At 38.2% G+C, this 497,240-nt stretch overlaps 4 protein-coding genes, 2 long non-coding RNA genes and 1 pseudogene across 18 annotated transcripts in view; 3 read left to right on the plus strand and 4 right to left on the minus strand.

Moving 5' to 3' along the window:
• The window catches only part of BCL11B (BCL11 transcription factor B), a 165,920-nt gene extending 22,588 nt beyond the window's left edge, over positions 1-143,332 (minus strand). For 2 of the 7 annotated variants that reach the window (XM_026716967.2, XM_026716969.2), the window contains exons 1-3: positions 141,321-142,208; positions 124,297-124,668; positions 66,724-66,930 (exon numbers count right to left, since the gene is read on the minus strand). In XM_026716967.2, the coding sequence (XP_026572752.1) occupies positions 66,724-66,930; positions 124,297-124,668; positions 141,321-141,378 (637 nt within the window). In that variant the 5' untranslated portion in view covers positions 141,379-142,208. Of the gene's footprint in view, positions 1-66,723; positions 66,931-124,296; positions 124,669-141,320; positions 142,225-143,189 lie in introns of those variants that run through there. The other 5 variants (XM_087922160.1, XM_087922162.1, XM_087922161.1 and 2 more) reach the window with 5 other exon arrangements.
• On the minus strand, positions 69,851-75,445 carry LOC148128262 (centrosomal protein 20 pseudogene; annotated as a pseudogene).
• Positions 143,333-221,785: 78,453 nt separating the features above from the next.
• Positions 221,786-294,243, minus strand: SETD3 (SET domain containing 3, actin N3(tau)-histidine methyltransferase). Its single transcript, XM_026716976.2, has 13 exons — positions 293,956-294,243; positions 287,036-287,145; positions 286,587-286,679; positions 283,786-283,934; positions 261,636-261,708; positions 260,516-260,772; positions 239,099-239,157; positions 238,332-238,446; positions 231,464-231,538; positions 227,834-228,000; positions 227,102-227,187; positions 224,940-225,100; positions 221,786-223,855 (listed from the first exon to the last, which is right to left on the minus strand). Exons 2-13 carry the CDS (start codon positions 287,136-287,138, stop codon positions 223,421-223,423), a joined length of 1,773 nt encoding a protein of 590 aa, XP_026572761.1. The 5' UTR covers positions 287,139-287,145; positions 293,956-294,243; the 3' UTR covers positions 221,786-223,420.
• A 183-nt stretch (positions 294,244-294,426) lies between these two features.
• CCNK (cyclin K) lies at positions 294,427-309,606 on the plus strand. 6 transcript variants are annotated; one of them, XM_087922163.1, is made up of 12 exons: positions 294,427-294,646; positions 296,862-297,052; positions 297,884-297,965; positions 298,546-298,677; positions 299,392-299,460; positions 301,556-301,661; positions 303,253-303,310; positions 304,553-304,722; positions 305,564-305,868; positions 306,388-306,424; positions 306,615-306,683; positions 308,404-309,606. In XM_087922163.1, the coding sequence occupies exons 1-12, from the start codon at positions 294,533-294,535 to the stop codon at positions 309,024-309,026; spliced, it is 1,956 nt and encodes a 651-aa protein (XP_087778289.1). In that variant the 5' UTR covers positions 294,427-294,532; the 3' UTR covers positions 309,027-309,606. The 6 variants fall into 6 exon arrangements, with proteins under 6 accessions (XP_087778289.1, XP_087778290.1, XP_087778291.1 ...); XM_087922165.1 differs by having other exon boundaries at positions 294,602-294,689; positions 296,789-297,052; XM_087922166.1 differs by having other exon boundaries at positions 294,602-294,646; positions 296,789-297,052.
• A 5,310-nt stretch (positions 309,607-314,916) lies between these two features.
• CCDC85C (coiled-coil domain containing 85C) lies at positions 314,917-482,579 on the minus strand. 2 transcript variants are annotated; one of them, XM_026716994.2, is made up of 7 exons: positions 482,035-482,579; positions 480,968-481,899; positions 370,759-370,835; positions 333,729-333,833; positions 323,349-323,444; positions 320,634-320,732; positions 314,917-315,334 (listed from the first exon to the last, which is right to left on the minus strand). In XM_026716994.2, the coding sequence occupies exons 2-7, from the start codon at positions 481,674-481,676 to the stop codon at positions 315,245-315,247; spliced, it is 1,176 nt and encodes a 391-aa protein (XP_026572779.1). In that variant the 5' UTR covers positions 481,677-481,899; positions 482,035-482,579; the 3' UTR covers positions 314,917-315,244. The 2 variants fall into 2 exon arrangements, with proteins under 2 accessions (XP_026572779.1, XP_026572780.1); XM_026716995.2 differs by lacking the exon at positions 333,729-333,833 and having other exon boundaries at positions 315,117-315,334.
• On the plus strand, positions 319,766-320,719 carry LOC148128263 (uncharacterized). Its single transcript, XR_015741151.1, has 2 exons — positions 319,766-319,907; positions 320,506-320,719. It is a non-coding gene; the product is annotated as an uncharacterized LOC148128263 (long non-coding RNA).
• On the plus strand, positions 362,579-374,361 carry LOC148128264 (uncharacterized). Its single transcript, XR_015741152.1, has 3 exons — positions 362,579-362,605; positions 373,454-373,546; positions 374,236-374,361. It is a non-coding gene; the product is annotated as an uncharacterized LOC148128264 (long non-coding RNA).
• Positions 482,580-497,240: the final 14,661 nt, after the last annotated feature.

Genomic DNA, 497,240 nt, shown 5'->3' on the forward strand with positions numbered 1-497,240 from the left:
CTGGATGCCCACACATAGGTGATGACAGAACCTAGCCAGCGGTATGAACATCAAATACTTTTTAAAAGAACCTTGAGTACAAAAACATTATGCAACTTTTAGGGATTTATCTACATCTCCCATATGAATTGAAAATAAAAGAATTGTGAAATTCATTATATACTCATTGATACGTATTATCAGTATAAAAAACCCAAAAATTCTTTTTTTCTTCCAGAAAGGGGAAAGTGGCAGGTGGAGGGTCAAGAAGGAGAAAAGTCTATTCGCAAAAAAATAACTGGGTAATATTTAAGTTAGTCCCTTGCAGTCCATCATTTCAATCAAATCCACATAATTCATAGTTAAATGCTTTCATGTCTTTTTTTTAAACAAAGGTAGGTTTAAAACAAATATATCGTACTGCAGTTGACAGAATATGGATGGATAGATAGGTTAGAAATTGGCTTCAGAAAAATAGAAATATCATTAATTTGACAAAAAAAAAACACATTAGAAAAGATCTGTCCATTACTGAAATGAAAAGGTCATAGGATATACCCATGGCAAGGTGGGTTTTTATATAACATCGCATTTAATGCTTTTGAGAAGAAGGTTTTTCAAGGACATTTTAGGCTGCCTCTTTTTGCATAAGACATTCAAATACATTTCAAGTACTTTCAGCCCTTGTTACACTGTATGAAATAAACTGGCAATTTTCCTTTAAAATCTAGCTCCTACACAGTAATTGTCTAAAAGCTGTAGCAAAGGAGTTTTTCCCCCCTACTTTTTTCCTGTTGTTTCTAGAGAAGAATTTTAAGATGCTGATGTTACAAAACTGAATTTCAGGACAGAATAATTCCATAGTTTGGAAATCAAGAAAATGGACAGTAATATTAAGGGGGGGAAATGATGTAAATCATGTTGTGTGGAAAAAGTAAATTTTAAAAAATGACATCAAAAGATAAGAAACAAATCTGACATAATGTATCTCCTTGACTGTACATGGGTGAAATATATTTTAACATGACATATACTGGGGATATTAGATATCTATTCCTAGTTTGTAACTGAATGTGCTTTTATTTTAATTCATTGCTTTAACAATTTTGAAGTCATTATTCTGGCTTCTTCAAATCCACAAAATCTCCACATTCAAGCAAAAAGAGTATTGTAAGGGCTGTAAATCTTTTTTTTAATAGAATGTACATTAACGTATGAGGAGATAATTGATGTTATAGAGAGCCTAGATGTTGAATTATATAGGTTATCTAATACAAAGGGGACTCATTATTGAAGCACTACAAACAAGTGGTAATGTATGTATATTGTTCAGAGTGGCATTATAGCAAAAGTGTTCAGGTCCACAGAGATTTATAAAACATAAGAAAACAGCAGACATGTTCTTGTAAATTTGTTTCATTTGTCTCTGAAGTTAAGGGTTATTCCCTTGACCTGAATTTGTAATAAAAACCTCCTAGAGTTTTTGGGCAACATTTGAATATTTAAATGGTTCACAATGGTACAAAATTACAGAGTAAAAACTGCTTTTGTATATTTTAACGAGGTTTAGAGATTATTCTGTTTTTTTCTTGTCTCATTATATGTTTCATATGTTTTTATATATTATGATGGAAGATATTGTATGTATTTCAGTGAGGAAACAAAAAATAATTCCATAAGCAGCACTATTTGAAGTATCTGCATATTGTTTATAATATGGATGATCAAAATAGGTGATTTTTCAACCCCTTCAAAGAATGCTATTCCAATAGTCATATAAAATTAATAGAGTAAAATTCAACTTTAATTTAAAAAATGTTTTCTAATAGCTACTTGTTTCTCTGTTAATTCTGTGGCTATATTTTGAAGGCTTTTGCCTTCAAAATCCCAAAGAAAAATGAGATGATATTGCACTTTATGTGACTGAGGATAGAGGTTTTCTCCTACTCTGAGCACCACAGTCTGTTCAGGTTAACCAACTGCAGTGTTAGAATAACTCCAGCTGACTTGTCACAGAATACAAAAGTCATCGGCGACTGAATGTTCTTTTCTGCACCGCAATTAAGACGAATCAATACGACGTGCCACAAATGGTATTTTACTCTCAATAAGAACTCGGGCTGAGTTTATTCAGAATATTTTAGCGCTTCCCCAGGGGATTTTGGTCCGACGCAGATGGCAAATAAAGTACTCAGCCTAGGGCTAGAGCACATTATGCTAATTCTAATGTCAGATGTACTTTAATATACAGCTCTATTTAATCACCCCATTATTTCACATTTCCATATGAAAAAACCTGCGGCACTTCTGCAGAGCTTTCACTCTGCGACAATGCCAGCTTCCTTCAACTAGCTCACTGTGAAATGGGAGGGGGATGCAAAAGAGAGAGAAAGGAAGCTTGGTCATTCTAGCCAGTCAAAATGCTACAGTTTCAAAGTTGCAATGTTCCTGAATTTAAAGTGGATTGCTCAATATAATTAGCAAAATTGCTCTGCTAGGATGCTGATGAACATGCACACAAACTGAGGAAGTGCTATTTGGAGTTAAAACAGAAAACAACCCTTTCCCTCACTAATCCATATGTGCACGCGACATACACACACTTCAAAAGCATATGCAAAGGAGGGAAAGGGGGGAAATGCTGTCATACTGCAATGCAACCAATATTCACAATACTGTCACTATCAAAAATGCCAGGGTTCTTGGCTTTGCAGCTTCTGTTGCTTGACATGGCTGGCACAGCTGCCAACCTACAGATGTCTCAAAATAAAACCTCCCTTCCTCCTCCCTCCAGCTCTACAAAACTGTAGTAATTAAAGTAAAAACCGTAAACCTTCAGCAATGATCATTACTCTTTTCTACTATACCTCCATCCCCCTACTTCCAAAATTACTGGTTGCCATGAGGTAACTTTACCCCAAAGCCCAGTTGATTGTTAAGACCAAGCTAAAAACCCAGTATTCAAAGTGAAATTAACAATTTTTCTTCTCCCCCCCCCTCCCATTCTGCTACATAATTCGTTTGCATACTGATCTAAGGATGGAATATTTCAGGTCACTTAATGAGGATTAGCTGTTCCTTAACTACCCTGATGTAATCACAAAATAAAGTGGAATAGTTAAATGGTAGTAGAGTCCCCCTCCCAGGCTAACCTTTCAAATGTATGAAGTGGGGAATTCTAATCCATGTTATCGATTGTGAGCACAAAACAGCAAGGTGTTCATTACTCTGGGGGAGCTGATGCAGAATACAACAGTGGGATATTATGTATGTGGAATAGCAAGAGACATAAAAGGTACGTGACACTTATCCTCACACGGTGGAACAATTACGTTAATTACTCCATAATCCTGCTTGTTAATACAAGCCTCCATGGTCTGTTGCATTATATTGTGAATCAAATTCTTAAAATCAAGATGATCTGGCTATAGAAAATATGAATAGCGCAGTTTTGGTAATACTGACAAGCTAACTAGAACTTCAATATTTCATACATTTACTTATTTTTAATCAACAACGGAAGAAATAATCTAAGGCAATATAACTAGATTGCCTACAAGATGGAGAGCTATAACATTTCATCCTTGTACTGTTTTTAATATATAAACAGTACAATAACTATACTTATTTGTTTGCTTATTTGTTTGTTGTTTTGAATTGGGCACTGCCCAAGAGGAATTCTAGGTAGCTCACAATAAAAACAGAATACAAATACAATAACAAAAAAGTACAATACAAGAAAAGACAAAATGGCAGTCCAGACAACATCAACACAAAAAGAAAAAATATAAATTATTTTTAGTAAGTGGGCTTCTATCCATCCTATCCCCAAAACTAGAAGAACAACCAGATCTTTAAGGAAGGCACGTTCATGCAGCCCTGGACAGCTAGTACTACAGCTCAGGAGTGTAAACGTTTAACATTACATGGATCATATGTTATATGTGATTAATTGTATTATATGTGAAGCCTAAGATAATTACTCTTCACTCAATGTGGCCCATGCAAACCAAAAGGACACCCATGCTTTAAGGCCTTCCTGAAGGCCATAAGAATAGGAGCTTTCTAGACTTCATTACTGCAGAATATAGTAGTTTATAGATGACGTTGTTTAGTAAGTGGACCCAGCATGCACCCATTCAGTCAGCTCTTACCACTGGACAGAAACTGCAGGAGATAGGTTGTCCCTTAAGTAACCAGTTAGGCATTAGAGGCAATAACCAGCACCTTGAATTGCTCCCAGAAGCAACGCGGCAACTAGTACAACTCTGCTTTTTGTGAATTAAGTTAATTGTTCTGTTTTCCTCACTCTGGAATGAGATAGATTGGGTCTTGACTTATTATAGATATCTGAGGAATGCTACTATTTGCCCTCCTATTCATTTTTTTCTCAAGACTAAATATCTGCAGCTTCTTCAATCTCTTTCCCCAGTTCTTAGTGTCTATTATCCTTGCTGCCCTTTTCTGAAACTTCTGAAAACTATTTCTCAGACTAACTCTTACAGTATGTGTCCAGAACTAGACACAGTAGTTGAAGAAATATAAGAAAATCCAAGCTTGTCCAAGGAAGTCTCTGAGATTTGGACACAAGTGAATAGAAGTAAAAAAACATTAAAAATGTTCTGATTTGAAAAAAAAAGTTGCAATCCTGAGATTCAAGATTGAACACTTCACTTCTCAAAAATTTCTAAATAATTCATGTTTAAACTGAATCTAACAAAATTGCCACTTTCAAAAATCATGGCATGGGAAGCAGCTGCTTAAGCAACACATGCTTGAGATATACAATCAGGCTTTGCCTGCTTCAGCAAAGATTTGGAATTAAGTCATTGGCTCTCATGCAAACACAGCCTCTTCTCTGCCACACTTTAAAACAGGCTGAGCCCCCCACCCCATTTCTGCATGAGCCAGAAAAAAAAGTGACGCATATTTTTTTACAGTTAGTCAACACATGAACAGCCCTAAACTCAATGTATTTGTTGCTGCATCTTGAAGTCTATATTTTGCTCACTGGGTTGATATGTATTGCGTTATTGACCAAAAAGGCTATCAATATTCACTTGGCTTTCATCTAACTACCTCAAGATCCTCAATCTTGATTATATTCACAGCCATTCAATTTGCATGAATATGGGATATAACAATTACAGGAAACTGCTTTTTCTCAGTCTTTTTTCTTATAAATAAAAAAGTGGTCTAATAAATGGAGAATGTCCAATAGCAAGATGTCGACAAGGGCAAGGATTTCATATTTCTATAAAAACAGCTGTATAAATTGACCTGGAATAACAGTAATACTAAAGTCTCCTGCCTATTGAGTTACATCCTGATGACTTTATGGCTAACATCCATGTTGTTTTTGGCAACAAAACAGAAGTGCTTTGTCACTGCCATTTCCCAATAAACAGAATGTATATTATATATACAAATACAAATGTATCCATCTATTTTTTCAGGATATGCAATTTATGCAAAGTAGAGCCAAATAGCAAGAAATAATATAATGCATACTCATTATTAACCAAGATTTATAAATCACCACCAGTACAATCCATATAACTATTTATTCAGAAATAAGACAAAATTAATCAAGCAGAGCTCATTTATAGAACTTATTTTAATGCCATTTTAACTGTCTTCCCTATTTTGCAAACCACACTTTTTTTTAACCCAGTATTACTGGTTGTAATATTTCTGCATCAGAATTGAATCTTTTGGACATAACTTAGGTATAGAAACAAACTTTGATACTGATATTTCTGTTATTTTAGCTACTAATGTCAATAAAATTGTTTATTTTATTTAAAACTATTTACAAAATCTTTTTATAAATGTCTCAGTGTTTCAAAGTTATCTGGATCCTAAATAGGTTTATAATTTTGTTAGATCAAAACTTTATTTAACTTTTTGCTTTTATTTCTAACTAGCTGGATACCCATGCTTCACTACGAAACTATGTGATCGGGCTTAGTTTTAGGGGAGGAAAATAAGGGGGGAAAATTCTGCCTCTACCTACCAGCGTCCATTGGTAATCATCTGGGTATTCATCTGGCTAGCATCCTGTCAGTGTGTGAGACAGTTGAGGGCTGTTTGGAAACTGAAACAGTGTTTGCTGTGTGAGCAAGAAAGAGATACCAAGGAGCCTGGATGTGGCTTAGCTCAACTGTTCTGTACTAAAGCTGGTTGCTGCTGTGAAACTAAAACTGAAAGTTCTCTCCTCTGCTTGTGTTTTGCATTTGGAACAGATTTCTTCCTTCCTTCTTTCCTTAGCATCAGAGTGTGTTAATAATAATATACGAAATACTAATGCTCTGATGGTCATTTCGAAAAATCCTTTCTCAGTGAGCACCTAGAAGCCAAGAGAAACATACCTGCCAAATTTCAAGTTTGTAGGCTTTATGGTTCTGGAGATTTTGTGATGATGCGTGAGTGGTATTTTGTTTTTATAGAGAGAGAGATTCTTTACATTCTTAAACTTACAATTTTTTTATTTGGTTCTCGAAGAAAAGTAAACTCACCAGTTAGCTTTTCAAACCTGTCATTCCAGGGATCTCTAAACAGACTTAGAATAGTAAACAATAAATTTCTGATTTTGAAAATCGTGGAAATACGAAAAGTATGGATTGCAAAATAAGGGTTCTGGGTAAACAAAAGAAAATGGTTAAAGCTTTGACAATCAAATTGGAAGTATAGGTGACAAATCAAGCCAATGGTCTTAATAATGACATTCTGAATTTATGAAAAAGATTTGTTGAAGCCTTGAAGACTTTGCAGTGGGAAAATTGTATGAAAATTCTATTCTTTATATATTAATATTTTCCTCTGTAACTCAGTTTACTGATAACCATTCATTTGTGAATGAAGTAGCTACAGTAGCAAAAGGAAAAAAAACCCTCAAAATGGAAGTGGGAGGACTGCTCCTTAAATGTAGCCACATCAGTGTGAACTATACTGAATTTTTTGAAAAAAAATCCTGCAAATTTATTTTAATATTACTCTGGTCAATCTTCTCTTGTAAGGTATGATGAAAGAATAAGCATTTTAAAGGCTTTGGAAAAATGAACTGCCTGAAATTATTTTTAGAACATTGCTTCTGAGTTTTAGAAACACTCCAAATCAGAAAGTTATTTTTTCTTCTATTTGCAGAAGTGTGCTGGTTTTCACTGGAAAGGCGCCTGTGTTTTGTTTGGCTGCTGTTCACATACAGCTTTGGCAAGCTTTCCTTGGAGTACTTACAGTGGATATTGCTCTCACATACAGTAGCATTCCCGTTTTAAACATCCCAGCCACCCATTTTCTTTTTTTAAAAAAACAGAGCTGCAAGAAACTTATTTGAGCGACTTTCTCTAATGCAGCAACAGAAGGGGGGAACCAAGGGTGATGTCTACCTTATCAAAAACACCTTTAAATGCAAAGGAATTGTTTTAGCATACAGCCATAATACTGAAAACTTTTTATACAGAAGAGGTAAAACAAGAAAAGGAAATACATCAAGCATACTGATAGTGCCAAATCAGTAAAACAGACAATGCCAGGATTGCATGATATAAATCCAAAAAGCTTACAGAGATGCTAACTGTGTACCTGCTGCCACCAAAAAACGAATTCCTGGATTCCTTATTAGCAGTGGTGTATTAATCATTAAGCAGACTAAGCACATGCTTAGGGCACCAGGCCCAAAGGGGGCACCACAAAAACTTTTATGTAGCCTAAGCTTGACTTTGTTTGTACAGTATGTACAAAGAAGGGAGGCACCAAGTATTGTCAGTGCTTAGGGCACCAGTGAGCCTTAATCTGCCACTGCTTATTAGCACCTGCTGCATCCTGACTTTCTGTATGACATCAGGTTGTGGAATAATAGCTTACAATTACTGACATTTTATTTAGCAATGCTAAGTTTGAATGCATCTAGAAAATGAGTAAGAGATTGAGAATCCCTGAAAAATGATGAGATGTTTAGGCTTACACCCAGTAATTCTTACCAGCAATATTAAAAGCTTTCTAGAATAAGTAACCCTGGGAAATATTGCTATAAATTATTTAAAAAGCATACTAGTGCATGCACAACCAATATCAATGTTACATGCAAGGTCTGAAGGCAGGCCTACTTCTCCACTCTTGCCTAATCGTATAACTTCTATCTGTAAAACCCTGAATGAGTTTGGAGATCTACCATCCAATCCACAGGGCCTTGAAATTGTCCTTCCTCAAGGATTTGCCTCCATATTGAAATTTCTACCAATAACACTGATCCTGAACTTCGGCAGGAATGCTAATGGGACCATACCAACTTCATCTACTCCCTGCCTTTCTCTCTCACAAGGGAAAGAGGAAATACCAAAGAAACAAGAACCAGCCGATATGCTCCAAAATAGGAGACAATGCCAAATGGTTTTAGAGTAAGCCATTTCATTTTCATATGGAGAAAGCGAGCCTTGGACGAAACACCTACCATAAAGACATCCATAATCAAAAAATTGTATAAACCCAGATGTTTCATTTGCCCAGATATGTATAATTATTAGTCTTTGCTTACTGCTGTTTAAAGATTTTATTTACCATCGTTACTGACTACTTCTTTTGTTACATTTTTTCAATGTACGACATGTTACAATTTTTTTAAATTTTGTAAGATTCTCAGACAATATTAAAAGATATTAGATGTTAAATAAGTAAACAATAAATTAGGGAGGAGGCATCAGACCCTGAGGAAGCTATTCTCAGTGACATCCCACATTTCTTTTAATATATAGGTTTCCCTGTGTACTGGCATTACTTTTTTTTGAAACTTCCCCATTAGAGATGTTTCCTGTTTACACCTCTTATGTTTTGCTTTATATTCTATCTACTTCACTCTCTCCCTTGTTTACAAAGGTTTCATTATGTTTTCAACTAATCAGGAAGGCTGCTAATATACAATTAACATGTGATTATGAAAAAAATAGCTTCCAGAAGAAGGAAAAGTAATTAAGTACAGAACACTTTTCAATAAGTGCTCACTTTAACCCATTGTCAGAACACTGTCTAGGTTAGTCCACAATGGATGGAACAGATGCCAAGGGCAAAATGTTAAAAGCAAATAAAAAGGACATTATTTTCTTTGAAAAAAAATAATCAGTTGAACAAAACCTTACACATGAACAGCATATTTCATTTGTTTCTGTTGTGACCTCCAGCTTTTTTTCCCCATTACTCTTCTGGAGTGCTCTTCAAAAATATTGTAAAAGAATTATTCATTCTTTCTTCACTGTGAAGCTACATGGGCAAATCATCATCAAAATGTAAACATGGTTAATAAATTAATCATATAGTGCTTTCATTGTCTGCCTATCCATTTGTGGCAACTTGATCGAAAAATTATGGGATGTTTTTCCATTAGAAGATATGATAACAGCCATAGTTTATAAGCAGACGTAGCCTTTTCCAATGAGCAGTACAAAATGGCTTATTTTCATAGACCCATCTGTCCATCTATTTTCTAGATCCATCTACAATGTGATTATTCACACAGGAATGAAAAATGCCAGAAAACCAACATTTGTGTGATGACCCAGGGCATGGCACAAAGGCAACCCAACCAGATAACAAGTAGGGGTCCCTTTATTAGCTCCAACTTTGCCCCCAATGTCCCGGTCTGGAGAAAAATGCTCCCAGGAACCTGCAACAGTCTTTGGCTGCAGATATTCCAGTCCAAAACAGTGTAAACAGAAAACTTTAAATTCTAAATCCAACGAAGCAAGATAAGGTAATAAATCTGGCAGGGCAAGATAAGGAATTCTAGAAGTGAAGTAACACAGCAGTAAATCAAACCAGTTGGTAGAATGCCAAGAACTCAGATAACAGCAGGCAACATTAGATTACTCAACATTTGTTCCCGACAAATGCCCCTCCCAACTGCCTCTCCTTTAAACTCCCTCCCCAGGTGTGTCTTGTGAAGGGAATCGGGGTCCTTTCCTCCCTTGTAAACCATGCAACCCACATTGCTCTCTTCTCCGTTCTTCCCTGTGTGCCCTAAGATGAAGAGGGGGTAGGTCTTGGTCTTCCTCTGAACCCCTTCTCCCTTGTTCTACCTCCTTCCTGCTCTGCCCAGCCTGACTTTGCCCTTCCCCAGTTTCCTCCACAGTTAATGGAGCCACTCTCCCGTTCCCTGTCAGCTGTTCACCTTCTTCTCGGTCTTGGATTCAGACTCTGATGGGGGCATGACAATTTGGTTCTTCAGAAAACCTTTTCACAAGGCATGAAGAAGTCAATTAAAAGTAGAGTTTATATGTACAACTAGCCATTGCCAATAGTGTCACAGGAAGAAACCAAACTGGTTATTACAGATATATACGCGCATGTCCTTTGTCATATGACCTGTTCATGTAGCGATTCACTCTTCTTACATGATCAACATACATGAATTGGTATTTATAGTATTTATAGCAACCAAGAGCTTGTTTATTAAACTTTCTTTAAATGTTCATTAGACCCACCACATATAATATAGACTGGTAATCTGAAGCTATTCTCTCTTTTTCTCTCTTGTAAAAAGCCAACATTGCATCAAAATCAGTGTGGCCATTTTGGATCTAAAAGGTAAAGGTTCCCCTTGCACATATGTGCTAGTTGTTCCCGACTCTAGGGGGTGGTGCTCACCTCCATTTCAAAGCCAAAGAGCCAGTGTTGTCCGAAGATGTCTCCATGATCATGTGGCCAACAAGACTAAACACCAAAGGTGCACAGGAATGCTGTTTCCTTCCCACCAAAGGTCGTCCCTATTTTTCTACTTCCATTTTTTACGTGCTTTCAAACTGCTAGGTTGGCAGAATCTGGGACAAGTAATGGGAGCTCAGCCTGTTATGCGGCACTAGGGATTCGAACCACTGAACTGCCAACCTTTGATCAACAAGCTCAGCGTCTTAGCCACTGAGCCACCGCATCCCTTACTTTAGATCTAGCAATTGTCAAACATGGATCTCAAAAGCTCTTCTGATGTTTTATGCCAAATGTCTGTGGCAAAATAATTTCTTATAGGTATATATTTTCAAAGTACAACCTTGAAGGGAGGGAAACATTAGGGTTTTTCCTTTTAATCTCCATGTTCAAATATCTCTTGAATTTAAAAGTTACATTGTAGCAGAGATCAACAAAAAACATACTGTTTCCTTGCAAAGTGAAGACCTTATTGTGAACAGAAAAAAATAGAATTCAGAAAAATATTCAAATTGCTTCTAAGGTCCAAACTGTTCCCTTATGATCCTCCACCAGGAAATTAAAGCTGTCCAATGATCCACCTTTGTCTGTTAATTTATGTAAAAGGTATATATAAATACATAATAGTTCTTAGCTTAGCACAACAGTAAAACTGGTCAAATTACAACACAAATCACAACTGAACAGATATATTAATTGTTCCTTTTTCTATATATTAGATTCTAAATTATGTGTCCCTTTGCAGACTACTTTTTTTCTTAACCACTCTAAATCCCATTTGTTGCATTAGTATCTTAAATAATGCAATTTCTTGGTTTAAAAAATGTCATTTCTGTAAAATTGGGTCCAAAGGACTTTCAGAACTGATATAAGTGTCAGTTGAAGTAGATCTGGATGATTGGTTTACTAAAAGTTTTCATTCATTTTCTCTCAGAAAGCAGTAAGGGGTTATGCTTATCAATATTATAGATCATATTAGAATTGTTGGATTTAATTATCCAATAAAGAAATAAATCTTCAAGCCAATTTCAGTGGAAAATCTTCTGGAAATTCTGCTCTATTCAAGAAAGGAATTTTAATGACAAGCCTAGGACCAGGATAATATGGAGGGGAGTATAAATCTTATCAAGTCCTCTGCATCTTTCCTGCCCTAAGAAAGAGAAACAGAAAGGCAGTAACAAATTCTCAATTTCATTTCCAAAACCCAAAAGGCAAGGTTAGTATCTTTTTTATTGGAATAATTATTTTTCCAGGAAAAAAAAATCCAGCCCTTCACTAATTTCAATAGTGGGATTAAGGGACTTGTCTACTTTAGTTACATTTCTCCCATTCATATCTATTAAAACTAAAAACGAGTATCAGTTAATTCTAGTTTAAGGCATTCAGATCCAATGTTAAAAATACCATCTTTCAGAATGATGAAATTAGTTACATGTTTAAAATGCAATTACATACAACACATTCAAAGATTAGGCTTTTTATTTTTAAGATGGCACAAATAGAAAGTAAAACTCTGGTAGAAAGGTTAACACATGCCATTTAAAACTGAAATTTGTAAACATTTTAGATTGATGGTTGATTTTTTTCCACCAAGTTGTTTTAAAGTATTTTTAAACTCTAAAATGTTTAAATGTTTTCTTCCTTTAAAAATTAGTGGTTGGTAAGGGAAAGAGGAACACTTTACATTGGTAACTTTAAAAGCAGAGATCAGCTTTGTGAGGAAAATGTATTTCGAAAGCAGTTTTGAATTCTAAGTCCATAACTTATGAGGAGATTTTTAGGGACATACAGTATTATATAATATAGTTATATACAGTATTTTTATGAGTTAAAATTATGAAAGCTACATGAAAGGAACACAAATTTGGGGCAGACTTTGGTGTTAAGCTTTTTCAATTCTATTCAAAGCAAATCTTCTCTTCACTAAAAAAAATGTGATCCACCTGAAATAGAAATATTATGCTGTAAGTTAAAATTAGGCAGATATGTCAGTCCAGTATTTATTGTAAATCTACAGCATTTATAAACAGAACCTTAAAAGCCCACCACTAGTATGTTGAGAAAACTCCTTTTTATCATTTTTATATTAAATACAATGAACATTTTAGCTTCTGCTGCATGCAAAGGTTGCACTAATCTGAGACTAGCACTATATATACCCTTGAACCCTTCAGTAATCTGATCCAATTAGGGTTTGTTACTGCTCTGCTCCAGAAGACAACTTATACATATTGTTCTGCTGGTGGACTTTCACTGGCAAGAAATCCCACCCTGACCCATCATTGGGTTTCACAGGGCTTCCCTTTTCTTTCTGGAATCCAAGTCACCTTTCTTTTCATCTTTCCCAGTTAGTCAAACAGCTGCTTTGCTGCTTCTCTGCACAATAGTCAATCTCCCTCCCCACTTGCTGTAAAAACAAAAGTGGTGAAAGAAGGGTAAAGAGGAGCTGGGCACATTTCCCTAATGATCAGCTGGAGGGAATAGTGGTAAATTCAATGGGAGGAGATCATGCACCAAGAATAGCAGGAGTGAGAACCATTATATACAGCAGCATAAAAATTGTTATAGATGATGACAAGCAAAGCACCTACAAAGAAAAGTTTTTTGTCTCACTAGTAGGCAATGACCCAGTGGTTCCCATTCCTATCCTTATTCCCATCCCCAATGAATATATATATTCAAATACCAAATGTTGAACAAATCTGGCAAAGCCAGTTTAAGCAATTGTTTCCATTTGTTTAACCTTATAGTTCTTTCATTCCATTTCCATGTTAATTTGCTTTTTTTAAAAAAGGAGAGCTGCATTATTCTTGCTACCATATGTTTCTAACTATGGCATCTAATACAGAAAAGAAATAATGGAATAGAAAGAAACTTTTATGGTAATTTCTTTCTTTCCAACCATTAAAGCCATAATATCCCTCAGATATGTCATTTTCTTGCTACTAAAGTATCTCCAAGGAAAGGTAACCTACAACTCCATGTTATATCCACTGTTAAACAGATTCTATTACAAACTAGCAGGGTACCCATGCTTTGCTACAAACTATGTGATCGGGCAAGTTTTTGGGGAGGGAAATAAGGAAAAAAAATTCTGCCTCTGCCTACCAGCATCCATCAGTATTTATCAGGCTAGCATCCTGTCAGTGTGTGAGAGAGAGAAACTGAAACAGTATTTGCTGTGTGAGCAAGAAGGAGACAGCAAGGAGCCTAGGCAAGGCTTAGCTCAAATGTTCTGTACTAAAGCTACTTGGTGTTGTGAAACAGAAACTAAAACTGAAAGTCCTCTCCCCTGTGTTTTGCATTTGGAACAAACTTCTTTTCAGATGGGGAGGGGGTGTAGAACTCCTTAGCATCAGAGCGTGTTAATAATAATATACAAAATACTAATGCTCTGATGGTCATTTCGAAAAATCCTTTCTCAGTGAGCACCTAGAAGCCAAGAGTAACATACGTGCCAAATTTCAAGTTTGTAGGCTTTACGGTTCTGGAGATTTTGTGATGATGCATCAGTGCTTTTTCGCTTTTATATATATAGATTTGATCTTAATGTTTAGTTGCTTCTTTGCCACTTACATTCAAGTAATCTAGTCCTATCCTCAGGAATCCCAGACAAATCTTTTTCCCAACACTCCTTGAGATATCTGCCTTCATAATTTCTCTTAAGTTCTCTTCTTCAAAATCACATATATATTTTTCAAAGATGCCTGAGGAGTGCGAATAATAGTATATTTGGTACCCAGATCTCACAGAAATTTCCAGATTAAAATATATTAAATGTAGTATATTTTAAAGATAGCATGCTGTTTTTTAAAGAGTGTTTTTCCTTATATCTATTGAACACTCAATAGCCATCAGAAAATGAAAAGACCTGTGCTTTGGCAATAGGTTTGTGAAGATGTGAGGCAAGAATAGAGGTATATACATACATTTAATCAGTCATGAGGAATCAGTTTATTATGTGCTGAAATTCAGTATAATTCTTAGGTATTATCATCACTTAAATAGTTTTGCTATATATGTTTCTATTATATTAAGAAAAACTAATTTTGCTACAAGTAACCAGTGGCTGCTATCACCTCTAAAGCTTCTCCAGATAAACATCTCACAGAAAGCCAAAAAAGAATTTTTAAAAGTCAGAAGGTTATAAAAATGGAAAAGCCTAGAAACAAAAATCTGGCCCAAAGCCCCATTCTCATTCATGCCAAAATGAATATGTATAAATTGGAGTCTTGATAGAAGATAGTTAGACAACAGCGTTGTCCACAGTAATGTAAATGGGAATTAGATATGATCAAATGGGTTCATTGCATTTTCAACAGCACATCCAATCTTCTCCTCAACTCCCCCCCACCTTTTAATGGAATACATGACAAGTGATACTGTAACCAAGCAACCAGTCAGATGAAGAGTTTCAAAGTTCCAGCACGTGATCATTTTTTGCTGATGATTTAGGAGAACAGGATCCAACCAAAGAGGTGATATTCCTTTTCCAATGCCCATGATTATTCCTCACTGGTGTTATTTTTCTCCTTCAAAGCTTAAGAATGTTCTGGTTTCTTGCACAAAACAGAGGGATGTTTTTGTATTGTCAAGATGGAATTATTAGTCACTTGCATATAACAATAATCTCTTATTCTCTTTTCATATTCTGACTGTAACACATATACTCTCATTTTTACACACATGCTTACAGACAGGTTTGTGTTTAAATTCTTTATTTTTGCCCCCAAAGCCTTCTCCCAAAGACAGAAATTCAAGGAAACTGCATATCCCCTTATGTGGACCATAACAAAGCACAAAATCTGCCAAAACCTTTTGAAAAGGAAGGGCAGTGTTATCCTATTTCAGTTGCCTACTAAAGTAATAACCTTTCCTCTGCTCTAAGCACTGAATGAACAAGATCAGAAAGATAGATCTGTACAGCATAAGTTGTCAACATCAGTAGGTAACTGAAATAGGTCAACACCGTCCTTAAGCTGCTATAGCCTTTCTCCTCATCTTGATCCCAATGACCTCAATACTGGTTTGTTCCTCTATCCCCATCTCATCACCATTCTAGTCCACTATTCTGGGTACAGACTGATATCAATGACAATTCTTTTTGATTCAGGATGCATAACTCAGAAAATTATTAATTATCTCAAATTGTAATTGATCTGAAGAAGATCTACCAATTTGAAAGATTCCATATTGCCACAAATATACTGGTATGTCTTTGACTAGTTTTTTTATGAATATATATCTATGGGAGCCATTTATTTAGGGAGGACTTGTTTCGGGAACCTTTGAACCCATTTCCGACCTTTGAGCAAAGAAGAAAAAGACAGAGGTGAAGGCCAAACAAAACAATATGGAATGAGTGTGTCTTCCAAATATTGTGCTTCCATCTGCCCAAGTCAATATACAACAGAAATTATAGTCCAAATAGATCTTGAGACAAATAGGTTCTCCATAGCTTCAGTCAAGCAATTCCAGGCCTTTGCCTGTAGTATCACAGACTAGAAAACAAGCTCTTCTCCAATAGGCAGGTTTTTTTTATAACAAGTGAAATGGTGTGGTATACCTAACACCATTTTAACAAGTGGATAAATTCACTAGATTATCTTGTAACTGTCCAAGCCTTTCAACAGCATAAAGCTACCATTTTTTTAGATTCGTTTTAAAAATAAATATAGAAATCAGACCTAAAACAAATGAAGATGTGTAAGCCGTTTTATCAGCTAAACTTTAAGCAGGGAAGAGACCCTTATCTGAGAGAAGAAAGAAGTGATTAGTGTTAACTACTGTGAAAACTAGTTCTTCAAAATTTATAGCACATCTTAGATTAGACAATATGAGGCAAAGTTTTTAGGCAGACAGATTGATAAGATGAAGAATCATTCTAATCACACGTTTTAAATTAGGATGTCAGAGCCTAAATTATACTAAATACTCTCCAAAATATCAGGTGTTTTTTTTTAAAAAAAATCATCTGAATTGCAACTGTGTAATATTCACCTAATAATAATTAAGCCTGGATAAAAACCTGTATATTTATTTATTTTAAATGGGCAGTTCACTATGTTCTGAAGGTTCAAGACATATATAAAAAAGGAAAAACAATCATTCTGCCCTCCAGTGGAACAGAATAAAATATAATCAAATAAAGTGAAAATGCTATATTTTACCACTTTAATTCATAGACCTAGAGTCAATCAAAAGAGTTAGATGTATATAACTTCTAGGAATATTCAGGGCTAGGAACTGAATTATTTTTTCTATAATTAATGGCTTTGTGCCTATATTATATAATAACCACAATTGTTAAGTAATTAATATACAGTAGATATACCTTGAGGCACTTTCCTCATATTGGTTAAGATTATCATGCCCACAGGTAATGAAGAAAATGCCCGAGGGAATTAAAACTCTTTTATCAACTTTTAGACCAGGAAGCAGGCTCAATTTTTAACTCAGCTATGTGTTTTTCATAGAGTTGTAATCATTTCCAATATTTTACTTTATTAATTCAAATTCTTGTTATTTACTTGGTGACATAGTTTTTCAACCATTGGTCTCAAATATATTTTGACTTAGCTAAAAAGGGGGGAGGAGTGCTGTGCAGCCCCTCCCCATGCGCTGTTTTTGCCCCCTGGGCCTCAGGGAAGCCTCCTTGTAGCAAAAACTGCCTCCCAAGAGGCTTCCTAAAGGCCCAGGGGGCAAAAAAATGGAGCATGGGGGGATACTGCGTGCCCTCCCTTCGCTCCGTTTTTTGCCTCCTGGGTCTCAGGGAAGCTCCTGGGGAAAAAAAATTAGGCCCAGGAGGCAAAAAACTGAGAGTGGGGGTGTTTGTCTCCTGGTAAGCCTCCTGGAAGCGAAAACAGCCTCCTGGGCCTCAGGGAAGCCTCCTGGGAGCAAAAACAGCCTCCCAGGAGGCTTCCCTGAGGCGCAGGAGGCAAAAAAACAACAACATGGAGCGCGGGGGAGGGTGCTGCAAAAAAAGAAGCCATGGCTACCCAGTCACATGGCCACACCCACCTAGCCACTCCCACCTAGCCACACCCATAGAACCGGTAGTAAAAATATTTGCATCGCACCCCTGATCACACCAGGTAATAGATTGGAACATACTTGAATTTAAAAGGAAAAATAAAATTCAAATTCAGTACTTAATTAAGGTCTTAACAAATAGCAGTGCCTGTCTTACCTTGTTTGGCTTCAGAAACTATGTATAATGGTTTGACCAAAACCAGATCAATTTTCAGCTGACACTTGGGAAAACAACCACCTGCACACTCCTCAGTTATCCAAAAAGAAAGCAGCCAGTCCTAATTCACACCAATATCTTTTAGGAAAAGACTAAACAAAAACCTCAACTCTAACAAACTGAAAATTAATAGATTACAAAATGAAAATAATCAAGTTGCTTAGACTTCTGGAATGTCATCCCTTGCCTTTTCAATACATTTTCTTAAAGACTTTTTGAAAATTTTGATTTCTTTTTACAGAACTACCAAGAGCTTGACATTAGTACCAGTATGGCTCTTTTAAGGAAGGCTATGTTGCTTTGCATTCTTGACTTAGATGATGGCAACCAACCTTTTAAGAACACAATGAACAGATCAGCAATGTTATTTTCAATGAATAATAGGTAGATGTGCAGGTCAGTCAACTGGCTAATGCTATTTCTCAAATGACCAGCTAAGTGGTCAAGAACAGCAATCAATCAAGTGGCTGATCTGACAGTACCTCTGATTATGTTACTTTATTCTTCTGGCTCATTAGCAAACAAGTATTAAGGATTTCCACACTAAATTCACAACTTTTTTTCACTCACATGTGTGATGTGTACATCACACATTTCCTTGAGATGAGGCGTTGGTCCTACCTGAACGCTTCTTCTCGGGGAGCCGAAGGGAGAATCCAGGATAGGGGGTAGTCTCTAGTCTCCTAGCTCTGCAGACCGAGTTGAAAAACTGAGGACACACCCCCTGGTAACGGTCCCCAGTTCTGAACAACATTGAAGTGAATTCAGCTGCTCCTTGTCTTCAAACAGATAAAGCGAAAAAAGGGACATTTCCTCCCTATTCCAACCAGACAGAATACAGGGTGGGACTGGATTCTCCCTTTGGCTCCCCAAGAAGAAGCGTTCAGGTAGGACCAATGCCCCTTTTCCACTGAGCTGAAGGGAGAATCCAGGATGGGACATACCAAAACTGGCTGATGGCTGTCCTACGGGTGGGAGCTGGATTGGTCGGAGGTCCCCACCTCTACATGCACACCCTGCAGGACTCATCTTCCAAAGGACGCCTCCACTGAGGCAAAGGAGTCAATTTTGTAATGTCTTATGAATGGGGTCACCTATGACCAGGTCGCAGCTCTACAAATGTCCAGAATCGATGCCTGTGTTGCCCAGGCTGTGGTGGTCGCTGCACTTCTGGTTGAGTGCTCTGTGATCCTCCTGGGCACAGGAAGGCTCTGTAACTCACAGGCCTTTGCAATGCAGGCTCTGAGTCAGCGACCTACTGTGGAAGGTGTCACCCTGCGACCTAAAGTTGACAGCTGAAAGGAAACAAACAAGGCTTCCATCCTCCTAAAAGAAAAAGTTCTTTTAATGTAAATATGGAGGGCCCTCCTAACATCCAAGGTGTGCCATTTTTTCTCTAGTTCACGGGTAGGCTCAGGACAGAAATTAGGCAAAATCAACTCCTGTGAACAATGGAATAAGGAGTTCACCTCGGGCAGGAAAGTAGGGTCCAACCGCAGAACCACCCTGTCTGCATGGACTACGCACAGATCCTTCCTGATCGATAAGGCTGCCAACTCCAAAATACGCCTGGCCAAGGTAATTGCATGGTCAAGGACACCTTGCATGTGAGAAGGAGAAGGCAGACTTCACGTAAGGGTTCAAATGGGGGAGAAGTTAGTGCCTGCAGGACCTTAGCCAAATCCCAGGTGGGGTAATGGTGGACCACCGGTGGCCTCAGATTCATGGCTCCCCTAAGGAAGGCTTTTACCCTATGGTGTTGGGCCAGAGTAGTAGTGCCCTTGACTGAAATCATCTAGGCCAAGGCAACCACCTGTCTCTTCAAGGTATTGGGGGCGAGACCTTTATTCAACCCGTCCTGCAGGAACTCTAATACCTTTGCAACAGAAACCCCAGTGGGTTCCAATTCCCCAGTGGTGACAAGCGCACCAACTGCAGAAAATCTTCCATGTTGCGTTATACATCCTGGTCATGGAAGGTCTTCTGGCTGCCTGGATGGTCTGAATGACCTTTGTGGAAAACTCCCGTTTCAGGATTCCCCACTCAAGCGCCAGATGGTCAACTGAAACCAGGCTGGATCTGGGTGCTTGATCAGGCCCTGGCTGAGGGAGATCTTGTGCAGGGAAATTCTCCAGGGTCTGGCAACTGACAGGCCCATCAGGTCAGCGAACCAAGATGCCTGGACCAATAAGGGGATACCAACAGAACTTCCGCCCTTTCTATCAGTACTTTCCTGATTGCCCCCGGAATCAGGGGAAGAGGGGGAAGGCATACAATAGTCCCTGGGGCCACCTGCACCAGAGAGCATTGACCTCTTCTGCTCCTCGGGCAGGGAATTGAGCAAAGAACCTCAGGAAGTGCGTGTTCTCTGGTGATGCAAAGAGATCCAGAATTGGGCAGCTGAAGCGTTCTGTCATCTCCTGGAATAGACTGGGATGCAGTTGCCATTCTGACTGGTTGACTGTGGCCCTGCTCAACCAGTCTGCCTGCACATTGGATACTCCTGAGATATGTTCTGCTCATAGGGACAACAGGTTTCTCTTCGCCCATCTGCACAATTGAGTTGCTTCCTGCATTAGAGATCTGGAGTGTGTGCCCCCCTGCCGGTTTATGTGGGCCTTGGTAGCCACATTGTCCGTGAGGAGAAGCACATGTCTCCCCACCACCTCTTGCCTTAGATCCTTGAGCACTAAGCAGGCAGCCCTGAGCTCTAGCCAATTTATGTTGTGGGCGAGCTCCTCTCATGACCACCTCCCCTGGGTGACCTGGGCTCCCAGGTGACCTGGGCTCCAACCATAGAGACTGGCATCGGTGGTGATGGTAATCCTCTGGGATTCTCTGTACAAGCATCCCTGATCCATGGCTCGGGACTGCCACCAATGGAGGGAACGAAGAACTGGCAAGGGGACAGGAACCCTCCTTGGAGAGTCGCCCCGCTCGCCCTCTGGTAAGGGAGCAGGAACCACTGGGCGTGGAAGCGGGCCCATGGGACTATCCCGATGCACGATAACATTTTGCCGAGAAGTTGAGACAGCAAGAGGATAGGCGCCTCTCTGGAAGACAGGATCAGCGACGTGGCTTCTTTGATGCTGTCTCGACGCTCCTGTGAGAGAAAAACCTGTCCAGCCAAGGTAATGGCCCCCAAATGCAAGATCCAAGTCAATGGTACTAGGTGGCATTTGTCCAGGTTTATCAAGAACCCATGCTCTCGAAGAATCCTGATTGTCAACATCAGATCCTCCTCCGCCTGGGGTCTGGAAGAGGATGCTATCAGGATGTCGTCCAAATAGCATTGGATCCTTATGGGTAAGGCTCTGAGGTGTGCCACTACCGCTGCCAAGAGCTTGGTAAAAGTCCAAGGAGCTGATGACAGGCCAAATGGCAGCCACCGTAACAAAACCTCAGGAACTGACGGTGGTTGGGATATATGGGCACATGGAGATAGGCTTCCGTCAAGTCTACCGAGGCCAAAAAATCTCCCTCCCGCAGTCCCTCTAGAATGGAGTGGAGGGAGTGCATTTTGAACCTTCAGTAGATTAGATGTCTGTTGAGCCCTTTCAGGTTGAGGATTGCTCGCCGCCACCCCCCACCCCCACCCCAAGGCCTTTGGAATCACAAACAACATTGAATAGAAACCCTGCCTCTCCTGGTCCACCAGAACCAACTGGATGGCCCAAATGTCCAGCAGATGGTGGATCACCGATTCTATGAGATCCTTCTTTGAGGGGTCCCTCGAGACGTGGCAGCACACAAAAGCTCTTGGGGGGAGGAGAGAAACTCTAGAGAGAGACCCGACCGTAAGGTTGACAGGATCCAAATGTCCGTTGTGGTCTGTTTCCACCACTGCCAGAACAGTCCCAGACAGCCCCCTATGGAGGATGAGGCTCGGGCATCACTTGTTGCACCTGAAGGGTCTGTTGGAACCCCTAAAGGACATTCTGCCCTCTTGCCTCTGACACCCTCTGACGGCAAAGGCCTGTCTATTGGCCTGAGAGGAGGATCTCTGAAAAAAGGGCCTACTTTGATGGGGAAAGCCTGCCCCAGCTTCCCCCTGTTTAAAGGAGGGCTTCCTGTAGTAGGGATGAGACCTGTAATCAAAGCACCTCCCCTGGGAGGGCAGGATCTTTTGCTTGTCCCTGGTTTCCATCAAAAAGGGATCCAGGGCTTCCCCAAAAAGCCTCTCTCCCTTAAAGGGAGCCGACGCCAGCTTCCATTTGGTTCTGACATCCATCTGCCAATTTCTTAGCCAGGGAAGCCTGTGTGCTGTTATGGAAGAGGCCATGGCTCTGGAAGAAAATTTAGCTGATGTGAGGGTGGCACCAGCAGTCAACTGAGCCACAGCTATAATCTTATTCAGGTCCTGGTGCACCCTGAGATCCCACCCTGAGTTGGGATTCTGTCCTGTAGTTGCCTCAGCCACCGCAAAGAGGTGTAAAAAAAAGATGTGGTCGTCAATGCTCTGATGGCCCAGGAGTCAGCTTGATGAGCTCTCTGGAGCGCCATCTCCTTCTTCCAGTCCTCTGTCTTTAGAACATCCTCCTCATCAGGTGGGATGACAGATGAGGAAGCTAGGGCTACCACTGGGCCATCTACCTCTGGCACTTCCATAATGTCCAAAAGGTCTTTCTCCACATTAAATAAGGTAGACTCAGACCCACTGTGGCGAGTGTACAACCCAGGGGACTCTCACTGCTTTTTGATCAGGTTCAGAAATATCTGGGGCACAAGTATAGCGTCCACCACATATGCTTTCTCATTGAACAGGAAATCCTCCTGATCCTCTCCTTCCATGGGAAGGTCCTGAGTGACCGTGTCCTTTTTGAGATGAGCCGTGCTCTTGGCCTTAACCAGCAGAGTCTTGAAAAGAGCTGGCTGAAAAAGGCCCTTAAAGGAGGTGGGACCTGCTACCTCCGACTCCTCATCCGAAAAATCCCTTTCTGGAAGGAGGTCCCTCTCAGAGCCATAAATTTGGCTGCTTTCTGAAGGGGAGGCCGAGCACTCTCTGAAGTGGACCGGCTGTTCAGCAGAAGCCTGCCCCTGCAGGACTCCTCTGCTAGGTTCCAAATAAGACAGCTGGTGCAGCTGGTTGATCTCTGCCTGCAATTCCTGTCTTATTGTCTGGGAGATCCAGGCTCTCATGAAAGATGACATTTCTTGCATCTGGGTCTCCTCCGGTCGTAAGCCAGCTGCTGTAGGTGTAAAGGTGGCTGAAGGCACAGGTCTGGCTCCACTGGAGACTTGGTCTGCAGGTGCCGCCATCAAGATCCCCTGAGGCGGCTCAGAAAAATTGTGAGATGTCTCAGTCCTGATTTGGAGGTTACCCTACAAATCGTGGGAACTTGAGCCTCCAGGAGACCAGGCCGTCATATACTGCCTATCTGCTAGTTGGTCTGGCTGCCTGTCATCTTGAGGAGGCAAAGTTTGAGGGGTGGCTCTGTATTCAGTCATCCTGGAATCTCTCACTGCCCTGTCAAACTGTTTGTCTATGGCTTTTTGTCTATTCCTGGCCTGTCTATCCTCAGTCCTAGCCAGGGGCTAGAGCCCTGGCTCTAATCCTAGCTGCTGCCTCTAGACCAGCAGACCTGGGTCTAGGAGATCCCTTTACAGCCTTCTCTCTATCCTGCTGAGGAACTGACAATTCTTGATCCCTTGGTGGCCATCTTTGAGCCCACCAAAAATAACTGTCACTTGACAGGGGTAGAGAAAGGAAGAAAGAAGTAAAAATAAAATAAATAAATAAAAAATATTCAGCCTAAGCTGTCAGCTACAGCCACAGTAGCTGTCCACCACTTCAGGAGGCTAGTGCGACCCAAAGTGGTGAGCTCAGCCCAGCTCCGCAATTCAAAAGCCAAGTCAAGGAAAAAAAGTTGAAAAAAACAGCTGCCTCTTTGAATTGCAGCCACCCCTGACAGGTCAGAGGCTTGCGAGCCTGGCACTGGCTGCACCACAATTATCAGGCAGACTCAAGCGTCTCACAGCTGCCATGGTGCTCTGGGGACTGGATGGGGGGTCAGATTGTCCCTTGGGATGGCCAGAACCCCGCTCCCAAGGAACAATCCTGGAGACGAACTGCAAGATTGTCCCTAAACGAAATAAATGGCTGCTGCTTAGCGGCAGCTGCAGCTCGTCCCAGGCAAGGGAAAGTGGATTGGGAGGAGGCGAGTTAAATAAGATGCCGACTCCCACCCCAGCCCGGGCCACACAGGCTCTCAGGGTCACCACCACTCAAGTTTTGGCAGAAAACAAAACAAAAACCAGTCCACCAGCAGGGAAAGTCAAAAATTTAAAATAACCAGCAAAAAAACGTGAACTGGAAAAAAGGTGCGAAAAAATGAAAGCGCTAAACCAGCAAGCCGGCTAGCTGTCAAACCTGATCTAAGCCTCTCTGAAAAAAAAAGAGATTACCCCTCATCCTGGATTCTCCCTTCGGCTCAGTGAAGAACTGCTCAGTTTTCCACAGATTGTGCTCAAGTGGGATTTTGTTCTTAGACTCTTAGCAGGTAGGGTTGCCAATTCTTATCAGATAAACCCACAGATTATAATGATCCTATGATGACCAACTGTGTCAATTTTATGCAGAAGCTAAAAACTGTTTTGATAACTCTGCCAAAAGTGGCACAAGCTCATCAAGAAATTTGCAGATTGTGCCAAAGTATAACCAATTGGTGCACAGGTAGTCCTTACTTAATGACTCTAATTGGAACCAACAACTACATTGCTAAGCAAAAGAGTCATTAAGCAAAATATGTGACTGTTCTTCTTAGCAATGTCAGTTCCAACAGACCTGATTGTAGTTGTTAAGCAAATCATCCATGGTCATTAAGGAAAACATCACATAACCATGATTTTGAGACCTCTTGCCAACTAGAAAGGTTGCAAATGGCAATCATGTAGTCATAGGATACTGCAACCATTGCAGCATTTGAAAGCTGCTAAACATCCAAATCATTATCATGTGACTACAGGAACACGGCAATAATCTTAAGCGTAAGGATTGGTCGTAAATCACATTTTTTAGCACCATCATAACTGTAAACAATCTTTAAATGAATGGTCAATAAGCAAGGACTACCTGTACAATGCGGTGATCTATTTATGCAGTTGAAGTGATCTGTTCAGACATTTGATTTAGTAACAGATAATCAGAGTTGGAAGGGACCTTGTAGGTCATCTAGTCCAACCCCCCGCCCAAGCGGGAGACCCTACACCATTTCTGACAGATGGGAATCCAATCTCTTCTTGAAAATCTCAAGTGATGGCGCTCCCACAACTTCCGAGGGCAAGCTGTTCCATTGGTTGATTGTTCTCACTGTCAGAAAGTTTCTCCTTATTTCCAGGTTGAATCTCTCCTTGTTCAGTTTTCATCCATTATTCCTTGTCTGGCCTACAGGAGCTTTAGAAAATAGCTTGACCCCTTCCTCTCTGTGGCAGCCCCTCAAATATTGGAAGACTGCTATCATGTCTCCCCTGGTCCTGATTTAAAAATCTACAGTGAATGTATCAGGAATGTTATGATATAACTTTGAATACACAAGTAGTATGCTAAGCTAGAGAAATGCCTCACTGATCTTGCCCTGGACTATCTGATTATAACATTTCTTCAGAAGCATTCAGATGGATTCTATGAATGTGGAATCTATCCTGACCTGGCAAACCCCAAGTAATGTCAAATATATACAGTATTTTGGGATTCTAGGATTTAAAATAGGCTTTCATCTTCAGTACCTGTGGTGTCATGTACATTCCAAATGTCTTTGCCCTAGATGTCCTAGTCCTTATTTTCCTTCAGGCCATTATTCATGAAGAAAGACATTTATTGCTATGTGCTTTTTATTCTAAAAAGGGTGCTGGTACTTACCTAATACGCCTGTTCTCTATGAGCTGTGAAGAGCATCCAGAAGTGGGAGGTGCTTCAGTCTCTTCTGGAAAGGCTGGGCTTAAAACTCCGGGACGCTCCTTCTCCTCCACGGGACACCTCCCCAGCATCCCCCAGTTTTGCAAAGACTGAGTGCCAAAGTCCAGAACTCATTACCTAATCTAGATCCCTGACTGGAACGGAACCCCACCAGACGGAAAGAAATGGGTGGGGCTGGATGCTCTTCACAGCTCACAGAGAACAGGCGTATCAGGTAAGTACCAACACCCTTTCTCCCATGAGCTGTTCAGAGCATCCAGAAGTGGGACATACCAAAGCTTGGCCTGTCCTTAGGGAGGGACTTCGTCTGGATCAAAATCCACTCCTAAACTCTGTGGACCCTCTGCAGGACTCTTCTGCCAAATGAAGCATCTGCTGAGGCATAGACATCAATTTTATAATTTCTGACAAAGGGCAATGGTGAAGCCCAAGTTGCCGCTCTGCAAATTTTGTCCATGGAAGCCCGTGTGGCCCATGTTGCCGCACTCCTTGTTGAGTGGGCTGTAATGCCCTTAGGAACTGAGATGGACTGGCATTCATAACTTTTAGCTATGGTGGCTCTCAACCATCTACCAATGGTCGTCGACGACACCTTGTGTCCTAAAGTGAATGGGTTGAACGATAGAAATAGAGCCTCAGATTTTTGAAATGCCACCATGCGGTCTAAATAGATGCTTAACGCCCTTCGAACGTCAAGTCGATGCCATTGATGCTCCAGCCTATGAGATGGTTTCGGACAAAAATTTGGAAGCACCAACTCCTGCGCTCTGTGGAAGACTGAATTTACTTTAGGGGTGAACAATGGATCCAATCTGAGAACCACTCTGTCCGCATGAAACACACACAGGTCCTTTCTCATCGACAATGCTGCCAATTCAGACCGAACCCAGACCAAATGGTAGGGCGATATATTCGTACTGCTGATCACAATAGCAAAATCTAAGATATTTGTAGTGAGCAGGTCTAATTGGTATATGTAGATAAGCCTCTGTCAGATCTATAGAGGTCAGGACATCATTCTCTCTGATGCTGAGCAGAATGGACTGGAGAGTAGTTATCTTGAATTTTCAATAAACCAATGATCTGTTCAGACGTTTGAGGTCCAGAATTGCCCTCCAGCCCCCCGAACTCTTTGGGACCACAAACAATAGAGAGTAACAGCCTTGACCCAGATGGGACCTCTCTAGTGGCCTGAATATGCAGAAGATGATTGATAGCCTCCTGCATCAACGCTCTCTTAATGGGGTCCGTGGACCTAGGGCTCCTAATGAAAAAGTTCAGGGGGGAGGATTGAAACTCTAGCGCCAAACCAAACCTAACAGAGTCCCTGACCCACACATCAGAGGTGGAGCTGTCGCATTGATCAGCAAACAATTTTAGCCGCCCTCCAATGGGAGCTGCTGTCACGGACTCACTTGGGGCGACGAAAAAATCGGCCTCCAGTATCTCTGGGGTTTCTTTTGTTTTGGCCTCCCCGCTGACCTCTATCAGAAGATTCCGACCTATCCTGTCTAAAACTGGGCCTGTAGCCTGATGTTCTCTGCGATCTGGGAACATATGGGCCTTGATAGTAGGGCCGAAAGGAACCCCTTTGAAACGACTGGGGTGTTCTGTTTTCAGACCTCCAAAAAAGAGGAGGAAGCACTTTTTTCTTGTTTCTATTCTCAATAAGCAGGGGCTCCAAGACACTGCCAAATAATTTATCCCCCGATATTGGGACTGATGCCAGCTTGCATTTATGCTTGGTATCTGCCTGCCAATGTCTGAGCCATAGCAGTCTTCATGCTGATACGTGAGATGCTATGGCTCTAGACAAGAATTTGACTACATTAAATGTGGCATCGGTGGAGAATTCTGCTGCTGCAATAATCTTAGCAATGTCCTGGTGGGCTCTGATATTTGACACCGGCAATATCCCTCAAGTGGAAGAGCCATCGTAGGGAGGACCGTGTAAAAAAGGAGGCAGCTGTAGCTGCCCTAATGGCCCAGGCGTCAGAAACATGAACCCTATGGAGTGCCAACTCTGCTCTCTTTTCCTCTGGTTTCAGGGCTTCCTCAGCCTCATTGGGAAAGGTTGAAGAAGAGGCCAGTGCCACAATGGGCTCATCCACCTCCAGCGTTTCGAGAAAATTTGAAAACTCTACTGCCAAATTATAATATCGTTTATCATACCCTGTTGGGGCTGGGTAGGATGCTGCTGATGCCCATTGATTTTGTACTAATTCAGCAAACATACGAGGGACAGGAATAGTTTCTGCCTCATTAGCCGGTTGTGAGAATATTAGATCCTCGGATTCGTCCTGAGACCCTGTTGACAATGGATGAGAGCTTGATGTGCCTAGTTTAGCGGTATTCTTTGCTTTGAACAGTAAAGATTTAAAGAGGTGCGGATGAAAAAGGCCAGAAAAGGTAGGTTGGTCTGGAATGAGGCCTTCGTCATCCGACATTCCTCGTTCTAGTGGATCAGCCTCTGACAACCCCAAGTCCATCTGATGGATCAACCCCACCTCCATGGGAACATCCTGGTCATCTAATTCTGCCTCCTCCCAAAGACCCTGGACTGGTATGTCAGGAATATTGGGGAATACCCGAGTTTGATGATGTCCCATATGCACAAAGGATCGAGCAGACAGGGATCCCGCTTCCGAAGTAGCCGAAAAGTGTCTGGTCCAGATGGATTGCTGAACTCCAGCCGCAATGCCCTTTTATACGGCCATCTCCATCCACTGCCTCATTTCGATAGGAATAGTCTCAGGTAATCCCTCCTCCTGTCTTAAACCGGCGGCCGTAGGGGTGAAGACTGCCTCTGGGATTCGCGGGCAGTGCTCATTGGAGGAGATATGCCTATGGGAGGCTGTCCAGAAATAGCCTGTCTGGGCTGGGTGGATAAGTCCAAGGGCCCCAACAATGTACTTGGGCCCTGATCCAATTGTTGTGTCATAGGCATCTTGCCCACCTCCCTGGCCCGTTTCTGCAACTGCCTTTCCAAGGCTTCGTGCCATCTATGGGCATCCTTATCCACCGCCTTAGAGGCCTTTTTGGGGCCCACTGACTTATCTCGGGACTTATTTGTCTTGGAGCGGAAGACGTTGTCACCTCCCATTGTGGAGGACTGATTCTTGTGCCTCTAACTTTAATTCTTTTTTAAAATATTAATAATAACAACAACAACAGCACTTAGGGGTGATGCCTACCCCTGTGGTTGAAAGTAGAACGCTTCTCCAGGAGTGTAAGTCTACATATATATATATATATATATATATATCTACACACACACACACACACATGCCTATTATCTACATGTAAAACTATGTATATGGGAAACAGTATCTAAGGGTCCCCAACAAGGGAAACCCCCAAGCGCTCCAAGCAAGAAATATTCTGGATCCCTGGTCCCCAACAAGGGAAACCAGCTATATAGGGCCTGGATGGATCCTTTCCTGTCAAAAACGTCCCGCTGTTTGAAATGGCACTTGCGGCTTCACTCCAGTGTAATGATCCAAAAGCAATTGCAAAAAGAAAAAAAATTCCTGTTTAAGGATTAGCCTGCTTATCCAACGCCCGCAAGATAAAAGAGAAATAATGCCAGGGAAGTGGAGTGGGAAGGTACCTGTCCTGGTCCCTGAGAAGGGAAACCAGCGGGGAATGGTGCCTGTGATATTTAGGCGCGAACTTGAAGCCAGCCATTGAAAATGGCAGGAAGGCAGAATCTCCGAAGTTAACTGCCTGAGCAGTTTAACGAGGCGCTGCTTCTGACTCTCTAAATTGTCAGATAAATGATCCTGTCAGTCGAAACGGCAAGGAGAAGTGACCTATGACTACGAGCGCTCCGCCAAGATCACAGAGATAAGACGATCGGGGGATTAGATAAGCTAATTGCCTGAAGTGGCCGTCTCAGGCTGCCTGCGGAGTGGCAGGCTCCGCCAGCCACAAAGAACTGCTCTCAAACTGATCGGGGGGGATGACCTGATAGAGCCACAAGCCTTGAAATCACCAAATTAATTGGGGAAAAGCTGAATTAACCCAAGAGCAAACCTGAATTTTGACTAGCTGAATCAGAAAACCATTCCAGTCAGGGAGTGCACAACCTCTTACCATGAAGGCTGAGCTAAAGCTGGGGGACGCTGGGGAGGTATCCCATAGAGGAGGAGCATCCCAGAGTTTTAAGCCCAGCCTTTCCAGAAGCACCTCCCACTTCTGGATTCTCTGAACAGTTCATGGAAGAATGCCCAATACTTCTACTTGCTGAATAGATATATGATACTATCAAGCATCTGATGCTAAGGAGAATCAAGCCTCGTTTATTAACTGGGTGGAAGTCTGTCACAAAAAACCAAAAAAAAACCAGGGCTATAGTCCAGATTGGGAAGTGAAAAAAATATTTCTGAAGAAGGCAACAGTAACCAACTTTTGTACAATTGCTATGAAAATGTATACACGTGGCCTTGACTTTAAGGAGTTGAGCTTTGTACACGATCATAATTCCAAAGGACTCTCTCAGTGCTTCCCCAAGATAAATTATACCGTTAAATCATCTACAGTCCAATTAAAATAAAGCCAGAATGCAAAAAAGTGAATAAAATCAATCTAAAAACCCAGGTGGGATGGTATCATGGTCCAAACACTCTCCAAAAGATCTCAATTTTGAGCTACTTCTAGAAAATACTCAAAAGTGGATCACAGCCTAATGCCCCTAGCAGGCTTTTCCAAAGAACTGGTGCTGCCACCAAAAAAACCAAGGCCTCCAAAAAAAGTTAAGCAAAAGTGCCCCAGGGCATGGCTTTTATCTGGAGCCATAAGCCCAGGAGACTTTACTTTAGTAGCCTTTTAAGAAATTTGTCTGTTTAGATTCCTGATGTCTGACCATTAACGATTTCGGAGCTGTAAAATCAGGAAACCACTAGCTGGCAGCACAGAGGGCTTTCATGCCACTTAGTGGTCATTTGTTTTTGCAGCCCTGAATTAGAATGTTCCTGGTGCTCTTTGGAGAATATATACTTTGGGGGAGCATAAAACCGCTTTTACACCACATTACTCTGTGTTATGTTGCTTTTGTCTGTTGCATAGTATGCCTGACATTACTAGTAATTCAGTGAACCTTATTTTTAATATATAAAAAGCTAAACTTAGTCCTCAATATTTATGTCTTACATTATTCTGAGGAAATTACCTCAGCAGAAAAAATGAGTTCTATTTTAACCCCTACATTCATCATCATTTTCAGATTATTGCTGTTCTTTCAGTACTACTCTTATGTTACTATATCAGGGTTCCTTTGATGAAGAGAGAAGAAATTTTTGTTCATTTGCCCTCTAAGAAGCATTCAGAATATTCCACAACTGCTTTGTACCAATGCACTCTACTGCTGAGTGTTTTTTTTAATTCAAACAGTTCCTAACTGAAGTAAAGGCAGCTGCTTACCTATGTGTTAATTACCATAAATATTTCACTTTACTCAATAAAGGACACCAGAGTGAAAATAAAACACTGATGGGATTCATCTTTGCAGATCCATTCCCCCATGTACTGGATACATCTAAATCTTGTAACATGAGAAACTTGTTTTAATAAACATTGCACAGTCTGTCTTTGAATCTGTGCAACTTGCCTGCCTTCTGTTTGCTGGTACTTTTCTTGTTCAATTTGCAAACAGCTATGTCTCCCTGAGTGCACTATGAAAGTTGGTATGCTGCATATTGAACACCACAGGCCCATCAATTTAGTATGACACAAATTTACCCAGTGGAAGGATGTTTTGCACTGGGCTATTGTCCACAAACCATTATTTGTTGAAAAACAAACAAAAGGGGAGAGCGTCTGCCAGTCCTCTTACAAGAGACTTTCCCACTTTCTGAAAATGTGAGATAATGAATAAAAATGTTCATTACGGAATTATTCACTTTTCTTCATGATTCACATCCCAGTAATTACCATGACCACTCTAATAAAAACTGCTACAAAACGAAGGTCAACTAGCAGTTAGAAGTGTTCATTTTCATTTCAATGTATTCATCTCTGGCTCCTAATGGCCTCAATTTCTCCTATGCTCTTTAATAAATACCACTGAATTACAGGTTAAATCGCTAAATTAAATTATTGCAATTACAGCGCACAGAGCACTGAATATGGTTTACCTTTCCCAGTTCAACTACAGGGGAAGTTTCAATGGCCTGAGAATTCTGATTGCTGTCAATACACAGATTGTTTGAAATCTATGTTTAAATGGTCATATATTTTCTGCCGCTTTTGCACACACACACCCCAAACCCTTTCCTGGACGCTTTTTTGGGAGAAGAGCTATCATGGTTAGAGCAGGAATTCAATTTTAGGACCGGACTCAATATAATGCAATACAGGGGCAACCCCATTTCCTCCATGGGTTTCTTCATTATTTCCTTTTACTCAGAATACATTTACTCTGGTTCAGTAGGTGTTACATGAGAAGAGACTTAAGCAGAATTTTGCAAGAACAAGAACTATCTCATTTATTCCAGTGACTGGAAGGTCTCTAGGTATTGGAGACTTGAGGAGAATAAAACACTCCTTCTCTAGAGAATGCTTCTGACCTTTTTACTTAAAATAATATGCTTTTTTCCTATTATTTTAACTTGCGGTCAAACCTTTATGCTGTTGATACTTTTTGATTACAAGCTGGAGTGTAAGATACCTAGAAACTTCGTTGGAAAAGCAGCATATATGTATTATGAATATGATAAGAAATAAGCACAATATTTTCTAATTATTTTTAGAATTTAATGAAGAATGAGTTCTCATGTCTTTTCCCCATATTTTGAAACAAATGAACTATAAGCTTTCCATCAAAAATAAGAGGGACAGAACATGAACTCACACACAGAATCAGAATAGAGCTGGAAGAAACAATGGTATTCTATTCCAGCCTCCTGCTCAACAACACAAGCATACCCTAAAACGGGCACAAGGGATCACCAGCAAGATTTACAGAACTGGTTCAAAAAGCAACTTCAGAGCATAACTGACTCCATTTTTTTTTAATAAAAGGGGAAATTGTTGAAGTTGCTACAAGTTTTTACTGTTAAGAAAATAATGCAACCTTGCTCCTTTGCAACGGGAATGGAAAGAACAGTTTAATAAATTTAAAGGTTTAAGCTGCCACCAGCCTGCAATTATTTTACATGGTCAAATTAAAAATGTTCTTCATTATTTAAATATATTTCTGCATTTATTTACATAGTCCCGCTCCTTCACCTTAATTATTTAGCATGCACTTATAAGAATGAATATCTTAATAATGAATGCTGTAGAAATAGGTTTTTAGGGTTTTGCTTCCAAAATATATGTGAATTTCAGCTACATTTGTTGTGGAACAGCTCCCCCTGACTACTTCATTCCTAAATCTGCAAAAACAACATAGAACAGAGCTAATGAGGGGGAAGGTGAAGGAATTTTTCCCAGTGTTTGAATATTTACAGATACAATCAATGTATCAATCAATGTATCAATCAATCAATCTGTATTATTAATACTAAATATGCATGAATTTTTATTGTACTCACTCAGAGTTACTTAGGTAAGATGGATGGCGTAGAAATGTGATAAATAAATAAACTTAAATTTCTGAGGTTTATTATCCCCCAAAAGTATTATTTTATTTTTACCTATCAAACCACCTGAATGAATGTCCCATCCTAAATGGAATCATCTTCATATATTTGTAGGATGTTCAAATGATTTATTTACTGTATGTAATTACAACTATATTTACATTATATAGACATGTCTGCCAGAGCCATCATTATATTTAGACAGGGCATAAATATCAAAAGTGGAATTATATTAAAAAAATACCTGCTAGGAAACTTAGGCTGATCATAAAATGCCTAATATGGGTACCTAGCTCATCATAAATAGTCAGATTTGCAACAGGTGAAGGGACTGAAGAAAAATAGCAGTGCAGCTCATTTTCTTTCATATACCTTTTAAAATTCTCACTTCTGAGAGTAGAGCGCCTAGGGGAGGATGAAGAAAAAAACCTACAGTATTTAATGTTTTGAAAATCAATATGAGAAAGAATGCAGCTCATTTAAGATGTGACATTTAGCCATGTTTTGACATAGCATGAATGAGCCTGAATTCATGTACTTTCTTCTCCTTGTATCTTCCTGTATCTTTTCATTTGTGACAAATTACAGTTTGCCATTGCATCAAAATCATCAAACTGTTATTTGCATTTGCCTTTCAACTCAGAATTGCAAAACGTATCAGCCTGTCATCTAAAATTCAAGATCACCAGGAAAAGGATGGAAGATAGTACTGCAAAACAAGAGAGGAAATGTGTTGACTCTCTTCTATCAGCCATGATGGACTATTAAATATCTGGCATACCAAACTTCTCAGCAAATATCTATGACATGCAATAAAAACTTCAATAAAAAGGATTATAAGAAACTCTCTCCCACCCCAAAATTTAATGATATGCCCTATATACAAGATTTAGTTATAATAAAACAAGACTAGCAAGAATAAAAACAAATAGAACCAATAGTCTTGAAGTATGTTTGATATATTTCTTATAAAACATTTGAAAAGTAACAGCAATTAAATATAAAAAATGACCTACCAACAAGCCTTTCAAAATCTGTGGATACAGATCTCATTGTGAGAAAGAATAACTGATTTTCTTTTGAACCATGAATAATTGCAGAGTTATCCATCTGATAACTGCAACCAGTTTTCCTCACCCTATCTGAAACACACCTGTAATCATGCGTATGACTATGCATTAGAAGTCAGAGTAGAGAAGAGAGTTACAGTTGGATTCTTCCCCAATATTATATAATCTAAGAATGGGATTTTCAACTGTTGTCCTGTGAGCTAAAAATAATTCAATAGTTTGTGTTTCCCGGGGTGCATCAAAAACAGCAAGGACTTCTTAATTGGAAGAATCCTTTCCTGTCCCAGACAAATATGCAAATAAAGGAATTAAATCAGATAGACATGGACTTTTTGATTTGGTAGTGCAAAGGCTATTTTGCAAAACCATGTGCACCCTTTATCAATCACACCTACCTACACGAAGACATGGACGAAGAAAGGCAGGTTCACACTTGTCAACTGGCCCAATTAATATTGTTATAAGATCTAAGGCTGTGAAATAGGTGGGTTAGGTGATAGTTCACACTTTATAGGAGCAACTGTTCACACTTTCGTAAGAAATTCCCCTTGGAAAATGACATGTGTATTCATCCTTTGTCACACCCTTTTCTCCATGTGAAAGACTTAGAAGGATACACTACTGACTCTTTGTCATGAATATGCTTTGGCATTTTATATTCCACTAACATGCACACACCAAATAATGTCACAACATAAAATGTAGCTAAATGCTATTATAGAGGGAGGTAAGAGAGGTATGCACAGCTGCTGTTTTTGTGAATAGCCACATGTTTATCAGAACATTTTATCTGGACTTATGTATATTTCCATAAAGAAATGGCCACCCACATGTTCTCCCCTTTATTGTTACATTACAACTTTGGCCAATTTCCCACTATTACAGTACTAAAAAGGCTTTACCAGATAGACAAACAATACTGTCTGGCAGAAAAACTTAACTATCCTTCTTTTCAACCAGGTTATCTACAAGAGGAAGGGTAACAACCAGAGGAAGTGATTTCTTTAGAACCTCATCAATTTTAACTGAATTGATCATGGAATGTGCCCTATATTTGTGGGCCAAGTAAGAATGTTGAGTTCTGCTGTTATTGACAGACATCCTACTGATAGTTTTGAAGTGACTTGAAACAAAGTTGTTGTTGATGCGATATGTCTTTAATAGAAAAGGTTTTATTCTATTATGTAAGAGTAAACAAACAAAGAAATTAATAAGTGCTTTAATACTACTGCTGAATTGTATGTTTTATAATTTACATTATCACAGAAACTTAACGATCTCCAGATAGAACAGAATGGAAGAGGGTCTTTCCTCTTGGAAACTGCCACAACAGTACTGAAATTCCGCTCCTCTCCTACCCCAATTTGGTCAGTGAGGAAAGCTCAGGAGATACTAATAGGCTTTTATGTTAAAACAGCTTGCTTACTTTTGGTACCCAAGATCAATTACTGCATTTAGAATTCCTGACTTATAAATGTAAATCGTGTGCATTATGTTCAAATTGATGAATCTTGGGATCCTAGAAATTTATACAGTTGATCCCACAACCCTGAAATCTGCCTATCTATTATCATCTGGAATAGCTTCATTGTTTGAACTTTACGGACCAATGATTTAATTTACTGTAATGGAGCTTTTCTACATGTTCGAAGTATTTACAAGAGGTACTAGTTGAAAGTAGGTATTACTTCTGAATTTGCTGTTAGTATCATGTCCCAGTTTTGTCTCATGCTGGTGGTATTCTTATTGGCCTTCCATACCTGAGCCTACTGTTCTTACCCTCTATTAATATGCATTTTCTAGCTTTCACTCATTGAACATTTGAAGGTAAAAGCTTTAAGTCTCAATAAGTATTTTTTTTCACAAATCTTCATAGAAAACTGAAACACATCACAAACAGCAGCATCTGGTAACTAAACTATTTTGCACTGTACTCCAGTTCACACTTCAATTATTATAGGAATGAAAATGTAAATGTTTCCTGCACACCCAAGGCTAGCATGTCAAAGAATCCATCAAGGCTAGCCTTCTATTTGACATGCTGGTTTTGCACAAGCAACATATTCCATATTGTATTTAGAAGAAATAGGAGAATATTCAAATGAGCCAGCCCCAAGTTGGATGTAATTTAATGCTGAGTGTGGCAGTCCTCTGAGTCATGAATGTATTCTTCTACATGTGAGACTACCACATTTTTTCCTGATAACACTCATCATCAATTATGCAAGTATGCCATCTTGTTCAAACCATGGAAATCCATGATCAGATTTTTCAATGGATCAAAACAGATGTACAAATCATGACATTTTAATTCTTTGACCATGCCACTTTCTCAAACGTACATTGTCTTCCCAGAGGTTCTATTAAGTACCTATAAGATGAATCCAGCATTATGTGGAAAACTTATTACCTCATAATGTTCTCTGCCTTGCAATTAGAGATTTAATCCTCATTTGAACTAAATGACTAAGTTTCTATTTAAAGAAAGGAAGTCAGAATTATAACCCACATTGCCTTTGTTTATTTGCTTAATACAACTTTTTCTTTTTTAAACAGAAATAGACAGCTACAGGGCAAACGTCTTCCTACAACACCTTTGGCAGAAAGTGAATGAACAGCACATCCCAACAAAGAATTTTGCATGATATTCTATGAATAAAATGCCAAAGGGATTATGGAACAGTAACGGAAATTAGAAGAGAACTTTTGGATTACAGTTGAGGATGATACCACTATGGGAAAGGAGGAGAAATTAGAGAAAGAAGATAAATACAGTTGCCATTTCTTTGGAAAAAAGAGATACTGTTGGTCAGGATTATTAATTGGCTAGAAATTTATAGAGATTTTATTAAATGTCAAATAAACTCCCATTGAGTTTATGAGCCACACATTGATATCCCTCAACATTTAATCCTAATCAACAAGTCCTTTTCTGCAAGAAAAACAGATGTTGCATGTGGATTTATGTGATGAATTTAAAAACTGTTCCTTGATAAACACGCTGAAAGAATTTGTTCAAAGGATCTAGGCAATGGACAGTCATTTCATATTTTTTTCAGAAATGAATGTCCAGGGACCATTGAGTAACTCCTTCATGTTTATGAAAAAGCAAATACATTCGAATATCAAAGAATATCCGTGTAAAGTAGCTGTATAATTTGCCTGGGGATGGCTGACTTTGAAGTGTGAGAAAGCATCCCTTCTTTTATTCAGGTGTCAACCCAATCTTTCCCCCAGGTCAAGAAAAGGAGAGCCTGAGGCCTAAGCACAAAATGAAGAAGCCCTATAAGTAAACCAGATTAATCAGCCTCCCTGGGGCTCTAACTTTTGATGACCCTTCTCTCCACACCTTTATTCTTCACTCCCAGTTACCAGCATAATTATCTCACCATTATACAGGCCTGGTTAAAATTCAGAATTTGTTAATAAGAATAGTTGGATCCTAACAATTTTGAGGCTTGTTCACTACTGGAATTTACAGTCACAATTTTGTAGTTGTAAAATCTGCCAAGACCTGAAATGGAAAACAAATAACTATGCTTTGTTTATATTACTTTTAATCTTATTTTTTTCTGTATCACATCCTTACCACAGACTATTTGGGCCAATATTTCTATAAAATCCACATCAGCCATTTTTGTCATAGAAATTTCCATTTCGGTCTTGCACATCTCCACTTAGAAATATTAGGAACTAAGTGAAGGGAAAGAGCTAAAAGCCCAGGACAGCTGCTGGTAGTTAAAGGGGCAATACCAGACTAGATGGACAAAGACGCTGACAAGTTCCTTTGTTCTATGGTCAATCATTCAATGGCTGTTCTCACAGACTGAATTTAACCCTTTTCTGTGGTTGCAAAATATACAAAATTGTATACTAACCACATAACACATTAAGGCTTAAGAAATTAACCAGTCAAACCTAACCAGGCATAATGTGTGTATAAATGCAACTGCTAAATTGATAGATGTCTTAGTTAAGCATACTGTAGGAATACAGTTGAGGACTTACAACGAGTAGTATATTTAAACCAGCACTAGATAATATAAATGTATTCCCATGATAACTCTGCTGCAGTGATTGGAGGCCCTAACAACCACACTGAATGTGACAATAATAAAGGTTAACAGCCAATATGCTGTGTTAGCCAGTATAAGTATGTGGATCATTTGACCAATCATATTTATTTATATGCATAGTCCTGACAAGCAACCAGACATTCTATTATGGAAGTTCATTTTATTAGCTTCATATTTAAATATATTGTATTTTTGTAATATAAGGGAACTTATTCCTATGTAAATGTATTAAGCATTGAAGAAACAAAAAAATTGCAGTCTAATAATCAAGACTGTGCTATGACTTGACTTTAAAATGTAAACCAGCTATTTCACCTAAAATATTTATTTTTTAAACCTAAGTTGGTGAATATGGCTGTTACAGTTTTTATATTTGGTATGCGAGGAAAAACAAGAATTTACATGTGTTTCCCAACTTAAATAATGCATATGTCTGTCTAAATCCTCTCCTCTCTGTTCCTCTCTCTCTCACTCACACTCTTCTCTACTCATACTTAAAACCATTAAGTGCACAGTCCAATATTACCAGTTGCTCCACTGTTGTCCTACGATAGCTACTTTACATATGCATGTCAACACTATACCTGCAACTGCCTGATAAATTTCCCTTTGAGGATATCCCCTAAATACAAACTTTTGATGGAAGTGTGTAGTATGGACAGAGATAACACAGAGTTTGGAATCACAACCTAGCACTCTAAAAATCTGACTCAAGGTTACGCTTAATTTTAAAAAATAAAGTAGATCATTCTTTTCTTTTTACATTCTGCTATGAATTTTACTATCACTTAGCAATACAGAATTGAAAAACAAGTTCTTAGTATTTTGACACTGGAAATCTATTTATACTTTCCAGCTGTTTCCCCAAGGTGCAATGTGGCATTATATTGCTACATACCTTGAACACTGAGTCAGCACTACATCTAAGTGGTTTTGCCCATTCCAGAAAATCCCCAAGTTATTTAATTGCAGTTTAATAGGCCAAATCTGCCAATAGATTTTGCTAGTCTCCTCCTTCTGTTCTCTTCTAGGAGCTCTTGAAGTACTAAATAAGTAATTCTCTAAAATTTAAATCATTTGCCTCTATTTCATTTGAAGCAGAAAGGGAAAAAAAAGAATACAACTTGTAGAAATTCTCAGGAAATTCTAATCCAAATCAGCCCACTTCCATTTGCTTCACACATGCCCTTTCCCATATGGGGAAAAAAAAGGAGAAATCTTAATCAATTCAGGGCAAGATTCAAAGTGCAGCTATTTGATCTATTAACACTGAAATGAACATTATGCATTTGCTATGATTATTATTTGTATATGTCTCTGGATATGTTATACACATATATACATGTATCCAAATTTATCTACATAATGAATTTATTAAATTTAAATATGAGAAAATTTTAAAACCTCATTTGAAACAAAGAAACTGTAATTGATTTGCATTTTGAAAAATTCAAACCCATACCCTAACAGCAGCTGCTCAATATGTCAGAATAATTAGCCTATGCAGATGCAATAGCATACTCACTGCTCCCACCATAGCAATAAATGTTACTAATAAATAATTTGAAACTATGAACTGTGTAAGAATATGAATATGGATTTATATACCTATAGTTGTTTCTGGGTCAGAAATCAAGCAGATTTTTCTACACATTACAGTAAGCCTCCAAGTCTGCATTTCAAATGCATTTAGCATTTTTCAGCATTTGCCTCAAGCAACATTACAAGGAACGCCTAAGAAAGATTTCAATGCAGGTATTAACAGCTCCCACCCACTGGATGAAATGACATCATGCTAAAAAGCAGAGGACTTTCCTCGTCTTGGCTGTAACAAGAAAGGCAGCCAGTCTGATCTTGTTCTCTGTCCCACGGGCTGCCTCATAAGATATACCATGTAGCTTCACTGCCCCCAGACTCACAGTCAAAGCTCCAAAGAAAGCTTAAGAAATCTTAAGAAAGAGGCAATCTGTGGAATAAAAGATTGAGATGAGATTTTAGACTCCTGAATCCTGAGATTTCATGGAGCCATTTCCTCTAAATTAACTAAAACAAGAGAAACTTCTTTACCTAAACTTCAGTTCAGAAACACTTGCTTTTCAGCACTTTCCCAGCCATTTACCAGTAATAATCTAGAATAGAATAACAGAGTTGGAAGGGACCTTGGAGGTTTTCTAGTCCAACCCCCTGCCAAGGCAAGAAACCACTTCAGACAAATGGTTATCCAACATCTTTTTAAAAACTTCCAGTGTTGAAGCATTCACAACTTCTGGAGGCAAGTTGTTCCACTGATTTAATTGTTGTAACTGTCAGGAAATTTCTCCTTAGTTCTAAGTTGCTTCTCTTCTTGATCAGTTTCCACCCATTGCTTCTTGTCCTGCCCTCACGTGCTTTGGGAAATAGCTTGACTCCCTCTTCTTTTGTGGCAGCCCCTGAGTTATTGGAATACTGCTATCATGTCTCCCCTAGTCCTTCTTTTCATTAAACTAGACATACCCAGTTTCTGCAACCATTCTTCATATGTTTTAGCCTCCAGTCCCCTAATCATCTTTGTTGCTCTTCTTTGCAGTCTCGACATCTTTTTTACATCGTAGCAACCAAAACTGGATGCAGTATTCCAAGTATCTATGTATCTAACTATCTATCTAGCAACAAAGTATCTAAGTATCTATGCAGTATTCCAAGTGTCTATGCATTTCAGTTGTATAAAACAACTGATTATATTTATGCTAATCAGGAAGCTTAAGACCAAAAAACATGATTAAACTTTCCAATGTAAAATTTTCAAAATGTAATTTTTTAAATTTTCTCACTTGTCAATTACCTGTAAATACATTTCATTACTAATACCTAAGAAGCTACCCTAAAAGTATCCAATCTTCCTGTTGCAGTTATATTGTGTAAAATAGCTCCCCATGTGGCTTGACTGAGTACAGGTTCTAAGTACAGAAGCTTTGCTACATCATCTACCATGCCAGCCAACATACATATATAAGCTCTTAAAAGAGCCATGCTGTATTTGCTCTTAAAGCAGCCATCTATTTATGCTTATGCTACTCTCTCTGCCAATGCAACTAGGTGAAAACCATATAAAAAACTGCAACTGTCCAAAAACTACATTATTTAAGTTGACTGAAAAATGTCAGCTTCTGCTTGTGATCAGTTGCATGAACAGTTAAAAAAAAACATAAGCAAAGGAATTGCTTTCCTTGTGAGAGAGTGAAAGAGAAAAAAGCATAGTACATATTTCTTCCTAATGATATTTATCTTTACTCTTTTTTTTAGAATTAAAATACTGTCATTTTCCTATTTAGGAGATAATTCCTGTTTAGAATTAAGCAAAAGAAAAGGTGGGAAGGATCATATTGCCCATTTTCAGACATTATTTCCTGAGTAGGGCACTGATGAATTAGGCAGTGGGCATCACTTTGTCAAATACAATTCTTTTTATTGTCCCTTAACTTCAGTAGGAGGAAACTAAACATGTATTTAACTCTTAAAGTCATCAAGAATTACAAGTGTTTCCAACTTTATTATCCACTCTTAACTTTAAATGTGCTTTTTTCTTTTTTGTAACAGCAGTGAATTAATGAATGGGAGATAAATATGAGTCAGTACAGACAATAGAAGCCAATATTCTAGATAAAGATATCAAGAATCATAAAATAAATTGGTTTTGTTTATTTTTGGCAGTCCATCGCTATCAAAGTCCACCAATAGTATGGCCACAAGAATCTATATCTGTATATTTATAAACTGGATGAAATTATCATAAATTGTTATCTTGGCTCTCTGTCAGTATGTGTATGAACTGTATCTGGCACCAAATATCTATCTATTGACAGATAGCTATATCTCAGCAGCCAGTGCTGTCAGCCACTGCTGATGAGGGCTGGAAGACACTTTCATCAAAGTAACATCTGTTTTCAATTTTCATTTATAGATGTGGAAACTCTTCAGCTGGACATTAATCATTCTCAACAGCAGCAATTAGATATGTGAGACATATCAGAACAAATCAAATTAGCCTCTATCTTTAAAAAACCCACAGAAATAAAAGAGAAGGCCAAAAAGCAACAAGCTTTTATGAGTGCAGCAAAAACATTAAAAGAAAATTAAGTACATCGTAATAGTATTAAAACAGGTATGTTTTCAAGCGTTAACTGTTTCTAATCAGGCAGAAGAGAGACTCTTTCCAAAATGCTTAAGAAATTGTGTGTGTGTTTGTGTGTGTATAATGTTCTGATACGGTGTAAGTCCTGATTTTAAAGCAGAAAAGGTATTTTGACTGTGGAAGAATTTGGACCAGGATAAGTCATGCTTTCAGAATAGTGCTATTCAAAAACAAAGCCAAGTTTCTCTCCCTCTTCTCCGCCCCCACCACTCCATTAGTTTGTATATAAAACTGCAAAGACAAATTTTAAGAGAAATTGGTAGTAGGTTGATTTCATGTGATGGATACAAAAAGGAAAAAAGCTGAGTGGAATGAAATATAAAAACTACTTGAGAAACCATAATCTAATTAATTAACATATTAATAATATATTTACGCAAGATTTTATTTACCTTGACACAGTAATGTTAACAAGCATTACAACAGCAGAGAGTGGAAGGTGGCTGGAAGGAAGATTTTTAGCACTGATATTCTCTGAAATCAAGAGTCTAATTTTGATTTATTTCTGTAAAAGGAGAATTGACCTGAAGGTCAAACTGAATGCCAGATGTACAGTCATTTCCATCAAGAGAAAATTTCAGACTGAGGATAGATTGGAGGACCAACCCCCCCTCCAATTGTGGGAGACCCACACAATCTTCTCTAATATTAACAACTTCTTTTCAGCTTACATTATATGAACCCCATGAACTTTAATAAGCTTCTAGTACCTTGATTGGAACTATCTAACTAAATCAATATTCAAATTAATTATATGAGTTTAATAGCTGGGAAAGAGGACCTTGATAACAGAGGCCATCCTATGGATCTTATTCATGAAAGAATTAGCACTGAAGATAGCGTGACTCACATTAATGCAAAGCAGAAAAAACCTTCTCCAATCCACCCACAAGGGCATGTTTCAAACACCCGTTTCTCCTGCTTAAAAAGTTCCCAGCAGGGAAATCCAGATGTTTGGCATATTTTATCCAGGCATCAGAAAAGAACACTGACATCGGTCAAACCAATTCTATATTATCCCATACAAGAAATATATATGCAGCAAATATTGCCCTTTTCATACTTGAACTTTGGATATCTTAGGAAACTTTCCCCAACCTGGACAATTCCCATCATTCTGAGAAATCTCTCTGAAGGTCATGAGAGTTGTAATCTATACAACTGTCAGTATCTGGATAAAGGGCCAAATTGGATAAAGTTGTCTTGGAATAAGGAGAGTTATTTTGATTACATTTTCACAACACCTAATATAAATTTCAGTAAAGCCTGTTTCTATGCACTTGATTGCCTATTTTGAGGCAATGAAAGTGCCTATGTCCAGTTTTGCTAACTATTTTTCAAATGCATCCAGAAGATGTCCTACAATTTTTCTGCCAATCAATCATTGTAGTCACATAATAAGTGAAGGACACATTGGTCTTCTACAGTATACTCATAATCCCTAATCCTTCATAAAAAGGGTGTTGGTCCTACCTAACATGCCGCTTCTCAGGGAGTCAAAAGGAGAATCCAGGCTGGGTTGTCTCAAGCCTCATTGCTCTGCAGACTGAATTGAAATCTGAGGACACGCCCCCTGGTAACGGTCCCAATTCTGAATGAAATCGAGGTGAATTCCGCTGTCCATCGTCCTCTGAAAGGTAGTCCTCTCAATGAAAATCCCTCTCCTGACTCTGACCAGACAGACTTCAGGGTAGAACTGGATTCTCCTTTGACTCCCTGAGAAGCGGTGTGTCTGGTAGGATCAACGTCCCTTCTCCACTGAGCTGAAGGGAGAATCCAGGCTGTGATATACCAAAGCTGGCTGTTGGCTGTCCTACGGGTGGGAACTGGTCTGGTCTGAGGTCCCTGCCTCTACATGTACACCCTGCAGGATCACCTGCCAAAGGCCGCTCCACCGAGGCAAAAGAGTCAATCTGATAATGTCTGATAAACAGGGTCACCTATGACCACGTTGCAGCTTGACAAATGTCTAGAACCGATGCCTGTGTTTCCCAGGCCACAATAATTCTGGTTGAGTGTGCGGCAAATCTCCCGGGCACAGGAAGAGCCTGCAACTCATAGGCTTTAGCAATACAGGCTCTGAGCCAGTGACCCATGGTGGAAGAGGCCCAAAGTTGACGGCTAAAAGGAGATGAACAGGGATTCAGTCTTCCTGAAGGAAGAGATTCGCTTGATGTAAATGCAGAGGGCCCTCCTAATGTCCAAGGTATGCCATTTCTTCTCCAGAGCATGGTTAGGCTCTGGGAAAAAGTCAGACAAAATCAGCTCCTATGAACAATGGAATAAGAAGTTCACCTTGGGCAGAAAGGTAGGGTCCAACCACAGAACCACCTTGTCTGAATGAAAAACACAAAGGTCCTTTCTGACTGATAAGGCTGCCTGGCCGGTGTATTGACACCTTGCACGTGAGTAGACGCAAACTGGCTTTCTGCAAAGGTTCAAATGGAGAAGAAGTCAGTGTCTGCAAGACTTTTGGCAAGTCCCAGGTGGGGTAATGGTGAACCACTGGTGGCTTCAAATTTGTGGCTCCCTGAAAGAAGACTCTCAACCTAGGGTGCTGGCAAGAGTGTTTGAGTCCTCCAATAAAAGCACTAAGGCCAAAGCGGCCATCTGTCTCTTTAAGGTATTGGGTGAGAGACCTCTGTCCAAACCGTCTTGCGGAAACTCCAAGACATCTGCAACAGACACTGAAGTGGGCTCCAATCGGTGGCTGGCACACCAACCGCAGAAAATCTTCCACGTGGCATCATATATTCTAGTCATGGAAGGTTGTCTGGCCACCTGGATCATCTGGATGACTTTTCTGGAAAACGTCTCCCATTTCAGGACCCCCGCACAAGTGCCAGATGGTCAACTAGAACCATTCTGGCTCCAGATGCTCAATTGGAACCTGGCTGAGGGAGACTCTGTCCGGGGAAATTCTCCAAGGTCTGGCGACCGACAAGCCTACCAGACCGACGAACCAAGGTCACCTGGGCCAATAAGGGGCTACCAACAAAACCTCCGCCCTCTCCATCAGTACTTTTCTGATTGTCCTTGGGATCAGGGGAAGGAGGAAGGCATGCAATAGACACCCAGATACAATGGGGCCACCTGCACCGGAGACCATTGACCCTTTCTGCCCCCGGTGTTGGAAACCGTGCAAAAAACCTTGGGAATTGCAAGTTCTCTGGAGATGCAAAGAGGTCCAGAATCGGTTGGCCAAACCATTCTGACATCTCCTGGAACAGACTGGGATGCAGTCACCACTCTAACTGTGGCCCTGCTCAACCAGTGCCTGCATGTTGGAAACCCCCAAGATGTGTTTTGCTCGTAAGTCTCTCCACCCACTGGCACAATCCTGCATCAGGGATCTGGAGCGAGTGCCCCGATGGCAATTTATGTGGGCCTTGGTGGCCACATTGTCTTTAAGGAGAAGCACATGCCTCCCCGTCACTTCCTGCCTTAGACCCTTAAGAGATAAGCAGGCAGCCCTCAGCTCTAGCCAGTTTATCTTGTGGGTGAGCTCCTCCTGTGACCACTGCCCCTGGGTAACCTGGGATCCTAGGTGAGTCCCTCAACCATACAGACTGGTGTTGGTGGTGATGGAAATTCTCTGGGGCTCCCTGTACAAACACCTCTGATCCATGGCCTGGGACTTCCCCAATGGAACGAGTGAAGTACTGCCAAAGGCACTCGAACCCTCATCGCTGAGCTGCCCCTGGCTGCTCTCTGATAGGGGAGCATGAACCACTGCAGGGTCCAGGCATGGAAGCAGACCCATGGAACAATGCCAATGCACAATATCATCTTGCCCAGAAGTTGAGACAGCAAGATGATAGGAGCCTCTCTGGAAGACAGAATATGTGACGTCATGGCCTTTATGCTGTCCCGACGCTCCTGGGAGAGGAAGACCTGCCCCACCGAAGTGTCTATGATTGCCCCCAAATGCAAGAGACGAGTCGACGGGACTAGGTAACATTTGTCCAAGTTTATCGAGAACCCGTGCTCTCGTAGTATCCTGATTGTTATCAGATCCTCCTCTGCCTGGGGTCTGGAAGAGGATGCTATCAGGATGTCGTCCAGATAACACTGGATCCTTATGGGTAAAGACCTGAGGTATGCTGCTACAGCCGCCAGGAGCTTGGTAAATGTCCATGAGGCCAAACAGAAGAGCTCTGTATTGAAAGTGGTGGCCGCCATAGCAAAACCTCAGGAACTGGCAGTGGTCTGGGTGGATGGGTACATGGAAGTAGGCCTCCGTCACGCCTACCGAAGCCAAAAAGTCTCCCTCCTGAATTCCCTCTAGGATGGAAGGAGTGCATCTTGAATCTTCAGTTTATCAGATGCCTGTTGAGCCCTTTCAAGCTGAGGATTGCTCGCCCCCACCCCACCCCACCCCTGAGCACACAAAGGCTTTTGGGTGGGAGGAAAGAAACTCCAGGGGGAGCCCTGATTGTAAGGTTGTCAGGACCCAAGCGTCCATCGTGGTCTCTTCCCACTTCTGCCAGAAGAGACCCAGACACCCCCCTATGGGATAGATGACTTTGGCGTCACTTGTTGCATCTAAAAGGTCTACCAGAGCCCCGGAACGACCTCTGGCCCTCTGGCCTCTGGCATCAAAGGCCAGTCTATCAGCCTGAGAAGATCATCTCTGGAAGAAGGGTGTATTTTGATGGGGAAAGCTTGCCCCAGCCTCCCCCTGTCTAAAGGAGGGCCTCCTATAATAGGGCGAAGGCTGATAATCAAAATGCCTCCCCTGCGAGGGGAGGATTTTTTGCTTGTCTCTGGTCTCTGTTAAAAAGGGATTCAAAGTCTCCCACAAAAGTCTCTATTCCTTAAAGGGGGCTGACGTCAGCTTCCATTTGTTCCTGAAGTCCATTTGCCAATTCCATAGCCAGAGAAGCCTACATGCTGTTATATAAGAGACAATGGCTCTGAATGAAAATTTGGCTGCAGTGAGGATGGCATCTGCTGTCAATTGTGCTGTGGCTATTATCTTATTTAGATCCTGATGCACCCTAAGATCCTCAGGTGGAATTCTGCTCTGCAACTGCCTCAACCACCGCAAAGAGGTACGTGTGAAAAAGGACGCAGTCGTGATGCTCTGATGGCCCAGGCGTCGGCTTGGGAGCGCCATCTCCTTCCGGTCTTCCACCTTCAATGTGTCCTCCACGTCCGGTGGGATGACCGATGAGGATGCTAGAGCCACCACTGGACCATCCACCTTTGGCACCTCAATAATGTCTAAAAGGTCTTGGTCTACATTAAATACGATCAACCCACTAGGGTGAGTGTACACCCCAGGGGAGGCCCACTGCCTCTTAATAACATCCAAAAACATCTGGGGCACAGGAACAATGTCCACCACTGATGTTTTCTCAGTGAAGATATAATCTTCCTACTCCTCTCTCTGGGGGGAGATCTCAATGGAGTTTTGCTAACTATTTTTCAAATGCACCCAGAAGATGTCCTACAATTTTTCTGCCAATCAATCATTGTAGTCACATAATAGTGAAGGACACATTGGTCTTTTACAGTATACTCATAATCTCTAATCCTTCATAAAATTAGGCTCTTCGGGCATAATGATTACCTTCTAATGTGCATTCAACAGATTTATACAATAAGCCATTTCACCACAAAAATAATACTTTGCCATATTTGACAATTGTACAGCAAATTTTACTTTTTATTGCAATTTTCTACTTCCAAACAGATTGGAAATATAATTTGAAAATCTAACCACAAATCAAAACTCCCCTAATATTTGCTTCATAATAACAGTGTTTTCCAATCTAGAATGATCTTAGAATTACAGCTCAAATATTATTCTAGAGAAGATATGGAAAGTTAGCTGAACCAATCCATCCACTAGAAAATGCCTCTGCCTACTAGAACCTAGTACGAATAGTTCTCAACTTATGACCACAATTGGGACTGGATTTCTGATAGTCATTACAATCAGAAATTGAGGCACCCATGTGACCTGACCCGATTTTATGTCCATTTTAGCAGCACTTGTTAAGCAAAACACTGCAGCCATTCAGTGAATATGGGGTCATGAAGTGAACACTAAGGTCATAAATGCCAATCTATTCTTATGAATGGGCCTTTTTTGCCACAAACTGGCAAAAATGCCTGAAATTAGCAAAAAAGTCATGAATCAGTCACATGACTGGAAGATGCTACAACCAATTTTAAAGTTGAGCCAGTTGCCAAGCACTCAAAATGCAGTCATGTGACTGCAAGGGGGGGGGGAATAAGGATTTTCAAAGGTCAGAAGTTCTTTATGGATCATAAAGCACCCATTCATGATCTGTCATAATTTCAAATGGTCATTAAATGATAGGTCATAAATCCAGGGTTACCTACATATTTGTGAAAGAATGTGTACCTAGAAAAGCAGGTCAGAGAAGTTTTGGCAGCACAGAGCTTTTCCACAGAGGAGGTAGTACGTTCCATCAGAGAGAAGTTCAAATTAAGAGATTGGACAGGGGAGGGAAGAAGATATTAAGGATAGCCATACTCTAGAATCTCTCAGGATATATTTAGAAAGTTAGAAGCTTATAGCCATAGCACTTAGACTTATATATTGTTTCACAGTGCTTTTACAGAGGTTTACAGAGTCAGCATATTGCCCCCAACAATCTGGGTCCTCATTTTACCCATCTCAGAAGGATAGAAGGCTGAGTCAACCTTGCGGCAACTCCTTGAGTGAGCAGTGGAATCCAACTTCTGGAGTGAGCAGTGAGTTAGCCTGCAGTAGTGCAGTATTGCATTCTAACCACTACACTATCATGGATTCGTCCCATTAGGTGTTAGCAAATAAAGGATTAGACTTGGTTAGATTCTGCTGTGTTGTCTCTGGGCCTGAGCCTGACAATATCAAGACCATTGCTGAGAGGATTCTCCTTCCTCCTAATTATTTATTCAAAACCCAGAAACTGTATTTGGCATAAAATTGTCCAAAATAAAGTACTAATTCATACCCCAATGACAGGACCATTCTTCTAATATTTCTGTTTCAGATTATGAGTGAAAAAATGCATAATACATCTAAGTAAGAGTAAAGAATTCTGTACATAATAGTACATTAAGAAATACCTCAGTATAGTATTTAGTTAGTGAGGATTTAAATACAAATATTAAAGCCTTCACCTATATACCTTTTAAAAATTATTATTTTAATCAACAGTTCTCTAGAACAGAAAGAAATATCTCTGTTGAAACTTAACATATATTTCGCCCTTACTTTAATTAGCAGCAATGACAAAACTCAAAATGGAGCCAATAAAAGTTTTTTCATCCTATCACAATTTGTAACATGACTGACTATTTGGGAACGGGGTGGGCAGAAAAGGAAAGAAAGGTTCATTACCCCTCCAATTTAGACATAGAATAGAGACATTCTATGCTTACTATTGAGTTTTAAAGATCCTACATTATCTTAAATACAGATAGTGTATTTAACAACACATGTACTTGGGCTCTAAACTGAATATATATTTTATCTATCCTGCATTTAGAATCTATTCAGCAAGACTCTAAAGTGGCTTACAAAATTACAAATAAAATCAAAAATCATAATATTAGCAGATGTAACATTATTGTAAAATATCAATTAAATGCAACATAAAATATTTTAAAATGGTCCAGAAGAACTTTCAAGGAATCTTCTTATGGTACCACTCCTTTCAAAAACAACGAAGTTAGGTTTCACTGGAAAAATATGCCGTATAAATTGCATACTGCAAATGAAAATGGCTGTCATCCACTTACCACCTTATCACAAAAAAACAAGAGTAACTTGCAGCCAACCATTGCCTGGGCATCTTAGCATGCAAGCAGATTGATGAAAGAAGTAAGCATTTTTTCATGTATCTCAGTTTCAAATCTTAGCAGGGTTTATGGTTTACCAGTAGTCGCATCATTTTATATCACAATATTATACATTCCAAGTGACTGTAGTTGAAGACAGTCTTTTGGTGGCCAAAGGCAGGACTTGATATAGATGGGTGAGAGGCATAAGGACCATCACATCACGAAACTAGGCAAGTTTGGGATTTGGACCTGAATTCTGAGGATTTTGTTGTCAACTGTGCTATGCCAGGAGACTGATTAACCTCCATCGCATTGGTGTTATTTCTTAGTGACCACATAGGTGAATTTTCCTATTGACAATCTGTCTCTAATCTGGTTTTCAGATCTTCCTATATTGTACTCTTTGCCACTGTAACTGAGTCCCATCTTCCTTGTTGCTGATCATCCTCTTCCCTTTCTATAGCTATCATCAGAGCTAGATTTTGTACAATGTGTCCAAGGAAGGATAATTACACTATCATGTTTATTTGTTTCCTATTTCAAAATAGAGGGAAATGTGCTTCAATATTTCGGCGATCATGGTCAAACATGGTTCTGAGAGCCACAAAAAAGGAAAATCAGGATGATGTACAAATCTGGGCCACAGATTGCTCATCCAATTACATTAAAAGACAGAAATTAATGTGTGCTTGTGATGCAATTTGTCTCTTCTTTCCAGGAGTCAAATTGTCACTAAGTCATGTACCACAGTAGTCTATCTTTGAAGTCACTGAAATGGCAATAGCAACAGCAATACTACCAATCAAGCAAGACTGAAATTCCTATCAATGCAAATATCTGTGAATTTAAAGCCCCCCACTGGCTGGTTATATGTTGCTATAAATAAAGCTATCTAAGTGATGTAAGCCACAAAGGTTTGGCAGTGGCAGCTATTTAAAAAATTATGATGGATGCAGGTGTCTTACAAAGCAGAAGCCTAACCTCAGCTCAACTATTTTTCAGCCAAGGATGAAGTTTCGTCAGCCTTCTATTATTTCAGAATATTTTATTTTACACTTAATAAATGTGACTCGTGGAAAAAAAAATGACTTTGCTCCCTTTTCTTAATTTCATCTGTTCCATCAGCCAAGAGAAATACACTAATTTATAACTTGAAGGGAGCCTGGAGATACTGTCACCCACCATTCATCCAAATTTGTCACTAGCATCCCATTAAAGCCATAATTATTTTTTAATTAAAACTAAGGAAACTGGCATGCATGTGCCTACTTTATACATCTGTTATGGGTTAAAATAGCTTTTTTTATATAAAAAAATGTTTTTTAGACCGCAGTCTTTTGTGGCCACAGTCCATGCCAAAGAAAACGCAAGCTTGCTTATTTTCTCTGTGGGGTGCAACAAGCGCCTGTGTATGCCTGAACAGATTCGACTGGCCGTGAAAAGAATTCTAAATAAAACACAAACATGGAATTTGGCAACCCCACAGAAGCAAGCTTAAGACTAATTCCAGCATGCAAACGACTCACACAGCAAGTCTGGCTCCACTATAAATGAAACCAGGCTCTGTAAAATATCCAGTAAAGTTTGAGAGACCAGATTTAAAAGGACAGTGTTGTTATTATTGTTGTTGTTGGTATTATTATTCTTACTATAATAACTGTATACGGTACCTGGTTCAGGTATATTTGTGTATGTAAGTGTGTATGTATGTACAAATGTGTGTCTGCACATGTTTGTGCTTTCCATCAGTCAATGTTTATTTACAAATTAAATCAAAACAATTTTCCTTGTGGAGTTGGGAAACCCTGAAATAAGAACAATGAATGCATTATACTGTATTAAAACTGACCAAAACAGAGTTAATTAAAAGATATTCACAGAAAGTTTTTTGGGGGGTTGCCTGCTATTTCTGGGTATTATATACAACAGACTATCATATAAACTATATTTATATTATATGTGATTCAACACATTTTGGAGAAAGACAAACAGAGAAAAGATCAGCAAAAATTTCTTTTTGTGACACATGAGTTTTTATTAGTGGATAATATTCCGCAACATTTTTTAATGTCAGGGAAATGTTCTCCGTTTTAAATAGGATACATCATACTCTAAAATAAAATATACAATGCAAAAAAATTTTGTGGATGGCCTGCCCTTTGGAACACACATGCCCACTGCATAATTCAGTGATGCTGATTTTTTTATTTATTTTTTTAGGAAAACCCTTAAAAACTACTGTGTTTCTCATATAATAGGCCGGGTCTTATTTTTTTTGAGCCCTGAAAAAATGGCTAGGCCGTCTTTTCGGGGGTGACTTAATCCCCCCCCTTGCATCTTCGGGCAGGCGGACAGTGATGGCTTGGATGTTGACCTCAGCATTGGTGGGGCACTTCATATTGGGGTCAACGCAGGCAGCACCATATCCGGGTGTGCAACAAAAGTACTTCCTAATGGCAAGCCCCCCCACCATTCCCCCTCACTTCACACAGTTTTAATATAGGGGGGAGGGGCTTAATTTCATTTCATGCCTATAAAACATGCTGGGACTTCCTATTGGGGGGAGGCCATATTGTGGGAGAAACAGGGTAGGATAGCTTAGCAGGCCCTGGGGAAGGACGGTTGTAACTCTGCATTTGATATGAATTATTTTTGCTCTTTTTGTATGTGTTAGTGTTCTCCCCAACTTTGTGTTTAGTGTTGTTCTGTTGTCATTAATGGTTTATTGATATTCAGAGTTGTTGTTTTTTAATGTGTAATTATTAAATTATTCTACAACCACTCAGAACTACTTCAACAATTAGGCAATTTATCAATTATTTAAGTAAATAAATAAATAACTTTCCAATACGGTAATAAACATAATCCAGATTTACACACTTTGTGACAACCAGCACTTGTTTTTCCATTTTGCAGGTGCAAGGAAATTTCTGTTACTTATTATGACAAACTCAGCTTCCCTCCCATTTTTGAAGTCTCAGGAAAACAACAATAAAAGCTATTGAATTCCTTGGCTGATAGCCTATATTTGGTTTGGCAAATTACAAGTTGTTCTAAATCAGGGATAATATGAAATATACAAACTCAGATTGGTCAGATCACAAATTATTAAGGAAAATTCTAGCAATAAAAATATCTAGAATTCTAGCAATGAAAATATTTTACATGCAACTCACTGCCACTATCAAGAATACTAATACTCAGTGGAGGAGAGACAACAATAATTTTACAGATGGACCATTTGTGTAAACCAATATCCTTTCCAGTTGACTTTAAAATAGAGCCTCAAATGTGTTACTTACATAGACTGTGTAACTTGGTCCTTCTCTAACTAAAGATTCACACAATTTATATAGAGATTAAAAATATTTAAAGTGCAGTTTTAGGGATGTTTTCCAAATGCCCCTGTCATCTCTAATATTCACACCTTCCATAAGTTCACAGACTTCTAATTTTTTTAGACAAATTCATTTAAAAAAAAAAAAACTTGTTTCATATGTCAAAGACTGATCATATTGAATCATTGAGGCTTTCATTTCCCTCTTCTTGGAAGACAAAAAGAGGCTAAACGTTGTTCTGATCTTACAAAACCGGCTAAGCTTAACAAGATATACCAGAAAATCACTCTGTTACAAAAATAGTGGCAGAACACACCGAAAGAAGCACTTTGATTCAAGACAGCTCTGGTGTAACTTATTTTTATTATACTGGATGCAAACCAATGGTCTTCAAAATTTTGACCTATAAAAGAATTAATAATACTGCACACAATATTAAGAACATTCTACATTAAGAATTGCTTTGTGCTGTCTTTTGAAGAATGATTTTGAAAAGCAGCAGCTCTGGAGAATTTGTAAAATGATAGGACATATAGATGGAAGGATGGATAGATGATGCTAAATGAACAGACAGATGGACACAGACAGACATATTTACAGATTGACCACTGGCTACTTTGACAGTAATAGATAAGAGGGGGTGGAGAAGGGGGGAGGGATGTTTTGCATGAGTGTTTTGGATGATGCATTACTCTTTTTTGTACTGAAAAATATTTACCAAATGATTTAATTCTACAGTCACCTACCCCTTTGATCAGTTATAGTCATAGTCATTCATAGACTAGATTGACCAACAGTCCTAGACCCATCATGTAATTTCCTTGTTTAAGCTAACTCGTTCTGAAAGCCAATTGTGATGTGATCAGTAAACCATGGCTTATCAAGATGTATAAATCAAGCAATAGAGACATGATATATTAATAAAGTTCTCTGGGAAATATTATAGAATTTATATTGGAAAAAATACATCAGTTTGATTATATTTCAAGTTTATTATGATTGTTAGAATCATGCAGAATATCAGAATCATGCAGAATATCTATGACCGATTTTTGATGCCTTGATATGGAAACTAACGATGCTGTCCCTGTTGGCTATGCACAATTTATTTTCATTCTTTCTCATACTATCTTTATAAACTCAGTTTTTTCTCTGGCTTCTGATTATTGAAAACCATTATTTCCCAGCCCTGTTATTCCAAATTACAGTGACAATATGCCAAGTAATTCCACTATCAGTACATCTCTCAAACAACTGCACACATCATCTACAGAGGAGTGATGTGATCTTCACATATATAATATATATGGGAAGACTACTTGTGAACTAAAATCTGTGTGTTATAGTATCCACAAAGACTTCTTCATTATTTAAGCATTTATATTATATATGTGGACTTAGGGAGTAGCCTATATTTTATTAATGGGCAAACTACTCAGTAGGATTTCAATCCTTATTTCTGGGTTGGGCTAATTTCTCAAAATAGTAGGACGTGTGTACAGTACAGTATAACTGTAATTCCTACTTACCATACTTTGCTCTCAAATTAATAACCTTCAATCTCATCCTGTTTTAATTCTGAGAAGTACAGCACACTATGGTGAAGCAAAACTGTTGTGTTAGATCAAATGTCAGAAAAATTCTCACTGTCAGAAAAACAGGGATCAAATAGAAAGCAATTCCACCGCCATAGTTTGACAACTGCATAATATAACCCCTTATCAAGATAGTATATCTATACCAGAATGTAGGCATTCACTTCAATGCAAAAGATTATTAGACCCTTTATACCCGTCATATACACAAATATATCTAGTACATTTTTGTTCCTAAATACAAATTAATATATAACACTGAAAACAGTTGAACGGTGCTGTTTAATATTAGTAGTATGCCAAACTGTTAGATACAAAACACCCAATAAAATGTTGATAATACTGTAACTCTATCCAAAATTTTTAATTTATTAATTATGACTCAAGAATTAAGATCATTTTCATGGAACATCATTCGACATATGTCAGATGAAGTACTTCTATTAATATGAGAAAATAGCTGGAAATACCTTATTACATACATATATCCAAAAACCTAGAGCTAAACTTCTGCGCTGAGCACCAGTGTGTGAAGTTCCCATACTCCCCAACTTGTTGGTTCATTTACTAACAGACAAACATTCCTCTCCTATTTTTAATTTTTTTAATGAGATGTTTGCAAAAAGACATTCAGCTGGTTGACTGCATTTAATAAAAATGATGAGTTGTAAGATTAAGGTAGTGCAGCTGACTTTATAATACAAATCACCCATAGTGGTTTATTCTGTTGCTAAGGTGATGTTGCTATAAAAAAAGGAAATTTTTGTTCAATTTCTGATGAAAGAAATATACCAAATTTTACCTAAGTATTTGACTGCTCCATCTATGGTCTGGAAACTAATCTTCAGCATGTGATTTTTCTGGCATATAGCTTAATCTTCAAGAAGTAGTATCTTTGATTATATGTATATTATAGTCAGAAGTATCTTTGTCCAAATGGCATAGAATAATGGTCTGCCTATGTCTTTAGGCACGATGTACAATTGCAAAAGCTTCATCTGACATTTTCTTAGGGCTGCTGTATTTAGAGAAATGCATCTGGGAGAAAATCTGTAAATGAAATAAGCCACAGAGGAACAGACCAGCATTTTTTTCTTGCTACTTCTAACAGTCACACGCATATCACTTTATATATAAACTAGGACAAGTTCTTATTCAAAATATATGGATCTTGACTTATTTAAAAAATGAAGTCTTTTTTTTTTTAAAGTGTGAAGTTAAAAACAAGTTGTTGCCATCTCCAACTGGCAGTTATCTCTGAATAATCCCCTTCCCCAGAGGGCATTTTTCCCCCAAATTTCAGGAGGGCAACTAGCCAATGCTTGAAGAAGCAGTGAATTCTTTTTTAACATTTTTTAAAATCATACTATTTTACATTGTAAAGGGTTTCTAAAATATATTAACCTTACTCTATAAGCCCCTCTTTTCCTATTGAAATTCCTTAAATGGCTCCCCTTGTGCCAATTTGATCAGAAAAAAAATCCTTCCTTTAATTTTGGGAAAGCCAGGAATACAGTACAAGTTTAAGGTAAATATATCAGCTGAACAAGTCAAGTTACCTATTCAATATCCTGAGAGATTTGTTCTACCTATAATAGCTACCTGGAACAACATCATCAGTGTATCTTCCCTGTGATGGCCATCCTGTAATGAAAAATGTCATGTCCAGGAAATGATTGCTTTCTGTGAAATGTTTAAAGTCAGGTGGGGGAGTTGCCAGGAATCATAGCTGAATCCCTTTGCTGATATTCCCTTCTTTTTCCCATCCCCACCTCGGTATCTTGAAAATCCCCATTTTGGTTTTGTTTTTGAAAGTGGGCTGCATTCTAATTATAGAGAAGAGAAAGAGAAGAAAACAAAAGTGCAAATAGATTTGTTTATTATTTGGTCAATTATCAGAGCAAACAATTCAGGCCTTTTACCAGTCCTCCTGGTTTTCTGTCTTCCAAATTAGTGTTCTCCCCAAATATAAAGCAAAAAACATTGGTTTTTATTTTGAGCGTAACCAACCAAAAACCACAAGAAAAGATGAAGGCTCATATTATTTTTGAATGGTTTTCCTGGAAGAATCCCAAATTCTTCCCCCTTTGTTTTCTTTTAGTCTTCAATTCAAATTTGTCTTTTCCCAGAGGGTTCCCCTGCTTAATATTTATAAGCTGCTACTAAGTTTTAATATAGATTGGTAGACAAAAGGAGGGAAAACTTTCTTCTCAGTCCCCGTGATACATTTACCTCTTTTGATTAGGGCTTTGTTTTTTTGTTTTTTTTAGCAGAGTTCAGACCATTAAAAATAAAAGAAAGACTTCTATGTTAGGCAAATTTAACCATTATATCTGCATCCTATCCATATTAAATTCATTCCTAAGGTGTTGAGAACAGTCTTTTGGAACAAACATAAGACTTGCCCAAGGCCACACAACAAGCTTCATAACAGAGTAGGATTTGAGCATAGTCTCACAAATCTCAGCCAAACATCTCTATTGTTTCCCCTGGCTCAGGTTATTATTTAAATACTTTTCTTTTTCAGGTCTCCTTGCATTTTACATGCAATGTTCCAGACTATTATGCCTGGCGAAGGAACAGCAAGCTGATGACAACTACTGTCTCTTTTCCACACCTTTTTTAAAATGCAAAAATAGAGCTTTTCTCTTTTAATATTTCTGATGCTTGTTGACCAGTGTCAGTTTTCCCCCCATACAGTAACTGCTTTAAAACACTGCATAGAGCACCGCATTAAAAATTAATTACACATGTTATTTTATTGATAGTGCATAATGTAATGAGCACCAGCTGTGCTAAACATCCAAATTCCTTTTTAAGATAGCTATAAAAAGGAAAGAAAGAAACTATACTTCCAAATGCTTCTCATGTCAGAAAGTGGGGGGAGAGAGACAGACAGCAACATCTTGTATGGATTTGAAGCAGAATTATTTGATTTAGTTCTACATTTGGAATGTTTGAAGAGTACAGGCTCTTGGACTGGGATATTAGAATAAAATCCAGTTAACTCTCTAATTGATGGACCCCATTGTCTTGTTGCAGCTTTATTCTCTGAGTGTTTAGATTATACAATCTACTTCTACCTGATAACTGTCATTTAACATGAACACATAAAAATACAATATCAAATGCCTAAAAGTTGCAAGCATGTACTTTTAACATCTTTTAATATTTTTATCCAATGTGTTCTCTAAATGATGATGATTTGCCAGATTGAATCAATTTAAGTATCTTTTTTCAAATTAAAACATTGGTTAACTTAAGTAACAGCAGAATCACTGTACAAGGGGAAAAGATTTCTCCAAAACAAATTTTACTTTTTTTCTTAATGCCTATAGGGGTTGACTTCTTTTGTGTATGCAGTGTTTGTATTTTTTACACTCATCCATATCTGAACCATATTTTAAAACTATGTAAAACAAGGCTATACTTAGCCATTTGATTGTATTTGCTTATGAGACCAAATGAAAACATATAAATGTAGCATTGATTTTGTCTGAGCTAAGTTGGGGAGAGGGGAGTTCACAAATTTTACAAAGTGCAACTATGACACACAAATTCAATTTTTCCAGATATTTTATGAATTTCACCATAATCAATAAATAATGTTTTATAAACACAAACTTCAGCAGTTTTCACCTTATTCAAAGCTGTATTTTCTCAGTAGGAAAAATTCTCTGTTTATATGTGGTATTAATATATGCCTTAGTAGTTTTTTGCCTACGTATGTACTTAATAAATAGCCCATGTTCTTCTTACCACTTTTGTCACCTAAGTGGATGTAAAGGGGAACAAACGCAGACTATTTTCCAATGTAGTTCTAGAGTGTCTGGTCTGCATAATGATGTAACTGGTATAAAACAAAAATTGTACTATTATCTGTTCCCCTCAAGTCTTGATGAAAAAAATGTGGATGAGATTGCATTCTCTACTCTGATTACTGTTTTGTTTTCCCATTGATCCTCGGTTTTAATAAACCCAGTCTGGAATGAAACAAAAGTCTGCATCTTGTTTCACTATGAAATGTGCAGAACACATACCATATTATTAACATAAATGCTTCTGAAATAATGCAGCTTTCTAGACAGATTGTATTAATTGCATCAGACTTTTTTGTTTTCCTTTCTTCTAGCAAGGGTGGTCCAATCTAGATTTCTCATTGGATGGGCTGGTATATAAATCTAACAAAAAATAGTTTAAGGATAATAGTGGTGAGAAAACAGAAAGAGAAATAACTACAGTATTTTTAACCATATTCCTACATGCATATATATCCTCCAGTTCAATCCCATTATTTTCTTATAGGTATATTTTATATAATCAAGTTTTCTTCTAAACTATACCATGGAACACCAACAAGGGAGCAAATATCAAATAAAAAATGTTAATTTCTATTAATTTAGTAACTATTATTTTCCTTTACTACTTATTTTATTGTGTTTATTAGACCATAAGTCATTATTTTATAAGAGAAGTTATGTTGAGTAAATAGGTACAAAATTGTTATTCAAATGTATTGTAGAGGTTCCTAAATGTTTTGCCATCACACTTCCCTTTAGTATAATCTTAATGTTCTTACTGCTCCCTAAAATCCAAATACCCAAATGAACACAATTGAGCAATGAAAACAATAAAATGAAATTTGTTTTTTTACAAAAACATAAAAAATAAAGATGTTCATACCTCCTTTCATGCCTCTTCCTGCATCTCCCTAAGGAGGTACACCTCACAGTTTGGGAAATTCTTACATAATAGCTACAAAGATTTCTAAAATGGAGAAAAGTCTGTATAGCCAGCAAGAACCTAGAATCACAAAAAAAAAGCCACCATGCACAAAAGTATAGATTCAAGCATTAAAAAAAGAATAGCTATTCACTAATGGAATCAGTTACTACAAATCAAATCTAAATTTGCTTGCCAAGAAAAGCCAAAAATATGCTTTTCATACACAGAGCTCTCTTTATGATGCTAAGGTAGACATTGAAATCATATCATGACCTGGCATTAGATAGTTTCACATATTAATCAATGTCTATAAGGACTGTCCTGCTCACTGACCTGCATATTGTGTACCCTCCATTGAAATGAATGACTCTGTAGACAGGTTAAGGCAAACTTGTCAAGGTTAAGGAATTCAACTCCCAGAATTCCTGAATAACTGGAGAAGGAATTCTGGAAGTTGAAGTCCATTAGTCTTAAAGCTGTCAAGTTTGAAGACCCCTGGGTTAGGATTCACATGGCCACAAGAACTCCCTTACTGGTATCATTACACTTCTAACTTTTAATGTATTATAAGTTCTTTTAAAAAATCAACAGTAGATTCTGACACAAACAAAAGTGTGTGTGTGTGTGTGTGTGTGTGTGTGTGTGTGTGTGTGTGTGTGTGTGTGTATAAAGAAATATATGTAAACTTTTCTAAGGTCACAAAGTAAGTACTAATGTAAGAAGATAAGGATTTTATCCATTCAGTGATATATAAGGAAACCACTGAAGTGCAGTAGGAAGCAGCACAAATAGTAAATCCTCTTAGTAGTTGTTAATAGATATGTTAAAAGACACAGAAAAACTAAACAGAAAGATCATGCATTTTGCTAACTAGTGTGCCCATACACGTGCGTTTATTTGTGCATACATCCCACCTGGAGGGGGCTGTGTTTTGAATAAATACTTCCGAGTTTAGTTGCCTTCACTGAACTTAAAAAGTTGTATCAGTACTACTTCCAACCTCTCTTCTTTCATCTTCTTACTATTCATAAAAAGCTAATCAAAACAGAAATGAACAGAAATGACAAGACTGAGAATTCTGTGATTCCCTTCCAGCTTCTAATGAAAAAGACACTACAATATTTCAACAGAATACAATTCAGCAGGGAGAAACCTCTTAGTGAAGGCAAAAAGACATGGCAATGGAGATATGTGCAGATATTTCAAAGCAACATCTTAGGGAATGGGCTTATCTTGCAGTTGTATTTTCCTGAGCTGACTTTATGTAGAATTCAAAACCTGTAGTAGATTAAAGTAGTATAAGCAAAAAGAATAGGGAAATATAAAGACCACTGTAAGCACTCTTGCCATTACAAAATGCTCTATGCATGTCATTAAGACTCTTACACAATTCATATCACAATCTTCTTTAAGAAAATTCATTTTGTGTCCTGCTGAATTCAGTGGGAAGGAACTCCCAGATAACTTCATCTACAAAGTTAAAAGATTATCAGGATGTGTTGGATACATGGCAATCACAGTTTGGTTTGTACCAGGAGCTATGGGAAAAGTGCCAAAGTGAGATTGGTCAACCTTTAATGAGTTGGTCAAAGTATTAAAATATATGGGAACTATAGAGCTTGGGAGCCATCTGAAACAGCTAGTGTTCTGTGTCAGTGGTCCCCAACCTTTGTGGCTTGGCCACACAGAAGGGGGGCAGATACACATATGCGCTGGCCCACCATTAGGATGAGTTGAACTGTGCTCACACGTATGTGCACACCAGGATGCCTCTTGCATGATCCAGTTCCAAATAGGTCATGGCTCCGTAGTAGGTCGCGACCTAGGAGTTCTGGGCCCCTGTTTTATGTGCGTAACTTCTGGAATTTAAACCTAGACTAGCCAATAAAACATTGAACTGGAAAGTTAGGCAAAAAAATATGCAGAGCTTTCAGCTTGCAACCAGATAGAAGACCTCATTGTTGCAAAACCCAACTGCTACTCTGTGATCAGAAGAAAATATGCTGCTGCCACAATATATTTGGTAAAAATGAAATAAAATGAAATAACAAATGCTTAATACCTTGGATGTGAGCTGTCATAAGTATCCTACATGCGAACTAAATAGTTGGAACAGAACAGTTCATGATTTCTACTCAGAAAAATGGACAAACCATGAGGAAATTTCTAGAGAAAAGGCAAGAACTGTCCCTTGATTTATTATTATTTTTTGTTGTTGTTTAGAAAATTTATACTGCTGCCTACTCACACATGGCTATTCAAGGAGGTTTACAAGGATATAAAAATCCACAATAAACCTATGGGTCAAATTATCATACAACACAGAAAGACTTTCAGAGTTTTCATACAAATTAAATTAGATTCCAAGTAATAAAAAGCTATTACATTTAATTTTGTGCTGAATAACAGCTAAAAGGGAGGAATGATACTATCTTTATCCTGTTATCCTGAGCCTATGGACAAAAAACAGAGCAAGTATTTACAAATATTTATACATAGGGTTTCTAGAGGTCAGATGCTGAGCACACCTTATATGCACACCTGTTTGATAAAAAAAAAACACACACCTTGTAGGGAGTATTACTTGTCCAGCTGGAAAACCCAGTAGAAGAGATTGTTTCAGTGGTGGGACAACTGCAAGATGTGCAAACTAAGAGCAACCAAATGTGATCTGCTCTGCAAGAATTTCTCCTTTAGTTTCCTTTTCTTTCCCCTCCCCTCCTCTCCTCCCCCACCCCATCCCCATCAGTCGTAACTGCTTACCACCTTCTTTGAAAAATTTCACCACAGATAAAGATGAATATATGTGTCCCAGGATAAAGTTGTAGTATTCAATTTAAAACAGAACTACAGCTAGGTGAAGCACCAATTGCTAAAAAGCAAATACTCAAGGCCATTGTGCCTGAAAATATCTGTCTCATTTTCAATGCAATGCTTGATTACATGTTCCTTGATTAAATGTGTACTCAAAACTTAACTTAAAATAAGTATTTTTTCAGTCTTTAGAACAGTGATAAAGCATCTTATATGACTGTATTAGAAGAAAATTAATGGCATATAGATTTAACAAATAGACAATAAATAAAACTGTAATAACTGCTAGTATAAACACAGTGTGTGGCCTGATACTAAAATATTATCTCAGGTGCCATAGTATTAGATTGTCCCACAATTTAAATTGGCACAGCTTTTTCATTTAAGATCAGTCCAAAGCAAGGCCGGGATTCTACCGGTTTGGACCAGTTCAAGCAAACCGGATATTAAATTTGCATCTGGTTCACCAAACCGGTATTTGAACTGACCGGCTGTCCCACCCACCTCACCCCTCCCCTCCCAGAAGTCTTCACGCAGCCCATTTTCAGTGCAGGTAAGTGCAGGATCTGCACAGAGGCTCTGGGAGTTGGGAAAACTGGCCTTCCGGAAGTCCAGAAACAGGCTTGTTTCTGGTTCCAGAGGGCCTCCAGAGCCCAGGGGAGACAGTTTTCATCCTCCCAGAGGCCCAAGAGAAACCTCTGGACCCTTGGGAAGGCAAAAAATGGCCCTTCCAGAAGTTCTGGTAGGCCACACCCACCCAGCAACTGGGCAATGAACCAGTTGCTGGGATTTTTGAATCCCACCCCTGGTCCAAGGGCTAGGTGTCCAACAATATAGGAGTGAATATATAAAGGTGCAATGCTCTTTCTGGGTACATTATTTTTTCTTATCTAGTCTTAGATTTGTTTGTTATTTTTCTCCTCATTATTACTGGTATCTGTTTATACCAAAGGAAGTATGCCAATGTAATAGTATTTGCCTGCCACGTTTTCTATAAGAGCTCATAATTTATATTATGCTAAGTAAATTGCATAGAAGCAAATATACAGTGGGAAAATAATAGTAATGTTAACTACAAATCTCCTCATTCATGTAAACCAAGCAGATCATTCAAATAAATGCTAGAGTTAAGGATATGTAATCAGTGTTTGTCACTGACCTTTTGTTATCACATTCATTTTTTCATTTTTCATTTTCAGATCTTGCGCTGCAAACAAGAGAGGTCTTCAGACTCTCTAAGACTGATCCTTTTCATGGAAGATGTCCATATTGTTTATGGAATATTTATAGTACCAAGAGTACTTGCTGTTGACTGGTGTGTTTTTAAAAGAATCACAAGATGTTAATTATTACTTTTCAAGGCCTTAATGGTTTGGAACAAGGCAAATTACTTGTAAAGTCAAATGTAAACCTACCAACTTTTAAGGTTAATTATTATGACATTCCCTGTCCATATCTTTGTTTTCAGGAGAATGTTTGGTGGCATCAGACTTTAAGACTTATTTTTAGAACTTTGAAGCCCAAAAATTATCTCCTTCATTGTATTCTATCTATGCTTCAAGTCTTTATCTTTTCTATGAATTTTATGTTAACATTCTTCAGATTGTGTGTTAAATTCTTGTTCTCTTTTTAATGCACTATTTTATATTGTCAATATATATTTTTAATTATTGTTATTTTGCATGTTTTGTTGGATGTGGGGCAATGCAGGTTACAGATATTAAAATAAAACTAATTTCCTGTATTTAAAACCTGAAGCCTACTTTAAATCTTTTATCGAACTACTTCCCCTATGTAATCCCTTTCACTGAATATGGATTGTTTTTCTAAAATGCTATGACAGCATCATTTATTCACATATAAAAATATGGAAAAATTAGGTTACAAGGATGCATTCAGGTCATAAGAAACCAGTAAATGAATATTCACCTTGGAAAGTAATAACTAAGCTATATGTGGCCTAGAACTAGACACCTTGCATTATCTTAACTTTTAAACCAGCCAACTCATCCACACTAATAGCATATCATGGTTATTTGGTAACATGCATCAGACAATTCAAACATACTGAACAATATCTAAATGTTACCATTTCTCAAAAGAAAAACCAATATTTTTTCATGTTCAGAGGCCTACTGGGAAAATATATTTTAGATTATAAGTAGTTTAGGGCAAAGACTGTTATGCCTCACAAATCAGTCTATGCCAAAGAAATAAAAATGTGCAATTGCAAAAATAAGCACCATAAGCCTTAGACAATATGTGTGGCTAACTTGCTGTAATAAATGAATGCTAGCTACAATGGTATGAAAAAGCATTAAAACATGAAAGAAATCCCTTCAACTTACATTTATGTAAAATTGTACATGTGTAGAATTCTCATGTGTAGAATTCATTGTTTATTGCAACTCATATACTTATATTTCATTTATTTTTGCTTGGTCCATTTCTCACCTTTTTGTTTTCCCTTTCATTCTTTATTCTTTACTTTCATTTCTTCATATAAAATTGTTACTTTTTTCTTTTGTATGTCTATCTCTTTATCAGATCATATAAAAGTTGTAGATCATTGACATTATGTTTTTGTTGCTTATATTATGAATATTTGTAGAAGAAGTAAGTCAAATCCTGATCTTCTGGAAGGATTTTCTTATTAATGATAGCCTTAATGTATTACAAGAAGAAAACAAGAATGTCTTAAAAATGTATTATTCAAACCTCATTTCTAGCCTAATCAAAGATTTGACAAACTTCAAGCAATAAATGAAATTTTAGAAGAATATTTTTTCTTCCACAATTCAGTCTGATTTTTCCTTTGCCATTTAAGAGCTAAAGGTAAGCCTAGAGATTTATTTCATTTAATATTCTGGTTCCCACTATGCCCAATCAAACTTGAGGGCAACATCTCCCAGTAGTTATTATTCAAAGACTTATTACTTCTGCATAGACCTTGCTTATAGCCCTTCTGATTAGTAGTCATGAAAGCCAGCAGTCATCAAATGCTGGAGCAGTGGATATCATTGTTAAATTATGCACTTCATAAAGATATACTTGTTTTGTTTCACTGTATCCTAAGATAGGGACTCCAATGGGTCATCACCAGCTTTTGAACTTCTCCCATTGAACTTCCTTTGGGTTTTGGCCAAATCTGGGTAAAATTAGTGGACTACTTTTTCAGTGGTATTCAATATTTACAAAGTCTTTTCCATAAAGATTGGTTTCCTTTCATTGCTTTCCATACAAGTCAGTAATGGAACAAAGACAAAATTAATGAGAGGCTTTTATAGCAGTGGAGGGAAAGTGTGCGGACCACAAGTATGCCATGTTCCAATGAGATCTGAAGAACGCAAATCATCAGGCAGAAAGACTTCAGATGCTAACTGTTATCCAATTAAGTTTAGCATAAACAGCCCAGAGAGATGAAATCTTGATATCAGAGTATCACATTTGTACGAGGATTCTCAGCCATTTGATCACAATGCAGTATAAACAAATCATCAGCCCCAGTGTTGGTGGCAACATCTGAGATCAACTAGCCCACACCCCCGGCAAAACAAGACCAAACTGGTTTCAATTCCTGTCTCAACAATGATAAGGAAGATTTCTAGTGTTTTAGCTCTGTCCTTATATCCAAATGGACCTGATGCTTCCAGAGATATATCATGTTGGCAGCTGATCTTCAGAGAGCAAAAATAAAATGTTTCTGTTACCTGACAACTGACAATGACATCCAAATGTGCCTGATGTCTCACTCTGAGACCCGCCAACTGAGATTGCGCGCGCACCACAGCAGGACAGGCTCAGGCAGGGCGGGACTGAGGTTAGAGCACGGAGAGGTGGCGGTGCGATCACTGATGCATGAGGGTGGGAGGAGGCAGTTATGGAGGCCGCCGGCAGCTTTGCAGGCCTGGACGGCCCTGAGGAAAAAACAATAGAAAAATCTGTCAGTGGTACCGATGTTTGAAAGCAAAGATGGAGAACAGGAGCAATGTAGGGCTCGCATGACCTACGGTACATATTTGCTTAACAAACTGTAATGGAAGGAAACAGAATAACTTTGCGGAACTGGATAAAAAGCCACAATCAAGCCAACTTCTAGGTAAAAAAAATTGAGCCCAGGCCTGTAACTGTAATGTAAATAAGCATCTCAGAAAAGATGGTCCCTTGTTTTCAGGAAGATAATGGGAAGGAGGAGGAAGTGCATGTTGAGTTTGTGCGATAGATGCCAGCCTTTCAAGGTAGATCAAGCTAGGAAACCATCCATGCAAAGGTTATAGTAAAAGAATCTTGCAAGTCTGAATGCACTTCTCTCTCTTTATCATCTTGAGAACTAGGGAGAGTCCTGTCTGAGTTTTCACTTTACAACTCTAGCCTGGACTCAGATTTGTTTGACCTAGTCACTGTCCTGGTCTTCCTCCTGTTTCTCAAGGTTATTCCTCCTGCCCATTGCATAACTTACAGAGGAAAGAGAGACAGTATTCAGTAGAAAGGCTTCTCTCTCCACTAAGGCCTTTCCTATGAGAAAGATAGATGACTGAACCTTCCACCCTTTTCTAAAATGCCTAATGTGTTTAGTACTATTATTTGTAAACCATCAAGGTACATGGGATGGGATTCAGTACAGTAGTAGAATAACTATATAAATAAGTGAATGAATAAAGGCTGCAGTCATAATACCAAAGACAAAACTTGACTATGAAAATCATACTTGGCAAATCTCTGATCTAGATGATAAATTTTGAGCATCCTTATTTTATTTGGTTTGTCTGTGGCATTTTTTTCCTTTTCTTTTTATTTGTATGTTTGCTTAGGAAATATTTTCTTTGCCTATGCCAGATCTTTTCAAAGGAAGGGAATATAAATATAAATACATAAGCAATTGTTTTGGTGTTATTTTCCTTCTTCCTCAGTAACTCTCAAGACATTGGGCAGTTCTTGTTATACCACTGGTTGCTTAACAACTGTTCGAAGTTATGACTGACCTGAAAAAAATGGCCTTATGTTATGTAACCGCACTTCAGGCGCTTGGCAATATAGCCACTATTACAGCCATTTGCAGCATTCTGCAGTCACATCACTACGCTTTACAGCAAATTTTCATAAAACTAACGTTTCTGGTTTTTTGGCAAAACTGCACTACAGCAAAATCATGGATTCCCTTAATAACCAGGGTGTTCGCTTGACTGTAGCATTCACACTTACAACTATCACATTTCCTTAACAACCACCACAAAAAAGTCATAAAATCAGGTTGGTCATGTTTTATTACCATTACAATTTATAAGCATAATGGGCAGGCTCCATTACAGACTTAATTTGAGAACCACCTCTATAGGGTCACTAGTATCTTAATTTATCTGTGACTGGATTATTAGCTGTTTATTGGGTTTTTTTCTCTTTTTTTTATTCCTCCATAGCATAAACAAAAAGATTACAGGTAGAGTTTAGCTATGTATTATGTCGCAAAATGGCCAGCACCCTAACAAACTTCTGTCAAGTCTCCAAAAATGTGTGATTTATTTCTGGAAGCGCCAAGCAGCAAAAGAAATGTGCTTTAAAAAGAACATGCCAGTTGTTCCGTACAAGTATAAATTAATACTGTTGTTTTGTTTGTCCTAAAAACCAAAATAGTGATACAAAAAATTATATTTAGACAGAAATTTTCCAATAGTGTACTAAATAACTGTGAGTTGCTAAAATCTTCTTGATAGTTTATGTATTTTTGCCCACTCTCAAGAGCTGCTCTGACCATAATTTACTTGGTCAAAAACACCACTTCTGATAAAACAGATTTGTACGTAGGAAATAACCCTGTAAAAGTTCTCAGCAACATTCCTGCTGCTTGAAGACGCAAAAAATGTAAGAGTGATAAGAGAGGACAATGTACGAGAATAGTCATCTTATAGACATTAGGGAGGAGCACCAGGGGACATTGCCAGAGCTATAGGGCATGTGTTTAGGAATCACATCGAAAGGGGATTACTATTTATGACCATCCTAATCCAGCTCGCCAAGAGAAAAAAGGGGGAGAGCTGCTTGCCAAGTTACTACTGAACCAGGCCCAGCACACTAACACAAAGTGCCACAACTCATAGCTGAAGCAACTTTATACAAGTGCCAGGAATCGAGCTCTCAGAATAAAGCATTTATGGCCCATCGTGGCTTTGTCGCTACTTGAGCTGCAGCCAACAATGCATTCTACATGTTTCATTTCTGCATTATATTTCCCATGTTAAGTCTATACAGAACATAACCTTTCTTTGTTACTAATAGCTGGAAAGAAGCATTGTACCCTCAAACTGTATTATTCATTTAAAACACATACACGCATATCTAGAAATCATCTGTTATTTAGAACTGTATTTAGTCTCTTTTTCTGGTGTGTTGGAAATGCTTTCCCTCTTGCTCTCTTGGCAGTCATCAGAATGACTTAAGCAATTAAATAAAAGCAAAAAACAGACACATACAGCATGAAGTTAACTTTTAGTTAAAACTCAGGCTGTATCCATTTTTCAATAAGAATTATTTGGCTGCCACCAACAATACCTGATGCTCTTGAATCAATATATCTATTGTAGTAATCAACTCCAGTTTCTGTAATAAGCTTACAAGTATAATAGTCTGTCAATTTATTTCATGTTAATTTTATAGATAAAGGAGTTTTAAAAAATGTGTGTTTGTAATTTCCAGCTATTTAAATACAATGCCTATCTATATTAGTATATACCTCCCAAAATATAAATCTTTGAAAGAAATAGGAATACCAAACAAATAACAAAATGCATCATAAAAAACACCTAAGCTATTCACTATTTTTTTTCCTCATAAAAAATGCGGTTATACTTTATTCATGGATGCCTTGTGAACCCCACGTGTCTTCAAAAGCCTCACACCATGTTCTGAGTCTGCAACAGTTTGTCTATCGGTTCGACAGTGCTGTACCCATTTAATGGCCTCAATGAGATGGCTTGCTAGTAGTCCACTTTGAAGGGGCCACTGAGGGGCCCCCAGGGTGTGTGGGGGGGGCTTCTCTTCATTGCCTCGCAACAGCTGAGTTAGAATTCCATACAAAAGGGGCAGATCTGCTGCTTGGGTCTTCAACGACGTGCAGCTCCTTGGCGAGGAAATCTCAGTCCAAGGGGATTTCAGGCTGGCCGAACTCGGCCAGGAAGATGGAGGCACTTGAGTTGTACCGGTAGAACTGCAGGTACTCGCGGATGAGCTTGTTCAGCAGGAGGGTCTCGCGGGAGGCGGCGGGGCGTGGCTTGCCCAAGTCGTCCAGCGTGGCAAAGGCCTCTGCCTGGACGCGGGCCCGAACCTGCCCCAGTGCCCCACCCCGAGCCAGCGCCTCCTTCAGGGCTGCTTTCAGTTCGGCAACCGTCGCAATCTGCTAGCTATTCACTGTTTTTATTCATACTATTACCACTGTCAAATCACAAGAAGATATTGGATATGAGGAAAGAAAATGTAGATAGATTTCCCCTTTTCAGCAATTTTCTACTCAATACCTTTTTTTCCACTCAAGGATTCAAAGAGCTATTGATTTTATTTCAGAAATCACCCAAAATTATTTAAATTATAATTTTAACTGAGAAAGTGCCTTGATTGGCTTGGTGAATGTCAGAGATAGGAACTGGATCCTGGTTATCACATGCTAGTGACAGGAAGCTTCTAAACAGCTTTTGAGGGATAAATAGGTATTGTAATATGGAGACTATATTATAGTAATCTAAAATTGGGCTAAAGGACAACTGTTTAGCACTGTAACAATTGCCTAGTGTACATTCTATGCTTTTACATTATTTAAAAGATACTTAGAATCACTGGAAAAATAACCTGAAATGTATTATCAAAAATATATATTAATAACTCTTACTTGAACTGTTCCCTGTCACCTAATTCTAGGGCAACATTAGACTTATGATATTAATGATTTTATAATTTATTAAAATATCATTAAATTTTTATCCCAACCTTATTACTTTATAAGTAACTCAAGACAGAAGTCATATCTAATTCTCCTTCCTCCTCCTATTTTTTTTCCACAACTCTGTGATACGACTTGGGCTGAGAGAGAGTGAATGACTCAAAGCTAGCTTTCATGACTAAGGTGGGAGTAGAACTCACTGTTTTTTGGTTTCCAGGTCATCACCTTAACTATTCGACTCTGAAAATGCTTGTGTTCAATAATGGACTGCATGAAGAAAGAGACTGAATCCAGATAAGGTATCAATCTGCTATGATTAGCATAAACCCTTATCTAAGTATTGGAATCCAATCTGTGGAACATGTTGTAAAACTTGTTCATAAAATATATCGGTGACTTGGGACTGCCATTTAACAGTAAAGGATCCCTAGATCTACAGGTATTTAAATATATAAATACTTAAAATTGGCTATCTTTGACTATTCCAGAGTTAGTCTGATCTGGACCTTTGTTTATAGTATACTTCTCATGAATGAAGGTGAATTTACGTGTCCCAGTTCAATGTTGCAGGATCCAATCTAGATCAGTCACTGGGACCAGAGATTTGTCTCCTGAGCTTTTGGACTTGTGCTGGAGCCAATCTTCAGTGAAGATGAATCTGGGTCAGTCCTCTCTAGTCCCGATGACTAACCCAGATTGGATCCTGCATACGTCATACAATACGCTGTTTCAAATTGGACTATGCTTGAAGAAGCATCAAATGGTACAAAAAGACTGCTGAGCTGCAAATCAATACATGGTATTATGATCATATTACTCACATTTACTTGAAAGTTCTGCAAAAGTTGTCACTTGCTTTCTCTTATCTGTAAACAGCTTGCATGCCAATTATCTGCAGAACTACCTTCTTTATGAACTTGCCTAAGTATGAGCAGAAACAAACATTCCTGGTCACAGATGTTTGGATGCTATCTTTCAGGCCATTCTCCATCAGGAGCTAAAATTGATTTATAGCCTTTGCTTTTTAGGACAAAAAGATTTCTTTTTAATTTATTGAAGTGAAGAATCATTTAATTTACTAGTAATAGTTTAAATTTGTTTCAATGTTTCAGTACAGTTTATTCTTTTGTGTATTAACTGCTATTGTTACTGGATTTATTCCATCTTAGGCACAATTGAGGAAAAGAGCTGTATAAATACTATTAAAAAAAATAAAAAACTATAACTATTATTTATGATTTCCTCCTCCTATTTGCCTAGAAGGCCTAGTTTTTCATTAAAAATAGCATTTATTCTCCTCATGTTTTTCATCTATTTCTCCCGGTCTGAAAACTATAGCTAGCATGGTGATCTGATAGCTACAGATGTGAATCCAATAGAAATACTTCATCCTTGGCACTGCATTCAGTACTTCAGTCTGCATGGATTGCATTTGATTTTGTCATTTATCTTAAATGGCTAAGAGACTACTGGGGCAACACATTTGTGTGAAGTTGTTGCCAAACCAAAAAAGTGAAGGGCCCTAAATCCTTGGCATAAATACTTGAGCTCTGTAGCATCAAGGATAAAATATGTGTCCTTTGTGATTTTTATTTTTAAACAGAGTCTGGACCTTCAGATTATTTACACCTTGCTCTCCCACCTTCTCATTTCAAATAGTTACACAAACAGGTAAAATAAGATACCAGCATAAACTGTACTACATTGCAATCTGGAGGTGACTTGTCTGTTGAGCCAATGAAAGCAGATGGCAGATGTGGAATGCCTAAATATATAGAAATAATTTTGCTTGGCATTTAGAAAATGCATAGATAGTGTCATGATCTTTTAATATCTCAAGAAAGAGATAAAGTAAGAAAAGTTAAGAAGAAACCCTAAATTATTTTAAGATTTAAGTTTTAATTTCTGAAAAATATCTGTTCTATTTACATAATGTTACAATTTTACTGATGCTATTTGTTTCACCAAACCTACAATGTATAAGTGTTGTTGATTCTTTATGTATGCCACAATCACTGTGATAATTGCTTCCCAGAGAGAGAAAACTTGTTTGTAGAAATCACAAATCCAGGACTAGTCTTGCTTCAAAACAGCCATAGGTTGAGTTTACATTTTCAGAAGATGTTTTTGTGACAATTAACCCCCTCCCTCAAAACATACAAACACACACAACACACACACATTTATTTTTGAAGCTCACTTTACAATTTCATTCTGATTTTTCTCCACTCTTATTTTCTTTGGCTTTCTTATCTGGGTTTAAAAATCCAGACAATCACTAGATGTCAGTAAAGAATTCTGAATCTGTTTGTTGCCATCTACCGAGGTTCAAGATTTTTCCAGTCCAAATTTTTCATATATATATATTTCTATAGCCCTATAGTTCCCTAGATCCAGAATGACAAATTAATACTAAATGACTACCAATATCATTCCTGCTCTTCCATTTTCAAAACCAGCCAAAATATCCATGCTGAAAAGGAAAGAACCCAAGTTATTGACTTTACTATTTAGCTGCACCCACTGGAGTAATTTATTTTCATCTGAGAAAAAAAAAATACCAATAACTCTCTCCACAATAGAATTGAGAATTTTGAGAAGCCATTTTCACAGAACTCGAAAAGGCACATACCATTCAGCTTTTTTAACTTCTCTCTAGAATTTAACAAACCAGACTGCACAAAGGCCACAGGCCTTAACATGTTATGTAACTTATTCTGACCAAGGCTTTGCAAGTTTTTTGCACAAACCACACCTCAATTAAATATGAGGGTGGCTAATATCTTCTGCACTGAGTCATATCCCTTGGGCTCTTGAGTAGTTGCCAAAATAATTCTAAGACAGTCAGGCCTACAGCCTCTTCTGTTAGACAAAGTGATTCTTAATAGGTAAAAGTAATGAGAAAAATTGTTCAAAACAACTGCAGATAAGGCAGGGAAAAAAAAACACCAACCCACAGCCTTTCCCAAACTGGTCTCCTCCAGATATACTGAACTATTACTCCTTTCCCTTCCCAACCTATACTCCTAATAGCTGAGCTAACTGATGGATGAATTCAAAACATCTACAGCATGCCAAACTAGGAAAACCACACTATCCTATAGTACAGGTAGTCCTTGACTTCAGTGATCATTCAAAGCTACACTACTGAAAAAAGTGACTTGTGACTGGTTTTCACATTTACGACCGTTGCAGCCTCCCCATAGTCATGTGATCAAAATTCAAACACTTGGCAACGGACTCGTATTTGTGATGGGTGCAATATCCCAGGGCGATTTCGACCTACAGACAAGTATATGGGAAAGCCAGATTCCCTTAACAACCACATTACTAAGTTAATAACTTCAGCGATTCACTTAACAGCTATGGCAAGAAAGATAATAAAATGGGCCAAAATTCATTCAACAACCGTGTCTTTTAGAAATAGAAATTTTGGCCTCAATTGTGGCCATAAGTCAAGCACTACCTATATCTAACACTGGCACGAAAGACAAAGATTATGACATCTCTGGTATTCAGATAGTCCTTGGCTTATGACCCTTCGCTTAGTGACCATTCAAAGTTAGGATAGTACTGAAATAAATAACTTGCAATTGATAAACACACAACTGTCACAGTATCTCTGCAGTCATATGATCATGATCTTGGACTTGGCAACTGACTCATATTTATAACTGTTGCAGCATCCCTAAGCCATGTGATTGCCATCTGAAACCTTCCGAACCAGCTTTTAATAAGCAAAGTCAATGGGAAGCCAGCAGGGAAGGTTGCAAGTCACAGTCATGTGATGTCTTCCTTAAAAACCATGACAAAAAAAAAAGATCATAAAATTGGTGTGGTTATTTGATGCCTCACTTAACAATCACACCACTTAAAGTGATTTCTTTTTTCTGATTTCAATTGTGGTTGTAAGTCAAGAACTAAGTGTATCGCCTATAATTTTAGAATTAAGTATGGATTAAAGACAAATAAATAAATACCAATTTAATAGGTGGTACTTACTATGAAAATAAAACAATTACATATTAGATTTATGCTTTGAGACAGAAATAAAAATGTGCAATATTCAATATATATATATGTGTTCATGTAGACAATGTTGCTTAGTAATAGCTGAGATATTTCATTGTAGAAACTTTGGTTTCAGCTAGCTCCAAATTGGAGAATATAGTAATTATTTCCCCACTGCAAAACTTACAGTTTTGGCAAGCTTTAAGATTTCTCTAGTTTCATTTCTGTAGTGCTATTATTTTTAAGAGACATCAAGGTTAATCCCATTGTAACTCTTATAAATATTCTAGATTTTGGAGAAAACCAAAGTATCAGAATATGGTAGAATAATAACAGAAGAGGGATTAATAAATTGTTACAGGTTTTGCTTTTAGGGTTCTCATATTTTACAGTAAACTTTTTTGTCATATTTTTCTGCAATGTAACATTATCAAATACTACATTTTTTTTCCTACAGGTGTTTGAAATACATTATGTGCTTAATTTACCTGCATCATAGATCTGAATTTTTTGAATTTGCATTCAGTGCTAGTTCAAATACAGCATAACAATGTTGCTTAAAGGAAATATAATTAACTCTGCTTCTAGTGCTGGAGAACCAAGCCATATTTCTATTTAACAAGGAATACACACAAACACACACACAATAGTTAGATGAGAACAGCATACAGAAAGTTATTTCTCTGTTGTTATTTACAGTTGTCTGGATTTTTGCAGTCCAGATATAATAACCTTCAATCAATACTCTTCTCTCATCTTTATGTTGTCGAAGAGAACATCCTCAAGAAAAACTAATATTTTAGATTTTTTTTAAAAAAATGTTTAGATTGAAACCAGGAAAATGGAAGCAATCTATCCTCAATATGTACATAATACTGACAACCCAATGGAAGGGAAAATTGGGTGAAGGACAGAAGGCAGACAGAATTAATTGGTATGGGGGGGGGACACTGAGCAAAAGCTAGTTTATACTGCAAAATTGTATTGCAGTATCACAGAAATCCAGATTGTATCATTATAACAGTAAAATCTAGATTATAAATTACCTTGGACTTTGCCAATCACAAGCAAAAATTTGCCTTAAAATTTGGTATATTGGAGTCCTATTAAAAAGCTAACTATTTTTTTACAATAATTCAATTTAAAAATTAAAATTCTGCCTTTTCCCTTAATGTCCATATAGATTATATTTAGAAAAAAATAAATGAAAGCAAAGCATCAATGCATACTAATTAAAAACAGAGAATAGGTTTGCTCAGCTAAGAAAATTATATTTAATACTAGGACTGTTTATTCTTATCATTACCATCACTATTACTTTCATTCTTTTTCCATTTTTCAAAGATATATATATGCTCTCTAGTTTAAAACACATACATATTATAAACACAATAACAGAATCATAATTAATATTAAAAAATTAAGCCAAGGAAATATAATACAGCAGACCCGAATCATGTGAAATAACATTTAATTAGACTTATTCCACAGGGAATATATTAGAATATAAAATATACTTTTATCTATTTTGCATATTGGTATATTCTTTAGACCATAAGTTATCATTAAATTATAGTTACATGCTATACCAATTTTTGAAGTAGCACAACAGAAGAACTAGGCTAAATACTAACGTGAGTTTTCATTTTTATCTTTCCTACAACAGTGAAACAAAACTTGGAACTCCGTATCAGAAGCTATCAAGAATGCTTAAAAAGTGCACCCCCTTTGCTTTTCATGGAAGAATGCCAGTAAGTATGGCTTGAATTTAAGTCTGCTTTTGAACATGCAATCTCTCTGGTACTTTGATTTTCCTGTATGGCCATTAGGGAAACAGAAAGAAAAAATCTATATAAACCCCAGAGGTCTCTGGAGCAGCTTACTTCATTTACTAAAAGTATCCACTTCATAACAAAATAAGCTGGATTTTTAAAAATAGAACAATTAACAGTAATCAAATTCACTTTTACCTCTACCCTGTCATCCAGCAATAATCCCCAATGCAAATGAGTTTGAAACAAATAGTTTCTTGGCCTAGATTAAATATTGTTACTGCAGATGGGAACTTTGGGTTGGAGACTGTAGACATTGATGAATACCAAACACATCTAAGATATTTTTTCATACTTCCTCTCTCATCACATAAGCTACATATACGCACACAAAAAGAAAGCGAGAGCAGTCAAAGAAAATCAAACCACAAGATCCAAATAAAATTTAAAACATACACAAAAGGCTTGGGTTGCCACATTTAAGGTATGTTCCTCATTTATTTTCATCTGTATCTATGATCTGTGGGAAAACACTGCTAATGCATAACTGTACCCACATTTTTAAAAAATAAACCAAACAGAAACCTATGCAAAAACACAATTTTTGCACTCACTTTTTTCCTTTGCCTTTGATTGTCTGAGTAAGAGTCATAGCTTCTTTCAAGAGTCTCCCGATTTTCAAAGTGGAAACATGATCATTTTCTTTTTGTGTAATCTGTACACAAAATTATGTATTTATTTATCATACTGCCTATTTCTTTACACCTCATCTCCCTCAGAAATGTGCAAACCTCACACAATTTTTCAAGTTAAACTGTTTTGTATTAAATAATTACAAATTGCTTCATAGATATTAGAAACAAAATGCACAAACTTGTATATTATGTAGACCTTCACAACTGATATATATGTATGCTATTTAGAAAAAAGTATGCATACATAAAAGACAGCCACAATTATCCTAGGTCCCATGGAACTAGCATACAGCATATGTTCCCAGTCAGAACAAGAAGACTATGGCTCTCAACATTTAGGTGTATCTGTCAACTAAACTGGGATGTGAAACTGCTGTTGTCACATTAATCTTAAATCAATCTATCCTTTAATTAATTTAACATCTCACCACTGTAAATACAGAAGCAAAACCAAAGATTAGGAATTTAAAATTACATTGGGGGGGAAGCTTGGATTTCATATGCAAAGCATTTGGATGCTATTGAAACAAAAGATGCTCTAAATCCTGTGTGTCTGTGTTACAAGACAATAGCAGTCAAAATGCTATTCAAGGAATTGTATTGGCTACTGAAATTCTTAGCCTTTTTTACCTATGAACAATCATACTGTTATATCAATGGATAGATAAGTGGCCCAAAATTTAAAGCAATGCTGCCTGTTATGGACATTGATTCAAAGTCACTGTTGTACTGCTACAGAATTTTACCATTCATAGATATTTAGACTGACTTCAGTTATCTCCATATACAATTCAATTTAGGAAAAAAATATTATAAAAGCCCTTCCAAAACCTAGCTGATTCACTCTTATTAATTATTTAAATAAATATTTTTACAAAAGAAGCTGGTAGTCAATATATCATAATGCACATAAAACAACATTTACAGGAAAAAGAGATTAGAACAAGTACACATACAACATGCTGAAGGATAACCAAAAGAGCTTGAATGTCCATCAATGCACTTGCCAAAATCTCTAATCTATATGCATAGGTAGCAAGGGTTTTTCTAATGTGCAGGATCACATAGCAACTGATTTCTAACAATCCCTTTAAATCTGCTTGCTTTTTTTTAAAGCAAGCAAGGATTTATTCTAAAAATGCATTTCTTTACATCCAGAATTCCTACTGATTTCATATAAATGAGTCATAGACCAAACAAGAAATGTTGAGAGCAGGAAAGAGAGGCTGAAAGTGAGGGACACTGGCATGGAAACCTGATAGTCCCCTTACTGCCTCCCCCTGTCTATCCCACCCCCCCCCCCCATGCCAAGACATTAATTCTCACAAGTCAGAGAAAATTACTATGCATGAATGCAAAAAGCATGATCAGGAGTAATTAACGTGGCTTCATATGCAAATTTTATTAATGCAGAAGTACAAAGTCATTATGCAAATGAAACTTACGTCAACTCTCTTGACAAATATTCATCTCTGAAGCTCAAGTTTCTCCTTTTATTGGAAAAAAAAGCGCTTTGAATTTAAAATAAAAGAGAGAAATTGGGGAGGAGAGAATGATGAAGACTTTATGACAAGTTTGTGAAGTTGGTTTTCAACCCCCCAAAAATCTTGTATTGTTGGGTGTGTGCTTTTTTTCCTTGTTGTTGTTGGCAGGTACACGACAGAAAAGCTGGAGGGGGGGAGAAAGCTACCAACAGCAGGCAGCCAATCAAAATGCCAGCGGCAGTAATGAGTGCGATTGATGACTGTTTGGCTTTACTGCAGGGTAATGAACTAGAATCCAGTCTGAGGAGAAAAAATATGAATATTCATGAAGCTGTGCTCCTGCCTTTGATGATTAAAGAAATTTTTAATATTCAAATAAGCGCTTGCCAAGTGATTAACAAAGAACAAGCATGCAGGAATATGGAAATAGAACTGCGGAAGATTGGGGAGTCACAGCCTGAGCAGCAAAGACAGCACAAAATTTCACAAACAAGATAGGCAGATAACCCAATTGAAGCCATACAATTAAAAAAAATTAAATCATTGGTTCAATGTTTTATCAGCTGCTTTCTTTTAAAAATGGGGGATAGGAAAAAAAAAGGCCTAAGTGAGTAGCAAGATTGGATCAGGGAAGGGGAAATCATAATTAAATATACTGTTTGCTCACAGACGAAAAGCCCATTTCCTCATAAAGCATACCCTGAGAAGAAGATTGGGCTTTTTAAAAATAGTAATTTTGTTTTTGTTAAAAACCGATAGAGTTACAGAAGGATAATTCTACTGGGAAACTTGATGCACTGGTTTTTATTATTATGGCTTTGGAAGATGTGTGGAGAATTTTATTTCTATCACTACAATCTACAACAGGGCTTCTCAAGTGGAAAAAATCTCAGAAAGCTATAAATGATGAAAATCTATAACCTAGGCAATGCCAAACTTATACTGACCAGCAGATAATCAAAGGGATATTCAGTTATTTGAAAAGCATCCTGTAGTACGCTGAGTGCTAAAAGACCTTGTGTTTAAACCTGACACATCTTTCTGGCAAATGGAGTTGCAGGCACTGTTGAAAAAAGCAGGAAGGTGGATATTTTTTACCACATTTTCTCTGACTCTGTGCCTCCTCCAAACTGTTGTAGAGGCTTGGGGATTGCACAGAATGCATGAACAATTTGAGAGAACATGAGACACAATGGACAAGTTTCAAATCTCCATAGAAACAGCATCTTTGGGAGAGGTCATACTTTAATAGGAGAGCATACGCTTTGTGTGCAGAACACCCCAGATTCTATCCTTGGTATATCCTGTTAAAAATACTTCAGGGCTGGAAAAGTCCTAAGAAAAGTCACCACGAGAAGCAAATTGGTCTGCACTGCACTGGAAGGGTCTTGTTTAGCATAAGGAAAGTCACTGTGTTCAACTGCATAGAATATATGTAGATGCAAAGGTAAAGGTGCAGCAGATCCTCTTCATACCAATCTCCAATCCCTGCTTCTTAACAGTGCCTTATGGAGCAGTAAATGGCAGTTTCAGATGTTTATTCTTGGAAAGGAAAAGTGAAGAAATAAATTTCTAAATCACTGGCCCTCTCTACCAGATTTCTGTCCCATTTAACAGTTATCAATGCCTTCATCTATCGATGTCTGATGGACTCAGCTTTACTATTTAAAAACTCTATGAAAGAATCACAATGAAGAACATAATAACAATGTTAAATGACAAACATGAGTGTTCTCATTCCAAATACCATTAATTAATTAGATGATGACATCAACTTTTAGGCAGTTTTGAATAAGAAATGTTGAATCACTACTGCATGGTTAAGTATTCTATGATATTCCAGAGATGAGAAACATCATGTTTAGAACTCCTAAGGGCAAGAAAAACAAGACTTTTCTGCTTTGATAATTCTGTTCCGTAGATCAACAGTAAATAAGCCATTGGTGGCTAAAACACAAAGTGAATAGGAGTACATAACAAATATGGGAGGAGTTAGATTTGAGCTTTAATGATTCAATTTCATTATTTATTTGAGATCTATCTATATGGTATAGCAGCTGCAGTTGCAGCACAGCAACAGTTCTCAACAATCATAGTTACATTGTGCTTCCAAGGACCACAAAAGGGGGATTTGGGAATCATAGGTTGCTATTTCTACCACAGAAAAACAATTATCTATGACAAGGCAGAGTTTAGAACATACATTAACCATTTTATCCTTTTTCTTCAGCTGATTATGGAAAGCTTTGCCTTCCTAAAAACCCAAACATGCTAATTTAGGTATTAAATTCTTAAGTTTCACAAAGATGGTCTTTCAAAAGTAAGATCAGTAATCACATGGAGGAGGGTGGTGGCAAGGGGGGTGATAGACAGACAGACATTCCTTCACTTGTTTGACAAAGCTAAGAATCCTTCATATTCATAGCTGTGCAGTTGTGAAAATGTGCAGTTGTGAAAATGAAATGTAAAGTTTCACATCTCTTGGTCAGTTATTTGAAGCAAAGGAGCACAAAGGAAAATAGGAACTGTTCTGTAATTATTATTTTCCTGGCACTGTAACTATATGAAGGTATCCCTATAGGAATTTTATTTTTCTTTTATGAAATGAATTCACAGAGGTTTCAGAATAGAGTGGGTAAGAGATTTTATCCTTTTATCTTCTGTAATTTTCCCACTGACCCAAACAGGCCTTCCCTTGTATCTGAGAAAAGATATGGATATCTTCCAGCAACATAAAAGGTCCATTCTCTCTGATCTCATATGCAGATTGCAGCTTCCATAGTATATCTTTCATTTATGGGGGAGGGGGGATTCTAGTAAAAGTGATATGAGTATTATGCATATCCAGCGTTTCAAAAAATCTATTATTAGAGTTTTAAAAGTACCTCACGCATCTGGTATATTTAGATTACCTTTTATTAAAAGGTATAAGTGAATAGTCTACCCAAAACAAAGACTATTTAACAAAAAAAACCTCTACAAACTGCAAGAATATTTTTCCCATTATCAGTTGGCTTCTCTCAAAAGAGCATAGCCTAGCATTACCCTCTAACAGGTTAGTTTTGTATATATGGTTGTATGTGTGAAATCCAACTTCTATCACACTCATAGAGAAATGGCATGGTCATAAATAACTTTACCATGACCTGCAACTAGTATAATCCACTCACGGCTTATTTAAACATGTGGGATTTAACATATTTTGTACCATTATTAGGTAATCACACAGACTAGAAGGTTGACTTAATATGGCTTGTGAGGTTTCACTTTTTTTTGTTTAAATTGAAATACCTATCCTTAGCTGTTAGCTCACATTAGGTTGTATGTCAATTTGAACAATTTGCTTCATTCTTTATCAAACATGGAGTCTTCTATTTCATATATCCATACTATTATAATACGAACATCAAAGTCTATGAAGCCAGTAAACAATTCAAGCAATGTTTTAGAACAGTTCTACTATCTCAAATATGTTTATTTCAGGAAAAAGCTACTTCTTCTACTTTTGTAAAAAGCCCTTTCTTATGTCCACAATGGAATTTGTGGGGACAATGAGAACTATGAACTATGTATTAACTAAAATAACTTGTTAGTTTATTAATAATAATTAATAGAAATAATTTTCATACTTCTAGTGTAATCTGTTCAAGAATTCTGAGATATATATATATAAGCATAAATAAACTTAACTTTAAATTTATTCCAACAATACCAAGTGACTGTCCCAACAGATATGTCTTTCCCATGTCTCTAACCTTGGTTAGAGATCTCAAAGCAGCTCCAAATCTTTTGAGTATACATTTTGCTAGCTTCAAGAAGATTCAGACAACAAACCTCTACATGTAATGATTTTCACAGATCTATTAAACTTTAATTTCCTGTCATAAATACCTAAACCAACCAAGATTCACCATTACTTTAGGGACCTGGCTAAATATTCAAAGCCTTGGGTACATTAGAATTGAGGATGCAGTTTAAAAATATAGTTTCATTGATAACATATACTAGATATAAATCAATCAAAAAAAACAGCTATGGGATGTGAGTAACTAAGTCTCATAAGCACATATGAAGACTTTGGAAGTAGCAATTTAAACTTAAATTAGCAGGATGACATAGTGATCTTCAGAATGCAGAGCCCTCTCAACATCACTTTATCCATAGTATTATCTCTATACATTTGCAAGAACACTGTTGTATGCCACATTAAATTCTGAATGTGTTTTAAGGTTCACAGCCAGCTCAAGCAGAGCATTATTTCAGCCAATAGAATCTTACAATACCCCCACAAGATCAGAGAACAAAACCTGGAATAAACAGTAGGGGTTTGCAAATCCTTTAAAGGAATCACTTTGCCATGCACAGGAACAGTTACAAACCATCTGTTTTTGAATTGTTAAGCTATTCACATCTTTTTCCAATCCGACCCAGTTGCTTCAGAAGCCTTTTCCAGCACAGCCACTTTGCTTTTACTGGGAAAAATGCAAAATGAAATGGCTGTGCATGGAGATGCATGCAGACATAGCAAGGAAAAGCTTTTGATACAGCCATGTTAAGCACGGTAAAAAAAGTCAGCTGCTTCACCAATTCATAAAAAGTGCTTCTTATATACTCCTAATAGGAATATATAAGAAGCACTTTTCTAAAACCCTTCTTTCAAGGGTTATGCAGAGTCTTAAAAACAACACTCCCCTATGAAAGAACAGATTTAATTAAAAGGAAATTATCTTTCTGCCACAAATAATATTTTTATTTATTTCTTAGCTCAGAACATAAATAATTGCAGAAATACTAAAAAACTTTTGCATACTCTTTGAACAGATTAAAAGCTCTATGTATTCCATTACTTGGATTATGATCCTTTCTCAAATGTCTCTGAAATAATTATTGGACTTGCCATTTTAAATTCAGTTGTTCAAACAACACTCAGTTGTTCTAGGACAAATAAAATTAACAAATTTGCCTTTTTCACTGATACTGGGACCTCCTCTAGCACTTTTTTCAGTTCCTGGACCAATGTATGAAACAGACTGGGAAGAGGCAAAGAGATAAAATCTAATCTACAATGGCAACAAAAAACCATGCACCAAAAGGAAAAAAATGGAAAGAGGGATGGCAATGAGATAGAATAATGTTTTTATACTACAGTCCAAACTGATTTAAAAGTCATTGTATATTTGCATCATATATTAACTATACCCTAACCATATGTGAAAACATCAAATCCACCCTGAAGTGATTTACCTATATTTTGCTAACTTTTCAATGCCAAGTATTTTTACAATGTGATGTTTAGTGGCAGGATGTCTTGGTTTTGAAAACCAGTTAGATTTAGGTTCCTTTCAATCTGAAGAGAACACAATAAGCCATAATGAGTTGAATGATTTAACTTAGGTTGCAATGTGAACTTTGCATTGTGATTTGTAAATAATTATTTATTCCTCAGCATATTGTGCAAACGTTTTCAAATGTGGTTTATTTAATACCATATGGTTAACCATGGTTTACCACACTATGTGAACTACTGAAAGCCTATGTTCTAAAAGATATCAGAGATTGGTAATAACATCCAGAACAAGTGTGCTACACAGATGAATTTTAAATCTTGTATAACAAGGAAAGTGTTCCAAATACATACCAATTACCAATAACATCAATTGTATTTTATTTTAAATTATATAATGGATAATTCCCTTAGTCAATGTGTCTATCTTACTACTTCTTACTTCTCTCTTTGTTCTTATATAAATGTTAAAAGTTTTTTTTTCAGTAGCTTTGTAAATATTCAAAACAACTTACCAAAAAGTACATTCAAAACATAATATAGAATAAAAAGATCAAATGCATAAATCAACCACAGACAAAAAGCAGCCATTAAAGATAACCTGAACCTTAAAAGAGCCTAATTATTAATCACTAAAAAAAAGTTTTAAATATTTTTGCAATAGTGGTTACTTCCTGTGTAGAAAAGCCTTCTGAATTAAAACATCTTCCCAAGAAGTGGAACAAGGTACCATGGATAACAGTAAAACCGTAATACTTTTGACAGACATTTCCTCATACAGCCAAAGAAAAACAAAATAGCATATCATTTGTTATTATTCCTTGACTGGCAGTATTACTTAATTGTTTATATGGATCATAAAATCCAGCTCTTTTAAAGAAATGTCTAGTTTTGTACTCCATGTGCCATCCTGTTGACATCAAGATTTGAGGTGTAGTAATGAATGAGTTTCTTAACCAAAGTACAGGGGAAAGTATTATACTGGTTAGTCAGCAGTGAAGCCAGATTTATTTCTTAACCAAGCAGTTTTACAGACTTTTTTCCTTTAAGGCAAAAAAATAAATAAATACAGCAGCATTATTTGTTTTGAGGTCAAACAATAGTCCTGGCTTCAGCATGAGAAAAGATATGTTCAGTTCATCTTTATCATCCCAGTAAAATAAATGCCAGTGAGTTTGTTTTGCTTTGTCTTCAAGTGAAACTGTATATACTCAAATTGGGAGCTCCCTGCTTTATGCTAAATGTTAAAAAAAAATACATTTTTCTGTGGTCTCTTGTGTTTCAAACCAAGTTTCTAAAATGTCACTGAGCTTAAAATAAGGAGGGCTGTAATTAATTTCAACGAAGTAGCCCTTTTAACCCTCATTTTAAGGCGGTACATGGCATTTCAATTTAAGTATTGTGAGCCTTCTTAAAAAGATGAGCAGGACCTGATTACAAAATCATCAATAGTCTTCCAATTTAGCATTCTAAACAGCTTCCTAGGTTTTTGTTTTCCCCTAACAAAAATCAATCCCTCTTTCAAGCCTTTAACGAGTGATAAGAGGAAAATATGCAGTCATATTAGTATTTGCAATAAAAAAGAACAGTAGCACTTCAAATTACTAATTTAATAAAGATTGTTATTATACATTACACTAGGCTAGTTATTCCTTTTGATTCAATATGCAAGTAAACTGGATTTAGCAGAGGTTTGGTTTCTACTGAGGGTTATACCACTATTTAATATAATTAAACAAACTGGTAGGGAAAGCCTCCGTGGATCTGTCATTTCTATTGCAAAGTATTCCCACCAGAAATTTGGGGAAATCATAATTTATAAACTTTGAGTTTTGATTAATTTCTTTGCCATGAAAAACATCAGAACGTGAACAAAAAAAGTGAGATAATCTAGTAAATCTCACTACTATCAAGGGACAACATATAACAGGACAGAAATATATTGGGGAAACAGCATAAACAAATCAGGGCATCAATCACATATTATAAAACAACTTTTTATTTTGTATAAAATTGCTCTGTATGCAGGGAAAATGTATTATTATGGAAAGTAACAGTCAATTGCAACCTTCCAAGAGGTCCACATTCAATCAATATTCTAAATGTAAGATTTGGTGTGTATAATAATCAGGACAAGCAGTTGTGTTGACTACCTTAATTCCTGCTATCTCTTAACAGTAAAACAATTTTACATACTGAATTAAATAAGATCAGTGGTGGGATTAAAAAAATTACTACCGGTTCTGTGGGCATGGCTTGGTGGTGGCATGGCTTGGTGGACATGGCAGGCAAAGGATACTGTAAAATCTCCATTCCTACCCCACTCCAGGGGATGGATACTGCAAAATCTTCATTCCCACCCCACTAACCTGCTTTGCAGCTCCGTTCTCCTGTGTAAGGCAACAAAAGAAGCCCCAGCTGGGACTCAGGAGGCAGAGAATAGATGGGGGCGGGGCCAGTCAGTGGTGGTATTCCAAACTACTCAAAATTTCCATTACCGGTTCTCCAGAACTGGTCAGAACCTGCAGAATACCACCTCTGGATAAGATGATAGCAGAATGATGAAAGAATAGACTGATCTATTCAGGAGACTTTTACAGTAATTCAGATATGGGAGAAATCATACTACTGTATAAACCATTACTGTAATTTAGAAACAAGTGACTTTTTAAAAACTTCCACAGTAAATGCTGTGTTAAAATTAGTTTACATATATCTATTTATAAATTGAAAATGAAAATATATTGATGATTCACATTCCCCTAACTACACAGTTAACTAAAAATTCTCTGTAACTGACATGTTTTCATTTTCTTAGCCTAAGTTATATTGTAGTCACTTTATTAAGAAAAAATAACCAAATGAAACATTGCCTAAACATCTTAATCAGATCTACAAAACACAGGTTGGTCTCTCTCCTAGTGAGATCCTGCATCTAACTTTAAAGATGAATTCACTGCCAGGTATGGGTACTGTACATTCATGTACATTTCAGCTCTTTCTTGAAAAACTTTTTCTAAGGTCATCCAAAGCTGTAGAATTTGAGACAAGATAAACCAGCCCTGGAGAACATGGCTGGAAATGGCAGAAGCTGTAGTTCCTATCCATACAGAGAGAACAAGGCTAGGGTAGACTGCACTAAACAGAATAATTATTCCCTTTAGAAGTGGCAGGAGATTGCAAATGCTGTAAGGATTCCAAAGTGGGATTCCTTACTTCAATTAAGAATCGTATTTTAATATAGTTATGGATATATTTTAATAGAAAGAAATCCAGAAGTAAAGCAGTATGTGAGTCGAGTCACAGGAAAAGGTCACCTGCACAAAACAATATGTTCTGAAATAATCTACATGAAATTTAGCTGTAGACATCACAAGCAAACACAGAGTTTGCTGAAAGCAAGCAAAAGCAAGACTATATTATACCAAGAGCTTTTAATCTCCATCAGCTTATGACTCTGAAAATTATTTGCACATCAAACCCCAATTTCTCCATTTCTCTAGGGAGATACAAAACAGCAAAGGAAACCCAAGTATTGTTGGGTCTTATTGCTTTTTTTTTTTCAAGCTCCAAAATTGTCACAAGCATTGTCCTTAAGCAGGATGGGAAAAGGCCATTATAATCTACATTCAAATTTTCCTCAACAAGTCTGATCAAATGCCAACATCACATTTTCCTTTCTGCAGGTTTTAATGCCATCAGTTCTATATCCTCGTTTCTTTTGTTAACTGGAAGCCGGGGAGGGGGGAATATCTTGCTGCTGTTGGGAAAAAAGTGCTGGGTTTTCCAACACAGAACTTGGTTGGCAGAGGCGATTGCTGGTTGGCATTACCTACTCGTTTGACAAAAGTACTATTTCTGGGCACACACTCAAAAACAGGTAGGAAGCAAACCTGGAGAAATAAGTAAGTTTAAAACAGCCAACAATTTTTTTCTCCTCCACTAGGAAAGTACCCAAAGTAAATATAATTTATTTAACCATGTTTAACATATCTTTCTGCACTAGACTGCAAAAAATATGTTGAGTTTAAGAAAGAATTAAGATATTTTTTAATGATGATATTCACTACAGAATTCCACAGTATTTTTTTCTGAATTGTCCAATTAAACAAGTTTATCGTACGCAAATGTTATCTGCTACTAATAAAAGTTGAAATATGTAGGATATTGTTTATGAGCGGTAGAAAGTATTTCAATTTTTCTTTTTACCACAGCGAAGCCTAGTATCTGGCCAAGCAAATTTTACTTAGATCTTTATTCAAGTAGGAAAGCAGCAACTATCAAGTAGGAAAGCAGCAACTATCTTTTGCTAGTATGCCTAAATTTGTCACAACAGTGTGGCACTGAGAGGTGGCACATTCCCTATATAAATATAAGCAATTCAGCAGTGGAAAGACATCCACACAGGACGGATGGACACTTTGGTTTATTTATGCCCTTAATTGCTCATTCATAAAAACTATGCAGTCAGAAGACTCCACAAAAATAGATCCTATGAAGTCATAGTAGGCTGATTGACAAACTGCCAGTTCTTACACTTCTTCCAATTTAAGTTACTAGAAAAGGTATCTTGATTATTTAGTCTTTTGGCATCCAATCAACAGGACTTCGCCTAGTGATATACCATTACTGATCCTGGATTGCTTTGTACTTTTTAGTTTTCGAATCTCCTCCCTTTGGTGGTAATCATGCAAGCAGCAATACAAGAAGATGACATTTTACACATAACCTTCCAGTTTGGATTTGATAAATCCTTAAAAGTTCATGAGCCTATAAGGCCTGTCATGAAGCATGTAAGCCCATCTGTGATGGAGATGGGTGGTTAATAAATCGTGTGTGTGTGTGTGTGTGTGTGTGTGTGTGTGTGACTTCTTAACCACCCATCTCCCTCACAGAGGGGCTTATATGTTTCGGAATACACACACACATATACAACCTATGACCACAATTGTGACTTATGACCACAATTGAGCCCAACATTTCTGTTGTTAAGTGAGACATTTGTTAAGTGAGTTTTGCCCCATTTTACAATATTTCTTGCCACAACTGTATGTCACTGCAGTTGATAAATTAGTAACACAAGTGAATCTGGCTTCCTCCATTGATTTTCTTGTCAAAAGGTTGCAAAAGCTGATCACATGACCCTGGGACACTACAACCGTCATAATATGAGTCAATTGCTAAGCATATAAATTTTGATCACATGATCAAAAGTTTTAAGTATGTAAAGCGGCCATAAGTCACTTTTTTCAGTGCCATTGTAACAGTCACTAAATGAACTATTGTAAACTGAGGATTACCTGCACTCTGCCTCATCACTGAGTTAAGTTTATATACAACTGTCCAATGTTATTTTATGCAGAAAATAGCCTTTTCAATAGAGATATATTTTTGTCTGTAGTGACAAAATTTCCTTAGAAAGAATTCTTAGCTCTATCATGATGTCATGGTTTCACTCATAATTAAAGTTCCCACAAACATGGCAAACTTAAATCCTGATCTCCACCTTCTTTTCCACATTATCTACATAATCATAAAAATTAATTACGCCCTTTGGGTGATTATCAAACTCCATCTCTTTCTCAATTTTTCCATATTACTTCCTGTAATTAATGGATACAATTCTCACACATTTGGTTTCAACATTTTGGCCAACATTACAGCTTTTGCAATCACCCCAAAAGTGGCACAACTGAGCCACTGTCAGTTGTGTACTGTGTGAGAAGCAGCCATAGTCAATACAGAATAGTATCTGATTTCCACAAAGTCCATCTACCAAATAGAATAACATGAACATGTGTACAAATAAATTATGTGTCTCTTCATTATTTATTCTATTATATCCCAATTGTCAATTACTGTCCTTCAAAGTAGTTCATATCAACTAAAGAACAGGATTAGAAATGAAGAGAATGCACATTTAACAAATGGAGGAGAGCAACCTGCCAGAATACAGAATGACTTTCAAGATCATCAAAGCTTACTTACGAGATTCATGACCAATTATATAGTAAAATCTTGCCTATCTATGTAGGTAGGAAGCACATGTTGTCTACTTGACATGGACAAAAGAAATAGATGAGACTAACTTCATGACACAAACATGGGAACATGGGAAAAATAATACCATTTTTTTCAAATGTGCAAATTTATATGATAGGATACTTACTAATACAATAAGTACTAATAATAAGTAACTCACAATGCCCACAATGCAGAAAGAAAATGTAAAATTAAGAAGCATGTGAATGCTTTGAAAAAAAAAACATTTTTAAGAAAAGAATAGATTGCTTTGTACTTAATTCAGAATAGAAAAAGGATATGCATAATCAGTGGGATCACATAATATGCTAATATACACTTTAACCATGGCTTGTGGAATAAAATATGGTTTCTTGACTCTTGACAAATGTATCTTTTCTTTTATCTATACAGAGAGCATTTATACCAAGACAAATTCCTTAGCCAATAAAAGAATTCTATTCTATTGTTGAATAAGCAATAATTTTCTGGGATCTTTTACAGTGCTAGGTCAACAGCAAGGTTTACAAAGAAGTTACTGCGCTCATTCAACCATACCTAACCTATAATTTGCTCATATATTCCCACTTATCTAGTCCATTTTTTTACATGTTCCAAATTTTGCACAATAGGATCCTTGCAGCAAGTCCTCTTCCCTGAATGAAATATCCTGTTGTTTTACACATATTAATCTCACGACATATTGCTTTTGTTGTTGCTATATTATGTTAACCAGAGAAATAATATTAAAATAGAGGTTTTTGCTTTATGTACATGGAACCATATCATTCTATAATCATGCCCATGACAGAAAGCAAAACTGGCTTATTTACCATGCCTACCAGGAGGATTCCAGAACTGCTTTCTGAAAGTTGCTGGAAGACTGAGGGCACAGCTGGTAAAAATGGAAGCCATGTCTCCAATTGGCATCAAAGGCTGTGATCAATGCATGAGTAGAGCATTGCTTCCAGCTATTAAGACAGAAGGTCTTAAGAGCTAATTCTTCATAGAAGATATTTATGACAACATGCTTAGTTGCTGCCCCTATGGAAGCACCAAGGAAGACAGCAATCTTAAAGGGAATGTTTGTTATGTGGTGGCATTCAGCATCTCAGCAATCAGTTCAGCAACCTTGAAATACAGATCACAACTGTTAGCCCTGGTACTATAGAAAAGCCATTTCACAATGAGCTGCTAACTGACCACTGGTCACCATACAAATTAGGGGACAACAGTATGAGGCACTATGACAATTGTACTGTAGTTTTGTTGCAGATTTTAAAAAGCAGGCATGGACTGATAAGATGTGAGCTGATATAGTGATAATGCAGACCTCGAAATTCTGATAATAAAAGAAAATGTTAAGAATCACACTATGATGTGAAACTTACTTCCTGCAGTGAATGTTGAAAGAAGTCAAAAAGATGCTCTTCTAAAACATTTTTACTGGGTCTATTAAAACTCTTTGCCATAACCTCGACACTATTTACTTGAGCATAAAATAAATATTGCTTCCTCCTTCTTATGAATTCCACTATAATACAGCTAAGCTTGATGCGTTTACATCTGTAACTGAAACCAAGGAAGTACTAAGTTGCCCAGAATGATGAATTACAGAAATGTAAGTGAATTCCAAATTCTCCTAATGCTTCACAGCTCAGACAAGACTTGAGCCTGAAATTTCCCAATGCATAACTAGTAGTATTGCCAGTACTGACATTTGTTCCACATTCCTTCAACCAAAGCCTTGCCTCAGTCTATTTTATTAGCTGCTTTTGGTTTGTCTCAGCAACAGCCAACACAATCGTTTTTGCTACCTGAGGACTAAGCCAGTTTTTCACAGGCAAACAACTGCAAATAAGCAAATAATGGGACATAATGTTGCATATCCTATTCCTAACTTTATTACCCTGATTACTATGTTGATTATCTTTTCCATAGATGCATTCTATTAGCAAATTCCTGGCCATCACAATCAAGTTAAAACAATGGAATCTAGGGAAGCACCCCAAAATGGAACATCTTTCTGGGATTAATCCCAAAGGATAATGTTCCTATTTTTTAATGTCATTTTTACTTCTTTGTGCTAATTTATTCTTTGAGCATCAAAGCTAGCATTTTAGAAGACATATTTAAATTCAATTATTCAGCAGAACATAAGATCTGTGATGCTTGAAATCTTGGCTACTCATCAGCAAAAAGTAATCCAATAAAAAGGTGTCACCTTGCCTGCTTTTGGCTGCCTTTTGCTTTTAAGCAGACAGGCTGTACTTTCATCCTCCCCTTTCTCGTTAAAGATGTACAACCTTTCAGAACAATGAAGAAGTCATAGGAAATCAATTTTTCATAGATGCTCCAAAGATGGTATGCTTATGAGATAACAAGATCGGTGACAACAACAAAGCAGTGAACCTAAGAGTAAACTAAACGAGAAATGCTATAAGCAGTAGCTGCCCACTCCTGTTCTATTATATTCAAAACAAATTTTTAAGAAAACAGGAGGAATGCGATCACTTCTGTCATAGACTAAATTTGAACAAAACAAACCTTAAGTATTTTTTAAAACAGCCCAGCAAATAAGTTGGGATTCAATGAAACAGATCTACATTGTAAATATGTGTTATTTTGATAACTGTGATGTTTCTCAAAAGAAACTGTAAACAGTTTAAAAACAGTTCTCGATCTCTGTGATCGTATGTAAAAAAAAAAAAAAAAACGTGCTCAAAAACTAGAGCAAAACTATTTCCTGCCTAGCTTCAGCACATTTCAAACTATCATGACACTACTTGGAGTGGATATCTTTTATTTTCTGTGTGGTGCTTCTGGGTGAAATTCTACCTATGGGAATTTCAGCCTCACTGGGCATCATCCAGCTCCTGGCGCTAGGTTCTTCAAGATGATGGGTGGCATAGAAACTACTATGAAATCTAAATTTAGATTTAGGGAATGAACTTTCATTTATGTGTACACTGGATGACTTTCGGAAGATCATAATTATTCTCTAATAATTTCTGAATTAGAAATTAATTATCCAATTAAGATAATTTCTCAGTTCTTTTATCAAAAAAATGGAACCAATGCATACAATGAAATTATAAATAATTCTTATTGCTATCATCACTTTGTGATAAGGACACAGATTTAAATAACATGTTCTTGAACTGGCTAGGAAATTTCAAGTTAATCTCTGCATTTAAAAATAATAACAACAGACTTGGGAAATATAGCACACAGATGATATCTGCAAAGACTAAAATCTATGCAGAAAATATTGCAAAAGACATAGCAGGTTTTGTTTCTTCTAAATGTTTCATTAAGATAATTTTATTAGCTAGACAGCTTTAGCCAAATAGCTGCACCACCAACATAGTAAAACAAAATCTGCTTCTACAGAATGAAGATTTTAAAAAATAAAATAAGTAAAACTTTTTAAACTGCTAGCTTATATCTGATATTGCCATTAGCACATTATAACAACCATCAACTAAAATTTTAAAAATATACTATAAATGTTAATTTAATATTATTTTCTAGCTTTAGACATGAACAATTATGAACACAGTTTTGTGATCTTTAGCTGTATTTACTGACATTCAAAGGCAGATTCTATCTTGTTAGTTTCTTATAAACGGGACCTCGGGGATTCAATATAGTTTGGCTTTGGCAGCTGCAAAAGCTTTTTTTTTTCCTCCAGATGCTTTTCTTTGAGGCTTGAAAATTATAAAAAAGGAGAAAGAGGAGAATTTTTTTTCTCAAATCTTTAAGATAAGGAACACAATCCAATAAGAATATTTTTCATTCACAGCTGGCACAATGAGTTTCTTTGGTCGATTACAGTCATCAAACTTAAATTGGCCTCTTTTTTAAAAAAAAAGTGTAGGTTTTTTCAAGCTTACTATTTGTGAGTGTTTTTTAAAAGTTACAACAGATGCAGGAGAGACCTGTAATTATAAAAAATGGTTTAAAAATTAAAAACACAGAGTATCTTGTTTCCTTTTAGTTTAAAATATATTCTGTCTGGTCCAGACCTGTTACTGCATACCTCAAAACATTAACACACTTCCGACTCCATACTTGAGCGGGTGTCATTTCAAAAGATAAACTCTGAATCTGCTATAGGCAAACACTGCTCATTTTTTATTTCCGGAGTAACAGCTTGAGAGAAATGTTTAAACAAGAATTTAAGAGAGTTATTCTTTCTTTTTCTGCTTCTCGGTGTGCTCTTTGAGTTCTTTAACTATTTAAAAGTTGAGGAAGAGCAGTTATGACAAGGAGCAAAAGGATAATAAAGACCCACAGCAAAGTATTTACATGCGTTTTTATTTCTGATTTAATACAAAGGAAATATTATAATGAAAAACAGTTTTAACTGTAAAGTCAATTGTCCCAATCATTTCTTTCCCCAAGAAGCAAATCTGTGACAGTTTTTAGAAGGACGTAATTTCATTACCATATTATAAAACTTCGGTGTTTTTTTTTTCAACAGCTCATTATTTCTCTTCAATGTGCTTTAACAATTCAGATGGTCTTTCTTCCATTTTTTTCTGAATTTGGGTTATAGATGGGCATTTATTTGAAGCTAAAGGGGCCAAACAAAGAGAAGATGCTAAAACTTTTTTCTATACAATAAGTTTGGAATTTGATATTTAGTAGTGTGAGGGCAATGAAATGTTTATTAACTTTTAAAAGTTCTTTCCTTATTCACTTTTTTTGGTCTACATATATTCAGGCCATCACAGAAAATGTACTAGCACCTAAAAAATTTATTTATTTATTTATTTACTTATTTACTTATTTATTTATTTATTTTATATATATAAATAAATAAATAAATATAAAGTTTTCGCGGGTACTTACATGTATGGCATTCAGCTTTGTTCGGGTATTTTCCCATGTCATTATAGTTGTGCTTTTAAAGTTGTAGCAACATTTCGGCAGAATCTCATCTGCCATCATCAGGCTTCAGACGAACACAATACAGAAGCCTGATGATGGCAGATGAGATTCTGCCGAAACATTGCTACAACTTTAAAAGCACAACTATAATGATGTGGGAAAATACCCAAACAAAGCTGAATACCATATATATATATGTGTGTGTGTGTGTGTGTGTGTGTGTGTGTGTGTGTGTATGTATACACATATATATATACATATACATATACATAAGAATATATATATATGTTCTTAAGTTTTCGCGGATATTTATATGTATGGTATTAAGCTTTGTTTGGGTATTTTCCCACATCATTGTAGTTGTGCTTTTAAAGTTGTAGCAACATTTCGGCAGAATCTCATCTGCCATCATCAGGCTTCTGTACATCATCAGGCTTCTGTTCTACAGAAGCCTGATGATGGCAGATGAGATTCTGCCGAAACATTGCTACAACTTTAAAAGCACAACTACAATGACGTGGGAAAATACCCAAACAAAGCTGAATGCCATACATGTAAGAACCCGCGAAAACTTAAGAAAATAAATAAATAAATAAATAAATAAATAATACATATATACATACATACATATATATATATATATTCTTAAGTTTTCTTAAGTTTATATATGTATACACACACACACACACACACACACACACACATATGAAAAAAAATCTGAAAATTTTTGTGGAAAGAGAAATATATACACAATAAATTTGCACACATTTTACAAATGCCAATGAATGAATGCTATCAAAACCACAGCCAGTATTTTAAATCTAGGGGAGAACAGGAACAGAGGATCAACTTGTAGAACAGAAAAAGAAAGTTCATGAGCAAAGAAAATATTTCATTGTCTCCTGAAAAGGCGGGGGGAGTGTAGTCTTGTCCTTGCATTTGAAAATTTAATTATATGGATCAGATTAAATATGTAAAGGGATGCTAGTAGTGTAGCATAAATTGTGGATCACTTTTACGTAAAAGTGTTCCTATAATGTAGCTCTTAGGAGCCGTTTTGCATTTTGCAACAGACAAACTTATGCTGAGTTTTAAAATATGAGAAAATATTTCATAATATATTTTAAAAGATTTTGTGGGGGAGGGGAAAGAAACAAACAAAATTGCCTCCTGAAACATTGGTGGCTTCATTTTTTTCTCATACACCTAATGACAGAATATATTTTCACAAAGGGAATTTCTAGTGCTTTTTCACAGAGCACATTGTAGGCCCAAAATGATTAACACCTCAAACGCAATTTCTACAGAGATTTGTAATCACAGTGTTTCACTTCTTTGGAGTTGAGACTAGTCTTGACTTGCCCTAATTCAGGATTCATCTTCCTAACTTCCTGGTCCCAGTTGGAATTCCCTGACAAAATGCCATCTCCCTTTAGCGAAATTCATCCTTTACATCAACCAGAAGGTATTAACCTTCAAAGATGTTATCGATTCATATTAAGCTATAATGAATACATACATTATTACGTTATAAATATTATATGGATACAAAATCATATCACCATATCTTGTTTTACTTAATCCATCTGAGCAACCTTGTCTACACAGTGAAAGGGGCAAAAAAATACAGAGGATGGAATAACCTGGGTGTAGATTTATCTTTGATTTCTAAATGTAGATGACTCCTACAGCTAGAATCCTCTACATCCTCAGCTAGCACATATTCAAGGATGCCATTAATTTACATCTCTTCAAAGTGAACGTAAGGTGACGAATTCTGGCACTTTAAGCTAAGCACGTTAGTTATTGAGCAAAGTCCAGCCATGCATATCAACGCTTTGCTACAGTAAAAGATCCTGTAATTTCTTCCCTTGTCCTGTGTTTTCCATGGGTTGAAAAAGGCTGGAAATAGCCAGACTTCCCAGAGTGTGGCTGAAAGAAGCTGTTTTGTTCCATTAAATGCCTCAGAGGAAATTCAGAGGCTAACGCTCCCTCGCTGGAAGATGCTAAAGCTGAAATCAAAAATTCCAAACATTGTAGAAAGTATCAAGCAAAGCAAAGAATGCATTTAAAAGAGTTCAGCCCTCATGTGGTTGAAAAGGGAAAGAAAAGGGAAGAAACTGTTGTTTGGTAAGGGAGTGGAGAGAGGCATCTTGACAAGGAAATCAAGAAAAACAGAAATAGTGGCAGTGGGAAATCTTGCTTTTTTGTAAAGAAGGGAGTGTGGTGACTTGAAGACAGAGGTGAGCAAACCAGCTGGACTGCTTGCAGCATTAATCAGTAACAAAGAGGCCAGGTCCGCTGGCAGGCTTCAGCCCTTGAACCTGGACTCTGCTCTATACATTTCAACTCAGAATGGTTCCCTTCTTGTTGAAAGACAGGCTGGCACCAAGCCAAGGCTAGCCACCTCCACCCCACTAGAAGGATGGGGGAAGGGGGGGGGATAAGAAACTTTTGTGGTTCCCTTCAATTTCAAGATGCCATTTGTTTTTAACAAGCTAATAACAGGGCCTCTTCACCCAACAGTAGGCAGCCAGGTGAAAATTAATTGAGGAAGGGAGGGGAGAGAATAAACCACTTGAAATACAGAATGAAACAATTCAAGGGCTGTTTTCATTCCCTTTATGTCCTGTAGCCTGGACTTTGTCTGTATGGAGTAAGCAGCAGCTCTGGCGTCTAAGGTTTCAGACCCCACCTCCTCCAGCCAAGAGTTCAAGCAGACACGTTTACAGCATTGGGCTCCAGAATGACACTGAAAATAATAATAAACGTCTTTTTAAAAGGAGGGCAAGGCGTTTTGAAGCCTCGCTTGTATTTGCTTCCTTCTTAGCTTCCTCTATCCCTTTTATGTGGTCACTTAGGAAAAGAAATAAACAATGACTGCAAATCCAGAGGAGTTGTTATTTCATAAACAATCTTTATAATGGCCCAGCATTCTGGCATGTTTTTCACTACCACCAGTGTAAAATAAATTTCAATCTCTCTCTGAGCTACTCAGAAGAATATTATAAATATTGTGGAAAAAATAGAAAAATGGTTAAAGGCACCTCTCTCTCAAAGCAGAAGACTCTATTTATTCATTCATCTTTGCAAGTGTGTATATTGGAATGAGTGGAATCCTTTCTCTTGTGGATGGTGCACAAACTACAGGCATTCTGTGTTTGTGTACCTGATTCATCCTAAGAGGGAAGAGATATTGCATGGTTGTGACATTCATTGAACCTAGTATCTAGATTAGTGAATACAGAAGGGGCAGGCTAACATTAAGCATTCTCTTCATTAAAAGCTGATTAAAATAGAATTTAGGCTTAGAAATAAATTCACAGGCTGAATCCCATTCCAGAGTTATGTGTACAAAGTCTAGATCAGGGGTGTCAAACTCAAAGCCCCGGGGGGCTGCCTTGGAGACAGCGAAGGACCTGCCCACGGGTCTCGCTGGCAGAGGGTTTTAGGAGGCGTTGCAGCTGGAAACGGAGCTCAGTAGCCCGTTTTTGCTGGCAGACTATTCAGGCTTCCACAGGTGCCCCCCAACACAAGTGATGTTGAGCTGGCCACACCCACCCTAGCCATGCCCACCCTGGCCCCCCGAGGTCAAACACAACCCTGATGTGGCCCTCAATGAAATCGAGTTTGACACCCAATTGTGGTCAGATTGAATCTAGATTAGATTAGGATTAGATAGCAGAGAATGACTGTTTTAAACCACAAAGCTTCAGAGCATTTCCCAAGCTATTTATAACAATATATTATAGGCTCTATGGTTAAAAAAAAAATCCTTATTTGCTGTTTCTTCCCCTTTATGTGTAGGATATATCATATAACCTACATATGGAAACATATACATATACCAGTGGTGGCTTACCTTTTTGGGCTCCTGGGTCGAAAATTGCGTGCACGCCCCCATACCCCCTTGCTCATGAGTGCACGATCCCTCCCACTGCCCCCTTACCTGCACCGCGTGCCTCCCAGCTGATTTTCAGCCCATTTGAGGCTCAAGGAAAGCCGCTGCAACCTTTGGAGGCCGAAAAATGGGCCCATTATATCACTTCTGGACATATAGGAAGTGACAAAACGGGACTGTTTTTCGGCCTGCAAAGGCTGCAGAGGCTTCCCTCGAGCCTCTGGGAGGCCAAAAAAGGCCTCAAACGGGCCAAAAATCAGCTGGGAGGTGCACACATGCGCAGTGCAGACATGGGGCACGTGTGCCTGCACAAATGGCTCTGTGTGCCACCTGTGGCATGTGTGCCATAGGTTCGCCATCACGGACATATACTATAAACTCTCACAAATCTGCCTTTAAAGCTTTTTAAAAATATTCCAAACGTATTATCTCAAGACAACATTGCATTAACTCAACCATAGTGAATCAAACATTACCTCTTTTCCAAGAGGTATTCAGTCACACCCATGCAAGTATACCCAAAGCTATGGTGGCAAAACATCAGGAGTCTGGTAGAACCATTTGTGACTAAAATTTGTTCATTGAAAAAGATGCTACAAGACTCCCAATTTCTTTACCACCATGGTCTACTGCATCTTTCCTCCTCCACGGAGAAAATCAGGACTAGCCAAAGCTGCTGCTATCCTTATGACCCAGTGATAAACATGTCTGTCACTGCACAATACTACAAAATTAGACTACAGCACCTCACAGAATACAGTGTAATGACTTCTAATGTTTAAAAAGCAGATACAGAATTATTAACAGTCAACCTTATTATGATCATCAGCCCCACCAACAGACCTTCCCAAGCTATCAACAAATTTTCCAAATGAAAACTGAAAAGGAATAGTCTGAAAGAAAAGTGTGTATAATGGGTGTAGAGGTGGGAGGGAAGAGGTGGGAGGGAGCTGTCAAAGTGGAAAGAAAGAAGGCAAAGCATCTATTCAACAACCAGGCATGCTGACCAAGGTCAGCTGGGGAGACATGGCCCCTCTAGCAGCTGCACAATTATGCCTAAATTATGCAAGGCAGTGAAATTCCAAAGACTGGAAACTGGTCCTCCCAGACAAGGAGACATAGGCGTATGGGACAGCAAAAGGGAGATGCTGAATGATTTTAATTGCTTTGCCAATTTCTAAAGGCTAGATTAAGATGTGCCATACAGTTTTGCTAGCATAAAGGCAGATAAAAGATCCTAATGAGAGAGGGGGGAAGGAGGGGCTTAAATTGCTATGCAGTAGCCATGATCAAAAGGTTAAAAAAAATCACCAAAAAAAAAATCACAGAACAATCAACAGAGACAGGATGGCCCCAGCCCTTTTTTCCTCTAGATATAGACAGGCAGGCAAGCACAGCTTAATTAGTTTAACTTATCCAATTTTCAAGTAAAAGAAGAATACTGCAAGTTGTTTATGTATGTTTTTAAACAGATTTGTGTTCTCCGCACATGATGCTTCTAATATGGGTAAGGTTTTCTTTAATCTATCCTGCTTTCTTGCTCATGCAAATCTAATCATAAATGGATTTTAACATATTAGTAAATCTGCTTCAACTTTTCTTTCAGAAGAACCATACCAGGGCTCCAAATATTGTATGTTCAGTCAAATAATTTTAGATAGGAATTAAATATTTTTATTTGGAATATGATGAGTATTATCTCATACTAATAGCAGTATTTCAGTATTTGAGGGACTGCCACAAAGAAGAGGGGGTCAAATTATTCTCCAAAACACCAGAGGACAGGACAAGAAACAATGGTTGGAAACCAATCAAAGAGAGAAGCAATCTGGAATTAAGGATAAATTTCCTAACGGTGATGACAATTAACCAGTGGAACAGCTTGCCTCCAGAAACTGTGGGCACTCCAACACTGGATGTTTTTAAGAAGAGTCTAGATAGTCACTTATCTAAAATAGTATAGGTTCTTCTGCTTGAGCAAAGAGCTGGACTAGAAGACCTCCAAGGTCCCTTCCAGCTCATTCTATTCTAACCTCAAGATGGTGACAAATATCAAGAAGCTATCATGTTAGAGGATATTCCAGTTTATCAGGTTTTTAACACATATGCATACCAGTGTATGCACACATGCATATGCATACACCACAAGATGGTAGACCATGAATGAACCCCTCATGGGAAGAAGGACAAAAAGAGGCAGCTGCTTTAAATACAGCACTGATTCAGCCCACTTGTTGAGAGAAAGCTTTGCTCTGCCCCTTCCATCACTGTCTCCCACTCTTAGAATGCTAAATAGTGGAAAACACACTTTGCTGCCGTTGCTGTGCTTGCAATTCCAAGCATTTATTCCAGTTAAGGGGTTAACGATTCATTTCCACTACTTCTCTCGAGAAAACCTACAATAAAAACATTGGCACACGAAAGCATTCTGACTGCCAGAATGCCACAGCGCAAGTGAAAAGTCCGTTTTGTTTTCATTACATCGCTGGGATTTCCGGCTCAGCTCCTTAGCTTAGATATTAAATCTCAAGATATCCCAACCTTTAAAAAAAAAAAAAAAAGACCTGTGGATTTTCGTTTTGAGATTCCTGCAATTCACCAAGTGTCGTTTTTTGTCAGTGGCAATGATGGGTTTTAGGATTCCCTTTTCAAGAAAAGGAAAAAACAATGATAATAATAATGTATACACATGCACAATAAAGCACACAAGATAACATTCTGTGAAACTGCAGCGAGCTCAGTTTTCTGGAAGTGTACCTTGGTTAAGAAATTTTACCTCTACTTACAGTTTAGGAAACAGGCAAGTCTCTCTTCCTCTCTTTGGATAAAATGCATTCAACTTTCACCCTTCACCACTGACACCTTCAAAATTCAAGGCTAAAATCGATGCCTTCCTCAGCACAACCTGAGATGTTCTTATGCAAAGACAAATATGCACATGAACATGATAGAAAATATTCTGTAAACTGCTGTAAAACTGGTTATTTGCTCAATGAGAGTCTAAATATACTCCAAAAAAGAGAAACAATATTTGGAAAGACATGCTAAATTGCCTCCCAGGGCAAATTGCCTCTGCCAGGGAGTAAAAAATTGCAAAGTGATGAGTCCCTTTCAGCAATCAAAGCCTCCCAAAGAGGCAGTTTGCCCCCAACTCAACTATGCTAATGGAGCAGGGCTTGAACCCTTGGCATAGCGGACACCATCTTGCAGACTTTGAACCCATCATGAAACTCCTGTTCTTTCCAAGTAAAGAACTCACTTCCCACAGAGCCAATAAAAGAATTGCAAAGATTTTTAGCCTTTTATTTATTTATATATGTATAAAAAAACTCAAGAGTAATTTTAATTCATCACCAAAAATCATAGGATGGGATGCACTATTGTCTTTTTCAATATGTATACTTTCTTCAATCAATTCTAGTTAGCTATAAAATACAGTTTCTTGGCTTACCTTGTAACACATGCCAGGAGTTTGTGTTTTCTTTTTCTTTAACATTTAATATCATGTTTAATTATTATTGACCTATCCATGATTATTTTTCAATTTTTGTAATAGCAAAAAGAGAAAAGTTGACAAATTAGGGAATATCTTCTACCAATGTTTCCTACATCTATACATTCCAAAACATTCAATATGTTAATATGAATAATTACTTTCCTGTATAATGTGTGTAACTTTCTTTTCACAAAGAAATACCAACAAAGGCTTTGATGTTGAATTTGGACCAATCAGCTGTTATATTGAATACTTCAGTGCAGTTCAGTTTATAAAACACTCCAGTAGAAAATAAATTTAATAGATTTTCTGGCTTCAATATAGTCAATCTTTTTCAGTCCTAAGGAGAGACAGCAAATTGTTTCCTTCTCTTTCACAGATAATTTATTTCTTCTTTTGTGTATGTGTATATGTGTGTACCTGTGTATATATGTAGTACACACTCAGAGTCATTCACAGAGAAGTCATAAAAGTCAAGATGGTGGCCAGAACTGCATGATCAAAAGCCCATTTTCTTTTCACATGTAACTCATGTAGAAAAGTGACTGATAGATTTGATGGAGCAATCATAGCCACCATCTTGAATTTCCAACCTCTCTTTACCACCCGGGCACACTTTTAAAATGTTCTGGAAGAAGTGCCTTCGATTTTACACTCAAGCACTCTCTGAAAGTGCTTCTTCCAAAGCATTTTCAAGCTGTGCACAGCCCTAAAATACATATACCCAAGAGATGTTTACAACAATATTTAATCATGTCAACCACTTATGCACAATGGAAGACAACTTGATAGTACAAAAAAAAAACCCTACCTCTGAATTGTGCTAATTATATCAATGTGATGTTCTAGTTTGTTCTAGTTTGTTTACTTATTTATTTGAAAAATGTATATGGCCACCAACTTATTCACTCACAGTGCCTCAGAGTGGCTTACAGAAATAAAATCCCAAGTACAAAATCCAATAAACCCCCACTCCCTTGTTGACACCAATCAAACAAACTATTCAATGGGCCCCATATAATCTTGGAGTTCCAAGGCCCACTTGGCAAAGCCATGTGTCCAGGACCCTTCAAAAGAATATCAAGGTGGGAACCAATCTTATCTCTGCAGGGATGATGTTCCATAGGGAAGGAGACACCATAAAAAAGGCCATTCTTCTTAATCCCACTAGATGAGTCTCCTTAATAGGGGGGACCTGTAAATACTCCACAGAATATTTACAAGTGGTCTGTGTTGAAAGAATGTACCGTGTATGATACATATGAATATTATAGGTAATTCTCAACTTATGACTGTAATTAAGCCCAGAATTGTGATTGTAAGTTGTTTTGATCATTAAATGAATTACCACATGACCATGCATTTTACACTCTTTTCTGCAGCAGCAGTTAAGCAAATCCATTATCCAATATGTTTTTGCTGAAAACCAGAAGTAAACATCTTTTTCCAGTAAAAAAAAAAAATTAATCAGTCATGTGACCATGGAACATTACACATGGCTATTGAGCACCCAAAATGTGATCACATGACTGGGAGGCAGCCAACAGAACTTCAAATTCAGGTTGTATGTAGCTCTAAGGAGATCCATCATAACCTCCACCCTGTTGAAAGTTGAGGACTACCTATACAGGGTCAACATAATAGTACAACATATATCCTGTCAATGTAAGGTATCAATATATATGTTCCCACTGACAGTAATTGCTAAAAACTCATAATTCCTTCCCATGTAATATGCTATAATTAACATATTAAAAACTTTAAACACATATATCTTGGCATAACCTCCTCCAAAGTCAGCTGAACCTGCATTCTGATATGATCCTATGCACTTTGTAGCCCCCCAAACCCTAAATTAAAAGAATTAGGTAAAAACCCAATATCTCAGCAGAATATCTATAGATCAAAACAGTGTTATGTAATTACTGTGATGTGATAGATAGATAGAGAGAGAGAGAGAGAGAGAGAGAGAGAGAGAGAGAGAGAGAGAGAGAGGGAGAGGGATGAACATATGCACATGCACATATACACACGTGAATTCTAGTCTCACCTTAGGCATGAAAGCCAGTTGGATGACTTGGACCAGTTGCTCCCTCTCAATAGGGTTGTTGTTGTGGGGAATACAGGAGAAGGAAAGAGTACTCTGTATGTTCACTGCCTTGAGTTACTTATAAGGCAATAAAGACAGGATAAAATATTTTTAAAATATAATAAATATTAATAGATACTAATAATTTGCAGTGTAACCATGTTTCAATAGCATTCTTACTTCCCAAGTAGCCCAACTAGGAAAAGATTGTCTGTAGTTTGTTTGGAATTCATTGTGAGGTCTGGAAGGTATTACTGGGAGCAACTAATCAAAGACTGTCCACAAAATTTGTTTATATGTAGTTGCTCCAGCAAGTAATCTGCAAACGAAGAGTTTCTTAGCTTGTACCATCAGAAAAAGATCCAGGTGGAATGAAAGGATACATACTGTTCCTAGATTGGGTAGCTCTGCTCTCAGTCATTCATGTCCTAGTAAGCTCCTGATTAAAGTATTATAATATACTCTACAGGCATTGCCCTTGAAGAATATCTGGAAATACAGCTAAATAGAGTGATAAGGACAGTTTTATGTGCCGCCAGAACAGCACACATGACACTTCTGTTCCACAAGCTACATTGGTTGCTAGTCTGCTTCCTGGTCCAACTCAAGATTATTGTTTTGACCTTTAATACCCTGCACGGTATGAGTTATTTGAAGGACTGCCTATCTTGTCAGAACTGGCATGCTATACTGTAGGTCCCTGCTCCTAGGAAGCTATACTTGACCCAGTAGACAGGCCTTCTCTGCATGGTACTCATCTTAAGAAATATCCTCTCCTTCCCCCAAAATGAGATTGGTTCCATTGTTCATTTTCTGGAAGTCCCTCAAAACCTGATCATGCCATCACACCTGGGGTTCCTGAGAGCTAGCGAGGCACTGAGGTAACTGCATTATTGCCAATGCCCATTGCCTTCTCTTAGCCTTTAATTGCAATACTTTGCATTTTTCTGAATAACTGTCCTTTATATGTTAAATATTTTATTGTATGTCACCCAAATCACCTTTTTGTGATAGAAGTAGACATTTAAATTGGATGGATGGGTGGATGGATGGACCGAGGACAAATGAATGAAATTAGCTATTCTTATGTCATCTAAATGAATCCACTCAGTTTTTGGAAAAAAATTTCCTAAGAATTATATAAGACACTTTAAGTTCTGTTAAAAAAAAATATGTTCCAATCATTGGGGGGGGGGGACCTAGCCCCTACTCTATAAACTACTTCATATAATGCTTAAGCCAACATGTCATTTGAATTCCTTATTTCAAATTTCAATTTTGTCGAATACTTTTTGTTGAAAGATGAATGACATAAAGCACAACCTGGGTCTTTTCCTATTACAGCAACAGCTATTGGTTGTGAATACAAAAGCAGCTCTTTATAGTTAAGTATGATAAAGAATGAATGGCATGTGCTATTCCTATCAAGGTAAGTGCAAATAAGAGGTTATATGCATGAACAAATATGTTTCTCTAACCTTAATCTGCCTGCTCCTGATTCTGAGTTTAGCATGATTCATTTGCTTAGCTGATCCGTGGACATTTCAATCTTCAGTGCCTCCATCTCTAGGTTTCAGGAAACCTACACTGCATGCAGCAATTTGAAGATTTACATGACTGTGTATTATTTATTCAGCTGCACTCCCAACAATGATTTATCAAAATATCTGACTGAAATGGTATCTCAAGTCATTTGACATTCACTGTAAAGACTATCCAACCAATCACACATATATTTTCAACATGCAGCGGTATGGTGTTGCGTTAAACCCCCACCCCCACCCCACAAATGAACATATATTGCAACAGACTCTCTTAGTATTGTGAGCTGAGATGACCAAGGTCAGACATAAAGGGGAAATTCACAAAAAAGAGGCAAACCTGTAAATAATACATCACCAACGTGTGTCATGCTTAGTATCACCTCTTTCCTCAACAGCTATTTATACATATCAATGCGTGTTTCCCAATATTTTCTCCAAAATGACTCATGAAGAATATTCAGCTCTGTTATGGAAAAGATCTTCACCCCTAATTTAGAAGGATCATCTCTTCTGCTGACAATCAATTTCCCAAAGTGTGTTGGGAAAAGGAACTGTGATGATGTCGACTAAAGTGGGAATAAGAACTGCAGGTGCCTTTTGTTATAGCTGAATAAAAGGCTAGATCCAAGTCTTTCTTGGTAGTGTAAAGACTAAACAACCATGAAGCCTCATTACAACAAAAGTAAATGCTGAGAGTAATCTAATTCAAAATATGACCAAATTAAAACATGTGCTAACAAATGCTACTTTGGTTTCATGTAACCCAAGTTAGTCACTGCCAGTCAGCCAGCAACAAAGCAATCCATCAACAAGGATTCAACATCCCCCAGGTGTACCTAAGCCAGATCTCCATTAATATGCCATATCATTGCCTATAAGAAGAAAGAATCAAAAGAGGTTCCCTGTTCAATATTATACATAGAAATATTTATAAATCTATGAATTATGAAGGATGTGAGTACAAATAAGGGCCAATTGAATACATTTTCAAACACTAGAATTTGAACTTCAATTACTTAAGATGCAAGTTCCCAACTGAAAGAATAAATAATGGTAAATAAATTAGATTAATTTTCTATGACCTGAAACAAAAGGTTGGACAGTATGAATATACATGCACAGATCTTCACTACTAGAATACATAGCTGACACAGCAATAGCACTTACTTATATGCTACTTCATAGTGCTTTACAGCCCTCTCTACGCGGTTTTACAGAGTCAGCATATTGCTCCAACAATCTGGGTCCTCATTTTATCAACTTCAGAAAGATGGAACATACTGCAACCAAGTACTTCTCATACATACATTATGCTCACATAAACTGCTCATATTTTACTTCAATTGTTTGGACATTTTGTTGTTACTTCTTAAAGTCTGTCTTTTTTTCTGAATGAATGAATGAATGAATGAATGAATGAATGAATGAATGAACGAACGAATGTTTAAATAGCTTCTCAACTTACTTTCAGTGACTCCAGACAGCTTACAAAGGTAAAAACCCAATATAAAAAAACAATAAAAAGCAATAACACCCCCCCCAGCTCTCTGGAGACACTAATCAGTCAGTCAAATAAGGTACTTGATGGGCTCAAACGAGGTCTTCAGGGCCTTGGGAAAGAGTGTCAAAGTGGTGGGCAATCCTTTCTCCTAATACACAATACAATGAGAAAGATATAAAATGGATACACAGACCATTGATTGCTACCCAAGGGGGCAGGGAATGGGATTCTTCATGTAACAAAAAATCTGTTCCAGTCAAAATGACAAAATTACACTTCAAATCCTTTCTTTTTGTCTCTTTGCCTCTTTTAAAAATAAAAAGTGACTTTGACAAGACACATTTTGATTATACAATTTATTCCATAAAAAATTTATAGACATGAATAGATTTTTAAAAAAAATTAGTATATTTATTGTGGCTGTTCACACAATCTGGGTGGCTTACAAAATCTAATACATGGTTAAAACAATTAAAAATCTAGATAAAACGGGATAAAAACAGCCACAATAAAAGATAACATGGGGCACCCCAAACAACATTGAAAATCCAGATTTTGTGACAGATAAGAATGGGAATAGGGTCGGACAATAATTATGAGAATAACTCTCCAAAGTTGATGTAAATCAGTAGAATTAACGTGAACTGAAGAGCGCATTCAGATGTACCAAACCAGAAAGTCTAGTTTAGGCTTCCATACAGCCTTCCATATATTTAATCAAGTGAATGATTATTTCTCACCAGGGGTGGGATTCTACCCATTCAGACTGGTTCGGGCAAACCGGATTTTAAGTTTTCATCTGGTTCGCCGAACCATTATTTCAACCGACCGGCTGGCCCCGCCCACCCCACCCCTCCCAGGAATCTCCACGTGGCCCATTTTCGATGGAGGTAAGTACAAGGTTCATGTGGAGGCTCTGGGAGGGGAAAAGTGGGCCTTCCAGAAGTCCAGAAATGGGTCTGTTTCCAGCTTCCAGAGGGCCTCAAGAGCCCGGGGGAACCCATTTGTGCCCCCCCAAAGGTCTGGGGAAGGCCCTTGGGAAGGCAAAAAAACGGCCCTCCTGGAATTACCGAAAGTCCGGAAACGGGACTGTTTCTGGATTCCAGTGGGCCTCCAGAGCCTGGGCGTCAGTTTTTGTCCTCCCAGAGGCCTGGGGGAAGCCTCCAGACCCTTGGGAAGGCAAAAAATGGCCCTCCCAAAAGTTCCGGTAAGCCACGCCCACCATGGCCATGCCCACCAAGCAACTAGGCATCGAACTGGTTGCTGGGATTTTTTAATCCAACCCCTGTTCTTTACCTTTACTTAACACATATAAATGCAGAGTTTTAAAACATGAAAGTGTTCCAGAAGGAAAGGAGAAGGTAGTCTTATCACTCTTCAGAGGCCAGGAAAAAGGTATGCTACCATATTCACTAACAAACAAGAAAGACAGGCATTTGGACAGACATAAGTACAATCTCATAGCAAGCTTATTGCTGCAATTATATACATCTGGATGCACTATGAGCTTGAATAACACTATCATTAGGACAGTTGAGTATTTTTGTTACAATCATCCGCATTATATTTAATCTCTGTATATTGTTGAATAAGATCAGTTAAAATGAGTTAGTTTCTATAAAATTATATGACAGTGGTATTATGGGGTAGAATATAAAAACTATATTAATACACTACTCCCATTGCTTAATTTTAGTACACAGGTTAACTTAATTTTACAATAAAACAATTAGCTATGGCTGATGCCAATAGTGAGCAGAATAGTAATTAAAAGTAGCATACCTGTTTCAAAGCTATTTCATTTATAAAGCAGAATTATAAAGTTACACCCAGCTCTCTAATCCTGTGTCCTTTTTTTTGCATATAGTACATGGATAAGTATTATTATGTAATTTTTGCATTTTCAAACCATTATGTGAATAAAAACTTATCTGAAATGTGCAGTTCTTTGAATTTTGCAATTATGAAGCAAGATATGGAGAATATGCAAAAGCATAGTTTCTGAAATTATTTCCAATAGCCAACTGTGTCTAATGCTTCCATTGGAAGCATGTGCCATTGGAAGCATGGGGTACATTACAAACACTTTGACCCTCTGGGCCAGGAGGGAAAAAGCTTAGAATGGAGCAATTACCAACATCTCAAGCCATTGCCCAATTGCTTTTCCTATAAAGATGAAGAACTTTTCCTCTTCATCTGGTCCTTTCACTCAGTATTTTTATCATCAGTTTCTTCTATAGTATCAAGCCTTGCCCATATCTAAAAATTATCTTGCCAACAGTAAGATAGAGTCCCAACCACTTTTATATAATTTCTTTCTTGCCATTCCACATGATTAGAAAGAATAAAAATGCATGTTAAGGTAAAATTATACAAAAATATGTATGTTTATTGAAAAAGTATATCTAAATATATGTAAGGACAAATAGGAAAGCTATACACCTTAGACAAAATTGCAGACTGGAATTTATATATCTGGAGAAATATGCACCAAAGTCTATAATAAATTATTGCTTGTTTTTTTTTAAAGCCCTCAAATTCAATTAATTGAATTTTATATATTATACATACAAACTCACAGATAAGCCAAAAATTTGATTCAGTTTATCCACTGATGGGCTTATCTGTGAAGCTATACCCGTGATGGCAAACCTATGGCATGTGCCGAAAATGGCACGCGAGAGGTTGCCCAGAAGACCCCCACTACGCATGAGTGCATGCCGCCTGCCTACCAGCAGATTGTCAGGAATTTGGTGTGCATGCATGGAGGGATGAGGGTGCACAGGAGATGCACATGCATGCACAGAGATGCATGTGGCACAGGGGTTCTCATGCGTATGTGCAGAGATGCTTGGTGCACACGTGGGGATCACGCATGCATGCGCAGACGCATGGCATGTGGGGGATCTCACACGCATGATCAGAGATGCATGGAGCACGCGGGGGATGTTGTGCATGCATGCACAAGGGGTGGGGGGGCATGCACATTGCCTTCTGGGTGCTGACACGTGAGCATGAGTGCAATTTTCAGAACAGGAGCTCAAAAAGGTTAGCCACCATTCGGCTATACTGGTACAATATATGACTATTACTGTGATAATATTTTTTAAGTACCCATATACCTAATATAAGCCAATCTACAGCAAACCCCAGAACCCCAGTGAAATGGGTAGGATATACATTTAATTAATAAATAAACAAATCTCATATTATTAACCATAATATCATTGGCCTATCTACAAATGGTAGATTTGTCGTGTTTTGGTTAAAAATTTGAGAGTAGGCTTATCCAAAGCATATACAGTATTCATAAAATGAGACAGTGCAATTTACAATTCATTCCTCTCTAACCTATATCCCACAAAATAACAATACTGCTTTGCTTCTCTTATCTAACATATTTTCATTTAAATAGAGAAAATAAAATCCAAAGCCAGTAGAGATAAAGATACATTATAAACATATGTGGTCTGGAATTCAGTAAGTGGTGACTATTCATTTCACTTCTCAATGGTTTCCCTGATTTCAAGGTCTTTATACAGAAAATATACTGGTGAATTATAAACTCTGCCTTTGGTAATTTCTCCCAAAATGGATATGGAGGATGGCCTGTAGGATGCGGTATACTAGCCTTCCCTTTTTCACCATACGCAGAAGTATGATTTGTGCAAGTTATATACATAATACAATGCAACAGAAGATTATATCACTGACACCTGCTTGTGGCTAGTCTAGTTCTGTACTATGAACATAAATCTGCCAGGAGCATGTAAGACAGAAGCAACTAATTAGCCAATTTCACTTCTCCCACACACAATAAGCGAAGAGCCTTCAATTATAAAAGCACAGATGATCATTTCAAACTGAGGCTGTTAGCCTGGAATTGTCTCTGTAGCATTCAGATGCCAGACCAAAGAGATATTTTTGTGATATAGGACATCACTGTAGTTTGATTGTACCTACTGATTTTTGTCCTTTTTCTTCAAGGAAAGTACAAGAGGCCACAATAGAGACCTCTTCTTCCTTCCACGTGAAACAAATTTGAGGAAGGAAGTGGTTTTGAGAAAGGAATCCTAAATTATCCATTTCCATGTGCCATGATTATAATTCAGATCAGAACCCCACATTCTTACTTTCAAGTAAAAAAAACAGGACAGCAGCACACTTCATAATTATGATAATGTGAAGTTTAGCTTTCTGGTATAAAAGCTTTCTGCATCTTAGTTAGTTACTGTGCCTTAGCCTAACTAATCACAGGATAGTTGCGAGACTAAAATTTGAGGGTTAAGTCGCAGTAACCATATCTTTTATATACTTGAAAAGTGCTATTACAGACCTCAGCAGTGGTGGGATTCAAAAAATTTTACTACCACTTCTGTGGGCGTAGCTTGGTGGGCGTGGCATAGCTTGGTGGGCATGGCAAAGGAAGGATACTGCAAAATCTCCATTCCCACCCCACTCCTGCGGAAGGATACTATAAAATTTCCATTCCCTCCCTACCCCACTAACCTGCTTTCCAGCTTCGTACTCCTGTGCAGGACAACAAAAGACTCAGCCGATCATCTGGGACTCGGGAGGCAGAGAATAGATGGGGGCACAGTCAGTCAGAGATAGTATTTGCCGGTTCTCCAAACTACTCAAAATTTCCACTACCAGTTCTCCAGAACTGATTAGAACCTGCTGTATACCACATCTGGTCCTCAGTCATCTTTTCCAAAGATGGAATATACCAGGGGTGGGCAACTATGGCCCTTTTATGAATTATGGACTTCAACTCCCAGAATTCCTGAGCAAGCCTAGCTCAGGAATTTTGGGAGTTGAAGTCCACAAGTCATAAAGGGGCCATAGTTGCCCACCTCTGGAATATACTAATATTCATTACACATTTTTTCTGAACCTTTCTTAAAAGGTGGTGCCCAGAACTGGACAGAACACTGTAGATGGAGTCTGATTATCTCTGCCTTGACTACTGTGGATTATCTACCAGCTATCAAGGATTACAGCTACTAAGATTAAAACATTCAACCATTTATGAAGCTGCTTTAAATAATAAACAACTCCTAGGTAGTGAAACTTTCTAGTGAAGCATCTCTCAACCTGATGCTCTCCTGGTTGGAAATTATGGGAGATGGAATCCAACACACCTAGAGAGCACCTAGCTGAAAGAAACGATGTGTTAAGCTCTGAGATGTTATTGTCCACCCAGAAAGATCACTAGCTCTTTCTAGACAGGAAGGGCTATGAAATACTTTGTGTTTAGGATGGGACTATCCTTGAAACCTGATTTATTTTGGTGAGTTCATGAGCTGTAATTGGTAGTTTTGTCCTCTGGCTCTAATTTCCTAGGGATAATACTTGATTCTCTTGATTCTCTTCTAGTCCTCACACTATCAACCAACCTTTGGCCTGACTAGTACCCAGCATACAGCCCTAGCTCAATGCTTTTTCAGCCACTTAATTTCAATCTGTCTGCTACTGCAGAAACTCAAAATAATACTTTCCATCGTATCTTAGCAGCATGACTTTGACTGCTATCTACTGAAGATGCCATGATGGCTTGTCTGATTCCCAAATGCTAATATGGGGTGCCTGAATTCGTAATGGTACACAATATAAATGTCTCTAGGTAGACAGCAATAGTAATTGGCTGTCATAATGCAAGGAAAGCTAATCCATGCCACTGAGTTAACACTCATGCAATGTACATGTATTTTATTTAATTTGGAGGAAAAATAGCAATTCTAAATATATCAACAGCTTCTTCTCATAGCAACCTATGACAATGTTTAGCTTCCAGCATATATGGCGGCTCAGTGGTTAGAATGCAATACAGCAAGCTACTTCTGGTGACTGCTGGCTGCCAGAAGTTTGGCAGTTCAAATCGCACTGGCTCAAGGTTGACTCAGCCTTCCATCCTTCTGAGGTCGGTAAAACGAAGACCCAGATTGTTGGGGGCAATATCCTGATTCTGTAAAAAACCACTTAGCGAGGGCTGTAAAGCACTATGAAACGGTATGTATGTCTAAGTGCTATTGCTATTTGTTTTGTCTCCCTAGCAGTTTAATTATTTAAATCAGTGGCCCCCAACCTTTTTTGTGCCACGGCCCGGTACCGGCATCACAAAATGATCCGCGGCCCGGTACCGGCATCAGCATGCATGACAAGGCAAGGCGAGCCGAGCGACCGGCCAGCCAGCCGTCCCCCGCTTCTCCCCACCACCTTCAACTCCTCCTTTGTACCTTTTTTGTGCTTTCTTAATCTCCTCCGCCATCGGGACGGCTCTTCGTTCGAAGCCACCACCCCCTCGATGAAACTAAGGCGCGAGGATTCCTTCAGGACCCAAACGCCGCTTTCCAACTGGAAAAGCTCACCCGGAAGCACTTTCTCGTCGAAACAGGATGGCGGCGCCCAGCAAACTGGCGGGCCGGTAGAAAATGATCCATGGACCAGTACCGATCCAGGGCCCGGTGGTTGGGGACCCCTGATTTAAATGACTAGAATAAACATACATAGGACAGGGGCTGCATTGTAACTCTCTTTTTGATACTTAACCCCCACCCACTACTATCTCTGTTCATTTTGTGTGTGTGCATGTGTGCATGTATGTGTGTGTTCTGTTTCTCCTCCCCTCCCCTGAAAAAGTCTGACACCCTCATTAAATATTGGAACTATCAGCCTATACTGTTCCTATACTGGCTAATTATTCTGGGAATTATAGTGCAAGACAAAGTGAGGGTACTTTGTTCATGAAGCAGAGACTACTGCTTTGGTGAATGGACTAAAAACTGACTTTCTGTTGTATCTTCTACAGTCTTTGCAGCAATTAGCACAGCTGTCTAATGAATTTCAACTACTGGTTTCTTCGATCTTCGTAACTCTAAATGTTGTTCTTTCATTCTATTGCTGTGAGCTGCGGGCTAACATTGCTACACTGCACCAAACACAGATGTGATGCAATCTTTCCCCGCAGGTTTCACTTTCTAAGCACCTACGCACATAATCAGAACCGTCAAATGGCCCTAAATTTGCTAGACTGTGCCATTTCCACCTGTAAAAAGGGAATGGAAAGGGGGATGGGAGAAATCTTTTTGAAGATTCACTATGTTAAAAAAACCCTGTACTAGAATGCCAGCAAAAGAAAGAAGCTAGAATCCCCTTTTTATTGATTTTACAAGAAGCTATTTCATATGGAAAAGCATCCAAGCATGTAAAGTATGTTTGTAAACTTTAATTCCAAAAATCTATGCTATGAGACAATTTCAATTGTATTTCATCTGAAAGTCATAGAGATAAAATAGGACAACTGGGGAGCAAAACTGACAAGAACCCAAGCCTATATTCTTATTATGAACAGATTTGAAATCTGGACTATAATTTAAAATAAAATTCTAAAAATATCATGAAATCAGAGTTTTGTCACTAGATATGCACATATTTATTAATATTTTTGTCAATCTTATTGCCAAAAAAAAAAATCTTGCAAAAATGTCAAGTGTGTTTTTTCAGTGTTTGAGTCAGCCAGGCCTCTGGTCTCTTTCAAGACTGTCATCTCTTCCAGTATCATGCTTTCACACTCCTATTTTATTTTAATTTTTTTTATTACCTCATACCACTTTTTTACATTCTTCGCTTTCTATCCAAAGGGGAATATAGCACCAAAAATCCCTTAATGGCCATATTACTATGTAATACAAATAAAATGTAGGTATTAGAGCTCAGAATTGCAGCAAAAAAACTTTGATTCTAAAATGTCACTGATTTTTTAGCATGAACAGCCTGATCTTTTTACATTAAAGAGATTGCTTTACCATATATCTGTTAGGAAATCTATCCCCTCAGAACTAAATTAAATTCCAGAAATTAAAAAATAAGAATAAAAATCAAAAAAAGAAAGAAGGAAGGAAGGAAGGAAGGAAGGAAGGAAGGAAGGAAGGAAGGAAGGAAGGAAGGAAGGAAAAATAGCTGAAGATATGACAAAAGAATAAGAAATTATGTACCGTTCATAGATAGTACATGGAGGAAAGTTAATTCTATTGTAAATTGCTTTCAGATTTTTTTAAAAATGGGAAGCTTCTTATGCTATAAATACATAAATAATAAAATCGGCTTCCAAAGTATGCACTGATGAAATACTGGTTTTTAAATCATTTAAAAACAAAATCAAACCATCCTGTACAGAGAACTGGATAGGCCTATCAGCAACTATTGGCAATGCCATCTAGAAACTTCCATATATGAAGTCATGGTATTTTCCAAGTAATAAATTTGAGGAACCAAAGTAAAAAAGGCTAAAGCTTTTGTGCCAGGTTAGACTTCCCAACACCATCTTGCTCGTTTATGGAAACAGTATGAAGGATCTTCAAGCTGATTCAGCAGCTTTCTATGTGTTATGACTGAAAGGAAGGAGAAGGAAGATTAAATGGTAGGTCAATCCAAAAGACTTCAGTTCAGAAACTTTCATCCTCCATTAAGTCTGGGCAACACTTCTGTCTGAAATCTGGGATAATCTGTTTCAAAACAATGTACACATCATATGGACTTTTATTTCATAGTTTCCTATCTCCTTAAGGAAAGAATCCATCTGGAGAGAATGCAGAATGCTATACCATCATGAGATCTCCCTTGAATCAGTATGGATTTATTTGTAGATGATTTTGGTTTAAATTAAATCATTCAGCTCACAATTATTTCATCAGCTCATTACTATAGACAGTGCTTTTCTTGAACATCTTTATTTCTGAAAAGCACATTTCATAAATTAAACAAATCAGTAGCTACAAAAAAATACAGTGGTATATAATGGAAAGCCTTCTTTAAATCAGACATCCTTATTGATACTACCCAAATCTCCTACAATAGAAATGTAACTGATCATTGGGCCATCACTATAGATATATATACCATTATGTGTAATTATTTGCACTGCAAAACACAGGATTTATGCTTTAACATTCTCACTTGATTCCATCCATCATTTTCACTAATTCTATTCACCTATCTGGCTGCATATATTAAAACCCAGCAAAATGTTGTAAATACAAGCATTAGTTAGGACAGCCAGAGTAGTTTTAATGTTGGCTTTCTGTAATTTTAGAGTGTCTAAACACCATAGTGAATTAATAAACTGACTAACCAAATGTGCACAAAATTGTGGTCCAATATGCAAGACTTCCAGGTTTTGATATCCCGATTATGAGAACATTTCAAGTTCAACATTAAATATCCCCATTTGTCCTCTGCATTTCTTTAAAGTTTCTTCATTATTGAGTATATATTTTATTTATCTAGTTACATTGCTTAAGAGTTATTTCTAATTTTTTGTGCATCAAGGCAGACTCATTTTTATCACTTTATATATACTTTCAAACAAATGGAATAGGAACATTTTCCACGGCACAAAACATAAAACTAAAAGTGGAAAAAACTAATCCCTAATAGAAAAACTGTCAAATACTAATGAGACCTAGGAAGGAAAACAGTGAATTTGAGATCATTCATTAGGATTACAGAAGGAATTATTAATATTGTCAAAAAATATCCGACTATAATACCACCAGAGAGGTTTTGGAACTAGCTACGTGTGGGAAGAAAAACCGTTACCAAGGGGTGTGTCCTCAGTTTTTCAACTTGGTCTGCATAGCTAGGAGACTAGAGACTACCCATCCTGGACACTCCCTTCGGCTCAGTGGAGAAAATACCAGTTCGAACCAAGTGCACCTACAGAAACACGGTCACTTGATTCTGCCAGGATGCAGTTATGAAAGGAGCAGGTTAAAAAGCATGAACATTCAAATGTGCTTGCAGGTGCTCTTTGAAATGTATTGTCCATGAACTAATGTACAACACATTTTTGTCCTGTCTCCCAGAAAAAGAAAGGTAGAAACATTTCAGCCAAACCCAGTGCTTAACTTCATCTGGTTAAGCCACAGCTCAGAAAGGCGGTAGGGAAGGTGGAATGGCAATGGAAGCAACATTCATACATCACTCTGAGAAAAAGGAAGTCTAAGGACATGGCATGAGTTTGAAAAAAGTAACTACATCCCCTTTGAGGACAATTCTTAAGCCTATTTCTGTTTTTTCCTCTTCCAAACTAAAGACTAAAGTTATCTCTGAACAACTTGCTCTTCTCATGAATTGACAGATTTATTTTCAAGAAATAAGCAAAACTTATCTACTTTTCCTTTATTGTTAATCTACACACAAAGAAATAATAAACAGAGCTTGTCTGTCTGAAATGCAATGGCTGCAGTCCTCAGAATTCAATTAAACTCAAATAATTAATGTTTCTGCCATATTCAATTACTTTTACACATTTGAGGCTCTGATGTTTTCTCCCTTTATTCTTTTAATCTTTATTTCTCTTCTCTTATTTTTTTAAAAATTTGTTTAAAAGTGCTGGTGGAGCAGAAAAAAAATAAAATGTAAATATGAACACAGTTTGCAGTTCAAATGTTATAGTCTCCTTTTAGCTGACATAGCATGTCAATTGTTATGTGCCTTTGATTAAAATAACATTTAAAATGCTTTGAACAAATATATCTCCTCCATTCTTCTATTATTTTACATATTTCTTAGTAGAATAAAGAAGTTTTCATTCTTCCTGTCGTAGCACAGAAAAGCCTTAGAATATCTTTTGTCATAGAAAAAGTGAAAATATTATAGGCTGCTGATTACCAAAAAAAAAAGAGGAGGTGGGAAAGTGGGGAGGGGATACAGAGAGAGAGAGAGAGGGAGGGGGAGAGAGAGAGAGAGCACTGCCTTAGAGATTAAGTTTCCCTTTTATGAAATCGTATTTAGTCTCTTTCTTTTTTTTAACAAATCTAACAACAATGCTCTACAGACTCTCACTGGGAAATACCTTTAGTGTTAAATATAGATTCTGATTTTCTTGGCTAATACAGAAAGCCTTTCTATTGAAAAATAAATAAGGGGTTTGGTATATCCCACTAAAGCCTTTTCAGTGAATGACTTTTGTAGGGGTTTTTTTCATGGCTATCCTCCATGGCTGTAATATGAAGCTTTTATCCTACTATTGAAAACTATCCTGTGCTGTTTAAAAAAAGAAGAGAGAAAGAGAAAAAGAAAAAAGGGAGAAGGCGAGCAAAAATCTTTAACTAATATAACAGAACAATACTGAACTTGAGCTTTGACCCTAATTTTAATGCCATCTTTTACCAAAGGGTTTGAATCCTGGATAGAGAAAAATCAAATGAACCACATATTTTTATTTTATTTTCAGATTCAAAATCTTCCAATCACTGTCCAATTAATCTTAGCTTTAGCTTGGGGGGGTGTTAAGACCTACAGTTCTGCTCTTTTTTTAATAGTGTGCTTAATATCATTCTTACTCATTCTCCCTATACTTGAAGAGTAATGGTTTTTTTTTTTAATTTGCAGACTTGCCATGCTGAAAGTGAAAGTATGCTGAGGGTAACCAAAATAAAAGGCAACTTCATAAAGCTAGAGTTTTTATAGATGGAGAATGTGACTACCAAAATATAATTGCTAGTCAAAGGCCTGAAGAATATAGAAGAGAGGAGGAGGAGGAGGAAGTAGTGCTGTGATTCATCGAGATATATATTGCAAGGATCGACGCAGATGAAGTCTGCATGTGGGCACATGTACCACACAGAGCTCATGGCCTCCAAGGACAACCATCTTATTTTTTCCCATGGAAATGAATGTCAAGTCTTCATGTTTATACAAGAAAGCAAAGGATTACCCAGGAGAGTCAGTACGTATGGTAGTTAAGCAGCTGGACAGGGACCAAGGAGATTCAAATTCAAATCCATACTTAACCAAGGAGCTCACTGGATAACTGCATACCTGTCAAGCTTGTTATTGAATGGATAAAAGGAGGAGTAATCACCATTTACAGTCTTGAGCCCCTACAGGACATAAATGCAGTACAAAAATAAATCAGGGAAATCATTGAAGCAAAGTTTAAATTTGGTTTTCGTGTTCTCCTGCCTTTAAGAGCCAAACCAGTTCATATCTCTTCCTCTGAGTTTTCCCTCTTATAAGATGTGAAAAGGGTGAAACTAGAATTTATATTAAGCACATCTTTGCATCATGCTTCTTAAAAGAATACAAATGACTGTTTTGGGGAGGAATCATAGCAGATTCTAGTGAGAAAAAGGAGACGTTTAATTATTTTCTTCCATACTATTTCTGATGAGACTCACTCTCTCAAAGCTAATATTTGTATTGGTCAAAGAGGAATTCCTCATCATCCAAACTGCAAGTTCAAAAGGATTACTTTTCACAACATCATGAAAGATAAACACTTCACTGTTTCCTATTTCTGAGATTCTGCATTACTACGATAACCTGTCTCTGTTCTTTCTGAATTTTAAAAAGCACTACGCAGAGTGCACAAATAAAGTATGCATTTAACTGTCACTTAATGACCCAATAGTAACCTTTGGGGAAGAGGCTGTGAATAGGTATCTGGACTTGGAAGTTGAAGGTGGTTAGGCCTGATCAGTAGGTTGGATGGAGACTTTCAGAGAATTTCAGGCCTATCCTAGAAAGACAAGACAATCTCAAACTATTGGTATATTCTTGCCAAGCAAATCCTACGGACATGTTCTTTAAATCCAGGAGGAGCAAGTTCAGCTCAAAGCTCTTTATGTCATTTTTGATGGACAAACTACAAAGGGATTCCACTGTATATTCAACAGGCATCTCTTATTTTAAAAGGTTGGGATAGGGTCCAAAACTAAACTCAGCATATAAGGAAAAACTAACCTTTAAAGGTCCAAGTGTAAATGTGCAGATATAAATAACTTAACATAATTTGAAAGTGAATTCCATAGCTGCCCTGTGATTGTGAAGTCTGAAAGTCAAGGACAAATTTATGCAACTCTTTTACCAATCAAGTTATACAGATGATGCTTGTGTAAAGTTGTTTTTTTTTTGGGGGGGGGGGTGCCTTTGAGTCAGTCTTGATTCTTGGTGATTATAGGAACAAGTCTCTGCAGTTTTCTTGGCAATATTTTCAGAAGGGATTGCCATTTGCTCCCTACTGAGAAATGAGTAGCCCCAAATCACCCTGTTGGTACCCATACTCAAGGCAAGAGTAAAACTCACATCTCTCTGCTTCTATTGTAATGCCTTGGTGTAGCTATTAAATATGTTGTACTGTTAACTGGAAGAGTATGAGTTCAGGTTCTGACTTAGGCATGAAGCCAATTAAGAGGCTTCATAGATTCTCTTTGTCAGACCTAGGAAGGAAATAACAGCAAATTACACTCAAAAATGTTGCCAAGCAAGCTGCATGGAGTTTTTCATGTAATTCCCAAGACTCAAGCCTGACGCAAAGTGACAATTTTACCCCTAAAAGTAGATTTAGGCTACCTTACACTCAGTGGTGGGATTCAATTTTTTTTACTACCGGTTCTGTGGGTGTGGCTTGGTGGGCGTGGCAGGGGAAGGATACTGTAAAATCTCCAATCAGAGGTGGTATTTGCCGGTTCTCTGTACTACTCAAAATTTCCACTACCAGTTCTCTAGATCTGGTCAGGATCTGCTGAATACCACCTTTGCTTAACACTGAAGTTGTCATATCGTCCAAATTTAATATAGAGATTCAGTGCCTTATGCTTTGGCATTAGGAAGTCTAACTTAAGAGTCACTACAGATAGTCCTTCACTTATAACAATTTATTTTGCGACCATTCAAAGGCACTAAAAAAATGACTTATTTTTCACAGTTGTTTTTCACACTTATAACCATTGCAGCATCTCTATGGTCATATGATGAAAATTCAGACACTTGGCCACTGGCATGTATTTATGACGGCTGCAGTGTTCTGGGGTCATGTGATCACCTTTTGTGACTTTCTGACAAGCAAAGTCAATGAAGAAGCCAGATTCACTTAACAACCATGTTACTAACTTAACGACAGTGATTCATTTAACAACTGTGGAAAGAAAGGTTGTAAAACAGGGCAAAATTCACTTAATATCTGCCTTGCTAAGCAATGGAAATTTGGGGGTCAATTGTGGTGTAAATCGAGGATTACCTGTATAAGTGAAAATGTGGGATATATATTTTATAAGACAATATAGGAATCTTTTCTAGTAGATATCTGTGTTGGGTATTATGCATGGTTTCAGACAAGAGTCTTTTCTAGTCCTACCTCAAAATGCCAGGGAAATCTTCCTCCAAGGCCTAGGAATTATCCAGACAAAGCATGCTAAAGCCAAAACAATAGAAAAATGGGAGACTAGACGTTTCTAAAAACAAAACAAATCTAACACAAAAGCCATTGTCTCTCTGCCAATCAGAGTCCAGGGTTTTCCAGAAGTTCCTGAGCTATAGACCTTTTATGCCTATAACTCCCAGCAACTTTAAATTGACTGGCAAGTTGTCAAGGTTCCTATCCTGCTAGAGACAATTCATTCAGCTGCAGCTGGTTCTGTTAAAATAAGATTAAATTGATTTCAGCTTGACTAGTGGCCAAGTACGTTTATGATAACTATCCAGGGCTTAAAAGGAAAAAAAAAAACAAGACAATTTCTCTCAGCAAGTCAGCCTCTTGCTCTTTAATATTATGGTCATCTGCTGAGTAAGTGCAGGCTACTCATTTTCTGAACACAGTCTCAAGAAGGCCTTTACATGCCCATGCTTACAAGAATGTCCCAAACACTGTAGAAATAAAAAATATTGTGTTCTTGTGGCCTCAGACAAGTTCACATTCATTTTATTCTTAACTAGCAAAAAAATAATTTCAGAAACAAAGCATGCATAATTATTTATACAACCCTTTTTTTTGTTAAAAACAGTTGGGAAACCTAAACATCAGAAGCCGCAGACCTGTTCAAAGGCTATGAAGTCAATAAGATCAGTTCTAGGTAAGCCAGAAGCATCCAATTTCCTCATTTGTACTGCTGTGTCTGCAACGCAAAACTAAGAATGCGGTAGAGAACAGCAGATTTGTATGGGTAAAAACCTATAAAATCTTCACTTTAAAATCATAAGATCACCCCACCGGAACAATAGCCTAACTCAAACAACATGTGAACAACATGAAGGACATTTTATGGTGGATGCGAAATAAAGTTACAAAAAAATTGGATACAAATAAATACTCTAATTCAGTTTTAAGGACAAATTTACGATAGAAACCGAAGACTTGACTTTTGAGATTAAAGGAGACACAACTAGAAAAAAGTCATGTAAGTTTGTTTTACAGCATATATGAGAACTGCAGTGAGATTACTATATGCTCGAAGAGTGGAAAAGTTTGACACTATCCACAATAGACACTCGCCACTTTACCACAATAGGTGAAGATGATATAACTTGCAGAGATGGCTAAACTGACTTCCTTGGTTACAGAAAAGACAATATATGCACTTAAGGCTAACTGGAAACTCTTATAGAGTTTTTGCTTGAAACAGAAAAACTGTACTTATGAGTTGTGATTTTAATGATTAGAAAAAATGAATAATAGAAGACAGTGAGCTTTTTTAATTATATGATTAGAAGTAACTTTGCAATCATGTTTTCTACAAAGGAAATTAGAAGCCCTCCTTTTTATTTTTATTTCTTTCTTTCTACATTTATGTCTTTTTTTCTTTTCTTTCTCTTTTTCTTTCTTTGTTTTCTTTATTCTGGATTAGTTTGTGTTAATGTTTATGTTCTCTTTAAAACTTTTAATATATGTGGGGGAGGGCACACTCACATACATATGAACAACAGACAAACCAGGAAGAAAGGATTATGCAAATTAAACTTTTTTATAGTTGTAGCTCCTAACTATCCCTTTCTTCAGAAATATATTGCATTCCCATTGAGCAACTGCCCTGTTTTCCTGGTGTTCCATATAAGTTCTGGAAAGCATACACTAAATGCATCTCTATTAAACTATTTTAAAATTCAACAATGTCTTATCTTCTTATATAGTCCTGATATTCTTCTGCCTGGACACTAACTCTGCCATATTTCCTAAAGTAAGCTCAACATGGTTATTTTTTTAAAAAAAAAAACCTCCAACCCATGAAAGAAAGAAAAAAAAGACCCTCTCCACATATGTGAGGTCTCCATCCCTTATTATGCATCATTGCTTTTCACTGCAATTCTCTCTACCCTTATGTGTACCCTTTGGCTACTATTCAAAGCTAAAAATTAGACAACTATCATCATGATGACACCATTCTCATTGGAAAAGTTCAAATAAGTGTTCTAAAAAAATTAATTTCTATGATCTTTTTGTCTTGGGGGGGTACAAAATGTAAAAGTAAGTACCTAGGCCTCAAGAGTCCGTGCCAATTCACAGAGCTGATAATTATCAGTAGAAAGTCTTAATGAATTATTGAATGCAAGCAAAGATGGGATAAGATGACTTAAGGGACAATATCTGACTTCTCAGGCTAGGGAATAACAGCCTGTTATATGGAACCTCTGACACAAAACAGATTAAAAGTTATCACTCAAAACAAGCAGATCTTCAGAGGACATTCCACAATCCAAGGATCCAACTAAACCCTTTACAAACTGAGATCAACTGGTTCTGAGGTTTAGAATCAAGAGGATCCTCAAAGTCTGTTATGGCCTTATGCACTGCTCACAGGCAATCTTACATTTTTTATTCTGTCAAGAAGCCTGTCTCTCATTTTTACCTCTACAGATGAATGAACATAAAACATGCTATACCTGCAATGTTCTCCTGCTTGGGGCAAATTCCTTTTGTAGGCGTGAGAACATGGTCTTCTTCATCGGGTGTGACTTGGATCCCGATTTCCACTGGCTCTGACACTTTCCTGAGCTCGGAGCGTGATGGAGGGGGAGGACTGCTCTTATCCACGTTCTTTTCATAGCAGGCACCACCAGCGCCATGGCACTGTTTCTTCTTGTGCTCTATAAAAACCAAGATGTCTCCCAGGGGAAAGTTCATCTGACACTGTCCACAGGTTAATAGGTCAGGGTCTGTTCCACCCAACGCAATGCTGAGCCCAATCGGCTCTCCTAGTGTTAGGCTCTCGTCCTCATGGGTGATGATGGCAGTGTCCACGTGGTCAGCCTCTGCTTCGTTCGGAAACCCAAAAAAGGCGAGGGTCAGGGAGAAAGGGAAAAAGAAAAAAAAAGGAAAAATAATTGAGAGCAATTGGTTTAAATATTCATATAGTTGTATTCTTTTTTATCTATTTCCCACCCTGCTTGTCTCCATAAGTGATCTGAGTACATTTTGCAATCAAGTCTGTCTGCAAAACAAAATAAGCATATCTAATTAGGTTTTTCTGAATCAACCATCAAACTCCACAGTAATAGATTAGTAACAGGGGACAGTAGAGACCTGTTAATCACTTCCAGAACTAGAACTGGTAGGATGCATTGGACAGAACCAGAGATTTACATCAAGTCGTTACAGAATCCATGATTGAGGTAAACAATTCTAATCAAGCATATTTTTTTCTTTATAAAGCAAGGAACAACACTGAACTATTTGACTATGGAAACCCACCATTAAAAGAATGCCATTGAAAGTATTTTATATTACTGATTTTTCTGATACTTTTGAACAATTTATTGATCATATAGTGTTGCTTTTTCAAAAAAGAAGTAGTTGTAAAATTCAGCTTGTTGTATTGTGATATTCTTGGAACTTCTACCATATTTCTAGCTTTTTATAGCTCACTCACTGACTCACCCTCCAAAACATTTTTTAACTGAGTCCATTCCGTGGCCACCATTCCAAGGACTGTTGGAAGCAATGAATATGCAATACATTGGACTTACAAATATAGTGAAGAGGCTGATTAACCTAACAAGGCAGCAGTAGCCATGTCAAATAACCATGAAAAGCTTTGGCAACAAGCAGGCACCTGTTCAAAATGAATTTGAATAGAAACAGTGCTCAGTGCATCACAGTGAAATGAATTATCTCACAGGATTTATTAAAAATATAGGGCGGAATCATGCTTCCAGAAAGCAGAGGGGTTTGGGGGCACCACATGCATCTTATACAAGTGAGTTTGATCTGACTGCTGTTTTACTTCATCACCTTTTCAGGATGACCACAGGAGGAGGAGCTGTTTTGCCTCCAATTCCTGGCATGGTAAGCCTGTCTTTCCCAAGATGAAATCCATTCCAGGGACAGGATTTTTCAATCACTATTGTATTGAGAAGGTGACAGCAATGATGCCTGAAGGAGATTTATACAAATTTGCCAAAACCAGTTTAGAGAACAAGTTTCTGTGGTTCCTGATGTCTGCAATCTCTGGGAAGGCAGCACAAGACAGTCACAAGATTTTGGGCTTGTCTTGAGCAGGAAGACTGTCTCTATCAACCCTACCCACAAAGCAAGCCTGAGGTCTACAAGCAGCAAAAAGTGACACGTCCATTTGCCTTAAGAGAAAAGGCAGAGAACTGATCCCACACCCAAAACACACTGATCGTGCTTTGTTCTGTCCCCTACATTTCTTAAATGCTCAGGTGGGGAAAATGGTACCCCAACTTGCCAAGCCACACAATCAAGAATGAAAATGTACCCCATCCCACACCTGCAATCTCTGGCTGATTTTTTAATGCCCCATCTGAGAATGCACGCTGAGCTTATAGACTGGTTTGTGGATGTATCATGGCGTTTGTCCAGAATGAATGGCTCCCTAGATTCAGTCTCTCAAATGCCACCCATGAAAACAGGCTTTCACACAGTTAGGTTTCCTTAAAATGACTTTAATTTTCTCAGGAAAACATTAACAGCTAAACCATGCTTCCAGGTTCAGAGAATCCTTTTATAAAGAACCAAAAGACAAACTGATGAAAATATCAAACATTTTAAAAAAACATTTCAGTTCAAATTTATTTGGTTAAAATATAATGCCATCCAACTTATTAGCTGAAAGAAAATGAAATTTGCTCAATTAACAGTTCTCAACTTCAGTCCATAAATATTATCTTAAAATATTGAAAATTAAATGGGAAAGAGTTGATTCCCAATTCAATTCACACCATGGTCTGCACTGATCAAATTTTATTTATATAGATAGCCTTCAGAATGCTCAACATTTTGATAGTTATTTCTTTACTTGTTATTAACTATTGGATACCAACACTATTATGTGTGATATCCTCTCATTACTTAATATAACTAGAATTTTGGGACAATCTTGTGTTTGCAGAAGATAATAATGTACTTAATATAGCTAGTTCACGATATTAGTAGGGTGCAATAAACTTTTGTTTTGTTTTGTTTTGTTTTCTAAAGCAGGCTAACTGCAAAACCACACGAAATATGAACCTCAATCAGGCACAATTCCCAATGGCTGGCAGGGTTTTGCTCTAACAAGAATTTTATCATTTGGCCTGATCAATGCACAGTGAATTAACGACATGTAAATAAAAGAGATGAGCCATTGAAGTTTTATCAAGAGAAGGGAATAGTGAAACTCCGCAGGGGAAAAAAATGAACACATGGAAATACTGGCATTGGTGATTTGTTTCCAAATTTCCTGGAGATCTAAAAGCAGCAGGACAATGTAAAACATTTGTCATACTTCTGAATTGCAATCCCTGAACCGAATGGGAAATTCGCCTAGGCAGTTCTTAAAACTGCTATTTATTTTTATTTGATTTTTTTTTGTTTTCTAATAATAAAAGGGAAACTATCTAACCAGGAGGCTAATCCCCCCAGTTTTAATTAGATCAAAAGGCATCTAATTCCTGTTTCTGAAAAAATATTGCCAATTAGTATATGAATGTAGTCAAATGCAGTTTTGCCATTTTTACATAGGAGGTATGCATGTAAGAAAAATAACTGAATGCATCAGAACTTGGGCTTTGTTGGATTCATAGTACTTCAGATTAAACCCACGCTAACTGCCTTCTTGTTACAATTAATGGAGGTGGATGAACAAGAAGTCAGCCTAAGGAATAGGAGATGCATGCATGAAAGCTTCTGAGTTTCCTGTACTTACTTGTAGCCAAATTAATCCACTAGGTAACTCAAACACTAGGCATAATGCATGGTGTGTGAAACCCATTAATTACTTTCCCTCCATCCTTTCCTCAAAGTTTACTTTAAAAGAGGCTGGTAGACAATGCAACGTAATTAATTTACCAATTTATTTTATGAAAGGACTCTTTTGCCATCGTGAAAATGTAATCATAACCCTAGTGCTGAGCGGGAAGTGAGTGGATTTCTGTGCGAACGGTTTGTCACAATGCAAAAGGTAATTATTTAGTGCTTCTGTTCCCTTTAATGATCTAACATTGAGCAATACTGTTTATATTGAAGAGAGCTTGCACCTTTAATTACCAATTACATATACATAATTTTAGAGCCAAAAGGGAAAGGAAAAACCGAGGGCTGTGAAAAGACTCCTTTAGACAACATATGCATCCTTTCTCAAAAAGAATTCCTATTAGGTGGGAGCACAGTGTCAAAATATTAAAACACGCACACACAAAGGAAGATAAGGTAAAAGGATCGGAAGAGCCAGAAATGAACCTAGGCACAAATAAGGAGCATAATGAATGGAAGTCAGAAAATAGATAAAATTCTAAAAATGTGTCTTGGCATTTCCTTAACATCACTGCTTGCTAAAGTGAGACATGTGGCTGAAATTACAATAGGCTAATTGTGTATGCCTTTTAATATGGAATGGGAGGGGAGTTTTCAAGCTTCTTAACTTTATGATGTAGGAGATACTGTTCATTCATAAAAAAAATTTAAAAAAGAAAAGCAAACAAGAGGGGAGGAAGGAGTAGAAAAATTCAAAGTAACCAACCTTCCAGACCTCATATTGGTTGAAATTTCAAAATCTCCTTCAACTGCCTGTAGCTGATATTTTTATAAAAAAAGAAAAGTCTGTCGGATTGAATATATTTAAAAAAAAAATCAATTTCCCCGGTTTGCAAGACAATTTAGAAATCAAACATTCTTAAAGTCATCAATTTTCCTGTTTTATTTGGCTATCTTGACATCCTGTGCTACGCAAGTCTCATTAGCATCTCATCACGATTAGTAAGTCTGTGTGTCCCCATTTATCTAAATCTTCTCCCCTTTACTCTCACCCAAGTAAATGGTGTGCACAGTACACACACACAGTAATTTTTCATTCTCTGGAGCTATCACGTTTTAGAAAATCAGCTTTATATTTCCTCTTTGCGCAAAATTCCCTCTCAAATTATCGTTGCTATTTTCAAAGAAATCAATGGAAGTTATTTAAGCAGTCATTTTAATTCTGATTAAATTTAATAACCCAGGCAGAAAGCTATGCTGATAAGTGGAATAGTGCAGTCCTATACATATCTACATACAAGTAAGCTCTGCTGAAGTTAAGGAGGCTTATTCCCAGGGAACCAAGTATAGAATTGCAGTATTATTGCAGATTAAATTATCGGGAGCAGGTAAAAGTAATGAGTAATGTTGATAGATATACTCCAGAGTAAATGGGGTCTTTCTTCAGTAATAATAGTTAAAAATTTAACTCACAGAATCGTATTCTACTTTGAAAGTAGAATAGAATTAAGAAAAGGTAACCAAAAATAGCAACAAAAGCCAAAAAAATACACAGCAATAATCATTACAGAACTAAAAAATCTGATTGTTAGTTATCAATATATTGGTGAAACAATAAAGGAAGCTTAAAAAGCAGCTTACTATCTAATGAAATCTAATATATAATAGCAAGCATATAATTTTATACACTGATGTACACACAGTATATATGCTTATGTACATTACCCAAATTAGTCAAGAAAAATATGAACATCTGTGATCAGAATTTGATGAGAACTTGAAGTTTTTCCATGCATAAAATAAATGAAAACATGGTGACATTTTTTTTAAAAAAACTGGCCATTTATTCATTTAAAAAAGCAAAAAGCAAATGCAGTACAGCTCTGTATGGGTTCATGTAGAAATAGAGATGTAAACCGGTTTTTGTTTCAAAATTACATGATCTCATCTAAAAGCAGTAAATTCAGACTGCGTCACCCAACTGAGGACTGAAGGGGCAATACCACAAGACACCCCTCCTAAAATAAACAGTTTTTAACTTCAATGGAACTTCCATAAAAAACAGCCAAAGGCAATAATCCAAGATGAGCATGTTATGCTCTAGTATGGTAATGCACGAGACCTTCTACAGTTTTAGACTATGTTTGCCTTAGCTCTTCTAGGCTACATTCATGAATTCAAAAATGACAATAAATATTAGGTCCTGACAAATCCATTAGCAAGAGAGAGCAAAATCACTCCTGATTTTTCTTCACACACACACACACACACATACACACACACATTTGTAGACAAACACACAAAAGGCATTAAGACAGTTTTTTTTACCCAATATAATAATTCAAATCTTCAACCACACTGTTTGAACATATCCACCAAGGCACACATTCAAAACCTATTTTCTGTTACTAAATTCAATTGAACTTAAATTTAATTCTGTAAATTTGGAGACCCTATATAACCACACTTAGGATAATAATGTTCTATAATTAAGATATTTTTTTTTTTTAAAATCAAATAGTAGAATTATAACAATCGTGTAAAATATATTTAAAAATCAAACAGGCCAGATGTTATTAAATTAAAAGGACTTGTCTTCATTAAAGCTGGGTAACACATCCTGTCAAAACTAACTGCTTATCGTTCCAAAGTGTATGTTTTCTTCCAATACAATTTGTAGCATCAAAAGGTTTTCATTCCATCTGACTGAAGCATACATAGTTAAGTGGCTTAATAGTTACTCCATTCTTAATCAGGGGTTTGCAAACCAGCTCCACTAACCCTTTTCTTTCAGTAATGTTAACGTATTTACAGTTGGGCAATTGAAGATACAATAAACTACACATTAATACACGCCTTGCTTGCAGAAGGAGAAGAAATCAGTTTAGGAGCATTATAAAAAAGAGAGGTATTAGATATGAATCAGGAAACAATCAGACACAAATGCAAACTTTTTAGCTCCTATGCAGTTTGAATCAAGATGCCTGGGGGGGGGTTTCTTCTTTTTTTGATTTACAGCTGAATTAAATGCATCGGTACAGCCAGTGAGTAAGTTAATAATTCTGCATACATAATGTGCATGCCACACTGTTTACTGTTATGAGTAAAAATATTCGCTAAATTTATTTGCCTATTTTTTACAATCTCCAAACTTTTCATGAAAACAGCAAAAGGAAGGATGATGACTTTTTGGCGGAGGATGACTTCCTGTACCAATTGACACAAAACAAAACCAAGTCTGCCTCCATGCAGTCATCAGACAACAGTCAGTTATCTCACAATGTGTTCCCATCAGTGTGGTCATATTTTTATTCTTAAAATGTAATTTGCAAAGAGCTCTGTTTTGTTTCAAAATACTTTATTTTTTTTCTTGCAGAACTGTAAACTTTTTAAAGGAGAGAGGAAATAGTTGGACATCTAATACTCCTTTTTTCCTCTAATCTTATCATCTATCGTGGAGAAAAGAAAAATTCTTACTTTTTTATTGTAAAAAAGATGGAGTTGAATAATGCTTTTTTAGGAATTCTTATAAGAATTCATTATTCTGCCCTTCTTTAAAAATTAATGGCAAGTTATAATGCACTCTCTTTTCCATGCTTGCCAATAAGGACACCAAGGTTCTGTGCAATATCACAACTTTCTCAGAGCCAGAAGCCAATAGAAATGGGCTGATACTATGTGCTGCTTAGGTGTTAAGCAGGTGCTGCAATCATCATAGGTACCGTAATGTTGGTTACGATGTAAATCTCTGCAGACCTAGATGAGCGGACTGTAGATTAACTATATCTGGCTGCGCTTTGTAATGATGTATTGATGAATCAAGCAGCATTTGCCAGCTGCACCACTCTACAGGGAAATCCTAATTTCAGAGGAATATCCAACAGGCTCCATATTTTTCCCTCCAAAGGAACTCTATGCACTCCCGCATTTTCCCAGGCCCTGCACCAGAATTTAAGGATTTTGATAACATGAAAAAAAAGCTTTCTATCTGAAAACTATGATCAGACACCCACCAAGGAAATTGCTTTTGTCTTGAGATTCTGCTCATAAACCCTCTTTTAAATTGCTAATGGGTATATAGGAATATCACTATGCCTATACACCCATTAGAATTATAGTGGCACATTAAAAACCTGGATCACTCAGTGAAGATTCTGGAGATGCTAAAATAAATATCCACAATTCAGGGAAAACATTATCCACTAATTATTTGTAATTCTGTTTGCAGATTCGTCTCAATCTAAACTTTGTCATTGTAACAGCCTATACATCTTGTTTTCCCTTATGGAGAAAAACTTATACTTTTTTCATATACCTGCATATTAGTTCCCATGTAAAATCAGCAAAAAAGTAAAGAAGGGAAATGGCATTTCCTGAAGACCAATATGGTGAATAAAACAAAACTAATCTAATAGTGTACAATGGCTCATCACAGCCACAATTTGCAACTCAGCAAACTCAGAGTCCCGTAAATCTACTTGTAAGAGGTCTAAGAGTTTATTTCTGCTCAGAAGCAAGCACCACAAAGCAAGGTGAATTCCTACTAAATGAATAATTGCAACTGAGAAGCATTTTATGCAACGTTAATTAATTTAGACTACTACTATCCTTTCGATTCAGATATGTTTCAGATGTAGATATGGCCAGGCATATAGATGTAATTTGCCTATCTTTGTTGGCTGGCAGGCTTTACAACTATGTATGGTATATATAACGTGAACAGTTTCTATTCCACCTTCTTAAAAGTATTCCCAGCTGGCAGAGAGAATGAGAAAACAAAACATCTGAAATCTACTTTTCAAAATGGTATGTACAAATACAGTGCAGCGTTTGGGAAGATTTCCATAACTTGCTTGTCCTTCAGTCTTGACCACTGAAGACAAGCAGTTCTTGTTCTATTTAGGACTCATACATGCACATATTTATACTGGGCTGCTTTGCAAAACTATTGGTCAAGCACTTAAATGTGAATGATTTCCAATCACTATGGAGGAACCCGCATTAACTAGAATTTTTTAAGCAGAATTGCTTAAACTGCCTGAAATTGCTCATTTGGAATTAATAGATGCAAAAGACACTCACACGGCTGTGGGTTTCTAAACCCTTCTCTAAACCTTTTGAAGAACTTGTTGGCTTAAGAGAACAAGTTAATCCTATCACAAGTTTGATTTGGGATGGGCAGGATAAAAAATAAAATTATTTAGCACAAGTTTAATTATTCCAGCAAAGTCTCATAGTGACCACTTAAAAACTTGCAAAGTGTTGGCTATAACTGTATAGATAGAACAATATGTTATAACAACTTCTGGAACACTTGGTGCTACCCTAATTTGCTTCTCTCAATTTTTTTCTTGAGAAATGACTCTGCTTCTCTAATTTAAATAAAACCTACAGGAATATCTGTATATTTTGCTAAATGAACTAGTTATTCAAGATGCAGAAGGAAGAAAAAAGATTTATTGCAATTGAGAGGCTAAAATACATAGGTCCTTGTACAGACCATAAAAGCTGTAAAATCTTCACAGATAAATCAGAGACTGAGATGATATTATTGTGATAAAAAGCTTCCTTTGTGCCTGTGTAAATAGATGTGTTTTAGTTAAAACCAAGTATATGAATGGGAAAGAGTCCATCCAGATAATTTTTGTACTACTGGCTGTAGTAGAACAGACTTTCTAGACTATAAATTTATAGCATATAGACAAGTGAGAAAAAGTGAGAAAATGTGGTTTTTGCTGTGGATTGAAAACAGGAGGCATCTTTGTCAAATGTCCACCACAAAAGGTGGGGGTAGTTTCCAAGGGAATTGTAAATCATCATCATTATTTACACCCAATTCTATTGGTGTTATTTTTCAAGTTACGCAAAGGTTTTGGGTGTTCTGACATTCAACACATTTTGTTAGATTATTCTAGAAGCATTACAAGAAACGAAGTAGAGCTAATGCTCTGTGTGCAATCACATACATTCCTACAATACATTCTTACTGTACATGAGTACACACAATTCCCAACAAGCATTTAAGCACTCCCAAAAGAAACCAATCACTAGATCTTTCCAAGAAATTTTCTGCATTCAGAAAGTTTACAAATGGAACACTAAATATATTTATAGAAAATACTCAAGCCATTTCCTATGAATGTCATGCCATTAATAAAACTCCCAAATACTTATTTTGCCAGAAAATTATATTCCTGCATTATGCCTATCCTTCTGCTTATCCTTCTCTTGTCTATGCTGCAAGAGATGTATCTTCCTTTTATCTGTTTTCAATTCTATTTTTACATTTTTTAAATCTATGTTTGTACAGAAGAACAAAAAAAAGTCAAAATTCCCAATATACAATTGAAACTTAGTTGACTGACAGTACTTTTCCAAAATAAAATGGAAGAACAGAACGAATGCAAATGCTTTTGAGAATGTACTACATGAACAGGGAATGTTAAAGGATTCTATAAAGAGCATTTTATAAAACTAATCAAGCAGAAACAAGAGAAGAGTATCATCCTAATAGCTGCTAAAAGATTTCCTTACATGTCAGTAATGCCCAGTCTGTTTAACCATATCTCCCCTAGATCGTTATGCAGCTATATTCATAACAATATACCCACCTTGTGAACTATGCTAAATGCACTAGAGTCTTGCACAAGCCGAACAATGCTTTGCAGGATTATATAACCAAATAATTTTTCAACATAAAGACTCTGAAATAAATTGAAACTGCACAAATGCAAATATATGGTGTGCTACCTATTTAACTGTCTAGATTAGAACCGTTTTGGGGATGATCTCTCGGGCATCCTTAAATCACATAAGCCCAAATGAAGCCTTAAGATACAATCTGATGAAAACTTCGTTTTAAGGTCTCACTAATGTAGTGTGACCTTCTTCGTAAAAATGCATCTGTGTGATTTTTCTTAAATCAGATGTTCTTAATCTTATCCACTGCTTTTAACTTTAACTAAATTCACCAAACAGAACACATAAAAAGCGGGCAAGAATACTCAGAAACAAAATAAAAAGAACACGCTGGGCATAACAAGTATTTTCACAAGTGTGGAATATTATTGGTGATACTTTGATTACAAACTACTGTTTTCTTTCTTTTATTACTGTGAAAAGTTTTTGAAGTCCAAAAATTGAAGCAAGTTGTTAGGGACAAAATTTGAGGCTTTCTAGAGCCTACATGTATTCTGGGGGTTTGAGTGGATGTTAGGCAGGGAAGAGATCTTCTCATCACTTCATTTCCAAGTTAGTCCAATAAGCTGCCTGCTGTCTCTATGCTTCGAAGAAACTGGATGGGAACACTAAATGAAGTGGAGAAATGATCAGATAAATTGCAGGCCCTGTCTAGCTGAGAATGAAGGGTTCTCGTATACTAAATGACAGCTCTACTCTTTTGTCTGACCTAATTTATTTCTCTTTGAAAGTTCAAATAGAGCCCTCTGCACAGTCAGTGGAGAATATCTACCCTGACATGAGAGAAAAATTTGCAAAAGATTTAACAAAACCCAATCCTAACAAACTTCTACAAAATTTTCAATGCCTTTCTTCTGGCAAATCTGTATCCCTGGATTCTCTTTTTATAACTCATGATATGGCATACATTTCAGCAAAAAAGGATTCAAGAGATGTCAATCTCTATAAAGCTGGTCAGGGGAATCTGGGAAAAATCACAAGCACACAATTCTACACTTACGTGCTGTCAAAGTAACTTTTTATACTGTTTATGATTATTTATACTGTTTATGATGAACCTCTACATCCATTTTATTCTAACAAAGGTAAACCAATGAAAATAAGCTTGCATGGCTCCGTAACGTTCAGACCCATCATAATTAAGGTGCTTCTGAAAGGTTTTGCCGCTATAAAACTACACAGAATATTTAAATACATTTGATAACTATGGTTTCTCTAAAAGTAACTTGAATAAAACGTATGTAGCAGATGAATCTAACAATATGCAGTTATCAATTATAAGTAACAATACCATGGGCTAATGCAGTCCTTGTAAGATCTGGTTTCCTTAAACATTCACCAACATTCACCTATCAATTTGTTTACTATTGTTCTAATGAACTGATAGACATGAACATCTGCTCAAAACTGAGTTGAAATCTGAGTTGATATACAATCCCTCTTTCCCACCACTAAACAAACTTACACAGCTTTTAAAAGTTTTTAGTTTGGCCAGAGTATTTATGTTGCTCACAATGTGCATCTATATGATTTTACACAGAAAATGTATATATATTGGCATAAGTAACTGTTGCTCCATTAGGCCAATCTCTTCTAAACAATTCAATTTCGCTGATCTTTTTTATTATTTAAAAATAGTCCCATTCCATTTAATATCCTTTCAGGTTCAATATGTAATGTGTACAAAAGGCAAATTATTTGCTGTGCATAAATATATACGAGCATGTATGCTCAATCTATGAAGGACTTACTCCTTGCTTTTAGTTAATCAAGCAACTTGGAATTGAGAAAGTAATGACAAGCTACTAACAGTAAAATACACTTTTAAAAGCTAATTTTAATTAAAAAACATCCATCTTGCCAGAGTTGTTTAATCAGTCATAATTTGCTTAGAAAATAGATTTATCTAACTTGCAATCTCTCTCATCTTGTACTATACAGATCTCAGCATGAAAATCAATACCACAACTTTACACCTAAAACATTTTGTAGGCAAGGATGGAAACCCGACTCCTCTCTATTATTGCCTTGCCTTCTCAGATGCTGGAAAACAAAATCTCTATCAGACAGGCTATGAGCGCCCCCTAGCTGTCAAGGCAAGTTACTGATCATCACCAATGTGACAACTGAAAAACTAAGAAAGTTTATTTTGGAGAGTATTTTGTAATAACAAACAAGAGAGTGCAGAGCAATCTCAACAGAAAACGGGAAAGAAAATCCTTGCTATGTGTTCAGTTAAACTAATGGAACAAGCTTCAAACCCACTTCATTCTGATAAGGAAGGCTGAATGTGCCAACCAGAGCTGATGACATGAAAAATTTGGCCTCCTTTACCTAGACCAAATTCATTTTTTGAACAGCCTTTGTTCAACTCATACTTCCATGTAACTAGAAAAGACACACAATAACCTGGCTTTCAATGAACCACTCTGCTTGTGCATGTGTATCTCCATGCTTACTAAGATGCTTAAATAAGCCTAACAAATTAATCCCTGTATTTGCCTATCAACAAAAAGCAAAACTGTTCCTTATTCCTTGGTGTATTTATTTCTCCTAAACAAACTAAATCATTCAAAGGAAATCTAAAGATGGCAGACTGAATGCTAGGCAACGTCTAAAAATTAGTGAGAGAAAAGGGATATAGAGTTTTAAAGCCAAACTAGGTCTCATAAAATAATTTACCATTTGCAATTTTGACTAAAATACATCCTGTACAATTTATGAAGTACAATTCAAGGTAGAGGTGTGGATAATGGAGGAAGCAATAAAATTCAGCGTATAATACCTGCTGCACACACACATGCCACAGCCTCGTATTTTATACAGAAATTAAACCATTTCTACAAATTTATTTCTAACTAATTCCTGAGTTTAACCAATCTCTTAGCTTGGATATCTGTTAGTTTCCTCAATTGCTTCTGGATGAGAGAAGTCTTTTCAGTAAAAAAAAAAACAGAAAACTTTAAAATATTTTCTTTTTACTGAGATCATGATGACATTTTTCAAATTAGCATGGTCCAAAAAGGAAAACCAGCAAGCCACCTGTTGAGTAGAAGAATTCTAGAAATCTGGCAAATTTATTTTTGCAAAGCAAGGGTGTGATTCTATTATTAATCCTATACCACCACCCTGAAAAGACTGTCTTAGAGGAGACTCAGCTATATATTACAATGAGATTTATTTTGATGGTTGGTTTCTTTAATTGCATTCTAACTTATAAGCTCATTTTGAAGCTGTAGTGCTGTTGCTCAAATTTTATTGTTTTAGCTATTAAACAAGAAATTCTGTTGTAAAAAAACTAATTAACATTATTATGTACTACAGAAAAATCCTAAAACATTTCTGTCTGCATTTTCCTCATAATCCATTTTAATTTTCTAAATTAAATGCAACTCATTCTATTTTCCCACTAATCCTTCACTAGAAAACAAGCCAGTTTTTCCTCCATCAACTCATTAATCTATCACTGACAGATTAGGTGAGATACATTTATCAAGAAGGAATTTAGAGAAATCAGAGGTATTTATCTAAATAAATAAATTTAAAATACCATAACAATGAAGTCAAGAGTGCTGTCACTGAAAGATAGCAACAAAACCTTCCACTGACCTGAACTGCATCTGGATTGTTCCCTTAAAATTGAAAATCCTATACATACTTACTGGATACTAAGCAGCACTGAACTTAGCGGTGCTTACTTCTGAGTAATCATACAGGATCAGTCAGTAATTTTTTTTTCTCTCAGGCCATAGATATTTTCCTTTCTGCCTGCTCACCATTCAAGGTAAGAATCTTTATTTCAGCATCCAGAGACTGAAATCTAAAGCACTCCAATGAAAGGGGGGAGAGAGAGAAATCCCTGCCTAACAGAGCCATCCACCTTGAAAGGCAGTTGCCAAGCTGGTTGATCCTTCCTCTTTCAGATACTTGCAGTTTTCAGAACACCTCATATTCACTGAGGAAAAAATACAGGTGGAGAGGGGAATTTTATATGAATTTGGTGTATTTATTTGGTCCTTGTTTGTGCTTCCCGTCCAACTTCTTGGTGTTTTTTTACTTTTTTTTAGTCACACTACTCTTTAAAAATTTATTAATACCGTCCTGAAAATTGGTCCAACCAGATCTTGGTGAAACTCTCTCTCTCTCTCTCTCTCTCCCTGTCTTCCTCTCCTCTCTCTCTCAGTTCTGACAGTTGAAACAGAGTGAGATTTTCTTGATATTTTTGTCTTTCTTCCCCATCTCTACTCACATACCCAAACATACACATCTGCTCCCTCCATTTGTGCCCATGACAAGCGATTACCTCCCTGATTTTTCTTTCTACAGCCTAATTCAAGAAGCCCTATCTCAGGACCCTTTGTAAAGTCCTTCCATCTGAAAAGTCGAATGGCAGACCTGAGGAAGAAAGGAAGTACCTGAAGATTTTTCAGCACCACTGGAAACCTACTCCACAAATCTTTCCAGCAAACCTTGTTATCAACCTCAAAAGTAATGATGGTTGGTCCTCACAATAGAGAAAGTGAAATTCCCAAATCAAATCAGATTTGAATTTCTTCCCAAAATGTGTGCACTGAGCCTGTTACTTCTCCTAGTACCAACATCTGTGATTGCTTTTATCTTTTTTCTCTTCCCTCCCCCCCACACCACCACCACTTTCTTTACTATCAAAAATGAAAGTCCACCTGAGAGCTCTTCAGAAAGCAGAAGATTTCCTTGGAATAATTCGTAAAAACAAAAACAAACCAAAAGTCCTCCTCCTGTTTCCTTCCCTTTTGGGAATTTCACAAACTGGCTAGGGTTTTTCTTGGGGGGGGGGGGAATAGTTTGCCCAAAAGGTGTGACAGGTTTTGTCTGAGTTTGGATTTAAAATCCACTTTAAAACCCAGCCATCCAGTCCCCCGCTCATAACCAACTTAAACTCAGATACCAAGTGAATTTCTTCCTTGGTGCTGCTGCAGCTGAGTAGTAAAAGTGGGGGGAATGCAAAAATGGGGGGAGGGGGGAAGGAGGAAAAAAATGTAGCTGGGGGAGGGGAGAAGAAAAACAACATTCACGAGCCAAACGCCATCCCAGGTCGAGCGCCTTCGTTCTCCAATCAATATAATTCCGATGTATTCTCACAAATAACATTTTTATCAGCTGTAACAAAGAAAAGACCGAGAGCGACCGCTGTCACCAAATGCTACTGGCAGATGGCTGCTAGTCCTAGACTCTCGGGGGGAGGGGAGACGCAGGGCCGTGTGTGCATTTATGTTCATTTAAATTTGGAGAAATCTCGCATACATATTCTATTCTTTCCTGGCTGTTTCTCCTCCAACAGTCTCTTCAACTCAGCCCTCTCTCCGGATCTCGCCCAGACGCGCGCCTCCTTCCATTGCTTCGCCTAGCTCCCCGAGAGCAGCGGCGGCTCTCGCAGCAACCCGTCAAAGGAGTTGTTCCTCTCAGGGGTCTGCTTGCATTTCTCCCGGTTCTGATTTCGCTCCTTTTTCTCCTCTGCAATATCCTCTTTCCCACCCCCATCCCACGTCCCAGAATACTAGTCCAGGTCTATCTCCTTCTTGGACAGTTACTTTATGTTGCACCTAAGCTGTGGTTTTTATTAAAATGCCAAGCGACAAAGCAGAAAAACAGCAATGCTGCTTTGCAAATCCTCAAGGCACTTTTAACAGTGTTTGGTGTCTATTGCATTTCAAAATATTCGGGACAGCAAAGAAAGATAAGGAGAAATGCAAAATAAAAGGCTGGTTGTTGCTGTATTTTTTTATTTAACAGTCCCGTAGGTTTTGCAACAAGAAGCTGGAACCGAGACACTGACCCTTTAGCTCCAGACCCCCACGACTCCAGACAACCAAGTCCTGGATCCCCGCCCCCATTCTTGCCTCCAACGTGTGGATACCTCATTCTACACCCCTTGGCCATCCTCATCTGCTTACATTATTTTGGGCCATATAGGGATCTTAGCAGCACCTTGCTCTCTTGCAAGATTAGAAAGTGGCGCGCTTTTCACAGGACTTCTCTAGCTTGCTGCTGGCGCGCGCTGCGTTTTGCAAAACGGTGCTGCCATTACTTTGTGAGGTCCCACCAAAAAAATTCCCACACTCCCCCCCACCATACACACATACATCTGCCTCCCCCTCCCCCCGGTCTTCGCCTGGGCTCTCGCCACACGCCCATCGTATGCAAAACCACCCTACGCTTTGTGCCGGGCTTGCCGGACCTCGTCGTAGGAGAAGTCGATCCAAAGGCTCCGAGCCTGCCCAGCTCCCTGTCCATCGCCGCCATCCCTCCCCACCCCAAGTCCGGTCCTATCTCCCATTACCGAGCGGGGCTTCCCTAATGGGGGGGCGAAGCAGCCCCAATCACTGGATCTCCCCCCCACCTCGCCTGCCATGCTCCTCCTCCGCCTCCCCCTCTCCTAGCTCCCCACGCCGGCCTCGCCGCTTCATCCTCGGCCCAAACGTTCCCTCCATGTGGTTCTCATTACGGATCTCCCAGCCGCGCTCCAGCCACCTTCCCCTTCCCCGGCAGCCGCTGCCTTCCACTGCGGCCAACTTTGGACCCGCCTCGCCTCTTCTTTCAAGCTCCCGTACTTTACCCCTCACTCCTTCCCCGCCATCCCCGGTTCGCTTCCCCTTCTCGGCCGGCTCTTTGGCCTTCTTCCTTCTTGCTCCCTCCCGACTGCCTACAAATTCCCCTCAAACTTTCTCTCTCACCTCGCTCGGCACCCGGCATACACACATCTTTCGCTTCGTTCTGCCCCCCCCACCCCAAAAAAAGAAGACATGCACGTCCCCCTTAGCCTGCCAGGCATCCCCGCCGCGGCCAGAATCTCCTTCCTTCTTCCCTAACTCTCCAAGCCCCTCACTTTCTTCCACCCACCGGCGCCCCTCAAATTCTCCCTGTCCAGTTTCGCGCAAGGCGCTCAAATAGCACCCGGGTTCGAGCCCCCCCGCCCTTCGCTTCTCCCCACACACGTTTCGCTTTCAGAGTCGGTTCCTCGCGAGGCACAACTTACGCGTGATAATTTCCCTTTGTGATAAGTGCTGCGGGTTCCCCTGCTTGCGACGGGACATTGCCCTGGCATTTACACGGTCATCGCCCGGAGAGCTGGACTTAGGTAGGGGGGAGCGGAGGAGGGGGGGAGCGGTCGTCTTCCTCCTCCTCTTCTTCTATGCTCTTCTTGACGGATTTCTTCTTTTAAAAAGAAAATAAAGAACTCAAAAGAGAGCAGCACTTTCCCCCCTTGACGTTCTCAGGATGAGGTTCTTCGTCCAATTAAACAAACATCATAAATGAAGTGGGGAAGGCTTGGGTTTTATTTTCATAAGACAACTGTCTTTTTGATTGTTTGGTTTTTGTTTTCCTTTTCCACAGCTTCCAGATCTTTTCTTGAACTTCACCAAGCGCTGACATTTATTTTTCCAGAGTGGTTAGAAGAAAAAGAAGGGGGGAAAAAGCAAAGTGGACTTCTTCCATCAGGAGGGTTTTCTTTAAAAAAAAAAGGAAAAAGAAATGAAAATTGAATTATATGCATACACGCTCGCAGAAAAGTAGAAAAATTGGTATTTGCCCACACGCAGAGAAAAAATGCAACAAAAATACCCTTGCTGAGTTAATTAGAATTCTTTTTTGCTTTGCTTTTTTTAAAGGGATAGCCCAAACTGTGTCTCCTCTTTGCCAGTTCAAGTGCTACTGTTTGAGGTTTTTTTTTTTGCTTTTTTTTTTTGCTTTGCTTTGCTCGCACCACTTTTACCAGTGCTTTTTTTCCCCCTCCCCTCGCTTGGCACAAGGTCTTGATAGGAAGGAAGCCCCCCAGTGCTTCTGGGTGAGTGCTGGCTATTACTAGGAGATATATTGCAATGTGAAGATGGCGGAGTCCTGGTTCCCTGGGAGCGCTCAATCTCTCTATGGCTGGGTCTGCCTCCGTACAATGGGATAAAATTCAAGTTCAAGTGCGGACGTGACGTTTAATCTGCACTAGAGACAAAAAAGACCTAGAGAGTAGGAGCACTGGGGGCGACTAGCGGTGGCTTTTTAACATTGTACCCTGCAAGAGAACAAGAAGGGGGGGAACCACCCTCAAACACACTCCCAGCACACGCGCGGCTCCGATTGCTTAGCCAAGGTTGCCTTCCGCAGAGCCACAGCCAAAACGAGATTCAGGGGGGAAATAAAAAGGGGGAGTAATCCAGTAGACGGGAGGAAATGTCTTTTTTCTTCCCCAAACGTCCCCGCTCCAGTTATGAAAAACAAGCAGCAAAGGTCTCTCAGGTCTTAGGAAGAGGGAGGAGGTGACAAGGACCCGGGCCATCTTCGCCGCCGCCGGCCGCTGGCAGGAGGCCCAAATGGGACGGCCGTCTCCCGGGGGAAGCAGGGTGTAGGTAAAGGGGTTAGTCGAGCCAAGCAGGCTGGCTCCGGAAAAGCGAAGGGGAAGGAAAGAGTTGGAGGTGGCTACGATCAGCTCAACCCGGAGAAGCAGCCGGAATGAGGCTTGCAGCGAGCGCCCAAGGTCCGCGGAATCCATCCTGTCCTTGCTCGATCCACCTGCTCGGAGAGCTTCCAGGCGGCTGGATCTTGGCCTCAAAAGAGATTCATTCACTTCCCCCTTTTCAACTACACGCTGCCTCGCTCTCTTCCCTGCACGCAGACTGGCGGCGGTGGCGGCAGCAGCAGCAGCACCGGCGGCGGCAGAAGCGGCAATAGCAGCCCGACTCTGCTCAGAACACCTTCGCTGTGTATTTCCAACAGTTTTTACAATAACACAAATATCTGCGTGGGGAAAGAGATATTTCTCTCCCACCCCCTTTTTCTCAATGTGAATCGCGATTGCGGAGGGAGACACGCACACGCACGCCCTACTCTCACTTTCTCCCAGGCGCCTCACCACTTTACGTGAAGAAGGATCCTTGTAGACTCCCGGGGCTCTGCTAGTCCAGACTGGAAGCGGCGTTGACCTAAGCAAGCAGGCTTGCAAGCCAGGTTAAAGCCAAAGGGAGACTCCCTCCTCCCGAACCCGACTCCTGGCGCTTCCACAGCCAGAGCTGGGTAGTTTCTTGGCAGCGGGACAGACGCGCCTTGCCATCGCCCTCAACTTCCTCGTCTCGCCTGCAGGCCTGGGATTCTACCTAACCTTTCAATGGAGACGGTCGCTCAGGCTAATGGGTGTCTTCCACAGCCCCCCTCCTTCATGGAAACATTCCAGCTTTGATCAAGGAGCCAGCATTCACCAGGTGTCTGCAAATAAAGCAGTTTTAAGAGTCCTACTTTTCAGACGTTAGAAGTAAAGGTACCTGGTAGCAGTACCTGGTCAAAATGACTGCTTCCTTTCCACGGCATGGGAGTGAACTTGGAGTTGGGGGGGAATAGGGTACATGGCTCCTCCATTTTCCCGAGGGTGTCATACCTCTCTCTCAGCCGAGCCCCCATCCTGGGCTGGACCGCGGAGCCAGCTGATGTCACCAAACGCAGCCAAGCACAAACCCCAGAAGGTATATTCAGTAAGACCTATACATCCCAAGCTCCATTCTGGCACTATGTCCCCCAGTTTCCACGCCATAAAGCGTTAAAAGTGACCGAAACTCCACTTGTTACAGTTCGTATTTTCCCTTGAAATAGGAAGCGGGTGTTAAGGTACCTAATATTTGGCTGCAGCCAAGCCCGGCAATTATGCCCATGTTCTTGGGTCACTCCAGACTCACCCGTTAGCCTGAATCATCATCTGAACGGAGAAGTCACTAAATAAATGTAATTGACTGCTTGATACAGCCTTTCAATTCGGATTAAACAAGGGTCGCCCCTTGAGCAAAATATATGGCGAACTCTTCCATAAGAGTTCCTGGGACTGTTACCCAGTGGCCTACTACTCAACAAACAAGCCCCATTTGGGAGGGGGCGGAAGTGTCGCGTAGTGCACCCCGTGCAAAGGATCCCGCCATCTCTGAGCTCGCACGATTTCATTGGTTCCTCTAAAAAAAAATGCAGCCCACCCGAGCCCTGCCACCCAGCATGCCTTGCAACGTCTTAATGGTACTAAGCTGCCACCGTTCGAGGCACTTGAAAACAGGCCAAGATCGCTGCGCCTAATTGCGCTCGAAGAAGTTGTTGGATGGCGGGCTGAAGTGATGAAACTCCTGAACTCGTTCTCGAATACGATATAAAGAGGTTAACGCGCCCTATACCAGGGTTCTCCAACCTTGGCAACTTTAAGCCTGGCGAACTTCAACTCCCAGAATTACCCAGCCAGCTGGGAATTGAAGTCCGCCAGGCTTAAAGTTGCCAAGGTTGAAGATCCCTGTCCTATGCCAAAAGGCAGCAGTCGAATCTAGTTTTCCCCAGGTGACCTTACCTGACACTTTGGACTGTTATCACTCTCCCAAACAACTAAGAACAGTTTCTTCTTTCTTTAGCCCTCATGCTTGACCTGGGAAGTTATTTCCTCTTGGCTATATTCAGCACTAAATTTAAGCCAACTTGTGGTGGACTCCAGCCTGTATTTGATCTGGGACTACTGAAGCGAAAAATGATGTTTCTTTGTAATTTAGAGCTACTGTTGGAAGAGAAATTATCCCTTCCAGGCAGTTTTTAAGTTTCCGTACTCCGCCCATTCATCAGTATGGGTGAGAACGGTGGAAAGACGGCCATTAGCTACGCGCACGTCGATCAGGCTTAACAGACAGCGGATGGTGAGGAGAGAGAGATCTGGCTGAACTTCATTCACACGTTGGCCAAATTCAGTACAGCTTAGAGTTGTGGTTCCTAACTCCCTCGCCATGAGTTGAATCATGAAGCTGGGTTCGACGTCATTATAAGACACAGCTAGATAAGTAGGGATTAGGATAACGTGTTAATCAAGCTTATTTAGTTAATAAACTAAGCGAACACAACCAACCCATGCTGATAAGTCCCCTGCATTTCCAAGAGAGATGTAAGCATACTCAAAGGCTATAAGGAGCCTGCCTGCCTGCCTGCCTTCCTTCCCAGTCCTACTCAATTTAATTCGACTTATTCCAGTTCGACTTAACTGAAGGCAGGTATACGTTTCTATAGTTATTTTTCCACTATTCCAGCGACGGACTTTGAAAAGTTCTTGCCCCGGCAATGCACGTTTACTCAGGATTAAGACATCATTAATTCAGGGAACTTTCTTCCAGGTAAAGCTGAACAGGACTGAGGTATCTATTTAGCTTCCCTAGCTCCGGTTTCTGGTGTCATAAGCAAGTGTTTCTGCTTCCTCTTTTGCGTGTCATCTGGCTTATCTACCCAGCCGTCTAACTTTCTCTGAAATCTGACATCCAAACGCAGCTTCTCCAGATCCAGCTCGCCTCGCCCTACCTTTAACTTAAGTTTTCATAATCACCACCACCCTCCGCGCTCCTTTTAATAGTGGCACCGATGGTGATGCCGGCCCCTCAGACTTGCTCCCAACCGGGTTCTTCACTGGCAGCCATTCCCGGCGCAAGGGGGTGCCCCGGTGCTTAAGCCGACCTGGCTGGCGCTCGGCCAACCTTCCTCGGCCTACCGCCCAACGGTTTTGCGAATAGGGCCAGCGACTGCACGCCCGCCTCTTCGGTCCGCGCCCTCTCGCTCCTTTGCAGCTTTTACTCGGGCTTGGCCGGGTTAGGCTACAGAAGAACGAAACTCGGTACCACGAGAAGGGTGACCTCCTCGTGGGAGAGGAAGCCGCCACCCTGCAAAGGGGGGGGGGCTGTTTCTCTTGAGATGAGATCCGCACGCGCTGTTTCCCAAAGTTGTCCAAACAATCCTTGGGAAAAAGAGGAGGGGGGGCTCTTAAAGGATCCGCTGCTGGGTGTGGGCTGAAGGAATTTGAAGAGCCTTCAGGCTTTTGAAGGAACAGCAATGGTTCTTATCGCTCGCCTCCCACCATGCAAATTTTTTTAAGAAATAGATCTCATGTCCTCCCTCCCATTGATTCTTGTTCACCATGAAGATTTAAAATGCGACAGTCCCATTCGGCGCCAGACTTCGGGTTGGAGAGACTCAAGGTAGTTTCCCAGTACTTAATCTAAGTAAAAATTAAAAAAAAAAAAAGTGACAGAAAACGCGGCAAAGCTCAGGAAATAAAATCCCTAGGAAGCCACTTGGCTATGAAGTTCCACGCGTGAATAATTTTCTCGGTCAGAATTTCCATCATAACTTTGCCGAGAATTTTATTTCTTTAATAACTGACACAACATATTTTCCAGCGACTATGCGTCTACCTTTCTTCTTGAGCCCGAGATATTAGTGACAAGCCCTATACATCTCTAAGAGTGAATGTCCCACTTGTTTATATTTACTTGCTTATTTTAACACTTACTTGTTTTAAGTATTTACATACTAAATGTCACCTACTCCGTAAAATTTACTTTGCGCTTTCTGCTGAATATATGTGCATAGGAACCGGTCATAAACAGTTTTACTTGTTAAGATCAGATTAAAATAATGCTTCCTTCTCCTCTTCTACTTGGGATCAGCCCGACAAAAAGAGAAATATTCCTCGTCAACCTTTAATGGGTCTTATGTGGCTAACACCGTGTCTAAACTAGACTCCTACACGTTTCCTTCCGAATCTCCCTTTCTTAAAACATGGGGCGCAATCTCTGAGAATTGACGTTCTCGGGGTTCTCCAGGTTCTAATCACTCATAGTTATAGAAACATGAAGTTAAGAATACCCCTAACGTATACCGCCATCCCCATAAAACACAGCGAATAAAGAAGCGGCTTTGGAGCTCCAGCTTAGAATAAGCAGCGTTTATAAAGAGGAAGAATTGCCAGAATTAACTCCTAGGAAAGGCGATTCCGAATTGTGAGGCAAGGGTAGCAACTCTTCGAACGGAGCTAAGATGGGTGTGGTCTTTCGAATGCGTCCCATAAGCTCAAGTTGAAAAGTACGTTAAATCTTTACTATTTTTTTTCCCGGACCATATAACTAAAAAGGTGGCGATCGAAGTCTATCTTGAAGGTGTTGGCTAGTCCTATCTGGAAATTTCAAAATAAAAGAAACGAGGGGTGGGGAAACATGTTTGGCGTAACCCATCAGAGAATAACTTGGCCGCCCCTCTAAAATACCGTCGGGCAGGGAGCTTTCAAAACCGGGGATGACAAATAAACGACTGGAAAACACACACACAAACTTGTTCTCGCTTCCTTTTGTCCGCCCTCCCAGGGGTCTGCAAGGCCAACTTTCCCCACCTCGGTGCCTTTCAGCAGGGACATGCAACAACCCCCACCCACCCCAGAGCGCCGGGAAGGCGCAGGTTGGTTTCAACCACAGGAAGGGCGATTTGAGTTTTTTGCTTCTCCTGGAATGAGCTCCAGCGGGGGAGGGGGGGGGGAGAGGGGGTAGAAGGCGGAAACAGAGAATTCCAAAGTGATTTCTCCGTCTCTTCTTTCTCTCCGTCTCTCCCCAGTCTGGCACTTGCGATCATTAGCACAGGCGAAAGCTGTTAATGTCTTGTCTCACAGCTCCCCCTTTGGTCTCGTTGCGCTCCGCGTCTCGCGTTTAAAGTCAGATCAATAGCCGTCTCTCGCTAACCTTGACCTATCCCTCGACCCCGCCTCCCTCTGCAGCTGGCCCGTGGTTTTGCCCGTCCCCCTTCCCCCCCCCGTATCCCAGCTCACAATCGACGACAGCGGATAAGCTAGGAAGATGCGATGCGTCTTTTCCCAGGGCAGCGGGAGGGGAAAATATATTAATAAACGTCCTTGTTTTCTCCCCTCACCCCTCCCTCGGCCTCTCTTTCAAGCCGCCAGTCACCAGATGAACGCCCTGGCCTAAGAAACTGGATTTTATTTCTAATTGTTTGTTGGTTTGTTTCAGGTTCTTAATTTCTTTTTTATTTCCCCTCCCTGATCTTTTTCTTTCTTTTCTTTTCTCTTTTCCTTTTCCTTCCTTTTCCTCTGGGACACCGATAAGTTGCAAAGGAGGAGGGAGTCGCCGGCAGGCTTTCTAAGCAGCTGCCTGCAAGTCGTGGAAATGACAGTAAAATCTTGGCAAAGGTTTCCAAGACCAAGCGATTCACTGCCTCCCCGTGGCAGGCACTCAAAGGATATTGATAACTTTGAAAGCAAGGAGGGATGTGTGTCTTCCTGTCCCGTCCCCACCCACCCACCCTCGTCCAGCAGTGTGAGGTACTGTGGATTCAACTCAGCAAAAATTGCAAGCAGAGGATGTAAATGCACTCATTGCTTTGGACACGCTGAGGAGTTTTCTTTGGGAGCGGTGAAAACGCTGGTATCACTATATCGGCCGTGGCTTCCTTCCGGGAAGACACGATTAGGATCCAATCGCAAACCAGCATTTGAGAGAAAGGTAGAATGAATCACACTGGCATTTAAAGGAGAAAACCTGGAAAGCAAGAATTAAGCGGCGTGGTTTTTAAGCAAGAAAAGAAAGAAAGAGGAAAACCGCTCTAACTCTGAATATGTTACATTAGGTGTGCTAGATTGAAATACCAAGCTTAAATCAAAAGTATCTTCCGTTAACCAGAAACTGCAAGAGAGGAACACATGTTGCAGGGGAATGAAAAGTCCCTCAGGTCTCTTCACATTGCCCATGCTTATTTCCAACGCAATCATATTTTAGCCAGGATCGAGGCCAATGGAGCTCAAGCCAATGGAAATTTACTCGGGAGGAAAGCCCACCGAGTCCAGGGACGCTTCCTTCCGAGTCAACCGGCCGTGAAATGCCTCTTTTTTTAATGAAGAATGAAGTTGGACAGAGGACGAAAGTTGTTTAAGGTTGTTGGACGCAACAGCGCTTTTCAAAGCGCCTGAAAAGCCTCTACGAGAATCCGGATATTATTTCGGACCAAGAGCTTTAGGGTAGCTGAAAACCCAGCCGTCTTAGAGATCCGACCGAGAACTTCTCCCCGAGAGAAAAGAGAGGTTTCTTTGGCCGGTCCAACGCAAGTTTTGTGGCGTCGTGACTTCAGCCTGACTTAGAAAGGAGACACGCACCGCTCCCCTTTTCCGCTTTCCAAGATTGTGGGCGTTGCCGACGCCGCAGCAAAAAAAAAAAAAAAAAGGCTGCCCACCTGAATCGAGGGTTCAAAATACAGCTTCGCCAGTCCGCCCTTCGCGAAAAACTTTGCCCAGCAGCACCTTTCCGCTCGGGGGCTAGCTGGTTTCTCGAACCCGGCTCATACCAGCCATGCTGGATTAACACCTTCCCATTGTCCCTAGCTAAAACTAATTAGTAGCTACGCTGACAAAGGACTGATGTGACAGCTAACGTGGTTGGAGGGCGCCGGGTTGGGATAAGGCTCGGCTGGTCTGTTCTGTTGAAGCAGAACCGCGGGGTGCGATGCTCCACGAGTTCAAGGATTAAGGAGCTCATCTGTCATAGCCCCATGCTGGAGCAGAGGGAAACGCGGGGGGGGGGGGTTATAAGCAGACAACCATAGGCTCCCTACTGTATGCATAGACTGCGCGGACTAAGGAGCCAGCGAGTCTGGTGGTGGTAATGCTTTCCTTCCCCGGTCTAACACCGCAACTTGTTTTTTGCAGGGCTGCTATCTCAGTCTCTCTAGTGTAGAGAGACCGGAGAAAGTGGGAGGGGGAGAGAGAGAGAGAGAGAGAGACGCAAAGGCGGCGGATGGACCCGCTTGTCGCTCCACCTTGTGAGTAGTTGAGGAATCGCACGTTTGAAGCGGCCTCTTCCCGAGACGCGCGGTTCTCCGCCTCAAGACTTTCCCGCCCTTGCGCTGACCGGTCCGTTTTCCCTTCCAGAAGAACCCAGAGCAAATCCCCTAAATAAAGGGACCCAAGACGGATTTCCAGCTTCCCAACCGCGTCTTGTTCCTTCTCCTCAAAATTTGTCGCCCTCTCTGTTCAAAAATGTAGTGGCACTTTATTCGAGGCTGTAGGTAGGGCAAAAACGCTCTGGGTATCTGATTAATCCAGCCCTATTCCCTAAACAAAAAACTGTTTTCAAGGAAATTTCACACAGGAATCCTACTAATCACTAAGGATAAGAACAGAAATCCGTGGCTGTTATGTCCACTTTCTGTAACAGCATTCCTGCAAAGCAGGCCAGTTTAACCTTTAGAAGGAGAGAATTTCAGATGCCAAAAGCTGGATGAGAACCAGGCATCTTCAAAAGAGCTGCTCCTCCCCTTCCCCCAATTAATCAGCACTTTGCCAATCATCTGAGACCTTCTCAGCCTTACATTTAACAGAATAACAAAGTTAAAAGGGACCTTGGAAGGTCTTCTAGTCCACCCCCCTGCTCAAGAAACCTGCTGTTCCACTGCTCAGGAAACCCTATACCATTTCAGACCAATCTCTGCTTAAAATCTTCCAGTGTTGGAGCATTCATAGCTTCTGGAGGAAAGTTGTTCCACTGTTTAATTGTTCTAACTATTAGGAAATTTCTCCTTAGTTTTAAGTTGCTTCTCTCCTTGATCAGTTTCCACCCATTGCTTCTTGTCCTGCCCTAAGGTGCTTTGGGGAATAGCTTGACTCCCTCTTCTTTGTGACAGTCCCTGAGATATTTGAACACTGCTGTCATGTCACTCCTAGTCCTTCTTTTTATTAGACTAGACATACCCAATTCCAGCAATCGTTCTTTACACGTTTTCGTTTCATTTCAACATTTTATTCAAACAACTTTAGCATACCTGTTAGTTTCAAAGCTTTGGTTTTTAACTGATTGTTTTATAAACTATTGGTTTGTGAAACTGCATTTTTCTAGCAATGTAAGCTGCCCAGAGAACTACAACTGCAACAATCAGCATGATTGTTTCACGATAAGTAAATCCTGTTTGTGCCAGGCAGAGATAAGAACTATGAGACAGAAGGAGGGAAAGGTGTGAAATTTTAAAATTCTCTGTTTCCACTTTGTTAGAAGCGGTAAATATGGTGGCTGCCTTACCCCATCATCCTTCTATTTGGAGCTTATTTCCCTGGCCACAGTTTCTTGTACAAATGGTCTTCCTCCATACATTTCTTTCATTGTCTCCCATTTTTCAGATTGGGAACTAAGGTGAACAGGTAGGGTTTGCCCAAGGTCCCATGGGTATATTAAGCCAACATTCATTCTGATGTTCTGACTACTAAGATACCACCTCTTATTGATTTTGTTCATGGAGGAAGTTGACCAAAAATTGAAATTTGCATTGTGATTTCTTGACCCCATGTATACTGAAGTGATGACTCAATATGGAACCAGCGTACTTTTCCTTTCTGGTATTTGTGGTTTTAGTGGGGTTGACTGAATCACCAGATTTGAGGATCCATTATTGACCAATCTAATTAAGAGAGGACCAAGTTGGAGAAAACAAGGGAGTGGATGTCCCTTCTGTGCTATATCAAGAGGTTCTTTTAATAAGAACTCTTTCTATCCTTCCTTTCTATTTATTTGTCTGGCTTTGGTGGAGATAATATAGATAGACTTACCACCATAATTAAACTCAAAATTTATCTTGCTAAGTGAGACATTTGTTAAGTGAGTTTTTCCCCATTTTACAACCTTTTTACTACAATTGTTAAGTGAATCACTTCAGTTGTTAAGCTAGTAACATAGTTGTTAAGCAAATTTGGCTTTCTCATTGAGTTTGCTTGTCAGAAGGTTGCAAAAGGGGATCACATAATCCCTGGACAGTGCAACGTCGTAAGTATGAGTCAGTTCCCAAGCACCTGAATTTTCATCACATGACCGTGGGGATGTTACAACAGCTACTAAGTATGAAAAGTCAAGGATTACCTGTATTCAGAAGAGAAATCAAAATGCCCGTACATGTATAAATAGTTGCTCACCAAGACTCAAAAATTCTGTTCTTGATACATAGATACTCACTGTGCTCACCCACATATAAATAGCAACACTTTAATTGGCTATTGTGATCTTGTTGCTACACCAGCAAAGCCTTGTCTGCTGCCTTTTGTCCCAAAGACCTGAATTTCAAGGGTATATCAATTTTAGGCTACTGTAAAAGTCCAGACAAGAATTTTAGGAACTATAGTTTGATAAGCAAGAATTATTAAAATTCCTCTTCTCTTTCCCCTCACACCCTAAATGCCATTGCAATAGCAATGAGCAATGTAAATATGCCTAAAAATTTAGAAGGCTAGAAATTCTATGCCTTGTTTTTTTGCATATCTAAATGTCTGTTCTTGTTGCTAGGGCATTCTACTTTTAGCAGAGCCCAAACGTTTCCATTTGAAAATTTGAGATGTGAGGAAAATTGCAAAAACATACATCTTCAGGATCAATGCATTTATTGTCCCATAAATTTCCAGGGTCTAGAGTTAACTTCAATAGGCTGGAGTTAGCCAGTAGAGTTTTGATGACATTAGCTACGAATATATATCAGAATTTGCCAACATGTATTAGATTCTGCATTTCTCCTTAATAATAAATAAAGCCTAGCTCATACATAGCATTATATGGTTTTTATGCAGCTGAGGGGAAAGTAACCTGTAGGCTGCACACACACACACACACACACACACACACACACATACACACATCTTCAGAATATAGTGCCAAAATATTGTGGTGATGCCCCCCCCCCCCAATTAAGGGTGGGAAGGAAAGCTATTTTGTTGTCAAAAATCGGCAACACATTCTTGAAGTATTTTCTTGCCTTGGGAGAAGTTTTAAGAGGGATTGGAAGTGGTTCAATTTCCGGGGTGGGGGGGTGGGGGCTGCTTCTATCCCACCTTTACCTCCACCTAAAATGAGCCAACAAAATTGCTTCATCCCTTCCTGTGACATTATCACAGCCTCCAGTGCTTTTTCAGAAGATATGAATTAAAATGGTGGATTACTATAACAACCTATTGCTCAACAAGTCAAATTATTCCAAATATAAATCATTACATAGTTCAGAGCATCAGGGTCTAATTTAAGAATGATGAATTTGAAATCACTAGAACAACTTAGTCAAGAATTTAATTATAGAACAAGTAACAGTACATTTCCTTGCATGTCTACTCAGAAGTAAGTAATTTAGAGGCTTTCAGAACTGCAACCTTAATACAATTATCTGGGCTCAAATAGTCTATTCTTTTAGTAACTGTCACAACATGAAACATGTTTGCATGACCATTTGTGTCCTTCTCCAGGTGACTCATAATGCACCTGTTATTGTGTACTATGTTATTGTGCATGAGTAATGATACATAAAACACCTACTATCTCCGTAAACTGATAGTGATGAGGACAAATTAAATCTTTGCAGGTAGCCATTGGTGACAGAAAAGCACTTTCACATTTCTCAAGAGCCCTCTAGCACATACTCTTGCTTTTCTGTCTGTGTCAATTAAGCCATGAACATCACAAAAAATGTGCTCCCACTGGTCTTGTTCATGATCCTTAAAAGTACTTTTCCAACCAGAGAGACTGAAGGGATTTAAAAGAAATGAACAACATTCAAAACATTCAGATGCAGCGAAAACATTTGCAGTTCCATTATTCTTGTCAACCAAGATGAAACACTGAACCTATTGAGGACATCTAACCTGGGAGTGATAATCGTGGATTGAACATTAAGTGTAGCTTATTGTTTGCAAGGAATTGGTAATGGGTGTTTGTTAGGAATGCAGCGTGAATGAATTTAACTAGAGGAACATCATCATTCTTGTCTTTTGGGGAACCAATTATTATTAATCTGTTACAGAGCACTTTAATTGGGCAAAATGATTCAACAAAAGTTATTTCCCTCATTCATCCTCTTGACAGCTCTGTGAGACATGTAGAGATTTATTAGTTCCATTTTAAAGGTATATGAAGTACCATAAGGTAAAGACTGAGAAGAACTAATGAAATATGTATCTCAGACAGAATTCACAGAAAGGCTTTATTATTATTTGCAATTCTAACTCAGAGTTAATTTTCTAGCTCTTTGTTTAGAACCACAATACTTAACATGTAGCAGTGTTTACTCAGAAGTAGGATGATCCTATATTCACCTTTACAGACAATTACAGACAATTATATGGTTCCCTCCGGGTATTGCTAAATTACCATCTCCTAGCAATCCTGGTCAGCACAGACTACCCAACTTGGCACAGAAGTGGGGACAAGTTCATGCTGTGACTTATAGTTCAGCACAGTGGTGGGATTCAGTTTTTTTTTTACTACGGTTCTGTGGGTGTAGCTTGTGGGTGTGGCGTGGTGTGGCATGGCGTGACTTGGTGGGCATGGCTTGGTGGACATGGCAGTGGAAGGATACTGTAAAATCTCCATTCCCACTCCACTCCAGGGGAAAGGTTACTGCAAAATCCCATTCCTTCTCCACCCCACTAACCTGCTTTCTAGCTCTGTCCTCCTGTGCAGGACAACAAAAGAAGACCCAGCGGATCAGCTGGGACTCAGGAGGCAGAGAATAGATGGGGGCAGGGCCAGTCAGAGAGAGTATTGGCTGGTTCTCCGAACTATTCAAAATTTCTGCTACCAGTTCTCCAGAACTGGTCAGAACCTGCTGGATACCACCTCTGGTTCCACAACATTTGGAGGGCAACAATTTCTCTAACCCTAGTTTATATAAAGGCATCTTCTACTTAAAGGACTGCTCAGCTGTTTCATTTAAAAATGAAACATAGAACAAGGTTCAAAATTAATGCTCAAGAAGTCTTGGAACCTGAAAGTCAACTGAGTTGATGCATGCATTATGCATTTGACAACCTCCAGTATGGCATGAGCAGGGGTGGGATGCTGCTGGTTCTGCCTGGCTCTATAGAACCAGTAGCTCTGAAGAGCAGCGGACACTGAACCGATTCTGTATCTGCTGCTGTTTGGCCCACCCTCCCGGGCTCTTACCTGTCCTTTATTTCCTGCTTTTTCAACCTCAGCTGCTCTGCGCGGCACAGCTGAGGTTGAAAAAGCAGGAAAAAAGAGGCTTTTCAAACACTGCGCACCTGCGCGCAGCGCTTTTCAGCTGTCCAGGCGGCACAGCTAAAGGTTTTTGTACACGCAAAACATACTCACTGAACCGGTAGTAACACCAGTTGAATCCCACCACTGGGCATGAGGTTTCTATCAAAAGCTAAAAGTATACATTTGTAATTTGCTGTAATGGGTAAGTCGGTAGGGTGGTTAACAGGGATCTATAGATAGACTTTATATGAAGAGTTATGCAGACATGTGCTATGTTTCATAGTCTTTGTTAAAGTTTAAGTGGCCTTTCTAAATTTCCACAGGTTATTGGCAAGGAACCAGGAAAGTTACGAAGGCCTTGAAAAGTGTTTAAATGTATAATGTAGACTTATCTACATCTTTTTGTGGAACATCATATCAAGTGTGTGTGCATCACATGTTAAACAAGTCTTGCTGGTTGAATGCACCTGCCATCTTTTTGCCCTCGTCCCATGCAGCTTCTTAAACCTTCTCAGTGGCTTTAAATTCCACTTTAAAATTCTGTTTAATGTGTAATCATGGAGACTGAAGTTGGATAAAAATTTAATCAGTTTACTTATTTTATTTTTGTATTTATAATAGGTCTACAATATAGACCACTCCAATGATAAGACTTGATTAAAAAAATAAAACATAACATAGGTCTAAGGATGCAGTGCTCAAACTCAGTGAATTAGGACTTTCACCTCCTTACAGGATATGTGAATGGTATGCCTATCTCTGGAGGAAGCATATTCCAGACCAATGGGGAATCACATGATCGCATGCATTTCCTGGCCAGGGGGTGCGGATGGGAATGCTGTGATTTCTACAGGTCTCCTTAAGATATTCACACCAGATAGACAGAATTAATTTTGGATAGGCAGTGCCTGATATAAGCTAGGACTCTGTTATATAGAGCTATATTAACTATACTAACACATAGACCAGACAGAAAACATGTCCAGATAAGCTAATTCTACTTTATTGCAAGGCTTCATTAACAAAATCTTTTAAGTATGAGAGTACAATTCTGTCATCACTATTACAACCCAATAACTTAGGGAGGGTTCTTTCAAAGTGTCTTGCTTCACCCACTATACAGCTGTGAGCTTTGCTTGCTTGCTTGCTTGTTTAAATTTCTATGCTCCCCATTTGTCCTACAAGGTGGCTCTGGGTGACCATTCCCTAGACAGCATTTCTCTGCCCATTCTTCCATGATTGTTCCACATACAATTAGAACCCAAGAATGGAATAACTTGGCACTTTGACTTGGGGCTGAAAGATCTTGGTAACCTCAACATCTGCAGTGATAGCCTGCAATGGTGGGGTTGTTGCATTCTGGATCTAATACAGTTTCCCTTTTGCCTCTAAACAGGGCAAATATTTTACTTGATTTTTAAAAATAGGATTCAATTGGAAGCCATATGCTAATGGTACTAGCTTCAAGCATCTTCTTTAGTTCCAAGCATCCCAAAAGGCCCCATACAGAAGAATAGCCTTAAACAATTCCGTGTTTCAAAACATGATAAACGGATCAGAATAGGATAGAAGCCAGCAGTCCGAGTGGAAAAGCAAGGTTAGAATCACAGAAGCAATCTGCTTCATAAGTGCTTTGTAATCATTGTGTGTCCTGTGGTGGCCTTAATAGGTTTTTCATTTTGTGAGTGTGGCCACAACTTTTTTTCAAAATTCCAGACTGGGCCTACTTAGCCCAAAGTACTGGGGATTCTTGGCTTAATGTATAGAGCAAACATATTCAACCACAGCTTTGGCACCAAAAAAATCTTAACAAGTGTGCTGCGGAAAAGTCACACACTCCCATGTTGCATCATTGTTTTCCAAGTTGTACCAATGGCTTTTCTTGCTTGGCCTTCAGAAAAAGAGAACAGGAGAGAAAGTGAATCCCCAGATGCTTTATTTTGCTTCCTGCCTGGGAACTGTGGGTCAAGGCCATAATTACAGATCAGCTGTTCAGCTCACCTCAGCTGACACTTTGAAATGTAATTTAGGATGATTAGGCAACCTCAGAGCCGGCAGGATGGGAAGGTGGGTGGAGGGTGGGAGCTGCTGATGCTGTGGTAAAAAGGAGGGGGGAAAGGCCTCCCTGATGCCAAAGCCTTTTCGAGCCAGCCAACCGTTCCACCTGGACCCCACCACAAATTATTGTTTTCAATTACCACCTGTGTGCTCCTTCCCATTCAACTTATTGATGTCGAATTATGAGAAACACTGGTATAAATAAGTTATGCTGTGGTTGTAAAATGGAAGGAAATTTTGTTGTAGCAATTATGTTCAGCAAGATGACAAAATACATTTCTCATGCTGCGCTTGCCACAACTTGGGGAATTTGAACCTCATAATTTCCATTCATTTCAGATAATTTGGAGTAATTTCTGTATGTAATAACTTCTGTAATGAAAAACGCAGCAGTACCAGAGTGATTTCAGCTCTGCTCTTTTGTTTCCATTGGATGGTTGAAGTCCCGATGGCATAACATGGCACCAAACACATAAACAACCCCCTCCCAGTATTTCCCTTTCATATAAGTTGAGTAATTCTTTCAGCAAAATCACAAACTAATACCAAGACTGAATCTCTGTCCATGAAATGAAAAATAAATTGAGTTAAAGAAAGTGAAAGCATATCCAAGGCCTTGGATGTTTTATTGCAACTTTATTGAATTGTAGCCTTCTCCAGGCTCTCTCACATGTCCTGAGGGACTCCACAGAAGGGCAGAGAAATACAACCGCACATCCTTGGATCAACCCTACCGACCGTCAGTGCAAATCTCTCCGGACAATTTTCTTTCTGGCCAACTTTAAATTGAAATAAAAAGGGGACATTGAAAATAAGCAATGAGTGGCTAGTAGCTAAAAACAGAAGATATTTGGAGGTGTTAATACAGAATTGTTACTCCTGCATTTCTACCTTCCAAGCTCTTTAGGAAATAACACGTTGGCTACATGAAAATGGGAAGCCAGGTAAATACTTGCTAGCATTGTCTCTAACAAAAACTTTTTTTTGTTGACAGTTTCTGAAAAATAAATATGTGCCATCCCTTCACATTTGGAGGGCATTAAGTTGAGAATGCTTGCCTAAAATGTTGTTTGAGTGAATTATAGAACCCTTTTGTCTCGTGGATTTACAACTTTATACTTACATCAACAATAGCTTGCTAATTAATTTTCAGGGCAATGAGAAATGAAACAGCAATTATTTATACCTTAAATAGGTCCAAGAAGACATGTCTTTTGTTTCATGGCTGTTTAGTGCAGTGTTCCAGGTAGAATTGGTGTTTCATTAGTAGATCTATCAGAAACAGGTTGTATTACTATCCTGTCAATTATTAGAAAGACTGTTTGACATATCACATAATAGCTTTAAATATGAACAATAAAGAAATAAATTGATTTTTTTTTCAGTAAAGCAGTTGTGGTCCTAGCAGGTATTGAGAAGGTCAAGAAACCCAACAAGACAGGCAGCACACCAAGAGATAGATGCAACCATAAGAAGACCTGTGTATGATACCATGCAAATTAACATTTAAGCACATACTCCTACAAGCTGAACCTGATCTCTAATGACTATATGGACATGTCCATGTAACTTGCTTGAAAACAGTGGAAGCTGACTATAAATTCTTTCTCCTGGGATCAATGAAATAAAATGAAATGAAATGAAAACAAAGTAGGTAGCAGTCAAGAAGTCATTCAAAATCTAAAACAATGAGAAATTTTGGTGACAACTCTAGAAGAAATCCTGCGTGGTTCAGGGCTAGAAAAACTGGAGCGATATAGTCTTTCAGTACCAGTTTATTGTTATCCATGTAGGTTTCTTTTTTTCTAATGGGAAGACATCCAATTTTTTCATCTGCCTTTGTTTTCACATTTACTGAAGAAGATTCAAAAAGACTACCTTGGACAAGATTTTAAAAAAAGACAAGAAATCCCTTCAGAGCTTAGTTTAGTATAAGCTTGTTTATTGGCGCACAGTTTATACTTAAAAACTACACACATTTCTTCTGTGTTCTCTACCTCATTCCAAAAGGTGTTAGTATTCTTCTGGCTTTCTTGCATCTCTCCCTTATGTGTGTTTAGCAAGAAGTGCTTTCTAATTGAGTTCAATTGGATTTATGCCCAAGCAAACTTTCATATGATTGCTATCTTAAAGAAGTTAGCACTTAATTAAGGAAGTACTCATCTTCATTCTAGTGACCCTCATGGTTGTTTGGGTAAACAAGAGACAAGGATTGTGCAGCCCATGTCTTAGAGATCTTTCTCTCCTATTAAGCATCTTTTCCCTTTCTTTCTTTTCCTACATAATGAATTTAATCTTTAACTGAACACATTAATCTAATTATTCACATGCATCTGTAGTTCACTCTCTTACAGAAGAGGACTGTTAGTTCTCCTTCTCTTTCAGAAATCCCACTTTTAGTGTAGGTAGTTTTACCATGGCAGATGATCTTGGATACAAATTGGTGTACTATCCCAAAAACATATCTTAAGCTTTCCTGTCTTTCATCGTCTTCTGTATAAATACATACTTAAAAAGGAAGACAGCTTAGTTAAGATATCATAGGTTAGAGTTCAGATAAAGAATTACAGAATTTTAAAAAAATATTCATTATAACTGTTTAACAATAATAACCTATGATAAAAGAAAAATGAACATGGGGTTTTTTGCACACATTTAACCTAATTTGGAAGGATCGGGGAATTTCCCTACCCAACAATTCTTCATTCCAGACAGAAGAAACTTCTACAGACCCAAGAAAGATGCATCACCATGCAGTACAAAGGCAAACTTGAGAGGCATTCTAAAAACGGATTAAAAGGTGTGGAAAGCAAAAAATGAGGAAGGGGAGCATAGAACAGAAATGCCATTGCTAGTGCCTTCAAACAGAGCTGAGATTTTCTGGGGAGATTGGGTCCAAGAGTTACAGCCAGAAACATCGGCCTTATTCTTCTGGTATTTAATGGCCAGCGATGATCATAATCCTTAATCAGATTACATAGCTTTCATCTGCCAGACAAACATGATTGGATAGCATGTGAGAGCTGAAAGTTACAAACAACTTTACAGGTAGTTCTCAATTTACAATAACAATTGGGACTAGAATTTTTGTTGCTAAGCAAGGTAATTGTTCAGTGAATCATGCCCAATTTTATGAACTTTTAGCCATGGATATTTAGCGAATTCACTTGTTAAGTGAATCACGCAGATGGTAAACAAATCTGGCTTTCCCCATGGACTTTGCTCGTCAGAAGCTGACTGGAAAGGTTGCAAATGGCAATCATATGTCCTGGGATCAGTAGTGGTATGCTACCAGTTCAGACCGCTTTGGCTGAACTGGTAATAAAAAAAGCCTCTGAGAGGAGGGAAAAAAGGCCTCCGACAATCAGCTGAGAGGAGAAAGCAGAGAAAAGCACAGGATTGGCCTTCCCACCCACACTTGCACTTTTCTCTTCTTTATCCTCTCAGCTTATTGGCGCTGCAGGCCTCAGCTGCTGTGGGGAAAGCTGTGTACACATTAGGTGTGCACGCACTCATGCGCAATCACCGAACCAGTAGTGGAATACGCAGGATCCCGCTGCTGCCTGGGATGCTGCAATATTTGTGCATATCATTGGAATAATTAACAAAAACTTGGGAAAAGAGATAAAGTTTTACCATCTTCCTAAATGCTAGAAGAGAAAGAACTAATGGTAATTCCTTGGAGCAGGGATTTTAAAATGGGTTCAGGCCATGGAAATGATTAACCAACTAACAATTTTCACAGAACCCCTGATCTGGTAATAGAAAACTGTCCCTCAAAGAACCTGATCAGGTTCTCTCAGAACCCTCCAGAACATAATTTTTGAAATCCTGCCTTATGTATATCCCATAGGCTGAGAGCCATACAGAAGATCTTTCCTATTGTCCCCCATCTATAAATTGATATTCTGGAGCTGAGGCAGATTCAGAATGGTCTCCCCTGTTGATTTAAGAAATTGGGCAGGTTTGTAGTAGATGAAGTGGTCCTAGACTTAAAAAATCAACACTGAAACTAAAAATGTGCTTGGTAGCAATTGGTAATCAGTACAGTGTTTTCAGTGCACACATCCAACTTACCTTGGGCTGGTCAGAACCTGGCTTCGCATTTTGCACCCATTGCAATTTCTGGGTATTTTTCAAAAGTAGCCCAACTCCACATGAGGGGTGTTCCAATAGCCCTGGTGGGTTGTAACCAAGGCAGGAATAATGGACACCGTCTGATTGCTTAGGGAAAAAGGGCAGTTGCTCTTTGCCAGAGCTTCTACCTACAAATTCAGCAGCTGGAAGTCAAAGCACTCTCTCGAACTATGATCACACTGTGGATATACAATGCCCCACCAAGAGCACAATTTGCCTCAGTCCCAAGGTCTAGCCTTTTCCTTAGCAAGAAAACTTCAGTCCTGTCTGGATTTAATTTCAGTTTGTTCCTCCTCATACAGATTAGTCTGTGTGCCAAAATGCTGGTTGTTTCCTTGGAATTAGATGATCAGGCACAAACATCTGGATGCCATTATCTCACTCCAAAGCTCATGGCATTCTCCAATAGTTTAATATGCATGTTAAATAAAATATGAGACAAGATAAAACTTCGTGGAATTCCATAGGTCAATAATTTAGATGCTGAACAGCGCCATCTTCTGGGTTTATAACAACAAAAAGGCCCAGAGCCACTGCCAAGCAGTCTCTGGGGCCTCCTCCTGTCAGATGGCCCAAAAAGATAACCTGGTATGCTGAAAGTCACTAAGAAGCTGGAGAGAACCAGCAGGGCCACACTCCCCTCATCTATTTTCTAGTGCAGGTCGTCCACTCAATTGAAATCTCAGTACCATATTCTGACAAAAATATGTACCATAAGAATCTTCCTAACAAATGAGGACAATTAACCAGTGGAACAGCTTGCCTTCAAAAGTTGTAGGGGTTTCATCACTGGAGGTTTTTAAGAAAAGACTGGACAGCCACCTATCTGAAATGGAATAGGGATTCCTGCTTTAGCAGAGGTTGGACTAGATCATTAGAAGACCTCTAAAGTCCATTCCAGCTCTATTCTGATTGATCAAAATAGGTGCACCACATCCTCTAGGTGTGTCTGGACCCATGAACCCACTACTTTCTCAATTACCTTAGCTAAGTATTAAATAGTTGAGGTATGCTACAACCAGTTACCAAGAGTAATTTCACAGGATAACCCTGCACTGCTCCTGATGCCAGGATAGCAATACTGAAGTGCTAATAAGAGAATTGACAAATGCATAGCAAATGGAATGTGTAGTGTTCTATATGGGCAAAAAGGGGAAGTTTCAAATGCAAAGAGACATACCCGGAAGAAAGCAAAAACGAATGTAAAAACTTTGTGTTAAACTCACCTCTTGGTGGTTAGGTCTATGTCATTTTCCTTGCAACAATATGCAGAAATGATTTGCAAATGTCTAGTTCTAGGATTTTATCCAACTTTCCTCTATTCTACAAACCTGAGAAATTCTTCTGGCCTCCCATCCGAGTACAATCATTGTACTGTTAATCCGACAGTATTTGGCTTTTTCAAGTTCAGGTTTGTGCTGTCATCTGCTGGGGCCATCCTTTTTTTTTATCTAAATATTTTTTTAAAAGTCATTTGGGATAGGGTTAACCACTAAAGGAATCACACTGAAGATCCCACTATTTTTGGATTGCTAGCATGTTGGTGAAGCTAGGAGTTAGATGCCAGCAAGCCTTGAACTTCATTTCTCCTGTAGTTGTTAGAAACCAAACATATCCTAACAAAGGACCAAAGCCTCTGCAATTGTTTTTAGAGTTGAAATTTTAAATTCACCTTTTTGGGCTTGTTGCTTTGGCTGTAGTAGCCTTCTTCAGTCCTTCACCCAATATGGCCAGGGAAATAGAAGAATTTCCAGTTTGTGTGTGTTTGGATGTCAATAGCTTGGGAAAAGGTGCAGTGCATAATACTGAATTACCTTGGGAACAGATTGCTCTCAGCCAGGCAGCTCAAGTTATAATTATAGGTCAAAAGTCACAAGGCCAGGCACATTTACTGACAGATATCTCACTAATCTTTAACCTCTTGTGGAAAAGGATTTTCAATGAAAATCAGAAAACAAACAAAGGTTGGGCACTAAAGAATAGTTACTCAAATGACTCTGGGATCGGTTCAGCCATTTATTTTGCAAAGTTTTTTTTTAATGACCTATCAAACAGAAAAGGTGCACTGTATTCCTTTCTTGTCCTGGCACATAGACAAATATAAAGATGTACTCACTGGTAATTACCATCCTGATGGCCCCATCTATAAAAGCCAATTAAGCTCTGCCACATTGATGTTCATAGGTCAATGCCATAAACCAGAAAGTCCATCCTGAGGCACCTTATTTACACAGATTTACACAAGTGCAGAAACAGGCTTGTTGATAGGAGTCTTAAAGAGAGACTTCAGTCTTTGCAATGATGGCCAGATGTATGAATGACCTGTAGTTATCTTCTTCTAACTTGTGATAAGATCAAATTAAAAAGGCAATTGTAATACAGGTGATGGGGGGGGGGGGAGTTTGCAACATTGTGAAGTAAAAATGGGAAAGTTTTAGTCTTGTAATCAGAATCTGAAAGATTGTTCTATAACAAAATAACTGAGGAGGTTATCATGAAAACCATTAGTTCTTCTATTGGTCCAACCTTAACTGTGGGGTCCTTGGTTTTCTCTGAGCTTGGTTGTTTTCCTGAAGGTGTTTCATTATCTAAACTAGGTTGGGAATGAAATGTCCGCAAGAAAGCAACCAAGCTCAGAGAGCACCAAGGACCTCTCATTTCAATCCGGAGCTACAAATATTCTCCTTTATCACACCTTATCTGTTTAGGGCAATAAAGATGACAAGCAATGCATTTTTCCTAGCTCTGAAGTAATAATTACAAAGTAATTGATTTAAAGTATATATTCCAGATTCTGCCCTTACTTTTTTTGCCTTCCAACTCCCTCTTTTTAGGGTAGAGTTTTTCATAAAGTTAAATATTCATAGCCTCAACATCAAAACCCAACCTATAACCTAACAGGACCTACATATGTCTGGCTGCTCACAAATCTGGGAAATAAATATCCTTTCTACTATTGTATGTATTCACCCCAGCCATTGCCAAGACCTTAATAGAAATACATAAAAAAACTTTCCAGCAGAAGCTACAACACTTGATATTCTACTAAATGTTCATATCACATGGATGTAATTAATAAAAATATAAGACCCTTTTTAAAATCTGGTAAATAAAAAAACATAATAGATAATCTCTGCTTTGCTAAACACATCTTAGATCGGTGGTCGCCAACCAGTAGTGCCAGGGACCACTGCTGGTCTGTGAGAAAATTTTGATGGTCCGCAGAGAAATGTCACCCCCAGAGCACCCCCCCCCCCAAAAACCAATTAATCCAGGCAGCGTGAAAACACAAGGATGCGCCACCCACATGGCCCACAGGAACACAAGGCTTGCGTCACTTGCATTGCAAACAATACGAGGTAGTGAGAGGAGAGGGGGAAGGGTGGAGGGAGGAACTTGTCCCACGCACCTGGCCTGGGCACCGAGCTGCTTCTTTCCACTTCTTTCTCCTTCTGCTTTTGGCCGCATGCAAGGAAAGCAGCAAAAGTCTTTCTTTCTCTCCCCCAAACTCCACCCGAAATGAGTCTTTGGGAACCTGCAAGCATCCTGCTCCAAGAGGCTGCACCAGTAAAGACTCATTTCTGGCGGAGTTTGGGGGAGAGAAAGAAAGACTTCTGCTGCTTTCCTTTCATGAAGCCAAAAGTCTCTCTCTCTCTCCCCCTCCCCCTGAGAACGGAGCTGGAGATGGTAAAGAATGATGGATCGGTAGGAAAATGGGGTAGAGGATTTTCCTGCAGATTTTTGGGGGGGATTTTTCCAAGGTCTCTGCAGACAGAGGCCTTGGGAAAAAACCCCCAAAGTCTGCAGGAAAATCCCCCACCCGGTTTTCCTACAGATCCATCGTTCTTTATTTGGGATCATGGATTACCATCTCATTCCCTCACTCCCTACCCCAATCTTTCCCCCCCACCAGAATGAAGCTGAAAAGCAGGTTAGGAATGTGGCTGCCTTGGAGGGAATGGGGGGGTGCCTTTGTGTATATGTGTGTGTGTGTGTGTGTGTGTGTGTGTGTGTGTGTGTGTGTGTGTGAGAGAGAGAGAGAGAGAGAGAGAGAGAGAGAGAGACATCACCACCAGCCCTCCAAGGTTAAATTGGATCTCTCTCTCTCTCTCTCTCTCTCTCTCTCTCTCTCCCCCACCAACGTCAGCAATCCACTGTCAGTAAAAATTCATATTAGTGCGTCCATGGGATTTAAAATTATGAGTTTGCTGGTCCCTGAGGTCCAAAAGGTTGGCGACCCCTGTCTTAGATAGTCTATTTTCCCATATATATATTTCAATAATTTATTCATCCAAAAAATATTCAAAATATGTTTTTGAATAATATTTTTATGTAGCCAAGTAGTTTATTAGGGCTTAAAATGTTAAACTGTGTTACCAGACTTTGGAAGCTGACTGTTTTGAAGAGTTATAGTTGCATCAGAATTGGTAGTGGTTAAGAGAGTTATTTTGAAATTTTAAGGTAATAATATTCCTGATGTTAAGACCCAGATGCAAGAGATGCATGATTGATTTTTGGAAAGACGGTTTTATTTATTAGTAAAAAAAAATCAATGTTTTTCTCTGTCACAGATCTTTGATATTCTGTAATGTTTGAGATTTTTTAAAAAACTTTTTTTTCTGAGGTATATTTATCATTTAACATCGAGTATATAATTCATATAGTTTCTCCCTTTTCTATTTTTGCTTGCTTGCTTTTATTAATAATAAAAAGATGAAGCTCTTCAAAGGACATTCAAGTAATCTCTTCAATCCCAATGATCCATTTTATGTATTGTTTTCTCTTTGTACTTGCTTCAGCTTTGCTAAACATAGTATTTTTTTAGTCTACCATCTGCCTTCAAGGCATGCCCAAAATATGTGAGCTCCTGTTCATTGATCATTGTCTTGGGGAAACAATCAGCTTCTATTTGATCCAGGATTGATTGTGTTCTTCTTGAAATCTACGGTATTGTTAGTAATTGTCCCTAGATACGTAATTTGAAAGTGCTTATCTTCTTTTTCCTTTCTCTTCACCTCTCTTTAGCAAGCTGAACATTATGATTGGAAAGACTTTCTTTAATTCAGGGTTTCCCAACATGGGAAGCCATGTCAGCACGCATGCACATGTCAGCACATGTGTGCACACACATACACAAAGTTGGATATTGTTTGGATATTTATGGTTCCTCGTGTCGTCCATATTTTTTTTCTAACCTTCTCATTGCTGTCTTTCATAATGGTACCTTCTTTTCTTTTCAAGCATATGTTATCTAAACTGAATTTTAAGAAAACAAAATTAGCACTACTTTTTGCTATCAAATGTAAATTCAGTAAAATGTGTAACTTTCCATTTTTTACTTTCACCATCAATTTGTAAATCTTTATTTTCAGCTATTCATTCTGTACCTTAGTTTCCAAGTCACTAAACCCCACTCTAGATTATTTCTATCGTCTCATTATCTAGCATTCAAACCATAAAATATTATGCTTCTATCTAAACATTTTTGAAAATAATACCGAGGTAGTTTATACAGTTATTTTTCAGTCATATTTTAGATGTCCTTTTCCTACACGTCAGCTGTGGAAGGAAATCGTGGGTGCTTTTTGAGAGAAGTCCTACATAGTAAAATAAATTGTGTTGGAACCAGAGCATGGATAATTATTGCCATCTCAGACTGGCTTAGGAACAGTGGGGACTAGTATACAAAAATAATTTCTGTCACCTGAAGTGTTACAGCTAATGCAGGGTGAATGAGCACCCAAAACCCAAACTTTCAGGAAGAATAAACTTTCTCTGAACTTTCAACTGAATAATTGAATTTCTGTCTTGCCCAGGCTGAATCTCAGGATGTTTATAATTATCCTGTTCATTGCCAGACCAACACAATGTTCAAGGCTGTTGACTATTTTTTAGGAAATAAATTGAGCTTCAAGTGACTTCTATCAGCAGCTTCAAATAGATATTGCTATGTTTATTATGTTATCACACAGCATAGTTTTAACTTATTTTATGGTTCATGAATACATGCTAAACCACCAGGAATCCATTTGGAGTTTACAGTATAGAAATAATTGGGATGAATGAAACAGAAATTATGGGATATCACAGAATACCAACCATGGTGCCAATTAATAATACCATTGCACCACCTTCTGAACATGATACTTTAATACAGTGCCCCCCAGTGGCCAAGTTGGTAAGAGCATTAAAAGGCCAAGAAAAAAATAGGATGATACTCATCTCTCTAGTTCCTAGCCAAGGCCATCTACCAAGACAACAAAAGCAGTCTTGCATCTATATAATGCCCCAAATCTTGAGTTAAATTTGATAGTATAGTTTACAGTATATTTGTTTTTAAATAAATCTATTGGATTAGTATACTTGTAAGCTAGCCAAATATCATTTGTACTTACTATGACAATATGATTGATTAAACCACATTTTGCTGTGCCAGTGGAATCCAATATAAATACACAGTAACTTTAAATTTTTATTTTCAATTTATCCGCTAACACATAAGAATGATATCATTTGTAGATTTTTTTTTTTAAAAAATGCTTTTGTTAAACACCATTCCAAAGGGAACTTGCAGACTCTTAGGGTTTTCAAAAGAATATATATGCTGCGTAGGAGATATGTTGCTATTGTCCCTGTTATGAAATGACTTGCCTACACAACTTAAGCTGTTCCCTGTAGGATGGATAGATACTACAGTACAAACTGAGTTTATCCTGTATCTGATAAATGCATGCATAGGCAGCTGGTACCTGGTTGTTGAATATTTGGTTCACATTCAAGATTCCATTATAGGGCAGATAAACCATATTCTGGAAAATGATTTTAGGTAATTTACTCAATGCATTGGGTTTTAGGAAGTGGTATTAATTCAAAATATTCTACATTTTGTATTTTGGGATCAAATCACTGCATTGAAATCTGAACCAGCCACCAAATCCTGGCTGTATAGGATCTCTTCTATGTTTATTTCTTTAAGTGGTGTACCAAAATTGAAGCAATATTTTTGGCTGTATAGAGGGAATCATAGCTTCATCCAAACAGCTCTTAGCACACCTGCATAGCCTAAGGTGGATATAACTGTGGTTCATAAAGCTGATTTTATTTAACCACTATAAGTTATAATAATGGAAGTGAATGCATGCAGATTGTAAGCATCAAGGTGAGTTTAAAGAGGTCCTAGCTTTTTTTGATGAACTGAAGTTGTCCAAAAAGGAAGTGGTGTGCTACAAGATAATTCATACAACAGTAAATACTTAGCTGTTATATGTTTGCTGCTTTATATATGAATACATTGGCTGCTAGAATGAGCTGGAGAAGTCCTCATTGCATTTTAAGTAGAATAAAATTCCTGTTTAGTCACTCCTAATTTTAGATAACTTTCTTTCCTTATTTATTTGTCCCTCTTGTGCTATTAACCCGAAGAACTAACTCTTGTCTTGGCATCTTCCCAGGAAGAGATTATGCCGTGCTCATTGCCCGGACTTCAGAAAGCAGCTTCTTGGTTGATTAAGAAAGTTTAGCCCCACTTGGGAATTGGATTTCCACCTGCTCAAGCAGTTCGCTCTCTGCTGAGATATCATCTTCCCTTATTTAGCCAGTTTTTTTTTAAAGGAAAACAAACATGTGTCTATTAAGTGTTTGTTTTCAAGACTGATCATTCTGACTTTATCAATATTTTAAACGACAAACAGGTCACTAAAACCATTTTTAGAAACAGCTTGTTGTAATGGTGCTGGCAAGGGATACAGATTTTATCTTGGATGAGAAGTGAAATATTTTCATGGGGAAAAAAAAACAAGTAAGTCCAGCTGCCTTTTGAAAAAGCACTTTTAGGACAACCATGACCTGGATGATTGAGAATCTTCATAGACATTCCCAGAAGAAAATCTTTTCATTCTGATATTTGGGCATTAGGTGTTCTAAGAGTATAAGAGCTTGTGTTATTTTCCTGGTCATTTAAACCCCTAATTTGTTTTCCTCTCAGACAATAACTGTGTGAAGAAAGAAATCCTATCCTAGCATTTAGAATAGTCATGGTCTCAACATCTAGCATCTTGAAAGCAAGGTTTGGGAAGGTTTTTATCTGAAATAGCAATAGCACTTAGACTTATGTACCACTTCACAGTGCTTTGCAGCCCTCTCTAAGTGGTTTACAGAGTCAGCATATTGCCCCCAACAATCTGGATCCTCCTTTTACCAACCTTGGAAGGATGGAAGGCTAAGTCAACCTTGAATCAGTGAGAATTGTACTACTGGCAGTCAGCTAGTAATCAGCAGAGTTAGCCTGCAATACTGCATTTTAACTACCATACCATGATGGAAATCCTAAGTAGTTAGCATGAATTATGGCAGAGTGATCAGGATTGAGCAAGAAAAATGATCAACATTACTCTAAGCCAGAGGTCACCAACCTTTTGGACCTCAGGGACCATCAAACTCATAATTTTAAATCCTGGGGGCCATTAATATGAATTTTGACTGACGGTGGCTTGCTGACGTTGGTGGGAGGGAGAGAGGGAGAGAGGGAGAAAGATCTGATCTAACCTCTCTCCTTCTCTCCCTCCTGCCCTCCCACTCTCTCTCTCTCTCTCTCTCTGTGCTTCACACACACACACACACACACATACACACACAAACACGGGAGGCAAGGGTGGGATTCAAATTTCTTAACAACCAGTTCTGTGGGCATGGCCTAATTTGTTGGTGTGGCTTGGTAGTCATGTGACTGGCTGGCCATGGTTTCTATGTAAATATTATAAATATTCATATAAATACTGATTTTTTTTTATAAAAAAGAGCAATTTTTACCCCAAATCAGGCAAAGCAGGCAGGCAGATTGAGTTGCTCACAGAATCACAGATTCATTCAGAGATCTGTGAGATTGGCTACCTGAGCCTGTCATATAAAATTTGCAAGCAAACCCATAAAATTTGCTAGCAAGAAAACTCACAAAATTAACTCACAACACACCATGTATGTAAATATTGATTTTTTTATATAAAAAAGCAACTTTTACCCAAAATCAGGCAGAGCAGGCAGGCAGATTGAGTTGCTCACAGAATCACAGAATCACTTAGAGATCTTCTGCCATCAGCTACCTGCACTGAATAATAGAAACTTCAGTTCTAAGGAAGGTTCGGCTCTTACTAATCTTCAAAGCAGAGCCAACGATCTAAAGATTAGCTAGAAAGCAAGAAATCCAATGATTTCCTGCTTTCTAGCTAATCTAAATCTCCAGGCACAGCAGAACAGTTTATGGTCGGAAAAAGGAAAAATAGCAACTTAGCAGGCAAGTTTGCCAGGAAAGGAGTGAGTGGGCGGGGAGGGTTCCCATAAGCCATGTGGGTGGCGCAGCCTTGTGTTCCTGTGCAGCCTGGATGAATTACTTTGGGGGGTGCTCTGGGGGTGTTCATTTCTCTGCGGACCACCAAAAATTTTCTCGCAGACCACCACAACCCATTAGTTGGCAACCGCTGCTATAAGCCATGGAAGCTCACAAATGACTTTAGGTCAATCATTATCTTTCCCTACATGGTGGAGCAAACTTAGAGGAAGGATTATTCCTTTTTGAGCTCAAAGAAAGGTTGGATATAAAGCATCAACTAAAAAAAAGTGCAAATCAGTATAAACAATATTAATTTATGTAGACCCATGGTTGGTTGTAGCATAAATCAGCTACATGTGCTAGTTTAATGGGCCCTGGAACCTCCACCATTTTAGTTTTCTTTAGGGTAATGTTCAACATCAATCAATTCATTTTAATGATATTGTATTCTTAAGATAAGATATATTGGATGCTACTTCAATTTTAGTCAATGAGGAAGGAAAAACTGGCCTGGTGGGTTTGGGCTTCTCCGTTTTTTTAACTTATGGATGAAATTACTGGCAGAGGTCTTCCATTGGTTTAAGGTGAAGTATACTGAGACAGAACGGTGTTAATGGCTCAGCGGTTAAAGATACTGAGTTCATAAGCAGGAAAACTGGCAGCCTGTGTTTGAGACCCAAGTGCTACACGATAGGGTGAGCTCCCATTATTTGCCTTAGCTCCTGCCCATCTAGCAGTTCAAAAGCAGAGAATATCTAGCTGAATATAGTCAGCCTGAACCTAGTCAGAGATGTCAATTGTTGTATATAGACATTTACAGACTTGTAATACTACGTTCCGATTGGACAACCAATACTGCCTAGCAATTGGTGGTTAACAACATGTTATGATTGGCCGCCTAAATGGCAGGAGGTTTAAAATAATGCCATTGGTTGCGAGCCACGAGCAGCCGCTATAAAAGAGGCTGCCACAGCTCGAGTTTACTTGAAGTTACTGCCAGTTTAATAAAGAGCTGAATTCAACTCAGGTCTCTATTCTACTTTGTTCTGGCGATAGAACATCAATGAACTCTTAGTCCTAATGCTTGGAGGCTGTTGGATCAGGGTATAAAAATATGTGCTAAAATTCAACCTACACAAACTGGAGTTGTTGCTTGTTCATTGCAATTCTTTATCTGCTTGACCTCCCAAGGTGAAAATGATAGCCTAAGAGGGCAATTCCACAACTTGAGTGTCCTCTTGGATTCACAGTTACAGGTAGGCAGGCAGACAATATGGCCATGAAACTGTGATTGGTGTGACAGTTATGACTTCTCTGAAACAGGACTTTATTATGATGATTCATGTTTTTCTTTTTATACGAGTGACTACTACAATATATATATAAGGTTTCCTTTGAAGACCACTCAGAAATTGCCATTAGTTAAAAATGCAATGGCTTGCTCATAAGTTGGCACTATGCACCATTAATTAATCATTCATTTGTTCATTAATTCATTTATTTTTCAAATTTATATAGCCACCCATCTCATAGTTATGACCCTGGGTAGCTTACAAACAATGAAAGCAAATATAAAAATAAAAACAAGACAATACAACATGACAATTGAAAAAGAATACTGTAGAAGACCATTACAACATATTCTTACTTGAAGTCAAAAGAGTCATCAAACTATATGTACCAACAACAACTCCCAAAACAAAACAAAAGAACAGATTACCCATAACAATAAGAAAACTTCAATCCAAAAAGAGATTACTCTGGCGGAAAAATAAATCTGGTCACATTGCCAATTTCAAAAGCTGATACAAAAATTTATGCCACCAGATAAAGACTAAATGCACCAATTATCACATTAAACAAGAGGAAAACCTTCTACGCACCAATTCACCCACGCTTTTTACAATTTTGTAAACAACAAACTAAAAGACTCAAGGTCCATCCCATCCCTGATAGGACCTTATGGTAAAGACTGCAACAATGACATCATTAAAGCCAACATCTTTACCGCATTTTTTGGCTCAGTATTTGTAAATAGCAATGGATCATGCCCAGTATTTCCTAGCCAAACCACAGAAAACTACAATGATTTAATACATATAGATTTTACAGAAGACAATGTTGAAAAAGCACAACGCAACCTAAAACCATCTCTATCTATTGGACCGGAGGGAATATGTGCCTATTTCTTTAAAAAGCTATCCACTGCCATAGCAAAACCTCTAAGCATAATCTTTGAAAAATCTTTCAGGACCAGCTCCTTGCCTAACCTATGGTCACAAGCCACAGTCATCTCCATCTTCAAAAAGGGAGACCCCAGCCTAGTTAAAAATTACAGACGAATCTCCTTATGCTGCGTCACCTGTAAAGTCATGGAATCAATTATTAACCAATCCATTATCCTCCACTTAGAGACAAGCAACCTACTCTCCAATAAACAATTTGGTTTCAGGAAAAAAAACTATCCTGTAATCTGCAACTCTTAAACTGCAAAAATATATGGACTACACAACTCGATCAGGGCAAAACAATAGACGCAATCTACATAGACTTCTGTAAAGCCTTTGATTCAGTGGTACACGACAAACTACTCCTAAAACTAAAAATTTATGGTATCTCTGGACAACTGCATAACTGGATAGAAGCATTCCTGTCAAACAGACAACAAATGGTCAAAATTGGGAGCGTCCTATCAAATTCTGTACCTGTCAATAGTGGTGTCCCCCAAGGCAGTGTTCTAGGACCAACTCTCTTCATACTCTACATAAATGACCTCTGTGATCATATTAAGAGCAACTGCGTTCCCTTCGCTGATGATGTAAAGCTGTTAAATACCACAAACAATACTGCTACCCTTCAAAAAGATCTTGACTATGTATCAGAATGGTCAAACAAATGGCAACTTCAAATCTCAACAAATAAATGCTCTGTCTTACATATTGGGAAAAAAAATCAGAAAATAAAATACAAACTGAATAGTCAAGACCTTGTTGATGATCCAAACTCTGTCAAGAACCTTGGAATACTCTAATGGTCTAAGTGCTAGAGCCCACTGTAACTACATAGCCAAAAAGGCATTAAGAGTTGTTAACCTAATCCTACGTAGCTTTTTCTCTGGTAATATCACACTACTAACAAGAGCATACAAAGCATTTGCTAGACCAATACTCGAATACAGCTCATCAGTCTGGAACATTATGTATCTGATATTAGCACAGTTGAGAACGTCCAGAAATATTTCACAAGAAGAGTTCTCCACTTCTCTACTCGTTGTAGAATACCTTATGCCACCAGACTTGAAATTCTAGACCTAGAAAACCTTGAATTACACTGACTTCGGTCCGATCTAAGTATGGTATATAAAATCATACATTGCAATGACTTACCTGTCAATGAATACTTCAGCTTCACCATAACAATACAAGAGCACACAATGATACAAACTCAAGGTTAACCACACCAAACTTGATTGCAGGAAATACGACTTCAGCAACAGAGTGGTCAATGTCTGGAATACTCTACCTGACTCTGTGGTTTCTTCCCCAAAAACTTTAACCTTAGACTGTCTACTATTGACCTCACCTCTTTCCTAAGAGGTCTGTAGGGGGCATGCATAAGTGCACCAACGTGCCTACCATCCCTGTCCTATTGTTTCTTGTATTTTTCTTATATGTACCCATTTCATGTATTCATAACTATGTATATATTTATCTTGTAAGCAATTGACAAATCAAAATAAATAAAAATAAATAAAAATTTATCTTTTGGGGAACACATGTGGTCCTCTAGAGGCTGCCACTTCCTTAATCAAAGGGAAGGGGAACATATTTCTTTAAGGAATGGTAGAAAATGCATTCTTAAATGAGTATCACTGGCATTAAATAGAAGGTAACTAACAACAATTGCTTTGCAGAACAACAATAGGAAAGCACAGCAAATAATTTATTTTATATGGCAATTTAAACACTATTATGAACTCCAAAGCTTCAGCAAAGGAGGGAACTTGATTTCTTAACAGTTCAAACATCATTTGTAGATTATGCAAATTCTCTGTTAATAAATGTTATAACATCCATACTCCTAACACATTCCACTATGCTCAACAGATTGTTATAGAAGCCAGCATTATGATATTCAACATTATGGACCGTAGCATAAAAATAATCTGAACTAATATTATACAGATTGGAATAGAATTGAGGTGAAAAAATTAAAATTATTTATTTGGAAAAACATCAGTGATTACTTGGCACTATCAAGAGAAAAAAATGCTATACTCTCTTCATAATATTTGATTTTGTGAGTGGTAAGTGGTGGTGAGTGGCTTTTGTTTTTATCACTGAAGAATTTCAAGAATGGTATCATCCACCAATATTTGGAATTAAAATCTACCACTTTTATCTGTTGTGTATGTAAATCATTTGTGCATATTGCTTGTCTTGCAAGACAACTCCATGGATAATCAGAATCTTTAGAAAAGACAAAAAAAGTTTCTCCTGCTGTCTTTTCACATTATAGATAGTCTTCAACATATGACCAGCAATTCAGATCAGAACTTAATTAAGTGATGTGGTCATTAAATGAATTGCATCTGTTTTATGATCTTTTTTGCTGTAGTCATTACCCCATTGATTTTGCTTGTCAGAAGAAAAATGGGAAGGTCTCAAATGGTGATCAATGTGACCTTGGGATGCTTCAACCATAATAAATACATGTTGCAGGAACATTGCAATGGTTGTAAGTCACTTTTTTCATGACTTTTTTCAAGTCATTAAATGAATGGTTGTAGTAGTCAAGCACTACCTATACATTTGTGCTCCTTACCAATGCATTTTCATTTAGAGACTTACATCCCCTTGGTTCATTGAGAATAGGACTTTTATGTGTCTATGTGATGGAGTTCAATGATCAGTCATTTTGCAGGGTGCCAAGATGTCTGACTGCCTGCGCAGCATTTATTACTTTTATACAGTTTTTTCAAGCAGGAACAGGTAATATAGAAACAGCATTTGGATGGGTGAATCTCCTCACTAATCCTTAAGAATATACAAGTAAGGAAGTGGTGATGTTAGCAGGTGAGATCACATACCAACTAGGGACAGTTCTGCTGAGTGAGATCATGCAGGTATTTGAGGCCCATGTAGGTATTGAGGGACAGCAGTGTGCTGCTTGTGCCCCCTACAGGATCTCCATCTCTACTACATCTATGGAGATTCTCAGTCATCCAGCACATAGTTGTTTGGGATGACTACCATGGGCTTTACTGTGATTTTGTATCACACAAGTGTGCATCTGGTGCTTGATATATGGCATGAGAATAGCACCAGTCAGACTTCATAATAATGATGCATTGCAGTAATATGCATTCAAGATGGAAAATACAGCTATGGAGCTAGTGAAAAAATGAAATAGTGGAAAGAAATAGGTGCCAAGCAAAACTTGAGTAAATTCTCAAATTTACACCTTCCGGTTCTCTCTGATCTTAGTAAAATTTGCTAATGAGGACTCTGATGATCAAGCTTGGGTAAAAGATTTACTTTCAGTTTAGGCATCTACCGACAGCCCAAGCCATATCCCCATTATCAGCAATAAATGTTTTAATTTGTTGGTACTAAGAGCAATGTTCTAATTTGAAATCAAGTGTCAGTTCTCTGCTAGTGTTCACTAATACTTTTTCCCCCCACAAGAAGTATAATCACTGAAAGGACCTGTTCAGTTTATGTTATACAGAGAACAGGCCCATTGCAGAAAATCTCAGGAATCAGACACATGTATGCAGAAAATTACATCTTAAAGTATACAGACTCTTCAGTATCCTGGGACTGCTGTTCCCAGGACTGCATACTAATTTGGCCATACTAAAGTTTGTCTGGTTGAAGAAGACTGATTTATTAGTTAATTGTCATATGAGAGAATGAAGAAAGAACTTGTAATAAATCAAAATCAGAGCATTTAAACCCTTTTTTAGAATTGGCATTAGTGTAGTTATCTAGACCAGTCTTTTTCCACCAGATAGAACTTATAACCTGCCAGGTATGATTGAGCTGGAGCAGTCCTCAGTTAGCATAGGAAATAGTGAAGATGATGGCAGTTGTAATTTAGCATCAGCTGGATAGTCATACATTTCCATTCTGTTCTAAATGACAGCTGTATTGAAGTATTGTCAAAATACAAGATTACAGTTATTTAATTATTATAAATTGGTGAAACATTTGTAAGTGTAATTATTAAATTGATTATATTTTTAAATTGTTTTAAGTAGGTTGGATTCTTAGAAACAAAAGGGGTACAAATAAATGAGTAAATGTTAATGCTGTGTCCTGTTCTTTGCATTAAACTTTATGTTGACCAGAATTGCATCAAAGTGGGAAATGCATGAGCACCACCAGTTAAAGCAATACATATGTACATCGAAGAGATTTTTTTTAGCAAGTACATCTCCGGAAATTAAAATAACCATTTGTTGTGGCTCGGAGATTTGAGCCTGCTTTGTTAGAGGATGAAGACTTGGACAATGAGGAAGAGGAGGATTTGGCTCTGAGGTTTGAGCCTGCTTTGTTAGAGGATTTGGAGTTGCCTTCCTCCCCAGGACTTTCCTCCTAGGCAAGACTGATTGTGCAATCCCTGATTGTGCCTCAGGTGTCAGCAGATAATCAGAAGGGCATATCAGAGCCTCTGACTGAGGATCAAGCTGAGGAATGCTGGCTTGATGCGAGGCAACGGCGCAGGCAAAAGTGTGAGCTGCAACACAGAAAGAAAGGACGAATCAGAGGCTGAGATGAGGGACTGACACGCCCCACAGGGAATAAAAGTGGGTGTGTTCGCTCTGGGAACTTGTTCAGGACAACGTGTTACTTAGTGAGATAAGCTTCGTACTATCCTGTGTGCGGTGTCAGCTTGTGATTTATATTCCTGCTTTCTTGTCAGACTTGGCAGACAGCTTGTGTGAGACTGCAAAGAACTTTATCGGCTCAAGGAATTTAGCCCTGTAATTACTGGACTTGCTTGTTTGTTTGTTTTCAGTTGGAAATTTGGACTTCTCACCTTGTTGGTACAGGTGAGACATAACAACCATTTATATAAGGAAAGCAGACACCCTCAACAATGGGAGATGGTTTCAGCTATTTCCAGACTTTTTCCCAAGTTAAGTGTAGGTATTGTCATCCCAGCATTACTTTTTCTTTTAATAGAGGTCTTTCAAAACATCTGGTCTGAGTTTTGCAAAAGAAAACTAGAACTTAAGTATAATAAAAAAGAAAGAAAGAAGTATTTATTCCTGTCAAAAACATGTAACAGACAAGCTAATCATTTCTGTTTCTTTGACAGAGGCTATATTATCAAAATGAAATATCTTTCTTCCTCATATCTATACAACTTAAACCAAGTAACACAGTATTCAATCAATGGTTGTATTTTACCCTTTCTCTTTCTCTAACTAGCTAATGTATAACTTATCCTATTTCCCCACCATTTCTCATGACATTCAAGCCAGGTAAATATCCTGATTAATTAACATAGTAAGCTGGTTTCCTGGTTCATATGCAATGAGAAACTATAGTTCAAAAGAGAAATATTAAAGAATTAACTACAAAGAAAGAAAAGGACCAAAAGTGTGTCATATAGGCAAAAAATCTGTTCACATCTGCTTCAAGTAGTTATTAATATTATTTAGGCATCCTGTATTTGCAGGAGAGAAACAAATACATGTATTTGTTTATTTATTTGTCAGACGTGCCATAGGTGAGTGCAGTTTGCTAAAATGCTCATACAGAATTCTCAAACACTCCAGGAACCCCGCAAAACACATTTTTTTCTTCTTTAATGCAACACATGCCAAAGTATGATCCAGGAGCATATGTATTATTGTTTCGAGATATCATATTTCAAATACTGTATATGGATACAGTCTACACAGGCAGATTTTATGACCATAAAATCCTATTGAGGCAAATGTCTTGGAATGGGTTAAAACGTCATCTAGGCAAAACTGGCCTCGATGAAACTTATCATCAGGGCCAACACGTAATCTAGAGACAGTTCAAGAATTAGCCAAACTAGATAACCAGAGTTCTAATCCAGAAAATACAAGAACATGTCAAAATATGTCCTAAGTAAAGTTCCAAGAAATCAGAGCAAGGTCCAAGACAAGGTTCAAGGTAGCAGGCTACAGAGGGATAGAAAACACAGATATTGTTTTGATTAGTGAGTTACTCCCAAATAGAAGAATTTATATGAGAGGTTTCAAATCTTTCTCCATAACATCACTGGCATGTAGATTACTTAGAACACTGGGCTTCTCAGAAGCAGCACTAATTCTATGTAGGCTTAGAGGTAATGCCAAGGAAATTGGATCGTATTTACAAGGTCCACCTCCTTCATGCTTGCTATTCTGGATCCAAGATCTCTGAATTCCTTGATTTCAAGTCTTCTCTGGCTCATTTCATCTTTGGAGAATGAGACCTCCAGAGTAAGCAAAACATTCCTCTTCTGTGTTTTTCAAAGGGGAAGTAAATATGATGGCTGCTTAAATATGGAACTGGCCTAGACGTTCTGCACTATTATTTCAAACTATCTTTCAATCTATCTGGCAATCTAGAATTATTATGCTTCTGTTTCATTTTACAGTTCTTTTTATCACAGCTTCTAATGCTTTTTCCTGAATGTGGAGAAGGGAAGTAATTTGTCTTTACTTTTTAAAAGAAACCTTGCTTTTTCAGTAACAAAGAGCAGTATTAATATTTTTATTTAGATGCATATAAAATAAACCTGGAGTGCCATAAGCTACAAATAAGACAAAATAAAACATTGGAATTCTGGCAGAGTAGACAAGACTATATGTGGGCATTGTGAATACACTTAAAAATACTTTTAGGAAAGTAAATAAATTCTCACATGCAGAAAATTAGCAGGGGAATGTTTGATCTGTGTAATAAAACAGAGAGATAGATGCACCTGGGAAATAATTACCAGTGATCTGAAATTCATGTGATACATTTACTACACTATCCTATAACAAAAGCTATTTTTAGGTGGCACACAAATCAGGAACAAAGCAGCACCCAGTACAATATATAGGGGGAAAACAAAGTGATCTGGGGAAAAAATTTGACAAAAAATTGTCAAGTAGCACAAAGAAAACTAATTAGGAAACTAATTATTAAAAAGTTTGGTATTTTAAAAACAGAATGTTTGTCTGGTTGTTTGTCTTGTGTGTAGCATAACCCAACCCATCTTGCACTGTTTCTTTGACCACTGCACTTCTCTATAGCCAGAGAAGTTATTCATCCTTGAGCAACATAAATTCTAAAGGAACCAAATTAGCTCCTACAGGTATTTGCAATTAAGCCCAACTGAAGACACTGCTAGTCACTAAGCAGCTTGGATACCTGATGGAATACCTCCCCCCCAAAACACCATAATTAATTAATTGATGGTGTGCAGTCTAGTTAATATAAAACTCTGAGAAACCACTTAGTCACTCTCCCTGATGATCTGTCTCTAATCTGGTCCTTCAGCTCTTCCAACAGTGATCCTATCACCAATGTAACTGAGTCTATCCACTTTACTGCTGGTCATCCTCTTCTTTATCTTCTTCTTCTCTTTCCTTCCATCTTTCCCAACATTGGTGCATTCTCCAGAGAGCTAGATCATCTGTAGAATGTAAAAAAGTTGACTTTGACAGAGAAAATCCATTGTGTGGATTGGCAGTGACAAAGCACGAAGAAAGACTCAAACCCAAAAGCAATATGAAGGGAGGAGGAAATGGCGCAGACACCCACCTGCCCAGGTTTATAGGGGGTGGAAAAGTAAAGTACAATCCTAAGAGCAAGATTCTGTTACTGAAGCCAATATAATAAAGTGGTTTTAAGCTTGGTTAGAGTTACTCTCATAACCTTGTATATAGCAGAGCTGACATTGATCTTATTGCTGCTTCTTGTCCATTGTAATATTTTTCAATTTAAAAAAAAACCCTTCTTTGTACCATATTTAGTTTGTGTATGAACAGTTTAATAATGAAGTAAAGGCAAAAACATAATGAAGTAAATACAAAAACATACAATTGTTGGATGAAATATAAATCTAGTGACCTCACCTGTTGTTGTTCTCCAACTTGAAAAGCATCTCTGAAGAATGTCCCAAAGGAGTTTTTTCCAAAAAGGAACTGGACTTTCTTGGATTTTTTTCCATTGAAAATGTTTGGCTTCTCATCCAAGAAGCTTCTTCAGTTCTGAGACAACCTTTGGGACAATCATGACCTGGATGGTTGAAAGTCTCCATAGATATCTCTGAAGAAGAATGCATGGTGAGGCATGCATTTACTTTCCTTTTATGTCTCTTTCAGAGTCTTATAACTATTTATATAAGGCTTTGGATATTTTTGGATATTTTTGACATTTTGAATATATTTTTCAATATATAAGATTTGATATATGCAGATATATATTTCTTTCTTTCTTTCTTTTAAATTATTAAACAAATTTATACAAATATGATAAAACCAAACATTCGGCTTATCGCAACATGAGCAAGACAGTGTTCACTCAATTTGACATCTCTCAAATTATTGTGGAATAATCATTCACACTTATTACATTAATATGTAACACAAAGTTTCGTCTAGTTATATGTTACAAACATAATTGCATGTAATGTTACTAATTTCCGTCATACCTTTTTATTTAGCTTTGTTTTGTTCCTTTCATGTCCACCTTCGAACCAACTTTACCATAAATTCCAGATCTTATAGTACCGTGACTCCTCTTTGTTTTTAAGTTCCATTGACAACCTGTCCATTTCTGCACATTCCAAAATTTTCTTTATAATCATAAAGTCGAGGAAAGTATTTTCTCATTTATAATTTTGGGCAAAAGCAAGCCTTGCTGCTGTTAATATATGGAGTATCATATATAATAATTTTTTACTAATGTTTTGTTTTAAAATTCCTAATAATCTGGAAAAATATATCTGGTTTCAATAAAATTGAATTGAACTTTTGTAATTTCTTCTAGCCAATTTCTAATTTTCTGCCAATATTTTTTTGCTTTGGGGCAGGTCCAACACATATGATAGTAGATTCACTGCTCATAGCCACATTTCCAACAGCTTGCCGAATTATTGGGAAACATTTTTGCAAGTCTTGCTGGTGGTAAATGCCAGAGATAAATCATTTTATATAAGTTCTTCTTATAAATTGCTGATAGAGTTAATTTATAATTTATTTTCCATAGATTTTCCCAATCTTCCAAATTAATACTATATCCAAAGTTTTTGGCCCAGGTTATCATTGTTTCCTTCACAGTTTCTTCTTCCAATTTATATCTTAACAAATACTTGTACATTTTGGTAATCATTTTTCTCTCTGGCCCCTGTAAAATTTTATCCAATTCTTGTTGGCCCAAATATATCCCGTACTGTTCTATGTCTTTCCTATATCTAGTTTGTATCTGTAAATACGGCCACCAATCTACTTGTACACCAATCTTCGTTGTGACATAAGCTCCTGCTTAGATTTTAATTTCCCTTGTTTAAAAATATTGATATATATTTCGAAGCCTTATTATCTATTTATTATTTAATATCTATAGCCTGATAGCTATATACTACTATTTTTCCCCTCCCCTTCTTTTTTTCTTTTTACAGAAGCTAAAATACAGTGTGGCATTCCTGATATTTTGACCCATTCCTTCCAACTTTTTGATTCAGTAAGATATTGGTTTCCTTTTAATAATGTGTGCGTAAATAAGCTCCTCAGCCAGTTCCTTCTCAAATGTTGTACTTGTCACATCTTTGGAAGGGTGAGGTTCTTTCTCCCTATGTGCCCATGACTTTATTTGTGTCCCCATCTTTCTGCACATGTATTTCCTCTTTTCCTTTATGGAATCCACTTACAATTAATATCAACTTGTCTACATATGTCACTTGCTACCCGCACAGTCATTTATCAAGTGTCTGTGTTTGAGTGCAAATTTCCACATTTCCTTGCTCCAAGTTTCTCCTAACCAGGGAAGATGTACACATGAATGAGACTGAGAGAGGAAAGAATTGAAAAGGGAGACAAGGACAGCCTTAACCTTTCCTCTTCATGGAAAATACAATGGAACGTTACAGAGAATGCATCTGAAAAGATACAATTATAAATGAAGACTGATGATTCCTTCTCTCCTCCTACTCCTCTGTCTTCATAGATATTTAGGGGGTATGATAGCCAATACTGGACATGTTGTATTAAGAATACCTGAGCACTCCCACTTCAGATCATAAATGTGGTGCTTCAAGAATCCTGAAGCAAAAATTACTATAAAATTTGAAGACAACATTTATCAAGTCCTATTGAATAAAATAATTATCACTTTGTGCAAAAAAGCTTCATTTGCATCTATGAATATTTGACTATTATCAATAGGACTTTAATCTTGGAATAAAAATAGATGTATTACATAATCATACCTTCTGACATTTGAGATCTATTATTTCTGTCTCCCCACTTTCCCGTTTGACTTGAAGTTCTATTATTCATCTTGAAGTTTTGAATTCTTTCTGTGGAATAGCTTCCCCAGGAATGTTCATTGAGAGTGTGTCTGTGTGTCTTTTTTTGCTAGTGTCAGTCCTAGCTACCATCTCTAGCAAATACCATCAGTTCCTACTGGATGCCCCAAAGATCTGATTTGAAAACTGGTCTTCCAAATTTTGATGTCAAAGACCAGAAATGCAGTGCCATTCAGATTCAAAAGGGGGCCTTTCTCTTGTAAAAGGATGATATATTCCAACAGTGATTACTAAATCTAACCCTTTCCCCTGTACATCACCAATTAGATCCCTTAGCTCTATATGGAACAGGCAACAGTGAGGAAAAAAGCCTTGTTCAAGTTTTTGGCTTCAGTCTACTACCTAGAAGGATATATTTGGTTTCCAACTCCCAACTACAGTACACTTCCTAATGTCCTTAGTACCAATTTATATTATGATTAGTAATACAGTGCCAGTTGTATTTCCCAGAATATCTAGCTAATACATGATATCCACAAACCTTAAATTGGGAAGGAAGTCATTAGTTAAACTGTGTGTCTTCTTTTAGATTTTAATAATCAAATTGTTCACTACTAGAAGCTTTCAACCTCTTTCCTGGGGGACTGAATCTGGGGACATTTCAATCCATAAGAAATTGTTCTTTTCCTTTTTTTCTTTTTTTGTTTCAGTCCAAATGAGTTTTGGAAAGGAATGTTAATGGGGTTCTGACTTGGTTCACCCATCTGTCTATTCTTCAGCAGGATAATTCTCCTAAAACTGAGCACAGCAGGTATAAATGTGGCATGTGGTGTGTGTGTGTGTGTGTGTGTGTCAGGGTGAATGAGAGAGAAGCCAGCAAAATAAATATCTTTAAGAATAAGCTGGATCAGACCAGAGAGGGCAGAGAAAAATAGCCTTGATATTTTCTTAATGCATGCCTATTTGAGATAGTTGTGCATTGGCTTGAAATTGGATCCAGTGTTTCATTTGAAGCTCTTCAGATCAGGGGTTTCCTACTTTAGCAACTTTTAAGACTTGTGGACTTCAACTCCCAGAATTCTTCAGCCAGCTCAGCTGGCTGAGGAATTCTGGGAGTTGAAGTCCACAAGTCTTAAAGTTGCCAAGGTTAGAGACCCCTGTTTCAGATCATGTGATCCGGAGCAGAGCTTTTGCTGTCTGTCTGGACAGACATAAACAGCCCTCATGAAAAATAAAAAGAGAGAAGGAATACAGACACAAAATACCAGTTGATTACAGGTATCCTTGACTTACAATCACAACTGAGTCCAAAATTTCTGTTTCTCAGCAAGACAGTTGTTAAAATGAATTTACCCCATATTATGCCCTTTCTTGCCACAACTGTTAAGTGAATTACTGCAGCTGTTAAGTTAGTAACTGCTTTAATTAAGTGAATCTGGCTTCCCCATAGACTTTGCTTGTCAGAAAGTCACAAAAAGTGATCACATGACCCCAAGCCACTGCAACCAACATAAGTCAGTTGCCAAGCATCTATTGATGCTACAACAGTTTGAAAAATGACCATAAGTCCCTTTTTTAAATGCCATGGTAACCTTGAATGGTCATTAAATGAATGGTTGTAAGTCGAGGATTAACTGGACACTAAGAAAACGCAAGTGCTTACTGCTCAAAGGGAAAAAAATTCCAGAAGCCTCTTGTGTTTTCTATCATTCCACTTTTCCTACTTCCTTGAAATGTATTTTATCTCTTGTATTTCTATACCTCCATGCAGCCAAAGTTCTCACAAGCCATTCTTTTTCCAAGTTCCTCAATTTCCATAACAGCAGCAAGGACAGAATACCGATAACCTCCATTCCACAAATTCCATGCCTTTTTCAGCCATTTCTGTTCAGCTCCCTTTCCATTTATTTCTTCAGACCAAGAATCTCATTTCAGACACATAGTTATATGATCATTGGAAGGAAATATCCTGGATACTCCTCCACTCACAGGACAAACTCATCCCTTCTCTTCTGTTTTCTGTCTATGCCTGCTTATCTGGAAGATAAATTACTTCCAAATAAGGGGAAGTATATACTGTATGTCTTGTGGGCCCACTTGACTTACTGCTAAACATATTGCTGTCTATTTAACTTATATTTCGTTCTGACCCTTTGTAATCCAGGCTCCTCCTTAATTTTGAAGTCCTGGGCTGCTAGATAATCCAGAAGAACTTTGTTTTTTCTCTCCACCTTCAAACTCCCTGAAATTGGCTGGCTATTCACAGATCAATTGTCCCTTCCATCTGACCCTCATAGTTCCTTTCAAACAGCACAAGTGCTCCCTTCTCAAATTAGCTTCTACAGAAACTAAAACAGATAAGAAGCTAGAACTCTTAATAAAGATGCAATTCCCTCCTGTCCCAGCCCTTACAAGTAGGGAAGTCCAGTTACCTGAACTTTATCTGCCTCAAATAAAATAACCTGTTATTTGTTCTTCACCATCAATTTATGCAGAAAATTAAAACACCTTTTTTTTTTTTGGAAAAAGCATTCAAATATCACTTCTACTGACACAATTGTGGCAATTTTTTTGAAAATTCTATTCCAACATCTTTACTGTCTTGCAGAGAAGATCTTCAAATTGGTCTCTGGTCCCAGATGCAATAACTGTTTCTTTTTCTTCTCTCCCACCCCTCTTGCCCATTCAGAGAGTTTGGGACAGGCATCACCCCAAATACACATTACAAATTCTGCTGCTCATTCTGTATTGTGTGTGTATGTGTGTGTATTCCAGTTCAACTTGTGAAAGCTAGTCATTCAACACTTGCAAAAGAGAAATTTTAATGAGGGCTGATTCACCTGCACAGGCATCACTTATCTCATCTCTTTATTACTCAACACTTAATGACTCATAGCTGAATGTGTGAACAGATTCCATTAAATGTGTTGCATTTGAGATGATGTGAGTGTAACCTTTCTGTCTTGTCCCTGGCAGCAAAAGAGAACAAATCTTGGTGACTTTGTGTGATCATACATAAGGCAAATGTTTCCCACTCACAAGCCTAAATTGTTTCAAAATAATGTTTTCATTTAAAAGGGGCAAATGAGCTGATAAACTTAGGCTGTGTCCAGATGTGACCTTCATTCAATTCATAGCATTGCATTTCTGGTTGGGGAATGGAGGAATGATAGAGTTTTCAGATCTGCAAGATTTGTTTTTGAAAATGCAGGGAATCCTGATGCATCCCATCTATAGAGGTGGGAAAATCATGACCAGATGTTCTTAGAAGTCCACATGTTTGTTTTATTCACCTCTCTATTATTCCCCTCCTATTCCTTCCCACAGTAATTGAGATCATACAAACAGGTGCTCACTGTTCTTCACATGCATAGAGATTTCTGGCTTGCTGTTATGAACATGCCATGTCATGCACAATGCACATTTAAGAATTTAAAACTTGATTGCAGAAAGTATGACTTCAGCAACAGAGTGGTCAATGCCTGGAATGCACTACCTGACTCTGTTGTTACATCCTCTAACCGCCACTCCTTTAACCTCAAACTATCCACTATTGACCTCACCCCATTCCTAAGAGGCCTGTAAGGGGCATGCATAAGTGCACAATTGTGCCTACCATCCCTGTCCTATTGTCCCCATTTATTCGTACCTACTTCCTGTATTCTTAGTCATGTTTATACTTATACCTATTATCTTTTAAGCAATTGACAAATCAAAGAAATAAATAAAAATAAAGAAGGATGTAGGGAAGCAGTTTTAGACCCCTGTGGAAATTCTAGGCAGATCACATTCAATAAATAGTACATTTATTCAACATGTTGGATTTTTGGTGTTTTCTGAGTTTGATTGTTTTCCTCTAGACATTTCATTATCAGGCTAGGTAACATCATCCATTTAAGGCATACTACTAGCCATGCATGATATGGCCTGATAGTGAAATGTTTGTGAGAAAACAACCAAGCTTAGAGATCACTAAGAATCCAACACTTCAAACCTGAATTGGATATATTCTTTACTATTTAATTAGTGTATAGTATATTTAATATGTATGTGCAAATTAGTTGAGTCATAACCAGCCGAGACAGTACCCCAAGCTGCTTTTTGAATGTGCATTGTTAATATTTCATCAAGATAATTTCATGTATCATTGTAAATGTCATCATTGTCTTTATGTATCCTATTTTTCTTATTTTCAGTCATTTTCCTTCTAATATAATTAATCCGTTTATTTAGAAGAATCAGAATGGTTTGAATATAAATTGTTTCCTTGTGTTGTGGTTAGCCAGCACAGGTGCGGATGGCTGAGGAGAGCGAGGACTCAGATGAGGGGCCAGGACCATTAGGGAGTGGACTGCTGCCTTCAGAAATTGTGGGGGCTGGCAGCAGTGATGAGGAGTTTCCCGAGGAGCCTGTGCCAAGTGCACGTGCATGCAGGATTGCTCATAGGAAAGAACAGCTACAACAGCACGGGCAACTAGGGAGTAAGGCTGCCTCTCCTTCAAGAAGATAAAAGCCAGCTGTGAAAGGAATGTATTTTGCAGAAGGCAAAGATGTTTTTGAAACTCCAGCCTCGTAGACATTCCAGTATCCTGAGTTTGTATTTGAAGATTCTTGTATTGCAAATTATTTCTTGTCTGTTATCTTTTGGCAAGTCTCACAAAGTTTGGCAAGGCTTGTGCTTATCACAGCTAATTATTTTGTAAAAGCATTACAAGGTTTCTGTTCCTTTTGAATTGTGTTTGCTTTGTTGGAAAAGGGTGTGGGTCAGAACACCTTTTTATTTATTTTATTAACTTATATCCGACCTTTGTTTTGCAGAACTCAAGACAATACATACAGAACTCCTTTCACTTATTTCCCCCACAATAACAACCCTGTTAGTAGGTTGGACTGAGTAACGATGCCTGGCCCCAAGTCACTCATCTGGCTTCTGTAACTAAGGAAAAACTAGAGCTTGTGGCTTCCACACTCTGGTCAAGCACCTTGATCAGTGTACCAAAATGGCTCTCCAATTAGCGCAATTCTTCAAGCTGGTACTCGGAGAGTATCAAGGACTCCCACAAATGCAGATAGTCCTCAACTAACAATCACAACTGAGCCCAAAATTTCTGTTGCTAGGCAAGGCAGTTGTTAAGTGAGTTTTCCTCCATTTATGACCTTTTTGCCACTGCTGTTAAATGAACCACTGCAGTTGTTAAGTGAACCATGAGGTTGTTAAGTGAATCCAGCTTTCCCCATTGACCTTGCCTATTGGAAGTTGGCTGGGAAGGTTACAAATGGTGGTTACATGACCCTGGGACAGTACAACTGTCACAAAGACTTTCCAGTTGCCAAGCATCCAACTTTTGAACATGAGACACTAGGAATGTTGCAATGGTTGTAAGTGTGAATTCTGGTCATAAGTCTCTTTTGTCAGTGCTGTTGTAACTTCAAACAGTCACTAAATGAATGGTTGTAAGTCAAGAACTACCAGTATATTTCTTGTTATGAGAACATGCATAATCTTTGTACACTTTCATGTATAAGATGCTACATTTTAAATCACACAAGTATCCTGAAAGTTCATTATTTTGAATGTGGATGCTCAGCTACTTTTCTGGTCATCTTTTTTGCTGATAATAGAGTGCTTTTACAACTCTATTCCACTTGCTAGAGATATTTCACTTTGGTTATGTTTACTTCTCATGCTGAAATTACATGCTTGCTGTGCTTAACAATAAACAAAGAAAATGTTTAGGTCTGAAACTGAGAAGGTGGCATATATATATGCAGGTCTTGGTGTGTTCAGGTCTTTTCCCATGGAAGATTGAGAGTATCTTGGTGATGTTTCAACGGTGATGTTGGTGATGTTGCCATCTTCAGGCTGGTGCCACCACCAATCTCCCTCACCAGACTCAAACCCAAACCCATCCCATAGATGAAAGGCAACCACCATCCAGAAACCAGACCATGGCTGCATCACCAGCTGCCACAGACCCCGACCCCCCAAACCAAACAAACTGACACACGCCATGAACACATAGCCAGGCCTCAAACTCAGAGTCAAACCAAAACCCAGAACATCACATCACAGCCACCCACTCAGGATATCACATCATGGAACTCAGGAGGTTACACCACAAAACCTCAGGATGTTACAACACAGCCAACGACCCAGGAGATTACAGCACAAGACCCAGGATGTCACAACAATAGAACTCAGAAGGTCATCACACAGCCCATTACCCAGGTTGTTACAACACAGGAGGCTGATAGACACACAGCCAATACCTCAGCCACACATGTTCTTACGAAAAAGCCAACCAATCTGCAAACATCAATTCCATCAATCAATCAAGAAATAACAACACAGCCAACCTCCCCACCAGTATTTATAGAGAAATGGCAGCTCCGATCACGCTTTCCTCGTACAAGCATAAGGCTGAAAGCACCAGCCTGAAGATGGTGAGTGGGACCTCGTCGAAACGTCGCCAAGATACTCTCAATCTTACACAGGAAAAGACCTGCATACCTGTACCCATGAAAATCTACAAAAACAAATATATATATATATATATATATATATATATATATATATATATATATATATGTTCTCTTAAGTTTTTGGGTATTACATGTATGGCATTCAGCTTTGTTCGAGTATTTTCCGTCATTGTAGTTGTGCTTTTAAAGACGAGATTCTGCTGAAACGTCGCTACAACTTTAAAAGCACAACTACAATGACGTGGGAAAATACTCGAACAAAGCTGAATGCCATATATATACATACATACACACACATACACATATGTATGTATGTGTATATATATATATATATATATATATATATATATATATATATATACTACATACATACATATATATTAAAATTATAAATTAAAATATATAAATTATATTCTTGATGAATGTGTTTTATTTTTTCTTATGTACACTGAAGACAATGTACACCAAAGATATGTACACCAATGTACACCACTGAAGACATGTACACCAAAAACAAATTCCTTATGTCCAATCACACTTGGCCAACAAAGAATTCTATTCTATTCTATTCTGTCCTGTTCTATTCTATTCTATTCTATTCTATTCTATTCTATTCTATTCTATTCTGTTCTAACTATTATATATATAATGATTTGTTGTTTTATCATTTTAATATTTACTGGTTTTTAATGTTTATATGCTGTCCAGAGTCATCTCTAAACTAGATGGACAGCATTCAAATCAAACAAATAGCTATAGAAATATAGAAAGATTTACGAAGCAGGCCCAAAGGATCTGATTATGACTGATGCTTTTTAATTTGTTCATAAGTTAACTGGAATTGTGGATAAGCAATTTGATAGCTGATTTGTGTTGATCCAAAAGTATTTAGAGTGATTATAACTTAAAGGTATGGTGGTCAGCTTCAAAAGAATTCTCCAATCTATGGAAAAAACAACACAGTTCAGTGTAACTAAATGTAAAATAGTGGCTTACAATATTCATGAATAGCAATCGCTTCAACAAGTGGTTTCAGTGGAAAAAAGTCTGCGCTGAGAAGAATTATAAAAATAATTGAAAATAGAACTAGACATAATAATTTCATACAAATAAATGTCCCAAAGGTGCTTTTTCAGGAGGCAACTGGATTTCCTTATTTTTTCTTTGAAGATGTTTCATTGTCAGAGCTGAAGAAGCATCTTGGATGAGAAGGGAAACATCTTCAAAGAAAAAACAAGGAAGTGCAGTTGCCTCCTGAAAAAAACTAGCCTGGAAATACGTGGAGGCATATAACATTTTTCCAGATTTGAAAGGTATTTGAGAGTGCAATTTGTTTCTTCCTTTTTGGTCCAGAATAATCCAGTAAAGCTAAAAGGGAGGAAATTCAGAAGAAAGAATGTACTCCTTCATTAACCTCCTTATGCATTGTAGCGTTTAAGATGTTTGATTAAGTCAAAAAGACGCAAGTTCAAGTCCATCTTCACTCTCACTATCTGACCAGGGAAGGGAATGTTTTTCAACCCAAGTTATTGAGTTGGTTTTGAGCTTCTCAAAAATGGAAGACAGTGGTGTGGAAAAAAGTTGGAGAGACTACACGAAAGGCGGGATATAAATTGAACAAAGAAATATAAGGAAAAGTACTTAATCTTAATCCATAAAGTTTAGTTTAGACTGCATCTGTCAGATATGATGAAGGATCTCCTGCTTGGGCGGGGGGTTGGACTAAATGACCTACAAGATCCCTTCCAACTCTGTTAATCTGTGAATTATGACCAGTCATTTGGCTGCATTAAAATTGAAAATAGGAATATTATTGGAGAATAAAGCTGGCTGGTGTATAGTTATAAGTGCTAGCAGTGTCGAATGTATATTTGTAGATAAATGAATAACACAATAGCATATTTAATATCTACCATGGGAGAAAGTATTACTTTTAGCATCAGTCTGGCAGGTAAAATACTCATGAATAGATGGGTAAATTCATACACTATTTGAAACATTAATATTGATGTTCTGGAGAGGGGAAAGAGCGACAATGTTGCCTTCTCATCTCTACCTAGTTTGCTAGTTTGGCTTTCCTTGCCTTCTCCTGGAGACCTGCTTTCTCTCCTTCTCATCCCTTGGGCTGTTGGCCTATGGGGTCATTCAGTGGGCCCCTGCTATTCATGGTGGGAAGAGCAAAGGAAAATTGGAGCAGAATTTGTAACATTGCAAGACTGTGCCTCTCTTTCTCCTTCTATGCCTCCTCAGCCCTTTTTGATGCCACTATATGCTAAGCCCCTCTCCTATACCCCAGGCCCAATTGGGTGAAATAGTAAGTGCCAGTAGGCCTGTCCTAGGAACAAAAACTGACCTAGTGCTTGACTTAAAAGAGCTGTCAAGTAGGTCAAGTTTATTTCATGAGCCAATGGCATCAATTCAATGCACATGGGGGGAAAAGGAAAAAATGAGTGGACATTGTGAAATGTACACTTTCTCACACACACACACAAATGCTGAAGCCCAATAAAACTATAGCAAATGCACTTTGCCTGACTAGATACTGCCAATATTTAACAGTTGTATATTTAAAATACAGGTAGGTATATTGATCTTCCCATTGCAGGAACTAGGCTGGCTACGTTTTTTTTTTTTACAACAAAGATATTTGCCTTGACATTCCTATTGAAGTTTTGGCATTGCCATGTTGCTTAAGCTAATTAAAAAAAATGCCTTTAAATGAAAAAGAGTGCATATTTCTATCAGTCAGCAATCTATTAGTCATGCTTGACCATCTGTTATTTAAAGGGAATATGACAAGATGATTGTTATTTTTTTTTTAACATGGCAAATTGAAAAATGTGACTTTTTGATCTGTATTTTAATTACAACCCCCTTCTGCCTGAATCTCTCTTGCACTTTTGTAAGAAAAAGGATTGGCTTATGGAAATAAAATGATGCCCTAGAACATTTTTTTCAGTAATCTTTAAGTTTCTTTCCCATTCCATCTGTCCACTGGGTGATGAAGAGACTTGCTTTTTTTCTTTTTTCCTAACAACAAAGTAATGAAAAGATCCTGTCTTCATGAAATGTGATATTCAGGAGTGCTTATTTCTTGCGGGCCTCACATCAATATTGCAATATTGAAAAATAATCAGGCCTGCGGCTTTAAGAGAACAAAAGCAGGATCTAGAACAGGGATGTCAAACTCAAGGTCCAGGGGCTGAGCCGGCCCACAGGGTGCTTAGATCTGGCCCACAGGGCCACCCTGGAAATAGTGAAGGACTGGCCCACGATGCTTTTGTCAGTGAAAATGGTCTCCAGAGTTCCATTTTCAGCTACCACAGCCTCCTGCAACCCTCTGCCAGTGAAAATGGAGCTCAGGAAGGCCGTGTGCAACCCTCCTGAGCTCCATTTTCACTGGCAGAAGGTTGCAGGAAGCTATCACAGCTGAAAATGGAATTCAGGAGCCCCTTCGGGCCACCACAGGCACTTCTGACATGAATGATGTCAAGCTGGCCACGCCCACCCTGAACACCCACCCACCCACCCAAGGTCAAACACAACCCTAATGCGGCCCTCAATGAAATCAAGTTTAACACCCCTGATCTAGAACAAAATGTTACAGTATGGTATCTTTTTTTCTGTTCACATTACCCACAAAAAACTAAGAACTTTCCATTCTTTTCGTTTGTTTCCCAAGAGTTGAATTTGCTCTTCTGCAGCCCTCTTTCGGATTCCAAACCTATGCACTTTTGGGACTAATATCCTGATCTTTGCTATAAATGCAATGGTATAAACAGTGTGAATGCTAAAAATAAAGGAAATACTAAGAATTACCATATTGTAGAAAATATCTACTCGACTATCCTGCTTCCTATGGTGTTCAACACAATGCTTCTGGGAAATCCTTAGTACAGCATGAAAGAAAATCTGCCTCTTCGCACTACAATCCATATAGTGGCTCTTCCTAATAACTCAAGACACAGCTAAAATTCTTTACAGAACCAATGTGTGATGCAGCTTTCACAACTAGTATATCTCATGGGGGTCAACTTAAAAAGAAATCGCATATATCCTTGTAATTGTAAAGTGGGATAAATGTTTCATATTTTTTTCATGTTCCTCCATTCCACCTTAGTTGTGTTCGCTGAAAAAAAGCAGAGTAGTAACTTAGCCCAGGTAGAGAGAAATATGGGAAGAAGCATTTCAAATCACTCAGTGATATGACTCACTGTACAAGAGGAAAAAATCTGCAAAATAATATTAGTCTTTGGGTCCCTTTTGTATTTTTGTTCTGTAAATACAGTAAACCTTTAATACATTTGCAGTGCAATCACACTAGGAATAATATTTACAGTTCTGTTCACAATGGAGCAAAGAACAAAAAATAATGGGGGTGGGGGGTAAAGAAAGCTTTGAAAAAAGCTCCTGTGCTGCTCTTTTTTTTTAGCTTAGAAAGAAGTCAGGCGGGGAAACATGGCAGAGCTATATAACATGGTGCACTTTGGAAAAAGTGGAAAGTATTTTATTATTACCTTTATTGTCAGAGTTCAACATGTGTACAATGAGATTGGTTGAGCTTCTCTTTGTGCACCCCCCCCAACACAACTCACAGTGAGGACAGAAGTCCCTAAACCAGTTCCAATCTTATTAAACTCTGTGAGCTTGTTGCACAATGCGCCAACACTGCAAGTCTGTCATACTATGTTGACATGAAGTTATTTTCCATTCAGAAGTCTGAGAGCCTACAGGTAGAAACTGTTCTTCAGCCTGTTGGTGCAGCTGGCAATGCTTCTATATCTCCTACCCAATGGTAGGAGAGTGAAGAAGTGCTGACCGGGATGTGAGTCATCCCTGAGGATTTTCCTCACTCTTCTAAGGCAGCGAGCCCTAGTGATGTCATCTAGTGGTATCAGGGAACAGCCCATGACATTTTGTGCTGTGCTCACCACCCTCTGTAATGTCTTTCTATCCACAGCTGTCAAGCCAGCATACCACACCATAATGCAATATGTGAGGATGCTTTCTATTGTGGATGGGTAAAAGGAAGTCATCAGTCGTTGTTCCACTTTGTTCTTTTGCAAGAACAAAGAATTAGATCTCTAATTCAGTTATTGCAAGTAGCTTTAGAAGAATTCAGAACCAATAAAAAGCAACACACACACACACATATCCTTACACAAGATAATTGATAGACAGAAGATGACAGACAGACAGACAGACAGACAGACAGACAGACAGACAGACGAGAGATGGGAGACACACACAGAGAGAAAGATGATGGATTAATAAGCTGTTGAATTCATTGCCACTAAACCTGCAAGTGCAAATTTAGGTGGTTTTAAAATTAAAGGAATAAAGAGATTGGGTTATCAGTAGCTACTAAACCAGCCTGTTGAGTCAAAAGCAGTATAACATTCATGTTATTGTCAGGTAACTACTTTTCCCATGTCCCCCCAGATATATCTAGTTGGCCACTGTGCACCACATCTTTTTCTCCCCCACTTTTCATCAGGTCCTCTTTCCATTTTTTCTTCTTTAAAAATAAATAAGATGTTGGGGACTTTTTATTCTACTTAGGGAATGGCAATTGAGCCATGTGGCTCACTATTTGTAATCCAATGATGTAGACGGCACTTTTGGCCTTTGACAAAAGGCAGCTATTGTATCATGGAACAGAATCACAGTATCTCATATAATGGTGGAGCTGAGAGGTATTCCATAGAATTATCTTGACCAGTAAAGTGTAATCCTACTCACAGCAACTCAAGTAGGTTTCACTGTGTTCTGACCCAAGCCTCGTTCAAATCAAATAAACACAAAGTATATATAAAAGCAAACCTTTTTAATGTGTCTCTGTGGATTCTGCTCATTTACAGCAAAGAGTCATTAAAACTAATTGTCCCAGATAAGAGCAAGCCCTTTCAAAGTTGTGAAAGGCTGCCAAGAATACAAGATTAATTACAGGGAAATATCCAAAACCAAAAGTCTCTGAAAACAAACCAGAATAGACAGGATTTCCACAAGAACTTGGAGTTGAAAGAACTTCTTTGCTTCCTGCAAAGAACCCAACCCCTGAGGGCTGGCTTTTATCCCTTATGGGAGGGGCCATCACCTTGCAGCCTTACTCCCAAGTCGCCCATGCTTTCCTTCAAGAAGAACCTGCACACATGTGAACTGGGCACAGGCTCCTTGGGTCCTCTGCATCACTGCTGCCAGATTCCACAAGCTCCAAAGGCAGCATTCCACTCTCCGGTATCACTCTCCCTGCATCACATGCAGGCCCCTCATCCGAGTCCTCGCTCTCAAAGACCTCAGCCCTCCGCACCTGCTGCCGGCGAACCACAACACATTGGTGCACAAGAGGCTTACAGTTAGAGGCTTGAGGAAATTGCAGTTGGAGTATGTCTGAAGGCCACAAAGGCTGAAAGGAAAATGTGGTACAATGAAATATGCTTAAGATAGGAAACTTATAACATTCAACTATTACATACTATCGTTCCTTGTATTCCTCATCACACTCCTTAGCACTTCTTTTTTTTTGTCAAGTTTTTTATTTTATATGTATATTACATATACATATCAATGTGTGAACAGTGTGACATCTGGGTGCCATACATTTTGGTACAAATAAAAATAATATTATTACTCATGACTAATACAATTATCCAGCTTATATATTTCTAATAATAATATACATTTATAGTAAGTTATATAATCTTCCATTATTTCATATTGTTTGAACATACCTGATACTACCGGAATTCAATTTCTAAACCTCCCTCATGTTATTACATTTATCTTGTGATATAAAAATGTGTATACTGTTATTCCCCTTTTCTCTTATTTCTGTCTCTAATTTTTATTCATGTCACCATTATATTAAAAGATGTTTCCTTTCTGGCTTTCATCTCTCACCTGCTTTAATACTTTAATTAATATTAATATTTCCCTTATTTAAGTCTTCACATCTATTTCTATTAAAATTTCATCCTTCATTATTTCATTATTCAATGTTTCAATATTCAATTCTACCAATCACAATATTATACAATTATACATTCATCCAGTCTATATAATTCTGCTATTAATACACCTATTTATATTAAAATATATGCTTTCATTATTTCATTATGCTCACTATTTGACATTATTATTTCACTGCTAATCATAATATTATTTCAGGATATTTAATAGTACCATCGTTCAATCTCTAATTTTCCCATTTTTAATATTTAATTCTTATTCATATGTCCCATATTCCACTTTTCATATCTATCTGTATTAAAATATTGTCCTTCATTATTTCATTATTATTATTTCATTATTCAATGTTTCAATATACTATTCTAATACTTATCACAATACATACAAAATAATTCTATTTATATTCTTTGTTTTCATCCAGTCTATATAATTCTAATGTTAATGCACATATTTATGTTAAAATATGTTCTTAAAGAAGAATCTCTTTCTCTCTCTCTCTCTTGCTATCCATCATCTCTTATCCGCATCAATATTTTAAATCTTATTGGTTTTTTTTACTTGCCTCCCATATTCTTCTCTTGGATATTTGTCTCTATCTACATCTACATCCTGACTGTTAAATCTAAATATTTCTCCCATCTAACTTCCTCTGTCTAACTTTGTAACTATCTGCTCTGACCTCTATCTCCATTCCCAAAGCATCTTCCTGCTTCTCCAATTCTTTTTTTAGACTTAAAGTGTTTTCCCCCTGATTAGATCCATCAATCATTGTTAATGTTATTGGTATCTCCTCTTTGTTGTCTTCTTTTAGCTGATTTCCCAGTTCTACTTTCCCTTCCATTCCTTCTGCTGGCTCCTTCTTTTCCTGAACATCTTGGTCTTTACTCATGATCCCTTGTATAATATTTTCCAGTTTTTAGTCTGTGCCATCTATTAATTCCATAGTCGCCTTGTGTTCTTTCTGTATCATATCCTTTATGCTTTGAAACATCAGCTCCATCTCATTTAAAGTTTCTCTCCTTTCCTCCTTGTATTGCATAATAAGTTTAGTCAATAGCCCAAGAACCCTTTATTCAAAACTGAAGTTATTCTTCAGAATGCACCCTAGTCACAGTTCTTTATGTCCCACAGATAATCAGTTCCATTTTAATATCCAGGGAGTTATCCAAGCCTCCTTAAATCACTTTTACAAGTTCAAATAATGTATTCCGAGGTCATTTTAATTAAGAATCTTCCTTGTTCTCATATTTAAATCTCCAGTGGTTTTAGGGTGAATGTAATCCAGTAAGTATTTTCACAGTCCTTCAAATAAATGTTCCCAGGCTTGTATATTTTCCTCTCATCAGTAGATGGCACTCTCTGCATAACAATATTATTGCTGGTAGATCTGATTTTAATTATTTTGAATTGTAATTCAAGTATAAAAGCAATGTTAATTTTTTAGATCTGTAATTCTAGCATTTTAAAATGCCTTCTCAATACCATGTCTTCCCACTTTGAGTGTCCAATTTCCTGTATTTTTGAAAAAGAAAGAAGTTTTTTTTCTCTCTCTTTAATTCTTTTCATTCCAGCTTGATAATTTTCTCAAAGTGCTTACTCACCGCTTTAACAGATAATTCTGAGTAAATAGTTTGCCTGAACTTTCTCTTGGGATTGAGTATTAATAACAAAGAATCCTCTCACCCAGTTCCACACTGTTCATCAAAATCCACTCCAACACAAATGTTAGATGGTCTTCATCTATCCCGGCTTCATGGAAGCCATCTTTGGGCTGCCTCTTCTCCTCATCATGGCTGAGAGGGAAAGAAAGCGTCGAGTCAGAGCAGGAGAGATGTGGCTCTCTGCGACCTCACAGGGCGCCTCTCTTTGCTTTGCCACCCCTACAGGGCGTCTTTGACTCCTGTCAGAGCCCACCAATGGGAAGAAATTGGCATGGGAGCACAGAGCCCCATTCCTCATGTCTGATCTCACCATGATGTCAGCTGGAATGCCACATTTTACCTATCCTTGGAGCAATATTTTCACACCGCAATATATAATTACGTAGATTTCAGTAAGCCATTTGATAAAGTAGACTACAGCCTACTTCTTGGTAAAATAGGCCAAAGTGGGACAGACAGTATCACCACCAGAGGGAGTTGCAGTTGGCTGACCAACCACACTCAGCATGTGGTCCTCAATGGAGCTATGTCTGAATGGAGAGAAACATGTATTTGGGTACCTCAAGGTCCTGTTTTAGGCCCAGTGCTCTTCAACATGTTCATAAATGACCAAGATGAAGGAACTGAAGAGGCACTCATCAAAATTTGCAGATAACACAAAGTTGTGGGCAGTTGCTAACACTCTGGAAGATAGACTCAAGATTCAGAAGGACTTTGACAGACTTGAACATTAGGTCCTATCTAACAAGATGCAGTTCAGTGATGAGAAAAGTAAGGTCCTGCAGTTGGGCAGGAAAACCCAAATGCACAGGTTTAGAATAGGCAATATCTGGCTGAGCAATAGTATCTGAAAGAAGAATCTAAGAATCCTAGTGGGTCACTGCTTAATTATGTGTCAAGAGTGTCAAAAAAGCCAATGTAGTTCTAGACTGCACCAACAGAGAGATAGCATCAAGATCATGAAAAGTGATAATATTGCTGTTTACTGCACTAGTAAGGCCATATTTGTAATACTGCATCCAGTTCTAGTCACCTGATACAAAAAAGATGTCAAGACTCTGGAAAGTGTGCAAAGAAGACAATAAAGAAGATAAGGTGTCTGGAGGCTAAACTGTATGATGAACATCTAAGGTAACTAACATTTTGGAAGATAGACTCGAGATTCAGAAGGACCTTGATATTTAGCCACCAAAGGGAAAGCTTAGGAATGAGATGATAGCTATCTTCTAAGTACTTAAAGAGCTATCACAGGGAAGAGGGGGTCAGTTTATTCCCTAAAGCACCTGAGGGCAAGACAAGAAGCAATCAGTGAAAGCTCCTAAGAGTGAAATACAACCTGGAACTAGGGAGAAATTTCCTGACAGAACAATTAGTCAGTGCTCTTCCAGCTCTATTATTTTGTGATTTTATGAATATGTCCTAAATCCTTCAAGTACGTAAATGTAGTTGAAGTGTTAACACTTTAAAGCAGATGGATCAAGTAGAAATACCTACTGGATGCAAAGATAGGTACAAGGAACAGAATACAAATGCAAGATTAGGACAAACCATCATGTTACATATTAGATATATGTATGGATCTCCTTTTGTCCTGAGCTGTATTTTATTGAGTTTATTTTGTAACATAAACAATCCTGTAAATGACAGACAGCCAACATCTGGGAAATAATATTCATCTCGATTTTTTACCACCCAAATTTTCTACTGCCATTGATGGAATTTTCCTTGGCAGCCAATTATCAGAAGGAAAAGCAGGATATTTTGCTTGAGCACTTAGATTTTTCTTCTTGTTTATAAGATCAAATTACATATTGAAAACTAAGAAGTGTGAAAGGGAAAGAGGTACTGGGATAAAAAACTACTTCAGATGGTGGTTAGGCTTATCTTGACTTTCATCTATGGCGGCTTTCTTCTGCTTCTTTTGATGGGCTTCGTGATTCAGTCAGATCCGATGGCATATGTCAGTAAAGCTTAAACATGGCTGGAGCCAATCGTGTTTTTGTCCAAGTTGCACATGTCAGCCTAAAGTAGATTGATGAAATTAAGGACAGATGGCTGTGGCATTTTTGTTCTTTGAACTGACAGCTGCTGGTGTAAAAATACATTAAAATTTAAAAATACATTAAATTCAATTGCACATAAATTAGATTTTATATTAAAATAGTTCAGTAATCTTTAAAGGTTTGTTCAGAAAAGGAAGCACAGAGAACTGGCAGCTCACAAGGCTTGCATGCATGGGTTCTACTCTCTCTTCTGCACTCATAGAATGCAAACTCTGAAAAATGTTTTCTCAGACTACTCCAGCCACGATCTCTGATCTGTCTCAGAAACAAAGTGCTTTTCAAGGACAAAGAGAGATAGGAGAATCCTTGGTACTATTCATCCATCCCCAAGGGCTTGCTAATGGAAATAAATTCTGCTGTATGCAATCAAAATTTATAAGATGAATAAAACTCGATTTATACTATTTATCATACCTCTTTTTATAACAGAATAATCTGCTGGGTTTGTTCAAGGGAATGCTTGGGTGCTAGCGTATTGGATTTCAGGGAAGTTGTTAGGAATATGAGTCACCTAACAGGTATTTGGGTTAGAAATATATAAACCAGGATAGACATTTTAAAACTGTATCTTTAAGAGCATGCTAAAAACTGCAATTGGGTGAGGTTACTCAAATGGCCATAAGATGGAGCCAGAAACCTGGATTGTTTTAGTCTTAGTTGGAGTCTCAGAAGAGAGTGTAAATGCATCTCTGTTTCCTTCTGTTGGAAAGTATTGCCATTGTTCCATTTTTCCTAATTGACTGATATTCATGGATTTAATGTAAGTCTGATACTGAACTGTTTTTGACACTGGACTTTGTTACTTGATTATCCCTGAATTGAAAAACTGACTGATTTACCTGTGAATGACTTTGGACTGCCTATTTTGAACTTTGCTTAAATCTTTATTGAAAGTAAAACCCTATATTTACTGTACAGTGTATCTGTGTACTGTGTGTGTATTATTCAAACACTTCTCTCAAATACATCTCCCTGTATGCGCTCATTCTCCTAATGGGGAATTACCTCAACAGAAGTGTTTGACAAGTTCTCCTTGAGGACAGGATGGAAAAGCTTATTCTGGTTAATAGTGTGATCAAGTGGAGTTACAGTTGGTTGAATAACAGCACCAAATGGATGTATACACAGTTCTGCATTCTAGAGGGAAGTACCACATAGGGTATTGATGAGGTTCCTAGAGCTTCAGCACAAATCACAATTCAGCTAAGCTCAACAGTCGTGGATTAGATTTGAACTCAAGCCAAATTCAATAGAATGATATTCAACTATGCTGAGGGTTCTTGTGTCATACACCTTGCAGATTTTCCTCAAGAGGTGTGGAGTGAGCAGTTTCCCCACTGGTGATCAATGTCACTACACCCTCAATACCAGGATTCCTGCCCTCCCTGTGTAGCCAAGTTGCTGTGTCATCTTGGCACCCTTCTGTCACCCTCCCCTCTTGCCCAAGGATTCTTTCACTGTCCCCCAATAGAGCAGTTGGATATTTTAAGACTGCAAAAAATAAATATGGTGAAAGAAGAATAAAGGTGGAATACCACTGGGATGGGGACTCTCTGAATGGAAGGGTAAGGTACACCAGTGAAAATATTTGTCCGGTAACCCAAAACTGCTGTAGAGGATAATATGGGTGAGGTCAGTGACTACATGAAAATATTTTGAAAGTATAAGAAAGTCTAAGTATATTTTTCAAGCTGTGGTTTGTAAAACCCAAGATTCTGTGAGAACTTGAAGAGGCTCTGAAAGAGACTAAAGGCAAAAGAAAAAAAAAATCACTTAAATTTAGTCAAGGGCATCTGTAGTAATTTTTAAGGTATAGCAGGAAAGGACAGACATTATTTTCCCTTGAGAAAATATCAGTCACAATATTGTGGATCAGAGATTCAAGGAAGTTTTCTAAAACAACTATCAGATCTGATGACTTAAAACATTTTAAAACCTTTGACATAAGGCTTTAAAATAGAGGTTAATTCCCTGACAATATGCAACTTAAAATCAGTCCAAATATTAATCAAAGTCTAGGATAGAAAAGTAGAGCTATTGCTAGGATAATTTTGGGATGCATCTGTTTCTCTAAGAAAACCATTGCCTTTTCCTCTCAAGTATAAGCTGATGGGTCCTCTTTTTATTTCCAGTTCTCAGGGGAGCACTTTCCAATCTTCTCTGTTTGTATTAGTTAAAGTGCAGCTATTTTAGATCAGTGCAAAGAAGTGATGTGTCTGCCAGACTTGTGCAAGTGCTTTCAGCTGTTTAATAATATATGTTGTTGTCCATTACAATGGCTATGTGGCTGTATGTTGAGAGGAAAAGCAATCATTCCAAGAGATGGACTTTGGGATAGCTGCCTAATGCTTTGGGAAGGTAGAAGGTAACTGGACTTCAGATGACCTCCACCAATGGAGAAGCCAAGCCTTCAATCACAGAATTGGCTCAATGACTCATACTAAATTTGCTCTGCATGTAAAGATGGCCATGCCTTTGGCTTTTCTCCAGTTGCATCTACCCTCTTCAAGTTTTTCGTTATGTATTGCTTTTCCCCAACAATAGATGAAAGCAAAATTCATGCACAGTATCTGTCGACTTCAATTCAGCTCTGAATTCATTGACTGTGCAAATTGTTTAGGACAGGGGTCTCCAACCTTGGCCCTTTAAGCTGGCTGGGGAATTCTGGGAATTGAAGTCCTCCAGGCTTAAAGGGGCCAAGGTTGGGGACCCCTGGTTTAGGAAGATTATAGGTGGAGGGTGGGCTTGGAGAGCATGAAGACACAAAATCTGATACATGCAATTCCTTAAGCCCTTTCAAAAGTTTGATCAAAGTTATTATTTTTATGCAATGTGGTGGTGGTGGGGGGAATGTTTCAACCTGTGGGAATAAATAACATTAGATATATGTATGGATTTACTTCCATTTTAATTAAATTTCAAATTAGCCTTGTCTACTTATAGGGTAAGAGCCAGTGTGTAGTGTTTAAGGCATCAAGCTAGAAGTGGTTTGCCATTGCCTCCTTCCTAGGGTTGAGAGAAAGTGTCTGGCCCAAGTTTTAGCCAGCTGGCTAAAACTCACAGGAGACTGAGTTCTAGTGCCACCTTAGGCACAAAGCCAGCTGGCTAAAACTTGGGCCAGACACTTTCTCTCAACCCTAGGAAGGGGGCAATGGCAAACCACTTCTGAAAAATCTTGCCAAAAAAACCTGCAGGGACTTGTCCAGGTGGAACTGAACATGATTGACCAGAAGTAAAAATACCTTATGGGGCATAGCTGTAGGAAAAATTCATAGGGACAAATGTGGCCCATCATCTGAGTCCCTCATTTTGTGCACTGCCACGGTACTTTGAGATAGTGCCATTGAGTTTGGTCAAATGAAAAGGGGTTAACTTGGTACCCCCAAATCTGCAATTTTTGACTGAAACCACTTAGCTCATTTTTCTTCTTCAATTCAGTTGTGCCCAATTCTTGAAGATTGTCTATCCAAGTTCCTGCAGTTTTCTTGCCAAGCTTCTTCAGAATTGAGTTCCCATTTTATCCTTCCTAGGGCCAAGAGAAAGTAGCTGGCCTAAAGTTACCCTGCTGAAGGAAGAAGTCTCTGCGTTTCTACTCTTATACCTTAACAACTACACCAAACTGACTCTGTTTAGCTCATATCTCCTCACAAAATATTCTAATGTTTCTTTTGTCAGTATTACCACAAGGCATAACTACATACTGGAAATTTATTTATTCTCAAAGAAAGTTCATCTGTTCTCCCCACAGCATCAAAGGTATTTTATAATCACATCATCAAGATGGGAATGGCAGAACATTTACAGACCTGTATCACTTTAAAATCAATGATGTAGTGCAACTTGAAGGGGAAGTAATTGTTTATCAGATCATTGTTTTGTAGTCCTAGGATGACAAAACTGTGAGTCAACTTATCCCAGGAAGCATAAATGAAAAATCACCCAGGTAAAAATAAAAAATGAGCAGCTGATACTGGCAAAGAAATGACAGATTAAAATGGTTTTTTAAAGAATTCAGATAAGAAAGTGCATTATTCATTGCATTTTTCAGAGGCAGTTGTTCGGGGCAAAGAAATGAGATATAACCATAAGTATTTGTTCTGTGAGTTTCCCATATTTTGATTCTTATTTAAAGCAAATGGATTCACTAGGATGATGAGGGATCAGGAAAAAATAACAATTAGTACATCAAAGAAAAAATGAGGCATTTTGAATAAACTGTTCTACATGCAATACATCAGTGTATTATATTTAACATGAAAAATTATTCCAATCTTAGCATTCAGATTCTTCAATTTAAATAGTGTGTGTGTGTGTGTGTGTGTGTGTGTATGTTACTACTATTTCCCAGTCATCTTTTTAAATAGCTAAATGTCACACAAATCTTTTCCCCAGTCTTAGCTGCTTCAGTTTCAGCTGAACATGTTCTCCCGGCTCCTGGAGATAAAAACTGTCAGCCTCATTCAGCAATGCCAGCTTAATGAAAGCCAATTGTCTACATTCAGGAAAATGAGAACAGACTGTAGAAAAGCATTATGAACAAACATTGTAACTGCATGTTATTGATCTTTTCTTGTTTGACATAACTTGGGAAAGCCTGAGAATTAGTTTTTTAATAGGTTTTCAAGAAATTAAAATGTTAAAAGTGTAAATATTCCAGTCTTCATCACAAGTCTCATCTTTTCTTTTTGCAGCAGCAAAAGGAAAATGCCATCTTCTCTCACAATGAGCTACTATTCTAATTACTGAAGAACTTGGGGGTAAAGTGAGACCTTTTTAAAAATATGGGCAATTTAATATGGGTTTGAAGCATATAACATTTGCGTGCCCTCTTATAACTCTGTGGGAACAGAAAGTGATGGCTTGGTGCAAAGTTTATGAGACACCAGTGGGGCACAATCCCCTTTTGGTCTTTGCTGGAAAAGGAATAATCAATTCCTCTATTACTTTAGAACTCTAAAAATGTCAAGGGAGAAATCTCCTGTCCTAAAAGAGCCATTACTGTACAGTCCAAAATACCAATGTATTGTCTTTATAACATTCTGCCAAGTACCTACATTTGGGTAATTCATAACAGGAACAAGCAGATTTTGGGGAGCATGGGATTGGCCAGCTGGTTAAAAAAATATGCTGTTTCGATTGTGAGATCACAGTCACAACTTTGATGTTTATTGATCCTCCTACCACTTCTAGAAACCCCCGGCAGGGCTGTCCCAAAGGTGCTTTTTCTTTGAAGACATTTCACTTTTCATCCAAGAAGTTTCTTCAGCTCTGACTGGATGGTAGAGAATGGAAGGATTTATATTCCTTGCAGACAGCTGGTCACTTGCATTATCTTAGAGAGTTGTTGAAACTACTTGGAGGTTTAGCTATGTCCTTCAGGGTCACCTGAGTAGTGCAAATGGCTGTGAAACCTTCTTGGCTGCAGGAAGTTTTTTGCCTTGTGCCTCTTCACTGTTGAAGGCAGGTGCAGGTTATTGGGAATGAGTCTATGTTGTCTGACTCTCAAACTTAAGTGTAAACAGTTCCTGTAGTCTGCATTTTTTCTGGAAATCTGTTCATACCCCCACACCATTCAAAGAGTGTTCATCGCAAAGTACATAGCTAAAAGTCTATGGAGATTCTCGGTCATCTAGGTCGTGGTTGTCCCATAGGTGCTTTTTCAGGAGGCAACTAGACTTTCTTGTTTTTTCTTTGAAGAAAAAACAAGGGCTACACTTAAGGGTTTTTGAGTCTTTTATGTGGATCCTTTGCTTTTCCCTCTACTGTTTGAAGGGGATGATGGATGAAGTCTTTTCTAAGTTTTCAAGATGATAATATTATTGAAGAGTGTTCTTAATGTTACTGGAAGACTTTTTAAAGAGACAAAGGACAGATATTGCTTATATTCCTTGCATAACATTTTGAAAAAGAGTCCTCCATGCGCTGTTGCCTTCATTTTTAATTTCCAGGAGCACCAAACAGTGTCTTTTGTTCATGCTATCTAGGGATTGTAGCAGTTGGCTCAAGAGATCTGGAGATCTTCAAGATGGGGCCAGCAGGTTCAGCCCAACTGAACATGATCCTTCAGGGCAGAAGTAGGAAAGCTATTGTAGCCTTACAGCCTGAATGCTCACCCAAGGAAAACTATCCTTCTATCTTGAAGAGCAGTATAGAAGATGGAATTTGGGGAAGTAACAGTATGATATACAGAGATGATAAAAGCCAAACCTCATGGAGAATCCTATTGGTATAAAACTAATACAAAATGCAGAATGTCACTCCTGTCCTGTGTTTCTGATCTTGCCCTAGGAAAACATTTTTATTTTTTTAATGCAAATTGATTACTTGCATCAAATCATTGTCAACTCTCAACAACCATATGGGAGACATTTCACATTATATTTTGCAATCCTTATATGGAAAGCAGGTCTGAATTTTCCCGTTTCCTTCTTCATGGAGCTTGGGCAAAGGAAGATCCGGGTTGGATGGAGTTGGGAGAAACCTGATATGTAAGTATAAGGAGTACAATTAGCCTCCTGAATGCCTTTTAATTATTTTTTTAATAAATAAATTGCAAAAAGAAATTTAATTTCATTGTACTTGAATCTGTTTTTTTTCTCCTCAATTCTCATTATGCAGAGTTGCTTAGTGACCTAGGAGCAAAGGATGTAAAAATGTTCTCATTAAACAATTAGGTTAACTAGTTAAAGTATTGGGTCTTCTGATGGATCTGATCGAACTGAAGCTGGGCAATATGATTGTTAGGGTTCCAAGTAATAGACCCATAGCAAGCAAAACTCCAAGGCAGATGGATTCCTCAAAGAATAGCTTTATTGGACATATCATATTGGCACATATCTAGTCAAAACCGACTCTGAAGGATCCCATGTTTTCACCTAATTAAAAGTAAAAGTTTTCTCTCAACCCCAGTCAGTCAGTCACATGGTCCAATCAAGGTGCTGTCTGGTTGCCTGGTGACATTGCTGCTCCTTCCTCTGGCCAGGCATGAGAATGTCCTTGGTTCCCAAGAGAAAGTATTTTATTTTGGCTACAAAACCTCAGCCATCTCTAAACTCCGCCCCCCGCCCAATCCCTCAGCCCCAGTTTGGCAATACCGAAGCTGCAATATGGCTTCGGTCAGGTCAGCTTCAGGACTGGCAATGATAGGAGTTTGAAATGAATGGTGTGAATCATCACCATGGATTGTCTGATGAAGATGCGCTTTTGCTGTGTAGCATACATGACAGAAGTTAGGAATGGGCAGAAATCCAATGTGGCTCTCAGCAAGAACCAAGTCAGTTTCAACTTAAACTCAAAAACTTGAATTATTATTAAAACCTTGTTGGAAAACTGCAGTCATGGTGTATTTAGCATTAAGAAGGGCAAGAAAAAATCAAAAGTCCTGTGCCAAGGGAACCCAAATCCTGGGTCAGAGAAGCTGAGTTTAAGTTTAGTATGCTGGGTTGTGCAAAGTAAGCATGCGGGGGTATGACACCATCAGAGAAGGTAACTTACCAATCTAGAAGTTTGAAAGCATGTAAAGGTGAGTAGATAAATAGGTACCACTTCAGTGAGAAGGTAACAGCACTGTTCTGATCCAAGCCTCATTCAAACAAACACCAAACAGAGATAAAAGCAAAACCTTTTTAATGCTTCTCTGTGAATTCCGTTCATTCACACTAAAACGCTATTAAAAACTAATTGTCCCAGATAAGAATAAGCCTTGCCAATGTTGTGCAAGGCTGCCGAGAACAGTAGATTAAATTGAGAGGAAATAATCAGAACCAAAAGTCTCCAAAACACAAATCAGGATAGTCCAAACTTCCACACACCTCAGCCATCCACACCTGCTGCTGGTGAACCACAACAAGCACTCTGTGATGTTATGATGGCCACATGACCGTGGAAATGTCATTGGAAAGCATGGCTGAATGGCCTCAAAATGGAGATGAGCATTGCCCCTTATAGTCAGCAATGACGAGCGAAGTCAAAACTGCAGACTCCCTTACGATTACCTTCAATGTAGTGTTCCTAATCGCTAATCTCTGATTGTTTATAAAGAATTTGGCGTCCTGTATGGATTTGAGCTGGTGGGTGGGGCTCCTGGAGTTTGCACAGGCAGAATCAGGGATCTTAAGAGAGGATGGAAGTTCCCCTCTGGACTCACCCAGGTCTTGTTTTACATAATAGCTGAGCTGCCTCAACCATAATCAAACTGTGGATGAGGGAAATCTAATTACAATCTGGCCTAGTCTTCAGTAACATCCCAGGGCTGCTGAGGATTTGGTGATCAGTATCAAGGATAGTGTCAGAATAGATGTTGGTCGTCAACTCCATTTTCCCATGATAAAGAAATGGTTTAAAAATATAGCAATATTGTGTGTTATAGTACTGAATGCAGTGGTCGGATTCAAATTTTGTTACTACCGGTTCTGTGGATGTGGCTTGGTGGGTGTGGCAGGGGAAGGATACTGTAAAATTTCCAGTCAGAGGTGGTAATTTGCCGGTTCTCCAGAACTGGTCAGAACCTGCTGAATACCACCTCTGACTGAATGTAAATATTAGAAGGGTTCATTAGTCTGAACATTAATTATCCATACATAATTTTAAGTTAGCTGAATTAAAGACACATACTTTCCCCATAAACTTTGTATTCCTAATAAAGAATAGCAGAAAAGGAGAAAATGCATTATTTATGATCTAGTTTGATTTCACTTTAAACAATTGCACAATGGATAACATGTTTTGGTCTTTTCAAATGTATTCATATGTTGGCAGTTTCTCCTTTTCCTGATTTAATCAGTGTTTCAAACTATTGATATAGCAAGCCTAGGGATATTTGTATAAGCAATATCACAAACCGTAAAGCCTCCAGAACCATAAAGTCTACAAAGTTGAAATTTGGCATATATGTTCCCCTTGGCTTCTAGGTGCTCACTAAGAAAGGATTTTTCAAAATGACCATCAGAACATTAGTAAGCCATTCCCAGGCTCCTTGCTGTCTCCTTCTTGCTCACACAGCAAATACTGTTTCAGTTTTCCAAACAGCCCTCTCACACACTGATAGGACGCTAGCCAGATGAACACCGAGGGGTGCTGGTAGGCAGTGGCAGACTTTTTTCCCCCTTATTTTCCTCCCCAAAAAACTAAGCCCGACCACATAGTTTCATAGCAAAGCACAGATATCGAGCTACTACATTTATAAATATCTCAGTCATGAAAAGTAAAAAAAAACTTAAAGGCCATCTACTTTAGCTCAGTAATAAGTCCACAGAAAAGCAAGCCTATAATGGCACTACTCAATTATAGTACATCCAAAAAGAAACAAAACACAGAAGAATACCTTCTGAGACAAAATGCTCTTTTTATATTTATTTATGGTAGCTCCAAATCCATCCTTGTTTGGACAAATTGATTCATTTTGCTGCCTGCAGCCATCAGCAATTGTTGTCTTCGTCCTAAATCAGTGTGCATGAAACCAAAGCCCAGCTAAACTGTTAGGGCACTTAAGGTAATAAAAGAGTATTTCTTGGTGTCCTTGCAAAGTAAAAAGATAACAATAATAACTAAAAACAAGTTTCTGCCCTTTTGTAACATCCAAAATCAGCTGTGCCAGATGTTTAATTGTGCCTAATATACAGTTACTGTGGGGATGCTGCAACACTTGTAAATGTGAGATCTGATCATAACTCACGTTTTGTAATTTCGAATGCAAATAAACGAATAGTTGTAAAGTCCCAGACTACTTGTTGCTGGCATCAAGTCTGTTTATGGAGGATCAAATGATTTAATCTGACCATACACTATTTGTACAACTAGAGCATAGAGGGAAAGGAAATATTAGTAGTAAGCTACCAGCAAGGGGTAGATCTATATTTTGTATGGCCAGAGATCCAAATCTAGAGCTTGGTATCTCCTACATAAAATGAAATAACAGAGTTGGAAGGAATCTTGGAAGCCCTATACTACCTTTTTGCTATGGTGTACCAAAAGCCTGTGCGTGCCAGCACCCGCAATGCAATGTGCCCTACCCCCCCACGCATGTGCGTGCAACACCTCCGCCCTGCCCCTTACCTGCACTGCACATGTGCGCACCTCCCAGCTAATTTTCTGTCCATTTGAGACCATGTTTCACCCTCCCGGAGACTCGAGGGAAGCCTCTGCAGCCTCGGGAGGCTGAAAAATGGGCCTTCCAGAAATACCGGACGTGCCTATTGTCAACCTCCAGAGGACCTCTGGAGTCCGGGGAAGCCGTTTTTGCCCTCCCAGAGGCTCGAGGGAAGCCTCTAGAGCCTCGGGAGGCTGAAAAAGTGCCTCTTTCAGCATTTCTGGTATTTCTGGAAGGCCTGTTTTTTGGCCTCCTGAGGCTGCAGAGGCTTCCCTCGAGCCTCCAGGAGGGTGAAAACATAAATGGGCCAAAAATCAGCTGGAAGGCACCTGCATGCAAGTTTGGCTGGGGCTTGCATGCCTGCACAAATGGTTCTGCATGCCATCTCGTGTGCCATAGGTTCGCCATCACAGCGCTATACTATTTCAGACAAATGGTTGTCCAATCTCTTCTTAAAAAGTTCCAGTGTTGGAGCATTCACAACTTCTGGAGCCAAAAATGTGTGAAGTAACAAGCTTAAAGAAAACCTCTGCCCATAATTTTTTTGAGAAACCCTGTTAAACAGTGGAGGCTCACTAATGGAAAATTCTCATACTGTATGTACAATTACCAAGGTCTATTACTAATGTCTGTGTTGGCCACTGTGTCAGGAAAGCTAGAAGACAAAGAGTCTTACAGGTAAGACATGACATCACTATATGGAAACCTCTTCTGCTATCTTTTGACACATCTGCTTTTGGGTTATTATAGAGGATTGATTGATTGATTGATAATTAAAAGGCATGAGCTTTCATGTGCTGCAACTCACTTCAGCAGATGCATGGAGTGGATAACTTTTGGTGAGCCTATGTCTTTTAATTTTAATTTATTAGCTGGAAAAGGTGCTATCAGGTTCCCTTTTTTAAACCACTTGGGCTAAGAAACTTCTAAAACTGTTGATTATCACCACCTCATTTAAGATTCAGGAGGCATCAGACACACTTCCACAGGTGTGCTGTGGCAATTTAGTTCTTGCTAATGAACAGCGATATTACAACACCAGCAAAATATGATTTACATTTTTTCAATAAAAATGTCACTGGAAGTCCAGTCTCCCTGTGTTAGTATTTGAAGCCACTGCAATCAGCCTCCACTTTGGAGATTAATTAAAGTGAAAGATGACAGATTTGGGAGAGGAAACCACATTGTACGCTCAGCCAAAATGACCTTTAACAAATGCTGTTCTTTAGTTGGACTGGGTCATTACTAGAGATTACAAAATGTTTTTTTTCACGATGAAGCCAAAAAGGCTGAAACTGTATATAGGCTTAATCCAAAATCATTTCACTACATTTTCAAAACTCATGATTTCTCAGGAGCAGGGTTTTTCAACCTTAACAGCTTTAAGAAGCAGGGGCATCAATTCCCATAATTCCTCAGCCAGCCCTTCTCTGCTGGCTGGGGAATTCTGGGAGTTGACATCCATATATCTTAAATTTATCAAGGTTGGGAAACCCTGCTCTAGGTCATCTCTCTGCCTTCAGACCTGAAGGTTGAATTAGGCAAGGGAGATGCTAGGGTGAGAATTTTGATATATATCTTTAAATAAAAATCAGATATTTTGTATTTTGGACATTTGAAATTTTGGAGAATGAAATTTTTGCTGGATTCATCCCCATATTATAAACTCTTAGAACAGGAGAGTCCATTTTTTCCATGCCAAAGTCAGCTTTTGAGCTTGACTGATACTCCAAACAGCAGTGGGCAAAGTCAAGGACAAAAGTTGAATTTGATTTCATTTACTAGGTACTTTCCAGTCATGTAATTGCTTTCATGGAATTTTAACATTATAAAACTAGAAAGGTTCTTTTTCAGTCACAGCAGGAATTTAAACCAAGAATTTTGTGAAAATGATATTCCAACCTCTGGTGAAAACATACCCAGTAAAGGAGACCACAATAATCTGGTGTAACTGGTTTCACTTGTGCTCTTGTTTTTGAAAGCATTTCCCTAACATTCAACCAGAATATTCTTTTCTGTAACTTAAGCATACTAAACTTTTTCTAATTCTTTATTTTCTTCACTCAATGGAGTTTAGTTTTCAGTTCCTTACCCAATCTCATTTGCATTGCCCATTTCTTAACCTGCTCAGTTTGTATGAATCTTTCTTAAACTATGGAGCTGAAGAGGCGCAGTGGCTGACTTCTGAGGCTGTGATGGTCTCTGCTCCAGCAGTTCAAGTCCTAGCACTGCGTGGCGGGGTGAGTTTAGCTTCTATCCACCTAGCAATCCAAAATCATATTCTGTGCGAGTAGATAAATAGGTACCACCTCAGTGGGAAGATGAACCAGCACTTCGTGCAGTGCTTAGAATCCTGAACTTTCCCAGTTGCGATGCCCATCAGTGAGGCAGCTTTGATAGAGGGAGAGAAATCCTTTGCAGGAAAAGCGGCTCTTCTTTCTTTCTAGTGCGAAGCTAGCTCGCCCTCTTGTGGCGCACTGTGGGAAGTGCACAAGCATGTACCTAATGGAGCAAGACTGTTATTTTTCAGCCAAATCATTTTTAAAAGTATTTTAAATATCTTTCTCCAGAATTCTGTTTACTGAGTTGCCATCCAAAGCTTCAATTAAATAACAGTTCAGAACATAATGAACTGAAAAAAATCACACTTTGAAGTGAGATAAGAATATAGCAAGGATGGTGAGAGAATTAAAAAGGTACAGTAGAAACAGGACCAGATGCTGGCTACTGAAATTTGGCCAGCTTTTGAGAAAAATGCAAAATGGGAACTTATGGAAATCAATGTACATTTTGTACTAGTGAGTCATTATTTCTGTTACTTGGTAGGATCCTTGTCAGTAGGGCTAATGTGTAAATGTAGGTACAGAGACTTGGGTAGCAGATTTAGATGGAATGATTCCATGGATATTACCAAAATAGTTGATCCTCAAGTAAAGATCCAATTTGTTTTGGAAAATACCATTTTAAGAATGGCTGAGAGCCTGTAATTGGATGAAGCTTATTTCAATGTATTTCTGGTGGATATGGATTTTCTTGACTATGTGTATTCATTTCCATGTTGATCTCACTTTGCACATTCTTAATTTTGTTTTGCTTTTATATGCTGGAAATAAGATTTACACCATTTGTACAAACCAGGATTTTGTTTAAAATGGAAATTGAGTTTTCCCTTCCTTCAGAGATATGTCTCAATTGTTTAGGTTTTAAGAAATATGCCTTTCAAACAAAGTTATTTAAGACTATTGGGAGAAAAGGCATACATTAAATATTTGTATATTAGAGACTGGTATTATATTAATTTAATTAAAGCAAAGTCATAACACATTCAAGAAGAGTTACAGACTAGAAATCGGCCTTAATGCAACATTGAAAACTGAGATGATAGAACTGTCTGTCATGAATTAAGACAAAGGAGTAAAACCTAGTACAAGTGGGAACGCAGGTAAGATGGTCAGGCATATTTATTTATTTAATTTAAAAACCCCACTTTTTTTTTAAACAAAGTTTTTATTTTTTACAAAAAAACATACAAACAAAACATAAAAACATAAAACCATCTTTCAATTATATACATACAGTGTGTCAGTTGGTTACAATCTTTTGTGCTATCCTTTTTTTACCATTACTCACAAGTTATATAAATTCTCACCTTATCAATCTAGCTTATATAATATTAATTATTAAACATTAATTTGACTATTTTTCCATCATTTTATACGAGATATTCTAATTTTCATTATGATTTATACATTCATCCAATGGTTATATATTTTATATTGTATTCTCTATCAATCTATTAACTTTTATTGTAAGGCTTAGTAGTCTATTTCTTTACCATGTCTTTTTATCTAACCATTGATATGCAACCCCACTTTTATTGCTTGATAAGTAACTCAAGCAGAGGTGGTATTCAGCAGGTTCTGACCAGTTCTGGAAAAACGGATAGCAGAAATTTTGAGTAGTTCAGAGAATCAGCAAATACCACCTCTGACTGGCCCCTGGGTCTTCTTTTGTTGCCCTGCACAGGAGAACGGAGCTGGGAAGCAGGTTAGTGGGGTGGGGAGGGAATGGGATTTTGTAGTAACCCCACCCCCAGGAGTGGGGAAGGAATGGGGACTTTATAATATCCTTCCCCTGCCACACCCACCAAGCCATGCCCACCAAGCCATGCCCACCAAGCCACACCCACAGAACCGATAGTACAATTTTTTCTGAATCCACAACTGAACTCAAGGCAGTGGACATGCATAGTTCTTATCCCAAAGGTGCTTTTTCAGGAGGCAACTGGACTTCCTTGTTTTTTCTTTGAAGATGTTTCGCTTCTCATCCAAGAAGATTCTTCAGCTCTGTCAGGATAGTGGGGAATACATAGTTCTCCTTAAACTGATACATGTTTTCATTTATTGTTCAGAACTAAAGTATTCAAAGTATTCACTTTGATGTGTGTTTGTTTTTTGCTTGAGGACAAAGAGTGCAAGGCAAAATAGCGGCAGCACATACATTGGCATTATTTTGCCCCCGGGAAACTGTAACAAGAACATACTGACATGCAATCTTTTTATATATTATGGAGGGAAATCAATGGCTTTAGAGCATTTACAACATACAGCCATCATGTGTTTTTTCTTTCATTGACAGAGGACCAATGAATGATAGGTGGGAATGTCTGTGAGTGTGCATGTAGGTTTACACACATGCGCGCACACACACACACAAAATGTAAGTTGCACCATCAGTCTACATATCTTAAGGTCTTTATAGAATTTTATTCGTTTTTCAATTCTTCTTTCAGAACTGCACAAAGGAGCAATGCACAAAAGATCATGCTAGTCATTGGGTCCTTTCCCTCCACATAGTAGAGTCAGTAGAATATTTTATGGAATTATTAAATGCATTGGAAAAGACTTTGCAGGTAAAGTAGGCTTACCACTCTAAACAGTGCAAGAATCCACTAAAGTACTACAGTTTCTTTGAGTCTGAAAACATCTCCCAAGGCAGTCTGCTTCTTTGCTGAATAACTCTTACGGTTAGGAATATATTCCAGGTGTCCAACCAAAATCTATTACTTTATAGTTAAAATCCAGTGTGTCTTCTCTTGTCACCTGGAACATCTCTATAGAAATTTCCATCCATTATGAGATGTCTGAATTCAGCTGTTACAAATCCCCACTCTTTTCCTACAGATAAATATACCCAGGATCTCCAGCCACCCATAGGAGGCCCCGTGTCATGCCCCTAGTGGAGACTGACCCTGAGGAAGAGGAAGAACAGCCGACAGGGAGTGGAGGTGTGGCTCCAGATGTGGTGGAGGAGGCTGGGGAAGGGCAGAGGCTGGCTGAGCAGTCAGAGGAGGACCCAGGCCCATCCCCCATCCATCCTAGGGCACGCTGGGAGGAGAGGATCAGGGTAAAACATGGCACACTCGGGAGGAGAGGGCCATGATCCTCTTCATGGGTTGCATGTGTGAGATCTGCATAAAAGGTTGGACCTGTGTGCTAACAGACGCTGGAGACAAATTAGTGTTTTATTTCTAAAGGTTTATCTTGGTTGACATTCTTCTAACGGACTATCTTCCTGAAGTTGGCAATTACCTATCCTGGTCTGTCGAGGAACTTTAATGCGGTTTGTTTTTTTGTTTTTTGCTTCGTTATCGGCTCTTTGAATGTGAACTGTGTTTCTTGCCTTTGAAATGCTATTTTGAAAATAGTTTTCTCCTCCACTGTGAACAATTAAACAGTGAAGCCAAGTTGAAGGCATTAAAGGACTTTTAGTTACATTTTGGCTTTTATTATCTTTCTGATAGACTCTGGGTCATCACACCCCGTGTATCTTCAGTGCTTTTTCTGGACATTTTATCGCACATTAAAAACAGATGCTTCTTAAAACACCCACATTACCCCTATACTGTAGGTAGTCCTTGACTTATAATCACAATTGAGTCCAACCTCTCCATTGCCAAGCAAGACAGTTGTTCAGTGAATCTCTGCAGTTGCTAAGTTAATAACATAGTTGTTAAGTAAATCTGGCTTCCCCATTAGCTTGTCAGAAGGTCTCAAAAGGTGATCACACCTAACTGCAAGACATTGTAACCATCATAAATAATATCAGTCGCCAAGGTCTGATTTTTGACAACCTGTCCATGGAGATGCTGCAATGGTCATTAAGTGTGAAAGCAATCTAAGTCACTTTTTTCAGTACCGTTGTGACTTTGAATGGTCACTATACAAATGATAGACAAGTGCAGGATTACCTGTGCTTGCTCTTTTTTTTTGATAAGAGTTCTAAAAAGGGCCACCAGACTTTTCACTTTTGTTAGCTTATTAGGTACAATAATTCTACCTCTCCTGTTGCCAACTGTTTGGCTGCCATCCTGACAGCTGAGCCACATTCCTGCACTCATTTAATAGCTATTTATCATTCAGTAATCTGCCCATTTTTGAGAAGGAATGAAGTTACGTGTTCCAGAAATTAGAAAAAAATTGAAAGTTGACCTTTATTAAGTGGGTTAATTGTCACCATCACAGCATGTATGAAATTAATGACCAAAAAGTAGAATTTCTGAGTTTCAGAAGAGTAGGTTAATATCCCCAAAAAAGAAAAACTCTGACCTTTTTGACACATGTCAGAAGAAACAGCCACCTTAATAAATTACTAAACCATCACTAGCATACAATCACTTAAATTAATTGCTGTAAGACACCCTGGCTATACTTTAGACATTACAATTATTCTCTAGACTTCTCAGCAGCTAGGTTTTGGAAGGTAGAGTCATTTTTTTCAACGGTGCTGCCCAATATAGAAGTCTATTTCATTTATTAGGGATAAGATTAAAAATACTCAATAAAAGGCATAGGGAAAAATATTAAAAGAGGCATATTTAAGAATAAAATGGTTAAATCCATAAGCAACCTGAAGCAGAAAGTACAAATTAATGTATCATTGGCAACAACATGACTTTAAATACAAATTATTATTTCTTCATCAGGAAGAAAGGAGGGTATTCTAAAACACAAAATTCTATATTTAGGCTGCTTCATTTGCCTATTTCACTGTCAGCATATATACTGAATTTATGCACTTTTCCTAGGAGAATTTGATTCCTGTGTAGGAAATATTATTCAAATGGATTTTTAAAAGCTATAATCTTAATGAATATTCTCTTGTGTTTTTCAAGCTGTTGTTTTAATAGCTGCTGGCTTTCTTTTTTTCACCTGTTTTTCTTATCTTATTTGTATCACATTTTAATACTTTGTGTACTTTTTGTAAAACAATTGGGCATTAATTAACAGCATCCCAAAAGGAAGTATTTAACATCTGGATGTTCCATGTTACATAAATTCATAAGAAACAAATATAAACATGTTTTCTAATAAGCAGAACTACAATGACATAGAAACAAGGAAAACAACTTGAGAAAGCTAATTTGAAAATCTTATGATATATTTGCAAGACACAAATGTACAAGTTACAAGTGAAATATGACTCAAAACCAAAACAAGTTAAAGACTGTATGTTTAAACGGATGCAGAAGTTGATCATTGTTACTGTAATGCCACAGTGAGAACGGAAGAATAATATTAAATTTACCTCAAACATTATAGTCAAAGAAAACTGGTACAAAATGTTTTGTTGATATATCACTCCACATTTGAAAGGAGTAATTCCTTTTCTGAAAAATGCTGGAAATGTAATGCACAGATTGATTTATTTTACCATGTATATTGGCAATTATATAAAGCTCAACACTGAAAACAATCCATTGTAGAATGAGATATATTCTGAAAATTGCATCCTCAGTCCATCCACATAGATATTTTTTTAATTAAATTTCATTAAACCCTACATTCCTCAAATTAGCTATGTATATTTTAATAGCTGCAATATGTTTTTTATTGAAAAATATCTTTGATCCCCTCTATATAATAATACTAACCAAACAGTGGGAATATACTTTAACGTCTAAAATAATTTCATATTTGAAAAGTAAATCTGATGTAGAATTCAAATATTTGGAAATCATTTTTAGACTAGTTTTTACATGCAATTTTACCATATCCAAAATTCAGGTTTCAGAATGATTTGAATTGTGTTACTACAGTTTAATAGGCAGGCTTTAATTAAAAAAATTATATAAAATGTGTTGTAGTATTATAAGCTTTTCATGATATAGTAGTTAATATATTTCAAATTAAATACCTATTTGCTTATATTTTACTGTTTATATTTTTATCTGTGATACCTATCTTTTACACTTGTAATTGTATTATCTGGTTTCTGTATATCACAAATAAATGAATTTTCAACCTGAAGGAAAAAGTAATTAAGCTTTAATTTCCACAGAACTGTCTTAAGCAAAGTGAGCGAAGTCTTAAGCACTATTTCTAAGTCATTTTTTCCTTTTGGATCAAGACATAGTTACTAATTTATAAAGGCAATCTTTAGCTCACTGGCATTGTTCTCTACATCTGGCTATTGTACAAGGGGAAACTTCTATTTAGTATCTGCCTCTTGTAAATAGTTTCATATTTGTAGGACACTTTATGAATGCATTATTGTGATCATATTTTGATTATGACATACGCATCTCAACCGAAATTAGAAATAGAAGTTTTTCATGTTTTTGCTACAATTCCTCTATTTCTTCTTCATTGGTTGTCTTGACTGGGGTTGGTTGGAGATGTAGACAAAAATATCTCGATCATATCAAAATGGGAGACTACTTTGAAATGTCTAGAATACGGGTATCAAATTCAATTGTGTCACATGACATATTGTGATGTATCGTGATGTTTTTTGCCTTTGCAGAGCCGGGGTAGGTATGGCCTGTGTGTGACGCATTCGGCCCATGGGCTGCCAGCTTGACAGATCTGGTCTAGAACACTTATTCAAAGGAAGCTTTTGCTTGCTCTGAATAAAGCAGAGCTATTATTGGTCTTTATTTCTCATTTGAGTTTTGTTATTATAGACTGAATGTGTAGTAATTTTTTTTCTTTTGCAGTTGCTGTACTTTGCTGACACTCCTCCCCACTACATATTATAAACCTAACACTCTTACACCTGTGTACATTTATTCTGTAAAGTATCCTTTCTGTTCCTGGCTGGGAATTCTTGGATTTCTTAATGACAACTTATATGAAAGACATCAAAATGGGAAAAGCCCAATGTTAAGCCTTGGCTAACTTGATATCTATCTATGATGCATATATCTCTAATGCTTTCATGAATTTCATAATGTTCCAGTGCTGTGACCAAAACTGCAGGAGTTGGCAAGATTGAATCAACTGTTTTCAACTGGTGGTAAACTTATTACAAATGGGACTCAGAAGATAAGCAGATGACAAGGTCAGCCACTAAGATTTTAAATCAGTATTTAAGTTACCATGACATGTGTAATAAAATGCCTGTAAATACATTTACTTCTAGAAAAGTTGTGTTATGTTTCTAACATGGTAGAACCCACAAAGAATGGCTAGTATTTCTTATTTGAATGGTAGAGTGTAAGGTACTAAAGTAATCAAGAAAAGTAAATACAGTATGCCATTTAGCTAAATGCTAGTTCTGGTGTCTGTACCTATGCAGTTTTCTTGAGCAATTTAGAATTGATTTGCTATTATTATTTGTTATAATTATTAATAATCTATTGGCTATCAAAGCTGCAATTCTCAACTGGTATACCTTGCTTCGTTTCAAAGTTCCAAATTATTGTCAAAAAATAATATACCATAGATATGTCCATGAGTTACTAAGAGTTGAGCTCTACTTTTTATTTTTATATAAATATAAAATTGTTTTTGTTTTTACTATTTTAGCTAATTAAGTCAATAAAAATTATACAGGGTTGATATGTGCTTTCTTTATAAAGGTATACATCATGAAACATAATTAAAAGTATTATTTATCCAATCGTGATACCACTTTTTAACTAGCAGCCTTAAACAAAGATTGTTTGGAAGACATTTGAAGAATATATATTTTCTGAAGTTTGGCAGAGAAACTTCTGATATTTTAACTTGTAGAGATGGATAGGGAATATGACCAAGTTAATTCTTCTGGAAATTTGTAGCATTTTCCTCACACTTAATTATCAGAACTTGTGGTTTTATTTTTTTAAAAAATAAAGAGACTACAGTATAATGTACAGTAATTGTTGCTCTATGATTTGGTAGATACCTTAGATATATTTAGGAAAGACACAATCATGTAATGCCTTGTTCTTTTCATTTCTTGGAACAGATAATCCATAGCTTCAGAAAAATATATAAATGAATTACAAAGTAGGCCAGCTTTATCGGATCTTGAGAACGTGGTTTCTTTGAATTTCTGTGAGGTTGTAGGCTGAAAGAAGATTCACCAAATTAAAAAAAAAGGCCGGAACCCCGCACCATTAAAAAAGATCTATTGAAAATCCATATGGGACATAAATAATGATGCATGATGACCAGTATTAGGTACATGAATCCATCTATACTGGATTGGAATCCCTGAGGGATTAAACATGTAGCAGGCTCCTAAATGATGATTCTAGTTCAGGAAAATAATCATGTCCGCTGCACCACTTTTTTCACTACAGTATCGCTTCCATCACTTAAACTTTGTCAGTTCAGAAAATAGATTACTGCATCATGTGAAATAATGACAATGATTTATTCCATTTATACGCCGCTTGACTCCCAGCACTTGGGAATTGCCTCTGAAGACTGTCAAAATCCACAATTATGGACCAGAACAGTGGTGCACATTGATAACTACTGTATGAACAAATAATGAAAATACACACTCAACTGCACTGGCTTCTGGACCTTCTTGAAGGAGACAGGCAATATTTAATCAAATCCCGATTTGCTAAGTGAGTATTATATGGCAATATTGTCTTCTATATGAATCTGACTTGTATTGTATGGCAATATTGTCTTCTATATGAATAACAGCTGACTTGTAAGTACCATGTTCTTTATGAATTCAGAAAGACTGGTGTTTATGATGGAGCTCATTTCACTATAATGGTTTATTATGGAACAATCTCTTAAGGAAGCTAAACCATAAACCATATATATATGGTTTATTTTTGTGTGTGCGCACGTGTGCACGTGTGTGTATATATTATAATTAGATAAAGAATAATAAGCCTAAAATAAAGAATATATATTCTTTAAAAACTTCTTGTGCAGTCTTGAAACAAACTTTTCTCTGGGAAATGGGAGTAATATAGGAAAAATGAAATTTCTGCTCTGTAATCTTTGTTTTATTATACTATTCCTATAGTTTCACATTTGATATTTGTGTACCACCTAAGACCAAATCAGCTACTGTGAAATAAAACATGGGTAATGCGCAATATGTAATAATTTCACACAACCGCCTCTGTAAGATGATTCATACAAAGTAAAAATTTGCATATATTTGTTTATTTTGGCTTCTGCTAATCTTAGGAAAATACATGGAGTTATATTCATTATAACTGAATTTCCAAACTCATACACTAAAGATTCAATTCTTTTTTTTCTTTCAGAGACTAAGCAAAGATTTTATGAGCTTACTTGATAAAACTGCTCCTATATCCTTTGAAGGCCATTTTCAAAGCAGTGAAGGACAAAATATTAGTTCTGCTTAAAATTGCACAAGTTAGAAATATAACTCAAAGAAAATACATTAAAATTGTGATGTTTCAATTTCAGGTTTCTTTGCTTTGGGGTTCCAGAGCTTGGTCTCTTACGTCTGGGACCTTAACATTCCATTTTTTAAACATAAAGTGACAAAGGTGCACTCAAAAATATACCAAAATTAGAAGCATTTTGACATATTAAAAAAAAACTGTTCCACTCATTTCTGCAGTTAAACACTGCTGATTATTGTGGATGTCAAAACTCTAGACTGTGCTCCAAAAGAACAGACTTTAAAGATCCACAAAGCCAAAAATATTTCTGCATATTAGGAATTCAAAAAATGTATTTTGGGGGGAATGGAACATTCTAAGATACACAAATATTTCAATTTTTCTTCTGGACCAGGCTAATTTGTGTATTCTGGGTGTGATCTAGCAGTCTTTTGAAAATAAATCTCCTTTAACTCCCCTAAAACTGCAAGCAGCAATTTAAAATTAGTGTACAAGATAGCATGTTAAGCCATGCAGCATTAATGAAAAGTAGCAGACACATTAGTAAGTTTTCACTTTTAATAATTTTCTTAGTCAAAAGTGTTGCTCTGAAAATCTCTACTTATCTGAAAATCTGAAAAGGCTGGGGAGCAATCTCACTTGAACAACACAGTTTAAAGGCATGGGCTGAATGATCCACTTTCAGTTTTTTCTTCACCAAATATAACAGTGCCATTTCAAAATAAAAGTTACACCTTAAAAATAAAATGGAGGATGTATCATAGTTGCAAACTTTGATTTTTGGGGGGCAGTGGGAGGAGAAAGGAGGGGCAAAGAGAGAATGAAACCTCTCATACAGTAAAACAAACCACAAAATAAATCAACATTCTTAAAAACCACTATAATTAGAATAAAATATGTATTCTTACTATATTTCAAACCCAATAAAAATAAGATTGCCACGTTACTGTTTAGGGAGCAGCAGATCTGACTCTTTCCTAGTTTTCAATCTTGATATCCATTCCCTATTCTCTTCTGTTTTCAGTTTTTAGCAAAAGCAAATCCTATCACTTCCTTGGGCAACAAACTTTGAATTTTAAAAGTCAGAGTAAACAGAACAGAAAAGCAGCAGATGAGGTCGACCTCTTCCCTAGGAAGTATATGGATTTTCTCAACCAAGGACTGCACAATGTTCCAGTGGTATTTTTCTCTTGCCCTATTCCTGGATTCCAAAAGCAAGATGGCAATCTTAATATAAAAAGGATGCTAAATCTTTTAAATAACTTAAAACTTTTTTTTCTTGTTAAAAAGCACCCCTCATTCCTCTGCAGAAATAAATGTTAAGAAGACACCAATGTAAATTACTGTTCAGAGGAGAATAAGAACACCTGCTAGTTTCCCATGTCACAATAAAATGAGAATGATTTAGAGCTATTCCTTAACCTCATCAGTACTGTCTGACGAAGATTCTTTGGTATCCTCAGTCTCTCTGCTGCTTTCTTCTTGATTTAGCTTGTCATTTTCCAATTTGGTCCTATTAAGCAAAGAACTGTCCCCATTCACAAATCCATTTGCTTCTGCACCAATGCTTTCCTCAATCTTTAGATCCTGTGGCTCCTCTGTCTCCAAATTTCTCAGGACAATTGGGAGGCTTGAGTCTGCCACAGTGTTCTCCAGCAAGGCAACATTACTTTCTTCATATCTGGGAAGGGGTGCTTCTTCTGCCATTTGTTTGCCATAGTACTCTCGATTAGCAGAAGCACTTTTTATTGCTTTTTCCAGAATTTCTTTTTCTCCTAAACGCAATTTAATAGCCATAGTTGCATTACGGGTAAGGTCTTGTGTTTCCAAAATGAATTTGTCATCCTAAGGAAACAAGTGGAATAACAAACATGAAGCTGTTAGCTCAACCTTAAGCACAAAACCAGACATTAGGTTTACAAAGCAATGACATCAAATGGAGAGGGTTCTTCTTTATGACTCGAAGAAAAAAGTAGATCCCTGCTTCAAGAACCTTACCATCCCAAAAGTGGGCATTTGGAAAACCCAACTAAATGTGGTGATTGTCTTGATTGTTTAGATTGTATTGCAATTAGGAATGAACAAGGGGAAGCCAAGATATAAGACAAAATATAAAGATACATTCTTGCAAGTGTTCTGAACAAGTAAGAATCAGTACTGTTTAATGAAAGAAGATAACATTCAGAATCTTGGACTTAGCAGAGGTCTAAAAAAATGAATGTTTGAAATGCAAAAGATGTGTTTCTACATATCTAGAGGAAAGCTTCAGGGTAATAGCAATACCACTTAGACTTATATACCGCTTCACAGTGCTTTACAGCCCTCTATAAGCAGTTTACAGAGTCAGCGTATTGCCCCCAACAATCTGGGTCCTCATTTTACCAACTTTGGAAGGATGGAAGGCTGAGTCAAGCTTGACACCTTCAGAATTGAGCAGTGAGTTAGCATGTGATACTGTATTCTAACCATGGCACTACCACGGCTCTGAGCGGGTCTGAAAAGTGGCCATTGAGCATATATTTTCAGTACTTTCCCTGTCCCTGACATCCAGCAATGTGAAGGAACCAGTAAGAGTCCGCAAATTTCAAGTGTAGCTTATAAAGGGGCTGGGTCATATTGTCACGAAGAGTCCTATGCAGATACCCAGCTTCTGTCCCCTTAATAATGATTCAAACCAACTCAGAATCTTTTTTTTAAATTTAAAATGCAAGAAACCATTGCATTTTGCAACATCTCTCTTACATTAAAATATACATTTAAAAATAACTTAGGTACATAAGAAGAAAAGCAGTAGTAGTTTCTGGAAAAGTAAAGTACCACAAGAATGCAAAGCTTTTAAAAGACCCATCACTGCATTCACAATTAAATCTGATAAATGGTAAGGTTCATAAATATACAGTATGAAATTTCAAGCTGTTTTAAATCTTACTTGAATAGTAGTCTTGTAGGTTTTCAAGAGAAGAGATGCCCTGGCTTCCAGGAAAGTCCAAAGTTTCACCTCATTGTCCCAGCTCACTGGAAATTCTGAATTACCAAGGGTGAAGATTCTGTCAATAGTATGTTCCCCTATCAAGTGTTCTTTCAGCTCATCTACAAAGGATAAAATACTGTCAGCAAATGCTCACTTCTTCTGGCCATCAACCAGGTTAATAATTGATCATTAGTAAAGAATCTGTATTCAAAATGGATGCTCTAAAACAGAGGTCCCCAAACTTGGCAACTTTAAGACTTGTGGACTTTAACTCCCAGAATTCTCCAGCCAGCTATGCTGGAGTCTTAAATATTAAAGATGCCAAGTTTGGGGACCCCTGCTCTAAAATAAAACAATTTACATTTTGCCTTCATTACAAGACTGAATAACAGGTATCAGCTCAAGGGCTGCACCATGTTTTTGTGGATGATGCTTTCCTCTCTTGTTCTATTATTTTTACATTTTATTATTCCTCATTTTTATTTTATTCTACTGTTTAAAAGATTCATTAATTTGTTACTTTAACATTTATAAAGAGTTGGGGGTGGCGGGGATTAATTGGTAAGAGAATTCCTTGCAAGTAAAGTGCAGGTTTTTCCTTTATCAGTAGAGGGAGCAATGATAGATACCGAGACTCTTTTTTTCAGAATTACATGGAAAGTGTTTTTCTCTTTTTTTAACTAAGAAAACAAGCAAATGAAAAAAATAATTTCATTTTGTGCCTTAATTCCTACTCTAAAAAATGAGAAAAAAAATGCTGCAATAGGATGGAGAATTTTTTAAAAAGATTAAATGCCTCTAAAGGTCTTGAGCCATTTCAGCCCCAGAGTCTAAAAATTGCAGAAAAAAATGTTCCACTGAGTTTATGTGACAAACCTCAGCTAAGTCTGTGAAGCCTATTTGAAAGAGATGTGAATTATTTCTTCTTTTCTTACCTGCTTTCCCTGCATCCTAAAATCACACTGTTGCAATTTAGCAAAATGACTAACCAGGGGAGGGGGCCATGTTTACTTTATTTACAATCAAAGACCAAAATAACAAGTACGGTCAGATAAAATCAGATCAAAAAAAAAAAAGGAAAAAAAGAAGAAATTAACAGAACTGTAAACCACCTAGAAGAGAAAAATCAGCCAAAGGTAAAGCCAATGTCTATGGTATTTATATTTCTTAAACAAAATTAAGTGATTGCTCTAGATATTTCTGTAGATCTAACAGATATAGAATATTTGCCTCATCAGAACATCCCAGGCAGGAAGTTATTGATTCAGAGCACTATATTTGATAAAAGGGACAGAGCAGATAACAACAAAAAAGTATAAGATTGTCTTGACTGTCCCATTGAGACAACAGCACAGAGGGCAATATACAATACACTGGAATCTTTTTTGCAAGACTTATTAAGGACAAAATGTTGAGTCCAGCTAATGAAAACTTATATACTTCTATATGGAAAAGAAAATATATTATAGATGCAATTAGGTAAAGAAAAAGATCTATCATAAAAGCTGTCATTGCAGTAGTAAATAAGGGATTTTGCTTCTGACTCTACAAATCCGGGCTAAAAAATAGTTTAATATCTAGGATAGCTCTCTTAAAGCCTGACATGGTCAAAAATTAAGATGATAACCCACAATAATTCCAGTACGAGGGAGACGTAAACAGTGAGATGGAAAAATGGAAAAATAAAATAAGCAATAAAAAAATAAACAACAAAGAATATTATAACAAAAAGATGGACAAGTGGAAAGCAGACAGCAAGGGGGAGGGGTGGAGTCTGCCGGCAATCTAGCAGCCACCTTCATAATCAAGTCTCAGTAGCGGAAAAAGAAGGCTAAAAGCTATTCAAGCTATCTTCTAGATTTTAGAGTAGAACTGTTAATTATAATCCAACCAATTATTAAATAAAGCTTAATATCAAACAACTAGGAAGCCTAGGCATATGGCAGCTTTCTGTAAGCAGGTAATTATTTTATTTTGCTTTAATGAACTATTAAGCTACAGTGGCCTAATAATATTTGTTTTAAAATAGATGCTTGAAGGATAAGCCTCTCTTAATCCTATTTTTATTATCACTTAATAAAATGAATCAGATACATGTGCTTATAATGTTCTTTTTTTACCTTCAGTCATACAAAATACTCTAAGAAAAGCCAGTAGTTGAGCAGAGATTGGAGGGTCTGTTGAATGCAAAGCAAAAACACTGGAACTAATAAAATAAAGAATGAGTCAGTATATGATTATTATTTAATATAAAAAAATCTTAATTTATATAATAGTATTACTCTTGTAATGAGGATTATAAGGAATCAACTCAATTTCAGATCATTAAACAAGCTATTCCAAATTCTTCCACATAAATGTTACACAATTTCTCTTCCAGAACAAGTTATTTTATGTAACTTCGTAGTTAACATTTATGCATGCCTGCAAAATGTTTCAAGTCGAATTTCCAATCTACACTGAATTGTAACATACTATCACTAACCACCAAACATATAGAATAAATCCTATTCAATTTATTTCAGGATCCAATGCCCCCTAAAAAACAAATATTGGCAGCACTACTGTTAAAAATAATACCATGATTGCATCATATTTCTACTGAAGAGAAGTAAATAGTAAAATGAGCAAACTGGGCCATATCCCATACCCTGAGATAACTTATTTGTGCGTTGATGTATAAATAAAATGTATAATAGATAAACATGGCATACTATGCAATGTAAGATAAATTATATGATGGCTATTTTAGCATCTATCAACAATAATTAAAGTTCATTAATCAATGTTTTACTGAGTTTTCAAGTTTACAATACTTTAAGATAAAAGCAGTCTCTCTTAATTTTACTTACGTTGGGATTCCAGCACGAGCTAAGACTTCTGCCTTCATAGCATACAGCCTGTCACTTTTACTTACTCCAAGCTTTATTTTCACTCTGTCATGTAAATTATTATCAAAGAAAAATCCACTGTGGATCACAAATTCAGCATTTGACCGAGTGCCATAAAAAATGTAAATCTAAGAAGATGAAAAGAGAAGGAACAGAAAAACAGCTTACCATCAAATCTTGGAATGACAATTGGCACTTTAGACAAATAACCTCCCTGCCCCAAAATACAGTACAAAAGAGCACAAAAGAGTAAAAATACTGTATTTCAACAAAGTACAACACAAATTTTCCACAAATTGATTGCACTCTCAAGCATTTCACATTGCTCAAAGCCTCAATATATTTCTGCACTGGATTAATACATATAGATCATTAATGCTCAATTGATTCTCTTTTGAACTGCAAACAATGCTGGAATTTTGTCACATGTAAGAATATTCTTTTTCTGACTGCTGAATATGAGCTTGATAAAAAATGTGTTATAAGATAATCAAATAATGGTTTAATGAGAAACAATGGCGTACTGCTTTGAACAAATAAAAATATTGTATATTGTGCCTCACTTGAAATCCTGGTATACATAGGCTGGAAGGCTATTCTGTAAGACTAATTATTGGGGAAAATCTACTGTGCAAAATAATTAAACTTTACACAAAGAAATAAAATGTTTTTCAAATTTTAGATATGCAGTATATTTACTTCCATTAATACACATTGTAGCTATCAAGGTGGCCCTTTATAATAAATTCTAAAGAACTTTTTCACTTCTCAAGTAATATAACAAAGAAGCATGTATGGGCTTGTATGAATGGCCAGAAAAAGCATGAATATTCAGAAATAAAGACAGCAGATATACTGGAGAAAGGGGGAAATTTTGAGTGCAAATTACAAAAATTATTTGAAGGGGTGGGGGATGGGGGAAAATGCAACCATTATGGTGAATAGGATTTCTTGAACTATAAATGCAAAACCATGCCCAACAAGGAAGAGAAAAATATTGTTTTTATTCAAGTACTTTTTTTCCCCAAGAACAAAGAGGAAAAGATGTCAAATAGCCACTTCAACATAGTAGTGTAAAAGATATAAGCAGTTAATGAAACTGAAGAGGGGATAAATCTGAGAAAATATAGGTACAAAGTATCCCTTGAAAAGTGTACTCACCACCTGGAGTGAGATATTTTCTCCTTCTGGGATCTAGAGTTTTGGGGTTGCCCGGAAAGGAGCAGCCCCACGCTCTCCTTAATTAAAGAGTTTATCCCATAAAATGAAAACAAGTGTTTATAGGGGATGGCAAGAAGTGAGTTAAGCCAGGAAGACAGCAGAGGCTAGGGAAAGAGAAACTTTCAATATGAAGGCAAGCACTGTCTTCAGATAGCAATATAAAACTTCCATTCTTGGAATTGAAAAACAGCTGAAAGAAAAGAGTCTGCAAACCCCAAGCAAGCATATAGGAGCCCAGATGCCGAGCTCCTAGAAGTCATGGTGATACTCTGATACTCTGTTCCAAACGCAGAGGAAATGTCTGATGTTAGAGTTAGGAAACAAGTCAAGTTCCCATTTTTCTGAGATATGCTGCGATAGTTTCTGGATAGAATATCTACTTGCCCTGCACTAGATTTTGCAAATACAGGTAGCTTGCTAACATGTTCCTTGACCTTTTTATGCATTGTTGTAAGGGACAAAGTATTTTCAGTCACATGGTTAGACACGTGGCTTCATTATGACGCCCTCTGGACTGATTTCTCTTTTGGTGACTTATGTAATCTTCATTGAGATGCCTGCCCATGTTAGCACATCATCACTTGAGCTGGTGTTTCAGGATGCTTACAGCTAGTTAAAGTAATTCTTAATCTTATGCATATATTGTCCATCAATGGAACCCTAATCAGATAATATGAATATACATATGTATTGCTGTCATCTGTAAACGTCCCAGCACTATAGCCGCAAGTTTGGTGAAAACCCAGGGACCAATGTAATTGAAGGGAATTCCTTTGAACTAATAGTGGCTATAGTAGTAGTTAAATATGAGAAATATTTTTACATACTAACCTGATAATGAAAGTAAGCTTCCAATATGTCCATTGGTGCCAAGTGGTCATCTGGTATAAGGCCTGTGCTATTGATTTCACGGTTTCCATCTTATTTATTTGATAGAGCTGTTCTCCAATCCACTTTTTTGGCTACTGAAGATCATCCATGAAAAAAATCTATCATTAACTCAGATGATCTTGCCAGCACATTCAGGCATGTAGGTTCTGAATGTATCTCTCAGAATAAAGACTAACCTCAAGCATAGAAACTGTTGCCACTTCTTTTGTAAAATAATTGCTTCAGCATTTTTATTTTATTTGCTGTTCCTCACCTGAGTCTTTGATAAAGTCCCTCTTAAGAAGTAGGTACAACTGTCCTGGATATACTGTTGTAACAGAATAGCTGCAGATTACTGCTTAAATTTGTTCCTTTCATTCCTTTCTGACTAGTTTAGAGAGTAATTGTAAGAATACCACTTCCTGCCAACAGGGTGCTTCTTCTGGAAATTCTGTGTGTCTTAGGGAATGCTCAGGTTATTAGAAGTTTAAGAATTCTTAAAGATTTACAGAGGTGCCAGATATAAGTGATTCAAGAGCCTGTATCATGGCATGTAGTCCAGGGAGTATCCCCTCCTGATAATTTGCCCTCCTCCCTTTGAAATTCTGTTGTCATTAGGACATTTGAAATTACATAATTGATTCTGTCCTATGAGATCCCAGGAGTAAGATGACCTTCTCTAATTTACTTTAGGAACTTAGAGAAGCTGAGATTGCAGCTGTGGATGACTGTCATGTAATTGTCATTTAAATTGCAGACAAGGCTCTTCTTCCACTTCTTCTGTCTATACTTCTTATTGCAGTTGTGTCTTTCTCATTCCTTCCTTCTGCCCTTGTGGACATGCCCTGAGCAGCAAAAGCAGCAGCAGAAGAAAAAAAAGGAAAGCGGGGGCAGGAATAGCAGTAAGGAAAGGTATCTGAAATAGTGAAGGATCTAGTAACCAACCCTTTTAGTGCTCATTTCGTGGGAAATTATTCATCTTTTTATTTGAGAAAACTATACCCCTGGATATGTCTATGTCCTACTACAGCTACCCCTTTCAGAGAGAAAACCTGGTGATTTGTGATGTTCACAATATTGAGTAATGTTTTATCATGTGTTAAGCCTATTATATTCTTATATAACTAAACTTAATCAACAGCTCCTCAGACTACTTTGCCAAGAAATCCATGAATTAATAGTCAGCATGTATTCCTGGATGTTATGAATCTAAGAATTACTACAGCTGAATGATTAAAACAGATAGTGTTGTGTGTTATGTATTTTTATATTCTCCTTTGGAGAATGAATCCTCACAGTTGAATTGCTTACATTATTTTATTTCTCATAGCACTATTTCTGCTTCAAGTCAAGAAAACTTCCCACTCAAAATGTTTTTATTTATTAAATACCAATACATTTGCATTGACTTTTATTCTTCAGAGCAGTTACACATATGTTTCTACATTAAAAATGTAAATATTTAACCATCTGGATGTGCAGATAAGTACACAAAGTTACCTGTTCACCAGGTTTAAAATCTTGAAGTGCCACACATTCACAACGATCATCTTTTAAATTGTAGCCTGTAGTAATCTGGATCATGGATTAAAAAAGATAGAAAATTCTTAGCAGTTTAGGATTTACTGTATTTTTTAATTTAATTTTTATTGTAGTAAACAAAACATCAGAAAAACTGGAGAACTCAGTATAAAAGGTAGCAAAGCACAAATCTGAAGTATATTATTTTTTATAAATCTGCTTTTTCTTCAAAAACATATAAAATAACATACAAGCTTTCAAACCTTTGCCCAAAATTAGTATATAATTCTATCCATATTACTTTTATAACAAGGAACATAACATTTCTAAAGAAAAAAATTAAAAAGTACAAATAATTAACTGTACTTAAAGAAAAGCATTTCCGAATCTACCGTTGTTTATTGCTAATAAAAAAAAGAAGGAAACATGAAGGCTTATTTTATTAAACTATAGTATATTAAGCATCTTCTCTAACATCTTGACATTTTCTTTCCAATTGAAAGGCCATTAATAAAGGTGTAGTGGCAATTATTTTCATTAAGATGATGCAGAGGAGAATTAGGAAACGTCTATTCTGCTGAAAGGATATGTTTGACTGCATTCAAGTGATACGGTAAATAAGAAATAATGGAAAAATATAGCTGGCCCTTTCTGTCAATAGGTGTAGCTAAAAAAACTGGTTGGCTCTATCTGTACTTTTTTCAGTATTATATGCAAACCAGTAATTTCAGTTTGTTCTCTCAATATGTTGGAGTTGTAATATCAGTCTGGCAAGATGTATAGGTTTAATGGTCGGTAGGCTAAAATGTACAAAGAACAGTTGCAAGAATTGGAACTGTTTGGTTTAATGAATGTTTGGTTTAATGAAAAGAATGATTACGGGTGACATTATAGCAGTGTTCCAATATCTAACGGGCTGCCACAAAGTAGAGGGAGTCAACTTACTCTACAAAGGACCTGAGGGCAGGACAAGAAGCAATGGATGGAAACTAATCAAGAAGAGAACCAACTTAAAACTAAGGAGAATTTCCCTGACAGTTAGAACAATTAATCAGTGGAACAACTTGCCTCCAGAAGTTATGAATGTTCCAACACTGGAGGTTTTTAAGAAGAGATTGGACAACAATTTGTCTGAAATGGTTTAGGGCAGGGCTGTCAAATTGCCATGTGCTGGCCATGCCCCAGCCCGGTTTAGGGAAGGGGGAAAAAGTCCCAATATGTCATGTAACACCACTGTGACGATATGAGTTTGACAGCCCTGGTATAGGGTTTCCTGTCTGAACAGAGGGTCACACTATAAGACCTCCAAGGTCCCTTCCATCTCTATTATTTTGTTACGGTACTAAATAAAGCATGGATTTGTTTCTTGTGACTACTGGCAGAAAGAACAATATGATAAGAACAATCGCCTCCAAGCCAAGCCAAGACTGTTAACAAATAATGTCTGAGTACAGTCAATGAGATTCACTTTTGAGTAGACATATAGAAGATTGGATTGCCAAAAAATAGTGATTTTGATTAGAAAAATTCTTCCAACTCTAAAAAAGCAATTAATTTTAAAAAAACCAGAGTAAAAAAAATAGTTATTGGCAATTATCTTCTTCCAAAGAGCAACTTTTACATGTGGTAGGAAAATTAGGGTCACAAAACTAGAAGAAAATTGATTTCTAGAGCTAATACAGCCAGATATGTTTTGAATTTTTAGTAAACAATATAGTCTTGGGGATTAAATGAAACTTTGATGTTGAAACAGCCAAGTATATCAAGGAGCAAGCAATGGATTATTTTTTATCACTGTATAATTCTAAAGAAACAATAGACCTCCCTTGTTGTGATGGTTATCCTCAAAAGAAATGGCTAAATGGCTAAAAATGAGGGCTTATATTAAGGAAGCTAAAATAAATCCAGTTCTTGTGATATCAGTCTGTACTGTCTGTACAGCAGTTCTAACCTTTTATCCATAACTTCTGTTCCCTAAGCAGCACCCCCACAGCAAGAACTGGAATGGTAGAAAAGTGTCAGATTGCAGATTCAGATACATTGGGATAAACAATTACTTTACTTTGAAGTGAGAACTAAGATTACTGTCAGCTGAATATGGGAGGAATCCTTTACTGTGATCCTTATAAGGCAGGGTCAGTGGTTGGGAGGTGCTGCTGGAATCAATGTTCTTTCAGGTTCATGTTTTGAACTATATCCACAGGCATACTGATTTTTACCTGGACTACAATCATGCTTTTTGAATCAGATATAGTACCTATTGGTTTTGACTAAGGACAGGCTGGAACAATTCTTAATTCTAGACTACTTTAGCCAGCTCTGATCTTTTTCTTCTTCTCTGCTGTAGCTCCACAGGACAGAACACTTCCAATTTCAATAAAACCCTCAGAGCTAATATTTACTATATTGCTTTTTACTGTGTCTTGGATTTTTAATATTAAGAATTATGTTTATATATGAGTAAATTAAAATGTTAGACAAACAGGTTCTGTGGTCTGGAGACCTCTAAAAATTGGTGGAATATTTGCCCTAGGCCTTTAGTGGCTAGCAATATAGGCTTGGACAACAGCCCTTTTGTCAGGGTTTGGATGATCTTTGGGATAGCTTGCAGGGTGGCTTCTTATTTGTCTTGTAGATGAGAGCTAGCAGGTTTGGTGAATGGCACTGGAGAACCAATCAAATGCAACCTGCCTGGATTCATATGGGTTGTAGGTAACTAAGCTACGTTCATTAGGGCAATGGCAACAGCTCAGGCTTTTAATTCTATAAATGAGATTCAAGTTTGAGAGTTTCCCTCCTTTAAGTTCTCATTTTTTGTACTTTCAGGTGTCTTTCTTGTTTATACCATCTTTTTATGGTTTAGACCAAGGGTGTCAAACTCAAGTTGACACGGTGGTGTCACGTGACATATCTGGAGTCCCCCCCCTCGCTAAGCTGGATGTGGGTGTGGCCAACGTGTGACACATCTGGCCCATGCCCCGGGAGTTTGACAGCCCTGGTTTAGAGGGTGTGTGTGTGTGTGTGTATTGGTGCCTTTGAATTAGTGTTGACTCTAAGCAACAATGTGGACAAATCTAGGCAATTTCCATGACATTTTTTCAGGGGGTGGGGAAGGAAAGGGTGGATGGTTTGCTATTACCATTTTTCTGGGGCTTGGAGATAAGGGGACTGGTCCAAAAGTAATCCAAGATGGCTTTATGGCCAAGGTATGTCTAGAATGTTTGGTTTCTGGCTCAGTGACCATTACATCAAATTGGCTTTCACTTCTATCTACATTTGTGTACTTTATATTTCTCCAGGACAAATTGTTCCCCTATTTCCATGCCATTTGACACACAAGATCTGATAAAAAGAAAGGAGACAGATTTGTGAAGGGAAGCAGAATCTATGTAAATATAAAAACTCCAAAATTTCTGTTTTGTGCCACATAATAATTTGAAGAGTCAGACTGAGTTATTACACTGTGATACTATTACTATTAAATTCAGATTGTTTAATAGAAAAATAGAGAAGTCTGTGATATAATAAATTGAAGGACTAATCTAATTTGGATTAGGAAGCTGTAGTGGGGCAGTGGTTAGAAGGCAATTTTGCAGGCTAATACTGCTGATAGCCAGGAGTTTGATTCTAACTGGTTCAGGATTGACTCAGCCTTCCATCCTTCCAAGATTGGTAAAATGAGGATCTTGGGGGGCAATAAGCTGACATTGTAAACTATATAGCAGGTGCTATAATGCATTATGGGGCAGTATATAAGCCTAAGTGCTATTACTATTATTATGCATAGCATGATTTTTGCTTGAATTTCTGGAAATTATTTACCTTCTGGGTTCTTTATACTTTCTAAGTTTTCTCCTGTGTTTATAAGGAACTTCTAGGAAGGACCATTGTAGGTTTAGAGCTAGCTGTCATTGCATTTTTTATGATATTTGGTTATATTTATTTCTTATGATTTCACAGTAGGATATTTCCAGGATCTCTAAATATCCAGCTTGTAATAGACTACTTGTGACAGACAAGTAAACTCAACGTGAGCAAAACAGAGTTCTCTGGGACTTGGCATCAGGATTAAGACTAGATTATTGTTCTTGTTGGGAGTGTACTACTCTCTTTTAGGGAATAGGTAACATCAGTGGCAATGGAGGCTTCTATCAGTTTTAGTTCCTCTACTCAGAGAGATGATTTAGTGACATGTGCTGGCAAGTCAAAATTAAATAATTGTAATTAGTATAATGTGCTTTTTGTGAGGTAGTCATTGAAGATGTTCCACAAACTGCAACTCATCCTGAATGTGGCAACACAGGAGGTAAGTGGTACCTTTTAAATGTCCCACAAAACTAAAATGTTGAAAGAAGTTCTTTAGTTGCCAACTGCTGTCTGAGTCCAATTCAAGGTGTTTGTAATAGTAAATAAAGTTTAAAAGTTAAAATCTATTTAGCACAAGTTTAAATATATTTTGACAATGTTTTAAAGGTTTCTTTTAAATATAGCTTTGTTCTTTTAATTATTTATTTAAATGTATTGGCTGCCCAACTCCAATGGACTCTGTAATCTTCTGAGCTATTAATGGAATAAGAAGTAAAATAATTATTGGATCCAGCCACGTTAAGTTAACTTTCATCCAGTCTCCAACCTTTTCTTTTTGAGGGAAGGTTTTTGAGAAGATCATTGGCATGCAGCTTCAGAGGGCCTGGATGAAGTGAATTATTTGGAGCCTTTCAGTTGAGTTCAAGCTGGGGTATAGCACTGAAACAGCATGGTCATTTGAAGGGCCTGGGATGGGGTGTTACAACTGTCCTGCCTTTCCAGGATCTTTCAGTAACTTTCAATACCATTGACCATGGTGTCCTTCTGAACCAGCTCAGGGGTAGGCAGTGGAGCTCCAAACTATTGTTTTGCAGGGGTTTTCTCTCTCTTTTTTAAGTGGCTAGTTTCAGTTGAAGGGAGTGGGTGAGGAGAGGTTGAGTCCTAGGTCCTTGCAGCACGGAATACTTCAGGGGCTCGGGGCTCTCCCCTCTCTTCCTTAATATCTATAAAAATGCTTTGTAAGATCATCCACCGGAACAGGCTATGCTGATAATACCCACTTATATATCTCTACATTGGGCCAGGCAGATGTAGTGTTGTCTGAGTGCCTGGAGACTGTAAGGGTCTTAATGGGGATGAGCCAACTTCAGCTCAACCCTGGCAAGAATGGGTTTGAATCCCCCCCCCCCTGCTTTAGTCACTTGTTGTTTTTGATGCTGGATGGACTTAACTGATACACAATACAGAGTCCTTCTGGACTCATGCTCCTGCTTGACGAGCAGGTGGTAGGCATAGCTAGGAGGTTCTTTGCACAGATTCATCCTGTGCACCAGGTGCATCCTTTCCTGGACCAGCAAGCTATGCTCATGGTTACTAACATCTTAATTATTACATATGTGCCATGGGGCTACTCTTGAAGACTGATTGGAAGTTACAACTAGTCCAGAATGCAGTGGGACACACAGCACTGAGTGTCCATAGGTTTACCCACGTTATGCCTTTACTGTGTGAGCTGCACTGATTTCCAATTTTCTCATGGGTGTAATTCAAGTTGGTGGTTGATGGTTATTGGTTATTACTTTTGAAGGCCTACATGGCACAGGACCTGGTTATTTGTCTTGTCTATACAGCTACTGCTGATAATATGTGGAATTCTTCTGATAGATAACATGAAACATTCATTTCACCTTACTTGCAGTAGAAGAACTTTATGCATTAAAACAAACAGTATTTTTAACTGCGGAATTCTGCATGAGTTAGAGTATTACAGTTCTTCAACAAAAATAATCATTTTGCATATCCTATGACTTTTTAATATCACATTTTTCATTTATCTTAAGCAAAGGTATTATTTATTCCTACAAGACCTGTAATTACCACTTAAGATAAAAGAAAAGTCAGACCCTTGAGCTTTTATCAAAGAGGCAACATAGGGGAACTATAGTAGATGCATGGATAATCAGTTCTTTATTCCTTGCTGCTATTTGAACTAGAACAAGGGGAAAGCTAACAAGTCTCCATCTGTAACTTGGCCCAAAGTAAGTCAGCTTCCCTCCTGTTACCTTGAGGCAAAGAAAAAAGAAAACAATGGGGGGGGGAGGGTCTCATATCCCATTTAAACAGAATATAAGAAAATTGCATAAAAGAGGATCAAAATGGAAAAGTTATATATAGAGAAGGAAATTTTTAAACTGGCATTAAATATACATTAAGAGACAAAAGACATAGAAATGCATAGAGATAAAATATTACTAGGCTAAGATGGAAAGGGGTGAAAAGTATAGGAAAGGGAAATATAAAAATTGAGGTATATAGAACAACTGTATTAGAATAATAAATGAAAAAAAAAACACATAAAAAAGCAAGAAAAAGTTTCAAAAGAAGTTCAAGTTTTATTTTAACTTTCTAAGGTAGAGATAAACAAAGACAAGACATTCCTTAGCCCTTCATATTTTGAAAGGTTTCAGTCTTAGGCCTTTTAAAACTAGTTTCAACTAAATGATGAACTAATTTCTAACAATCTTAAAACAAAAGCAATGTGAAATTAATTTTAATTATTTTAAGGTTAACACTACTAGTTCCTTCACTATACAATAAATATAAGACAGTTCTCAGTAATAGATGTCTCTTGAATATATTGCATTTAATATTTATTTTTAATAATAAACTTTCATGGGAATTCATTCATATTTCAAATATCTCCAAATCAAGTCAGGCCTTAACATATGTTTGTGCTTAATTTTATTGGTATGAAACAAAATACCTATTTAAAAAAAGATAGAGAAATTACATTTATTCTCTCATATGAAACAGTCCTTACCAGTCCATTGGTGTGATTACACATGTCCCATAAAGGTATCAAAGCTAATGTAACTCTAGAGCCATCCTCAGCAGGAATCTGGTTTTGTCGAGCCATGACTGAGGAAACTGCCCACCTAATAAGCCAAAAAGAAGTTAGTGATGGTAACTTTTTGTTTTAAGACATTTTAAACAATTTAGATATTTTATATATTAATTAATTAATTATAAATAATATTTATAATTAATAAATAGGTTTATTAAAGTCAAACAACTGCAGAATCCTTTCTTTTGAAAATCTAGAAAAAGAGGCAACAGTTAAAAACAAACAACAGCACATAAAACAGATACTTTATGTGTTATAAAATTACTAAGAAGGAATTAGAAAATTAGGAATTATTTTTGGATATGGGAGGCATAGAAAGACTTCTATGAATTAACTTTACTTATAGTGTTATCAATTATGTCACAGTATCTTTCAAAGAAGTCTCACTTATTTTAACTATTTTCAGAACATTAAACTGCAACTGCAACAAAAATGACTTAAGAGAAATTTTAAAAAGGAACATAACAATATATTTTAGAAGAAACCATAAATTAATGCTAATTGGTTAGCTAACAAACTTTGAAGATTAAATACAGATGGCTGCAATAATTATACTCTGTGATTTTTAATGCTAAGTATTATGATGGGACCAGGGATTCATGATGTATTAACTTGATTATTGGGGGTAGGGAAGAAATCTGAAAACTTAACAACTTCGTTTTTATATAAAAAGAGAAACAAACCTGTAATCATCATAAGTGAAAGAATCCTTCAATGGCAGTTTGCTGGCATTAGGATGGGTCTAGAAATAAAAGATTCAGAGGAGAGGTGAACAGGGGAAAAAGCAAAACAAACCCCCAACAAAAATCAGTCAGCAGAATTTCATTATTTAGCTGCCTAACAGATCCTAACAAGAGCCAAATGAAGCAGGAGGCGTCCAGCCGCGCTACGAGGGATCATCATGCTATTATGCTCTCATACATCACTGTCAACTTAATTTGTTGTGCCCAGCAGCCGCCATAAATCTGTTTCTTCATATTTCAAAGACTCAAACTCACAATGGCACACAAGAATTTAAGGTAGACTCCTATCTCCAAGCCACTGATAAAAAGTTTTCTGCTCTTGGGGTTTTAATTCTTATCTCGGTCACACTGTGTGAGATTAAATGTATTTTAAACTATTTTTACTTGTTCTATACCCTATTTTAAAAAAATTCAGAGGATAGATATATTTTAAAGACCAAAAACATGAAAAACACTGAAACTGTTATAACCAAATAGGATGATGAAGGACAGTGCTACAGCTATTATTAAAGAAAACTATTACAATTACATTTTTTCCTTAAGGTATTGGCCATACTATATACCAGATCAATAAGAAAGAAAATAATCTTAATTATGATGAGAAAACAAGGATTTTAACCAACTGACTTAAAAGTTCTTCATATCTTATATGTTTAAATATATAACATTAAAATCATAGAATTTTACCAAATGCTTCACCCTCTTGAGTTATTAAGATCCATTAAAAAGATCATTTTAATATTTCAATTACAATTGAATAAGAGACTTCAGAAATTAAATAGATGTTTCTACCAGTGGAAATGAGATTTGTATGGACCTACCGATATCTTTGCAACATTGTTAAAGCAAGAAGCTCAACACAGCATGTTTTTTATAGTCTTGATGCATTAGCATCACAAGTGCATGGTAATTTATCATCTCTCACAGTAATGTACTTGCTGGCACTGTGTGCAGGACAGTAGGGGATGAGGTAGAAGTGGCTCAAACCGTAAATCAATTAGAAAACAAAAGCTTGTGCTTAGTGCACAATTTTAGGCAAATTATATATTACAAAAGGCTGCCAATTGGGTGTTATGTCCCAGGTGTCCATTCTCTCTAACCCCTTAAAATTAGCTTTGTGGATGGACTAGCTCTGAAAATCTTATCTCTCAACTAATCTTCAAGTCAGTATTCATTTTATATAGAAATTTTCATTGTAATTTTTTTTAGTTGTTGGCTATTTAAGCAATAATTATTGCTAAGATCAGGTGTAATGGTTAAACACACCAAGGCTAGAAACCAGGATGCTATGAGTTCTATTCCTTCTAAACAGCAATATAATCTTGAGCTGACTCTCAGTCCTTGGAAGAAGGAAATGGCAAGCTATTTCCAAAAATAACACCAAGAAAACTTCAGGAACTTGTTCAGACAGTTATCAGAAGTTAAGGCACAATTGAACAAGCTTTGTATAATTTTATAAGAGCTATCTCCAAGTAAATGAGAATGCTCTCATCAATCATATGGGAGAGGGGAATCAAAACCAAACACAGGATGAGGTGCAAAAAAGATACTATAAATACTAGTAAAGCCAGATTTTGAAGATTAATTTTTGATAAAATCTATGTTCAGTTTGCCTCAGTTAATAAGTAGCTAGTTAATTTCAAAGCCTTAAATACTTTATTTAATAAGACATATACGCCACTGTTTAGAATGAAACTTCCAAGATACTATAAGACATTGCTAAAATAAAAGATGATGATGATGTTGACATTATTGCTATTACCACTATATAGAAGTAGAGTAGAAGGAGAAGGGATTATTATGTATGCTATTTTGAACTCCTGAATAAGAAATATAAATTTAATAAATAAATATGACATCATGTAACAATAAAATCAGGTAACAGCATACACACAACTATAATCAGAACTTAGTTAAAATCATAATGACAGGAAAAATCTTAAGATGCTATTCGAAAACCTCTTAAAAAGCAGATGTTTTACTGAAAAAAATTCATAAACCTGGAAACATTAATCTTTTAAAAATAGCAAACATTTCTTTTAAGATTAACAATTTAAGCTTTTTAATGAACTATACATGTGATAAAATGAGTTTACAACACAGGCAAACTCACAATTACATTTACTTTTTGTAACCTTCAACTGAAAAGTCTTCCTGTAAACAATTATATCAGGATTTATCTGAAGGACCAATGACTAACATGGCTCTGTCTCCATCTACTGACAGGATGCATGTAAGGCAGGATCAGAAACTTTTGTCTTAAAAATTCAAAGGGACAATTTTCTCCTAGGAAAATGTTCAGCAATTCTAACTAATCAGATAATTTTACTATATAGAATATAAAAGCATTGACTTTTAAAAGAGAAGTAGCACATGCATCTCTATTTTAACAGAATATTTATACAATCCTTTTCTAATTAAAAAAGCCATAACATTATAAAAAATGAAGACAGAAAAGACATTTAAATATTATCTATATTTAATTATCTCATGATAGGTAAAAATCTTCATATTAACAAAGCAGAGCAATGTTTTACTTCTGATCAACTAAGGGATTTTAGTTCAATCCATCTGGAAAGCTATTCTTCCCAGGTTGTTTGCAACAGACTAGACCAACTTTACAAACAGCAAATTACCATATTTTTCGCTCGGTAAGACACACTCCCCCCCAAAAAAGTCATGGTGCAGGTCCTTTGGTAAATAGCAGCCAGCCACGGTGGCGGAGTCCTTTTACATTGCTGAAACTATCCTCTTCTCTCTTTGTCATTGCCCGCCTCTTCTGTCTCTTTTCCGCAGTGCAGGAGTCAATAGGCAGAGCAGGCACATGAGAGGACACCTATCTGTTCAGAATATTTTTTTGCTTATTTTCCTCCTCTAAACGTACGTACATCTTATGGAGTGAAAAATACAGTATATTTTTGGAAATTCCATTCCATAGAATAGGCACACAGTAATCTAGCAGATGTTTGAGAACTGCACAAGGGACATGGAAAAAAGCCTCCATTAAGGTCTAGAAAGGTCTTTCTGTTCAAGTGCCCATTTCCTAAGGTATTCTGAATCCAAGATATATATCAGGCACTGAAACATGCACATATTGACCTTGATAAATGTAACAGGTACCCTGTTTCTCCAACAATACGGCCTCCCCCAATAGGAAGTCCCAGTATGTTTTATAGGCATGAAATGAAATTAAGCCCCTCCCCCAAATTAAGGCCTATATTAAAACATGCGAAATGGGGGGGAATGGTGGGGGGCTTGCCATTAGGAAGTACTTTTGTTGCACACCCAGATATGGTGCTGCCTGCGTTGACCCCGATATGAAGTGCCCCACCAACGCCGAGGTCAACATCCAAGCCGTCGCTGCCTGCCCGCCCAAAGATGCAAGGGGGGGGGGATTAAGTCACCCCCAAAAAGACAGTCTAGCCATTTTTTCGGGGCTCAAAAAAGAATAAGACCCGGCTTTATTATATGAGAAACACGGTATCAAAGTTCAAATTTCATTTCTCAGTATTCTAATACAAGAGCTTATATCTAGCTCTATATTTAGTTGAACTGTGGAATTTGGTTGTTTGCTTGCAGATGTTTCATTATCCAACTACCAAGCTCAGAGACCACCAAAGGCTCCACATTTGAAAGAAGCGGAGGTACAAGTTGTACCTGATGCTCAAAATATATCTGTCCTAGGTTACTATCCTAAATAGAGTACTAGAATAGTATGCAATTGATTATTTCATTCAGTAGCATGATTAGGGGAGTGCTGAACATGAAGAATAGTGAATGGGACATTCAGCACCCAATATTTTACTGGGTGCCACAGTAGGCCAGCGGTGTATGCTATATTTAGCTACCAATGGTGTAAGTATCTTTGAACAATTGTAAGCTACTATCCAGTCAAGACACACTTGTAGATATGAAAAACTGAAATCTACAATGTATAGATTGCACCAAGAATTTTCTTATAGAAAAATTCTTTTTAGATGTAGTTTATTTATATACATAAATTTAACTATAATTTATACAAATGACATCAATTTATGTAGTTCTTTTAATATTTCTTTTGTAGCTTGCTAGGAAGGAGAAGCAAACTAATTACCTTCATTCCCAGAAATAATGAAATCCAGCAATTAATATCAGAAGATTTCATATTTAATTAAATACTTGGTTCTATTGTAAATGGAAAACAAGAGTAGTCGTCCAGATTAGAATGCAAACCCTATTTTAAATATAATTTGAAATTACTTTGGGGGCAAAAATATGTCTCAATAAGATTATTTCAATTCCAGAAAATAAGTGAGAAATATAAACTATGATTTATATTTGTCCACTTACCAAATCCAAAACGGTACCAACAAAATGTAAATGTTCAATATTATATTTTAAGACAACTGATGTTTAATTATTAAATAGTATACTGCATATTAAACACAGAGGGAATAAAATTCCATAGATTAATATAATCACTTTTAAAGCCTTCTGCATTTTTTCTGAGAATATCCAGAGAGGTACTTGCACATTTCTAGCAATCAATCTTTCTTCTTAATATATCACAGGAAATACTCCTAATACAAAACTATACTGTCTCATAGCAAATTTATTTTTATTTTTGAGAATGCAGTATTTTTAACATGTATTAGCATATCTTAGCTGAAATGACCAAGAGAAAAATACTCTGATTAAAAAATTGATTTAGCATGCAGTTACACTACACAGTCCCTCTGTAAAAATGAAATCTCCCTAACAAACTCTTAATAAAACCTGTCAATATATCTAGAAAGAAAAATGACACAAATGCATTAAGTATTAAATACCCTTGGAAAAAGTAACATATTCCATGAATTTTTGATGTACTATCTTGACATTAATGTAAAACCTTGATATTTATAATTGACAGATATTTAATAAAGTATAGAATATGGCTGCTGCATAGCATGCAAATTTTTCAGGTTGATCAAAAGGAGATAGACACTTATTCAAATGAAGCTACCTGTTGATAATGGCAAAACTCAGATTAAATTTGTATAGTCTTAGTTTAAGAAATAATATGTCCATTTTATTCAGACAATTCTAAATACCTTATGAAATTATGCTAAATCTTTAAAATGTGCAAATAAGAATATTATGGCAATTGTTTAGCTAATAAGCGCACGGTAATGTTACAGAGTAGCAGTAAAACTATTTAAATGGCTATTTGTAAATAAAACTGGTTTGGAAACAAGCTATTTAAATTTTATAGGATAATAAAAATGGTGAACCAAGATTCTCTGATATGTACTACATATCCATATACTTATTTATTTATATGTATTTATTTATACATATTTATTCAGAAATCCAGAGTTCAAAGAAGCTTTTTCTCAATTTATATATATATAAATATGACAGTGTTCTAAAAAGTAAGTTTCAAAATGGATATTCCATTTTTGCTAGTTGCCTGGACAATAGGCTCAGCTGTATGCTTAACACCATATTCAGATTATAATTAAAGTATTAATTAGTCCAACTTTTCTGTTATTAATAGGAATTTGATTCGAGCACCTAGCACAACCACAACAGTGTGCATGTTGCATATTTGTGTGACACACACATACAAACAGCAAGGCAAAATCACAGAATATATTTTAATATACTGATATGAATATTTAGCAATATCTAGAAGGGGCTTGGGAAATCAAATTCTCTGCTCAATGTAAGAATCCATTATTATGATGCTCCAAAAGAAAACCATCTAGCCTGCTGTTTATTTCCTGCAAAGAAAAATCCACTAAGTCCTGAGACAACCTGTTGAATAGCTCTTACCATTAGAAAATTCATCCTCATGTCCAATGAAAATCTACTTCCTTGTAATTTAAACCTATTGTTTTTTTCCTATTTTGGAAAAGTCTGAATAATTCTTCCTCAGCTTCTATATAATAGTCCTTCGCATGATCAAAGACTACTATTATATCTATCTGTAGTTGTCCAAGTACTTTAAACACTTATATGTCAACAAAGAAAATATTTTATCAGATAGAACACTCCAATTATGGCATATTTTCCCCATATCTTAACCATAAATTCTTGCATTTATACTGGCATTTCTATTAGTTGTCTTATTTTGATTTAATTAATTTCTGGTGTCACGACAGAAAAACCGATCGACACTTGTTAACAGATGGGACCAGGAATATACCTCACCTGCAGGAGCCAAAAGAGCAGGAATGGACAACCAGAGACAGACATCTCTCACGTAACCTAAATCCAAGCATGTAACACTTTAAATATAACTACCAGCACCCTGAAGTGAACTTGGATGTATACTGGCAATCAAAGCAAGCTCACAGAGCAGAGGTGTCACATGCGCCAAACAATGTTCTTGTTTCTTTACTTCTTGGATGATGTAAAACCAAAAATAGTCAATTCAGTTTTATATTTGTCCATTCTTTGAGGGGCAATATATCAGCAAAATGTCAGGAAATTTCCTGATCGGGGCTATGCTTATAGTTTATTGTCCAATAGACATCAAGGTAATTCCCAACATTACTTTATGCCTCTTCAAAAGATCTGCAGTTTTCAGATCTCAATTTTCCAACTGGACAGGAAATTCTAGACACCATCAACTTTGATTCATTCTTCTGGTTTTTCTTATTAGCATGCTCAGAAAACTTTTCATTCAAACATATCTTAAAAGCAAGTGAAATTATTAGGGAATGTTGCTCAATAATTTACATGCTTTCTAACATGACAGCCATGCGTGAATTGTCACGGGTAGGCTAGATGTTTTAAACTGTTTAAGATTATCACTATTAAGACAAAACAATGACAGTGTTCCAGTTAAGGAGAGTGAAATAGAGTGGAACTTGTAGTTATTTTTTATTATGACAAGCACGTGCCACATCAAGTCAGATTGTTTAGGCCAAAAGTATAGAAGAAACTTGTTTCTAATTTAATTAAATTACTAATTTCTAAAAAAACATAAGTCCCTTAAGCAATTTAATAACACTCAAAATATGCATCTTCTTTTATTATTTCACTCCTGATTTATTAGATTTCTATTGTGCTTTATTTTTATTGAACATTCATAACTGCTATTGCATCAAGGAGAAAAATATTAAATCCCAACAATACACTCTGTATATCTATGGAATAATATGATTAACTATTGAGGCATGGAATCATGAAATACAGATTACATCTCAGTGGACAGTTGCTTTCTGGAATGCAACTTAATCTGAGAAATATATACTGTTATTCTGTTTTTGCTGCCAAAATGAAAGCTCATTGGAATCTGTGGCCAGGAGAGGGGTTAAAAACCTCATCTTTTAAAGAAGAGTCTCAATAGACCTTAGCATTTTGTAGTCAACATAATATTTCTCCCCAGTGTGGTTTAAAAATGTGCAAAAACAATTTCATCAAATATTGGCATATATAGCTTTGAAGCATAGAGTTTTCAGTCAAAATATTCAGGGAGATGATTTTAATAGAATTTTAAGTCATTAAGAGCATCAAAAATAAATTAAAAGTAGTTATGTTGGCAAGCAGGGTCCAAAATATAGAAAATAATGGTTTCCCAAATGATTTTCAAAATGGAAAATTCTTATTCAACCAATGAACTTTCTTATTAATACAGAAAAGGGACTTAACAGATGAGGTTGGGAATGCATCATGAAATACAAAATCCAATAAAAAACTTAACAAAATAGATTTAAAATTTTTGGCATGGAGAAAATTCACTGTCAAACAAATGTGGGATCCCCTGGCATTTTATCTACAATTGACGGAGTAAAATCAGAGAACTAGAGATTTCAGTTGAATTCACTCATCTAACTTTTCCTTTAACATAGTGCTTAAAATTCCAAGCTCTCCAGGATTCTGTATGCCAACGATTGACTACATCTGTACCCTATAACAATTTACTTCTGCCACTATCATAGTAAACAGTAAATTTAAAACATCTATGGCAAGCTTTAAAATGTAAATTAAAACTTCCTAACAGTCTAATAAAATCAAAGAAGGCCCTAAACTATTTAAAGCACTCTCCAGGACAGCTGTCTTCAATGTGGGAGGCACTCAAGGATGACACCAACTTGATATCTACCGGGCAAGTGCCCCAATGTTTTTTGATCGATGCTTCTGGTACTGAACAAAAGAAAAGCCAACCATTTCCTTAAGTAGTCTGTTTTCATTACTAATTAGCTGTAACCATTAGAAAGTTTTCCCCATATTTAAACAGATTTTCCTTCTCTTAAATTTTTATCTTTCACTTCTAATTCTCTCTTGAACAGTGGCACCCAATCTTTTGGGCACCAGGGACTGGTTTCATGGAGAGGTTTTTCTGCAGACTGGAGTGGGGGCATGGTTTTGTGTGCTGCCTGCATCCTGCAGATGGGGCCTCACTTGTTTGCGCAGACCAGTTTCTGGTATGCCACAAACAGATGCTGGTCCACGGGCCAGTGGTTGGGGATAACTGCTCTAGAACAATGTAAAACAGCTCTTATCAGTATTAATCTTCTCTTCTCCAAGATAAATATGCTTTTCTTCATAAAGGTTTATAATCACAATTGTGACTAGAATTTCTGTTGCTATGCAAGGCAATCATGAAGGAAGTCACACCCAATTATGTAGCATCTTTTGCTGAAGTCAGTTTTATCCATTGACTTTGCTTGTCAAAGGTCTGTTGGAAAGGTTACAAATGGCAATCACATGGCCCAGATGTAGGCGATGAGCAGGCTGAGTACAAGAACGGGTGTAAATGTATCGTAAGTTTGGGGTAATTGCACTCCCACAAAAGACCCAAGTCCCCACACATCCCCCTGTGAATTTCACTGGCCCTTATCTAGCACCAATTTAGCTTGACCATCAGTAAAACAGAATCTTGTATATAGGTAACAGGTAAAAAACCTTTAGTGCTTTGAACTCAACTCTGGTTCCTAATTACTTGCACCTGACATTGGAATGTTGCAACCAACATTAATACATGCAGGTTTCCAAGCATCTGAATCCTGATCACATGATCACATTGATATTGCAATTAGTCAGTAAGCCATAAGCAGCATTTCCAGTGCTGTGATAACTTCAAATGGTCACTAAACAAAGGTTCATAAGCCATGACTACCTATATTTTATTCCCTTCTCCCAAACCAGCATTCCATCATTCTATTACTGTATTTTTATATGGATGCTTTATAATTTAGATATCATATTTAGTTCTCCCTTTTACCATGTTTGTTCTTTTGTTGAACTGTTATCTTTTCATTCCTCTCTTCAATCTGACAATTGAAAAACTTTTCATTCTCTTATCATTTATACATTGAAGAATGCAATGTTCCTCTAGAATTTTTCATTTTGACATTCTTCCTCCTCCTCCACTTCTCCTTTGCAGCAATTCAAACACTGGTATTTTAATTTATACAGTATGTCATTTTCTAGGATGTTATGCTTAGGATTACAAAACAATAGATCTGGAAATATGTTATTAAAAATATGAAAGAAGAACTTCTATTATTCAATATTTTGTTGCATTCACTTTTCAACCTGGCAGAAAATAGGCACAACTGGGAGGCTGTAAACAATGATAATATAAGGCAGGAGTTTTTCTTCCATAAAGCTACAAATATGCACATGTGCAGAGAAAATTAAAACAGGAACTGCTGGGTTTCCTTTTCAGACACAACCCAAAATATCTGCATTCAAAGAGCAATGTGTATGTCTATGAACTGTATGGCTCCCTCTTGTGTTTATTTTACCATATTTCAATGTTCCAAAAACTAAGCATTATGCAATAAATGTGTGTTCTGTTCACTTTGCTGTATATAATTTTTGCTCATAAAAGGGTAATGGCAGCAACACATATACATTTTAAAATGGGAAAAGAATTATAAATACATACAAATTGAAATAAACTGAAGAATCCTCCAGAAGTTACATTTTAAACAAGCCTAATACTTATTTTTTTCTGTTTTTCTTGAAATTAAAACTTAAGATATTTTGTCAATTGCCTTATGTCTATTTTAGGAATTAGATTCTGCTCTTCGCTAATAGCAACGGCTATTTTTGAATATATAAACTTGTACAAGAGATGTAGAAGCATCCCTCAGTTTTCAAATGCACTCAGAGTAATTGTAGTGTAAAAGTGCTTAGAAATAACATCTTGAAAATTTACTCCTACTGCTTTCATCAAGACACTGTATTATTAGTATCAAATATATGATTATAAACTTTTTATTGTTTGTAAACCAACAAGCAGACTGGTACGATATACCAAGCTAGACAACGGGAGCTACATTTTAGATTCAACTGTATTACAAAAACATCACAGGGCAAATCTGATTTACATTATTCTTAAAGATACATAATCATAAAGATGTATTTACCTTGCTATCCTTTTAAACCATTTCACCTTCCAACCCGGTACAATACTATTATTAAAATACTAGGCAGCATTATATGGTGATAAATATACACTATCCACTGATATTCCTAACATCACTTTTATGTCAGCATTATTAACTCTAATAGTGAAAGGCAGGAGGAGAATGACTTAGCTGACCCAAGTAAATGTACAGCAAAACTAAAAATCAAAGCAGAGACTTTTTGATTTGTAGTCTTTTGGTCACTAAAAGCCGTCTGGGCTCTAGTTAACTATACGTCCTCATAGAAAGCTATGCTAGTTACCCAATATGTATCTATGAATCAGTTTTTCATTTTCATTTAATAATTAACATTCCATCTGAATCATGTCAGCTTGTGTTTTAAATTATTTTTAAATATTTATTTGTTCAAACATCCTTCTTAAAATCAGCTATTTCCTCAGTTTTTACTACATTCTCTACTATTCATTAGAGGGAATAATATGTAATTGAATCCAACTCAGTCAAGGTAAGTGAATTTTATGGTATAAAGATAAAGAGTCCACCCAATAATATATAACAATAGTTCAAGTTACTATACCATAAAGCTTCTAATACATTACTACTACTGACTTGAAACAACTTTAGATAGAACACACATTTTTAAAAGTTCTTCTGAAAGAATACAAACACTCTATTGTTCCTTCAAAATGCATCTTTCACTTTGGAATGCTGGCATGCTAATGATCACACTTGTCTACTTTTAAATGTCAGTATTACACATAAGATATAATCTGGATATCATGTCACTTTGTGGCACACTTTATTAACTTTGCACTAGGATAGCATATGGCAGACATACTTTTTTTAAAAAAACCATCATTTAAAACAACATTAAAAGTCTTGTGTTGCCAGGTTTCTTTTTTAAAATGCTGGAGCTTATCTATGACATTGGCGTCTCATTAGTATAGCACCTTCTGTTCTAAAGGGAGGAAACTTGAATCCTTCATCCTTCTATCATAATATCTTACAATTTGTCCAGGCATGTTTTGAACTGCCCAACTAAAAAAATGCAACCAGTACTGCAATTTTAGAGCAATTACATACATTAAGCAAATAAACTAAAGACTGATTTCACATAAAAAGAAATGTTAAAACAAGAAAAGTTATTTTAGAATAGAAAAGAATAAAAACTTTGTCACTTTAAATGTACACTAATCAGCATACATTAAAATGAAATTTCATTGCATTCATTTCTCAAAAGATAGCCATTATGCATTTCCCCACATATACACACATACGACACAGAGAAACATCATAGTCTAGTTTGATTATATACATATACTTGGTGAAAAAAAGGAATCCTGCGAGTTTACAAGCTGGATGACATATGGAACAAAGCTGTTACGGAAAGGGTGTTGGTACTTACCTGATACGCGCATTCTCTGTGAGCTGCGACGAGCTTCCAGTATTGGGAGATGCTTAGTCTCTGCTCGGATAGGCTGGGCTTAATTGATAGGACTCTCCTCCACCACCATGGGCTCCTCCTTAGCATCCTCCAGTTTTGGCAAAGACGAAGTGATGTAACCCTCACCTTTTTTACTTTGGTTAATCGTTGGCTGGAACAGGATCCCACCAGACAAAAATTGGGTGGGGCTGGACACTCGTCACAGCTCAGAGACAATGGCCGTATCAGGTAAGTACCAATGCCCTTTCTCCAATGAGCTGCTTCAAGCATCCAGTAGTGGGACATACCAAAGCTTGGCTTGTCCTACGGGAGGGTCTCCGTCTGGAGTGGAGTCCCCCCACAGTCCGTGTGGACCCGTTGCAAAACTCTCCTACCAAAGGAGGCCTCAGGAGAGGCAAACACATCAATTTTGTAATGTTTAATGAAGGGCAATGGGGATGGCCATGTTGCCGCCCAACATATTTCTGCTATTGGTGCTTGTGTGGCCCGAGCCACTAAAGTTGCGGTGCTCCTGGTTGAATATACTGTTATGCCCTTAGGCACTGGTAATGATTGAATCTCCTATGCCTTAGCGATTGCACCATTCAACCACCTGCCTATAGTTGAAGGTGAGACTTGGTGTCCCTGAGTGGTTGGCTGAAAAGAAATGAAAAGAGACTCAGTCTTCCTGAAAGGAGCCGTTGAGTGTAAGTACGTATGGAGAGCTCTTTATACATCTAGTCGATGCCATTAATGTTCTAGCCCAAGACGGTCTTGGGCAAAAGTTTGGGAGAACAAGTTCTTGTGCCCTATGGAAAACCGAATTAATTTTTGGGATGAACGTAGGGTCTGGACGAAGAACCGCTCTATCAGCATGAAAAATACAAAGGTCTTGTCAGGCTGACAAGGCTGCTAGTTCTGAGATATGTCGTGCTGATGTTATTGCTACCAGGAAAACTACCTTGTGAGAAAATGTAGATTCGTAGTTTTCAGTGGTTCGAATGGGCCTTTTGTGAGAGCTGTGAGGACCTTGTTAAGGTCCCAGGTCGGGTAATGGTGCACACTGTCTGCAGGCTGTTCCTAAAGCCAGATACCCTCTGGAATCTTGGGGAATATTGTCCCTGATAGGAGGGACGAAAGGAACCTCTCCAAAAGGGCTGGTAATTTCAGTTATCTGGGCGACGAAAAAGGGAGAGGAGTATCTTTTTCTTACTTCTGGTTTCTATCAGAAGCAGATCTAGGACAGCACCAAACAATTTGTCTCCTGAAATTGGGGAAGAGGCAAGCTTCCATTTGTGTTTAGTATCAGCTTGCCAGTGCCTAAGCCATAGCAATCGGCGAACTATAACCTGTGACGCCATGGTTCGTGCTGAAAATTTGACCGCATTGAATGTTGCATCCACAGAGAATTCTGTGGCCGCAATTAGTTTGGCGATGTCCTGATGTGCCCTGATATTAGAATTTGGAATGGTTTCCCTCAGGTGACGGAGCCATCTGAGGGAAGATCTAGTGAAAAAAGATGTGGCCGTTGCTGACCTTATGGCCCAGGGTTAATGCACCTTGTGGAGCGCTGTCTCAGCTCTTTTTTCTTCTGGCTTAAGTGGCTCCTCTGCTTCAGTGGGAATCGCAGAGGAGGATGCTAAGGCCACCGCTGGTTTATCTACTTCAGGGGTATTAAAATAATTTGAAAATTCTGAAGCCAAATTGAAAATGTTTCTGTCATATCCTGTGGAGGCTTGGTAAGCTGCTGCCAAAGCCCACTGTTTCTGGACCAGATCCAAAAACATCTGCGGGAATGGGATAACATTTGCTTTGGTAATTGGTTGCGAGAAAATCAAATCCTCTGACTCCCCTTGTGATTCTGCTTGTTGGGCAGAGGGGGGAGATTTATCAAGGCAAGTGGTGTTTTGGGCCTTGAAGAGGGGAGATTTGAATAGTTGAGGACAGAATAGCTCTGTAAAGGTAGATTGGTCAGGCATGATGCCTTCGTCATCTGACATGCCTCTTTTGAGGGGGTCTGTCTCCGACAGGACTGGGTCACTGTCGTGTACTGACCCTGCCTCTACTTGTTCCATTTGGTCCTCTTGTTCTTCCTCCTCCTGCAACTCATGTCGATGTATACGAGAAATCATAGAAAACTCCCCTTGGGGAGGTACCTCAGGGTAATGCATATCCGTTCTGCATAGAGACCATACAGACTAGGAGTCGCATTCAGAAACTGGAATTTGCCTGGCCATCAAGGTTTATTGCACCCCCGCCGCAATTCCTCTGCAGATCTCTAGCTCCATTCATGCTTTCATTCTCTCTGGGACGTCCTCTGGAAATAATTCCTCTTGGCGGAGTCAGGCCACTGTTGGTGTGAAGGTAGCCTGAGGGGCTCGCCTTGGAGCAGGTGCCCCTAACGAGAGACCATGCTGAGCCGGGCCAGTGTTAGTTGGCCTAGTTGGCATGGGAAGTCTAATGGTACAGGGGTGTCTAGAACCTGAGGTAGTCAAGCTGGAGTAGGGGGCTGGGAATTCTTTTCAGCCTCCCTTGAGCATTTTTTGATGTCTTTTCTAACGCCTTTTGGCATCTAATGGCATCCTTTTCTGCAGCCTTTGAAGGACTCTTAGCTCATTTTTACTTGTCTTGGGTCCGTGCCTTAGAGCTATTTCTGCTTGCCATTACAACTCTTTTAAGTTATCTCAAACCTACGAAGTAAAAATGTTATGTGGACGGTTGGCACATCCAGGGTCCTGCTCCAAGACAGGGGCAGGGGGCCCTATAAATACTTACTCCCCTTTTTATTGCAAATATATAATTATGATTTATATTTTACGTTATTTACTAATATATTTTCTATTTTTGTTCTATCCAGTCATACCAGCATTCCCAGCTTCTATAATATTCTGATGTTTCTTTTTCCTTAAGTGCTAAAGTTAACTTGTCCATCTCTGCACAGGTTGTTATCTTCTGTATAACCATCTCCTCTGTTGGAATATCTGCTTGTTTCCAACACTGTGCAAAGGTTATTCTGGCTGCAGTAAGAATATGCAGTATTATATATTTGACATTTTTAGGAATTTGTCTATTAAATATCCCCAATAGGAAGAATTCTGGTTTTAGTTCAATTTGCTCCACCGTTATTTCCTCTAACCACTTTTTTATTCTATGCCAGTATCTTTGGCCTTCAGTGCAGGACCACCACATATGAAAAAATGTTCCCTGTTTCTTTTTACATTTCCAGCAATTCGGATTCATGTTAGGAGACATTTTCGCTATTCTCAAGGGTGAAAGATGCCATCTGTAAAACATTTTATAGGCATTTTCTTTATATGCTGCTGATCTTGTAATTTTATTATTCCTTGTCCAAACCTTTTCCCATTCTAATAATGTAATGCTAAATTATATATTTATAATTTATATTTTTTATCTGGACCTAATAAAATTTTATCTATTTGTTGTGCCTTAGTATAAATTCCAAAAATTTTCTTCTCCTGGCTATATCTATTTTGAATTTGCAAGTAAGCCCACCGATCTACTTGTAGCCCCTGTTCTTGGAGATCTTGCCATGATTTTAAAGTTCCTTGCGCATCACGAAGGTCTTTGTATTTTATCATTTTATTAAGATCTAGATTATTTGGATGTATCATCGCCTCCATCAGAGATCCAAATTGGGATTTTTAAATGTTTTTTATTATTTTGTTCCAATTAGCCAATAAGGAATCTCTAATTATATGTCAATGGAAATACTTCTGCTTAACTTTCCCAATGTCCCATAAAAATGCATGCCATCCCCTCTGTAAATCATGGCCTTCTAAAAATAAGATCCCTTTATTCGAGAGATTTACCTACTCTTTCAACCATGTATTTGTAAATGTATCACCAATATTGATAACAAACAAGGAACCATAGACTGTTGATAGTAGAATTGTTAGTTTTTTAATCATCTTCTTTTTTTCTATTTCTTTTCTTTCTTCTGTGTGTTGTGTTTGTTTGATATTTTGGTTTTGTAATCAATAAAGTTTGTTTTAAAAAAATACTTACTCCCCTTTTTTTGGTTTATTTCTTGGTAACTATCAATTTGAAATAAGTATATTATTATTAGTAGTAGTAGTAGTATTAGTATTAGTATTAGTAGTAGTATCTATAAATGAATATATATATATTTTATATACAACCCCCCCAAGCACATCCTAGATCTGACCAACCACTGCCTATCCAATACATACTTCACCTACAATGGACAAAAATACAAACAAATAGAAGGAGCACCCATGGGATCACCCCTCTCACCTGTCATCGCAAACCTCTACATGGAACACTTTGAAACACAAGCTCTAGAAAAATACGACCACAAACCCAAACTCTGGCTCAGATACGTAGATGACACCTTCATAATCTGGCCACACAGGAAAGAAAAACTGAACAACTTCCTCACACACCTCAACAGCCTATACCCCAAAATACAATTCACCATGGAAACAGAAGCCAACAATCAACTTCCCTTCCTAGATGTCTTGGTATACAAAAGATCCAATGGCTCCCTAGGACACACCATCTACCAGAAGAAAACACATACAAACCGCTATCTACATGCACTCTCACACCACCACCCAGCACAGATCAATTCCGTAGCCAAGACACTCATCTCCAGAACAAAATGCTTAGCCGATGAACAACACCAAAAAACCGAACTACACACTCTCACCAACGTACTTACAGCCAATGGATTCCAAAAAAAGAAGATTACCCACCTAATCCAAAAAGAAACCCCAACCAAAATCCAAGACAGAGAACAAGAAAAGGGCAAAGCCCTCCTCCCATATATAAAAGGCACTACAGACAAAATCAGCAAGATCCTCCAAAAACACAACATCAAAACAGCATTCTGCACAAACAGAAAAATATCCACCATCCTAAGAAACCCCAAAGACAAAATCGAATTAGAAAACCAAGGAGTATACGAAATCCCCTGCACTGCCTGCCCTACCACATACATTGGACAAACTAACAGAAGAATAAGTGCACGCATTGAAGAACATAAGAACTCAATCAAAAAAGAAGAAACGACCTCTTCCCTGGTCCAACACCTCAAAGCCACAGGACATGAAATTGATTTTAAAAATACCAGAACTATCACCAAAACCGAACACTTCAACAGCAGAATAATCAGAGAAGCCATAGAGATAGAAAAACGCCCACACAGCATGAACAAACAAGATGACACCTCCCGCCTTCCAGCCATTTGGAAACCCGCCCTCATAAACAGACGAGTACCTAACATGAAGAAGGACACCAGACCCACACCCATGAGAGCCACACAAGATGCCACCACCACACTTCCATGTAGAAAACAGACTCACACCCACTCAGAAGATGAGACACGACCATGGACCAGAAGCTGCACTGCAGCTGCATCACTACCCACTTCAAACCCCTCCGAGCCATACATGAAGCAAACCGACACCCACTATGAAGATGCAGCACGACCACGAACTCGAAGCCAAACAGCAAGATCACAGCTCACCAACTCAAATCCCCCAGCAACTAAGACTAACCTGAGCACAACCAAGCCCCCCACCTGAACAGAACACGCCTCCAACCAATCAGAACACGGCCAACCCCCCAACCAATCAGAACACAGCCAAACCCCCTACCAATCAGAACACCCCCCCCACCCAATCAGAACACAGCCAAACCCCTTACCAATGAGAACACATCCCCACCCAATCAGAACACAGCCAAGCCCCCACCCAATCAAGTCCCACCCCCACTAGCAGTTAAAAGGAAGAAGCAGCTGCAATCTCACATCACTCTGAGAAGCACAGAGCCGGAGACAGAAGCCTGAAGATGATGAATGAGACTTCATCGAAACGTTGCCTAGATACTTCGAATCTTATGCGGGAGAAAACCCGAACAACCAAAGATCCACATACAAATACCCGCAAGAACCTCAGAAAACAAACATACATACATACATACATACATACATACATACATACATACATACACACACACACACACATATATAATGCAGATATTATATTAATATTATTATATTAAATTTTTAAATATATGAATAAATAAAATTATTAATGTCTCAATACCATACAAGAGAAGAATTAATTGCTATGCCAAATATGAGAACGCTCAATTTTAGGGTAATAATCTTTATGTGTAATAGGCCCTCAACAGTTGCCTGCACAGGCAGCCACAGGCCTTGGTGTTCGCTGTTGTGCTGCTGTGTATCTATCTTGAACTTTGAGGGCTGCCAACCAGTAATTAATCTTCCCAAGCTGAAGGAATGGGAGTTGATTTGTTCCCCCTGGCCTTTGCACCAAGAGTCCTGAAGGGGGTTAAAGCCTCTCAACAGTCAAAGAAGGATCAGATGGAAGTTACCCTTGATGTAGTCTGAGAATGGCACTGGCCGCTAGATTGCGTGCCAAAAATACCAGCCGGGAACGTGGTAAAATGGTGCTGGCCGTTAAATTGAGCGCCAAACACAGCAGCAAACCTTTGCCGTCCCAATCACCTCAAAAACGGCTCCTTTGTAATTGGGAGATGAGGAGGAGAGAACAAAGGCTCTGACACCCCCACCCCTTTGTTCTTCATGGGGAGGAATTGTCTCGGGTGAAAAAGGACAAGTCACACTTCTTTTAAACAGCATGGCTCAAAGAATCGCAATGGCAAGTCTATTAGCGTCTGGCCCCAATCGCCATGAATGCGGCTGGATTGCTGTTGCCGATCCGATGATAATTCCGATAGCTTTGAGCTCTAATTATTGTCGGATTTCAATTTGACGTGAATTTAGAACTTACAGATGGAAGATCAAACCTCAAAACTCGCTCCTATTCCAGCCAAGGAGAAAGCTGCCTATCCAAGGAAGGCTGAGCTAAAACTGGGGGACGCTAAGGAAGAGCCCATGGAGGAGGAGGAAGGCCCTACCAATTAAGCCCAGCCTATCCGAGCAGAGACTAAGCACCTCCCACTACTGGATGCTTGGAGCAGCTCACTGGAGAATCTAGTAGTTCTGCTAGATGTTTTGAAACCTCCACCCAGAGGGGAGAAACAGAATGTGAAGTGGGTGTATAGGGGTCGCTAACAACGCTTTGAGCTCTAAGCACATAGGACTTTTAAGCAGTATCCTGAATAATAGGAAGCAAGCTTCCTATAATCTTTTCAGCTCTCCTTCCCACTCTCTGTATGGACCTTGGACCTTCTATCTGAGGCACTGCTACCACCAAACCAAACAATAATGCAAATTTGTTAAAACGGTTTCAATTGTGCCTCTGTAAAAAGTGGCCAGGACAGAAGGAAAAAAAATTGCTCTCCAATGCAGGAAATGCAAATGCTGGTTTGTACACTTCACTAAGGATAGCATATTTTTTATATTGTCTGAAAAAACCCGAATATAGCTTTAAAAGCAATCTAGGACTACTTTGTCTAACCTAATTTTCAAAATATTTTTATGATAATACTAGCACTAGGTACAAATCTTTCATTTTAAAATATTAAAAATGTTCAAAACTGTTGTAAATTGACATTACAATTCAATAAAGTCAGGCAGGAAGTAGAATTATATTTCAACAGAGATTTTATTTCATTAAACAACAGTGCTGAAAGATTTTACTATATGACATACCCATTTCTATGTAGGAAATATTCTTTTCAATAAAAGCTTAATGCACACTGAATATTTATCTAAGAACATCTTGGTTGATTTTTAGGTGTCACAAAATAAAATCTAATAAAATGTTCTGTCACTATGTTAAACATTGAGAATATTTTCCTGTCTTTGCAATATAAAGCCTTAGTAACTATGGACACTTACATAAAAGTTGTGAAAAAGCTAGGAATAGCACCGGGAACTAATGCCTAGAAGTAAAAGCATTTAGAAGAAAATTGTACTGTGAATTAAAAAGCCATGATGCCATGATCCTAGATATCAATCAATGAAAATATGCTCTCCTTGTACTGTTCTACCTTGCCCGCAAACATGCTCCTGTCAGAAATCTTTGCATGTACTCAACTATAGATGTATTAAGTAGAAGAACATAGGGTTAAATTTCATCTCTACAAACCTAATTGTATAAGAGATTCATTAGCTTAAGCTGTAATATTTTACACATGGAGTTAACAAAAAGGCCACAAATACAAAGAATCATAACAATGGTTCCCCTCTTTATCTATCCCATCCACAAACAAAATGATGGAATAACAAAGTACAATGTACTTATCCACATCATCCAGCTTCCAAGATCCTGGCCAATCTACACATGTAGTGTATTTTTATTCATAAAACATTTTATTACAAATTAAGGTTTATTACGTGCATCATTATTATAGTGAGTTTATTTTTCAAAAATTCATCTCCTAAACATTTCTTGTGTTGTTTTAAAGACTCTCCCTACCACCACCACCACTTGAACAAGTCTAAATTCCTGGTGAATATATATGGATAAATCCATGCAATTAATTGGCAACATTATTTGTGAAATGATTTGCCATTGACTTTTTCCTGAGAGTAAGATGAAGTGGTCCAGCTAGTTTTATGACTAAGGCAGGTCTAGAACTCACTTTCCCAGCTTCTAGCCCAGTGCCTTTAACCACTACACTAAACTGCTTCTTTTAATAAAGCTATCTTTTCAAAATGTTATTTTTCTAACTCTTCTACAATTCCATAGTATCTTTTCTAATAATTTATAAACTCTTACTTTCATTCTCTCCTCTACCTATTGCTATCTCTACCTTTAACAAGATTTTGCTTTTGTTTACAATTATTCCCTCCTTCCTTGCATAAGAAAGTTTTCGTAATAATCAGTTAATTAGACATGTTTGGGCTATTTCTGAAGTCGCCAACTTTCAAATCAGCTAGGGTAGACGAGGACAGTCTTGTCAATCATTCTACTACTCTACACAGCTTTACTTGTCTTCATCTCTTCTAGGAACTTTATGTCAAAAGTCTTTTCTTTATCTACAATACTTAGATCATAACTGTCTATTTGCTGAACAGTGACATCTTCCCTTCAAGCTCTGCCCCTTTTGCAGAACAGCTTTTCTCCTCCTAATGGACAGTATTTTTTTCTTTAATTCTCTTTACCTCACTACACCATGCTGTATGCCATCAAAAAGTATAATAAAATATGGGACTCATTTGTACAAAATAGAATAGATAAAAAGTATGATAGCTATATAAGGTAGATATATCATAATGTTTGCAGTAAATAATTATATAGAGTTGTAATCTTACTATTGTAACTTATGTTCTATATTTTATTTTGTTGTATTTTTCTTCGCTTTTAACCATTTATCATATTTTTGATAATATATTTGTGTTTTATTTCTTTTGTTATTTTAAAAACATTTAAAATATTTTATAAAAAGTTCTATATAAATGTATAAAACTTATGGCAAAGGGGATAGTATTAAACATGAATTTTTTTTTGCTAAAATATAAGAATATATTAAGAAAACAAGCAGTACAACAATGTCAATTTTTTTTTGCACTATTCAAAACTAATACAAAATGGAATCTTTTAAATGTATTTACGTGTTTTTAATGCATATAATTCATGCATACTGCAACTTGTTTTAGCCTCTTACCTGTACAACTTTGTAGAAATAGGCATACTGTCGGGCAGTATTTTTATACTGGCTAAAAATATCGTGTATGGCCTGAGTTGACTGAAGATATTGAACTTCATCTTCCTCAAAGTAAAGAGCAGTATTATATTCATTTGGGAGGGTCTGGATATAAGGTAGCCAGAATGAATTAGGGTTGTATCGTTCACAGAGAAGATGAAAAGCTAATGTGATATTGCCCATAGCTTGGAGAATTCGATCTTGAGAATATAGAGAACCTTAAAAAAGGAAAGAAAAGACCTTGTAAGAAAATCTTAGTCCCTCTAGAATTAAAGGAAAAAAACCTTAACAAGTATCTATTTTATACCAGAATGAATTTATCTCCTATCATAGGAGATAAATACACAAGGCAATAATTTAAATATATATCATCATATTAAATATTAAGGAGAAAACTTCTGCAATGAAAAAAATACAGAGGTAACTTCGGTAAGCTATTTTGCGGAGGACACTCAGGCTCTGAAAGCGGCACAGATCAGTGCTTAGCGGAGGCCATGGAGGCGCTAAGCAGGAGGGGCAGCTTGCTGCCCCCACCCTTCCTGGTACAGGGAAAAATGGAGGGCAATATAAGACCTCCCTGAAACTAAGACCTGATGCCTTTTTTGGCGGTTCAAAAAATATAAGACCCAGTCTTATTTTCAGGGAAACACAGTATCAGTATGTTCTTTATTATTCCTAAATCTTCTAATACAGCATAATTTTAAATCCACTGACACAATTTAGGTTTGTGGGATTATGTTCCTTCATTATATTATTTCAGTGTTTCAATTTTTTTCTGAGATGAACACAATAAATTGTAGTGATATGACTCAGGCAAACATTTAGAATTAAGAATACTCAAACATTTATCAAATTTAGGAATTTTACTAAAACAGAAATTTTAGCTTTTCCAAATAAATAACTATTCATAGTTTCTCTCCAAGTTCCCTATATCACTACTTACAAATAGACATTTAATTATTACTACTGTTAAATATATGGTTGTTAATTCTACCTGAGAACTTATAGCACTGTTCCATAGAAAACATCCTATAAATACACCTTAGATTTATCTGTTAATAGTTTCAAAAACTCTTCTTACCCAGGATTGAATTTTTAGCTGACTCTACAGTCATCAACAATTTTCTGGGAACCCAGAGAAAAAGTTCTTCTGCCTGTAAAAGTCACAAGAATAGTTCACAATATTATATATATCAAATAAACATAACATTTCAGATAGCAACCCAGCTCCTTTTTTGCAAACTTACAAAGTGTTACATGAGTTGCATGTCTTCACTACTGGGCTTCCTAATGGATAAATTCTTGGTCACAAGTTAGTCATGTAATTGTCATTTGCCTAGGCACAAAATAAGAGATTGGAGTGCATGAACTCCATGCCAAATGAACAAAGAAAGGACTATGTCAGACTCAAATTTCTGTAAATGTTTTCAACAAAACAGCATTTAGCAGTTAGATTCATATAACCAATAGTATTTTACAGAACTCTCTGGGCTGTTTACAAAGCCAGGATATTGGCCCAACAATTTTTCTTTTCTTTTAATGATTCTGTAATTCCTTGCAACGAGTTGGCATGACTGAATGGAGTAGAACATGGCTGTCAAACTTGACACTCCAATTTGACACTCCTGAAGTAGAGTGTTTACTGGCCGGATTCCCTTCCTGATACCTATGCGGAGCTCACACATTTTTTCTCTGCAACCCGAGAGAGAGTTATCAACCACGACCTAAGATTGAACTCAGCTTCCCAATTGTGAGGCAAGAGCTCCACCTCTAGGCCACCACGGTGCTCATATTACCCAAAAATATGGCTCCTCAATTGAGGATGGAAGGCTAAGAAAACTTTGAGCTTGTTGGGATCGAACTCCTGGCTGTGGCCAGTTATTCTCCAATACTACATTTGTATCACTGTGCCACCAGGGTTCATAAAAAAGGAAGAAAGCTTTACTATATTTTCTGACTACAGAAAATGTCTGTGATAACTTTGGGGGGGGGGGCAGAGCTGGCGTCTCAGCGGTACAGTGTGTGATCTTGAAGCTCCAAGATCGCCACTGATATCTCTGTTGCAGGATGGTCCCACCGGACCTAAGCCGTCCTGTAGAGATGGTGACTGAGGAGGGCACATCCTGTCGATCCCAGGGACATCGCAAAGTCCCTGGTTGATCCAGGAAAAGCCCTTTTGCCAGTGGCGGAGAGGCAGCCATTCAAGCTGCTGAAGCTGGGACAGCTCTGGAACGGAAGAGATTGAAGGAAAGTGTGTCAGCTTGGTGAGATGAACTTTTACTTATTATTACTAGAAGAAAACATCCTGAAAGATTTAAAGTGAAATTAAAAGTGAAGAAGAAAGAGTTTAAGTGGCGAAATTAAACAAGTTGAAGTGAAAGTTTTTTTTCCTTTTTTCCCTTTTTATTGGAATTTAGTAAAGTTACTGAACTTTAAACTGGACTGGTTTCTTTTAAATTTTCATCTTTGTTTTTATTTTTATTTTTTTAAAATAATTTTTTTAAAGTGTTTTGATTAAGACTCTTTTGGATTTGTTTTGTATTTTTTTTTCAAAAAAAAAAAGGAAGGATTCAGTTTTCTCTTTTTGTTTCTGGTACTGGATACAAGAGGGGGGAGTGAAAGTGAAGGAGGAAAAAAAGTAGCACTGCCATCTAGAGGTTTGGACATACAGTTTGTTTCTTTGTCAGTTTGTTTATGTACTTGCTATACTCGAGGACTTTGAGCTTTGCAATGGAAAAGATAGTGGGATGAGCATGGTAGATTGTTTATACAGGTGCTCATCTGTGAAACTAAATAATTCCTTTTCTCTTTTTTATTAAGAGAAATAATTGGATTAAGGTACATAAGTGCCTGAAGATTCCCCCCCCCCCTTTTTTTGAGGGGGAGTGGCAACTGCCTGCCTGTACTCCTTTTTTTTTCCTTTTTCCCTTTTTCTCTCTTCCTTTCTTCAGGTAAGCACATGATGAGCAGAAAGGCAACAGCACCAGCTTCCTCAATACCAATAGCCTCTTCACCATCTGGAGGACAACAATCAATACAGACAATCTTACAACAGGAGAAAGAGAAGGAAGTGACATTACAGATGATTATGCAAGGAATCCAGAAGATTGAAAAGAGAATGGAGAATATTGAGCAAAGAATTGAAAAGACAGATGAGAAAGTAGAAAATATTCAACAGATGATGATGCAATTTGAAGATAGTTTTTTTAAAAAATGAAGAAGATACGCAAAAGGACAAGAAAATTGGAGATACTGATACTTGATTGAGTGATATTGAGAAAAGCAGATGAGAACCATTAGGATGGGAAAGTGACAGATCAGAATTCTACCTAAGATTTCAAAATGTAGAAGGAAAAGGTAAAAATCTTGCTGAAATAATGACAGAAATACTGGCAGAAGCGTTAGAAATAATCAAAGAGAAGATGATGGATGGGATGGATGAAGTGTTCCCTGTATATACAAGATATGCAATGAGAAACAGACTACCAAGAGAAGTTCACATCAGATTCACTAAAAAGATTATCAAGACACAGATACTGCAGGTGGCAAGAGAGAAAACTTTAAAGTATAAAGATAAAGAAATTGTGGTGTTGTAACAGGTACCAAGAAGAGTAAGAGAGATGAGAAGAGAATATTTATTTTTGACCAAAGAGTTACTTAAAAGAGGAGTAAATTACAGATGGCTGATGCCAGAAGGTCTTTTGTTCACCTGGCAGGAACAAAGACACAGAATTGACACAGTTGAAAAAGCTGAGCTATTCTACTTAGAATATTTTAGAGGAAAAGAGGAAGAAGCTAGAAAGGAAGAGTCACTAATTGAATTCCAAGAGGAGTGTATAGCAGTAATTGAAAAAGAGAAAGAAGAAGGTGCAGTAGGTGGTGTACCCAGAGAGCAATGAGAATTAAGACCTACTAGAGCAATAAAAATCCCTCAAAAAGCCTAACATGGATGAAAGAAAATTGATTACGATTAATATAAATGGCCTTAATTTGGCTACTAAAAGAAGGAAAGTATTTCATAAACTAGAGAAATTGAAATTTGATATAATTTGCTTACAAGAAGTACATATTAAAAAACAACATGAATATATACTTAAACAAAAAAAAAATAGGGAAATTATTTACATCGCTGGCACAATCTAAAAAAAGAGGTGTGGTTTTATATATTAAAGACACAATTTTGGCAGAATTAATTTATACAGATGACGATGGAAGGATTTTGATGGTGGAAATAATGGACAATGTTAAAACACTTTTAATTGCAATTTATGCTCCGAATGATAACCAAGAAGAATTTTACAGGAAATTACATATGAAAATAATTGAATTGGACTATGTTAATATTTGTATGAGAGATCCTAATGGAATAGTTAATGATCGGTTGGATTACAAAATGCAGAAATCAACAAAGAAAGCTAGAAAGATATTACCAAAATCCTTCTTTCAAATAACAGAATAATTCAACTTAAAAGATGGTTGGAGAGAGAGAAACATGGAGAGTAAGCAATACACCTTTTACTCAAACAGACATGCTTCATGGTCTAGATTAGACATAATATGGATGTCAGCAGAACTACTGGCTAACTTACAAGAGATCGAAATAGAAACAAGCACTTGGGCAGATCATAACCCAGTGACAGTTACTTGGAGAGGATACAAGAGGAGATCCAGATGAACCTTAAATAATATGATATTAAAAGAAAAAGACTTTAAACAGAAAATAGAGAAAGAACTTGCTTTCTTCTTTAAAGAAAATAGAAAAGAGGATACATCTCTACAGAACCTCTGGGATACGATGAAGGCCTACACAAGAGGCTTGATAATAGACTGTACAAGGAAAAGAAATATAAAACAGAAAAAGACTTTCAAAATATTAGATGATTATAAAAAACTGGAAAAAGACTTACAGAAGTCCCCGCAAAAAAAGACATTAAAAATAAAATGGATATAATTAAACATAAAATGGGACTAATGGAAAAAGAGGAACTAGCAAAAAAATTAAAAACTCTAAACAGAATTACTTTGAAGATTCAAATAAACCAGGCAGATTGCTAGCCTATAAATTGGGAAAGGAGAGAGAATCCAGAAGGATTAGCCAACTAATAAATGAAGAAGGACATACATGTTATGGAAATGAGGAGAAGAAAAAAATTATACAAGATTACTATGGGAAATTGTATTTTCAAGAGAATATTCAAGAAGAAAGTTAAGCAATATTTACAAAAGCGAACTTACCTCAGATACCTAAAGATATTGAAACAATGCTAGAAGGGAATATAACAATGATGGAATTAACAGAAGCTTTAAAAAAACAGAATGTTGGAAAAGCACCACGTCGAGATGGCTTACCAATGGAATTTTACAAGACCTTTCAGGAAATACTGAATCTTCACCTATTAGAAGTTATGAACGAAGTTATGTTAAAGAAAAAAATACCCAAAACATGGACAGAAGCATACATTACACTTATACCAAAGGAAGATACAGACCTACAGCAAGTTAAAAATTACAGACCTATATCCCTATTAAATTCAGACTATAAAATCTTTGCTTCAATCTTGGCAGAAAGACTAAAAAGATACTGAAATAACTTTATCTATATTGATCAAAATGGATTCCTTCCAAAGAGACAAATCAAAGACAATGTGAGAATTATTTTGGATACTGTAGAATACTATGAGGCACATCCTGAGAAGCAAATGGCTTTGATGTTTTTAGATGCACAAAAAGCCTTCGACAATATGAGTTGGCAATTTATGTTATTGCAATTGCAACAAATGGGCTTTGGTAAAAAATTCATTCAAGCCATTGAAATGATATATTATGAACAAACTGCAAAAGTTATGGTAAATGGAGAACTAACAGAATATATAGATATAAGAAAAGGGACACGGCAAGGTTGTCCACTGTCGCCCCTGCTGTTTGTGTTACCATTGAAAGTGTTGAATAGGAATATTATAGAAGATAAAGAAATAAAAGGAATGAAAACCCAAGAGTATAAATTGCAAGCTTTTGCAGATGACCTAGTATTTATATTAGAAGACCCATTGGAAACAGCACCTAAATTAATAGAAAAAATAGAAGAATATGTAAAAGTAGCAGGTTTGAAAATAAACAAAGATAAAACAATATATATATATATATATATAGAGAGAGAGAGAGAGAGAGAGTGAGTGTTAGAGGAGTTGAAAAGTTCAAGGTTATTCTGTGTGTCGTATTAAGAATTTCTAGTTGCAGTTAATTGGCTCTCGTGATTTATGAAGTGTAGAAGTGGGAGGAGAGGAGGTGGATTCTGTGTAACGCGCGAAAAAGCTTTCACTTGGGAAATTGCTTTTGAACATGCCAGATCTGTTCCTAATAAATCAATTGGAGAGATAACATCTCGGAGTGATTGATATCATGGATACTTTCTGGATGCTTGACATTTATTTCCCAAGTCTAACTTTTATTTTTTGAATGGGCTTGGCTGATGCCCCGGAGTTCTTTTCCCAGAAATGGAGAAAGAGCAGCAATCAGCCAGGGGGTGTGCGGGGGTGTGTGGGGGGGCCTTCACTCCAGAGCATTAATTGAACCTGCCAGCCTTTGTTTGGAGGAGATGATGGATGCTTTCAGGATGGTAGTAGGAGAAAGAGATTTGGGAGCTATACCGAAGCGTTTCAACTCAAGAAGTAGTTATAACACAGAGGTAACCCAGCTGTCCGAAATCTTTCTCTAGCCCCAGGCATATGGCTTTTCTGTCGGATTGGAGGGAAGAAAGACAATTGGAGTCGGATTTCTCTCAAGAAATTTTCCCCCAGATCATTCCTGGAAGTCCATCAAGGGTAGATTTATATCAACAGTTCCAGAATTTAAAGATGACAGATTTGGTCTGTTTGGACAGGTGGAAACTTGAGACCACCCATATTCACTTACTCAAATATTGTGAGAAATGAGGAGACTATACAGATGCCAGTTGGAGGAAGCCAGAAAGAAGCATCAACTAACAGACATATGTTGCAGCCTCAGAAGCAATCCCCTCATTTCCCAGGAGGAATTTTGCCCCCTGCAGAGAGAATCCCTCCAGGGTGGGGATTTTATCCAGGCCATGGGTGAATTCAATGCCAATGGCAGTCAGCACCAACACAGCCCTGGTCTGAAGGGGAGTTGCCCAGACAGCAGACAGCAGCCGCATACCCTCCACCCGACCAGGGAACCAGGCCACACCCATCTTCCTCCTGGCAACCACAATTGCAGCCCCAACCAGAAGCGAGGCCACAGGAACCCCTATTCCAGAGAGGCACCACCCAGCCAGGATTCAGGGGGCCTACCCAGCCTATGTATGGCACCCAGCCTGTTCCTTCCATTCCAGTACAACCTGCAGGAGCCGCAACCACGACCCAGGCCGGACCGAATACCCTTTGAGGCCATGTTCGATGGCCGCCATGAACATTTCAATTACTTCTTCACTCAAATCCAATCCCATATACAACAATTTGGAGATCAATATGCCACAGAGCGTGATTTGGTTACGGCCATAACAAATGGGATGAATGAAGGAGATGCTTCAGACTGGGTGGCCCAACTACACAACGAACAAGCCCCCGAATTACATGATGTAAACAGATTTATTCAATTATTAATTTGAAAAATCCAGACAGGGTAGCAGAGAATGAAGAGAAGTTAATGGAAATGCGGCAAGGCAAGCGACCATTGTCAGAATTCATTTGGGATTTTAGAAGGGTCGCAAGCCACCTCATGGATTGGCCTGAAAGAATGACTCTACACTATTTAAAAAAAAACATTGATCCAGAAGTAAAGAAGGCCTATGAAATTAGGGGAATCCCAGAGACCTTACAGTCATGGTATACTGCCTCCGTCGGCTTAGATCACAGCATCAACCCACACAAGAAACCCCTTCTGGCAGCCCCGACTAAAAGAATTGTGGTGAGGAGACCACCGACCGGACCAGCAGAACCTGCTCATACCCAACCCACCAGGGTGCTGAAATGTTACTGATGTGGACAAGCCAGTCATAGGGCAGCAGACTGTCTAGCCCCTGCTCCTGTGCTACAAGCTCCACAGTCGAAGCCTAATACAGCTGTTAGAGGTCGGAAGAATCAAGGAAGACCTCCAGGGAGGGACAGGTTCGCCCAGCACAGCTGGGAAAGCCCCCTCTGCGCAGATGGGAGCAACGGACCACCAGACCGACACCACATCCCCGAAAACCCGACCTGCGAAGACAATCCAAAGGTGAGTGATCCCATCATACCTTTTACAGTCAAGGTCAAGCTAGTGGTACCAAACACGGGGGAGGCTGGGGAGTTAGAAGCTATCATTGATACTGAGTGCTCCAGATGTTTTATCGGACTCCCCATCATTGAACAATTGGGCATAAAGACTAACCTGCTAAAATGCCCAATCAGATTTAAGCAAGTGGATGGAACCTTAATTGGGGGGGGGGGCAGCCACTCAATTGACAGAATTAATCAAGATGGAATTAGGTCCCCACCGCGAGCTCATACGCTTCATAGTGGCTCCCAAGATGTCAGAATCAATAATACCGGGACTTGCTTGGTTAGACAAATGGGCCCTGATGATCAAATGGGAGGATGGATTCAGAAAAATCCTATTGGACCAGGCCCATTGGCTTCTTCCACCCACTACAAAGCCACCAGTCAGCTCGAACCCAGAGCCTGAGCCAGCATTCATGGCATCCCACCTTCTCCCAGATAACCACCAGGTACCTGACCAATGCAAAGATTTGACTAAAGTATTCAATAAGGAAGAGTGTAATGTTGTACCTCCCCATCGAGCCACTGACTACGCCATATAATTAGATCCTGGGGTGAAATTACCAAAACTAAAGATGTATTCCATGACACCTGCTGAAATGGCTGAATTAAGGAAATACATCGACAGCAATTTGGAATGAGGTTTTATTGAGCCTGCCAAATCAAGATTAGCTGCTCCCGTGTTGTTCAAGGAGAAGAAAGATGGTGGATTGAGATTGTGTGTTGACTTTAGCAGTATGCGTCAAAAACATATATCCTCTCCCTCTTATGAAGGACTTATTGAACTACCTGTCGAAGGGCAATGTAGTCACCAAGCTAGATCTCAGGGAAGCTTACTACCGGGTCCGCATCAAAGAGGGAGATGAGTGGAAAACTGATTTTGACTGCCCTCTGGGTAGCTTCCAAGTCAAAGTCATGCCTTTCGGACTTCAGGGGGCTCCTGCAGTGTTTATGCAGCTCATCAATGAGGGGCTACACCCACACCTTTACCGGGGGGTCCTCATGTACCTGGTTGACATCCTTATCTTCAGCAAAACCATGAAAGAAAATGTTCAATTGGTCCGACAATTTCTAGAAAAACTTCTAGCCACCAAATTATATGTGAAACTCTCAAAATGCAAATTCCACAAAGAGTCGCTAGACTACCTAGGCTACCGAATATCCAACCTAGGGATTGAAATGGACCCCGGAAAGGTGAAGCGGTGCTGGACTGGCAACCCTCCAGAACCCAAAAACAACTTCAAAGTTTCTTGGGGTTTGCCAACTTCTATAGACAATTCATTCTGTCCTTTGCTGAAGTTGCCCTCCTGTTGACAGGCCCGTCACCCACCAAACCAAAGCCGAGTCAACCCCTGGCTTGGACTATGGACTGTCAGAAAGCTTTCGAGACATTAAAATGCCTCTTTGCAAGCACCCAGATGCAAACAAGCCTTTTATTGTTCAAACAGATGCAAGTGATGTAGTGGTGGCAGCCGTTTTGCTGCAAAAAGACTCTCATGACCGACTGATGCCTTGCACTTATGTGTCCAAAAAGCTGACAGACGCAGAGCAAAGGTGGGTGGTCTGGGAGAAAGAAGCATTCGCCGTACAATGGGCTTTATTGACTTGGAGGCATTTTCTAGAAGGGGCGCCGGAGGCCTTTGAGGTATGGACTGATCATAAGAACCTCAAGGCTCTAAAGACCCCTAGGAGATTATTGCCCAAACAAGTCCGCTGGGTCCAATATTTCAAGCGATTCAATTTCAACATTAAATATATCCCTGGAGGGAAAAACGTACTGGTGGATGCTCTGTTCAGAAAACCTCAGTTTGACAGCCACAGAGAGGAAATAGTACAAGCCTTAATTTCAGACGTTCAATTGGCCAGTCAAGTAATCACTAGAACCCAAGCTAACCACAACCCCAAATGCCTAGAAGATAAGCTGACTGCGGAATTGAACACGGCCCAATGACCAATCAGTTCCTGGACCATCAAACCGAGTTGACAATGGATGGACTACCTTGGAAAGGGACTAAGCTTTATGTACCCACAACCCTAAGACTACTGGTACTAAAGTGTAGCCATGACTCCCAGCTGGGAGGCCACTTCGGATTCCTAAAAACGCTACATTTACTAAGAAGACAGTTCTGGTGGCCAAAAATGAAACCTGATGTCGAGGACTATGTAAAAAGTTGTTCAATTTGTGCCATGATGAAACACAGACCTGGAAAGCCCCCTGGCCTCCTGCAACAAGTTGCTGAACCAACCCAACCTTGGGAAGAAATCGCAATGGACTTTATTGTTGAATTACCTAAGAGTGAAGGGAATATGGTCATTTGGACTATAATTGACTTATTCTCTAAACAGGCCCATTTTATAGCCTGCAAAGGGCTTCCATCTGCGAAAAAACTTGCAAAGCTGTTCGTGAAACATATCTATAGACTACATGGTGTACCTCGCAGAGTAGTATCAGAGGGGTACAATTTACCACAAAATTTTGGAGGGAATTTCTGAAATCCATTGGCTCCTCTCAAGGGTTATCCTCAGCTTTCCATCCTGCTTGTAACAGAGCAGCAGAGAGAGCTAACGCTATGACTGAACAATACATTAGATGCTATGTAAATTATCAACAAGAAAATTGGACTGAGTTATTACTTTTTGCAGAGGTTGCTTACAATAATGCACTGCAGCAGCACGGGATTGACTCCATTCCAAATCAACACTGGAATGGATTTTGTCCCGATGCCAGAGTTACCTAGACAACCTACCTCATCCTTGTCCCTGAGAGAATGGATGAACTCATTAAAGAAAGGGTGGGAAGATACAAAAAAAGCTTTGAATGAAGCTGCAAAAAATTATAAAAAACAGGCAGATAAACATAGATCCCTTCAACTGTCTTTTAAAGTAGGGGACAAAGTATATTTGTTGATCAAGTATCATAGGTTGAAACTGCCCAGTAAGAAGCTGGGTCCAAAATTCTTGGGTCCGTTCCCAATTTCAAAGATAATCAATCCGGTCACTGTCCAATTACATCTTCCCCGACTATTAAGGAAAATTCATGCAGTGTTCCATTGTAGTTTACTAAAACCAGCTACTACATCAAAGATAAGACCACTACCACTCGCTCCCCCTAAACCGTTGATGGTACATGGGGAAACACATTATGAGATTCAAAAAATTCTCGATTCCGTGGCCGATTGCAATATTTGGTCTTATGGAAAGGATAGTTGGGTAAAGAGTTGGGATGTCCATGCTGATCAATTGGTTAGCCAATTCCATGAGGATTGTTGGGTATATGGATACACCAACTGGTTTGGGTGAATGAATATATAAAACCTAGGCATAAGTGTTTGCAACTTTAAGCTCCAAACTGCAATGTCATTGCATAATTATGGGTGCGGTTGTAAGCTGCATTAAGAGGCAGTGAGAGAGACGTAACACTTCCTGGTTTCTGTTCCTGGTTTCGAGTCCCTGGTCTGATTCCTGGTGGTTCCTGGTGTTACTGGTCTCTGGTCTATCTGCTGTCTGTCTGCCTACTGTTTCCTCCTGTATGAGATGTCTACTGTGCAAGATACTTCTCTCTACTGAACACAAGGACTGTTTTGCTTGGTGAGCTGTGGATTCAGCATTGTATTTGAGAGAAAGGTATCAGAAGAAGAAGATTTACAAGCAGATAAAGACATTGTATTTACTGTTTAAAAGACTAGGTAACTGTATTGATAAACTGGATACTGACATATGGACTGAATGACTCTTCTTAATCTCTGTGTGAATTAAATACCTATTTAAAACCACAAACAGTGTTTTTGTCTCAAGTGTGTGTATACTCTTGGGCCCAGCCTCACTCTCATTTGGCTGCCTGGCTTGACTACTGCTGTGCACTCTGCTCAGGGGTTTGTCCCCAAATACTAACATTGGTTATGGGCCCAGCAGTGTGCACAGTCTAGCTAGCCAGGATATACCAGTGAGAGTTTGGTCAAGAGTTACACATTGCTGTAAAGACAAACTGTTTGTTAAATAGTTATTTTTCTGCAGAGCAATGGCACAAGTAAATTTGCCAAGTTTGTCCATGATATCCAGGTTAGATGGAACAAACTATGTTTCATGGTCAATGAAGTGTAGTTTACTGCTACGAAGAGAAGGTTTGTGGAACATAATAACAAACCCACCAGATGTATCCAACTTGGATCCTACTGTTGAAGAGGATGCCAGAAAGATACAGGACTATAACCAAAAGAATGAACAGGCTTTGTGCATCATAGGACTGACTCTCTCAGACCAGCAACTGATACATATTCGTGGAGAGGAAATTGCTGCCAAGTGCTGGGATAATCTCAAGAAGGTTTATGTTCGAGACAGTGTAGGAGCTCATATCAATCTTACACGGAAGCTGTTTAGAACACATCTTGAGAGAAATGGAGACATGTTAACTCATTTAAACTGTATGAAAAGCATTTTTCAAGAATTACAAGAAAAAGAGCTTATATTTAATGAGTTGCAACAAGTATACATTATACTGTCTTCTTTGGATCGAAGCTATGATGATTTTGTGACTGCTTTAGAAGTGTTGCCTAAAGACAGTTTATCAGTAACTGAGATTACCGGCAGGCTATTAGAGGAAGCCAGGAGAAGGAGTGAACGTGACCAGCTGAGAGCACATAAGCCTAATGAAGAGAAATTATCTTCAAAGCCTGAAAGAAACCAGCTATGTAAGCTGAAGCACCCGGAGGAAGAGAAGTTATCTTCAACGGCATACACAATTAAAAAGTGTTTTAATTGTGAAGGCAGAGGACATTTGGCAAGGTTCTGCAGAAAAAGAAAACGCCAGAATTTAAAGAAGCCAAAGAAATCCTTTGAACTGGCCACGTTTAGCAACTGTGATATGAAGAATGATATATGGGTGGTGGACAGTGGAGCATCCCACTGCATCACGAGAGATAAGACAAAGTTTATAAAAATGTCTACAAGCTCTCAGCATATATCACTCGCTAAATGGTTGGCATCTCAAGGCCAAGGGTGAAGGTATTGCATATTGTCCATGTTTAAAACAGAATATAAACATGTTGTATGTACCACAGTTAAAAATGAACTTACTTTCTGTAAGAGAATTAGATAAACTAGGATATGTGGTTACATTTAAGAATAATAAGTGCATACTGGAAAGAGACGGCAAAAGGGTAACTGCAGCTTTAAATGGAGCATTATATGTCTTACATGATAGTAAGAAAGGGGAGGCACAGACTGTATTTAATAATATCAAGCCTCATGATGAATGTATCCATTTATTGCATAGACGTTTGGGGCATGTGAATTTTAAAATGCTAAAACGTACAGTAGAGTTATCTGAAGGAATAAGGTTAAAACCCTGTGATAAGTATTTGCGTTGTAATGTCTGTTGTGAAGATAAGAGTAAAATATTGCCTGCAAATAGGCTAAATGGTTTCAAAACTAAAGAACCTTTAGAAGTAGTATTTGCAGACATTATAGGTCCAAAGAAACCCAGTATGGGGGGTGCTCGATATATACTGAGCATTATGGACCATTACTCTAGATATGGGTTTTGCTACTTAATGAAAAGCAAAACTGAAACATATCAACATTTCTTCAACTGGTTAAAGTTTGCAGAAAGAAAGGCTAAAAGGCAACTGATAACCTTGGTGACAGATAATGGTACGGAATTTGTTAACAGCAAATTCCAGAATAGATTAAAGGCAGTTGGAATTGAGCATAAGAAATCTGCACCATACAGACCACAACACAATGCATTTATAGAAAGAAGAGGCCAAACACTACAGGCAATGGTTAGAACAATGTTAACTGATTCTGGATTACCTGATTCTTTGTGGGGGGAGGCTGCAATGTGTGCTAATAACTTATTGAACAACGTGGTTAACTCAACTACTGGTGAAATACCATTCACCATGTGGCATGGCAGGAAGCCTGATCTGAGTTACCTGCACACATTTGGTGCACCAGCATGGGTGCATATCCCTACACAACTCAGGCGTAAAGGGCAACACAGAGCTAAACAATTTTTCTTTGTTGGTTACCAAGCTAACCATAGGGCATATAGATTTTGGGAGAAAGGCACATCTAGAGTGTTATGTAGTGCCAATGCCCAATTTCTAGAGCACGTAGGATGGGATAAGTTAGAGCAGGATAACAATAAAGAAGTGGTTATTGAATCCTACAGAAATCCCATTAAGTATCCCTGTAACTTTAAAAATAAAGTAAAGAGAGAAGTACAGGAAGAGATAGTGCCCATAGAAGAAGAAATAGAAGAAATAGCTCAGCAAGATGAGGAAAAGGACCAAGTAGTAACTCAACCAAGCCCTGTAATTCCCAGAAGGACTACACGTATTTCTAGACCGCCTGATAGATACCAGGCTAACACAGTGTGCCAGGAAAATAGAATCCCAAGTACTGTGGATGAGATTAAAAGATATCCTTCTAAAGAGAAAGAAAAATGGTATGCAGCAATTAATAAAGAATTGAAGTCTCTGAAGGATATGAAGGTGTATGAGAACGTGAGATTACCTAGTAATGAAAAACCCATTGGCTGCAGATGGATTTTTAAAATAAAAACAGATAAGGATGGAAACACAATCCATAAGGCAAGGCTAGTAGCCCAAGGCTTTAGACAAAGTGCAAATGACTATGATGAAGTATTTGCACCTAGTCTTAAAGCAGCAACGTTAAGGGCAGCATTAGTGTGGGCAGCAAGCAAGCAATATATAGTTAACCATTTAGATGTGGAAACTGCTTACTTGCACGCTCCACTAAGACATACTGTATATATGAAAAGGCCTAATGGAGTTAAAGGTAACACTAATAATGATTGTTGGTTATTAAAAAAGAGCCTCTATGGTCTTAAACAATCGGGCTATGAATGGAACCAGTATATTGTAAAGGAACTGAACAATATAGGGTTTAAAGCTGGTTTAGCTGACCCATGTCTATTTAAGAGAGAAAAGAATGGGAAGATATCATTATTATTGTTGTTTACTGATGATATTGCTCTGATAACTAAAACTAATGATGAAGCAAATGAAATAATTGCATCATTAGCCAAGAAAATAAAAATCAAGCAATTAGGGGAGATAAAGAGATATCTAGGTTTGAATATACTGAGAACACAGAAAGGTTTTAGGATATCTCAGGAAGATAAGATATCTAAATTGCTAATAGATTATAAGATGGAACTTTGTAAGCCTGCAAAGACTCCAATGAGTCAGGATATTTGCAAAATGGATACACAAAGTCCCAAGTTTGATAAGGAACTGTATCAATCTCTGATTGGTAGCTTATCATATATTAGCAATTGGTCAAGGCCAGATATTGCTTTTAGTATTAATCAGCTGGCACGGCACAATAATGACCCGCTTCAATGTCACTGGAATGCATTGAAAAGAATCCTAAGGTATCTTAAAGGAACATTACACCATGCATTGTATTTAGAACCAGAAGGTGATCTCATATTGAGTGCTTATGCAGATGCTAGTTTTGCATCAGAAAGAGACACAAGAAAGTCGACTTCAGGAACAGCCATAATGCTGGGTAAGACATTAATTGGTTGGAAGTCAATTAGACAACAGCATATAAGTTTGTCTACTATGGAGGCAGAATTCTCCTGTTTATCACTATTATGTACTGAGTTGATAATGTATATACAAATGTTGAAAGATATGGGTATAACTGTAAATTACCCTATAGTTGTACATGAAGATAATCAGGCAGCAATTCAAATGGCCACAAGTATTGCAGTAAAAACTAGGAGCAAGCATACAGATTTGAGATATCTGAATGTAAGACAATCTGTAAATAGTAAAATAATACAGCTAGAGTACTGTATGTCAAAGGACAATATAGCTGATAATTTTACTAAAGCCCAAGGTGTTAATAAGCACCTAGAGAGTTGTGAAAAATATGGGTTCAGATTGTGAAGGCATTATATATTTATGTCACCCAAAAGGGGAGTATGTTGGGTATATGGATACACCAACTGGTTTGGGTGAATGAATATATAAAACCTAGGCATAAGTGTTTGCAACTTTAAGCTCCAAACTGCAATGTCATTGCATAATTATGGGTGCGGTTGTAAGCTGCATTAAGAGGCAGTGAGAGAGACGTAACACTTCCTGGTTTCTGTTCCTGGTTTCGAGTCCCTGGTCTGATTCCTGGTGGTTCCTGGTGTTACTGGTCTCTGGTCTATCTGCTGTCTCTCTGCCTACTGTTTCCTCCTGTATGAGATGTCTACTGTGCAAGATACTTCTCTCTACTGAACACAAGGACTGTTTTGCTTGGTGAGCTGTGGATTCAGCATTGTATTTGAGAGAAAGGTATCAGAAGAAGAAGATTTACAAGCAGATAAAGACATTGTATTTACTGTTTAAAAGACTAGGTAACTGTATTGATAAACTGGATACTGACATATGGACTGAATGACTCTTCTTAATCTCTGTGTGAATTAAATACCTATTTAAAACCACAAACAGTGTTTTTGTCTCAAGTGTGTGTATACTCTTGGGCCCAGCCTCACTCTCATTTGGCTGCCTGGCTTGACTACTGCTGTGCACTCTGCTCAGGGGTTTGTCCCCAAATACTAACAAGGATTTATCCCACAAACTGAAGGATCCTCTTGGGGGGGGGAGAGGGGGTTAAGGACAATGTATTAACCCCTATATGTGTGTTTTTTTCTTTTCTTTTAGATGAAGGAGTTTTCAAGGGGGGACGCCTGTCAGCTTTGAAATTCAGCTGCCACATTTTTTTTTTGAGAGAGTTAAAGGAGTTGAAAAGTCCAAGGTTATTCTGTGTGTCGTATTAAGAATTTCCAGTTGCAGTTAATTGGTTCTCGTGATTTATGAAATGTAGAAGTGGGAGGAGAAAAGATGGATTCTGTGTAACACGCAAAAAAGCTTTCACTTGGGAAATTGCCTTTGAACATGCCAGATCTGTTCCTAATAAATCAATTGGAGAGATAACGTCTCGGAGTGATTGATATCATGGATACTTTCTGGATGCTTGACAGGATAGGCATTACATCAAGATGTAGTAAACTGAAGGAGGATAATTATTTTAAACTCAAACAGCAGATTGCGACAGATTTGACAAAATGGGGAAGCTTACAATTATCACTGATTAGGAGAATTAAGATTAATCTACAGTTAAGATGAACGTATTGCCTAGAATTTTATATTTATTCCAGACAATTCCAATTTGACTAGGGAAGGAGTTTTTTGAAGATTTAAATAGAATTGTTTTGAAATATATTTGGCAGGGCAAAAAAGCAAGAAATTAAAATTGTTACAAGATGCAAGAATAAGAGGAGGGTTTGCCTTGCCTAACTGGGAGTTGTATTACCAAGCAACAAATTTGATGTGGGTAAAGGAATGGATAACATTAAGGAACAATAGACTATTGACCTTCGAAGGGCATGACTTGCTCTTGGGATGGCATGCCTTCCTTTGGTACAAGGGAACTAAAACACAGGGGTATTTCAGAAGACATTATATTTGAGAGGCATTGGTTTTGAATTGGGAAAAGATAAAAAGACAATATTATTTAAAAATTCCACTATGGATATCTACCATTGAAGCTTTTTCTTATCCAATAATATATAAAAAGGAACAAACAGATATGGTGAGATATTGAATGAACTTAAATCTAGGCAAGCATTGGAAGAATAAGGTGTAAAAATGAATTGCTTTTCATATTTGCAAATACAATCTAGATTTGACAAAGATATTAAAGCAGAAGGTATTTATGATAGTTGACTGGCCTAGATAAGATTTTGATGGGTACTGATGAAAAGGTAATTAAAAAACTTTATGGACACTTATTAGAATTTAAATTGGAGGAGGAACAAGTTAAAGAAATGGTGATTGCTTTGGGGGAAAATTTTTGGATATGGGATTGATTTAGAAAAATGGCAAAAATTGTGGTCTCAAAATTATAAAATGACAATGTCAACTGCATATAAAGAAAATTTGTATAAGATGTTTTACAGGTGGCATCTATACCTGATGAGACTTGTGAGAATGTTTAAGAATAAATCAGATAAATGTTGGAAGGGTCATCAGATACCTGGTTCATATTACCAAATGTGATGGACATGCTCGGACGCAAAGAAATATTGGACTAAAATCCACACATGGTTGGAAAAAATGATAAAATAATATATAGACTTTAAACCAGAGATCTTTTTATTGGGAATTATACCAGAAATATACAACAAAGAGTTGAAATATTTGATTGTAAATGTACTAACGGTGGCTAGGATTGTATTTGCTAAGAATTGGAAAAATGATAAAATACCTATGCAGGAGGAAGTTATTAAGAAAATTATGGACTGTGCTGAAATGAGTAAATTGACATTTGAAATTAGAGGACAAGAAGATAAACAATTTTATATGATATGGGATTTGTTTTATCAATGGTTGGACAAAAAGACATGGTAATGTAATAGACTAGATAATTTTGTGATAGAAATTTAATAGATATGACATAATATAGATATATCGTATATACTCGAGTATAAGTTGACCTGAATATAAGCCAAGACACCTAATTTTACCACAAAAAACTGGGAAAACTTATTGACTCAAGTATAAGCCTACGGTGGGAAATGCAGCAGCTACTGCTAAATTGCAATAGTTTACCAGCAGTTACTGGTAAACTCATATCACAAACATGAGATTCTACCCATTAACTCTTGCTAAAGTGCATGATAATTGCTAAAGTGCATGATAATCCTTTTTGTAATAGCATGTTAACTAAAGAAGAAATGAATTTGAGGGATGGTGCTCATGGCAAACTTTCTCTGCTTGGATTTTGGCTCGGAAGTCCTGACAAACAATCACATTCCAATGGGCTTTAGTATCTGGGATATTAGACTTCCAGTATTCCAATATATTGGAGAAGACTAAAGGGTCTGAGATACTTTTCTCTCTGTTGATAATGGTACTTTTCATCAATCAGGTGGTGGGCTATGAAGCAGGAAACAGACCAAGTGTACAGAGTGAGAAAAAAAGTTTCACCTAGACGTCATGATCCAAGTCAGAAAATAAACCAGGATAAGGCTCAATCCAGGTTTTAGTTAAGAACTAAAAGTTGCAAACTTCACATTTCAACTTTTTAAATTTCTTCAGGTTTTAGCAGCCCCAGTGATAATGGTAACAGCACTGAAGTAATAGTAGACTTCTATGAAATATAACTAAAAAGGCATGTTGCTTTCATTAGTGTCATGATGGCATGAATCAACATGGCATAAATACTTAATTGCAAGTTAACTTCATTCACTCTTGGCATTAAAAAATGCCACGGGAGGGAATTATTATCTAATTAAAACTTTTACTAGGACAGTTGAGAGTAAGTTTGATGTTCACAATTTCCTCTTTGAAAGAGACCAGTAAATAGGGAACAAGAAGAAGAAAAAGAAGGCAGGAAAGACTGACTTACGAATCTTTGTATTGCCTTGTTGCCAATTCATGTTATTACCAACAGAGAGGGTTTAAAAGCATATATAGCAAATTAGCATCCTTGATTAAGTTCACACACCACAAACATGTTTATCAGTGCTTTTCACACTGCAGTGAACAAAAATGGCATCATAGGAACAGGCTTATTCTCAGTCCAAAGGTTTGTTTCTGATTTCTTCCCTGATTTAAGGGAAATTTGGGAAATGATCTCACTATCATGAAAGGTTTAATTGATTCACTAACCCAAAAGATGACGACGACGACAGCGGGAGGCAGGAGTCACTCTCCTTGCAAGCCCCCCAGCGCCCGGGGCTGGCGAAAAAAGCAAGAGCCATTCTTATGATATCTCTCTCTCTCTCTGGAATACAGTCAAGCCCTTTCCAGCATGCGCGATCCGCCGCCGCCGTTTTGCATCTTGCAAATGCAAAAACCACGGAGGGCTCCAGGATTTTGTTTTTGCAAAGAGCAGCGCAAGCAAAGAGCAGCCAGCCAGCAACCTGCTACCGGTAGTCCAAACTAACAGCGCTGCTTATTGAGTCGGAGGTGGGGGGAGGTAGGAATTGGGGGAGAGGGGACAGAGGAGGTAAGGAACAGGAGAGGAGACGCCTTGGAACCATGCAAGAACTTTTCTGCTTCCGATTACCCCCATGCTTACAAGTTGCAAAGGAAACATGGAAGCAGGGAAGCGACTGCCCAGCTCTGAAGCTCCACACCACCGGCTGGAAAAGGAAGGGTGTGTATGTGTTGGTGCTGTGTGTGTGATTTCTTGGCACGCGGCGCGGGGTCTCTCTTGGCCGGCCCCCATTTTTTTTTCAGAGGGGAATCTGTCACTCGAGTATAAGCTGAGGGGGGCTTTTTCATCAGAAAAAATGTGCTGAAAAACTCGGCTTATACTCGAGTATGTATGGTATATAACCGTTGGTTGAAAGTATAACATAAATTTTAAGATAAAACTTGGAACATCTTGTATAAAATGATGGAATAGTTTAGTCGTGGATGATTAATAACTGATAAATATACAAGCATATGTTAGTTTGACAATGTGAAAATTGATATAAATTGTAAGTAAATGACTACAAAAGAATAGCACAAAAGATTTGTAACCAACTGACACACTGTATGTATATAAAACGGAAAATGGTTTTATGTTTTGTATGTGTATGTTTGTTTTTAAAAATAAAAATTCTTTAAAAAAAAGAAAATGTCTGTGATAACTTTGAGTAGTTAGTTTTGCAGTAGTTCATCTTAAAGGAACAAGAGAAGAATACAAGTAGTCCTTGACATGACCATTTGCTTAACAATGGTTTGAAGTTATGACAGCACTGAGGAAAGTGTTCATGAAGTTATTTTACACCATCCAAATGATCACATAATCCCAATTTGGGCTCTTGGCAACTGATTTGCATTTATAATGTTTGCATGGTCCTGTGGTCACATGATTGTGGTTTGTGATTTTCCAAATTTACTTAATGAGATTGATGACCTGCTTAACAATCACACTGTTTAGCAACTAAAATTCTGCTCCCAATAATAATCGTAAGTCAAGGACTATTTAGCTTTCTTCCTAACTATTCATCATCGTTCTGGAAATATTGGCAGAAAAAGTTTGAGATGATAAACAAATGCCATGTCTTAAAACCTGTGGAGAGGAATAAACTTAAATGTTATGCAGCCAAAAAAGTATTAACTACTACAGAATTACAAAGGGCTATAAAAAACTTGATGAAAACAATTCACAACTTTTGAGAATTCTCTGGATATAAAACAATGTCCCTAAAACAAAAATAATTTAAAGATATTTAACGCAAGGAAAAAAATAGTATCTTGTATGAAGAATCTGGCTGACAGATAACCCACTCAATGAACCATCTACAGTATATTTGATAGGTAATAAATCAAGAAATGTATCAAAATTGGAAAGACATATAGAACTATCCAGAGAATTTTGAAAATTAAATTTGAAATGAAATCACATTATAAAACAATTCAATATATTTTGCAATTGTTCATAAATGTTGTACTTGGCATTAATTGTACAATTTAAGCAATCTTATGTTAACATTTTTAGAAATTATATTTAACATATGTATTTAACATAATTATATTTAACATAATTATATTTATACATATGGAAGATGGCTTGATGTTTTTGTGTTTTGTTTGTTTTTAAAAACCAATAAAAATTAAAAAAAGAAATTATATTTAACACTAATATAATTTTTCTAATATCATGTTAATGATTTCCAGTTTCTGTTGCATAAATACCATTATTCTCAGCTATTATCTGTATTCTATAATATATTATTTGCATTTTATAATACAATAAAACAATTATTGGTTTAACTTTGCAAAAAAGTGCTGGGGGGGGGAAGGTTCTGCTGTGCAGAATGGAAAAAGCAGCTTTCTGCTTTTCTCCTTTTTTCACAGTGTAAAGCCAGCTACATATGATTTAGAAGCATGGCACAAAGAAGTGTTTTGGCACTCTCCAATCCATTTAAGTGCTTTATGCTTTTTTGTTTTTCAGATGGAGCCAGCCCCTTACAGCCTGCTGGCCAGGTTGGGCATGTCTCATGAACAGCAGGAGCAAGAGGATGGATGGTGAAAGTCAGCTGGGCCAGGAGGCCAAAAATGCACAAATGGGGGATGGGTGGGAGATGCAATAGCCCTGCACTTGTAAATGCACGTAGGCTGCCAAGCTCCTGAATTTTTATCACATGACTGGAGGAGTCCTACAACAGTCATAATTTCAGGCGTGGATCATAAGTCTGTTAGTTCAGTGCTGTCGAAGCAAACAGTTGCTGAACAGATGCTTGTAAGCCAAGCGCTACCTATTTTAACTATTTTAAGTATAAGTTCTGATATTAAGTATGAGGGAGGAACATTAAGAAATATAACAGAATTTGAAATACTTATACAAAATAAGTACAATTTGTTAAGGCAGTATATATAAAATATTCACATATGATATGGAAGAGGAACAAATAAATTGCATGATAAAGTGGATGGACAACTTTAAAAAACTAGTCACAACAGTGAAAGAATTATGGTTGAAATTTATTAAATTTAAAAATCATATTTAATACTGATATAAACTCATATTTAAAGGTTTAATTTATCTAAATGATCACAGTATTAACTATTTCTAGTTTTAATGGAATAAATAGCTCTATACTCAGTTATCTGTATTCTATTCGATAGAATAATGAACTTGAATTTTTTTAAAAAAAATTATAGACATTATAGATGAGGCTTTAATTGCATTTTGGAGCATGACATCTCTGACAAGACGAAAATCTCTTTCTCTCTCTCTCTCTCTCTCTCTCAAATCAATATATGTATATTCAATTCAATTATGAATATGAATGGAATCACACATTTTTCTCTGTGGTTACCTATATGGTATATTACTTTTGTAAGCCATTCAGATTATTTTGATCGAAGCAGCATTAAATATTTAGAAATGAGTAAGTAGAAAAAGATAAAAACGAAGTAATCTTTTACTCACTTTTATCTCTCGTGTGGCTTTTAATCCAAAACCCTCTTCTGCAAAATTAGCCACTTCAAAACCATCTGTGGATGCACCATTCTCTCCGGCCCATTTTATTAATTCAGAGAAATAATCTTCTCTTTTCCCCTCAAATATAATAGACAAACCTGTGTTCACATTTAATAGGAGATAAAAATACACAACAAATTGATATTAGTAAGCCAATGTACATTATTCATTTATCACTGCTATTATGTGAAAAATGTAACTAAGTCAGAGTGCATCCTGAGTGCAAGTAAACTACATGTACTTCTGAGCTGCGGTATTGGCATCAATGGTTGGATTGTCACTGCAGGGAAGCAGCAGCACACTTTATGACAGCTGGAAGTGCTTTATGGGCCATAATTCCAAATGATCATAAAGTAACCAGTTGTAATCATGACTCATTTAGCAACTGTCCAAAGTTACAACAGTGCTGAATGTACAGTACTTATAACCAGTCTTCAAAGTCCCAGCCGCCTCAGCAACCCCATGATCATGTGAGAGCAATGTAGGCACTTAGCAACCAGCTCATACTTACAGTGATTGCAGTATCCCAGTCACACAATCACCATTTGTAATCTTCCATCTGGCTTCCCAAAAGTAAAGTCAATGGAGAAGCCAGTGGAGAAGATTGCAAGTTGTTCCTGTAAATCGCTTTCACCTCCAACACTTTCCTCTTTCCCGTTTCACACTCCACAGCACCCATTCTCCGCCTAGTTCAGGGGTGTCAAACTCAATTTCATTGAGGGCTGCATTAGGATTGTGCTTGACCTCGGGAGTTTATGTGTGTGGTCAGGGTGGACGTGGTCACCTCAACATCACTGCTGTTGGGGGCACCCCTCCCAGGATACATTTTTGGCTGTGACAGCCTCCTCCAGTGCTCCTCTAGCGAAAAAAGAGCTCGGGAGGGCCACGCGTGGTGCTCCTGAGCTCCGTTTTCCCTGGCTGAGCACTGCAGGAGGCCATCGCAGCCAAAAATGTAACTCAGAACGGGTGCCCCCGACATGAGTGACACTGAGGTGGCAAATGTAGATAGAATTCAATATAATTTCCTCTTTGCAGAAGTGCATGTTTGATACAAACAAACTCCAAGAATCATAGAAATGCCAATACCCTTATATTATTTGTTTTTGTGTATGATATTACTCCAATTTGATCAAAATCATTCCCATTGTTAGTGGACATAAACTTGAGAGAAGAATTGAAGCTTTAGCTAGTGGTTTAACATTAGCCTCAATGCATTAACCTCAACATTAGGTACAGGTATTCCTTGCTTAATGACTGGTCACTTAGCAACCATCTGAAGTTATCATGGACTCCTCCCAAAATATATTAACAATTTGGTTCCAGAATTCCAATGTGCCATCCCCCACACTTGTGGTCACATGATTGGCTGCATTTCAGGCACTTAGCAATCAGTTTCCCTTTATAAGCAGTTGCAGCATTCCATGGTCACTTGACATGATTTACAACTTTTGCAGAGAACTGGCCTTTTGGGCCATGTGACTTTCATGACTTACGATGAAACTGGTGTCACATGAGCATTCTTCCCAAAACAGAGGTATGGGTTCCTTACAGTATTTGGGCCATTGCAGCATGGAAAAGTTTTAACACTGCTAGTACTAATCTGCCTCTGATTTTTTTTAAAAAATGCTTGGTAACTATTGTAGAACCTGTTATCAATGGGAGACATAATCCCCACAGACCCCCCGCCAAGTTTCCTTGGGATGGAAAACCATTCCAACACATAAATGTGTTTGCATTTTGGTCTTTGGAATAATGATCATGACTTTAGATTTTTGCAATTGCCAACCTGTTCTGTGTATGGTATTGGATTATAGAATTCATTGCCTTCCTAATTCTTATTGGACAGCAACAGTTAAGAATTGCATCATCTACATACAGAAGTATCACAACTTTGCACCCTGCTAATTTGGGGCCATGATAGTGTGATTTCTTCAATAATTCAGTCATAGAATTAATAAACAAATCAGACAGGACAACTTCTGTAATGTATGCACAGACAGAGGCAGTCAAAACAAGGTTTATTATTCAAAATCTGATCTGCGTGCCCACAGAGAGGGCTCTGCGTGCCACCTCTGGCACGCATGCCATAGGTTTGTCACCACTGCAATAGGGTATGTGGATGTAATTTGGTCTAGGACAGAGGTGTCAAACTCATGTTGTCACGGCAGCGTCACGTGACATATTAGAACATTTTCCCCTTCACTAACCTGGGTGTGTGGCCAGCACATGACGCATCCGGCCTGCCAGCCGGGAGTTTAATAGCCCTGGTCTAGGATGCTTACAGTTTCCCAGTTAAAGGTTAAGGCTGCCTATGTGTGATGAAATTAAGGATACACAATAAACAATAGCCTAATCAAGTAACAGCCACAGAGAAAACAATACTCCTATCAATTCTGATAGGGCAAGCTATGTATATAAACAGAGATCAAGCTTCCTAGCACAGAAGATGTTACCTAGCATGTAACTACATTTTGAAATGTAGGCAAAAACCCACACCAATCATAGAAAGTCAAGGGCTCTGATTTTGCTTGGAATTTATTTATTTAAATCTATTTATATGGCCACCTATTTCACAAATGCAACAGTGGCAACTGAGAACAATGAAAAGATATAACATAGATACAACATGAACAATACATTTCAAAACTAATGTACTTAAGCTGTTATTTTTAGAGCAACAGAAGACAATTAAATACCTTGGTATTTAATGTAGTATTTCAATGCTATGTCTTACTGCTTTATTCACATACCTTTCTGCTTTTTACGAATTCTCTCAACAAGAGCTCTGATCTGCTGATATTCCTCCCACTCTTTTCCAGGACCAGGAGTCGGGCTGCTACATTCTGCAAGCATACGCAAAAACATAAGTTTGTATGTCTACAAATGTGTATATTCATCAGGAAATTATTATACATATGTTAAATTCTATACATAAATTCTAGTCATTCCAAATACCAGAAGTATAAATCTAAAAAATCCTAAAAATCTCCCTCAATATTTCAGAATAAAATATCAGAACCTGGAAAGCAGAAGGCTTACATGCAATTGATCAAAAAAAAAAAAAATATTCTAAACAACAAAAATACAAATATATTCTAAATAAGCATTGGTTCCATGTTTGAATACTGAACGTTTTTTCTTCTTTAACATTTCTTCTGACATTATCTCCTTACCCTGCCAAAAATTAGGATATACTTACTCTGTAACAATTCACTAATCAGATTCAATATCTCCTTTGGAGAAACAGCTGTTGTAGTTCCAGTACCTGACTTCTGTGTTTTCACTCGGCTTTTTTTCCCCATCTTCTAGCTTTAAGAGAATAACAGTAAAGCATCATTCTTTAATCAATATGTAAGGTTCCTTTTTCAATATATATTTATCAAATTAAAGGGGAGAAGAAAATGGAAATGAAGAAAGGTTAATATACTTTTAAAAATTATATATTTGATTTAAATGAATTTGGAAAAACTTACTGCGAAGTTACAGCAAAATAGCAGTAAAAGTACGTAAAAGTGGCAGCAATAAAATTGTTGACAGGAACTTACCAATCTTAATGAAAAATAGGATTTTTTCTCTCTCTAGGATTGTGCAGGGCATTCAAAAGAGGTGATTTTCAAAGTACACCTCCTCAAAACAGTAAAGCAGTTATATGATTTAAAGCTGCTGTGAGGATTGCCCATCTCTGCATGTGTGTATAATAAATAATTTCCATAGAAACTACCAGAAAACCAATTATACATGAACTGGTAATCTCCAGTTAACGACTGCCATATTCAGCAAATTTCAAACTTATGACTGGTCCTCTAACTTACAACTGTCACAGTATTCCTATCAAACCCAAGCACAAAGGTGACAGTAAAATCCAACTGAATCCCTTTTACTCCTCCCTTCCTTTATCATGGTTTACTTATGATCATTTGATAGCCATTTGAGAGTTTTACAGACAGCTTCCAACAAGCAGTCAATGAGAAGCTGGCAATAAGTCACAAATCGCACATATGTCACACTTAATAACCATGGGTGATTTGCTTAACAATGGCAAAGGAAATTATGCCGTAAGTCTGGTCTGGTCAAGTAATATTTCACTTAACAACTACATCACTTAGCAACAGAATTGCCAGTCATTAAATGAGGATTACCTGTACATACATGCAAAAATGATAAAGGCTAAGCAAAGGATGTAGTTGCTTTAATGCTTCAAGAAAATGTGCTTCCATTTTAATGCTTTGCACAGCCCTGTTTGAAACAAAGAAGGTCCACCAAATGCAACTGGATTCTCATGTATTTAAGAACTGATAGTATTAAAGAAAATTTTTTAAAAAATCAAGCAAACAAAAATGAATGTTTAACATGTATATTCAACTTCTTCAATATGAAAGTATTCAAAATATAGTATCTCAAAAACTACAAAGGTACATTGTCAAAGTTCGATAGCACTTAGACTTATATACCTCTTTATAGTGTTTTATAACACTCTCTGAATGGTTTACAAATGTCTGAAACAATCTGGATCCTCATTTTACTGGCCTTGGAAGGATGGAAGGCTGAGTGAACCTTGAACTGGTCAGGATCAAATTCCAAGCTGTCGGCAGAGTTAGCCTGCTATATTGTATTCTGAACACTGCACCACCATGGCTTCCACATACATGTGTTGATCTTTACAACAAATTCATATTAGAAGTGTGTCATGGCTTGAACAAAGGAGATGACCTCTGAAAAATGTTGTGGATGCTCACCAGGATGGAAAAGGTTACAAAACTATTTCCAAAGAGTTTGGACTCCACCAGTCCACTTTCATGTAGGTCAAATACAAAAGGAGGCAATTCAGCACCATAGTTACCTTCCCCAGACATAGTCAATTAATCAAGATCATACCAAGAGGAAGAGCAAGGCATGTAATACTCTTGGGTAGTCTCAAAGAAGCCCGTGGTATTGTCTAAGGACTAAATATAGTCTCATTACAATCAGAATTCAGACATAGTATTGATACACAGAGGGAAAATAAGGGAGTTGAACAATTCCTCATATAATAGACCGGTTCTTTTGAAACTCTTTAATGGCTTCAAAAAATCAGCCATAATTTCTTTCTGTTATGATTTTGTTCTTTTTGGAAGAAATGCTTCACAATTGTCACTAGATAATTTCTGCTCCAGCCCATGGTTCTTGGCCTATATGATATCACAAGGTTTAATCATTATTTGCATTCAACACACATCTGCACACAAAGAGACTGATTCTTACTGAAATTTTATTGAGTAAATAGCTCTACTTCTTCCTTTTATCTACTATCTCGAAGAATCTGAATACTTCCTAACTCTGTAGGCTCAAAATTATGTACTATTGTTTGTAAAATAGTGTTTTTATAAGAAAAAAACAATTCTATATACTAGATGTTCATGAACATTAACAACTTCAATTATCTGAATCTCACTGAACAGAGGAAACCAAGCATGAAAAATTACAATAAGGAGACCATGACTTATCATCTTACAATATATCACCTGTCCTCTACTACATGGAATTATTAATTCTGTTTCTAGTATCGATATAAGTAGTGTGAATTATTATGCCATATGACTGACATATTTTGTTCAGTATCACTTCATTTAGAAAGATTAATAGTCTTTCATAAAGTTACCAGAAAATCATACATTAAAATATGGGTTTTTTATAAGATAAATTTATGTAAGAATGTTATGATGTCAAATAAACTGAATAATAACACTGAAGATTTTTCTATGTCTTTCCTACACTTAAAATTAGACCATCTCATAACAAACAAATGGAAAGGGAAGACAAAAATAAAAATAAATTGGTATTTGTATGCATCTAATTATTCTAAATCTTTCACAATTATTTCCCCAATCCTTTCCAATATTTCCTTTCCTAGCTTTTCAGAGTCTAAAATTGATATATAGGTAAACAATTTGAATAAGAATATAACCTTAGATTTTAAAATGTTTTTCCCCATAGTTGAGACCTAATTCAAAGAAATGAAAAAGTTTCACTGCAGAAAATTTTCTTCAAAGGATATTTGATAATCACAAAGCAATATACCACCAAAACTGGATAACAATAACCCCTCCAAAAAACTACTGACTGAAATTCTGAGATCACAATTAGGAAACATAAAGTGAAATATGTAAAATAATGCTGTAAAGCAACTTTCCTTCACCTGATATTCTCCAGATGTGTTGGATTACAACTTCCATAATTCCAATAAACATAGCCACTGTTAATTCTGGAAAATAATGCCCAACCCATCTGGGGACATCATGTTGGGAAAGACTACTGAAATTTGAAAAAAGGAGTTGGGTAACCAAGTAAGCTATGAAAAAAAACGTTTTCCTTCAACTAAAAGAGAGTTTCAAAATTGTTCCCTTTTTGAGAAGGCAAGTGTTTTCCTGTTAGACTAGAAATACATTTATGCTGATAATTCAGCTGCAGTCAATTAGTGGAAAAATGGAAAACACAACATGTTGGAAGCCATTTTGTTTGTTCTCAGAAACTAATAATTATAAGTATGCTGGCCTAGAACACATAGATTCAGCTTTATTTCTTTTAGCTAATAGTCCCTCAATCTAGAAGAGATTTAAAGTGTATTTTATAATTTATTGCTTAGCTATTATTGCAAAGAAGGGCAGGAACTTAAGCGGGAAAAGCTGTCACTATATTTTGCAAGATCCAAAATTAGTATTCAGGCTGATGTAACTGATACATGGGTGAAGTTGTCCCTTCAAAATTTCCTTTCATAAGCAGCAATATATTTGTACAATGAAAAGTATCTTAATTCTATTGACATTCTTAATTCTATCACAACAGAGTGCGGCAGATTTGTTTGTTACTCAGCTGAATCCCCTCTTAACTTGAAAATGTCTGTGAAATAATAGAAGAGTTAAAAGTATAATATAAAAGTATGTTAAGCTTATTTCACTGTCTATAAACTGTCTATAAAATTCACTGTCTATAAAATTGAACATAGAATGGGGCAATCATAAGCCTATGAGTATTACTAAGTGTGGCAGCTGATTATTCTTGACTCTTGACAAATATCTTTTCTTTTATGTACACTGAAAGCATTTGCACCAAGACAAATTCCTTGTGTGTCCAATCACACTTGGCCAATAAAGAATTCTATTGTACACTGTACAATATATACTGCAAAAAGAATTCACTTCTTGGCTTTCACTACACCTGTGCAGAATAGATGGCATTTATTATATCTTTATTCATTAGATGTTAGAGAAGGGGAACTAGAATAATTAGAGCTTCACTGTGAGAAATTTTTATTCTCTGCAGATAGTGTCAATTAAAATTGCCTTGAATTGGACTCAAGCATTAAAGATAAGTCACAGGAAGGTAAGAATAGTAATCTTTTATGATGTAAAAATAGATTATTTGCATCATGAAGAACTTGAGAAGACAGACAGAATATGTGTAAAGACCACTAACTGCTTGTTTGATCCCTCCCCCTCCCAGTTGATTAGATAAAAATAGGACAGGATTAGTTTCATAGTTTATGGGAGTGAGCGGCCACAATAAATTTAGAATAAAAACAATAACAGTGCACTGGAGAATCTGCAATAAAAGTATCACTTGTCTACAAACAAGAATTGGTGGGACCACAAAGTAGGCAAAATAACAGAAAATGAAGAAGCTAAAATGCTCTAGGGATTTAGAATTTAAACAGACAAGTAGGTGCCACATAATACCGCGGACTTGACAATTGTTGATAAGAAAGACAAAAAAGTTTGGATAGTGGAACTGACAGTAACTAGAGAAAGCCGAATAGAAGAGAAAGAAATGAGAACATAACAAAATACAAAGACCTGTAAATAAACGTATAGCCGCAGTGTTAAAAGAAAGTAAATATAGTACCAATAGTAATAGGTGGCCTGGAGTGCAATCCCAAAACAACTTTAACACCAATATCAGTGGCAAATCATCAGTCAATTGTAAAAAGCAGCTTTAATAAAAATAGCTTACAACCTATGATGATACCATTAACAGCATCAAACAACTTCTGCCTATCCCAAGTCCTTTGGAAGGACTCAGTAGGATAAAATGCCAAATGCAATCTAAACATCTGGCTGTCTATGACAAAACATCATCATCATCAGTTGCCCATAGTCATTCGCTAGCGAGATGGGTAGCATTTAAATTTAATAAATAAAAACATCACAATGAAGAGATTTGAGTGAATCACTTTATATCAATAAAAATATAGTCTGACCAAATGTATAAGTTAAAAAAAAACCAAGAATAATAAATTTGCAATAATTTTCCAAAATCAACTTCACAGCTTAATTTTTTATATGAAACAGGAGAGGACAGTTTATATATCTTGATATAACTTCCTATGATTTTGGTTTCATCCAGAAAATGTTCTAAATTATCCAAAAAAAAATCCTTAAAATTTAAACCTTAATCTATTTATTTTCCATAAGCATTGAATAGCAAAATTTAATGCCATAATTGCATAAAGAACAAGAAATAGGCTTACTAAAACATACAGGGATGAACTAAATAATCCACTCATTTAAAAATGTCAGTGATGCTTTTCAAGAAAGTGCAATGCATTATTTTTGGTATTTTTACTATTTTTCTCTTACTGTTAGTAATGTTCCATTAAGAGGTTTTGCAAAGTGTCCATCAAATTGATTTAAAAACAGTAATTCCCTGTTGTATATAAATGCTGTACATAAAAATTTGAGAACCCATTTATTAAAAATACTCACTTCTACCACAATTATCAAAAAATTAATATTATATTAAGGACAATCTTTCTTCCTCAGAAACAGTAAGACATATAAAGCCACACAGGAAAATAAAAGCTATACCACATAATAATCCAAACATTACTATCATGTGAACAAGCCTACAAAATGGATAAGTAGAAAAGTTATGATGAACCTCAATCACACACTGCAAGTATTAGAATATTTTCCAAATATTTTAAACTACATTTGAGGTTAATGGGAGCTGAAGTCCAAAACTTCTGTAGAAGACTGCTAACCCATAGTATACATTTGGATGAAGAATGGGATATATTAGAATAGCTGATCCAGATGTGTAACTGTATTATAGAAACAGAACAAAAAGAAACTAAATACTACTAATGTAAGGTTAAGTGAAAAGAAAAGCATTCACATCAAGATCAAGGAAGGATGTTTGAGAAAATGAGGATGGAAGTTCTAGTAAAGAAAAAGTGAATTAACTAAAAAGACAGACTAAAGAACTAAAGAACTGGTAGGTAAAAAAGGAGACTTAAAATTGGCATGTCACTGACAAAAGAAGAAATTAAAAGGCAGAACAGACAGGCAAATGTGAGGATATTATGATGACCTAAGAGTATTATGGAATATTTGGAAGTCATAAATATGAAATACAACTATAAAGATCAATAACAAGATAGATACAAGTAAATTGAGACTTTTATTTATGAAAGACGGTTTTGAAATGCAGAATTTAACAGGTGGATGGATAAGGAAGGTTACAGGCGAATACAAACGAAAACAAACGGATGCTTTTAACAATTTAAACTTTACATTTTAAAGTGAGGGCCCTGAGGAGAAGCAGGAAAAATTTCTCTACTGATCTGGACACCTTTATCGGAAGAAAAAGTCCCAAACGGCAAGGGACGAGGCTCATTTCCAACTTAACTGCAACTGATTAACTTGGGCTGCACAAAGTTGCAATTCTATATACGTTTTCTTGGGCTTTTCTAAAGATCTCATATATACTAACTACATAAAGAGCAACGGTTCCTGCCCTTTCAGGGAAAGCAACTATGAGGTAAATGTGAGCAGTGATTACAACCAAGGAGAGGCGTCGGTTCTTCTTCCAGGTTAATCAACACGGAACCATGTGGGCGTGATCGTATGGAGAGGGAAGAGGAAAGGCGGGCAGAGATCACGAGTCTGGATCGTCCTGTCCAGTCCAACGCACACAGGTGGCGATCCTTCGGAATGAGAGGGGGCCCCCCCAGTACTCAGGGACGAGGAAGAATCGGGCCAAGTCAAGGCCCACTGTAAAATAATCTGCACGAGTTGAGGGTGTGACAGAACAGGCCTCCCCGTTACCTTCTACCGACGACAAGGGACTCAAAAATCCTCTCACCTGACGGCTCTGCCCGGGTTGTGGAGGGGGGAAGGGGAGCGACAGGGGCGACCGCTAAACCAACCACAGCACCTCCGCGCGCAAGCGCGGAGCACACGCATAGACACACACAAACTCCCTCGCCGTCGGACACCCTGTGTTTGCCCTCATTCGCCTTTTGCTCCGCCCTCCCCTTCCAGCCCACGAATTGCGTCGCGGCCATTGGTTTCCAGTCCTCTCCGTAAGACAGCTGACCAATCCAGTAAGCCGCTCCCTAGCCACGCTCGCCTATTGCAGGACTGGGCGTGTAAGGAGAGGAAAAAGAAGCAGGCGAAAATATCTAGCGGGGAGGCGGGATAATAAATTTTGATTGGCGGGAAAACGAAAGTAACTCATTTCCCCCCTTCTCCCCCGCCATTCTTCTTACAAATCATTGGCTAAAGCCAACGCCTACTTTTTCTATTATGGGTTTCCCCATTGGTCAACCACTCTGAAATGTTTTACAGAAATGGCAGATCTTGTCTCGCGCGTAGGCGGGGTTTACCGGGGGAGGGGTGGTCAGTAGAAACAGCGGAGCTTTCATTCGCTGCTTGTATCAATGCGCTTTCTGAGGCGGCGTCATCAAGTCTCTTTACCTTGCGCGCGCCGACGCAATAACGTCAGCAACGACTTTGATTGGGTTTTCGCAAGATGGCGTCGCGCAAGGGCTGAGGTGGGTGGTTTGCTGTTTTCGGGTTCCGTTGTACCCGTACCCCGTAAGTGGTTCCATCAATATTACGTGACTGACGGAAAGAAGCTGCATGATTGAAACTATCAAAGTGACAAAGATGCTGAGGTTGAAATGTAGGAAGTCTTTGATGAACTAATGGCAGCGGCTCCGGTGAAGGATGGATAAAAATTCGTTTTAAATGAAGGGGCAGAAAGAAATGTTTCTACTTTCCAAGAGCCCTTCTGGAAAGTTACAGCCCAACTTTCAAATACGAAGGCAGCAGTTCGGGAATTATTGTTAAATGGGCCGTAAACAAACTTTTTTAAAAGAATAAGTAAATACGGTCTTTCTTGATAAGTTTATTAAATAAGTAAACCTGACTTGACAGTGAAATGTGTGCGCGTTTATCCAGGATATAAAATGAATAAAATGGGAAGTGTTTGCCTAGTAATTGATACTAGATAATTTTTGAGAGTTTGGCTTTAATATGGGCCAAACTTATAGAATTGTAAAGCAGTTCATGGGAGGGCTATTTTAGTGTGCTGCTCTTTGGAAAGTGGAGGCAATCTGCTATTTTCAGGTCAATATAACATGAGAATGGAGCTTGTTTCAAGCATTGTATACAAGTGGCTAGTTTGATTTTGATGAGCCTAGTATATGAACCTTATATTACATTTCTTGGATTTTATGTAGTTACTGGATCAGAGTTACCTAATTTAGGATTCAAATTTACCACTTTTTAAATTAGCTCCTAAGTAAGTATTGGGAGAAATATCCTTCTGGGTTCAGTTCCAAGTGGGTTAAAATGGCACTGGAATCAAAGAGGTTGCTTGGAAAGAAGATTTATTGATGAACAGGATCATATGCCTTGGAGCTCCTGGGAGAAAAGGGAAGAGATGCTGAGAGTCCCTGGATTTTATGCCCTGTTGGGATTTGAATTTGAGCTTGTATTCTGATTGGTTGTCAAACTCCCATGGGGCCATGCAGGGGCAACTCTGTAGGCTATCCTGAATCTCAGGCTTGGTTGAGCCTTGCTGAGTGATGATGTAATGAAAGGGCTTAGGGCAATTCCTATTATGGCTCTGCTTGAAGGAGGTAGATCTTTGTTATGTAGAATACTCTGAGCAGGCCTTAATGGCTCATTAGCAAAGGTGTGTGTGTGAGGGGGTAAGTTTCTGCCTCTGAGTTTCTACTTCTCTTTTAGGGGAAATATTCTGCCTTTTTAGTACATCCTAAAATATTTCATTTTTCTAGGAAGGGATGGTTATAACTTCCAACATAAGATTTAACATTGATTTGTTACAGTTACATATATTTATTAGATTAGCATCAACCTTTTCTTCAGGAATTCAAGATTCCTAAATGGTGATTTTCCTTGATTTTTAATCCTCATAGAAAGCTGTAAGATAGTTTTGTCTGAGATAGAATTGTCACTCAGTGTATCATGACCAAGGATTGACTTAATCCTGGATGATTCAGGACCAATACTTAACCACTATACTGACCTTGTAGGGCATTTTGATTGGTATTTTGTTGTATGCTGTGAAAATTTCACTTTGCTGACTTCTGCATAGCAAAACTGTAAAGAACAAACTGAGTCTCAATTCATTTGGCTGTTTGGTAACTTGAGTAGTAGTTAGAAAATCCTACCTTGTTGGAAACTTAGTTGATCATGTAGCTCACTGTCAATATAACTTAAGGAAATGGCCTGTGAATGATTTCTGTAACCATAGCAGGTCAGGTGTCCTCCGAAACAATGGTACTATTTGTTGCTATCTATCTTGAGAGATTGAAGAGCAATGAAAAGGCAATTGGGTGACTGAGCCAGTCACTTTCTCTCAGTCTAATTCAGTTCACAGGATTATTGAAGGGAAAATAGAAAGCTGGAGAATTAGGTAGGTTCTGGAGACTAAGATATGTTTGCTGCCTCATGTTATTTATAAAATGGGGGGGGGGACATTTTTTTAAAGGCGTAATAAACTTTAAATAATAAATGAATAAAAATGGAAGAAATAAGATTAGAACATTAAAAATGCTTACTAAATTCATGGATTCTAGGAATTAGAAAGTAGCATATAAAAATGCCTGAAAACGTGTTGGGTTTTGAATTAGAGCCTCATTGATCAAGATTTATTTTTTCCATAGGTTCTAAAGTCTCATGAAAAACAAAACATTGAAAACCTGTCTTACTAAAATTATTCTGTGTTGATAAATGAAGGAAAACAAAGAAAACTCTAGTCCCTCTGTATCTTTGGCAAACCTGGACCACACAAAACCATGTTGGTATTGGGATAAGAAGGATTTGGCACATACACCATCACAGCTAGAGGGACTTGATCCAGCTACTGAGGCAAGATACAGAAGAGAAGGTGCCCGGTTTATATTTGATGTAGGAACCCGTTTGGGATTGTATCCTTTTAAGATTATCTATGGTATAGTATGTAGGATTAAGATTTCATAATATATATTTTACTTGATGCTCAAATAATAGTGTTTTCACAGAAATGTTAAGTTTTAATTTGTTGGTAAAAATATTTTTTTCAATAACAAAATCTTAATTTAATTTACAATTTCTTACTGTTTGCAGTCTATAATTCTCTAACTAGTTTAACCCAGTGTCTTATGCCAATCAAATAATGTAACTCCTGGAACATGATTTTCTTAGCATTTCTGTATTTTTGCTCAAATGCTAAACTTGGGTTGATTTTAATAATTAAATAGTAATGTTATTGATCTGTTGAACTGTATTTATGCAAAGTAGTTAGTCATATTTTATATGTCGTTACTTATGATGTATACAACTAATTTAGGAATGTATTCTCAAACACCCGAGCTTGTAATTTGATTTCAGTGTGCTATTTTTATCCATTAATTTTCCTTGTGATAAGATAGGCGGCCAATAAATTTAATAAATAAATGATTTTAGTTACTTCATAACAATTCCATGCTATTATTTTTATGACTTTGTGTAAGTGCCTGGACTAATCCCTGCAGTTTTCTTTGGCAAGATTTCAGAAGTGGTTTGCCATTGGCTTCTTCCTATAGCTGCCTAAGTCCAAGATCACTCAGCTGCTTTCATGCCTAAGGCAAAACTAGATCTCACAGTCTCCCAGTTTTTAGCCAGGTTCTTTAATCAGAACACCTGACTTGCTCTCTTTGGTCTGTTATTCAGTTTTATTCATTTATAATATTTATAGTTGAAATTGAGCTAAATATGTTACTTTCCTATCCTGTATTCAGACATTATGATACACTGGCAACTGGAATAATATATTTCCATCGGTTTTATATGTTCCATTCCTTCAAACAATTCCCAAGATATGTAAGTGCTTACATTGCTTTTGGTTTACAGTATGTAATTGCTGTCTAATGCCTCACAAAAAATAATAATAAAAATAACTGAACCAAAAAAATACAGCCCTGAAATAAAATACATTGCAGGAATCTAAAGGACTTGGAGGCAGAAATAAAGGGAGAGGAATATGCAATTATTTATTTGCATATTGTTTATTGTAGCTCCTGTAGGATTTAAAACGCATTGCGGAGAAGGTAGATTAGCATTTAAGAATTTTGTATAATCCCTATTTTGAATATGTTAATGCATACCATCTGAATCAGGTCTCCAGTATATATACAAAACAGTAGTATGTCTTGCTTTTCCCAGAGAAGATTGGTTTTGTAAATCAAAAACAAATGCAACTTTAGGGTTAGGGGTTAGGGTTGGGATTAACATTAGAGTAAAATAATATAGAAATAATATAACAAATGAATCTTAGCTATTTGATTCTTGTTTAGTTTATTAGGTCTTACTGGCAGAAATAATTAGACCAAGTTATGGTCACCAATATCAAATATATAGGCCTTGTGTGCTTTAATGGCTTTCTAAAATATATTTTTAATAGGTGACTGGAGCTTGCTGCCTATTCTTAGCAGGAAAAGTTGAAGAAACACCCAAAAAATGTAAAGATATCATCAAAACAGCTCGTAGTTTACTAAATGATGTTCAGTTTGGGCAGTTTGGAGATGATCCAAAGGTAAACTCAGATGTGCTAAAGATTCTCTGACTTAAATTTGTCATGGTACAATCCAAGTAACATCTAGCTGTTTATGTAGATTTTGGTAGTGTTTATAGAATACAATACAGGTAATCCTTGACTTACGACCATGCATTCAATGATAGTTCAAAGTTATGATGGTGCTGAAAAAGAAGACTTATGATCTGTCTTTGATGTTATGACCGTCATACTACCTCTGTGATCACATGATTGTTTTGGATGCTTGGCAATTGGCTTGCATGTACAATGGTTTCAGCATCTTGCAGTCAAGTGATTACGACTTGCAAGCTTGCCAGTCACTTTCAAACAAATAAAGTCAATAGGGGAAGCTGGATGTGATTTGCTTAATTATTGCAGTAAAAGTTATAAATGTCACAGTATAGAAGTACTTTTAATAAATAAAAAGAGTCCAATCATGTGATTACTTGCTTAACTACCACATTGCTTAGTGGCTGAAATTCCAATCCTAATTGTGGTTATAAGTCAAGGACTACCTGTAAATAAAACTAGAAGTAAGCTTCTATCACCAAATACTTGATTTTTTTCTATATAAAAATTGGCAATTTATTAATAATTGAAATATATTTCATTGGCTTGATTAATTTAGCTAGTAATTTCAACATGTTATTTTCAAAGGCAATCTGTATTGCAGTGCTTGTGTTGTTCTCCTGTTGCATTTGCCTGTCTTTTCAGCAAAGAAATAACCCACTGCACAAGGGAAGCAGTGAAACTGGCCACACAGAGTGCAGCCATATGCATACAGTAAGCAAACTGGAAAAAATCAACATTTGTCACATTTCTTGTTAAAGTATCTTAGCCACAAAGTCTTCCAATAGCTCAGTAGGAGGTTTTGTTTAATACAGTAATTTATGTTTGAAGGTCCTGAAAGTTAAAATAGATACAATTCTTTACTGGCTTGTTTCTACATAGTTTTTTTTTTTAAAGTTTGTATGTCTCTAGAGAATTACATCATATGTAATTTTTGATTGTTTTGTGATTAATGTCCAGTAAAATTTACGTTGGTTGTCTATAACTTAGGCTGAAAAATTCAGCTAATCTTTTGGTACATAGCTAACAAGTGTGAAAGAAACTATTTCCTTAATTGACTTTATGGAGATAGTGTCTTTTGTGAATCTGTTTCACCTATTTTCTGTTAGGGATTAGATTTCTTGTTAACTTCTTAAAGCAAAATCCTCACTTATTATCACAGAATAGTGGTAAAATATTGCTAATCTCTCACGTTTTGTAGTGGCTGATGTTTTAAGTGAGAACAAACAAAAAAGCTATCCACATAAACTAACAGGGGGAAAAATCCTCAAAGCTGTATTGTTGCATCTTTATTATAGAACATTTAGTTCTGTTATTGCCTGGCAACTGTTTTCTTTCTAGTAATTAACATTTGACTGTCCATTTAGGCGGTTTCACTATTCTGCCACAAATATGCCCCCTATCCCATGTGATTGTGATTGTTAAATCAGTAGCTGAATTTAACATTTGAACATAATGCAATGTTAGTGAAGAACAGTAAATCTTAACTACAAAAAACCCCCAACTAATTTATTGACAACAGTTGCTGATAGTCTTATTGGGAATGTGGCAGGATAGAAATACATTTAATAAATAAAAAGAAGTGGTAATTTATACCTCTTCTTCCTCTGCTTCCCTGTTTTGTCCTTTTTGACATTCCACCAAGTTCTGGAAACAGATAGGCAAGAATTATTCTTGATGAAAGTTGCTGTATAATCACAAAATTCAAGTGCCTTTATGTACTTTTGTTTAAGTGCTATGGGGATTTTTTTAAAGAATTAAAAATGTAAGATTACCTTCATAAGCAACTGCAAATATTGCTTCCCTTAGCATTATTTATTTATTTAGAAAATGTATATTGTTGCCTACTCGCAGATGGCTACTCAAAGCAGCTTACAAGAATATGAAAACACCATATAAAAGAAATAAAAAGAATAAAAAGAAAGATAATAAAATAATAACCACCCCACCTCTGGTGAGAACACAAATTCATACTAGCCATTTAATTGGTTGCATCCTGCTCTGAGTTCCCCAGGTCCACTGGCAGAACTACATCTTCAGGGTCCTCCAAAAGAGTGGAGGACAGTCTAATCTCTGCGGGATGATGTTTCAGAGAGAAGAAGCCACCATGGAGAAGGCTCTTCTGGATCCCACCAGATGTATCTCGTTAGGTTAGGTGATGGGATCTACAACATTTCTTGCCTCCCTGCTCTAGTGGATCGGGTCGATGTGACCAGCAGGAGATGGTCCCTCAGATAGCCTGGTCCCAAGCCATTAAGGCTTTAACAATGACAATCAGCACCTTGAATTGCACCCAGAAGCAAATTGGCAACCAATGCAGTTCCCGCAGAAATGATACATGTGCATACCAAAGTCTGCACAAAACCATGTGGGCTGCTGCATTTTGCAGAAACTGGAGCTTTTTCAGGGGCAGCCCCATGTAGAGTGTGCTGCAATAGTTAAGATGGGAGGTGACTAGGGTATGAGTGACCATGAGTAGGGATTGTTGGTCCAGGAAAGGAAGTAATTGGCACACAACCTGCAGTTGCACAAAGGCCCTCCTGGCCACAACTACCACCTGCTCTTTGAGTAGGAGTTGCGAGTCCAGGAGTACCCCCAGATTATGCACATGGTCTGTTTGGGGCAGTGCCCCCCATCCATTATTGCATAATGTTAGCTTTAATAATCAAACTAATGAATACAGGTATGCAAAATATTTTAAATTCAAAATATCTTGAATACATAATGACTGTACTGACTAATAAAATAAATTGAGCTCAAAGCATTGTGTGCACTCAATGAATTTACATTTGCTCTCTTTTGATATTAGGAAGAAGTTATGGTTTTAGAGAGAATCTTGCTGCAAACAATAAAATTTGACTTGCAAGTCGAGCACCCTTATCAGTTCCTACTTAAATATGCAAAGCAGCTCAAAGGTATAATCATTTTATTTCAATACATGTTAATAAATCCTTGTTACATGTAGTCCTTAATTTATGACTGGTTACTTAATGATAATTCAGAGTTACAATAGAGTCAGGAAAGATTACTTGTGACCTGTCCTTGAAGATACAATTCTACTCCACCCACCCTGCATGGTCACATGATCACAATTCTGATGCCTGGCAATCATGTTGAACTTGTGACTATTTGCCAAGTGCTGATCTGTGGAATGCAAAAAAATTTCCCCCATCCAGTGCTGTTTCCCCCTCCCTTGTTTGCACAGAAGGGAACTCAGGCATTGGGCTGGAGAAAAGAATCTTGCATCCAAAAATCCATTTCCAGCCTTTTTGCCATTCAGAAACATTGAGTTTGCTAGCTTTCTAGCCAGAAAATGTAGTGTTTCTGAAGGGTAGAACAGTTAATACATGGAGGGGAGGCGAGGGAAACAGAGAAGTTGGAGAGATGAAGCTCAGATCCTGAATATCCAAGTTTTCTGTCTCTGACTTGTCTCTGTTTCTGTCTCTGTTCTTGTCTGCGTACCGAGGGGAGATCCAAGGAAACTAAACTCAGATCTTTGGGATCTGATCTTCGTTTTTCTAGTACAGGAGTTCTCTTCCACATATGGATGGGAGCTGCCCGCCCTCTTTCAACAGGGAGCTCTTTTGTTTCATCTGCTTAACAACTGAAACTGGGAGAGCAAGGATTGTAGTTGTTGAGCAAAGCAGTCACAATGGCCTCATGCTTAGAAACCACAGTAACTTGGAACGAAAATTCATCCCAATTGTCATAAGTCAAGAACTACCTATACTTATGGGCTGAGCTCCAAGCTTGGCGCTCAAACCAACAGCCCAACTACCAACCCGAGCTACTTATATTCAGATACATTTCTGTCTATATTTATGTCCATGATTGTCATATTGATGGATATGTATGTATAGTTCTTATAGTAGGGTCACCACATGAACTTAAACTTATTTTTCTTGCTTTATTCTGAAGTCTGAGCCTGTAACAAGCCCTTCTTTTACTTTTAATTTGGAAGAAGGGAGCATTCTCCATTGGGACGGGTTGCTTATATACTGTACATATTAGAAAGCAAAGTCTGACACTTTTTCTATGTTCTCCAAAATTTCCAAGTGGGATGATATCCTAAGAAAGCATCTGTCTATGGTTACTTTCCCCCTTCAGAACAGTAAAGACAGAGATGGCAATTGGTTTGAATTTGATCATGTCTGATGACATAGATATCAAACAGCCCCCAGGCTCCAGAGCTCGGGAAAGTTTGCCATATAATTGCTCAGACAATTCTCACTCATCTCTTCAAGTTAAAAATTGGGAAAAGGCATGCCCACTCAATAGAAATAGCATTTAGACTTCTGTACCCCCCCCCCCCATAGTGCTTTTATATCACTCTCTGGGCAGTTTACAATGTCAGCATTGTCAAGCAAGCACCACACTCCTTTATTGGGACTTTTTATTGAATCCTGACAAACAGCATAGTAAGGTTCTGAATAACACTGAGAATATTCTGTCAGTATGGCTATTTATTGGCTTAACCTAGTCATTCTTTTTGTCTTTTTCTAATAGGTGATAAAAATAAAATTCAAAAACTGGTTCAGATGGCATGGACTTTTGTAAATGACAGGTAAGACATCACTCCTCCATCTTCAGTCATATGTTATAAGCATTTTGTTCATTCTGTTGCAGATTCCAGACATCATTTTCCTCAGTACTTAAAAATATTTTAGTGAACCCAGTGACTTCTTAGTCACAAATTGTTTATGTGCTTTGGAATGTGTTAATTTAATGGAGTCCTTTGCACAAATCGCAATCTCTGGAAATAGCTATCTGCTCCTTTTCTACAAAGAGATGAAAGGTCAACAGAAAGTGAAAAAAGATGCATCAGAAATAATGGATTCTTCCATCACCTTTGGATCTAGTTCTGTCAACTGCTAGCTTCAACTCCTTATGTGTATGTCTGAGGTCTTTATTAATACATAAACAATATCCTTAGACATAGGTAGCCTGTTACAGAGCATTTCAAACACCTTTTTTCAAAAATGACATGCCAAACTTTGTGTGGCACATCAATCAACAACTATTCTTGAAAGCATATCCCATTGTTATGTGCTGTTCCTGTATTCTGTGTGAGAATAGAATGTGCTCTTGTGTGGCCTCCGAAAGTTGCACAAAGGGGTTGTGTTGTCACATGACCTTGGGAGCCTCCAAAATTCTGACAATGGGGCATGCTTTTACGTGATTTTTGGAGGCTGTAAATGAGAATGGGATGTATTTATGCAGCCTCTGGAAGTCAAATGGAAGGACCATGCTCTCATGCAAACACTATAGAGATTCCACAAATTAAGTGAGAATGGGACTTGTTTACACATGATTTTGAGAAGCTTCCAAGACTATCAAAATGCATTCTCCAATGTAGCTTCAAAAATGAAGGTTTCTTGCAATATCTGTACATACTGCCCATAGTGTTTTACAGCACTCTCTGGGTGGGTTACAATGCAAGCATAACGCCCCCAGTAATCTGGGTCCTCATTTTACTGACCTTGAAAGGATGGAAGGCTGAATCAACCTTGAACCCCGTCAGGATCAAGTTCCAGGCTGTAGACAAGAGTTTGCTTGTAATACTGCATTCTAACATCTCCCAAGTCTGGAGTCTGTAGAATTTGTCAGGTTTGGTTGAGGAAGAAAAGGCTCAGGCACATTCCTAAGAAGTTGAATGAGTTTGGGGACCATCTGGATGCAGAGAATTTCCATCTTTGGATGTAGTCTCAAAATTGAGGGTGTGCTTACAGTCAGTCAAAATTGTGTTCTCCCGCCTGATCTGGTATTCTGTGATTTTCTTTCTTTCTTTTTTTTTTTTTTTTTGAAGTTTGTGTACTACACTTTCTCTGCAATGGGAACCTGAAATTATAGCAGTTGCAGTTATGTATCTAGCTGGTCGCTTGTGCAAATTTGAAATTCAAGAGTGGACCTCAAAGCCCATGTACAGAAGATGGTGGGAACAATTTGTACAAGATGTACCTGTTGATGTCCTGGAAGGTACCTGAAATATTTCCAACCTAATACATTTTGTTTTTCTGATTGGTTGTATTGTTTGCACCTTTTCTACCCTATATAAATTGTAGTTTATCCTGACTAGAGTATAAAGTGTTCTTCATATTCTTGTTTTGAAACTGCATGAAAAAAGGTTAGTTTAATTTACTTCCATCAAATATTTATGTAAAATTATATTAGTCATAAAATTATTTGTATCAGTGTTGGAAATGAAGCCAACCCCAGAACTAGGGGTCCTTTCCTGCCCCTTTTATGTATTGAAGTCAAGATAATAATAGTAATTTATAATTAAATATAAATAGGTCCTTAAATAAAACTGCATGTTTAAAAAGAGGCAATTATTTCTATATTTTTTAATCTGAATGTTCAGTTTATCATCTTCAAAATGTGTTTTGAAAGCAGGTACTTGAAACTAATTTTGCTTTGGATAAAAGGCCCTTTGCCTTTCCAGAGAATCTTAAGATAAACCACTTTGAACAATTTTCAAATGTTGATTGTAAAAATCGTGGCAAGGGTGTAGAGATAGTTCTCAAAGACCCTAATGACATAGAGTCCATGTTGTAGTTTATGAGAGAGGAGGAGGAGAGAGAGAGAATCCCCCTGTTTGAAATCAGTTTTGCCCGATGAACTTGCAGATATTTTTTTTCTTTAGTTTTTGTCTCAAGCAGAGCTAAGAAAATGCACTAAAACTAACCTTTGGATTTTTGGTAAAAACTATCAAGATTAAATAAATCTGGTGTGACTTTGAATGCAATTTTTCAAGAATGCATTTGGCTGATGGTTAAAATGTATAACTTCTCTAATTCTCTTTCCCCCTCTTCCCTAGATATCTGCCATCAGATTCTGGATCTGTACTCCCAGGGGAAACAACAAATGCCTCACCATACCCCCCATCAACTGCAGCAGCCTCCTTCCCTCCAGCCTACACCACAAGTGCCTCCAGCCCAGCAGCCACAGCCTTCTCAGAGTTCAGAGCAGTCTCAACCCCAGCAGTCCAAAGACTCCCAACAGGGAGGGACGCAGCAGCAGCAGCAGCAGCAACAGCCACCACAAATTCAGCCGCCACAAATTCAGCAACCCAAAAAACCCTCTCCCCAGTCAAGTCCTCCCAGGCAGACAAAGCGACCTGTGGTAAGAATGACAGAAATAATGCTTTGTGTTACAAAATGTGATGGATCTGTTCTTCTTATCTATATTTGTCAAGGGGTTCTGTACTGCATTTTAGTACAGAGTCCAGAAATTTGATGACTCAGATTTATTGCTAATAAAGCACTACTAAAAGATGCTGAATGTTGGAGGAAAAATACTTTTTTCTGCAGCCTAAGAAAGTATGAATTGGAATGGACGTGAGTACAGTACTAAATAAGCATAAATGATACAACATGCCTGGAACCTCAGACACTGGAAGGCTGAAGTCTTTAGCGGTTGTTACCAGTATAAAATGATGATAAATTTTGTTTCTAGTTATATTATTTATTAAAAAAAATTAGATCCCAATCTTCCATATCGGTTCTTGAATGCAAGGATAAGGCTATTCCCCTGACTTATAATATTTGCAGCCCAGATGTGGCTTGGAGTGGTTTTTCTTTCCAGTGCTTTTAATGGTGGTATTGTGATTTTAATAGTACTATTGATTTGTTTTTTTCTTAGCAAGCTGTATCACCAAAAGACGAAACCAAACTTGCAGGTAAAATACTTTTTTTGTATAATTAAAAAAGCTAGTTATTTACAATACATTACTATGCGTGTCTACTCTCAAGTAAATACCATTATCATTAAACTCTATAATTAAATTATTAGTTTCATTATTTTTTAAAGCAAGTTTTTTTGCTATTTTTTAAGCTTTTAAATGAAATATAATCTTGTTTTGTTTTCAGAGGTGCCTCCTAAAATTGCTAAAATTGAAACTGCTCACCCACCAGTACCATCTGTGCATCCACCACCTGGTAAGTTCTACTGTGAGGTAGAAAACACTTTGTTTAATAGAAAGCTAAAGATTTGTTTGTTGTGTAACTTTCTGAAAACTATAATTACGTGCTTATCAATAACCCTGAGTTGTCAGCCTAAACTCAGCTGTATCCTGTATATCTGTCTGTTCTACCATTTGGAAATAAAATTTAGAAATTGGGAACTCCACCTGTTGCCTTGGTTTCATGTTGATTTCTGAGAATTAATATAGGATGTTAAGAAGCATTGCAGCATTTGAGCTTAGAGCAGAATCTTCTTCCCCTTTGTGTGGGGAAATATTTTGGCCCTTGGTATTAATACGGCCTTAATATTTACTGAGCAGAATAGGGCCTTAAAGGACTATTGAAAGCAAATTTTGTTTTTCGACTATATTTTGTTGGAAAATAATAACAAGAAAAGGCAGGCAGTACAGATCTTCCTATCATAATTCTGTTTCTTAAATATAATGTATCCTTCCTATACAAATATTGAAGATTCTGCACAAATTATAAATTATGTATAAACTTACTTGCTATATTTTACTGCTTTCTGTATATGTTCATCAATTACTGGAATTATGAGAGTGTGCAACTGAGATAAAACCTGTTCGTATTTCTTTGATAAATTCTACAATTATTCTGTATCAGGGATGAGAAATTTTTGATAGCAAGTACTGCTGCATGATTTTGCATGATGTCACAAATACCTCTTTTAAATATTAAAAATAGCCAATGTAAGATATTGGAGAAAAGCCAAATGTTGAAAAATCTCATCTGTAAATCCCATCTTGTGCATGCGCCATTGCAAAGTTTTTGGTCCTAGTGATAAACATTAACTCAGCTGCTACGTTTTTAGTCTAAACTTGGCATTAGCAAATTGCCCGAATTTTAAGGAAATTAGTTAAGGAATAATTGAAGTGACAATATTTATTATTTTTCTAGACTTTCTGTTGCAAATATTTCAATATATTTAAAGTTTGGCTATGAAATGCTTGTGTAAATTAGGATATCCAGATGCATCCAAGATCTCCAATGATGCCTTTTTGACATCTCCTTTTGCATCCAACATATTCCCAGATTTTGAAAATATTGTCACAGAAGCTTTAATTTTATGAAAGGGGAAGTTGCTATACTGTAAAGCAAGGCATCGGTAACTCAGTATCATTTTTACTTCAGAGAATGCTATAGATTTTTTAGAAAATAAAAAGTTGCTGCTACAGTCCAGTGTTTTGTTTGGCTACTTGTCCAGAGGATAAATGTAAGAAAAAATGGAAGTGTCTTGCAAACAGTTGGGCTGGGGAGACTGACAGATAGCATTTTGGTAATCAATGCCTTATAATTAGTTATTCCGCCTCCCCCCATCACAACAGTTTTTCAGGAACATCTTCAAAGAATTCCAAATGTATCCTTCAGCCCAACTGATAGGGACTGCTCACTGGCATACAACTTTCTCTTACATTCTTCAGTATTCAGAGTAAAGTCAAACATATCTTTTATTAGTTTGATATTCCTTTTCTAATTTGGGACTATCTTTCGTTGATGTAATATATTATCTTGGTCATGTTTTTTTCCCCTTCTCAAAATTGCAAGGGATCAAATTTTGGCTTCAGAATCTTCTGTTATCTGATGCTTCACCAATTGTGTTTCATATGAAGACTTTAATTATTCTAAAATCTTTTGACTTTATATAGTAACGTACATATTTTCTACTGTTTTTCAGAACATAAACCTCCATTGACAAGTACAATTTCCATAGGAACTGATCAAGCTACGGCAGTAGATTCTGTAGATATAACCAAGGTCCAGATTGTTCCACCATCTCATCCAGCTCCTGTACATCAGCCACCACCTATGCCTCATCGCCCCCCACCCCCACCCCCGCCTTCCAGCTACATAACCGGTATGTCCACTACTAATTCATACATGTCAGGCGAAGGATATCAGTCTCTTCAATCAATTATGAAAACAGAAGCACCAACTTATGGAGCTTTACCACCCACTTATGGACCGCCAACTCATTTGCCATATCATCCTCATGTTTATCCACCCAATCCTCCTCCTCCTGTCCCTCCTCCCCCACCCACATCATTCCCTCCACCCTCCATTCCTCCTCCTACTCCAGGATATCCTCCACCTCCTACTTACAACCCAAATTTCCCACCTCCTCGGTTACCTCCCTCTCATGCAGTTCCACCTCATCCCCCTCCAGGACTTGGCATGCCACCTGCAAGTTATCCTCCTCCGACAGTGCCCCCTGGTGGACAGCCACCTGTACCACCTCCAATACCACCTCCTGGCATGCCACCTGTTGGAGGACTTGGCCGGGCCACTTGGATGAGATAGCAGTTGTACATAGCATTGCTTTTATCTTGAGCAAGGTGAAAAATATTATAATCAGATGAGGCTGCTGTTTGGAAATATAGAGGGAAATGATACTGGTTTGGTTACAGTTTGATCAGCAGAAAACAATAAAATGTAAATAGTTTTGTTGATTGCAACGCTGAATTACTTTGCGGTAATAATATGTTTTGAACGCCACATTGGCTGAGTTGTATTGGTAAGCAGAAAAAAATAGAAAAGTACATGCCTACTTGAATATCAGGATTTCAAGATGAAAGGGGGAAAAGTCCTTTTTGATTTCATTACATAACGTTCCTGCAAAACTTTGCTCTAAATTGCAAGAACAATTTATTTTATGCCTCTCTGCATATATGTGTGAATACATACAACCCCACTTTCTGCCATTGTTATTTTGAAATGAAAGTTGATTTAATTTGAAAATTTCTATACATATATTTTCAAAATGTAAAAAAATCTCTATGGGATACAATGATTTACACCTTTGTTGTTTCTGATTCTTGAAAAAACTGTGTTGACATGTATCTAAATAAACCCGCTTCTGAAAGCTGAAATTTTCTCACTACTATTCAGTGCCAATGACTTTCTTTTATTCCCCATGCCAACGTCCCCATCTAAATGAGGTACCCAACTTGGTAATACATGTTTTCTCCAAACAATTTCTGTATCTAATTTCTAATTTTTTTGCATTTACTTTTGCCCTTATACTACTGTTACATGCATATTTACCTGACAGTATTCACTATGTGTAGAGAGATGAATAAATTTATTTAGCATTACATATTATATGATTGAAAAGGAGAAATATTGATCAAACAGAACTGGAGGATGGCTTACATTTCTCCATCTAATTTTAGCTTAATGTTAAAATATACATATAATGAATGAATGAATCACAGATTTAATTAAAATTGTAATTTTATGTTGATTTCTAAGTATTTTAATATTTTTCAACTTCTCAAAAATACAGTCATTACAGCTCCCTTACAAAGAATGTATTTTATTATCTTCAATGGAATGCATACACTACCACAAACCCTTAATTTTTACTAAAATATTTCAAATGAAGGTTTTACACACTTAAAAAGTCTTTAAATTTTCACCCCCCCTGCCACAAAAGCAGTGCTTCAGTAAAAGGTATAAATGTGTGCTAAAATCTAAAGACATTGCTTATACACTATACATGAGCACAGGTTCTAATTTACTTTTTCCAATCATATATAGAAAATATGGCAGGGTTGTAAGATCACAGGTTTAACAGAAATCATAATTTCATACTTATTTCCAAAAGCAGCACAAATAGACTCTTTCCCTACATTATGAAAAATATACAATTTTATCACTTTACAGTCATGCGCTTTGAAAAACAAAATCAGTACTTTTTTCTCTATTCCAGTTTCTAAAAAGGTAAAAGGTCACTTTAAAACATTGTTTATTTTTAATTGCTATCTTTTGGGTAAACATTTACCTTTTAAACAAGTTTATGTTCTTTTACCAAAAAGGGCAAAGTGCACCTGGATTTTATCCAATTGCCATATGCTTTTTCCCTAAGAAAAGCAATCAATTGCTTAAAAATAGAGCAGTCGGAAGGGGAAGAACCAAACAACAGGAATTTTGTTTTGAAGTTGGTTTAGACTGAATGCTTCTACATTGTAGGAGTATAAAAATTTTTATGAAGCAGGTAGTTAATGAACGTTATTAAACGGGGGTGGAAAAATGAATATTACTACTCCAGCATTGTATTTCAACTTACATTTCCGTCTACATTAATATTCAGAGTGCATTTTTTTCCTTTTGAAATTATTCATGTTTAACATATCAGTCATACACTATTAAACAGCCTTCTCTAAGCTGTTTTCCCTGGAGATGATGGGAACTTTTTATGTAATTTATCTGGAAGGTGAAGTAGATTATAAAGTTATACTGTAAAGTAAACTATTGTCCAAGGAAAACAATTTTAGCTTATTTCAAGCTAAATATAAAATAGCAATTAAAAAATACACGTAGCACTATATCTGTAGAGTCTACAGTTTGTAATTTGCATATATTTGGAAGTACTTTGCATTTTCATCTACAAAAACTTCACTTAATACCATATTGGAGTTAGAAATCTGGAGGACTTCACAATTTGTGTTATTTGTATGGGTTTGGTTCCATAAACATGTAATTTTCACTTTAGTATATTACTAAATATTGAGTACCTTTCATTTTATTTTGGCATGTTGGGTCACTTCACCTTGGTTTTGATTTCCCTGTTGTGTTCAAGGCATATGAATGCTTTTGAAATAAATTAAAATTCAGATTTTTTTTTCTTCAGCTTTTAGGTTCCCCAGTTGGTTGGCATAAGTCTACTAAAATAATAGATTGAGCTGCTATGCCTGTTATATACTCAAGTACACGAAGCCACTCATCGTTATTATAATTAGTCATATAGCCAACCAGATACTTAGACTGGATTTGGCATTTTTGCCAACCTATTGAGTATTATTTCTTCATCTGGATTGTACCTGCACCTCATAATCATATAGGAATCTGTTCAGGAAATATACAACAGAATTTAAAAAATCCAGCACCTAAAAGAATGTCTACTATCCTTTTCATCTTACATCATTCCTCTATGGAACTCAAAAGCAGCATGTATGAAGTTCCCAAGACAGACTCCCAGGCAGGCACCAATCACATATGTATTCAGGCCAGATCTTGATTTTGGCATAACATAATATGAATTATGAACCCAACTATTGAGATATGTAAACCATGATTTATTGCTTCATGTGTGAAGCCAGTTTATTCAATAAGCAAACATAACTTTTGTTTCAGAACATGAATTTTCCTCTCGACTTAAAAATACTGTTGCTGTTTTAGAGGCCTGTCCCAGCCATCATTAACATGATTCAACAAATAGAACAATCAAACCAATATAAATCTTAAAAATATTGGAATGAACTCTGAAAGGATATAGAACAGAAGAGAAGCTGATAACTAACTAAGTAATAATAGCACTTATAACTTTTGTTAAGTTATAATAAGCATTTTCCATGAAATACATGAAAAAAGCTTATAACTTACTGTAACAAAATACCAAGTTATCAGCAAAATGTTCCAGTAAATTATGGGGAATTTTTTTGTACATGATGCATATAATCAACCTGTTTTCTGACAGACTTATTTTTGCAAAAAAATGTGATCCATTAGCACTAATGAGAATACTTGAATGGCCACTATAGGGAATAATGTTTATTTTCAAATGTCAGAAATTCAGCTGCTTTTAATTCAGCTAAATCAAAATATACATGTCCTAACTTCAATTAGTTATATACAAAGAAGAATATGTGAAGGTTGCTGTGTAATGCATGAACTTCTTAAATTGTAGTAACCTATTGAAAGACCTTGGTGGGAAATAGAACCTCGAGCAGAGAAATTGTATACATCAACTTTGTTTACCAGTGTTTGCTGTAGTAATAGGATTAGAGTAAGGAACCATGTAGTTAGGCACATTGAAGGCCACCACAACTCACTGCACTTTTGTGGCATAGGACTACCCTTGTTTCTAAGCATTTGGGTACTTTAATTATTCCATTGCATTTTAGAAGACAAATATAATTTGTATACTGCAAACCAACTATTGGTTGTTGGACCACTTCTGATCATCTAAAAACTTTTAATAGCTCACCTAAATTATCTGATAACATTCACATTAATCATAGATCCTTGAAAACTCGATTTGTTCAAATTCTAAGTTTGTATTTTAAATTACTTAAGGAACAGGGAGGTTTTCACTGATACCTAATGAGACAAAATGAGAAAGAGGAAGTTCACAATTTGCTCCTTAGAGTACCAAGTGGTTGGGATCACAAAAAACTCTCAAAGTGGCTCAATATCTAGGTATAGGATAAACTTGCAAAACCAAAAAGACAAGCTGTAATGAGAAGGAATAAAGTTGATCAGATAAAATAAATCTGAATTAGGGCAGAATCTGTAAGTTCAGAAATCACCTCAGACAGGAGCCTTCCTAGTTCTCACAAAGATAAAGGAAGGAAAATGAAAATCTATTCAGCCTTGCAAGTCTTAGTTACTGTAACCTTATAATACAATTAGCGTTCAAAATTCTGGTTTCCTAATCTTACCCTACCTTGAAGGGTTGACACAGACAGAAAGAGGTCAAGAAGAAAAGAATACAGTCTTTCTGAAAGGAGTACTTGAGAGAGATACTGAAAATTGAGCAGTGGACTATCTAGGCGAGTTCTTAATGAAAAAAATATTGAAAATAAAGAGAATTCAGTAAAAAATATATCCAAATAAACAAACAATAGTAAGTCTATGAAACCAGATTGCCAAAGGTGAAGTAGCATATTGAAATTCCACATTTCTACACAAGCAGCATTTAATTTACAGTTTTCTCTTTGTCAAATGATCCAGTGGCCAGTTAGGTGTTGCACTATATGGTTTTAGGAAATTTACAATTATCAGATGAAATGTGATTGGAAGAAAATGATTACAGTTCAAAATAAACAAAATTGATTTGTTTGATCAGCAGCAGCAGCAGCAGCATGAATTCTCATGACTTCCTGATGTAACTTAAAAGGATTCTTCTTCTATATCTTTTCCAAATACTGTAACCAGTTCTGTATTCTCCCACTTATTTCTAAGATACCATGTCAATGTTATTTTACATAAGGAAGCATGTTTTTTTTTAATTTAATATATTAAAAAGACAAGGCCAAAAGACACATTGCAGGAACTGTTTTACATATTTTTCGAATGTGGAGTTAAAGTCAGCATCTTTAGCAACAGTGTGAAAATTTGCAGAGCACTCATTTAGTCATGTGTTGTTCTGCCTACTGCCTTCTCAGGGAATATCTTATCTAAGAACAGGCCAAAATCCGTAATTGGTATTGACGAGGCTCATGTGCTTCTAGTAACTGGGTAGAAAAATTGTCAATGCCAGGAATAGGTTTTGGCCAGCTCTTAAACAGTGGCCATGAGCTCACCTCTCTTTTTCCTCTTCATTGGTCATTTACTTATTCCTGTGGAGTGTATTTGTATCCTTTCTCAGAAAGACAGGAAGGATGAAGTATGCAGAGATGCTCATTTCTTTCTACTCTTCCTCCAATGAGAGGTAATCAGGCAGAAGCAGCAAAGAAGCAGTGAGAACATTAAGGTGCAAGACGAATGATGCTGAGAAAGTAGCTCAAGACTGAGATTTGCTATTACTACAGTATCACCCAGACTGTATCACTAAAAAGTAGTGACTGACCAAGTTAAAGGCTGCCTAACCATTACACATTATGGTTTGTCAGATTCTTGACAATCTAGCATATGTGTTGCTAGAATATTCAAAGTATAGCCAGATAAAAGTTGCCTGCACCTCAGACTTGTCCTTCAAAAATAAAATCTAACCCTACAATCTGGCAAAACTTCCCTCAACAGACTTGAACAATGACTAATTTAGGTCCTTGTGAATTCCTTGGTATTTTCTAAAAAGAGAAGCCTTTCTCAGGAAAGTGCCCTACAGCTGCAACTCCAATAATTTCTAGTCATCATGCCAGGTTTGGTGGGAGTTGCTGCCAAATTGGGGAAGACTGCTTTGGGCAGCCACTACTGCCATGCAATTCCATGAGTAGGCTAATATAAGGCAGTGGAACTGCTCAGAGTTGTATTTATTATATATACATATATCAAGTTTTCGTGGGTACTTACATGTATGGTATTCAGCTTTGTTCAGGTATTTTCCCACGTCATTATAGTTGTGCTTTTAAAGTTGTAGCAATGTTTCGGCAGAATCTCATCTGCCATCACCAGGCTTCTGTATTGTGTTTGTATATAATCACTATAATGACGTGGGAAAATACCCGAACAAAGCTGAATACCATACATGTAACTTAAGAAAACTTAAGAATATATATATATATATATTTCTACCTAGAAATCATTGGGAATCAAGAATGTATATATGACCATACAGGAAAGTGGGGATTTCATTACAATACAAATGACAAGAGATTGGTCACGAGAGGGTAGTCATTAACTCATGTATCATTGTTCTGGATCAGGACAGCCCACAAACTAGGCCTTTAGCTGCCTTATTTACACTATGGACACAGTTAAAGGAAATGGGAAGAAGGGGTAATGCTGGCAGCCAGAAGCAAGGAAGTTTCTTTGCCTCAGATTCTTTTCACTTGTAGTCTTGCCGCTTGAGGTGCTTATAAAGGACCCTTGAATTGGTTTCCTGAAAGATGTTGTCTGATTGATGGTTTGGAGCTTGCTGCATCACCTAGTTTTCGCCAGACAACCTAAGAACAAGAAAAAAGACAAAAGTACAATTTGTAAACAGGAATCAAGTTTTCCAGAAACAACTGCCGGAAAATCTGCAGCTATTGAGGTCTGGTAAATACCATGTTGTTACACTAGGAGGCATCCAGGTCCTAACATAGTTTTTAGTCTTCAGGGTTTTTTAAGTAGTAATTTTATTCAACATTACTATTAAAAAAGAACGAATACAAACTTTAAAAAATTAAAAATAAGTAAAAATAAAAAGTGCAAAAAATATAGTAAAGAGAGAAATATATAAATAAAGTACTTCTCTTCATAACAATTATAAACAATTTTCACTGTAACTTAACCTCCTCTGTTAAAAACAAGAAATTATTTTCTCATATCTCATCCCTTATCGATAAAGAAATCTTTAAAGCCTTGTTTTTCAATTTGAGTCAGCAAAATTCACCAAAGCTTACCAGAGATAACATATCTATTTTAAACTTGACCAAATAAAACAACTTCATATTCATTTAGTTTATTTTCATATTTATTTATTTCCATGGTATGCATGCATAATCAGGTATCCTCACAAACCACCGGTTGTCCCTGAAAGATAGGTTGGGAACCATGTGGGTCAAAGCTCACATGTGGAGAATTTAAATATCCCTAGGTTCCAGACACATCTGGCTAGACAATGTTCCTGTGCTCAGTAAATCCATTCCAAAAGACAACAATAAACAAGGAAATGTCAGCATCATTCCTGCCAAATAGTTTGTTGTAATGACTTTCAGTTAACATACTTGTTTTAAAGAAGTTGAGCAAAGGAAACTTGTTAAGGTGTGGCACATTCCATTCATTTGAAATGATAGTTTTGGTAGTTGTGTAAGTAACGTATTCTTCAGTTCTTCATATCCTTAATGGGATTAAATACAGTACAGTACTTGCAAGAATGCTAATACTGTGCACTGCTCTTGAAAATTGCTTTGCTTTAATGGAGGGCTCTCAGAGAACTTTTTGGAGACTGTCTTTGAATATATTTTGCTCTGCAAAGCAAGGAATAAGCATTTTTTTACACAGCATGTGTAAAAAAAAAAACAGTTTTGTGCACATTGTTTTTGCTCCTGGCTCTGTTCCATGACACTGACATTTCACAAAGTTACAGTACTCACATCCTACAAGTGTTAGTCATTTCCCTATCAACAGTGTCTTGTTTTCTTTAATTCCAGTAGGACAGGACAAGTCTCCAGTATAATGGTTTCTATGAGTGATCACCAGCATTGTGTGCTTATGCCATTTCTGAAAAGCACACCCATGATATAGTAGTTGACGAAAAAGGGGACAATCTAAATAACTTACATTAAATCTTACCCAGGCTTTCTCAGGGTTGGACACAATGGGACTTATTTCCAAATCAAGAGGCAGAACATTGAGCAGATTGCTACAATCCTATGTACTTCACCTAGGGACAAGTTCCTTTTTTTTTGCAGCTAGGCTTGAAATTGTACGCATCCCTTTAAAAAAAAAGGTGTGTTTGTCTTTTAAAACACACTCCTTTGTCCTTTTTTAATAGAAAAAGGACCACTTTTACATTTCACAAGCAATTTGATATGTTTGATTTTGGATCATTAAGGGATTACAGTGCAAAATTTTAGCCTATACACATACTGCTTGTTATACAACCACAATAGGGAGCAGCAAATTTATTGTTAAGCTGCAGTCACTAAGTGAGGTAAATGTTACTGCATCTGATTTTACAGGTTTTTTGTTTTTTTTTTGCCATAGTCATTAAACAAGACATGCAATTGGCAACTTGCTACCTTCTCTGCCAGCTTCCTCATTGGCTTTGCTTGTCAGAAGCCAGCTGGGAAAGTTGTAAATGGCGCTCATGCGATCACCATACACTAAACCATCATAATGCACTACAGTTTCGGAGTGCCCAAATCATGACCATGAGACTACAAGGAGGCTGCCATGGTTGTGTGTGAAGACCGATTATAAGTTGCTTTTTTCAGTGCTATTGTAACTTTGGATGATCACTAAACAAATGATTTTAAGTGGAAGACTACCTATAGAGCAGGGGTCTCCAATCTTGGCAACTTTACGCCTGGAGGACTTCAACTCCCAGTCCTACCCGTCAATGAATACTTCAGCTTCAACCATAACAACACAAGAGCACACAATAGATGCAAACTCAAGGTAAAGCACACTAAACTTGATTGCAGGAAATACGACTTCAGCAACAGAGTGGTCAATGTCTGGAATACACTAGCTGACTCCGTGGTTTCCTTCCCAAACCCCCAAAACTTTAACCTTAGACTGTCTACTATTGACCTCACCCCTTTCCTAAGAGGTCTGTAGGGGGCGTGCATAAGTGCACCAATGTGCCTACCATCCTTGTCCTAATGTTTCTTTTTATTCATATCCATTTCATGTATTCATAATCATGTTTATATTTATACCTGTTATCTAATACTTGCTTGACAAAGAAAAAAAGAAAGAAAGAAAGAAAGAAAGAAAGAAAGAAAGAAAGAAAGAAAGAAAGAAAGAAAGAAAGAAAGAAAGAAAGAAAGAAAGAGAAAGAACCAACCTCTGTTCTAACATTCCATTCCATTCTATTAAAATTGGCTATTAAAGACAACAGTCTTGCCTGGCAACCAAAATGTGCCTGGGTTCCAGGCTTTGGCAGGAATCTCTACCCCCATCATTGTACAGGGACAGCTACTTTGCCAGCCTCGATTCTGAGGTGCAACAATTTCCCAAAGGATGGCCCTTCCTCCTGTTTTAAGGATGGGAAGAAGGTTTTAACAGATGAATAGAATTGGAAGGGACCTTGTACTGTAGGTCATTTAGTCCAACCCCTTGCCCAACCAAGCCCTACACCATTTCTGACAAATGACAGTCCAATCTCTTTTTAAAAGCCTCCAGTGATGGCGCCCCCACAACTTCTGAGGGCAAGGTGTTCCATTGGTTGATTGTTCTCACTGTCAGAAAATTTCTCTTTATTTCTAGGTTGAATCTCTGTGATCAGTTTCCATCCATTATTCCTAGTCTGGTTTTGGCTGCCTTGGAAAATAGCTTGACCCCTTTCCTCTCTGTGGAAGCCCCTCAAATACTGGAACACTGCTATCACATCTCCCCCGGTCCTTCTCTTCACTAGACTAGCCATTCCCAGGTACATTGCAGGAATGTGGAGGAAGTCCAAAGAGACAAGGAGCTGACCCGTTGTCTTTTCTCTTCATCCCGTTTTACACAGTGAGATGTCTGATGTAGGCTCTCCTAAACACTAATTACAACAGCCAAGTGAAGTATCCATCCATACCCACATTCACACCAGCATCACAATGTCTATTGATGCTACCTATCTGGACACTAGAAAACAAAGCAGAGGCATAGGAAAAATAATGAAACAGCACAGGCAAAACACTGGATGAATCATGGTAAAAGTGCTTGTCCCATTTTGAAACTGTCAGCCAATCTGCTTGGGTGTAAGCCATTTCTTTTACAGAAAGTAACAAAAAGTGGAGAATGTAGCACTCTCAGAAATCATTTGTTACCATACCCATTTACTGGTACTTTATGTGATTAGCATCATGGTCCTGTTTCATAGTTTTTGTTTAATACCTTAATATATTTTTGGGGGAGATGGAGACAGATGGTTTGGACAGAGTCACACACGAGCAGGGCAAAGTAACATTGATGTTTCTTCCTCTGTGTCTTTAAATTCTCCTGTCTTTTCTTACGCTACTGATTTTTACTCTCTACTGTACTCTCTTTCATCTTTTACCTTTACCTTTTTCTTTTTATTGTTATTTGTTTATGCTTCCTTACACTGAGGCTGTTTTCACTCAGTTTTGATTATGGGAGGTCCAATTCTCAACCCCTAATTTTCCACAGAAATAGGTGTTCTCTCAGCTCCCGTTTAACATCTACATGAAACTGCTGGGTGAAATCACTCAACATAGAGTGAGATATCATCAGCATACTAATGATACTCAGTTGTACATTGTTATTAAGGGATGCTACAACTGCCCTTTTGCAGTGCCCGAAAACTCTTTGAGATTTGGATGGGGAGCAACACACTAAAACTGAACCCTGGCAAGATAGAATAGCCTTTGGGTTTGGAGCTCCTTGGTTCTTGGAAAATGACTATTGTTGGTCATAGATAGGATTGCATTGTCTCAGATAGACCCAGTGCATAATCTGGAGATTCTTTTGGACTCATAACTCTTGCTTGAGGAAGAGGTGGCAGTCATGGCCAGGAGAGCCTTGCACAATTGCAAGTTGTGTGCCAGTTAAGCCATTCCTGGATCTCCTCACAGTCATGTCCTAACAACCTCCTGTTTGGACTACTGTAATGCACCCTACATAGGGCTGCTCTTGAAAATTATCTGGAAGTTTCAGTTGATTCAAAATGCAGCATAGTTCTACACAAGTCAAGATTTGAACATGTGACATCTCTTTTGCAGGAGCTGCATTGGTTACTTATCTGCTTCCAAGTGCAATTCAAAATACTGGGTTATCATCTTTAAAGCCCTACATGGCTTGGGGTCCAATTATTGAAGGACTGTCTCTCCTCGGTTACCCAGCCCACCAGAGCAACAAGGCAAGGTATGCTGAGGGTCTCTTCTATTAGGGTGGTACATCTTGTAGGATCAGTAAAAGGGCCTTCTCTGTGATGGCTCTCTCTTTTTTGAATATCATTCCCTCAGAGATAAGATTGGCCTTCACCTTGCTACTTTTTCTGGAAGACCCCCAATATGTGGTTTTGGCAGTGGGCCTGGGGACTCCGTGGTAGATACAGAGCCAATCAATTGGCTGGTGTGACCGTGTGGTTACCACCACTGAGGCAAATGAGAGTTTATGGGTTTTAATTGTAAGCTACCTAGAGTCACTGTGTGTGAGTTGGGCAATCATATAAATTTATCTAACAAATAAATAAAATGGTGACAAAGATCTTAGAAATGGTATCATTTAGTATCCTTTTTAATAGATAAAATTCAGGCTTCAGTCCTATCCAATTGGGTTCCTTGTAAGTCTGCTCACCAAGAAGTTTGGGAATTTTTGTCGAACACAACTAGAAGGCACATATTTGGAGAAGGCAGGCATACAACCTTACTTGAAAATTAGTACAACTAAATTCAATCGGATTTCCTTGATTAATCTTGGACTGCATTGTCACTTGCTTTGTAATATGTTTTTTCTTCAGATTGTGAGGACAACAATTAAATAAGTCTGCACAGACAGAACAGATCCTACAAGATATTGAACAACATCAACACCACAGCTAGAAGTGAACAGCTAACACATGAAAGACTGTGAAAATGGATTAATTACATTGCACATTTCACGAACAATTGCTTTCTCCTTTTCACTCAGGTCTTCTTCATAGTTTTCTTGTATCTGCCTGTCCAAATTCTCATGGACTTCAAGTACCTATAGACAAGCACAATGGAGATGAAATTATAAAATATGTCACATCATGATTCATTACAACCAAAACAGAACAGAACAAAATCTCACAACACACACAGAGAAAGAGAGAGAGAGGAAGAGAAAGGATAAAGACTGAAAAGATTAGAATGCAGCAATAAAATATGATCAAAGTATTTCATCCACACACCATATAACTCTAAACTTAAATTAGTGATCGGCAAGGTAGGAGATCCAGGAAAATATGTAACTGATATTTAAAGTTAGATAAACATGTAGACATCAAGTACATTTTACTGGGTTCTAGATACAGCTAAGACATCTGTACATCCCAACACTGAAAAAAACAACACAACACACACGATTTCAAGATGTGCTAATAATGAATTAGGTAGACCAGTGATTTAACTCAGTTCCTGTATTTCTCCTGATGAAAATTATTTCAATGAATACAGTTTTTTATCACTGTATAAAGATTTGGAAAATACTAAGTGTAGGGCTCACTCATGGAAAAACCAGGAGAGCTGCCGTCAGTCAGTACAGCACAGCCTTCTTCAACCTGGCAACTCATTTGTATTGGGATCAGAACATCTACAATTTTCAGCCAGCTTCAAGACATCTGGAAAGAAGGTTGGAAAAGGCCAATCTAAACAGTTCTAAACGAGGTAGAAAAAAGGAATTTTCTATGTTTTCACACTCAAATCATTTTCTCAGGATTTTAATCACGTTTGAATGGAAACATTTATTAGTTTGATGATAACCTCATATTCTTTGACTGGCTTACATACTAACTATACTTCCACAAAGGAAAGGAGAGAGATAATATTCATCCATTTCCCTTGAAGTCTGATTATTCCTTAAGTTCCCATAGTAATAGATGCAAACAGGATTGCCTGAGAAGGATGCTGATGAAAGAGAACCTGCCAAGTGCTTGTTCTTGCCAGCAGAAACAAGCTGGGTACTAAATTAAAAGAATAAACATGTTTCTGCAATCTTTGTTTTCCAATCCTATTACTGTATTATAAACCCATTCACTAGATTTTTAAAATTAATTGTTATTGAAGAAGTTACAAAATAGTAAAAATTATACAAATTTGAGAAGAGAAAAAAGTAAAGAAAAATATGTGTAAAGAAGAAGAAAAAATAAGCATCTTCTGATCTTTATAGCAGTTACAAATACATTTATCATCTATTTTCCATCTTTAGGGTTACATCATCATTCTCTTTTTGTCATATTTACCCTTTCTAATCATCAAATTCATAAATCACCAGTCCATTTTTTCCATTTTCAGTAAAAAAAAAATCCATCAAGGATTCCCAGTGAAACATGCTTAGGATTATAAAGAAACATTTTTGCAAATTCTGTCATTTTCACCAATCATTCTCCTTCCTGTAGGTATTTCCAAATCATTCTGTATGTATTTCCAAATCTTTCTGTCTTTGTGCATATTTCTACATATTGTCCATAACTCATAACCAAAAAAAATCTTGTTTCAGCTAAATGTTAATTGTTACAATCCTTTATATCACTATATGCATTTGGATCAAGAATTTTATAGCTTTTTTTACCAACCATAATGTGTGATAAAAATCACCTTTCATGTCTTTCACATTTCCAACATAAATTTGAAGTATCTTTATACATACTTAATAATATTGGGTTTTTCTTGGATTTCAAAATGTAGATAACATTGCAATCAATTTTGATTCAAATCCACATAACGATGTGGGTAAAATATACTTTTCCAAAATTTCATGCCATTTTTCCATTATATAACTGCACGTTGATTGCTTAGAATTAGACTAGTACTGTATTTCCTTTTTCCGGCTTATTTTTAAATCCTCAATTACGAAACTGGGTCATTTGCTTACTTAGCTTAACCTACTTTAAAACCTTATAATTCACTAGCTTAACTGACATTACGATCATTGTTTGCATGGCTTAAACTAATTCAATCTGTTGCTTTCCTTTTTTTTGATGGGGAAGGATACAAGGAAAACAAGAAGGATTTAATGACAAATAAAACTAGATCTTTAATGAAAAGGAAATAATTAATTATTGATCCAAGTGGTTGCCGACTATGCTGCTAACTCATTTGGCCTCCATATGTCTGCCATACACTTAATTGTGTGGACAATCAAAGTTCAAAGCTCAGAGTCAGAAATGGCAACCAACTCACTACTCCTGGAGAATAAATGAGCCAAGCAAACCGAGATGGCTTGATTAATAGTTGCTGGTTATCCAATCTAACAAAGTCTGCCATGTTTTATTACCTGCTCAAAAGTCTTTCCTCATATCTCATTTGTTAGAAATACAAAGCTCTACAATAGCATTGTTGCTTATTTTGCTGTCATATCCTATTGCACAATATGCCATTATTTATAATATGAATGACAGCACATTTTGGGGCAAAACTTTTAAGAGATGTTATACTGTTATATTTCCACACTCTACATTTCAACAGTTTCTTCCACTCTGATGTCCTTCAGGTTTGAAAAATCTAGAGGACATTAAATGGCAAAAGCTGGCAAAGGATATCAGTGGCTTTTGAAAAAATTATCCTTTGCTCCAAAACAGAAAATATAATTTATCACACTCACAAATAAATATATACGTACCTTCATAGCATGTACTACTGCTTCAGGTTTCTGGCTTAGAGGAATATACCCAACTTGAGGAGTAGCAGCAAAATCAGGAGTCATGCGGAAGGGACCCTGTCAAAATATAAGAAAAAGTAAATCTTTATAATATATAGCTTTGTAATCCCTACTTCAAGTTCTTCTATAATCACATATACCTAACAAATCAAGAAAATCAATGTGGTTTGTTGCTATTTTGGATAAAACTCCTGAAAATACTGTGGACAGCCAAGAAAACAAACAAATGGATCATCAAACAAGTCAACACAAAGTTCTCACTCAAGCACAAATGATCAGGTTCAATTATGTCAAATATTATGCTTCAGTCACATTGTGTAAAGACCTAGCTCTGACCATCACCAAATAGCCACCATTTCACACTTTCTGCTGCTTTGGCCTAGGGCAGGAGTGTCAAACTCAAGGGCCAGGGGCCAGATTCGGCTCATGGGGTGCTTAGATCTGGCCCATGAGGCCACCCTGGAAATAGTGAAGGACCAGCCTGCGGTAGCTCTGCCAGCAAAAACAGAGTTTCATTTTTGCTGGCAGAGGGCTGCAGGATGCCGTCATGGCTGAAAACGGAGCTCAGGAGCCCGTTTTCACTGGCAGAGCGCTTGGGCCACCACAGGAGCACCCAACATGAGTGACATCAAACTGGCCATGCCCACCCTGGCCATGCCCAGCCTGCCCCCCCGAGGTCAAATGCAATCTTGATGCGGCCCTCAATGTAATTGATTTTGACACACCTAGCCTAGGATGATATTTCCGTTGTAATTGATTCCCATGATTGCTAATGGTTTATAGTATCAAATGCTGGTTTGTTCTGGAATGTGAGGGTGCTGTTCCTCAAGTTCTTGTATAATGAACTGTGGCTTTTTCAAATCAAAAGATTCGAGTCTTTTCATAAACACAAACAGGAGATGAATGGTGTTTCTGAATTACTCCAAAATATGATGTGATCACATTTTGGAGGGCTATATTAGTTTACTTGTCCAAATGTCTGACTATTATTGGTTTCCCTAAAGCCAGCAAATTGAGTTTCTGCTTTGTGGTTATCACTAACTTAAATCTAAAAATCTATGAAAAAGACAACAGAGAAAACAGCAAAAGCTTTTAAAACTAAAAATAGTGATTCACTTCTTGTGGAACCCAAAGACAGGGCAATTTTTTAACAAAGTTATTCACCATTAAGGCTTTGCAAAGTTTCAGATTTGATTATAAAAATATTCTTTGACATGTATGGGGATACAAATGAAAACTCATTAAAGAGCAGCTGCACAACCCTAGAAACAGTCACAGCCATCTTAATATATAGTATTGATGATGCTTCAAGTAAAACTGTACTGGTTTGAATTTAGAGAAGTGTTTCTTAGCGTTGGCAACTTTTAAGATGTCTGGACTTCCCCAGCATGGAGAATCCTAAAGTTGACAAGGTTGACAACTGATTTAGAGAATCCCTTCACAAACATCTTGATTTGGAACAAAATATTGTGACTCAACAACAGCAAATGAAAACTATATATACGTCACTACCATTGTTTAAACATTTCATAGTATTGCAGTGGTATAAAGTATTGCTGGATGCATGAAATGCTAGAGCAGTGATTCTCAACTTTAGTAACTTTAAGATATTTGGCTTCACTACTCAGAATACCCATGTTGGCTCTAGAATTCTGGGAGATGAAATAAACATTTTAAGGTTGCCAAGGTTGAGAAATACTGCTTTAGGGTAACATTATGAAGTATGACATAATGAGAGAAAGCATAAAGTTTAAGACACACTTAATAGTAGTGTAATGAATTGTAAACAAATCTCATTGCAGAGCCATTTGCCTAATTTAGATATCGAACCAATGTATCCATCACCTTAATCCCAGTTTTTTTCTTTTAATAGTGATCCTTTTTCCAATTTATGAAAGCTACTGTATTTCTTTGGCCTCAACTTAACATGTTTATGACATTAACAGCAGCTTGTGGATGACTTAAACCAATTTTCTTCACCACCACATGCACACATGCACGTGCACATGTGTTATACAAATACATAACAAAATTCTTGACTGTGATACAAGAATGTGTTTGTGCCAAACGTAACCTAACATTACACTAGAGGCTGAAATTAGATCTAAAATATGTTAAAGGCTAATTAAGGCTAATTTAAGTCAGGGAAGATGGGTAGAGACTATGAAATTTCTGAATACTTTCTTTAACCGTTTCCACTACATGAGAGGAAAAGGTACTGATAGTCACTAAACAAGAACCACCTAGAATTTGACAGTCCTCTGGCCATGAATTGGATTATGATCTCACTATATTTTGATCAGTCCTGAGCTGCATTCTGACCTGCTTTCATCCATCAAGTTAGGAATAATTTTTCTAATAATCAAGAACCATCTTGATATATGACTTATTAGTGTGAAATCTAAGCAGAAGAGTAAATACTATACTTTCACAATTCATTAAAAATATGAGAACAATCTTCTCTACTGGCTGAATAACATACTGATAACTAACTCATCCAGTTATCGGTTCTCACTTGATTCATCCAGTACATGATCATCTATTTTGGAGGTCACACAGGAATCCTCAGATGAAACTAGGTATATTTCAAATAACAAATTGCTCCTTCCTTCCTTCCTTCCTTCCTTCCTTCCTTCCTTCCTTCCTTCCTTCCTTCCTTCCTTCCTTCCTTTTTTCTCTTAGAAGTCAAACTATAACTCTGTATAAAGACTATCAGGAAATGTCTAATCATTAAGGGTCTACATTTATTGTACAACTTTAATTGATATTTCCCCTTTGTCCTTCCTGCTACCCTTTTCCCCCTTTCTGAATCAGTTTCTATGGAAACAAACAGCAAGATAATGCATAAATGCATCTACTGATATCATATGAAAAATCAGTCTGAATGGTGGCATGGGAAATGCACGCTATGTGATGGAAATCTGACAGGTTCAGTCACCTGTTAAATTCAGCACATACACCTTAGTTTTCAAAACACTCTATTTTCCAAAAATGCTCTGTCAGCCATTGTCCTGCTATGTCTTCTACAATATTAAAAATTCATGAATAATAAAATGCAGAATAAGACTACTGGATCAAATGTTAAAATGTAGACTTCTGAAAATGTCTCTATTCAGTTCTTTAATGATAATATTTCAAATGTATATGCCTATTTATATTTTTCTTGACAATGCTATATAAATAATTCCCATTACCTTCTCCCAGGATGTTTTTTAAACTTTGCAATCTAGCCACTAACACTTAAATTCCTAGGTAATTCCACTATTCAGGTATAACTACAGTTGACCATGCTTAGATTTTGAGTTAATCAAAACTGACTAAAGACTACATAAACATCTGCTAAGACCTCTTCTGCTTATATATTGTATTTTTAATAATGGTTTTACTGTATTTTCGTTGTTTAATTAATCAGTATTTAATGTGTTGTAAGTTAACTTGGGGAAATTTTCCAGTTCTGAAAGGTAGAACACAATTTAACAAATAACATAGCTAAATAAACAAAATTATTTCTCCATGCTTTAAAATTTAGGGCACCCCCAATTTGAGATAATTTGAATTCTAGAAGTTCAATACTATGGATGAACTCCAGTTAACATCACTTATCTAGTTTTAATCATGGATTCTGGATACCAAATTTGGATTTCTAGAACCAAAAGCATTGGAGAGTAATGGTATTTTTACACTGGAACTTCTTGCCACAAAGTTCTCATCAAAACTGGGTTTATTTTTTGTTTTACTGGAAGTTAGTAGAACCCATTTTGTGCGATGGTACCACTGAGCAGGATTACCTAGAAACTCACTTTTTAGTTCTGCAGCAATTGTGTGGGCTTTGAAGGGTTTTTTTTACCCCCGCTGCAGATGGTTATGCGGTAAATAAAATTATACAACAACAATTACATTGCTGCAGACTACTTTCAGGCCCATTTAAATACAGAAAATGTTCCAGTCCTTCAAGGATAAAAAGAAAAAACATTCAAGAGGCCAGCAACTCAATAACGAAAAAAGAAAAATCAGCATTTAAGGTGATAATTCAAATTTTTCACATTCATGCCTGACTCACATTGCACATCAGGGGAGACAGCCCAGGCCCTATCATAAACTAGATTGTGGTAGCAGCTCTTCCAAGCAAGCATCTATTTAACTTAAATTGCAGGATGATTCATTCAGAAATGTGCCGAGAAATCACACCATTCAATTTTAACATGCTGTCATAATCACTTGCTGAGAAGTACAGTTGGTGAGAACATGTTAAAAAAGAAAAAGAAAGAAAAAGAAAAGCTACCCCCTCCTTCTCTTTCTCCTCTTGCTTTCAGATCTGAAGTCTTTAGCATTTTTGCAGAAGAAAATATTGCTCATTATGGAGAGAGGGCACTGAACCGTGAATGACAACATATACACAAAATCCAAACAATAAAACAAGCAATTCTTCTTTTTTTTTCCTGCATGGATATAGCTTTGTGCTGAACTGAAACAATTCCTCGGTTATTTGGAAATATGAAGGAGCTTTCAACAGAGGAATCTTCCTTATATTTCTAAGAAATTTATTTACAATTAATTAATCACAAATTACAGGAAAGCCATGTTTATGATAAAACCAACCAATTTAGGCATGGCTGAGTACACATTTTCTTCAGTTAATTTTTTTTATATGATCTGAGATGGGGACAAGAGTTCATGTAGCTGTAACTCGGGGTCCCACAAAGCACAATGTAATTAGTCTCTTCCTACTAATCCAGATATACTGTTTTTTTTTTCAAGAAAAAGATTTTCTCAAGGCAGGTGTAAAGTAAGGTAAGAAACATTGAAAAGACCTAAATCAAAACAAGTCTACCATCTTCTGATTTCAGAGTTTGGGACTTTTGATTATTTTTTTTAACACTGATCACAAGTGGCTTTTTCCAAACTAGCTTGAAAAATGAAAATATAGAGCATGAAATATAGAGCTTGAGGATTTACATACAGAATTAGAGAACTTGTGCATGTTATGTACTGTATGTGTAAGAATTGATGGTATAGTTTATATATGGAAGGACTGAGCTCTGATCTCTTCTTGATTTGAATTTTAGTTTCTGCTATCTAGAGATAATCCAGGAATAGGGAAAAATTGCACCATAATGGAGATGGTAAACTCTGGTTATATTAATTTGAATTTCTTGGTCCCAAATCCTTTGGACAAAATTTGATCAAGGCCATGTATAGCCTTGATATTGCCATAATAGAAAAGCTGCAGTATATCCAATCATGACTGATTTGTCTCCTTAGGAAGGAGATTGACCTCCCTAACAAAAGCAGGTAAAAAAGATCAAGAAAGTACTGCAGATAATTTGTTTTAACCAGAACCTATCGGGACATGTATTCATAATCATGTTTATGATTATGATACATGTTATCTAATACATGCTTGACTAAATAAAATAAATAAATAAATAAATAAAGCGAGCTCCAAAGAAATGCAACCAAATAAGGGTATTAAGAGTTAAGTAAAAGGAACATTCGGTGGCCTTGGTTTAATGAGCTTCAAAAACCTTTCAAACTTACAACAGGCATTGAATAAGTGCTAATTACAACTGGTCCTGGAATTCCAGATGTTGCAGCAGCCCCCTCCCAATGATTGTCATCTACTTCTTGGCACCTGGCTCATGATTACAATGCTGCAGTGAGCCATGATCCCAATTTCTGACATTCCCAGCTGGCTTTCCACAAGCAAAGTCAAAGGGAAATATGGCAGGAAGTTGGAAGTCATGATCATATGAGGTCTTTGCTTAACAACCCATGCAGTTCTTACTTAAGAATGACAGTTGGGACTGCCAATCATTGCACTTTACAACTGCATCACTTAGTAATGACAATTCTTGTCCCTATTACCATAGTAAATCAAGGACTACCTGTACAGCTTTTACAAATTTTGATTGGATGACTTGAAGTGTTTTAGAGACATACAATTAAACACCATATAGCATTGCAACTAAAATGTTAGCACTAAATAATTTAGTTTCTGTTTGGACGGAGTTGCTACAATGTTGGACTGTATATTTAACAATCTCTAGGGTTGTTTTTAAAGTTTTATTTTAAGATCATTCACTTGCAGGTGCAATGGATGGAAGTTTGAAAGTAATCCCCTAAGTATTTAGAGGTTTTAACCTACTCAAAAACTCTCCCACTGATCTTCCAAATAACTGGCAACATAAGCACTTTCTTGGGAATACTAAAACCTTTATTTTAGTATTCCCTAGAGCCAGTGTAGAAGGCCTGTTTGGTGTGCTACTTATGGTGCTGAGCTAGAAAGCAGATCAGACCTCAGATCAGTCACTCAGCCCTAGGAAGGAGGTAAAACCAAACCATTTTCAAACTCTTGCCAAAAAAACCTGCAGGGACTTGTTTATGCACCTGCCAGGATCAACACTGACTCAAAGGCACACGTGCACACACACAAAATCTGTAGAAAAGTAAGATGATAGAGTTTTAAATAATCTATGCATACTGAGATGAGTTATAGATAGAATTCCTAAATCATCCACACATAAAAATGGAGATGAGACAGTGGATGAGAGATGGAGGCTAGAATTCTGGTTTAGCAAAAATTTCAGTGTTATCACTGATGTAAATATTGAAACGTTCCTTGTTTAATGTCTTTTTGGTGGATATGTGTTCAGTTGAATTTCTTTTGTGATTATTCTTCTGTTGTGAAGTAACATCTGGTGCAATGTTGTTATAATTAAAAGAGACAGCATTCAATCAATGTAACAGCTAATTTCTTCCAGAGTCTGTCACATGGAATTGAATCAAACTCTGCCCTTTAATTTAAAAAAGCAACATACAGTTTTTGATTAACTGGAGTATGTCTTGGCTAGGTAATGTTAAATTATGCTTAGATCCATTGCTGAATGTTGAAATCTGAATACTGCCTGTTCAGGGATCAAAACGTTCTCTGATAGTACCCAATTCAATAGTCTCTATTACAAAATGTAACATATAATTTGCTGGTTAGGAATAAAAGACTTTTTGGTCAATAATCAGTTGGGTCATGCTTGGTTAGGTGTGGAAAAGAAAGAAAAAGAATAAATGGATTAAAATTCTTAAATTTCTTAGTCTACCACAAGGATAATTGATGGATTATATACAAGAGAAAAACTTGGATAAGAAGGAATGAAACTTAAACAATTTCCCAAAACTACTGAGGGTGGGAACTGCTGTTCAACCGCAGTCAAGAAAGTAAGTCTTGTGCTTTGACTTGCACAAAATTATTCTGAGATCCTAAATAGTTTTGATCTATTTTTTTCTTATCTTATATGATCACAAATCTGGGAAACCTGTTCTGGGTTTGGAATGAAAATTTAGACTCTTTAAGAAGATAACATTACTCAATTAATTCTAGGTTCATATAACAGGGTTGGCATAATATTCACAGGTAATTCTTTTCTTTCTTTCCCTTCCCCTAATCTCTCTCTCCCACACAGACATACACACACACATACAGAGAGAGCAAGAATTTCATTTTCTGATGAAGGATAATGGAGCACTAATCATAACCCAGTAATTTCTTGTTTTAAACTAATGAATACCGTCAATGTAACAAATGCTATTTTTACTACTTTTGGTCCAGTGAAGCTTTAAATCTAGTCTAATCTTATTCTGTTAAGAATTTACCAAATTATCAGTTTGTTAGTATTCTATCCAGCCAGCAAGCTGCCTTTTATAGTGCATACTAAGAGGACATTTGATTCAAAGTAACTGTGACATTTCATTATTGGACATCCACTACTCACTTGGACTCGCAGGCGTCCAATTTAAAGCAAAACTAGCCTGGCTGCTTCAGTCTCTGTCTTTCATATTTAAAGAACCGTGTTGTCCTAGATCACAAGGAGGTGGATTTGCAAAAGTGAAAAAACAGAATACTCTGCCATAGGCATAAACTAGGGAACACACATCTTTGCAGAGAAGGGAGAGAATAACAAGACTGAGTAAGATATTTTTATCTGAATTAAAAGAAACCCTCTGTATTTTACTGTGTTCCTCTGAAATATTTAGTCATATATATAGAACTATACAGTATATAGTTTTTTAATCAACAGCATTTACAAGAAAATGGGAGGAAGGGAAAGGCCATTTTCCCTTCACACCAAGAAAAGCTTTATTCCAGATGCTATTCTCTCATTGAATATTTGATTTGCATCAGATACATCTACTAAACAGGTGCTCATGAATTAACATTTGGGGTTGTTCAGAAGCCAAACAAATCTACCTATCTGCTTAGCCCAGCCACTATCTTGTCTCGTCAGACACAATATATCATTAGCATCATGGCAGTGTTCCATAAAATCTTCTCAACCCAACCAAAAGAACTTACAAACCCTTTCCATGGAGTAAGGAACAAATAAAAAGGTTTGTTTAAAATGGGCATGTGTGCACGCATGAAAACACACACACACACACACACCTGTTCCTTTTGTCCTATGAATCTGGCTCCATATAAGCTTCTATGAAACTGCCCTTTTGGAAGAATAATTCTGGGATTTATGCCCAGTTGCAAGCCACATTCTATGACTCAGGGAAGGCATTCTGTCCTAGGAATTTGCTAGGATCAAAACCATAGGATATCCAACGCTGTGAATGTGAAAGCAGGCAAATAATGAACTGCAAAAAAACCTTGCCTCTCCAGGGTAACTCACAGAATAAGCATCCCACTGTATTTGAAGTAAGATTAAAACTTTGGTATGATTATTTATTATTAAGTCTGACTAGTGTAACCAAAAGGTAAAATTTGCTTGTTTTAGGAAGATCTTTTCAAATCTGGTATTTTGCAATCCACTGAACATTTCAGTTACTTCATGCATACGCTATACTTCTCCTGGTACTAAATATTTCTTTCTGCATATAATCTTAACTTTTACAAGTAATTATTTGGCATTTTTTAAAAAGCTTTTCTTTACCATTACTATAAGCATCTGGCTCAAATGAACAAACAAGGATTCTTTCATCCTTGACACAAATGTGAAGAATCAGTAAGCTAGCCAGTCTGAAAACTAGAGTTGGCTTTCCCTCATATTTAGGAAGACATTCAATAGATTAAAAAACGAATTGGACCCATGGACCTTAATATTTGATTAGTAACAGATGCATGTAATAAGTATAACTTTGCACAGAAATCACAACAGTTATTTTAATCTTCCAGTGTTACACCTAGTTGAGTAAGTAGAGGATAGACTTTGCACTCTCATGTAAGACTAAGTAAAGACCCAGTTACTGTGTTATACCATAATATGGTTAATGTAGGAAGATACTGCGTGGATACCAGTACTACAATGTATAATGGTTAGATGTATTATGTAAATTTTGTCAGTTACAAGTTATTCAAGTAATTATAGGTGATATGTCATATCCTAACACAACAGTATACATGTGCTGTATATAGCTCTCTATGGTATTTTGTGATGTGTGAACTCACACATTATGGCTTATACAGAATAACATGATGTGTTATAGGATATTCTTTTAGGCTATTGAGCCAAACTATATGTAAAGTGCATATATTTACTCTGTTTTCCTTACTACATTCCTTTTAATTCCTTCAAAATGACCTAGCACTGAGAATAAGCAGTGCAACATAATATTTATCACTTCTCATATTGTATTAAAGTATTCTAGTACAGTTAACCCTTTGAAGAAATTTGATAATTAGTTTTTACTGTATAATCTCTTATTAGAAATTAAATTCCAATAATTCAAGATTCCATAGTCCTAGATAAATATTTAGGAAATTAAAATGTGAAGGCATGTAATTACTGACTTATGGAGATAACAACAACAAAAAATCCTTACGTTTTTCTGTAAAACATTGAACACAGAATTAAATGGTTAGGGTTAGGGTTTAGACTGAAAAAAAATGTCAGTCTAAATAGAAAACTACAATGTAAGTAGAACATGGTTTTAGGCAATATTGTATACTATACACAATATGTACAAAACACAATGGATGAAGCCAATAAAAAAAGCCAATACAAAAACAAACAATACACTTAGCAGCATATATATCCAGTTATTATATCAAAGGCTTTTGCTTCATCAATATGTTCATAAACTGTTGTTTTGAGAATGGAAAATTTGGGGAAATCTCTGATGATAAATTCTAGTCAATCTGCTTCCTATAGGGGACAAAGTACTTTCTTAATTTTCCATATATACTATTTAGCACATGAGAATAGATGTACAAATCTCTATCTCCTGCTTTATTTGACAATCTTCCAGAAATGAGCATTCTTCAATTGGGTTCTGGCTCCTTTTTTGCACAAGTCTAAGACTCCCACCGGCATAATGACGAGTGGACTTCTGTGTATATCTTACATTTTGCATGGCATCCTGATACTGCGACAATGAAGACAGTTGAGACTCAGAATGGTATGGGGATAACCCTTTCCTAAGAGTCCTCAGATCCCCAGTGCTTGATTGCTGAAAAAAGAGAGACAAAGATAAAGCAGGACATCTGTTTAGTCCCAAGTAAAGCATGAAATTTAATTCCATTGTATTTCCTTCCTTGGCTCTTATTCCATCACCTAACATCTTGTTCAAGGCACATTTACCTTTGGACTGCATTTAGGGCTGGACACTATTGGTTGGAAGACATCAGCTACATATCTAATTGGAAGAGAGACCATATTCCATTATTCCACCTCTCTCTGTAGCCCTCACTATCAAACATTTCTGAAGGTTTAAAGAAGGAATTTTTTTTCAGAAATCAGAAGGACTGCACAGTGGAGAAATAATTATGATAGCCTGTTGGCAACAGTTTTCTGCTGATGTTCAGTGGGAGTAGGTCCTGAGAATAATTCAATTCTACAAAATCAGAAAAATTATACTTAAATCATGAATTTTGGGGGAACAAACTCTTTTCATGACTACAAGTAAAGTATTTTCTAAAACTTAAGAAATAGTTGTCCAATTGTTAAAATTTTGTGCCTTGATGTTATTCTGTTGATCTTCCATGTCAAATAATATTTTTGGAAGAAATTTGAGACAAAATTAATAATGATATAAAGGCTATATTTTTTTCATGTCTGTTGTCTTTTAAGGGTGGGAATTATGATTTGAAAATTCTGAAAACATAAAATGAGTTACAAATCTTTAGCAATTCCTATTATTTTGTTTAGAAAATTAATAATGATAAACAAGTGGGCAATTTAGAAATAAGTTTTGGAATGCATCCATTATCTATTCCAAGTCCATTATTTTTTCTCAATCAATAGCAGCTGCATCTAAACATAGACTTAACAATATCTGAATCTCACATAAATTCACAGGTAACATGGTCACTTATTCAGATGGGGAAATTACAAACATACACATAAACACATAGCCATTAAACAAATATGTGACACATCAAAGGAATAGTTTTCACTGCAATATTACAGACTATAGCTTATATATTGCAAAACAGATTTGGGTATACTTTGCTTAAACCTTTGAAACTGTTTTGATGGTAATGTTGGGGACACATTTGTCATTTTGAGACTGTGGTGGAATACTCAAAACCTCTCTGAGAGATATCTGTTTTTTAAAAAATGGCAGGTAAAAGAGTATGGCCAGTCACAACCTATCAGGATGTTCTAAACCAGGGGTCACCAACCTTTTGGATCTCGGGGACCATCAAACTCATAATTTTAGATCCCAGGGACCACTAACTGGTTTTGTGGGTGTGGCCTAATTTGTGGGGGTGGCTTGGTGATCATGTGACTGGCTGGGCATGGCTTGTATGTAAATATTATAAATATTAATATAAATATTGAATTTTTTATAAAAAAGAGCAACTTTTACCCAAAATCAAGCAAAGCAGGCAGGCAGATTGAGTTGCTCACAAAATCACAGATTCATTCAGAGATCTATCTATCTGCCATCGGCTAGTTCAGTCTGTCACATAAAATTTGCTTGCAAGCAAACTCATAAAATTCGCTAGCAAGCCAACTCACAAAATTAACTCACAACACATCATGTATGTAAATATTGATTTTTTTATAAAAAAGAGCCAGTTTTACCCAAAATCAGGCAAAGCAGGCAGATTGAGTTGCTCACAGAATCATTTAGTGATCTATATCTATCTGCTATTGGCTAGCTCAGTCTCTCAAATTTGCTTGCTGTGAGTCTGCACTGAATTTGCTTGCAAGCAAAACTGCAGTCCTAAGGGAGGTTCGGCCGAAGATCTAAAGACTAGCTAAAAAGCAAGAAATCCAACCATTTCCTGCTTCCTAGCTAATCTAAATCTCCTGGCACAGCAGAACAGATGATGGTTGGAAAAAGGAAAAATAGAAATTTAGGAGGCAAGTTTACCAGGTAAGGAGTGAGTGGGCGGGGAGGGTTCCTGCAGGCCTTGTGTTTCTGTGCAGCCTGGATTAATTGCTTTGGAGGGGGGTGCTCTGGGGGTGAGATTTTTCTGCAGTCCACCAAAATTTTCTCACAGCCCACTGGTTGGCGACCGCTGTTCTAAACCATTTCATAGTGATCTTTATTATATTAGAAGCTTGCTTTTCAACACACCAACTCCTTGTCTGTCTAAAAGGTCAGATGCACCAGGAGGTTGTAGATATAAGGTAGATATTTGCTGACGTGTGTTCATGAGCACCACACCACCTACTTTTGACGTATGATCCTTCTTGTTTTTTTCATCTAAGGATATTTTCTATTTTCCCAGTACAATAACAGTAAATAATAGAATAACAGAATTGGAAGGGACCTTGCAGGTCTTCTAGTCCAACCCACTGCCCAAGCAGGAGAGCATATACCATTTAAGACAAGTGGCTGTCCAGTCTCTTTTTAGAAGCCTCCGGTGATGAAGCGCCCACAACTTATTTCTCCTTAGTTCTAGTTTGCTTCTCACTTTGATTAGTTTCCATCCATTACTTCTAGTCCTACCTTCAGGTGCTTTGGAGAATAGACTGACTGCCCTGCTTTGCGCCAGTCTCTTAGATATTGGCATCATACTACTTTATGAATTTCATTATTGCATCATATCAGTTGCTAATGTTAGTTACTGTCATAATTATATTACCCACTTAAATAATAGAAATGTTTAATTAATTAAATGTGTGTGTTTCTTTTCTTCATAGAATTCCTTTCGTATTCATTATATGCTATCAAGTTGATGTTAACCCTTAACAACCACATACATTTTATATTAATACAACACAGAAAATAAATACTGTACTACAATTACTTATATAATCCCAAAAATATATTACTACCATCCCCAACCAGTATGTCATGCCCCTGGTGGAGTCTGACTCTGAGGAAGAAGAGGAACAGCCAACAGGGAGTGGGAGTGTGGCTCCAGAGGTGGTAGAGGAGGCTGGGGAAGAGCAGAGGCCGGGTGAGCAATCAGAGGAGGATCCAGGCCCATCCCCTATCCATCCTAGGTCACGCAGGGAGGAGAGGATCAGGGAAAAGCGAGGTCTATTCAAGAGGAGATTACCATGATCCTCCTCGTGGCTTGCAGGTGGGAGCTATGTATATAAGTTTGCAACTGCGCAGTTAGAATTTGCAGGAGTCAATTTAGTGTTCACCTTGAAAGAGGCTTATCTTTGCTGGCATTCTTCTCATGGACTTTTCTCGGTTATTTTCCTGGAGTTTATAATTAATTATCTCGGCTTGCTTCAGAACTCTCATCAATGCGGTTTGTTTTGGTTTTCTGTTTGCCTCATTATTTACTTTTGTGACTTTAAACTGTGCCTAATAAAACAGTGAAGTTAAGTTGAAGGCTTTACCGGACTTAAATATATGTTTTGGGTTTTGCGTTATTTTGAGAGACTACGGGTCATCACACAGTAGGTATTGTTGTAATACCAGTTAAGCACATTATTTTTATTTCAATAAAACTATGTATCTGTGATATATCACAATAATGCTACAATATAAGGCATTTGTTATTATTTATTTGCAATATTGCTATTATATTAAGTCATTAATATTGCATCACACAACAAAACCTGCATAATAATGCTACTGTATGTCAGCAACAATGCATTCAATGTGAACCAACTTAGGCTCACATACAACAACCTTACTACTTTATTACATAAGAAAAATTAGAGACACTGCCTTGGAGAGGATTTTTTGGGGTGGCGGAGAGGAAGGCTGCAATTTTTTCACACCATTAAAGTCTCCTGAATATCAGAATTCAGATCAGTAGGAATCCAAGAGCATGTAAAAGAAATCTGATGGGTGATACTTGATGGCCTGGGAAACTACTAATCTTCATGAACAGAAGTTCCTCTACCTCAGCACTGAAACAAGCAGCAATTTGGACACATCTTCAAATTGTCACTCAAAGAATGTTTCATGTAGTAGCATGGTATGAAGCCCTATGTTGAGCATCAATTTACAGCTAGTAGACATTTTGACTATGACTCATCTAAATTGACAAAAATAAAGGGAATGCTGTTGAAAGAGATGCTGTATTTTTCTCAGAACAACAGTAATTAAAATCTTGTGTATCACTCAATGATAAAAAAAAAAAAAAAACAGAGCTGTGGAGGGCGGAGCTGGCGTCACGATGATACGGCATGCGATCTTGGAGGTCTGAGATTGCTGCCAATATCTTTGCTCCTGGACGGTCCTATCGGATCTAAACCGTCCCAAAGAGATGGTGAAAGTAAAGAGTGCATCCTGTCGATCCCAAGGATACCGCAAAGTCCCCGGTAGATCCAGGAGCTCTTCTTGCCAGCGGCAAAGAGGCAGCCATTAAAGCTGCTGAAGTTGGGACAGCTCCGAAATGGAAGAGAGCAGAAAGAGAGAGTGTGCCAGTTTGGTGAGAACCTTTATTTTATTTTATTTTATTTTAAGATCTGAAAGGACACCCTAAGGAAAAGAAAGAATCTGTAAAAGCTTTGACAGAAGTAATTAAGCGGCGATTTTAAACAGGAATGTCAAAGTAATGTTTTGTTTTGTTTTTCTCATTGCTGGATTTTCTATATATGGTCTTGTATTTTGAAACTGGACTGGTTTTTTCATTTATATCTAACTTTTTCTTCTCCTTTTGGATTTTCTAATATTTTAGGCTAGAGACTCCCTTTAGTTATTTCTTTTTAAAAAAATATCTTTTCTTTTTTTATTAATTCTTATTATATCCTGCTCGGAAAAGGAAAGGGAAAGTGAGAGCAAAGAAACGTTGTAACACTGCCAACTAGAGGCTTGAAAATATTCTATTTCCCTGTGACCAGACAAAGCTGAGAAAGAAAGAACTGAGACTCTTTTTCAAGGACATTGCTATTTGATAAGATAGAGGGAAGAGCATGGGAGAGTATTATTGCAGGTGCTCTTCTGGGTTTCTATCAAAAGCTGGAGTCTGGTGTTGAAACGTAGGGGTAAAAAGGTGATAAGTTTTTGGAGAAGAGAGTTATAATAAGAGCCTTGGATAATCAAAAAAAGTGCAGTGTGCCCTTTTTACTTTTCCTAAGTTGTGCTATCCCTCCTCACGAGCTTTATTGTATTTTTTTTATTTATTTTTTGTAATAACCATTTGGGTTTTTGGCTTTGCTGGAGCTTGTCTTTGTTTTTCTTTTTTTCTTTTTTTTTGGAAGTCCAATCTTTAAGTTTGCTTTTTATTTTAAAGGGAAAGCCTTAAAAGCGTTTTTTTTTCCTTTCCTGGTATTTTTGTTTTTTCATCTACCTTTCTGGTTTATTTTTATGCACTTTTTTCTATTTCAGACCTTTCAATTGGATTAAGGTGTTGAAGAACCTGAAGAATTTTTCCTTTTCCTTTTTTTCCCTTTTTTTTCTTAAGTCTTTTTCTTTATCTAACTATTGATTGGATTAAGGTATACAAGAACCTGAAGAAATTTTGTCCTCCCTTTTTTTTCCTTTTTTTATTATTATTATTGGGCTTCTTTTTTCTACTATTTTTATTTTGAACAATAATTGGTTACTTCACAATTGGATTAAGGTTTAGAACAGGCTTGTCCAACCCGCGGCCCACGGGCCGCATGCGGCCCAGGTCGCCTCGTAATGCGGCCCAGTGCCCACCCCAACCTTTGTGCCAGAGCCAGCGAGGAGGAGGAGGAGGAGAGGCAGGCGCGAGGCAGGGCAAGGCGAGCGCCAGACCAAGCAGCAAGAGAAAAGGCGGGCGCCGTCAGAGCGCCACCTCCTGCTGTTGCCGCCGCCGCCACCACCGCCGCTTCTGCCCCCGTCCCCGCTTCTGCCCCCACCGTCGCTGCCGCTGCTGCCCCCTCCGCCGCCACTTCTGCCCCGCTGCCACTTCTGCCCCACCGCCACCCCCGCCGCCGCCTCTTCTTCCCCGCCACCGCTGCTGCTTCTGTCCCCGCCGCCGCTTCTGTCCCCGCCGCCGCTTCTGCCCCTGCCATCGCTGCCGCTGTTGCCCCCGCCGCTACCGCTTCTGCCCCGCCGCCACTTCTGCCCCCACCGCTGCTGCCCCTGCCGCCGCTTCTGCCCCCACCGCCGCTGCCCCACCGCCGCTTCTGCCCCCACTGTCGCTGCTGCTTCTGCCCCCGCTGCCGCTGCTCCCGCCACCACCCCTGCCGCCGCCGCTTCTTCCCCCCACTGCTGCTGCTGCCCCCACCGCCACCCCCACCGCTGCCACCGCCGCTTCCTCCCCCACCACTGCTGCTGCTTCTGCCCCCGTCGGCACCCCCGCTGCCACCGCCGCTTCTTCCCCGCCACCGCTGCTGCTTCTGCCCCGCCGCCGCTGCCCCTGCTGCCACCCCCGCCGCTGCCGCCGCTTCTTCCCCTGCCACCACTACTGCTTCTGCCCCCACCGCCGCTGCCCCACCACCACCCCCGCCGCTTCTGCCCCCACCACCACCTCCACCGCTTCTTCCCCCCACTGCTGCTTCTGCCACCGCTGCCGCTGCTTCTGCCCCCGCCGCCGCTTCTTCCCCAGCCGCCGCTTCTGCCCCTGCCACCACCCCCACCGCTGCTTATTCCCCCGCCGCCACTGCTGCCTCTGTGGCAGGGAAGAAGCAGTGGCGGGGGAAGAAGTGGCAGCGGGGTGGTGGCGAGGGTAGAAGTGGCAGCTGGGGAAGAAGCGGTGGCGGGGCAGAAGCGGCAGCAGCGGCAGCAGAAGCAGCCGCTGTGGCGGGGAGAAGCGGCGGCAGCAGTGGCGGACAGAAGCAGTGGCATGGGCAGAAGCGGCAGCGACAGTGGAGTAGAAGTGGCGGCGGGGGCAGCGGCGGCGGGCGCAGAAGCAGCAGCGGCGGCAGGGGAAGGCTTCTGTCCCCGCCACTGCTGCTGCTTCTGCCTTCCAGTCCTGCCTCATCCAGCCGGGCCATTTGCACACCGCCGCTTCCTCCCCACCACTGCTGCTGCTTCTGCCCCCGCCGGCACCCCGCTGCCACAGCCGCTTCTTCCCGGCCACCGCTGCTGCTTCTGCCCGCCGCCGCTGCCCCTGCCGCCACCCCCCCCGCTGCCGCCGCTTCTTCCCTGCCACCACTACTGCTTCTGCCCCACCGCCGCTGCCCCCACCACCACCCCGCCGCTTCTGCCCCCACCACCACCTCCACGCTTCTTCCCCCCACTGCTGCTTCTGCCACCGCTGCCAGCAGCTTGCCCCGCGCCCTTCTTCCCCAGCCGCCGCTTCTGCCCTGCCACCACCCCCACCGCTGCTTATTCCCCCGCCGCCACTGCTGCCTCTGTGGCAGGGGAAGAAGCAGTGGCGGGGGAAGAAGTGGCAGCGGGGGTGGTGGCGAGGGTAGAAGTGGCAGCTGGGGAAGAAGCGGTGGCGGGGGCAGAAGCGGCAGCAGCGGCAGCAGAAGCAGCCGCGGTGGCGGGGGGAGAAGCGGCGGCAGCAGTGGCGGGACAGAAGCAGTGGCATGGGCAGAAGCGGCAGCGACAGTGGGAGTAGAAGTGGCGGCGGGGGCAGCGGCGCGCGGGAGCAGAAGCAGCAGCGGCGGCAGGGGAAGGCTTCTGTCCCCGCCACTGCTGCTGCTTCTGCCTTCCAGTCCTGCCTCATCCAGCCGGGCCATTTGCAGGAGGACAGGTAGGCGCGAGGTGGGCGAGCTTTCTCCCCCCCCCCACAAAATTTGGCCAGAAAATAAACCGTGATAAAAAAACTGTGATCAAAAAACCGTGGTAAAAAATAAATAATTTTTAATAAATAATTAATAATAAATAATAAAAACATATCACTAACTTCATTTCCAAATAAATGTAATACGTTAACTATGTTTTCTATGGGTTTTTTGGATGATCAGGTATCGTTACTGTTATTTTATTTTATGTGCGGCCCAAACCAAATTTTCATCTTCTAATGTGGCCCAGGGAAGGTGAAACATTGGACACCCCTGGTTTAGAAGAACCTGAAGATTTTGAATTGCTTAAAATGAATAGGAAATTTATAGCTCCTGGTTCTTCAACTTCTACTTCTTCCTCTCCACCATCTGGAGGATAACGTTCAATGCAGACAATGTTAAAGCAAGAAAAAGAACAAGAAAAAGTGACTGCAGATGATTATGCAAGGAATTCAAAATATTCAAGCAAGATCAGAGAATATTGAAAAGAGAATAAGGAACATCGAACAAAGAACAGAGAACACTGAACAAAGAACAGGGAAAACCAATGAAAAAGTGGAGAACATCCAACAAATGATGTTGAAGTATGATGAGAGATTCCAAAAAATTGAAGAAGATAAACAAAGAGACAAGAAGATTGGTAGATATTGATAATAGATTAATGGTGGTTGAACAAGATAAAAGTGGTATGTTGAGATGGGAGAGGGATAGATCAGAATTCTATCTTCGATTCCAAAACATAGAGGAAGAAAAAGGACAAAACCTAGCTGAGATAATGATAGAAATACTGGCTGAAGCTTTGGAAATAACTCAAGAGAAGATGATGGATGGCATAGATGAGGTTTATCAAGTTTTCACAAGATATGCAATGAGAAATAGCTTACCAAGAGAAGTTCACATCAGATTTACAAAGAAAGCCATTAAAATGCAAATATTGCAAGTGGCAAAAGAGAAAACATTGAAATACAAAGACAAGGAGATTGTGGTCTTGAAACAAATACCCAGAAGAGTGAGAGAGATGAGAAGAGAATACCGATTCCGGTAAAAGTAATGATAGAAGGAGAACTGACAGACTCTATTAATATAAGAATATAATTAATATAATTATTAATATAATTAATATAAGAAAAGGAACAGGACAAGGGTGCCCACTATCACCTTTGTTGTTTGTGTTAACTTTGGAAGTGTTAAACAGAAATATTAGAGATGAAAAGAATATAAAAGGAATGAAAATCAAAAAGGAAGAATTTAAGCTGCAAGCATTTGCAGATGATCTGGTTTTCATCTTAGAAGACCCTTTAGAAACAGCATCAAAATTGATAGAAAAGATAGAGACATGTGGAAAGGTGGCTGGTTTGAAAATAAATAAAGATAAGACAAAGATTTTGACAAAGAATATGCTATTAAGACAAAAGGAAGAACTGGTAGATCTATTGAAAATTCAGGTCACAAATAAGTTTAAGTACTTGGGGATATATTTGAGAGCAAGATGTATTACATTAAAAGAGAATAATTATATTAAACTTAAACAGCAGATAGTGCTAGATTTGGCAAAATGGGAAAACTTACAACTGTCACTAATAGGGAGAATTTCAACAATCAAGATGAATATATTACCCAGAATTTTATATTTGTTTCAAACAATTCCAATTAGGCTTGGAAAAGACTACTTTGAAGATTTAAATAAAATTGTGTTGAAATATATATGGCAAGGTAAGAAAGCAAGAATAAAGTTAAAACTTTTGCAAGATGCTAGAATTAGAGGAGGATTTGGTTTGCCTAATTGGGAGTTGTACTACCAAGCTACAAATCTGATGTGGGTTAAGGAATGGATAACACTAAGAAATACTAGATTGTTGACATTAGAAGGACATGATTTGTTGTTGGGGTGGCATGCTTTTTTATGGTATAAAGCAGGGGTCCCCAACTACCGGTCCCCGGACTGGGACCGGTCTGTGGATCATTTTGGACCGGGCCGCCTACTTTGCTTGGGTGCCATCTTGTTTTGAAGTCTGCCCTCAGCAGCGCCAGTCAGCGGCCTGAGGGAGAAAGGAACGCGGGGTGGGGAGAAAGCTCGCCTCAGCGGCTCCGCCACGAAGCGCCTCTTTCCGCCTGGGAAAAGGGAACGAGAGCAAAAGCAAGAGAGAGGCGTGTGAGCCGAAAGCTGGAGTTGGGTGGAATGAAGGGGCTCAGATTCTGATCCAGACCCCTCGCGGGAGCCCCCAAGGGCAGCCCTGCACTTGTCCGGGGTGCCGGAGGGGGCGCCAGGGCCATGGCGCGGCGGCGGTGGCGGCGGCGAGCTGTCAGCTGGGGGAGGACAAGGGTGCGTGATGAAAGGCACCGGGCGGAGGCCAAAGCAGTCGCCGCCCGAAACAACTGGGAGAGGAGAAGCGAAGAGAGAAAAAGAGACGAGAATCCTAAAACACAGGGCAGAATGTTGCTTTAGCCAAGCTACACAGTGAATATCTACTAAAAGTTTGACTGGTTTAATATGGATTTATTCCCAGGTAATTGAAAGTCTTATTTCAGCTGGAAGAATTCTAGACAATGCTCTGCTTGCCAAGGGGTTGCAGCAAAATGGGGCGAGAGAGATCCGGAAAGAAGTGGGCTCTCCGGGTATTTGGAATGAATCCCTGGAATTCCTTATATGCCTGGATTTCTGAACCTCAACAACTTTAAAATGTGTGGACTTGGACTCTCTGAATTCCCCACACACCTTACAATTGTTGAGATTGTGGAAAGCTGAAGACCATATGGGAGATCAAACACATCCTAAATGTAAAATCTGAATTGCGGATTATTACCTTACAAAACGCTTTTGGAGAAAACATATATTTTTGCCAAATATATATTTTTGTTTGATCATGATCAATAGAATCACGATGACTTTATTTGAGTCTAGTCTTGCATTTATACACATTTTTAGTAATCCTCCAACATTGGTTAATTTTGGTGAGTTGATAGTGTAATAGTAAATAAAAATAATAAATAAATAAATAAATAAATAAACAAACAAACCCTAACCGGTCCTTGAAAAAGTGTTCCTGCGTGAAACTGGTCCCTGGCACAAAAAAGGTTGGGGACCATTGGTATAAAGGAACTAAAACGCAGGGGTATTTTAGAAGACATTATATACAGGAGTCTCTGTAGTTAAACTGGGAGAAGATTAAAAGACAATGTTATTTGAAAATTCCAGTCTGGTTATCGACTACTGAAGCATTTTCGTATCCTATAATATACAAAAAGGAACAAACAGTTAGATATGGTGAAATATTGAATGAAAAAGGGTGAACTTAAATCTATGCAAAAACTAAACAAACAAGGTATAAAGATGAATTGGTTTTCATATGCGCAAATACATTCAAGGTATGATAAAGATTCTAAAATAGAAGGTTTCTATGATAAACTGACTGACTTAAGATTTTGACAGGTACTGATGAAAAGGTGATTAAAAAATTGCATGGATATTTATTAGAAATTAAATTAGAAGAACAAGTTAAAGAAACTATGATTGCTCGGGGGAAGAATTTTGGATATGGGATTGATTTAGAGAAATGGCAAAAATTGTGGTCTCAAAATTATAAAATGACAATGTCAACAGCATATAAAGATAATTTGTATAAGATGTTTTACAGGTGGCATTTTCCCTCAACAAGAATAGCAAGAATGTTCAAGAATAAATCCGAAAAATGTTGGAAATGTCATCAGACACCTGGCTCATATTACCATATGTGGTCGACTTGTGCGGATGCTAAAAAATATTGGACTAAAATCCACATGTGGCTGGAAAAAATGACAAAAAACATATAGACTTGAAACCAGAGATATTTTTATTGGGAATTTTACCTGAAATATATAGTAAAGACTTGAAATACCTGATTGTAAATGTATTAACAGCGGCTAGGATTGTATTTGCTAAAAACTGGAAAAATGAGAAAATACCATCACAGGAGGAAATCATTAAGAAAATATTGGAATGTGCTGAAACGAGTAGATTGACATTTGAAATTAGAGAACAAGAGGATAAACAATTTTATAAAATTTGGGATCTTTTCTATCAATGGTTAGACAATAAAGTACAGTAATGAAATATGTAGACTTTTAGAAAATAATAAATATATAAAGATGTACTTCTTTCTTATTATATCTACAAAATGATTTTAGGATAGATTTGGGATGATAATATGAACTGTTATAAAATAAACTAACTAAATTATGGTTATCTTGTAAAACATGAATGAATAAAAGTATAGTCAAATGATTAATAATGATACTAAGGTATTTAATTTTTGATTGACAATATGAGATTATATGTAATGTAATTGTAATTGAAGACTATGAAATGGAAGCACACAACAATTTGTAAACCAACCGGCACACTGTATGTACACCTATGGAAGACAGCTTGATGTTTTTATGTTTTGTTCGTTTATGTTTGTTTTTAAAAACCAATAAAAAAAATTAAAAAAACGGAGCTGTTATAAAGTATGATGATTGATTAAAATATAAACAGGTTGAAAAAATTATGAAGTTGTGCCAAATAGGACACAGTTGGCTAGTTTAATTCTGCTAAGCTTGCTAATAAATTACTTCTACTTTCCTCATTATAGTCAGAAGAGCTTCCAAAAGCTGAAATGGCTTGTTGAACATCATGAGGTAGAATTGCTCAAGCATCATTGTAGGAAAATATGGAGAGAATGTCCAATTAATATAAACAATGCTCAGGTAAAGTTTATATTTATTTGTTTAAATTTATATGACCATCCATCTCACTTGTATGTGACTCTGGGCAGTGTACACAGTTAAAACACAAATTAAATCAGAATCTTCCACAATTAAAATGAAAAGGTACATTTAAAAACACAATAATAAAAAGAGAAAAGTGCACTCCAACTAGATATCTAGATACAACTAGATAATCATTTAATAGGCTCCGTATTTCCTTGGCACATCCTGATGGCACATCCAGGTTTTGAGGGCCACCAAGAAGGCTGGCAACATTGGGACCAGTTTCACCTCGAGGAGAATATATTCCAGTGGGTGAGTGTCACAGCATATGAATTATCCTATTTGCACTGATACGAACATTTTCTGAAGTGCATCCTGTTCCTAACAAATGTCTTCCCTTGATTATAACACAGAACTATAATTCTATTTCTAAACAGCTTGAGTGGTTTTGATTATTTTAGAAACTGCAAATGTACAGTAGCTTGGAACAAGCTAAAACAAGATCTGCAGACATGTCACGTCCCTGATATTGCCACTGCGCATATATTGTGAACAATGTGTTCCAGTTTTCACTCAAACCTAATAAAATATTCTAGCAGCCATAAGAGGGATAAATCATTTTAATTACCTTCAGGAAACATTACATACTTTTGAGATGCTTCTAAATTCTTACTCATTAAAGCAAGCTTTGTAATCTATTTTTAAAGGTTTGCTAGGGAATAGAAAATCCCAAGCGACCATTAAAAAGACAAGAACTAATAACACATCAATGGAAGACAATATAATTTTATTTAAACCTGTACTTTAAAGTCACTCAGTTGGCTTGGTTGGTATGTTCATTCACTAAAAAGTGATCCAGTATTGTTATTATCTTTCCTATTTTTGATTAGCAGAGAGATTATGCTTGATTTTAGTCTTGTAAATATTTATTCAAAGGTGGGAGAGAATATCATCTATTCTGTTGCAACCGCTGCCCACCTTTTTAAATAACACTATTTTGGAAGAAAAATCCAAGAATACAGCTTGAAATTTAATATCAACATGAGCTTGGTAAAAGTTCAGGAAACATGTCATTTTTTTCTCCATCTCTTCCAATATGCTATCACTTTGCCTTATTTCTTTAACTTAATAAACATAATTTCTAAGCCAAGATTATCATGAAAACATACTATGGGTAGTTTTCTTTAAAATAATCATTTCCTGGCATTAATCAATAGCTGGGGTCAAACATTGGCTAACCATAGAGCAAGTTATATGGCTTTGCCCTAACACTACAGTTGAGCTCAGGTGCTATGATTTATGAATACAGTTTAACAGAGTTGGAAGGGACCATGGAGATCTCCTACTCCCAATCCCCTGCTCAAGCAGAAATCCTATACCCATGATGGTGATGTCAGTGTTCCAGCAAACCTCCATTCCAATCAGTAACTCTGACACAAACGTCATCTCAAAAGTACCTTTATTAGAATAGCACCTGGCACATCTGTGGAATCTCGAAACTAAAATCCTCCCGGACTTCCCACAATGTCCCAAACTACAAGCCATCCCCTTTTCCCTCATCATCTCATCACATGAACCAATCCCAAAGTAAGTTCCTTTTTGTTCCTGCGCTGCACTCCATGACCTTGAACTAACAAAATAATTCTATTTTGTCTACTTAGAGCTACTCAATTAAAATCACCCCCCTCCCACTTTCCTCAAGCTATGTGGCAGCGTTGAATAAAGTTGTCAAAGCTGACAGGTGAACCTATGGCATGTGTGCCAGAAGTAGCACGCAGAGCCATCTCTGTGGGCATGCAAGCCATTGCCCCAGCTCAGTTCCACTGCGCATGTGCACATGCCTCCCTCCAGCCAGCTGATTTTCAGGTATCTGCCACGCATGCATGGGGGGTGGGGCGCATGCGGGAGATGCATGTGCAGGGGGGTGGGGGGAGCACAGAGGGATCCCATACGCATGCTCAGGGAGGGTGGGGGGCCTGGGGAGTCACATGTGCATTGCATTATGGGCGCAAGCCACACGTGCACGCTCTCTTGTGTGCACGTACACACTTTTGGCACACAATGACAAAAAGGTTAGCCATCACTGCCCTCTACTATTCTGGACAAATGGTTGTTCCATCTCTTCTTTAAAAGGTCCAGGGCTGGAGCACTCACAACTTCTGAAGGCAAGCCTTTCCACTATCAGGAAATGTGGGCCTTAGTTCAAAGTCACATCTCTCTTTGGTCATTTTCATTCATTACTTCTTGTTGCCCTCTTGTTGCTCTGGAGAATAGGTTATCCCCCTCTTCTCTGTGACACCCCTCAAATATTGGAAGACTGCTATCAAGTCACCCCTGGTCTTTCTTACTATGATGTGTAAATCTAGCTGACTGTGGGCTTATTCAACATGCTACTTTTAAAGGAAACTGTGGATCAGTGCAATAACTAAAGTCACATATTAGAATCACCTTCTAATATGTGGAGGGGTTTTAATTGCAACCTTATAGAGACAATCTGCAGTTAATAACAGGAGAAATGCTCTGTCTTCCAGCTCAGGGACCCATTTAACTTTTCTTTAAAAAAAACTTTTCATGGAGAATGCAGAAAGAAGAAACTTAAAACCTGGGTCTTGCTTTGGGTTGAAACAAATCAAGCTTTTGTTTCAGTATCGTATTCAACAATGCATATATGAACTGGATTTCATGCAGCTTGAGCTCACAGCAGTCAACTGCCATTTCTATCATCACAGCATGCAGTGTTTAAAAAAATTATTATATCTTCCTGATTTCAACAAAATATAATAGTAATAATATAATATGAATGGCTGTTGTAACTGTTATCCTTGGCCATGGTTCCCCTAGTACCAAAACTCCTGTGTAGGGATGTATTTTTTCCCAGTACAGTAATTACCAGCGTGTAAGATTGTCATGAAATAAAATGAGCATTCCTGGATGTTCTCCTTTTTCCTTTGAAACCACCTTCAAACTGAAAGCATCTAACTGGGTGAAGCCTCTTAGCTGTCCCTTTTGGTTAATATTATTGTCCCATGCTGGCAATTTCTCCATCCTCAACTGCAGAATGCTCAGGTTTTTGGCCATTTTGTTAGCTTTCCTAAGCTAGAAGAGTCAAAGATGGAAACAGTAACAATGGTGGTGCTGCATTATATTATGCCTTTGTTTTTATTTTATTTTATTTATTTCCACCTTTATTATTTTTACAAATAACCCAAGGCAGTGAACATATCCAACACACCTTTCTTCTCCTAATTTCCCACAACAACAACCCTGTGAGGTAGGTTGGTTGAGAGAGTGTAACTGGCCCAAAGTCAGTTGGCTTTCAAGGATAAGGTAGGACTTGAACTCACATTCTCCTACTTTCCAGCCTAATGCTGCAACCATTAGACCAAATTGGCTCTAAAAATTTTACAATTTTAACATAAGCTGTTACTTTGGGGTCCTTTTAAGAGGTGACGGTTGGCACACATTTTAGAAATGAATTAGTGACAGAGTGAATGTGTATGTGTAATTATTTATATAGATTTAAAGAATACCTAATTTCCAATGACTCTGCATACAGAGCACAGTTGTCATAATCATATCTCAATCCAAGTAAAGATAGAACTTCTAATCCAATGCATCTGAAGGCCATCAAGCCTTATGAACTCATTAAAAATGTAGTGAGGCGATTGTTCTCCCAAAGATAAACTTTGTCATTGTAATACTATTTTTTACCTCTCCTGAGTAATGTATCACCCAGAAAACTTTCTGCCTTGAACTGTCAAGGCTGCCAAATGCTAGCCTAACTTGCAAAGGGATAGGGACCAAACATCAATCTTGTCAAGTGCCATCCCATTAGAAAGCTTCCTTGATGATAATTCAGGTGTCTGGAATTTTTAAGTTACTGTCAGAAATTCAAGAGCAGCCTAGCCAATAAATATAACAGTAACAGGCTATTTCAGAGAACTTTGCAAATTGCTAACTTTCCAGTGAGTTATCATTGCCAGAGTGCAACATTTAAGCATGTTTTTGCTGGTTTTAAGATGTTGATATGTATTTTAAAAGAGCAGATTTTTGACTTACCAACAGTTCTTTTAGTGATCGTTCGAAGTTACAGCACTGAAAACAAGTTACTTATGACTGTTTTTCACACGATTGTTGCAACATCCTCTGGTCATGTGATCAAAATTCTGGTGCTTGACAAGTGCCCTGCAAAGTCATGTGATCACTTTTTGCAACCTTCTGACAAGCAAAGTCAATGGGGTAGATTCATTTAACAATCATGTTTCTAACTTAACAATAGCAGTGATTCACTTAGGAATTGTGGCAAGGAAAGTGTTAAAATGGGGCAAAACTCATTTAACAAATGTCTCACTTAGCAGCAGAAATTTTGGACTCAATTGTGGTCACAAGTCAAGGACTGTCTGTATTTTATCCTCTAACTAAAATTGAGCAAAGGTGAGAGAACATCACTGCAAATGCAACAAAAATAGCAAATATCAAAAGAAAAAAAATCAAAAGTGCATGTAATTGCACGGAGCTAGTTAGTGTATGTTTTGCATGGAGAAAGCTCAACTGTCAGCCCTTCAGATTTCAATCTGATATATCTACCAGCTAAAATGAGAAAGAAGTTTCACTCCTTGAAAATTGCTTCCAATGTTTGCGTAGTGTTTATGATTTCTGTGACAGCACTGTCTGAAATTAATGTGATTTATATCATGAAGCCATTTTTATGGAAAGGGGGGTATAAATATTTTAATTACAAATAAAAAAATAATGTCATTTAGCCAACATGATTTATCATCATAAAAGTAGGTATGCAAAATTTAGAATTATAAACCAGCAAAATAAAAAAATGAAAGTATGAAAAATTGAAATATTGGATTTCTCCCCCCCCACTCCGCTACAATGTTTATTTCTTTTCCCCCCCACAAATGTTTATTGTTCTATCCTAAGATTCTTAACAGAAGTTTCTGGATTTCTTTCAGACAGATCAAACTTTAAAATGAAGAAGGTAAATAGAGTAGAAATGCTATAAATATCATATATTTATATATTATCCTATATACCAGTGGTGGCTAACCTTTTTCAGCTCCTATGCCAATAATTGTGCACGTGCTCGCTTGCGTGCGCTTGTGTGCCAACACCCAGAAGGCAATGCGTACTGGCCCCCCCATGCCCCCTGCACATGCACGCGTGATCCCCCCTCGCGTGTCGCACATCTACGCATGTGCACACAACCCCCTCACGTGCAACACATCTCTGTGCATGTGTGCGCATCTCCAATTCACCTCCCCTCCACCCCCTGCGCATGCACACCAGATACCCGACAAATCAGCTGTTGAGCAGTGGCACACATGCACAGTGGGGCTCTTCTAGGCGACCTCTCACAGGCTGGGGGAAATGGCTCTGTGTGCCACTTCTGGCATGTGTGACATAGGTTCGCCAACACAGCTATATACCATCATATTTTAGTATATTTTCTGTTTCATTTATAAATGCTAAAGTTCAAATAGAATTTTCAAAATCACTATAATTATTGAAAGGCCTTCCCCCCCACTTTCCATTGTCCCATGAGATTTCAGTCCCTTCCACAGAAGGATGGTATCTTTCATTTGTGGAAGTGATCCTTTGGAAATTATATTGGGCAGAAGTCCTTAGAAACAAGTTTGGGAGCATGTAATTTTTTTTTTTTATATCCACCTTTTCTCCAGGTCTACAAGTTCCTTAACTATTCCTTTTTCTCTCTAATTATTCCCTTTTCTCTCTATTCCTTTTTCTCTCTTAGAGAGACAACAAAGGTTAAGATTAGCCTTGAGAGACTGATTATTCAGTCAATAGCTTTCATGGCTATGGGTGGGGCCTTCACATTTCTAGTTCAACATCTTAAGTAGTAGATGAGATTAGCTCTCTTCTCTCTCTGGTCATATAATGTCCATTTACATCGAATTAGCCACTGCAGTAAGATGGCTCTAGAGTATACAGATCTCTGATGTAAACTAGCCGAACTCTTGTGAAACTCTTAGATTCTAAGAGAAACCAATGGCACCTCAGCATGTAATCGCAGTATACAATTAATAAAAAATGAGTCATCATCTAAAGTACTTTTGAACTCAGAATGACTTAGGTAAAAAGTAGAAGATTAAAACAAATTTGGAGTACCCAAGGGAAGTCATACTTGGTTCATTATGTGTCTGCCTCATTCATTTTATAAAATCTTTTGGATCAGGGCTCTCAGATAAATGAACAGAAGGGTTTAAATATAAGACATGAATTGGCTGTTCATGCTTGAGGTGCTCCCTGTAGGATTTTGCCCAGAGAATGGTTCAATTTTGCGCATACTGGGTAAACTTCTTTTCAGATATTTGTGCACAATATCTTCTCTAGCTTTAGGGACGTTATCCATCTAAATTGTATGAAATTAGCTAAAATAAAATCTGAAATGAAAACAAACTCAAAAAAGATAGTAAGATAGGACAAAGCAACTGAAAATAGAAATCATATGGATATGACCTTTCAAATGAGGAAAAAAGAAAATCAGGATCTCTGAACTGGAGAAAAGAAATGTTTGACTTGTTCTGGAGAAGCAATGCCAGAGATAATGTCTGCAGAGCCATGACATTATTTCTATTAGTGAATTTTGAATGACATGTTGTTATAAAAACAACATTATGTTTTCATTTTTTCAAAAGAAAATTAAACAACCTCTAGAAGACAGTTGAAATATTCTAGAAAATAAATTATGAATCTGCCATTAATACTACTATTAGACTGAGTACAACTTAGTTATATTGACCATTTTTCTAGCCATAATCTCTCTGGGTTTTATTAATAAATATCTTTCCCTGAGGAAAAAAAATGACATGAAGGAAATGTGAATGCCAGGGTTATTGAGTGGAGGGGGGCTGGGGAGAGAAACACATCATTATTCACTATCGGACCATTACAAATATAGTAATTATTCACATAGAATTGGACACATCAAAGGCACTGTCAGGCAGATATAGCATGTCAAGAATGAGTGCCAACATAAAGCCTTTTTGAAAAATAATCCGAAGACCAAATTGCATCATACTAAAGGGAGTCATGAGAATATCTATCAGTATCACTATCCAGTGATTTAGATACGTAAGTGAAGGGTTACAGGAGATCCTTGACTTACAACCATGATTGGGACTAGAATTTACACTACTAAGCGAGGCAGCTGTTATGTGAATTGTACCTAATTTTATGACATATTTTGCCATAGTTGTTAAGGGAATCGCTGATTAAACAATTCTAGTTTCCTCACTGACTTGCTTATTGGAAGCCAGTTGGAAAGGTTGCAAATGGAGATCACGTGACCCCAGGATGCTGCAATCATTGTAAATACATGCTGGTTTCCAAGTGCCTAAATTTAGATCATGTAATCGTAGGGATGCTGCGATGGTCATAAATCACTTTTTCAGTGCTATTCTAATTTTGAATGGTCACTAAACAAATCATTGTAAGTTAAGAATACCTATATTGCCGTACTGCAACTCTTGTCTTTGGGATTCATGTCTTTTAGATAATTCTAACAGCTTCAGATAATTGGGCAGTATGAAAGCATTGCAGAAAAGGTACTTTTGCCAGGATCTCAGAAAAACAAGAATATGCAATAAAAAAGAAAAGTGTACTGTATAAACAGAAATTTTTTTGTAATTATTATGAATTGTAGGGATGTACTGTTGCGCAGGAAGAATGAAGTGAAACATGCCATCCAATGACCCTATTGGGTTTGTCTATGCATACAGAAAATATGAATGATATATAAGAGGAAAAATTTGACAATACAATTTTGATCATTAAAACCAAGATGAGAAAATTTGTTGCTTCAGTCAGAATACTATCACTGGCCTTACTGCCTGGAGCTGTTGAGTTTCAATACATTCTATCTAGATAGCACACGCAGCATTATTGGTGCAAAGTGCCTCAAAATTTTACTTGTATTATGTTTTGTAAAAATCCAAATAAAAATTTTATAATAAAAAAAAAAGAAATTGCCCGGAAAATAATTAGTTCAGTTATTAAAGAGAAGAGCATATTCTCTACTGGAGAGAAGCAACCTAAAACCTAGAACTGTCAGTTAGAACAATTAATCACTGGATTGACTTGCCTACAAAAGTTGTGGGTACTCCAACACTGTAGGTTTTTAAGAAGAGATTGAACTACTATTTCTCTAAAATGGTGTAGGGTTTCTTGCCTGAGCAGGGGATTGGACTAGAAGACCTCCAAGGTCCCTTCCAACTCTGTTATTCTGCAGTTCTGTTACAATATATAACTGATTCACTTAAGGTGACTTCTGCTCTTACCATCAACAAATGGTGCTGAATTGTCAAATAACTGAACATCCTGTTTAAAAATATGGACTCACTAAATAGAAATTGCAAACATTTGTATCTGCAAGCTAGACTCCAAACAGCAGTAAAAACCAACCACTTATAGTGCAATCTAGATTTTCCTACATTCAGAAAGCAAAAACTCAAATGTTGTAGATTACCTTTCTGAAAATTCCTAATAAGCTGTTTGAACCAGCCAGCTGGGACGGAATAATATATTATTCATTGCAAATTATAATGTAAAGCAAAACAATATTTATAAATAGTTCCCTAAGCTCTCCATTTTTTTCCTTTCCTTATATGCACATTTATCTTTCATGCACCTAAATAATGAGCTATTGTGAGTGTAATACCTAGCAAAAACAACATAAAAATGTAAGAACTTAAATAGAAAATCTCATAAGATGTATTTTTAAAACAGGGATTGAAAAAGTGCATAGATAATACTGCTGTTCACCACAGTTAAAAAAGCGATCAGTTAGTACAGAACTCATGAAATTAAGATAAAAATATCAAGTGCTCCAAATTTCAATGTTCAGAAGCCCAGCTTTTAAATATGCAACAAGAAATTATTATGAGTTACAATGGAAAAGGTGCTGTAACAGGCATTTCAATGAAGTGGTGCAAAGTAGAATTCATAACTGACAGCCAGGAGATAATTCTATGAAGGAAGATGTTAAAAAGCAAGAGACTGTTAATAAAGGGTTTTGTTGTGCGATACATCAGAATGTAAAATTAACTCTAAAAATATTTAATGTCAGCATCTCTACGGGATATAAACATCAAAGCTACATGTGGCATCACGTGCTGTGCGTTCTACAGAGGCAAGCTGAAATGAATAATGGCATTCATAGGCCTTCTCACACATGGAACTGGCAATTGTATACAAGTAATCCTTGACTTATAACTGGATGTTTACTGAGCAATTGAAGTTGTGAAGGAACACTCATGGCTACTGTGTTTCTCACAAAATAAGGCTCGGCCTTATTTTTTTTTGATCTCCGAAAAAACAGCTAGGCCGTCTTTTCGGGGGTGACTTAATTTTCTCCCTGACCTAGAGCGGCGCATACGCACGTACCTCTCCACGAGGCCACTTCTATCAGCCAATGAAAGCTCCCTTAAGGCAGAGTCCCCAGCCGCTTCAGGGCATGGCGTGGCTGCCCATGTCCCCTCGCCATTAGGCAGTGTCTTTTGGGCTATGGAAGCTTCCCAAGGGCATTCACCAGCCACTTCAATAGGCTGGTAGAAGTGGCCTCAGGGTGAGCGCACACACACACTCCCCTCGCCGCAAGGCTGCTTCTATCGGCCGAAGAAAGCTCCCTTGAAGGCAGAGTCCCCAGCCGCTTCAGGGCGAGGCATGGCTGCCCGTGTCCCCTCGCCATTAGGTAGTGTCTTTCGGGCGATGGAAGCTCCCCAAGAGCAGTCACCAGCCACTTTGATCGGCCGGTAGAAGCAGCCTCGGGGCGAGTGCAAACACACACACTCCCCTCGCTGCGAGACCACTTCTATCGGCTGACGAAAGCTCCCTTGAAGGCAGAGTCCCCAGCCGCTTCAGGGCGAGGTGTGCCTATGCATCAGGTTCCCAACTGCAAACTCAATGCAACTGCAAACTCAATGCAATGTACATATGCTGTTGTCAGAATACATATCAGACGACCCCAAGATTCCCGCTGTACTTCTGCTTCCTGAGCTAGCTGCTCTTCTTTGTCCCCTCAGATAGCCCTATTCCCCCGCGCCTCAATTTCCCACTGCAACCATTTGGATCACCGGAGGGTCACTAAAGAAGCTTTTGTCTTCTCCTGTCCCACTCTTTTAAACTTCTTTCTGCAGCCTTGGAAATACTCTCCTGGGGACTCCATCCCAGCTCCAACCCTGCTTAGTTTCCATCCTAGACAAGCCCCCTCCCAGGTGCGCTCTGGGAATCCAAGGCTTGTTTCCTCCCCCCCATCTCTGACTTGAGCAGAGCAGGCACTGGGGAGGCAGGGAGTGGGCAGAGTGGAGGGGCTCCTGGGATTTTTGCCTGAGCTGGGTGAAGATCATCCTGGTGGGCCCAAAGGGTAGTCTTTCAGATTGCTTTAATGATTTACAGGACACTTCCCTGAACCCCCAACTCCCTCCAGTGGGGAGGACGCTGTCTTGCTGGGACCGGGAGAGATGATGGCTGCATTGCAGGGAATAACCCCCCCCCAAAAGCCCCTTGGGGAAACATAAATGAATGAATAAACTCAAAGGGTCTTGGGACAACCCCTCCCTCCCAGGTAAATTGCACCAACAAAAGAGAGGTGGTGGAAGAGCAGGGACCTTCAGGTTCAGAAACTCGGTTAAGCACAAGCTACTACTTCTTCCCTCCCTGCCCTCATTTCACGTTGCCTTTGATCACAAAGCAGATCTTAATGATAAACAACCCTTTTGTAACTTGCAGTGGGAAATCGAGGCGGGGGGGAATAGGGCTATCTGAGGGGACGAAGAAGAGTGGCTGGCTCAGGAAGCAGAAATGCAGCAGGAATCTTGGAGTCATCTGATATTTATTCTGACAACAGCATATGTACATTGCATTGAGTTTGCAGTTGCATTGAGTTTGCAGTTGGAAACCTGATGCATAGGGACTCTGCCTTCAGGGAGCTTTCGTCGGCCGATAGAAGTGGCCTCATGGCGAGGGGAGTTTGCGTGTGCGCTCATCCCGAGGCCGCTTCTACCGTCTGATCGAAGTGGCTGGTGACTGCACTTGGGAAGCTTCCTTTGCCAGAAAGACACTGCCTAATGCTGAGGCACACGGGCAGCCATGCCATGCCCTGAAGCGGCTGGGGACTCTGCCTTTAGGGAGCCTTCATAGGCCAATAGAAGGGGTCTCGCGGTGAGGGGAGTGTATATGTGCGCTTGCCTCGAGGCCACTTCTGCCGGCCGATCAAAGTGGCTGGTGACTGCCCTTGGGGAGCTTCCATCGCCCAAAAGACACTGCCTAATGGTGAGGGGACAAGGGCAGCCACATCTCGCCCTGAAGCGGCTGGGGACTCTGCCTTCAGGGAGCTTCTATCAGCTGATGTTCTATCGGTAGATTGGGGTATTCTAGCCTAGGCTACCTGCAGGCCACTCCTAAAGGCAAGTTTTCTCCCCCCCCCCACCCTTCCCCCCCATTTCTCTTCACCTCGTGTAGTTCTAACAAACAATGTGAGAAATGGCGGGGAAACGCATGGTTTAAATAGGCCTAAATTTTGGGGGTGGGGTTTAATTTCACCTCGTGCCTAGAAATAATGCTGGGCCTTCCTATTGGTGGAGGCCGTATTGTTGGAGAAACACGGTACTTACAATCTTGATTCAAAGTTTCGATGACCATCCTCCCACCTTGCATTCACATTATGCCATTTGGGGCACCTAGCAACTAGTTTTCATTTACAGGTGAAACTTGAAAAATTAGAATATCATGCAAAAGTTCATTTATTTCAGTAATGCAACTTAAAAGGTGAAATTAATATATGAGATAGACTCATTACATGCAAAGCAAGATAGTTAAAGCTATGATTTGTCATAATTGTGATGATTATGGCTTACAGCTCATGAAAACTCCAAATCCACAATCTCAGAAAATTAGAATATTAAATGCAATCAATAAAACAAGGATTGTACATAGAACAATATCAGACCTCTGAAAAGTATAAGCATGCATATGTACTCAGTACTTGGTTTCGGCCCCTTTTGCAGCAATTACTGCCTAAATGTGGCATGGCATGGAAGCTATCAGCCTGTGGCACTGCTAAGGTGTTTTGGAAGACTAGGATGCTTCAATAGTGGCCTTCAGCTCTTCTGCATTGTTCCGTCTCATGTCTCTCATCTTTCTCTTGTCAATGCCCCATAGATTCTCTATAGGGTTCAGGTCAGGCGAGTTTGCTGGCCAATCAAGCACAGTAATCCCGCGGTCATTGAACCAGGTTTTGGTGCTTTTAGCAGTGTGGGCAGGTGCCAAGTCCTGCTGGAAAATGAAGTCAGCATCCCCATAAAGCTCGTCTGTAGAAGGAAGCATGAAGTGCTCCAAAATCTCCTGGTAGATGGCTGTGTTGACCCTGGACTTAATGAAGCATAGTGGACTAACACCAGCAGATGACATGGCTCCCCAAATCAACACAGACTGTGGAAACTTCACACTGGACTTCAAACATCTTGCAGTGTGTACCTCTCCATTCTTCCTCCAGACTCTGGGTCCTTGGTTTCCAAATGAGATGCAAAAGTTGCTCTCATCAGAACAGAGGACTTTGGACCACTGAGCAACAGACCAGTTCTGTTTTTCTTTAGCCCAGGTAAGACGCTTCTGACGTTGTTTGTTATTCAGGAGCGGCTTGACAAGAGGAATACGACATTTGAAGCCCGTGTCCAGGATCCGTCTGTGTGTGGTGGCTCCTGATGCATTGACTCCAGCCTCAGTCCACTCCTTATGAAAGTCCTCATCACTTTTGAATGGCCTTTTCCTGACAATCCTCTCCAGGCTGCGGTCATCTCTGATGCTTGTGCACCTTTGTTGAGGTAATTCCCCGTTAGGAGAATGAGCGCATACAGGGAGACGTATTTTGAGAGTAGTGTTTGAATAATACACATACAGCATACAGATACACTGTACAGTAAATGTAGGGTTTTACTTTCAATAAAGGTTTAAGCAAAGTTCAAAATAGGCAGTCCAAAGTCATTCACAGGTTAAATCAGTCAGTTTTCAATCCAGGGATAATTCAATAACAAAGTCCAGTGTCAAAAAACAGTTCAGTAACAGACTTACATTAAATCCAGGAATATCAGTCAATTAGGAAAAATGGAGGAATGGCAATACTTTCCAACAGAAGGGAACAGAGACTGACTCACACTCTCTTCTGAGACTAAGACTAAAACAACCCAGGTTTCTGGCTCCATCTTATGGCCGTTTGAAAAACCACACCCAATTGCAGTTTTTGCAATCTGTTAAAGATACAGTTTTAAAATGTTTATCCTGGTTTATATATTTCTAACCCAAACAGCTTTTAGGTGACTCATATTCCTAACAATCTTTTTCTTCCACACTTTTCCCTTCCAGATCACTTTCTATTAATGTGCTTTGATACAGCACTTTGGGCACATCCAACTTCTTTTGCAATTACCTTTTGAGGCTTTCCCTCCTTATGGAGGGTGTCAATCATGGTTTTCTGCACAACTGTCAGGTCAGCAGTCTTTCCCATGATTGTGATTCCTACTGAACCAGACTGAGAGACCATTTAAAGGCTCAGGAACCCTTTGCAGGTATTATGGCTTAATTAGCTGATTAGAGTGGGACACTTTGAGCCTAGAATATTGGACCTTTTCACAATATTCTAATTTTCTGAGATTGTGGATTTCAGGTTTTCATGAGCTGTAAGCCATAATCATCTCAATTATGACACATCACGGCTTGAACTATCTTGCTTTGCATGTATTGAGTCTATCTCATATATTAGGTTTACCTTTTAAGCTGCATTACTGAAATAAATGAACTTTTGCACGATATTCTAATTTTTTGAGTTTCACCTGTATGGCCATTTGCATTTCACATAAGTAAATAGGATTGGGATTTTCAGCTTTTTATATATATTTCTATCTTTCAGTTCTGAGAACTTGTATTCTCTCAAAATGGCTGCCATGGAGACTGTGACCCTAAAGGAAAGACTTTGACAGAACATAATTTTTTTTGAAACAAACTTAAAAGACAGATAAAATGTTTAGAAAAAAGGAGTGTATTCTCTATACTGAATGACAACTGAGTCACATCAGTACCAGTAAACAAATACAGAGGGATAGAATAGAAAGATATGAAAATACAGTAAAATTGGACTAGGAAGAATATAATATAAAGAGCTTATAGAATATAGATAGCTAAAAACAATATAGTTATATGATTAAGATTAATTTCTGAACTACTTGAAGGCATTTATAATTTAAAACTTCCTTTTTTGGTAAGTTTTCCTTTTCTACCATAATCCTGCCTAGCCACTGAAGGGAGATACAAAAATTAAATGTCCAAATCTCTAATGCTTTGTGCCTATTGAATCTGGGTGAATCTAATTGTGGATAGTACAAATAAGAACCAATAGTAGATAACATTTGTAGTTCTGGGTTGAACTCCGGGGTCCTTAGTGCTCTCTGAACCTGGTGGTTTTTTTGTAGATATTTCATTACCAACTTAGGTAACATCATCACTACTATGGAGGATAAAGAAATTCCAATTCCCAGTGTAGCTCTGCCACAACAAAATGCCTACCACCCATATAAATACTTCCAGGCTAGATTCAAAATTTCTAGATTTTGTCTGGAAACCAGCATTTTTTTTTTTCCTAATTCCTGGGTTGCTTTTAATCATTGGATATCTATCACTGGGTTGATAACCACTAAATATTTCTTTGCCCAGAAAAGATATAATTGAAGCCTAAGGCCTTTTAAAAATGTAATTACAGTATGTCAAAACAAAGGAATTTAAAGAAGGCTTATTTCCCAGTCTTTTGAAGTCATCTGAAAGCCATTGGGGCTGAAGACTGGGGCTAAGAACTCTAAACAAGCAAGCAAGCGGCGTATCAAGCATAGCTTGTACGGTTCATGTAAATTTGAATACTGAATGCGTGTATGCTTTTGCATGTCTATTTTTGTGCCTGTATTTATGTGTGAGATACAAACATGCAAAACACTTCAACATTTTATAACAAAATAACTCAAATTATAAGTTATTCATTATTTTTTGAGTCGAAGAAGTTGAATGTAGAGAACGGCACTCTTAATGCAATGAGTCATTCACTCTCAAGTTCAGAAACAGACTTGTGATGTTGTACATTGAAATAATAGCAATTGCCACCCCCACAAACAGGAGGAGACTTGGAGAAATAAAGAGAGGTTTGCACTGTTATGTTACTTGTGGGAGATGCACGCAAAGTCCCTTAAGGAAATAATTGGCACATTTGCAAAGCTAATAAGCACCAACTAGAAAAGGGTACATAGGGGAGGAAGGGAGGGGATTAATATTTATTGCTAATGAGAAGTCTGTGTTAAGGAACATAGAAGTGGGAACCACAAATGGCTGCTAATATAACAGGACAAAAAAAGATGTCATTGCAAAGACAGAAGGAAATACTTTCCTCCTTTTTAAAACTGGCAAATATAAATATTAACAAAGTTACAAAGGCCTCAAAATTTTTTCTTACAAATTCAGACAGTGACTAAATATTTAAAATCACATATTAAAGTATAAAAGGAAACTATCCCTGCTTCTCATCTTAATGTAAGATTTATCTTCAGCTTGCCATTTAATGAAGATAATCCTTCTTCATGCATCTGGTGAAACAAACTGAGCCCTTAAAAGGCTAGCTAGCCTTTAAAGTCTTATAAGATTTTTGGCTGTATAAAACTCAGCTGCATGAATGACTGCAGTGCTCATTCTGAAAACATATCCTTGCTCACAAGAGTACCATCATAGGAGAGTTAACAACATGTGATGGATAGCAGATGTAAATCTAAATCCTAGTACCAGCACACAGATCTGTTGGAAGCACCTCAGGACACGGCATGAGAAGTAATGTGAAGCTTTTATTGAAATCACGCCATGAATTCAGTGAAAAACATCCCTTCAGTTTTCAGTCTTGCTGACTTGCTCCTGAAATGCATGCCCAACTGAAATCAAAGCGCTTTTTTTCTGGGTCTGAAGCAACCAATGAATAGCCTGGGTCCAGTGTGCCAGTTTTGTTCTGGTATCATATAGCGGATTCCATGCAAAAAATAAGAACAAAGTCAGCCCCCCTGAAGCTGAAGCTCATTTAAGGTCTTAACGTTTATTCCAGTGGTAACCTAGAGACTGCGTAGGACAGACATTTCTATTTCACAATTAAAACAAAATGGATATGGAGAAATCTTTTTTTAAGAGTGCTAGAAAAACAGATGGCTATTCAAAATGCTAGGTTTTCAGTGGGGGAGGGGAAAGGGGGAGGGGCACTAACTGCTTTAATTTAACCTGCATAATTTATACCCAATCTGCCGGAAGGTTGAACCTGGGACTTTCTGCGTGCAAGTTGTGTGCTTGCTTTTTCATTCAGCTCTGTCCCTTTCCCTGTTAAGACTTCCAGGGTGATGAAGAGGCTGGGCCTAAGTAACAGCTTTTGCAAGGTGGGAACTAAAGGTAATAAGAGGAAAAAGTTACACAGAATGACATACAGTTTAAAATTCTACAGAGTTTGCTATGACTCATTTCTTTTCAGAACTGAACATGACAAACCACTGAGGCAAATGATTAGCACAAGGCTATTTTTAGAAGTTCTCCTGTTCAGAATTGAATGGCACAGATCAAACTACGCAAGCAGTTGCTTTTGGTAATGAGCGTACAGCCAGTTTTCATGGGAACATGTGAAATATTTGTTGCAGTGAAGCATTATCGTGCAAAAGCTCTACCTTTTGCTTTGATTTCCGTAAATTATTTCAGTGCCAGAATTTTTAGTCTTATGTGATTAAATAATTTGACATTTCTCCTCCTACGACGTGCATATAAACAACAGACAATCCTGCTCATCAGAAGCCCTATCCTAAAAGTTAACTATATGAAGATGAGTCAAGTTGCTTTCCACCCTTCTGAGCATTGCCTTTTAAAGCCACCTTTGCAGGTTTTCATTTGGTTTTGTTTGGTTCAAGGAAACAAGTTGATACAAATATGAATTGTAAACTCTCCTTCAAAGCTTGGAATTCTAATAGAGCCAAGAGTTGAAAAGAAGTCTGATCCCTGTATCTTTTATCCTTCCGTGATGACATTTTATGTGTATTTGGAAAGTTGATTGCTTCCTGGTGGAGAACTGTGTTGACAAGACCCTGAAAGTGTTGAAATCAGAGGTACTAAGCATCCAACAATGCCTTGCATTAAGAGATTAGCAAATAGCTAGTGATTATGGAAGTCTACCTGGCATCTTTCCAAGGGCTGTAGAAGCAAACTGAATACTCTCTACTAGACAAGTAATTCCAAGTAATTTGATCTCCTGGCTCTTTGTTTTAAAGATCTCTGTTGTACAGAATCCTCAGGACACAGGGATTCTCTACTAATAGATGTCTCTCACAGGAAACATTATTTGACCTGCTCATAGACTGCTCCATAAGGTATCAAACCCTCCTTTGTATCTCCTTCCACTCACCATCCCCACCTGAAAAAGCGTAATATTTCTAAATGAGCTTCCATGCTTTCAGATGTCTCTGTAATCTTTCAACATATAGAGACAGAATGTTGGTCATGTGAATAAAAAGACATTTGCCAGAACCTCCTCTGATTTCCTTTTGTGTTGTTACAGATACTCTTGATATATATCAGTTAATTTGTTTTTTTAAGATCTTGCCCCTGCACAGGCAGAGATATCCTTGACTAACAAGCAAATTCTTTTCATTTTTAGATTTGACTTATTCATTTTTTTTCATTATTCCATTATTTCTTTTATTGGTTCAAAAAAATATCAATAATTACATGACATTGTAATGCTACAAGCAGAAAACCTATGCAGGTATAGCACCAACAGTGGTATTATAATACTGTTTAGATATCCAGCAATAGAACTCTATGCAAGAAATAATCAGGGTCTCTGTGGTTAATACAGAAAGCTGCCTCAGAGCAAGTCAGGTCAATTGACCTTTGATCACAGATCTGTGACCGGTGCGTTTCCCAGAGTCTCTTGTAGAGGAAATTCCCATAGTTTACTAACGGATTTTAATTAATGGACATGTGAGAGGCTGAATTAATTTGTATCCCGCCTTTATTATTTTTCCTCCTCCTATGTTTCCCCCCACAACAACAAACTTATCAGGTGGGTTGAATTAAGTGGTCTTATGGACCATTAAGTGGACAGAGTCCCAAGTAAGGAGCATGGAGTCTCTCCAGGGGATGGGAAAGACCCTGGGTGGTCCATAGAAACCACACATCATTATCTCTGCTCAGGAGCTGAAAATCCTAACTGTCAAAATCTAAGCAGGATATTCAGCCCTGAACAGAGAGACATACATGAATGGCCTGCACCAGGGTTCCCAGCCCCTCTTCCTTTCAGGCACTCTTGTACTGTTTATCTTACCACACTGAGAACTGATCAGGGCAGAATATACCAGATCACCTATTCTTCAGGTTTCTGGAGCACAACCAAGACTTAGATGACCATAACTGAGCAGCAAAAATCCAGATAACCATTAAAGAGAAACAATGAGCTTCAGAAAGTTCTAATTTGCAGCTGTTGACTTGCTGCCATCCCTACTACTGTAACTCTAAGCTGGTAGCTCCTGTCCTGTGGAGGCACCCACACACACACACAAAATTGGCCAACACCAATTCTTGCTTTATCCCCTAATCATAGGATTGCCTAAAGTTCTCATTAAGCAACTATAGCACAAAAGCCCTGATTTACCTTAGTAACTAACATGATTCTAACAATAAAAGGCACAATATCCATGAATTCCATAAATTTGTTTTAAGAATTTTTTTTTTCATTTCTTCTCCCAAAATTTCCTGCTAATTTTTCAAAGGGGTGCCAAAATCCCAGTATTAAAGCACTATATACAATCTGAAGCAAATTATTTATCATTGTTATAGCTATTTATTTCAATTTATATTCATTCAATTTATACAGTCACCCATCTCACTTTTATGTGATTCTAGGTGGCTTAAAATAAAATCCGTAAAATACACAATATAGTGCAAAAATGAAGATAAAACATGTGGTTGCCAGACATTATTCAACTCATCATCCACACAGTCAAGAAATGGGCTTTATCCCACATTCAGGGCCCCAGGTTATTCTTCTGCATCTGATGCTCAGAATCAGTTAAAATGGCATCACTATGCACAAAAGAGAAATATTAGTTGCTTTAGGTTCAGAGGAAACCTCAAGCTTTTCAGAAGTACAAGAGTAAACTACAACAAACTAAAAGGGAGAGTGTTCAGAAATAGATTAGAGACAGCTGAGCAAGCTTAAGGGCCACAGAATTTTCACTGACAATTGTGGAGAGGAATCAGAAAACTAGGGAGGAAACAAGAAGGGAGCAAAGAGACTGCAATCTTCAATAGAACATTTTGTACTACAATATTTTGATATAGGTTGATACAGGTCTCATTTCTTGTCTTTTTACAATGCTATCTATTCTTTTCTTTCACAATGCCCTGTAAAATGCAGGTTTAAATGGACCTAGGGCCAAAGAGCTTCCAGTCTAAGCACTAGAGAATTCCTCAGTCAGAGATAGAGCAGGTACTGAGGAATTCAAGAAACTTACAAGATCAAAGAATTTTTCATTCAAACTCTTGCTAAATCTGAGGTCCAGCTGCTAAGCAAAAATCTTAACCTACCAAAAATACATATTGCTATGTGGTTGGGCATTTTTGTTGCCCACGTACTTTTCACCTATTACTTATTGTTCCTTCTTGTACTCTTCCTTTTGTAACTCATGTAAATTAGGAAAATATAGGCCCAGAGTACAATGAACCAAAAGTCAGTTACAACAACCCAATCCATGGTTCCAGACAAACCTATTTATTAAACACTTTCCTTGCTCAAAAGGAAAAAGAAGGCAGTTTGAAAACATAAGTAGTACAGCACAAAACATTAAAAGGTAATGTTGCTCCTTAAAAATCATATGCATGTCAATGGGAATTATGAAATTCTTACATATGTATCTTCCCTGGATTGGCGCTTAAGGTGCTGGATTAGGAGTAGAGACTCAAGTTCAAGTCTACCCTCAATATGGGAACTCACTTTGAACCAATCATTCTCTTTCAGCCAAACATATCTCACAGGGCTGTTATTGTGGAATATAAGCAGGAGGATACTGTATGTACACTGCCTTGGGATTCCGAATGAAAAGAAGACCGAAAATCAAATATATAGATGTATACTACTATGTTTATCTTTACCTCAATAAGTTCCATTCAACTGAGAGGGGGCGTTGGTTCTTACCTGATACGCTTCTTTTCATGGAGCTGTCGAGAGCGTCCAGGTTGGGAGGAGCTCCAGTCTCGGCTCTTACAGGCTGAGCTTGAAATTGAGGAACGCCCCTCACCGTCACGTGGTCCTCGGGCGCTCCCCAGGTTTTTGCGCAGACGAGAAGGAAGGTCCTGTTCTCATCACACTCAGGAAAAAGAAATATATTAGATTGCTCGGTCGAACAGCCAGGTTTCCCACCAGACGGCCTACGGGTGGGGCTGGACGCTCTTGACAGCTCCATGAAAAGAAGCGTATCAGGTAAGAACCAACGCCCCTTTTCCATTGAGCTGTCTCGAGCGTCCAGGTTGGGACATACCAAAGCTTGGCTAGTCCTGCGGGTGGGGCCCCATCTGGTATAGAATCTCTCCTGGGACCCTGAAGACCCGCTGGAAGGCATGCCCAACAGGAGGAACCCCTGGAGGTTGGAATGTCTCAACAAGGGGCCTAAAGAGGAGGTGGAGCTGTCCAGAAGGCAGTCCCGCCAAGGAGGCCAACAGATGTGCACTGGAACCGTGATTCAAGAGACTGGGAAGGTCGACCCGTGTTGGGAATTCCCCTGGGAGAACTCTGGGACAGAGAGGAGGAGGGGAGGAGGGGCCCCTCTGCTAGGATCAGGAAGGCCCCAGGAAACCAATTGCCTGGACGTAGCGAGTTCCCGAACAGCGGCCTGCCCCGGGGAGCCAGGTTCGGTTCCGCCCAATGGCGAGGCGGACGACTTTACTCAAGGGCCCAGCTGGCCGAGGGCTGCCTTGTCTGGGGATAAAAGTAGTAGTGAAGGCTAGAGATCTGTGCGAGGACCGGGAGCGCAAGGAGGGGCCCCAGCTAGCATTGGATGGGGGTAGATGTGTTGCCGACCAGTCGCCCAGGGCAGGGTGAGGGGGACAAGAGTGCTCCTGGGATAGGAGCCTGTTGCAGGCAGGGGTTAGAGGTCGGAGTAGAGATTGGCCTTCTCGCACTCCTTCCTCTCTCCTTTTTTTTTTTTTTAAAGCAAGCGCCTGGGGACGACTGCATTATCGGGAACAACGGAGCGAACCTCTCCCGGATCCCGGGAGGGCTTCCTGGAAGAGTTACCTCCGGACCCATCCGGCTCCGCTCGGTAGGGAGATCTGTAGGGAGAGGATCGGTAGTATCTGGAAAAGGAGGAGGAATGGGAAGAACCCTGGCGAGGAGAGGGAGAGGAACCTCTGAAGTCAGACCTCCTAGAGAGGGAAGGGAGGTACTTGCGCTTGTTCCGGGTCTCGGCCAGGAATGGGTCGAGAACCGGTCCAAATAACTTCCCCCAGAGATGGGGGCTGATGCTAGCTTAGTCTTGTTTTTAACGTCCGCTTGCCAGTGGCGGAGCCAAAGTAGACGGCGGGCGGTAACCTGGGACGAAATGGCCCTGGTGGAGAACTTTGCCGCCTGGAAGGTGGCGTCTGCGCAAACTCAGCCGCGGCCAGGATCTTGGCAATGTCCTGGTGCGCCTGAGATTGGCTGCGGGAACATGCTGCTTGAGCTGCTGGAGCCACTTGATGGAAGACCTGGTGAAAAAGACGCGGCAGTGGAGGCCCTGACTGCCCAGGCGTCAGAGAGGTGAGCGCGCACAGGGCCAGTTCAGCTCGCTTGTCCTCAGGCTGGAGAGCATCGAGTGAGTCGCTGGGAGTAGAGCGGGAAGCCAGGCCTACCACGGGCTCGTCCATGGGGAGGGGATCGAGCAGGGTGGAGAACTGCGGTTCCAGGTTAAAAAACCGCTTGTCCTGGGCGTTGGGGAGGGGGCCCCGAGGAGGCCAGCTGCCTAGAGACCATGTCTGAGAATATGGGCGGGACAGGGATCACCTCAGTTTCCACCACGGGCTGAGAGAAGAGAGAGTTGGGAGGAACCCCTGCCGCCGCTGGTGGGGGAGGGGGTTCAGGCCCGAGGTAGTCCTGGCTTTGAACAGGAGGGACCTAAATAGGTGCGGTTTAAAGAGCCCTAAAAACGCGGGCTGGCCTGGAGAGAGGCCCTCGTCCTCCGACATGTCCCCCTCTAGGGGGCCTGTTCCCGAAAAGAGTTCGCTGCCTATGAGAGACCCCATGTCAAGGTCCTGCTCGTCCCCAAAGAGGGAAGGGTCCCCGGGTTCTTGGGCCTCCATCCCCTCCATCTCCAAAGGTAAGGTTAAGTCCCCTTGGGGAGTTGCCTGACCAAGCGAGGCCGCTGATCCTAGGGCCTCGGGGGCCGCAGGCCGAGGAGCCAGACCGGCCAGCTGCTGCATCTGTTGCGCTACCCTTTGCCGGATGGCCAGTTCCATAGCCTGCATTAGGTTTTCGGGTATTTCCGCCATGGGGGGTGGGTGAGACTCCTCCGGGCGCAGTTCTACAGCAGTGGTGGGCAAGGTGACCTCAGGGGCCTGTCCAGGCTGTGGGGAAGAAGCAGAAGCAGGAGAGGAGGGGAGAGGAAGATGGGTGGAGGTTGATGGAGCGGAAGGGTCCCGGGGCACAGAGCTTGACTCATGAGAGCGTCTGTCAATTTCCCTTTCGAGGGCCCTGTGTCGCCTGAGGGCATCCCTTTGGGAAGCTTTGGATGGTTCCTGTGCCTGTTTGCGCAGGTGGTGGGATTTAGCCTTGGCCTTCAGAGAAGTGCCACGAGAGGTATTGTCGTCTGCCATCTGGAGAGGAGAGAATGCTGAACGACCGGAGCAAGAGAAAAACAGCCTGTTTGCCACGAGGCTGAGCAAAAAACTGGGGAGCGCCCGAGGACCACGTGACGGTGAGGGGCGTTCCTCAATTTCAAGCTCAGCCTGTAAGAGCCGAGACTGGAGCTCCTCCCAACCTGGACGCTCGAGACAGCTCAATGGAAAAGGACTGGATTATAACAATTCACTAAGACAAACCTAAACAAGCCATGTTATGACTTACTCTGTTATGTGAATCTAGGTTCTGAGAAATTATGCATAACAAATAAACAGAACATGTAAATTCCAATAACTTTTGAATTCTGATCTTCATTTAAAACCGAAAGGTTCTTCCTCTTAAATTTTATATTAGAACTTAAGATATTTATATCTGGTTTATTACTTCATTATATCAAGGTTTTTCTGAACAAAGTTTATTTAATAAACCATAATTAGCTGAATGTGCAAAACATATTACACTGAAACCAATAAATATTATCGCTTAGCATGATTTGGGAACTCAGTCTTCATCTCTAAGTGTCAATTCTCTACTTACTAAAAAGCTAGTGATATTTACAGTAAGTGGAAAGATCCATCCATATGAAAGATTTCAAATTTAAGCTCATGTCTTATTGCTTATTGACTATATCCTGTTGAATATTTAGTAAACAACATTTCCTTTAATCCAAAAACCTGCCATTTAGAGTAGGTGATACAGGACTGTTATGTTCCAATGGTGTAATATATGGCAGAATCATTAATTTTGGGGCCACAAACAATCTAGGTTAAAAAAAAGTCAGTAATTTTCATAAGCTTCATAATTTTCTGTAATGCTACTGAGAATGAGTTTAGTAACTGAAAGGAAAAATTACTTGGGAGGATGAGGAAACTGGTAAATTTAAATAGGAAGAGACTTTTAGAGTGGTAGATGCAAAAGGAACTAAACTTTTAATACTGTAGCTATATGAAGATACCCTGGGAGTAAAATTAGGCCAGTTTTGGGAGTGGTCTTATGCTAGAAAGGAAAGTAATGCCCCCTTCCAGATCTATAACAGCATGTTCCGTAACCTTTAAACATCTGCAAAGCAATTTATCTTTAAATAAAGTTATTAAATTCCACATAATATAAAAATCAGCAAGAGTAAGCAATATGTAAGCTTCAATGTTAGAAAATATTCTTAGAATTCTTAGAACAAATTATCTTAGAATGTGGAACACTGCAAACAGCACCTTTGATCACAAATATGCATGGATAAGTCTGCAATCTCAGAATCTGAGGTTGCAAATCTTCCAAAATTCGACACTCTCCACAATCTTGATATGTACAATTAGATGGGGAAAAAAACCTCAGAAAGCAACTTTTTTTCTTTGGAAACTTTCAACAAAATTTAACAGGAACATTTTGAAATAGATACCACCTCCTAGAAATTTGCTCCGCACATTTTTCCACCAAAGTAGAAAGCATATTCTCTTGTTCTTCCAAATTGCCTTTCTTGTTTATTTATATGTCACTATTTATTTATTAAATGTGTACAATATACTGCCCAAATGCTTAACAATATAGAAAAAAATTGGTCTTGTTTTAGTCCCACCTTTACTGTAGAAGTCTAGTGTTCTTAATTCTCAGGGTCAGCTTGATCCATTGCGAAGAACAAAAACATGGTTATTTATTAAACAACTAGCATTGGGGAACATGAAGAGCCACCTACCTGAGAAAGAAGTTTGTTATCATCCTCTAGCAGTTTGACTTTTGTTTCAAGTTGTCTGATGTAGTTGGAAGATGAATCTTTAAAGAAGAAAGAGGGGGGGGGTAGAGATTAATCTTCAGAAGAGATGATACTTTAAAATCAGGCAAGATAGCTTCACTGCTAGACTTAAGATTTTCTCATGAAAAAAAAAAAAAAACTAAAAAGAAAGGAACAGAAAAACACAGGGAAGTGAAAAAGCCTACCATAACCCGAAGTCTGCATTTGCCACAGAAGAGTAGAAAAAGTAAGGGGCTGGCCCGCATCGCTTTGGCCTGGTCTACCCAATGTGAAGAGGAAACATGCCAGCAGTTTGGGGAGTTGGCCACATCCACCCAGTTGGGCATGTCTACCTGACACCCCTCCCAAGGTCAACCACAACCCTGAGGTGCCCCTTAATGAAATTGAGTTTGACACCCCTGTTCTAATACTAGAGAATCTTGTAGATAGAGGATATCTTTTAAGATGTCTCTTTGTTGACATCTCTACTGTACAAGAATTTCAGTACACTCCTTCCAACTCTGTTTGGTCTTTTCTGAATCAATTACTATCTGGTTCAATGGTTTCCTTTAGCATATCAGTTTGTAGTTGGAACCTCCTTCTGGGTTCAGAGATCTTTTGGAAGACTGCTTGTTTTTCTTTTCTGTTTCTATGTTCAATGTTGTTACATTTATTGTATTATTGTTTTTTGCCTCTTTCTGATAATTTTAATTCTTATATTAAATTTATTTCAGTGATTTGTGGCAGAGGGGAGGGAATTAAACATTGACTTATTTTTTGTTTTTCTTGGAAAGTTTTATTGTTTGTTCTGACACCCAATTTGGTTTTTTCTATTTCTTCCTTTTTCTTGAGTTCTTTTAAACCCATCCAATTTATTTGATTCATTCCACATTTTTTGGTTCCCAAACAATAAGGTAGAGGACCGCAAAGTGATTCCTGATGTTCTCCTTGAAAATGGTAGGTATATGCTTAAAAGCATATCATGTTTTTTTTCTTCCACTTTAGCTTAATTAGCTTAATCTAGAAATCATTGGATTGGCTGAAATTGATAAGGCAGTTTCCTGCTTCATTTCAGTTTCCTAGACAGTATAATTATCCTTTCCCCCTTAATATTTCCAACTTCAGAATTCCAGCCTCCAACTACAAGCAGCTTACTTTGCTTGCATATTCTGTCGATTTCAATCTTAATTTGAAGATAAAATTCCTTCAGTATCAGTCTTTAGAGCAGAAATCTAGATAATTGTCATATTATTCTGAATTCTAATTGATATTATTATCATTGGTTGCATTCTAGTAAAGTACAGTTCTTGTTATAGTCTTCCTAGTTATGAAGCCATTTTAGAACCTCTTTTGTTTTGTGCATCAAATTTTGCATTATTTGAAAGATTGCTTTTAGCAATAACAATATTGGTTTTATTCAGTTCTGTATTTATTCTGAATGACTTTTGCTATGCTCAGTAAATATCTATTTTATCAGATATTTTAACCAGCTATCTATAAATTTAAAAAAGAATAGCCATATTCACCATGAAAAATATATACCCCAAATCATATTTTTTAAAAATTATACACACGCTTTTAAGAAAACAGAACATTTCCTATTTTTTTAAATACTAAAATCATTGCTTACTGATAACTACAAGAACATTTTCCATCCGCATTTATTGATGTACCAAAATATTTATAGCTGCCAATTAAGCAAAGAACAGCTTAGCAGCTCCAATAATGGAAACTACAAGTTACACTCAATCAAACCGCTGCCTTGAGACCTTAATTTTCATTTAAATGAAAGAACTATTTAGATCTTTGCATTCCCTCCCATACAAAACATTCGTTGTGACATTCAATTTCACTTAGGCATGTTGTATCAGTATACTATGGCAGGAAAGGAAAACTGAATGAATTATGCTACTGCCAATGCAAATTGCCTGGGGAAAAAAAAGTAACCTGGTGCCCTTTATCTGCTTCTCTTCAAGATTAATCTCCAACATCTTGTCAGCATTGTTCATCTGCTACAAATGGTGAATGGATAAAATGGGTGGGAGGGAGGGAGGGAGGGAGGGAATTCTACAATAAAAAAAAACCCTTGATGTCTACAATCACAGTGTCCTCATTCACACACTGGACAGAGCCATAGTTAATTTCATCACTATTTCATAAGTAAACCATAATTGGCTTCGTTCACATAACACTGCCAACTCAGGTTACAGATTTCAAACAATTAAGCCAAGTTAGTTCTAGATCCAGCACATAAGCAGTCCTCACCTAATGGCCATTCATTCAGTGACTGTTCAAAATTACAAAAGCAATGAAAAAATGGTTGGTTATGAATGGTTCTCAAAGCTGCATTGCAGCACTCCCACAGTCACATTATCAAAATTTGCACACTTGGCATCCAGCATTGATGGTATTACCTAGTCAGGTAATTAAATGTCTGCAAGCAAACAACCAAACTCAGAGAGCATCAAGGGCTCCACTGATGCAAATTATGATAAGCATTAATTGTAACACAAAGAAGCATTTGGAATGATAATTATGAGGCTATGATAAAAAAAACTAATTGTGGCTTATTATTGTGAATTTACTCTGAATTATTATAATGTAAAGGTCTAAAAGGGTACAGTTTGCATTAATCTATCCCATTCATTTTTTCCCATAGGCAAAAGAGACTGAAACAAGTCCAGAACAATGAGATAACATTTGGAAGCAGCTCGGCAGACATCTGATTAATTTACTGGAGTATAAGATGAAGGTAGGTGGTTTTAAGCTTCCTGTAGAGTTGATTTCCTGGTCTTGTCTTCTTAAGTGAAGCTGGGGGTATGACTCAATTCACATGTAACTGGACTGGACTGAAAACAAGCCAAGAACATTGTCTCCATAAAGAGTTTATATTCAAGTAGTAGGTTGGTAACCACAGAGTTTACAAGAACAATAGAGGTACATATATATGAAATGGCACCCAGGAAATCAAGCTGGCTGTCAGAGGAGAAATGGAATACTTGTCCCTAACTCAGCTTAGAAAGCAACACATTTCACAGAAATGCAGAGCATGGAACACTCCATCCTTTTTCAAGCCCCCAGGAGGCCACTAAATAGTTTGCAGTCTAATAGCTTTTGTGAGTTTATTTACAAGCTTGGAGGAAACAAATACAATATCAATACTAATGAAAAGAAATACATAGTAGAAATAAGGGGGAAATATGTAGAAAGAACAGTGTATACCACAATTTACTCCTGTGTCTTGCCACAGAGCAATCATTTTTTGGAAGCCAAATTGAAAAATCATTATAAATTCTGAAAGAGTTTTATTTCTGGCAGAAAATTTTTGGTGATAAGTTCAAACCTGGTTTCCTTTCACATTTCTTTGATCTCATTAATTACATGTTTTTACGTTTATTTGTACAGGGTTGTTGTTGCTGTTGTTGTTGTTTGCTTCTTCAGGTCAATATTGACTCCTAGCAACTGCCTGGAGAAGTCCCTGCAGTTTTCTTGGCAAGATTTCAGAAGTGGTCTGCACTGCCTTCTTCCTAGGGTTGAGAGAAAATGAGGTGGTCCAAAGTCACCCAGTTGGCTTCGTGCCTAAGGCAAGACTAGAATGCAGAGTCTCCCAGTTTCTAGCCTGGTGCCTTAACTAGTACACCAAACTGGCTCTCATTTATTCAGCTTACAAAGATCAAAATCATTCAGGCAATGGTATCCCCTGTAGCATTGTATGGAAATGAACGTTGGAAAGCAGCAGAACAGAAACTATTGATATTTTTGAACTTTGGTATTGGAGAAGAGAGGGACGCGGTAGCGCAGTGGCTAAGACGCTGAGTTGTCAATCAGAAAGGTGGGCAGTTTGGCAGCTCGAATCCCTAGCGCTGTGTTAAGGAGTGAGCTCCTGTTACTTGTCCTAGCTTCTACCAACCTAGCAGTTCAAAAGCATGTAAAAATGCAAGTAGAAAAATAGGGACCACTTTGGTGGGAAGGAAACAGCATTCCGTGTGCCTTTGCCGTTTAGTCATGCTGGCCACATGACCACGGAGACGTCTTCGGGACAGTGCTGGCTCTTTGGCTTTGTAACGGAGATGAGTATCGGCCCCTAGAGCAGAAAATGACTAGCACTTATGTGCGAGGGGAACTTTTGCCTTTATCTATTGGAGAAGATGTCTGGGCATAGTCAAGAAAACAAATAAATGAATCACAGAGCAAATTTACTCAGAGTTTTCACTTGCGGCACAAATAATAAGTCAAATAATAATAATAAGAAGAAGAAGAGGAGGAGGAGGAGGAGGAGGAGGAGGAGGAGGAGGAGGAGGAGGAGGAGGAGGAGGAAGAAAGGTGGAAGAAAAGAGAAGAGGATGATCAACAGCAAAATGAATGGATTCAATGAGAATAGGGTGCATTTCTGGAACAGCCAGATTGGGAATAAATTAAAATAAATGAATTTAAATGACTGTCTATCAGTAATATATAGAATATCCATAGCCAATATTACAGGATGTTTTGAAAGCTTCAGAGAACTGCTATGACCTATAACACTAATTCTGTGCTTAATTACTGTCATAAGTTGAAGACAAAAGCTACACAGGTAGATTTTGATTTAAGATTATTCAGTCAGTGACTGAATGAAAAGTAATTTACAACCGGTCCTCACATTAATGATGACTGCAGCACCCCCAAAGTCATGAGAACATGATTCAGGTGTTTGGCAACCAGCATCTATTTATGATGGTTGCGGCTTCTGAGGACATGTAGTCTATGGAGTAAGGGTTATTTGTTTAATGCTGGTAGTGATTTACTGAATGACCATGGCAAATAAGATTGTAAAATTGGGTATGGTCACGTAATGATTCATTAAATGATCATATCATTTATTGATGGAAACTCCAGTCCCAATTGTGGTTGTAATTGGAGGACAATCTCTGTACATGCTTTCCTTTGTTTATCTCCTCTCCTTATTTTGTCAACTTTTTGTTATTATGGTATTAATGTATTTCATAGAAAACAGCCAGCAGCTGTCTTTATTGTTAAAGAATCCTTTTTCTCGTTTCTGTTTTTTAAAGAATTGGTAGACTTTAGGAATTGATAAGTCCCATAATCCCCTAGCATTGCTCGCTGTAGCTGAAACTGCTGGCTACTACTGGCTTATTGGCTAGATCAGTGGTGGGATTCAAAAAAATTTACTACCGGTTCTGTAGGTGTGGCTTAGTGGGAGTGGCAGGGGAAGGATACTGTAAAATCTCCAGTCAGAGGTGGTATTTGCCAGTTTTCCAAGCTACTCAAAATTTCCACTACCGGTTCTCCAGAACTGGTCAGAACTTGCTGAATACCACCTCTGGGCTAGATGGTAGGGGAGGAACCATTTTCACACCTATAAGATATTTTATGTGATCACATAGAGCACAGGAACTTGGAAGTTATATTTACACACTGAAAAGCAAAATATAAAAACTACTGCTGCTGTTCCTAGCTGCTGGCTTAGAAAATCCTTGGCTATTGTTTTTATTTCCCTAGCCTGAGCATCTGGAAAGCTAATGTCTGCTTGTGGGATTGGGATTAAACTCATTAAAGTTTCTTTGTAATTATCATAAATGTACTCAGATTTTAAAATATTCCATCTGTCATGGTGTATAATTTGACGTTATTTTTACTTTTTTTTCAGCTAACAAGTTATTTCCTTATTATTACTGTAGGTAAAGCAAAGGGTTATAAATTGTAGTAAATCAGTTTATTTTCAATGATGGGGAAATCTAAAGCACTAGAAAGGCTCAGAAAGGCTGTAAATGATTGATAAAACCTGTCCTGTATGTTCTTCTGTATCTGTTTCACAGTCACAACTTTAGAAATGTCATCTCCTTCTAGCATTGCAATAGGAATTTTATCAGGCTTCAACTAGAAAAGATTTGACATGTATACAGTATTACACCAGCTCATGTCAGACAAACACATTTCAGAAAGCTCAAGCTCTGTCTGTGAAGTGTATCCTAGTGACTTATACTACAAAAACTACCTACTCAGTGGATAAAGGAAAAGCAACGCAGCAGGGTGGGGGAACCTGCATCTCTTCAAATACTGCTGAACTGCAATTCTCAGCGTGCTTCAATGTTCACCATGCTGAAAGCAACCAAGTGAATGGAATTCTTTAAGAAAAAGGAGCTTGCAAGGTATTAGTAAGAACATACTATACAATAGTATAAAAATCAACACTGTTGGTTGTAGCAGCAGTGTGTTGCATTATTTAGAAGTAAAGGCAAAAGACAAAGAAGGAGACTCGGAACTGTTCCTAAGGAAACAGAAGATGGGGAAACTCAATTTGTGGTTGGTGGAGTACTTCAATAGTTAAATGTGAAACACCTAATATATCTTGCAAATAGAAAGAGATAGAAGGCAACTTTTTTTACAACTTACAAATAAAGAAGGTAACTTTGTACAATCATTGTGAGAAGTGACAAATTATATTTAAAAATTCATTAAAATTACAGCCTTTTAAGAGTACTAAAAATGAAAAACGGTTATACTTCAAAAATAGTAAAACAGTATGGAAAACAGATATAGCATGTATTTCCAATTCAAATCTTTTAAAAAATGACAAGACATCAATAATTAAATTACCCCTGTTACTATATGGATCTCTAAGGAACAGTTGAACAGGGAATTAGAATATAGTTATAACAGGAGAACAATTTAAAAATCAATCGGGGGGGAGGGGGGGGAATCAGTTACAGTTGTGCTCAGAAGTTTACATACCTTGGCAGAATTTAATGTTTTCTTGGCCATTTTTCAGAGAATATGAATGATAACACAAAAACTTTTCTTTCACTCATGGTTAGTGGTTGGCTGAAGCCATTTATTATCAATCAACTGTGTTTAGTCTTTTTAAATCATAATGACAACAGAAACTACCCAAATGACCTTGATCAAAAGTTTACATACCCCAGTGCCCCCTTTAACATCAATGACAGCTTGAAGTCTTTTGTGGTATGTGTGGATGAGGCTCTTTATCTTCTCAGATGGTAAACCTGCCCATTCTTCCTGGCAAAAAGCCTCCAGTTCCTGTAAATTCTTGGGCTGTCTTGCATGAACTGCATGTTTGAGATTTCCCCAGAGTGGCTCAATGATATTGAGGTCAGGAGACTGAGACGGCCATTCCAGAAGGGGCATTGGTACTTACCTGACATTCCCTTTCTCTGTGAGCTGTGAAGAGCATCCATTGTATCAAACGAGCAACAGAAGCATCATCCCAAACAATGGATGCTCTGAACAGCTCATCTGGAGAACCTTCACTTTATTCTGCTGTAGCCAATGATAGGCTGACTTGGCCTTGTGTTTAGGATCATTGTCATGTTGGAATGTCCAAGCACATCCCATGTGCAGCTTCTGGGCTGATTAATGCATATTTCCTCCAGTATCTTTTGATAACATACTACATTCATCTTGCCATCAATTCTGACCAAATTTCCTGTGCCTTTATAGCTCACACATCCCCAAAACTTCAGTGATCCACCTCCATGTTTCACAGTAGGAATGGTGTACTTTTCATCATAGGTCTTGTTGACTCCTCTCCAAATGTTGCATTTATGGTTGTGGCCAAAAAGCTCAATTTTGGTCTCATTGCTCCAAATGACTTTGTGCCAGAAGGTTTGAGGCTTGTCTCTGTGCTGTTTGGCATATTGTAAGTGGGATACTTTGTGGCATTTGCATAGTAATAGCTTTCTTCTGGCGACTCAACCATGCAGCCCATCTTTCTTCCTTATTGTGCAACTTGAAACAGCCACACCATATGTTTTCAGAGAGTCCTGTATTTCATCTCAAGTTATTTGTGGGTTTTTCTTTGCATCCCGAATGATTTTCCTGGCAGTTGTGGCTGAAATGTTAGTTGGTCTACCTGACCGTGGTTTGGTTTCAACAGAACCCCTCATTTTCCACTTCTTAATTAGTGTTTGAACACTGCTGATTGACATTCTCAATTCCTTGGACATCTTTTTATATCTCTTTCCTGCTTTATACAGTTCAACTACCTTTTCCCACAGATCCTTTGACAATTCTTTTGCTTTCCTCATGACTCAGAAGCCAGAAACGTCAGTGCAGCACTGGGTGAAAGATGCAAGGGTCTGTCAGGAGTCCAGGAACTCATTGACCTTTTTATACACACACACACACTAATTACAAGCAAACAGATCACAGGTTAAGATGGTTACCTTTAATAGCTATTCAAGCCCCTTTGTGCATGTTATATCAGGCCAAAATCACCAGGGAATGTAAACTTTTGATCAAAGTCATTTGGGTAGTTTCTGTTGTTGATATAAAAAGAGTAAACACAGTTGATTGATAATAAATGGCTTCAGCCATACACTAAGCATGAGTGAAAAAAAAGTTTTTATATTATCATTCATATTCTCTGAAAAATGGCCAAGAAATCATAAATTCTGCCAGGGTATGTAAACTTATGAGCACAATTGTATAACAAAATCAGTTTCTTATTTCTGGTAGACACATAAGAAGAGGCAAACAAAGATTTTAAAAAGTATCTCCTTGGAACCAAGTCTCATGAATTTCTGCAGTATGGATGAATTTCTCATTCAAAAATGTGCAAAGGATTGTTTCTCAAGTTGCCAGTCCAGCAAGTAGAATACTAAAATGGAAAGGTAAGTTTTAAATAATCGATAAAAATGTTGAACTTTGCTGACCCATACACTATTACATACACTCAAATGACAATGGATATACTTTTCCATGCCAATTTGTTTGGGATCCCATAGTACTCCAATATTTTTGGGAAAAGCAATGTTTTACCATCTAAATAAGAATGAAAAGAATACAATAGTATAACTGGTTTGCAGAGCTTTCCTATTGCTCTGAAGAAAAGACGTTGGAGGAAAGCTGATTCATAAACTTAGTAATACTCAAAAGTCCAAGCACAGTTCTGTGCCTCAGGCTTTTTTTAAAAAATACAATACACTTTTTAAGTAAGTTGTGACTCCCAAGAGATTGTGATCTACAATTTAAGTACTGTGCCAAGCTATAATGCAGTATATTTGATTTTGGCTTAACCATTTGCAGTTTGTAGCCTACAGTTTATGGCTTGGTGCAATTCATGAACTATGATACTATGGCTTATTGGACAAGTCATGATTATAACAAAACAAAGTCATAACTTTGAATGTGGATATTTAAAATCTTGATATCTTTCCCAAGTTCTTTTTACTTACTTTCATTGGTTATTTACACTTTTTCTATAACTTTCCGGCTTATTGTTAAGTTTATGGCTTGGTGCAATTCATGAACTGTGATACTATGGCTTATTGGACAAGTCATGATTATAACAAAACAAAGTCATAACTTTGAATGTGGATATTTAAAATCTTGATATCTTTCCCAAGTTCTTTTTACTTACTTTCATTGGTTATTTACACTTTTTCTATAACTTTCCGGCTTATTGTTATTGTTTCAATAAAAGAGGAGAAAGCTCTTGGTTTAGCATGTTATGGGGCAGATATATATTAAGAAATGGCCAGGTGGGAAGAGACAAAGACTGAAGTAGGATTTATACATCACGTGGAGTGTAGTATGCCTTGCTTGTTTGTGGCTCAACATATTGTGAGCATCTGGACAATTAGGTCCAATAGCCGCAATAAGTCAGCAAATTCAACAAGTGTTGGTAGAACAAATCATAGTTTAGCATAGGTTTAGCACACCTATCCTAAGATATAGGATAGAAGAGTAAGTCACCTGTAGACTCATGAAATTCCATAGCTTTAATGAACAGGAAAAGGTTAAAATGACCAGATGGGCAGTCTCAAGTCATTTAAGCTTCTTTTCTTTCCTCTGCAGTTAATCTTGATAACATTAGTCACATGACTCAGAAGAAAAAAGAAGCCGATTAGTGGCTTTTCCACTAGTGAGAAAAATTGAAACAGTTTGTTACCGTATTCATGTTTTGTATAAACTTGACAGCGCTAATTGCTTCATACTCCCTTGTCAATTTAGGTCAACTGGACATAAATCTTCAACTAATTCCTACAATGGACCCCAAATGAGGTCATCTTCATTTTCTCTTGAAATGTCAGTTACTTCTTTACTGCAGTGCTAGCATTACCTCTAATCTTTAATATCTCCTTTATAATATACCTCACTCTAAGAAATATATGGGTGGTAACAGTAGACAAAAATGATCATTTGTTGTTTGCTATGTTAAGGTATAAAGTTTAGACTTAAACATGCAAAGTTGTCTTATATAAATCAAACCATTGTTTCCTCACCTTGTTATCAGTATGTACAGACACTGTATAGATACCATCCCCCAAAACTATTTCAGTGTGCACAAACACAACTCCTGACTCCAACATCTTAAAATAACTGCAGCTATGCAATATAAAGAGCTTATGAAATATTTGTCCTATAACACTGAGCAATGAATCTTCCCAGCATCTTCCATAGTAGCCCCACTATATTGCTCAAGACAACCAACCCATGCTGTTTCTTATGTGTCTGTTTTTATCAAAATGTTGCAGTGTGGGGTTTTCCTGATCAATATTCCAGTCTACTGTTTGGTCTGTGAACTTTTAAGCATTCCATTTTTTTCTTCTTACTGATAGCAGTTGATCAAAAGTTTCCTTCCTTCCTTCCTTGGAGTATTTTTAACTCAGTTGATCCCTTCCTTTTTTTGTATGGATAAAACTAATTTAGATTCATAAGCAATGGCACTTATACTAAAAACAGAAGGAAAGCTATTGTTTTGTTAATTGTTTTTATTTAATTACAACTGCTTTGATACAATGCAATCAATGTAAAAAAATGGAATTGTCCTGATTAAGTATCCTGATCTTGCTTTTCCATTCATCCTACACTTAGTTTTGCTCAAGCCCATTCTATAGACCTCAACTGCACTCTTGAGATAAAGAATTAGTTGTAAAGCTGCTGTCTAACTTAATACTTTTGCCAGGCAACAAGAATGTATTCATGAGAACAGTCCTTTCGCCCTTTTGTTCAAGAAGGTTTCTCTCCAGACAATAGTATCTGCAGGTCTCTGGAGAGACTGCATAAATCACCGGAAATCATAATGAATCCTATTTTCCTTTAGCTGAATCTTAGCTATCACCGATCTGAATTGCAGTATAAATTATTTCTCTAACCTTCTCCGTTGACAACTCAAAGAAGATTTTTTTTAAAACAATGCTTTGTATAACACTTTCATCTTTTCTAATTTTTAGCACTTAAACCACAGAAGCACACATCCTTTCCACAATCCACAAGAAGTATTCATTTTTTTTATTTTAAAAAAGAGGCTATATTGAATCAGGTAACTTGACCACCCTGTTAAGATAACCAGCCTCATTGCTTTTCATTTGCTTGTCCTCCTTTCTTTTCATCTTTATTACAAAGGCCTAAAATTCATTCACAACAGCAATAAATCAGTTACTAGAGGCTGATGAAAGGCTCACTGGCTGAGCTTTTTTCTCCTGAGAGAAATCTCTTTCAGGCTCACACTGTTCTGAATTTGGTATTCCACAGACCCAACAATGATATTTGCCTGAACAAATCTCCATTTACTTCTTCAACCTTTTAGTCATCTCTCTTCTTTGCTTCCAGAATGGGCGTTGGTTCTTACCTGACACGCCATTTCTCTTTGAGCTGCTCGGATCATCCAGAGAGTGGGTAGTGCTTCAGTCTGCATCGTTGTAGGCTGAGCTTAATTACTGAGGAACGCTCTGCCTTCCATCACGTGGCTCTGTTGCCGGCTTTCCCCAGTTTATGCGAAAGCGAGAGAAAAGAGAAATTCATACTCTCATCTTACTAGACTTAAGGTTCATTGGCCGAAACAAGACCCCACCAGACGGTGAAAGAATAGGGTGGGGCTGGATGATCCTCGCAGCTCAAAGAGAAATGCTGTGTCAGGTAAGAACCAACGCCCATTCTCCTTAGAGCTGCTCGGATCATCCAGAGAGTGGGACATACCAAAGCTTGGCTGTCCTACGGGAGGGACTCCGTCTGGTTCGGGAGCCTCTCTGGGTCCTGAGGACCCACTGTAGGACTCGTCTGCCAAACGAGGCCTCCGCTGAGGCAATGTGCCGAACTTGTAAGGTCTCCTGAAGGGAGACGAGTAGGCCCAGGTGGTGGCCTGGCAAATGCCAATGACTGGGGCCGTGGTGGCCCAAGCTGCCGAGGAGGCCTCACTTTGGTGAGATGTGCTGTTATTCCGCTGCTCCTGGCGGAGCCTGTGACAAGTAAGATCTAGCGATGGAGGGTGAAAGAGGCTGACTTGGGACTTATGACCCCACTTGTGGAAGCTATTCCGAGTGGTATCGTAGATTCAGGTAGTTAAGGACCGACTGGCGGCTAAGATGGTATCAATAACCTGGTCAGAGAGTTTCTCGCTTCCTAGGTGACTCCATTCAACCTGCTGATGGCTAGGATGAGCTGCAGGGGATCCAGATGTAGAAGGGGCCCTTGAGGAGGGGAGGTCCCGTTCGGAGGGATTTTCCCGAGAGGAGCCACCGATAGGTTGCAGAGGACCGCACTCATGGGCGCCTGGGCCAGAAGAGGGCCACCAGAAGCAGTTCTGCTTTTTGTGAAGCAGACCTAGAATGACTCAGTGAGTAGGTCTAGTGGAGGGAATGCATATAGAGGCCCTGGGGGCCAGGGGTAACGGGGGCATTGTACTTTTCAGCCCCTGGGAGGGGCGCCTCGAGAATCTTGGGAGTCGTGCATTGAGAAGGGATGCCAAGAGGACCCCTATCGGTAGGCTGGAGGTCGCGGTCACCTTCTTGAACAGAAATGAGCTCTACTTTGAGGCAGAGAAGAATGCACACTGCGTGGTAGCAGGGGCGTTCGGCTTCTCTCATCAACCATATGGACTGTGTGGTTCCTTGTCTGTTAACATGAGCCTGGTGATGACACTACCCGTGAGGGTAAGGACAAGACGCCCGCGTACCTGCGGGAGGGAGCTATTAAGGGCCAGAACAGTGGCGTGCGTTCCAACTAGTCTAGCCTACATGCCCGGTCTGTCTCCGACCGTTTGCCCCGAGCCGTGAGCGAGTGGATGAGAGCGCCCCATCTGGACAGGCTGGGATCTGTGGGGAGGGTGAGCTGTTGGGCCTCCTAGAGGTAATGACCCTCATTGATGATGGGGTTGGTCCACCCGAGAAGAGACGTGAGGACCCCTGGCGGAACCTGGAACAAGAATTTCAAATGGCTTCTGCCGGCCTTAGAAATGGGAGCAGGAACCCTGTAGGGGTCTGGTGCATAAACGGGCCCAGGGAACAATGGGAATGCCTGAGACCATCTCAGCCAATAGTCTAGGCCCTTCTAATAGAGTTACCCCTTTTTTGATCACCGGATACGCTTGACAGAATTCCGGATGTTAAGGGGTCTTCTGAGGAAAAAAGGGACCTTTCCCTTTAACCGTAACGATTACGGACCCCAAGGGGTTATCCGATTAGATGGCAACAGATGGCTCTTGTCAGTTTGCGAGGAAGTGGTCTTGGAGGGAAGCGAGAGTAGCTCTGGTGTCCCTCTGCTTGGCGTCTGGAGCAGGACAGGATGAGGAGTCATCCAGGTGGCAGTGGAGTGGGGTCCGAGGGAGCACGCGGGCCAGGGACCTAGGGTTCTGGCGACCACAAGGAGGCCACATTGGGTGGCGGGTGCAGATTGGGATGTTGGCACGCTTGAATCCGTGGGCCACGTTCCTTGGGCCCAGTGAAGGACTAAAGGTGCATCTAAAACTGCGGTGTCAGTCCTCCTATCCTGGTCTGGGATTCGTCCATCCACCTGAGTTGGCCCGAGGTGAGAGCCCCCCTCATTGGGAGGGTGAAGAGGTGGCCTATGTTGTGAAGAGGATGAATGGCGGAATCCATTAAACTACGCTTGGTGGGGTCCCTCGAGGGGGGGTGCCCTGGAAAGGTCGGAGGGAACGCGCCGAATTCTGGGGCGAGTCCGAGCGGAATAGTAACATGGACCCAGGCAGGGAAGTAGAGGAACCCCAAGGGTCGGTGACATGTCTGAGGCGTCTGCCAGTGGGGCGGGGGGGAGCGGGACCTGTATTGGGCGCCGGAAGGGCCTCCCACATGATCCCCTGAAGGGAGTCCTGTAAGAGCCGCCCCCCGGTTCCTGTTGCCCAAGTCGGCGGATCCTGGAGATGGAATGGCCGAAAGAAGTGGTACCTGGGCGGGGAGGGAGACTGGAAGAAGGTCGAGAGGCCCTTTCCGAAATGACTGAGGGGTTCTGGGCTCTGACTCTGTCCCCTTTGATGGGAGCCGTGACCAATTTGACTCTGGAACCAGGGAGGTTATGGTTCTAGAGGAACACTTAACCTTATGATAGGCAGCGAGGGCCGAAAATTCTGCCGCGGTTGTGTGTTCAGCGATGTCCTGATGCGCCCTTGTAATAGAGGCGGGGACATGCCGTTTTAGTTGGTGAAGCCACCGGATTGGAGACCTGGAGGAAAAGGAGGCGGCCGAAGCCGATCTAGTGACCCAAGTGTAGGCTTGGGGAGCCCGGCGTAAGGCTAGTTTGGCCCTCTTGTCCTCGGGGTTCAGAGCCTCCAGAGGATCATTAGCAGAGGAGGAGGATGCTGAGCCAACAATGGGCTCGTCAACCTCGAGGGAATTAAATCGGTGGAGAAATCTGAGTCAAGGTTGAAGTAAAAAAACCTGTTGTCCGGGCGAGGTGGGGAGGGGAGGGCCCCTGTAGAGATCAGCTGCTTTGATCCCAGATCAGAGGAAATGGGTGGAGCCGGAATGACATTAGCTTCCGCCCCGGGCTGCTTGGGAATGGCATCCCCTGGGGCCTCCACCAAGGAAAGGAGGACAGAGGGAGACTAAGAGCACAGGCCGGAGATGACTTGGCCTTAAGGCGAAGCAGTCTATACATATGCGGCTTGAACAAGCCCTCAAAGGAGGGATGGTAAGGGACCTTTCCCTTTAACTGGGGTTGGGATCCTTATCCTGAGCATCACCCCCTCCATGGGCTCCGTCCCTGATAGGGGTTCGCTGAAATGAGTTGACCCCAATTGGATTTCTCCTCCTCCCTGAATTGATTCAGGTCCCCTTTCTCCTCCTCCTGTTCCCTTTGGAAGAGGGCTGTTCCTCTGTGAAGGTACCTGACCATGGTAGAATCCGATCTAGATCGGTCTGGACACCTGTTGGAGACCTTCCACAGTCCCCTGGCGGATAGCCAGCTCCGTCTATGACCTGGTTTGTTCTGAAATCCCGACTGTGGCAGGCTCCTCCTGCTGTCCGTCTGGTCGTTGATCCGTGGGCCTGATGCCCCTGGGGTGAGCTGTGCCTGGAGAGGGAAAAGAAATCTGGGGGAGGGGGTGAGTAGAGATAGGAGGAGCGGAGGGTGGCAGGGCTGGAGTCACTGGGAGGGACCCGCTGGATAGCCCGTCAAGTTCCTTCTCCGATGACTATGACACCTCAAGGCTTCTCCGCTACAGCACTCGATACTCCCAGACGGTCTCCCATCCAAGTATTAACCAGGTCTAACCCTGCTTAGCTTCCGAGATCAGGCGAGATCGGGCGAGTTCAGGGTAGTGGGAAACAGATTGGAAGAGATCTTGGAGGTCATCTAGTCCAACCCCCTGCAGGGCAGGAGAGACTATACCACTATTATTTGGAGTTTCCTTAGCCTGACTGCGCAAATGGTAAGACTTAGATTTGGCCTTCAGAGAAGGGGCATTAGAGGAATTATCGTCTGCCACTTTAAGAGGTAATAATCATATGAGAGAATACCAGAGGCGGTTGGCTCGCCTAGGGTTCGGCCTGCAGCAAAGGCCGGGTGTCCTTATCAGCTGGCCTGCGCCCCCTTTTGGAATTTGATGTACCGCGGAATAGCGGTGAATATAAAGATATTATATTATTATTATTATTATTATTATTATTCTTAATATATATATTTAATTCCTTTATTTACTTATATATATACATATGAATAAGTCTTGTATACGTGTTTGATTATTGTTTCTCCTTTTATTTATTATTTTTATTATTTTTATTTTTTTAACTCTTTGAAAATGCTTGATGCTTAAGTCTGGATCCTGGTCCAATAAGGAATCAACCCAAGTGCTTATTTATCCAATTAGTCAAATGAACGCCTGAGGCCAAAAACACTGGGTTGGAAAGATAAGGCCTCCAGCAGCTGAACTCCCAGACGACAACTGGGAGGGGAGGAATGTGCTGCTATTGCTTTGCCCTGAGCGCGGCTGCGGATTGCCAACAGTAGTTTAGGAGAGAGACTCTGTACGGGCTGGTAAGGCCTGTTTGGAGAGCTGGAGAACACTCGCAGCAGAGAGAAATTACGATGGCGCCCAACTGCGAGGTGGTGCCCAAGGAGGCGGCCACCTACTTGCTGAATGTCGGGGCTGCTCAGGACGGAATCGGGCCCCTCTGGTGAGCCTAGAAAGCCGTGAGGGGCTGCGAGGAAGAGTTCGCCCCTTCCTGGGATGATTGGCGTTCGGGTGGGGGGAAAACCAGCGGCGCTTTGGAGCACTTAAATTCAAGCTGCTAATGAAGGCGGCATGGAAGTTGGCAGGAAAGAGGCTCTAAAGAGAGAATCGGGGGGGGGGGTAGCGCCAGAGCGCTTCTAATCCACCCGCTATCTTTCTCCCCCTGGGGGCGATGAATGCGCTCCCCTGAGTCTGAGATGAAAAACCTGGTTGCGTAGAGGCTAGGGAAAGAGAGATAATGAGCAAATCTTCCAACGATCTTGATCGGCCAAGGAGCTGCACAAAACAACAGCCTAGCCTTGACGAGGCTGGGCGAGACTCCAACGGAGGCAGCGAACTAGCCTCCAAGAACACAAGTCAATTCAATCACTTAAAGACTCTGAGAAGGCCAGCAGGTCCTGCAGCTTGAAAATGGGCGTGCTGCAGCGATCGGAAAGATAAGGAAATTGGCGCCCAGCCACGGGGCGGTGCTTAAAATGGTGGCCGCCTGCGACGTGGACTTACAGGGCTCCTAAACAGCGGCCAAAATTCTCCCCAGGGGCAATCCAAGGACCCCAGGGAGAGGACAAGAAGGAAGAATCAATAACCTTCGACAGACAAGAAAAAACTGAGCGTTTTAATGAAATAAGGTCTGTTAGGCAATGAGGAGTGAGGGGTGGCTGGAAAGTTAGCTAGCCTTCCCTAGGCACCCCCTGGGACTAGGAGACTTCCCAGGGGAATTGAGAATCGAAAAATCAAGTTAAATTTATGTATTACCTATAGCTCTATTTCAAGCTATTTAGGTCTGATCAGTTAGCCCTACCCTTCTGGGATTTGAACCCGGGCTACTTGCTTATTAGGTAGATGCTTTAACCTCTAAGCCATAGAATATCCTCCTGCGCAGGGCTAAGAAGAGAATAAATCAATACAACCTGATAAGAAGAAAGTTTTCTTGAGACGGCCAAGAAAACTGAAAAACACTGCCTACTCTGCACGAGGCTGAGCATAAAACTGGGGAACGCCGGCAACGGAGCCACGTGATGGAAGGCAGAGCGTTCCTCAGTAATTAAGCTCAGCCTACAACGACACAGACTGAAGCACTACCCACTCTCTGGATGATCCGAGCAGCTCTAAGGAGAATTACATGTTTACTCTTTCTGGCTTAAAGTTACGAATGCTGAAAAATGCCTATTTGATTATTATATCATTCTATAATCAGATCAAAGGTTGGACTAGAAGATCTCCAAGGTCCCTTCCGCTATTCTATTCTATTCTATTCTATTCTATCTATTCTATAATCCAGTTCAGGACCATACTGAGGCCCTTCAGATATACTGAGTTGCAACCATCCACTGCCAGCTGCAGTGATCGTCATTTGAGACTGATGTTTCTGGGGTGCACTAGCCTAGGGAATGAGCACTATAGTTACACTGCTGCAGTCACTTGCTTAATATCCCCATTTTGTTCTAAGAAGTGTCTATCAAAGAAAATAATATGGTAGGGAGAGGAAGTGTTGTCTTTTATTTATTGGCTTTGAAATGCAAATTGAGTGGATTGGTTCCAACATACACATATACACTGTGTGACAAATGAATCCAGCAGATTAATTTTTTGAATTTTCCCCCAAACATAAACACACAGGGTTAAAAGATGAGAATACGTACAAGATTGCTAATCCCACAAAGCCCTATATAAGAATATGCACAAATTATTTACGTCCGTACCAGGAAAATCATTACTTCACTATCTCTTGGGCTGCACCTGTTGCACTAGTGAGGCCAGTAGAATAAGGAAGCTAACTAAGAAAAAGGTTTTTTTTCTTTCTGTGGCATACGTCAGTTTTCCAAACAACACTGCAGTGTGTTAACACAGCACCTGATTAGTGGATACTAACAAGAAAAACTGTAGATATCAAACTTTTAGACTTCAGCCTTAAATTGTTCCTTTATCAGCAATTTCAGGTAATAATAAATGTTTATCCTCTGGGATATCAGCACCTGCAGTTTCTGCACATCAAGCTGTGATAGATCCACAATAATAGATTAGACCGAGTTTTTCCAGGCCAGTTAGATCCAGTATGTGGGCTATTATAAACCTGCCACCATAGTTAAGGCTCATGAGATTTCATTGACAGAAGCTAAATTACTTGCAAGGCACCAAATGCATTTTATTAAAAAAAAAACTCGCTGAGCAAGCTTACTGTAAATACATTGTTAAATCTAAATATGACAATCATAGTGAAACTTAACAATTAACTTAAGTTATGAGTTATTTATTAACAGGCTTATTGCAGTAGCGTTAGTACTTTGGACTAGAGGGAACCTCCGATGCAAAATTCCCTGGAAAAAAAAACTCTGGTGTTATTTTTTAAAAAGCATGACAGCAGCTTAAGGTAAAAGCACAATAGCTATTATTAATATTAATTATATAAAAGTAATACTAATTTATTTAAAATTTAGTGGCAACAGTTATTGTCCAGTCAGTAAACTGATTTAGAAAACAACCCTCAAATGAAAAGGAAGTTAGGCGTAACCTGCCACTGACATACACCTCCTACCTCCAAACACATCCATTTAGATTTATTTGATTTTCAGGGCACAAAAAAAATGGTCCAGTCAACAATTATTATCAGGAAACAATGGTGATCTAGAGCCAAAGGAAAATGAATATTTACCCTGTGCTCTGGTTTAGTCTCTATTATTGCAGTAAATGGTTGTTAATTTTTCCAGAGTCACAACTAAAGGATTGTATATGTTAAGTTTGAAGCAACACAATGTTTAGTCATACTTACTCCCAAGCCCCCGTGCAGGGATGTCTTCCAAAATCATTAGCATCATCACTATCATTCTTGGTATGCAATAAATTAGTATCTTTAAAGCATGCAAGAAGTTTTTATTTACAAAGATAAAGAATAAAATATGGATGCTTCACTTGAAGCCTGAAATAGTATAGTCTGGAAATCCAGCAATCCTTATTGCATAATTTGTAACCTGATGACTTCTAAGTTATACAACAGCTTGGGTGTCAATACTGCAATGTGCCACCTACATCCTACATGTACAGAACAGAAAAGTTATTCTTAAGAACTAATCCTAATCAAAGCAACATTGTCCATATTCACGATGGACATATAAATACATTTGGGGAATTGCTAGGCTTGCTAGAAGCCTTTGTATGTTAAAAAGGATTATATGAGAGACTAGTACTTTAATTTGCAGCATGATTTTCTCCATCCTTCTTTTAAACAAATTAAAAGAGCATTTTAAAAAATGGTCAAGAATAGCAATGCACATGATGGGCTCTGAAACAAGTGTCAAAAGGATCCTTGTTTTACCCGTCACTTAGAAGAGATCAATTGCCAGTTGGAGCAGAAAATACTAGATTATGCCGGCTAATCACAGGGTGGCCCTTTGTCCTAGATAAAGCAATAACAGGAACTATATAACTAGGATAAGTTAAAAATGCAAACATGTGATAGATTTGCATATACGCTGCTTCTGCTAATGTATATGTATGCATTCATATTTAGAGATTGTATATATTTTGGTTAATTTTTTAAATAATTTAAAACAACTGTAATGCTTTCTCTGAGTTCCCTTTTTAAATATACTCCACCTCAAGTTCTTTCTGGTACTCAAACAATGTTTCCATAGTACACTACGCTGTCATTATATAATCAACAAAGGATCAATTTTGTCAACTCCCATTCTTCTGGAGGATCAAACACTAGAAAAAGGGTATAAAGTAGAACCAGGAAAATTGGATCTCATTCCATAAGTATATTTAAAATGACAGCATTTCTTTTTTGTTTTTGCTGAAGGCCTTGTCATGCGAGAATAATGAGGCTGAAAACAATGCTATTTGTGTTGACCAACAGAAATCTAATCTCTGAATAATAATAAACCGGGTAATATTCAATTATAGCTCTCCTTATTCAGATGAAGGGATTTAAATTTTAAAAGCCCTGGCAGCTTTCCCACGGTAAGAAACAAAACTGAGAAACAAGAGATTAGGTGAAAATCAGATTCCTTCTCCATCAATGCAACACAAAGGACTCAGCTCCTGTGCTGTTAACATAAATCTTTGTTCTGAATAGAAACACCCCCTCTTTTTTTTTTTTCAGCCAACATCCTTTCTCTCTTGTCTCCTTCTTTCCTCTTCCAAATGACAAGAACTCCTTCCCAAGAAAGCTACCTCAAGATTTATTCATATCAGTGGCAGAGAACCTACTTTGTGTAGCAAAGGGGAAAAAAATTCTGCCTGAGTTGGCCAGGCGCACACAACATTAAACAATAAACCACACCTGACCAACCCCGCCCCCGGCCCAACCCCCCCGCCCAATGGTTGAATGCACATAACACATAAATCCAAAACTACAGAGAAGAATTATTGCTCAGCATGTCTTCTGAGCCCAGCCTCAATCAATAAAGCTGGTCTGAATGGAACTAGTGGCCTTGACACCCTCTAGGTTTCTCTGTATTGAAGAGCAAGTGCTGGTGACAAAGCTATCATGAAAACAGGGTATCCCACAATTAGGTGTCCCAAACGCAGCAGCACAAGAGAGAGATGGGCAGGAATGTAAAGAGGCCAGACTGGGCAGCTTGACAGATATCTGAAGTGGATAATAATAGGAACATGGCCCTGTTTGTAGGTAGTCAAATAAGAAAGTAGTTTTCTCCTAGCAAAATCCTTTTCAAATCCATTTTTCGGATAACATCTGAGATCCTAGCCTAAACAGCAGCTAAGCCTAATTACATGTGAACTAAAATTCAGAGGGCTCAGATTACATTGCTTACTAAGTAATTTTCAGGTCAATCTATTGTTTCAGCCTAATATACTCCAGATTGCATATTATTGTGGGATTAAATTCAAGTGAGATTTCATAACAGTATGAGCTTCTCAAGGGAAAAGTTAGAAAATAAATGTATTAAGAATTAAATTTATAGATTTCTATGCATACTGATCTCAAAAAATAATTAGAACCTGATAAATTGTAAGCTATTCCCCTCTTGCTCTCAATTGACTTTTGTGATAGGAAAATAATGTGCTTAATTAATATCATTATATATTGCTTACACTAGCTATCTATTCAATTTTTAGTTCAATTTAACGGCTAATCTTGCAGCTTTAGACCCTTTGGGATGCAGTGTAAGCAATATTAGAGCTCTAAGATCTGTATCAGAGGCTCTTCCATTAGATGCATTAGAAGAATTTGTTAAGTTTGCAAGCATCAGGAACAGAAATGTTTTTATTGATGGCCTCATATCTTTGGAACCCCTTCCATGTAGACATTCATTTTTCTTTAAATTTAAATAATAAATAGCAATAACAATATTTTCAGAGTTTGACTTTTAACTTATTGTACTGAAACAGATTTCCCCAGTCTTGATCCTTGCCAGATGTCTGTTCCAAGAGTTCTAGTTACAATACTCATTGCTGAGAATTCTGGAAATTGAAGTTCACATATCACACAATACCCAGATAGGAGAGTACAAAGCTACCTTGGAAAATAGCAATCTGTATTGGACCATGGCTATCATGCTGTGTTGTAATTTAAATTTTAACAGTGCGTGTTAGATGTTTACCATGCATTAAAAAAAAGACAAGTACAAATGTGCTGTAATAAATTGATCTATGTGTCAGTCTACTGTTAAAAGAATATTCACAGATTTCTTTATTTAACTTATATACTGTCCATCTCATGAATAAGGCAACTCTGGGTGGTTTAAAGATCATAAAAAGATAAAATAAAAAACAATTAAATTAAAACTAAGCAAACTATTTTTAAAAAATATGCAAAAAATTGTGAACCAACTTACAGATGTTACAGGGGTGAGGCCCTGCTACCTTGTCAATCACCTCAATTGGTGACCACCTTCTTGGAACTCCAAGCCAACTGGCAAACCCAAGTTTTAATGCCTTCCTGAAGATCAAAAAGGTGGGTGCAATTCTCACTTCTAGTGGTAAAGTATTTCACAAGATCGGGGTCACAGCAGAAAATGCTCCTCCTTGACCCCATCCAATGGAATTCCTTGGCAGATAGCAGAAGAGGCCTGCTGTGGACTCTAACACAAGGGAGACGGCCTAGTCCAGGGGTCTCCAACCTTGGCAGCTTTAAGACTTGTGGAGTTGAAGTCCACAAGTCTTAAAGCTGCCAAAGTTGGAGACCCCTGGGCTAGTCCCATTGGAGTGAGACAGCTCCTCAGATGTCCAGGATCCAAGTCATATAGGGCTTTAAAGGTAATAACTGAGACCTTGAATTGGTACTGGAAGCAAACTGGTAACCAAGGCAGTTCATGCAACAGCAGTGCTATTTATATGTGCCACCCCAGAACGGTGTGCTCACCTCAGACTTGGTTTAAAAGTGGTGTAAATATAAGGTAAACAGGGTTAGATCTAGTGAATATTTGGATGAGACACCATTAAGAAACACCACCAGGACTGTAATTAGACTGGATAATTGAATATCCTTTGAGAAGAAGGCAGTGGGAAACTGGGATGTTGTTGCCAAGAAAATTACAAGGAGGTATTCATCAAGACTGAAGCTGAAAAGAGGCTTTATCTTTTTATTGTAACTGAGATTGTCACATCAGATAGGTACATCAGAAGCAGAAATAAGAATGTGACATGGGAGACATTAAAGTTGTAGCAGTTTGTAGCTCAAAGGTCTTGTCACAGAACAATACCAGCCACTCTTGTCGCAAATTTATTTCTTTCTTCAATACTTCTCAATGGCAAGGTTTCTTCTTAAGAACTGCATCATTTCTAGCAGATTATATAGGGTTGGAAAAATTATTTTTTCAGCTTGTTCATTTAATGTAACTTTACTTAAAAGTATTTTGTTTGAAGTTCTTCAGAACTTGGCTGCTACAGTGTGTGTATGTGCATACATGGGAGCATACATTTACATACCTTATAAATTCTTGTAATTTTACTCCTTAAATGGCTACATGGTGTAATGTCCAAGTTGTTTAACTTGATCCTCATTGTGTTCCAACATTGACAATACTGGCTAATATATGTTTATAATCTCAACTTTAAACTGACCTTGAACTGAAGACTTCATTGGTGAACATTTGACCTCATTTGTGGACTTTATTGCTTTTTCGCCAATGTTGCCTTGGTATCTCTATATAGGAAATCCATACATTTGTTCCATGGCTCATTAGAATGCCTTTCTAATCCTTACTAATTTCTACAAATGAGCCTCAATCTGGGAGATCATCTAAAGGCAGAGTTTATTTCTTGATTCTCTACTTTTCACAGCAATTAAACACCCACTATTCTCTGGGGTTTCCTGTAGCCTTAAGCTCCATCAAAAATTCAAACATAATGATTTACAAAGGAAATAATCACCATGCTAGCCTAATTAGATGCTAGCCATCTTCAAATTGCATGATAAATATTATTCATTAACTCTCCCACATTACTTTGTTACAACTATACTATCATTGTTTTGTTTATCAATTCCAATAACAACAAAAATCTGAAGTGTTTTGTTACTGGGATCATTAACCAAATAAACTCTAAAAATCAATTTAAGAAATATAAAACAGATTTTTGATTCTGGGCTGCTTGTATTTAAGTTTGATGTTTAGTTTTCAATACTCATTTACCAGTATTATATGCCTATTTTTAAAAGGTCATAATGCCATGAAGCTAGAAAAATACACACAAGAGAAACAGAAGATTTAAGAAAGATGACTATTTTTGAATTAATCTTTCTGCATTCTGCATGTCATATTCTGGCTGTAAATGCCCGTGCTTCTATAGGCAGGATGACATCATCCATGGATTAATCAAACAGGAAAAAAATGAAGAAAAAAAATTACTTTCAAGGAATTAATTGCATATTCCAATTGTTACAACAATCCTATGAAGTAAATTAGGATGAGATAGAAACCAACACAAGTCCACTCAACAGTGCATAGTGACCTGACTCTCACACATAATATTAATCATTTTCTAATTCTGTCAATTATTTTTATTAAAAAATGGGTTAATCTTCCCCTACAAAGTATCTGTGTTGGGTTTCAGCTCCCAGTTCAAGTTTAGGAATTTTAACTACTGAAGTTCAACAGATCTAAAGGATACCAACTGCTAAGGGCTGACTGGAAGATAATGGCAAATTTATCACGATATAAGCAGTGAAAAACTGGCTTTTCTCTCAGGCTCTGGGGCCAGGATGTTAATAGAGCTGGTGTAAGGTGGCTGGTGGATGAATGCAAGTTTTATTAGGTTGTTCTTTATTTTAAATCATCATTTTATTGTTCTGTACTCATATTTTGTTCACCACCCAGAATTCCTTCTGGTAAATGGTCGGCTACATATGTATGATTAAACAAATAAGTTGCTTAATAATCAAAAACATCAGGATTTTTTTAAAAGAAAAGATGTATAGTTTTACTTTCTACGCAGTATATTTTACAGGTAGTCCTCGACTTACGATCAATCACCAGTATTAAGTGACATTTGTTAAATGAGTTTTGCCCATTTTACGATCTTGCTTGTTACAATTGTTAAGTGAATCACTGCAGTTGATAGGCTAGTAATCTGATTGTTAAGTGAATCTGGCTTCCCTGTTGACTTTGCTTGTCAAAAAGTTGCAAAGGGGGTTTATATGATCTTGGGACACAGCAACGGTCGTAAGTATGAACCAATTACTAAGCATCTAAATTTTGATCACATGACAACTGGGATACTTCAAAGGCTGTAACTTAAAGATGGTCATTAAGTCACTTTTTTCAGTGTCATTGTAACTTTGAACCGTCACTAAATGAACTATTTGTAAGTCAAGGACTACCTGTATAAGCAAAGTAGGCAACCTGTTTAGGTCAGTAGACAAATGTATGGTTTAAGAGTACACACCATAGGCACTCTCACAAAATGAGTATGAAGGCATCTTCCCCATTTACAGCATGGCTGTTATAGTGAACATGGCCAGTTACAAATATCAACTATTGGTTCCGGCCACCTCCCTATTATTGTGTTGCATTCAACACAATCTTGAATTCAATTATTTTTCTGGAGAGTGAGACGATTTCAAGCAAAACACTGTCACTCATAATTTTTATTTTTTAAGATAGTTTATGGGGACTAAGTTTGTAACAATGAAGACAGCAGTTGATCCTTGCTGTGAATGGCTTCTCCTTTTTTTTATTTTAAAAAATATAAAATAAAAATAAGCACACATTTTCTACAACATCACTCCCCCACCCCCCGCAGTAGTTTAACTAGGATGGGGAGGGGGAATTGTCCTGTGTCTTGGATTTTTTTTTTAAAGGGTTGTTCCCCTGCCCCCATCCAGCCTGAGCGTTTGTTAATTGTATTTTACAATTACTTGTATTGCATTCTGCCCAGAGTCATTGTGCAGTTGGGCAGCAGAATAAATTTCTAAAATAAGATACATAAATATCAAGAGCCTTGCCACCTCAGACCATGAACTGATTTAATCTGCTATGTCACACAATAGAGAGGCCAACTGGATGGGAAAGCTCCCAGCCTGGATTCCAAGGCAGCAACCCAGCAACCAATATTTAAAGGCATGCTGTCTCTGATTCAGGCTGTAATCGACAGGCATCACTATCAGTAACACACACTGGTCTCCTAACCACCCCCATAAACCTTGTCCTGTGCTCTTTAAAAACCATCCAATTTGGCTGTCATTACCCCATCACTGCTGGCAATGAATTCCACAGCTGAATTGTACACCTGGGGAGGTGCGGGAGTAATTCCTTAGGTCAGTCCTGAAACTCCTTACAATTCAGTTTAAATAGATAATCACAAGTTTTAACACTGAGAGGGGAAAAAAACAACTCTTTTCTCTAGCTACACTACTTGTGCCTTGAATGATTTTATTTTATCTCAGTCATATCTCTGTGTACTCTTCTTGCTTCCAAACTAAAATTTTCCAACTACTGTAGTCTAATAATGGACAAGTGTGGCAAGATAAGTAGTCAGAACTAATGCAAGTACTTACACTGATAGTAGGTACTATCATTTTATATATTCCTGATCTATCGCCATCAGCCTGTCATTAAAAAAAAAAGATGCAACTTACGAGTTCAACATGTAGGTATGTTTAAGCACAGAAACCATGTCCCCCCCAAAAAAAAATATTTGGGAGGAGTTTCTTAATTTCATTTTTTTCTCTGGAGAGAAGGAGGGATAATAAATTGATTTACAATTCCTTCACTATATCTCAGAAGAAATAGAAAAAAATATACATAAAGTTATAAAGGAATATTTACACATTCTTGCTTCATGTTCCTGTTTGAAGACATATGAGGTCTGCCAAAAAAAGTGATGGCACCCATATCTAGAGACTGAAGCAATAAACACCCATCAAAAAATGCACATCAAATCATGGCATAAGCCATTTAACTGCCAGCTAAGATTGCTGCCTTTCCCCGGAAGAAGAACAATGGCCTGTAAAAATGCTAATCAGTAAAAGTCATACATTCAAAATGAATTGAACATCCCATCTGTGGTGCTTGATGTCTGCTAGCTCATTTTCATATGTGAGTCGTCTGTACATGTGAATGGACTCTTGATGACTGGCAGTTGAATGTGTGAACTGACTCTACTGAAAAGCATTATAGGAGTCATTATGCATGTTCTGTATTGACAGAAACTAATGTTGCAATCTGCTACTGATGAATATGCATGCATAAAATAACCCAAATACAAAGCAGAAACACTACCTACAAACACTGATGATATCCTGTTATCTACACATAAATGTAAATCTAGATCTATTCAAAAACTCAAGGCCATTATAACTCTTATTCAGTTCTTTCCTGCAAAGGCACCTCCTCTGACTGTCAAATGCCATCAACAGTCAGTGCAACTAAGAACCTAAGAAGAATGTAGATAATTCCATCTAATCCAGCATTTTGTGTAACGCCATAGTCCACTGGTGTCAAACTCGTCACATCACATTGCTATCACATGACATATTGTGACATTTTTTCCCTTTGCGGAGCTGGGGTGGCATGGTCTGCACATGACTCATCCAGCCCACAGGCCACCAGTTTGACACCCTGCATCAAACAAACGGAACTGGGAATCTCACAAGAGGGCAACAGGCTAGAGGGCAATAGTCCTCTTTTACTCTCCTTTCTGCTCAATCAATATTTAAGGCATGCTGCCCCAAATTCAGAAAGTAGAAGAAAAAACATCAATATTAGTAGCCTTTTGTTGAAGTCTTCTTTTTAAATCATCCAAGCTACAGCTGTTGGCAAGCCAGTTCCACAATTCAACTGCACTCTCTGGTTTTTTTTTTAAAAAAAGAACACCAGTGGAACAAACTATGTAGCTAAACCAAGTGGAAGTGCATGTTTAGTGTTAGTTTCTTTGGCATGTTACAGTGCATTTTCATCCTCCCCCCATGTATCTGTAACAGCTTAAGCCAGAAAATGTTGTTAAGGGACAGATGGAACAGGACTACATCTCTTGTAGGAGGCTTTGTTTGAAAGCAGTGCAGCATCTGTTGCCTCAGATGACAGGTTTTTTTAAGAAAATTATTTATTTGATTTATACCCAGCCTTAATGCTCAAACAAGCACTTGAGCCATCTATCATTTAAAAATATAATACTAAAGATTAACAATGTGATTTTAAGGTAATCAATAAAAGGTGGCAAAAGCAATGCATTTTATGGCTTTTCTTAATGCTAATGCCATTCCCAAGGGATTGCATGCCATAGTCTGGGTACACACGCAGGAAAAGGCACCTTGTGAGCCATGGTGGCACAGTGCTTAGAGTGCTGACTTCTGGCTGCCTGAAATTTGGCAGTTCAAATCCCACCAGGCTCAAGGGTAACTCAGCCTTCCATCCTTCGGAGGTGGGTAAGATGAGGACCCAAATTGTTGGGGCAATATGCTGACTCTGTAAAACCACTTAGAAAGGGCTGTAAAGCACTGTAAAGTGGTATATAAGTCTAAGTGCTATTGCTATTGCTTATACCACCAGAAAGCCAGGCCTCTGACAGCTGGGCCTCTAGCAAATCTTAATGGCTGGATAAATTCATAATAGAAGAAACATATTTAGGTAAGATATTTAGAAGTTCAAAACTCTCTCAAATGGAGATCAATTCCTGGTAGCTACATGGGCGTATTCGTTATTATGCAATGCTAACCATTCAGAAGTGATCTGCCTTTTCCTAAGATTTTTCTTTTACATTTTAGTTTAGCCTACTACTATGATAGGGGTGTAAAACTCATGTTGTCATCACGTGACATATTGGGACTTTTTCCCCCTTTGCTACACTGGGAATGGGCCTGGCCAGCACATGACACATCTGGACAGCGGGCCATGAGTTTGACAGCCCTGTACAAGAAAGTCCTCCATTCAGATGGTAACTAGGTGCAAACCTACCCAGCTTTTCAAGATTCCCTTGGTTGACTAAGTGCTACCACTTGTTGAATTTAAAGGTCAATACCAAATACCACTTCGGGTTCGGGCTGGAGGGACTTGGGAAGGAAGCCAAGCTCGGGTCAGCCCGGCTCTTTCGCTTGGCAGGCAGGCGTGCACCCGCAGCTTGCTTTCCCGGCTCTGCCCAGCCCGCACGACTCTGGCGCAATCCTGGCAGGATGAGCGGAGGGCCTGGCGGGAGGTGCTCACTGCCTTGGCGAGAGCTCCACAGCCGGGCAGGAGGACCCGCCTGTCAGCTGCGCTGGGCACCCCAGGCGAAGCTCTTCGCACTCTGCCTGGCGCCAGGCAGGGATGGCAGCTGGGCGCTTCTCCCGGGGTGGGCTGATCCTGTGCTGAGGCCCCGGGAAATTCGCCTCCCCGCGTGGGGTTGGGCTGCCCTCTCAGTCAGAGGAGGCTTTGTCGTACCGGTAGTAGGCCGTCGTTTTTAAAAGAATTGGCTTTGCCTTTGAAGGCGAAAGGGAAGGCAGCAACAGGAGCGCCTGCAGCAACAGGAGCGCCTGAAGCCGAGTGTCTCCACTGGGCTCTGGTTACAGGGAGGAGCCCTGGCTGGCCGCACGTGGCTGCGCCAAATGCCGCGGCGTTGCTCTAAATGCCGCAGCAGCATGTAGAGAAGGGAAAGCAATGGTGGCGGAAGGTCTCCTGATATGAAGTGCCCCACCAACGCCAAAGTCAATGCAGGCAGCACCATATCCAGGTATGCAACAAAAGTATTTCCTAACGGTAAGCCCCCCCGCCATTCCCCCCATTTCACATGTTTAATATAGGCCTTAATTTGGGGGGGTCTTAATTTGATTTTATGCCGATAAAACATGCTGGGACTTCCTATTGGGGGAGGCCGTATTGTTGGAGAAACACGGTACTTAGTTGTTTATCAGTTATTTTCCCTGAATTAAAGAAGCAAGTACAATTTGTAATATCTAAATAGTGCTACATTACATACAATTCTCATAATTATTTCTCTATTGATTATGCAGTTTGAGGTTGTTGAATGCAATGCAGAAGACACAATACAACATTTAGAGGGCAACAGGTTTCCTATTTCTTTAAAGCAGACATTCAGAAAAAAAAAAAAAAAGATCTTCCAGATTTTTAAATTCAGGCCTCTGCTTGATAAAGCAAACCTGGAATTCAGTCATTCCCATGAGCCAGAAGTTCAGAAAGTACTTCAACTTTAGATAAAAAAATATTATAAGCTGTTTTTACTAGGAAAAGGTTCACCTAAAGATAATCCAAGTCTACCCCCTCATAATGTTTGCTCATTACATCTAGTTTGTCACTTTGGGTCAGCAGAAAACAAGTTTTCTACGTATCAGTCCTATGGATATTTAAATAGTTCTATCATAACACCCATTTTCTTCTCTCTTTCGTCTAAATATACATATTTATTTCTTTGTATGACTTGTTTATTCTGTCTAGTGTATTATAGATTTTGTGTATAATCTTAATTAAGAGCTATAAATCTTATCTGCTGAGTTTTCTGCTTCTAGAGAACTCTAATTGATAGACTAACTCCACACGTTTTTAACAGAAAAGTTGAAGTTAATTCATAATTAGTGACCACCTAAAAACTCTATGAAAGTAGTATTTTGATTTAGTCCCAGAAACATTTCAGTCTTGCAAATTCTTCTTTTTTAGTTATTTTTAATAGCATTGCTAACTGAAGCTTGATGCTAAACACTACTTTGTGAACTCAACTGCCGACTGCACCATTGGACCCCCTGGGACAATTCTTCTCAACCTGGAGTTCTTCAAGTGTGCTGCACTTCAATTTGCATAAAGACAGCATACGGAAATATAAAAGTTGCAGTTTAACTTATCTAGGAAGGCTGCACTAGATTAACTTGCATATATAAATTATGGCCTGCATCCGAGTTACTAATGATCAGATATTTTAATCTAATTTAGTACTGAGGATACACATTTGTGGTTTTATTTTATGACGAACAGGAAATCAGAAGCTCATGCCTCTCTCTTCAGACTCATCAAAGCAAGCTATCAGCAGATCCCACTCTATCTAGAGACCCACATTCGCTAGAAATTGTTTATTATCATTGAGAGGAAGACAAAAGAACAACAATTCTCATATGTAGCTTTAATCAAATGACTTTCAGGTACTAAACAGAGAGATGACTAGTAGAACAGTCAACAAGTTATCTGGTTTTTCTCTAACCTTTAACTGTCTTACGCAAATCATTCTTTAACTCCATTCTTTAGCTATTTCTTGCATTAGTGGTTGTTCAGAGTTTTACAGCCCAGGTCTGGCAGTCTAATATTTTAATTTGGTTTTGGCTGTCCTGTGCCTATAGTATGTTGATGATTTTGGGAAAAATATTTAGAAGCCGATACAAAAAAAAAAACATCGGAAGCATCCCTTGAACCCTGGGAATGGATAAAGTAATAAGAAAAAGATGGCTTTTCCCTGATTCTCCGATGTACAAGAAGGAGAGAAAAGGAAAATTGTAGCAGACTTGCAAGACTCTGTTAATAAAGCATTGTCTTCTTATGCTTGAATGTACATGAGAGCTTATGTACCAGAGACAAACTCCTTAAAGGGCCAATCACACTTGGCCAATAAAGAATACTAAAATTATGGAATCTGTTTCCTAATCCGGACAAGCTTGAAGGGCTGACGCTTACCAAAATCTTTTGTTGATATTTCAAACTGCAGTAAGAGTAAGAAGGGTGGGTGGGAGAAAGAGACTATCTGATATAGGAATAAAGGACTGAAACTACAGACCAGGAATTAAAAAACTTTCCAGAAGCTTCCTTTTTTTTGGTCTATGAATGCAACTGCTATCCTAACACTGGGAAAGAAAGGTAGCCTCTTTGCTTGCTGTATTGGCTATTTCATAGAGATCCTGTTTTTGTGCTTCAGTTTAGTGAATACAACAGCTTTATTTCTATCACTCTGCAGCAGCCACATTGCTTCATAGCCTGAGGCTCCACTCAGAAGCAATCTGATAGAAAACTACACTCACTGACTAGATTAATGTAAATGGCATTATACCAGGTAGCAAAATGTACACTTGCACCTGCTCCCAAGGATAAACTCTGCTTGCAAAAGTCATAAAACCTTTGAACATGGATTATGTCCAATACCTTCCAGGTCTTAACTTCCATCTCTGACCAGTAAGCATAGTACTTATATTTACAACTGGAGTCACACAACAACACCCCATCATACAGTCATGGGATTGGAGGAGATGTAGAGGTCATCTAGTCCAACTATGTTCAGGTATGCATCTCAGTTGATGACCAGTAGTGTACAATGAAAGAAGAGTCCATGCACCATGTCTATGCCTATTCTCAATCATCCAGGTCATTGCTGTCCCAAAAGTGCCTTTTCAAAAGGCAACTGGACTTACTAACTATTGTATATTGTGAAGACATCCAATGGAATAAAACATGAGCGCTAAATTTAAGGACTCTACAATGAATGCTTGTGACCTTCCTTCGTTCTAAAATATGCTACTGCTAAATACTAGTCCTATCTGCAATAAAGACTATCTCATCCATAATTTAATTAGAAATGAGAAAACATACTTGATGTGTGTAAATGAAATTTGTTGGGTAAAGTCAAGGGGTACAACTCCAAAGCCAGCTAGAGGGAGCGGGGGAAAGTGTGAGTAACTATCTGTATATTAAGTTAGGTTTTAGTAACAAATCGAGAGAACTGCTTGTGTATAACTTACATTGCAGCACCTTTCCTTAGCTTTACTTTGGTTGTTTTCTGAGCTAGGAGAATTCAGCCTATGTGCTCTGGTAAATGATTTGGGAGTGATTCGGGATTTCAAGGTTCCCAGAACAACGTAGGCAATCGTCGGCCTGAACTGTGTAAACTCAGTTTGAAGCAGCTGCTTTGGCATCTGTAAATAGGTGGCATTTTTGTTGGTTTTCATCACTGTTCAATCACCTCCTGCTCTCCCTAAGGTTTGATAACATGAGTGTGGTGATAATCTGCCCCACATGCCAATTGGTGATCCAGTGATCAAGCAAACAATTCTCTCATGACCTTCAATAATTTCTGAAATGGGGATCTAGCAAAGGCATTGGATCTAATGACTCCTTGACTGCCTTTCCTTCTATCCAGGGCGTCTCGTGATTAATAGAAGAGCTGTAGCAGCAAAGGATCACCTTGAACAGCAATGGCAGAAATCAAAGACGAAACCCAACCAGACAAAGGCATCAGCAAAAATTTGGGCCTACATGCTGACAATAAGGATGGCAAAGTATAATTACTTTTCTGCCTTCACAGCATCTTGGAGAGTGTTTTTGCCCTTATTACATCTGCAGAATGCAGACCTAACAGATAAAAAGCGTCACCGTGAGGCAGTTCGAGACAGGTACCATGGTGCTTCCACTATTTTCTGAGCATGCATTTCCAGTTAGTGGTAGTGGGGGAAGGAAAAATTAATTAAGGTGTTGGCCATCTCAGTCTTCTTCCTCCTCTTATTAAGCTTTCTCCTTTCATGTTACCTTGCTACTTGCTAGGGCATTTTGTTTTGCACTAGATGTAGAATTTATAAATTTTGGACCTTCTTTGCAAGGGGGGAATTATTGTTGCAGTACATTTGTCAGTGTTCAACTAGCAGGGGATAATATTTTTTTTTATTCCTTTTAATGCAATTTTTTAAAATGTCTTAGTTTTGTCTCTGTTAATTTTTTTTTTTGAATTTTATATTTTAATCTTCTGAATAAAATCAAAAATGATTTAAAAAAAGAACAATCTTCTGCAAGGTGGAGATTCCAATACCTTGATACCCACTTCTTTTCTTTTTCACTCAGCTAGCATCAATAATTTCAGACACATTAAAATGACTAGGAAGTGATTAAACCTCCCACAGATTTCGGTCTTGGTACAGCTGTAATCACTGGTTCCCTGCTGTTATTAGCAACAAGGAACAGTGATTGAGAAAAAAGACAGAGCACATACTAGGAAGGGAAGATTTTATCCCTTCTACACAATAATCTTGACGCAGTCAAACTTGATGTAGTCATTACAGTTCAGCCAGAACTATAATTGTCACAGTAATTTCTTTCACAATCCTCAGAGTGTCAACAGTTGGCTTAAAGCCCATATGTTTTGATAGGGAACAGGAACAAAACCTTCATCTGATATGTCTGGAAAGAAACCATTCAGCAGTGTATATAAAAGTATCAGCAACATGTCTTACAGTTGTAATTTGTGTAAGCTCCATTTTCCCAGTTAGTGAAAAATCAGGAAACTATTGCCATCCTGACAGAAATCCTGGAAACATGAAAAAATAAAAACAGTAAATGTGCAGTAAAAAGATATATTTATCAAAAAATATTTCAATGTAATATGTACTGCTACATGCTAAAGGCAGTAATATTGCAATATAGTAATATTATGTGCCATATACTGCACGACTTTTCAATTCAATGCTTAATTTTTGGCATTCTTACTCATGATTGTATCTCACTGTTCTCTTTTTAATAATGTTGGCAATTGTAAACTTATCATCTTTGCCAAGATATAGGTGTCAATTTACCTTTCTGACTTTTGGATAATTTTCAGAATGTCTAATGAAGTTGGTTGTGAAATCTGTATGTATGTTGTAATATTTTGTTGATGTTTAATATAACTTTAAACTTGTAAAAATCCTACAAAATAGAAACAATAAAATTGGGTCAACACCTAGAATTCTTTAAGGAAAAATGTAAACAATAAATAAAAAACAATAAACATCATGTCCGTATCCTGTCAATCTAAGTATGTATATTAAAATAAAAAAGCTGTTTGGAACTACAAATCCTAAAAATGTGTTTATACAGAACAAAAAACGCAATCTTTCCTTTTCTCCTAAATATATCAAATCAGTGCACTTAATAACCAGAATGGGCATTGCCAGGCCAAGCTGACTATGTGGTAGAATTCTATTTCTACATTGTAGTAAATTATGTTAGATAAAAACAGGTTCAAAGTTCTATAGCTAATGGTGCTTTTGAACTCTAACCCCAAATAGATTTATATATATAAATAATATTAAAATATCAATTTCTTTCAAAGATAAAGATTCAAAGCAAATATTTAATATTTAAATAATACAATTATAATTTAATGTTAATATATAACTCAAAATCTGGAAAAAATGGAAATGTAATGATCCAACATAATAAAAAGCAGTTGGGTTTTACCCTATTGAATCAAAACTAAACCTTTTCATCGCTATTCTCAGCACGCTGGACAGAGACTTCTTTGCAATTTGTGCAGCAACTTTTGGCACCATCATGCTATGCATATATTGCTTTGTTGTACTTGTAGCAATAGCAATATATTAGATTGTTCAAACTACTTTACCTGATTTCTATCATTTTAGTAATAAACCTGAAAGGTAGGCCAACATTGTAATACTACTATAGGTAATCCTTTTCAGTGACTCTTTGAAGCTATAGGGAAACAGAACAAGTAATACTTATGACCGGGTCTTGAAAACCTCACTGTACCAGTACAGTGGTAGCATCACATGCTTCTGTGATTGTTATTTGCGATCTTCCCTCTGCTTCCCACAAGCAAAGTCAATGGGGAAGCCAGCAGGGAAGGTTGCAAGTCATTCTGAATCATGCTGTGCATTCCATACCCTGCAGAGTGTGCCTGGCCACAGTATCCCCCTTCCCACACTTCATAGCTGTCAGGACCAAGCCCAGAAATGAGACATCAAGATCTAATTGAGTCCAGTTCTTTATTTGCTTATATCCAATGAAGATACTCTTGCCAAACTAAGTATCTTTTTTACTTAGTAAATATATCCTGAGAGATACTAGAGTATGGCTATCCTGAACCTCTTCCTCCCTCCCCCATCCAGCTTGAGATTGCACAGTTTCTTAATTGAAACCTCTTTCAGGAAAAGTTCTATGTTACCAAAATGTTCCCCCATTGCTCCTTCAGATACATATTTCATCACAATAGTATACATAGTGCCAGGCTACAGCAGTACCCCCGAACTTGTGCCCTCTGTAGTAGTCATCTCCACCCAGCTATGCTCACACCATGGCAGCCACCTGTGCACCACCTGTACTCTCTCCTATACTCCACAGAAACCATCCCAACTGGCCACCCTCACACTACAGCAGCCACATCATCCTGTTCAGCCACATTCCAAAGTGCTTACTTACTCAATGGCCTGCTTGCCAACTACCTGAGGGAGCCTCGGTGGCGCAGTGGTTAGAGTGCAGTACGGCAAGCTACTCCTACTGCAATTTGACAGATCGAATCCCACCAGGCTCAAGGTTGACTCAGTCTTCCATCCTTCCGAGGTGGGTAAAATGATGACCCAGATTGTTGTTTACTCTGTAAACCGCTTTGAGAGGGCTGGAAAGCTATAAAGCGGTATATAAGTCTAAGTGCTATTGCTATTGCTACCTGGGACTTGTGATTTCCTGCTGGCTTCCGCACGCATTTTGTTGGTTGGAAGCACACAGGAAGTCATGATCACAGGAGGTCCTCTTTTAATGACTCATGATCCTTGCTTAATGATGGCAAAAGAGACTTCCATGATCGCTATCATTAAGTGATATGATCACCATGATTTCACTTTACAACCACATGACTTTGTGGCAGAAATTCCAGTATCAACTGCTACAGTAAAGTGAGGACTACCTATATTATCTATATAGAAATGCTAGCTTGGTTAAAGCAATTTATAGAACTGATTACATAAGCAATGTAAGAATCAGAAAGATTTATTTGCCATTGCTGAATTGTTTCTTTCCTTTGATGCCCAATTACCTAGACCCCATTTTCAAGTTTTCAATTTGACTAATCATAAAATCAGCTTTCTGTTAAAACTGAATTTCTATATTTGGTAACTGGCATTTAAAAAAAAACAAATTAATTCCATTTGGAAATAAATGTATACATTATACGTTTTACAGGAGCTGAACTTCAACACAGTATTTAGTATCGAGATAGTTACTTATATCAGATTCAACAGGACCACTAATTAATCAGACTGGAATCACACTTATCCTAGGGTAAGTCCTGCTGAATTCAATGGGTTCCAATGAAGCACTGTAATTAAAAATATACTTTGACTGAGACCAGCAATTTCCTTCAGCTTTTTAGGTATTTTTAAAAAATTATTAAACTTTTATTTTTTTTCTAGCAGCACTACCCTCCATTCTCAGCTTGATCACTTTTAATTTAACGGGCACAGATACTTAGAGAGGAAATTAGGCATGTATGATCTTCCTTTCCCCACTTTTCTAATCTCTCAGGGCTATGTGAATTCTAAAAAGGTTCTCAGGCAGCAACTTTATTCTGATACTGAATAGCAATTAGATTTGAATTTGTCACATATAAAACTTTCCAAATAGGCTCCTTGTTTCTTCCTGCCCACCAATTACCTCAATAGCCTTGTAACGTTGAAACAATGTACAATATACACATTGACTCTGTCAGAACTGCACCATCAAAGATATTGCAACCTTTCTCTCAGGAAATATTTTCCCACTATAGACCAAGAAAAACCAAAATAGTAATTCATATTCTCTACATGCTTCATTCTTTCAGGATATTTGCTTTTGTTGCCCTTGTTTAAAACAAAGACCAGGGAAACCTGCTGAACTATGTATAGTATCCACTTATTTTGACAGATCTGAGCTTATCGATTACTGGAGTATCTGCAAGGGGACTTGATCAACTCAACATTCTGTAACTGAGCAGAATGAAGCAGCAAGGTTGGAATTGTTACATAGCTAGACTGGTTACTAATAGGGTTTTGGGTCCTACTCAAAGCCAACTATAAAAACCTGTAAGGTATAATACCAGGATATATTAAGGACTACCTTACCAAATACAGTTTTATCTATCCAGTCTAATAATTAAGGTGTCCATCAAGAATCCCCCATAGGAAATCCATTGGGCCAGGAACCCCCCCCCCCCACACCCCATAGGAATATATTGTATAATGTTCCCATAAATTATTTCACTAATCAATGTAACTTGTTTAAACAGCTGCACATCTACCAACACACTTTTGTGAAAAAATAGAAGCAATCGTAATCCACAATATTAGAAATTGGCATAGAAAAGAAACAGCAACCGAGGCTTCTAAAAAACAAAATCTCACAACGATAGACCTGCATCTATATCACAACAAAAGAGGGCTGTGAAAATATTTACAGATCTCTCACATCCCAAACATAAACTATTCTTGCGATGCATGCAAAAACGCAGTCAGAAAAGAAGAAAATACTTTCTCCCTCTTCCAGCACCTTAAAGCCACAGGACATGAAATTAATTTTGAAGGAACCAAATTAATATCCAACACTGAACACTCCAGCAAGAGTGCACAACCAAGCCCCCACCTGAACAGAACACACCCCCAGCCAATCAGAACACAGCCAACCCCCCAACCAATCAGAACACAGCCAAACCCCCAACCAATGAGAACACATCCCCACCCAATCAGAACACAGCCAAGCCCCCACCCAATCAAGTCACACCCCCACTAGCAGTTAAAAGGAAGAAGCAGCTGCAAGCTCACATTACTCTGAGAAGCACAGAGCCGAAGAAACAAGCCTGAAGATGATGAATGAGACTTCATCTAAACGTTGCCTAGATACTTCCAATTTTATGTGGGAGAAAACCCGAATAACCAAAGATCCACATACAAACACCCGCGAGAACCTCAGAAAGTGTGTGTGTGTGTGTGTGTGTGTGTGTGTGTGTGTGTGTTATTCAGCTTTGTTCGGGTATTTTCCCATGTCATTATAGTTGTGCTTTTAAAGTTGTAGCAACGTTTTGGCAGAATCTCATCTGCCATCATCAGGCTTCTGTATTGCTACAACTTTAAAAGCACAACTATAATGATGTGGGAAAATACCCGAACAAAGCTGAATAACATACATGTAAGTACCTGCGAAAACTTAACATACATACATACATATACATATATATAGATATATACACACACAGAGAGAGAGAGAGAGAGAGAGGGAGGGAGAGAGAGAGGGGGGAGGGAGAGAGAGAGAGAGTTATCTCACAATCCTTCCTTCCTTTTAAAAGTACTGGGGGTATTGTTTTCCAGTGAGCACACACAGTACATTGTCCTAGTCTTGGTAGGTTGGGAGTTATAAGGAGACAGATGTGTCAAGTGTTTCAGACTCAGTCTCTGCAACATCTCATTAAAGTCATTGACATTTCAGACCAAGACTACCAGTCATTATTACCATTAATCAGGAACTACAGGATGGAAATAAAGTACAGAAAGCGAATCAAAAAAAATTCTAAAAACAAAATATGAAGTTTAGCTATATAATCATCAATGTATGCAGTACCATGATAAGCCATAAAGTGAAAAACATGGGGTGTCATGCCCCTATCAGAGTCTGAATCTGAGGAGGAAGACGGACAGCTGACAGGGAATAGGAGTGTGGCTCCATTGCCTGTGAAAGAGGCTGGGGAAGGGCAAAGTCCAGCTGAGCAGAGCAGGGGAGAGATAGAACAAGGGAGAGGGAGTTCAGAGGAAGAACTAGGTCCACCACCTCTTCATCCTAGGGCACGCAGGGAGGAAGGGAGAAGACAGCAATGTGGGTTCCATGACTTATGGGGGAGGAAAGGCCTTGATTTCCTTCATTAGCCACAGCTGGAAAGATAGTTAATAAGAAAGGCAGGCTGCATGCGGCAGACTGTGTGTGGCAGGCTGTTGGGAGCTTTATCTTGTGTTGTTGTGGCTTATCTGTGTTCCTGGCATCTTCCCAACCGTGTGAATTTTGCCATGCCTTCAAGTCTGAAATTCTTGCTCCTGCCCTGCCAAACTAATTTCTTCAGTTTGGCTCCCATTCACACTCCCATTTGGACTTTAAGTTACAGTTTGTGTTGACCATGTTTTGGACTTAATTTTCTGCAGTCAAAGGCTGTTCCTGGTAGAGTTTTTCTCTAGCCAGAAGGTAACCTGGACATTGGGGGCAACGTTGGAGATAATAAAGGGACTCTTATTGATTATCTGACTGTGTTACCTTTGTGCCACGCCCCGGGTCATCACATGGGGGTTTGGGCTCAGCATTTTATAATAGTCAGCAAACCATTATTATTAAAGCCATGATTTAGCAAATATAGTCCTCCTTCTTCTGAAGCAGCTACAACTTCTTTGTCATGGGGAATTAAAATCCAATGCATGTGGACTGCCCCAAGTTGGGGAATATTAGGGAACAAGGAAACATGCACGAGTTATAAACTACAAGCATTTCTTCTGCCATATAACATTTTTTGAAGCAAGATTATTTTTAATATAACTCCCTTGTCTGAGATTTACTTCATAAAACAATTCATGTCAGGAATGTCAACATGTTAGATAAGCCAATGGACATAATTCTTGCTGCAAACAGATAAATTCTAATGTGTCAACATTTCATTTATAAGCACTGCATTTGCAAGAGCAAACACAGTTTGATTCCATTTCCTTTCATTTTGACATTTAAATTATGCTTTTCAGAACACTCTATTACATTAAACTAATTTGTGAGGCTATGTAAAGAGACTATTTTCAGTTTGTGAGTAAATTAGGAATAACAGCTTACCTAGAAAGCATTCAAGCTAGGTCATTTTAAATATTTTTTTGTGAATTATCTGTTGGTAGTTGTTTTTCCCTGCCTTCATTCCAAATATAATATTCTGGGGCTGCTGATATAATAATCCTATTTGTGGCATCTTTTGTGTAGACTTCTCGAATTATAACCCTTCAGATGCAGTCAGGACTGACTCTCATAACACTCAGTTGGTTTATTCAATGGTTGTGTGAATTAGATCTAATGAGAGATATAACTCCACACCAAGTTGGGGGAAACCAGATCAATGGAAACCGAGAAATTAGAAAAAAAAAAAAGACAACTCTATGATGGCAAACTACTTTATCTAGGGAAATGTGGCCCCATCTAGAATTAAAGAAAGAATATTCTTGATAGGAGAAGGTTTCCAATCATTACATTTTGATTGGAATTGAGCCCAAGTCAATTCATCCTCTTCCAGATTCTAACTGCTTCCAGAACCAGGAGAGAGACTGAAGTGCATCTCCTGTTCAGCCTGAAGGCAAGGTGTACCATTAAATATGGTGCAAGACTCTGCAACTGCAGGCCCAGCAACTTCTCAAAAAGAAGTTTCCTGAAAACCAAGGAACTCTTATTCAAAATAGTGGCTTTAATTCATTATTTGATTAATTAAATTTATATCCCACAACAATGACAGAACTTTAACTAGCTCACATAATACACAATAAATAGAGGACCATAAACAAAGAGCAGTTAACATGGCTGAATAATATTGGAGGCAAATGAATATCCAAAGGACGACATTCTGGAAAGCTAGCTTCATCCCCCAAAATCAATACTTTTGGACTTCAGCATTCCCCACCACCCCACTTGCCAGTAATGAGGGACAACTAGTTATTTTTCCCAACAAGATTGAAGTGCTCAGACTGACTCTACTGTGGAATTGGAGCCCTGCAGGTAACCTGGCACCAAGACATAAAGGACTTTAAGGATTAAATCTATCACTTTAAATTCCACCTAGGAGGTAATAAGAAGTCAGTGCAGGGGCCATAGAACAGGCATAGTATGTGCCCAGAAATCTATTCTTGTGAGTCACTTCATTTTTTTTAGCAACTAAAGCTATAAAGCAGCCCCCTATGTTGTAGTAGTCTCATTGGGAAGTTGACTAATCATTACTGGCAGACTTGGCAATCAACAGCAACAGTTTGACTCAAGGCCTTCAAAGACATGGGCAAATGTACTTTTGGGGCCAAGGGCAGGAATCCAAAATTGGACTTGTGACATTGATTCATTTCTTCCTAGTTTTATCTCCTTCTTTCCTTTTGTATCCTGATTTTCCTATCCTCTCACCCATCCCCAATCAACCAAATCATTCTGGCTAGCAAATAAAGATAAAATACTGCATAAGACATTAAAAGTCATAAATAAAATACACCAGGTTATATACCTAACTCCTCAATTAATACAGGACAAAACACACGAATGGGGGCCCACTAGCATAATGGGTTGCAATGAATTGCTTCTAGCCTCTCATTCCAGGAACTCCTCCCTGTGACCCTCTCCACTATTTACTCAAATAAAAGTATATTTTTTCTCATTCTTTTTTTTTAACCAATCTAAGTGTAACACTTCCTTTCCTTTAGTTTTCCATTTTAACATTCCTATTTTTTCTCTCCCATTCCCCCACTTTCTGACTTCACTGGGAAATGGTACCATATTCTTTCCTATGTTCCAAGGGCCTGTTGATAAACAATGGCTGATTCCTTTTGTAGAGCTCCTTACACAGAGTAGGACTGTCTGTTAGATGTCTCTTCCAGCAAGCAGTGGCAACCAAATAGCATCTACTGCCATGGCAGCTACTAAGCAAGGGCAGATCAACTTTTGGAAGGACCATGAAGTCTACAGGATACCCTAGAATTTTAGGTTGTGTAACTATGTTCTAAAAACTCCCAGATTTTGTATCTGCCATATATTGATAAAGATTTCTAGATAGTGAAAAGTGATTTTTTGAGATGTTCAGAATGACTGCTGGTAGAGAGATATAATGGGCTAAAATTCCAAGTTGTATTCACCCTGCATTTTTTAAAAAAAACTGCAAGAAATGAATTCCATTCTTATTAAACAGACTGTTCCAGTTTTATATGCCATTTAAGGAAAATAGGCCAGGAGCTCTTTACCTATCCTTTCCCTTTGAGATATGTGACTTTTAAGAAAAGTTTCAGATTCCACAATCCAGTCCCCTTTTGCACCAGTTACATATACTAGGCACACATTTTTTTTGCTTAAAAAGAAAATCTTGTATTTTTGACTTATGCTGATTACATTGTTATGATTAATACACAGTTGCAAAATCTAACTATAATAAATACTTTTCAAATATGCTGTTTGTGTTTTGGTAACAAATATATCCAAGGGCAAGGATTTAAGCTGACAATCTGTTCGCTCAGACAAAAAATGTTGCTAATCTTTATTGGAATATTTTCCTAATATGAAGAATAATTTATCTTCTTGATAGCACAGTTTCTTGAAACTATTAGAACTTATTTTAATAAAGCTAGTTTTTAAAAAAATCATTTTTCCACACAACTAAATTAAATTACGATTAGTGTGACTTAATCCCCATGTCAATGAAAATAAGATTTTATGAGGAACCTTGATCCCTGCAATAATCACAGATAAGCGCCAAGTACATTGTTTCCCCAAAGCAGAAAAGGTGGTATACATATTCTGAACTTACAACTTTCATTATACATTCCAAAGATAAGGGAGCTATTTGACTGAAGCATATACATAGGCAATTTACACGGTTTAAACAAGCAAGCCTATCTACATTTTAGCTGAAATGAAAAAAGTAACCTCTAATTGCTAACCAAGAAATTGCCATATAAAAAATGGTAATCATATAACCTGACAACACTCCCCTAATTAGTTTCTTAAGTGGGTTAATTCTTACTATGTAAAAGGGTGTATTTTCATGGAACCAAAAGCAACCTACTAATAGTGTTCAGTAAAAGACGGGTTGTTGTGTTTTTCTAGCACAGTAAGCAGTCACATGGAAATTCATATACAAAAATGCCTATTACATTTCACAAAAACAGCTCATTAAGGAAGCATGTCTCATTTTAAAAGTTTAGTAAATTTCAAAGGATCAATGGCCTAAAGAAGGAAGATACTCTATTTTGTAGCCCATGGGCAAACTATAGCTGCAACCCTTTACATATTCCTCATGGACAGAAATCATTGGCTGTGATATCTGCCAATTTGAAGAATTTCATGCATTTTGGGAATTTCCTTGAAGGCATGGACTAGAGAAGTTATAAAATGCATCACTATACTAGTGTTTAGATCAGGTAACTTCTTAGTAATGTTCTTCCTAGAAAGAGATGAATTGCTGTTCTTTTTGCCTGAAAAGCTACAGTTAGTCCTTCACAAATGGCCTGGCAAAATAGCCAACCCTAAAGCAAGAGGCAGAGTCCCAACAAGTTCTCAAGAATGTGCTTTAAGCAGCATTGCTTGAAACTAGATAAACATAACATGCTTGTTTTTCAGACAAGATTCTAGTTTTACTTGTAAGCTTTTACATCTGATAGGGATATGAGGGGAAAAACATACAAGTGTCATGTCAGCAATTGCATTCTGAAATCTGGGCATTAGTAGAAGTACCTGTAGCCAGCAGTTGGGCAAAAACACAATTACATTCCCTTCTTTCATATTACAAACTACGATTTAATCAACTTTTGTAGCATTTACATCCAAACCATCCATGGGTTTTCACATGACCTTGAGCCTTAAGCTATAGATACTTCCGCTCTACTAAATCGGAGAAATTCAATGATGGAATAACTCATTAAAAGAGTATATAAGTAGGTATAAAGTCAGGAAAGCTACTGATTAGCAGCACTCCAACTATACAATGTGAGTTTAATATTATACTTCTGCCACTAAAATGTTAAATAATGTGAAAGACTGAAAGGAGAAATCTAGATTCAGTCAAGGATATATTGTGGGAGTAAGCAAGGCCACAACTATGTTGGAGCCTATTCAAATAATCAAAGAAAAATTGAAACACGCTGACTCATAATATTTATGGTCTTTGTTATCTATCTAGTAACTTCTCACAAAGTGGGTAAATAGACAAGCTTAAAATGTGACTGAGATGGATGACCTCTAAATTTGATATATAAAAATATTATTACAGAAAAGCATGTTTAATTAGTATAACAGATTTGATTGAATGTTACATGATTGCATTAAAAATTGAAGAATACAAGAACACAATTTGTTCAAATGAAACAGAAGCAATAGGAATGTATTTGGTGGAACGAAATATCTAGATGAAAGTAAATGGAACAAGAAATACAAAAAACAGTACCATTATATGTATCTAGTGTCTAGTGTTTTGTAAACCAGAGGGAAAAAATGAAGAAGATTCTTCTTAAAAATACATTGTAGATCTCGCAATAAGACGAGAAGTATGAGAAACGGGGGATTTAATTACCTTGCCATTTGTTAGAAGACAAATTCTGCCAAGCTTGGTTCTTCCATTGAATTCTTAGCTTACGCTGATGGCAAATTTCTCCCTCTGAGGATGTTTGGTTTTGGGTTTTTTTTCTCCCTTTCAAAGTAATTAATTTATAAAAGACCCAGATGTTGTTCGTTTTCTTCATTTTTAACAGCTAGTTTCGCACATGCTAAGCCATAATGTGGCTTGTTTGGTTTTTGACTTAGTGTGTTGTGTGGTCTATGAACCGTGGTTTAAATATTAAGAATACTGTGCAAAAGCAGCCAATTGTATGATGCGTGAGCCCAGTTAAGCTCTCCCACGCAGACTCCTTCAAGTTTCAACTTCCCAAGCTTTCTCTCTCTCAATCTTATCCAAACCATGATTGCTAACAACTAAGTAGAGTTTTCTAGCATTCTGAAATAGTAAACACAAAATAAAAATATTATTCATACATCTATATGAATTTAATATAGTTTTTAAAATGATAGAGAAAGGATCAATCCTTGTTCTCAACTTAGAAAATTCTAGTGTCACTACACTGAACCATTGCCCTCTCAGGTGACAACGGGCCTTGGAAAAAAGTGTCAAATTCTCAGATGCTAAAAAGTCACTCACTCTAGTTTAGACTTACAACTATAGATTGCTTGCTGAATTGAGATTATGATGTAAATGCATAAACATTTCTAAGACCACTATATGTATTAAAATAGCACAGCCTCACAAACGTAGTAAACCTGACACAATAGGAAAAAGGAAGAGAAAGAAAGAGGAAAGGTGTTTGGTTAGAGTGGGGAGCAAACCTGTCTCTCTCTTGCCATAATGCCTTTTCTAACAGACATTTGATATGGTATTCCACTTGTCTCCATTGGCAAATAATTACTACAGGTAGTCCTCAGCTTACATTTTAATTTGGCTTTACATTTTAGATTCAGACTCTAGTCGGATAATTTTTATCACCTCTGCTCAGTGCTAATAAACCATGTCACTTATAGCTGCCAGCTCTGGAAGGCAAAGAAGATGAACCATAGCAGATTATCACTTGAATGAAGGCCCAATTATATTGCTGCATAAGTGCAAAGTCACTTCAATGATGGTTGTAAATGAATGGGAGCCGGCTGATTCTTCTCTTCCCTCTTCAATTTCTGTGGAAAGAGGAGGCACTGACAAAAGGAAATGGCACTTTCACACTTTATTAGCTGCCGTATTACGGATACACGACAAGCTTCATTCTGCACATTTATTTAGGTGCTTCTCCAATACGTTAGGTTTAATTAAGAATAAATAAATGGCTCTGATTCCCTCAGAAAAGGGCACATAAAAAAAATTCCCACATGTGAGAACAGCTTTTGGCATAACAAAATAAATCATTTGTTTTCTTTGTGTCACTCCTGATTTCTTTCAACTTCAGATTCCTGCATCTCGTCAAAGATAGAAAATTTTCATATGAAGCATATTTTGCTTATGTATTTGACTCAGCAACTTTAACTAATTTTGGAAGTGTCTTAACTTAAAAACATGAATAATAATAATAAAGATAAGCTACAAGGTCTCTAGTTTATAGGAATCTATCGATGTCAAAGCTTTTTTAATACACACAAAATGAAACAGTGATTACCATTTGACTGTTTTCTCATATTAAAGGACTTCAGGAAAAAAATATTATTGGGAATTTGTACTATGTGTAAACTATATGCTCTGTCTGTTCCCTGCAGATTTTTTTCCTATTCATTAACTTATATTAGCCGTCCCCTCTGAGCTGAGGTCACATAGTATAATTTCTATGTTTTCTTATCCTGTATGCCTGTTTCAATTTTCTCTTATTGTTGATTTTAAGATTAAATACTGAGCTGTGATATGTTAAGAACTGTATTTTAAATGTATTATGTGTTTATCATTTTGCATCTCCTCCACTCTCTCCCTCTCAAAAAAATCACTCTCTCTCAAAAAAGTCAGATGATGAGTATTCTCAGAAATAGATTGCTAACCATTAATAGCTGTTCCGCTATAAAATTTCCTTTTCTGATTTGCATCTTTCAGATATCTAATTGAAGAGTCCTTTGACATTTCACTACCCAATCTAAGTAACATCATCATTACTAGTTTTACCTACTTCAGGTAATGAAATATCTGCAAAAGAACAACTGAGAGTGCATCAAAGCCCTTCATTTCAAACCTGAGCTACAAATATTCTCCTTTATAGGTATCTTTTTTAAAAATGTAATTGTTTTTACTTAATAAAAAGAAGAAAACACAATGATAATAGTGGTGGAAATTGTATTTCTTTCACTTTCTTGTTAAAGCCGTTTTCATGTTTTTTTTCCTCTATTCTATTTGACTCTGAATGTAGATATCTCCTTCAGATGTCTAATATAATTTAAGAAGTAATAGATATCCTATCAATGCTCTGGAACACATTATTCTCATGCATACATTTCTGGCCTTTGGCTGAAATCAATGTATTGCAGTGTGCCATTTTTACCACTGTCAATCAAAAAACTCCTTTCTGTATGGTTTACTCTCCTGACCTGCCCCACCCACAACTAATTACACAGTACAATTTCCAGATATTTTTGTTCTTCCTTTATGGTGATCATTCTTCAAGAGTTTGGGGACATACTTTATGAATTTCTTTCATCACTAATTTAACTTAAGGTAAGAACAAGAAGGCACAGATTGCACTGTTGCTCTTTAACTCAGAAATTGAGCAGTGTCATTTGAAAGGACTATGGTATTGGTTAGTGATTTAAGTCCCAGATTTGAAAACAAACCTCCTTCCCAGCTTCTTTATTTAACGTTAGAAAAGTGGGCCAGTCAGCAAAGATCAATTTGACCTAAATAGACTAGTGATATATTTCAGCGTGATACAGGTGGTCCTCAACTTATAACCACAATTGAACCAAAAATTTATGCTGTTAAGTGAGACATTTGTTAAGAGAATTTTGCCCCTTTGATGACCTTTCTAGCCACACTTGTTAAGTGAATCACTGCAGTTAAGTTAGCAACTGTTAAGTGGATGTGGATTCCCCATGAACTTTGCTTGTCAGAAGGTCACAAAATGGGATCACATGACCCCCCCGGGACACAGCAACGGTCATAAATATGAACCAGTTGCCAAGCATCTGAATTTTGATCACATGAGGTTCCAAGGGTATAACTGTGAAAAATGGTCATGAAGTCACATTTTTCAGTGCTGTTGCAATTTTGAACGGTCACCAAATGAACTGTTATAAGTTGAGAACTACTTGTACAGCTTCCCATGAAGCCATGCAGTAGTCTTATGTAATTGCTTTAAAACATTTATGGATGCTTTCAGATGAAAACTTTATTAAGAAATAATAAATAACAGAATTGTGCTAACTCATGCATGACATTACAACTCAATACATTTCTTTGGGGATATGCAAGTTTCTTTGGGGGATTCATAAGTATAGGTTCTATAAGTATAGGTTCACATTATTAAATACTCAGATATAAGTCCTACTCTGACTAAAAGTGTTTATTCCCAGAGAAGAAAGTATAAGATTGAAGCCTTGAAAACAACAAAAATAAGATTATTCACTCAGTACTGTGTAAAGAATATGAAATTAATTTGTCCCATGAGAAAGGAAACTGTAATTAAACTACTTTTAATTAAGCAACAACTATAGTAGTTGGAACAACACTGAAAGCATTTCTTCTCCAGAGGAGAAGTGTATAGACATTTCACTAGCATGTATGACCTCTTGACTTTTGACTTCTCAAGTCAGATTCTCTGCATAGTCTTCCAATAAGATCTGGATAATATTTAAATAAGTAAATTACTCTTAAACTAGGACTGTCAGTCTACAAATTTCTTACTACACACTTGGATTAATTTATTTCTGTTGATCTTTAAGACGTGTTTCAAGAATATTTTTTAAAAAAACACAAGTATACTCATATTGTATTTTTAGTAATTAAATAGATTAATGTCAGAGAAAATTAAAAGTGAATTTAATGGAATTGATCCAATTCAAAATTTATTTGTAAATAATCACAACTGATGGTGAATATTTGCAGTACAGTACACCATTTATACTGAGTGATTCAACATCTCTTTAGAAGATTTATGTACCGTGTGTAGTGGCAGAATTATGTTTGTCCACCATTTTATTTATCTACAATGCTTCAAATTCCTGGTATAGTGGAGAAATTGAGTGGTTAATAGAAGCTTCAATCACTAAATGAATTATAGTGGCAAATAATTATTAAGGATAAGATACTCAAAAATATACTACTAGTATTTTATTTATGTAATATTGTCTCATAGAGGAACTTTTTAAAAAGCATTACCAAATGAAATATGTATTTACCAAAAAATCAAAAAATAATGCACCAGAAAATAATATTTTAGTAATATAATAATTCTATAGCAGTCATGCTATTGTGCATTTAGTCTGATGCATCTGTAGGTTAAAATTCATTCACACGTGCAAGTATTTGATGCTATTGTTATAGACATATGAACTAGCCTTCAAATCACTGAAATGCTGTTTTTTTCTGTTGTCAAAAGAAATGTGCTTTCTATTCTCAGCATAGAATTCTAAAACCAGAATCTTTTTTATAATCTAATGAATCAATCTCTTCCTTTCTCTTTTCAGTCTCTCTCATTTACTGTCATAAAAAAACTTATAAATTATGGCTCTATGGCAGGAGCCGATCCAGGCACCATTAATTTGGCAATACATGCTTGTCACTAAGAGCTTTATCGAAATCATAATTCTGACATTAAATTATAGGCTGGCACTGTCAACATCTTTTGATGTTGCATAGCTAGGATTTATTTGAAGCAAGAGAGTTTATGAAATATCAAGGTCTTCATTTGCCAATCCCTCTAACGCTTAGATATGTATTGCCACTTAAATCCAAGCATGACTGTTTTAGAATGGCAATAATGTTCCTAAGAGGATTCATTTAACTTTGTAAAGATTAAAAAAAAAGATATATAGCATAATTTTCATTTTGTTATTAAGCCAATAGTGTAGTTAAAGACATCCATTCCCTTGGTAACAATAAGAGCTAGTGGAACATGAGGTTCTTTAGAAGCTCCACTGTAACAGCTTTTCTATTCAATTTTAGAGAAAAGCTGTTCAAAACCTTAGCTGCAAGATGGGATTTCATTCCATATTCATAAGAGTTTGAAATTGAAGCATTTGAAATTGAAATTATTTATTTTGATGAAAACTGAAAACAAAGCGTCTTAATATTATTTGCAAATTAATCTTGCTCTGATAGTGAGCTGAGCAACATATAAATTAAATAAATAACGTTGGTTTGTTTGCGCTTATTTGTACAAAGTACAATAAAAATATTAGTTTTTCAACATGGAGGTGTGGAACCTTCTTATTTTATGTGATTATCACTTTCCCCAAATATAAAATCCAAATCATCTTAGGGTCAAGGCTGATTCCCAACAGTCATCCAATAGTAAAAGAAAGGACAGTATCATCCTCTTTGCTGACATGTTTTTAAATGTTATTAGATAAGAACATTTAAAGAAAAAGAATCAGATCACAGCAAGGGAATATGGACTCCATTTCTTTAATGTTTCTAAGACAAATAGTCTCTAATTTCTTCTCTTCCTGACCTCTGCCTTGTATTAGTCATGTCAATTAAATAATATTATAGTATATATATTCTTTTTTTCAGAATCTAATACTCCTGCACACTGACATACATTATCATGCTTCACAAAGAGAACCTGGAAGGAGGCTGTGCAGACAAGATAACCAACTTTCACATGGTTCAAAAGTCAGCAAAAGCAAAAAGAAGGAATAATTCTTACTCACCTCAGGTGTGTTTCCAAGACCTTCCTCTATGGAAGTATTTTTAAATGAATGCAATATTTTATTTTATTTTTCTATAAAGCCTCATTTCCTCATGTTTCTTGCCTTTTTTTTTTGCCTGAAGGGGCATTAGTCCTATCTGAACGCTTCTTCTCGGGGAGCCGAAGGGAGAATCCAGGATGGGTAGTCTCTAGTCTCATAGTTCTGCAGACCGAGTTGAAAACTGAGGACACACCCCCTGGTAATGGTCTCCCGTTCTGAACGACATCAAAGCGAATCCAGCTGCTCCTCGTCCTCTAACAGATAACCTATTTGATACTGTGAGAAAAAAACATTTCCTCCCTACTCTGACCAGACAGAATACAGGGTGGGACTGGATTCTCCCTTCGGCTCCCCGAGAAGAAGCGTTCAGGTAGGACCAACACCCCTTCTCCACTGAAACGAAGGACACATACCAAAGCTGGCTGATGGCTGTCTTTTGGGAGGGAACTGGATTGGTCGGAGGTCCCCACTTCTACATGAATGCCCTGCAGGACTCGTCTTCCAAAGGACACCTCTGCTAAGGCAAAGGAGTCAGTTTTATAATGTCTCATGAATGGGGTCACAAATGACCAAGTCACAGTTCTACAAAAGTCCAGAACCGAAGCCTGCATTGCCCAGGCTGCAGTGGTCGCTGCACTCCTGGTTGAGTGTGCAGTGATTCTCCTGGGCACAGGAAGAGTCAGTAACTCATAGGCCTTCGCAATACAGTCTTTAAGCCAGCAACCCATGGTAGATGGTGTCATACTGCGACCCAAAGTTGACGGCTGAAAGGAAACAAACAGGGCTTCAGTCCTCCTAAAAGAGGAGGTCCTTTTGATGTGTATACGGAGGGCCCTCCTAACGTCCAAGGTGTGCCATTTTCTCTCCAGTGCATGGGTAGGCCCTGGAAAGAAGTCAGGCAAAATCAACTCCTGTGAGCGATGGAATAAGAAGTTCACTCTGGGCAGAAAGGTAGGGCCCAACTGCAGAACCACCCTGTCTGCATGGAAAATGCACCGGTCCTTTCTGATGGATAGGCCGTCAACTCCGAGATATGCCTGGCCAAAATAATGGCCACTAAGAATGACACCTTGCATGTGAATAGGCGAAGAATGACTTCACGCAAGGGTTCAAATGGGGGAGAAGTCAGTGCCTGCAGGACCCTAGGCAAATCCCAGGTGGGGGACCAGTGGACCACCGGTGGCTTCAAATTAGTAGCTTCACTAAGGAAGGCTTTCACCCTGGGGTGTTGGGCCAGAGTGGTTGAGTCCTTGACCGAAAAAAACGAGGCCAAGGCAGCCAGCTGTCTCTTCAAGGTACTGGGGGCGAGACCTCTGTCCAACCCATCCTGCAGGAACTCTAACACATTTACCACAGAAACAGCAGTAAGTTCCAATAGGTGACTGGCACACCAGCCGCAGAAAATCCTCCACGATGCATCATATATCCTGGTCATGGAAGGTCTTCTGGCTGCCTGGATGGTCTGAATGACCCTTCTGGAAAACTCCTGTTTCAGGAGCACCCGCTCAAGTGTCAGATGGTCAACCAAAACCAGGCTGGATCTGGGTGCTCAATTGGGCGCTGGCTGAGGGAGAACCTGTGCAGGGGAATTCTCCAGGGTCTGGCGACCAACAGGCCCACCAGGTCGGCAAACCATGGGCACCTGGGCACCAGTAAGGGGCTACCAACAGAACCTCTGCCCTCTCTGTCACTACCTTTCTGATTGTCCCAGGAATCAGGGGAAGGGGGGAAGGCATACAATAGCCCTTGGGGCCACCTGCACTGGAGAGCGTTGACCCCTTCTGCTCCCGGTGCTGGGAACCGTGCAAAGAAGCTCAGGAGCTGCGAGTACTCTGGAGATGCAAAGAGATCTACAATCGGACGGCCAAACCATTCCATCATCTCCTGGAACAGACTGGGATGCAGTCACCATTCCAACTGGTTGACTGTGGCCCTGCTCAACCAGTCTGCTTGCACATTGGAAACTCCCGAGATGTTTTCTGCTCGCAGGGACAAAAGGTGTCTCTTCACCCACCTGTATAACCAAGTCACCTCCTGCATTAGAGATCTGGAGCGAGTGCCCACCTGTTGATTTATGTGGGCCTTGGTGGCCACATTGTCTGTGAGGAGAAGAACGTGTCTCCCCATCACCTCCTGCCTTAGATCCTTGAGAGTTAAGCGGGCAGCCCTGAGCTCTAGCCAATTTATGTTGTGGATGAGCTCCTCCTGTGACCACCTAACCTGGACTCCCAGGTGGGCCCCCCAACCATACAGACTGGCGTCGGTGGTGATGGTAATCCTCTGGGGCTCCCAGCACAAGCAACCCTGATCCATGGCTTGGGACTGCCACCAATGGAGAGAATGAAGAACCAGCAAGGGCACAAACCCTCCTTGGTGAGTTGCCCCTGCCCGCCTTCTGGTAGGGAAGCAGGAACCACAGCAGGGTTCGGGCATGGAAGCAGGCCTTGGGACGATCCAGATGCACGATATCATCTTGCCGAGAAGTTGAGACAGCAAGATGATAGGCACCTCTCTAGCAGTCAGGATCTGTGATGTGATGTCCCTTATACTGTCTCGATGCTCCTGAGAGAAAGACCTGGCCAGTTAAGGTGTCTATGATAGCCCCCAAATGCAAGAGATAGTTCAATAGTTCTAGGTGGCATTTGTCTAGGTTTATCGAGAATCCGTGCTCTCAAAGGATCCTGATTGTTGACATAATATCCTCCTCCACCTGGGGTCTGGAAGAGGATGTATCAGGATGTCGTCCAAATAGCATTGGATCCTTATGGGTAAGGATCTGAGGTATACTGCTACGGCTGCCAGGAGCTTGGTAAAAGTCTGTGGGGCTGATGACAGGCCAAATGGGAGAGCCCTGTATTGAAAATGGTGGCTGCCATAGCAAAATCTCAGGAACTGATGGTGTTTGGGGTCCATGGGCACGTGGAGGTAGGCCTCTGTCAGGTCTACTGAAGCTAAAAAAAAAAAAATCTCCCTCCCGCAAGCCCTGTAGGATAGACTGGAGGGAGTGCACCTTGAATCTTCGATAGATTAGATGCCTGTTGAGCCCTTTCAAATTGAGGATTGCTCGCCACCCCACCTACCCCCCCAGGCCTTTGGAATCACAAACCAAATTGAATAGAACCCCTGTCTCTCCTGGTCTCCAGGAACTGGCTGGATGGCCCGAACGTCCAGCAGATGGTGGATCGCCGATTCCATGATTTCCCTCTTTGAGGAGTTCCTTGAGATGGGGCAGCACACAAAGGCACAGCGGGGGAGAAACTCCCAAGAGAGACCTGACCATAAAGTTGTCAGGATGCAAGCATCCATCGTGATCTGTTCCCACCTCTGCCAAAACAGTCCCAGACGGCCCGCTGTGGGAGAGGCTTGGGTGTCAGTTGTTGCATCTAAAAGATCTGTTGGAACCCCAAAAGGACCTTCTGTCATCTTGCCTCTGATGCCCTCTGGCGGCAAAGGCCTGTCTATTGGCCTGAAATGAGGCTCTTTGGAAGAAGGGCCTACTTTGATGGGGAAAGCTTGCCCCAGTTTCTCCCTGTTTAAAGGAGGGCTTTCTGTAGTAGGATGGAGACCTATAATTAAAACGCCTTCCCCGGGAAGGCAAGATCTTTCGCTTGCCCCTGGTTTCCATGATAATTACTTTGATTCTAAGTAGAAGACTAAATTATTCCTCAGACTCTCCAAATGAAAGTTATTCTTCTTTCTGTATGCTGAGTATAATAGTAGTTTGAAAAGTACATAAAACATGTCCAATATTAAACTGATAATGCTGAGCTGGAATTTGAGATATGAGAAACAATATAAAATCAAAGATTTAATATGAGTGTTAGCAGCTGAAGGTTTTCATCAAAATAAAGCCTCCTAACAAGTATCCTTAGTTGCTAAAACTAGAGCAGAAAGAAATGAGGAAACAAGGTTTCTATGGCAACAAGACTTGCTAGCAAGCCATTTAAAGGGTGGAGGTTGAGATGCTGGCACACTGATCATCGCTTATATTTCAAAAAGCCCTCCAGGAAAACAAGATTTAAGATGTATCCAATTCAGCTAAACAGAAGTTTAGGAGATAGCAAGAGGTTTTCAAGCTGTGATAAACCATAATCATCATATCAAACCTTAGACAGCAGAAACCTCTCCCCCAGGGGACATATACACATCTGAAACCAACAAAGAAATTTTAAAAACTTGATTTTTAATTTTGATATGGAAAAACAGAGATCAATCAAAAAGATAAAATAATAATAACCTATCTCCATGAGACATCCTTTTCATAATCATAAATTCACAGGCCAATCTAAGTCAAACTAAGAGAACCAAAGAACTAAAAGAAATAGAATTTGCATGCAGTTGTACAAACGTAATGCTTTTCATGACACATCATTTACAATTTGCAACATGCTATGGCTTAACTCAAAATTCCAAAAATTGCAGCAAAGGATATCACTATACTAGCTTCTAACTGGAAATTGCAGCAATCATTTCATAATAATATTAATATTGATGATTTAACATAATTCTGATCTATTTTCTCACCAGTCTCTTTTGAGTTATTTTTTTTTTCAACCTTATTGGGAAGAAACTTTTTAACAAGCCTAACTCCAAATAAAAAAACAATGTGGGATAAATCTCGGTAGCCATTCAGAAAGTATATTTACCATACCCCCTGTACAATAGAAAAGACAAAAAATTACCAGGGGAAGGGAAAAGAAGTGAAAGGAAAGAATATTTCTCTCTGTTCTGCTGACTCTTACAAATTATTCAAAAAGTAACAATGCAAAAACCTAGTTTTGTGATGTTTCTTAAACTGTAAAAAATGTTGCATTTCCCCAAAACTTTAAGATATTCCAAAAGATAATGCCCAAATCCAAGAAAAGGTTCTGTAGAATTGATCCATCAGTTTCACTAATCAAACAAGAGTCATATTCTATCCATCAATAAAACAGAGGTATCAATAACCCTCTCTTTAGATAGCTCGTTCAAGTAATTTTTAAAAAATCACTATAAGATTTAACATTAAAATACACAGAGAATGTGGCTTTTGAAATAAAAAGTTGCTACTTTTTATTTCAAAATCTGTGATTTTTCACATTTACCACAACTAAATACTACATATTAAAACCGGCTTGATATTATATCAATTCTGTCTTTTTAACAAATCTGATTGATGACATAGATATTATGGGAAGATAAGGAGAATTATTAAAATATTTTTATTTCAGTATTTATTTTTAAAAGAGAAATATTGAAAGACTAGTCATACACATTCCTCATAAAAAAGTTTGGTGTTCTTGAAATGTTTAAGAAAAATTAATCTAGGCACTCAAGTATTCTATTTTCCCTGGTGCTGAACTTGCCCAATTACTTATATCTATTAGTTTAACAAACGTAAGTATCATATGTCTCTAAAGCAAATTGCCCTGGGACGTATTACAACAATGTAATCCATGTATCATGAGCAATAACATACATTAAATAACATGAAACACTAAAAGCATCATAAAGTATGCACTCACCAATTGGTAACCTGACAAGTATATTTGTGGATCTTTAAAGGAAATACATTACTGATAGTTAATAAATTATCTGGCCTCTCAAGGACAAACCTTCTTAAATATAAAATGCACAACCTGAAAACACCACAAAATGTACCCCCCTCCCTGTATCTAGGAATGCCAAAAATATTTCCTCTTTTAAAGCATAGCACAATTGATTTGATCTACTTCAGCCTTGCTGGAAACGCTTTCAAGGAGAGTTTCTACTTCAATGCTTTCAACATGCTTCCATGAACATTTCTTATAAAATGCATAAAAATATAAATTTATTTTTCAAGGTTTATGACATATGTCAAGGGCCAAAACGGTTGAATTAATAAATGAGAAAATATAAACAGATATCCAACTTTCCTAGAGTTTACACTACATGGCTCATTGGATATAAGTTCATCTAAGTAGATTAGAGAAAATCCTAGCATCTGTTTTGAAAAGAAAGTCTTTTTTAAAATCTTCAAGGTGACTATGATGAAAATAAACTCAAGGGCCTTTATTCAATCATTTTTTATAGTAAGACCTAAACTAAATATAAGTATGTCATGTAAAATGATTTCAAGACCAAACAGTTTATGTTTATACATTTATTTGATCCAATAAATTCTACTCTAGCATTACTTGCTACAAAGACAGTACAGTTTTGCAAAGGCTTAGAAGCAGGAGTGGGATTCAAATTTCTTAACAACCGGTTCTGTGGCCATGGCATAATTTGTGGGTGTGGCTTGGTGGTCATGTGACTGGCTGGGCGTGGCTTGCTGACTGGACTGGCTGGGCATGGCTTGTATGTAAATATTATAAATATTTATGTAAATATTGAACAAAACAGGCAAAGCAGGCAGGCAGATTGAGTTTCTTGCAGAATCACATATTCACTCAGATATCTATCTTTCTGCAATCTGCTACCTGAGTCTGTTGTATAAAATTTGCTTGCAAGCAAACTCACAAAATTAACTCACAACACACCATGTGTGTAAATATTGAATTTTTTATTGAAAAAAGAGCAACTTTTACCCAAAATCAGGCAAGGCAGGCAGACAGATTGCATTGCTCACAGAATAACAGATTCACTCAGAGATCTATCTTTCTGAAATCCGCAACCTGAGTCTGTACTGAAAAATAGAAGCTTCAGTTTAGCTCTGCTTTTAGATTAGCTAGAAAGCAAGAAATCCAACAATTTCCTTCTTTCTAGCTAATCTAAATCTCCCGCCACAGAACAGCTGGTATTCGGGGGAAAAAAAGGAAAAATAGCAACTTAACAAATGCAGGCAAGTTGAATGGTGTGCATGCCAGGTAAGGAGTGAGTGGGTGGGGAGGGGAGGGGCCAGCCAGTGGCTGATTTGCTGGTTCTCCAAACTGCGCAGAATCATAACAACCGGTTCTATAGAACCGGTCCAACCAGGTAGAATCCCACCCCTGCTTAGAAGTAAGCCTTTTAATATTTGGAAAAGTTTATCTTCATATAGAAGTTAGCAAGAAAGTTAAGATTTTTTATTTACAGTACAGGGTTACAGATCTCAGTTACTTATGTAACTTAGAATAAGACAGAAGTGAGAGCATGGGAGGTCATATATAAGCTACACATAGAGACTATATTAGTGTTCTGAAAAGGGACTGATAAGATTTTGGGTTGAAGTGGAAGGAAACAAGTACCAATGTTGCTGCTTTTGTCATCTCAAAATTACTAGAACATGAGAGTAATCAAAAAGTCTGGATTTAATCTGTGCAAAGGCACATCTCACCAGCCCAAACATATACCAAGATTCACCAATATGGCTTGAACTGCATCTACCTCAAAACCTTAACAGTTTTGAGGGAGATTCCAGAAATATCAGAAAGTCAAATATTATGAGTGGGCAAAACAAAATAAAAGAGGCAACCACACTGTTTTGCAATAATAGAAAGATGCCTGAATATATTGTTAAGAAAATGTATACTTTGAAGTTTTTGCAAAAAAGAAATCCTGAAATAAAGGCTGTTGAATGATTCCAAAAAAAGAAAGCTAAATGTATACCATTTGAAAAACCAATTATTTTCTTCTACATACGTGATGGCGAATCTATGGCACACGTGCCGGAAGTGGCACACAGAGCCACTTCCGCCAGCATGCAAGAGGTAGCCCAGAAGAGTCCCACTGTGCATACGCGCATGCGCCACCACCTGACAGCTGATTATTGGGTATCTGGCATGCATGCGCGGGGGCAGGGGTTCATGGGGGGCAGGGGTTCATGGGGGGCAGGAGTCTACAGGAGACACGCATGCATTGGGGGTCTCGCACACATGCGTAGAGATGTATAGCGTGTGGGGGGCGTTGTGCATGCATGCGCAGGGGGCATTGCCTTCTGGGTGTTGGCACGTGAGTGCACATGCAATTTTCAGCACAGGAGCCTAAAAAGGTTAGCCACCACTGTTCTACATAATCTAGATAATGAATTCAGATGGGATTTGCCTGCACATCTAGTGTACATTATATTAAATCAATCTTCCCTTACCCTATCAAGATTGTCAAGATGTCATGGTTTATCCAAGTTTTCAAGAACATATATAATTCAAACAAGAAATACACATGTACACAATGGCCCTCAAATAATATGTTATCTATACCAGTGGTCGCCAACCAGTGGTCCGCGGCCCATTGGTGGTCCGTGAGAAAATTTTGGTGGTCCGCAGAGAAATGTCATCCCCAGAGCACCCCCTAAAGCAATTAATCCTGGCTGTGCAGGAACACAAGGCTGCACCGCCCACCTGGCCCACGGGAACTCTCCTCACCCACTCACTTCATACCTGGCAAATTTGCCTGCTAAATTGCTATTTTTCCTTTTTCCGACCATCAGCTGTTCTGTTGTGCTAGGAGATTTAGATTAGCTAGAAAGCAGGAAATTGTTGGATTTCTTGCTTTCTAGCTAATCTTTAGATCTTCGGCTCTGTTAAGCAGAGCCGAAACTTCCTTAGGACTGAGCTCAGCTAGCCAACTCAACTAGACTCAGCTAGCCGATGGAAGAAACACAGATATCTGAGTCTGTGATTCTGGGAGCAACTCAATCTGCCTGCCTGCTTTGCCTAATTTTGGGTAAAAGTTGCTCTTTTTTATAAAAAATTCAATATTTATATAAATATTTATAATATTTATATACAAGCCATGCCCAGCCAGTCACATGACCACCAAGCCACACCCACAAATTAGGCCACACCCACCGAACTGGTTAGTGGTCCCCAGGATTTAAAATTATGAGTTTGGTGGTCCCTGAGGTCCAAAAGATTGGTGACCCCTGGTCTATACAGTATTTAGCTTTTCAGTTACTGAGCAATCAATTAGGCCAAGGAAGAAAGAACTTGAAAAGATGAATGTCACAAATAGCTTTTGTTTCGGCATCCCAACAAAAGGAATGAGATGCAAATGTTAGCTTAGAGGAAACAAAAATGAGTCAAAGATGGAGTCGTGTGGCTGGAAGCAACATACAAGCATGTGTGACTATCACATTAAGGCTGTTACAAATTAACTGTTAGGCAAGATGGTATTTTTAATTATTAGTATGATTAGTAATTATCATATTATCAAATTGATTTATGGGTTTTAGGTGGCTATAATCTAAGCAGGTCTTCTCTAGCAAGTTGGGATAATTAGATGGATATGAGATATCTCTTCAAAATCCTACTTTCCAGAGGAAAATAATAATAATTTAACCTGTTTGGGCAAAAATAGAATTTTAGATCTTTTCACATATTCATTAAAATATACAGGCAAATAAACAAAAAATACTTCTAACAAGAACATGGATTGTCTCTTGGATAAATGACATTTGTGGCTGAACAAACGACAGTGGAATCATGTAAGACCTCATAATAATGCTGGTTCCTGAGAGGCTATTATATCAAAATTCTGTGGGGAAAAAGAGAGGGGGGGAGGGAAGGAGGGAGGAGAGAGAGAGAGAGAAACAAACCTGAACCTTGACTTGACCGATGATAGGCAGTGTTTATGGACAACTGTAGTTAGTTAAATTTCACTCCTAAACCTCTTCTAATGGACAATTCAAGCATGCAGCAATAACTTGTTTCCCTTCCTGGTTTGCTCCATTTCAGACAGCAAATCCAAAGAAGTCAAATGCTTTCCTAAATAAAGGTTTCTTGCTTGTGGAAAGCCAGTATATGTTGTAAAGACAACTAGGCTGGTATATTTTTTTCTGGCTAAATGCTAATTTTTCTCTTGGGTGGAACTAATTTCACATAACATCTTAATATGGAATACTCTCACCTAAAGTATGAATAGCTACAGATACACACACACACACAATATACTGTATATAGTTTTTGCATGCAGAGATTGGCTTTCAGTTATCTGGAAAACATACACTAACAACACATGCAACAAGAATTTATAATGTTTCTTCTTCTAAAGAGTTTTTATTATACTCCATGATACACACACACACACATACACGTATATGTATGTACACACCAACGAAAAAAATATATAGCCAATAATAAAGACTTGTCTAATCTCTCCAAGAGGAACAGCCTTGGAAAACTAATAGGGAAGAACATCAATGTAAAAAACTGGCCCATTCATCATGAGACAAGGAATCCAGGTCTAAAAACTTAGTAGCCTGCACTAGCATAACTGGTTTGCAGGCTTGTGTCCATATGCCTATGGTGGATGTAAAAACATGGGGCACTTTGCAACTTCATAGCATCCTGTTCCCAGCTTTTTAGCCTTCAGTTCCAATATACATCATCAGAACATTTCAGATTCCTAGTTAGCAGTAAAAAAAAAAAACCTAACACTCCTTTGGCAATGAGAAGTACAATCTGTTGCCCTTCTGCTTTATTAAAAACCTCATTGATGCTGCTGCTTCCAGCATGTGGCCCTCAGCAAAAATGCCCTCAACTCCTAAATCAGTTGACTTGGCCAAGCATAACTTTGTTTATCATGCTTGGCAAGTGCTCCTCGCCCTCCACAAATCAGGTCAGCTTTCTTACTTGCAGATCCACTGACTGGACATCATCAGCACAAATCCAATTAGACGGACAATAGGGACCTAGTCTGCAACAAGCCAGACTGGCCAGCTGACCTCCTGCCTTGCAAGTCCCTGAACAATAACAACTTTTGTTTCAAACCTTCTCATTGTTTGCAATTCTCTTGCTTCCATGCACACCGGATAAAAGGGAGATGTTCAGAAACTTGTTTATGAATGGGGCTTTGGTCATGCCAGCAGGGAGATAGAGCCTGACCTTGCACAAAAGGATTGCCTGTTCATGATTAGAGATTCACTATTCAGCCTGCCCAGCAAAGGGAGATTAAAGAATATGTTTGTATATTGTTTGTAGCAACCGGAGTACAGTACCTGGCCCTCCTCCTTTCTCTACAGAGTTCTGTCTCTAAGCCTGGTTCCAAAAAAACAATATCATATATTTAGGCAAGAATAGAACATCTCATTGATCCTAATCCCTGGTCAGTGAATCCACACATACACAACTTCCTTTTTTACAAACACACTACCATGAATGCAAGCAGCACCAATTCTTCAATAAGCATTTTAAAACCAGCTTCAAAAAGCACATTTAAACCCAAAACTTCTAGGCAAAGCAGTTGTTACTCAGCACAGTAAGAATTTTGGCTCGAGGCTGGTACTTTGCTTTGTCCTTATCCCATAACAAAAATTATTGCAAAAAATTATATAATTACAGTGATAAAATTAATTACTTCATAAATACCCTACGGGAAAATAAGTATAGAAATTCCTTGCTAAATAATGGAGAAATTTGACGAAGCATCCAATTACATAAATGTACACTGCAGTAAAGACAAAGTCTGTGAACGGATAGGGAAGAGAAAAAAGCAAAATACCTGCTAAGCAATCATGTTAGAAAGTTTGAATTAAAAAGAGAAGGGTGGGATGGGGGTGAGATAAATGTAAAAGCATTTTTTTTAACTAAGCCTTTAAATGAGATCAAGAAGATACAAAGTTTCATTAACAGACTATCATATGATAAATAATTTGTAATGAGGAACAGGCCAAGGATAAGTTTCCAATTCATTGGAAAGCCACATGTGTCAACTTTATTGACTGAGAATTACTTTGTAACTTCTGCCACACTAAATCATTCAAAATGCTTCTTCTGTTTCAATAGCAAACAAACATTTCAAAGAAAGATAGCATTCATAATTGTAGGAGAGAGCAAACCAAGAAAATGCTGCTTCACACAAGAAAGATAAAAGAGAACATCTATAGGAACCAATTTTGAAAAAACTAAGTAGACTTTTTTTATTATCCCCCTCCCACCGAAGAGGGGGAGGGGGATAATATTGTTAAATGAAAGGGTCCCTTTTACAGCAAGAAAGGACAAAACATAGCAATCTGTTCGGCTTAGTCCCAATGCACATGTCAAGTGTGATGAAAATTAGCAGTGGTTATCTTTCCCATGTTATAGGCTTGCAACCACCATACCTTGCAAAGCAAGTGAACAGAGTCATTGACTAAGATAGGCGGGAATAGAAATAGAATAAATTAAAGTAAACTTCTAAATGGTGTTTTGTTAAAGAAACTGCTTGTTTCAGATAATGTCACAATCTAATATATAACCGATTCAAAGTCTCTCACTAACCATTATAACCAACCCATTCTTGTCTTATGGAGTCTCAGAATTCAGCTTCATCCATTCAATCACCCTACTCAGACACCTATGCAGAAGATGGGTCTCTTCTTATAACTACACTAACTGTAGAAACATTAATAAATTAATATTAATATTAAAAGGAGATTTGGTAGGGGGATAAACAATCGAGGGTTGGGGATACCTATTCACACTGAAGTCACATAGTCAATGACATAAAATATTATCCTTAGAATATAACAGTATGCAACAAATACTTAAGTAGACAGATGATACAATTTTTATTTGATAAACATGGGGTGGGAAGGCTATTGGATTGATTACATTATTTTGAAACTGGGATCTATGTGTTCCACACGAAAGATTCCAAGTCTCTTCTTCAGCATCTCTAAGTAGATCTGGGAAAAATTCCCACGAGAAACCTAGAAGATGCCAGTCAATATAGATAATACCAAGGTATATAAAAGAAGGGCATGACGTGAAATAAGGTCATGTGAGTTTCCAATTCTATGGTTTTAGATCTTTTTTTTAAAAAAAACTGGATAAAATGGGCTACTTTACACACTTCGACATACCATGTTGCTCCGTTAAAACTATGGTTTAATGAAAAATGTAAACTAGGTGAGCTTACAAATGTTAAACAAAAGGCAAACTAACCCCAATGTAGCTTAATGAAACATGTAAATCAAGTCAGTGTGTTGACTTGGAGGATCTAGATTATACCAACAAAAAGTCCAGCTTTGGTTTTGAAATTTCGTATAAATATTTAAGAATGCTACTTTGGAAAAGAAAATCAGGGCACATGGGACTACCTACCTTCTCATCTACATCTTTTGCAGAAGATGTATTTTTCTAAAGGGCTGAAACTGCACTTTCATTAATTGCAACTAGAGAAGTATATATGATTCAGCAACTCTCTCAATAGCAAATTAGCAGATGATTGTATTCAATTATATTAACCTCAGTAAGTTTTATGTATATCCTGATTTTTTTTAAAAAAAGGGAAAGACTCATTATACAAATATCCCTTTTCTTATAGTCTCACTAATATAAAAAAAATATTAATTGTGCTTCCAAAAATAAATCAGATCAGAATTACTCTTTTTTGACAATTTGCTGAGAAGAGAAAAACAATACAAACTTGTAGAGAGTGGCTGGTGAAATGATATTTTGTCAAGAGAGCAAGTCAATATAGAGCAGTTACAATATTGCAGAAGCAGAATGATGACATTTAAATAAGAGGCGACAGCAGCTTTGATACAAGCTGTATTCAAGAATGGTCACAAACAGTTCTGCAGACATAAAACAGAAAAATACAAAATATATAGAAGCTGGAAGGGTACAACTTGCTAAGTTTATGGACATCACCAGTATGTTGTGTGAATCCTACCATTTTACATTTTAAACTGTGGTGCATATCATACTATGATGTATGAATCCATTCAGCTGTGGGGTCATCATAAGTATAAACATAAACATTTTTAATGGATTATATAATTTGTTACCTACTTGAAAAGATGATTATATGGTTATTTATTTATATATTTGGCTAAATGAAAATAAGATGGAAAATATAATTTATGTAAATGTGATGAAGTTAGAGAGAAGGGTGTGCATGAAATATATGGATATATGTAACAGTGGTAAAAGTAATATTAAAAGGGGATCAAACAATGGATGATATAAATTAAGATGAACTTGTGAAAATCAGTGGAATGATATGATTTGATAAAATTTACAAATATGATGAATATAAGAATATAGAATTAATGAATATAGAGAATGATTAAGAATAAAGAGAATAATATAAAGAAATGTATGAGAATATAAAAAGGGAAATTGGTAATAGATAACGATGTGAAACTAGATAAGAAAGCTGTATCTGTGATTATAATCATGTTTGATTTAAAATGTCAAAAGCCTGGAACCAAACTGTTCACCTAAAGATGTTTTTAAAAGAAATAAAAATAAAAAATTATTTGCAAAAAATGTATAAACATAAACACAAAAAGGTACACTAGAAGAAAAGTGCATCTGAGAAAATAGCTTGCTTAATATATATTTTTTCAAAAATTGCAACAACACAAACTTTGTCCATGTAGGGCAGGTTGTAGATTTCTGCTCACAGCAAAGATTTGTTTTTGTGAAGAATGTTTAGTGTTATAGTACTGTATCCTTTCCCATGTTTCCTCAGAACACTGAATGGTATTTACTCCTTGGGAGGAACTGTAACTTTAATTTCTTTGTTTTAACAATGAGTACACATTGACTTGGTTATGCTTCACGAAAATAAAACAGTATAGTTTAGGAAAACAAACATTGTAAGAGTGAGGTTCCAACCCACAGTACTCTCCATGTTAATCCACAAAAATTGTCCCCCATTGTCAGCTTGTCTCTTATTATACTTCCTCATCAGATTATCTAAGCTTTTAGTATGCTTAGGGAATCCCACTGGCATTTGATAAGTTCAGGACTGAGAAGTAGAATGTTCTTTACTGTATTTGTGCTACCAGTATGTGTTTAATTTCTCTTAGCTCATTCTTAGCACATTTTGAAAAAGAGCATATATAAAATGTTAAAAGATTTGAACCTTCTTTGAGTCTTGGAGGAAAGATCATATTCAAAATTCCTTTTTGGGTTGAATCTCTGGAATCTCTGGATAGGGATGTTAAAGTCCCATCTGAAAAATGGTGATCTTAGATACCGAACACCAGAGAAAGGAAACCATCAGTCTACTGCATAATCCATTCCAACAAAGAAATTATATGGTCCATAAGGAATGGACACTTTCCCCCAAGCTATGTTCCTCCTCTTCAAATACAGATATGTCAAGTTTAAGGGGAGAGATCCTGTAAATTTAAAAGAGAAAAACAGTGACATGAATGTCTACGGGTATTCTCAGTCATCCAAGTCATGGTTGTCCCAAAAGTGCTTTTTCAAAAAGCAACTGGATTTTCTTGGTTATTTTTTTGAAAATATTTTGCTTCTCATCCAAGAAGCTTCTTCAATTCTGGTGAATAATGGGGAATGGAAGGATTTATATTCTTAGCAGTTATCTGGTTGTTAGTACTCTGAAGGTTGGTAGTTCTGAGAGACATTGAGACCACTTGGGGGGTTATCTGTACTCTCAGGGTCATCTGAATCAGAGTGCAAAGTTTATAAAGTATATAAATAATGGAGGTTCATTCACTAAAACTTTGCTCCCTACGATTACCCAATAGATATATATGATGGAATGGAATGTAGTGAGGAGGTGGATTCCTAGGAGTGAGGGAGTACATTCCACAGGAATTAAGAAGCAATTCAACCCATATATTATGTGTGACAGAAAGAGAATGAAAACAGTCCATCCCTAATACTTTATAGAGTATATTGTAGATGCAGATAGTAAAATTTTCAGTGTGGCAAGATTTTATCTGTAGCTGTGAAATAATTAAAAAAAACCCTCAGCTTGGCAGGATTACCACGTATTCTTCTTGGTTTTAGGCATACGCATATACACTATGTAAAAAACAAATATAATTATAAATAAGAAACAAAATATTACTATTATTAATTATTCCATACAAGAAGTAATCCAGATGGACTTAGCCGATCAGAGGAATTAAGAATCTGAACTAGATGCCTCATTAGTCCAAATTGGTATCAGATAACTTTTGTAACTTTCTGATCGACCGTTGCAATTTTCAAGTATGTTCAAATGAAAATATTTAAATATAGAATATGTGACTATCACTTCTACCTTAATTAGCAACATCCCAATGTTTGTTAGTATCTTGCATATACATGCATAAATTGGTGTAATCTAAGTTGTTTCAAAAGCAGAAATCCATATATTGGTGATAGTATACATGTAGACCTAGAATTACAACCATTCAGTTAGTGATCAGTTCAAATAACGGCATTGAAAAAAGTGACATGACCATTTTTCGGGCTTACAATCATTGCAGCATTCCCATGGTCATATGATCAAAATTTGGGCACTTGACAGCTGACAGGTATTTATAACAACTGCAGTGTTCCAGGGTCATGTGATCACCTTTTGTGATTTTCTGACAAGCAAAGTCAATGGGGAAGTCAAATTTACTTAACCATGTTATTAACTTAACAACTGCAACAATTCACTTTTCAACTGAAGCAAAAAAGGTGATAAGATGGGGCAAAATTCAATTTACAGTTTTCCTGCTTAGGAACAAAAATTTTGGGTTCAAGTGTGGTTGGAATTCAAGGACTACCTGTATTATGTGCTAATGGGAAAAATGCAACATTTTCAGTGTGATTAAGGGGACAAAACAGTTCAGTTAGCTCACATAAATGTATGAGTAGAAATAAGAGAGAGAACCAAATAAGTGACTTAGCCAATTGGAGTCTCAAAAATGTATTATGTAACTTTGGTGAGTATCTCCTTAAACAAAGGTGTTGTTTTGAAAACATGGACTAAGCATATGGCAATGAAAATGACTTCAATATTTATAATGAAATATTATGAAGAATGCAAAAATGATGAGGGATTCTAAATATAGGATTGACCATTACTTTGTAGGATCAAGAGTAGATTTTAGGAAGAAAAGGGAGATAGAAGAAAAGGGCAGTGGAAATGATTGCAAGAAGAAGATAAATGAGTTCTGCATAAAAAGTATAAGAAGACAAATTAATCTTACAAAATTAATGCAGGGAGGATTAATAGAGACAGGATGTAAAAATGCTTGGAGTACTATGAAAAGTATTATATAACAAAATTATAAAATTGGGTAGTATTACGTTAATGGGATGTACAAAAAAGGGATACTTTATTTATTTAAAGACATTTGTATAGCCACCCATCTTATATTAATATACTATATTTGATAGAATGATGAAAAGAGGCTGTAGATGAGGAAACTTCCATACAAAGAATATCTGAAGAAAAAAAAGATAGAATATTGTATAATGTATACAGTCTAACAATAAAATAGTAGTTACAAAGAATACAGTCTAGAGCAAAGAATGGATTAAAAGAGGTACAGTAAATACAGTGGTAAGGTAAGGGTAAGTGTTCCCCTTGCACATATGTGCTAGTCGTTCCTAACTCTAGGGGGCGGTGCTCATCTCCGTTTCAAAGCCAAAGAGCCAGCGCTGTCCAAAGACGTCTCCATCGTCATGTGGCTAGCATGACTAAACACTGAAGGCTCATGGAACGTTGTTACCTTCCCACCAAAGGTGGTCCCTATTTTTCTACTTGCATTTTTTACATGTTTTCGAACTGCTAGGCTGGCAGAAGCTGGGACAAGTAACGGGAGCTCACCCTGTTACACAGCACTTAGGGATTTGAACTGCTGACCTTTCGATCTTTTGATAAAAAGAAAAATTGTTTTGGAAGTGACTGAAAAGAGGACAAATAAGGAGCTTCTGGCAGAATGAACAGAATTAAAATCAGAAGTAATGAAGTCAAACTGAGTAAATGGTGGAAGAAGAGTATTTTAGAAATTTCTATAGAAGTTATGATAATTGTCGAACCAAAATGACTTGTATAATTGTGAATGTCCAAGAAAGGATTGATGACAAGGAAGTGGTAAATATGAATGTTTAACAACAATAAAAAGTTAGGGCTGAAAGTGAATAGTGAATGATGTAACATGGAAGTGATTAGATTATGGAGTAACTGTGGCTTGTTTAACCTGTGTGTGAAGATTACATCTATGAAAGAGGTAACAAAGAGAAATATTTGCCAAGTGCCATGTGACTTAATACTGACAAGAAGTGCACAGACCAGGTTTTTGCTCTTCATTAGGCACCCTGAGACAAGTATGAAGGAGAGAAACTTCACTGCATGTTTGTTGACTTGATATGATAAAATGGATAGGCTTGAAATACAAATGTTGTGCATGAACACTGGTTGGAAAGTTGGTTACTAAAAATGGTATATGATGGGAAAGCATTCATGAAAATAATTCAGATGCTTAGCAAATCATTCAACACTTGGCAGAAAGTAAGACAAAGATCTGTAATACCTTATTGGTTATTGTATTTATAGGGAAATATAAAATAAATGCTTGTGGCATATAAAAGATTAAACTAATTTTATTTGATAAAAACAGGAGTTTTTAATGTGAGTTACACTGAAAGGTAATAATAGCCTGATATATATTTAATAAGGTAGGTAACAACGTGCTGCTTTATATGTATTTCACAGTCTCTTCAATGTTCCTCCAATGCTTTCATCCCAACCTAGATTCTATCTATTAAATGAAATTTCTCTATTTCCTCCTTAGTACATTCATGGTGATATAATATGGAATGAAAAGTACACTGGGAGCAGCTTCCTCTGTACCACACCTAGCAGCCGGGCTACCCTAAATAATCATTACATTTTTGGTACTAGAACCTATAATCAGGGCGGTGTATACCAGCAGTGTTCTAAACAACCCTTTCCCACTCTATGACTCTATCTGCACAAAACACAGAGTATTACTATTATTCTTAAAAGTCAACTGAATTTATATACCACAAAAAAGCTAACAAAACAATCATAACAATAATTGATTAATACAAGAAACAGATGTCCAGAATCATAGCCAAAAAGTATATTCAAACAATTCCTACTGTCACTGTGTTACTGTGCTGATGATTAAAAACATGCTATCTCTCTTCCTTTTACGCACAACTAAAACCCAACTATATAAAATGACACTACAATTCAAACTGTTGCCTCAAATTTTCAGTACTACTAGATAAGGGAAAATGTATTTGTAGCAAGACAAGATTACTAGCTAGAAATTTTATATGAAACTTCATTTCACACAAAAATTACTAAAAGAAAATATTCTGTGGGTATACAACTGCATTTTTGTGCAGATGCATCACAATTGCTTTAAAGGACTATAAACTGTACTTTTACTGTGAGCACTGAAATGTTCACAGATTCCAAAAGAGAACATCCAAGCAAATAAAATGTGCATTCTCATGTTTCATAAAATCAAAGAGCAATGAAAGCTTCAGAGCCTTAAAAATCAAATCCCCATGTTTTAAACTGGCAGAATAGGTTATTAAGAGGTTATAAAAAGTATATCCCTGGAGAGCATGATACCTCAATAATATTGTAGCTACAAGAGGTACAGTAGAGAGCACAAAACCAATGTGGAAACCTCTTTCAACTTATTTCCCTCATTCTGCCACATTCACTTCTTAAACTGAAGTTCAGCTTGTACAGGTGCATTTTCCCTTTTCTGGCACCAAGTAAGTACTGTATGTTGTAATTGCAATTTTCAGAATCCTTAGTCAGTGTGGCCAATTTGCTGTGATGGTTTAGAATTCTGGGACATGTTTCCATGTGGAAGAAAGTTATTTTAGATATTTCCACTTTTGATTAGATATCGCTAACGATCATGGAGGTTCACCTAGAATAAACAAATATCAGCACACCATAGATAACCTCCAGAAGCAACTGGAACAAACCATAACGTTAGAATACGCAAAAATGTTGACAACTACCATCACGACTACATCCCTAAGGCCAGCTAGAAAAAGGAAAATAAAACTACAAATCCAGTTTCTCGAGCTAAACCCCAGAAACAAAGAGATACTGAAATCTGAATGGAGTGTCAACATGTCCAGCCACCCACTATCCACCACAGAAACACGATATCCTACAAAAAGACCTCAAGTATAACATAAAGGCACAGTGGTTAGAGTGCAGTACTGCAAGCTACTTCTACTGCAGTCAGCTGCCTACAATTTGGCAGTTCAAATCCCATCAGCCTCTAGGTTGACTCAGCCTTCCATCCTTCCGAGGTGGGTAAAATGAGGACCCAAATTGTTGGGGGCAATATGCTGACTCTATAAAATCTTAGAGAGGGCTATGAAGCACTGGAAAGCGGTATATAAGTTATTGCTATAAATGATATTAATCAGTTAGAATTCTTTGCAGCCTTAGAAGCAGCATTTAAAACCACAGGACTTGACACAGAGATCTAAACAAACATATGGCAGACAATCATGCCAAAACACTGAATCAAAAACAATTCAAAGCAGAGGACAGAGCAGCTGTCAAAAACCTAAAACACACTAATTCTGTTAGTGTGTTTGTTAAGCGGATGTGGCTTCCCCCACTTACTTTGCTTGTAGGAAGCTAGCTGAGAAAGTCTGAAATAGTGATCAAAGGACCCCAAAACAGTGTAACTGTCAGAAATGCATGTCTATTGCTAAATTTTGATTATGTGGCCATGGGGATGCTGCAATGGTTGTGTGAGAATTGGATTAAGTAGCTTTTTTCAGTGTTGTTGTAATTTTGGTCACTAAATGAATGGTTGTAAATTGAGGATTACCTGTATTAGGTTGATATTTACTGGGAGATAAGTTTCTTTGGCTTTCAGTAATTCTTTGTCTTTTAAAAATTTATTCTGATCTGTCCATGCTAACTATGGTACAGCCTTTGTCTGCTGGGTGGATGATGGTGGTTTTGTCTGATTCACTTAACAATTGTAATGATTTGCTTAACAAGTATGACAAAAAAGTCATAAAATCAGGCACAACTTGCTTGACAACTGCCTCGTTAGCAATGGAAATTCTGTTCCCAATTGTGGTTTTAAGTCTAGGACTACCTGTACAGAAACTACATAACCCAATCAAGAGAACTTTAGTGGTTTTACCAAGAAAGGTCAAATCACAAAATAACAATGACCAATGAAAAGCAGTGAACCCATTCTCCCACACTTCTACAGTCGTTCAAAAATATACAAGCCCAACGTATCTCTTCATCCAATTATATCATTACTAGGGACCGTGATATACAACAAAGCTAAAAAACTTACCAAAAACCCTGGATATCTCATTGGGGAGAGAGAATATTCTGTCAGTTCCTTACTACAAGTGTCTCTACTGTAGAAAATAAAAAAGATGAGATTGTTTTCTCATCAAACTTAATGTAAACAAAATAAAAGAAACCCAAAATTTAATGTAACAAAAGAGACTTTTTTTCCTTTACATAAAAAAGCTCCAATAACATTTTCTCATTCCAAATGCCAACAATTCAACAAAAAACACCAGCCAAAATAGCAACTTAGCCCTCAAGATGTTATTGAAATACAAGTCCCTGCATTTCCCACCATAGTTCATGCATACTGAGGTTGGTGGTTATTGAAGTTCAGCAATATCTGGAGGGCCACAGCTATTTATATCCTTGTTCTAGAACAATCATTTCCAAATTGTGGTCTTAGGCACTATGGCTTTTTTGTGTACTTTTTAAAAATCAAAGTATATGGCTAGTTCCCATAAGAAAGCTGCTAAGCTAAGCAACAGTACACATAATCAAATAAAACATCTACCACAGAAGCATAATTGTTTAAAATATACCATAGATTATTAGCCACACACATCCTTTTGAACACAAATCTATGTTAGAAACAAATAGATGCACTGAAATTTACTGGGAATCAGCGAAACATTAATCAGCTGACTTTTCCCTCATCTGTGGCTCTCCAAGTTGTTATAAATAGGAAGAACAAAGCTATACTGTTAGTCTTTCTGCCCTGGCTATTTCTTTAAATAATTTGACCTGTACTATAATAAACAACATTATCAAAGGTTCAAGTATACATGCTCATCAGTCAAACTTCAAGGTTGATTAAATGGTGTTGTAAAAACTTTTCGGCAGGGCCTAACTAGTCATAACACAATTACCCCCCCTTTAGATCTTACGGTTCGGGCTTCTTTGGCAACGGACCGAAATCCGCGATCGTGCACGGTTTTGATCCGTGCTCACTGCTGGAATGCCCCGAGCCGCCCGGATTCAGGGCTGAAGCCACCCCGTACAGATGGTGAAGAAGAGGGAGCCGTCAGCAGGGTTGAGGAGAGCCACATCTCTCCTCCTTGGCTGGCCATTACAACCTTTCCCAAAGGCGGTTGCAGCGGTGGCCACAAATGGCCACCTCAAAGAAGAACCCGACCGGACAAGATTGTACAGGAGGAAGTTTAAAGGAGAAAGTCTGATTGACCAGGCTGAATGGAGAACATCTATTTAAGGTACCTGGAACCTGAATTTTAAAGACTAATACTATTCCTTAAAAAGTTCTTAAGCGGCGAGGGAGAAAGGAAAAGGAAATGGAATTGGCTTTTTTTCTTCTCATATTGACAGTTTTAATTGACTTGGAACGTTAAGAAGAAGAGATTCGAATAAGAAATTGATACTAATCCACTTTGACATTAATGGGCTATTTCTAGCTGAAAATAAAGTGTCAAAGGGATAAAGATTCTTGGATAATTTAAAAATTTTCTTTAAAAAAAGAAAGAAAGCAGAGGAGGAAAAAAGGAAACAAGAGGGTGGAATCTGGAAAATGGAGAAGACCACCTGGAACTTAAAAAAATTGATAGTGGAATTTAACAAGGCTTGCAAAAGATACATAGCTGAAACTTTGTTACAAGATAACAAAGCCCCTGGAAAGAGAAAGTGAGAAAAGAAGCAAGAAACAGTTTTGGATTATTGGAAGATTCCTGGAATTTTGGATGGTGGATCCTAATGAAACAAAGTAAAATCAATTGGGGGTTGTTTAAATTTTTTTAAAATGGCATCACTCCTTGAAGAGTTAAAAATGAGATTTAAAGAACAAAAAGAAGAAGCACAAGAGGGAAGAGGATCTTTTGGCTTCATATTTCAATTTTTAGAAATGGAGATTTTGAACTATGAAAAATAACAAGAAACGATGGCAGAACAAGAAGGGCAGGATAAAGAAGAAGCCATCTTTAATGACCAAGCAACTTTAAGCGGGGTAAAAAAGGGAAAGGGGGAAATGGAATTAAAAACTTAAGCATTGAAGCAACAACCAAAAAAAAGAGTAATTTGAAAAGCAATCATAATATCAGGAAAAAGCAGAAGGGAGGATCACAGGAGAATTAGATAGAAAAGGGAATAAAAAGGGGAGGGAGAAGAAGAGAGGGAAAGGAAATGAAGCTACAAAGGACAGAAACAAGATATAAAGGAACAGGAAAAGCATACAAGAATTAAAGGTATAAACCTATTTAAAAGACACAGAGACAATGGTTAAAATTTAACTTAAGGAGAGGATTCTGTAAGGGTGCATGGGATAGCATTGTTACATTAGAAATAGAAAAGGGTTAGAAAATATGTTTAGATGATTAAAGTGATGGAAAAAATTGTATTGATGTGTAATGGAATATTTGTTTGTAAAAAGAATAAGGCTCTCAATGATTTAAAAAGAAAGTTAAAAAAACTGAAAAGAAACATGGAAGATTTTTATCAGTTTACAAGATGCATTTGAATAAGAATAATAATTTTATTGACTACTGTTAATAACTATTGGTTTTTTTTTATTTAAAGACAGTAATAAGTAAAATATGAAATATAGATGATTACAGTGAAAGACAACTGATATTACTAGGCAGTGGTGGGATTCAAATTTTTTTACAACCAGTTCTCTGGGCATGGCTTGGTGGGCGTGGTGTGGCTTGGTGGGTGTGGCAGAGGAAAGATACTGTAAAATACCTATTCCCTCCCCACCCCACTAACCTGCTTTCTAGCTCCATTCCCCTGTGCAGGGCAACAAAAGAAGACCCAGCCGATCAGCTGGGACTTGGGAGGCAGAGAATAGATGGGGACAGGGCCAGTCAGAGATGGTATTCCAAACGACTCAAAATTTCCGCTACCAGTTCTCCAGAACTGCTCAGAACCTGCTGAATACCATTACTAGGTAATGTTTGTTAAAAGAAATAGAAATGTAAAAGATTGTTATTAATATTAATGGCAGAGCTGTACTTGAAAATCGAATAATTATTCCATTTACTATTGTTATACATATATACACAGATATATGTACAGTATTCAGCTTTGTTTGGGTATTTTCCCACATCATTATAGTTGTGCTTTTAAAGTTGTAGCAATGTTTCGGCAGAATCTCATCTGCCATCATCAGGCTTCTGTATTGTGTTCATCTGTGAGTCAGACCTTCACAGCCATTTCAGTTTTAAATGGATATATGTACATATATACTTTTTTCTTTTTAAATTTAGTGTGTATTTTTAAGGGAATGTACCAAGCAGAATTCGACTGAAAATAGGTATGTGTTATAAAATAGAGGTTAAAAAATGAATGTTATAACTGTAAAGGTTTAACTTAAATTTTTAAACAAGATTTGAAAAAAGATACAAAGGTATTACACTCCAGTCTAGTAATTACAGGGAAAATTTGTTTTATGCGAAAAGATAATATGAAATTGTAAACAGGACAGACGAAAGTATAAAAACATTGATTAGAAAGATTTTAAAAATTAGATATGTAATTGAATTAAGAAAGGAATGAGATAATTTAAAATAAGGCTATAGGAAGTAAAGAAAGGGAAAAGCTATTGAAAAAATTGCAAAAATAGTTATAAGATATGGACTAGAATATATAAGATAAATATGTATTGAGTTTATGTCTGTATGGAGAAGTGATAACCCGGGGTCATGCTGTTCTCAAAAAAAGATATTTTATTTGTATGTATATGTTTTGTGAAAACTTAAATAAAACTTTGACTTAAAAAAAACAATTATCCCCCTTTTTTTCTTAGCTGTATTCATGAATAGAAGTTGAATGAAGTTTGTGTTCACATGAAAAGTTAAACATCTTTCATTCTGCCTCTGTTTGAGCCACTGCATTGAGACATTTAGTTCCCAGTCTTATTCTGGTATTGAAAACAAAAATGTTTAAAGAAAAACAGAAAGCACAGCAAAGGAAAACGGGAGTTCAGTAGTACATGTTTGTTTACTTATTTGATTTTTATCCCACCTTTATTGTTATTCATAAATAAGTCAAGGCAGCAAACATATCTAATACTCCTTCCTTTTCCTATTTTTCAACTTCATTCAAAAAAAAAAGACATTCCTTACCTACTCATGAAAGGAGCGTATGCATAATGGAACATTTTTAATTGTTCTAGCAAATCCTAACATGAGCCAATAAAAGCTTAATTTTCTACCATACAATGAGATTTACACAATCCAGTTTCCAAAGCTGTTTGTCCAGAGTGGGTATTCCAACTTTCAGGTGAATAATCTGTTGATACAGTACATCATTCACACCATTAGTATATGATTCTCTTTTGCTATCTACTTTATAATTGCTCTGGACGCTGGAGTTGGAGCAGCTGAAATATTACCTGTACCCCAGCAACTTTTCTGTAAATCAGCATATTAACAGGCAAAAGGGCAAGGAAAATTGGGCAGATGAAAGGAGAGAAAATTAACTCTTTATCCATCCAGTGTTTTCCCCATGCATTACCTCGTTTACCACATTTTATTCCATCTTGCCACCAAGACCTGGAGTAATTACATACTATCCTCACTTTACCTTCATTAGAATTAAAGGGTATGCTAGGCTTCAAACCTGAGAATGACCAAGTAAGTTTTGACTAACTGGTGTCTGAACCTGATATTCAAGACCAAAAATACAGTGTTTTAACCACTGCATCATTTTGATCAGAAGACTTCTTCAAAACCTTTTTCCAGAAAACAGCAAAATGAAATAAAACATACACTGAACATCCTATACAAAGAATGGCAGTGCTGCAGTACATAAAAATTCCACTGCAACTGCTAGCATTGTTTGGCCTATGAAATTTTAAAAATTAGCTTGATCTTTTTTCCCCAATCACCATTTCTCATGGATGTTCTAGTGGTCTCTCATGAAACCCTAGGGTTCAATGGAACCTCAGCTGAGAAAGGCAAGCCGAAAGATTTCTGGATCTAAAGAATAAGCAGTTGGGAAATATGTGCATAATATTAATGATGATAATAATAGCAAGAACTATCACAATAACCAGCAGCCAAGAACTGAAAGGTAAATGCATTTTTTTCTAATGAATGTTTAATACTCAATAATAAATTCACAAGTATGATAAGTTGTATCCATTTGTAGTGTATAATTTTTGCACTTCGTGCAGGCAAATAAATGGTGATGTGATGACTAGGAACATCTTTAAACTGAGCAAAAGCTGTATCAGATGATACCATCACTGATAGCAAACCACTCCCTTTTGATACAAGTGGTTTCCATAGAAATGTTAAAGAATGCAAACATGCCACAGGAATTAACTAGATGTTTATGTTTAGTGATCTGAAATCTCTGGCTTTGTTTTTATCACGATTCTCATTTCTGAATATGTGTGCATGTCTATATTTACACATACATACGGGCACACACAACTGCTATTACTGAATTGCCGAGAAACATAAGGATAGTGAAGATAATCCTTGTTGCATTAAAGACAAGAAGACATATGAGGGTACTTGAAGCAGCCTCAAGGCAAATCCTCCAATACTAGTATATTCTTCCATTTCATTCAAAAATAAAAATGCTAATTCAAAAATAAGTTTAGAGAATAGTCCAAAATTGCAAGTGTTGTTTCTCCTCATCAGTCAATACCTTGATGCAGACAATTTACGGTAAACAAAACAATGAGGATTGCACTTGTGTGTTGCTACTGTTTTAAACTGGTTCTTCCATATTCTAAAGGACTGGTGGTCTCAGCAAATCCCCAAACAGCTAAAATGCCTGGTTGAAATGGAGCAGTTTGGCTTTTGATACAGAAAAAAACCACATCTGGGGTTTTTTATCTAATAAAAAGACAGTGAAAACACAGCCTTGGCAACACAGTGGCTGATGAACAGAAACAAAACAAAAAATATGCTAAGCCAAGTGAATAGTTTGCAAGGCCACTAACTGTTGATTCAGATTTTCTAGAGGAAAACATGCAGTGAGTGGAAAAAGTACTCTTCCTCCTAAGCAATAATACTGTGTTTCAAAAAGTTCAGGAAATATGAACTGTTATGCACAAGCATTACATTTGGAATCTGTACCCCTAAGGGGAAAGAACTCTGCTGAATTTGCATAAATGGATTGAAGAACAAAGGCCTCTTTTTTTGTCATGCCTTTCCCCAATCCCATTGCTTGTTCACAACAAAATTAAAAACATAATAGTGAGATGCAATTAAAGAGGTTATCCGTAATCTCAAAACAGTTTGTTGTTCAGGGCCATTTCAAGAATTGATGAGATAATGTAAAGCAGGACAATATTATCCCCCTCACTGCAAATGAAACGAAGAGATTGATACATCAACAAGGGAGTTCATAAGTAACCTTCTGATTCATAGCCTGTCTCATATGTCCAGAGTCATATGTATTCTACAATATTACACAAATCAAAACACAGGAACTGATGCCTGGCACACATTCCAGTCTCCAGAGAAACAAGCTTGTACCTCTTAAGATCACTGCTGAGTTTCTTCCTGCTTTTTTTTGCAGTCACATCACACTGTCTGCAACCAATTCTTCCATGATCTTTGTCAAAAATTTTATTACCATGCCAGGTATTTCCATGTATTTGTCTTTGTTAAATTCTGTTAAGCATATTTTGCTAACCTGTAAATATAATTTTGCATTTTATTTATGTATTCCATACCTTCAGCTATTCCATCACATTTTGCATAATTTACAACTCTGATAAATATTATCTCTGCCTCTTCATCCTAGTCATTAATAATATGGAGCAGTGGAGAACCTAGAATTGAAATACTCATTATCTCACTCAACTTTGGTGAGTGACCATTGATGAAAACTCTTTGAGAAGTATTAATAGCTGTTGAAAATATAACAGAAACACTTTTTATTTATACCATTTTAAAATGAAATTAAAAGGAGAACAATCGACCAATGCAACAGCTTGCCTTTGGAAGTTGTAGGAGTTTCATCACTGGAGGCTTTCAAGAAGAGGTTGGACTGCCATTTGTCAGAAATGGTGTAGGGTCTCCAGCTCGGGCTGGGTGGTGGACTAGATGACCTACAAGGTTCCTTCCAACTCTGTTAATCTGTATCTGTATTGGATCCATTTTATTCAGTCTTTTATTTTCAAAGAAGCACTACCCGGACTGACCTTGTAAAAAAACTTCCTAGATATTGCTCAAGTTTTGTCCTCTGCTTCTTTTGCTCAGAATAAATCTCAGAATTCACTCCACTCCAAGCAGTTCTATTTATCCATAGCTGGAAACAATGGTTATGGCAGGCTGAGGTAATTGTTTAAGAAGCGCAGAATTTCAGTAACAAGAGTTTGGTGGATTAGTTAAGCTTAAAAAACTTTTGTATTAGTTAAGCTGAAAAAATAATACACATTGCCCAAATTATTTAAAGTGACATAGACAACATGAATTTTGTCTGGTAATCTGAAGTCCATTATATTCAGATCCACTAAACTGAAATTTTACTGTAACCCTTTTCCCCTTCAAATGCATTGACATCAATGTATCTAAGAATGTGCTACTGCCAACATCAGCCCCACTGAAAATGGTTCAAGAAGCTCTTCAGCCTGCAAACGCTTGGGAACCTAAATAAACCTGTTGGACCTTGATGGTTCCCAGCAGCTTTTTTCCAGCATTTATTTAAGTGCTTGGCAAAGGAAACAGCTGTTCTGTAGTTTGGAACTAAATAAAAACAAATTTGAAAAATAAGGCCAGCATCAGCTAAGGCCAGAAAAGAAGAATGCCATGCCCCTTTCGGAAGCTGAACAGCTGACAGGGAGTGTGGCTCCCTTGGCTGTAGAAGAAACTGGGGAAAGGCAAAGTCCGGCTGGGCAGAGCAGGGAAGCGGTAGAACAAGGGAGAGGGAATTCAAAGGAAGACCTAGGCCCATCCCCTCTTCATCCTAGGGCATGCAGGGAGGAATGGAGAAGAGAGCAATGAAGCGAGCAATGTCGGTTGTGTGGCTTATGGGGGAGGAAAGTCCTCTTCATTAGCTGCAGCTGGGAACACAGTATATAAAAAAGGCAAGATGCATGCAGCAAGCTGTTTGGAGCAAATGTGACTTTATCTTGTATTGTCATGGCTTATTTGTGTTCCTGGCATCTTCCCAAACTGTGTAAGTTTTGCCATGCTTTCAGGTCTGAAATTCCTGCTCCTGCCCTGCCAAACTAATTACTTCAGTTTGGTTTGTTTGGATTTTAAATTACAGTTTGTGTGTACCTTGTTTTGGACTAATTTTCTACAGTCAAAGGCTGTTCCTGGGAGAGTTTTTCTCCAGCCCAAAGGTAACCTGGACATTGGGGGCAAAGTTGGAGATAATAAAGGGACTCTTATTGCTTATCTTACTCTGTTGCCTTTATGCCACGTGCGGGGTCATCACAAAGAATTTGGCATAATTTATGAAGAGGCACAGTCTGAATTGCTATAAAATGAAAGGATGCCTTGTCTAGCATCCATCATTTTATAAATTTTCTTCCCATAGGCATAGTTCACCTTTTCTCTGGGATACATTATTTCTAAAATGAAGGGGGTTATTCTGTTCTTAACTGTCTAGCCATTTTCTTTCAAAATGGCTGCTTTTTGAAAGAATTCCATTTTCCTTTTCCGATTCTTTTCCTTCTAAATAAGTTTCCCAATTTCCTCAATTGAGTATTGCAATGAAATGTAGCCTGAACATACCAGTAAGTATGAGGCATATGAGTAAATTACTACATGAGCACCACCTTTAAAAGTGTGAGTTATTGGTTCATATAGGCAACCAAATTACTATGGCTACACAGTGGATTCTAAAATGCTGAGTGTACCACTGCTGAGTTAACTATATTTAGTTAACTCAACCTGAGTGCAATATTGTGGCTGGGATTGCTATATATGCTAAACCAAATGCAGTTTGCTTGGTTGTGGAATATTTATTTGTTAAATTTATAATCACACTAGTATAGGACTCCAATCAGTGTAATCTGAAACCCTGATTCATAGTTAATAACGATCTGTGAAGTCCATCTATATCAGAGGTGTTAAACTCAAGGCTGGCAGGTTGAATTCAGCCCACTGAGTGCATAGATCTGGCCCATGGGGCAGCCTTGGAAACAGCAAAGGACCAGCCCACAATGCCTCTGCCAGCGAAAATGGAGCTTGAGAGGGTTGCACACGGTCCTCCCAAGCTCAGTTTTCGCTGGCAGAGGGTAGCAGGAGGCTGTCACAGGTGCCCCCGACACGAGTGCTGACCATGCCCACCCTGGCCACGCCCACACCAGCCCCCTGAGGTCAAACATAACTCTGATACACCCCTCAATGAAATTGAGTTTGACACCCCTGATCTATATAAAGGGAGGTGGACAAACAAAAATGATTGGATTCAGCTGCTTTTCTTTCAGGAGCTTCCAGCTTTTTAGTCCATGCTATCGCAATAAAACAAGCATTGTTATAAGAATCATTGTCTGAAATAAGTATTTCAAGATTAAGTTTGTCTTTCATATTAATCGAATAAGATTCTTAAAGAAACTGTATTTACCTCAGGGCTTGCACTAGCACTGGGTAATGTGCATGAATGGCAATGTCATTTTGATTATATACTAGCCAGCTTACTGATATATTAATTATATAACGAATTAGGAGAACATGGGAAACATTGTATATCCTTTTGTCTTTTGAAAAATCCAACTCATGCCTGGAACTTGGGATTCAACCTATCCTGTCTCAAAATGTCATCTCTCCTTGTGTTTAACTTGCTTCAATTCATGAAACACTGGGCTGCCACAAATCGTTATGCGGAGAAGTTCTAATGCATGTGTAACGAACAGAAAAATTGTAAAGCAACTGCTCCTAGGCACTAGAGCACTAATGTGTCCAGCAAAAGGAAGTTGACCCATTTCCAAAAATAGATATCTACAGGCAGGAAAAGTAGTATTGTCTCTAAGAATCTGTCTTCCCACTGCTTACTGAATTGTGAAGCACAGGAAAAGGTTAGCTCCCTCTTTTGCATTAACTTCAGGAACAAATTTCTCTTCACTGAAATGAAAGCATCATCTCTCTAGAGAGAACCTCATTTTGGGGTTAAAACTAAGAGAAATAGTACTTCATCCTTATTCCCAACTTGCAGTGAATATTCTCATTTATGAATGGAATGTATCAATTACATACACAATTACTGAAATCTAGTCATATCAAGTTTTGATTGGCTTAATGATAATTTACTGAATAAGCCAAAATTGTCTGTGTCCATACAACAGATTAAGCAAGCCCAAACTATTAAACTATTAAATGTATAACAGCATATTAAATATAATTAAATATTAATATTAAATATTATTAAATATTTAATGATTCAATTATTTATACTGTGTTAAATATTATTCTAATTTTAATATCATAGCATTAAGATGTAATGCAAAGATCCTCAACTTTTTCAGTTCAATTGGTGCATCTGGAATTTGAAAAGTTCATTACAGGTAGTCCTCACTCAGTGACCACAATTGGGACTGGCAACTATGTTGCTAAGTGACGTGGTTGTAAAGTGAAATGTCACATGACTTCACCTGAATTATTATAGCAGTTTGTCAGATGTGGTCTAGTATTCACTGCCATTGTAACTTTGAACAAGTGACTGTTGAGATACTGAGTTGTAATAAGACTTCAAACATAAAGCACATATGTATTCAGGCAACATAAAGTTGTTATTTAAAAACCAGCAGAGGATGTGTCTGTAAAATCACTAAGAGACAAGTTCAACCTGAAGCAACCTTAATAACTTTATTTAAATCAGGATGATTTTATGTAGAATTCTCAACAGGTCCACACAGCATGGCCAATGTTAAGACACAACATGTGTATTTACCTTACGATATGTACTTTACCATTATGTGGGGAACCAAATTGTAGGAAGCCTAAATTAATTTTCTTTTTCTTGCATTGGAAGATAAAAGCCCCTGTGGCTCCCCTTTCTCTTTTAGCCAGGCACATGGCCGTCCTAGCCACCACTTCTGATCTACAGGCAAAGAAAACCACTTAAACTTTCTCAGCCAGCATTAATCCTTGGCCTGAAACTGATTAAGCACACCTCTCTAGAAAGTCAGCTGACTTTGGCAAACAAACATAAAACAGAAACTTTTCCATAGAGCTGTCTCGAGTGTCCAGGTTGGGAGGAGCTCCAGTCTCGGCTCTCACAGGCTGAGCTTGAGATTGAGGCACGCCTCTCACCATCACGTGGTCCTCCGGGCGCGCCCCAGTTTTTTGCTCAGCCTCGTGGCAGTCAGGCTGGTTTTCTTTTGCTCCTGGTCGTTCTAGCACCTCGTGTTTTCTTTTTTTTGATCAACTTGGACTCTCAGACAGCGCAGGAAACTGAGGTTTGAGCTCCCTAGGGAGCCTTTTTCTTCTAAGGGGAATTGTTTCACTATCCTTTTAAGGGAGAATCCAGCGCCGAGCGCTGCCCCCTCCGATTGCTGCCTTTTCGCTCCGTGCGAAGCTGCATCGTTTCTTTCCTGCCTGGTTTTGTTCTTTGGCCGTTTCCCCCACGAACGCCCTCTAACCCAGGGAGATGCTTCCCTGCCTCTCCCAGGTACTTCTTTGTGGCCTCCGGGCCTTTTAACTTCTCCTGGGTGATAGCCGCCGCTGGGGATTGCCTCGTCATTGCCCTCCATTTTGGGCTCCCTGTGGTGTCAGCCATCTTGGGAGTGGCAGGAGTCGCCGCCATCTTGTGTGTGGCCGCATGGCCGGGCGCCATTTTTCAGAGGCCTATAACAGGGTTTTTCTTAATGTTTTATAGGCAGACTCCGGACTGCCTATATCCTTGCCTGTTTGCACTTAGTTTCTATCAGGCTAACCAGGGTTAGTTGGCTCTGTAGCCCTTCCCCAGCAGGCGAGTTAGCAGCTCTGCCATCCCCTTCCCGGTCCGTCCGGCAGGGGTAGCTGCCTGGCGTTCAACTTTTGGCTAATTGGCTTCTGGGCTAGGCCCTGCTGTGCAACAGCCTCCTATTTTAAATACAAAAAAAAAATTTTTTGATCAAAAGGGGGTGCGAAACGTGCGCTAGGATCCCCGGCCTCTACGTAGGCCGCATCCAAACGTGCAACTGTCCGAGGACCCGTGATGGCACTTTACTTTAAAATTTTTGGTTGGTAGCCCCAGGGACGCCTGCCACTGCTCGAGGCCTACCTGCAGGCCGCATTGTGTTTGATTCCTGGGCAGATCCTTGGAATGTCCAAATCCCTGCTGGTACCTTGCAATCCTGCCTTGGTACTCCTCTAGATATAGGAGTCTACTGGCTACACAGTCTCTCCCCAGCAAGGGAGGTAGCAGCTCCACCATCCCCTTCCCGGTCCGCCCGGCAGGGGCGGTTTTTTGCGTCCATCTTTGGCAATTGGCTTCTGGGCTAGGCCCTACTTCTCAACAACGTGCAAAGCACCTCTGTTGCCCTTGACCTAGGGGGTGCGAACGAGTACTGGGTTTCCGGCCCCTGCTTAGGCTGTGTCCAGCCTTGTTAATCACCTCACGTTAATCAAGAACTTTTCCTCCTTTCTCCTCTCCAGATGGCAGACGACAATGCATCTCGTGGCACTTCCCTGAAGGCCAAGGCTAAGTCTCACCACCTGCGCAAACAAGCACAGGAAACATCCAAAGCCTCTCAAAGGGATGCCCTTAGGCGACACAGGGCCCTTGAAAAGGAGATTGACAGACGCTCTAAGGAGTCAAGCTCTGTGCCTCTGGACCCTTCCAATCCCACTCCCTCTACCTCCACCCATCCTCCCTCCTCCCCTGCTTCTGCCTCTTCATCGCAGCCTGGACAGGCCCCTGAGGCCACCTTCCCCCCGTGGCTGCAGGTCTGCGCCCGGAGGAGCCTCACCCACCCCCACGGTGGAAATCCCCGAAAATCTCAAGCGAGCGATGGAGCTGGCCATCCGGCACGGGATAGCACAACAGTTTCAGCAGCTGACCGGTCTGGCCCCTAGGCCTGAGGCCCCGAGGCTCGAGGATCAGCAACTTCGCATGGTCAGGTAGCTCTCCACGGGGACTTGACCCTGCCCTTGGAGATGGAGGAGATGGAGGCCCAGGAACTCGGGGACCCTACCCTCTTTGGGGACGAGGAGGATCTCGAATTGGGGTCTGTCGTAGACAGTGAACTCCTCTCGGGAGCAGGCCCCCAGAAGGGGACATGTCGGAGGACGAGGGCCTCTCTCCAGGCCAGCCCGCGTTTCTGGGGCTGTTTAAACCACATCTATTTAGGTCCCTCCTGTTCAAGGCCAGGAATACCTCAGGCCTGAACCCTTCCCCCCACCCAACCCAGCGGCATCGGGGTTCCTCCCGACTCCATTTTCTCCCAGCCTGTGGTGGAAACCGAAGTGATTCCTGTCCCACCCATATTCTCTGACATGGTCTCAAGGCAGCTAGCCTCCTCGGGGCCTCCTCCCCTCCCAACGCCCAGGACAAGCGGTTTTTCAATCTTGAACCGCAGTTCTCTACCTTGCTCGATCCCGCCCTGTGGACGAGCCCGTAGTAGGTCTGGCCTCCCGCTTAACTCCCAGCGAGTCCTCGAAGCTCTCCAGCCCAAGGACAAACGAGCTGAACTGGCCCTGCGCCGCGCTCATCTCTCTGATGCCTGGGCGGTCAGGGCCTCCACGGCCGCGTCTTTTTCACCAGAACCTCCATCAAGTGGCTCCAGCAGCTCAAGCAGCACGTCCCCGCAGCTAATCTCAGAGCGCACCAGGATATTGCCAAGATCCTGGCCGCAGCCGAGTTCTCTGCAGACGCCACCTTCCAGGCTGCAAAATTCTCCACCAGGGCCATCTCGTCCCAGGTCACTGCCCGTCGCCTTCTCTGGCTCCGCCACTGGCAGCGGACGTAAAAACAAGGCTAAGCTAGCATCAGCCCCCATCTCTGGGGGAAGCTATTTGGACCGGTTCTCAACCCATTCCTGGCCGAGACCCGCAACAAGCGCAAATATCTCCCTTCTCTTGCTAGGAGGTCTGATTTCAGAGGTTCCTCTCCCTCTTCTCGCCAAGGTTCTTCCCACTCTTCCTCCTTCCCCAGGTACTACCAATCATCTCCCTACAGGCCTCCTGACCGATCGGAACCAGACAGGTCCGGAGGCACCTCGTCCAGGAAGCCCTCCCGGGATCCGGGAGAGGTTCGTTCCGTCGTTCCCGATAATGCAGTCGCCCCCAGGTGGCTGCCCCTCCCAAAAAAAAAAAAAAAGAAAGAAAGAAACAAGTATAAAAACGAGGAGAAGGAGAGCGAGAAAGCCAATCCTCTTCAGGCTTCTCGCCTAGTCTGGCTCCACTCTGACACTTAACTCCTGCAAAATCTCTTTCTCTTCAGCCTTGCCCAAACCGTTGGGGAAGCCTAATCCTCATATCTGCCTTACCTCTCCATACCAAGACTCCCGGTAGAACCATACGGCTCCCGGACGCAGGCTCATAGTCTGGAGCACCCTTGTCCTCCTCACCTTGCCCCAGGGCATCTGGCCGGCAACACATTTATCCCCATCCCATGTTAGCTGGGGTTCCTTCTCTGGGCCCCTGGCCCACAGCCTCATAATCCAGATACACGGACCCCTTGCCCTGGTCCTCACTACTACCCTTAGTTCCCTCTGGGGCGGTCCTCGGTCAGTTGGCTCTTGAGCAGGGCCGACCGCCTCGCTCTGGGCGGAACCAAACTTGGTCCCCACTAGCACAGGTCACAGTTCGGGAACTCCTTACGTCTCCCCTCCATCACTCTGACCTGGAGTTCTCTCAGGGGGGTTCCCAACAGGGTCTATCCCATAACACCCTAGGGCGTCCCATCGCCACCCTCGCAACGGTGACCCTCCGGTTATTGAGGGCGCCTCCCCTCACTCTGGCTAGGTCTTCTCAGGGGAACTTCCATCCTCGCCTCTGCCTGGGCTCCTCGTACCGGGTCCCTAACAAGGTTTTGGCCGCTCTACCTAGTCTCCTTGCCCCACGGTCTCAGTAAGCATCCGTGGCATCCCCGGCAGGGCTACCTTTAGACAGCCCTGTCTCCATCAGGCCCTCTCGTTGAGGCATTCCAACCTCCGAGGGGTTCTCCTGTTGGGCGTGCCCTCCAGCGGGTCATCAGGGTTCCAGGAGAGGTCCCATTCCAGACGGGAGCCCACCCGCAGGACTAGCCAAGCTTTGGTATGTCCCAACCTGGACACTCGAGACAGCTCTATGGAAAAGGGCGTTGGTTCTTACCTGATACGCTTCTTTTCGTAGAGCTGTTGAGAGTGTCCAGCCCCACCCGTAGGCCGTCTGGTGGGAAACCCTGCTGTTCGACCGAGCAAACTAATATTTTTTTCCTGAGTAAGATGAGAACAGGACCTTCCTTCTCGTCTTCGCAAAACTGGGGCGCGCCCGGAGGACCACGTGATGGTGAGAGGCGTGCCTCAATCTCAAGCTCAGCCTGTGAGAGCCGAGACTGGAGCTCCTCCCAACCTGGACACTCTCAACAGCTCTACGAAAAGAAGCGTATCAGGTAAGAACCAACGCCCCTTCTCAAGATAAGGGAAATCTCTTATCACAAGACTGCCAAATGCCAGATCCCTCATAGAATTCCACACCACGTAAGAGGTTTACCCATCTATGATCACACCCCACAGGATAAGGAATGGACTTTCCTCTCCTGGACTTCACATATTCCCAGGGCAGGAATGCCTCAGTTTTCACATTAATGTCTATTACTTCACAATGAAAGCCCATTTGTTACTATAAGTACCATCATCCTCAGGTTTTCTAACTTTTTTGTCTGCCTTCCATTGCTATGCTCCATGTTAAGCTGTCAGATAAAAACTACCTCCTCTTCAAGCAGCCACCTAGCATGTTTATTTGTAACCCAACTTGGATTTGAACCCAGAACCTTTTTCTTCTAACATTTGCAAGAACCATATGAACATCTCTATACTAACTTGATTTACAATAAATACAAAGTAAAATGTAACATTTACACAAAATATGTATAAAGCACAGATCATGTATTTTTCCTCTTAAGAATTATCTGTATTACAATCCTTATCACCCATCCCCTCCCACTTGTGACTGCATGACTGTAACTCTGTCGCTTGTATCCTTACAATTTATATTGACTGTTTCCTAGTATGATTTGATTGCTTATTATACCCTATGACTATTAAGTGTTGTACCTTATAATTCTTGACTCAGATGAATGTATTTTTTTATTTTATGTACGCTGAGAGCATTTGCACCAAGACAAGTTCCTTGTGTGTCCAATCACACTTGGCTAATAAAGAATTCTACTATAAAGAATAAAGAATTTTACTACATAACAATTTTAGATTGCCAAAAAGGGATTGAATAAAGTTGCTCCAAAACTATTGCTTACTCTCACCCTGCCATTTGACCATACTAATTGCAAAATATCACAGATGAGCATTAGGATTACAACTCTCCACATCCTGATTCTTGCCACACATCAGAGGAATTCCAGGAAATAACAAGGTGTAAGCCTCACCCTTTTTTCCCTCTTATACCTAGCCATTAATATCCTATGTAGCTCCATGATTTCAGTTATCCATCTGTATCCACCCTACAGGTACACAAACAATATAGTATCTGGAAGTTCAGGTTCCAACAAAAGCAACAGATAGATGACCGAAATTGTACGTCACTCATGCTCAGTATTATATAAGTTTTCCATAAGAATTCATCAACTCTAGGGACGTCCGGTTTGAGCTTCCTCGGCAGCAGACCGAAACCTTGTCTCTGCGAGGCTTCGATCCATGCTTTCCACTGGAGCGCCCCGAGCCGGCTGGTTTCGGGGCTAAGCCACCCCGTAGATGTGGTGAAGATGGGGGAGACTGCCTGCAGGATTGAGGAGAGCCGCATCTCTCCTCCCCAGCTGGCCATTACTCCCTTTCCCGAAGGTGGTTGTAGCAGTGGTCAGAAATGGTCACCACAAAGAAGAACTTGACCAGAAAAGAATGTGCAGGAAGAAGATAAGAAGAGAAAGTTTTGGTTGACCAGGTCAAACAGCAAAAGCAACAAATAAGGTACTCTGGAATTGAAACTATTAAAAAAAAACAATAACATTGTTCCCTAAGAAGATTTTTAAGCTGCGAAGAAGAGAAAAAAGGGAAAAGATTTGGTGTTTTTTTCCTCCTTTTCCTATACTGACAGCTAAGAGACTTAAGCAAGAAATTAGAAAAAAACCCATTTTGACATTAATAGGCATTTAATGCTGAAAATAAAAAGTCAAAGGGATAATAAAGATTTCTGGATAATCAAAAGCTTTTGAAAACAGGAAAGGAGAGAAAAAGAATAAAAGGGCAGGATCAGGAAGGGAGGAGGCTGCCTGGAATTAAAAAGAACTTATACTAAAATCTCAACAAGACTTCCAAAAGATACATTCTAACTGAAATATTGCAACAAAAGCCCCAGGAAAAGAAAGTGGAAAATGGGCGTTGGTAGAAGTTACCATGAATGTCCTTTCTATCTATGCTGTGAGAGAGCCCAGGATGGGTTGACTCCTTCCTATGATGTCATAGCTGAGTCTGTACTAAGATATAAAAGCCAGCCCCCGGGAGAGACTCCAGCTTTGGTGAAGATACTTGACAGACTGAAAGGTGTCTCTGAAAGCCCAAAATAAATACAGAAATATGTCTTACCCTCTCCGGACAAATCAAGGGAGGGGCTGGGCTCTCTCGCAGCATAGATGCCCATTCTCCTCCATGCTGCATTGAAAGCCCAGGATGGGACATACCAAAGCTTGCATGTCCACGGGCGGGTCCTCGTCTGGCTCATCACACTGACTGTGGAACCACTCGTTGAAGCACCTGTCTGCCGAAGACTGCAGTCGCCAAGGCAAAAGCATCCAGACAGTAGTGTCTGATGAAAGGAGACGGGGATGTCCACGTGGCCGCATGACAAGGATGCTTGGGTCACCCAGGCAGCAGAAGTGGCCGCGTTTCTGGTAGAGTGTGCCATCGGACCTCGGGGAACCAGATGGGCCGCAGTTTTGTAGGCCTGCTCAACGCAAGACCTGACCCACCTGCTAATAGTAGGAGAAGAGGCCTTGTGCCCCAAGCGAGAAGGGAAAAAGGAAACAAACATGGCTTTCGACTTCCTGAAGGAGGAAGTGCACTTAATGTATATTCTAAGAGCCCTTCTTATGTCTAACGTGTGCCAATGCTGCTCTAAGTCATGGTGCGGGAGAGGACAGAAGTCAGCCAAAACAATGTCCTGGGACCTGTGAAACCAGGTGTTAACCTTCGGAATAAATGAGAGGTCCAGACGAAGAACAACCCTATCATCGTGAAAGGAACAACGGTCCTGTCTGATGGAAAGAGCAGCAAGCTCGGAAACCCTTCTGGCAGAAGTGATGGCAACAAGGAACACTACCTTCAGAGTCAGGAAACGGAGAGACACTGTTCTAAGGGGTTCAAAGAGGGGCTTTGTAAGGGCATTAAGGACCAAATGAAGGTCCCAGGAAGGATACCTGTGAACCACCGGAGGGTGGAGGTTGGAAGCCCCTTTCAAAAACCTCCTGACTGAAGTGTGATGGGATAAGGAAGGAAGCGAACCCCATGAAAGGACTGCGGAAGAGGGCCGCAACCTGCCTGCGTAAGGTGTCGGGGGCCAAACCTTTCTCCAGCCCATGTGAAGGAAGCTAAGACTTCTGCCAACTGGGCTGAAGCAGGAGAAAGACCCTCCTTGAGGCACCATCGGGAAAAAGCCTTCCAGGTGGCATCATAGATGTGGCTTGTAGAAGTTTTGTGAGAAGCCAGGATAGTGAGGATGACCCTTTCTGGAAGATCAGCCTCCTCTAGCCGCTGCTGCTCAAGTGCCACATGGTCAGCTTGAACCACTGGGGCTCTGGGTGGAGCAGGGCCCCCTGGTGAAGGGAGATTAGATGGGCAGGGATCCTCCAAGGAGAAGCCACTGATAGGTTGACCAGGTCCGCAAACCAGGGCCTCCTTGGCCAATAGGGTGCAGGAGGAGGAGCTCCGCACATTCCTCCAACATCTTCTGAATTACTGCTGGAATGATGGGTAGTGGGGGAAAGGCATAGAGGAGACCCTTGGGCCATCTGCACCGAAGAGCATTGGTCCCCCCCCGCTCCCTGGCAAGGAAACCTGGTGAAGAATCTGGTGACTTGGGCGTTTTGAGGAGTGAAGAAAAGATCCACCTCCGGTGTTCCGAATCTGATGGAAAGATCCCTGAATAGAGATGGAGGAATGGACCATTCTGCCTGGTCAACTAGGCTCCTGCTGAGCTAGTCGGCCTGGGAGTTGTCGATGCCAGAGATGTGGTCCGCTGAGATAGATAACAGGTGTTTCTCTGCCCATAACCCCAGCCGTAGAGCCTCTCTCATGAGGGCTTTGGACCTCGTCCCCCCTTGCCAGTTGACATGAGCCTTTGCGGCCGTGTTGTCCGTAAGGACTAGATCATGAGAGCCGGTAACTGATTGCCTGAAATGTTTGAGAGCCAGAAAAATGGCTCTGAGCTCTAGCCAATTTATGGGAAGGGTCTGTTCCGATCTGGACCAAACGCTCTGAGCAATCTGGCCCTGCATATGGGAACCCCAACCCAGGAGGCTGGCATCGGTGGTTATCACTAGCCTGTCTGGGTCCCTGAACAGGAGTCCCCTCCAGATAGATGGGGAATGCCACCAATTGAGAGATCTCTGGATTTGTGGCGGGAGTGGGACCTTGATGGATGAGTGGCTAGTTCTTGCTTGTTGGTAGGGAAGCAGGAACCACTGGAGGGTTCGGGAGTGGAGCCGAGCCCATGGGACGATGCCAATACAGGAAACCATCTTCCCCAGAAGTTTGGACAGCAGTAACAGGGGGACAATTTGATGTTGCTGGATCTGGCTGATGATCTCTGCAAGGCTCTTTCCACGAGCTAGGGACAGGAAAACTTGGCATGACGTGGTATCGATGACTGCTCCCAAGTGTTGCAATTTGGTTGTAGGAGGGAGCTGGCTCTTTTTGGTGTTGATGGAAAATCGGTGGCTCTGGAGACATGACAAGGTAATTTGCAGATCCTGATGGGCTGCAAGGATGGAAGAGGAAAGAATCAAAATGTCGTCCAAGTAGCATTGGATCGTCACTGGAATAGAATGCAGAGATGCCACCAATGCTGCCAGAACCTTTGTGAAGACCCTTGGAGTCGATGAGAGGCCGAAGGGAAGTGCTCGATACTGGTAATGGGTATTCTGATAACAGAAACGGAGAAACTGGCGATGATGAGGCCAAATTGGGATGTGGAGGTAAGCCTCAGTGAGATCAATGGAAGAGAGGAGGTCGCCCTCCCAAACACTCTCTAAAATAGAATGCAGAGTCTGCATTTTAAATCGCCTGTATTTTACAAATTGGTTGAGAAATTTTAAATCAAGGATGGCTCACCACCCCCCTGAGGCTTTGGGAACGATGAAAAGGCGAGAGTAAAGCCCATGTCCCCGTTGAGACGGGGGAACAGGTTGAATAGCCCTGATTTCAAGAAGGTGCTGAATGGCCTGATTCATGAGGGCTTGCCTGGAAATGTCCCGAGACACAGGACAGATCAAAAATTTTTGGGGTGGGGTGGGGTTAGGAAGTCCAATTGTAACCCTGACCTAATAGTGCTGAGCACCCAGGTGTCCATCGTTGACTCCTCCCATTTGGAGACAAAGAAGGCTAGGTGACTTCCGATGGGTGGGGAGAACGAGGGATTACTTAGAGCAATGGAAGAAACGACCCCCTCTTCCCTGAAAGGGCCATTTACCAGTAGAAGGTTGTTGCCTGCCAGATGTTTCTGCCCATTGGTCTTGGCATTGGGAGTATGGCCTGTGAGAGCGGGGGAAGGTCTCCGCTCGGAAGGCAGGAGGGCGATAAGGAGCAGGGCAATAGTCGGCTTTCTTCCCAGAGGAAGAGAGACTTTTACGTTTATCTCTGGTTTCGATGAGATAAGGTTCCAGAGCATCGCCAAAAAGCTTATCGCCTGTGAAAGGAACTGAAGCCAGCTTCCATTTTCGGCGTGACTCTGCCTGCCAATTTTGGAGCCATAAAAGTCTTCTTGCTGCTACGGAAGATGCCATAGCCTTGGATGCAAATTTGGCGGAATTGAGAGTGGCATCCACAGTGAATTCCGCTGCTGCAATAATCTTATTAAGATCTTGGTGAGACCGAAGGTCAGAAGCAGGCAATCTATTCTGGAGTTGGCGCAGCCACCATATGGATGCCCTGGTGAAGAAGGATGCTGCTGTTGAAGCCCGAACAGCCCAAGCAGCGGCCTGGTAATTGCACTTGAGGGTCTGTTCGGAACGTTTATCATCTGGTTTCAGGATATCTTCTGGCTCCATGGGAGTGCCAGAAGATAAGAACGAGGCCAGAACCAGAATGTCAACAGAAGGCACTGCCAGGGCATTGTCCAGAGATGCGCTGACATTGTAGAAACGCTTATCTACAGAAGATGGGCGAGGACCTGCCGAAGGAGAAACGCACTGTTCCTTGACCATGTCCAGGAACAAAATGGGAGAAGGCAAAACATTTGCATGCACTACAGGCTTGGAAAAGAATGAATCCGCTTGTCTAGAGGGATTTCCTTGTGGCTCGGGAGCCACTTCCTCTGGCGACAGCTTGGCAGTGACCAAGGCCTTGCTGAGTAATGGTCTGAAGAGAGTAGGTTTGAAGACCAGTGCAGAGGATGTCTGCTCTGGGCGAGAATCCTCTTCCTCTGAAAGATTTTGGTCAAAAATCTCACCCTCTTCACACTCTGAATGAGAGGAATAACTGTGTTCAGGTGGTGAAGGCCTTCTTTCCTCATCAACCTCCTCCCATTCTGGTAGAGAAGAATGGACCCTGAGGTCCTGAGGCCTGTGTAAATCAGGATGATGAGGCAACAAACTTATAGATTGAGAAGGGAGAAGGGCCTGAACCCTTTCCAGAGGTTGAAGAATTTGCTTGAAGCCTTCAGCCAATCCCTGTCTAATGGCTGATGAAACTACATCTTGGATATCCCTTGTTCTATGCTCAAAGGTAGAGGCAGAAGGCAGAAGGCCCGCTGCTGTGGGAGTGAAGGTGGCTTCAGGCCTAGATTGAGGAGAGGTTCGAGGCCTGGAGGGAGGGGGAGGAGCATAGGGCACAGAAGCCTGTTGGAAATAAGGCCCAGATCTGCTTAAATCCTGAGGATCTGACTGTACAGCAAGAGCCTCAGGAGACCAGGATGGAGGATGGAAAGGCTCATAGATAACTTCTCCCCTGGGAGGGCTTGGTTGGAGCCCACGAGTATCACCTGAAACATGCTGTAGTTGCACTCCCTTCTGTTGAATAGTTCTGTTGAACTGCCTCTCTAGAGCTACATGTCTGCGCTTCTCTGCCTTCAATTCAGCCTAAGTTGCCTTCTTAGGGGCTAGAGCCTTAGCTTTGATTTTAGCAGCCACCTCCCTCTAGACTGATTGGGTGCATTGCCTATGTCTTTTTCTCCTATTGGACTAAGAGACTGTTCCACTGGGGCGGGGAGCTCTGCTAGAGCCTTATCTTGCTCCATTTGTAAAATAAAGGCTCTTGCGTTGGAAAGAAGCTGTTTAGAAATTTTTCTATTAAGCCCCTTAGGGTATAAATGGCCCCCAGGCTTACAAAATGGCCGCTCACCTCATGGTGGAAGGCTTGAATCCAAGATGGCCACTGACTACAGGAAAACAGGCTCCAAGATTGAAGAATCGCTCCTTAGGCTATACAGAGCCCTGAGCGAAGTCAGCAAGGGAAAAACACAGCAACCAGCAACACGATCAGCTGGCTTGAGCTCTTATCAGTTTGCCGATCGTGTTTACGATCCCTCCAAACTGCAGGCATGGGGGAGGTCTGCAGACGCTGCCCAGCTTGACTGCACAGAGCTCTGTAAAGCTGCTCCCAACATTGCAGGAGAGAGAGGGGGGGGAGCCCTGCTCTCCTGGAAGAGCAGCTGCCCAGATCTCTGGGAGCTGCTTGAAGAGAGGAAAAAAGTACTGAAGATCGCTGGTGATTTCTATCTAACAGAACGCTTTCAGAGACACAGCTACTGACTGAAAGGAGCTGAGTCAAAAACTGGGGTCTCTCCCGGGGGCTGGCTTTTATATCTTAATACAGACTCAGCTATGACATCATAGGAAGGAGTCAACCCATCCTGGGCTCTCGATGCAGCATGGAGGAGAAAGAAATAAAAAGAAATAACTCGGGACTATTTGGATTACTTAATCATTTCTGGATTTTTGGTTATTGTATTTGAATGACTAATATCAATCGGATGGTTGTTTAAAACTGTTTAAAATGGCTCCACTTTTAGAAGAATTGAAAATAGAACTTAAAAAGTACAAAGAAGATGCACAAGAAGGGAGAGGTTCTTTTGGCTTCGTATTTCAGTTTTTAGAAATGGAGATTTGGAATTATGAGAAACAACAAGAAATGCCTGCAGAACAAGAAGATTGTGACAAAGAAGAAGCCATTTTTAATAAACAAGTAATCTTAGGTGGGGGGAAAAAGGAAAGGGGGGAAAGAGAATGAAAAGTTTAAGATTGGTAAAAACAACCCCCCCCCCAAAAAAAATAGAGTGAAAAATAAGTATAAAATCAGAAAGCAACAGAAGAGGGAAATGCAGAAGAGAGAATCAGAACTAGAGAGACAAGGGGGCAAAAAGGGGAGGGAGAAGATGAGAGGGAAGAAAGAAAGGAAAAGAACTTATAAAGGACAGAAACAAAATATAGAGAAACAGGGCCTATGAAACAATGTATGATTAAAATGTTTGATAAAATAGCTATCGTAATTCAGTGGAATGCTTGTCAATAAATAAATGTAACAAAATAAATATTTAATGATTTACAAAACATGTGAAGAGAAATAAGGGAAAAAATAATTCTGGAGATTATATGTGTCTTTAAGGAAGTATGATATTTAATTGAAAAGAAGTGTTGAAGATGTTAAGATTTTAATGATTATTAATGATAGAAATGAATTGGAATGGAATGAGGGTTTATAATTACATATATTTATAATCTTTTTTTAAAAAAAAAGAATATAGTGTGTATTAAAAGAATGTACCAAGCAGAATTCGATTGGAAGTTATGTATTATGTATTATATTGAAGATCATAACCTTAAGGTATATACTGAAGTTTAAATAAGAGTTGAATGGATGTAATTAAAAGATATAAAGGTGTCATACTCCAATTAGTAACTACAGAGAAAATTTGTTTAATGAGAAAAGATAATATGAAATTGAAACAGAACAGACAAAAGTATAAATATAATGATTTGAATTGAGATGAGATAATCAAAATAAAATTGAGAAAATTAAAAGAGGGGAAAAACTGTACAGAAAATGTAAAATAGTATAAGATATGGAATAGAATACAAAAAGGAGCATGAAATTGAGTTTTGTGTCTGTATAAAGAAGTTCAACACAGGACCATGCTATTTTCAAAAAAGATGTTTTACTTGTATTTTGTATGTGTGAAAACCCAAATAAAACTTTATTAATTAAAAAAAAAGAATTCATCAACTCTTCCATCAAATTATGGAATCTGATCAGACTTGTATATTACAAGAGGAAAGGAACAGCACTAACAATGTTATCCCTTACATCATTTGTCCAAATTCCCTCTTTGATAGAACTTTAACAAGTACATGTGATCCATTGGATCTAAAAAGAGAAACAGAATGACCAAGGGCAAAAAAGCAATGGGAATAGGAGCAGTTTCTGACTTCCTGTTGCTTGGCTGTAACTGACTGTCCTCCAGCAGTTAATGGTGGGACCAGTTTTCCCGGCCTCTAGAGGATTAGGGCAGGACTGCACTACCTAGCCTGTAGTTAAAGGAGGGGCTGATCTACCCAACTTCCGAAGGGCTGGGGCAGGACCAGTCTATTGAACCTCTGGGCAATAGTGTGGCAGCACTGAAACAATCCCAAATTTGCCAACTTTCAAACCCACAGAAGTCATGGGTCCCACATTTTGGACATATTCTGTAGTATAGTCCATTTGAGGTACCTTGTTTCAAAAATTGCAGTTACAAGAGTTTTAGCAGTATATAGTACAATTTTTGCACATAATGACTTTATTGACAAAGAGGATGAGGATGGTGTGCACAGGGCAAACATGCATTGATTCTTTTTTCCTGGAGGGTTTGGTCACAACTCACTTTAATTACCTCCAATTTCCCAGCATATTTAGTCACACTACACTCCCATTTTTCAATCTGCCTTTGGCACTCTATATACATCAAAGTTTCAATCCACAATAATTTTTGCCAATCTATTAAGAACATTTTGATATGAAGGAATTTGGTTTCATTGCTACAATTTGGCCTAGATGACTAATGCTGTAGTAGCTTCCAACTGCTCTGCAACTAGGTCACTAATCAACTTGAAGTGAATCACATTGATCCATTACTGTTCTTTTCTTTAAAGAGAAAAAAATGAGGACACAATCAGGACAACTGATCTTGAGCTTAATAGTCAAAAAGAGACATTAACATTATTATCTGTGTAACTCAGTCACTTCCAGGATGAGAAAGTCATTATAAACTTAATAACATTATACATGAAGATAGCTTATTATTATTAAGTAATGATATAAAATTAGTATCATATTATTATATCAGTACATCATACAATATGTCATATAACATAGGTGGGTATGTGCATAATTTTGAATTTATTTATTTAGTCATGTTTATGTAGTGTATATTGGAGGTGGTCACCCTTTGAGAGTTGTATGCAATGAAATTTCTTTTTAATATATGCTGATGAGTGTACATTCAAAGTTTGTGTGTGTGTGTGTGTGTGTGTGTGTGTGTGTGTGTGTGTGTATAATGGGGCAGAGAAAGCACTGCATTTGGGGAGGTGTTCAGCGTCAAAATCTTTCTCTGATCAGAAGATACCCAACCACAATAATTTGGGAGTCACTGTTCACCCTTGATTTTGAACACAATATTCAGAATCCAAGATCTACATTATTATATCAACTGTAACATCTCTTAACAGACATTCAATACTCAGGTTTTAATTTTAAGAATTCTCTTTTCAGATATCTTAAGAGACAGATGACTACTTAGAAAATCACACCATTTCTTTCAAATTAAACCACTGTCAGAAGAATGAGGAAGTAAAGCAGTCAAACACTGGATATTCTCCAATAAGGGAGAAATTATTTACTCATATTTGGGGATTTCTTTTAAAAAATTATGAAGCTTTTAAAATGAGAGGAAGTAAATATGCAATATTGGTGCCTGGAGATTATTGGACTATGATTGTTATCATTCCCAGGTATCATAGCTCATGTTCACCACCAAATTGGGAAAGGTTGGCTTGTACTGTTCTATGCTTATTTCACTGTTTCACAAATCTATGCTTACATTTGTAAGGTTGGCCCCACCAACCCTGGCCCCATTTTTGCTACAAGAAAGAGCTGATTAGTTATATATCTAATAAAAACTACTGATATCTGCCAAGAATTGGTGGGTGTTGGGCAGCATATGAATTTATTATGGTTCATCGTATAGTAAGTGAGAAGTTTAGATTAATTTGGCATTTCTTTCCACCTATCCAGTCTTTCCCAAGCAGATGTTATTCTTTTGATGATACTAAAGATATTGACACAGGATCTACGCTGTTGCAAGTATAGCTGCTTTTTGCAATTGACTGATGATGATTTTGTCCCTGCTAGTGGTGTTTTGAGATTGCATCCAAGGTGCCTATCACTATTGCTACTATCTTTGCTTTCTTTTGCCAGTAGTCATTCTACTTCTATTTGCAGGCCTTTTATTTTGCATTTTTCTCCAGTACTATTTTGCTGTCTCCAGGTATAGCCACATCTACTCTCCAGACTTTTTCAACTTTTTTTTATTGACAATTGGGAAGTCTGTAGAGTTATGTAGCAAGTGTTTATCTGTTTGAATTCTCAAGTCCCATGTTAGCTTCTTCATTTTCTATTGCTTTGTCTATTTTGTGTTCCCATCAGTTTGTGCTTGAAGGCAGGTGGTATTTCTTGTAGATATTCCAATGCACCATTGTTGCTATTTTAACATGCCATTGTTTGTAGTCAGCCTGTGCAATCTTCTTGCAGTAGCTAATTAGGTTGTTCTCTATTTCTTCAGCTTCTTTGGGGAAGAAGTATTTGCTATCTTTTGCTGTCTTCTTAATTCTGGCTTTGTATGCATTTATTCTTAAGATTGGTCTTTTGAAGCCAAAATTAGTTTCACTATCTCTTTCTTCAACTTGCCTGCCCTTAACCATTGTCAGGTCTTGTTATCTGCTTTGCCTGCTTTTTTATGTACTGACCATGTAATGCTTTGCCTTGATGGGTCTCTCTCTTTTTCTTCATTTAGTCTTTTTTGTAGGCCAATTTGGTTTCTCCAGTGCTCAATAAGCCTTCAATAGTATACTAATTTTAGTACATCTTCTTCACTATCTCTTTCCCAATGTCCTTTTTACTCCTTCATCTGTCTGGTGTATTTGCAACATTCCCCACCCACTTATGATCCTTGATAAGTAGTCTGTCAACATTGCTGCATGAAGGGCATGATTCATTATGATTTTTCTGATCTTCCTATCACCATCATCATTAATATGCTCATTAATATATTTAGATAAAACCTCATAACTATCATGTAAGGTATTCGCATTGTATGACCTGGAATGCACTTATTCTACTAACTGATAAATGATTTGTTTGTAGTTTAGCACAATATATAACCCAGCCATGTGCTGTAACTTAGCAGTATACTGAAGAGCAGGCTTATCCCTATAGAATAAGAGTGTGATGTGACAATTCAACTGTGCATGTGCAAGCCTGATTTGTGCACACAGTGTTAAGTCAATGTGGGCTCTCTCTGAGTTGCTGCACCCTGCACACAAGAGCTCCATCCTGCATCTAAATTGTGACCTCTTTTCCCAAAAGATCAAATATTATGAGTCTCTATGTACTGAGCTATACATTGGATCAAGATGATAATGAAATGTTTTCAAACAAGAGGATTTAAATAGAAAAATACCTGTTCCCTATTCCAGTTATGTCTCTCCTGAAATATCTGCTATATTTTAAAAAACATTTCCTCAGCCTGATGTACAAAATATGTTTAAACTATATTGTAAATCAAAAATGGAATTTAAGTGTATGCTTCTGTTAACAGAATCATTTTGTACTTATTGGATGTAAAAGGAGTCTCACCCTGTACTTTCTTAAAATCTGCTGTTTTGAATCCTAATCCTTTTGAAAAACTGGGAGGGGAGGGAGGGCTCCACAGCAGAGGAGAGATCATTCTAAGTATAAAAAGTTGGATACCAACCAATACATCCAAACAAATCCTCATCTTACAAACACAATTGGGACTGGAACTTCAACTGGTAAACAATGTAATCATTAAATGAGTAGCACCCAATTTTATGACCTTTGGGTGATAGTTATTAACTAAATCACACAATACTTAAGAAAATCTGGCTTTCCCATTGACTTTGCTTGTTGTAAGCTCCCTGGGAAGGTTGCAGATAGAATACAGCTCATTAGTTTGGAACCCACATTACATATCCGATATTAACACAGTTGAGAAAGTCCAGAAATATTTCATAAGAAGAGTTCTCCACCCCTCTATTTGTTGCAGAATACCTTATGCCGCCAGACTTGAAATTCTAGACCTAGAAAACCTAGGACTATGCCGTCTTCGGTCCGATCTAAGTATAGTATATAAAATCATACATTGCAATGTCCTACCTGTCAATGAATACTTCAGCTTCAACCATAACAATACAAGAGCAAACAATAGATTAACCCTGTTAATCGCACCAAACTTGATTGCAGGAAATACGACTTCAGCAACATAGTGGTCAATCTGTGGAATATTCTACCTGACTCTGTGGTTTCTTCTCCAAACCCCAAAAACTTTAACCTTAGACTTTCTACTATTGACCTCACCCCTTTCCTCAGAGGTCTGTAAGGGGCGTGCATAAGCGCACCAACGTGCCTACTATCCCTGTCCTATTGTTTCTTTTATTTTTCTTATATGTATCCATGTATTCATAACTATGTTGTAACTTATACCTATTATCTTGTAAGCAATTGACAAACCAAATAAAATAAAAAATCATGTCACCCAGGATGCTGTAACTGTCATAAATGTATGCCAATTGCCAAGGACCTAAATAGTGATCACATGACCATGAGGCAGCTGTAACAGTTGTAAGTGACATGATCCTTGGTAAGTCCCTTTTTTTCAGCAGTTTTAACTTTGAATGGTCTTAAGTCAAGGACTATCTGTACCACATATCTACGTACTCAAATTTTAGTGTTCTACTTTGCTTATTTAAAGAAGAAAATCATACTCTGTTTGGGACATCAACTTTCTAAGACTTTATCTTAAAGGCCTACAAGTCTCTGTATATGCATGTTGGAAAATAGGGATAGGACTTCAAAATGTATTCTTTTGTCAACTACTCTGAGACGATCTTAAAAGAACTGCTACTCACTGCTGTGCAAGCAAACTTCTCAATGTCAATCAAAGCAATCCTGGTAAGAGGAAACATTTGCATATGTATAAATGTATTTTTCCACAAAGTACTTAAGTATTGAATACAGATGCTAAAACGGCCACTTCAGAGCACATACATACTGTGTCCATAACAATTTATTTTGAAATCCTAAAAATGCCTTTGAAGAGAAATTGTATAAAAAAATCCACCCAATACTGTTATGTAGAAAAGTCATGTAGAATATAGCAAATTATATATTCATTTTAATGTCTGACACTTGATGTGCAGAAAGCAGAGTGTCCCAACACTCCTGGAAAAAAGTGGTAAAATATGTTGGCTTACGTCCAGATAATTCATTCCCATACAAGTGGCCAAGAAATAGAAGGATCTATGCTCACACACATGAGCAGATTATAACAAAGCTTAGGGAATCTATTGTCTGCTGTGCAAATTATTCTAATAGTGTGCTGTGATGGAAACAGAGAGCTGATTCACTGAACCCTTTTTAGCAATGAGAGGCAGACATATTTAAGCCATATCACTTAACACTTCACAGACTTCTTAGAGGTAGTATAAAAAGATACAATAAAAGAAATATAAATATTGTTCCCATGCAATAGGGTATGTGAAAAAGCTTTGCACCTGAGTCCTAGTCCTCATACGCAGAGAATATTTATTTTCCTTTAAGTTGATGAAAAGAATTCTAAAAGGATAAGCAGTTATGAATTTGGATTTGCCACTGATCCCAAACTTCTGACTGTGTTCATGCATGTTTTTATGCTGTTAATCCTTGGTCTATATTGGATTGGTTAAGCCATTCTATTGAACTGGTTTAAACAACTTGGATTTCAAAATTTTACTAATATAGTAAACTAAAGAGTAATTTTTAAAAAATAACAAAATAGATTTCCCAAATCTGTATTCTGCCTATCCTAAGGATTCATAGTGTGAATATGAATATTTCAAAAACACTATACAGTATTTGAAAAAAAAAATGCAGGAGAATTTGAATCTATTCAGAAGACTTTTCTTACTTTGAAGATATGTGATATTATTTAGTCCACGGAGCCTTTGTCAGAGTAGGACAAGGATCATGTTACTGAAGCATCAGAATCAGCATGCACAATCCTATGAACCTATTTACTTCTTTATTGCTAATATGTTTATTTGAATAGTCTGCTTTTAAAAGCCATAATAAAATACTTCTGAACAATAGAGAGGGCTGAAGATGATGTAGCAGAAAAGTAAAACATAAAATAAAACTAAGCCTAGCCCCACTCCTTGGCAGAAAAGAATAGCTGCAGGGAGTTTTGCTGTTCTCTCTCTGCCAGATACAACATTTTGATGCAGCTGTTGAAAACCCTGGGACTGATACTTAGTTTGTAGATTAAGGCATGTATATTAATCACTGTCTTTTGTGAACTACCTTGAACATCCGAATAAAAGAAGTGATATAAATGAAATCACAGCATGCAATGTCTACACATATCCATGTCTCCTACTAAATACAGATACTGAATAAAAAGTACAAAAATAATCATAGCCAAAGAGATGAATGTACAAATCCCATTAGATATACAGTGCCTAGGTTGGTTGGAACATAGTTATAACATGTAAGAAATGTATTAGATAACATTCTTCCTAAAACTAAACAAGTTTGGGATTTGTTTGTGTTTGGTTGAGAGTCTGTCTGGAAATTTGATGCACGTTATCATTGTAGAACCAGTTTGAACCAACGCCCCCACCCCACCTTATTTTCAGTTAATGCTAATCTTCAAGGCCATAACTTAGTGATTGAGAATTTGAGTTTAGTTCTCATATAGAACTCTGGAGAATTACTTCAGCACTGAACTAGATGGACCTAAGGGCTATCTCAGACAAGTCATTTTACTAAATGTCAACCCTGCATAATTCATTTATTCATGAATAAGCAAACGTCTATGTTCTAAATATGTGCCAAATATTACTTTTTTATTCATCCAGATATTAAGAGTGATGTTTATGGATGTATGTTCTGCCTTAGGTAGATTTTTATCTTTCACCAGAACATACTTTCTATCTGTTACCTCAACAAAATCAGATAGAAAACTACCATGAGTGACCTTGGGGGAAAAGCTCTGTGCAGCCAGCATTTGCCTTGTGAAGGGCCAGTTTAGGCATGCTTGATGAGCAATGGGAGCAAAAGACCGTGAAGGTCAGCTAGTGTGACAGGGGGCAAAAAGGGCTTGGATGTGGAGAGGCAGGCGGATGGAGGGCGTTGCAGAACCCCTGCAGTCTGATGGGCCCTCAAGCAACTGAAGTTTGATCACATGACTGAGTTGGCACTGTAACAACCATAACTTTGGGGGCCAGACAGAAGTCCCTTTGCAACTCACTAATATCACTTTCAGCAGTTGTTGAGTCAATGGTCATAAGTCAAGGGTTACCTGTCACCCTTTCAATGATAACACTGAATATAGATACATCAAATATGGCAGCCCAATCCAAACAGTAACTGGGTTCATATATCATACTAGGTCAAAACCAAACAAAGCAGAACAAGCTATATGAACCTGGAACATGCATTCTCCTTAGTGTGTTGGTAATATGTTGACTAGCCTTCCATAAACTGGTTTCCTCCAGAAAGCTAATTTAGGACAATTTCTTTCTGAATACTATCCCTTCCAGAAAACACAACATTCTAAGGAAATTACACTGATGGTATACCTTCCTTTCTTTCCTAATGCCAACATTTTTTGTCTTTGCATCTCAAGAAACAATAGAATTGAAAAAGAGCTATAGCTCCAAGCAGTTTCTCAACTCCAGAACCATCCAGTTTAACAGAGGGTGTGGTTGTGTGATAGCCTACAGGGGTAGCTTAGGCAAGTTACCACAGGTGTTTTAGTAACATCAGTGTTTTCAGAGAATCTAGCAAAGAATTGCTAATATTTTCACAAAGCAATTAAGAGTAGATTTATGTAGCAGATGGATTCATCACCAAGCTAGTTTTCAATTGAAAGAAAGCATATTCTGGTCACTGAGAAATTACACAACTTATATTCCACAAATATCATTGAATAAAGGAAGTCCAAAAAAGAAGTTAGATATGAATGAGGTAGGAGAAATTTTCAAAAGTATTTTCTTGGGGCCTTATGTAACTAAACATCTTCAAGAGTCAACACTCCAGTCTTGCTGAATTAGTTGGGTAAATTCAAATAACTTTAATTTGGTAAATTTAGTCAAAGTGGTTTTCTTAGTAACAATATGGAATTGGTTTATTCCAGCATTAAAAAAAAATTATTCTTAGTCTAGCCTGCAGCCTCGAGATATTTTTATGAAATCCAGAACTAAAGTTTAAATCCTGCTTTTTGAGATCACCCAAGGTCAGTCAATTATTCCACTATGAGAGAATATGTAAATCTAGCCTTCAGGTGCATTCAAATTGCCCTTTATTGTTATAAACATCCATGAGTTAATGGTAGATGTGTTAACGCATGCAGGATCTGGAAGTGGAAGAACAGATGCCAGAAACCTTACCTAGCGCTAAATAACAGCATTGTTCTTTCAAGTTTAACTTTTGTTAAGGTACTTCCCGTATGTTTACATAAATGTTTGCTCTAACTGAAGGGATCATGCAAATCTTATGCATAAAAGCTAAAAAATTCCCTCTGTCTTTCCACTATATAAAGCACTGGTATTTTTTTTGTCTTATCCACTGCATTTGTCTGCTCCAGTCAAAATTCTGTTGCATAAATTATTAACCTTTTCCTACTCACAAATTAAGTACACCCTGAAATCATATACTATTTCACTCAAGAAATCCATTCTTTATCTAAGCTAAATATAGCATCACAAAATCATACAGCTAGAACAGACTTGGGAGGTCTTGAAGTCTAACCTTCTGCCCAAGTAGGAGTCATTATACCACCTCAAATTGTTGTCCAATCTTTTCTTGAAAACTTCTAATGAGGTAGCACCCACAACTCTGAGGCAAACTGTTACACTGATTAATCATTCTTACTGTCAGGATATTCTTCCTTATTTCCAGGTTGGATCTCCCTCCAATAAGCTTCTACCCATTGCTCCCTTATGACAGCACCTCAAGTATTGGAAGACTGCTATCACGTCTTCCTTAAGTCTTCTTTTTATTAGGCTAAAGCATATTTAGTTCCTTTAGCTATTCATCGTAAGATTTAGCCTCCAGACCCATTATCATCTTTGTTGCTTTTCTCTTCACTCTTTCTAGGGCCTCAGCATCTTTTCAAAATTATGGTGACCAGAACTGTATCCAGTATTGCAAATGTGGCCTCATAAATGCAATAATAGAATGGTACCATCATTTCCCGTGATCTTGATGCTCTCCTTCTGGCTTTTTAGCAGCTGTAAAATATTGCTGAGTCATACATTATTTACAGGAGGAATGATGGCTCAGCGGTTAGAGATGCTAAGTTTGTTAGCTGGAAAACTAACAGCCTGGGTTTGAGACCCAAATGCTGCATGATAGAATGAGCAGCTCCTTTCCCACTTAATTCGAAAACATGCAAATGAAAGTAGATAAACAGGTATCACTTCAGTGGGAAGTTAACAATGTTCCATGCCCCTTGGCATATGGTCATGCTGGCCACATGACCATAGAAATGTCTTCAATGGCTCCTCAGCTAAGAAACGGAGATGAGAACCACCTCCTAGAGTCAGACATGACTGGACAAGGGAAACCTTTTACTTACTTACGATAAGCAATGGTCCACCAGGACAACTTGATCCCTCTCACAGACACTACTGTTGGGCTTGGTACTGCCTATTTGGTATTTGTGCATTTGGTCTTTTCTGCCTAAATGAAGGCCTTACTTTTCTCATCACTGAGCTGCATCTTGTTACATAGGACCCAAAGCTCAAGTCTCTCAAGAACCTTCTGAAACTTGGGTTTATCTTGTTTGTAATTCCCCACACTTGGTGTCATCCACAAACCTGATAAGCACCTCTTCAATCTCCTCATCTAAGTCATTTATGAAGATACTGAAGAGCACTGGCCCCCAAGACAGATGTACACTACTGCATGTTTTCCTCCATGTAGATGAATTGCAGGACTACATGCTGAATACAGTTAGTCAGTCAACTTCAAATAAATCTAGTGGTGGTATTTTCTATCTTATATTATTCTAACTTACCAAGAAGTAGGGTGTGGTCTACTATGTCAAATGTCTTACTGAAGTCTAAGTAAATTATGTGCACAGCATTTTTCTGGTCCACTAATTTAGTACTTTTCACATAAAGCAATATGATTTGTTTAGCATAATCTCTTTTTAACAACCCTTTGCTACTCTTAGTAATCACCTTGTTCATTTCTAAGCACTCACAAATCCACTGCCTGATTCTCTTTTCCAAGATTTTCCCAGGTATTGATGTCAAACTGATTGTCTATAGTTTCCTGCACCTTGGTTTCCCCCACTTTTGAAGAATAGAACCACATTTCCAGTCCTCTGAAGTTCCCCCATACTTCAGTAGTTCTGAAAAATTTCATTTAGTGATTCCAAGATCACATCTGCCAGCATGCCTATACATGCTTCACTATGGAATCTTTAATATTTTCTGAGCTTGGTTGTTGCTTACAGATGTTACATTACCCAACTAGGTAATAATCACCTATATCGCTGATGATGTTACCTAATTGGGTATTGAAATTCTTGCAAATAACCAAGCTCAGAGAGCACTAAGGACACCACAGTTCAGTCCTGAGCTACATATATTTCCTTTTATTGGATGCATGCTTTACCTTTGAAACTCTCCACAATTTCTACTTTAAAAATATTGAAGCAGAGACAAATTTCTGTCATTTGACCATTCCCACTAATAACTCTTTCAGAAATATCCAGTAATCCCAGTACATCAAGTGATCCCAGTTACGTCTTCTTTGCTTGCCTCAATCTTGTCAAGCACAATTTGTTATAATCCATTATCTGCTTGTATCACATGCCCAAATAATATGAATGCTTGCCCAGAGACTTATTTATTTAGTTATTCTCACGCTTTGCGTTATCTTAATTCAAGAAAGATCTCTGAAGGAAGAAAAACTGGTTCTACATATTTTACTTTAGTCCAATATTCCCATTAAATTCCTTCTTAATTCTGTATGAAAGCTGCCATTAAGATCAACATGATTGATTATTGGCCTTATCTTGACCATTTCTTCCCATCATCTGGGGATGAACTATTCCATCTTTCATGTAAGTTCTTATTTACTATTCATTTTGGTTACATCATCTATCATATATCTGACATAATCTTAAAAATGCTGAAATGTGCTATCAGAGCTTCAGGGTATAGAATACTTTAGGGACAAACTTCATTTTCCTCCCCAATTAGCAGATTAAAATCCATTGACTTTACAGTTAAAGGTATAGAATGCAAATATATTTAATAATGCTAGAGCAAGCAATCTTTCCTGTTGTCATAGCTGCAGACTAAAGACAGTTACTATCACCCTGGTTGAACCACACAGTTCAAGTCATTGGGAGTACTTTAAACAAGCCTGCTGTAAACCAGCATGGGAAAACATATGGGAAGTTTTTAATTCTAAATTTGCCATACAGATAGACCTTGGGTTACAATGGTAACTGGGACTAGGATTGCCATTAGTAAGAAATGCAGTCATAAAATATGATATCATATGATTATGTCGCTTAGCAACAGCAACCCCAGCAGTCCTGGTTGCCTTTATAACCCCAAAATGTGCAGGTTTTTAAAAAGGAAGCAGGTTATTAAAAAAGAATCCCAGTTAAGAAAGCTCAGGAGGCTAGTATGGTGCCGTAAGGAATGGGGTAGGCTAGAAGCAGCACTGGCATGGCCGATATAGGCCACAGATGAGTCAAAGGAGACTGGGGGGGAGGCTTATCATGGGTAGGGGATGCTGCAGGTACAATTCAGTTTACTGACATCATACTGTTGGATCACCAGGAAAAGTCTGCAAATATTTAATAGGAGGATGAACCAGGTATCAAGGTTTGCACAAGAGAATTCTGTGCTACCTTTCAATATATTATTCCTGTAACTTTTTTTTTAATTTGGTATTTTCCATTTAAGTTGTTTTTTTATTCGTAATGTCTGATTCAATTGTCTTTACAAGTTATTAGGAGATGCTTTTCACTTTTTAAGTGTTGGTTGAATGCAAATCTAATGTAATTCTCTGTTAGAAATGAATAAAATTTTAAAATGTGAATGTAATTCTGAATTATACAGCAAAAATTCAAATTGTAATAAATTAGTTGAGCATAGGACACTGCAGAAAAAAATACTTTCTTACAATGGAAAAATGATGCCACCCCACCTTTGCAATCTTTGACTGATAATTTCATCCTCTGCTTATCAGCTAGCTTTGTATTGATGTAATGGAAAGACTGATCAATATTAGTATGTGGTCAAAGTTTAATGCTATTTTAAAAAACTGAGCTGCTTATATACTTTTTATACTTTATTCTTTTATCCTTTCTTTCCTAGTCTTTATACAAAAACGTAAGATATACTGAGACTCACCTCAGAACACTAAACCATGATACAGCATTGCCTGTAAATATAATTAGTGGGATTTCATTTCCAAAGAAATGGAGCAAAAGGATTTTTATTTAGTGAATCTAATACTAAGCCATATACGATGATCAATCTTTGATGTAATCCTTAAATCCATTGAAAAACTCTAACCAAGATCTAAAAATCTGAATTCATCTAGTTGCCCCAAGAAATCAATCTCTACAAAGTCCAGAAAGCAAACATAAAATTTTTAAAATGTAGGGGATACACTATTTCTGTAGAAGCCTCACTCCATGAAAACCCAGTGGTTTGGACATTAAGATTTATTTGAACAAATTTCAAAAGGCGGTGGGTGAAATTTTTAAAAAATTGAATTCTGGCTGGTTATTCAATATGCCCAACACAAGTCACATGTCACATGCCCTCATACCAACTGCTGCCTATTGTTGTTAGCTCAAAGGCCTCCAACAAGATGAATTGAAAATACAGAGAAGTATATAAAATACAGAGAATGCTTTGGAAATCAGTTCAGTCTCTAAAAATAGAAACCCTAAAAATATTTAAATACATTCATTATTGAACCACCTGATAATTAGTGTCAACCTTAAAACTCAGAAGATAAATTCATATTACACAAAAATGCCAACTATTTTTAACACTAACATTTAGAGCTACTCATCCTACTAAATATTGAATTCCAAAGCCAATAATGTTTTTACCCACCATGACAGCTGATGGCTTTAAAACATTACCCTCAGTATTAGGATCATCCATTTTACCAGCCATCACCATAGCCAAAAATATAGGTAGAAAGATAAAAGAAGTTTCTTTCTAGAAAGAAAAGAAAACCTGTGTTTCTTTAGACCACAAACTATTTATTTATTAATCTACTAACTGAAAGGTTGAATACAAAAATGTCTTCACATAAAGATGTAGTTAAAAGCATTTGGCAGTGATGTGAATAAGCATCACTGGGTGGAACAATACTGTCTCACAGTCAACCAAGGGAAAAATTACTTTTGATTAAAATCCAGAATGCCATCACCTGAGCACCAGCTACTCTGTAGCCATCTCCACCAAGTGGAGCTACTTTCCATGGCATCTTCTGTTCCAAAGTACATCTATGCAAGGTAATAAATTAAAATTGGCAAGATCTCAGGATAAGGTAACTTGTTTTTGCAGATGATATCTTAACAATACAACATCAGAGTGTAGGTTGTCTAAATGTTTATAATAAAAACAAGACCATATTAGAAAGAGGAAGAAGTCTTAAATGAAAGATCAATATTATTTCACAAATATACATCCACTGTAATTTCAATTAAATGTGCTAGTAAAAACACAGGTTAGATTAAGTCCTGTACTTGTGTTAATAAAACAGAACTATATATTACCAGAAGTAGGTGGCTAGGGGATAGATTTTCATATAAGCATGCATAAAACAGGTGAAGCAAGATCCATTCTTTTACCATAAAAAATGCAGGGCTTTTTTTTAAATAGGCAAAAAAGTAGGAAGAAAACTTTTACCTGCAAGGCAAAGATGTACAAGCTTTGAATAAAGTCAAACTTCCACTGATTTTAAAGTCAAACTTCCACTCACTCTTTATACAGAAACAAAATGCATGAATTAGAAACCAGGACCTACCATTGAGACCATTTGGGATGCTCCGGTGGTGAAGAGGAGCAGAAAGGTCATCCATAGATCTCCTGATGACTCCAGCTTTGTTTTCAACAACTTTGTGATGGTGAAGGAGATGATGGTGGTGATCTGGACTTCCTGCACTGCCAGCACTGGATGTACTACTCCCATCTCCAACATCCCTGGTTCCAGAACCCCCATTGAGGTTGGTGAGACTAGCTTGGCTATCTATGGAGCTTCGGGAGCCTGCTCCATTCCTTTCTTCATCCAGCATTAGCACAATTTCCTTCAGCTCAACGTTTTCTCTCAGAAGGGATTCTTGCTTGGCTTCCAATTCTTTCAGCTTCTGCTGGTACATTCCAACTTCCTTCCACATTACACCTGCAGTGTGTCTCCCAAACCTCTGCCATTCTCTTGACAGCTTTTTCCCCTTTTGCCTGTCATCATCCAAGAAACAGCAGAGCTCCCTCAGTTCCTGGTTATCATCCTGTAGCTTCTGATTAACTTCTTTCAAACCCCTGATCTCGTGCAGGTGAACTTGGAGTCTTCTGTTCACATCTTTCATCAAGTTGCTGTGCTCCACCATCAAGTTCATTTTTTCATTCTCCACTTTCTTCAACCTTTTCACCAATTCTTCCTTGTTCCATCTCAACAGATCATCTTCTGTCATTTTGCTCAGGTCTTCCTTTGACCCTTCCACAGAATTTTTTGACATATTTATATTCTATTTCTACTCCTTTGGAAGGAGAGGAGACAAAAACTGTTCTTTTCAAGGAATATATTTTAAATATTCTGCAAGTTTAATATTCACAGCAACATTGTGGAATGTAATTTTGTATTTTAAAAATCCTACAATTCTTCAGGGACCACAAGAACACAAAAAACTGTAAATCCACTCATTTCTGTAAAATGTTCTCTCTGCCTTGCAACTCCCATACCTAAATAAAATAAAAATGAAAAAGAATGAGCACCCAAAGCTTCATATATATATATATATATATATAGAGAGAGAGAGAGAGAGAGAGAGAGAGAGAGATTTAAAAGCCTTTCAAAAGTGAAGCAAGTCAACTTACCCAAGGCTAACACAGCCGCAGCAATAAGAATAAAACGTGTTAGCTTAAAAATCAACCTGCTTGGGTTCAGTATCCACGCCGCGTAGATTTCCAACAGAAAAAAAGCTATATGAGGTTGTGAAACGGTCAGGTTCCAAGCTGAAATGACCCAGCCCCTCCGTCCGCAGCAATTAGAGTTGGAAAGAATAAAATAAAATGCAAATTTTTAAAACCGATCCCTTCCTCCGCTTTTTTTAAAAAATGCTTTTAGTTCTAAGACAGCCCTCCGAATGATGTCAGTCTCTTTGTAAAACTGCATTTAAATTTTCAGAACAACCATCGGAAAGGAACTGAGAGAGCTTAGATTCTGGAACAAGGCATCGCCTATTTCAAGCCAGAGGGAGGAAAGAAGGAAGACGGGAAAGGACATTCCAGGATGAGAATCTGCAGTACACCTTGGAGAAGCAACGCGAAAAAAAATAAAAGGAAGGACCTAAAATAAAAGAGAAATCCAATAAGCACAGCTGCTTATCTCCGCGTACCGCTCCACTCGATCCTCCGGCACTGCTCAGTTTTATGGGAGGGGGGGAATTAGCGGGTTTGGCTCCTCCTCCTGACTCCTGATTGGCCAATCAGATGGTCCGGGCTCGGTTCTTCTCCATGCCCCAGCGTGGCGCGTTCAGGTTGCATTTCATTTTCCGCCTTGGGTCGGGTTACGGGGAGAAGCGATAATTTCTCCCGCAACCAATGAGCTGGAGGCATGGGCGCATTTCAAAAAAGCAGGTACAAAGGCAAAGGTAGAGCGCCGTGCCTCTCTTAAAGGGGCCGCGGTCTGTTTTCTACCTCTGCCTGGAGAGGGCTCTCCGAGGAACCATCCTGCATCCCTTCCCCTTGCCCGCGACTTTCCCTAAAAGTCTGCTCTAATCCGCTTCTTATTTAGGAAGGGAAGTTGGACGAGAGGATGCAGAGCTTGGGGGCGGAAATAAGCGAGTTGCCCTATGGAGCCAAAAGGGCCGTCGGGTCTACTTCAGTTCTTACTGCGGGGTTTTCTTTGATGTTGAGGCCTCCTCCCCCCCCACACCCAGCCCCGTTTAAATGGCATTTTCTCCTCGTCCCCTGTGTCTTTCTGCCCGGGCGATCCACGGGCACCATTTTGAGGACGACGAACGCGTGGAGAAAAATAGTTCGAGGGCTGGCGATCCTGCCTTTCACCCGGTCTTCATCACGAGCGGGAAAACTGTTTGGGAAGGTCGCGGGTGGGGTTGCCGAGAAAGCCCCATGGAGCACTTCCCTGGGAGGGAAAAAAAAAAAAGCCTTTGCGAACTGACAGGAGGCGCTTTGCAGAAGGGCTTCAAAGCCCCGGGGCCGTCTTCGGTGGCGGTAAGCGATCTGGGTTGAATAATCCCTGCCGACCCCGAGAGGGCGATGAGGAGAAACCGGGAGCCTGGTAGCTGTACGTTTAAGCCGAAGCGACTCGGGGCTTGTGGGAAAATCCCGCCTGAATTCAGAAGGTTATTTTGGGCGAAGTCGTGTGAAAGGCGAGGCTGATGTGAGGTAGAAAGAAGGGGGCTTTCCCACCCTCTTTTTTTTTTGCTTTGGACGGCAGACTAAAAAATGGAGGGGGAAGAACCTAACCATTGAGGTCCCTTTATGCTTATGTTGTGCAGAGCCCAGCGAGAAGGCCTGTTCAGTAAACCATGGTTTACAGTGAAGCCCCTTGTGTCAGCAACAGCTTTGTAAACTCGGACCACCACCACACCATTTTCAGTCGCCTCCTTTCAGAGACCGCCTTGGACAAACCCCTGCAATTTATTAGTAAGTTTTTCAGAAGTGGTTTGCCATTGTCTCCGTTCTAGGGCTAAGAGAAGGTAACTGGCCCAAGGTCCTTCTGCTGGCTTTGTGCCTAAAGCAGGACTGGAGCTCATGGTCTTCAGGTTTCTAGCCTGATGCCTTACCACTAAGCGCAGTGGTGGGATTCAATTTTTTTTACTACCAGTTCTGTGGGCGTGGCTTGGTGGGCGTGGCAGGGGAAAGGATACTGTAAAATCTCCAGTCAGAGGTGGTATTTGATGGTTCTCCAAACTACTCAACATTTTCGCTACCGGTTCTCCAGAACTGGTCAGAACCTGATGAATACCACCTCTGTCTAAGTGGCTGACGCTATAAACTTAATACTCTTTAAAATAGCAGGAGGCTGGCAACATTACTGGGCTACTGGAAGCCTTGGGGATTTGGAGAGATAGTCATTGGTACTGACACAAAGTAGATCGCAATTGCCTATTTCCCAAAGGGCTTTCCAGAAGGCAAACTGGCCCTTGTTCCCTGCCTACCCACTCATGATAGCTCTGTATTTACTCTGCATTAAAATAGCCCATTTTCAGATATAGGGCAGCCTTCCAAACAATGCATTTCTAAGAATGCCTTTGGGGCCTATTTGGATCAGCAGTTTTGCACAATAAAGGTATTGCTGGGGGTGCTGTGCTTTGCTTTGCAGCATGGCAGGTTCTTGTTCCTTTATTTTAATTAAAATATTTTTTAAAGTATGTTAAGATGATAGGGGAAAGCCTGGCATACATCAGAAGTGTTCACAAGTATGTTTGCTGTTGTGGTGTCAAATTGCCAATCCTGTTCTAATCAAGCTCCTCCAACTGATGCTGTCTAAATATTGTCCTGTTTGCATACCACTAAGCAACAGTATTTTAGCCTAGCATGTGATCTAAGCCTGTAGTAATTGATTCAGTGTGCCGCATAAATCCAGAAAATTGCTCCATTATATGAATGGATAACTGTTTTGGACTTCAGTTCCCATTATATGGTATGTCCTTGTTGACTGTTCCAGTTAAGGCTGATGGGTATTGTAGTTCAGAAATATTTAGGTTACCTGAATGGTTTGATCTTGTATATTTACACAACACAATCGAAGTTTTGTAATCACAAAATTGATGATTTCATAACTCTGAAGACAGTGTGTGTTAAGATTAATATTATTAAAGTTAAGGAATGATTCAAGAAGTTTCTTAATTCAACTTTTACCCAATGCTTTTATTCAAGTGGAAAATTAAATTCTTTACAAGTAGTTCTCAATGTATAAATATTCATTTAATAACCATTCAAAATTATAATGGCACTGAAAAAAGTTCACACTTATGACCATTGCAGCATCCCCATGTTCACATGATCACAATTGACAACTGTCATATATTTATGATGGATCCAGTATGTTGGGCTCATGTGATCACCTTTTTGTCACTTTCTGAAAAAGTCAGTGGGAAAGCCAAATTCACTTAACAACTGCAGTGTTTCACTCAACAACTGTGCCAAGAAAGGTTGAAAAATGGGGCAAAATTCATTTAACAACTGTCTTGCTTAGCAATGGAAATTTTGGGCTCAGTTGTGATTGTAAGTGCAGGAGTACTACATAGTTTATTTTTGAGTAAATATGTATAAAATTACATATAGGAAAAGGGGAGAGGCAGAGCAGGGGATAGAGTCAAGAGAGAAGTCAGCCTGGAGTCATTATGTTCCTGCAAACAGTCCAAGTCCAGCTTTAGATGACAGGCTGAGCCTATGTGAGCATTAAAAGCATCATAAATCATGAGTCTGCACATTGGAAGAGATCTAACTCCAGTCCACCTTGAATGCCTTATTCCTGCTCATTTCCCTTTACCATTAGGTCAGATTCTTACAGAGAGCTTAAGTTTGCAAAAAATCTTTATACTCATTTGAACTATTCGAATCTCTGATTTCCCCAGCACTTGATATCAGCCTCCTCTTGAATTCTTTTAATACTTATCTCGCACTAAACTAGTGTATAAAATCTGCATAAACATAAGCAATAAAATCAGCTTAACTGGAACCTAGTATAGTTCTGATTCTTGTGCCTGACATTACACTATAGTTAGCTTTTAGAATTTGTGTAAAATCTTGGATTTTATTTATTTGGAAAGTTATACAGTTCTCTTTTGAATCAGTTTTTTTTTTAATCAGAGCACTCAAAATTATAATTTTCAATTTAAATTTAGAAAATTAAAAACAGGATCTGGTATGAATGGTGCGGGTAGTAAAGCAGTAAGAAGTAATGATTTAAACAATTTAAAAGTTCAATGATGGTATTGTGATATTAGCATATTAAAAGGTTTGGAAGATTTTAATTATTACTGAGCTGTCTATGTGTGATGGTAATACCTTACATAGAGGGTTTTTCAGTCTTTAGTCTTTTTTTAAGTAAAAAAGTGGTTATACAGTATATAGACAAACATTATTTTCCATATCATATATACTGGTTTCCTTTGTTTCACTAGTTTTTTTTTAATCCTACAAGCTTTACAGATTTTTTAAGTGATACAAAATTCTAAAAATACCATGAAAAGAAACAGTGGGATAAAGTGCAAATGCTCCAAGCAATGTGCCTCAACTATTCCGTCTTCAGCTTTCTGGAAAAATCTGTTTTCTTCCTTTGAAAATACCAATCAAAAATAATCTGGACACATCTCTAAAGAATAGAAGACATGTATGTCATTTGAAAACAACAGAATTCTTGTAAGTGGGATGCATGGTTATGATAAATGTGTGCATCCTGTTTCTACAGCTAACTAACAAAGCCAATTCCTGCCCTGTCTCAAAGGAAATTGCCTTTTTCTGTGCTAATTTGTGACAGGGAAATAAGGCTGTTAATAAACAATAGATCAAGCATTCACATTTAGACAGGGGATTTTCATCAAGCTGTGAATGTAAGATTTTTAATGTGCATACCACACTAAGCTTTTTATACCTACCTAATACAGCATCAATGCAGTATAAAATTCACTATATTTAAGAAGACATTTTTCTCTGCTAATGGGAAACAATTGTACTAATACTTAATATGACAAGATTTATGGAAAGCTTGCAAGGCTGGATTTTCTCTGCAGCTGATTATTATTTTCAGGACTGTAAATTAAACTAGACTTACTCTTTTTATGTATGGTATTCCATACAAAAATTAGCACAGAAAAAAGCATTTTTCAGCATTGTATGAATACAATTTCCCTACATAGATTTTAAGATAATTTCTAACATCTTCCTTGCTAATCTACCATAGTATTTATAAAGCTGGTAGGCCTTAGTAAAAATACCTTTTCTGAGGTGTACTCGTAGTTAATTTTTGTTATTAATTATTGTAAATAATTAATTACAGAATCAAATAATTAAAGAAACAAACCCAGACAAACTAAAAATACAAACTAAGAAAAAAGAATATGTTTTTATACTTAATAGACAGGTTTATTAATAAATACACTATTATAATCAATACACAATATTACTGTAAACTATAAAATATCTCCCACAGTAAACACACACCAAGGAGAATTCAAGGGGTTTATTGAGGTTTTCCAAGCTCCTGTAACAATTTTCTCCAGAAAATACCCAGTCCAGTGACAAGGCAACTCTTCAAGTTCCCAGCTCAGTTCTGGAATAACTCCAACACAAATGCACAAAGCTGGAGCAGTCCACAAGGAAAGACAACACCAAGGTCTACTGTCCAAGGTCTGGAGAACAGGGTTCAAGGCAAAAGCAGGTCCAAGAGTCAAATTATGAATCCAGGGTCTAAAATCAAGAGCGTCAGCATAAGGAAGCTCAACTAATTGACTGGTAAATGCTAGGCACCAAAACGGACATGTTGTTCCCAGCATCATTTCTATCTTCCTGCTGTGTTAAATAGTGCCTGGTGCAGCCCATTAAGAGAAGCAAAACTGCCACTTTGCAAGTAGCTGGGCTGATCTCCATTGCTGCAGTCTCTTCTCCATCCTGCATGCTCAGATGGGTGGAAGAGGCAGTTCCTCCTCCTCACTGGCCGACTGCAGCTGCATGCTCCCTCCATCCAAAGCCTCAGGGCTATCCCATTACAGCTGTCCCTCAACTGACCCATGCTCAGGTGGCTGTTTGTCTGATTGCTCCCTGTGCACCTGCTCCACCGCGCTTGGACTTAACACTTCCTGCTCGGAGCCACTGGCCACCTCCGTTCCCTGACGTGCCCAGCTCATCCGCCAAGCTGGCATTCAGAGAGGTGTCTAGGAAAGCATCAGAGGAGGCCATCACATCCTCTAGAAGAAATCATTCCTTTTTCCAAAATAGATGACACATTTCTGACAATCATGATATCTAATATAATGTCACGTTTCAAATATCACATTTATTTGCCGTTTGCGAATTTTAGGATGATGTTAGGCAAACTTTAAACCTTGATTTTTCTGGTAGTTTATTGATAGCTTTCGTACATGCTTCTCATTCCCTCCTATGAAGTAGACATATTAACTACATTGTTGGCATATAGTAATGCTGGAATTGCACAATCAGCTAAAATAGGTAGATGATAGACTAAAACAGGAAGTGCTTGGATTATTGGATTTAAATATAAATTAAACAGTAATGGACTTAATATGTAAACTTGTCTTACATCTCTATAAGTTGGGATCACTTTAGATAAATGATCCTAAGGTATACATCTTATTTTCTGGGAGATATTTCAGTAAAGTGGCTGAATAAGAAAAAGCAGCTTTTTTTCTATAGAAAACTACCTCAAGTCTGTCCCACAGTCTCTTGTTAGATCAAAATCTGACTTAAAATCATCAAGAGTTGCATAAGGGGAATGTAGGGCCTATAATATTTTTCTGACAAATGACAGAATACACCACACAACAATCTAATGATAATTGTTTTCCTCTAAATCCACCTTCAGTAATATTTCCATTTTGTAGCCAATACACTAATTTTAGATGAAATCATTTAAATTTTATTATGCTTAATAAACTTAGACTTATAATTTGTATGGTCAACTATTTCCTTTATTTTTGTGTATCTGTACAATATCCTGATTCCAATAAAATGGGAATTAACCTGTTTTGTTAATATGTGTGAATAAAGTGGCCAAAATCAGCTCACTAATCTTTGTTTTTCCTTATTTTGTGTGTGTGGATAAAATCATTTCTAGATGTTAATTTGGTTATAAGATCTTTAGCCTTATGAACACTGATGACCAATCCGTGAGCTCATAATGAGAGGAATCAGAGATTACAGCAGAATCCCTTTTAAATATTTTATAGAAATAATCCTCCCATATATCTGCAGATATTTGTGTGATAGGGCTAAAATGTCTATCTGTAAGGAAATAACTGATTAAGTGCTTAAAACAAAGTGATAGAATTCTCTTCTGTTCACAAATCATATTCAGGGACATATTAACCTTGATAAGTGGAAGCAATCTCACGCAGTTATTTATATTTTGTACAACTTTTTGATGAACCAACTTTGGATACTAGTTATAAAACAAACATTGAAATAAGTATTATCAACAATTATTGTTTTAGAATAATTTCACCACTGAACAAAGTAAAAGAAATTTCCATATAAAAGGCAGGAATATCTGCAGAATAGTCAAAAAGCAGAAGATGGCAGCCACAACAGTCTGATTGAATTTCTGCTTTTTTATGAGCAACACAGTTTTAAAAAAACAATAATCAGGCAGAGCTTTGATCATAATGTTCTTGGCCAGCATTTAATATATTTTTTTAAAAAAAATTTCATGTGTACATCTTAAGGAAAAAAATAAACAGTACTTAGTATTTCTGAATTAATATATGTATTTTTGACAGCAACATAATTTTGTGGTACTTTAAGGACTGACAAATTTTATTATAAGTGTATTTCACATTAACTAAAAGCTGCACTTTTAACTTTGCTATTGTAAATTCTTATGAAAATACCCCCTCTACAGGACAAAATCAGAATTGTAAACATTTTTCTCCCAAGTCGTGACATTCTAATAACTTTTACCTATTAAGTTTTATTCCTATGCTTAGAGTAAAAAAACACAATAAACCACAATGTACTTGGACTGGCATTAAGTATTAGATATCCTTTCCATAGACTAGTAAACCACTAGTTTCAGATCTCAAGTATATACAAATGCATGCTTCTGACATTTTCAAAACATGCTAAGCTGCAAACTCGCCTGCTGTATTTATTTATATCTTTATCTACTTGATTAAACCATCATTCATTCATTATGTTAATATTCTGATTACAGGTGATATAAAATTAATGTAGATGCAAGAGCATATAAGCAGGGGTGGGATTCAACCGGTGTTACCGGTTCGGTGACTACGTTTTACACATCAGCTGTGCTGCCCAAACAGCTGAAAAGCATTGTGCACAGGTGCACAGCATTTAACAAGCTTCTTTTTCCTGCTTTTTCAACCTCAGCTGTGCCACATAAAGCAACTGAGGTTGAAAAAGCAGAAAATAAAGGACAGGTAAGAGCCTGGATGGGTGGGCCAAACAGCAGCAAACACACAACCGGTTCGGTGTCTGCTTTTCTTCAGAGCTACCGGTTCTTTAGAACTGGACAGAACCGGTAGCATCCCACCCCTTCATTTAAGACTTACAGATGAATCTCAAAAAATTAGAATATCATGCAAAAGTTCATTTATTTCAGTAATGCAACTTAAAAGGTGAAACTAATATATGAGATAGACTCATGACATGCAAAGAAGATAGTTCAAGCCATGATTTGTCAAAATTGTGATGATTGTGGCTTACAGCTCATGAAAACCCCAAATCCACAATCTTAGAAAATTAGAATATTACATGCAATCAATAAAACAAGGATTGTACATAGAACAATATTGGACCTCTGAAAAGTATAAGCATGCATATGTACTCAGTACTTGGTTGAGCCTCTTTTGCAGCAATTATTGCCTCAATGCGGCGTGGCATGGAAGCTATCAGCCTGTGGCACTGCTGAGGTGTTATGGAAGACCAGAATGCTTCAACAGCGGCCTTCAGCTCTTCTGCATTCTTCAGTCTCATGTCTCATCTTTTTCTTGGCAGTGCCCCATAGATTCTCTATGGGGTTCAGGTCAGGCGATTTGCTAGCCAATCAAGCACAGGAATCCCACGGTCATTGAACCAGATTTTGGTGCTTTTGGCAGTGTGGGCAGGTGCCAAGTCCTGCTGGAAAATGAAGTCGGCATCCCCATAAAGCTCGTCTGCGGAAAGAAGCTTGAAGTGCTCCAAAATCTGGTAGACGGCTGCGTTGACCCTGGACTTAATGAAGCACAGTGGACCGACACCAGATGACATGGCTCCCCAAATCAACACAGACTGTGGAAACTTCACACTGGACTTCAAGCATCTTGCAGTGTGTGCCTCTCCATTCCTTCTCCAGACTCTGGGTCCTTGGTTTCCAAATGAGATGCAAAAGTTGCTCTCATCAGAAAAGAGGACTTTGGACCACTGAGCAACAGACCAGTTCTGTTTTTCTTTAGCCCAGGTAAGACGCTTCTGACGTTTGTTGTTCAGGAGCGGCTTGACAAGAGGAATACAACATTTGAAGCCCATGTCCAGGATCTGTCTGTGTCTGGTGGCTCTTAATACACTGTCTCCAGCCTCAGTCCACTCCTTGTGAAAGTCCCCAACACTTTTGAATGGCCTTTTCCTGACAATCCTCTCCAGGCTGCAGTCATCCCTGCTGCTTGTGCACCTTTTTCTTCCACACTTTTCCCTTCCAGATCACTTTCTAACATGTACTTTGATACAGCACTTTGGGAACATCCAACTTCTTTTGCAATTACCTTTTGAGGCTTTCCCTCCTTATGGAGGGTGTCAATGATGGTTTTCTACACAACTGTTAGTTCAGCAGTCTTTCCCATGATTGTGATTCCTACTAAACCAGACTGAGAGACCATTTAAAGGCTCAGGAACCCTTTGCAGGTGTTATGGCTTAATTAGCTGATTAGAGTGGGACACTTTGAGCCTAGAATATTGAACCTTTTCACAATATTCTAATTTTTTGAGATTGTGGATTTGGAGTTTTCATGAGCTGTAAGCCATAATCATCTCAATTATGACAAATCATGGCTTGAACTATCTTGCTTTGCATGTAATGAGTCTATCTCATTTATTAGTTTCACATTTTAAGTTGCATTACTGAAATAAATGAACTTTTGCACGATATTCTAATTTTTCAAGTTTCACCTGTATGCCCAAAAGCTGCTGGAGTATGACCAGAAGAGATAAAATCAGAAATGAGACCATAAGAGAAAGACTGGCATAGAACCAGTCCTAAACTACATCCAAAAACAGCAAATAAAGTGGTTTGCTCATCTGGAGAAGATGTCTTGCAATTCCATATTGTATAATATACAAAAATACATACCATGCATATAGAAAAAGAGAAGAAAGTCAAAGAATATGAGGCAGACCCAGAAGAAGATGGAGAGACAACATCAAAGACACACCACAACATCAATTAACAATGGTGGAGGACACCAGAACAGGAGCCAGAACTTTATATCTTCCTTGACACCTGAAACTATAAAAGAAGAGATCATACCTATAGTATTAACAAGTAATTACAGTTTTGTATCTCCTGATATTTAATGATATTCTAGATCTGAGAATCACTCAGAGAATAGTAGTTTAGTGAATGCTTACATGTTGTCTAATGAGGAAACCAGACAAACTACCACAGGCATGCAAAAAGCCAGTATTTTTTTCAGCCTTCAATCAAATCAAATTCTTTTTTGAAGGGCATAGCAAAATACTTAAAACTATGTAAAATGATATATCACTATTAACTGTAGTAGTACATCATTGTTTTCAAATACAGTTAAATAACTTAACATCCTGGATACTATTTCCTGTAGCAAAATTGTAGCAAAACTACAAAATTGTAGTTTTTTTTTCCATTTAAACTGTTGAACCAAAACTAGTTTCAATCACACTCTTAATATACTTTTTCTTTCAAGATCTAGCACAGCTAGTATCAAAACATTGAAATTTTTTTCTTAGTGAGACATATATATTCTGCATAAACTTTCTGATGGATGTCTGTGTCTGGTTGAAGATTTCCAGTGAGAGACTATGAGAAAGTTAAGTATATTGTGCAGGATGGTTCTCTTAATGTTAAGAAAATGTATCATAGGTTAAGTCTCTTCTTTTTTAGTTCTGTATGAAGATTTTCATGTAATACGACCAATAGTACCATAGGATAATATTCCATATACAATACAATATTCAGTCATTAGATGCATTTCTAAAATGATTGCAAAAGGTTAGGACTCCTTATGAATTTCCTTGAAATGTGAATGTCTTTCGTACTATTTTAACTGTCCTGTACTATTTTAAGAGTCTGAAGTCTGAGCAAGGAACAAAAGAGGAACCAACTCTCCATAACAGTCCAGAATCAACAGTAGATCTCAATAAACTGAATTGGGTAAAGCCATATTCCACACTGCCATTGGGATCTGAAGGAAAAAGATTTTTTAAAAAAACAGAAATATCAGACAGAGCAAAGCAACCAAATTTAAAAGAGCAACTTTTGGAACACAATGTTGTTGGTATTGTATAGAAACTGAAGCAGAAAAAATGTTTCAGTATTTTGGGGATAGTACTAGGTGGAACATAGATTATTTGTGTTCCTTGAGTGATATAGTCATCTTACTAATGGAATAGTACCAATATGGATATGGCTTAGCAAGCCTTATGTTTGACTCATGAGTATATTTACTGGTTTAAAGGAAGCTTATCTCTGATTACCTGAAACATACCATAACTAAATTTATTTAAGTAGTTTTAATCCTATTCATCTTTTACATGCTATCAATTTTCCTAAACACATCAGACATTTGTTGCTGAGAAGGAAGCACATCTCAGGGGCTCAGTGTAACAGCAATATATTTTCACATTTTTCTTTTTCTTTCCCTTTTTTTATTTTAAAGCTGCTGGTTCAAATATAGGCAAGTTTAGCTATGATTGAATGCTGTTACCATCTGACAGCTGCTAACTAGCCAATATGAAATAAGTGAATGTTTTCAGTCCACAGGGAGCTTTAGAATAATTTCTTCTAATACCATGAGAAATTCAGTTAGCACAATAAAGGTAGAGTCCAAACAAAGATGGAAGCCATCTCTCCTACCTGAATCTCACTAATTTGCTAGATTTTAAAAGGAGTTGTTAGCTAATGATATTGTTTACAATTTGCTTCCTAGTTAAGGAGACAGCCCATAAGAGAAAATACTGTACATAGATGGAGTTGTCTTTTAATTAAAAAAACAGAATTGTGTCTCTTAATAAGCCTCAATCAGCCATGTATTTCAATCAGCCAACTCTTGGCAACTTCCTCAATGCAATTTTTCTGGAAATAAAATGGAAGTGGTTTGCTCCTCCCTTGTAAGTGCTGTGTTTTTTCTTTCTGTACACTTTTTTTTTTTACAGACCTGGGCTTTCCAACCCAAGTACTAACTAGGTCCAATCTTGCATAGTTTTTTAGTTCAACTAAGTTTGGCCAGGTGCTAAACATTGGATATTGTGATCTCCTGACTACAACATTTCTATAAATGAAGTATCTTTCAGTTTTTCCTGCTTCAGTGTTTATCTTTACCCTCAAGCTAAATCTAGAATTTATTTTACATTTTTAAATATAATTTCTATAATATCTAGTTGCTTGTCTTTAATTTCTTATTTATTCCTTTACTATTTATTTCAGCTTCTTGTTTATCCTAAAGGTGAATATGCTGCCAAGACAGTCTAGTTTAGGTGAGAATATAAATCACAACCTGTTCTGTTGAATGCAATTTAAACCTAACATTGTTTATTTCTGAATCTAGAGGTTCAGAAATAATGATAAATTGTAGCCAGCATTGGCAACACTGGTATACAAAAACAAACAAATACTGTATAATGCAGAAAGTTCTGAGCATACAAGCAGCTTGTGCATACCTTCATTTAAAAAAAATGGCACTCATACATCTGAGAGTAACTTCCATTAAACTCAATAGGCATGTATCTGAAAAGAGACACAGAGACATACATTGTCATTCATCATTACAACTAAGCTTACTGTGGCAGCATCCTTGCCATTAGTTATTTCTGCTTGACATCTTAATTCAGAAGCTTCTGGAGGGGCAAGATTCTGGAGGCATCTTGGAGGATAAAATCATTCACATACACATAGCATTGCATACTGGCTGACTCTACAGGAAATAACAGAGGCAATGTTCTTTAAGATTATCTGGAAATAATTTGGCCCTATCTATTTTGAGGAAGGAGACAATGTTCTCTGTGACATCAGCCAAACCACTGTTAAATAGGAACCTTGTCTTTAGTTAATTGGCAGAGGGAATAAACTTGAGGAAAAGTCACTACCAAGACAAGAGTCAGATAAAAGGGATCTCAGTCCAGGACACAACTGGAACCTGAAAAAAAACATCACAGTCAAATGTGTCAAAATATTATACTTGTCAAAATTATCATAAAGATAAAGGGAGGAAGAGGGGAAGACATTCAGACTCGGAAGATTCTGTTATAACCTTATAATAAAAGGTCTTCATGACTGGTTTCTTAGTTGCTCTACCTTGACATGCTGATGAAAGTTGCTAAGGAGGATAACGGGAAGCTGGCAGGGACAATGATTAATGCATCCTTGGGTGAAAGATAATGCCACCAACCTTGAAGAGCAATATGTCTCATCATCAAGAACCCACTGCTTGGACAACCCTCAACCTGTCTTTAACCTCCCTTTTCTAAATACAATTGTTGAGATGATAATGAATCTGCAATTGTGATGAATCCTGGATGAAACAAATTACTGGAGCCTTTTTTGTGTGTTTCAAGGTTAGACATTGCATTGAGATTACACTGATCACTTCTGTGGATAATATAGGGCAGAACTGGGATGGGGGAAGTGCAACCTTCCTGGTCTTACAGTATCCTTGAGTCGCACTGAATACCTTTGACCATAGTATTCTTCTGGATTGACTGCAAGATCTCAGAAGCAAAGGGCACAGTGTTACAGTGATTCTTTTCCCTGTGACCAGGATTAAATGACTGTGGATAATAGGGAGAGATCTCTTCATGGATCTCTCCCCTTCATCCAACCAATCTCAACTTTCTTCCATCACCTGTTTAATATCAACATGAAATTACTCTTCATAACATTGTAGCCTCCCTAGACCTGTATGCCATATACTAAATGGGCGGGGGGTGGGGGGTGGACTAGATGACCTACAAGGTCCCCTCCAACTCTGATTATGTCTAATCTGTAAATAAATACTCTGAGAGGTAATTTGATGCCATGTTTATTATACTTTTATAACTCAAAGGCTTAAAAGGAGATGTAATTGTAATCTATTCTAATGCCTAGAGGCTGTAAGGGCCTAAATGGAGAGAAAGAGGCTTAAATTCAGCCAGATACAGTGATTGTGCACATTCCAGCAGAATTTAATATTTAATATTGAACAGGATAGTTCTCCCTAACACAGAGCAAGTTAATAGTTTGGGGATCCTCTTAGACTGAGAGCTCCTGCTGGAAAAGTGAATACAGCTTGTGGACAAGAAGGTCTTTGTTCAGATCTCTCATGTATCAGTTGTAAACATTCCTGGAATAAGAAACTTTGTTGAAAATTATCATGCTTTTGTCTTCTCATGACTGAACTACTGCCTCTTCCTTCCTGTTCTTGTAGACCATCAGGAAGCTACAGCTACAGCTGCTACAGCAGTAGCTCAAGTAGTAATGACCACGTGACAATTTTTCCATGTAACATTACTCTTTTGGGAACTGCAGTGATGTTGTGGTCTGTTGGCGGCCTGTGGAGCTGGCAGCAGAGTCAGATAGTGGGGAGGAACATGGGCCAGTCCTGGAGTTTGGGGAGGACTCGGATGAGGGATCTGTGTTCGACACAGAGATGGGGCCAGGGCCACCTGAGAGTTATGTGCCGACTCTGGAGCCCTCAGAACCTGACATCAGCGAAGCAAAGTAACGGGGGGGGGGGGCTGTTCCCAGTGCACACTTGCGCAAAGCTTCCAGAAGGCAAAAACAATTAAGACAAAAGGGGCGACTCGGGAGTAAGGCTTGGAGATGATCAGCCCCTCCCATAAGACATAAAGGAGGAGCAAAGGGACATGAGCATTTGCAGGAAGCAACTTTGTTCATTCTGGTCGATTTAAAATCTGAAGCTCCGCGCTGACTTTGTGCTCCGTTTGGCCTTGTACAGCTAACTGGCAGCATTTCAAGAGAGAGAGAGGTGGGTGCTTATCCCGAAAGACAGTGGCAGACTTCTGTTGGACTTTTCATAAACTGTTTGGCACTCATTACAGGCTGTGAATGCATATAATTCACAACCGCTAAAATAAAAACAAGGTTTTTGGGACTAGCATGTGATTGTTACTGTCTCAGGAAGCCTTGGTCA

The sequence above is a fragment of the Pseudonaja textilis genome, chromosome 1, assembly GCF_049901715.1.
Source record: "Pseudonaja textilis isolate UNSWEBS1 chromosome 1, rPseTex1.2, whole genome shotgun sequence".
NCBI classification, from domain to species: Eukaryota; Metazoa; Chordata; class Lepidosauria; order Squamata; family Elapidae; genus Pseudonaja; species Pseudonaja textilis.

What these genes read in the sequence shown, in the direction of transcription:
- CCNK (XM_087922163.1), top strand. Translation starts at nt 294,533, where the DNA reads ATGCGCTTTCTGAGGCGGCGTCATCAAGTCTCTTTACCTTGCGCGCGC. An exon ending in GTAGGAACCCGTTTGGGATT is followed by an intron (nt 297,053 to 297,883) that starts GTATCCTTTTAA and finishes TCCTGTATTCAG; the next exon opens with ACATTATGATACACTGGCAA. An exon ending in TCAAACAATTCCCAAGATAT is followed by an intron (nt 297,966 to 298,545) that starts GTAAGTGCTTAC and finishes TATTTTTAATAG; the next exon opens with GTGACTGGAGCTTGCTGCCT.
- SETD3 (XM_026716976.2), bottom strand. Translation starts at nt 287,138, where the DNA reads ATGGGGAAAAAAAGCCGAGTGAAAACACAGAAGTCAGGTACTGGAACT. An exon ending in AGCTAAAAATTCAATCCTGG is followed by an intron (nt 260,773 to 261,635) that starts GTAAGAAGAGTT and finishes TCCTTTTTTAAG; the next exon opens with GTTCTCTATATTCTCAAGAT. An exon ending in GTAATCACACCAATGGACTG is followed by an intron (nt 231,539 to 238,331) that starts GTAAGGACTGTT and finishes TCCATGATCCAG; the next exon opens with ATTACTACAGGCTACAATTT.
- CCDC85C (XM_026716994.2), bottom strand. Translation starts at nt 481,676, where the DNA reads ATGTCAAAAAATTCTGTGGAAGGGTCAAAGGAAGACCTGAGCAAAATG. An exon ending in ATCAGGATGCCATGCAAAAT is followed by an intron (nt 323,445 to 333,728) that starts GTAAGATATACA and finishes ATATTTTGACAG; the next exon opens with GGTCCCTTCCGCATGACTCC. An exon ending in CAGTAGTACATGCTATGAAG is followed by an intron (nt 320,733 to 323,348) that starts GTACGTATATAT and finishes GCTTGTCTATAG; the next exon opens with GTACTTGAAGTCCATGAGAA.